This window comes from Kogia breviceps, chromosome 4 (genome assembly GCF_026419965.1).
Source record: "Kogia breviceps isolate mKogBre1 chromosome 4, mKogBre1 haplotype 1, whole genome shotgun sequence".
Taxonomy (NCBI): domain Eukaryota; kingdom Metazoa; phylum Chordata; class Mammalia; order Artiodactyla; family Physeteridae; genus Kogia; species Kogia breviceps.
In genome coordinates this window covers 19,731,451-20,308,166 of record NC_081313.1, presented here as the reverse complement: position 1 = coordinate 20,308,166, position 576,716 = coordinate 19,731,451, and the positions used below count along the sequence as shown (strand labels likewise).

Below are 576,716 nucleotides of genomic sequence, written 5' to 3'. Positions count from 1 at the left end.
TGAAGATTTTGGCTATTATACAAAAATTATTCCAGAAAAACCTTATTTCTTTATCTACTTTATGTTGTCTCTTCTACCAAGCTTTGTCTAATAATACATCTTAAAGTCTTTATAATGGGGCTTTTATGCATGTTATTATGTGTATAAGCATGTTTCCTTCATCCTACAGCATCTTCTCATTACTAGATTTATCAGTCCTATTTCCCTCAGACATAAGTTCTTCATTGAAATATTTAGACATATTGTTTATTTTTTAAATTATTGTTCAAAATACTTTATTCCTCAAATCCTACCTCCATAGGTAGAGTACATTTATCACCCTGTCAACTTAAGCTTGGCTATGTGACTTGCCAGATGGGATTAAGGTAAGGAAGGTGAAGCAAGGCCATGCACATTCAAGGCCAGATTAAAATAATAATAATTATGATAAATACATAAAATATAGTGAGAGGAAACTTTTGGAGGTGTTGGATATGTTTATGGCATAGATTATGGTTATAGTTTACAGATATATATTTATCTCTGAATTCATTATGTTGTATACATAAGTTTGTATAACTTTTTGTATGTTAATCATACCTCTATAAAATTGTTTGTTTGATATTTTGTTCTTTGAGGAAATTTTTGCATTTTTAAAATATTGCATTAAAATATTTTTCATCTTGCCCATTAAGGTTATTGGCAGCCCCTCAACTTTTGTGCCCCAAGTGAGAGTCTCAGTTACCTCCCCTTAGTGGTAGTCAAGTTTTGGTCTTCTGAATATATTACCAAGTCGAAGCTCGTACTGCTCACTGCCGACAAGCCAATAAATTGAGAGACGCGGTGTTGGGGCAAGGAATAGCAATTTTATTGGGAAAGCCAGCAGACCAAGAAGATGGTGGACTGGTGTCTCAAAGAACAATCTTACCAGAGTTAGAATTAAGGCTTCTTTTATGCTAAAAGGAGAGGGTGTGTGGCTGGTTGTTGCACATTTCTTGGTTCTGGAATCCTTTGTTCTTGCAGTTGTCCATGTAGGTCTAGTCACAGTGTTCTAAGAATTATTCTCTGTTCTGCAACTTTTTATCTCTATATGAATGAAAAATTGTTATACTTTTAAAGGTCAGGGTCTTGAGAATGGGTTATCATATATATTTCAGGCTATAAGCAACATCCTTTTACAAAGGTGCAGAGCCAGCCTGACTAAGCACAAGCAACAGAGCACAAGGGTTAGAGCTAAAGGAATAGATCCAACATGGAGTCAGGTTTATTCTCTCTTACAAATGTTGATTAATATGGCAGTGGGCCTAGACATTCAGAGACCTCTTGTGGTGCTGCTTGCCCTCTTGTACCTATGCTGTTACCATGAGAAGAGCATATCCTAGACAGTCTATTGCTCCCAGGAGAGTGACAGACATGTGAGGCAAGGCTAGCCCTGAAGGCCTATAACATGAAGCAGAGCTTCCCAGAAGTCCCAGCCTGAAAAATATACTCTGACCCTCTGACAACCTCAAACTTCATGAGAATGCATAATTTGTTTTCCAAGATACTGACTTTGGGATAGATTTATGCAGTATTATTTAGAGTTAGCTAACTTATTCAGGCTCTATTTCTAAAACTTAAACACATTCTTTAAAGCAATGTAATCTGTCCTTACACAAATTACACTATTGGACCTGTCTTCCATAATGTTACAGATGAATTCAACAATGTAAAATAAATATATTTCAATCTGTATTTATATTTCTACTATGTTGGCTTGGTATAAGCCAATGTTGCCTCTGTTGGATAAACAGCCCAAAGCCTCCACCTGCCTAGAAAGCCATCTTCACACAGTTTCCTTACATGGGAGTGGCTTTCTCTATTGCTCGGCTGCAGGGTATCTCTATTTATAAGGGTATCATCAGCCCATACAAAAGGTAGGTGAGAAGTATTAATGTATCAACCAATGAGGGATGCACGCCTGTGGACACAACGTTTGTCACTTTACAGAACAATTCTAAGTTGAGATTTTATACAGTCTCTCAGAGATTTTTAAAGTGAAGTTGAGTCCTACTTGCCCATAGCATTAACCTCTTTTTCATAATTTTCTTAACTTTCTCACTTCTTGCCTCACCCATTATTCTTCCTGGGATTACCTCCTAAATAAACTATGTGTACAGTTATTTCAGGATCTTCATTGAAAGGATCCCAAACTAAAAGAGTTGATGCTGATAAGTGAGGTTATATTTTAAGGACGACAGATAAAAGGGTAAAATCCAAGGTTTGAGAGAATAGACTCATTTTAAAAGTTGACTAAATTCACACTTTGGTAGAGTTAAAGTTCTGACATGGAAGGTACGGGACCCTGAGAACTGAGATAGGAACATCTGAACCTCCAGTTTCCCCTAGGTTAGAGCCTAGACTTGGCTTGTAAAAGGGGTCCTTTTCACCTTGCTATAACAAAGCAGTCTCCCACTGCCTATAAACCATGAAAAGGTCTTAAAAGATTACTTTATCCTCCTCAAAACATAGATTTACCTCCATATTGCTTCCAGACCAAAAATTAAGTGGGTGTAAGCATAGCCTGAGCAATGAAGAAATATTCTCTGCAATACTGGGAAATGGATTTTTACCTAAATAAATAAATAAATACATAAGAAAGGGTGGGTGGGGGAGCAAGAAAGTGAAAAGAAAGAAAGAAAGAAAGAGAGAAAGAAAGAAAAGAAAAAGAAAAAAAAGAAAGAAAGAAGGGAGGGAGGGAGGAAGGAAGGAAAGAAGGAAGGAAGGGAGAAAATATAAATGAAAGGTAAGGAAAAGCAGTAGAATCAGGCTACCAGTTACCAATAGGAACCAGAAGAATATATGTTGGTGTGGATCTTAAGAGTGAACTAGGTGACATGGGAGGCTGGATAACGGATATTTACTGATATGAGATCATTGTCCTATAACTCAGGAACCTGACCTATTATGCTGCTACAATGACGCCCAAGCCAGAAGAGATAAAGATGTGGAACTACCAGTAGAGTTTTGAGGCAGAATTGAAAAGACTCATAAAGGCATGCATTGAAGGATATATTTATTACATAAAAAACAGAGAAGCATCAGATGAATATATTCCCCAGAAGGGGCCAGAGGATACTACCTCCATTAAGGTGATTAAAAGAATACAAAGGAAGCATTAACATTACTCAACATCTCACTGGTGGTAACCAAAATCTATGTGGGAAAAGTGCCACCAGCTTGAATTAAAGGAGACTGGTGGCTGTTTGAAAGTAAAAGTACTTTTAGGCCCTGACTTTCTATCTACAGAAAGCATGTTAACAGAATTGTTCAGTTACCAAGGAGGGTGTATTCTCTAGTGTCCACTATGTTATGGACTCAGTTCATCTCACAATAGGTCCAATGATTCCATGGACCCTTCCTGTTGTCTTTTCCCTGGTCTTTCACTACATAATGTAGAAATATACTGAGCAGAATAATCACATACTCACAGTAGTTCTAGGACTTAGTAAGTAGGATTATGGTAATAGAAGCCAAGTTGAAGACCTAGAAACTTCTTCCCCTTTAGTCAAGATAGTCAGTTAGAGAAATTTAAAAACACATCAGATTATATAGCAAATATTAATGTTACCCTTAAAGTCAAAACTGGAAAGTATTCTGCAAGCCCTGGAAAATGGTGAGAAATAAACCCTACACAATTTCAGGGACTTGCACTATAGGGACATTTTTAATATCTAATGGTTTGGAGACATCACCTCTGAGATATAGGATGAGTTATTGAATGTTGCAATTATTACCATGAAGAGAGAGGTACAGTACATGATGACAATCACTTTGTATTTTGCAGACAACATATAGTACAATTGAAAATATTGCTGCAACTGAGTGACTCAGAGGCTGCCACATTTGAGTGGGGTCCAGAGAAAGGGAGAACTCTTCAGCAGGTTCAGGCTTTGGTACAAGCTGCACTGCATTCAGCAATCTGACCCCACAGACTCTATAGTGCTTGTGTTATCTGTGGTAGATAGAAATGGCATATGGTGTCTCTGGCAAGCTCCAATATGAGAGACATTATACAGATTCCTAGGGTTCTGGAACAAGATCATCTGCAGCATATAGCATTTGCCCATTCAAAAAGGAATGTCTGAGGGAATTCCCTGGAGGCCCAGTGGTTAGGACTTGGTGCTTTCTCTGCCAAGGGCCTGGCTTCAATCCCTGGTCAGGGAACTAAGATCCCACAAGCCGCGCATGCGGAGTGGCCAAACAAACAGAAAGAAACAGAAAGGAATGTCTGATAGGCTACTGATCTTAATCTTGTTTATATCAAGAAATTATGTGACCAGCAGTCATCTACCATAAGCTGGATAGACCAACAGGGCATCGATTTGGGTGAACACAACTACAATCGTGTGTACACTTAGGAACAGCCTCAGTCAAGTGTGGAAAGCACACACACGTACACACACACACACACACACACACACAATCTACAATTTACAATGAGAGAGGATGAACTCCAAGTAACTATGGATGGTGTTATGGGTTGAATTGTGTCCAGTAAATATTCATATGTTGAAGTCTTAACTCCTAGTACTTCAGAATGTGACCTTTTTGGAAATCGATTTGTTGTATATGTTATTAGTCAGGATGAAATCATACTGGAGTGGGATGGGCCCCTAATCCAATATGACTGCTGTCCTTATAAAAAGAGGGAAATTTGTACATAGGTATGCACATAGAGAAAATGTCATGAGAACTAGAGGTTGAAAAATACCTCAGATTCCTTTGCTGTGAGAGGACATTTTAAGGGGTGTTCTCTATAGTCTCTGAAATGAACCACTGTGGGATTTAGTGCCAGGTTCTTATATCTTACAGCTATAGCCAATTTATTAACACATGCTTTATTGACTTTCTTCCCTTACTTTTCACACTTTGTCACACCATCACCATGTTACAGTTGGCCAAGGAAGCATCATGAAACACTCTAGCAAATCTCCTAAGTTTAACACATATTCCTTTCTATCCTTTTGATATTTCTTGTGTTCCTTCACTAAATAAAATACTTGTAATCAAATTCTTTTTTCAGGATCTGCCTTGAGGAGCTCAGAGTAAACATAAGGTGGCAGAAAGCTTAGCTGGAAAATGGAATTATGGCCATGACCACAATACCATTCTTTTTGTTTTGTGAGATCAGCAGAGATATGAGGTCATGGCTTTTCTAGAAGTATCTTTCTGGACAGCTACAGCATGTAGCTGAATTATCACTAAAATGCGCTCAGCTCTTTTTGGAGAAACAACCAGAACCAGTGGACAGTCCTCCAAACTATTGGAATGCAAATAGAAAGCAGTGCTTCGATGTCTATTTTCATCAACAAATTTACAAAAATAAAAAATTTGATAGTATCTAGTACTGGAAAATGGGTAAAAACACCCTCATAAACTTCTAGAAAGAGAATAAGTTGCTGCATCATTTTAGCAAAGCATTTTGGTGGGTGGTTGGGAACCCAACCAGAATCCCTCAGTCCATAGCTCTTATATTGGCCACCCATCCTTCTGGAAATTTTGTATACCCATCATTTTGTTGTTGTTGTTGTTGCAACCCCACTTCCATGCTTCTCTGCTCTTTTGGAAGCCTGAAAATGAATTTTCCAATAGTTTTTCCCAATGGAAGGCACTGGCTTTGGGAAATGGGAGGAAAAAAAGAACTCATGTGCCCCTGACCTTTGGCTTCTGGATGTGCCTGCAACAATATTAGGGCCAAGTGCAATTCCTGCTCAGCCTGTGTGTTTCCAGCACTGACAAGCAGAGGGTGGCTGCCACCCTTGAAGCACAGAGCTCTTGGGTCCTGCAGCAGTCTTGGTAGCAAAACTTTATCAAGGGCTCTGGTTTTGGTGGAAGCAACATCAGTGAGTGCCTTTACGTTTCCCTACCACGATAGCATAATACGTAATGTGGGCCCCTGGATTTTTGGAAGGCTATGAGAGTGTAGTAGGGATATTCTAAGGCAGCCAAGACAGCTGCAGGATCTCTTGCAATTTCAGAGGCAGAGGAATTATGTGATAAGGGTAACATAATTTAGCTCTTTCAGCTGAGAGGTAGTAGGTGTTAACTGAAATTATTAATCTCAGAATTATCTCAGATTTTGAATTTTGCTCTCTCAGTTCTTGTGATACACTTGTAATCGATTCTCTGTTTCAAATACTCCCGTTTGAAATACATAGAGTGATTCTGTTTTCTAGAACCAACTTTAACTGCTAGACTTCTCATCCCTGTTTCTACTTCATCCTTCTTCCATGAGTTGGCCCACTTTCTATTCTGCTTTCTCTTCTATTTCTTACCTTCTAGATGTTCGCTTTCCTCAGGGATCAACTACTGGCTTACTTTTCTGTGCTATATATGTGCACCCTGGGTGTGCTAAATACTGACTACTCCCTTGTACCTTTATCTCATGTGAAATCTCACTATGAATTCAAGACTATCAGTTGAAAGTCTCCTCTTGGCATTGCAAATATAAATATTCAAATTGATCTTATCTTCACAGTGTGCTATCGGTATGTTTATTCTGTCACTTCAGTCCATTCCACAACTATCCAGTTTTTTAAGTTATATACTGGATTTCTTTCTTTGTAATTCCCTCTTCCTTAGTCTTTCAAACCAATCTTTCACCTAGTTCCATTGTTTCTGGTTTCTGAGTATCTTTTGAAATCCTTCCCTGATACTCTGTTATTTCATTCTTGATTTGTAACAACATATCTCAGAATTCACTGTTTAACACCTCTAATCACCTTCAGCTTTTCTACCACCATGATTTTATAAATCAGAAATTTAAGTGCATACCTCTCTTTGTTAAAAGTTCTATTGGGTTGCCAAAGTCCTCAGGAAAAACTCAAAGCTTTTTAGTGAGACAGGAAAGACAATCAGGGACACAGTGTGTGTTTACCTTGTTTGGCTTCATTACTAGCCACAGCCTCCTTTGCACTTTGGAGTACAGTTTCATTGAATCATTTGGATTTCTGTTAATGTGCTATGAACTCTCTCTTCCTCTGTACCCATTTATTTCTTTTTATCTTCTGTCTAGAATGTCTTTCTCCACTTCATTTCCCTGGCTAACTCAGTCATCCCAGATCAGCTCAGGCATCCAAGTGTGTAAGATGACATTCCTATGAGAACTATGCATTGCTTCTATGTGTATAATAACTCTTGATGCATATTTCTCACAGTCCTTGTTTTTCTACATTTTACTCACTGGCTTGTAAGTTCATGGGGAATTGCACGGTTCCCACCTCAACAAGGAATCTCAGAGACATGCAATAAAACTCTCTTTCCTGGTGCTATTTTCTCTACTTCTATCAAATAGCTACAACTTACCTTTTAAATTATTGTTATTTTTATGTTGATTATTAGTTTTCCCTTTTAATAAATATGTTGTTTCCGAGTGATATATGTCCTTTCAAATCAGGGTTGATAAGATTTTTGTGTGTTTACTTATCACTGTGTACTGAGTAATAAGTTTCTTAGTAAACATTTTAACACTTATTCTGGGAATATTTTCTGGGAAAATATTCATAACATTTTATTTTAGGAGATCAGAAAGAAAAAACTTATGTTTTTTTTTTTTTAATCTTATAGTCTAGACTTAGGTACATAATTAACTCATGTGAAAATAATAAGATAATTGATAGCAAATTTCTGAGTTAATGATAATAAGTTCATGAGGAACACAGAAAGAAATCCTTGTAGAGTCGGTCCATCAGAGCCAAGTTCAAATCCTGTTATTTGCTAGACATCAGACCTAGGCGACATTACATAACCTCTTTCAATCTTAGTTTCCTCATCTGTAAATTAGGTATAATTATTATGACCTCCTCAAGGATTTGATGAAGATAAGATACTGCACATAAATAAGATACTGCACATAAACCATTCAACCCATTTTGACACATAATAAGCATTCAGTAAAAATTAAGTGTTATTCTTACAGAAGTTGGGACTTGTGGTGGACTTTAAAAATATGGGTATGAATTACTATAGGTTAGATGTAGGGAAGAGAGAGGGAACTTCAAGGAAGTGTTACCAAACAAAGTTGCTGTGTCCAGTGAGACCAAGTAAACTATAATGTTGAAGTTTGGAGCCGAGAAAGTTTATCAAAGGGCCAAGCAAAGAGAACGGGTGGCTCATGCTCAAAAACCCCAAACTCCCTGATGGTTTTGGGGGAAAAGTTTTTATAGGCAAAATTTAGGGAAAGGGATGCAGGGTGTGTGACCTTCTGATTGGTTGGTGGTGAGATAACAGGGCAGTGCTCCAGGAGTGCTGTGCTCAGCCTGAAGTTGCCATCTTCCACCTGGGTGGGGGCCTTGGTTCTTCAGAAGAGCTCAAAGATATTGTTACATATATTTCTTGAGGAGGAAACAGGACCCTGCCCCAAGGCTGAACTATTTTTTCTTGACTGCTCCTCCCTTGTTTCTGTGTTCCCTCCCTTCCCTGATTAACAACTGTTTGAATCTGCCCTTTGGAACTCAGGGCAGGTAAAGGAGTCTGAATGAAGCCTATTTTCTACAATCAAGAAATAGGGGACAGGGAAAGGATTTGTATCCAGGAGCCCCACAGTGTCCCGCTCAGTTTCAGAAGGAAATTGGCTTATGTAAGTAAAAGTACTCAAGGACTATTGCAAACCAAGGAGACAGTAATTCCAGTAGAATGTATAACTAGAGAGGAGAGGGAAACAAATTTGGAGAAGTGAAGTATCCCTGATTTGGATATACAAGAGAGCATTGCCAGAATACTTAAATTTCATAAAATTGGTAATTAGTAGCCAATGTAGTTTTTTGAGTAGGGAAATAAAATCATGATGTTTAAGAAGGGTTATGCTGGATGCTGGACTTATAAGGACATTTGTATATCCCTTGTGTTAAAAAAAAAAATGAAATAATGTAAGACTTGAATAATTGGTGCAGACTGTTTCTTTAAGCAAGCAGCCACACCATTCTCCCTGAATCACGGGGTCCCTTAATTCTGGGTTGTGACTTTGTGCTAAAGGGCAGACAGGTAAGTTTCCTCCTTAACTGTGAAATTCGTCACTTTTATTGTTTCTCAGTTGCACTTAAAACCCTGTAAATGTTGTATTATTACACTATTATGTAACACAACAGCTGTTATCTCTCACTTTTCTATGCTGATCTATGCAAGGCACCTTGTCAAATAAGTCAAGACCTCTTGCCAGATGAGAGTGATTCATCAAAACTGCTGAGCTTTTTCAGAATCATCGTCCTCACAATGTATTACTAAAGACCATTAGCAGCCTTTAATTTTTCAGGATTGGTGCAGCATAACAACTTTATGTTTCACTGTTCCTCTTTGTAAAGAAATCAATGGTTTTAAAACTAAACTACTCATGACAAACATGTCAGATTCATTAGCATTTGCCCTGGTTGTCTGCATGGAGGTTATATTGCAAACCTGATTTGCATTTTTATCTGCAAGGAGCAAAAGGTTTGAATTGTCTAAATGTTTACTTAATTATTGCTCCCGTTCTCTTCCACAGCCATTCACCTCAAGCCCTCCACAAGCAGAAAGCAAGACCAATTAGTAGCTAACTGATATTTTTTCAGTAGTGCAATAGAATCTCTTTCAATACAAAGAAAGTCATTTCATTATACACTGCAGAGAACACTTAGTCGTAATAGCAAATATGGGAGTATTTGTTAGGTTTTCAAAATGTTGTATTTTAAATAAGAAGCACCTGGGCTTCCCTGGTGGCTCAGGGGTTGAGAATCCGCCAGCCGATGCAGGGGACACGGGTTCGTGCCCTGGTCCGGGAAGATCCCACATGCTGCGGAGCGGCTGGGCCCATGAGCCATGGCCGCTGAGCCTGTGCGTCCAGAGCCTGTGCTCCGCAACGGGAGAGGCCACAGCGGTGAGAGGCCTGCGTACGACAAAAAAATAAATAAATAAATAAAATAAATAAGAAGCACCTGGTTGTCTTTGCTAGGTTTTACTTCTTAAATAAGAAGAGCTTATAACTACTCATTTATTTTTCACAAAAGGCTGACTAATTCAGCCTAAACAGGTTAAGGAAAGTTTCCTTTCATTGTGAGAAACAATAAAAGTGAAGAATTTCACAGTTAAGGAGAAAACTTACCAGTCTGCCCTTTAGCACAAAGTCACAACCCAGAATTAAGGGACCTGTGATTCAGGGAGAATGGTGTGGCTGCTTGCTTAAAGAACGTCTGCACCAATTATTCAAGTCTTATATTATTTCATGGTTTTTTTTTTTTTTTTTTTTTTGCACCAAGGAGGAGACGACACGTGAGCCAAAGAGAGTGCAGCAAATTAGCCATCAGCTTGAAGGGAGGATGGAGCACAAGGCATTCCACACAGAGAAGTAATCACTAGCAAAAATGACACTGTGGGAAACATATTCCAAAGTTTTATTGCTGAATATAATTTATATTCATGAAATGTCTTCAAATCTCAGTAATTTTTCAATATACCTTTAGTAAAAGGTATATGGAGGGACTTCCCTGGTGGTCCAGTGATTAAGACTCCATGCTTGTACTGCTGCAGGGGGCACGGGTTCAGGTTTGATCTCTCATGCCACGTGGTGTGGCCAAATATATATATATACACACACACATATATATAATATGCATACATATTTACCATGTATATATATGGTATATTGAACTTCGTGTAAAAGACGCACGTGTTGAGTAAAATTTAAAAGAACATATTTTTCCTTTTAACAGACATAGCATATGAACTTTATTCTGTTGTGAATAATTTTCTGTGCTCCTTGAAGGTCAAATGACATCTAACTCACTCACGTGTCCTGCCTGTCCATGAACTCAGGGGACTTTGACAAAACTGAGTAAACAGTGAAGAACTGCACTGATTCTTCAGATGGTGATATTGGAGAGTAGAGGCAAACAAACGTGGAGATTTACTGACATTACAGATCTTGACAGAGAGGAAAAATGATCAGAAATTATTATATTTGAGATATTTGAGAATTGACAGCTGAAGTAGTTTGTTGAGGTGCATATTTATCCCAATGAAACTTAATGGTTTTTTTCTCTTCAGTGATATACCACTTGTTTTCTAATTTTTGAATAGTTAAATAAAAGCATAACTAAAACTTAAAAATTCCTTGAAAAGCCCTAAGAAATATTGGAACTTACTAGTCAAAGATCATCAAGAACACTTCCAGGGCTTCCCTGGTGGCGCAGTGGTTGAGAATCCGCCTGCCGATGCAGGGGACACGGGTTCGTGCCCCGGTCCGGGAAGATCCCACATGCCGCGGAGCGGCTGGGCCCTTGAGCCAGGGCCGCTGAGCCTGCGCGTCCGGAGCCTGTGCTCCTCAAAGGGAGAGGCCACAACGGTGAGAGGCCCGCGTACCGCAAAAAAAAAAAAAAAAAAAAAAAAAAAAAAAAGAATACTTCCAAATTCACATCTAGGCCTATATGGATTTTGGTAGCAAAAGAATATGAGAACCTGGGCTGTCTTGGTAAGGGGAAGTTACTAGGGGCTTTTTATAGGAATTGGGATTAAGCTGGATGATTCTGAGGGTTAAGGAAACCAAAGATACTCCTGGCAGGAAGCAGGGATAATTAGGTTATTGGGTAGCTTATTAGATTTTATCTAGAGTACAAGAGGAAGCTTGGCTAGTGCTGTCAGTTAAAAAAAAAAAAAAAAAAAAAAAAAAAACAGAAAATGAAGACTGCATGGTCTTTTTTTGAACTTTTAGTGTCTAAATATCAGTCTTATTTCAGAAATTGTCACAAATTGTCACAAACCACAAAGTGGTTACAGAAAGACCTTGTTTGATCTTTTAGTATATTCTATGAGTGTTGTTTGTAATGGCCTAGCTGCCTGCTGCTGGTGGCCAAGGCTGGGTGGCTCATATTTTATTCCATACATAATAAGATGCCTAATTCTATACATTTTCAGAATTGTGCTGATGAGAAGTTGGACTAGAATAAGTACCTCATGTGTTTGTGACTGCAGGATGTATTGTTTAATCATGTTCTGTGACAATGCCTACACAGTAGCATTTAAGTCTCTGGACAGAATGTATTGGCCAATTGCAATACAAGTAATTTCCAACTGCAAAGTAATTATGAGTCCTAATAATAAACCCTGAAAGCAGAGACATAGATTAACAAACACGTACCAGGAAAGCATATCTCAAAGAACAGCCAGGCCTGTTCTAGGGAGTAAAGTGGTCATTTTCATTAGACTATTCATTTATTGTTCTATCTGATCATAGTGTTTTGTTTATAGGTACAACAGGAAGTGTTTGCTATAGTACAAGTTCCTCTTGACTAGCCAAGGGGAAATCAAGGCCCAAGTGATTGTCTAAGGCAACATGGGCTCTTGGATATAAACTACTTGCTTGAGACTCCAGAGCAGACTTGTGGTCATTTATGATTAAAACAGGTCAGAAACAGAATTCAGAACTCTTTTTTTAGTTGCATTATTCCACAACTGGATTCAGCTCATACAGCATACATGAGGAGGGAGTAGGTTATGATTCCTCCAGAGAGCTCACTTAAATAGCACACTTGCCTTATTTTGGAGTTCTCTGGGTATCCTTACTCCTACAGATTATGACATGAACAATGGATATTTCGAGTAAAAGCAAAGCTATGCAAAGTTCTTTAATGATAGTCCCAGTGAAATTTGTATCCTTGACACTGGAAAGGAAAGTTGGAATTCCCTAGGTGAGAAACAAAATTAACCTTTTTTTTTTTTTTTTTTCTGCAGTACGCGGGCCTCTCACTGTGGTGGCCTCTCCCGTTGCGGAGCACAGGCTCCGGGCGCGCAGGCGCAGCGGCCATGGCTCACGGGCCCAGCCGCTCCGCGGCACGTGGGATCCTTCCGGACCGGGGCACGAACCCGTGTCCCCTGCATCGGCACGTGGACTCTCAACCGCTGCGCCACCAGGGAAGCCCTTTTTTTTTTTAAACTATTGTGAAACAGTAGCTCTCTGGTTGAGGAAAAACCTCAGTCCACCCTGAAAATAAGCTAACAAAGACCAGATCATATTTACAGTCCATTCCTAAGGGCAAATGGTTTGGTTAACAGTGTTTTTTGGAATGGTCATCGGCTAGGACATTCTGGAATTTTAAACTGGTGTTTTGATTGACAATCAACTTTAATTACGGCTACCTATGTAGCAACAAGTCATCTAAAACATATTTTAATTGGTTTGTCACATTTTCATGGGAGATCGTATAGAGGTTAGGAAGCCTCTTTCGTCAAAGCATTTAAAATGATCCAAAAAAAAAAAAAAATAAATAAAATAAAAAATAAAAAATAAAAATAAAAATCAGGGCTTCCCTGGTGGCGCAGTGGTTGAGAATCCGCCTGCCGATGCAGGAGACACGGGTTCGTGCCCTGGTCCGGGAAGATCCCACATGCCGCGGAGCACCTAAGCCCGTGAGCCATGGCCGCTAGGCCTGCGCGTCCGGAGCCTGTGCTCCGCAACGGGAGAGGCCACAACAGTGAGAGGCCCGCATACTGCAAAAAAATAAAAAAATAAAAAAAAATAAAATGATCTAAAATGATGGAAGCCTACCCCAAAAGCATACCTACCATCTATATCAATATTTGTGTTTTTATCTTTTGTTAGCTGGAAAGCTTGCATAAGGATGAGCAATTCAGTCATTTGAGTTGATTTAACTTCTGAGAGATGTTTGTACTTTAATGATGAATTTATGTCTATGATACTGTAGTGAGCTTTATACCTGTTTGGTATGAATCATTGACACACAACATTAAATCAGGGTTATTCAAAGGAGTTTTTATAAGGTATACACTAGGCATGAATATTTCCCTAATAGTGTCAGTGGGTTCAGGGTGTTACAGTGATGGATAGTGATATGAGAGGAAAGTGACAATGAAGGCATTAGCAAATCTCCAGAGACTTTAATTTATCCTGTGAAGTGTATTGTAGATGTCAGTGATTGACAAGGGTATTACTCAATTATTTTGTTCATTTAAAAATGGATTTGCTGACAGTTATTATATCAGTCCATGCATAAAACTTGAGTATGCTTCTTTTAACCTGAAAAGTATGCAGTCATTAAAACATACTCATATTAGTATGTTTTAATTATACATAATTAACCTAGAATGACTTCACTTCTCTTTTAGCATATTCATTTTTATATCCTAGATTTTGTAAACAAAGATCTCACAGTAAATGAGAAGTAACATCTAAAGGATGTCAAACAAACCAAACTATCCCCATTATACTTTTAAGGTGAAGAAGAAAATCTTTGCTTTACCTGTGGCCATAAAATCTTAACAGTTTTATTTATCCTAACATCTAAACAGTTTTATTAATCTGAATTTCAAGGCTGAATCCGGAAAATGCAAAATAAAAGAGAATTTTCAGAAAGGATAAGATATGAACAGAAATAATAAATATTTATATGTAAGAAATAGTTACAGGCGATATTTTAACCTTAGAAATAAACATCAATGATTACTAGAAAGCTTTAATATTTCTTTTCCAATAATTAGAGACTTAGAAAAAAAGACATAATTAAATTATGACCAAAAGTCACAAAGAAAGCAAAATTATGATTCCATCATTTTATGAAATATTGCCTTTTATTATATTTGGTTTTTTAATGCAGTTTAAGGTATCTTCACATATATCTTATACATATGAACATAAACAATATGTTGTATTTGGTGTATAAATTATTGTCATGTAGATAATGCAATATAAAATACTGTAATGTAAACTATTATAAGTATGAAAATAGATAACTTTACAGATCATAGCTTAGCTTTAAAGTAAAGCTACTGTTATCAGCATATTAAATAAAACAATATAAATATATAATATTAAATGACATCTTAATGAATACAAAATTCTCTTGAAAACTGTATAAACTATACTTGTTATTATGAACATATTTTTATAGTTTTTTAGTGATTGTACCCCATACTGCCTCAATCATCTACGTTAGCACCTTTAAAGAAAGTATGCAAAATTGATTTCCTCCAGATAGAGAGAAAACAAGAAGACAGAAAACTAAGAACTCTCTAGTTGTGTTTCCCTAAGAATACTTGTCATATAACTTCTACAAACTCCAAGATGGCAAAGCAAATACATATAAAACACCATTCAAAGGACTTAGCACATTCTCTTAATTTTTAGCTATTGTATAATTCTATAAATATGAGACTGAGTAATGAAAACTACACCAAGTGACCAATGTCACTAGAAATTGTCCAGGTAGATTAAAGATTGAAGAAAACTGAGTGATTCTAAGGGATTTGAAAGAAGAATAAAAGGAAAAAAGTGTGGAAGAGCAAACAATGAAAAGAAAGCCTTGCAGCTCTTGTCGCAGCAATGATGAGTCCAAGGAAGGAGATGTGCTAGATATTTAGGTGAGAAGTCGCCATATAATTAATGTAAAACACACACCTTTAAATTTGGTCTTTGCTATATTTTTTAAGTCTAGAAATTGCATTTTTAAAAGTTTTTTTTTTATTTATTTATTTTGGCTGCATTGGGTTTTTGTTGCTGCACGCAGGCTCTCTCTATTTGCGGTGAGAGGGGGCTATTCTTCATTGTCATGCGTGGGCTTCTCTTGCGGAGCACGGGCTCTAGGCACGTGGACTTCAGTAGTTGTAGCACGCGAGCTCAGTAGTTGTGGCACGTGGGCTTAGTAGTTGTGGTTCGCAGGCTCTAGAGTGCAGGCTCAGTAGTTGTGGCACAGGGGCTCTGTGTCATGTGGGATCTTCCCAGACCAAGGATTGAACCCGTGGCCCTGCATTGGCAGGCAGATTCTTAACCACTGCACCACCAGGGAAGTTCCTAGAAATTGCATTTTATACCTTTGTTGAAAGAAAAAAAAATTACTTAATATCTGGGGGGAAAAAAGCTGAATTTATTGCTTGCTGATTAAGAAGGATCTCTATTTTTGTTTTTTTGCGGCACGCGGGCCTCTCCCGTTGCGGAGCACAGGCTCTGCACGCACATGCTCAGCGGCCATGACTCACGAGTCCAACCGCTCGGGGGAACGTGGGATCCTCCCTGACCGGGGGCACGAACCCTCGTCCGCTGTATCGGCAGGCGGACGCTCAACCACTGCGCCACCAGGGAAGCCCAAAAAGTAGCTCTATTATATGGTGCTACATTGCTAACAAAGCAACCTACTGGTAAGGTTTGGAATGGCATGGAATCACGGATTGGTGCTCTGTCAGAAGTAGATGCGTTTAGAGATGTTGAGCTTTAGCTAAAGAAGAATGTTTACTGGAGTTTGGATATTGCTGATTGGCTTTCAGATGCATCATTACTAGAGTGAGGCTATGGCTTACTGGATCCAGTCCTGAAGGACAAGGATATCGCTATTTCACTGGCTTTCAGAATCTGGTTACTAATGAGGGTTGATTTGATTGATAGATGATATCAACTGAACTGTGTCTGACACCTCCTCCAGCAAATTCATATGTTGAAGCCCTAATTCTCAAAGTGATTGTATTTGGAGATAGGGCCTTTAAGGAGGTAATTAAGGTTAAATGATGTCATGAAGACTGGGACCTAATCCAATGAGAGCGTTGTCCTTATAAGAAGAGAAGGAGACACCAGGAGTGTGCATGTACAAAGGCAATGTGAGGATGCACTGGGAAGGTGGTCATCTGCAAGTCAATGAGAGAGGTCTCACCATAAACTAACCCTGCTGGTGTCTTGATCTTGGATTTTCAGCCCGCAGAGCAGTGAGAAAATTTATTTCTATTATTTAAGCCACCCAGTCTGTAGTATTATTCTGTTATAGCAGCTGTAGCTGACTAACATAACCAGGTAGGGCTTTAAACTTGTTTTTATGGTTATTAATTACTATGTGCAAATAATACTCAGCATTTTCTAAAAGAATAGGATTGAAACTGAGCAGGTCACTGTGGGGCCTTCCCAGGGACAGATCCCCTTTTTCCCTACCTTTTCTTTGTATAAAACCTTCAGCCTCCTAGGCCTTCCCTGAGTTCCAAAGAGCAGATTTAATCAGAGAAGTGAGAAAATACAGAAACAAAGGAATACAGTCAAGCAAGACAAAATAATCATTGTTTAGCCATAAAACAAAGTCAAGGACCTTTAGTTCCTCCTTAAGGTCTATAGATAATTGCCTAAGCCACATCCTTGAGTGGTTTTGCAGATATAAAACCCTCATCAGGTGGAAGAAGTTAACCACATGCTGACTGCCATAGAGCCTGGACTAGTTGGACCCAGAAGGTTGATGACTGAGATTCTGGGAACATCACCCTGTTACCTCACCATCAACCAACCAGAGAACTGTGCATGAGCTGATCATACACCCTGTGATGCTCTCCCTTACACAGTCTTTAAAAACCCTTCGCTAGGGCTTCCCTGGTGGCGCAGTGGTTGAGAGTCCGCCTGCCGATGCAGGCCACACGGGTTCGTGCCCCGGTCCGCGAAGATCCCACGTGCCGCAGAGCGGCTGGGCCCGTGAGCCATGGCCGCTGAGCCTGCGCGTCCGGAGCCTGTGCTCCGCAACGGGAGAGACCACAACAGTGAGAGGCCTGTGTACCGCAAAAAAAAAAAAAAAAAAAAAAAACCCTTCCCTGGAAGACATGAGAGAGTTCAGGTCTTTTGAGCAAGAGCTGCTCATTCTCCTTGCTTGGCCCCATGTTGGGTGTCTTGCAGTAAATGCTGTACTTTCCTTCACCATAACTCAGTGTCAGTAGATTGGCTTTACTCTGAAGGTGAGCAGAGCCAAGTTTGGTTTAGCAACAGGATTTTTTTTTTTTTTTCCTTCTCAGTCATTCCTGTAGGAAAGGTCATCATCAGTTGTCCAGATTTTCAGCTGTGTGTTGATTCTTCATGAAGACTAGATTGTGGAGGTCCTATATGTATTTTGAAGGTTGATCGATATTATTTCATCTTGTTTTAATTTTTGAATCATTTGTTGAATTCTCTGCTGCCTAGAGACATTTAAAATTCTGGACTACAGATATGGGAGACAAATAAAAATAAGGGAAAGCATTCTAGGAAGGGACAGAATAAGCTCTGCAGCCATGACCTACTATTGTCCAGACCTGACCAAGAAAACAACTTTTAATGATTCTAAATCTACCTTAGATAGGCAAGCTACCTTTCTTTTCGATTGTAATGTCATTGTGAAACATGTTGTTAGCAGCAATGTATCCTCCCTCTTGGTAAGCCAAACACAAAACAAAACAAAACCCCCAAGCTTTTTTAATATTCTGCAGCTAATTGCCTAAAATTTAAATCAGTTTGTGGCACACTAAATGCATTTGATATAAGAATTCAAATGTAAACTAATATTGAGAAAAGTCATAATCAAAAGGATAAAGAAAACAAAACATGCAAAGGAGAGTGAGAAAATCAGTGGTCCCAGGTTTCTAGAATTTCCTTATAATGTCCTTGGGCAGATGCAGTTTACTTTATGCAATGGGCTACTTGTTTTGAAGAACTTATGTCTGCCTTCAGCTTCTCACATTAAACAAGAAGTGACAAGACTATATCATTTAAAAATCACACAAAGCAAACTTTGAAAAGATTAGTATAAAACTAATATAAAACAAAAATGTCAGTTTAGTGATTTGAAATGACTTATGCATCTCAAATGCTGAATTTTACCAGTCATTGTTTCAAAGCACTGTGTATGTCAGGAGATTAAACTATAAATTAGGTTATTAGCCAGTAGGCCTAGAATGAGATCTTTCAAGGGATTTTTTTGCCATGAAAATATCGAAGGGGAATAAATAATACTATTCTACATTAATCATATTTTCTCTAGACAGACAAATTTTTTTTTTCTCAAAAACAGAACACTGTGTAGTGCTAAAACCATACTCGTAAATTCTAAAATATTGACCCTATTTTTTTTTTAGGCTCAATGAACTCTACATGTCTTCTGTCAGGAAATAAAGTGATGTTTATATTTATATTATGATAAATTACAAATTAATTTAAAAATTAAATAATAAATTATCAAGCACCCATCATGTAATAAAAGCTGAAGTTGAAGGACATAATTTCTGCTTCAATTAGTTTGTAGGCAAGTGGGAAATATGATAATTCATCTGCCATATAGAAATAGGAAAGAAGCAAAATGAGGAACATTTCATTAAGCTGGAGGTAGTCTTTAGTCCCCAATTTTAGGGCCTGTCAAGTTACTAAAAACATCGACTCATTTATTTATTTTGAATTCATTTGGTTGCCTATGATACCCCACAGATTCCTAGTATAATTTCTGAAATCTAAGCTAAAGCATATTGATTTACAAGATAGAAATGTCTCACCAAAACACCAGAAACACTGTGTTAAGCAGCAAGGTATAAGTATGAAAAATAAGATTTGCTTCTGATTTCATGATATATCTGACAGCATGGATCAGTCAACTAAAGATGAATCAAAATTTAAAATTCCTTAGCATGATTTTTCTGCAAATAAAAAAATGGAGAAATATTAAATAATAATTTTGAAAGATATAAAGACAATGATGAATACAAATGATGAAAAAATGCATGAAAAAATTTGGGTGACTTGAAAATTTAAGAAATGCATGTTGAATTATGAACACCATTTAAAATTAGATAATAAGAATAATTTTGCCAGTTCTGTCTATCATTATTTCTTCCTTCTGATCTGTGCTGCACCTTCCTTATTGTTCTTTGGGTCCACTAATGCTAACCTGTATGCTCTATATTAAAGTGTACCTTTGCCCTTTGCCTTCTAGGTATTTGGCCAGCTCATGGCATTGCTAGAGTTTTCAAGAAAGAGAAGATAGTGATGTTTAGGTTATTTATTTCCTCCAGCTCTCTTCACGTAGACATAGATTTTCATTGGTCATTTTAGATTCAGAGTTTAACCAGCAGTCAGATAGGTGGGCCCTCTATTGGCTAGGGTAACTTACCAGGCACACTGGGGTGCTGCCATACAAGCAGAACAATGATGAATATGTTCAGAACCCATGGAACTGGCTGGAATGTCTTTTATGACTCATCAAATTTGGGTCAATGGTATATATACTGCAATAATCCAATAAGTACTAGAGACATGATTACCAAGAACTCAGTTTCCACCAAAGTGAAGTTTCACCTAGGTAAGCAGAATCCCATCACTCAAGCTGCCAGCCCAATTTATAGGAAGCGTTACTTAGGCTTTAGGAACAGCTACAGAAGCAGGGAGTGAAGCAGCAATGTTGTATTTGCTTATTTTTCCTTTGTTATACACTATCTTGTATGAAGAACATTAGCAACTCACCTCTTAGGTTGCATATATAACTATGATCGAATTGTCACCAACTCTTGACAATAGAGAGGCTGAAGAGATTTGTGTGCCTTTTAGAAAGGCACAGGGCTTCCCTGGTGGCGCAGTGGTAGAGAATCCACCTGCCGATGCAGGAGACACGGGTTCGTGCCCTGGTCCAGGAAGATCCCACATGCCGCGGAGCAACTAAGCCCGTGAGCCATGGCCGCTGGGCCTGCGCGTCCGGAGCCTGTGCTCCGCAACGGGAGAGGCCACAACAGTGAGAGGCCCGCATACAGCAAAAAAAAAAAAAAAAAAAAAGGCACAGAAAGAACAAAAATATACACCGAGGGGCAAACTGGGTGCATTGTGCCCACGCTGTCTGTTTTCTCTTCAAAGCCATGCTCTGACCTTGTTTTCTGTGCCCTAGGGGACTGGGCTATGTGGACAAAATCAAAATTCGCTATTTCTGCTTTCTGGCTTCCTGTCAAGCAGTGGGCTCAGCACAGTCTAATCTGTCTCAGATTGAGGTGATTTCTCCCTCACTTTACCTTTCAGGCCTAAGGTGGTAGTGGAGCCCATATATTACCTCTCCCAGTATTCGACCCCTTGTAGTTTCCTTACACTTGATCCACACCTTTACAAATAGTCTTTTCAATTCACTCTCAGCAAATTATGAGAATATAAACTTTCCATTTCTTTCCTACTCTGTTTGATAGCTACCCAATATTTTCAAGAGTGCGGAGTTGGTAATATTAGAAGTATTGTTTTAGCTATAAATTACCACAAAGTTTTCAGAAGGCAGTTTGATCATATGTATTAAAACTCTTGAAAAGGTTATTAGTTAAGGTAGGCTAAACTGTGGTATAAATTATACTTCCAATTTAGCAGCTTAAAGAATAAGAAGTTTGCTTATCAAGTAACAGTCCTGAGCAGGTGTGCAGGCCAGCCGGACACTTTTCTGCCACATAGACATTAAGAAGCTAAGGCCATAGTAGATGTTATGTTCAACAAATGTTTCCAAGGTCACCTTTGTTGTCACCATGCGAGTCAATACTGAGTCACCACACCTGAAATTAATACAATAGTTTAAACCACCTATACTTCAATTTTAAACAAATGCAAAAACTCATGGAAGATCATTCCAGGAGATTTTATTAGGAAGATCTGGAAGTGATGTCCATTGATTCAGCTAACTTTTGACTGGAGAAAAACTAACCATCAGCTAGCCATCCCTAGCTGTAAAGGACAATGGGAAAAATAATTTAGTTTTGTCCTCAATAAATGGGAGAGCATATATCAGTTGATGGGAAGCAGTGTTCTCCAATTCAAGAAAGTTTCTGAAAAAAAAATTTTGTCACATAAAGACACATGTATAGGTTATATATCATATTGTAATTTTTATTATAGGAAATTGGAGGCAAAATAGTGGCTCTAATATCAATGATTAGTTAATTGATTATAGCTCTTGCATTAATGAATTATAAAGTCATTTGGAATTACAATTTAGAATATTTAAAAATATGGCTTGCTGCTATATATTTATATATTATTCTAATTTTTAAATATTCAGTATGTATATTTTTTAAAGGTAGCAAAGAAATAGGAAATATATGACCTGTGGTGATCTCTATGTGTGGGTTTTTGTATTTCTTTAAATGCTTCTGTATTTCTAAATGGTTCTATAATGATTATGTATAATGTTTATAATCAAAATTAAAAGTACAAAATTATTTATAATAGTTATATAAGCATGTCATTTGAACTACTTTAAATACAAATAGGTAACAAATTATTTTTACAATGAAAAAAATATTTTCTACATTCTATTTGTGGAAAAAGGAAACAGATTTTTCTCCCACATGTGAGAAAAAAATCACCTTGGGAAAGAGGCAAAACATGCAACACTTTAGTGCAAATGGAGACTTTTTCAGAATCATGTGAGGTTCTGAAAACAGAAGTTTATAATAGAAACTGTTTAGTAACATTAATCACAGCATTTGGTACACTCTTGCCCATAATGTCTAAACATTTATTTAAAGCTCTTGTTAGGGGTACAAAAGTACCTACATACAGAGTGTTTATTGAATTTGTATTAAAATATGAAAATATTTTGGGTTTTTTAATGTCCAATTATTAAGGAATTTTAATGGTATTGATATGTCAATAGTTACATTAAAACTAGATCTCAAATAAAACATATTCAACTTGATAAAAATATGAAGGAATCTTAAAAGTTGTGAAAATTCAATTTCCACCTTTTCTTTATTTTTCTTTAATGTAGCCTACATCCCTCTCAAACTCTATGGAATTAAAATTTTCTAAGCAGGGACAAAACTCCAAAGTTCAGTTTTCTCCCTTTAGACTCATGCTAGAACTTCTTAAATAGCCAATGTAAGTGATTTTGGTTTCTCTTCAATTTTGAGAAATATTCAAGTTCAAAATAAGAACTAATTAAATGTGTATGTCTATGTATATGTTTGTATATGGATATAATTATATATATATATATGCATATGTTAACATATATTACACATGGGTATGAAAAGTAGTGTGGTCTGTTGCTAGTAACTGAACTTGTCAAACCCCTCTGATTGCCAGAGTGGTGATATTGCCTGATATATTAAGCATAACCTTATTTCTTTCTCAGTTAGCTACTGCCATATGGCTCTATCACTCTAGAATACCTCATCATAAATGATATTAGAAAACTCATTTAAATAACATTATCTCCCAAATTCATCTTCAGCATTAAGACGAGAGACTCTACAACACTTTTTCCCCATAAGTACATTACTATGTATCACAAGTATATAAGGATTTTGCTATAATACTTTTTTCATATCTAACAGTTTAAAAATAACCCATTCATTGGATTATTATTGAGAGATTGGGTTTGACATATATACTCTACCACGTGTAAAACAGATAGCTAGTGGAAGCCTGCTGTAGAGCGCAGGGAGCTCAGCTCGGTGCTCTGTGATGACCTAGAGGGTGGGATGTGCGGAAGCATAGGAGGGGGGTCCAAGAGGGAGGGGATATGGGGATATATGTATACATATAGCTGATTCACTTTGTTGTACAGCAAAAACTAACATGGCATTGTAAAGCAACTATACCTCAATAAAATATAAAATAAAATAAAATAAAACAAAACAAAATAAAATAAAATAAAAATAATCCATTCATACTATGTAGTAACAGTCCATATTCATTTTCCCCAGAGTATCAAAAATGTATGTGTGCAGTTTTTTTGTTGCTGTTTGAATCAAGATCTAAGTATGGTCCATTTTATAATTTATTACAGCACCTTCCTCAGTTTATCTTTTCATGCCAATTATTTATTTACTCATTATTTAACTATGGTCACTTGTACTTAGAATTTCCCACTTTCTAGACTTAGATTATTTTATCCTCATTGTGTCATTTAACATATTCTTCTATTTCCTAGATTTTCTGTTAATGGGAAGTTAGATTTTGAGACGATAAATTCTGGTGAGGTCATTTTGTGTTATTCAGACAAGGCAAGAATGGGGTATTGCATTTATTACCTACAGAAGTTGGAAACTTGTTGAATATTCTTTGAAAATTTTCAAGTGCAATGTGGATTGGTGGGAAGAGACACTAAACATATTTTTTTTTTAATTTTTTTAACCAAGGATGCAGTACTTGACTGCACAGAGCACAAGTAAATGAATATAAATGAGTGTGGCTTTCCTTGTCCTCCTTTTTCTCTCTGGGGACACTCTACATGCAGATTATGTCTTGTTAGAATTGAAAACACAGCCACATTATTGTCTTTTAATAATCTTTTTGTATTCCAAGTTGTAGCATCTTCCTAAAAGATTTACATTACTAAGCGCCGAACTTCTCTTAAAATAAGTACTTATAAATATTGTTGTTCTCTGGTAACTAAAGCAACACAGCCTCAGCTAGGCTATGTCCTCACAGCAGGGGCAGGCAGCAGGATCTCTTCCGAGGTGGCCCTAAATAATGTCTCCCTTTCCAGGTTCCCAGATAGCCCATTTCTACACAAAATTTTTTCAGAGGCATGGAGAAAGTGATAATATTTGGCACGTCCAGACTGAATGTAGCTACACGTTTTTAATTTAAGCCTGTTGTATAGTACTTTAAAGAACTAAATGAGACTACGATAGATTAGCAATTCATTTATATAATACATTAAGATGATTTTTTTTTCTGATTGATAGAGACAGCAGATCAATTCAACCTGGTACCTGAAGAATAAAATGCCAAGATAATAGGCCTGACAGAAATGAACCAGTGATTTTAGCTTTGCATACAATACTGTTCAGAACCTCTGTTTCCTGTCTATACAAACACATTCATTAGGTGACCATTGAACATTCTATTAATCTCACTAAAACTTTTGATTGAAACTTGATTTTCATTAAACTCTGATAATAGTTTCATGAATAAAATGTGGTGGCTATTAATATTTTAGTATATGGCTTAAATCCAAATATACAAAGGACTAGTCACCAAATATTCAATACATGTTGCATGGAGTCATAGAGATGCCAACTGCACATAAGATTCTTGTTGAATTAGATGACTTTTATGCATTTTTCTGGTTTCACATATTCCCCCTTCACAAAAATCATATGTATACTGACCTCCCCTCAGAACTATCTGAGATGCTGTCTCCTGGGCTATAGTTCTCATTTGGCCCCAAATAAGCTTAACTCACAGCTCTCACATAGTGCAATTCTTTTCAGTTGACAATCACATATTTATTGATGATTTAGCCTATCAATTTAATTATATATATTTGGTTGGGGAAGATAAGGATGATTTTTTTTAAAAAGTAACTTGGATGTGAATGACTGTATTTGGTAAAATTGAAAGGGGATATATTCCTCTATTTTCACCTTGTAAAGAATAACTGTTTATATACATCTGGTCAGTTTGTTTCTTGAGCCTATTTAGCATCTTTGTCTCCATTTCCTCATTTGGCTATAAAAGCAATTCTGTATTTTTTGAGAAAATATCCCAGCCCCATTCTCACTGTAATTGGATGGTGTTGACCTCCCTAGTTTCCCCCAAATTTAGGAGTGAATATGTTACCCCAGCCTGGTCCATTAGCGTGTCAAAACTCTGAAAAATGATTGGAAAAAGAAAGACATGGCAAAAACAGGTCCTGTTTTGTTTCCTTCTTTCCTGGCATACAGGAAAATATGTTTTCTAGCCTCCTCTCCGTTCAGGTGGGTCCATGTGATTGAATTCTCGGCAAGCCAGTTCAGAGTGCTTTCCCTATTCTTCCTCTCTCTTCCCCCGCTGTGGAAACAGTTAAGGCATGATTTAAAAATGTCAAGACTACAAGATGAAAGAGAACCCCTTGACCTACTACATCAGTCATGGCTTGAGCAACAAATAGCTCTTTCCTGTGTTAAACTACCATAAATAGCTGTGTATTTATGACTACAGCAAACTTTACGTAGTCTGACCAGCAGAGATGGGTATGCAACCCTAGGTCAATAAGACAGTCTAGAATTGTTGTTAAAGCCATTGTAAATATAACCATCTGTTTCTACTGATATTGCCAAAATAGTAGAATGTAAGCTTAATCATGCTTGAGGTCAACTTGTATGGTGGGAAGAGCCAGCTGATTTTATTTGACCTTCTGAATATTCATCTGTAGCCATATTGGAACATTTCAGTTACTTAAGCAAATAAATTACTTTTTTTTTTTTCTTAAGCCAATATGTTTTCTGTCATTTGCATTTTGAAGAGCTAAGATTGATAATAGCCACAGAATTTTCAATGTTTTCTACAAACTTGCTATACCCATATTTTGACCTTTGAACACAGACCCCCATTTGATTGATTTACTCTGTGAATACAGAAATGATAATAAATAGTAGGGCTTCTCTTTTAAATCTCACCAGAGAGTATGATTCTGAGCCTGAAATAATTTTGTGTTTTGCTTCTTGGTGCAGCTTAATTGAAATTAACCTCTGGATAGCTTCTGTTCATCATCATATTTTGTGTTAAAATGTACAAACACACACATTTGCACTTATATTATCACTTTTAAAAGTATTTAAAAGATTTAGAAATAGTAGTTAAATCCTGATGCCCTAGACAATCATAATACCCATGGCTTATGTTGAGCACATCTTTGTGTTTTTTTGTTGTTTTGTTGTGTTTTTGTTTTTTTTTTTAATTAATTTATTTTTGGCTGCGTTGGGTCTTCATTGCTGCACTCTGGCTTTCTCTAGTTGCGGCAAGTGGGAGCTACTCTTAGTTGTGGTGTGCAGACTGTCATTGCAGTGGCTTCTCTTGTTGTGGAGCACAGGCTCTACACGCTTGGGCTTCAGCTGTTGCAGCACGCAGGCTCAGTAGTTGTGGTGCATGGGCTTAGTTGCTCTGCGGCATGTGGGATCTTCCCAGACCAGGGCTTGAACCTGTGTCACTTGCATTGGCAGGCGGATTCTTAACCACTGCGCCACCAGGGAAGCCCACATCTTTGTTTTTTAAAACATATTTTTAACTATGAAAATATTGTAATCCCATCACATACCCGCTGAGCTCTAGAAAATCTCTGCTGTTTAAAAATCAATTTTATAAACTTAACTTTTCTTGTTTTCCCAATTTTATTAGGCTAAATCTTATAAGCTCCAGGTTAAAATTCAACTATAAAACTTCCTGAATCTTATTCTTATTGATTTTTGCAGACACAGCTTTAAAAATGGCTGTTATAAAAACACTATAGGAGAATTTTATCCTTTATGTGGAAACTCTAAGAGATGATTTATATTTAGGATTATCTATGTGAATGTGAATCATAGATGTCTCATTTTAATTTAGTGGGCTGTATTTAAGACTTAATTTTTTGTGTGTTAAATCACAAATCAGTTGGTCCCAATATCATGTCATATTTCCTCTATTATTATTATGGGTCCCCAACACTGGTTTACATACTGAGATGTATAATACTATTCTACAGAATATTAAAATATGAAATAAAAATAATATTCTCTAGAGAAGCACATAATTTATTTTAAGAACATTAAAAAATATAGGCTGATTTTCTGCAACTATAATCTTATTTTCGACTAAGAGTTTTAGCTTTGTTTTTTCCTTTTTTTTTTTTTTTTTTTTTTGCGGTACGCGGGCCTCTCACTGTTGTGGCCTCTCCCATTGCGGAGCATGGGCTCCGGACGCGCAGGCTCAGCAGCCATGGCTCACGGGCCCAGCCGCTCCGTGGCAAGTGGGATCTTCCCGGACCGGGGCACGAACCCGTGTCCCCTGCATCGGCAGGCGGATTCTCAACCACTGCGCCACCAGGGAAGCCCTAGCTTTGTTTTTTGAATCATGAGTTTTCCAGACCTCTCATAACAATGTTTCTGTATTCATTCATTTATTGATTTAATAATTATATACAGCTACTGGATTTACTGTAAACTATTGATCTCACTCATAAAAGGTTGATTGCAGACTGAACTCAACAGTTCTGGAATATTTCACTAATGTATGTTAAGAGGAGGATTGTTACATTTCATCCTCATGTCTGAATACTATCAGTTAAATAAGTGTAATTAGCTATTTCAGGAAGCAGAGTCACAAAACAAATGAACTAAAATTTCAAGACCTTTTGTTTACATGGACTGCTTACTTTCCAAAAATTGTGTTGCAAATATTTGTGTTAAATTTGGTCCTGGAGATGCTGGCAATGAGGTCTAATACAATACAACCATATAAATGAAGCAAATTAGTATCTCAAACAACTTAGAGACATCTGCCCTTACTGTAAAATCAAACTCTCCATATCTTCACGTAAGTAGTTGAATAACATGGCATAGAGAGAGAAGAAAGTGGGGATCTCTTATTTATAATGATGACATATGAAAGTGGTCCATTATTCAACAGTTTTTCAACTAAGAAAATCTTTCAAATAAGAGCATGATCTGGTGTACATCACCACTTCTTATATACAGGGTTCTTAAAATACATTCTGAAACCTGGTTACCTATAGTAAATACACTATGCCTTGATTATACCTAAGTCTACTTGAGCAAGATGAATTCACTGTGGCTCATGCAAGAACGAGGTTTCATCCTAGAGTTCTTCATGGGTAGATCACACTGTTTGGAGCTTAGAGAAAGCTAAAGAACACTTAAGGACAGCTAATGAATATCCAACAGCTCCACCACATTGTAAAGTGGATCAGTGACAGAAATGACAGCAATGGACTATTAGATACCAGGGCTTCCCAGGACTTGTTTATGGGCTTTCCTTTAGATTATATAAAGCAGAGGTTACAAATACCAATGTTCAATAAAGTTAGATTTTCCAATTTGTCAAGGGCAGCAAAAAATCTACATATTAAAATATATGGGCTAACCTAAACTAAAAATGTTGTCTATATTAATTTTATTTATTTCTTTTGTTTGTTTGCTTGTTTGTTTTCTGTACGTGGACCTCTCACCGCTGTGGCCTCTCCCGTTGCGGAGCACAGGCTCCGGACGCACAGGCTCAGCGGCCATGGCTCACGGGCTTAGCTGCTCCGCGGCACGTGGGATCTTCCCGGACCGGGGCACGAACCCGTGTCCCCTGCATCGGCAGGCGGACTCTCAACCACTGCGCCACCAGGGAGGCGCTATATTAATTTTAGAAACAATTTGCAGTCTAAATAAAATACAAGACTTTTCTACCACATGCGTAGCCAGTGCATGATTTAAAGTACCCAAGGGTCTTGAATAATACAGGGGAGATGTTTTGTGGTCAAGGAGACCTTATGTTTCCCTCAGTTTGACTAAATTTTAGACTGGCTTCTTCCTGACTTCAGATCCAGACCTCTGTTTTCTTAGAGATTTACTCTAAAAAACTTTTAAACTCTTTCTCTGCCCCTTTGAGATGTAAATCTGCTAAAAAGTCTTTTACAACCCAAGAATGTCTTTCTAAAGAACCTGGGAGCCATCCTTTTGAAATACAAACATCAAGGGAAATAACACCTTTATCTGTCTGTCTTTGTAAGAAAGTAGAAGACTGGGCTTCCTTGGTGGCGCAGTGGTTGAGAGTCCGCCTGCCGATGCAGGGGACGCGGGTTCAAGCCCCGGTCCGGGAGGATCCCACGTGCCGTGGAGCGGCTTGGCCCGTGAGCCATGGCCGCTGCGCCTGCGCGTCCGGAGCCCGTGCTCCGCAACGGGAGAGGCCACAACAGTGAGAGGCCCGCGTACCACAAAAATAACAAACAAACAAACAAAAAAAGAAAGTAGAAGACTAACTGTGATGGGCACCAATTAGCAAACACAAATGGCCTTAATCAAAGAGAAGAACTTGGCAAACTCAAGAATAACTGAATGGACCTGAGATATCCCATAGATCAATCTTGCCCCTAAAGGCCTTTGGTCTTTTCTACTAGCTTACCCCAGTGCTGAAAAACCCTCCACTCTTCAGAGTTAAGTTCAGAGTGAATTCTATCCCCTCTCCCCTATTGCGATAGCCTTGATTAAAGTCTTCATTGACGATTTAACTTTGTTCAAGGCACTTTTTGCTTTGACAGTGGGTTTCAACATTTTAAACTTAATTTAGAGAAATAGGAAGAATGTGACTAATTATGTTCCAGGCATGGTAGACTTGTTTGTTCAGCTTACACATGACAATTACCTGTGTACTAATGGATCTTAACCATTGAGCAAGTGTTTTGCCGAAAGCCTGCTTTCGGTTTCAAGTTTCGTTGGATTCGCTGGCAAAATAACCACTCGTCTCACACAACTGAACAGATTTAATTCATTTCTAAATATAAGATTATTTAACTTAATTTCAATATACAGCCATTTGAAGGGGATGAATAAAAGTATTAGAGAGACATAACAGAGTACACATCACCAGATTGAGCCAACACCTTCATCCAGATTCAAACAGCAGCTGGGAAGTCCTGAGTAACAGCAATCTGGAGTCCCAGTTGGGAAGGGTCCTAGGTGGTGCGTCCATCCCACGGGTGAGACTTCCAATTGTAGTTCTGGGGGCTCCCGTTTATAATCCCAGGCCCCAAACTGGTATCATCAGTTTGCCCGCAAAAATGCGGCTCTGGTTCAATTGTAAAAATGCTGTTGATTTCACCATGTGAGTCACAAGATTTTCCAGACCCTGGGGAGGGCCAGGTCCCCAGAGCTCAAGAAATTCCAAGACCCGCTCCCTTTCTTATCCTAAACACCGCTTGACTTGTTAATAACAATTGTTAGTAGGTGTGCAAGTAGGCACACGGTCAAGGAGGGTCACAAGTCGGTCAGAGGCCTACTTCTGCCTCTGAAGCCTGAACAAGACTACTTTACTAGTTTTCCCAACAACAGGTTTTTAGGCAGGAGTGATCTAGTTTTCTGCTATTTCTTTCATGACTAAGAGAGTATTAAGCAAATAACAGGCAGTCACTGCCTGTGTTTTGAGTGAGGTGAATATGATCATGGATATAGAGCCCTCTCCAAGCCACCAAACTAGTTATCCTATGAAAATAAAATTGGATAAAATAAAAGTATTTTAAGATGAGAAGAGTCAGAAGTAATACATTCTAGAGGAAAATGCACAAGTTTTAGTAAGCTGGGTGTTAGTTTATACACAACTGCGTCCATTTATCAGTTACATGACCGCAGGCAAAATTTTTATCCTCTTCTACTACAATATGTTTATGTGTAAATTAGGGAAACAATAGCAACGTTATCAAATTCTAAAAGAGGGCTCTCAATATTTAGTAGTTTTTGATAACATTGTAAAATAATAGTTATTGTATATAGTTTATTATTCTCAATTTATTACTCTAATCATTCTAAACAACATTATACTGATTTATATTGGAGTAATATATAATTATTTTGGAAAAATACTGAATATAGATATTAAGAGTTATAATTATTTGAGCATTATCCTGTTTCTAATCCTGCCAGGTCTTTGTTTTTATTGTTATTGTAAAAATGACATATTTTCCCCTTACCAATGTAAATTTCTATTCATACTTCAGAATTATCTCAAGGATTATATTGACTATTATATTTTTACTAAGCCTGTAATTAGGCTCAATCACTCTCTGTTCTTTTGGTATCTTTTCTATACTTGTTATATGAAACACATTTCATTGCAACTGTACTTGTCTATCTTTGATTAAACTGAAACCTTCTTGATATAGGAAATGTTCAAAAGACTCTTTGACTGTTGTTTCTTGAAGGCCTATCATCTGTGTCTGGCACATAATACATACTCAATATCCAGTTGTTGATTGGCTGGCTAGCTAGCTGGCTGAGGCCATTTTTCTCAAGGTGAATAAAACATGAGGAATTAAGAGAAAATCTTAAAAAGGAAAGCAAAATTATTTTTACCTTCCTCCAAAAATAACAGTATTGGTAAAGGTTAATGAGTTCAAATAATGGGTTTTGTTTGACTTGAGGCCACAAGAATACACCATAAACATTTTATTGTTGTCACTGAAACTTTATGTATTGCCAATTAAGTTGAGAGATGCAAAGGAGAGAATACACACACAGACACACAACACACTCTCACTTGTGCCGTTGTTTGACAAAATAAATTCTTCAAATATTGTAAAATTGTAAATGTGTCAGGGATATTGTAAAGACTTCTATTTGTTTGGTTCCACAAATTATAGTTTACAAAGACCGAATGCTTCACGGTTTTGAACAGACACCAAAATGAATAGCTTTTTAAAATGCTAGTATTTATTGTGTTATTTCTGTGAGCCAGTCACTGACTACATATTTTCCATTCCATTTAATCTACACATTAATCCAGTATAATAATTACTACTGGGTTTCTGTATGTCTTGAAAAGAAACTTACGATTAGAAAATAACTCTGCCTAAAGTCCCTCAACTTATACGAGGTGAAATCCAAACTTGGATATAGGGATCTATGAACCCAAAGCTTATGTATTTATATTAGTAGTTGCATACAACTGTCCTAATGGTACAGAAAAACCTGCATAGACTCTTTAAACCTTTGCAATTTATAATAGAGGACCTCAATAAAAGGCTGAATACATTTGCATTGTGTAATAACCTTGGCTTTAGCAGAGTATAGGAAGGGAATGGATGTACCTGAAATATAAGTATTATGCTAAAAGATTATTCTGATGTAAGAATATGTTTTAATTATTCTTTGTCCCAGAGGAGGCTAAACCTAGGAATAATTCAGATTGGAGGAGAGTAGTAATTATTCTAAAAGAATAAAAAGCAATCATCATCTTGTACCCAAGGCCTTTGGAGGTATCATGTTTACACAGATAACAAATCTTTTGAGCAAACCTTTTCATTTTACAGCTAATAGAGAATTTCATGTGAATTCATTACTTTATAAAGAAAAAGTGAATGAGAGAAAAAGAAGAGAGACTAAGGATACAAATAATAGGCAACCAAGTTAACGATGAAACTTCATTTTCTTTAAGACTCTAAAGAATCAGAAGCATAGAAATACTAATCACACCTTCTTAGTTAGAACAAATTAATTGCTAAAAATGATGAAAACAGTTTGCAATAGCTTCATTTTCCCTAAAATTACATATTAGTTTCTATATGCATTTCTAGCTGGAATACAATTTCTGTTTATTAACATTTGTTGCCAGGTGCTATATATATCATCCATAATTCTGGGTTATTAAATTCCTGAAGCATGCAATACAGCAAACTTAATAGATTTTTACACAAATTGTTATATAACAAAATAAGAGCAGATTGTACTCATCACATCAGAATCTTTCCATAACAGTTTCATATTTTTGTTAAAATTAAACAAAACACAAAGGTACTTCTGTGGCTTTTAACTTATTATTCATTACCTCTAACCATTTTTTAGCCATTGCCCTATCCCTTTGTACCACATTATGATAGAATTTCTGTCTTAACATTCTCCTGATACTAAGTAGGTTACTATCTTTGACTTGTTACTAGGACCTTTGGGACAATTTGTGCATACCAACATTTTTATTGTAAAATAATCTACAGATATAGAAAGAGCAAAATTTAGCTTAGGATATAGTTCAACAATTAAAGTACAAAAAATATCAAAGTGTTAATTTGCTAGTGTTATATTTAGGTTTATTAATACATAAAATAGGCATATAAACACATGTACACAAATGTATATATTTATAACCCATGTCTTTTCAGTTATGTTTCCTTTATATATTCAAGAAATACAATATAAAGACAATTGTCGGGCTTCCCTGGTGGCGCAGTGGTTGAGAGTCCGCCTGCCGATGCGGGGGACTGGGTTCGTGCCCCGGTCCGGGAGGATCCCACGTGCCGCAGAGCAGCTGGGCCCGTGAGTCACGGCTCCTGAGCCTGCGCATCTGGAGCCTGTGCTCCGCAACGGGAGAGGCCACAGCAGTGAGAGGCCCGCGTACCGAGAAAAAAAAAAAAAAAAAGACAATTGTTTTAAGAACAATTATGTATAGACAATACATTTGAATACAGTACACATTTTCTTTCATTCTATGATTTTATAAATTTATATATACTATCAGAACATTTGATCTCATAATTACCCTGAACTTTTTATAAAATGGCTTTTAGATGGGTAATAGTGCAAATAAAATAATGATTTGTTAGGAAACTCACTTGTATGTTCATTTAAATTTAGAATATTATGTAAGGCAAATTTTTATTTGGGGCATGGGGAAAGAAATCAGACATAAGTTGTGACAGTTTAAGTCTGAGGAAGGTCACTTTGACAGTTCACTGGCTTCCTAAAATGAAACCTATAAAAAGGCATGGAAAAATGCATATGTCAAGCATAACATACACAGTAATTCTGCTATTTGTATAATGAAGAGCTTAATTTCAAATGTAACGAGCAAAACAAAGACAGAAGCACATGTTATCTTTATGGAACACAAAAGAACCCAAAGAGTTCTATTCCTGTTTTATTTCTCAGTGGAAAGATATAAAACTTCTTCCATTGTGCCTGTATTATAAGATATATTTCAGCTCAAAATTTTGAAAACCTAACATGAGTATGGGAACTGAAAAATGGACAAGCAAACAAAAAGGTGTCATGAGTTAATGGGTGAAATAAACAGGTCACAGTGTTTTATAAACCATGTTGAAAAAATGATTTCTCTTGGATTGTTAATAAAATTGGCATTTTCACAATACAATAAAACAATAAAGTATACACAAAATATTTAAAATTACCTTACCACTTGAAAATTAAGTCAACTTCCAAATACCTATTTGCTCAAATTGAAAAGTATTTAGTTTCTAGAGAGTATTTGGAAAAATAGTATAAAAATCTGTAGGTTATGGTTAAACTCTTCTCACAGAAATATATCATAATTTTACATTATTTTTGTTAATTAAGAATAATTAAAAATAAATGGACAGAGTATGGTCATTTGGCCATTTATGAGTTTACTATTCAGAATTAAAAGATTTTGTCAATACTAATAATGATTTCTCAGGAGAAAATTAAAGATACTTTTAAAAATAGTGCTCAAAATTATAAATTAACAACAAATAAACAAGGGTTATAGAGTTTAAAAGAATCTAGAGTATACACCAATATTCTATTTCAATAAATGGAGATTAATGAATAATTCATACATTGTAAAATAAGTGGAAGAAAAATCAGATTTCCTTGATTTATGTAGTCATATAGCATTATTTTATTTGAAATGTTAGATTTTCCTATAAACTTAAAAATTTTGCTTTAAAGTTTACATGGAAAATGAAATGCATAAAATAGAGCTGTCATAAAATATATAAAAGTATTGTAAAACTTCATTGATTAAATAATTGTGATGCTGACCTAGCAACAGATATGCATATCAATGAAAAGAAGACAAGTTATTATTTAAAAAAGAACTTTATTAGGTAAAACTGGCATTTCAAATAAGAGGGACAAAATGTGGATTATTCAGTGAATGGCATGTTTTACAATTGCTAATAAGACAATTGCTCTTTCCAATGTCAACTTTTCTTTGAAATTGTGATATGCCCCAATTCTGAATACCTGGAATCTTTTTTATTTTGGAAATTTCTTCTCTAGAAGTCTTTCTAGGCATGTAACAGTAAAAATACAGTTTTAATTACAGTGTATTTCTTTTGATTATTCTAAGCCTTTTGCCCAATTTGAATGTTGTAATATACTTTTGAATATTAACATCTATTGTCTCTTTAAATATTTCATATTAAATATTTCTTTACTTTTAGTTTTATGTTTAAGTATTAGACTATGTTAAATAGCTGTATTATGTATATACACATCTCTACTTTGTATAAAATATCTTTCATGATCTTGACTTTCCTCCCCTCAGAATTTTAAAGACACTTCTTTTTAAATTATTAGGAATATAAACAATCCCCTAAAAGAAGGAGAAAGCCATGGACTTAGAAATCTAGAATATACTAATTGTTGGAAATTTCAAATATAAAGTCTACAAAAAATAGATGCTATCTTAAGTCCCCACTGCTTTTTAAAATGTAGTACATAAGTATGGAGATGCGCACATCAAGCTTAAAAACCATGCTTAAAACTTTAGTAACATAGCAGTCAACCCTAGACCATTATGAAAATAAAACAGAAGTTCTCTGAAATGTGAGTCCTGAGCTCTTTTAAACACATTGGTCCAGCTGCATCAGGGAACAATCTGTCAGGGCTCAGCATGTAAGAAAATATAGATCAGAAGCCCTGCTATTAGAACTACTGTGCAGATACTTTGGAAAAGGTTAAGTCAAGAGCAAGTAATTGACTTTGGAGAGGTGAAATTATAAGTAATGTTATTATTTTCTATATTAAAAACTAGTATACTATATATATGATGCATTTGGGGAATTAAATAAACACAAATTTTGTTCACATCAAAATTAACCACAATCCATTCTTCATAACATACACAAACATTTACACAAAATGAAACTTAGACTTAAATATAAAACAAAATTATAAAACTTCTAGAATGAAATGCATCAGAATATAGTTGGAACCTTGACTAAGGCAAAAACTTCTTAGAAAACCAAAGAATGATATATAAAAAACAAATTGATAGATCAGTTTATGTAAAAGTTAATAGCTACTGATACTCAAAGATTAAGAAGATGAGAAGATGTTACAGACTGAGAGAAAATAGTCGATAAATGAATATCTGAAATATATGAAAAAATTTCAAATTTCAATAATAAGAAAGCAAAACAAGCCAATAAAAAAAGAGATCAAAATATTTGAACTATATAACAACAAAGTAGAATTACAGAGAGAAAACAAGGACTTTAAATATGTTCATCATTATTAGGCATAAGGGAAATACCAATTAATACAAAAATGAAATGCTACTACATACCTCAAAGAACAGATAAAATTGACACAAGCAAACAAACAAAAAACAAACAAAACTGACCATACTAATATTTGATGAAGATGGGAGAGCAACTGGAAATCCCATACATTGCTGGAAGGACTGTAAAATTATATAACCACTCAGGAAGATAGGCTAGCGGTTTCTTATAAACTTAAATATACACTAACAATATGAACTACAGATCCCTCTCAGGTATTTATTCAAGAGAAATAAAAACTTATGTTTGGGCTTCCCTGGTGGTGCAGTGGTTGAGAGTCCGCCTGCCGATGCAGGGGACATGGGTTCGTGCCCCTGTCTGGGAGGATCCCACATGCTGCAGAGCGGCTGGGCCTGTAGGCCATGGCTGCTGAGCCTGAGTGTCGGGAGCCTGTGCTCTGCAACGGGAAAGGTCACAACAGTGAGAGGACTGCATACCGCAAAAAAAAAAAACCAACTTATGTGTGCACCCAACTTTTATGCAAAATATTTATCATAGTTTTATTCATAACCACTAAAAAGTATAAATAACCCAAATGTACCTCAACCAGAAAATGGACAAACTCTATTCATCCATAAAATGAAAGTATTAAAAAGGAATGAATTACAGATACATGCAATAAGAATGACCCTCAAATGCAATATGCTAAAAGAAGGTATGCAGACTCAAATGGTTAAGGAAATGTTCTCCATAAAATATTAACAAGTCACATCCAGCAATGTTAAAAAGTAATCGTATTGTATGACTAACTTGGATTTATTCCACATATGCAAAGATGGTTCCTCATTTGAAGATCAATGTAATACACCACATCAATAGGCTAAAGAGGAAAATCATATGATCATATCATTGAATCCAGAAAAAGCATTTTAAAAATCAACACTCGCTCATGATCAATACTCTTAGCAAACTTGGAATAGACGGAATCTTTCTCAATTTGATAAAGAACACTTACAAAATATCTATAAGTAACGTCATGCTTCACATTGAATGACTGTATACTTTCCCTGTAGTTCAGGGACAATGCAGTACTGGAAATTGCACCCACTGTAATGAGTGAGAAAAAAAAGAAACAAAAGTCGTACAGAATGAAAGGAAGAAATAAAATTCTCACTGTTTGACAATAGCATGATTGTATTAAGAAAAAAGAAAAACTCTTAGAATTGATTAGTGAGTTCAACAAGGTTGCAAGTATAAGGCCAATATACAAAAAAGTCACATTTGTATGTACTAATAATAAGCATGTGGAAACCAAAATTATAAGTTAATATCTTATACCATTGCTACAAAAAATGAAATACTTAGGTATAAACGTAACAAAGAATGTACAAAATCTATATGCTGAAAATGACAAATTACTTGCCCAAATTAGTCATTGAGGCCTTAAATAAATGGAGGATTGGAAGGCTTAACATAAAAAAGGTATCAATGTTTAATGAAATCCATATCAAAATCCAAGTAAAGTTTCTTTCTTATAGATATACACAAGGTTATTCTAAACTTTATGGAAATTCATAGACCTTAGAATATCTATAACAGAACTGAAAAGTAAGAAGAAAGTGGGATAGATTACTTTACCTGATAGTAAGGCCAACTACATAGCTACAATAATTAAGAGAGTATTGTATTGGCAAAGGGATAGATACATAGATCGAACAAAATTGAGAACCCAGAAATATATCCACACAAATAAATATGCCCAAGTGTGTTTTGACAAAGGTATAAAGACAATTTGATTGAGGAAGATAACCTTTTCAACAAGTCATGCTTGAGCAATTGGACATCCGTGGAAAACAAAACAAAACAAAACAAAGCAAACAAATAAACAGAACCTAAACCTATGACTTAAATCTCACACACTTTATATAAGAACTAAAACAAAGTGCATAATGGACTCAAATGCTAAATTATAAAACTTGTAAAAAAATAATAAAGAGAAATATTTAGGATCTAGGGCTAAATAAATAGTTGTTAGATTTGATATCAAAAGTACAATTGAAAAGAGAAAAAAACTGATAAATTGGACCTCACCAAAGTTAAGAATGGTTGCTTTGCTGAAAGTTAAAAGAATGGACAGAGAAGCTACAGATCAGGGAGAAAATATGTGTAAACAGCATATCTGACAAAGGACTTGTATCTAGAATAAAGAACTCTTAAAACTCAATAGTAAAAGAATAACAAAACAGTGGAAGAAGGCCAAAATATATGCATAGATATTTCAATGAAAAGGATATACAGATGGAAAATAAACATATGAAAAGATCATATCATTAACCATAAAGGAAATGTAAATTAAAACCACAATGAGAAATTATTACACTACTACTAGGATGACTAAAATTAAAAAAAAAAAAAAAAGAAATATGAAAACACCAAAGTCTGGGAAGGATGCAGAAAGAAAAAGACTCCATGCTCCCAATGTAGAGGACATGTGTTCGATCCCTGGTGGTGGAGCTAAGATTCCACATGATGCATGGTGTGGCCTAAAAAAATTAAAAATAAATTAAAACTAAAAAAAAAAAAAAAAAAAAAAAAAAAAAAAAAAAAGGAAAGTAAGTCAAACCGAAAGCTAGAAGAAGGAAGGTTAGAGATAAACCAAGTAGACAATAGAAAAACAATAGAGAGAATCAATAAAACAAAAGTTGATTTTGTAAAAAGATTAATAAAATTGAAAAACTTTAGCCAAAATGACCATGAAAAAAAAGAGAAAGATTTAAATTACTAAAGTAAGAAATGAAAGTGGGGACAGTACTACAAACATTACAGAAATGAAAACATTTAAAAGAGAACTGTGAACAATTGCATATTAACAAATTAGACAGACTAGATGAAATGAACAAACTCCTAAAAACACATAAACCTCCCAAACTAAGTCAAAAATATAAAAAATAATAACAAACATACAATGAGTGAAGAGATTGAATCAATAATCAAACACCTCCCAGGAAAGAAATGCCCTGGAACAGATGGATTCCCTGGGGAATTCTACCCAATATTTGAAGAATTAACAACCATCTTTATCAAATTCTTCTGAAAAAATAGAAGAGGAGGAAACACTTCCCAGCTTATAACATGAGGCTAACATCACCCTAACTTGATAACAAAACCAGATAAATAATTCACAAGTAAAGAAAACAAATATTCCATGTGAAAATAGATGCAAAAATTGTCAACAAATTATTTATCCAGCAACATATTAAAAAGATTATACATCATGAATATTTAATATTAGTCCTTAAGAAATTCTTTCAAAAACTAGAAGAGTTTTCATGAGAAAAAATAATAAAGGTTAGTATCTCTTAAGAAGATAGATGTAAAATGTCATCAGTAAAATACCAGCAAAACAAATCCAGTTGTACATTAAAAGATTTATACACTATGACTGTGGAATTGATCTCAGGAATGCAAAGTTGACTCAACATAAAATTATCATTCGTAACATATCATATTAATAGAACAAAGGATATTATCATCTTAACAGACACACAAAAAAAGCATTTGACAAAATTCAATGGCTTTTCTTGATGAAACATTAAAAAAATTAGGAATAGATGAGATTTTCTTCAAACATGAAAAAAACTACAGAAATCTCACTGTTCACAAAATATTCATTCATGAAAGATTGAATGCTTTCCCACTAATGTTTGAATAAGACAAGTACGTTCACTCTCATCACTTCTATACTGCAAGTTATATAGAGGGCAATTAGGCAAGAAAATGAAATTAAATGCATCCAGATTAGAAAGAGAAGGAAACTATCTCTATTTGCACACAACATGATATCATGTGTAAAAAATCCTAAGGAATCCAAAATACCTATTAGAGCCAATAAACAACTTCTACAAGTTTGCAGGATACAATATCAATATACAAAAATCAATTGCATTTCTACCCGCTAGGAATAAATATCCAAATATGATAATAGGAGAGCAATTCTATTTATGATAGTGTAACAAAGAAAAAATACTTGGGAGTAAGTTTAACAAAAGAAATGCAAGACTTGTACACTGAAAATTACGGAACATTACTTAAAGACATTAAAGATGACCTAAATAAATGGAAAGGCATCTCAAGTTCTTGAATAAATAATCTCAAGACTTGTACACTGAAAATTACAGAACATTACTTAAAGACATTAAAGATGACCTAAATAAATGGAAAGGCATCTCAAGTTCTTGAATAAATACTCTCCACAAATGATCTACAGATTCAATGCAATCACCATCAAAATCCCAGCTGGCTTTTTTACAGAATTTATAGTCTGATCCTAAAATTAAAATACAAATTCAAGTAAACCATATTAATCACAACAGTCATGATAATTACAGAGTAAAAAAATTCACTCTTTCCGATTACAAAAGTTTCTATGAAGCTAACATAGATTTCCCACCTGAGTTTCCAGCCTTCTGTCTTACCTTATAAATTTCAGACTCATGGCTGTTACTTCAACTCTCACCTGGTTCTCCAGTTGGCTGCCCCGCCCTGTAGATTTCAGACTTGCCGGACTCTACAATTGTGTGAGCAGAAAGGAAACTGGGCAGGATTTCTATGTTACAGTCTTGAAGCAGAATTCATACTTCTCAAGAAAACCTCAGTTTCTGTTCCTAAGGCCTTCAAGTGATTGAATGAGGCCTCCCACATTATCAAGGGCAATTTCCTTTGCTTAAAATCTACTTATTGTAGATATTAATCACAAAATTCCCTCAGAGCAATATCTAAACTATCATTTGACCAAAATGACCACTGTAGCTTAGCCAACTTTATACATAAAATTAACCATCACATCATCTTAAATATGTGTTCATAAAGATCACTGTGTTTTTCCATTAATAGAAACTGAATTATTTTTTCTCTCTTCACCTTTGACTACTTTAAAATGTCCAACTGTAAGTTGCTTGTTCCAGTGTTTACAAGATGAATAGATGATGTAATTCAGGAAGAAGGAAACATTAAGAAAGGTATTAACATTTTGTCAAGTGTAATTACTTCCATTTTAAAGGAGTTGGTAAAAAACAGTGTTTTTTGTTATAAAGGAACAGAGATTAGTGGAAGATAAGACTAGAAAAGTTCATGTTGCTAAAATAAGAAAAGAAAATTGATGATAAAAATATACACTTACATTAGCCCTAAGAAATAATTAAAAGGAATATTTGGAGTCATAACAAAAATAATGTTAATTATAATAAAAACTACTTTCTACAGTTAAAATTGTTTATATATTTTTATATACTTTAAACCATGATTAACTCTTATTTTTTTCTCTAAAGTTCTATATATAAAGCTGCCCTTCATATAAATAATCTAAAACCATTATTTCTATTAAATATATTGACTTTATATTTTCTCATTTGTATGCAAATATTATATTTATTCTTACTTTCTGAGAAATAATAGTTTTAATTCGTTAATTATACCTCTAAGGAAGAAAAATCTTAGGGTTGAAATGGGGCAATAATTTAAAGCTAAAATAAAATTATAAATTCCAACAAATGGTGTTTAAACATTACATTAATATATTTGCCTGCAAGGCCTTTTATTAATACCTAAGGAGGCCAAGAAAATAATCTCATATGATTTAATTATGAGTCATTTTTCCACTGATAACATGTGGCTATTCTTACATATGAGATCAATAATGCTAGATATTCAGTCCACATTCTCTGACTTAAATTGAACAAAAACAAGAAACAAGTAATTTGATTTTTAAAAAGCAGGCTAATATGTACTCAGTGTCTAATGAATGTCAATTCATTCAACTGGAATAGTTGAGTAAGTTTGTGATTACACATCCTGAACTACTTTTGCTATTCAAATACTCAGGGCAGTCATTGTGATACTTCAAATATGGGGGAGTAGAGAGCTGACCTGGAAACAAAGGTAGCAGTGAATTTTTATGGGTAGTCCTGATGTGCCAGGTTGATAAGAGAGATCTTAAATTTTCTATTCTTAATACTTTTCCATGACTTAATGTATACAAGCTTGATTGTTTTGGAAACTCCCAGCAATATTGATCATAAAATGGAATTATTATTTCAATTACCATTTTTACAAATACTGTATAACTTGTAGAAGCAGGTTAAGATACAGGAAGAAACCTGGCAATAAGTTGGGCAAAGGTGAGCAAGTCACTTACATCCTCTAGCTTCAGTGTCCAGAGTGATTAAAGAAACTATTGTTTGATTAGCAATTCCTAAAATGTGCTTCCACGGAGGTATTCAAGATGACTAAATAGCACATGAAGCTTACAAATTGTTGCATCTGTTTTTAAAAGTGAATTAGAAAATTGAATCTATTTTCTAACACTTCAACTACAACTACTGAACATAGTCGATGAATAAAAAGTATTTTATTCCTGAAATGGAATGCTCAATACTGCTTTTCATATGTAGATGTTTCATCATAGACATAAAAAGAAAAATTAGCTTTAATTAACTCTCAGTATAAAAATCAATGACCGTAACTGAAAAAAATATTGATTCAACTTGCCAAGGAATTTTCTCAGTAGACCTTATATTTCAAATATTTCTTCAGGGATATCACTTTGTGGTATACTAAATGAATATTACTTTTCATTGTCAAGAGAAAGAGAAATTGATTTTGTTAAATAAGCATGCACATCAGTGACTAAAAAGATATATAGGTGAATCTATATAAAGGCATGCAAAGAAATAACAATACACTAGAACTTTTACAATGATTTAAATAATCATGCTCTCTATAATGCAAAAATAAGGCAAAATATATGCTTACAAAGTCAAGCCTTTAGAAGATATATAATATGCAGGGCACGTTTGACAATATTTTATAGGTTGCACTATCAAATAGGAAATTATTTAATTTAATACTCATTTCTAAATTTCACTGAATCTAAAATTCCTTTTTTTCCCTATTCAATGCAAGCGCAAGTCAAAGGACATTTATTTCAAGCATTCCCTAACCATCAATAAATACACATAACCTATTCTCAGGTATCAAACACTATTTTGCTTGGAAATTTCCTTGTACTACAGGAGTAAGCAAACTTTTCCTGTAAATAGTTTAGGTTTTGTGGGCCACTTGGTCTATGCAGCAACTCCTCAATTCTGTCTTGTAGTATGAAAGCAGTCATAAACCTTTCATAAAGAATGAGTGCAGCTCTTTTCCAATAAAGCTTTATTTACAACAACAAGTTACAGGCCAGATTTGGACTTTTGGCTGGATTTGGCCCACAGGTTGTAGCTTGCTGATCCATTTTAACTCAGTAGGGCATGCAATATTGAAAAGTATTTCTGTGGATACTGTGTTAGCTATTTCCTACATAAAATCAACTCTTAAGTCAATTAAGTATCAATATATTATTTTCCTAATTTTATGAAACCCCTCTGTAATTGTATACATACTGATCTCTATAAAATGCAACACATTGTATTCTAATTGTTTAAGTTTGATTAAAAAAATTAGAATATTTTTGAACTTTTAGAAGTTTCATTTCATTATTTAAACCTGAAATGAGAATAAGGCAACCAACAAACCATGTGAATGAAGATAATAAGGTCTAACACTAGTTATAGACCACTCAGTGGCATTTAAATTATTAGAACATAGGTTTATTATCATCAAGTGTAAAAGTGGTACTTCAGAAATTGTCTCTTTTGTATTGGGAACTTGGTTTTGAAAAAGGTGAGCTGTAACTAACGTTGAGCTTAATTATCACCTTTCCATATGGAGAATTACATGAGAATCTATATTAGCACATTTTTCTCCTAATTATGCATTTCCTTACTGAAAAATATCACAATATGAGAAATTCTAAAATCTAAATCTCTTAGACTTTTTTTAACACCTTAAGAAATATGAATCAATGTATCCCACCTGCAAACTGAAAAAAAATTGGTTAGCTACATAATTGTTCTGATCACTGGTTAAAAGAGTGAAAAATCACACAACAGTAAAAAGTGTTTCACATAAATGATTTGGGAGGATAAAGGCTAAAGAGATTTCAACCTGTTAGAGCAAGAAATGCGTCTCAGAAATAAGGGTATGTTCTAGAGACATTATGTGAAAGGTAAGGCTCACTATATTTCTAAAACAGTTTGCTTTTGAACATCACTTTAAAATATTGAGTGAAGTCAGAAAGAGAAAAACAAATATCACATACTAACGCATATATGTGGAATCTGAAAAACTGGTATAGATGATCTTATTCACCAGACAGAAATAGGGACACAGACGTAGAGAACAAGGTGGAAGGGGGAATAGGATGAATTGGGATATTGGGATTGACACATATACACTATTGATACTATGTATAAAATAAATAACTAATGAGAACCTACTGTATAGCACAGGGAACCCTACTCAGTGCTCTGTGGTGACCTAAATAGGAAGGAAATCCAAAAATGAGGAGATATATGTATACATATAGCCGATTCACCTTGCTGTACAGTAGAAACTAAACATTGTAAAGCAAGTATCTCCAATAAATAAATAAATAAGTAAAACAGTAAAACTGATTAAAAATATACATACAACACAGTATGTAAGAGTGACATGGGGTTCTTCTTTGACCTGTATTTACATACATGCCTCCATTACCTATAGAAAGACAAATACAAATACATTTACTTTAAAGAGCTGAGTTTGTAACTGCTAAAAAGAAATGGTGAGCTTTGCATGTAAATCTATTTAAGTGAAGTTGATGTAATATGGAAACATGAACTGAACTAAAGGTGTAGAGGGACTTATAGCCTGTCTTGGTGGACATAAAAAGAAAGACTCAAGATGCAACAGAGTTCAGATTATATTTACTTTCCAAGTATGTACACTGTTAGGGATACAAAGGTGAGTATGCCGTGGACCATCCCCTGAAATAATTCAGTAAGGTAAATTAATCATCACAATCATAATATTATAAAAGAGAGCAGGATGGATGGGCCAAAAAGAAAGATTTTGTTATATGGATAGAGAGAAAAGATGAATTATGTCTGTACTCTGGATACTCACACAATAATTACTTCTTGAACTGGGTTGAGATCGGAGTCCATTATGCAGTGACATCTAGAGTGCATCATTATTTTATGTGCAGCAGTCTTATATCTTATATAATGAAAAAAAAACAAAAACAAAAAAAATCAGAGAAGAACCTATAAGCTAGAATAAAGAAATATTCTACCGTGGGAGAAAGGGACAAAACAAAACACTGACTATTTTTGAAGATAGTCTCATTATTTTGTAGAATATTCCTTAGCTTGGTTTTACCTCATGTTTCTTCATCCTTCGATTCTGGTAATCCATTTTTGACTGGAATTTCACAGAACTGCTGCTGTATCCTTCTCAGTGCAATACATTAAAGGACATTTGACGTCTCATTATTGCTGATGTTAACTTTTTCTCTTGGATAAGGTAGTGTCTCTTAAGACTTTCCATTACAAATTTGCTGTTTTACTCTTTTTCGCCAATAAGTACCTGCAGTAAATAAATTGGGACTTTATAAAAATCTTATTTTTCATCATATTTTTGATGGCTAGTTTTTGCATCCATTGATGATTTTTGTCAGAAGAATCTTTTGTAACTACTGTTGTTGCCAAACTGTGATGTTTTATATCTAGCACTACTTACCAGAATACTTAGTTTGGAATTATACTATAAGAAGAAGTTTTCCTTTCTATGACTATTTATTTATCTATTTATATCAGTGTGGACTCATAGATTCTTATTTTATTTATGGGTTATAATTTGTTAGTCATTATTTGTATGATGCTCAAATAGTCCCCAGTTTGGCTAACGTGAGTACTTCAGGTTGACTCTCATTTTCATTTCACATATCTTTACCATTCTTTGACCACTTCCTTACTGGCTGGTACTCCTAGAAAATGTCAAGACTATGAAATACAAAGACAGACTGAAGGGCCATTCCAGATTAAACTAAAAATTAATGACGAATGAATGCAGCCTATGTTCATGGATTGAATCCATAGAAGGAATTTTCTTTTGCTTCCAAAGAAATTCATAAATAATTGATAAAATTTGAATGCTGGCCAAGAAATAATCATACTGTATTGATAGGAATTTCCTGGTTTTTACAATTACACTGTACTTAGTTAAGATAATGTTATTGCTTTTACAGTATACTTATTGAAACAATTAAAAATAAAGGGGAATTATACCTGCAACATACTCTCAAATATTTAAAGATCCCAGAAAGAGATACATAGAAAGAAAATGTTAAGAAGCAAATGTGGGAAATAGTTAACATTTAGTGATTCTGTGTGAAGGATACATGGAGATACTTTGTACTAATATGCAAATTTTATTTGGGTGAAATTAAGTAAAAATAAAACACTAAAAAATAAAATGTACAAATACATGTTCAGTGATACGGGCTGTAGGCCAAGCCCTATGTGCACAAGTACATATATAGCCATATGCATATATGTTCACTAAGAACAAAAACTTGGGCTTCCCTGGTGGTGCAGTGGTTGCGAGTCTGCCTGCCAATGCAGGGGACACGGGTTCGTGCCCCGGTCCGGGAAGATCCCACATGCCGTGGAATGGATAGGCCCATGTGCCATGGCCACTGCACCTGTGTGTCCAGAGCCTGTGCTCCACAATGGGAGAGGCCACAACAGTGAGAGGCCCACGTACCCCCCCCCCCAAAAAAAAAGGAAAGAAAAAAAACTTACACTACTTGAAGACTGAATGGTTTTATGGTAGATTATGATTTTGTGGACCTCAGGCACAAGAAATATGTTATTTAATGTTTGTTTGATTGATTGATTGATCTATTAGTTTTTATTTATCCCAGACTTTGGAAGGAAATAAAATAATGTCTCAACTCTTTTCCTGTTTAGAAAAAAAAAGAACTGTCTGGTTGGTGACAAAAATATAATGTTTAGCCTAGAGCTATCATAGATAAATTAACAGCTCTCAAACCCAAATTCTGTATAATACATTAAGAAGTAATAAATGAAAAGTACTTTTGTATAAAGATTAGAGGGAGTGGTACAGATCCTATTATAATAAATAATGAGACAATTATTCAATAAATTAAAGTAATATGAGCATGAATATTAAGTAAATAAAAGAGCAGTTTGAATTAAAATAGGATACATTTACTTTACTTTTAATTTTATTTATTTATTTATTTATTTATTTTTAATTTTTTTTTTTTTTTTTTTTTTTTTTTTTTGCGGTATGCGGGCCTCTCACTGTTGTGGCCTCTCCCGTTGCGGAGCACAGGCTCCGGACGCGCAGGCCTAGCGGCCATGGCTCACGGGCTCAGTTGCTCCGCGGCATGTGGGATCTTCCCGGACCAGGGCAGGAACCCGTGTCTCCCGCATCGGCAGGCGGATTCTCAACCACTGCGCCACCAGGGAAGCCCTACTTTTAATTTTAAATGCTTGAACACAATTATATTCCTAACTTTGTTTTCTGAAACTTAATTATATCTTAAAAGAGTTATTTTTCCTAGACAAAATTTTTCATCTGTGATTTTTACTAATGACTTTAACACAGATATTTTCCAAAAATATAGATTGCTTGGCAACTTATGGTAACTATCAGAAATGACATTGTCTGACATTTAAAATTATTTCACCTTATTAAAAGTAAGGCAAGGCCATTTAATTTAATTGAGAGCCACAAATGGAAACAGATATACAAGGTGGATCCAACTTAATTTCAGCCATAAGACCAGAGTTAAATTAGAGGCCAATTATTAGATTCCAAGGTCACTAAGATACTTAATTTTGAACCTGTTTATACATTTTATATTTTATTCTAAAGAGATCATAATCTTAGATATAAAAATTCCTTGCCTGTGGTCAGTATTCAGGAATTTTGCAAATCATATGAATTCAAAAGTAAAATAGTTTTGTGTATATGTGATTTACACATTTAATTTCACCCATGGGTAGAATATCTATAGCTTTTATTAGATTCTCAAATGAGACTATGGTGAAGATGTGTATTATACGGTCAATTCATATTTTTATCACAATGGATTCCTCAGAGCACTCTCTGAAGTGTATCATTTTAAAGCAGATTGCATAGTTCTGTAAGAGTAAAGTAACTGAGATCGCTTTCTTTATCAGATTTAATAATCAACAAAGCATGTATACAACCATCAGACAGCATAAAGTTTAAGATGCACCAAGTATAAAAGCCTCTAAATTTTACAATTTGAAAATGATGTTTCAAGGTCAATAAAATTAAAATAAATATAACCTTCTTTTTAACTATACCAGGGTTCCTGTAGTACATAAAAAGATAATTTGAATGCCATATATAAAATTGCCCTGAAACATATGCTATTTCTGGTAACATAGTGCTAGGAACCTCAGTGCAATGGAATAAGCCCTGCACTGTAGGTATGAGCCCTGCGATAAACAATAAAAAAGATTTTATTGGTTCTGAAGAACCTAGGGACAGGACAGGAATAAAGATGCAGAGGTAGAGAAGGGACTTGAGGACACAGGGAGAGGGAAGGGTAAGCTGGGAAAAAGTGAGAGTGGCATGGACACATATACCCTGCCAAATGTAAAATAGATAGCTAGTGGGAAGCAGCCACATAGCACAGGGAGATCAGCTCGGTGCTTTGTGACCACCTAGAGAGAGAAGTGGGATAGGGAGGATGGGAGGGAGGGAGACACAAGAGGGAGGAGATATGGGGATATATGTGTATGTATAACTGATTCACTTTGTTATAAAGCAGAAACTAACACACCACTGGAAAGCAATTATATTCCAATAAAGACGTTAAAAAAAAACCCTGAAAACATCGAATAAGAAAAAAGATTTTATGTTATAAATGGGACAAAAACCATGACTCTTTTGTATCATATAAATCAAATAAATGATGCAATGGCAACCAGAACAGGAAATGAAAACTTGAGCATCAGCATAAGCAGGAGACCCCCCCGCCATTACATATGAGAAAGGGCTACAGAATTCAGTTGATGCCCAATAAGATCTTGGAAAGATGCCTAAAGAGCATGATTTCAAGAAAAATTCTCAGACTAAGCCTGAAGAGAATAATTCTTCAAAATAAGTGGCACACACTAAGAGACAATAAACAAACAAATGACCTTCTTTAAGACAAGAACAATGACTTGTAGGGGCTGGTGGTGACAGTGTCCATGAACTCCTTTTTGATACAACACAGAAGAATTAGGGATAGTGCAGGTGAATGAGGAAATACACAAATTCTTGCAAGTCTGTTATTTAGGGAATCTCTAATTGGGAACATATTTGCAGTTGGCAAACCCTCTTAGCTTAGAGAAAGTAAAGAGCTAAAATAAATCATTTGAACACGTGAAATTTTCTCCTTGAATAACACCTCTCTGCACATCCACACAGATTTCCTGCAAACAGCTGGTTAGAAAAGAACTCATATTATTAAACAATGTTTTATAGTTAAAAAGTAACTTGCACAAGATATTAAAAAAACTATAAGAACATAAGAAGAAAGAAATAGAAACCAAAAATGGAATATAAAAATACCAAAATGTTCCCAAAAGCTTAAATGAGATATACAAAAGCTAAACATCTGAAGTTGAGGTTATAGGTTAGAAGAACTCAAGAGAAATTAAAAAAGAAAATTAAATTATCACATTCTAAACAATTAAAAAGGAAAATAGTGCCAAAAATATTAAGGACATAGACTACTGGCTTGAGAAGACTAGGACAAGAAAGTGAAAATGAACAGAGTTTAATAAATTATTATGAACAGAATTATATAGGTACATCACTGTATATAGATAGATGATAGAAAGATGGATACAACTCTAGTATATTCATAATGTGTGCACGTAAGGGGACAAAATGAACAACTTGAACAGGGGGAAGACATTTATTGATATAATTCCAGTAGAAAATCCACAACTAAAAGAAATTTGAATTGCAAAGAGAAAATACATTATCTCCCAGGATAAACTGCCAAAAAGTGAGGGTTTGGTGCACTCTGAATTATGCCATATAAATAGCAAATGGACTTTATCTCTTAATACTTTTATTTCTTCTTCTGTGAACTCCCTATGTATGTTGTTTACTACTTTTCTGTTCAGGTTTGGTAAAGTTCTGTTTATTAATTTGTAGGAGCTACTTATATGACAGGTAAATTAACTCTTAGGCATGATATATAAGGGTCTCTTGAAGTAAGGTGCTGGATCCCACAAAGGTACTTTTGTCCATGAATGGATACCAAATTGTTGTTGATGAGGAGAGATGTGATGAGGGATGCCTTATTCAGCCACGTTGTTGATGTCTTTTGAATGATGTTTCATCCATTTACATTAAAAGTAATTATTGATAGGTAAGGACTTTCTATTCCTATTTTATTCATTGTTTTCTGTCTGTTTTGTAGTTCTCTTTTTATTCTCTCTTCTTCTCTTGCTATCTTTCTTTGTGGTTTTACAATATTTTGTTGAGGTATGCTTTGATTCTTTTCTCTTTCTATATTAGTATCTATGACAGGTTTTATCTTTGTGGTTACCAAGAGGCTTGCATTGAACCTCTTAAGAGTTGTAACAGTCTATCTTAAGCTGATGACAACTCTACACTTTTATTTGTCCCCCAAACATACTTTTGTCAGAGTTTACTTTTTATATTGTTTATCCATTAACACATTTTTGTGGTTATAATTATTCTTAATGCTTTGTCATTTAACTTTTATATTAGAGTTAAAAGAAATTTATGTGCCACCTATACAGTAGGACATCATTCCATGTTTGTCTATATGTTTACCTGTACCAGTGAGATTTTGGGGGTAGACTATTAACACAGCCTGTCTAAATTTTGAATATGGAAGTAGGCACACAAGAGTAGATATGAAGACAATTCATGACATAAATATCATAGGCAACTGGTGTTTGCTACCTTAATTACGTGCATTAGATATTCTTAAAAACTCTTGAGGCTTAATAGGAAAAACAGAAAACAAAACAAACAAGCAAAAAAACAATTTCATATGTGTAGAGGATTTTCTGTGTTTCTGAATTCCATTGATTTGCTATCTTTACCAACTATCAAAATTCCTACAATTCTTTGTTATACTAAAAAATGTAGTGTAATTGACAGAAAAAAAATACATTCCCTTTTGGTTTTCTATAAAAATTTGGTTATTCTGAAGATGCTCTGCATTCAAGATCTGAATTTCTCCCCTAATACCACCAATCACACATTACCCTTGAAGCCAAGCATACCACATCAACATATGAAAGGTAAAATCCTTCAGAGCTTGTATAAAGACCTAAATCTTTTCTTGCTACATACTGTTGTTAGCTTGTTCAGACACACTAAATCACATCTCTAAGCACTACATTAATCTGTAGAAAGATAACTCTCAGATTCATGTGTTCAGCCCAAACATTTTTTTTCCACTGACAATGCTTATAGACAGTAGCCTATTTGACATCTTCAATATGCATAGATGTCATAGACTTTTGAAGACTAAAATTTCTAATATTGGCCCATTTTCCTAATCCTACTCATCTTTAGCTAACAGACTTTTTCTGATAGTGAAAGTTTATTGGTCTTTCCCCATTTTGGTAAATACTATTATACATTAATTCACTCATTCAATAAATATTTATTGGTTTATTGCTAGATTTTGAGAATAGAATGGTAAGTGAAAGTACGTTGCTCTTGACTTCATGAATATTAGTCAAGAAGGAAATACAAATAACAAATAGTAGCACTTATTAAAGTTTCAATATTCATTGAGATGAGGTTCTTAATAAAATACCTCTGTAAGAATGTACTGGAGGGAACAAAAGAAACCAAACTAGAGGCTCAGGGGAACTAATGTTTAGTATAAGAAGCATTAGGAGAAGCTCTAAAGAATGAATTGAAAATCTAGGCTAAGAAGTTTTAATTAACAAGGATGGTGAGTAGCAGCAGCAATTCAAGCAGAAGGGCAAGAATATGCAGAGAACTATTGATGGAAGACTCATTATGTATATATATAGATATAATATTTTTTAATAAACAGTTTAACAGAATAATGTGATAGTCATTGAAATGGTGATAAAACTGTAGATTGAACATAGAGGGATGGTCATATCTCTCCTAGATATATTGTATTGAATATGTCTTTGAAATGATAAAATGGAGATTCTGAATAAGTAATTACCATTATATATCTAGTGCTTGTAGATGAAAATCAGATTTGAATTAGAATTTCAGAATCCATTAATGTTTAGAAAATAACTGAAGAAATTGCTCAGCTAGTTGCATATGCTGGAATATTGAGCAATGACTTTTATTCACTCTACTCATTAATCATACCATATCCATTTCATATCTTAATATGACTTGTTTTTACCTTCTAAATATTATAGATAGATATAGATAGATAATGTGTATATATGTATGTCTATAACATATGTTTATCATCTATCTATTTATCATCTTCATTGTTTTCATACACACTGCCATCACCAAATCACAGTGGCACTCTGGTTTTTTGAAGTTTGTGTGGCAACAACAATTCTGGAGTTGAATCGTGAACAACCTGTACAACTATGTATACACACTCTGCAAAGGCTAACCACAGTCATCATTATATCAGGATTATGTTGATAATCTAACTATTGATCTCCCAGATCTCTTTCTTGCCTCCTTTAAATCTGGTAGCAGCTAGAGCTACTTCACGATACCATGTCCTAATTTTATTATCTGCTCAAAATAGTTCAATGTCTTCTCCTTTCAAAATTATTATTTTAGAAATTTTGTTTCTTACCTACATTCAAAGGCCAAATGTGAGATTCTACTTTTGCTTAACTGAGTATCAAGTAGTTTTGAAGAGAATGTAGTAGCATGCTGAGAAGTCAGACAACTTTAGAATATGGATTTACAAATATTTCTCATTTCATTGTCCTTTTGACACTTTATGATAATTTTTGTACTATACATATTTTAAACATTTTAACATAGTCAAATGTTTTATCTTTATGGCTTCTTGGTTTTCATTCTAGCATAGAATGGTTTTCTACACCTGCAATTTATACAAGCAAAGTCTTTCTATTTACTTTTAATATTGAGATAATTATCCTAATTTAAGATTTTCAATAAAACTTGAATTTATTCATGGTAAATCATGTCTGATGTCAATTTTTTCCTCCTAGAATCTTCTAATATCACCAAACCATTTATTAAATAACCCCATCCATTTACCACTGAGTTTAAATGCTACCTTTATTAAATATTGAGTTCCTGTATATTCTTGGATATACTTTTGTTCTTTCTATTATTTTCCATTAATTTACTTGTTTATTCTAAGATCAAAGCTATCTTTTCTAAATATGGTAACATTTTTGTAAGTTTTACTATCTTGTAGAGAAAATCTTCTACCACTATATTTTTCTATCAAATAGACCTTATAATTTTATCACAAATGTTCTTCAATAAATATTTTAAAAATGCTTTTCCAGGTAATATTATAAAACAAAATTAGTAACAAAACTCAATACACTGGAATTCTAAATGGAATTGCATTACAATTACATAGTAATTTAGAATTACTGTGGACACTTAGTTTCTCCATTTATTCAGTATTTTCTTTAAACAAAATGATTTGCTTTACTCATTAAAATATTGTATATTAATTTTAAATTAATTTTATTTGTTGTGGGTTATTGCCCTCATTATAAATGAAATTTCTCTCCATTTATATTAGTAATGTTTAAATTATCATACAGGATATATATGTATATATCCAGAAACTTTAATAAATTATATTATTATATAGTTATAATACATGTATAGAGACGTGCATATGCGCACACATATATTATTTTAGCCTCTTTTAAGTTTCAAGTATACAATAGCATCTTCACTTGACAATTCTGTCTCTATTTTTCCAACATTTATACTGTTTATTGACTTTTTTAAAGCATTTTATCAGCTTTCTATCACCATAACAGTTTAATTGTGATGTAGCTGGCAATAGCCAACTGACTTGGTTTATTTGTTTTTTGCAGCATTTTTCTCTTTGTTTTGGCTTTCTGAAATTAGGGGGGGGACTTTCTCTCCTATCTAATTAACCCAACTACCATTATTAGGAGTCTGGCTTGGCAGTTAACTCATGTGTCCATCTTTTCCAGCGGCATGTTGGGTTTTTGTTTTTGTTTTTACCATGTCAAATAGCTCCCACTTAGGCACTGTTAAACCCCAGTAGTCAAACTCTCCTAAAAGTGCATCATTAACCACCTTCACCTTCAATCTGTTACTCTGAAATTCAGGATGTCCTTGTTAGTTTCAAGTTCCAGTTGCCTCTGGGAAATTAGAGCAAAAGTATCTATGATGGAGAAGGGAACTGTCCCACTGAGTAGCTCTATTGAATGACAAAATGATTTTATGCTCCATGCTTTCTACTGGCTTTGCAATTTCTGCACTCTATCTAATGAACACAGGTCCCACTTTCAGGCTCTCCTATGGCAATACCATTTAACTTAGCTTCTACTCAGCTGAAGTGAAGGTTATAGGTGAGTACGAATAAGGTGCTTAGTGTATATCACTGGTGATCTTCTCAGTGTCATTCAGTTTGCCCACTCCATAAACACTTGATATATTTCTTTTAGTCTTCATGTTCTATCAGTTCCAGAGATGACAGATAGAACCTCATTTTTGTTTCCATTTTTTATGAAGAATGCTTACAAATCTAAGGAAAAGACTGACAGTGCAATATACGTTGTGTAAAAGATGTGAACAGGGACTTCATAAAAGAGAATATCCAAAAGGCCAATAATCATGTAAAATCACTCATCATGGCAATGGAAATTATGCCCACAAAAAGATATCATACACATCTATTAAATGCCTCAGAATAAAAAAGAGTGACAAGGATTTTCAAAGATGTAGAACACACTTGCTCATACACTGCAGGCAGGAGTGAAATTACTTTCAAGGACTGTTCGGCAGTATCTCCTAAAATGAAATATGTACTTGCTCTACACTTCAGCAGTCCTACTTCTTTGCATGTACATAAGAGAAATGAGTGCCTACATCTTCCAAATGACAGTTATGACTACACTCATGTCTGCCCTGAGTATGCTCATAGCTGTTTCATTCCCATAGCCACAAATTGAAAACTATCAAGTGCTCAACGACAGTAGAATGAACAAATCAAATGTGCTGTATTCATGCCCTGTTTTACTATCCTATAATTTAAAAAAATAAACTGCAACAACATGGGTACATTTCAAAGACAGTATGCTGAATGAAGGAAGTTAGTTGCAAAAGAGAACATACTTTATTATCCATTTTTATGACAATAAAACAAACAAGCAAACTACCCTGAGGTGATAGCAGTGAGAACACTGAGTATCTCCAGGGGTTTCATCCGAGAAGAATCATAGCCTGTCATGGGCATGAAAACAAACTTATGGTTACCAAAGGGGAAAGGGAGGTGGGAAGGGATAAACTGGGAGTTTGGGGTTAAGAGATACACACTACTATATATAAAATAGATAAGCAACAAGGACTTACTGTAAAACACAAGGAACAATATTCAGTATCTTGTAATGGAAAATCATCTGAAAAAATTATATATATATATATATATATATATATATATATATATATATATACATATACATAAAAAACTGAATCACTTTGTGGTACACCTACAAATTACAATTTACAATATTGTAAATCAACTATAGTTCAAATAAAAAATAGAAACTGTCATGGGTGCCATAAATGTTCTAAATCTTGATCTGGGCAGTGATTACATGATATTTATATGCAAAAAAATAATTGAACAGTGCAGTAAAATCGACACACCATTTACTCTACTGGAGGTATCTCAATTAAAGAGAATTAAATGTATGTGCTATGAACAAGTCAAATAATGGTTGAGGAGCATAGCTCCTGGTCAGAACCTATTTGTGATCTTTCAGGCATAATCATAGGCAATTACAAAGGCTTTACCTGGAGGGCCTCACAAGGGATAGCTGTCTACCACCCCCACCCCAGACTTGGTGCACGGCCAATGCACTGCAGTCTCACAGGGAGATACAGTCAAGGTGCTCCTTGGAATGGAGAGGCGCTCACATTAGAGATCCAACAAAGAAGCTTTAACAAAACCAGGGAGGCAATTTCCTGGCTACTGCTTACTGTTCTGCAGTGACAGGACCAAAATTCATCAAAGATCCCACACACAGAATTATACTCTGTGACTTTATTGGCTCTAAGCAGGTCACTGACGCCAAAGGACAGCCTGCAGTGAGCTACTGAGACATGTTTTTAATGAAAGAAATGTGAAGTCCTTCAGGACCATTTTGCCCAACAATCTACAGACCTAGAAACTTGACTAATCCATCTCCAGGATGAAGGAAATAATCTTGTTAGATTTAGTAAGAGAGAGTAGCACCCTGTGGCACGTATCACTAGAGACCTTGACAATGGCCAGGGTGCCCTGATTTTGGCTAAGGAGAAGGTAGAGGAGGTAGATGAGAGGGCACAAAGCAGAGAGGGTCTGTGGATTTACAATTTCATTTCTCATCAATTTGTTCACGTAAACCAAGTTTTCATATGCCCTTATTTTCATTTATTTGAGTGGATTCAATAGCCTGTGAAGAGAGTGATACCCCGGTTTCACTCTCATTTTATGTTATTTTGAAGAATGAACAATGGTCATCGACATTCTAACACTATGGCTGTGATGCTGCTATTCCAGCTTAAGCTTCTTCATATTGTACCCCCCTTCCAAGGGATTTACTCTGTGTAGTTTTGATAGAAGAATTACTTACAGAATAATTGTATAACTACGAAGAAAATAAAAGGATTAAAAGTACAAAATGCTTTAATTGTGCTTGTAGATGAAATCCTCCAGTGACTTTTGTTTTCACAATTCCATTGTCTTTCTGCCTCTTTTCCCTGGGCTTATTTAGTACTCCTGGGTCTTACTAGTTATCTGGTCACTATTTTAAATATCTAGGGCTAGAAAAAGTCAATTTTTAAACATTATCCTGAACAAATCAATGCAAATACCAGGAAGAACATTATCAACTTTGTTGTAATAATCTAAAATTTAAGTTTAATGTCTCAGACCCATTTAGGAGAGAATATTACATTCTTCAAGGTATGTATGTACATAGTTTCTATCCTTATGTTTTCAGAAGCATTGGCTCAGACAGGCATTAGTTCCTTACAGTATTGTTGACACATAAGTAAAATAATCCAATTTTTAACTACATGTTTCCATAGGGGAAGCAATATTCAGTTTGCCCTGTATTCATGTCTTTTATTGAATCAGAGCTGACATTGTAAACTTTATTATTCATGTATGAATCTGGGACTTATGTTCTCCAGATTTGGACATATGTTATTCACCAGGATGGATTTGAATTTTATTCACTCTTTTCAGTTACTAATTTTTAAAATCATAGCATTATTACCATATAATTAGTATAGAAATAATAATAATAAGTACACATAGTTTTTGTTTAATGTCAAAACTACTGAAAAAAACTTATAATATTAGTAAGTCCAGAAAAGGTAATGAAAATCATACAACATATCATTTTCAATTACACGCATGATGATTTTTAGATGGAAATCTTTCCACATAGTTCCCCAAACATGATAAGCAAATAAATATGTTATTTTATACAATAAAATTTTTACTTGAATCACCAGAAAAAAATGACATAGAGGTGAACATGAAAAGATACTAAATTTAAGGAATTAAATTATTTTACCCCAAATATATTATTTCCTTCAAGATTTTAAGATTAAACAAGGATATTATGAAAACCACTAACAGGTTGGACATACTGTTATTTTGTGCCTACATGTATTCTTAAACTATTTTTGAGTCTTTGCTATAAAGGAGGAAGCCATTAGCACTCTCATTTTCTCCTACATTCTAATATTTGATATATAGACTACTACTTTAATCTGCTAAAGTTTACTTTACAATTTATTCCTTAACTATTAAACATTAAATTATAAAATATTTGTTCTATGTTTGACTGTATCTGCTTTTGTGATCATGATTTTCCTATTTTGGAGAGTATTTATTATGATTAACTTTCTTAACTGGATACAGTTAATCATCAATAATATTTGTTCAAGAAATTGGAGTTTTGTAGTCCAAATTGATTTGAAAATAGCTGCATCTTTTGGCTCATATTCTTTCCTTTAAACTTTGTAATCTTGGCATTGATGATACTGTTAAAAAGTCTAATGTTAGTATGAAACCCCCACCCTTATAAGTGACTTGCCTCCTTCTGCCCTGTAGTCTGAAGTATTCTTTCCATATCCTTCAAGATCTATTTAACTAAAAGTCACTGCGATGTTATCTAGAAACCAAAGTGCTCTATATACCAAAGTAGCCTTTTTGGTCTTCTGCGGGGGAGAAATTTTGGTTTTATTATTGTGTTAAATAATCTTTTTATTTTTAGTTTTTGAGATTTATTTTTCAAGAAAGTGAATCATCCTTATTTTGAATGTCTTTCCATCTCACTGCTTTTTTTTTTTTTTTCCATTGTGATCCTCCTCAATTATCTAAAGCCTTTTCTCTGTGTCAGTAATTCTCTTTCTCCTTTATCCCTTGGTACTACCAATTTATTTATGAGTTCATTTCTGATGTTTTACTCTTCAATAATTTTTCCTTAAATTTTCTAATTCTCTTTTTTTAATTTGGGCTCTGATTTTATTGAATTAGCATGCCTAGTAAATTTCTTTATTCCTTAAAGCACTCAGACAGACTTCCTTCTTGTCTTGGGTTAAGCTTACTACTAAACCTGGGTTCTTCATCTCCTTCTTACTAAGCCTCCTTTTTGGTTGTTATTTGGTTTTCATTTTGGTTTTCCCTTCCAAAGTGTATTTCCTCAATTTCTGTACCTTTTTCATCTTTCTCATATTCTGGCCTCTTGGGGACTTTCCAATTCATTTTTAGGCTGTTAAAGTTTGCTTTACCTTGTTTCCTACAGGTAAAGCATTTTGTGTCTGAAAACCATTTTGTGTCTCCAGATAAGATACAGTCTTTTCTGCCCATTATTTGTGTGTAGTCTAAGAGAAGTTAGAGCTCACTGAGGCAGTGCTCAGTGTTTGAGAGGATTTCCTGCTTTTACTTCTCAGGTTTGCTTCATTCCCTCCGTGTATTTTGACAGTGTAACCCAATCCGAAGTGGACATGCTTAGAGGTATAAGATACATTACAAAGTCAGTGTGTATGACAGGAAAATTTACTTGTGTCAGAGTGAGTTGCCTTGCTTTCCAATTCCTGTTTTCATTCCTTTCTCCACAGCCATTATTTTCACTACCGTTTATCCTAACTTCACTTGACTCCCTCGTATAGGAGGAAAATGCAATATCTGATGACCTCTCTCCAGTTTCAGGGACATCAATAAGAATTTTATGGATATTGAGACTCAAAAGTGTGCTTTTTGAGGGGTGGGCCACTTTTAGAAGCCTCACTATACTGTGTACACAGTTCTCATTAATCCATTTATATCTATATTTCAAGGATTATGGCATGCTCTTCCCCTTTTCTTCTTTAGTTGCTACTAGTGTATGTCTATCTGGATTTTTATTATATTGTCTTTTTTTCTTACTCTTTTTTTTTTTCTTTTTGCGGTATGCGGGCCTCTCACTGTTGTGGCCTCTCCCGTTGCAGAGCACAGGCTCCGGACGCGCAGGCCTAGCGGCCATGGCTCACGGGCTTAGTTGCTCCGCGGCATGTGGGATCTTCCCGGACCAGGGCACGAACCCGTGTCTCCTGCATCGGCAGGCGGATTCTCAACCACTGCGCCACCAGGGAAGCCCTCTTCCTCTTCTTTTTAAGGTATGGGGAAGAGGAGGATGTTATGACTTCTATTACTTGATACAAGTCCAATTCTTATTTTTAAAATATATGTAATTCTTCAAAATCATAGCATATTATTCATTTTTTTATATTTAAAGGAGACAATTTTTTAGTTTAATAGAAATTTCCTTGATATTAATGTACTATTATAAGCCTTCTCTAAAATTTAAATTTTAATTTTCTTAAGAACAAATAGATTTATAGCATACCTGCAGGTTTAATGCATTTAAATTTTTTCTGGTCATGTAATGCGGTCAGGCTATTTAAAAAATTCACTTTTAATACATAGTCTAATCTATGTATAGTCTAGTCTAATCTTCATGTACCAAAAACTATAGATTAAAATTTTCATAGAGCAACACTTTAATGCCATCCAAATTCAAGAAATAAAAACAATAAAAAATGCTATAGCTTACCTGACTAATTTTTTTAAGCAAAATGCATTAAAACTTACTTGTGTTCAGTAAAATAATCCTAGACTTTAAAATGTGTAGTTTCAATAACATTCTAGTATGAGGTCAAATAATTGATTACTAACTATTTACTCTTAGAGAATCTCACAAAGCATATTATGGCTTTTAACCCAACAGGAATTTAAAATACCTTTAGCCCCATAGACTACTATAATTCATGTAATAGTCAACCAAGGATTATGTATTTTAAAACTTCACTAATATTAATTTTAAAAAGGATTCAACATATTTACTGCAGTGCCTGAAATACAAACTATAATTTAAGTAATACAACATCATTATTTTCATGTATATGTAATAATTATGGCTGGACATAAAATATATTAGTGACAGTGTATAGATTATAAAGGGATTTTTAAGCTAAAAATAAGACAATTAGTAATAATAATAATGGAAATCCTATTTAAACTGAGAGCCAGCAGGTCCATGCAGTACATAGATTTTAGCTGATATATATCTTTTGGAGTTTCCTCAGATGAGGTAATTCTATTCAGCCTCCAATATCCATTCAAGTTTTATTTTATAAGTCCTTTGTCCTAGCTTACCAATAGTAAGGCAGTCTTACTTTTCTAAATCAAGATGGCCAGGGTTTTCCTCAAATGGATTAAAGTCTCTTTTTATTAATCATAATTTATTTCTGTAACACATTCTTTTCTGTAACTGAGATATTAATATCCCAGATAATGTAGCAAAATGTATCTTTATCTGTTTATATTTTTAAATCATTAATTTTCCCAAATTAATTTACTTTAAGTACCTAAGCGGTATTTGGGGTAAAAGTTTGTGTTTTCTGAAACACAAGGATACACACACACACACACATACACACACACACACACACACACACACACATATGTATATAATATATTAGGCAAATGCAATTGAAAACTTTACTAAAATTAACATTAAGATTAAAGTATAGATGATTTTCTATTTCCAAATATGACTGTTTTTTGAATGTTTATTAAATATATACAGTATGCTATTAACAATGAAGAAAAAGAGAGGAAATGTTAAATTAAAATAGCAAAAATTGATGTTAGCAAAAAAATAGCAAAAATTGATAATATTAGGATTACAGGATTACAGGATTATATTAAAACTACTCAAAATGGATTTTGGTAAAAATGTTTACACATGAGGAAGTGGAAATCAATACTGAATTTGAATAACAGGAGATCAATGCAAATATTTAAGTATATTATGCTTTCAGTTTGTCATGCAGTTTATTTTTTCTTTATGTTTATATTTTTTATTATGAGTGTTTAACAGGCTAGTATCACAGAGTTGCAATATGGAAAATCCCCCCTGTGGAAAATATGTAGTGCCTGTTGTACAATTTAAGTCTATAATTTATTTTTACACAAATAGGATTGGGATTCTCTAATCTCCTATAATATTGATTTGGGGAACTCATAAGTTTCAACTGTCATATAACAGAACAAGTAACTAGGTTTGAGATTTTTCTTCTCCCTTATTCTGTATTCCCTACTACCCTCTGTCTCTCTTTGCCCTTTATACTCTTTATATGTAAGAAATTTGTTTAATAATTTATTTTATGATTCTAACTTTATAAGATTTCAGCTTTTACAAATTGCCTTTCAAATATGGCAAATATTTTTCTTTAATTTGAAAGCAGTCCTTAACCAAACAGGAATTAGAAATATTAACTCTTACCAAAGCAAGGATACCAAATATATTCAGTTTCAGTTTATAGACTCTAGGTGACATCAGAAGACAGAGGAAACATCTTTCTGGAGGCTTCAGAGGCAAAGCATCAAAAGTTCTAAACAACAGAATGTAAACCCCCCAACAGAACTTACTATTTCCCATCCCCCACCAAACTCCCCATATAACCCTGGGCCTTTCTCTGCATCAAAGAACTATTCCAATGTTTGAAGAAAGTGGAAAAAAGTGAAAAGTTCTGTCTGGTCCCATTAATGTCATTGTTTCCTTCATGACACTCAAAAACATAACTAACTTTATCCTTTTGCTTGTTCAGTTACTGGTTTGTCTCTAACAGATTTCTCCTTGATTTCACATATTTTGAGCGCGAGATTCTAATTGTTTCCCAAAACTTCTTTGACATCTGTTATGCTAATGTATGCATCCTTTGCAACATAATGAAGTATGAAGATTTTAGTATCTTTTCGTATAGAAGATGGAAGAGATTTCTGTTATAATTAAAATATCTAACTGCTCTAAACATTTTAAAGTAGAAAAAAGGATTTTAAGATAAATCTATTTTATCCAATTCCTTATCAGGTTCTAATTTAACATGTTTCTCTATCGACCTTTAGATAACAACGAGGATATACTCAGCAGAATTGATGGTTTCAGAGTAAACATCATTGGCTCTTACATACCCTTTGCATGTCTCAAAAGGAATGAGTGAAACACATAAAGCATGCTATGATATCAAAGAACTCAATGAAAGATCCTCTATCTTTCAAAAGCTAAGTCAAACATATATAGCTAGGGAATTTCATAGAACAAAGTGAAGGGTAGGTTGAATGCCTCATGCTCAAGTTACTGCAACTAATTTTGTTTTACATTAAGTTAACTTACTAACATTACTCTTTCTTTTTGGTTTTTAAAGCTGTTTTATACTGCCAAATATTTTATGAGTCTAAGGCAGTAGAAATATGTTATCCAGCAGAAATAAAATATATAGTCATATGAATTGGAATGTAGCACCTAGACAATCTCATATATAAAGAACCACAAAGTGCCAACTTGAATTTTGAAATAAATATAAAGTGCTTCAAATTCTGTAACTTAACCACACAGTATGCAATTGTCAGATGAACTGTATTCTTCTTTCATGAAGTGAATATTCAGTTCTTCTCAGTCTACCCCCTTTGCTCCTCCTGTGCTGGTTGTGGGGGTAACCATGACTTGCTTTTCAGTTCTAACTTAGTCTTTTGCCTGTTGAAAGCAAAGAGAGAAAGGAAAGTAGAGAGAAAAACAAAGCAAAACACAAAAGCACTCAGCTTCCCTTCCACATATAAATTGAATGCTCTGTTGAGTTACTATAAGCTCTAGAACATTTTACCCACTTCCTATTCACAGATCCTCTTGGGAGTCTCACAGACATCTCCAGTTCCTCAGGACAAAAACTCGTGATACCCACTCTTCCTCCATACCCCTTGTCTCATCTCCAATTTGCCCCCATCTTCCAATTATACTACTATCCTGATTAAAAGAAGAAACTTCACAATCAATGTGTCTACCTTTAGCTCACCCTAACATGAGATCCAAAAGTAAGCTTTGCCAATTTTGCCAATTTTGCTTTTGAAATATACTTCCAATCTCTTCCTTTACTCCACATCCACTGCTTTGGACCTCATCCAGGCCTTGCTTGTCTGCTTTCTGGACTCCTACAACAGCCTCCCCTATCAGCCTCAGGCTCTGGAGTCAAGAGGCCTTGCTGAACTTCAATTCCACATCTGTGGGATGAGGATATAAGTATTATGGGGAGAGTAGGAAAGTAACCAGCCAATTCATAAATAGTTCAGCTTTCTTGGACCAAGAGGCAAAAACAAGGATATTACAAAGTTGCTTGGACAAGGAGAGGACACTTGAGCCTACGTGCCCTGCAGGCCTAGAGTGGGTAGTCCGGGCTGGGGTACATCCTGTGCCCAGTTGCCCTCACCTGGAGACCTTCTGAGGTGTTAGAACCACAAATCCAAGGGCTGGGTGCAGGAGATCTCACAGTCCTTCTCACTCTTTCCCAGTGACACACACATCTGGCCACCTCTCAGAGACCTGGCCTTCCCCACTTGGGAACTGGCCCGAGGCAAAGTTAGTGGCTGACTCCAAGACTGAGGTTCCACTACTTCACATGCACAGCATATCCCCAAGAGGCAGGTAGTAATCAGCTCAAGAAGAAATGAGTGCAGGGTAACACCCAACTAGGTCTCCATGGCTCTCAGTGCCATCTCCAGGGAGCTGTACCTGGGGCTTTACAAACACAGATGGAGGGCAGAATTTGACCACTGGGCTATTTGCAGACTTCTGAGACAGCACATGTAACAGGTTGAGGATGGGATCTGACACACAGTAAGCTCTCAAGAAACATTAACTGTTACTGTTATTGATGGTAATAAAACCACTCACAGGTTTACCATTGTACATGGAATAATAACTAATTGCTTAACCTGACCTACAAGGATATTGGTGATTTGGTTTTCATTCAGCCCCCTCACTACACATTCTGTCACTCCTCCTTGCCCACTACATGTAATAATATAATGACATTACAACCAGACCAGTTCCCACATCTGCCTTTCCTTTCCACTGGGTAAGGGTAACCTTCAATGTCAAATCAGGGAAATTTTCTCCCTGTCCCTATCCAAAATAGGTTCTACCTGTTATTTATCCTAGCACTTTGTTTGTTTCCTTCCTGGTTTTCAAAACAACTACAATTACTTTATACAAATATTTTTCTCTTTGCTTGCTTGTCTCTTCTACTGGATTTTAAGTTCCGTGAGTACTGTATGGGAATCATGCATGTTTTATTCATTTTTATTTTTCAAAAATCAATAACAATGATCCACATTGAGTGGCGATAAGTAAATATTTCTGAATTGTAAATAAAGCAGAAAATAAATGAATCATATTTGCCTATTTGAAGTGCATTCCTTACCTTTTTATTTACACTGACAAAAGTTTTATCTTTTCCCCACAGTCAAATTGATATTCCATTATTTGCTAAATAGTGTTTAAAGACTAAATAAGGATTTTCTTTAAATTCTTATGAGTGAACTCATAACTGGGAAGTAATTATCATAAGATATTTTTCTTTCCCCATGGTTCCAAAATAATGCATCATTTGTAAAAGACATTATTACATTTTCAGTGCTTAAAATACAGTGGTAGTTCCTTTAATATCAGAAAGAACTTTGTGCACAAAGAGGGGCATACAGAACTATTTAATTTTAAAAAATTTATTGCTCTTTATAACATTATATAATTATTTTAAACATTATTCATCAGGCTTCTAATTATTAACAGATGATTTATACAATCAATAAAGCAAAACTCAACAGTATAATATGATTTTTTTGACTAAATACTTAAACATTGATTAACTATGTATTCAATTTATTTTTCTAAACATCAAAATAAAATTAAAAATCCAATAAGTCAGATTACATCGAATACTTTAGATATTATAAACTCAGATGAAAACCTTTGATTTACTACAGCAATTATAAAACAAATTAGCACACTTTTATAACAACTGAGTTTCAAAATTTTGCTACATTGAATCTAAATTAGGATTTTTAATTTCCTGTTTTACTTGCCCTGGGTTCACACCACAGAATTTTTATAATTTATTCTGATATTCTTTCAAAAGTTTCCTCTGTTTATGATAATTTATGTGGTGCAAATAGAGAAAACAAATCCATATCAGACTGGAGAAATCTGTAAGACCTGTGTGGGTAACATTATTTTTTAAAATTGAAGTATAGTTGATTTACAATATTGTGTTAGTTTCAGGTATACAGCATAATGATTCAATATTTTTGCAGATTATATTGCATTATAGGTTATAATAATGGGCATAATTCCCTGTACTATGCAGTATATCCTTGTTGCTTACCTATTTTGCATATGGTAAATGTCCCTCCCCCATTCCCTCTCTCCTTTGATAACCACAAGTTTGTTTTCTGTATCTAAGTTGGTTTCTATTTTGCATATACCTTCATTTGTATTATTTTTTAAGATTTCACATATAAGTGATATCATATAGTATTTGTCTTTGTCCAACTTATTTTATTAAGCATAATATTCTCTAGGTCCATCCACATTACTGCAAATGGAAGTATTTCATTCTTTTTTATGGCTGAGTAATATTTCATTGTGTGTGTGTGTGTGTGTGTGTGTGTGTATGTGCATGTGTGTGTGCATGTGTGTGTGTGTGTGTGTATACCACATCTTCTTAATCCAATCATCTGTTGAGCACTCGGGTTGCTTCCATGTATTGACTGTTGTAAATAGTGCTCCTATGAACATTGGGGTGCATGTATCTTTTTGAATTAGTGTTTTCATTTTTTCCTTATATATACTCAGGAATAGAATTGCTGGATCATATGGTAGTCATATTTTTAGTTTCTTAAGGAGCCTCCAAACTGTTTTTCATTGTGGCAGTACCAACTTACATTCCCACCAACAGTGTAAGAGGGTTCCCTTTTCTCCATACCCTCTCCAACATTTATCTGTAGACTTTTTGATGATAGCCATTCATTGATTATTGAACTGAACCTAACACCTAGTTGTGTAGTCCAGGGAAATCCAAATCTTAGCCAGTGATGATTTTTTTCACTAAATACTTAACCATTGATTAACAAAATCAGTGAAATACAAACCTTAGCCAGTAATCATTCATCTGTGCCATCTTTTTTATTTTAATAGTTAATTTTCCCTTACTATGATACAGAACTTTAATACCTTCTCTTTCCTAGTGTTTAATCTGGTTAAATCATACTGGTTTTCTCAGGAATGGTGTTATTTCTATTTTTATTTTTTTTACTTTGTATGGTCAGCATTATTTAAGAAAGTATCCTGGGATTATTATGTAATGACTTGGAACATTGATGTAATTAAAAACCCATAATAAATCTTATTAGCATCTCATAATTAAGTAGCATCACCTAGACTTACTTATCAACTATACCAAGAGATAAAAGATTGAGTGTGCTCATTTGGCTGTTGGGAATATATGTATAATTTATTATCTTAAAACATACCATTGGGCACTCTAGGTATAGATAAAATATGTTGAGAATTAAAATAACTTTTTTCATCTTGTCCTTCCTCCCATAAAACTTAGCCATAATGTTTATACACTAATGATGATCTAAACAAAATTTAATTTTTTTTTTACTTGGCTCTTTTAGTATTTACCTCCCCATATCTAAGTAGCATACTATATTGCTTCTTCTTGATTTTGTAAGAAAGGTACTTAACACTTTACTATGGTTAAGTATTATAAATGTCAATTACACCCCAGCCATGTAGCATACTACAAGTATTTTTAATTTCTGAAAAAAAATTTTTTTTGAGTTAATAATTGCTTTACTTATTTGCTTTCTTGGGTTCTATATGCTCATTGTTATTCCAATTCCAAACTTCAGTTGTAACTGAACTTCTCTGTATGAAGAAACATGTCAAACAATCTGTAAACTTCTTCCTAAGTAAAGTGCTTTGAGCAATGTCTGAAATACAATAAAAATAAAGCATATTTTACATAATGGCATATTTTCATCCACTAAAATGTAATAAAGTATTAATATATGTTATGGATAAACTTAGAAGACAATATTCCAGGTGAAAGAAGCCAGAAATAAAAGCCATTTGTTATATGATTTCACTTATATGAAACAGTCAGAAGAGGTAAATCCATAGAAGCTGAGTAGAGTAGTAGTTTTCATGGGTTGGGAAGGGTGGGAGGAATGGGCAGTGACTCCTGTTGGGTACAAAATTTCTTTGTGCAGTGATTAAAAAAAAATAGTTCTACAGTTAATTGTAGTGATGGTTGTGAACTTTTAAAATATACTAAGAACCTCTAAATTTTGCTCTCTAAAAAGATATATTGTGGTATATTGATTATATCCCAGTTAAAAAAGAAGAAGAAGAAAAAATCCCCATGGACTCCTGGGAAAGGCTAACGTCAGAGGGAAGCATAGCAAAGAAGGTAACTGGCATTCTTCCACTTAAAGCCAAAAAAACATTGCAGGAGATGCTTCTGGCTTTTTAACAGATAATCAATTTTTATTTTGGGAAAGGCAACATAAAGAAAGATATCTGAATTCTCAGAGCTTTTCTGCTGTTTCACTTCTACAGTCAGCACTGACTGCCTATTATGGGTCTGACATTGTTTTGTACTCTGAAAGTTCCAGTAGGGAATTCAATTTCGTCTTCAATGAGTTTAAGCTTAATTGCTTGTATTTTTTTTTTTTTTAATCTTTACAAGTAGTCAGTAAGTCTATCTATATACTTCTGGTCATAGAGAAGTCCATTTCATTGTCTTATGAGGCAGCAGGTTAACAGTTTTAGAAGCTCTACTAAGAATCGTTTTTGTATATTGCATTAACATTAGCTTTCTTCTCCTAACCGCAAGCCTCAGACCTCTCTGTGAACACATATGTTGATTCCTCTCATACAAAAAATAAAATCTGAAGACACTTTAAATTTACTTGCCATGATCATGTAAATTATATTTAAATGTTCCAAATTCTTCTCATTCATATGGATTGGTTTGCTCTGTAAGCACTTTGAAATAAATCAGACAATTAATCACACCACATTGCACTATTAAGCTGACCAGCATAGAATAAGATAAATCTCCTTGTGTACATGATCACAAAGTTAGGGGAAAAAAGCTCATTCTTATTTTAGGGAGAGAGAGAAGGAGAGAAAGAGAGAGAGAGAGGGGGAAAGAGGGAAACATCAAGCCATGAAGTAAGAAAATCAAAAACTATTTCTCAAATTTCTCATAGTAACTCCTCCATCCATTATAAGACAACGTTATCTCAGACACCACAAAGAAAATTTTATGCCAGTGAAATAATAACATATTTCCATTTTAGATATGCTAAAATGTTACAAAAATGTGCAAATAAGAGTTGATAAAATGAGGTAACTTTCATTTTTTAAATGTAATAAACATCAGCATTTTCATCTTTTTCTTTTTGAGGTACTTTCTTGACTGGTGTGCTGAATCTATTTTCTGAATAATCTTACAATGTCATTGAAATAGAAGGAGTATTCACTGAGTACACAGTAGGAAAAGGAGGAAATGATTACTTCTGACTGAGGTAGGCAAGTAGGTCAAAAAAAAGTTTTAAAAGTAGAAAATATTTAACTTGAAAGATAGTAATAGAAAGCCTTTCCAAGGCTGAGGGAACTTGAGAAAAGTCAGGGAGATATGAACAGACTGATGCACTCAGAAGAACATAGATCATTTTGTATTCCTGCAGCATAAACTCAAAGTGGAATAGTGAGAAAAAAAATAAGATTTTCTAATAATAGATTGAATAGTGAACTCTGCAAACAAATGACTGGGAAGACAAAGCTTGAGGGTTCAGTAATCTTAGAGTATTTATCTCAGAAAGGCTAAGAGTGAAAAGGAAAGCATCTGATAAATACCATTTTTATTTGTATTACTCTTCAAACATGTTTGGGGAATATTATAAAAATTTATTTTCCCAATAAATAGCCAGAATGTTTTTTTATTAACAGTTATGGCAAACACTAATGACTAATCAATTAAAAATAATCTTAGAGTCTCAATTCAAGTAGCTTTCTGCTCTTTGCTTCTGTAGGAAGTCTAATTCATTCAGATGTCCCCATTAGTGTGGAAAATTTATAATACATTAATAATTAAAGTAGGAAAGTTCCAGTATATACATAGAAGGTACAAAATTTGAAGATTACTGTCAGTACACCACTTTATTGATAGGATATTATGTTTTCTTTGTGTTGCTGGTCAAAAATGTTTTTTCTAAATATATTTAACACAATTGAGAATTTTATAATTATAGCTCAATAATAAAGTAGCTCTCTAAACACAAGAAAAATTTCATTTAGATTCAAGAATCCACACTACTGATGCTATATTCTAAAGATGTGACATAGTATAGATAAATGCTATAAGTGAAAGGGAAAAAATAAAGAAGTAAAACAGAGTCTTAGCATGAAGCAGTTAAGTAATTGTGGCATCTTGAGCAAATTGTGACACCTAGAGATAATTGAGACACAGTCTACCAGGCACCTTCCCTCCAAGACACTGGAAATTCAATGAGGTAATTAGAGGAGAAGGTTGTAAAGTTAACTTTTTACAGAAGTTTGGATAGTATTGAGGAAATACCAAAGGAATAATTCAATACTCTGGAATTAGTAACAAGAAAAAACCATTCACTTTCCTAATCCTGAAGGATCACAGAAAGGTATCAATTGTCCAAATCTGCAGAGGATGGGGACCAGCCCAATACAGCCAACAGATAGCATCGTGCCTTTAAGGAATCCAGCAAAATAAATATCCAAAGATCACACTCCTCCAGCACTGAGATCTCTGGCCAATGACTTTCTCCTGGGTGTACACAACCAAATGGTGAGGTCTAGAGAAGTCAGCGAGGTAGTTTATATATATATCAGCTTCCTAAAGCACATGGCAGCGTATGGAAGGTTATAGAATGTCTTTAGATAGGCAAACCAAAGATTTTCAAGTGAGAGAACACCTTTCTCCCATCCTCCCATGAGCATCTGCTCCTGTCTTTTACCCAGGTGAAAAACTTGCATCCTCAAAACTGGTAGCTTGTTACTTCCTTCTCACCAAGTCCAAATAGCATAATGCCTAAAGTGTAATACAAAGGACCAGAAAAATGGTTGGAAGGACATCAAAACAATTTAAGGAAATCCAAAACCAATTATGACAAGGACCAAGAGTGTTGTCTTAGCTCTAGGCAAATCAGTGAAGGCAGAGGTAAGATAAACACCACTTTATTATATTCTGTGGAGACAGATACAGGGATTTCCACTTGGTTCTGATGTAGAAGACACTGTAGAGGTTCTGCCAGTTATTAAATATGTCTATTCCCACCGTACGTTCTGGAAATGAAACAATAACAGTGGAATGAATCTGTGGCCCCATTCGACCCACTGAAAGAATCAAACCAAGACTCCTTCAGCCATCAAAACCTCCATTCTATGCAGACCTGGTAAAATGCAAAAGTCCAGATATTAGTGTCAATTCAGAAGCAGTACCATAAACTCCCAAAATGTTTAGATACTTTAAAGTTTTTTCTTTTCTTGAGTATCTGTTATCCTGTTAAATGTCTGAAATTTCTGTGAAAATTTTGGGGGATGATTCGTGTTAGATCCGTGTGTCATTTTGTTGAGACCTTCTTCAAAACAACCAGATTTCTCTCTCAATTGAGGACAAGTGAGTCTAGGGACTGCCATAGGTTTGGCGCCTGAGTTAGTTTTTTGTCCTGTAGCCATAGAATTTTTCTGTTAAATATGTCATGAAACCCCTTAGTAGGTTGTCGGTCTATATTATCCCTGGGCACCCTATGTTTTGTTTACCATCACTACAGATCTCTGCACATTAAAACAATTTTATTATTACTATTGTCTTGAGATTTATTGAGCTATTTGCATCTACCTTGTCTCTGAAGGTCAAGCACCACTACCTGCCTCTAGCGCTCTTGGATCCCAGTATTTCCATTGGGACTCAGGGAACCTAAGCCTACCTATAGCATCCTTTGTCACAGTCTTTAAGCAAACAGGTGATGGCCACACATAGGCTCTTAAAAATGATGATGCCCTTCTTACCAAGGCCTTTCTTAACACCTAATAAAGAAGTAATCTTTAGACTCTTGGAGAGCTCATGTTTAAAGGCTGTCTGATCATGTTACTTCTAATATTTCAATATTAATATTACTTCTAATAATTAATAAGTAATATTACTTCTAATATTATAATCCAGATGAAACTTCTGACTCCTTTCTATACATATACCCAAGAAAATTCTGATATTTCAAGTACATTGTTAATTGCTACAGCTCCCTGTTTTGTATAGACTTCAATGCATCAAAGTAGCTGCTAACTATTAATATGCTTCTCAGGCGCTGGGTCCAAGCATTATATCCTAAGTTTCAAGGAAGGACACCTTATAAATAGATTGGGTAGCATCTGTCTTTTTTAAAATTTCATCTTCCTTTGTCTAACATTCCCATACATGGTTGCCAGATTCATGTCAATTAAAGCTGGTAAAATTCTGTAACTTTTCTGTGTATAGCCTATCTCCTTCTGGAGTCAACTTCATTCTCATTTGGTATACTGGAACAACTCCTATGGCACTGGAAGTAATGAAGGGCATTTAGCACGACTTCTGCAGGGTAAACATTCCCAAGTCCATATAAGGAAAATCTTTCATGAAGGGTAAGTCTGGTTCTCTCAGAAAGAGTTAGAAGTTTTGCCTCTACTAGCAAGGGAAATCTAGAAGTATGTAGGGGAGAGAGAGTCTAAATTTCTCAGTTGTGTCTGTATCTTCCAAATTTCCCCTATCCCACATCTGAGAGACCTGTTCCCTTCCCATCAGTGCTCTTATTTGAGTATTTTCCTGGCACTTCAATTCTGCAATTCTTACAGTAGGTTCTTGTTGTTGGTCCTCAGCCATATTTCTTCAGCTTCATCTCTGTAGCTGAAGAAGATAAGGAACTCCTTAAATCTGTCGCTGAGAATTTCTAATCTTCCATTTGTTATCTGAGTCAGACATTCACAGCCTTTATTTTGTTCTTTTACTTGAATATGCTTTCTAGAGCTCTTAGGGGTTGCCAAGTAAAATAAAAATCTTTATTCTTATTATTGTCAGCAAAAAGATGAAATTTCAAAGACACTTTATCTCCCAAACTTAGTCTTTAATTGTGTTTCTTCCCATGCTAGTAGCTTTAACATTTTGAGAATCTCAATGCCACTACTTCCCCCAACTTACCAGTGTCCAATTTCTCCTGGAAACCATTTTCAATATGTGTGCAATTGAATCTTGAAATCCTATTTCTAAGGTTTCCTGGAGCCATTTTACGTACCAATTACTATTTCAGTTAAGGCTTACCAGGAAAAAGATAGCACATTAAAGTTGGTGTTTAGTGGAACGTTTAATAAAGCAAATCTTTTTACAAAAATCTGTGCATGGTTTAGGAAATAAAAATAAGGGGTGGAGGGGACTAACACAGAAACTTTGAGCCTGTGATAAGTTCAGACATGTTTAATAACTGGTTTTCCAGAAAAACAAAAAACCCCAAAACACCCTAATTTGTAGGTATGCTATTTCCATCATGTAAATACTCTCACCATGGCTCATTTAAGCTGTCAATATGACCTCAGTGAAGACAGAATGGAAAGTGATGCCCACAATTGGATCTCTTGAGCTGGTAAGAGGCATCTGCAGCTCTGGCACACCCACACCACTGCCTGAGGCTAGTAACAGCAGGAGAGCATTACCACCATTAGGCCAGCAAAGACAAGGGGTGTTAGAAGTTATTCCAAATCAGAGATGGAAGTTGCATGGTGAAGGATGTCTGGCATGAATGTTGCAATCTAGTCATTGAATCCTGCAGAAAGGAGTACCTGTAGGAATAAGTAACCTGATAATTCCTCCTTCAACTTGTTACTCTCTGATCAATGTCACACATTGACTGAACCTAACTGTAAACCCTAGGTCAAGGTAGCCCAAGATGCAGTGTATAGGGACCACTCTCCCAGGCACAGCATATAGAAAAAATGGAGAGTCAATATGGTGAGTCAAACAGGAGATATCCAGTACTTACGTGTTTTGGGGGGTTTTTTTGTCTTACTTACTTCAGAGTTGATTGTGGGTACCAAATATATCTTTTTTACAGCTTTAAAAAATGTATTATTCAATAGAGTTATCTAAACTACAGTTGGCTGAAATAATAACTCACTGTATTTTTTATTACCCAAAACAAGTAGAAGAGTTATACAGTTGTGACCGAAATTTCAGACACTTATCTGGTATGGGATTCCAAATGCTTGTGAACATATAAGAAAATTTTTAATTGAAAAATAATACAAAAATATGCTTGTCCATAAGAATTTCACAACATGTGTTTGGTGATATTGTTCTCCATATTGTTGGCTTTTCATTGTCACAGAAATAAAGACAAACTTACTTTATGTAAGTCTCTGAACTAGATCTGCACGTTTCTATACATGACCCATATTTTCGTCAAAAAAATATAACTAAATCTTAAATCATGTAAATATATCTATTTTTTTCTCCAGTTTTTCCCTTTGGTCTTTTGCTCATCTATCTAGACCCAGCTGAAGTCCAAACTGCTCCATGAATTTTTTTCTTTTTTTTCCTAGTTTTATTAAGGTACAATTGACAAAATTGTAAGATATTTGAAGTGTACAACATGATAATTTGATATATATGTATTGTGAAAAGATTATCCCCATTGAGTTAACTGAGTTAATTAACACATTCATCTCACATATTTAACTCTTTTCTTTTCATGGTGAGAACATTTAAGGTCTACTCTCTTAGCAAATTTCACTTATAAAATACAGTTTCGTCAACTATAATTACCATGTTATATAGCATGTTATGTATTAGACCTTATTCATTTTATAACTGGAAGTTTGTACCCTTCTACCAGCCTTTTCCTATTTCTCCCACTACTTAGTCCCTCACAACAACCACTTTTCTACTCTGTTTCTATGATAATGAAGTGATCTTTTTTTAAGATTCCCCATATAAATAATACCATGAAATATTTATCTTTTTCTATCTGGTTTATTTCACTTAGCAAATTCCCCTCCAGTTTTACCCATGTTGTTGCAAAAGACAGGATCCCCTTCTTTTATAAGGCTATATAACATTCCAATATATAACATGTATATATCATATTTTCTTTATCTGTTCATCCATCAACAGACACTTAGGTTATTTTGATATCTTGGCTGCTGTGAATAATGCTGCAATGGACATGAGAGTACAGATATTTCTTTGAGATAATGATTTTCCACTTTCGGACATATTCCCAGAAGTGGGATTTCTTGAAGAACCTCCATACTGTTTCCACAGTTTACATTTCTGCTAACAGTGTACAAGAATTCCCTTTCCTCCACATCCTAGAGAGCAATTTATTATAATCTCTTGTCTTTTTTGTAATAGAAATTCTGAAAGATATAAGGTGATATACCATTGTGGTTTTGATTTGCATTTCTCTGATGATTAGTGATATTGGGTACCTTTTCATATATCTGTTGGCCATTTGTATGTATTTGGAAAAATGTCTGTTCAGATCCATTGTACATTTTTTAATTGGGTTATTCTGGTTTTTAAGTAACAAATTAGTTGTAAAATGCCTCAAAAGTAAGTACAAAAAATTAGAATCTCAAATGACTTATTAGTTATCAAACTGTTGGGCCTCCACTTTTTGACAATAAGAAAATGCATCCCAGACCATTATAAAATATGCATTCAATCATACCTCAAGAATCTTTATCCCATAAATCCCAATTACATATTCAAATATGGTGACAATGACAGATGATGTAGTGATATTTATTAATATTCTCTTTTGCTTTACCTGATAATCTCTAGGCTTTCATATAAAAATTTCATCCTTAGGAAGTAGCAGTGGTGGCTTAGCCTCTTTTTATCTATGTAATTTCTGGTCATTCTATAATATTCAGTAATGGCGTCACATATAATTTGCAGTGTCCCATTTTTCTTTGCAAACCCCATCAACATGTATGAATTCTTTTTGGTATGGATGTTCCTTCTCTAAGGAATATGATGGCCTCTGATGACTAGGTTTATTCATCTATTATGATCCTTTCACACACTTCTGCTCTCTAGTCCCACAGCCTTGTCCTCACAAATTGCTTTGTACCCAAAACCATAAACTTAGTCTTGCTTTTCTCTCATAACAATTTCCTGCCTTTTTAGATTTCTTACTCAATTACCCTTGATACAATATTATAAGCCTCATATCATTTTGACACTTTTAACTTATCCCTTCTTCTATTTCCAATATTATTTTTATCTCTAAACAGCTTAGATTTCAGATATCTTTATCTAAAACATACTTTGTCTATATGATGAACTATCTTGACTTTTATTTTCATTGGTCTTAAAAGCAGGTGAAAAATTTGAAACCTACAGAAACATGTCTTCCTACTTGAAGTCTATAACTGAGCTACAGATCATTGAAGAAAAAAATCAAGCCACCAACAGTTCTAATTCAAAATAAACTCATGATCACCAAATCATTCTGTCAAACCACCTGACTCAACTATAAGAAGTGCATCTCATTTATACACATATATTTGAGGCAGCATTGTGTCCTCATATAATAGGGGCTCCTTAATCTCTTAGTTGAAGTCAATATTCCCTTTATCCTATTCAGCTAGGAGTTTATTTATGAAAAACTAATTTTGGCTAGAGATATCCCAAACAAAAGAATGAAAGTTTGGAGCTGAGTGAAGGAAGACAATGTTATTCTTGTGGGCAATCTTCTTAGCATACTTTGGTACTTTTTACCATCACCTGCCATGGATTGTGGACATTCTCTGTCCAGCCTCTTCTCTCAGAAAGAGTTTAGTTTTCTTATTTTGAGTTAATAATATGCATAGCATACAAAGTCACTTTTTTCCTTACGTTTTATTTATCCAGTTTATTAACTAATTCCTCAACTAACTATGCAGTCATTAATCATGTGTTAAACAAAAAAATTGGAATCAATAAATACACCTGTGAATAAGACACATTTTCCTCCTTTGAGAAACTGACGCTTTCTGTTGCATTTGCTAATTTCCACACACCTGTGACAATGAAACTTAATCTTCAACTGGGTGATTATGGAAAGAACTTGGGCCTTCATCTCAAGTGCCTTTGTTACATCCCCAGCACTTCCTCAGCTTCAGTTCTTGTCCAGCACAGCAGTTGATGCAGATGAACTGCAGGAATTTAGAGGAAGCATTTGGCTACTTTAGGGTCATGGAAGGAGGCAGGTAACACATTTTTATTCCTACATAATGTAGAGTCAGAAGGATCAGCAGTGGAAGAAACTGATACCAGAAGTGTTATAAATACCCAACATGAAAATCAGCAGTTGCTTGCTGGCACAAGTTCTTGGAAGGCATTATCTGCATTATCCTACCAATTAAAAAGTCTTTCAGGGCTGTGGTGGCGCAGTGGTTGAGAGTCCACCTGCCTATGCAGGGGACGCGGTTTCGTGCCCCAGTCCAGGAAGATCCCACATGCCGCGGAGCGGCTGGGCCCGTGAGCCATGGCCGCTGAGCCTGCGCCTCCGGAGCCTGTGCTCCGCAACGGGAGAGGCTACGGCAGTGAGAGGCCCGCGTACCGCGCAAAAAAAAAAAAAAAAAAAAAAAAAAAAAAAAAAAAAAAAAGTATTTCAGGGAGTTTCCCTAATTAAAAAATATATAGAAGCCAGACTTTACCTGACACTTCTGATTGTAACCCATCTCCACAGGCTTCATTTTAATTCCTCCACTTTCTGGATTTGTAACCCTTTTCTTCACAGTGGAAAACCTGGTTCCCATTAATCACAGTATATTTACTTATCTACTCAGTCCTAGGAGTTAGAGATGATAGATTGATAAATAAATGGATAATCTTCCTAAATCTATCTAACTAGTAATTTGGGTATTACATACTCTGACAAAATAAACCTGTAAACTGGAATATAATATTTAGTTGCGGTTATTTTAATCTTTAGTCTTAGGGTATATATTCAAAATTAATTTATGTTCAAAAATTACTTAGTTTTTTTCTTCCCCCTTCAGTGTGTTTATGTTGTTCATCTGAAATACAGTTAGGTTTATTTGTTTGTTTATTTATTTGTTTATATTCTATTTCATTAAAAAAATTTTTCTCCAATATTTATTATTTGCTTAACTTATTTTGTATATGAAACATTAACAATTTTCTAAAAATTAAAATTATGCAAAAGGTTCTAATCAGAGAAGTCTTATTTCCATATCATTTCTTTATCATTCCCATGATACATTCCCACGTAAAATTCCCATTTCCGTTCCTCATTTTTAATCCCTCCCCATGACTTCAGAGAAATTTTTCTCATTCGTTTTCCCAACTGTATAATATTCCAATGTATGTGTTGACCATAATTTTTTCAAATATTTTTCCTTATTGTTGAGGAGGAGGAAATTTTCCTCTACTCTTCTAGGTTCTTCTGGATGGACTAGGACTTAAGTTGACATGAGACAGATTAACAGGACAAAATCAAATTTTAATAAATAGGTATACATGGGAGAGACCCAGGAAAACTGAGTAACTCACCAAAATGGCTGAAGCCCTCACCTTATATACCATCTTTAGCTAAAGACAGAAAAGGATGTTGGGGGTAGTGATTTGGGACTTCAGAGGGGAAGAAGGCAATTCACATGGAGATGGAAAAGCAAATGTTGGTAAACAAAAGCTTGCCCACGCAGAGACAATGGAACACAGACAGGAATTTTAACAAATGGACTTTGCTAAGTTCCTTCTTGTCTACCCACCTAATTCATCCTATTATCTATGGTGAAAGCTCCCTTTCTGGAAAAGGCCCTCCATCTACATTATTTAGACAGTTAAGGAGGAAGTAAAAAGAAAGACTTCTTGAATCTTTTGGGCCTGGATTGTTTTCAGCTTGAAATAATACATATGCCAAAGAGACATTTTGGGGTGACAAGTTTTACTCCTCTACATTATCTGTGCACGTAGATAATTTTCAATATTTTGCAATTAGTGGTAATTTTTATGGGAAAAATGTGAATACATGTTTGCATAGTATTGGACATGAATTGTCAGGGTAAATATCTAGAAGTGGATTTGCTGGGTCAAAGGTAAATGCTCGTATAACTTTAGTATACATTGGCAGTGCATTCCCCAAAAGGGTTTTACAATCTGAGTTCCACCAGCCAGTTATTAGAGTGCCTGTTTCTCCACAGGGTTGCCAAAAATATACTGTGTGCTCTTTAAAGGTAAACATTCTTACAGATGATAGGTAAGAAATGGTATCTCTGTGTAGTTTTACTTTACATTTCTCTAATTATGTGTAAGGTTGAACACCTTGCCATCCTTTTGTATGTTTCAGTATATTTATCTGTTCTCTTTTTTTTCCATTTTTTCTAATAGGTCTTTTTTTTCCCTTTTTCTTAGCTTTGATATTTTTTTGTTTTTGAAAAGTTTTTCATTTTATATTGGAGTGTAGTTGATTTACAATGTTGCTCCTTTGCCTTCAGATTTTAACAGTTCTTTATAGACCATAGCTATTATACATTTATATGGGATATCATTTGCAAGTACCCTTTCCCATTTTGTTTTTTGTCAGTTGATTTTGTTTGTAGTGGGTTTTTGTTTGTTTGTTTGATTTTTACCAGAGCATGCTGATTTAGATGACATCAGAATACCAAAATGAAGGTTTATTGTAGTTACCTAAAATTAGAACCAATAACTTTACACTAATTTTACTAACGGTTATTTCATAAGAATATACTACCAAGAGCTTCAAGAATACATGAGATTTTATTTAAGATTTACTCTTTCACGTATTTAAAAATGTTTGTTGAGTGCCTACTATGAAGCAAGCAATATGTTAAGGGTTAACCATATAGTAATAAACTATTTGTCAAATTTAAGTTAAATGGAACAGCAGACAAAACAAATATAAAAAGTACAGAATCATTAAAATATGTACCATGAAGGAAATGAACATATTCTGAGATAATAATACAGAAATCTAAATGTGACTAATCAAAATTTATGAAGACTTAGCTGAAGAAATTAATTTAAGCTTTGGCCAGAGGGATAAGTAGTTAGCAGCCAAGTGAGTGATGAAAAAGAAATATTCTATTTTGAGCAATATATACGGATGAAAGTTTGTTATCAGGAAGGCAGGACAATTGTAAAGGTTAGAAGATGGTATGGGTTATTTCACAGTGAAAAAAAAAGGCTACAGTAATTAAATATTCTTTCAGAAGAATAGATTACCTAAGGTTTCACAGACCATGATAATTTTTTGGAATTTTTCTAAGGAAAATGGGAAACCACTGAAGGGTATAAAGCTCTGAAGTGACATAACTTATTTTTTTAATTAATTAATTAATTAATTAATTTATGGCTGCGTTGGGTCTTCGCGGCTTTCTCTAGTTGTGGCGAGTGGGGGCTACCCTACATTGCGGTGCGCCGGCTTCTCATTGCCGTGGCTTCTCTTGTTACAGAGCACGGGCTCTAGGCGTGTGGGCTTCAGTAGCGCGCAGGCTCAGTAGTTGTGGTGCACAGGCTTAGCTGCTCTGCTGCATGTAGGATCTTCCCGGACCAGGGCTCGAACTTGTGTCCCCTGCCTTGGCAGGCAGATTCTCAACCACTGAGCCACCAGGGAAGCCCATGAAGTGACATAACTTATTATTTTTATTTTGTATTTTGTAAACATGAAGATGGTAACTGTGGATATGGGAAGAGTGGAAATATTTGAAATAGGTTTTGGAGTTATAAATTCACGGGACATGATGGTAGATCGGTATTGGAAATAGCACCAATGAGTAACATGACAGATCTCTGCCATAAACAATGGGTACATGGAAGTATCCCTTGCTGATTTGGACAACACTTGAGAAGAACATCTAGATTTCAGTTAAACATTTAAAGTTTGACATGGATAATATATAATGTAGTAATACCAGCAGGCCGATGGACAGATGACTCTAAAGATGAGAAGATCTGAGCTAGAGATTTGAAAAATTAATCACTGACAAATAAATTATATGCCAGTCCATTGAAAAGGATAGAGAGCAGAATAAATTGAAGATTTAGGGTTGGCAGAGAGGAAGAACCAGAAAGACACATGGAAGAAGAAAGGATTAAAGGTGTTCTTGGTATTTGCAGAGAGTGATTAACAGGAAGACTGTATAAACTCAGGTGGAAAAGCAGGGGATTAAAGATAGGAAGTGACTAATATAGAGAAAAGAGGGAATGCTGTTGGATTTTGATGAGTTGAAGAACTGTTTCAGCAGTAATGCTTGAGTAAGTGAACTATATGTTGAGCTTTTAGGTGGAGTTTGGGATGTTTGAAGTAGTAATTTTAAAGATGGTACAATTTCTGGATTGCATCAGTAATGGTTTAAACTAAACTAAGGAAAATGTCATTGTAATGAAGAAAAATAGAATCAAAGCCTAGATGTTGGATATGTCGGATGTGGAAGCCACTTTGAAAGATAACAAGTATTGGGCCAAAAGGAGAACTGAAATCCATGTTCTGAAAATGTCAATAGGTTAGGGAGTATGACCAGGATGGGGACAGTTGATTATGACAGTGTGGAAGAAGAAGAGGATGTATAATTACCTAAAAGAGGCATTGTGGAGCACCAAAGCTATCAACAAACAGTCTCAAATATAAAGGTTTCCAGGGAATTAGAAAACCTCCAACTGAAGAAGGGTTGAGAAATCAGAAAGGGGTATTTTGAACATAAGGGAGTTTGCTGACTCTTGATTTTCTTTACTCTTATTGCTTAAAAGTCAATACCAAATTCTCTAAAGTAATGTGTAATTTGTTTCAGCAAAGTAGGGTGAGATGTCTTCTCTGGTTCCAGTGATTATTTTAGCTAACTGAATATTTTTTGAACTAGTCCTGAAACCAGTGGACCATAATAAAATTGTTCAGAGAGGAATGAGATCTAAGCAATAAAAAAGGAATGACAGTGCAATGAGAGCAGACTCAGATGAGCTACAGACAGAGAGACAGAGACAGAGAGATTTGAGAAATGAGAGAACATTCTCCAAATCAATATTTTTTGGTTTTCATTGTTCTTTATGATAAAATTCTTAATATAGCAACTTTGAATTAATCAGATTTTAAATTTTATAAATAAGCCATAAACAAATGACAATTATTTATTTTATATATAAGCCAGAAAGAGATAAGTATTGTTAAAAGATAATCAGAGGCATATTAAAATTTTCAGAGTTTATTTGAGCAAAAATTAATTGTAATGGTACAGGGCCAAACCGAAAGTTGTTAAAAGTACTCCACTAATAGAAACTCAGGGAGAGACTTTTATAGAGAAAAGCCTGGAGCAAACCAAGGAAATTTGACTGGCTATAGCTTAAAGCCTAGTTGTCTGTGATTGGTTGTTTGTTCTTTGGTTTCAATTTTGTAACCTTAAGGCATTTGCATATTTGGGTTTGCTTATGTAGGCTACCATGGAATTAGAGTCACCTCGGTCTAAAGGTCTCCTTGTTTAATGAATTTAACAGAGTGAAAATAAAAGTCATAAAGAGGGAAATAATGAAAAAAATCAGTGAATTCCATGGTATCAACTTTAAGATATTTGTATATGAAATTGGGAGAACTTCTATCAAAGTGAATAGGTAACATCAAATTTTGGTCTTCTGATATAATAAAAAATATAGTTGGTCTTTATCCCTGGTTTCTACCATGGAGCTCCTGAAAACCTTGGAGTTTCCTAACGAATAAGAGGATATTTCTTTTTTATAACAAGCCACTTTCCGTCACACCTGAGTTAATGCCACTAAGGTGACTCGGGGGCTCTAGACAGCTCCAGGATGGGACTAGTCTCCAGAAAGACCAAATGATTAGAGGGTGGGAACTTTCAGTCCCACCCATGATCTCCAGGGAAGAGAAGAGAGCTGGAGTTTGAGCTCTGTGAAAACTCTTGAACAATAAGATTGGGAGAGCTTCTGAGTTGGTAAACACAGTGATGTGCTGGCAGGAAGAGTGGGGTGGGGGGAAGCTCAGGTGCCATCCACCCCCATCCCACACCTTGCCCTACGTGTCTCTTCCATTTGGCTTATCCTGAGTTGTATCCTTTCAAGTAAAGGTAAGTAAGGTGTTTTCCTGACATCCACCCCCACCCCACACCTTGCCCTACATGTCTCTTCCATTTGGCTTATCCTGAGTTGTATCCTTTCAAGTAAAGGTAAGTAAGGTGTTTTCCTGAGTTCTGTGAGCCCTTCTAGAGAAATATCAAACCTGAGGGAAAGAGGTCATGGGAATCCCTGAATTTGTAGTCAGCTGGAGAGAAGTGTGAGCAGTCTGATCACCCATTTGCAGCTGACATGTGAAGCATGGGGCTATCTTGTAGAACTGAGCCCCTAAGCCTGTGGACTCTGATGTTCACTTTGAGTAGTTAGTGTGAGAATTGAATTGAATTGTTAGGATTTGGGAATCTGACAGGTCATATATTCACTGGGAGTACAACAAACAGACTAAATAACTCAAGGACTGTAAAAAAACAGTTGGTATTGTAACACTAATTATCACGAAAATTAGAAATGCAAAAAAGGATTTGTTTTGTCCCATGAATAGACATAAATGGAAAAAATATTTAACCTCCAGAGAGCATTGTAAAATGTCTCTAAGTTTCTAAAACTGAAACCATGATAAAAAATAAATACATGTGTCCAAAAATGAGTCCAAAAAGCTTTGAAATCCTTTTCCAACACTCCAGAAGCTATTTTGCTGTAAGGCAAATGCAGCTTGAATCACAGCCAAATCCTGTTATGCCAAAGGACCTTGTTGTAAATCTGTATAAGGCTGGATACAAGGACCCTTAGGACATAGTTATAGCAAGATGAGAGTATATCTTCTTACATGACGGTCCAGGAGGCAAATGTTAATGTTCAGAAATTGCAAAAAATTCTGCAAATTTGCAAACCTTTATTTGTAATGTGTCAACATTATCTCAATGGCTTTGGGGTGGGGTACTCTGGAAGAAATCAGTGAATAAAGAAGACTTGGTAGGAAAAACATAGTGGGAAATGAAGATAAATGGCTAGGGTAGGTATTTACTGATGTTTAACTTACCTTGAATTTAAGATGTAATGAATTACTTTGCAGGGAAACTGGCTGTTTATTTGTGGTTTATCTATAGATGTTATTTGTTTCATATTTCTTATATGTTATTACATGTAAAGATATTGAGGTTAGATAACAGATACAAAAGTGGGACTCAGCTTTCAAACTTCAGTCTGGTCCTCCTTCTATTATGCTATTTTAAATTATCTGTTGCACTTTCTAAACCAGCTTCAAATGTGATTCATAGATGTGATAACGAAACTATCCCCTCCCCGCAATCAATCAGGCCGATCCCAATGTCAGTCTTCTCATGGAAAATGTCACATAGGCATTTTAAACAGGTTTGGAAATGATAGTAATTCCAAAGAGTGTTCAGACCCATAAATTAATGTGAAGATATATTCTGCCACAGACCTTGAAATGCTAATGCAGTGATAGGTTCATAAGAGAAGACATTGGTGTCAGAATTGATATAGCGTAAGAGAAGCAAAACTTAAGGCAGAATGTAAATCTGAAAAAATTGTCAATCATTAGGTTACTTTTTATTTGGGTTTATCAATGCCCTGCTCTCTGTTAGCAGATTCCTATGAGATTTTTAAAAGAAGAAAGTGCAGCCAAATAGTCCATTTATATCTCCTGACAACGCAGTCATCCATTTCTTTGTCTATTTTCTTTTCCTGAGAAAATAGATTAGACAGTTTGGATGTAAATAAGCATGTCTCCTTTTCTTTTTTCCTTTGAGCCAAAAGTCTAGAGAAAACCAAGGTCTTACTTCCTAGCATCTATTTTTCTAGCTTTAAGTCAAAATATATAAATTATATCTCAATAAAGTTGTTTGGAAAAAAAAGTCTGGATACCAGGATGGGTCATAACCTTTAATATCCAAAAGGTTTTGGCAAAAGAAACCAAAAACACCAGGGTCTCGAGCTGTCCCATCATTGGTAGTTTATGATTCACTGACTTTTCCTACAAAACATGAATACTGTGACCCTGTAACCAGTGCTCACAAATTGGTATGGAAGTGTCAAAGGAAACAAAGAGGTGTCCCCTCTCACCTCAAGTTCCTCACCACATCTTGATCATGGGCTACTTCTGTTTCCAGCCCTTCTTTTCATTTCTGTGTGTGTGTGTGTGTGTGTGTGTGTGTGTGTGTGTGTGTGTGTGTGTGTATGTGTGTATTTACCACCTTGCAAGACTGCTCTCTAGGAGATTATGATAAGGTAATATAACAAAGGTCCTATACTTCATATGTTTACAAATCACAGTAGTGACAGCCTTTATAACTAAATTGGTTAACTTTGGAACATTTCACTTGGAGATACAGCAGACCACTTTGGTTTAGAGCTTAGGTTCCAGAGACCAACCAGTGTCATTTAAAACCTGGCTGACAATGACTAGCTTTGTGTCCTTAGACAAATTACTTAAAGTTCCTGAATCAAGTTTCCTATCTGTAAAACTGGTGCAAATACTATCTATCCATAGGTCTGTTTTGAGAATAAAATAAAACATCATGATTCCTTTATGGATATGCCCAATGTGTCTTAACTATTGTTATGAACCCAATTATCAGCTTTATGTTTGTTAATTTGTGTATAGGTTATGTAGGCAAGTGCTGCAATAATTTATATTGTAATGGGAATTTTAGTTTTTTCTCACAAATCTGTGTACCAAGTTATCCTTTAGAATGTTATTTTAACTAAAAGAGTTTGTGGAAAAATAGCATATCATTTGGTAATCAGTGTGAAAAGAAATGCTTATCTAGGGTAAAATATAGCTTAACAGACTCTTCTTAGTTTTGTAGCCTTTCTCACAAAGTTATACATATACAGAGTGACCATTTCTTGATTCCTGTCAAGAGCCATGTCTGATGTCTGGAACAGCATGCTTCATCTAGATTTATCCTAAACCTCACAACAAACTAGAAAGTCAGAAATGATTATTCCACTTTACATATAAGGACACAGAGTCTCAGAAATGTTAATGGACTTTCCAAAGGCAATATAATTAATTATTCTCCAGCTTAGAATTTGAACCAGGATTCTGATTTCAAAGCCAGTCCTTTCTTCAGCTGTTAAAATTTTCACAGAGAAATATTTTTAAGTTTCTAAATATATTTATTTGACTGAAAATGTATGGATAGAAGGAATAAAGTCTTGAACTCTTTAAAAGTTTAGATGGTATCATTTTCCAGGTGAAAGAAATGACAGCAGCCTTAGGCAGGCATGGTTCTAGCACCTGTCTCTCCTTAAAAAGCAATGTAATCCAACTTGAGAGGAGAGGGCAGGAAAGATAAGATGAAAAGTCTTAGGAACTGACAACTGAAGAGATAACTTGGTCTGAAGAGTCTCTGAAAATCTGAAGAATATACAGATATAATGAGTGGTGAAAATATGTAAACTGGGTGTGGGAAGAAGTTTGCAGTAACAAGTGATTAGAGGTAAATTAAAACACAAGACAAAGCCTGAAGCACTGGAAATGACTCAGGCTATGTGTAGATAAGAGAAGGAAGGGCTTCCCTGGTGGCGCAGTGGTTGAGAGTCCGCCTGCCGATGCAGGAGACACGGGCTCGTATCCCGGTCTGGGAAGATCCCACATGCCGCGGAGCGGCTGGGCCCGTGAGCCATGGCCGCTGAGCCTGCGCGTCCGGAGCCTGTGCTCTGCAGCGGGAGAGGCCACAACAGTGACAGGCCTGCATACTGAAAAAAGAAAAAAAAGACAAGGAACATGATCTATAGTTCAAAGAGGATTTAATAATAGTGTACATTATAAATATGGTGAACAATTTGCAGTTGGAAATTTTACATAACTTGCTAAGTGAGGTATGTACAAGAGAAAATAACTACCTATGATCTCCTAAATAGACATTTGTGTTTTGTTACATAGACATAAAGAATCAATCAATTAAGCAGTGATTTGCAATTAGGTGTGCATCAGAATCACATGGAGAATTTACTAAAACAGACCCTTGGGCCTCACCCCCAGATTTTTCCGATTTGTTACGTTTTGGGATAAGGCCTGAGAATTCGTACTTTAAACGTGTCTCCAAGTGCTGCTGATGCTGCTGGTCTCAGGAGGACGCTTCAAGAACCTCTGAAGTAAGTTTTGTTATTTTGTAAATTTACTTTTAAAAATCTATGATTTGGGGCTTCCCTGGTGGCACAGTGGTTGAGAGTCTGCCTGCCGATGCAGGGGATGCGGGTTTGTGCCCCGGTCCAGGAGGTTCCCACATGCCTCGGAGTGGCTGGGCCTGTGAGCCATGGCCGCTGAGCCTGCGCGTCCGGAGCCTGTGCTCCGTGGTGGGGGAGGCCACAGTGAGAGGCCCATATAATGCAGAAAAAAAAAAAATCTATGATTTGTCTAAGCTCTAAGCCATCACTATCACAGAATCAGTTTTAGAAGTTAGACCCACTTGCTTAGAAATACAGGAGATTCTTAGATATAAACTTAAAAGTCTTTGACCTTTGGTTATGGAATATGTAGGTTCTATGTATCCACATTGTAATCGAGAACCTCATAACTATCTTGTCAATCATTCAAGTTCGTATCATCAAGATGAACTTAATGCACACCCAATTTCTTTTATAAGTGTGTTCTAGGAAATTGGAACATATTTTTTGAGATAAGTTAAAGAAAAGAATTCTCATATACTTATGTAGTCTTTTACATGTTTTTCTTTTAGCTATACTCGTAGGGAGCACTCACAATACATAAATACTCACACACTTATGTGTGCATATGTTTAGTGTGAGTGCACACATGATTTCACATCATATAGTACCATGGAATGTTCTTGCCTCGTTGAGTTGGCCATGGAGTCCTAAGGATGAATTTATGCATTGCACAACTGAAAGTGTGAGTAGAAATAGGACTCATGCCTAAGTCTTTTCTTTTGATGCAATAAACTGTTAAGTAGAAAATGCCATTTAGATTTTGAAAAAAATTTTAAAAGCTATATATGAACCTCATCATTAATCATAATGTGGAGTTTGCAGTTTTGGGTTTAATTTCTGTAAAGAACAGAGAAGGATATTATTGCCTGACTCAAATATAAATATTTTGAATGGTGGTGTAGCTGTTTTATTTTTTCCCCCTTTTGATGGAAAAAGTATGCAGTTGTAGAGAGTATAATAAAAAATGAAGGATTTACCATTAATCTATTGCAGAAAAATGTTGTTTTAGTCACTGAATTATCCAGAATGAGAGATACTGGTGTTTGAGGAAATGAAGAATAGACTGTTCTATATACCTAGAAGAGTAACAACAACAAAAATGTCACTAGCTCCAATCATTTTTTCTCTTTAATAATTTATTGATGTGTACTTCAGAAATAATTTATGGAAGGACTCATTACTGCAAATGAGATTTTAAAATACTCAAATTCAAAATTTGTTAAATGTTTAATTTGTTTAAAAATTTATTGAAGTATTTTAAAGCTGTATTTTAAATATTTTTGAGCCAAACAACATTAAATGGTCCCTCTAAGTACAATGTGGTATGATATTGACTAGTCTAGGAGACAGAAGTCCTGTATTGTGTCCAAAGTGTGAATCACTTAGACTTTGTAAATCATATTTCTATTTATTTGCTCATTTTGTCATATTTTAATTAAAGTTCTGTAAGCATTAAACTTTTTAATAGTATTTGCAGAGCTGATGAAAAAACATACCAATTATGCAATTATCAATTTATTATTATTATTTAGGAGTACATTAATTGCATATCTGACTAAACTAGGAAGTGACCTTGCTTTGTGACTACTCATATGTTTTGTCTGGTAGGTATTTTCATAATCTTATGAGATTTCCTTGTGTGAAATGTTCTATTAGTCCAAATGATCAACTTTATGCACATTATTTATATACTCTGGGCCAATAGACCCTATAGATTAAATAAATTTCATCATATCATGCACATTAAATAAGATGAATTGTGATATAAAAATATAAATTATATCAAATAAATATAAACACTAAAATTAAATGTTTTGGAAAAAAAATAATGACCAAATCTTTGTGACTAGGTTAGAAAAGATTTCTTAGGATAGAAGTAGCAAAAACATTAAAAATATTAATAATTCAACTTAATTAAAATTTTCTGCTTTTCAAAATAAATCATTATTATAAGGTAAAGGCAACCCATAGCCTGGGAGAAAGTATTTACAGTACATGTATCTGAAAAAAAAAGAGACTAGTACCTATTTTTCTGTAATATACACAATGTACAATTACAAATGAATAGTAAATAACAAACATCCCTAATAAAAATAAAAGAGTTTTGAACACACACTTCCAAAAAGAAAACATACAAGCGTTCATTTAATAACCACAAAAAAGATATTCAACGTCCTTAGCCATAAGGAAAGTGCAAACTAAAACCACGGTTAGTGCAATTAAAGACATACTCAAAGGGCTTCAATTAAAACATGGTATTATCAAGTTTTGACATGAAGGAGGACAAATGAACTCTTATTTATGCTGCTGGTGGAACCCCAACTGCTTTTGTGGTAGGCATAAAAACTTTGGCAAACAGTTTGGCAGTTTTTGGTTAAGTTAAACATACACTTCCTCTATGACTCAGCATTTCCACTCATGGGTATTTACCCAAGAGAAATAAAAACAATGCCACGCAAAGACTTGTAAACAAATGTACATAGCAAAGTTTATTCTTAATAGACAAAAATGAAAACAAACTATATGTCCATCAAGAGGTGAATGGATAAATGAGGTGTGAAATATTCATTAAACAATACATCATTCAGTGATAGAAAGGAACACACTACAAATAAACCCAGCAACCAGAGTAAAACTCAACATTATGTTGAGGGAAAGAAGTGATATAAAATGACTAAATATAATTTAATGATATTAAGTTCTAAAAAGGTAAAAACTACATAAAAAATATGGAAAGCAGATAAGTGTAAGTGATGTCGACTGCAGTGAGGCACAGCAATTTTTATGAAGTTGTAAATGTTTTATTTCTTGATTATAGTAGTAGTTACACAGATACATCATTTTTGAAACTCACTGAAATCTGCAATAAATGCAAGTATCTTTTTTTACTTAATTTTTTTAAAAAAGCAATATAATTTATCACATGTATAGAATAACAGAAAAAACAAAAACATATGACCATCTCAGTTGATTTTAAAAATAATTAGATAAAATTCACCATCCATTCATGATAAAAATTGAAAGGAATCTAGAAATATAAGGAAATTTCCTCAGAGTGGTAATAAGCATCCACAAAAAACCAAACAAGTAAACAACAAAAGACCTACATCTAGTTTGCAGGTAGAAAAAAGACTTTTGCAGTCTTGTGTGCTATCAATTAATATGTGCACCATTTGTAAAGAAGCAACATAAGGATATGCTTTACTAAAAATAACAGAACAAACAAAACAGTAAGTATGAACATGTAATCCAGAAAACAGGTGAATATAAACATAAATAGCAAGCACCAGAATTCTGAGAATTTCTAGGACTATTATGTAGAAGTGGTAAGCAGAAATCACCAGGAGAAAAAATTCAACAAAACCTTCAACAAACTGGAATCAAAATAGTTTTCATAGTGATTATGTAGAGTGTGGGAAGCAATTAGTAATAAATGCATAGAAAAATAAGCAAACCAGAAGTAACCATTGTTAATTGGAATAAAATCAGGCTTATACTAGAAAAATTCACCAGTGGACAACATTAATAGTGACATAAATATGTAGAGTTGGAATAATGACTGTTATCAAAAATTTGTGCTGTGCCCATAATATGAGCAAGTGGGAAGTAAAATTGGGGCTAGAGATTTAAGAATGCTAAATACTCACCCTTAATAAAAAGAAAAAAATAGGATAGCTAATTGTGACTAATAATAAATTGTATGATTGTAATATTTAGAAACACACAAAGAAAAATCAGAAGAAACACAAACTTAAATCAGAATAATGCCCTTGGAAATATTACTGGCAGTTTGAAAAGACTGACACAGGGACTTCCATTTTTTGATTGAAATTCTTAGAGAATAGTCCATCTCTCAATTCACTAAAATAAAAATAAAATTGTAAAGACAGTAATTATGAAGAAAACTGACTAGAATTTTAGAAAAATGTACTTGAATTCATATCACAAAAAAATTATGATCAGAAAGATAAATAAGCTAAAAGCAAAGAAAAAAATTTGTTATGTATGATATATAGTATATATTATATACCATAACATACTACATATTAATGTAAAATATAGTTATATATTAGTTTATTAAATACATAATATACATGTATAAGGGTGAGAAAAATATGCCACTCCAAAATATGCCACTTGGGCATATTATTGGATTAAACTTACTTAAGTGCCAGTGCAAGAAGGACATTCTTACCCTACTTTGCTCGCTCTTGAAAGGAGGAAATAAATCTTCCATGTGGAGGTATTCTCGCTCAACTAGCAGGATAGGAGACATTCTTATCACCAGAGATAGAGAATTGAAGGCCAAGAAGGCTGTATAAACAAAGTTTGTTACTTCATTAATTTGGTACTCCAAACGCAAACCCCTTTATTTAGTCAAATCTTCACAAATTATTGTTTCTTTGTCTAAAAGACATAAAAATTGCCTGCTTTGGTCACTTCTGCAAGTCTCATGTCTTTGGGACTCACTTATGTATGAAATTAAATTTGTTTTCTTTCCTGTTAATCTGTCTCATGTCAATTTACTTATTAAACTAGCCAAAAAATGCTGAGAGGAAGAAGTGAAAAGTTTTTCTCTCCTATACATACATACCACAAAGTTTGGCATTGAAAAGATTTTTTGAACACGTCATGTCATGAAGTGGAGAAACCCTATAAGAGGCAAGAAACTGGACCCTAGCAGGAGATAACAAACTTACAAACAAGGAGAGAACTGACCAAGAAGTGGATTTAGTCCTTCTCATCAACAACATGAAGTTGTTCTCTCAGGTTTCCATTGCTTAGAATTTACTTCAGATGAGAGGGCCCCCAGAAAAAAATCAAGAGAAAATATCAAATATAAATGTGACTGATTGAATGATAAACTGTAATTGAGAAAGAGTCAGTATCTTGATTAAACTGTTTGATATTTGGAAGATTGGCTTGTCTTGGAAATTTTAACCAATAAAAAAATTATAATAAATATAATAAAATTTTAAATGTTTACATTTATGACTATAAAAAAAGACACAGCAGCTATGGAACCATATCAGAAAAAAAAAGAAACATTTTTTCCTCAATTTATTTAGTTATTTGGCCAACTTTTTGGTATCCCTTTTTTTCTCTCATAAATTTCTCCTAGATAGCACACTTGCACATAATAAACATTGTCATTTTCTTTTCTTTCATTTCCTTTTCATGGCTGATTGCATAGAGTACAACTTCTGTTCTATGCTTGAATAATAGCAATGTAGAGGACATGTATGTATCTATTTGTTCAACCTTAATTACATGGTCTTGATAGCTGTTAAGATAACTGTCATCTACTTATATTGGCCAATATTTGGCATTTAACCCTTCATATGAATTACATGTTTCATGAGACATCTTATTGTGATTTTTTTCACTAAATTGCATGATAAATTTCCCTTTTTGTAGGTAGTACTTAGGTTTTTGGGTTTCTTTCCCCCCAGGAACATTATAATGTATAGTACTACAATGAAAGGAATTTTTTTTTTCTACTAAACTTTCTGAGTATTACTGGTGTCTCTTTACTTTCACTCTGTTTAAAAAATTTAAAATATTTGTGTAACACATATATAGTATCATGTAATATAAGAAATTCCCCCAAGTTTTCATTTTACAGTTGATTCCTTTGTTGTTAAGCTTGAAAATGTTTCCCCAACCAGAGATTTGAAAGGAGAAAGAGAAGAAGGAGGACGATGATGAACATGACAGAGGAGGTGCAAAACGAAGAAAAGATACAAGAAAAAGAAATGATCCAAAAGAAACTTGGCCTCCTACTTGCCTACGCCTCTATTACATGCAGAGTGGTGACACCTGTGTGCTGTACTATTAGCAGCCCCTGCTATATGCCTTACATATCAGTGGTCAATTGGATCAATTTCCTTTATAGCAGTCTCCTGCACTGGGCTTACAGACACACTTTCCAATGTTCTATGCAAGGACATATGACAAAAATTTGCAATGTATAAATGGGGTAAAAATTGCTTTCTTGATATAAGCACCCTTTTTGCTCCTTATTGTTCACACTTTCTTCCTGCTGAGGATGCAACCCTGGTGGCTGGAGTTCAGGCAAGCTGAGCACTAGGAAGCTGAGAGGAAAACCAAGAAAACTGCAGAAATCTCAGCTCTGACCCTCACGAGCCATTGAAATTATTTTAGTCTCCTAATTGTTTAAAGAAAAATAAGCCCATAATTCTTTAAGCCAATGATGAACAAGTTTTTTGTTTCTCACAGCTGAATGCAATCACCAACTTCTGCAGTCCTCCATGAAGTTTCAAACTAAATGCTGGAAAAGCATTACTAGTGCAGTGATTCTCCCAGTCAGGGAGTAGACAGTCCAGGTGCCAAGAACAATTTACTTATCCTGTGATGTGCTGTCTCTCACCGATGTTTGGAAATTCAGTCATTACCACCTTCCCATGGATAACCCCTAGGGCATTATGTGAAAAATTACTCCCGTAATATATCCCTTCAGTTCCATCCACTCCAGGATGCTGCTATGCTGTTAACATGGTTAACTTCAAAATAAGGCATGTACTTTATTTATTTAAGGTATATAAAGGGAAACTTTTTTTTTTTTTTTTTTTTTTTGTGGTACGCGGGCCTCTCCCTGTTGTGGCCTCTCCCTTTGCGGAGCACAGGCTCCGGACGCAGGCTCAGCGGCCATGGCTCACGGCCCAGCCGCTCCGTGGCATGTGGGATCTTCCTGGACCGGGGCACGAACCCGTGTCCCCTGCATCGGCAGGCGGACTCTCAACCACTGCGCCACCAGGGAAGCCCAGCATGCACTTTAAACATCAAGAAATTTGAAAGGAATGCTTTGTAATATGAGGATTACATAGCATGAGGTGTCAATGTAACCTCTATTGTAGAAAATCAAATATGCAGTTGTCGTATTAGAGTCTGTGGCTCTGGAAAGAATCAATCTTTGAAGTTCCTGATTTGAAGGCTTATGGGCAAGACATTATTAAATGATCTAGGACAACGGTTAGGAAACTTCAGTCTACAGGCCAAATCTAGTCCTACAACTGTTTTTGCAAATAATGTTTTATTGAAAGACGGTCACACTAATTTGTTTACATATTGTCTGTGGCTGCATTTGGACCAAAATGACAGACTTAAGTAGTGGCAACAGAGACCATGTGGTCCATAATGCTGAAAGTATTTACGATCTCCTCTTTACAGAAAAATGCTACCAAATTTTAGCTTTTATAATGGAAATATTATAAAACAAGGAATACAAAATGAGAAAAATACAGCTGAAACTACATCAAAGATTATTTACATTGGGTGAGGTAGTAAAGTATTTGAGAAGCTTTTGGCTAGACCTAAACAATATAAAGTAAAACATAGTCTTAAATTTTAAAAACTCATCTTCAAAATAATTTAATATATTTAATAGAAGAAGGTTAAATAAACTATGTAGATACCTTTAAGATGGGTTTACTCATATATATATATTTCTTATTAGTTCTGATATACACATATATATACATATAGCTATATATGTATATACACACACACACAAATTATCATGACGATAGATAAGGCAATATTCCATTTCATATATACACCACATCTTCTTTAGCCATTTATCTGTTGATGGACATTTAGGTTGCTTCCGTGTCTTTGACTATTGTAAGTACTGCTGCTTTCAACATTGGAGTACATGTATCTTTCCAAATTAGAGTTTTCATCTTTTCTAGATATATGCCCAGGAGTGGGATTGATGGATCATATTGTAACTATTTTTAGTTTTTTAAGGAAACTCCATACCGTTTTTCATAGTGCTTCACCAATTTACCTTTACATTTTCACCAACAGTATAGGAGAGTTCTCTTTTCTCTACACCCTTCCAGCATTTACTATTGTAGACTTTTTGATGATGGCCATTCTGGCTGGTGTAAGGTGATACCTCATTATAGTTTTGATTTGCATTTCTCCAATAATTAGCGATGTTGATCATCTTTTCATGTGCCTGCTGGCCATCTGTATGTCTTCTTTGGAGAAATGTCTATTTAGGTCTTCTGCCCATTTTTTGATTGGGTTGTTTGCTTTTTTGATATTGAGCTATATTAGGTGTTTGTATATTTTGGAATTAAGCCCTTGTCAGTCACATCATTTGCAAATATTTTCTCCCAGTCCATGGATTGTCTTTTCATTTTGCTGATGGTTTCCTTTGCTGTGCAAAAATTTTTAAGTTTGATTAGGTCCCATTTGTTTATTTTTGCTTTTCTTTCTTTGCTTGGGAGACTGATCTAAGAAAAGATTATTACGATTTACATCCAAGAATGTTTTGCCTATGTTCTCTCTTAGGGGTTTTATGGTGTCATGTCTTATATTTAGGTCTTTAAACCATTTTGAGTTTATTTTTGTATATGGTGTGTGGGAGGATTCTAATTTCATTGATTTACATGCCCCTGTCCAGCTTTCCCAGTACCGCTTGCTGATGAGGCTGTCTTTTCTCTATTGTGTATTCTGTCTGCCTCCTTTGTTGAAGATTAATTGACTGTAGGTGTGTGGGTTTATTCTGGGGCTCTTTATTCTTTTCCATTGATCCATATGTCTGATTTTGTGCCAATACCATGCTATTTGGATTGCTGTAGTTTTGTAGTATTGTCTGAAGTCTGGGAGGACTATGTCTCGAACTTTGTTCTTTTCCCTCAGGATTGCTTTGGCAAGTCTGGGTCTTTTGTGGTTCCATACACATTTTAAGATGATTTTGTTCTAGTACTGTGAAAAATGTCATGGGTAATTTGATAGGGTTCACATTAAAATCTGTAGATCGCTTTGAGTAGTGTGGCCATTTTAACAATATTAATTCTTCCAATGCAAGAGCATGGGATATCTTTCCATTTCCTTGAATCATCTTTGATTTCCTTTATCAGTGTTTTATAGTTCTCAGTGTATAAGTCTTTCACCTTTTGGTCAGTTTTATTCCTAGGTTTTTTTTTTTTTTTAATGATATGTTAAATGGGATTTTTTTTTTACATTTTCTTTCTGATATTTTATTGTCAGTGTAAAGAAATGCAACAGATTTCTGTATATTAATATTGTATCCTGCTACATTGCTGAATTCATTTATCAGTGCTAATAGTTTTTGTGTGGAGTCTTCAGGGTTTTCTATATAGAGTATCATGTCATCTGCATATGATGACAATTTTACCTCTTCCCTTCCAATATGGATATTTTTATTTCTTTTTCTTGTCTGATTACTATGGCTAGGACTTCCAATACTGTGTTGAATAGAAGTGGTGAGAGTAAGCATCCTTGTCTTGTTCCAGAATTTAGCAGGAAGGCTTTCAGCTTTTCACAGTTGAGTATTACGTTGGCTGTGGTTTTGTCATAAGTGGCTTTTATTATGTTGAGCTATGTTTCCTCTATACCCACTTTGGTGAGGGTTTTTATCATGAATGGATGTTGAATTTTATCTTTTTTTTTTTTTTTTTTGCATCTATTGAGATGATCATGTGGTTTTTGCCATTTCTTCTGTTAATGTGGTATATCACATTGATTCATTTGCATATATTGAACCATCCTTGCAACCCTGGAATGAATCCGACCTGATCATGGTGTATGACCCTTTTTATATATTGTTGGATTCAGTTTGCAAAAAATTTGTTGAGGTTTTTTGCATCTATATTCATCAAAGATATTGGTCTGTAATTTTCTTTTATTTGTAGTGTCTCTGTCTGGTCGTATTATCAGGGTGATGATGGCTTCATAGAATGACTTTGGGAGTGTTTCTTCTTCAGTCTTTTGGAAGAGTTTGAGAAGGTTAGGTATAAGTTCTTCTTTATATGTTTGGTAGAATTCCCCAATAAAGCCATCTGGTCCTGGACTTTTGTTGCAGGTTATTCCCTTTCAGGAATTTGAATATATCTTGCCACTCCCTTCAGGCCTGCAAAGTTTCTGTACAGAAATCAGCTCATAACCGTTTAGGGGTTCCCTTGTAACTACTGCCTTCAGATTCTTCTTTTTAACTTTTGCCATTTTAATTATGATATGTCTTGGTGTGGGTCTGTTTGGGTTCATCTTATTTGGTAACTTCTGTGCTTCCTGTACCTGGATATGTTTCTTTCTTTAGGTTAGGGAAGTTTTCAACCATAATTTCTTAAATACATTTTTGATCCCCCTTTGTCTTTCTTCTTCTTCTGGAACCCCTAATATGTATAGCTTGACATACTTAATATTATCCCCTAGACCTCATATGTTGCTTTCCATATTTTTCATTTATCTTTCTGTCTGCTGTTTTGATTGGGCGATTTTCATGATTCTATCTTTTAGATCACTTATTCATAATGCATTATTTAGTCTGCTATTCATTACTTTTAGCTCAGATTTTATCTCAGCAATTGAGTTGTCTGATTTTGATTGGTTTTTCTTTATAGTTTCTACTTCCTTGGTACAGTGATCTACATTTCTATTGATAATCTTTAATTCCTCTAGCATTTTTATTACCTCCTTTTTGAACTGGAGGTCTAAGTGACTGGAGAGGTTTGTTCCATTGTTTGCTCTTTTAGGGGATTTCTCTCTCTCTCTCTTTTTTTTTTAAAATTTGGGAGTAGTTCCTTTGCTTTTTCATTTTACTTAAATTTCTCTGCCTCTATGAATTTAGGAGAAACAGTTATCTCCTGTGGTCTTAAAAGGGTATTTTTATGTGGGAATGTCCCTGTGTAGACTCTGTGAGTCCATATTTTTGGTGCCAGGGCCGTTTTTGGTGTGGATTCCTACCATGTCTTCCCTCAGAGTTGCTGGCCATTATCCCCTTGATATTGGGTGTGATTGGTGTTGTGGTGACCAGCACCTGCACTGGAGGTTGGGCAGGGCCTCCTCTTTGATCTATGGCTGCCATAGACCTGTTGGGGGCAGGGTCTGCTCCCCAGTTGTTGGAGTAGAACCCCTGAGGATCAGGTTCTAGGAGGTTCTGTTGCCCTTAAGTGTGTGCTCTGTCCACAAGGAAGTGAGCACTGAAGCAAATGAGGACCATGTAGTCATATTGAACCTATGCACCACTCTTGCAGGCATCCTCAGTTCTGTCCAGAAGCAGGCTAAGGTCACATCCCTTTCTCCATTGTGTTGGTCCCAGACCTAGTACTAGGCTGGTGCTGGGGGCTGAGATGTTGTGGCTGCATGACTCAAAGAGCTTGTGCTGCCAGCTAGAACTTGGGCTTCCTCTATGATGGTATTCTCCCAGGGCCTGTCCGCACCAGATCCAGCTTCAAGCTGTGGTGTGAGGTAGGCGGGATTGGAGCACTCCTGCTGGGAAAGGGACTGCTGCTTACTCCTCCTCAGGGGCTATCCACTAGGCACCATGATTCTGTGACACTGGTCACCACCCATGGTGCCCACCAACAAAGTCTCCTGCTGCTGGACCTGCTCCTGGATCTGCCCCTGCTATGGGAGCACTGATAATGTTCTCTGATATCAGCCCCACCCCTGCTGTGTGGGCTCTCACAAAGCCCACACCACCAGAGTCATGCCCCACAGTGAGCATGCACGATGACAATGGGGCTCTTATGGTGGATCTGCTCCCTGCCTTGCATGCACTGATAATGGGGCTTCTAGGGCAGACCTGTGGCCCTCCCTGTGCACACTAACAGTGGAGGCCCAGACCATGCTCCAGACCCTCTGGTCTCTCTCCATGCCACTGGACCAAGTCCTCTACCAGGATCTGTCCTCTGAAGCCTGAGTTCCAGCACCTAGCTGCTGAACATGCTAGAAGCACCACCCAGCATGTGTTTCAGTCTGGGAAGTGCAGTGGCATGGCAGCAGTCAGTGCCAGTCTCTCTCTGCCCTGATTGCTAGCAAGCCAGCATGTGCACACTCCTGGTGAGTAGAGACCAGGCCCTTCCAGCTCTCCTTCTGTCCTGATGGATCTCCCAGCCAGCAAAGGGGGTTCCCAGGGCAAGGGAACCTTTCCTCTTTCACAGCTCTGTCCCAGGGGCACCAGTCCCGTCCCAATTCCTTTTTTGTCTTTTTCATCCTACCCAGTTACATGGGGATCTTTCTTGCAACTTTGATTGTATGAGATCTTCTGCCAGTTTGCAATTAGTTTTCTGTGAGAATTGTTCCACATGTAGATGTATTTTTGATGTGTTTGTGGGGGAAGGTGAGCTTCCTGTCCTTCTATGCTGCCATCTTGATCTCCCTTGACAAGAGTCTTTGAATTGGTTTGCTCCTGGTTCAAAATAGTATGAAATAACAGAACAGAGTGGAGGGAGTATTTTTGCTTTTCAGGGCCCTGATAATGCTGCTTTTAAGCCTTTTCAATAAAGCAGAGTTATAAAAATAATTAAGGACAAATAGAAACCGTGTGGAAAGTTGTTATAAAATGAAAAGAGAAACAGCAAATAAACCATGACTGTTGAGTAAAAGAGAATAATGGAAATTTAAAGTTCCCTAGTTTGCAGTCAAACTACAAATAATCCCAGTTAGTTTTGTTCTTGCTGGTTAAACCAAGTAGGAATGTGTTCACACCAGACAAATGAATAACCTAATAATAGATTTGGGCATTTAAAGGGCAATCACATCAAGTTTGTGGAGTACACAAATTTGGACAATCAAATTTCCTCTGGAGTCCAGAGTCCTTGGCTAGCTCAACAACAGGGGAACTGAAGCGTGGCTAACCTGTACAATGAATAATCTGCCTCTAAGTGTTTACGTTTTTTCTATCCTCAGACATAGAGAACATCTTGGACAATTCAATTTTTATATCTTATCACCAGAGTAAGTTTTTTTTTTTCTTTCTGAAATATAGAAAGTTGTAGCAGATAAATCTTTCTCATAGGGATTGACAACTGAAAATGTATTGAGCTCTTCTTCAGGAATCATTGCCAAACCAAAAAGCAATAACTATAGTGTTTCTCTGGATTTATCATTTGAATTTTGTAATTAACTATATCCAGTTGGCATATAAATCAAAGAAAACAACTCTACTCAGGGACTCTCCTTTGAGAGGAAAACTACTTCCTCCATGGGTGAGGGTCATTAAGAATGTAATGGCCTCTTAAGCTGGAAATCTAGAGAGGTGAATCAAAATGTCCTAATGTACTGGTTAATGAGGCCTTTGTATTACCAATTACAAGCAAAGCCCATCACATTAAAATGAATAGTCTTGGCTTCAATGCTAGTATGGATATAACCGTCCCTTCATAGCTGCATATATAGCACCATATTCTTTATAAAAACCAGTACTTTGTAAACTAAATAAATGAATGAGTGATAAGTCAATGGCTTCAATATAACATATAACTATCATTGGATATGATAAATCTTATATTCTGTAATTTGTATTATACATCATTTTCACATATGGTATAGTTAGAAAATTTTATTTAAAATTTAATATTACCTCCCAGAAATGCATAACTCTGGTCTAATCACCAGAAAAACAGACAAATACCAATTGAGGGGCATTCTACAAAATGTCTGACCAAGCCTCCTCAAAACTGTGTCAAAAGTCATCAAAAGGGAAGTAGGAGAAAATGTCACCATCCAGAGGAGCTTAAAAAAACATGACAACTAAATGTAACGTAGTGTCCTCCATGATATCCTGCCACAGGAAAAACAAAGCATAACAAATCATCATTGGGGAAAACAAGAAAGCCAAATAAACTCTGATGTTAAGGGTAATGTACCAATGTTGATTCTTTCATCGTGACAAATATACCAATCTAACATAAGATGTTAATAATAGGAGAATATGAGCAAGGGGTGTATGGAAACTCTTGTCTTGAAACATTTCTGTAAATCTAAAACTATTCTAAAATAAAGGTGCCATTAAAAATGAATTTTAATCTTGAAGCTCATGGCTGAAATACAAATTTTTCCCAAACCACTAAAAAGTATAAAATGTATAATAAAATGAATGACTTTTAATGAAATAATTTAGAATTAATTCCTTCTTGATCTTAAGCTATACTATAATAAGCACAGCACAAATTCACTAAATCAGCCAGCACTAACTTGGGATTTATATTTATTAAGCAGTAAAATTTTATATATATATATATATATATATATATATGGATTTTTACTGACAAAACAAAACATCAATTTAGAAAGCTCTAAATCTTAAGCAAAATAAAATGTAAAAGTGAATTTAAAAAAATTAATGACAATAATCACTTTTGTGCATGAACATTCAACCTGTCTTGTAGTAAAATAACGGTTATTTAGACTAACAGAAAGTCAGATTAAATAAATAATTGACTTATTTCTTCAAGAAAAATAGTTATATTATTTTAAGTATGTACAGTAACTTAAACTAATCTAACAAGTTGGTTCATAAATTGATTCCTCAAAGAGGCTCTTAAGATTGACACTTTAATGAAAAGAGAACAACAAATTTGTAATCCCCAAATCAATTACTCATATGTTACCAGTTTCTCTGCGATATTTAAGGTACTTCATTTGTAAAGAATACCTTTCTCTATATAATCTATCATTTTATGGCAAGATGAACTAGTTAACAAATTTTAAGTCAAGATAATAAAATAATCTAATTCTCTTAGATTTTAAACAATAGATTTTAAACAATGATCATTTTTAATATTGCCTTAGAACAAAAATGTCTTGATATTTTCTACAGAAATAATAGCACTTAGTGTATCTTAATATTTTCTACATTAATTATAGCACTTGATGGGATGACCAGAAATAAGATTATGTTAAAAGCATGAAACTAGTGTTAATAAGTCAGAAGCAAAAATACTTAAAGAATATTAATTTATTTTTCTCATATAAATATGTCCCCCCATCATATGCACAGTCAGCACTTGTTAAGTCAAGTAGATTTGCTTTGCTTCCACATACTTTGAAAGCATGTTAGATGAGTGTGTGAGTGAATAATTTAAACTTGATATGACACTAAAAACTCCCAAAATATATTACTAATGGCTGAACAGAATTAATCTAATGCTCTTATAATGCTTTACACTTAAAAACTTAATAACCTCATAAGTAGTCATAATAAAAATGACAAGAGAGAGACCAAATATTTTAGCAATGGCAGATGTTTTATCTTCAGAGGATGTGGTATCTATGAGCAGTTTGGGTTATTAGACAGAATATAAGAACATTTTAAAATAAAATATTGCTTGTGTGTTAGTCATGTCATTTATATTAATGTTTTTACATTATTATCAAATAGTCCCTAAAAATACAATATGCCAGGAAGACCCTCAAGTGCAAAATCCCATGGAGTCAAGCACTACATTATAATTACAACAGTGCCTGACTTTCCTGACACAGAGCATGAGGGGAAAGCAATAAAAGTTTATTTAATTCATAAACATTAAAATTGTTTGTAATGAATTATTTGAACTTTGTTGGTTTTTCCCCCACTATATTGGTTATATATTGCTGTGTAACAAATTAACAAATTACCTCACAGTTTAGTAGCTTAAAATAACAAACATTTCTTATCTCACATTTTCTGAGAGTTGGACTAAAGCAGCTTAGCTGCGTGATCTGGCTCAGGATCTCTCCCAAGGCTGAAGTTAAGCTGCTGATGGAGCTATGCTCATCTCAAGGTTCAACAATAGCTGGAGAATTCACTTCTAAGCTCACTCACTTGACTGTTGACAGGAGGCTTTCATTCCTTGCCATGCTGGTCTCTCCATCAGGCTGTTCCCAAATAGGTTTCCCCAGAATGAGTAATCCAAGTGAAAGAGGGAGCAGGTGAGCAAGAAAGAGCCCAAGATGGAATCCAGTCTTTTATAACCTAATCTCAAAAGTGGCAGATCATCATTTTTTCCCATATTCTATTAGTCACACAGACCAACCTTGGTACAAATTGGGAGAAAACTACTAGGTTATAAATATCAGGAGGTGAAATCAGTAGAGGTCATCTTGAAGCATGGATACTACAGCAACTCATTCTCCTTAAAGTATGAACAGTCCTTTTGGAATGTTTACAGTTACCACCCATATATTGCTGAGAGCTCTTCTAACCTCAGGATATGAAAAGATAGGCAACACCCACTAAAACCACTACATTATTTCAGAACTTGATAGTAAGACAACACCAAGACACTAACAATTATTTCTCCTATCCACATTCTAAAGTCATTGATAGTCCATTTTATCTATTCAATGAAATTTTACGTAAAATATCCTCCATTTGAAGGTAGCCTAGTAGTACATTTGAAGTAAACAGAGAAATATGGTAAACATTTTTAGATTAACTGTTTGGTTTTGTTGTTATTGTTGTTCCATTACACTAGACAAGCCAAAGGTTTTTGAATTACATGTGTAATTGAATGGGTCTTGTTTCTTGATATTGTCAGTTATAGAATTATTTTACTATTGAAATACGTACCATTTAATTATTTTTTTTACAACATAATAGTAATTCAGAAGAAGAATCACACTGCTTTAGGCAGAAAAAGATATGCTTGTTTTAAATATAATTTTTTACAAACACTGTTCTAAACAGTGATTGAAAGCAGTAAATTCTGAACTTAAATTTCCTGTAACCAATGTAATCCTGATCTACTCTTCAAAGCATTATTCTAAAGTATCCTACATAGTGTAATCTTTATGAGTTGATAAGGTCAATTCTGAAGCAAACTAAAATAAATAAATCTCAAAGATTTGTGTCATTACAACAGCAATTTTTGAATGAAAGAAAGACAATAACCTTTTCCATTCTAATGTTTCTAAAATCTGTGCTTTCCTATATTGCTGTGTTGCACTGGTGCACTGACTGTCACTATGGGGAATTTAAAAAAATAGTTATGAGCTGTTTCAAGAATTCAGTAACTTGGCAACTTACAGTTCATGACTGTTAGAGCCAGATTAATTATTTTGGAAATCATACGGATATCATTTTATAATACCAGTGAGAGTGAAAGTGGCAAATTATTTAGCTTTATATTGTGTTAATTCCATAATTAAGTAATTGGACTTGGAACAGTTTACTACTTCCTCTTTAACATTTCACTATATAACTATAGTACTCACTAAAAACACTGTCTTCTACAATACAGAGCCAATTATGATATGCATTTTTGTAAGTAATAAAATGTTTTACTAATGGAACATTTATGTGGATCAGACATTTTTATGCAGTGGCAATTATAAGAAAAGGAATCAGGTTACTGGTGACAAATGTTCTTAATTAGAGTTGAATATGTCCAGATTAGTCATATTTTGTGTTCTTTCCTTAGAGAAACTTAGGTTACTTTTAAAAGTCATTTAAATATTTTAAGATTCTAGCTAAGAAATGTTATTAATATGTGGTACTATATTATGATGATATGGTTTTATTACTAACACAGCAGATTAAAGTACTGAACTTATTCATTTGGTGGGCAGATTTACCTATTTATCAACAAAGTTTTTAGCAGCATAAAGAATTATAAAACAATATGAATTCTCATTTGCATTTTTAATTTAGAACATCCCTTGGCTTAGATTACTTACACAACAAACATAACACTAAAGGTTTCAAAAATAATATAGAACAGAGTAATCTTTTTCTCATTGAATTAATATTTGGCTTAATCCACACAAGTCAAAATCCTATGTTAATAGAAGAATATTTCAGGTTTACAGATATGTATATTGTAGCTAAATTTTTGATTACCAAAATATTTCATAATTGAATTTTCAGTAGGATTTTTTGGCACTTGAGAAATAATTTATTATAGCTATTAAAGTAGTTTAAGAAAGAAAGAGAAATAAAGAAAGGGAGAGCAAATATAGACAGAGAGAAAGAAAGAGAGGGAGATCTATTTATGTATCTATCTATCTATCTATCATCTATCTATGTATCTATCTATTGAGAGAGAAACATTTTATACCTATAGCCATGACCAAGTTATTCTTATTAGACTTTTCTTTTCTCTAAAATCTCTTAAAACAGTGGACAAATTAGAAGGAATTGAAAAAGAAAGTTTAAAGATTAGAGACTTAAATCTTCATCTTTAGAGGATAAGACAAAACATGGAAATTAAACCCAAGAGAAGTAGAAGTAAATATAAATAGCTAGCTATAAAGTTAAAATAAATAAAATGAACAAAGAAAAGTTTTATTATTTAAAAAGTTGAATAAAACTGATAATCCACTGGCAAATCTGGCCCCTATAAAAGGGATGAGAATATAAATTTCCAATATTTAGAATGAAAGAGAAGATATCCTAGGTGCTAGAGTCATTACATAGATAAAAAGGGAATGTTATAATAAAATTTATGGAACCAATTTGACATCTTATCAAGGGACATTTTTTAAAGACATAACCTAGTAATATTGAAGTAAGGGAAATGGAAAACTGAAGACCCCTATGTCTATTAATTATTAATTATTAAATTTGTGATCACAATACTTCTCAGAACTTCAGCCTCAGCTGGCTTCACTGGTGAATTTTATCATATGTTTAAGGAATAATTAATACCAATCTCATATAAACTTTTCCAGAAAATACAAGAGAATAGAATATCCTCAATGTTTTTTTTTTTTTTTTTTTTTTTTTTTTTCTCAATGTTTTTTATGAGGTCATCATAGCTCTAGTACCTAAACCTCAGAGTGATATTTAGAGGCAAAGTCTGGGGCAGGGGCAGTGATAAGAGGTAAATAAACCTTATAAAAATAGACAGAAAAACCCTTAACCAAATATTAGCCAGTCAAACACAGCAATATATCATGACCAACTGCATTGTAGCCAACAAATGCAAAGCCAGTTAACTTTGAAAATAATCGTGTAATGAATACCCACATTAACAAAATTTCACATTACAACAGAACAAGCATTTGGCAAAAATTGATAACATTCTTGATAAAAATGCTGAACAAACTAGGAAGAATACCTTAATTTTGAAAAGGTTGTCTACATCAGGGGTCCCCAACCCCGGGTCCACGAACCAGTACTGGTCTATGGCCTGTTAGAAACTGGGCCGCACAGCAGGAGGTGAGCAGCAGGGGGTGAGTGAGCGAAGCTTCATCCGTCTCTCCCCAGTGCTCGCATTGTCACCTGAACCGTCCTCCCCCGCACAATCCTGTCCATGGAAAAATTGTCTTCCATGAAATAGCTCCCTAGTGCCAAAAAGTTTAGGGACCACTGACTACGTGAAACTTACTAACATTATACATATGGGTCAAATATTGAATTTTTAGTCCTAAGGTAAGAAACAAGGCAAGGAATAGCCACTATAATTGGTTCTATACAGTATAATACTAAAGGTCCTAGACATTTCCATAAGGCAAAAAGAAGAAATCAGCCAGAACAGTTAGAAAGATGTATAACTGCCTTTTTGACACATGACATGATAATTTACAAAGACATTTCTATGGAATCTGCAAACACCACTAGAATCAATAGTGAGTTTAGCAAGGTTGCAGGATATGAGGTCAATATACAAAAAAACAATTACATTTTAGATACTAGAAGCAAAACTTAGAAATTATTTCCAGAATAGAAAGTACTTTAAAAATAAATTAAAAATAGCATCCAAAAATATAAAATGTTTAATAATATTTTAAGCAAAGGACATGCAAAAACTTTCCCAGGACACTTTATTAAGAGGAAGTATTTAGGAAGACCTAAATAAATGGAGAGATGGAAAAAGCAAATGAAATGGAAAATTCAATATTGTTTAGATGTCAGTTCTCAACAAATTGCTCTGTAGGTTTAATGCAGTCACAATAGAAACCCCAAATTATTTTTTTATATAAGTGGACAAGTTGATTATAATATATATGAAAAATTATATATTTTTATATAATAATTTTTTGAATAGCTAATCAATCTTGAAATGATGAATAAACTTGATTCTAAGAATTACTATGAAGTTACAATAACCACTAGAGTATGGTATCTGTGTTAGGAAAATCACATAGATCAATGAAATAAAAAACAAAACCCAGAGATAATCCTACTTTTATTTTCAACAAAGATGTCAAGGCAGTTCAGTTGGTGTTTGGATGCTAAAGAAAATAAATAAATCTCAAATCCTACTATATGTCAGACTCTAAAATTAAAGATGGATCATATGCTAAAACCCAAACACTGGAACTATGAAAGTTCTAGAAGAATATATCAAAGACTATCTTCATGGTAAGGATTTTTAAGGAGAATACCTAAATCATTAAATATAAAGAAAATTTGCTAAAATGACTTCATTAATATTAAAACATCTTATTATCAAAGGACACTATTAATAAAATGAAGTACCAGCCATGAAGTCAAGGAAATACTCATAGCATATATATCTAACCAGGAACTATTACATAAGATTTATAATGAATGCTCAGAAATCAATAATTAAAAGTATTGATCCCAAATAGGCCAAAAAAATGGACACTTCATAAAAGAAAATGAAAGGATGGTCAATAAGAAAATTATAAGATATGCAACATCATTAATCATGAAGAAGGTGCAAACACAGTGAGATATCACCACACACTAAGATGCTAAATAAAGTAAAAGATACTGGCAAGATAAGTTGGAAATGCTGGAAAACGACTGAAACTTCCCATTTTTCTCATAAGAGTATAATATGGTTGGAACACTGTGGATTAATCTGGCAGTTTTTTTTAAAAAATAAAGTTAAGATAAACCTATTCTATGATCTAGTATTCCCATCCTTAAGTATATAGCCCAAAATAAAAAACAAATCCAGAACTACTACTACAGAATGTTGCAGATGTTCCTATAGCCAAAAATGGGAAACAAACCAAATACCCAGCAAAAGGAAAATGGAAAAAGAAATTATACTGGGTGGAAACACCAGAAACATAATCTAGGATTGCAGTTTTATTCAAAATAGACAAAACTGTGAAATAAGCCAAATGTCTACTAATAATTTATTACCTAAATAAATTATGATTTGAATATGCAATGGAATACTATCTAGCAATAAAATAGAATGCATTTTGGTGCATACAATTTCATTAAGTGAGAACAAACACAAAAGAGCATATACTATATGATTGCATTCCTTTGAGATGAAGAAGAGATAAAATTATACCATGGTGTTAAATAAACGAAAACAAAACTCAGGCCCCAGATTGCTTGCGATGATGGGAACTGACTGGAAATGCATGTAAGGGAAATATCTGGGTCGATGGAAATCTAAATCTTAATTGGGTTTTGATTACATTTATCTGAACTCATTGAATTATACACTTAACATATGTGCACTTTAATGTATGCAAATTTTTAACTAAAATAGAAGATTCATGAAGTTATTTGTTTCCATTTAAAAAATACTAGAAAAGGAAATTAGTAACTACATTTTTGTCAGGATTATATTACTTTACTATTAAATAAAAGTCAAATTAATTTGAATATTATGTATTGCATATATTTCCATGTTCAAAATTTTATAACTCAAAGACATCTGTTAAAATTCATAAAAATTTAAACGAAGACATTTTTTCAAAACTAGTCTTTTAAAATTTAATACTTTTAGTGTAAAGGATACATCCACAGATAATCTCAGTGTATTTTACATTGTAAATATATAGAATTCAATTTATGTTTTGACTACCAAAAATTTCAAGAAGTTGAACATCTTTTGATTCTATTTTGCTTTTCAAAAATAACCAGTTTCAACTATTTCTTTTAATAACCTGCTTGACAACACTTTTTAACAAAGGAAGATTGACAGATGAAGCACTTAAAAAAGACAAAAATGTAAAGATGATTTTAGGACTTCATTTATGCTGTAAATCTAATTTCCTTGGATCTTTTAAATTGACCACTTTGTATTAGAAACCAGAGTTTGGAAGTGGCCTCTGCAAACTTGAATAACTTGACAAATTAAATATAATACTGTAAAATACATATCTATTTTGTTTTTAAATACTGCTATTGCTGTGTCTCAGAAATTTTGAAATGTTGTGTTTCAATGCCATTTGCCTTTAGTGTTTATTAATTTTCCTCATGAATGTTTTTTTTTTTTTTTGGCTGTGATGGGTATTCGTTGCTGCACTCCAGGTTTCTCTAGTTGCAATGAGCTGAGGCTACTCTTCGTTGTGGTGTGTGGGCTTCTCACTGTGTTGGCTTCTCTTGTTGCAGACCCCGGGCAGCACGTGGGCTCACTAGTTGTGTCGTGCAGGCCCTAGAGTGTGCGGGCTCAGTAGTTGTGGCACAAGGGCTTAGCTGCTCCATGGCATGTGGGATCTTCCTGGACCAGGGATTGAACCCATGTCCCCTGCATTGGCAGGTGGATTCTTAACCACTGTGCCACCAGAGAAGTCCTCCTAATGAATTTTTTTTTTTTTTTTTTTTTTTTTTTTTTTTTTTTTTGCGGTATGCGGGCCTCTCACTGCCGTGGCTTCTCCCATTGTGGAGCACAGGCTCCAGACGCGCAGGCTCAGCAGCCATGGCTCATGGGCCCAGCCACTCCGCGGCATGTGGGATCTTCCCGGGCCGGGGCACAAACCCGCGTGCCCTGCATCGGCAGGCGGACTCTCAACCACTGCGACACCAGGGAAGACCCTCCTAATGAATTTTTAACTAAATTCTTATTTTAAATATGCGGGCTTTTTACAGTCATATTCATTTTTATATCTTCTTTTGATTTTTAATGATTTATTATGTTACCAGAATATAATCAGAATGGTACTACTTTGTTAGTACTTATTGAATCCTGATTTATGATCTTTTTAACATACAATTTTTCAAAACATCATATGAGTTCTCAAAAATTATTTTCTTCTCTGTAAAATTCTTCCTTGTAAAACTCAAGCTCAATCACTCATTCATTAAAAACCATAAGTTTTATTGGAATTTTCGAGAGAGATGTAGTAAAATTCCATTTATCTTTTTACCTATTTTTCCTTTTTCTGTGGGTTACTTGATTCTATCAGTTGTTTCTTTATAAATTTTTGAATTTTTATTGTTCTTTTGGTAAATATTTTATTATCTGTGCATTTTAATTTCTTTTAAGCATTTGTATTAAAACTCCGTGGCTTATATAGTTTTTTACCTTAAATTTTGTTTAACAGAAAATATACTACCACTGGGCTTCTTTTGTTACACAGTTGTCTTTTGTAATTATTCTTCCTTCTAATTTCAACATTTCTATGTCATAGTTTTCAGTTATGTTTCTTGTATACAACATATTACTTAATATTAAAATCCAATCTGAGAATCTGTCCTTATTAGTGAATTTAACTCATTTACGTTTACTCTAGTTACTGTTATATTGGGACTTATTCCTCCCAAATAAATTATTCAATCCTTTATACTCTTTTTTCTTTCTTCTCTCTTTGCCTTCAATGGAAAAGATCAAAGATTTTTTCTGCTTGTTTCAAATAATATATGTGTGTATTAATATAAAATCCACTGAGATTATCTGATTTTCCATTGAGATAAATAAATTTTCTCCAGGTTAATTCTCCACAGTACTTGTTTATGTTTTAATATTCTATGAACCATCTTGCAATACAATTAGATGTTATCAGTGGTTTTAATATTTTTATTGTAAACGTAAGTCACTGAGTATTTACATATTAATCTTCATATTATTCCATAATTTGCCTAATATTCTGGCATAGATTTCATACAAAATTGATTTTAAATAAAGTTTTCTTACATGTAAATGCATTTAGATTTACTCCTTAGATATGTAAGCAATTTTAAAATATAACTTTTTAGAATCAAATGTTAATAGGAAGAAATCACATTATATATTACCAGAGAGTGTTATCCTATATTGATGAAATAAATGGCTAATTCTGCAGTAGCTAAGGATTTAAAACTTTTTTTCATCTGTAAATAGTTGCCCAAACTGTTGTGATACGGTAGGTGGGTACTGAATTCTTGGATGTAAAATTACAAACAGCAACATTTTCTTTACTTTCCTTTTGAAAATGTGCAAATAGAACTCTTTACTTTTAGTTAAGTTTGAGAACTAAGGCAACTACCACAACTTTCATGTGTTATTTTCTCAGAAACCGCATACCATGCATCCACATACTCACTATTCTGATACAAAAAATGTCCTGTCGGGGCTTCCCTGGTGGCGCAGTGGTTGAGAGTCCGCCTGCCGATTCGGGGGACATGGGTTCGTGCCCTGGTCCGGGAAGATCCCACATGCCACGGAGCAGCTAGGCCTGTGAGCCATGGCCGCTGAGCCTGCGCGTCCGGAGCCTGTGCTCAGCGACGAGAGAGGCCACAACTGTGAGAGGCCTGCGTACCGCAAAAAAAAAAAAAAAAAGTCCTGTCTTGTTTTCTTTTTACATTTGCTTTGTAGAGATGAGCAAAATGTTAACCGTATCTGCTACTCTGCTTATTCACAGCTGAATTTTAAAATTTATAAAATTATTTTTCTCAATTGTTGATTCATGTTAATTTATTGTTTTTCTTTTGTTTTTGTTTTTCAGCAGTGTAGTGAAAATGTTGCTTATACATTTTTGTTACATTCAAATTATATCTTTATCATTATGAATAGATAAGGACAAAAGCATACAAATTTAGAGTTAAGTTTGTCATTAATAGTGCTTTTAAATGAAGAAAAATTAAGTGATACAATTATTATGTGTTTTAATTCCTACTCACAAGTCCTAGAAGTGAATTAATTTTGGCATCAGAAATAATGTCAACCTCCTTATAAATCTGAGAACTGTTCTAAAGTGGTTGGTCACTACTTAAATTCAAATGTACACTTCTTATATTCTTGCTCCTTATTTCTTTTTTTTTCATTGAAGGGATGCAAAGCACAAAATTATTTTCAGATTGAATTTACTTATATTTTTCTAATCTTAATCCTATCGAATCAGTATTTTCTTTGCAGCCTTGAGTGCTCTGGCAATTTTTTGCTTATGTACATTTTTTTCATGCTTTGGATCAGGATAATGTAGACTGACCCATATAATTTTTTAAAGCATCTATATATGTGTGTGTATATACACGCACAAATATATATTGTTTATTTTTACAGAGAATTGGTGGTGGTTAATTTTTTTCTGTGATGTACAATATTATATAAGTTACAGGTGTACAACATAGTGATTCACAATTTTTAAAGGTTATACTCTACTTATAGTTATTATAAAATATTGGCTATATTCCCTGTGTTGTACAATATATCCTTGTAGCTTATTTTTATACATAATAGTTTGTATCTCTTAACCCCATACCTCTCTAGTGCCCCTCCCCTCTTCCCTATATTCTGCCTAAAGAGTTCATTAACATTGACTAGTTTACATTTATTCAATAGTTTTCATTTGTTTATTCATTTGACCCTAAAGCAGTTTGTTTTCTTACTCATTTGTTTAATTATCTATGCATTTATTTCTTCATTGTGCCTCTTCATTCATTCCTCACTGGCCTTTTCTTGATTTAGCAACTCACAACATTCATAAAAAAAGCATAGTTGTCCACAGAACATCTAATGTTGGAGAGATTCGCTGACATTTTATAGTCTTTCCAATTATACTTTCTTCACTGGTTGTCCTCAAGTATCCTATTTATCTTTGTAACTACTTTTCTTAACTTTACAGAGCTTTTCTTCAGGAACCCATTTTTAGGCTTTATTAAAATCGGGCATGTACAATATTTCCCATTTTCAGATTGTGTAGTAACAATTCTTTTCTCTTTTATTGCTTATATCATTTAACAGAACTGAGAGGGAAATAGCTTTGTTTAATATCTCATTGCAAATAAGCTTTAGTACTTTAGTTTAAAAATATATATCTTAGGCTAAGTATTTCTTTAATGAGTTAAAATTTTAAAATATCACGTGTATATTCTCTACCTTTGTTGCTTTCTTCCTCCCTCCTGTGATTATTTCTATAAGGATGGAAGTAACATTTATGTCACATGTTAGAGCAGGCCGATGCTTGTTAGAATTACCAGAGGGGGGTTGATAAAGAATACTTTCTTCCCTTTTGAGTAAAGAGAACAAAGGAGTCGCAAATTAAGTGCACAATTTCATGTTACTAACTAGTAATTGCTGAGTTGGTTTTCAAGAATTATATAATAGGGCAAGTTCACTTTGTAACGCACCCCTTCAAAATTGAGCACCATTATGCACCCGGTGAAAACTTTGGGTGAAAGAGCAATCGGAAAATGCTTTCACCGAAATCAAAATCATCCTGAATGCTTTCTCCCCATAACAAAAGGAATGGGGAAGTGACATGTATATATGCTTGGATGTACTCGGATATGTCAATTATAAGTCACTCCACTTCCCTCTGTTAGGGGTGAATAAATTGTCTGCGAGAGGACAGGCATGTGTTTAGAAAATAACATTCCTCCTTATGGAAACCAGTGGTGGAGAAAAGGTGTTCCTCAATTACTGGTCCCCAACTTTCCGTTCTTTTAAACCACTGAGCTTCAGCAGTAAGCCTACAACCGGTTGAATAGACCACGTGGTTACCCTGCTTAGGGGTAGAGATGGCTAGTAGGAGGGCCGACCTGGATCAACATTGACGAGAACATTTCTGCTACAGTTCTGTGCACCTTCCTGGGACAATGTGAGACAGCCTGGATGTTTGCCCCTAAAAGTTTCTGAAAGAGAAGAATAGTATAGTGACCATATACTCCAAAGCCATTGTCTAAAAGGTTGAAAATTTACTTGCTGTTCCACTTCTCTTCCCAAGTTATGTCCAGCTACATTTTCCGTGAAAGCTCAACAAAGATTCTGCAATAATGGAAATATCATGGTGGTCTAAAAACCAGATGGATAACATTAATCAAGTGATTAAAAAAAAAAAAAACTCCAGTAAATAGATATACTTCATTTGAATGTATAAGCTCTAATATCACATGCTGTGGTGAAATTAAATTTTCAGTGTTAAATCCTTTTTCAAGTTAAATCACAAAACAAAGAAAGAGGGTACAAAATCAGTTTCTCTTGCATCTATGGGTTACCATTCCAAAGAAATGGAAATCCACACTATCTTCCCCATCTTTGCTCCATCTCAGGTCTTGGAGTCCTCAGTGTACAGGTAGAATTTGGCCTTTTCAGTATCCTTACATCGGGCTAACTCTCACAGAAATATGAGCATTTCCTTAAGGGCCTCAGAAAGTGTTTAATTTCCATGTCAGTCTCTGGTGTACTTCACTTTCAAAGTATCCAAGGAATTAGTAGGTCACACAAAAGCATTACTACCCTGGCCTTATATTTTGCCCATCTAGCAAGCCACAGAGTACACAGTACCTAATCCAATTATCACAGATACAATTATGTTGCCAGGAGCTAGCATTTAATATTGCCTAAGGCTTTAGAATAAAATCACCTGAACAGAAGGGGATAAGAAAAGAATAAGAAAATCATGAGAAAAGTATAAGAAAATTTGGTTTCCGGTTCGCCAAATCAGAGAGTGGATACACACTGTCCTGAATCCACCTTCTGTGGCTTTTTAATTCAGTTGGGAGAAATTCCTAGCACACATGCAATATTCATACCTACCTCTGGGGATATTTCCACCTATGCTTGATCCTATAATTCTCATTTCCCTTTGAGCCCTATTTCTAACATGACAGTACTAGATTAACAGTACTAAATTCTATGAAGTGACATAGCATCGCTCCTATTTTTTGACCAGTCTATTTAGTCCTGTGTGGCAGTGGATTTCCTTAGGACTAAGAAAGCTGCCTTAAGGAAAGGTTTCTCTGTCATTTGTACTCAAGCATTCAAGATCAACTTCAGACCATGCACTGAGAGACGGCACTTCAGGGTAGGCAGAAGCAAAAGCATAAAACTCAAGTTAGTGCCCTCATCTTCCTGCATGGAGGCTCCTTGAATAAAGGACACAACCCATGGCTGGTCATCTCAAACTTTTTAGCTAGCCTAGCACTAATAGTTTACATCTGAAACCTCAGCAGGACACATGATCCCATCAGAACTTAGCTGTCTTGCAATTGGAAAGCAGTTAACATTGTTCAGCCTCCAGACCCACTCCTGATGCACAAAAGGCCCTCTGCCCTTTGGAATCCAGTGTCGGCCTCCCACATACTTGCTTGAAAGAAGTCCTTTCTTGCCCAGCTCCAGGAATCCATATTCTGAGGCTGACCACACCTACTAAAAAACTCTCCAGACTCATGACTTTGCTTGCCCATGTCTGCTATGTACCAGACATGGGTAAAGCCAGCAATATGGACCCTGGCATCAAATGTCTGCCTTAAATTAGGCTGGCAACTACAGTCTCAGTGGCCTACTATCCTCTGTTGAGGTCACATATTTCTTGTGACTCTACTCATGGGCTCCATTGTAGTTCTTGCTGAAGTGCAGGCTGCAGATGGTTCAGCTTAGGTGTCTAAGCTACAGAAAGAACCCTTTGTCTGTAGACTGAGTCTCCATCTGCCATAGTTTTTCTTTAAAGTCAGAATTGCTTGTGGCTGGCTTAAAGTTTCATGCACAGTCCACAGACTCTGAAAGCTAAACCAGAATTCATCAAATTGTACACTTAAATAGGTAAATTTTGTATGTAAATAAAACCTTAATTTTAAAAATTGATGTAGCAAAATAGACAAGAAATAATCCATAGGGACAGAAAAGATCAGTAGTTTCCAGGGACTGGAGGCAGAGGAAGGATTGACTAAAAAGGGATATGAAGGAACTACTTAGGGTGATGGATACATCTTGATTATAGTGGCATCTACAAGACTGTATTTGCATTTTAAAGAATTCATAGAACTCTAAATGTAAAAAAAATGACATTTACTGCACTTAAGTTATACATCAATAAACCCAATTTTTTTAAAACCTTGGAGTTGGTAGATCTTCGTAATAATTCAGGTCTTTTTAAAACTATATTAGGCTCAGTAGGTGTTTTTATTCCTATTCACTTTGAGACTTCCTGTCCACTTGCTGTGCCTTTCAGCATCCCAGTGCTCTACCCTGTAAACTGCTCTCACTGTACATGTCTGGACGTTGTACCCTGCTTGTAAGAATGTGATGAATCACCCCTAAATCAGCTGTCTCAAACACAAAATCAAGCATTCAGTATCTACCTCTCCCCACACAGTGTTTCTGGTCTAGAGAAGCATAGCTGGTAGGAATCTCAACTCAAGTGCTTCTTAAAAATTCATACAGCTTTTTAAAAAATTAATTAATTTATTTTATTTTTGGCTGTGTTGGGTCTTCATTGCTGTGCACGGGCTTTCTCTAGTTGTGTCGAGCAGGGGCTACTCTTCATTGTGGTGCGTGGACTTATTGCAGTGGCTTCTTTTGTTGCGGAGCAGGGGCTCAAGGTGCGCGGGCTTTAGTAGTTGTGGCACGTGGGCTTTGGTAGTTGTGGTGCAGGCTCAGTAGTTGTGGCTCACGGGCTCTAGAGTGCAGGCTCAGTAGTTGTGGTGCATGGGCTTAATTGCTCCGTGGCATGTGGATCTTCCTCGACCAGGGCTCGAACCCGTGTCCCTTCATTGGCAGGTGCATTCTTAACCACTGCACCACCAGGGAAGTCCCATTCATACAGCTTTTCCTTTGCTTATCTACCTATGTCACTTCACACAATTTATACTTCTGTACATTTTATTCATGCAATTTTTTCCTTGTACCTGAATACTCTATCAGTTACAGTTCAATCACTGAAGTACAACTACTAGGAGATAGACACACATATATTTGGATTGGTTACTGAACTTGACCTTCAAAAACACAGGAGTTATTTAAGCAGGGTAAGCAGTCTCTTTCAGGCTGTTTGTTGTCTTTGCCTGTGAGGCTATACCATGAAATTACCTAGATGGTCTTAAAGTTCCCCGTAGATTGACTCACCATTAGCTAATTTCTTCCAGACTCTAGGCCCCTGACCTCTCTTTACTTTCTTTCCTTTTTTCTTCCTTTTTTTCTTTCTGTCTCTTTCTTTCTTTTTTTTTCTCTTTCCTTCCTTCCTTTTTCCTTCCTTCTTCTTTTCCTTATTTTAATAACATTTACTTTAGAAAATTTGTAATCCTGAATTCTTTATCTGTCCTTTGACATATAAATCTTCATAAAACCTTTTAAAACATGTAAAAGTTTTAAAAACCTTGACAGATTTATAACCCAGTAATCTCTTTCTCAAGCGTCTGGGGACCATGCCTTTGAAGTGTAATAGTCAGGGAAAATAGGGCCTTATTTCCTAGTTTCTGAGGAATGATAGGCCCTCTCTTCAGCCAGCCACCTTGTTCCAAGTTGTAAAACTCACTCCTGTCATGAAGATAGGAGAAAGTTTACTTTTCCATTGGGTAAAGCCAATTAGCAAACACAGATGGCCTACCATCGTCTCCTCTCCCCAGCTATTGCCTTGAATAAAGTTTTACTTGCCTGTTAATTTTGTTCATTATAATTCTTGCCTTGACAAAGTCCACAGCACAGGCTGTAGGGAGAGGAAGATGGGTGTAAAATGGGGGACAGCAAGATGAAGCTGGACCCCTCAAGTTTGAGCTTGAACCTCACAAAGATAGACTCTTGCCTCTACCTTGGTGATGTGGGTGTCCCCTGGAAACAGGATCCTTTATCTTGAAGAGAAAAATTCACTCCTGGCTGAGAGGTGGAGAAACTGAAGGGAGATTTAAGGGAAGTTGGAGAAGTTGCAGGACAGCTGGTACATCACATCAATCACATGAGTGAGCACATCAGCAACAACTCATGTTAGCTACAAAAAGGCTGCTGCTTCACTTCCACCCTCCAAATCTCACTTAAGAAGCTCTATCGTGGTCTTGGCTAACCTGAAACATGCAAGGGAAGGAATTCTGGGAAATACAGATTCCCAGTTGACACATTGCAAAACTACCACATTCTCTCTTTTGCTCTCTATCAGGAATAAAAATAGTCACCATGCAAGACTCTTTCTTAATGTAACACCCTCTAAGATACCTGTCCTTCTCTGGTCCTTCTTTTTCATTATTTTACAAGATCACTTACTAGAATAGAATTGATTATTCTCTTCTTGTCCTCCTTTAATTCTTTTGTCATATATTTAACTGATTGTTTATCAAAATACATTAAAGGTAATTTTATATGCAAATCTCTCTATATAGGAAATCTGCCTACTGAAGGCATAAAATTGTGCTTAGAAGTGTGGAGAAACTTAGCCAAACTTTCTGAATAATGTTAATGGGAAAATATAAATATATAAATTAATTAACAGCAAGATTATTACTAATCATTCCTTTACTTTCTTTCTACTTTGACCATTCTTTAATAATTGTCTCATATTTTCTTTTTAGAGCAGGAATTCTTCAAACCCCAAACTGACATGCTCCCTGTATTCTCTGTCAGTATACCTCCTGCCTCCTACAAGTCTGCATAATATCAATTATAACTTTTTAACCTGTATTTCTTTTTTCTACATCAACTCCCCACTCTGAACTTTTTTAAAAGTTCCTTTCATCTTAAAGGAAAATGAAATCTTCAGCATCACCCTCTGGCCAGTAATTATTTTGTCTCTCTCCTTAATTTTACCACAACATTTGTTGCAAATGTGAATAATAAAGTTTTTCACACCTTTCCCTGTGATTTTTCACTTCAGGTACAATTCGGCTTTCCTCAACCATTTGATTGTAGTGACTCTAATTAATTTTTCTCACTTTTAGAAATATTTTGCATATAAGCAAAAGAAAACCTAGTTAAGGGTAACAAAAACAAACATAGGTTATTTTTCCCATGAAATGTGTAGTCCATAGGTAGTCAGGGCAGCCCCCCAAAGACATCAAGGAGAGCCAGGGTCCTTCTACACTGGTGCATCTCCATCTTTAAGGTGTTTTGTCCTCAAATTTGAAGTATGCTGGTGCACCATCAAAATGCTCTTTACATTTAGGAAATGTGAGACACACCAAGAGTCAAAAGAAACTACAGCCCAGTCTATCTAAATAACTTTCCTGAAAGTTTAATCCTGTCACTTCTTTTCTTCTTATATATGCTTTCACAGTGTAATGTTAGGTGACTGCCCTCTTGTTGGATTGTTTCTTTTATAATCTTCCTATTCAGAAGCCATCTTTAAAACAACAAATTTTATTTTCACTGTTTCTTTTATAATCTTCCTATTCAGAAGCCATCTTTAAAACAACAAATTTTATTTTCACTGAACTTCTATTTTCTTTTATATGAATAACAATACATAATTTTCTTAGACCTAACATTTCACTAAGATATTTTTCATCCCTTTACTCTCAACTATTACTTTATTTGAGCTTTTTTTTTTTTTTTTTTGTGGTACACGGGCCTCTCACTGTTGTGGCCTCTCCCGTTGCGGAGCACAGGCTCCGGACGCGCAGGCTCAGCGGCCATGGCTCACGGGCCCAGCCGCTCCGCCGCACGTGGGATCCTCCTGGACCGGGGCACGAACCCGTGTCTCCTGCATCAGCAGGCAGACTCTCAACCACTGCGCCACCAGGGAAGCTCCCCCATCTCTGCTTTTATGTATGGGTTTAATGCTATGGGCCACACAGGGCAAGGGTCAAGAAAATGTTCTGGACCTCAATTGTGAAAGAGAGAGGAAAAAAATATAAACTATAACCTGTGAGGTTAAACTGGACTCTATATCTGACTTATACCACCTCCAACCATAATTATTTGGGTGACATGCAGGACAACCTAGCATCCTTTTCCATGGAACTGTGCATTCATATGCATTTGACCCAAGCCAACAGAGAGACCCTATAGAAGGCAGAGCCCTGAGGGCCTGGGTACTGCCCAAGCCGGTAAGGTGAACTGGCAGATCCACAACTGCACAGGGCTTGGCCTCCTACGCTGACTTTCATACAACAAAAATGGCTGTCTCTTTACTGCCTTTCAAATTGCATTGAAATTTTTCTTGTAACTAATCCCAACCTAGCACAAAACAGGGAACTGTGCTCTGGCAAGTGTAGTTTCAGCTTGGCTAGGTTGACAGTGCCACCTCACCACATTGCACCCTTAAAAAATTTTAAGTCAAACTACAGGATATCAGAGACATAAGAAATCTTAAGATCTGCCAGTTACACATGATAGACAATTTTAAAATGTATGAATAGTATAATGACAGCAGAGATATCATCATAGACATATAATGTCAATAGGTTATGGAATAATATCTTCATGGAGGTGAAAAATTATTTGCCTGAAATCTCAGAAGTCAACCAAGCTATCAAGAGAAAATCATGAAATAAACATGTTTCAGGATACTCAAATGATAAGAGAATTTATGACCCATACACCCTCTGAAATAATGAGTCAAACATGTATTTCAGCTAAGAGAGAAGTGAATACAGAAGAAAAGTATATGCAGAAAAAATAATGGCGAGCCTAAAATGTAGGAAAGAATGTCTTCCTTTTAATGAACTATTGTGTATAAATACAAGAAGCACCGTCAGAATTATACCAAATAATAATGAAATAATGAGTTTTCCAGTTAACCATTCTTAACTGGTTCAGGAGAAAAATAGATATACAGATTAACCTTAGATTTTTAAATGTAATTTAATTAATTTACAATTAAAAATAGTTACTACAACTTATACCTTTCAATTTCAAAGTAGCAAAGCAAATATATCAATCCAATAGAAAGCAGGCATAGAAAATAAGAAGTAAAGCAAAATTAAATACAAGACTTTCATTTGCAGTACAATTACATAGGAAATCAAAATAGATTAAATGGATAAAATGAATCCATTAAAGACACTGAAATATCAATGTTAATTTTACAAATCCAACTATATATTGCTTATTAAAAAAAGCCCACGGGCTTCCCTGGTTGCGCAGTGGTTGAGAGTCCGCCTGCCGATGCCGGGAACACGGGTTCGTGCCCCAGTACAGGAAGATCCCACATGCCGCGGAGCGGCTGGGTCCGTGAGCCATGGCCGCTGAGCCTGCACGTCCACAGCCTGTGCTCCACAGCAGGAGAGGCCACAACAGTGAGAGGCCCGCGTACCGCAAAAAAAAAAAAAAAAAAAAGCAGAGATGGCACAGATTTCTTAACCAGCTCCCACAAGATGTACATTCTAGCACCTATAATAAATCTCTTAATCTATATCACTAACCATGGTTCTCCTTGTTTGAATGAACCATGATAGGATTCTTATTTCTAATTTATTCATTCATTCATCTATTCATGCTACTTGGCACTTGATGTCCTTTTCAGTTGTGATGTGTTGAGTGTTCAGTTTTTGAATATTTTTCAGTCATTATTTTATAAAATATCGTTTCTCAAATATTCATCTATTTATAGATTCTTCTCAAAGTTCTGTGGTGTAAACTTGCCATTTTTTCCTCCATGCCTATTAATAGTTTTTCATATTTTTTTCTATTGCTTTGGACAGCATTATGATATAATTTCTTTAAAAAATCTTCTTTCAATAAGTTAATTTATCTCTCTACTATTCTCAAGTTAGATTTTATCCCATATATTGATTTTATTTTTCTCTATCCTTATTTATTATTTCAGATTACTTAATTGGGTTCCTCTTTTCTTTCTATTTAAAATAAATCTGTTCTCATATCATTTCTTCTTTTTGGTTTATAATCCTTAATTTTTTCAGTATTTACAGTTTATCTTTTATGAGTTTGAAGATCTCCAACAGACTTATTTGAAAATCATTTAAATTGCTATATATTTTTTTCATTTCATTAAGAATTAATCTTTTAGGGGCTTCCCTGGTGGCGCAGTGGTTGAGAGTCCGCAAGCCAATGCAGGGGACATGGGTTCGTTCCCCAGTCTGGGAGGATCCCACATGCCGCGGAGTGGCTGGGCCCGTGAGCCATGGCCGCTGAGCCTGCGCATCCGGAGCCTGTGCTCCGCAACGGGAGAGGCCACAGCAGTGAGAGGCCCGAGTACCACACACACACAAAAAAAATCTTTTATTTTTTCAGTGCTCCCTTTTAGCATGCATTGTTTTGAATTGTCTTGAAAAGTTTTTCATTCTCTTTCGTCTTTACTGGAAGTTTAATTTCTTTATATTTTTTTCTCTGTCTTTATATTCAGTCTGACTGTCCAGTGGTTTCTTCTATCCAGAATTACCAAGTCAGAAGATAGTCTTATACTGGTGGGGCTGTCTTCTTATCCCCCAAAATCATCAAGATATTTCATAGTTAATCCTTAGACACTGAATAAGATGGCAGCTTGGCCCAGTTCTTTGCAATGAATTGCTATTTCCTCTCCTCTACCTGGTTACGAAACTTTATCAACTCCATAGTGTAGGCAATAGTCAGAGGATATTTCTTGATCTGCATTCTATGATCTGGGCTGCATTATGCTATTCCTTGATTTCAAACCATGAGCTTGGTTGCAGTCTATTGACTCACATACAGTAGTCTATTAGCCAGCAGCAGCTAAATATTTGACTGCCTTTGTGTAGACAGCCTTTCTTAACCTTATATTTTGTTATCATTCCATAGATATATTGGACTGTAGAGAATTCTATTTAAATCCTCTGTTAATATTTCATTTATTATATGTACATTTTTGGTACAGAGTTGAAGGAAATTAAATCATGAAGGTACAATGCCATCATGACTTGGTTAAAAGCCCCACATATACTATCTACCAGAGTTGGAAAACTTTTCCTGTAAAAGGCCAGATATTAATTAGTTTAGGCTTTTCAGGTCACATAGAGCCTCTGTCATATATTCTTTTTCCATAAAAAAGTTTTAAAATGTAAAAAACATCCTTACCTTACAGATATATTATAGAATATATACAAGGTAAGAAGATAATTTTATGCTATCACATGCATAAATTTAGGCTGTTAGAACGGACATGGTGTGCTGACACAATAAACAAGTATATATAGTATAAATTTTAACTAGAAAGACCAGAGTTACATTATGCTTAATCCTAGTTTTCCTCACTGATATACCTTCATTTATTTTTTTGCATAATAATAATTTTTACATAAGTCAATAATTTTACTTTTTTTCAGGAAATATTAGAGAAAATTAGGAATCAGCCAAAATAATGGGCAACCCTTAGTGTATATGGAGATATGAGAGTTGAGTAAGGCAACTATTATAAATCAATTAAATGACCAAGGACTGAGCAAATTCATGCTGAAAAGAAGTGAGTTTGAAGGGAATCTTCTAAAAATGGTAAGTATTCATCAGTTATGTCAAAGTATTTCTGAAAGAAAAGGAGCCTTGGTTAGGGTCTCTGCAAGAATAAGAAAACTTAGTATAAGTATTTAAGATTAAGAATTCTTTTCTGTTTCTCTCAAGAAGTAGCAGCAAAATCAACATCATCAGCAACTCTCTGAGTAGAAAAGTATTGCTGGAAAAAGACATTGAGCTATATGATATGTAATTTGCAAAATACAAAGACAGATAAAAGCCTGCTTTTGCTGACTTATTATGTTATCTCTCAGAGCATGCAATTTTCAAGAGACTGCAATGGGGAGGTGACAGGAATTTATTTTAGTCAAAATATTGAACTTCCATTAAAGCAAAAAAAAAAATTTAATTTTTGCAATGAACATATGTTCTGTACCTCCTGGAGAATTACTAAATAAGAAAATTAAGAAACTCTATTAGAAAAGTTGGAAAATATTATAAACTCTTAATTTATAAAAGACACATGTTCTATAAACATTAAAAATATTTAACTATATCATTTGTAATTTTTAAATTTCCAAATATGTCATATAAATTTTAATTAAATTTACAATAATTATCAGTAAACACTAATTATTAAAATTGACTATAGCCACTGAACTGAACACTTTGAAAGCTTTTGTCAGAAGTTTAAATCAATGCATCTTTTCCAGAGAGAAATTTTGGAAAATACATCAAGAATCTTTAAAAAATATAATTCTATGTCTAGGAATCTGTTATTCGGATGTAATCAGAAAATACATTTTGTATTTGCCTAATACGAAATGTAGGCAATAATTTGAATAAAAAATAGCTATTAAAAAGTTACATATAATAGCCAACAGTAAATAAAAGCAAATACAATCTCACTAATCTAAATCTCACTAATCAAACCTTACCTTGCAGAAATAAAATGTTTAGTTATCTTTTGAAGCTATAAGAGTAGTTATCTCCACTACATGCATATTTCACATGTGGTCTGGCATCTGAAGAAATATCTTTGGGTAGAGAAAGTTATGGGTTGTGTCAGTGTTTGTCTATAAAATATTGTGTTTTTAGATGTGTGTCACAAAACTTTATAGAATTGGTTTTTCGAAAGAACAGTTGTATTTAACTCCTTTCTTTTATATTAGTTAATTCATGCTACTGAAATTTAGCTATATAGAGAGATATGTTTATTTAAAAATGAAAAAAATAGAAGTATCGTGCAAATTATAACCCCAAAATACAGTTTAGAAAACACAGATAATTTATTTTAATAATACTTTACTTCCAAATCTGCCCTTATGATGTGTCTATTTAGCATTTTTATTAATAGTGATTTTTAAAAATTATGTAAAGAAGTTATATTTTACTGGCCAGGATTATTTCCTTTACAATAATTTGTGGTTCCCATTTTTTATTTCACAAATACATTTTCAGCATGTGTAGGTACTCATGCTACTGCATGCATTAAAAAATAAGTTCTAGATAATAGTCTTAATGCTTCACACAACTTTGGATAGATGACTATAATGAATATCCTTAAATATAGATTTCTTTTTAACTTATGACATTATAAATGCTACTTTGACCTCTTGCTATTTATAGAACATTTATTGTAGTCTACTTTGTGAACACATACAAATGAAATAAAGCATTATTCATTCTTGATGAGGATATAATAAAATGTGGACAGAAAACAACTATAAATAGATATATACTTATGTAGCAAACAAACATTAAATAAGTGACAGATGGTGGACAGTTCATAAAAGATTAGTAAGGAGATAAATTATTGGTTTATTCTTTCTCTCATGTGTGCACTCAGTAATATTGTTTTACTCATTATATTCAAGGAACATTTGAAGATAGAAAAGTAGAGGTGGCAGATTTTTCTCCTAAAAATGTAAGGTCTAATAAGGAAAATAAAGCTGGTAAACATAAAAGTGTAATGATTTTTGAAAGGCCAATTATATATGTATTAGATCTGGAAAAATAATTTAATAAAAATTGAGATGCAGGATAATTTGTTGTTTGTGTGTATGTGATCGAGGTAGGCTGGTTGGAGAAGTTGCCATTTGAATTGGTTCTTGAACGACATACAGAATTTAAGCTTGTAAGATTAAGATAAAGAACATTTCAGATAATGGTGTAAATGTTTTTGTAGGACAGAAAAAAATGCAATATGAATAGAAAATGCTTGAAGAATAGTATGTAAGAGAACTGGTGTGTGACCATAAAGGGCAAAGAATGCAAGGCTGAATTGAATGAATTTATTCACCAGGCAGTAGAAAACCAAGAAGTTTACAGTGCAAACAAATGCCAGTGTCAATGCTGAGCACCAGGGCTATGAATCTGCCAAACGAACTTGAGTTTGGCAACCAGTTACAAATCCATTTATAGTTAAGAAAAACAAAAACATAATGAGAACTTCCTTTTCTACCTATGCAGGCTATAGAAGATATAAGAGGTTGTTGCTCTAATTCTAATCACTAATACAAATCCAATGATGTGGAAAATAATATGTTGTTTTTCACATGCCAAAGAACTGAAGATGCAAAGAAACATAAATAAATTAAATTCTAGCAAGTGACATACTCTTCATAAGAGAGAGGAGACCACAGAGAGAGTAAGAAGATTCTTTCTTGGTAGAGCTACAGGAGGAGGAGGACTCTACCATATTTGGTAGTACAGAGAAACTAGTCATGCCTGTCATAAAATGTAATGGTGACATATGATGTGACTGTATAAAGACTGATGGGGTAGATTAAATTTCTGAGAGGCCCCAGCAACAGAGTGAATGTCCCCTTATCCACCTACTCTTTCCTATAGTCCTTCATTGGGAACATGGATAGTAGGCCAAAGACTAGGGGTACATTAGGAGACTTGAGAAACCTCTATCTGAGGCAGTTTGGGTTTTCAGCTACAAAAGTCCCTGAGAAAAATGGAGACCTGAACATTCCAGACATTTAATTTGCTAAGGCTGGAAGGAGATAGGGCAAGGAAGCATAAGAAATTCCTCTGAGGCATTCTGGGTACTCACAGAGTGATGAAACACCCTGCAAAATAAACTAGGGTCAAGTTTATAGGGTGTAGAGACATTTCTTGAGGCTCAGAAAGCTGGTGACTGGACTATAAAAGAAAGTGAACTGCCCATGTCCCTAAGATTTATCAGCGGCTGGGAACGGGAAGGTCACAGTACCACACAGTATTCCACATTCTTAGTATAAATGAATGACTTGGATCTTCCATCTCCTCTTCTTTAGTCACTTTCTTCTTTTTACTTCCCTTTCCTTCTGAAAAATTCAGTTCTTAAACCTCTACATAGGATTAAGTCAGGTGTAGAGAAAGGCCACAGCAGCCTGCAGCTAGGTGTTTGAGGCCCAAGGTTGATTAGAAGAATGCCCACAGGTAAGCAAGCACCTGGAATAGGATCTAGAAGTTCAAGCAGAATTGGGGAGGCAGCTCAGTGAGGTGAATCAGAAACCGATTTAAGAGAGGGAGACACCAGTGTAGGAATCTGTAAGATAGTTTGGAAAGAGGAGCCCGGTTGCCCAATCAAGGCCAAGACTATATGTTACAATAGGCCCTGAGTATAAATCTTAAGAAGGTCAAATAGCTTTTTCCTTAAGGCAATGTATACCCTTTTCTAACATGCTTGTTTCACTGATGTACGAATTAGCAGCAATTGCATGGATATCATCATGCCTAGCTAACAAATATCTAGAGGAATGCATTGTCTGTCACTACTTGCGCCCATGATACTGATTTGTATTCCATCCAAGAAAGAGGTGGTGTCAGTAATAACTTCTGCCGGAGTTAGTGACAAATGTCTTATAATCTATCCTTGGAAACACTTCTCTTATTATTTGTATAAATAATGAGTCAATAATTCCTCCAAGTGTTGTACCTGAATAATCAAGAATGGACTCATTTTGGATCTATCTTGTGAGTCAGAATTTCCAGTATAGGTGATTTATAAAATTTGTGTCTCTATACACAGAAGGGTCTCAAAATACTATTCCTAAAGCGTATTAGGTGTTATGCTGAGGCAAACAAGACTATGCAGCCTAACTGCAAAGGAAGTCGTATCTGGCAGGGGCACATGGGAATCCAGGAAAAAAGAGTTAATACACAAGGTTTGATCCAGGACTTTAGATTAGCAGGGCTACATATTTGGATCTCGAATAGTTTCTTCCAGATAGAAGGTAAATTTATCCATCATCCTATGAAAGTTGTTGAATTAAAATTTAGAATTACTTGGATTCTGATCAATAGATTGTAATGATTTGTTCTTTTTTCTGGAAGAGGGAGATACTAGAGATGTCAAGGGATAATTTGTTTGAGATCATTTGTCCATGGAGGTGTAAGTGGGACCACTGTTGGCTGTAGTTTCCTATAGTCTTGTTTGATAGGACTGGAAGTGCAGAGGTTTTTATCATGGAGATATAACTATGGATAGCATATAAAGCAGTGAGTAAGATGAGGACAGTGACTACTCTTCGAGAAGTCTAACGATGCTACTAGAAGGGGTATTTTCTGACCTAATTATTAAAGAGGAAAGAAAGGAGGAAAAGGGTGTTAGGAGTGGACAAATATCAAGGGCTATAGAAAATATAGAGAAGAGTGATCATAAGAAAGCAGATGAAAACCAAAAACAGGAATTAGATAGAATTTTTGGTCTTCTGTCTTTGATAGTCTGTTTACTATCCAACGTCAACAGCTTGTTCCACGTCTTGGGTCAGTTATCTACTTCTAAAGATTGGCTGCTTTTAGAGGATCCCTGAGAATCTTCAGTTTGAGGTCACCTATTAGATTGGCCTTTCTATTGCATGGAATTCTGAATTGCTTCATTAATTGTGAAATATGAACCCAGGGATTGGCTCCTTGGAAATTCATTGCTCTATCTATTAACGGTACCTGATAAAGTACCTTCTAATGAGGTTCCATCAGATTTTCTTGGATGTTTCTTCAAATAGACAAAATCTCCTCTTTGAAGATCATGATGAAGTACTTAAGAGTATGTGGGAAGGCAACATGTTGGTGATATAACTGGGAATAGTATATAAGTCACTTGCAATTTTTTGCCATGTCTGCATTCAGCAGGGTAGAGTCTAGTATTGGAAGTTAAATCCCTAAACACATGGGTCTTCCAGTTATTAATTCATAGGAGGGTATATGATGTGTCCCTGAGAGAGTGAACTGGGCCATATTTGGACTCCCATATGAGAGCAAGCCATGTTTGGGCTCCCAGGAAATTCTTACTAAGGACTTAGTCATTTCATAAAGAAGTGCCCCAATCTCAGAAAAATTTGATACCCATTGTCTGAAATACTCAGTTAAACTTAGAAACCCTGTCAACTGTCATTTTGTGAGGGGTCTCTGATAAGTTTGGATAGTATTTAAATTAACAGGAGAGATTGGTCTTCTTTCTTTCCATAGATAATTTCCTAAATAATAAACTGTTTCAGCAAAATTGTGATTTATGTAACTTTCTTCCAAGGCTCAGGGCAAGTAAATTAATTTTCATTTCTCTGGTCACTTTGTTTCTAAATAAAGTAGGAGATTTTATGTGTGTGTGTATATATATATATATATATATATATATATATATATATGTATGTATATATGTATGTGTATATATGTAAAATCAGAACTCAATCAAAAAGATGATTTAAATCTTGATTGAGGATCTTGGAAAATAAAAGAGGGCTTCAATAAACCCCTGGAAGCATGACTGTTCAGGTATATTTCTATCCTCCCCAGGTGAAGGCAAAACATGTTGACTGTCCTAATTTGAGTCACATTGAAGAAAGGTCAAAGATCCAGTATAGTGAATCCCCAGGAAGAGTTGATGACAGGATGGATTTGGGTTAGGTTCTACTGGGACAAGAGGGATAACAATTTTGTTGATGACTCAGAGGTCTTGAGCAAAATTATCTATATCTTTGTCCATTTGATTTCTTTACTGGTAGGATGGGACAGGTTATATAGGTCTGTGCAGAGTGTTAGAAAGTCTTTAGATATAAACCCTCTAACTATAGGTTTGAGTTCTTCTTTTGCTTCTGGCTTTAAGGGATATTGGGAAATTTTGTGTAATGGTTTGGTACAATAAGTCTGAACATTGAAATGTTCTGCTCCAATTATTTTTCCTAAGTCAACGGGATTTTTAGCCTATAGAGTGTTGGGTATGGTATTAAATCTTTATCTGGAGTTTGCATCAAATACAATGGAGAAGGCTAAGGTATACATCAGAGCATACACAACTTAATCATGTATAGAGGTGTCCTTTGGAATTTTGAAAAAAATTTCCCCCTAATATGCATTTAACACCACAACTCCATTTACAAAGTCTTTCCTCATTAAGTTTGCAGGGATGGAATAACAGAACAGGGGAACTTTTTTTTTTTTTTTTCAGTTAATGGCCAAGATTTACAGTTAAGGTCTTGGAGATAGATAAAAAGCTGTAGGTTATTTGAAATACCTACCGCCTGTATGGTATGTGTACTCTTAGGAAGAAGTTGATTAAAGTTGACTAATGTAGAAAGTAGTGCTCATATCCTCTAGGAATTAATGGGATTGACTTTCTATATTTAGTTAATTCACCTTGAATGTTCAAGGATAAAGGTTGATATTGGATGCTTTTTCCTTCCTTGGAGAACTTTCATTGATCTGAATTAACGGCTTTTCCTGTGTCTTGATTTTCCTTTTGTAAAATGGGACTAAGTTTTTTTTTACACTGTCCCTTATAGTTTCTACAAGTACCATTGCCAACAGGTGAATAGAAGTGGGCCACCCCTGAATGTTTGATCTTCAGAGTCATAGTTTACTTTGGGTTTGGGTTGTGCCATTTTTGTTTTTCTAAAGGCCTTTCAAAATGTTCTGCCAGGTGTTGTATTTCAGGATTTCAGGTAATGAGGCTATTTCCTTTTCTAACTTGTGTTTTCAGTTTTTGCTCTGAAGGCCTTCCAGGATTAGATGAGAATGACAGGAGCAAATCAAAAAGGGAAAGAAACTAACGTAAAGGTATTCCCATTGTCAGCCAAATCTGAGAGAAAATGGACAGCAAAATAACTAATAATAGTTACCAATTATAATCTGTTGATAAATGGGAATCCATGAGCCCACACTAATATAAATACATTAATGAATAAAGTGATATTTGATGTTTACATAGTATAGAAACCTAACACTTCCCTAATCACGTAGTCAAAGTGCCCATCACCAAATATGGGTCATATTTGATGTGCCACCTGATAGAACACAAAGAAAACACACCATCACCACTTCTGCTGTATTTAATCATAAGAACATCAGAAAAATCCAAATTGAAGGACATTCTATGAAATATTTGGCCATTAACCCTTGAAAATGTCAAGGTCCTGAAAGTCAAAGAAAGATTGAGGAACTATTTCAGATAGAAAATAAAACAAACAATAAAATGCAACACAATATTCTGAACTGGATCTGTTTCTGTTATCACAATTAGCAAAAAATGAATATATTCTGAAGATTAGATGGTAGAGATGTATTAATATTAATTTACTGATTTTGATGTCTGTATTGTGGTTCTATAGGAGAATATCTTTGTTATGAAAACTCCACACTCAAGTATTGGGTGGTAATAGGGCATCATGTGGATAATTTATCCTCTAATAGTTCAGGAAAGAAGTTCTTTATACTATCATTAAATATTCCTGTATGTTTGAGCATGCTGCAAAATTAAAATAAAATGAAATTATAATCATGAGAAATGAGATAAAGAGAAATTGAGGGGTATATTACAAAGCAATGGCCTCTCCACTTCACAAACATTGTTGTCTTGAAGGACATTCCAACCAAATAAAATTCATGTTTCTGAATGGAAAAAAATGGGGTGCTATAAAAGACAGAATTTTGAAATGAGCATGATTTTAATCTGGATAGTTTTAAACAATGTTAAATTTCCTGAATTTGATCATTGTTCTGCAGCTATGTATCAGACTGTCCTTATTATTAAGAAAAGCATGCATAAGAATTCAAGAAAACAGTGCCTGATCTCTGCAAATTACTTGCTAATTTTTTCAGAAAAAAATAATAAAGTAAATGTGCAAAGTATAGGTGAAATATTGGAAAATTATGTGAACTTAGGTAAAGGAATTATAAAAGCTATTTGAAATATTTTTGCAAATTTTATGGAGGTCTGATGTTCTTCAAATAAAAATATAATTAAAAATAATAAGTCTCAGAAGATAGAAATGAAATGCAATTTCCTACTCATAACAGCAATCTAAGAACAAATTTAACAATAATTTTCAGGGCCCATATGAAGATAGCTAGAAAGACTTTACTAGGAGAGATTATAGTCTAAAAAATTTAGAGAAAGTATTAAACCACAATAGTAATCACGAACAAATATGAAAATAAAAATGAGATTGGCTTTTTGTCCACCAATTTGGAAATTAAATCACAAAATAATATTTACAATTAATGTAAGTGTATGGAGCAATGGACTCTCTTACACTACCTAAGGGATTTTATGAATTGGTTTAACCATTCATTTGAGAAATTCTGTAATCAGATTAAATGCATAATATAAAAATCCTTCAGGTTTTTCAAAACTTTTGAAGTGGTGTGAAGTCACTCACCTGTTTTCTGGTCAATCTAGTCTCTCATTCTTCCCTGACTTCACTCAGGGAGGTTGAACCAAAGAGAAACATTGATGGGAGATTGCAGGCAGACAAAGAGAGTAGCAAGTGTATCTGGCTGAAAATATCTGTGGCTTCAGATCACCATTGTGCTGGTCAGGTGGTGATTCTAGCTGGTACCCAGCAGCCAGCCTCAGTTTTTGGGTGGCAGCCACACTATCTCTTCTTTTATCCTTTAAACTCAGGTGGGTAGCAGCTTCAAGATGTTGCTAATTTCTGAGTTGCTTCACTGTTCCATTTGTCTTTTTAAAATACATCTTTATTAGAGTATAATTGCTTCACAATGCTGTGTTAGTTTCTGTTGTACAACAAAGTGAATCAGCCATATGCATACATATATCCCCATTTCCTCTGCCTCTTGAGCCTCCCTCCCTCCCACCCTCCCTATCCCACCCATCTAGGTCATAGCAAAGCACTGAGTTAATCTCCCTCCATTTGTCTTTCAAATAGGTTATTGAAAGTAGGTTTGTAATAGAAACACTTGGCATGAATTTTGTTTTACTGATGGGACCTTGATTGATATAGCATGAATTCTACCTGTAGGACTGCATCCTACAGACAAAATACACTAAACATCTGGGTTCAAGATTGCTCATCACAGCCCTTTGAAACAGCAAAACATAGGAATCATTTAAATATCCACAAATACTTGACTGGTTAAATATAATGTTTATTCATAATAGGCAATACAGTGTAGCTACCAAAAATTCTGTTTTAAAGTTCTTATGTTTTGGAAAGGGTTTCAGTTCATGAAGTTTGGTGAAAAAAAAAAATTATCCAAATTTTATAATCGCCTTAAATTAGCAAGTAGAATAAAGTTTCTATCATTGATTTTTCTAATTGCAGGATTATCATGGATTGCAGGTTATCATGAATTAATTTTTTATATTTCTCATTTTTTTCAAAAACATTTAATTCTATGTTATTAAACAATATGAGTTAAAGGAAAAACTTGAAGGTGATGCTAGTGAGAGCATGCAAGAAATATTTTTCTACTTCCTCTGCAAATGGCTATCTTTGCATCCTCTTAAGGAGCTGTATAATATTCATTAAAGTGGAGTCACATTGAAGATATGTCAGCATCGAATATGTTGTCTTTCATTCCTGTTACAAGAAATTGACTACAGTCTATCTTTATTATTCATGAATTTGTATTTACAAATTTGCCTACTCACCAAAATATATTTGGAACCCCCAAATCAGTAATCATGGTTCTTTCTCCATCATTTGAGAACATGCACAATATCAGTGAAAAATTTGAGTCCCTGTTGAAGTTGAACAAAATGAGCCTCTGCCTTCTTTTGTTAGCTCTCACAGTAAATAAGGGTCCTTTTCATGGTCTATTTTGAGCGACATTTACATTTTTTTCATCTTTGTACTTTTTTTAGGTGATTTCTTTGTATAAAATGTCCCCCCAAGCATAGAGCTGGTGTGCTAACTAGTGTTCTAAAGCTCGAAAATGCTGTGATGTTCCTTACAAAGAAAATGCATGTGTTAAATAAGATTTGTTCAGCCCTGAGTTAAAGTGCTGTTGGCTGTGAGTTCAGTGTTAATGAGTAAACAATATATGCCTGACCCTTGACCAAAGCAGAGGCTAGAAACACCCACCCTCTGTGCAGTAAAAAATCCACATATAACTTTTAGTTGACCCTCCAAATCCATGGTTCTGTATCTAAGGACTCAACCAACCATAGATCTATAGAATTTACAACAGTAAATAGTAGTATTTACTATTTCAAAAGCCAATTACTGTAGTGTTTACTATTGAAAAATAAAAAAAACTGTGCATATAAATGGACCCACAGAGTTCAAATCCATGTTGTTCAAGTGTCAACTGTGTATTTAAAAAGTTGTCTTTGAACAGAAGCACACATGAAATAAGGTCATGTTTGACTGGTTGATGAAAATATTGTGACCAGATGCTCACAGGAACCAAGCTTGTACTTCCTCTACGAGCAATGGTTCGGTATTTGCCAATTCAGTGTTTGCTGGTAATTTATAGAACTTAACTGCTACAAATAACAATTGACTGTTTTAGCTAGTTTTCTTAATAGTTTCTATGTAACCTCTAAATAGTTTTATAGCTTACCCAAAACTTTTTTAGTGAAATGTCAGTTTTTTACAACAGTTTCTGAAACATATTCCTCAGAGCCCTTATGTTTTATGGCGCTCCGTCAGTAGGCACCTTCCTGTAGAACAAGGGAGGGAGATCATAGCAGTGCAGTCTCTGTATCTTCTAGCCCATTTTTCAGGGCTTCATCTCTTATACATGTTGAGGTTCATTCAGGATCTTATTTGTACGATTTCTGCTGATAAAACAGAAAAGGAAAAACAAATGGGTCTAAAGGCATTTTACAGTCAATCATGATGGCATTAATAATGTTGATACTCAAGTTATTAATATTGTTATTTTTAAAACATATAGGACCCAAAAATGGAGGAGTGTTTAAGTATAATAATAAAATTCTAGATGTTAATTATAACGATATATTAGAAAAGTCAAGCCTTTCATTGCATTGAATTTTTTAAGTAAAATGACTAATTTCTTCAGAATTAACATATATTAATTCAATATTTTAAGAATATAATTAGATCTTGTGCAAGAACACTGGCAGAGGTAATGAAGAGAGAAGGAATTATAATGATTTTTATCCAGAAAAGAGATACCTGGCAACTGTTGGCCTGGAGAGGGGTGATCAAGACAAAGAGAAGTAAAGGTCACTCAGAGATGGCCTTAAGCCAGAACAATTGACGTGGGGCTTGGGAGGAGAACATGTGTAGTGAAGAGGACAGGGTTGGCATTAAGAGGCATGGATAACAGAGAAGAAACATAGCTGATCTGAGAGGGAAGGTTTTTTTCTTTTAAAAATATGTACAATTAGTTGTTCAAATGTAAAAATTCACAGGGATGTTCAGAAGGCAACTGGAAACAGAATAACTGGAGGTAGAGAGGGAAGGCAAAGCGGAACCTATTTTTGGAGATTTCCACAGTCAGAGATACTCATAATTTATGTTGAGCAGGGTCAGTTGAGTTTTATAACTGGGATAAAAATTATTTAACAGAATTGGTTTTATTCTGAAAATGTAAAGGAAGTGTGACTGGTGATTAAATGTCCACTAAGGTAGCCTGTCTTATTTGAACTCCCCTTTGAGTGAGAAAAAAGAAATGATAAAATCTCAGTGTGAGGTCTCACATGCCTGATTCCTGCTGACCCTACTAAATGTTGTGCAGGGTAAACACACATCACAGATTCTCTACTTTCAGTAAAAAAAAATTCTGATGATACCCTAAATAAAAGACAAATAACAGGAAAACCTTAATAATAAGTCAAAATTTTATTTCAAAATAAATCTCTATAGGGATTTCTTTGTTCTCTCTCTTTGTCTCTCTTTCTCTCATTGATATAATTAGCAAACTAATACCTAAGCAAAATGTATAGCAAAATCATTACTTTTATTAAACTTTGGCATCTGTATATATATCAGGTTAAATTCTAGTTGCAAGGCAATAGAAATAAATGATGTAGACTCTGACCTCAAAACTATATCTAGTGGGAAGGCAGACAATGAACCAAGTATTACAGTGTAGTGTCAAGCACTATGAGAATTTTTCTTAGGGTATGTATCAGAAGAACTGTCAAACATGAGAGATTTGGGGGTAGTGAACAATTAATACCACAAATATGAAAACCATTTTTAATTATTTGGAAATTAATTAAACTTTACACGCATGGTTATTGTGTGCCCTAGAACCCATAAAATTAAAATTTTATGTATACATACATAAAATTATGTGTACATTATGGAATTTTTACACGCACATTTTTACAGTTATATTATATATGTATACACAGAAACACACACACACACACATGCACCACACTCTCATGATTTAGTCAAAGCTTTGATCTGCAGATCACGTCGGCATGAAGAATTCGAGTTACTTGACCAATGTGTCATAGCTGTTGCAAATTACCACTGACATATCTTTCTCCAATGGCAGTAATCTTTCTCCAGGGGAAACCTGCCTGATCAGGGACATAATTCCCTGACTCCTAAAGAAAAAGACTAGAAAGCACTGAGATGGAGGCTACAATAGATGGATTAGACTAAATAGTTAAGTTGAAGAAGATCCACAGGTACAGCTATTGAGTTAAATGTAATATCAAGAATGAGAATGTGTTGGAAAGGATTAAATTCTAGTTACTGGTCACATTCTTTATCTCAGATTAAATTCTGTAAAGAGCTGCCCGGCATTCTGCTAATTCTTCCTGACAAAGCGAGGCCTGGACTCCAAACCATTATTCTAGTTATTCAGGGCTCTATAAAGCAGCCATGTGAGAATTGCCACAAATAAATGCTCCTGGAATTCCTGTGATAAAGAGGGAGTTATTCTGCTGAGCTGATGACGACTTTATAAAGGAACAGGTTTGAATTAGAATGCATAAACTGATAGATGCCTAAAAGCAGGTTTAGGGAGAAAAACACAAGGTGACTTGGGTCTGATATTTCAAATTAAAATACCCTATTTTCTTATGTTTGAATCCAATTTCCAAATTATTATTTTCAGCTTTAGCAGTCACATAAATAAGATAAACACTAGGAAGTGAAGGTTTGCCAATCTTTCGCCCTAAAATATCATCTTTGAGAATCTGCTTTCGAGAGACTTTGGCATTTCAAGTTTAGGTCTTATTTGGCAGTACTGCTCTCTTCTGTACATTGTTCCAGGAAAGTGTAGAGTTTAAGGAAATGGAATTTTTATACCCTTTTTATCCCCTTGCCTACTGATGCACTGATATTTTGGCACTCCCAGTAAGATCACAGAGCTTTTCTGCAGTGCATTTTATTTTTAGAAAACTCCAGTAGCTTTATCTGCTTCTGTCATCGTTCACACAGGTGACAGACACACACACACACACACACACACACACACACACACACACACACACACAGGAAGAAAGTAGAGAAAATCCCTCTTTTGGGGATGTACTTTTAAGGAGTCACAGAGTTTTCCTTCTTATGCTAGGTAAAATGAGGTTCAAAATCCTGTCCAGAGTTCCAGTAAGGCTCATACTCTGACAAATAAGCTTCATCACTGGTGGATTTAGAATGTATCATTGCAACTTTGCTATTTTATTTAAATAACAATCCCTCAAAGAAATTTACTAGTAATAAAAATAATTAATACTTATATAACTTCAGCTCTCAAGACCTTATTCAATTATTTTTTAAATTTCATACTGCCTCTTATTGATACAATTTTTTTTCTTTTTTTTTTGCGATACGCGGGCCTCTCACTGTTGTGGCCTCTGCCGTTGCGGAGCACAGGCTCCGGACGCGCAGGCTCAGCGGCCATGGCTCACGCACCCAGCTGCTCCGCGGCAGGTGGGATCCTCCCGGACCGGGGCACGAACCCGTGTCCCCTGCATCGGCAGGCAGACTCTCAACCACTGCACCACCAGGGAAGCCCTATTGATACAATTTTATGAATGTAGTGAAGGACTATCTATGAACTGTGTGTGAGATTTAAGCCCACTCACTTTAATTCCAAACTATTTTATTACCCCTCCCCCCCAAAAAAAAACATGTGACTAGAACAAAGACGCTCTTAACAAAACTTGACACTGGTTCAAAATTATACTTCAAAGTATCCTCCGATTTCCCCAAAGACAGGAAATTGGAAAGGAATGAGACGGAAGATTTAGCAATTCAGTAAGTGGGAGTGGGAACCTCTTTCCCACAGTTTCCAAAATAACAAGGACTCTGATTTCAGACACATAGAAAGTGCTCTAATGCAATTTGTTAGATCAATAAAAAATGAATTAATAAATGTTATGCACAAAGAGAATTTAAAAAGAACAAGGCTCAACCTGATCAAAACTGCGGGCTCATATCTTTGAACAATAATCTCTGAGTACTGAGGCGACTCTTTCTTTAATGAAGTGTTTGTCAGTCTCTGTCCAATAAATACCTTCTAAGTACAGCAAGCCAATGCCTGGCACAAACTGTACTACTATTTATCAATTATTTATATATTTTCATTTTTTTCAAAACTCCTAAATCAGCAAACAAATAAACCACAGGAGTTCCTATAGCTTTAATGGAGTTCCCGTCAGCCTTTAAATCTTAGGCAGAATTCCTCCTATGAGACCAGCCAAACCTCAACTATGAAATGCATTTTATCCAATGTACATTTAAATATTTCATTGAGGCTTAGGAGAGTCTCTTGACAGACGAGATCAAAGTATCAAATGAAGCAAGTGTGCTGTATTTAACACTACTTAAAAAATAATACACCTTGAAAGCAATTTTATGTTTCATGACTTGGGCCCATGAAACTTGGCCACAGAAAGTAGTAAGATATGGGCATTTCTTTGTGTTGATTTTAAGGTTTTATTATCACTAAAGAGACATTTTGTGTGAAATGTTTCTCAGAGTACAGCTAATACAAGAATGACCCAACACAAAGCATTATGTTTCAGACAGGATACTTTGTTGAAAGAGGAATTTGATTTTAGATAATTAAGTATAAAATAATTTAAAAGAGTATTGGGGAGTTCAAAATATCTTTGGAATGACTGCCAGAAAATGTTTAAGTGTAAACGTTCAGATACAATGTCGAGAACCACAGGAAGATCTGCTTGGAGAAATCACCACCGTAGCCAGGACCACCACAGGTCTGCGGGGTGTACTGCTACCAGGATTTTAACTTGATTTGCAATCTGTGATGCTGTCAGCATTCACACCACTGCTGCTTCTTGAGGAACCTCATGATGCAACCAATGAGCTCTTCATGATCCACAAGCTTCTACAGTTACCTTTGTTGATGAAGTTGATTAACCTGGAGGTGCCTTCCCCAAGAAGCTCATGTTTGAACTAAATCTTTACCTGAGTAAATCTGATTGGTTAAACCTAGATCATGTGCCTGTCACCAGAATGCAAAGGAAGCAGTAGAATAACATTTTGGGGGTCTCCTTTGAGGAGAAAGTGGTCATATGCTTGCCTAATTCCCAAACATGATAAGGTGTTCCAAATTTATTGAAAAAATAGAAACTGTAATGTAAATCTGGCACATTTGCCAAAACCAATTAGTTTTAAGATTTTATTACAGTCATAATACAGAGAACTTTCATGTGTTGAGTCAATACAGTCATCCATAATAACTAATCAGTATTATTACTACCACCACTACTAACTTGCGTTTATATAATCATTTGCAATTAATATAACATTAATTAACTTCACATTTTATTTTCCCAATAACCTTGGGAAATAGAAAATGGAACCAAGGCTAGAGCTCAGATCTCCTTTCCTGTAGCACAACAGTTCTCAAGAGTTGGACCAAGTACACTTGGTGTGCCCGAGATGCTTGCAGGAGATCTTTGAGGTAAAACTATTTCCACAATGATACTACACTGGTATTTGCTTTATTTACTGTTCTGATATTTTGTTTCATATAGTACAGAAGCAATAGTGGGTAAAACTGCTAGTGCCTTCATACAAACCAAGTAGTGAAGACCAAATTGTACTACCAGTCTTATTCACCTCCACAAAATCAGAGGGAGAAAAGAATTGTTATTGTTGAAGCAGCAAAAAATGATTAATTTTATTAAACAGTGGCCTTTGAAAGTTATGTTATTTAGGTTAGTATATATTGTGTTAATGTTGCTTTTTAAAAATGAATCAATCAATATGTTTAAATCTCTGTGTTAATTTCTTATGCACTAAATATTACGCTACAAGCCATAATACAAAATTCTTTGTGGTCCTCAACAAATTTTAAGAGTACAGAAGTGTCCTGAAACAAAAAAAATTCGAGAACGTCTCTCCTAGCCTTTCATTAAGGGTTCTACTTCCTGTAATTTATGCACTTTTTTCTAAAAAGTAATCATAACAAAAATCTTCAGCATGTTTTTAAAATACTTGAAGTCAGATTCTTGTCTCTGTCATCGTCATCAAATGCAATGCCTAATAATTACAGTGTCGTCAAATAGGCACAACACAGGATAGCTGTTCAATACGTGTCAAAAAGTAAAATTGGTGACATTTAAAATGGGGAGGAGGGTAAGTTTAATAAAATAGTGCATTATTTTATTAATATTTTATATGTATTTAAATTATGGTGGTAGTGATTATAATTTGAAAAAAAATCCAAAGAGGAAAATAACAAAAGCAAAAAGCAGTTATTTAAATAAAACAGTGCAGTGCCATGCCTTTTCCCTCACATGTCAGCCATTACTGAAGCTTTTATTCTCCAGTTGTGTCTTTAGCTGTATGCCATGGAAATGTATTTCTTATTTACTTCACTAGAGTACTTTTATAATGAAACAATTAACAACCCACAAATTGTTAATTCCTTGTTAGTATGAAACCATCTGGTGTCAAATTCTCTACACCAGGGTGGGATTTGAAACAGACATGCTCCCCACAACTTGTTCAGCATTAATCACCAGTGAAACCTGATGACAATAATCTTCTGTTTTTAGAAATGCAGCTATTGTTTTAGACAGTTCTTTTTTTTTTTTTTTTTGGTACAATGTTTATTTCACTTGAACCTATATTGGAATTTTATTAAGTTGCTTGTGTCAGGGGCAGTGATAACATCCATTTCAGAAGCTTTGCAAGGTATAGTACAGGAGATGCTTCATATTTATCTATAGGCACATGCAGCATAATCTTATTCCCAGCATAATGTTTTTTTTTTTTTTTTTTTTTTTCGGTATGCGGGCCTCTCACCGTTGTGGCCTCTCCCGTTGCGGAGCACAGGCTCCGGACGCGCAGGCCTAGCGGCCATGGCTCACGGGCTTAGTTGCTCCGCGGCATGTGGGATCTTCCCGGACCGGGGCACGAACCCGTGTCTCCTGCATCGGCAGGCGGATTCTCAACCACTGCGCCACCAGGGAAGCCCCCAGCATAATGTTTTAGAGTACTTTTTACATTTACAAAATATCTAAAATGTATTAACTTACATGCTTTTAGAGTGACTAAAAGTAAAATGTTAGGAAGCATGAAAATAACAAAAATTTAATTTTGATTATGTAATTATGCATGTAAGAGGTCATCTGAATCTTGGTCAACCTTTTAGATACATCATAAAAAAGACGTGACATTTGCGTCATTTCATTGTTCTTCATATTTTATTTTCCCACCTAAATTTTTGTTCACCATGGTTATCATGTTGACCCAGTTACGTATTCCTTAATGATTTCTGAATATCCATTGGTCCAGATATTTTCACCTTTCCCTATGGAACTGGTGAGAGGTTCGGATAATTTGGGAAGTCACGACTGTCAGTACAGAAGGAATTGCTTTTTCTATTATAGGCACAATTTGACATGCTTGCTTGAATTTCTGGAAAAGATGGTGGTTTTAAAAATCATTCTTAAAAATCCCCTTACCTGCAACTCACTTCAAAAGAAGAAGCAAAAAGAAGGAAATATTATTTACAAGGAAACTCAGAAATTTATTATATTATAAACATTAAACAGCCTCGGCTATTTGCAATATAATATAAGAAAAGTGAAATAAAAAGGATTTCAGATCAACCCATAATTTTTCTATAGCAAATGAAAGTGCAAAGTCTTAGGAGTTGGCCCAGAATTCAAAGCACACTACATCTGTCTATCTTGTAGCTTGGTGGAGTATGGGTTAGAAGCAGGCCAAGCTGCAGAGAGTGAAGGCAGGATACTCTACTGTTATCAGCAGTAGTGAACAAGCCATAATAAACACCATCCTGCCAAACTGGACATGAAAACCATGGCTCATATCTTGCTTCCTACCTTGGAGGAAGGAGGCCTGGAGATGAGCTGTCTTTGCAGCTGTGTAACAAATCTTATGGAAGAGAAGAGCAGGTGATGGAACACAGCGCCTGATGTTTATAACAATTTCACTGCATGGATGTGTCTCTTCTTCCAAGATAAGCCACCTATTACCTATATGTGACAGTCCCAAGAAGAGCCCTATGAAATATATGTCCTCTGATCCCATCCAGCTAGATGTCCCCTCTCCCCTGAAATCATCTGCATGGCGTTTAGCCTTGCCATTTTCTTCTTTTCCCAACAAGTGTGAATATCAAATTTCTTACCCCCAAACCTCCTGGAGAATGTAGTGGAGGACAGAGCAGGAGATGGAAGTGGCATATGTCTGGAATGCCTACACGATAATGCTTTCTTTTTTTAGTTCTCTTTGTGTTTGAGCAGAAGTACTGCATGGGCTCTTCATTTGGAAGTTTTACCAGGTGCATTAGCTTTCTGTAGCTGCTGTAAAAAATTGCCACACAGTTACTTATTGGCTTCTATTGGAACAAATTTATTATCTTACACTTCTCAAAGGCACAAGTCAGTCGCAGGTTTTAGCGGGGTCAAAAAAAGGTGTCGGCATGATTGCATTCCTTTCTGAGGGCTCTAGGGGAGAATCAGTTTTCTTGTCTTTTCTAGCTTCTGTAAGTCACTTGGATTCCTTGACTCATAGCCCTTTTCCTCCATCTTCACAGCCAGCAGTGTTGCATCTCTGACTACTTTTCCATAGTCAGATCTCCTTCGGTCTATTGCTAGGAAAGTCCCAGGTGATTAGACTAGGCCCACCCAGCTAATCCAGGATGATATCAAAGACCTTAACAATCAAATCTACAAAGTCCTTTAGCCATGAAATATAGTATTCACAGGTTCTGGGGATCAGAACTTGGGCATCTTGGGGGGCTATTATTCTACTCACCATACCAGAGGAATATTCTCTCGTTTTTGCCTCTGAAAACAAACTTCATTTTACTTTATTTCCACAAAATATCTCTGTATTTTCAGATTTACTTATAAATCTTTTTGCTTAGCCTGCCTTGGCAAATGCTTGTTCTTCCTAGTCACACAATGGCTGATCCATCTTTAACTTCAGGTAGGAAGAAGGGAGGGGTAAAGGGGTTAGGAGATAAAGGTACATACCAATACCCGAAGGTATCTCCCTCCCTTTTAAGACTATCATGGGAACTACCCTTAGCAAAATTAGCAAAATTAAACAGTAAAATTGTGATTGATTTACTTTAAATAACTCCTTTTATAGTTCAGTCGAGCTCTCAAGTTTATTTTCCTTCATAAGTGGTAACGCAAATGGCTATGAAACTTAAGAAAATTAAGTTTGATATGTACATTTTTAATTTGCTCGACTGTGATGATTCAATGATTTACAAAGTCTTTATATTAAAGACTACATTTCACAGACACTCCTGTACCAAAGACATGAATCTACTAAATATCTACTGACAAACTCAGATAAAATGTGACCTCCTCAGAGGTTTCCTTTCTGAAACTCCACTAGCTTCTCAATCTCTATTTTATTACTCTTCAGAGGATGCTTCTCTATCAAAAATTATGCTTTGCTTATTTAATCATTGCCTTTCCCATCCATGGTCCAAAATTGATTTATTCCAGTTACATATAAAAACAGCAACCCCTTTATACTCCATATTTGTGAATGATTGTTCATTTCCTTTCTTTGGAAATAAAAATAAACAAATTAACTGATAAAAGATCTTAAATTTTTAAATAGGAAAATTTCATTTTATTGTAAAAATTTGCTAGGATAACATGATTTCCAATTTCTTAAAATAACTTTCTTTTAAAAAATATTTGTTTGCTCTTTACATTAATACCATATAATGAAGAGATGTCTGACTACTAAAACTACTTCAAATAAAAAAGTGATTGATGTATGATTGGATCTCCATGTTTAATCATTTCTAAAGCAGATACTGTCATGTCATAAAAGGGCAAGTCATAATGTTATAAAAGTAATTCCCCTACTTTGAAGCATACGTCTAGTTAGGGAAAATACAGAAATCTTCTCTTCTATTTAACATTGTGGGTTCACATTATATTTTACCTATGATAGGGAGAAAGAAATCTTATCACTAAAACAAAAGGATAACGTTTTCATAATGCCTATAAGTTGTGTGATATTTTATTGAAAATGTAATAATGAGTAATTAACTGTAAATGACTGGTATTTAATTTCCTCATTGTCTTGAAATTGATTCCACATTGTTTTTTGCTGGTTTCTAAGGAACAAAAATAGGGCTTAGAACTCTGTTGATGCAGAGTAAACTACAGTCTATAGGAGAGCATAAAGGTAAGAACTTCTGACCAAGGACACAGGCCTTGTGAGAAAATAAATTCCATTAAAAAAGTGCTAATGAAGGTTAGGTCATATTCAGAGTGCTGTCACAATTGGACAGAGTGTCCCTTGGGCTTAAGGGAACTACAGTATGCAAATTTCATAAAATTTATGAATTGCATAAAATTTATATATTCTAGAATACAGTGTTCCAGGGTGTTCATTTTCTTTTCACCCTAATTTCCTCTCTTCCCCCAAATCTAAAATATTCTAAGTACTGAATACAGTATATAAAATATCAGCCCTGAGACCACACACAATATGTATGAGACTTATCAAAAATCACCCATATAAATACAGAGAAAAAGAAATGCAATTCCACTCAGAATAGTTTTGATAAAAGATCAGGCCCAGAAAGAACTGCGTCTCTTCGAAGATAAGTAAACTGAAGAGAACACACAGCCAAAAAAATGAATCTTACATAATTCTTTTTCAAGTGCAGAAAAAAATGGGAAAAGGAAAATGTCAGACACTATAGAGATGAATAACATGTGTTGGATATATTGCAACAGAAATGAAATTGCAGGCTAAAACGACTCATCCTGTCAGGAATTCTCAAAAAAAAAAAAAAAAATACCACTCTTTCAAACAAGGAGTGATAAAGTAATATAATGCAATGAAAAGAGAATTTATGAAAGGAATTAAGATGGGAATGTTATTTCACAATCTGTGAACGTGATCAGGAACAGCAAAGACCAGAATTGAACCACCAAAACAGGTCACATTGAGAACATGTCTGAGAAATATCTTTCAAAGGGTTGAGAAAAAAATACAAATTAATTAAAGTCATAAAAACAAAATTATAATTAAGGAGCATAACCAGTGGAAAACATAGAGATTGTTGGTGTTCCTGACCAAGAAAAATAACAACAAAAACAGCAAATCAAAATTTTAAAGAACCTTTTCTAATTTGAATGAAACCATGAGTATTAAACTTCTTCTGAGAAAAGCAAAAAGCAAAGAGAAAAAAGGGTAGATAGATGATAGAGAGAGAAATAAATAGGTAGATAGATATAGTTAGATAAATAGTAGATAGATGATAGATAGATAGATAGACAGAAAAATGAACTTGGTAAAGTTACCAAACTTAAACTTTAGAAAGAATCTTTAAAAATTCAGAGATTGTTTCAGAAGAACCTGGTCACCTGCAAAGCAAAACATAAAATCATGCCTTTCTTCAACCTTCTAATGGAGGTATTAAATGCAGAACTCAAAGGAGCAGAGCCTGCAGATTTCTGAGGAAGGAAAGATTGAGATTAATTAATTATATATTAAGGCAAGTCATGTTCATGACTGAAGAAAACAGACATAAAAGTTTAGGAATACCTTTGATTCCTAACAAGTCAATTGGGAAAGTTAAACTAGTCAATAAGTAGGTATATATCTCAAAAATGAAAACATAAGATGGTGAGGCAATTTAGAGAAGTCAATGAATTTAGAAATAAAATCAATTTTAAATAATCTACAATTTTATGGTTTCACAACACAATCATTTTTAATAAAAAATTAATTAACATTTTTGGACTGAAAATAAAGCCCAAGACTATTGACCCCCCCCAAAAAAAAAGAATGATTTTGGATGAGTTGGAAGATTATGAAATATGTGTTCCTATTTCACTTAAGAATGCCAATTATTAAAGTTTATTTCGGGACATGGAAAGTTAAAAAACAATTATAACTTATTTATATATGTCAGTTCTCTTAATAGAAAACTGACTTTATAACTCTTAAGTTATAAAAGGTGAAAGTAAGATTTAGTAACATAAGAAATACATAGAAAATATTCAGAGACATGAAACATAAAAAAAAGTCAAATGAAGACATTTTACATTGTATAGGATAAACTTATCTCTTAAGAGGAAAAAGACTCACTTTAGGAGACCAAAAATAAGTTTGACTTCATATCCCACATCAAAAACTAAAGGACTCTATAAAGTTAAAATTAAGAAAAACAACAGATTTTGGCAAATAAAAACCTTAAAAATCTGTCATTATAATACTTATTTCAGATAAATTTCAATTAAAATTAAAAGTACATGTGAGATTTCTTTAAAAGGATTTCAGGAGCAAACTACAGTGAAGTTGTGAGTATTGGTGGAACAATACATAGATATATAGATGTATATAAAAATGTTTGAAACTCACAGAATTACTGATAGGAATATAATATGATGTTAAACATGCATAAACCAACTCTGTCCTTTAAATATCAAAGTGATTCATAATAACAAGTATACAGAAATCTGTAAAAATGTAATCATTGTAATTTTTGTGAGTGTATTAACTTTATTTACCCTACAAATATAAAATGCATCTTCTTTTTGCCTGCTATGGGATATTTTCATAACTCTCCCCCATTAATTTCTGCTCACAATTCTATAAATGTAATTATTAAGATCTTTGTCTTCTTATCTTTAGAATTTTAAAGTTTTATTATTTAAATTTTACTATATTTTTTTCCTTGAATTCCATTTTCTCTCCCTTCATAATTTGTATAGTTACACTCAGGAAATGTAGGCTCCAGAGCTGACAGCCTTGGAGAAGACTGAGTCCACAATTATAAGAAATGCCTAAAGATTTTCTTCCTCATCTGTTCCAATAGTACCTCTCCAATTATAATAGTACCCAACTGATGTGCCTTCACTTCTAAATTATTATGTTACCTTGTACATAGTGGTATTAAAAAAACTTTTGTTGAATGAATTAACAAACCAATATGTGCGTGGGTGTGCATATGTGTTTGTCTTCCTGTCAAACACCATGTATTTTCCTTATGAAGATTTGTTTTCTAAGTGGCATAGTCTCCAGATTTATAACTACAGAATGAGGTGGTGGAGAGAAAGGCCTGGGATTCGTGTGCTCAATTGCTGGAGGCCATGCTAGCTGTGTAGTTATTTCATTTGAGTCATCCTCTTCTAGGCACGACCTGGGGTTTATTGAGGAACAACTTAGTTTTGAAACATCTAGCAGACATTCATGGGAGGAGGCAGATTACAGACTGTTTACTCAGGCTTCCAGCAACAATTGTCAAGCAGCCATCCTCTAATATGCTCATTTCTGTTTCGGTGTACATCCTTTGTCTGCAGGACTGCAAAGATTTCCTGGTGGGTTCTCCTCAGTTTCTTTGCATGTCTATGAAGAAAAGGGAGGCATTGGCTAGAGTTATGAATAAGTCTAATATTTTGAAAAAATGTGATATGACTGCTGAAAGTTTGGGCTGATCTGAAAGGATTCTTATCAAGACCCACTCAAAATTATTGAACATAAAAAAGAAACTTGTATAGTCATTTTAAACTTCAACCATGAGCCTGGCTCCTCTCCAAGAGGACTTTGTCACAATGTTGCTTCAGTTTAGCTTATCTGACTCCCTGGTTTTCAAATGACTTTTAAATGACCCCCACATGACAGGGGAAAAGTAACGGAGAAGTTCAGAGTATCTATGGCTCACATCATCTTTTTGCTATTTCCTGGGGTTCTTCCCCAATTAAATTACTGTTTATTTATTTGGAGTCATCAATTGAATAAGTCACTTTCTCCACTTGGAAGACACTAATACAAACTAGTTAATTGTACAATGACCAATTGCATAGGACATCCGCACTGACAAAGTGGTAGTTTTTATAGCCTTGGTTCTCAAATTTCTCCTCTTCATGTACCAAAGATCCTTACCACGGTCCACGAGAACACTCTAAATCTGCTAGTTCACACAAATTTGCAGTTCCTAGGTAACTAACTTGGTCTAGAAAGAGTGAAGCTTGAACTATCTCCAAAATGTAACTATGATACTTGGTTCTGGGTGAGATCTAACTGCCCATTATTGATTAGACTTATAAAATGACAATGAGAGCTTAAACTAAGAAGCCTTGTTGCAACTAATTTTCATAACTTATTCAGCAACTTCACTGTTCATCAGACTTGCTCAGCTTTCTCTCATGGAATATGTATGGGAAAGATCAAAAAGTTAAACATCTTAATGAGATATATGTTCTTTTAGTACAGGGGTCGGCAAACTTTTTTTGTAAAGAGTCAGATAGTCAATATTTTAGACTTTGTGGGCCTTACAGTCTCTTGGGCGAGGGCTCAAAGTGTGCTGGAGTTCAAAAACAACTAGAAACAATATGTGAATGGTTGGAAATGGCTGTGTTTCAATACAGTTTTAACTGTGGACATTAAACTTTGAATTTCAAATAGTTTTCATGTATTACAAAATATTCTTTTTCTGAATTTTTTTTTCAACCATTTGACAGTATAAATTGCCATACACAAATGGGCAGAGGGTGAAATTTGGCTAACAGGGTATAGTTTTCTCTACCTTTGCTATAGTATATAAACTTCAAGATATGTTTTAGAAAATACTCAGTCAAAAGTTCAATCCTTTTTTCTCCTCTGCCCATAAGCAAAAAGCACTGATGGAATAAGTGGGAACTGGCCACTCTGCTCTGTCAACCCCAGGCTAAAAATCCACCAAGCTCCTTGGCTCACACTTTAAAAATCTGTTCCAGTTCTAATTCAGGTCCCTGACAACTTGGATGTGATTTGCCTTCGTTCTTTATCCCTCCTGTCAAGGCAATGGCTCTCTGCATGCTTTCTTAGCCACAGTTGGAGAATCTGCTAGTGTTCACTTATTCCATATTCCATACAGGAGATAATTAACTAAGACTCAGAATAGCAAGCAAGTTTGACAGTGCCCTTCTTGGAACCAATGAGGAATGGGAGGTCTGCTTTTATTTAAGTCAGATATAAAGGAGAAATGTACATGATCTTAAATATATACATATTTTTAAACTAATACATGCACCAAGTTTAAAAAGTAAAAAGATCCTAATAAGATGTAAGTGAACTATCCACCTACACTGAAGTCCTGATTATTATATTATTTTTGTATTATATTATTATTGTATTTTTTTATCTGGTATTTACTTCCACTTTTTTAATGGTAACGCTTGCCTTGCTATTTTATTTAGCATTGCTGAGCATAATCTCTTGACTTGCTATTATGGTTTAATCAGCTCAAATACAACACTGTCCCCTGCTTCTGCCTAATACATTGCAGTTTTTGGCTAAATTGATATTTAGCATTTATAATATTATGACCAAATAAATATCATTTACTTGGAGTCAAGTGATTCACTATATTTACATTTACATTTGCTCAGTTCTATAATGTTTTCATTTTTCCTAGAATCAATTACCTCTCATTTACATATTCATTTCTCTATGTACCTATTGATAATTCTTCACACTGTCCAAGAGTTTCAAATAGCCTCTCAATACAGTACTCTAAACTAAAAACCCTCCGCATACCCTGTTCACTACATGCACGTATTTCCCCCTCCTTGTGAGCCTTTTGTTTTCTTGCTCAAATCTGGGCCAACTATGCATGCAAGCATGCTCCATGTCCCCTGAATCTCATTCTGATGAATCTCCTTACCATTTTCCTTTGTCAAATGCTCTGTTTTCAGAATCTGAAATTTTCCTTTTCCGAGGTTTAAGTACTGGTTTTTGTAGGTTTCACCATCCTAAAAAAGAAGTCAGAGGAGTGAGATTTTTGGTGACTTGCTCATCTAAAAATTTCTTTATTCCACTCTCAAAGTTGATGAACTATTTAAGTACATAATGCATGATTAAAATTAATTGTCCCTCAAAATTTTGAGACATTTTTCCATTTTCTTTTAGCTTTCAATGTTGCTGTTAGGATTCTTATGTTCAAAAATTTTTGTGATCACCCCTCCTGCGTTGTTTTCTCACTATTAAAGCTTTCTCTCTCTCTCTCTCTCTTTCTCTCTCCCTCCCTCCCACTTTTAATTTAACAGTTATATGCCATACTGAGGATTTTTTGCATCCATTATGCTGAGCACTTATGCATATAGAAATTTATGCAAATTTATGCTGGGGATTATTGTTACATTATTTCTGTGATATCTTTTTTTTAGTTTTTCTTTTCTTTATGGAATTTCAATAAGGTGCATGTTTGAATTCCTATATTGATTCTGAATTTTCTTATATTTTCTCTCCTGCTATTCTCTTTTTTGCTTGTCTTTTACTTGCAAGGGAACTTCATTATCTTTATCCTTCTACTTTCCTACCTTATACTGAAGTTTTGATTTTTTAAATTTATCTTACTTTTAATTCCTAAGAGCTCCTTTAATTTTCTGACTTTTCCTTTCTGTAGCATCTTAGATTTGATTCTCTTTTCAGACTATTACTTTTAAAATAAATTCCCATCTCTTTTTTGCACTTTGCCTATTTCATCTGAGTTCCTTTGTTTCTGTTCATTTTATTTGTGGTCTCATGGTGGCTTCTGTTCTCAGAAGTCTAGTAATCCTGGGAATCTCAAACACATTCAGCCACAAAACAAGACAAAGCTGATATAAATGTCTACTTAATTAGAGAAAAATCATCTTTAAATGGAAGTTTCTTTCTTAAAAAGTTCTTATAACTGAAAGCTGGTAGTGCTGAATGTTAGAATATGGAAGAAATGAGAAAATTTTAGTTAAATGTGAAATTTTAGAGCCTGGGTAACAGACTGTATTATTACTATAATTATACTTACTTGCTTGTTACTATGTATAAAATGGGTATTTTAGATTTTATTTACAGAGACCATTTTTTCTTCACCTCATCCTTGGTTTAATTGCCTCAGATCCCACATATACCTATAATTGTACTATTTTTTGAACATTGTAAAGATGAAAAGTGGTGGATTTTTATATCTGCATTAGTAATGTTTTACTTTCAAAAGCTACCTTGAAGTTGAGTTGATCTCCAATAATTTGAAAGAACATTTTATTACTATGTATTGGTAATGTCTGTTTTTATAAATATACACCAGTTTTATATTCTTGCTTTTTAAGCAAATGTGACAATTCCTTATGTACTTTTGACTTTAATACAACTGTTAGGCAAGTAAACAAAGAATAATAATATATAAAGTTTACTATGTTTATGGCAAACTTTTGGCTTACTTGTAGGAATACATTTAATTTCACTTGATCCAAGGGTCATGTGCTATTTTTATTGTTACCAGCACTTTACAGATAGGGAATCTGAAAAAAAAAGAGAAAAGTAATGTGCCCCAACTCTATAGAAAGTAAGTAGCAGAACTTGGGTTTGAACTTGAGCTATTGGGATGACCACATTCTTCACCACTTAGGTTTACTGAACCTTGAAGAAAAAATAACAGCCACAGACTATTTTGGTTTATATGGAAGGGTAAAATATCATAAATAAACTTTTGAATTTATATGTAAATTGATGTTCCATATATTGCCATTTAAATGACAATTAATACACATAGAGTACTCTATGATTTAAACATTTCCCATTATTCCTAAAAACAACACTTATCCTTCAATTTGCCTGGAAGATGCTTACAGACCATGATATCCTGAAATCAATTTTTATAGGAAAATACAAATGTCTTCGTGAACTTTTAGGTTTACTCTACATAAGTGCAAGTTATAGACATATGACAGTAAAAACAGCTTTCATTATTAATCAAATTTCTCTTTTCATCCAGAACTGAAGAATGGATGTGTCCTAGGTACCACAAGAGGGAGGCAAGAGAAAGCTCCACCACCAGAAACTGAGGTATGTGCTGAGATGCCTTCCAGAAAATATGTTGGGTCTTTTCTGCACAAACACAGTCCATGGCAGGGATATATTAAAGTACTGTGGTCCTGGAGTGAGTATCTTGGGCTTCCAAAGGCAGTACAAAATTAGAACCATGGGTATAATCGACAAGGTATTTAATAAAGATCTGCATCATGGTAATCAATAGCACATTGTACCTGTAGACGTCAGAATCCCTCTTACCATTGGCTTCACTCCTTCAGAAAGGGACCAAGATGACCTTTGAGGAAGATAAGATTTTAAAATTTTATTTAAAGTGAAATAAAATCCAGAATAAAAAATAGAATGAAAAGAAAATAATAACCAAGATCATCGATTTTCTGAAGGATGAAGATCAGCAGGAAAAGTTTTTGGTATTGAGGCCTAGCCAGTGTGACTGAGCATATGGCTTTGTACACGTTGCTGGAGTCCCATCTGAGGAAAATCTGGTCCAGAGACGCAAATAAATCCTCCTTCATCTCAGCTGATGAAATAAAAGTGTTTATTGTTCAAAAATAATCTACTATGAATGTAATGAGTATTTCTGCTGACAGAAAAAAAGATTAGAAGAGTATGGCAGTTGGACGTTAACATTTCTAATTTAAAAATCATCTTAGTTAGTCATACTTTATCGTAACCATGTTAACCCAAATTTTGCATTTACTTTCTGAAGATAATTCATTCCATGCATGATTTCTTGGGGCATATCCCTTTTCATGGAATTTCTCAGAATATCCACAATATAAAACAATATTCCTAGTACACAGTAATATAATGGGCTTTTATAAATGTACAGTAAAATAATAAAAAATATTTTATTATATCATGACTGGGAATGCCACCTTAATCTCAAACTCTAAGGCACATTCACCTTACTCACAGAAATTCACGCTGTATTTTTTTTCTAGGTTGATATGGAATATTGAGTTACAATTCCTTCCTCTGTTTATCTGAGCTCTGTGCTGACTTTTGTTTCTTGTAGATTTATTCCTAGCTATAGTTGCTAGTATAAGTTACTTAGCCTGTGTGAACTTCATATATACCTAGGTGGCCAGAAAAATGAACAAGCGGGCTTCCCTGGTGGCGCAGTGGTTGAGAATCCGCCTGCCGATGCAGGGGACACGGGTTCGTGCCCCGGTCCGGGAAGATCCCACATGCCGCTGAGCGGCTGGGCCCGTGAGCCATGGCAGCTGAGCCTGGGCGTCCGGAGCCTGTGCTCCGCAATGGGAGAGGCCACAACAGTGAGAGGCCCGCAAAAAAAAAAAAAAAAAAAAAAAAAAAAAAAAAAAAGCAATAAAATAAAACAAACAAGCAAAATAACCATTTATGTCCAGACAATTGAAGAGAAACACTTCTGTGGAAGAGAAAAGAAGCTACCTACCAAAATCTTTTCTCCTATCCATAATATAGAGTTGTAGATTAAAATTGAATACTTTGGCAAGAACTGTATTTTCCAGCTCCCTTGCAGTCATGGGTGATTATATTATTAGTCCCTCCCAGTAGAAGGTGAATGGAACTGACATATGTTACTTCTAAACCAAGGCTTTTAAAAAACCAATATGTCTCTTCCATGCTGTCTTTTTCTCAATCCAATGACTGAATGTATTGCAAATGATATCCTATGGGTTAGTTGAGCTGTGAGACAGAAGGAACTAGGATTCTCGCAAAACCACATAGAAGAGAATGGTCCCATCAGCCTAACCAATCACCAATAATTGTTTTATGAGAAAGAAATATTTTTATTTTATTCTTTTTAGTCCTTGCATTTGGATTTACCACTGCATTCTTGCCTATCTTCACTAATAAATCCTCTCTCTGTAACTAATTACAAAGCCTCATTAAGTTTTCCAAAGACCTTAAAGTCTACACAACTATCCAGGGGCTTTTGTAACTTGGCCTACTTTCCAGGTGATCAGACACACTTTGCACGTATTTGAATGTGGCTCTTGGGTTGGGAGATGGAAGGGCAGGGGTTCTTATAACTATTGGCACACAATGGAAATCTTTTATTGGAATGATAAATGTGATATTAATAATGCACATAGATGTACAGTGATTTTACCACTTCTTCAGGTAGCAATATATTCCCTTGAATTTAACGGATATTATTTGCTGTGCCCATGAACATTCATTGACAGGTTTGATGAGGCCGCATATCCTGTTTCCCTGTTTCAGACAGCAAAAGCTGTTTCATGGAACAAGTGTTTTAGATGAAAATGAATAGGTAGGAAATAAAACTATAATGTAAATCTAGGCCCATAGTTGGATAGTTGACAGCTGCATGTCTGAGGGAGAAAATAGTCAATATTTTCTGTGATGATAGATTGAAATGAGATTAAAATACAGCTGGATTTCATCTGATACTTCTCAATAGGACACATTTCTCTCAGACTTAAAAGAAGTATCTGGATGAGTTTGAAGCATTAGACTATGCATTAATCATAAATTTTATTGCTTTTCTTTGAATACAAATATTGATAATTTTTATGTATCTAATCTGGTATTTCAGAAATAAGAAATACATTGCTAAATACTGTTTGTAACAGGTTCAAACTTGTTTGTGTGTGACTATGTGATTACTCCTCTGAGGTCCAACCAAAACAGTGTGCTTAATTCATATTTCTTACATGATTAAAAAAGATATGACCATACTCCAGTGAGTTCATAAACTGTGATTTTTGAAAAACATTGCGGCCACTTAGAGTTTCTTTTAGATATGTCATAATTTTGTTCAGATATGTGCTTAATCAGTATGCTTCAAATATTATCCAAAAGAAATAAGACTTCATATATGTAACATGAACCATCCTTTCATTAACATTAAATACATTTAGTTTATTAAATAAAAGACATACCCAAATATTTTCCTTTGTTTTATGTTTTTCATGCAGAATTCTATGCTTATTTTGTTCTATTTTATTGTGCATAATATTAAAGTTCCTGTTAGTTAGAATACAGACATGAGTTACATGAGGGAAAGACATTCTTAATTACCTGAAAACACAAGAAATTCATGCTGTCAGCCTGCAAATGTTGTGAAAGCTAACAACAAAGATTATGATATTCATTGCTCTAAGGACAAAGACTGAAATTTAGCCTGGCCCACAAACCCTAGATCATTTGTTCTTCATCTGCCTCACAAGTCTCATTTAGCATTATGCTTTCATCTCATGCTCTATGCTCCAGCTATTCTGACCTCTTTTCAGTTCCATCTTGAGCATTCCAGGCTTTTTAGCTTGCCTGAAATTTTCTTCCCCTGCTCATCCACTGCATTCAATCCTTATCTAGTTGAATCTTACTTTCTGTCAGATCTTAGTTCAATAGTCACTTCCTCAGGAAAGCCTCCATACTTAGGTGATTTTCACCTAATATATACTTTATCAGCATGCCCCTCTCCTTCATATTTTTGCCCTATTCAAATTTTCTTTGTTTGTGTGACACTATGTTGCATATTATTCTTTCTTGCTAAGTGGCAAGGCTATGCCATTTTTGGTCACCTTTATATTTTCATCACTTAAAAGACCTGTTGCTCATAGCAAGAGCTGAATAAATATCAGTTAAGTGGATGAATGAATAAACGAGTAAAGTAGGTTTTATTTGTACCAGGATCAGTGTCTAACAAAGAGATTATTGGACATGAGTTAAGCTATTACAATTTCTGTTTGATGATGTCTTTAAAAATGTTTTAAGGTATTATAAAGTAAAAATCTATTTTCAATTAGGCTTTGAGAAAAAAAGGAAAAAGATGCTTCCTTTCCAAAGTCTGATAAATTTCAAAGAGAAACTTGGTAGTAAGAAAAATGCAAACTGTGAGCCTAATATTTAGAAAGATAGAGTTTCAGCATTCCTTACACATTCTTAGTTTAAAAGTAGGCTCCCATAGTACCAACCCTCTTGCAGACAAACAAAAAAGAAAATACACAAAAAAGAAAGAGAAGGAGAAGCAGGAGGAGGAGGAAGAAGTTGTTTTTGATGGGGAGTCAACATCTGGATGAAGGAATGACATATTGAAGAAAGGAATGAACCTGGATGAGCTATTTATATATTTGGTCTTTTTTTTTTTTTTTTTTTTGGTGGTACGCGGGCCTCTCACTGCTGCGGCCTCTCCCACTGTGGAGCGCAGGCTCCGGACGCGCAGGCTCAGCGGCCACGGCTCACGGGCCCAGCCGCTCCACGGCACGTGGGATCCTCCCGGACCGAGGCACGAACCCGCATCCCCTGCATTGGCAGGCGGACTCCCAACCACTGCGCCACCAGGGAAGCCCAATATATATTTGGTCTTTAAGACTAAGAAGCAAATCAAACTCTTATAGAAAAACTGCAGTATTTCTTCCTTATAAAAAACAGAGAATAGAATTTGGGGCACCCAAATAATAAAACCATGCTTTAAAGTGATGAAGGATCCTAAGAAAGGAGAGAACAAGAGGGAGAAGTGATAAATTATGGGTATAATGTATACTCTAATTGCTACCTGACCCATTAACCACATGTACAGACCATACTCTAAGGGACACAACAAAGGCTAAAATCACTGTACTGAGTTCTGAGCCTATGTCCAAGAGATAAAGACTTCAGTTTAAGTAAATCAAGTTAATTGTGGTCTAAAACAAACCAACACACACAAATAAGCATACTGTTTGGAGGAATGTAACAGAATCCAGAGTCTCCAAACATAACCTTCAAAATGTGCAAGATACAGCTGAAAATTATTAAACACATGGAGAAGAAAGAAATTTTGACTGGATTTCAAGAGGAAAGGCAATATACAGAGACTAACCACAGTCACTAGAATTAGCAGATAAGAATTTTAAAGCAGTTGTCATAACTATGATTATTGATGAAAAGGAAAATATGTTCATAATGAGTGAAAATGTAAGAAATTCCAGCAGAAGAAAAATGAACCATGATAAAAATACAAATGGAAATTTCAGAGCCAGAAGATTAAATATCTGAAGTAAAACTTTCACTGATGGGATGTGGTAGACACCCTCTAAAGATCTTCGTATCCCAATCTCCAGGACCTATGAATATGGTATTTTACATGGCTAAAGAATGCTTGCAAATGTGATTATGAGAACAGACCTTGAAATAGAGAGGTTCTCGTGGATTATTTGGTTGTTTCATTGTAATCACAAGGATATTTAAGTGGAAAAGGAAAGGAGAAGAGAAAATCAGAGAGCGGGACATTACTACAGGATGTCAGGGAGATACAGTGACTCCACTCACTTTTGCCGGCTTTGAAGATTGAGGAAGGTGATCATAAGCCAAAAAATGGAAGCAGCCTCTAGAAAATAGAAGAGGAAAGAAAACAGATTATCCCTTAGAGGATCCAGAAACGAATTCAACCCCGAAGACACCCTGAATTTAGTTCATTGGCTTTAGCCCAATGAGACCTCTGTTAGACTTTTAAAACTACATATAGTAAGATAACTTTTGTGCCTCTTTAACCAATACTTGTGTGTTAATCTGCTGCAGAAGCATGTACGGAGAAAAGGGAACTCTTGTGCACTGTTGGTAGAAATGTAAATTAGTTTAGCAACTGTGGAAAGCACTATGGAGGTTCCTCAAAATTAAAAAGAGAACTGCCTTATGATCCAGCAATCCCACTTCTGAGTGTATATCTACAGGAAATGAAAACACGATATCGAAAAGATTATCTGCACTCCAAGTTTAATGCAGCATTATTCATTCACAATAGCCAAAATGTGGAAACAGCCTCAGTGTGCATCAGCAGATGAATGGGTAAAGAAGATGCGGTATACATAAAATGTGATATTATTGGGCCATGAGAAAGAAGGAAATCTTGCTATTTACAACAACATTGATAGACCTTGAGGGCATTATGCTAAGTAAGGTAAATTAGACAGAGAAAGACAAATAAGTGTGACATAATTTAAATGTGGAATCTAAAAGGGCTAAACTTGTTAGAACAGAGAGTAGAATGGTGGTTATCACGGGCTAGAGGGTGGGGAAATAGAAGAGATGTGGTTTAAGAATACAAACTTGCAACTAGTAGGTAAATAAGTCCTGGAGATCTAATGCACAGCATAGTGATTACAGTGAACACTACTGTATTATAAACTTCAAATTTGCTAAGAGACTAGGTCTTAATTGTTTTCACCACAAAGAAGATAATTATGTGACATGATAGAGGTGCTAACTACGGCAATGGTGGTAATCATATTGCAATATACAAATGTATCAAATCAACAAGTTGTATGTCTTAAACTTACACAATGTTATAGGCCAATTAAAGCTTAATGTAAAGAATAATAATAAATAAATAAAGACTGAAGACACCAAAATTGGTGAGGATGTGCAGCAACCAGAATTCTCAAACATTGCGGATGAGAGTGTAAACGGATATAAACAAAAGTTCTGAGTTACTGATAAAAATAAGCATATTCCTCTCATTTGACCCACCAATTATAATTCTAGCTATTTACAGAAGAGAAATGCATATATATATCCACAAAGTGACATTTTAAGAAAAAGATACCAACTTTATTTATAATATCCCTAAACTCCAATCATCGCAGATGATCATACATTTATTTTTTATTCCTTAGGCTTTGCAGATTCCTTAGTAAACTTGATATTGATCAGAATTCACTATATTTGTTTAATGTTTCATCCAAAATAATTCTGATTAAAAAGTATACGTTCAGGGCTTTCCTGCTGCTCAGTAGTTGAGAGTCTGCCTGCCGATACAGGGGACACGGGTTCGTGCCCCGGTCCGGGAAGATCCCACATGCTGCGGAGCGGCTGGGCCCGTGAGCCATGGCCGCTGGGCCTGCGCATCCGGAGCCTGTGCTCCGCAGCGGGAGAGGCCACAACAGTGAGAGGCCCGCGTACCGCAAAAAAAAAAAAAAAAAAAAAAGTATAAGTTCAGTAATTCTCAAAAAATATTTTTCTCCTTAAAATTATGATTTAAGGAATCTTGCTTAATGGCAGTTTATATGTAATGATACAGAGAGATGAGAGATGATAGAAAAGAAGGAAAAAGGAAGGAAGGAAGAGAGGGAGGAAGGAATGAAAAGTGGAAGGATGGATGGAAGGGAAAGTGAGGAAGATTGATCTTGATTTGGCAGACTGAAATGCAATGTGATACAGGAACATTGGAAAGGTTGGAAATCTTTTCACAATTGTGTCTGAAGTTTCTGAACCCTTAAATATACATATTGAGTTTCTTATGATAATTGGATTAATTTTAGGGCACAAAGGTACCAGATTAATAGTGAATAACTTTATGATCATCAGAGTAAGAGGATATTTTACTTATTTCTAACACACACACACACACACGCACACTCACACAGACACACAGACATTTAAAAAGTGTTTCCGGATTACCAGTAGTAAAGATAAAAGTCATTATCAAATATGAGAACTCTACATAGACAACAACAATAACCAAAAAAAATGCTTCTATAGGTTGATGATTATTTGTACCATGAACCAAATGTGATTAGTCTAATTCCACACGTGTGATACAAAAGAAAAGAGAAGCCAAAAAACAAAAGAATGTAATTAAATAGGTTTGATAAAGATAAACTTTTAAGTATAATCACATAAATAAAAAAAATAAATATGTATATTAAATTTAATTACTCACTATAGGATGTTATGTTCCATGAACATAATTACTGAGTTCAGCAATTTGGACCATGGTATAAGAGGCATATGGTCAATCTTTGAATAGCAGATCTATTTAATTCTTGATCCTAGATAAAATACATTAAGAAATGGTCAGAGTCTTCCAAATGGAGAAATTCCAAAATTATAACTTACCTAAGCTCTTTAGACTATTGCTATCTTTAATCCTTGTTGATTTTAATAGGAAAATCTCTTCATAATTCTCATCTTTGTGCTTTTCTCATAAACCTACAAAGATTCAAATGAATTATAAATCCATCTCGAATACTAAGGAACAGATTTCTGTTATTTATGCTAGGTTACTTAATCCCTCTTCCACTAAATATCAGTGAAAAATCCAACTTGTTTTTTCATTTTCTTTTAAAGAAACATGATAAAAATGGTTATCTTATGCTAGATTTACACAATCATCTGAAACTTTGAATGTTTCAAGCATTCTCCCTATGTAAAAATAAAGCATATATTCATAAATATTTACTAAATGCTACCTTGTCCCAGACACAGTTCTAGATATTGTGAATACAATGTTAAAAATAAAGATAATATCCTGATTTTATGGGGCTTTTATTGTGGTTGGGACGCTAAATATAGTCTAATAGCCACACACACACACACGCACGCACACACACACACATACACACACACACACATACACACACACACAATTTTTGTGATTGTAGCGAGTGTGAGGAAGAAAGTAAAACGGCCTGGTGTGATACATAGTGACTTGGAAGTACTACTCTAGATTTAGTGTTCAGAATATAACTATCTGAAATATTGACATTCTTACTGAGACCAACCATGTAAATATCCAGGAGAGTACATTTTAGGCAGATTGAAGTGTGAAGGCTCTAAAGTATGCATGAACTTGGCATACTTTTAGAACTGCCTGAAAGCCAGCATGGTGGAAAGTAATGGAGTGAAGGAAAGAGTGGGGTATGATAACATTGGAGGGATAGACAAGTTCATGGAGAGACTAAGAAGCCATGGCAAAGAATTTGTATTTTTCCATAAGTAGAAACCACTGACAAATGCTATGTATTTTCTAAATATTATTGTTTTATACTATACATATTAACGTGTAGACAAACATGGAATTGGGAGTATAAATAGCAGTTAGTGATATTCATTGTAATATAGGCAGGAAACAATAATATCATGGAAAAAGATTTTAACAAAGAAGAAAGAGAGAAGTAAGTGGGTTTTGGTTTCATTTTTTAAAATAAAATAGAAATTTAAGTTTGGGCCCTGCTAATATACTTTATCAACATCCAAGTTGAGCTATCAAAAAGGCAGTCATATATGTATATGAACCTGAAACTCTAAGGAGATACAAAATTAACTCTAGGAGAGCTAGACAAAAACAATGGAAATGTGGGCTAGAATTGTATTATGGCACCCAAAAACAAAACAAAAACAAAAAGTACCCCAAATTAATTCATATATGAGCTTTATAAGTAGGAATATTTACACTCAGAAAAAGCTATGACAATCCTATTCTAGTCTTCGTTTATCAGACAGGGCAAAGTATTGTATTTATTTTTGATCACTACCTTTTAAAAATGATCAATGCAGTGAAGAGTTAAAAATTATTTAAATGAAAACCCTGGAAGAAACTGTGCATACTTAACTTAAATAAATAGTATCACAGTGGTCACAATATTTGCTTTTTAATATTGTGCTTTGCCTTGAGTAAAATTGGAGGGTATATTTATGAGGAGTACATATTAAATACAATACTGTACTACTAGGAATATTGATCTAAATAATTACATTAATCTAAAGTATGTGAATCTCTATCTCTTACACTATTGATTTATCAACCTAGTCCTCCTGGCCATGATTTCTTGAGTCACTGATATTATTTTAAAGACTGTTAAAGAATTTGCCATCCACCTCAAAAATTGGTACATCCTATATATAGGTTCATCAAACTATTTATCATTCAAACTGGAACTGACTTGAGTATACAGGAGGCTTTACTAACATTGAAGATGGAAAGACAGTCATAGTACAGAACTGTCCTGGGCAGATCAGGATGCATTGTTAACTGGCTTGTAAATGATACACCAACACCATCCTCACATCACTTTCTTAATCCCCTTCATTATTTAATCCTCTTCACCTCCAACTCTCTTTGCCACCCATAGGTATGGCCATCACTTTGATAATATTATGCCTCTTATCTAATCCACCCTAGCTGTTTTAAACTGTAACAACCCAGATCTAAATGCAATCCCTTAGTCTTTCCATTTTTGATTTCACTACCGGAGATAGTTGTAAGCTTTACCTTGACCTTAGCAGCTCCCCACTTAGTATAGACCTAGTATTTGTTCTCCTGAACCATTTATATTCTTCTGCTGCATTTGCTCAGTCAAGCCCCAACTCAGCATCATTCCAGGGATGTAGATGTCCACACTTTGCTGAATGATCATCGTGTAACTGTACAGGACTGATACCTTTAACAGTCGTAATGTTTTAGTCTTTCTCTCCATGCTAAGCAGCGATTCTTTGACATGCTCAGTTACCCTTCCCTTTCATTTCTCTTCTCACAACCCCTGTAAAACCATTAATTAATAACTTTGAGTTAAGCTGGAGTGGATTTTTTCCAAGTACTGACTTTGAATCTATGAAAATATCTTTATTTCATTTTACTCCTGAAAGAAAACAATTTTTCTTCCTGTTTGAGGGTAACTTCTTTACTTGAGCTCTTGTTTTTTGTTTTTTGGGTTTTTTTCAAATAGTATTCTGAAGCATGGCTTCATCAGTTATCATCTTTATATCTGAAGCTTGTTTCCCTCACTCTGTAATTATGATCACGTCTCACTTTTTAAAGTAAAAGGAAAATAAATATCTTACTCAGATTGCCACATATTGCTTCTTGTCCAGGCATGCTCTTTCTAATCATAATGTATTTTGATTTCTTCACCTCCCATTTCTTTCACAATCTACTACTATCTAACATCTGTCTCAGCGAAGTCAAGGAAAGTCCTGGCTAGGTTCCCAAATTGTATATTGCTTACTTCATTCAACATATACTTGCTGAACAACCAACAACAGCCAGGCACTGTTGAATTGCTCAGATTAAATCAGTGGTGAGAAGAATAAAGGAAACATGGCAGTTTGTATTCAACTGGGTTAAATAGAGTAAAAAAAACAAAAACCAATGAACATACTCAATAGACACATTATGTTGTGTGTGAGTGATTGTGTGTGTGTGTGTGTGTGTGTTTAAAACATGAAATGTGACAAAAGAGGAAGTCTATGGTAAGGGGGATCAGGACTGGCCTGGAAGGTTAATTGTATTTTTTAATTGAGTGGTCATAATTGACTTTATTGAGAAAGTGATACTGAAAAAAAGCAAAGAAAATAGCTATATGAATAGCAAAGGGATTGTGTACAATAAGTTCAAGGAACATCAAAGAGGTCAGTATGGCTAGAGCAAGGTCGGGCATAGCAGAAGATATGTTCACAGAAGTAATGGAAAACAGGATTATGTATGACCTTGTAGGGCATTGTAAGGTAAATGACCTTCATTCATTCTAAGTGACATGGGTGCAGTAGTACTTTTGAGCAAAAGAATAGCGTGATCTGAATTGGGTCTTAGAAATATCATCCAGGATTCTATATTGAGAATAGAATTTGGAGGGCAAGGATATGTGCATGGAAGCAGATAGGAAACTATTATAATAATCCAGGGAGAAGTTGCAAGGGCTTTGACCAACATGGTAGCATACGGTGTGGTTAGAAGTACTGCTAGATGGTAGAAGTGGTCATATTCTGAATGTATCAAGGTAGTTCCAACGAGTGGACATTGGATCTAAAACAAGGGATAATCCTGGCTTTGTGGCCCAAACAACTGAATCAGATGAGTCTCATTCCGGGTTTTCAAAGGACATGAATAGCAACAGACACTTAAGAGGGCAACAAAGCCAGCAGGAAAAAAGCATTCAAAGAGGGAATCTTGAGAAGCCTTTTAGCGCCTTACTGTGTGGAATGCGGTCCTCAGACAACAGCATAGGAATCACCTAAAAGCTTGTTAGAAATGCAAAATCTCAGTCCTATGTCCAACCTACTAAATCAGAATCCCCATTTTCACAAGAGCCCCAGACGATTTATATGTATGTTAATATTGGGGGAGCTTAAGTAACATGTTATATCAGAGTATAAGAGGGAAGCATAAAATTGGCAAAAGTGGAAAATTATTTTTTTTTAATTTCCTAGAAAATAGTGGAAACATTTATGGGTCATAGATTATTTTTAATCTGGAGGAAAGTTATTGAAAATTTGCTGTTACTTTTTTTTACAGGAAAATTGATGCTATAGCCCTTCCATAAAGTTAAAATATCTGTTTTAATCAAAATGTCTAAGAAATTAATTTTATACCCCTGTTTTGTCCCTCCTTCCATTTCTCTGATTTGTGTAATCTAATTTCTGATTCTCTTATTCCTGACAGAAGTGTATTCAATGTAACTGCAGTCATATAATGATTTGGCCACAAATGACCAGGCATGTCAGTTAGTCCAGAATTTGTCTAGAGATATTGAAACAAAGGCCTTTGGAGTCTGCAAAACAGATGCAGGGTCATGTAGCTAGTTAAAGGGAGACTTGGGCTAGAATAAAGGAGCACTGAACTCTTGAAGATAATTAAGTTGTGATTTTTAAAAGTGTTCCACAATTCAGGTTTTTCTCAGCCGCATAGTTTTACCACCGATGTGAATAAATTGGCAAAAATTGCCTTGTACAAATTGCTTATCAAAAGCAGCCGTAAGCTCATAAAGAAAATGATTTGTGTAATATACCCATAATAAGTGGCATATGTCTAGGACACTATTGTTAAATGAAGGGGTGCTATTTTAGTGTGTTAATATTAGTTACTGTCATATAGTTGTCAACAAAGAAACATTTTTTAAAACATAAAATATAAATCTCAAAGCAATCAACCCTGAAGTAATTCTTAATGCCAAACCGCACTTCATCTAGCACATGACACTGATGATGATACTGCGAGCCTGCCACAGCCCAGACTGGCAGAGGCTTCTCTTGTACTGTCCCAATTAATATTTCCAAACTCGTTTTTCACTAATCACTTAACAAATACCAGTGGAATTGTATGCATTGTGCTCGACACACATTTCCCCAATAATTTTGAAAAAGCTGTTTCTATACTATGGATCTCTCCTACCTAGAGTTTTCCTTCATCACCCCTTCATCATTACCCACTGAACTTTTCTTTTTCCATCTTGGAATGATCATCTCAAGGCTATTTCTTTCTTAAATAGCTTCCTGACCTATTATCAGGCTAGAACTTTTTCTTAGTCTCTGTAGAATACTTTCTTTTCCTATCTCTGTTAATCATCTTTGTCTTATCATTGCATAAGTAAGATGCCACCTTGTGTTGTGGTTATTAGATCAGTTGTTCGAATCCTAAATTGTAAAATCCTTAAGGACAGGAATGGGTCTTCTTTGAAAGTACATTAACTGTATGAATAAGAATGTCATAATAATAATAAAAACAACAAAATATTATTGAATATTTATACTCCAAGATATCTTATTATTTCTTCTATATGCCACCTCAAAAGCACATGAAGCAGCTTCTATCAGCCCAAAGTAGCTAAGTATCTTGCCCAAGCTCAATCAGCTTGTGAGTTATATTAATAGGATTCTATCCCCTGAAGCTAGAGACTGTGATTGTATTATTTTATAAAACTGTTTTGACAAAGGGTCCAGAATTCTACAGATCCTTCTTTTAGACTGTAACTGTTCTTTTACTCCATGTAGCATCTTTTGGAAGCAGATGCAAATTCTCTGGGATTTCCTTTTCATACTTAAAACATGAGATTGTAATTTTTTTTTGAGATTGTAATTTATATCAAACTTATAACATATCACAGTGAGGTTAATTATTAAAATAAAATAACACATCTAAAATTCATGGGCTAATGAATCCATCTACTAAATCATAGCCTTATTCTTATTTCAAATTTCTATGTTTTCCATAGAGCATATCACATTATTTTCACAGAGTGAAAAAATTTCAGTAAATTTTAAAAGTAATTTCCATATAATAAAATCCAAACTACCTTTATTTCACTTCCTTTTAGGAAAGATTTGTTTTAGATCTATAGATTTTGTCACAGTGTCTCCTCGACTCACAATTAACCTTCCTTGACATTACCAAACTTTATCACGTTTTATGGGTCCTAGCAGGGAGACTCCAAAGAAGCCAGGCAGCAAATTGTGCATGCTATAGGTTTTACACTTGCCACTGAGAATTGACATTTTTCATTTCCATTAATAGAAAAAATAAAAGTCCTGCATTGCTTTAAAAAAAAGAAACAAAGAATTCTTAAGACAGGTTTCCAACACTTGTAGTCTATGAAAACAGTAAAAACAGAGAAGAGTGACTTTCCTCTGAGAAGTCACAAGCAATTGTGTTGTCAGTATAGAACTAAAAGCATTTGGTTTATACATGTGGTATGACAGTCTTAATCTTTTACTTCATCAAATTCCAAGGACTGAGCAAAAGACAAAGATTGTATTTAGCTGCCAAAGAGAGTGTGAATCATTTCTCTCAAGATTTTAAACATCCTTTTTTTAGCTTGGAGGCATAAAGCAACCAACCTGAATGAAAACAGATTTAGGCTGTAACAAGAAGACAAAATTTAACCAGCATATGCTAAAGTGCCTTACTGAAACAGTTACAAAAGTTTTATGCATAAATGCTACTTCAAAAAAAAAGCATGCAGCAAATTATTCAGACTGTGTTTGCTGGACCTTATTATACCTGGAAAGGTTATAAGAACTCTACTAGGATAGAGAAAATACAAAAATAATAATCTGTCATGAGGAAGGATTTTTGATACTTATTGATCAATACAACTTTTTAATAAAATTATCTTCCTGGCTCTAATCTAAGGTTTGTATAGCCAAGTTAATTATATATTATATTACTTTATATTTTCACTGGATTGACAAACTTTTACTGAAGTAATATATTGTATTTAAATATTATTTAACTTAACATTTAGTAACAATAATCCTACAGTTCAATGGATCAAACTAGGAAGCCCAAAATGGACTCAAATATATAGAGAAATTTAGTTTAAAATTAAGATGACATCTCAAGTCAGTATGGAAAGAATTGATTATGCAAAGAATGCTGTAGAAATAGTTGGAGAGCTCTCTGTGTATCCATCTATCTATCTATCCATCTATCTTATCAGCCATTTTGTATATATGGATCAGTATTTTACACCTCATAAAAAAGTAAATTCCAAGTGGATCCAAGTTCTAAGTATAAAAACAAATAAATAGAAAAAGTACAATGTAAATACTAAATAAAATATTAATCTTTTTCATTATTGATTAGAAACTATTTTTAGCCTTCATATAAAGTTCAAAAGTCCTAAAATTTGATAATTAAGCTATATAGTTGGACAACTAATTTATATCCAACATACCATAAGCCAAGTTAAAAGGCAAATATGTATCATACATAAGAAATAGATGTAAGTTTAAATGTATTTAAAGCTCATACAAACCAAAATAAAAGACCAGCTGCAGAAAGACAGAGGGCTTTCCTTCAGGTATCTGGGTAAATATTTTCTTATCAAACAGGTCTGGCCTGACACCCCCACAAAAAAGAACATCCTGAAAATCTCTCTAACCAGCTTAGTCTGATTTTCACTGTATATTCTCTGCAAGTTCTAGGAGGGCCAGTACTGGGGACTCTATATTTAGCTCACTCTTATATTCTAGCCCATGAATCATTGCCTGGCTTATGGTCTTTAAATAAAAATTTTTTATGAAGAAAATGAATCCAGGATAAAATGTAAAGAGGCATGATAAATAACAGAAGGATTAGCTTGTAAAGAATGACCACATTATTTTCAGAGGTAAAGGCAAAATAATAAAGGTCTCTGTGTGTGCATGCATGTGTGTGTAAACAGGAAATAACCCAGGTTATAATCTTAGCACAAGGATTATCAAGCACTGCTGAGGGAACATTTTATATTATATAACATGAATTTGTAGAGAAGTAGATGAGTTTAATTTTGTAAATTTCTACATAATTGCTCAGCTGCCTAAAATCAAGAATAGAGAAATATAATATCTGAAAATGCCTTAGCTTAGAGTTTGACAAGAAATGATTATGAGCACTGAATAAAAGAATAATTTTATGATCATAGATTACACATATTTGAACTCATTTACCATTAACCCCACCATAGGCAAATGAAGCTAAAAATAGGGTGACAACATTAAGAGATAATGAGGATTTGGAAAACACATAGGGACAATGAAGAGGAAATTTAGTCAAGTAGTGGAAAGGGAAATGTTAACACAGATTTGAAATCTCCTTTAAGAACTTATATACTTTCTCTTTCTCTTCCAACTTCTCTGACTGGCCTCTCTTCCGACGTCTTCTTATGGCATTGATATTCCCCGATGTTTCTAGGCATGTAACAGTTCCCAGATGACTGAAATTTCATGTCTATCATATATGTCCATCAAGACCTAAACTCTAATGATTTCCAAATGTGTACCTCAATTCTATCCTTTGCTTTAAAATCAAGATTTTTAGACTAACTTCCATCCAAATGTAATCGGTTATGGACCAGTTACAGGAACAGAATCCATTCTAGCTATTTCAGACATAAAGGGATTGAATGCAATGATCAGATGCTTAAAAAATTTTTGGAACAACTGGAAGTGCAAGCTCAAGGCGAGGACCCTAGAATCAACAGCAGGAATTGTTAAGTTAATGAATACACACTGTAGCTATGATCCACATACCATAATATCACCCAGACCTGCACCCCAACCTGTTGACCCAGGGAAGCTAGGGACTAGATTGCTGTAGAAAAACCCAATGCCCTCACAACTGCATCTGATAGAAGGAAGAGCCAATCAAATAAACTCTTTTCTGCATTCCAAGTGTTGTATAACTACATGTAATTGGAGGAAACTAATTTGTATCAAAATGGAGGTAACAAAGGATTTTAGAAAAGCTGTTCAGCTCATGCGCCTTCTGAATAGAGGTAGATGAGTACAAGGAGGTAAGCTGTAATGCTGAGTGGGAATCATTCGGGATCACCCCTTGAACATATCAGCCTCATACTCCATGGTAATTCAACATCAAAATAGAAAACAGACATTTTTGCCTGTCCAACTGCTTTCTATCTTAAACCCTTCATCCTGGTTAAAAGCACTATCTAGAAATATTTATTTATTCTTCTTTCCCCATACTTCTTATGTTTTCTTTTTTTAAAAAATATCTTTATTGGAGTATAATTGCTTTACAACTGTGTGTAAGTTTCTGCTTTATAACAAAGTGAATCATTTATACATATACATATGTTCCCATATCTCCTCCCTCTTGCCTCTCCCTCCCACCCTCCCTATCCCACCCCTCTAGGTGGTCACAAAGCACCGAGCTGATCTCCCTGTGCTATGCAGCTGCTTCCCACTAGCTACCTATTTTACATTTGGTAGTGTATATATGTCCATGCCACTCTCTCACTTCGTCCCAGCTTACCCTTCCCCCTCCCTGTGTCCTCAAGTCCATTCTCTACATCTGCGTCTTTATTCCTGTCCTGCTCCTAGGTTCTTCAGAACCATTTATTTATTTATTTATTTTTAAGATTCCATATATATGTGTTAGCATGTGGTATTTATTTTACTCTTTCTGACTTACTTCACTCTGTATGACAGACTCTAGGTCCATCCACCTCACTACAAATAACTCCATTTCGTTTCTTTTTATGGCTGAGTAATATTCCATTGTATATATGTGCCACATCTTTATCCATTCATCTGTCAGTGGACACTTAGGTTGCTTCAATGTCCTGGCTGTTGTAAATAGAGCTTCAGTGAACATTGTGGTACATGACTCCTTTTGAATTATGGTTTTCTCAGGGTATATGCCCAGTAGTGGTTCCCCCTACTTCTAATTCCTATAGTAAATATGTTTTATTGATTCTAATATTTAAATATCATTTGAGTCTCTTTTTATGTCTATACATGACATTCCATTGACATATTTTTTACATGATTTGGGGCAGAGTTTCAGCTTTTTGTATGTCTCATTTTGTTTATAATTGAAAGATGATATAGTATTTCTGTTAAATTGAAATGAAACAAATTGTTTTCAATTTTTTTGCATTTAGTGAACAATTTTAATGTAGATACATTTATTACATATTATTATTTTTCAGAGATTTATTTTCTCCACAGGATTATTTTTTCTCAGGAAAACGTGCAGTTTAATAACTTTGTAATATAGATTATGTCAATGTTTGTGATTAGTGCTGTAAATATTTTTAACCAGTGTTAAAGGCAAAAAGTAATCTAAAATTGTAAAGACTTTTAAGTAATTTTAGGTGTGGGTTGTGGATTTTTCAGTTCCAATCTTATTCCACTTTACACATTTAATTTGTGTTTTAAAAATATTTGGTGATAGGGAATTCCCTGTTGGTCAAGTAGTTATGTGCGGCCAAAAAAAAAAAAAAAAAATCTGGTGATAAAATCTGCATATTCCACATTGTGGTAAAATGAATAAAGTCCTCCAAAGATGCCTCATCCTAATCAGTGGAACTTGTGAATATGTGATTTTACATGGCAAAAGATCTTTCTAGATATAATTAAGTTAAGGACCTTGAAGTGGGGGAGTTATTCTGTATTATCTGAATGAGTTTAATATAACCAGAGGGTTCTTATAAAATGAAGGCAGTCAAGTTCAGAGATGAAAAAGAGTTGTGATGGTAGAAGCATAGGTTGCAGTGATGCACTTTGAAGATGGAAAAAGATGCCACAAGTCAAGAAATGCAGGTGGCCTCTGGTAGCTGGAAGATGTAAGGAAAGTGATCTCCCTTGAATTTTCCAGAAGAAACAAAGCCTTGCTAGCAGAGCTTTTTCTGACTCCCACAACTATAAGAGAAGAAATTTGTGTTGTATTAAGCCACTAAATTTGTGGTGATTTATTAGAACAACAATAGCAAACTAATACACATGATTACAAATTACAGAGATTAACTTCAGTCTGGCATGCTGTATTATGATAGATGTCTATGAGGGTAAACTTTGACTTGGATTGGAATGTAATCTTAGATGCACCAGCAAGCTTGAGAATTCAAGGAAGCAAAGACGTTGTTACCTCTGCTGAGAAATTAGTAGATATGAACCAACTTCAGTTTTTTCTTGAGCACAAGATTTCATTTCCATAATGACAATATTTTACTTTTCACTTTTTAACAATGTCAGAATAGTTACTATTTTACTCTTCACATATTTAATGATGTCGGAGTATTATCCAAAACCATCAAGTCATCAGATAAATACAAACAATCATATCTGTTAATAACTCATTTCTTCTGATAACAATCAAAATAGTTTGTAGCATGAAAAAGGTGCTCAATGAAAAACATGTTTAATACATTGACATTTCAAAATATTTTCCTAGTACTTCAATAGCCTCTAAAGTAGGTTATCTCAAGAAAGAAAGCCCAGTTGAGAAAAGATAGGAGTGTTCTCCCAGACACATGCTTAGTTGAATAGATGTCAAACCAGATAAATAGAAAGATATAAAAATATAAATAAAAATACAAAAATATAAATATCTTTAGGGATAGAGTGGTAATGCCCTGTTGGTAAGGCATTTGCAGAGAACAAAAAAAAAAGGGTATAGGGCTTCCCTGGTGGTGCAGTGGTTGAGAGTCCGCCTGCAGATGCAGGGGACACGGGTTCGAGCCCTGCTCTGGGAAGATCCCACATACCGCGGAGTGGCTGGGCCCGTGAGCCATGGCTGCTGAGCCTGCGCGTCCGGAGCCTGTGCTCTGCAAAGGGAGAGGCCACAACAGTGAGAGGCCCGCATACTGCAAAAAAAAAAAAAAAAGTATAAATAAAATTATCTTTAAAGAGAGGTGTTTTTTCCTCTGATTTTTTTTTTTCTGGAATAGTCCTTGCTTGAAAATAATGAAGCTCATTTAAACTTCTCTGAATTAAGTGTCCTAAATTGAGTAGATACTACTTTTGTGATTAAAAAATAAAATCACAAAAATCAGGGGCCGTCAAACATTTGTGACAGGCTAAGTAGGAAACAAGAAAAATCACCCTAAGAGACCTGGCATGCACCTAGTAATCAATCATTACAGGTGGAATGACTTACAATCATGACATTCTTATCTCTTGCTCTGTTCTCCAAGTGGCAAATAGAACGCTATAAATTTTCCTTTCCACTCCTCCTCGCAATCTTGGTGCTTTTGTTCTGAAAACACAGGCTCCTGAGCTGTATTCCACCTGCCCCTCACCTGTGACCTTCCCACACCTACTGTGTATGTCTTCCCGTGCACTTGAGAGGCTATATGCCTGTATATATCCTAGGAGCTAGCCTCGGCCTCTTGCTGTCAAGTTCTGCTCATTTCTGAGATGTGCTATTTATTCTCAGAGCTGTTGGTGTTAATGACAATGTTGATGGACATGTGTGGAGATCGCTTACCTGGGCACCTGTGTTCTTGACTTTGCTGACTAAACATCTCCTGTCAGTATGAATTCCATCTTAAGAAATGGATCTAGTGTGAACTCCCATCCCTCCCTTTACTTTTTGGTTTTGTTTTGTTTGAAAATTAATTTTTAAGAGCACCTTTAGGGTTCCAACAAAATTGAGAAGGAAGTACAGAGATTTCCCATATACCCCCTACCTTTATACATCTCCAAACTTCCCCATTATCAACATAACTCATCAGAGTGGTACATTTGTGAAAACTGATGCACCTGCTTGAGACATATCATGATCACCAGAGTCAGAGTTGACATGATGGTGGTTCACTCATGGTGTTGTACATTCTACAAGTTTGAACAAATGTACGATGACTTATATCCATTATTAGTATATAGAGCATTCACTATCCTAAAAATCCTCTGTGCTCTATTTATCTCTTCCTTCTCCGTAGCCCCAGCCCCTGGCAACCACTGATCTGTTTTACTGCATCCATAGTTTTGCCTTTTCCAGAATGTCATATAGGTGGAATCATGTAGCATTTCAGATTGGCTTCTTTCACTTAGTAGTATAAACTGAAGCTTCCTGCATGTCTTTTTATAGCTTGATAGCTCATTTCTTTTTATTGCTGAACAAAATTCCATTGTCTAGCTGTCCCACAGTTTATTTATCTATTCACCTACTGAAGGACATCTTGCGTGCTTCCAAGTTTCAGCAATTATGAAGAAACTTGGTATAAATTCCCCTTTTTCCATAAGCGACAATTCTTTCCCCTTTTAGGACATGACCATTTCAATATAGATTATATATGTTTCATTGTTGTCCTCATGCCATTTAGAATTTTCTTTTAAATTCCCCAAATATTTAACAAATATTTATTAAGAATTAGTAAGAATAGTGTAGATATATTTCTTCAAAAATAAATAATTGTAAACGCATTATTGAAAGGTCATTAAAAATAGTGGGAATTCCTACTAAACTGCTAATAATCCCTTTGTATACTCGATGCTTTATTTATATTTTCACAGAATTATGTGTTTTATATTTTATTTGAGTCATCAATTTTCCCCATTCTAGTATGACTGGTTATTATTGTTTCGTTCTAGAGTATTTTTCATTTCAGTTACTGTGTTGTTCATCTCTTTGTTTGTTCTTTAGTTCTTCTAGGTCTTGGTTAAACATTTCTTGTATCTTCTCGATCTGTGCCTCCATTCTTTTCCCAAGATCTTGGATTGCCTTTATTTTGATTACTCTGAATTCTTTTTCATGTAGATTGCCTATCTCCACTTCACTTAGTTGTTCTTCTGGGGTTTTATCCTGTTCCTTCATCTGGGACATAGTCCTCTTCCATCTCACTTTTGCCTGAATTTCGGTGATTGTGGTTTCCCTTCCGCAGGCTGCATGGCTGCAGTTCTTCTTGCTTCTGCTGTCTGCCCCCTGGTGGATGAGGCTAAGAGGCTTGTACAGGCTTCCTGGTGGGAGGTGCCGGTACCTGCCCACTGGTGGGTGGAGCTGGGTCTTGTCCCTCTAGTGAGCAGGGCCATGTCAGGGAATGTGTTTATCAGGCAGCTGTGTGCTCAGGAAGACTTTAAGTAGCCTGTCTGCTGATGGTGGGGCTGTGTTTCCACCGTCTTGGTTGTTTGGCCTGAGGTATTACAGCACTGGAGCCTACAGGCTGTTTGGTGGGGCCAGGTCTTGGTGAGAAACGGCGTCTCCAAAATGGCTTACGCCGATGAGTACTCAACAGAACTACCGCCACCATTGAACCACAGCCAGCCCCCGCCTCTGCAAGAGACCCTCCAATACTAGCAGGTAAGTGTGGCCCAGTCTCTTATGAGGTCACCGCTTTTTTCTCCGGGTCCTGGTGCACAAGAGACCCTACCTACACCCTCTAAGAGTGGAGTTTTTCTTTCCCCCAGTCCTGTGGAGTTCCCGCAATCAAACCGTGCCGGCCTTCAAAGCCAGATTCTCTGGGGGTTCCTCCTCCCATTGCCAGACACCCCCCAGGCTGGGGAGCCCGATGTGGGACCCAGAACTTTCATTTCTGTGGGAGAACTTTTGTGGTATAATTATTTTCCAGTTTATGGGCCACCTGCCCAGTGGGTATGGGATTTGATTTGATCGCGATAGTGCCCCTCCCACTGTCTCATTGTGGCTTCTTCTTTGTCTTTGGATGTAGGGTATCTTTTTTTTTGGTAGGTTCTAGTGGTTTTTGTTGATGGTTGTTCAGCAGTTAGTTGTGATTTTGGTGAATCTGTAAGAAGAGGTGGGCTCATGTCCTTCTACTCTGCCGTCTTGTCAGGAGCCTCATGATTGGTAATTAAAACTCAGTTCTAAGTGATCAGATGCAGCTGAAAAAATAATTTAATTCATTCACAAATGTTAGATGTTTTGTTACAATCTGTTATATTTTGGGGGTAGCTTTCCCTAAGATAACTTTATGAAAAAAATTAGAAACCATTTGCAAACTTAAATTGTTTTAAATGTAATGCTTTATACCTAGACAGTAAACTAATTCTAACCTAAAAAGAATGTGTTGGGCTTTCACTGAATGTGGCTTGATGGAAGTTGAGTCCATAGTTACCAGAAAAGCAGGAATTAGGGTTTGTAATGTCACCAGTATAGCAAGTATTAAATAAGACCATAAAATTGAACAAGTTGGTCTCATAAAATATTGAAAAGAGAAGTAACATGGTGAAGCACAAATATAATATAGTGATTATAATTATTTTGAATTAAAAATAAAAGTGTTATTTTCTGGTAAAAGAAACCCCAGTATTTTTTAATGAACCAGTTGGTGACAATGGAACTAACTGATGCCAGTCAATACAAAGCTAACTTGCCATTTTCATGAGGAACAGATGGTATGGATGGACATGAAAACTGGTTTCACTGAGGGGAAGATGGCTTAGTTTGGCAAGTTCATTTCAGAAAATATACTTCAGGAGCTACATTTGTGTAGCCATTTTGAGAATGTTCTCCCACTGATATGGTTGATTAAAGGGTAATCATGATTACGCGTGCAATCTGTAGAAGAAAGTCTAGATGCCTCCCTTTGGTAAGATCTTCTCTCTGGCCATCTGGGTTTATGAAACAAGCTTCTGAGAATTTTCATTTTATTTATTTAATGAAAGCTTAATAAACAAGGAAAAAAATCACACAATAAATTAAATTAAAGATACTTTGTATTGCTTGATGCCTTTACCATACTTCTCTGAGGAATAATTACAGAAAATTAAAAGAAGAGGCCATAGTCAATGTTCTCTTGAACAAAGATTTTTTTGAGAAAAAACTTAAGTATTTTTTAAAGAGTAACCAAATGAAATTTTATCTAAAAGGTTGTATTTTTGCCTTGGAGAGAAAATTATTTTATTTAATGTAGAAATGAGACTGAAGGACCAGAAGGCTTGAGTTTTTTTCTTTCCTTCCAGTTAAAGGTCTGATTTGAAAAAAATTAAAGGAAGTAAGGAAAATGAACAGCTTGCTATATTTAATATGCCAAATAACAGTTTTTATGAAATTGTGCCTACAACCAGAAGTTCCATGGCATAAAGTTAGCTCACTCTTTTGGCATGGCAACCTTCATTCTAATCAAGAGAACTTTAACATGAACATGATGAGGAAAAATAACATACCACAGAAGAATTCTAAAAAGGTATAAATGAAGACAACAAATGTGGAACCAAAAGATGATTGATAAAATTAAAGTAAAACATTCTTTAATAATTCACAAGGAAAATATTATAGGTTTTGCAACAAAATGTGTTTTTGGATGTAAATAGTGACAGATTATGAGTAATAAACAAAATTAACATGAAATTTTAGCACAGGATGTAAATATCACATGGGTAATACCAAAATTGTATAGTGTGGAAATAATAACTTCACAGAGTATTAAAATAAATTTTATTCAAAGAACAATATCTAATAGTAAGAAGGAGACCATATATTTGCATATATCAAAAAAGTATCCACCTATTTGGAAAAATAAATCATAAACGTAAGAATAGATATATGGATGATGGAAAAATGAAACAAGCATGGAGCATTAATACTCTACTGACTAGACAGTAAGTGTGGAGAGAGGTATGGCTTAGTACTTTCTTGGTTTAAATTCGTATGTAAGGGAAGTACTGAGAGAAACTGCTGTTCTGAACTAAAATCTAATGAAAAAGTAAGAAATAGTTATTGATTTAGACATACAGAAAGCCTGGGAAGAATGGGAAAATGTACTCCTGGAATTGAATTTAATAAAAGAAAGAAACATTTTGCATAGTCAATATAATTATCACATTAGTAGATAGCATTTAAAAATGCAGAAATTAAATTATACCACCTTTTAATTAGAAACTAATATATTTATTTAATAAAAAAGTTTGACAGTGATTATTAGGTTAAACTTTGTGAATTTTTACTTTTGTATGTTAAAAATAGTCAAATATCAACAATTTTAAATGGTTCAACAAAATACTCATGGTATGCAAATCAATGAGACAAATAGATCCAAATTTGAAATGTTTCAAATATAAATAATTACTCATAAGAGGTTTTCAAAAAAAGTCCAACTTGGCTGTCCCTCGTCTCTTGTGCTTTGTGTGATGCTTCAAGAACCAGGAACATAGCTGCTTCTATTCTGTAGATTTCTCTTGTACTGCTTCATTGTGGGATGCATCCTGTGCTCTGAAGGGGAAAGAAAGCATGAAGGAGCGTACATGCTTGTTGTAAGCTTTAGCCCAGAAGCAGCACATACCACATACCACCTCTCACATTTCATTGGAAAGAACTGGACCCTCAGTGTACGCTCAAGAAGAGTAAATATATTATTGGCAATAACTACAGCATGCTCTGTCTCCCTCTCTCTCTTTCTTTTTTTCTCTCTCTCTTGCACACACACACACACACACACACACACACACACACACTATACATGATAAAATTATTTTTGGAATGAGTATGAGAGGTCAGCTAATGGGACTCAAGAACCAGAGAGCTGGGCTCAATTTCTGACTCTTCCTACTTGTGGCAGAGACACTAGTACTCACTTAAGCAAGTTTTCTCCATTTCACAGACTTCCGGAAGTTCCAAATGATCATGTCCTGCCTTATGGTAAAACCTAGCCTACATAAACATGGCATATAGTCTTTTCCTGGTTTCCTCATCTGTAAACTGTGGTAGTTTATTATTATCATTATCATTATCATCATCATCGTCATCATCAAATTACAGCGTTGTTGTGAGGATAGAATTATTTCATGCATGTAAAGCACAAGGGGCGCTGCCCGCTTTGAGCTTAGTAGGCACTTAATAAATGATTAGTTGTGTTAACAGGTTTTAGAAGTTAAAAAATGTTAACAGGGTATCCTTAAATCATATTTTTTATTATCATATATATGGTCATATGGTTATTATATGTGATGTATATATAAAACCATGGTTACAACCAATGGTTATCACAATTTTTAAACCACTTTATTGAGGTACGATTGACAAATAAAAAGCTGCACATATGTAATGCATGCAACTTGATAAATTCAGAGATAAGTATACACCCCATATATTAGATTGATTCAAACCACTTGAAATGAATTATTAAGTATTACAGGTTATATGTCATTTTATAGCTGAGAGTCTTTCATTCAACTTTCCTCACAAAAGAATTTTAATGGCTCTAAAATGCTTTAGAAAAGGTCATAGGAAGGAAAACTTGTATAAGTTGTTATCACCCAAATAAGTATCAAATATACATTTGATATTATATTTGATATAATAATAAATAAAAGATAAAAAAGTTTTGTGTCCCATTTTAGAAAAATTATTTTCAACTTTTAAATGCAATATTGATAGTTGCTACATGTCAAGACAGTTACAGATTATGTTAGTTTGCTTATTCACACATATTTCCAAGTTTTAGCCAAATGCACTTAGCTTGGTTTTGTATATTCAATCATTCTATGCATACTTATTGAGCATCTCATGCTTATGAGGGGCTCATAGGAGCTGTGAACACAATTAAGCAAAAAATACAGTTGGCCCTATTTTATTAAAGATTATGTTCTAGTGGCTGGATATATATTAATTGAAGACCCACCAAATAAATATAAAAATACAACTCAGGAAATTTCCAAAGGAAGAGGCATTTATTGAGGTAACAGTGTTTATTAGAGAAAGCTGTTTTAGTAAGGGAGGTCATGAAAACTCTCTCTAAGTAAATGGTGATTGACCTGAGACTTCTAGGCATTAATTAGATAAAAAAGATAGGATAAAATGGAACAGAGCTCTGGAAACTATTTCTGGAAGAGGAAACATCTTGGGCAAATTACCTGAAGGAGTTTTCTGAGCTATAGAAAGTGAATGAAGGTCCTGTAGTTGTATTACAGAAAACCAGCAATGCTATGACACGGGATGAGATTTGGCACAATTATATCAACATTTTTCCTAATTAAGGAACAATTTCTGTACATTCTGGGTTTGAAGCCCAGAAGTGAAAAGCCCAGTAGATGAAATTGTGGGGGTAATTTATGCAGACTAACTCTTCTAGAAACATTTATATATTTATTTTATTTCAACTGTAGCACCTTCATTTTAAATGCAGGTAACTGATAACTGATTACTTTTGAAAAATTCAGGGTACAGTCAAAATCAGCATTTCCTTTCTTAAAAGTTGCATCTCTTTTAACTGTCCCCTTTGCCCCATGGCTCTTTCAAACTGAAATGTGCTGTCTCATCTTTATATCACTGCTAAAGTCCATGAACACCTTTCTCTCGATTTCTATTTTTTTTTAATCAAATCCCATTTACAGCTCAACATAACTCCAATCTGGATTTTGGCTCCATCACTCCACTAAGACTCTTCTTGATAAGGTCTCCAATGAGCCTCTTGCAGTTAAACCAGAGGAATATATTTCAGTCCTTTTTTTGCCTAACCCAAACAAACATTTGACACCATTAATCATTTTATCCTTTAAAGATTCCGTCTTGAGTAGCTTCTACAATTGATGCTTTCCTTGTTTTCCTTTTATCTATTTGTCTTTCTCCAGGTCAGTCAGTCTTCCCTGTGGCCTCTCCTCCTCTTTCTTACACTTTAATATTGAAAGTCCTTAGGTTTCTATCAAGGGCTCACTTTTCCCTCACTCTGTAGTCTCTGTAAGTGTTGCCATCCACTTGCATGACTTCAGTGTCATTTGCACACTTTCACCAATTACAGTGCAATGACAAGAACCGAGTTCAAACCACCCTTATTATTTTCCTGGTGTAATGCTTAATTTTATGTGTCAACTTGACTATACCACAGGGTGCCCATTCATTTGGTCAAACATTATTCTGGGCGTTTCTGTGAGGGTGTTAGTGGATGAAATTAACATTTGAATCAGTAGATTCAGTAAAGCAAATTGCTCTCCCTAATATATGTAGGTCTCATGCAATTAGTTGAAGACCTGAATAGAGCAAATGGCTAAGAGGGAACTCCTGCTTTATTGCTTGAGCTGGGATGATGGTCTTTTCTGGCCTTTGGATTCAGTATGAAACATCTGTTGTTAGATATCCAGACCGAAGGCTTTTGGACTAGAATTTACACCATTGGCTCTCCTGGTTCTCAGGCCTTCAGACTTGGATAAGAACTACACACTGACCATCCTAGGCTTCCAGCTTGCCAACTGCAGGTCTTGGGTCATCTCATCCCCCATGACTGTGTGAGCCATTTCCTATTAAAATAAACCTCTCTCCCTCTCTGTCTCTGTCTCTGTCTCTCTCTCTCAAACACACACACACACACACACACACACACACACACACACACACCCCTAAGGAACTTTTAAAATGAGAATTCCATTTTCATGTATAACATTTTAATGTTTTTATCTTTACTTATACATAGAGCTCAAAAATATAATGCATGCATTGGTATGTACTATATTTCAAGTATTCTATAGTTGTATTGGTTGCTTTGTTGTTCTACTCAGTTAAAATTTCTTAGAATTATTCTTGTTTATCAAAATGAGTTAAATGAGATTTTAAAGATGGTTTATTATTCCTACACTGCAAAATTACTTGCTTGATATTATCAATAAATATATCCTACCTACCACAGTAGAATAGAAGATGTACTTTTTCATATCTGCTCATCAAACAACAACATAATGAAAATAAAAGAGCTGTGTTTTTGTTAAGAAAGCAGAACACCTGAGTTCTAGTCTAACTACTTAAATAATTTTAGAAAAATTTCCTCTTTTTCTACTTGTGTTTTTTTTGTCCCACTCACCTATGAAATGTTATTATTTGGACTAAATGATCCAAAAGATTCCTGCCAACTCACGTTTTCTGATTGCAGATTAAAAAAATATGTAACATGCTTCACTTGTAACAAACAAAATGAAGACCTTGGGGGAAAAGGAAAGTTCAGGAAAACAATGCAACCTGAGGGTCTATGTACAATGCAATTATGATTAGAATTTATTTGATTATTGAAATGGAGATACAAACAATAACTGTATTTGTAGAAATACTAGTCCATTTTTAGAACCAGTTTTCTCTACAATTATCTAACACATAATTTTCCAAGTAGTAAGTCTCCAAAAGGTTAGAATTAGGGTTATTTGTACCAGATTAGAATTATCTGTACTAGTAGCTTTATACAAGACAGGCACAGTCAAAAGTTTGCCTTGCTAATATATATTTCATCAAAGCAAATGCGAAGAGAATTAATGTTGCAAATAATCAATTTCAATTTACTGAAGCACATTATTTTATCACAAATGTAATATGAAGCTAGAGAGATCACAGATAAATAAATAGTAGCTGTGAACATTTTAAAATATTATTAAGTTCATGGAACTTTATTAATAATCTACTCTGGCTGCATGTGGGACCTCTAAGATAAAAACACGGCTCTCTACTTGCCTCCATTTTCTCTTTTAATAAAAAACAAAAAGTTTGGAAAAGAAAATTCCATTTCTAATTTTAAACCATATTTTAGTTAGACTATCCAGTGACTTTCTTTTATATATAATTGCAGAGTTTGAAGTCTGTACTGGCAAGCCTAAGAACTGTCTGCTTCATTTACACATTACTGAGAATTTGTTGATCTTCAATTGAAAAGGAAATATTGAGCACAGTGTGTTAGAAACTTGATGACTTCTCTTTTAGAAATGATTATGCACTAGAAGGAAGTATCTCATATGTCATCAGTCATAGCACATATCTACATTTTAAAATTATACTAGAACAGAAGCACAAGAGTAGAAAGGAATTTCTATGTGAAATTCAAACATATTTATGCATATCAAGAGAGTTATATTGAGTCTAAGAGTTTAGATCTATAGCCAGAAGATGTTTTGAGAATCTTAGAGATCATACAATTATTTGTTTTCTTTTCCTCTTTCAGTAATTTTGTTTTATTTTTAAGAAAAATAAAGGTCAAATCAGAGTTACTATAAATGGAAAGCATGTTTAAGTAGTATTTCATGCTCATCCATTCATTCAGTGAACACATATTTATTGAGTACATACTCCAGTCATGTATTTCACATTGGACTGAAAGGAGGAATGCTAATTTAAATATTTCTGTGGAATAAAAATACAATTATATGGCTGCCAGATTTTTAAAATTAAATTTATCAGTATGGACACACTGACTAAACACATGGATCAATTTCATCTGTAAGAAATTCAGAAACCAGTTGAGAGACTCCTGCATGCTGAGTAGTTGAGAAATTACCCACAACAAAATGGGTAGGAAAAGTTGGCACATAATCTTGCCATAAACTCCTCTCCAGGCACAATGCCATGCAATCAGGAGGGAACACCAAACTCTCTGCTTTTGCCCAAGGAAAAAAGGTTTTGGACCACACATATAGGGCCCTAACTTTTTTGGGGGGTATGAAGATAATTTATTTTTCCAGTATAGGAAGGAGTGATGATCTTACACTTTTATTTTTGTTTTTAAGAAGGGCAGCATAGAGATATGGTGTAAGTTTTTTAAAATGTACCATATGCACTAAGCTACACCAGACGAATAACTTCAATTTTCTAGAATTAGTCTATCTTTGAATAATAGTGAATATGGATTGCTTATTCCCCTTACTAAGAATAATGCTAAATATATTCTTAAATCTGTTTTCAAAATTCAAGAAGAAATTTAGAATATGGAACCATTAGCTAGAATAAGCCTGAAGAAGATTCTAGCTTTCCTGCTGCTAAAATTCAGTTTCTGTCCTTTTAAGAATCTTACATGAATTCAAGTAAAAAATGAGCTGAGGGGCTAGAATATGACTCCAGAAGAAGACTGGGTCAGGAATATTCATACACAAACAATCAGACTTTACTCCACTTTCCTTGATCTATGCCCTCTTGTTCATGCTGATAAACATAGCTCATGCCAAAAACTAGAATGGAAAGAACACTGGCCTAGGAGTCACACTCTGGATTTAAGTCTGGACACAGTCACAGCTTCTGTATGATCTTGGGCAAGTCATTTCTACTCTGAGCTTCAGATTTGGAATCTTCAAAATGAGGAACCAGGTCTAAAGTCTCTTTCAGCTTTAACTACCATCGTATTTAAGTTTGGTGGCTAAAGCATCTAGAATTCCAGGTGACAGAAGATTTAGTAGATTGGACTATTGGCCACAACCCTTCTTCCCTTCTGGCATCCTCACTCTTGCCATGGCTTCATTGTGAGCAGAGTATATTTCCCTGCCTCTTGATTTTGGGATTGGCCATGTGACTTCCTTTGACCAAAGGGATATAGTAGACATGACACAAGCAGGGGTTCAAAATGTGCATTCTTTCTTATTCCCCTTGAATGGCTTAGAACGTTTTAGAAAATAAGTGTTTACAACAGAGCTCTCTAATAGCTAGGTCATAACAGGGGTGACATTACATCCCAATTTTTCCAGGTCAGTCCTGGTTTACATCTGTTGCTCTGGTGTGAAGATTCAGCTCTCTTTGCTCTCAAACGTGGGATAATTTAGATTATAAATTATATAGTCACCATAGAAAAACCTGTCAGTTATCTTGAAAACTTACCTGGTTAGTCCACAAGTTTGCTGCAATAACAGGTCCACCCCCTTGCCCCAGCGCCATCCCCCTCAATGCCTTCTTTGGATCATGGGGTTTCCCAGGGTGAGGAAAGGGTAGCCAGTATCCCTTCTTCTAACTCTTCAAGTGGCCTACATTCCCAGTAGCCTCCTTTTCCCTCAAACGTTGAGAAACTTTTTTGCCCTAACTTTTTTGCCTGGTACCCAAGGGACTGACTCCTATCTCTCCTGACTCGGGAGGCTAGCGGCCCAGTATTCACGAGTCCCTTGGGACTGCAGAGAGAAAAGGGTGGTTTTTATTGGGTGCATCAGCAGTTCCTGTGGCTCCTCCCTCTGGTCAGTGCAGAGCAAGGAGGCAATAAACCCAGTTCCCAAGTGCTTCCTGAAAGGAATTAGACTGCACATCAAAAATCCCAGCTCTCCAGTGTCTGTCCAAGAGTCCAGCATCTAACTCACCTATCTTCTGGAGCTGATGAGGCAGTTGATCACTAGTTCCCTGGAACTAGTTCCCTAGTTTGAAGGAACTTGTGGGTACTCTCTGTGGCTTCTCCCCCCAGCTCACTCCAGCAATAAAACTAAGACTCCAGTTTCTCCTTGGAAGGAGTTAGACTACCCATCCAGCCCTCTGACTTCTCCAGCTTTTGCCTGAGGTTTCTGGCTTCTAACTCTAGTGTCTCTGGGAGCTGATGAGGCCTGGCATTCACTAGTCTCCTGGGGTCTAAAGAGAGCAAAGCAGTGGTTTTGAACAGCCATGTGGGCTTTTCCTGTGACCCCTCTCCCCACTCACTGTCACAGTAAAGCCCAGCTCCCGGCTTCTTCCTGGAAGGAGTCAGACTGTACATCTAGTGCTCCGGTTTCTCTGGCTGCTGCCCAAGGGACTGGCTTCTAACTTATCCATCACTGGGAGATGATGGACAGACAATCACAAGTCCTTTGGTAGTTTAAACAGGTATGTGGGTACATCCCAGGGCTCCTCTCCCTGGTTTACTCCAGCAATAAAACCAGGGCTCTAGCTTCTCCCTACAGGGATTTGGACTATACGTAGAGACCCTCAACTTTTCTGGCTGCTACCCAAAGACTGGCTTCTACGACACCTGTCCCTGAGAGCTGATGGGGCTCAGCATTCAGTAGGCCCCTAAGTGTGGCGGAGAGTACGGCAACAGTTTGGAAGATCATGTAGTCTGAATGGGCGTGCAGGCATATGCCACGGCTCTTCTTCCCGGTTCAGTGAAGAGTGAGCAGGTGATAAACCCCACTTCCCTGCTTCTCCCTTAGGAGAGAAGGAATTGGACCATATATCTAGCACCCCAAGTTTTCTGGCTTCTGTTGAGGAATGGACTGCTATCTCACACGTCTCAGGGACTGAAAAAACTTGGCATACTCTAGTCTCCTGGGAACCGGTAAGAACAAAGACAATGGTTTGGATGAGCACAAATGTTTCAGATGCACCCAGAATCTCTGGCCAATCTGATTGGTGGGGGTCATTTCTTCTCCAGTGGCAGGCTGCGGAGACTGAGAGAAGTGGCTGTTTTCTCTAACGTGCAGAAACCAACACAGAGAGAGAGAGTCAAGGAAAATAATGAAACAAGTAAATATGCTCCAAATAAAAGAATAAGATAAATCTGCAGAAACTGACCCTGATGATATGCAAGTATGTGATTTACTAGCTGGGGAATTAATGTTAACTGTCCTAAAGATGCTCACTGAGGTCAGGAGAGCAATACATGAACAAAGTTGTGCACCTTGAATATGTACAATTCCTATGTATCAATTTTACCTCAGTAAAGCTGAAAAAATTATCAATACAAACATTTTTAGTGATATTCCACTCTAATGTTCTCCAGTATATTGCTAGTTATTAAAGAGTCAAGTCACAAATGAAGTCGATTATTATTTCCATTGTTCATTAACTACTTACTGCTCAAGGTATAATTTCCTTTTTCTAATGGACATGTCTTAACATTTGTGCTTGGTTATTACCTTTGGGTTTGCAGATGGCTAAAAAGAAAGTGAAATAACCATCATTGCCATGGAATCACAGCAGTAATATTTTCCTTCTTTTATAAATTTATATTTCTGCTATAATCCTTACCAAATAATATTCTAAAGTAGATTATGATGATATATTTCTCACAGAAACTGGCTTAGCTAAAAATACCTGTGATAGACTAAGCCTTGCAGAGAAATCAGGTCAATTTACTCGCAGTGAACTGAAGACCACCATTGCTTTCTGCAAAAGCTGAAAGCTCAAAAAGCATTTAGTTAACCGTTATACCGTTGTTTTTCTATTGAATCTATTAAGGTTATGGTGACGAGACTTACTTTAAATACCATCTATTACTATGCCCAATATTTATTTTCTATACAAATTATTTCGCTTTGACTATAAAAACATGTTGCTTCCCATGTGGGCCCAATATAATAACATAATTCCATATTTTAAAAAGCACACATGGCCAGTGTATTTAACTACACTGATTGCTGTTTTGAGCAATTCTTATTCACTGTGATGTCAAAGTGCTTTAAAATTCAGCAAATTTTTTGTACAAAACATATTTAAAATTACTTCACACTTCAGTGAAATTCACTCAGCTGTAGGCTAAATATAGAAACTTAACAGTCTACCACACTCATGTCAAAGCTGGTTAAGGGGAGGAGTAGAAAAGGTAATCCATTCAGTCAAAATCTCCAGGGAAATATAACATGCATGGAACACTATATCCCTTCTGGCACATTGCTACTATTATTTTATTTACATTTTACTGAAACTTTTTTCTTATCTATCCTGGAAAAGAATAACACACTTTTAAATGACTTGAGCCTTATGTGTACATTTCTGACTAACCTTGTAGCATAAGACCTTTATGTCTTTTCTATTTACAATTCTTAAATTTTTAAATATAAATAATAGTTCAAGATATATCTATATAATCTAATGGATGTAAAATGGATACTAGAGCCATTTGATGGTCATTTCAACTAAAATAGTCTTTGGTTTAAAAAGAAAAAACACCCAAGGCTAGGCAGGGAAGATTTCACTCTCTTCTAAGTAGCTTGAAAATACTCCCTTTGGAGTATGTTACTTCATATATCTTGAACACTATGATTCTGGCCCTCCTGACTCTCTCAGTTTCCATGAATCTCATCTAATTATCTAATTTAGCTATCATTTTTTAAATGAGGATGACTCCAAAGTCCAAAGAATGATAACCTGATTTCCAGTCTTGGCTCTTCACTTACTAGTAGTGCAGCACTGGTAAATTATTTTTACATTCCTCTGCCTCATTTTTCCTTATCTGTTAAGTGTGTGTAATATTGGTTGCAGTTCACAAAAGTACTGGCCCGGACTACACAGTCAGCCAAATGATGGTAGCTGCTATTATTTCTGTTTCTCTTCTGCATTAGGTTATGCATTTCAAGCTACCTTTAAGATATTATAATTTAAGTTGTATCACCAGTAATGCAAACATTAAAAGATCAACATTAAGTACAGAATAAAACAAAATATATCTCTGCCACAGACTGTCTTTGTAATACCACAGCTAGAGTCTCACTCACCCAGGATGGAAACATGAAATTATCTTTGTCTTCCCTGTTTCTACATATGCAATGATTATATCCTCTGTGTTCTCCTTCCCCAGAACCCATTGCAAAGGTTATTCTCAAATACTAGTTGTCTTCACATGTCTTACCTACACTACTACCTCCTGGACTTGCAGTCTCCGAACTATTCATGCTGCCTCCAGTTGTTCCTACTCCATAAGATCTAATTTTTACTGTTATGTTGATCTTCCTAAAGCACACTTCTTGTCGCATTATGCCTCAGGCCAGACACTTACAATGACACTGTGAAGCAAAACAAAGTCCAAATTTCCTATTCTATCACTCAATAACAGCCTACTTCAGAAACCAGTACATGTGTGTCTTCTTTACTTACATCCTTATTAGCTATTACTATTTCCAATAAATATTCTATCTTTTCCAACCTTATTCCATTTCTCACAATTTTCCAATAGTTTTTCTTGCATATAGTAGACAGTTAGCTATTTATATTGAATGAAAGCAAGGGTTACAATAAAATGCAAAATAAGGACTGAATGTCAAAATAAAATTCTGAGAAAGAGAATGTAAAGTGTTTTATGTTTTTTTTAGGGCTGATGTAACAAGTACAAGTTACAAGATTGACTTAACAACAAGTTAACTCAATCTGGTTGACTTAAAAGAACAGAAATGTGTTCTCTCACAGTTATAGAGGCTAGAAGTCAAAAATCAAGATGCTAACAAGGTTGGTTGCTCCTGAAGGACTTTGTGACAGAGGCTCTTCCATGATTCTGTCCTAGCTTCTGGTGGTTTTCCTTGGCTTATAGATACATCACTCCAATTTCTTCATCCATTGTTGTCAAATGGATGTCTTCTCGCTGTGTGTCTTGTGTCTTCACATGGCATTCTCCCTTGTCTCTCTTTCCTCTTCTTAAAAGAACACCAGTCATATTGGATTAAGGGCCCACTGTACTGAGTATGACCCCATCTTAACTTTACTAATTATATCTGCAATGGCCCTTTTTCCAAAAAAAAAAATTACATTCTGAGGTATAGAGAGTTAAGATATCAACATATCTTTTTAGGGGTCATGATTCAACCCATAGCAAAAAGAGAATTAAAAAATCCTGCATGCTGATGCTGGAGCTAGACTATCTGAGTTGCTTCTACCCTTCCTGAGTTGGTCTCTCACTACCTGCGTTGACTCCTGACTCCCACTACTTACAGGGCTCTGTGGTGTTTAGCAACTACTCAACCTCCCTGCATTGCAATTTCCTCATCTATAATGTAAAAATAATAGTAGTTCCCACCTCAAGGCATTTTTGTGATGATTAAAGGATATGAACATGAATAAACTGTTCAAAGCAGTGTCTGGAACATAGTAATCAATGCATGTATTATTCTGTTTATTATTGCAGGTACCTAGGAGGTAGTAGCCTCATGTGCCTAGAGCTGGCATGGAGGGTTGGACTTCTCTTTTTAATTCTTTTAATCACATCCTCAACTTGATATTTTCCTATTTCTCTGACTTCTTTTCTTTCTTTTTTTGCCTTTCTTCATTAAGTAAGATAGCTTTAAGGACATCCATAAAATGTTTTCATTAAAAATATGATTAAGGTACCAAGTCTTATCTCCTGAGGCAAATAAAGTCATGGAGGAGGAAATGATTGACCGCTTTACCCCTAAAGGTTGGAGTGCCCCAAGAATGAACAAGGTGCCTCACCTCTTCTCTATTGTCCTCACCTTCAGAATAACTTCCAGTCCCATGTCTTTATTCACTATCTATATGACAATGAACTCTATTAAAAAACAGCTGACACATACTATTAATTACCTACATGACATCTACACAAAATTTTCTAATAGCTTATTAAAACTGTTAAAACCTAAGAGTCAAAGTAACATTAAATGAAAAAAAAAATTTTAAACCAATTTCATAAAACAAAATAATTACAGAGGAAAAGCTATTTTAATATTTTTCACATTCCCTTTCCACCCACCCACCCCCCATCCAAATTTTAACTAATTATGTTCTCTACCACCTGATGTGGGGGATATTTGGTTAGAAATTTGCAATTATAAACTTTCTTTCCTTTAATTTTTTTTTTTTTTTGCCAATTCTGTGTATGCATCAAAAGTATGAATGAAAGTGTTCTAGTATAAATACAGGACTAATTCACACTGATGATCCTCCATAGATAAAGAAAGCCTAGTTTTAGTTCAAAATGAGAATCTACTTGCAAATTAAATTCCATAGATGTTCAAGAAATTATAATCATTATAATCATTCCCATCACCTAGTTATTTTTACACTTAGGGGACTTTCTAAAGGAAAAGCCATATTAGATGATAATTTTAAATCAATTAGCAGTACATAGACTATTATATAATTCTTCATGACCAGGTATAGAAAGCTAATGTATCTGCATAAAGAGCTCATGGAAACCTCAAGAGTTCATAACCTGAAAATATCTCTTTAAATTACCTATATTATACCTATTTTCATTGTAAAGTAAATGTTAGTTTTAAATTGATTAAAATTAAAATTAGTTGAAATTTAGATTGATTTAAATTCCCATGCTTTATTTTATAGTTGATATGATGGAAGAATATTTCTAATTTACATAAAGCTCAATTTTCTATATTGTACTGATATATTCAATATTGTTTTGAATAAAATATATTGTGATTTACATAGTCACCTTATGTATAAAATAACATTAAGAATTTCCCATAGAATATACGCAATATCTTTAATAATTCAAAGAATGTCAGTCAGAAGTAAGTTCTATGCAAGTGTTTATTAAACATTAAATGCAATGACTGCATTTCTATACATTCTATTGATGTGAAATAATATGTATTAGCTTGTGGGCACTGGTTCAAAAGAAGTAAAAGCTGAAATAGGGAACCCAGAAAAATTTTTAGAAAATTTTAGTGGCTATTCTGTAGAGAGCTTTAAATAGGTTCTGAGGGTGTATGAAGTTGAAATAGATGCCACACTCTTAGAAAAATGCTCTTAAAAAGAAAATTAGACTTATATGTAAGTCATTATTTAACACAATATTAAATATAAGATTAATGGGAAAAGAACAAAAGTTATTATGTGGTTTTAGAAGACCTGCTTTCAGGTGGGTAAATCAGGAAGTGTTCTGACCTTGGGGCTTTCATAAACATAAAATGGGAAAGTAGAGTAGCTCAAGTAGTGTATAGTGAACAGTTCAATTGGTTTCTAGTTTGAAGCAAAATAAAACAGATCATGTAAAAAGAAATATGAATAGATAAAACTGAAAAGTCAGCTTGGGGACAGATAATTCTAGATTTCACATAAAAAATTAAGGTATATTTCATTTGGTATATAATGAAGACTCTTTAAAAGATTTTATTCAAAATGTATCATGATTGGGGTGGCTTAAGGAAAATTAGTCTGACACCATTTTGCTATGTGGATTAGAACAGGGGGTTGAGAAGTCACTGGAAATTTACACCAGTAGTCCAGGGAAATGGAATGAGTTTCAGGAGAGTTGAAACGGGGCATTGTCTGTAAGGCTGGAGAAAAAGAAAGAGTACAGGGAGTATAAATGTGTTACGAATGACATAAGAAATAGGGACAAATAGAATGCTTGGGAGATAGATGACTCCATTTTGGACATGTTGTATTTATATGCTATGAAAACACACGGATCAAAGATGCTTAGCAGTTATTGGAAATGCTAAATGATATTCGGGCAAATTGTCTAAAGTCTACACCTTTTGTTATAATTTTATTTCCATGAGTTGCTAGGTCAGAATTTTGAAAAGTGAGGATTTTGACCACCCACATCAGAATTCCCTAAGATGCTTACTAGAATGCATTTTCCAAAGCCATTCCCTAAACTACTAAATCAAAATATGTATTTAAATTCACTAACCTTATAACCTTACTGTATGTCTTCATACCATGACCTATCATTGAATTATAGATATTAATTTGGGCCTAAATACAATTCAGATAAATCTTAAATTATAATGAACAGTAAATTACGAAAATAGAGGCATATTTTTGGATACTTTCGTTTAACCTTGATGCTTCAAGAGGATACTTCACTTTAAGTTAATGAATTACAGTAATCTATAGAGACTGCAATAATACTTAAATTAATTTTAATTCATAATGCAATATTGTTGATTAATGGATACAGGAATAGCATTTTTATCGGAAATTGTTTAACTATAGTCAGTGCTATAAATGGCCATGTTTTATTTCAAAGCAAAAGTAATGCAGATAATTAGCTTTTATTATTGCCTGTTTCACTACTCATCTTTTGGCATATATTTTACTCATATTTTTATGAACTTATGTTCTGCTTTCACAAAATTAGAAGCCCACTGAAGTCATAGTACATAAATTTTCTATTCCTGTCACCTAATACATGACATTAAATTGTGTAGAACCATCAAAATTGTTGTGAAACTTTTTAGCATATTAAACAAAATATTTGTGAAGAAATTTTCTTTTATTGAGTTTAGAAGCATTTCTTCATAAAGAATACAGGCAAAAATTATAATAAAAAGTTATATTTCTTCCTTGGTTAGTTCCTTAACTATTAATATGTGTTTTTAGGTGAAGAATATAAAGGAATTGAGAAAATTTGGAGAAATATAATTGCTTTTATTTGGGATCTAACCTTTCTGTCTTTACATAGCTTAAAGATCAGACAATTTTTATAAAAGACAATCTGAAATTCTTTTTCAAAATCAATACTAATGTTATTACATAGCATTAGAATAAAAAGACCGGATTCCATGTATGTAGCCATAGAAGACAACACTAAACCTATTGCGATGATAAATTCTTTCTGGGTTGGTCAGGGTCGTGATAGCACAGAGGAAGAAGTGGACTATGCACAAGGTCATTAGAAATTCAATCATGTTACAGGGGAAAATCATATAAGTGTAGTTCAACAAGTAGTTGAACAAGCCCCAAGGCCTAGAGACTCATTTTCGTAAGAAGAGTAGAGCATCATGATGAACTTGTTTTAGGAATGATTAGATAAGAGGAATGTGAAGGGATTGAAGAGCAACTTGTAGAAAAAAATTTTAAAGAGAAAATGAGTTATACCTGAGTGATTGTAGGCAGGATCAGAAAGATGATGAAGCTGGAAAGATGTTTGCCATATGGAGATACAAACCATGACATTTTCCTAAAAATGGGATGTGTATTCCAATCTAGATCTAGATCTGGACTGGGCTGAGTCATACAAATTTTAATCTTCTTAGGAATATAACTGAATAGGGCCTAATGTTTATAGTTAGCTAGGAAAAAGCTTAAGACATCTTTAAAAGAAATATAAGATTGGTTTCCTGATAATGAGTTGTTGATTCATTGTACATCAGATTATAAAATAATCTATAAAGGAACCATGTATTAGTCATTTTAAAGTATTCTAACTGAAGATGTTTTAAACAATCACTGCTTTAACTGGAAATTTTTAAGTGTCCGCTGATTAAGTTCCACATTTTCTTTGTTAAAATGCCTATAGGACTACAATACTTGGTTACAACTCACATAAATATGTATGCAAAATTAATATGCCAGGCAGTTAGACGAATATGTACACTTTAAATGATCACTTTATTTAAAGTATCACTTTATAATGATAAGGCTGATGAAAAAGAATTAAGAAAAAATATGCTCTGGCTGTGACTTGAAGATTGCCAAGGATTGGACCAAAGCACAGACCTTGTGTGTGATAGATGAGAAACTCCCTGCCGATGCAGGTCATCTCTACCAGGTACAGAGTATTTTTGCTGCTTCCACAACACAGTCTTCTCTCTCAGATGTCCAACTCAATCATAAATTAACCCTGTGAATTAAAGGGTATAGGTAGCAGTAAATGTAATAGAGACCTCAGAAATAAATATTTGCATACATGGTCAAACTATTTTCAAGAGGGGTACCAAAACCACTCAATGCGGAAGGGTCAGTCTCTTTCAACGAATGGTGTTAGGAAAACTGGATATCCGTATGCAAAAGAATAACCCCGAGTACACCATATACAAAAATTAACTCAATATGATTAAAGACCTAAACATAAGACCTGAAAGTATAAAACTCTTAGAAATAAACACAGGGAAAAATCTTCATGACATTGGACTTGGCAATGATCTCTTGGATATGATTCCAAAAGCATAGGTGACAAAAGCAAAATGGGTAAATAAGATTACATTAAAATTAAAATCTTTTGTGCATCAAAGAACAAAATCAATAAAGTGAAAAGACAACCTATGGAATGGGAGAAAATATTTACAAATCATGTATGTAACGAAGAGTAAATACCCAGGATACATAAAGAACTACTAAAAGTTAAGAACAAAAAAATCAAATAACCCAATTAAGAAAATGGGCTAAGGACTTGAGTAGTCACTTCTCCAAAAATGATATACAGATGGCCAATAAGCATATGTAAAGATGCACAACATCACTAATCATCAGGGAAACACAAATCAAAACTACAATGAGATATCACCTCACACCCATTAGGATGGCGTCTACCAAAACAACAACAACAACAAAAAACAAGTGTTGGTAAGGACGTGGAAACAAGGGAATCCCTGTGCACCGTTGGCAGAATTGTAGAATGGTGCAACTGTAATAGAAAACATCATGGAGGTTCCTCAAAACATTAAAAATAGAACTACGGTATGATCCAGCAATCCCACTTCTGGGTATATCCAAAATAATTGAAATCAGAAACTCTAAGACATATCTGCACTCCCATGTGTATAGTAGCACTATTCACTATAGCCATTTTACTCAGCCTTAAAAAAAAAAAAAAAAAAAATCCTGTCGTTTGCAACAATATGGATGACCCTGGAGGGCATTATACTAAGTGAAAAAAAGCCAGGGAGAGATTGATAAAAGGATACAAACTTCCAGTTATAAGATGGATAAGGTATGAGGATCGAATGCATAACATGGTGACTATAGTTGATGACAGCGTATCGTATAATTGAAATTTGCTGAGTAAAACCGTAATGTTCTTACCAAAAAAAAAAAAAAAAAGGTAAATGAAAGGTGACAGGATGTCTTTAGTTATTCAACGCAAAGAATTATTTCACAATGTTTATATATATCAAATTATCACACTGCACACTTTAAATATCTTACAGTTTTGTCAGTTATACCTCAATAAAGTTGAGGGGGGAAAGAAAGGAGGAAGTCCTGTTACATCCTACACCATGGGGAACCTGGAGGACATTAGGCTAAGTGAAATAAGCCAGTTACAAAAAGACAAATATTGTCTGATTCCACTTATATGAGGTAAATAAAGGAGTCAAAGTCATAGAAATAAAAGGCAGAATGGTAGTTACCAGGGCCTGGGGGGAGGGGGAAAGCAGTAGTTGTTTAATGGGTTTAGGGTTTTAGATTTGCAAGATGAAAAATTTCTGGAGATCTGTTTCATAACAGTGTGAATATATTTAACATTACTGAATTGTACATTTTAAATGGTAAAGATGGTGAATTATTTTTCTTTTTTGACTGCGTGGAGTCTTCGTTGCTGTGCAGGCTTTCTCTAGTTGCGGTGAGTGGGGGCTACTCTTCGTTGCGGTGCGCAGGCTTTTCATTTCAGTGGCTTCTCTTGTTGCAGAGCAACAAGATATACAGCCTCTAGGCTCACAGGCTTCAGTAGTTGCAGCACACGGGCTTCAGTAGTTGTGGCACGCAGGCCCAGTAGTTCTGGTGCACAGGCTTAGTTGCTCCGTGGCATGTGGGATCTTCCTGGACCAGGGATCAAACCCGTATCCCCTGCATTGACAGGCAGATTCTTCTTAACCACTGCACCAGCAGGGAAGTCCCAAGGTGGTGAATATTATATGTTTTTTTTAATACAGTAAAAAAAAAGCATGGTCGCCTTGAAGAGTCAGAAGATCATGAGGCACCAACAGATTAATATATTTGTATATTTACAATAGCATGAGATTAAAGAAAATTACTGAAATATTTACCACAAAACTAAAAATAAACCTGCATTGGAGGAAGTAAATGCAGGATTTATTTTGTAGAAAATGGAAACAGATGTGGGAAAAAAGGGAGAAACCTTCTCAGATTACAGACAAGAAGGCCAAAGGGATGTACAAGATTAAATAAAAGGGTAACATGATGGAGGACAGAGAATAGAGAGCTAGCATTCAGATAATTGATACTAATTTTAAAAAAAATAAAATGAAAGAGAAAAACAGAGCATAAAATTGAAGTTTTCATGAAGAAATATTTTCCTGTGACAAACCCAGTATATGAAAATTTCTAGAAAATAAGTAAAAGAGGGTCATAGCTTAGAAATAACTACAAATGATTGCGACAATAATAGAATTTTTAAAATCTCTTAGGAAACCTGAAAAGAAATAAAAATTTGGGGTTTCAAACTTGTGCTTTCTCACATGTACTGGGCATATAGAATAAAAAACTATATTTGAAGAATTTTATGCCTGTTCAGGTTGCTTTCCTATATGAAGGTTAAATGAAAGCCTTTTTTTCTTTTCATTTTATTTTCTTTCTAATTTTTAAAACATCTTTATTAGAGTATAATTGCTTTACAATGGTGTGTTAGTTTCTGCTTTATAACAAAGAGAATCAGCTATACATATACATATAACCCCATATCTCTTCCGCCTTGCATCTCCTTCCCACCCTCCCTATCCCACCCCTCTAGGTGGTCACAAAGCCCAGAGCTGATCTCCCTGTGCTATGCATCTGCTTCCCACTAGTTATTTTACATTTGGTAGTATATGTAAGTCCATGCCACTCTCTCACTTCGTCCCAGCTTACCCTTCCCCCTCCTTGTGTCCTCAAGTCCATTCTCTACATCTGCGTCTTTATTCCTGTCCTGGCCCTAGGTTCTTCAGAAACAGTTTTTTTTTTTTGTTTTTTTGTTTTCTTTAGATTCCATATATATGTGTTAGCATACGGTATTTGTTTTTCTCTTTCTCACTTACTTCACTCCGTATGACAGACTCTAGGTCCATCCACCTCACTGCAAATAACTCCATTTTGTTTCTTTTTATGGCTGAGTAATATTCCATTGTATATATGTGCCACATCTTCTTTATCCATTCATCTGTTGATGGACACTTAGGTTGCTTCTATGTCCTGGTTATCGTAAATGGAGCTGCAATGAACATTGTGGTACATGACTCTTTTTTGAATTATGGTTTTCTCAGGTTATATGCCCAGTAGTGGGATTGCTGGGTCACATGGTAGTTCTATTTTTAGTTTTTTAAGGAACCTCCATACTGTTCTCCATAGTGGCTGTATCAATTTACATTCTCACAAACAGTGCAAGATGGCTCCTTCTCCACATCCTCTCCAGCATTTATTGTTTGTAGAATTTTTGATGATGGCCATTCTGACTGGTATGAGGTGATACCACACTGTAGTTTTGATTTGCATTTCTCTAATGATTAGTAGTGTTGAGCATCCTTTCAGGTGTTTGTTGGCAATCTATATCTTCTTTGGAGAGCTGTCTATTTAGCTCTTTCGCCCATTTTTGGATTGGATTATTTGTTATTCAGATATGGAGCTGCATGTGCTGCTTGTAAATTTAGAGATTAATCCTTTGTCAGTTGCTTCATTTGCAAATAAATTCTCCCATCCTGAGGGCTGTCTTTTCATCTTGTTTATGGTTTCCTTTGCTGTGCAAAAGCATTTAAGTTTAATTAGGTCCCATTTGTTTATTTTTGTTTTTATTTCCATTAAGCTAGGAGGTGTGTCAAAAGGGATCTTGCTGTGATTTATGTCATAGAGAGTTCTCCCTATGTTTTCCTCTAAGAGTTTTATAGTGTCTGGCCTTACATTTAGGTCTTTAATCCATTTTGAGTTTTTGGGGGGTATGGTGTTAGGAAGTGTTCTAATTTCATTCTTTTACATATGGCTGTCCAGTTTTCACAGCAGCACTTAATGAAGAGGCTGTCTTTTCTCCATTATATATTCTTGCCTCCTTTATCAAGAATAAGGTGACCATATGTGCATGGGTTTATCTCTTGGCTTTCTATTCTGTTCCATTGATCTATATTTCTGTTTTTGTGCCAGTACCATTCTGTCTTGAATACTGTAGCTTTGTAGTATAGTCTGAAAACCAGGAGCCCGATTCCTCCAGCTCCGTATTTCTTTCTCAAGATTGCTTTGGCTATTTGGGGTCTTTTGTGTTTCCATACAACTGTGAAATTTTTTGTTCCAGTTCTGTGAAAAATGCTCTTGGTAGTTTGCTAGGGATTACATTGAATCTTTAGATTGCTTTGGGTAGTAGAGTCATTTTCACAATGTTGATTCTTCCAATCTAATAACATGGTTTATATCTCCAACTGTTTGTATCATCTTTAATTTCTTTCATCAGTGTCTATAGTTTTCTGCATACAGGTCTTTTGTCTCCTTAGGTAGGTTTATTCCTAGGCATTTTATTCTTTTTGTTGCAATGGTAAATGAGAGTGTTTCCTTAACTTCTCTTTCAGATTTTTCATCATTCGTGTATAGGAATGCAAGATATTTCTCTTCATTAATTTTGTATCCTGCCACTTTATCAAATTCATTGTTTAGCTCTAGTAGTTTTCTGGTAGCATCTTTAGGATTCTCTATGTATAGTATCATGTCATCTGCAAACAGTGACAGCTTTACTTCTTTCCAATTTGGAATCCTTTTATTTCTTTTTCTTCTCTGATTGCTGTGGCTAAAACTTCCAAAACTATGTTGAATAATAATGGTGAGAGTGGATAACCTTGTCTTGTTCCTGATCTTAGAGGAAATGGTTTCAGTTTTTCACCATTGAGGACAGTGTTGGCTGTGGGTTTGTCATATATGGCCTTTATTATATTGAGGTTAGTGCCCTCTATGTCTGCTTTCTGCAGGGTTTTTATCATAAATGGGTGTTGAATTTTTTTGAAAGCTTTTTCTACATCTATTGAGATGATCATATGGTTTTTCTCCTTCAATTTGTTAATATGGTTTATCACATTGATTGATTCCTGTATATTGAAGAATTCTTGCATTCCTGGGATAAACCCCACTTGATCATAGTGTATGATCCATTTAATGTGCTGTTGGATTGTGTTTGCTAGTATTCTGTTGATGATTTTTGCATATATATTCATCAGTGATACTGGCCTGTAGTTTTCTTTCTTTGTGAAATCTTTGTCTCGTTTGGGTAGCAGGGTGATGGTGGCCTTGTAGAATGAATTTGGGAGTGTTCCTCCCTCTGCTATATTTTGGAAGAGTTTGAGAAGGATAGGTGTTAGTTCTTCTCTAAATGTTTGATAGAATTCGCCTGTGAAGCCCTCTGGTCCTGGGCTTTTGTTTGTTGGAAGATTTTTAATCACAGTTTCAATTTCAGTGCTTGTGATTAGTCTGTTTATATTTTCTGTTTCTTCCTGGTTCAGTCTCGGAAGGTTGTGCATTTCTAAGAATTTGTTCATTTCTTCCAGGTTGTCCATTTTATTGGCATATAGTTGCTTGTAGTAACCTCTCATGATCCTTTGTATTTCTGCAGTGTCACTTGTTACTTCTCCTCTTTCATTTCTGATTCTATTGATTTGAGTCTTCTCCTTTTTCTTTTGTTGAGTTTGGCTAATTATTTATCAATTTTGTTTACCTTCTCAAGAAACCAGCTTTTAGTTTTTTTGATCTTTGCTATTGTTTCCTTCATTACTTTTTCATTTGTCTTTGATCTGATCTTTATGATTTCTTTCCTTCTGCCTACTTTGGGGGGGTTTTGTTCTTCACTGTCTAATTGCTTTAGGTGGAAGGTTAGGTTGGTTGTTTGAGATTTTTCTTGTTTCTTGAGGTAGGATTGTATTGCTGTAAACTTCCCTCTTAGAAGTGCTTTTGCTGATCCCATAGGTATTGGGTTGTTGTGTTTTCATTGTCATTTGTTTCTAGGTATTTTTTGATTTACTCTTTGATTTCTTCAGTGATCTCTTGGTTATTTAGTACTCTATTGTTTAGCCTCCATATGTTTGTATTTTTTACAGATTGTTTCCTGTAATTAATATCAACTCTCATAGCATTGTGGTCGGAAAACATACTTGTTACGATTTCAATTTTATTAAATTTACCAAGACTTGATTTGTGACCCAAGATATGATCTATCCTGGAGAATGTTCCATGAGCCCTTGAGAAGAAAGTGTATTCTGTTGTTTTTGGATGGAATGTCCTATAAATATCAATTAAATCCATCTTGTTTAATGTGTCATTTAAAGCTTCTGTTTCCTTACTTATTTTCATTTTGGTGATCTCTCCATTGGTGAAAGTGGGGGGTTATAGTCTCCTACTATGATTGTGTTACTGTCAATTTCCCCTTTTTATGGCTGTTAGCATTTGCCTTATGTACTGAGGTGCTCCAATGTTGGGTGCATAAATATTTACAATTGTTACAGCTTCTTCTTGGATTGATCCCTTGATCATTATGTAGTGTCCTTCTTTGTCTACTGTAATAGTCTTTATTTTAAAGTCTGTTTTGTCTGATACGAGAATTGCTACTCCAGCTTTCTTTTAATTTCCATTTGCCTGGAATATCTTTTTCCATCCCCTCACTTTCAGTCCATATGTGTCTCTAGGTCTGAACTGGGTCTCTTGTAGACAGCATAAATATGGGTCTTGTTGTATCCATTCAGCCAGTCTATGTCTTTTGGTTGGAGTATGTAATCCATTTACATTTAAGGTAATTATCGATATGTATGCTCCTATTGCCATTTTCTTAATTGTTTTTGGTTTGTTTTTATAGATCTTTTCTTTCTCTTGTATTTCCTGCCTAGAGAAGTTCCTTTAGCATTTGTTGTAAAGCTGGTTTAGTGGTGCTGAATTCTCTTAACTCTTGCTTGTCTGTAATGGTTTTAATTTCTCCATCGAGTCTGAATGAGATCCTTGCTGGGTAGAGTAATCTTGGTTCTAGGTTTTTCCCCTTCATCACTTTAAATATGTCCTGCCACTCCCTTCAGGCTTGCAGAGCTTCTGCTGAACGATCAGCTCTTAACCTTATGGGGATTCCCTTGTATATTATTTGTCATTTTTCCCTTGCTGCTTTTAATATTTTTTCTTTGCATTTAATTTTTGTTAGTTTTGGCTTCCCTGGTGGTGCAGTGGTTGAGAGTCCACCTGCCAATGCAGGGGACACGGGTTTGTGCCACAGTCCAGCAAGATCCCACATGCCACGGAGCATCTGGGCCCATGAGCTATGGCCGCTTAGCCTGTGCATCCGGAGCCTGTGCTCTGCAATGGGAGAGGCCACAACAGTGAGAGGCCCACGTACCACACACAAAAAAATAATGATAATAATTAATAAATAAAATTTTTGTTAGTTTGATTAATATGTGTCTTGGCATGTTTCTCCTTGGGTTTATCCTGTATGGGACTGTCTGCATTTCCTGGACTTGATTAACTATTAACTTGATTAACTATTTCCTTTCCCATATTAGGGAAGTTTTCAACTATAATCTCTTCCAATATTTTCTCTTCTTCTTCTGGGACCCCTATAATTTGAATGTTGGTGCATTTAATATTGCCCCGGATGTCTCTAAGACTGTCCTCAATTCTTTTCATCCTTTTTTCTTTACTCTGCCCTGCAGTAGCAATTTCCACTATTTTATCTTCCAGGTCACTTATCCGTTCTTCTGCCTCAGTTATTCTGCTATTGATCCCATCTAGAGAATATTTAATTTCATGTATTGTGTTGTTCATCATTGTTTGTTTGCTCTTTAGTTCTTCTAGGTCCTTGTTAAATGTTTCTTGCATTTTCTCTATTCTATTTCCAAGATTTTGGATCATCTTTACTATCATTATTCTGAATTCTTTTTCAGGTAGACTGCCTATTTCCTCTTCATTTGTTAGGTCTGGTGGGTTTTTACCTTGCTCCTTCATCTAATGTGTATTTCTCTGTCTTCTCATTTTGCTTAACTTACTGTGTTTAGGGTCTCCTTTTAGCCAGCCACAGGTTTGTAGTTCCTGTTGTTTTTGGTGTCTGTCCCCAGTGGCTAAGGTTGGTTCAGTGGGTTGTGTAGGCTTCCAGGTGGAGGGGACTAGTGCCTGTGTTCTGGTGTATGAAGCTGGATCTTGTCTTTCTGGTTGGCAAGACAACATCTGGTGGTGTTTTTGGGGTGTCTGTGACCTTATTATGATTTTAGGTAGCCTCTCTGCTAATGGGTTGGGTTTTATTCCTGCCTTGCTAGTTTTTTGGCGTAAGGTGTCCAGCACTGTAGCTTGCTCATTGTTGAGCAGATCTGGATGTTAGCATTGAGATGGAGATCTCTGGGAGAGCTTTCACCATTTGATATTACATGGAGCCGAGAGGTCTCTGGTGGACCAATGTCCTGAACTCAGCTTTCCTACCTCAGAGGCCCAGGTCTGACATCCGGCCAGAGCCCCAAGAGTCTGTCAGCCACACAGCTCAGAAGAAAAAGTAGAAAAAAATGAAAGAAGGAAAGAAAAAAAGAAAAGTTATTAAAATAAAAAGTTAAAAATTATTAAAAATAAAAGTTAAAAAGTAATAAAAAAGAAAGAAAGAAGAGAGCAACCAAACCATAAAACAAATCCACCAATGATAACAAGAGCTAAAATCTATAATTTATTTTTAAAAAATGGACAGACAGAACCCTAGGACAAGTGGTTAAAGCAAAGCTATACAGACAAAAGCACAGAAAGAAGCGTATACATACACACTCATAAAAACATAAAAAGAAAAAAATGTATATATCTATATAAAAAGAAAAAGGAGGAAGAGAGCAATGAAATCAATAAATGTACCAATGATAATTAACTCTAAATACTAAACTAAGATAAACATAAAACCAGAAGCAAATTAGAGGCAGAAAGCAAACCCCAAGTCTATAGTTGCTCCCAAAGTCCACTGTGTCAATTTTTGGACGCTTTGTTGTCTATTCAGGTATTCCACAGATACAGGGTACATGAAGTTGATTGTAGAGATATAATCCACTGCTCCTGAGGCTGCTGGGAGAGATTTCCCTTTCTCTTCTTTGTTTGCACATCTCCTGGGGTTCAGCCTTGGATTTGGCCCCACTTTTGCTTATAGGTCACCTGAGGGTGTCTGTTCTTTGCCCATACAGGATGGGGTTAAAGGAGCAGCTGATTAGGGGGCTCTGGCTCACTCAGGCTGGGTGGCGGGAGGGGTATTGAATGTGGAGTAAGCCTGCGGTGGCAGAGGCCAGCATGACGTTGCAGCAGCCTGAGGTGTGCCATGTGTTCTCCTGGGGAAGTTGTCCCTGGATCACGGGACCCTGGCAGTGGTGGGCTGCACAGGCTCCTGGGAAGGGAGATGTAGATAGTGACCTGTGCTTGCACACAGGCTTCTTGGTGGCTGCAACAGCCTTAGCATTTCATGCCTGTCTCTGGGGTCCTTGCTGATAGCTGCAGCTCACACGCATCTCTGAAGCTCATTTAGGTGGTGCTCTGAATCCCCTCTCCTTGCACACCCTGAAACAATGGTCTCTTGCCTCTTAGGCAATTCCAGACTTTTTCCTGGACTCCCTCCCGGCTAGCTGTGGCACACTAGCCCCCTTCAGGCTGTGTTCAAGCCACCAACCCGAGTCCTCTCCCTGGAATCTGACCTCCGAAGCCCAAGCCTCAGGTCTCAGCCCCCACCCGCCCCAGCGGATGAGCAGAAAAGCCTTTCAGGCTGGTGAGTGCTGGTCGGCACTGGTCCTCTGTTCAGGAATATCTCTGCTTTGCCCTATGCACCCCTGTTGCTGCGCTCTCCTCCTACTCCGTGGCTCAGAAGCTTCCCCCAGTCCACCCTGCGTTTCTGCCAATGAAGGGGCTTCCTAGTGTGTTGAAACTTTTCCTCCTTCTCAGCTCCCTCCCACAGGTACAGGTCCCATGCCTATTCTTTTGTCTCTGTTTTTTCTTTTTTCTTTTGCTCTACCCAGGTACGTGAGGAGTTTCTTGCCTTTTGGGAAGTCTGAGGTCTTCTGCCAGCATTCAGTAGGTGTTCTGTAGGAGTTGTTCCACATGTAGATGTATTTCTGATGTGTTTGTGGGGAGGAAGGTGATCTCCATGTCTTACTCCTCCACCATCTTGAAAGTGTCTCCAAAAGCTTTTGCAATTATGCAATTGTTCTGTCAAAGTTTCACTCATGTAGCTCTTCTTGAAAAATGTTTCTTGAATATTTCAAGTTGCCCTTGAATTTTTCCAAATTTAGAGCTTCATCCCACACAAAATCCAGGCCATAATTTAAATTCTATTGCTCTTGGTTACAAGAAAAAGCAGAAATCTTAGAGATAAAGATGTGTCATCTGTTTTACCATAGGCTTTTCCTATATTATCAAGTTCAGGGGCATGGTATATGCAAATGTCATCGTCTCTGCTTTAAGCCCTCTGCCTGAAAGTGGGATTGTCCAATCATCAAATAGTCTTGACCCAAAGAATTGGTCTTGCTTACTTGAAAAAGTAGAGCAGAAGTGAAAGTTACGTCTGTGGGCTACAGTGGATTTTGGGAAAGCATATTGTAAAACTTATTTCCAAGGAAAGCTTTCAAGTGAGAGTGAGTGTTGTTCTGACACTTTTTCTATTTCCCTTCAAGGTTAGTCATTCCATATCAATTCTCTTATACACAAAAGGCAAAAAAGGGTGGCTTTTTTCCTATTCTTTTATGGAGCTGTGAAAAAACAGGCTAGTATGATTTTAACATAAAAAAGGATTATAAAAGGATATTGGCAGGCACTGCATAGTCTCACTTCATTATAGAATACAGGCTTATATTATGGTAAAAGCCCAGAGAGACCTTTTGTGTCTTGCTTAAGACAAACAGACACTGATTTAATCTGTCTTTGTATTCTGCTTTCGGTGAAAAGAGGGAAAAAATGATAATTTTAGTGATGTCAAGGAATCTTAAGTCTAGTTTAGGATTTTTTTTTTTTTTCTGGAGGGTCTTTATTAAGTGTAAAGGATCACACAAAATGAAAAAGTAAAGAAAATGGTGTATTATAAAGAAAAGACAGTGAGGAGTGAAGTTTGTTAACCAAAGAAGTCTAAATTAAAAGATTGTTTTAAACCGGTTTATTGAGGTACCATCTACATACCATTAAAGTCCATTTAATTGTACCATTTAATAAATTAAGTGAATTTATAGAATTGTGCAACCATCATCACAGACCAGGTTTAGAAAATTCCCTTACTCCAAAAGCTGCCTTGTGTTCATTTTCAATCATTCCCTATTTCCACACTCAACTCCAGGCAACCATTAATTTATTCTCTTATTCTATAGGCTTGACTTTTCTGGGGAAAAAAATCTATTCCAAAAATGAATACAATTATGTTTTAAAAAATATTTTAGGAAAGTGTCGACTGAACTTCATATTCCTGATTCTGTTGCCCAGAATTCCAAATATCTGAACTTTCATGAGAAGCAGCCCTGCCTATATTCCCAGAAAAGAAAAAGTTTACAAGCATGCTAAGTGTTGTAAGAGCCTGGCCTCATTTGTTGTTGCTTAGAATAGTCTTATTATCAGCACTAGGCTACAAGGAGTTGAAATTTTATTTCTACAGTGTTCCATTTCTGCTTATCAGACATGGTTCCAGTGTCACAAAAACCTCTTCTAGGCATCTATTTTCCCTGCAGTTGTTAATTTTTCACTCAACCCTGGTTGGACTTTATTCTTATTCATTAATTCTGTCTTATCCACAATCCCAAGGCTTCACTATATGACAAATTCTAGGTGGAATCAATGTGAGGAACTAGGTTTCTCTTTTTGTCATGGATACATGTCCTAAATGTCAAATACTCACCTTCGTCAGTGGACAACCATTTATGGCCCAGGCTAGTGCATGTACACAGTGGTATAATCCTGACACCCCACCATCACTACCCTGCTTTCCCTGGTAGGCATTGCAATGAATGATGTGTGAGAAATCTTCATCCCCGCAAAACTATTTTAATTGGTCAGTGTCTACATCTGTATTAATCCTTTCAGAACCTTCTGGGAACTAGTGGGCAGCTCTTGAACTAGGTTCCATATTTGTCTCCTGACCTGTCTTCCCTCATCGCTATGCAGTTAAATTTGTATGTTTTAACTTACATCCAAGATATGCCAAGGAAGTTTATTTACACTTTCTTAAAATGACAGGCAGATACTCTGTATTCTAGCTTCAATGAACCTCACTTATGTTGAATTTCAACAAATCAGTTGGTAGAGGAGAAATTGGAGTCATTCAAAAGCCACCTGCAAGAGACCTGGTGAGTCAAACAACAATTCATGACATTTTGCACAGATGAGAAAGTGTACCCTAAAATAATTGTCAGTATCTTTCTGTTTTGTCAGAAGACAGAGAAATATACAAGCTGCTATGCTAGAGAACTCAACGTTACCTGGGAATGCAGTGACAGAATGACAATATTATAAAGGGATCTATTTAGACCGTTTTCAATTTTTCTCTCTTTAATTGTTTTTCTTTTTTTTAGTTAAGTTGGAAGTCATCAGATCCTGAACTCTCATGAAAGAAAATTCTAACTAGTAAATCAAAATCACTGTTGAGAATGTCTGGTACTGGCATGACTAGTTATTTTGAGGCCACTGAGAGTTCAAACAAATTAAATTTGAAATATGTTTCTCTTTCTACCTAGACTTGAAAAAAAAAAAGTTTAGGCTGAAAGTGATTGATAATAGTTGAATTTTTTTTTTCTATTCATGCTTTTAAAAATACCAGACTGTAATGATTTTCCTTAATTTCTGTAACATGTAATTCTTCCTTAAGAGAAAAGTCATAGTAGGAGAGATAACATGACCTAAGGAAAAACTGTGGGCTTTAGAATCAGATGTAAATATGATTTCCAGCTCTGTGCTCACTATGCATTTGAACTTTTACATAAAAACAAATACCTAATAGTTATTACCTAAATATTTATTTTATGCCATGAGTAGTATAATCATTGGTCTTAATCTTTAAAGCAATTTTATAATGTAGGTGGTCTACCCTCATTTCCCCACTTGAAATCGGAAAGCAACTTAAAGTAGAACTAGAGATATATTTGGACCTAAATCTACATGACCCCAGAATATATTTCACTTTCATTTTAGAATTTTTTTGGTTAACTGAAATTTTAGTGTAGAGTTTTATAAGAAAATTCACAAATCATAAATGTACAGTTCAATGAATTTTCCAAACTGATCACATTGTATAACCAAAAGTCAGAACAAGAAACAAAATTACCAGTCAAAATTACCTTGGAAAGTTCCCCTTCCAGTCACTGCCTAACTTCAAAATCACAAACTCGTTTTGTTTCTGAAATTTATATAAATGGAATCATATAGCAAAAAATTATATCTGTGTTCTTCACTGCATAATAATGTTTCTGAGATCTCTCTTATTACATGTAAGTGTAGTTTGTTCATTAGCATTACTGTATAATAATTCCATGTATGAACCAACCCAGTTTATATATATATATATATATATATATATATATATATATATACACACACACACATATATGTATATATATGCAGATTTTACAGTTTCATTTTGGATATCATGAGTAAGGCTATGGACATTTTTGCACATCAATTTTGTGGAATATTAGTACACATTTCTGTTGAATGTACACTTAGGAATAAAACTGTCGGTCAAGGAATATACAGATGTTCAACTTTGATAATGCCAAAAACTGTAATTTTTTTTTGCTGTGCATTTTAGTTTTTATGTTACCATGTCCTGGATTCCCCACTTTATCCTTTGCCAAGATATTTAACCTATAAACATATTGTTTCATATCTGAAAAAACAAAGAATAACCTTGTGAACATGAGAATTAAATACTGTGGCACATTAAGAGTCATGTATGTTTGGCCCATTGGAAGTATGTAGCCCTTTGAAAATAGCTTACCTATTTAGATATTCTCCATATTTTTCATACAACATTAACTATTTTGATGATTCTGTCTGTTGCTATTAATTCTAATGCATCAAAGACTCATATACTTTATATGTCGAGTATTTGCATTCTAAGAAAAAATTATAAGTTAAATATATATAGGAAATACCTTAGATTTGTCCTATGTAGTAAACACACCATTTTGAGATCTAGGGAGCCAATTTCAAATAGCGTTACAGTTTAGCTACTGGCTCAGAGTGGTAAACAAAACACAGTCCTTGCTTTCACGAAGCTTAGAGTTTGTCTTCATGTAATAAGTTTGTAGATAATTACCAAGTTACATCTTTCTTCCCTTTTAATTTGCTGCAGAATAATGCCCAGTACTAGAACTATCATTGAGCTAACTGGAATTGGTGTGTACCACCTCTGACTTAAAATAAAGAGGCATATTTTTGGATAAGGAATAGAGATAAACATAATAAGTTTAGGAACTAGAGAACTATAGTTCAATAAATATTTATTGAGCTACCAACTCAGAACTCTGATTGATTATACAGAACTATACTAAAACATGATCGCTCCTATAAGAAATTCACAGAGTATCTCAGAATTAAAGAGCTGCACTGTGAGTATAAGTGTAATTCATATTCATGTTCAATTGAAGTTTTTGTTATTTGTTGTTTTTTTGGACAGTCTGATGGTTTTAAATTTGAATGACAAAGATACTGGTCTAATGATTTAATGGTATTTTAAACCTACTAAAGCAATAAAATAAATCATACATTTTTCAAAGTTTTCAGAAGGCACATTTTAATTTTAAATATACAAAACCATATTGCTCGGTCTTTTTCTATAAAATAAAAAAATAGTTATTGATAGAACAGCTTTTAAATTGTCTTAGTCAAGCTCAACTTAAAGGATTTAAAAAATAAAACATGAACTAAAAAGAGTTTTACCAGAATATTGAACTCACCTTGATATTCACAGAAATCAACACAATGTCCATTAGAGCAGAATAAAAGACATAGAACAACTCAGTGTAAGGGAAAAAGCACATTGCATTAATGGAACATTAAAATTATGATTTAAACCCACAAAATTCAGGAAATTCAGAATTAGAACTCCCAAGGTAACCTTAACTGTGACCTCTTGTGCTTGTACGCTGTTTAGAAAATTGAGATTTTTTGCCTTCCTTATCACATATCACTATGAAGAACAGTTTTGAAGGGGAAAACAAAAGGTACTTTTCCTTAGAACCACTGTATATGTTTAAAATTTTATACCCACTTCGAAAATCAAACGATCAATCTTATACTACCATATGAGCTAATTATGGAATAAGAAGGAATTTTTAAAATATACTATAGAAAGCTGTATAAGCTACAACATAATGCACATCCACTTGAAACATGATTTGAACTTTCTTTTTGATATAGCCATAAGTGCCTACCGTATAAAAACATATTCACATTGCAGAAAGACAGAGGGGAACACTATTAAAATTGAATAGCATGTAAAGAAGAAGGGTCAGGGAAATAATTGAGCAGAGAGTCAAAAGTAACACCCTTCGTATTTTTAAATCTACACTTTCCTGGGAAGATATTTTATCTCTTCAGCTATGGCTTCTTCAGTTTTAAAATGAGAGGACTGAGTTAAGTAACATCATAGTTTCTTCTAACTTCAAAATTATATGATTCAGTGACTTCATATAAATTAATATTCTAGAGAAGAATCATAAATTTGATATTGTATTAAACCTTAAGTAATTTGTATCAGAGCTTAGTGAGATTTGCCAAGAAAGAAAATGATGTTGATAGACCACTGGGCCTCTCTTAGATATGATCAGCCTATCTCATTGATCCTGCCCTTTCTTTTGGATCTTTTAGTCAAAAAAAAGTTAACTCATCCATCCATCCAGATGTTAGTTTAGTATTTGTGCCTGGGGTTATCGGAAGATCTCTTCTAGTAAATCAAAAAACATCACCAGGCCTCCTGAGATATGTTTCTCAATATTATGAATGTGAGATCAAGAAGGACTACAGAGAAAGGTAGTAGCGTAAGAAGGCCATATTAATGTCACCATGGTATATAGCTCTTTAAGCAAAGTCACCATGGCCCATTTTTTAAAATAAGGGAATATATTTATTGAAAAGACAACTGAAAAAACAGCGTATATACTTACAGTTACATAAACTGTGGCATAACAGATATTATGACAGCCCCTTTGCTCTCCCAGCAGCCAGCACTTGCATCTCTGTCAGACAGCTGCCCCCAGTCTGCCAAAACCTGGTTTATCTACATGCACAGAGAATATGCATATCGCGGAAGTATCTTGGAATTTACAGACCTCATGATGGCTTTTAACCAGCATCTGTAAATACCACTGCTCCTTTGTTTCCTATGCTGCAACCTCCACTGTCTTCACAGCTTCCCTGCAAGGCTGAGGCAATGTTATCTACCCTTCAAAGGATTTACTTGAAATCACATCTAGTCCTAATATGCTGCTGGGTTGACTTTGGGAATCCTGGAATTAAAAAAAAAGGCCTAGTTTTTCATAATGTGTTTATTCCAAAATTCCTTTGGAAGAATATTGGGGACGGCAATCAAAAGGCTAAAAGAAGTGAACATGTGAGAAAAGTCCCATTATACACAAGTGGTGAAACTCTTACTGGGCAACCAGCTGAAGTGTGAGTGACATCCTGCTGACCCTATTCTACCGTGAGCCTTGTCGTCCCGCACCTGCTGGCCACCAGCCTGGACCAGTCTGAAGGCACTCTGGACCTGATGTCGATGCATGCCCGCCTCCATGAGTTCATCCAGGACATGGGCTGCATGTTTCTCTCTCAATTCACTTTCATATATGTTAGCTTGATGCCCAGTTATAGGCCTATTAATTAAATAATAAATTTTTAAAAGCTGGCAACTACAAAAAAATTCATGACTTTTAGTTCTATTTACATCAAAGGAAGAATAGCACTTTGTTTTTAATTGCATGTGTTGGAACGCTTTGTTGAGCGAAAATACAATTAGTTCCAAATATAGAATAACACAGAACAACATAAGGATTCTGTCTCAGGGCAACTCAAGTCTAATAACCATCTGTGAAGCTGAAACTTTGTGCCCAGCAATTCTTTAACCCAAGAGCAGAATGCAATCTTCAAGAAAACCAAAATGTCTTTGGATTTTCTGTCATAGATAAAGAATCATTGAGATCACTTGTGGAATCCTAGGGAAAAAGAGATTTGTATGGCCCATTTACATGTAGAGAAATGTGACTCTTTGATGAATATACTGTGGAGAAAATAATATTAAGGTGTTCCTTAATATCATTTAGAAAAAAACTAAGAAACCTCTTGATTACTGGTGTTGTAGATTAATCGCTGACAATTTTTGCCTAGCTTTCTTACATGCAGTTGGATAAATTGGGAGAATAGCAGCAACAGAGCTTAAGACAAAGTCTTTTATTGAAAAGCAAAGTGAATTCTGAAGAAAATAAAATATCCTGTAAATCAAAAATGTCTCAACTATTTTTATATTTGCATATTATCTTTCAAATATTGTCAATAGGGATATGCATATTTTATGGCTGAAATAGTAATGATCAAATCATTGTATAGTCTTCTTTTTAATGGAATTTTATATCATGTTTATATGTCACAAAATTTTTCATGATAATCTTAAAGACAATAATAAGTTACCAAGTTAGTGTACTATAAGTTACTTAATTTCTTTATTGTAAGAGACTTTAGGTATTAGAGAATAGACCTTAGGGAATAACCATGTGCATATTGCTCTTTTTTCTCTTCCTGACGAATTTCCAACATGAAATATTTATGACAGTACACAAAGTGACATTGTAACTAGTTGAAGGTGAGGAAAGGAGTGTTTAAAAATTAGACTGCTGTCTTGATGGAAGTGACTGTCAATGATAAATTGTCTGCTGAGGAACCAAGACAGAAATCCTGTTTCCTAATTGTATGTAGACATTTAAAAGTAAACTCCCATAGACACGCATTATCTATTCAGCACCCCAAACTAGTTGCTGATGAAAGAGTATCAGAAATGTTTTAGATTTCAACATCCACTCAATGTCACAAAATACTTTTTAGTACCCATCAAACTGATTTTATCACCTTAAAGTTCAGATTAAAATATTAGATAACAAATACTGGTAGATTCATACTGAAACAAAAATATGGATGCTATATACATTTTAGCAGGGCAAGCATTAATATTTTTAGAATGAGCACTTAGCTTTGTGTAGGTAATAGAATTTGGTGGATATTGTTCCATTACGCAAAACAATTGTTTTTGCTCTGGAATATCACTGCAATTGAGGCTAATATCGTTTTAACAAACACCCTTTCACCAGCTTGAATGCCTTTTGTTTTTCCTTCTCTTTCCTAGCACAGGTACATTTCTTTATGGAGGAACCAATCCTCTTATTAACTTTTTTCCTCACAATCACTCCTCAGCCTTTGTGGTCTGGTTGCTGGCCCTACCATTTGACTGAAACCTCTGACAATAGGCAGAAATAACCTGTGTGTGATGAAACCTAACGGGCACTTTTCAGTCTCTATTTTATTTGACTTCCCTGCCACATCTGATATTTTTGATCAGTTGCTCCAGGAGATTTTATTTTCTCCTTGTTGTCCTATAAATTTGTTATCTCAGCTTTTTTTTTTTTTTTCAATCCTTTTAGGTTGAGGCTCCCCAAAATAATGTCCTACCCAATTCGCTTCTTATTTTATACTTCTACCTGAAAAAACCTTATTTATTTTATTACTTAAAAATTATCTCTTATATACTGATTCTATCATTTAGATTTCTTGTCCAAACTTATGTCAAGAGATCTATTGTAAAGTCAATTTTCTGTCTACATGAATAGCTTAAGCCTATTGAAAACTGGACCTGTTGCCTTGAACCACTGTTCTTATTTCAATACTTGTTCCGATGAAATACACCATCATCTGCTTAGTTAATCAGCCAGGATTGTGTCATCCTCATCATCACCACCACCATCACTCTTCTCTCATTCTGTACATCCAATTAGTTATTGTACACCACCAAATATCTCTGTAATCTATTTCTTTCACTTCATGCTCGCTGCTATTTCTTGACAATCTCCTTTCCTAAACTATTAAAATATCTTCTTAACTCATACACTGATAGTTGCCCTCTAATCCTGTCTCTGTCACAATTTCCTCCCCAGGCTCACTAAAGACAATTTTCTAAAACACGCATTGGATAGAGTCACTTTCCTGTTTGATCCACTGCTCTTGAATCACCTGCAGAAAAGAATCCATACTCTCATAGCATTGATTTGTATTTCCATTCAGCCACCCACCCATTCATACATCCATTCATTAGGCTGAGTTCCAACAGGAAAGAGAATACAGAGCTCCTAGTCAAAGATGGAAGACTGAAATTTAGCTCACAATGACATGTGGAATGAATGTGTACCATAAAAATGGAAGCAAAGTTCCTATATAGGTCCATAAATTGAGGACCCAGCAATGCTTCAGTCAGGCAAAGGCTTTGTAATCAACCATAATTTGAAACTTGCATATGAATTTTCCAATTGAGGGTGACAAGAAAAAAGGCAGTAGATCATGGAGAATGTTGAGTGAAATGATCGTCCCAAATAGAGGGAACAGCATTAACCAGACTCTGAGGCAAAACAGAACGTAGAGCTTTAGAAGAACCTGATGGGGGGGTTGGAGCACAAGGATTTTACCTTCATTAAAAAGGATAAGAAGGAGTCGGTACAGATGGAATTTAGGAGGATTACTGGGACAAGAGCTTGGTGGACCCCACTGTCCCACTAAAGACATTTGCATTTTTAAGAAAAATAAGCAAGCAGTCAACCAACCAACAAAGCATAAACTTTCTGGTTACAGAATATAACTGTAAGGATCTTCATGGATCAAGCTCCTGCCTAAGTCCCTACCTCATCTCCTTCCACTCATCCTCAGGACTGTCCTCCTCCACCCCAAATATCCCCGATCAAAGTTAACGCGGCCTTTTCCTAGTATCTAGTCTTTCGTGCCTCTACATCTATGCAAATCCTTTCTCTGGTTCCTATAATTTGCTTTTCCTTTTCTCAGACCATCAAAATCTTCCTCATTCTATAGAGCCAGCTCTAGAATTTTCTCTTCTGTAAAGTCATCCTTGGCTGTACTTTCATGTACCATATACAGAACTCTATTTGAAGATATGCATACCCATTTTTTGATTTCCCGGTCCTACACTCAAATTATAGTACCTAGAATGACAATGTATTTTAAACTCTTTATCCACTGCAGCTAGAACACTACCGGGAACTTGATGAAAATAAAGAAAGAAGGGAGGGTAAGAGATGGGGAGGGAGAGAGAGAGTGTGAGTGTTATTTGATTAATGTGTGGTATTTTCCTACTATTTCTATTACAAGGGTAAAGTACTGAAGTGGTAAAAAAGACTTCCCATGAAAATAAGTAATCTCTACAGAATCCTTGAGAGATGGTCATACAGACTTTGTTTGAACATTCGGTGACTTGTGGCTCATTCTTTTTAAACTAAACCATTGTTTAAAATGTTGAATTTTTACAGCTGACATTTACCTTATAACTTATATCCATTATAACTAGTTCTTCTCCCTGAGGATATATGAAATAAAGTGAAAGAATGTGTCTCTAGGTACTTTATGTTATTCAGTACATTTCTCTGGACACTTGCTGTTTGATAATGCCCAACATAAAATATAGCACTGATTAAGCATAATATGAAAGCCATATTCAAAGCTAATGCTATCAGATTATTCCATTTACTACCTGGTCATTTTGGAATCATCTACATTTGCCCTTGTTTCTTGAAGATTTTGACCCTTAGTTTGCTGACACTCTTTCCAATATTTCTGTCCTGAACCATGATGATTTTAATATTCCCATGGATGATCTTTCTAATATCCTGGAGTTGATATTCTCTGCTCCAATGAATTATCACATACATTTATCTGCCATCTACATTATGCATGGTCACAGCTGGACCTTTGTTACCAATCATTGATAATCCTCCACAACCTCAAAATTAAGAATTCCATTCCACAACTACATGCTCCTTTTATTTCTCTAAGAACACTGACCTCAGTAATTTTTGGACTCCAGAGGGATAAACAGTTCATTGCGTTTTAGAGCCTTTATAACAAGAGATACCAGAGAGCTTGCTTCCTATCTTTCTTCTGCCATGGGAGCACTCAACAAAAAATCTACCATCTGCAAGCCAAGAAGAGAGATCTCACCAGAACCTGATCATCCCGACACCTTGATCTTGGAATTCCAGCCTTCAGAACGATGAGGAAATATATTTCTGTTGTTTAAGCCACACAGTGTATGGCATTTTGTTATGGCATCCAGAGCTGGCTAAGACAGTACTGTTCTGCACAGAGTATGAGATGATAAAAAATTTTCATTATGTTGTATAATAATGCATAATTTTTCTTTTTTCATTATGCCACTATTTTAATCAAACTTCTTAAAAACTTGCTTTCATAATTCCATACCTCTTTCTTTATTTATCTCTTTCTGTCCTGGCCTACTTCCCTAAAGATTTTCTCCATTTTTGTCTGGAAACTCTACTTCCTTTCTCAAAAACTGGAGCATATGGTTGTTTATTTTAAGAACTTACTATTTCTTATCTGTTCGTGTGATCATTCTGCCCTTATTGCTCACAACATTTTTGACAATATCAGACAGGAAAACAAAGATAGTGTTGATTGAAGGTCACTTTATTGCTTTCATCAGAATCTATACTGCCTGGATCTCAAATTGAACAATATTTTTCTGGGTCCCTTCTGAAAACAGCACTCCAAAATAACTGTACTTCAAATACATTTGTCAGGATTCATGTTGGAGAAGAAATCTTATAAATACTTTAATGCACTGGTTTATTATCTGACTCATCCAACAAAAATACTTTAGTACTTATAGGCATATCTAACTAGCTGAATTTTTATTGTTCTCATTTTCTCTTATTAAAATGCAGTGTTTATCCACAAGTAAGGAGCAGTAATTCACCAATATTTCTTTTAGTTCTGTGTAATTAACCATCAGTATTCATGCTTTCTATAACTAAAAATTAAGATTCAGTAAAAAAATATAGAAGATATTACACTATGAAAGCAGGACATTTACTTCTTGCAATGCAGTTCACCAAGATGTTAACGTTAATTTTATTTTTAATTATTGTACTAAACAATTTCATTCAGTGCTTAAATGTTAATGACTTCCCATTCTATCATTTATATTTTTTAAATGTGCTTGGGTGCTATTTATTAATAATTTGAAAATTATAAATATCTTAAAATATGCACCTTTTAATTCATCCCATTTACCTTCTGAATGAATTCAACAAGCTTTAAATAACATTATTTGATGATGCAATAGATTTTATTCACTTATAAAATTTTATTGACTAATAATCATACTAAGTATTGTTCTTCCCTTGTCCTCAAATGGGTTAGAATACAATGAGTAAAGAAATGTGAGTAAACAGGCATTTAAAACAGTGAAATAATATTATGTTAAAGTAATACAGGATAAATAAGTTTAATAAGAAAAAACAGAGCTTGAAGGATCACTGCCAATATTCAAGTATGCCTAGTCCATAGAATGTGAATTGGATAGGAAATAGCGAAATGATAAGAGAGGAAATTGGATATGTTTAAAAAAAAAGAGATTTTAAAGAGGTATTATTTCATAATCATTTATAATGTTATGCTAGGTCATAGAATGTTATATCAGAAACAGTAGATAATTACTGAGTGTTTTCTAATGGGGACATGACATAATTATATACACATTTTGAAGAATCACTATGACTATAATGTGAAGAATACATTATTGATGAACTAGCATGGTTAAAAAGTCAACTGTAGTGAAAATAAAATTGCAATCAAGAAAAAGTCATACCTAAATGTGGTGTGAAGTATGATGGTGTTAGTACAGATGGAGAGAAGTAGATAGATATAAGGAATATTAAAATGCAATAAGTAATTTAACAATGTGTTTAATTAATTTCTACTCTATATAAAATATGACACATCTATTATAGTTATAGTTTAAATTAGAGAAATCTAGCAGTTAAAAAAGACCCAGGAAATGTCTTTGGATAGCTTATAGCATTGTCAGATTTGAAGAGTGAAAATTTAAAAACAGAAAACAAAGATTTAATCTGAAGGATCAGTTGCATTTATGATTGTAGCTTCCATTATTAGAACAACATCAAATGCTAAAACTTTGGTATTAACCAAATTATCTAATGAGAGCTCAAATTCAGCTTCCAATGGTGATGGAATAACTGGTACCAGCCTTGCTAAAAATGAAAGGACACTATTTTTAGATATTGGACAAAAGGAGTGCTATCCTTGAGAGAAGAGAAACATTCAAGTTGAAGTCCATCTGTCCTCCATTTTTCTACTTGGGAGTGCTTCCTAGAATAGGGCACAGGGTAGAAGAGGTAAAGCAGAGCACAGTGCTCTTGCTGACATGAAGAGGCAGAGATTGAAATGGTAGAAACTTTCAGGGCAGAACGCTGAAAAGGAAAGAGAGGAGAAAGATACACAGAGGTGAGCACCAGCTGTCTACATGAAGATTTCTATGAATCTTTGCCTAAGGCTGATTTGTGGTTTTATGTGCCAAACCCTTATGAGGCTAACAGAGAGGGACTGCTACTGAAGCTGCAAGCTGAATAAAGATACCAAAGGTCATACAGTGCTAGGAGAAGTTGGAATCCTGGCTGAGGATAAATTAATTTGCACCACCGTAATCCATGCCTTAGAAATAAAGTCCATGTGCTAGATAAAGGTCAGATCCTAACAATAAGGTCAAAACAGAAATAGGATTTTCAAACAAATAATAAAATCAAGTGTGGAAGAATAAAATAATTCGCCAGTTATTTAACTCTTTGCCAGAGCAAAACTTAACACCTTTTATAGAGATACCACATTATTCAGATAACTTCCAACATGTCATAATAAATGTCCAGCATAAAGTTGAAAAAATAATTTTTCATGTGAAGAAGTAAGAAAAATTATAATCAATTCAAGAAACAAACTGTGTGATACTGGAATTAGCAGGCAAGGACTTTAAAAAACTGTTGTGAACATGTTCAATTATATGAAGAAAATGACTGACATAATGATTGAAGAGAAAGGCAATCTTAGCAGAGCAACTGAATCAATATAAGTGAACCAACTGAAAATTTCAAAATTGAAGATGACAATGTAGAATATGAAACATTTACTCAGTGAGCATAATAGCAAATTGGAGACTACAGAAGAAAAAGTAAATTTAGATTGATAGAAGTTATCAAACCTGAAGTATAATCAAGAAATAAAAATTTTGAAAGCAATGAACAATGTTTCATTTTGGGCAATATTAAGCTTTATAACAGAAGTGGAATCCCAGAAATAAAATTGTGCAGAAATTTTTTTTTAACTATTAGCTGAAAAATTCACACTTTTTTTGAAAAAACATAAACCTACATATCCAAAAGCTTGACTGATTGCTAAGGATATTTTTTTTTAATGATACTTAGGTATATAATAATTAACATGTTGGAAGTCAACTTTAAAAAAAAGAAAAAACGAACAATGAATAAGGCTTACTAAATATAGGGGAACAGCAATTTTAATGATAGCTTCATTTTAATCAGAAACAGGTTAGAAGACAATGGGATAACATCTTTAAAGTGGAAAAAGTGTCAATCTAGAATTCTATATCACAAAAACTTTGTTTAAATTAATTATATTTCAGATGAGTGAAAGCTTGGAGAATTTTTTTCCCTACTGACATACAGAAGAAGAAATACAAAATAAAAAATCAAATTAAATTCAAATAAGTAGGAGAAAGGAAATAATAAAGATAAGACAAAAAGGAAGCAAGAGAAAATCAATGAAACAATAAGTTTATTTTTTGTATTAATAAAATTTATAAATCTGTAGATACATGCATCATGGGAAAAAAGAGAAAAACATAAATCTTTACAAATCCTGGAGATACAAAATAATAACATGGGAATATTATGAAAATGTTAATGCCAATAAATTAGAAATAGAATAAATGGTTGCATTCCTTGACCACACAAATTATCAAAATTGACTCCAGATGAAACAGTAAATCTGAATAGTACTGTATTTATTAAAAAATTAAACATAATAAAACACTTTCTTCCTACAGGAAGAAATGTGTAGTTTTCTACAGGTGGCTTTGCTTATGAATTTGATCAAACAGTTAAAGAAGAAATACTACAAGTCCTATGCAAATATTTTGAGAAAATGGAGGAGGAAGAAGTACTTCCAAATTGATTTTAGGAGGACATTACTCTGATATAAAAACCAAACGAAGAACATTAAAGGGGAAAAATTCAGATAAGTTTTGGAAAAACATGCATTATATATAAAAGTATGGGTGGCTGTGACAGAAAAAGAATTGAATTGGGGAGATGGAATAATGTAGATGAAAACAATTTAATACAGTTAAGAGTGACTCCCCACAGATTTTGAGGATAGTGTTCTCTGGGAGGGAGAATGCATAACTCTGATTAGAAGTGCAAACAGGTTTAAATAAACAACAAAACTGAAGATGTTGCTGATGCAGGTTTGGAGGTTTAAGGGGAAAAGGAGAGGTGAATTGTCTGAGCAACAAATGTCCTCATCTTACATAGTTTCAAGTCAAAAGAAATTATCTTGATAAGGACAAAATTTAAAAAAAATAGAATCTTATACTTTGAGGAGAAAAGAACTAGAAATAATATTCTATTTAATCACATATTGGATGAAAGAGTCAAATAGCAAGTAATGCCTAAAATTAGTAATTCAAGAGTAATCGAAATAACATCTATAAGAATTAATAACAAACCATTGAATGTTTTTGCCTCTGGGGAGTGTTGTGTATTTGAAGAGAAAGAACTTTGACATTACTTTTAAGCCATTCTAGGATAGTTGCCTTTTTCTCTGGAAAGAAAAAGTGCCTATATTATTTTAAAATTAAAGAAAACAGTGAAACAGGATTCCAGTAAAACTGAAAAAAAAAAAAGCTAGATGATACTAGAACTAGGAGATATGCCAGTCAGCTAATCAATCATTAAAATAGCAGCTGTTCTTTATTTTCAAGGGTCCATGATAAAAGAAAAAGAGCATACCAAAATTATGTGTTGTAGAATTTTTTATTGAAGAAGCTTTCAACCTAACCCAATAGGACATATGCCTGCACACATACAAACACATACACACATATCCTCACAAACCACATACAAGTTGAATATACTTTCTGGCCTTTACGAGTATATTGCTTGAAGAGAATCAGATATGTTTCACTAGCTTTTGACTGTGATCTTCTCAATGAAGAAAAGAACCCCAATGGCTTTCTGTGGAACAGCTGTATATTTTTAAATTACACATCTTAATATTAATTGACATTTAAAAGATTTGAATACAAACATTTAAATTACTACTCTAAGTGATAATTTCTAAATAACCTGAAAATATTAGCTTTTCAAGTTTCACAAATACTCAAATAAGGTGTATTTTGATTATACTCCTCTTCCTAGCCAACTGTGCTAAAGTGTATCAATAAAAAAGAGCTGCTTTTCTATTTTGTTAGGAACATTTGTCCATTTTGGTCAGGCCAATGTTCTCATGGTTTATTTTTTAAGGAAATATCAGTTAGAACGTCAGCAGATACCCTGCAAGTCTCAGGAAACCTCCCACACCCAACTGTTTTCCAAAGAGATTCTTGCAAAAGTGAAAAAGCAGCTAAACCTTAAACAAAGGCTAATATGTTTTATGACAGCCAAGATATGAATCAAGTACAAAAATATATGAGAACATTTCCTTTCATTCCAAAAAGTGAGTGGCTCCATTATAACTATTAGACTATTTTTTAGACAGTTGCCTTATTGCTATTTTTTGGGATTAAGTGGAAAGCATTTCATAAAAATGCTCTTTGGGGGTTTGGGGTTTTCCATGTGTATTTATCAGGTAACAGCAGATCAGTCCAGCATCGCTTTTGTCCATAGAACCTCCCAGAGTGATTTTTCAGGTCAGTTCACATCATGACTCCATTTTAGCCCCTCCTCCTTGCATTCAGGTTCATAGTTTTAATATGACTGTATGTACTTCCTGATATCTTACCTGCTTTTCATTCTCTTTTTTGTTTCTAGTCTTACATATATGTTCTTTCTTCTGTCTATAGGTATCTCTGACTCCTCCCCACCCCTAAATCTAATAACTCTCTAGCTCCTCACATAAGCTGGATGAACCCTAAAATCTTTCCTAGGTTGGAGATCGACACGAATGCTGGCTTAGGTTCAGCAAAATCACTTTCTGTGTGTATTAGCAATAACTAACCAACTAGATGCCCAAATGATGAAGGAAACAGGGATGCAAACTAGAATAGCACCCTCTTTCTTATTTGGTGGTTATGATGACTTAAGTAAACAGAGAAAAGAATACTGTAGGTTTTTTGGAAAAGCCCAGATGACTTTATGCATTCCATTAAAACAATCATTTATTTACTTCTACAGAGAAAACTTAACTGAATCCCTAAACAGCTCCAACTAGGTATTTCTTACCATAATTAAATGACTAACTTCACTTTTCCTTATCAGAGTCCAAACTCAATGAGCCGGGGGTGAGGTTAGCATCACTCAGCAATTATTTGTTTATGTTCTCTGAATGTTTCTCATGTACCTACTATGTATCAAGCTGTTACTGGAGAATGAACAGAGAAAAGAGAGGCAATAGCTTGGTAAAAATCCTATCTTTTACAAACTAAAAAAAGAAAAAAAAAGAAAAAAGAAATGTCTTCCAAGCAATAACAACTGCTTACACATGAGCAAAAATTAAAGAAATAAATGGAATTCTCATGTGCAACAGAAGGTGGAAGACAAAGGAAAAACATCTACAGCCTATGGAGCAGTTCAGACTGTGATCCAACTATCGTGTCCCCAACCAAAATACCAAACGTGTCAGGCAAAAGAAAGGCCTCTAGAACAATAACGAACATTAAAAGAATGTACCTTTCTGGTATCTATCTGAAGAAAATCCTCAAAGAAATATATTCAAAATATATCTGAATTAAGAACATGGATTTCAACAGGGAAAATAAAAGGAGAGGGGAAGCAGTGGTGGAGATCAATGAGTCTTGAAATGCATTTAGTTAACTGTAAACGGATAAATGTGCAATATAAGTGCAAGGCGGCGTTCTTGAGGGAAAAAAAAAAAAAACATACAGAAGAGAAAAACTAGTAATACCCTGGAGCTAAAATAAAATAAAATACTATCCTAGCACAAAATAAGAAATTAGAAAAAGGGCTCTAGGAGGTGGATGAGATTAGTAAAGTTAAATTGCACTAAAGGTTTTATCTTATTTCACAGCATTTCCCCCAATAATGTTTGCTCCTCATTAGTCATGTATCTTCTTCATTGCTTAGTATGTGACCAGAGTATTCTTGCCAGAGACAGTAAAACTAAATAGTAGGCACTGTTATTCAGCACTAACTTCTGCTGCCGAAAGGTTGTCAGATAATGGTGGGAAAAACACAGTTTTAAATAGAGAACAGAAAAATATTCAGGAAGCTGTGAACTTCAGAAGTGACTTTATGCATCCAAAAGGGAGATCAAGAAGACAGATGTTTTCTGCAAAGGGATCAGTATAAAAGGGGGAGGAGTAGTAATTTGTTAATAGGATTGAGTTTATTGTTTTAGGTTAAGTCTTAGCTCTCTGCTGTTTCCTGGAAGCACGGCCATCAGAGAAGCACTACCAGCTGCCACCAGACTCCTGAAGCAACTGTGGAATAGCAAATAGCTAGCCTGTCCCTGAAAAAGTGTCAGTTTGCTTCTCTCTCCCCAACATCCCCTACGCAAACATACATACACACACACAGCAGATTTACTGCATGTTTTTTAATTGGAAGAATGTAAATATGCTTTTTTTTTTACTATATCAAAATCTAATGTGTATCTGAATAAGAAAAAAAGAAATAATCTTCTCTTTAGCCAGATAAACTGAACCCTTCCTTGCATCAGAGAAAGGATTTAGATCTCGAGGCCCTGCTTCAAACACAGTCATTAGAATACAAGGATAATTAGGCAGTTTTCAGATCCAGTGGGAAAGAGTGGGATCAAATGTACCCCCAGCTGGCATAGGGAACTGGGAACCGGCATCTGTGGGTTATAATTCCAACCCTTATGTTGTAAGGAAAAATGCTCATACTCTATTAGGGTCTATTTTCAATTGATCATTGTCTCTCTTCAGTTGTTTCATTTAGAAGCCTTGTAATTAACCTTCACCTAGAGGTTTCATTTGCTAAAATGGATGGCACATTTTTGGCTGTGTTGTTTGAGGATTAGAACAGATCAATATAATCAATACGATTAAAATAGAATGTATTCAAATTGTTCATTGTAATTAGACATATCTGACATGTTTTAGCATATTAACGATGAGATGGAGGAAATAAGTTAATCTCAATTCATAATAATAATGAAAGAGCAAACTAAGTGAAAAACAAGATACCCAAGGGAAAAAAAATCCTGCAGAGCTTTCTTTTGCTTTACTAAATTGAGGTGACAACTGCTCTGGGATCTCCAGTCCGCTTGTTATCACTACCATCACTATCACTGGGTCACCTTGTCATACATCACATTAGTTACACACAGTTCTGTAGAAACTGCAATAATCAGTGTATATCCAGACAGGTTTCACTGTCATCTCTCCAAAATGTTTACTGACAAAATGGAAGCAAATCAATGTATTGGCCAAGATTAGAACCTTCAGAGTTCAATCAGTAGAGAGAAAAAGAGATATACTCGATGCTTCTAAGCAAATTTCAACTTAAGAAATAGCAATAAAAGTGACTAACTAATATAATACAGATAAAAAACATTAAGTGTATTTTCTGTGCAATTTGTCCCCATAGGTAATGGAGGTAAGGTTGGAAGAGGCAGGTCAATTATTTCACCTGTGAACCAAAAAGAAACCTACTGAATGTAGATGTATCTACTTACATCTGTAGATATTGCCTCCTTTGGACACATATTGGTAAGGTCAGATTCACCCACCTATTGCTCTTGTTTCCTCCTTTTTCTATTACTTGGGAAAAGGTAGAGTCAGAAATAGTGAATCCATCAACAAATAAATTTCATGAACCAATATTAGGCCAGTTCATGAATTTTGCAAAATATTCTTCTCTCATGTATTGTTTGAATGGTAGTGTTAGAGATGATGCAATAGAGAGAGAAAATGAGGTAATATAAATGGAAAAAAAAAACAATGTATAGATAAAATAATCCTGGCTATAATTTGGAAATAACCCCCTTCAAATGAGGGAGAAATTTCCATAAAAATCATAGGTGCCTTAAAAAATATATACCATTCCTTCTAATTTATAAAATAATGCTACAGATGCAAATAAGCACCAAAAAAATGAGAAAAAGAAAGACTAAAACCTGGAATGTACTCATATTTTTCCTGCTATTGGAATGAACTGGTTTTCTGTTATTAATAGACCCAAACAGCATTTACTAGTATTATTCCCATATCACAATGTGTTGACACATTATGTATTTTCTAACACATTTGGAATGCTAGGTTTCCCTAGTGAATCTCAGTATCTCACAGGATGAAAACAAAGTCTGAACACTGTCAGAATCATCCAAATCTGCTCTAATTTAAAGACTCAATGGATTGCCCAAGTGTCTTGAGATGTTCATTATATGAGAAGAAATACACCTTTTCTCTTTAGTTTTAACTTCTTTAATTATTTTCCTTTTATTTTTGGCATACTGCTATTATGTTTGCCATTCCTCTTGTTTCCTAGGTCACATAACCAAAATAAATAACAGGAAGCAGGAAAGTTTAAAAAAAAAGAGAAATTATAAAGAAAAAATTAAATTACATGATAGAATATTTTGTAAATCACTGCTAATAGTTTTTATGAACTTCCATCCATTACTGTTTCTTGGTGCATACATGTAGAGAGAAAATACATGTACATGTCATTAAATATTCTTTGAACACCTGATTTTCAATAGCTACATATTAGCTAGTGTTTTGACTTAGTAATTCTCTATAGTTAGATATTTGAATTGCTTCTATCTTTTTGCAATCATGGTTGCCATACATTTATGAATATAAAATGCTATTTCCATTTCTTATTATTTCCCTAGTAGAGTTTCCTACAAATGAAGTAACATGGTCTAAATTACTGATTTTAAAAAATTATTTATAATCTACTTCTACTTTAGAGAAAAATTGAAAGACCATATACCAAAATGGAAAGGGCATGAAGCTGCAAGAGTTTGGGATTTCACACCCAGTTGCATTGTTTATCACCCCTGTCAACTTTGGAAATTTATGTCAACCATTTGAGCTTCAGTTCCCTTGTCTAGTCCAAGAAGAACATAAACTCTAGAGATTTCTTGACATGCTGTGTATAAGTGATTACCATAATGTCTTGCAAATGTAGTGCTCATAACTGGTAAATATTGTTGAAACTTACAAGCACTACTTTGTGGTTGAGAACTTGTCCGCTGGAGCCAGACAGCTTAAAATTGAATATTGGTTCTTCCACTCCACAGATTATGAAAATTAAACAAGTTTTGAACCTCTCTGTGCCTTTATTTAATGTTAATGATGATGCCTATTTCTAAGATGTTGGGAGGATTAATTGGTAATACATTATAACTAAAGTCCTAGAAAAATGTCCTGCACATAATGCATGCTCAATTAATATGGGCTACTACATTATTTTTAATACTGCCATGTTCACCTTTCACCAACTTAAAACTATATCTTCTTTTTAAAATATAAAATAAATTCTTTCCAAAGGCCATAATTATAAAAAGGGTAGTTTTTTAATGTCTTACTTTAAAGTTTTGTTGAATATCTTTGATCCTTATTCTTGGAATTGACTAACTGTACATTTTCCCTAGGTGATGGTAATTTAAAATGTTCATATACTGTGAAGTTTAACACTTTGCCTTTCATATTTTCTTGCAAATTTTTTCCTAGTTTTATATGTAACACTGTTGTTGTATTTCCTTTGTCGATTGTCAGATTCAACAATTATCCCTTGGTCTTGCTTCTCTTTTTTGCAGGCAAGTGGGAGTTTATCAAAGTTCTGTTTAGAAGAGTTTACTTATGTTTAATGGAGGTCAGAACATTATATTTTATCATTTCATTGACTATATTTAACTCTTTAGTGTTCATTTATAAAATTAACTTATTTATTAACTTGATGTTGGGTGCTTTGGACTATTTGTGACCTCCTAAAATTCATATGTTGAATCCTAAATCCCCATTTAGAGGTGGGGCTTTTGGGAAGTAATTCATTCATGAGGTTGGAGCCTTCATGATGGGATTAGTGTTCTTATAAGAAAACAGCAGAAAAATGATCTCTCTCCAGCATGTGAGAATACAGCAAGAAGGTGTCTGCCTGCAAACTGGGAAGAGGTTTCTTACTAGAAACCAAATTGACCGGCACCTTGATCTTGGGACTCCAGCCTCTAGAATTGTGAGAAATAAATGTTTGCTGGTCAAGCCATCCAGTCCACGGTATTTGTTATAGCAGCCTGAGCTAAGACACTGGGGGAAGGCTTAATATAGAAATTCTACTACCGTCGACTAAAAAACTATTCACAACTTAAAAGTTGAGAGTTATGTTTTATTCAGCAGGAATTTTTAGTACTTCAAGCCTGAGAGGCAGCATCTCAAGTAACCCTGAGAAAATTGCTCCGAGGAGGTGACGGCGGGGGGGCGGGGAGCCAGAATATATAGAAGTTTTGCAACAAAGGGCAGGTAGTCTGAACGTCAAGAGATTATTGTTAACTAAAGAAAACCAGATATCTCAAGTTAAGGAATTTAGCTCTTCTCTATGTGTGGGAAGATGCAAAGTCTGGGCTCACTGAAATCATTCCTTTGATATGCCCCTCAGCTATCTGGGGCCAGTATCCTGTGTTTTCTCATCCTGAGTTTCCTCAGTGGCTGTAGTCTGATGGCTGCTAGATGGCAAGAACCCTTTTCCTTCCCGAGTCCCCTCAGTGCTCACCAGCTCACCCTCAGCTGTAGCTGCAGTCACTGATGACTGTGACATCCTTTGTTTACTGACATGGCAGGCAGTATTCCATTACTCCTTACAAAAAGAGTCAATTTAACAAGAGCCACTTTTAAACAGTTGTCCCTCTCTCATGTATGTATGGTGATTCTTAAATTATATCACTGTTTTATTCCACAGATTTCTCATAACTATTTTCAACAGTGCTACACTATTATGATTCTGTGTCTTCTATGGTTTTACACTAGAGAAGACAAGTCTCACAATTTATTCTCCTGAAACATTTTAGCTGTTACACTCATTGTTTTATAAGAGTTTAGGAATATATTTGTAACATAGTAACAATTAAAACATAGTAACACTTAATTGCAATGTCGAAATCTTTTTTTGTCTTTTGATATAATGATATTTGTATTAATTCTAGTGATTTTGGAAAAAGGACATTTAAATTTTTTATTGATAAAATTGAAATATTTGTTAAATTTCCACAAATCTTTGAAAAAATATAAAGGATGGCTAAAATATTGGATTACTTGTGATCTGATTAGTACATGACTCTGAACTTGAAGAGCATATTTATAGAAACCGGATACTCAGAGAACAAAGCAGAGTAATTTGTGCCTGTCCAGTATTGTGAAAAACCCTATTGGATTATATTTGTAGTACAAAAGGGTTAAAGCTCTACATACCTGCTATTCAACTAGGAAGATTAGTAACTCATTCAATTAGCCTAAGCTTAAATGATAAAAGTTGAGGAAAAATTCAAATTTAGTTAATCCTGGATAAAGAGGAGTGCACAAGTTTTGGCAAAAATATATTTTATTTGAGTTCTCCTGATATCACTGGGGGCAAGTATTTCAGTGGGCTCAAAATCTCTAAATAATTATCACTAATCCACTTTACGAAGAAATATATATGAAAGCACTACATCAAATATAAATGACTTTAAGTTTATTCTTGGATCTTCTCATCTACAGTGTTTTAAAAAACATAATCAATGGATAAGATTTGTGCTTCAATTAGTGCTAATTTCTTGCTGAGAAAATATATAAAACAACTATCTGCATAATGTCACTAGTTTACTATATGATAATGTTTAATGAGACGAGTATAATTCACTCAACACTCATGAAAACACCTATATTCCTTTAATATTAATGAATACACCTTTAAATACACTATATAGCAGTGGAAATATTCAATATCCTTATTTATATTATTTCAAAAATACATATTATATACATATAAAATAAAGATATGTGTTTATATATATCCAGTACTAACATAATTAAAAACAGTGATTATACCATTGTCTATAGATGAAATAGGTTAAACTAGAGATGAGGTAATTTTCCTTCCAGAAATAAAATTTGCAATTTGTTCTATTTAAAAAGTAATTTTTAAAAATTATAATTTCATCTTTTCATGGTTTAAAAAAACTTAACCCTGTTTACCCCTGTACGTAAAAATTTATTTCAGGAAATCAATGATAGCTCAGCTGGAAAATTTAAATATGTGAGATGAACACACTTGAACATACTCCAAGGATTTCTTTTCATTGTCTTTTTCTTATCTGGATTATAAATCTGATTTTTAGAGACAAGATTTAATTCCCTTTGGAATTAAATGGTTATTTGCCAAACAAAATGATCATTCTCTATGGGTCTTAATATCAGGGAACTTTACAACAATAGCCCAAATCATAGCTTACTGAATTTCTAGGATTATTGTTTTCAAAGTCAGTCTATGGGTAATGTTAATATGCTGCCCAAAATAAACAGAGAAAAACATAGTTTTCTATAAAAATACCTCAGTATACAATGTTCTTAGATATGATTTCATCTTCCCGTATTCTGAACAAAGAAGTTCTGGATACATTCAACATCAGAATACAATTTGTCAAAGACCATTGCATCTGAATACAGTTATCATTAGATAGTGAGGGTGACAGTATTAGTGGCTCTGCCAGTTGAAATTTATCCTGTTCAAGGAATAAAAAAGTTAAACATGAAAGAAGAGAAATGCTTATTGTAATTTTTTCCAGGCCACATACTTCACGTAGCTAAATTACTCTTTTTTATACTTTAACAACTTAGGCAAATTTCAAGGCTTCAATCACTATTTAGGACCACTGGAGGGATATATAAAAAGAGCAGTAACAAACTCAAGAGTAAATAATACTCATGTGGCCAGAAGGAGTTAAAATAACTTCCAAAGGAAATTAGTTTTACAGGAGACATACTTAAGGCTTTAAGAACTTCTGACTTTCCTTTCCATCCTTATGAGGGCCCCCAAATCCCATTAATGTCACCATTTACCTCATTTTACAGCTAGTTCAGATTATTTTATTTTGGGCAAAGTGAGAAATAAGCAGAAAACACAACAAGGAAATGACCAGGCAGCTATCTTAAAGCAATTTGTCGCAAATATTTAATGTGCATCTTATCTCTCCCTTTTCTTTGCAAGGATCTATCCCCTTTGAAGATACATGGTTTGGATACTGAAATTAAATTGAAGAAAAAATTTAAAGTATAAACAGTTGTAAGAGCATACATTAGACTTGTAATCAATTATATTCAAGCGTCAGCAGGTTAACTCAAAGGGAAAACGAGGAGAATTTTTTGAGAAATCCACAGCTATGTTCTTTCTGATACTTAACCTGCTGACAGGACCAAAAATATACCTGGGAACATCACTTCGTATAGCTGGCAAAAGTCAAGGGAACAGATATTTAAGTGGTAAATAGTAAAAGGTCACATACACACACGTATGCTGCAAACCAACGGTGTGTCAGGGGGAAGCATAAAGTTCAGTTGACCTAATACAACAAAGAATCTATACACAAGCATAGCATTTAGCCTAGATTTTCAACACGAAATTTTTACTGGTCCCTGTCTTTAACTGATCTGTGCTGACAAGCAGTGAAATAGAATGTAAAAAAGTGGCATTTCCCTTGATATATTATTTGCAGTATACGAGGGTCACCTTACACGTAGGCTGTACGCTTTTAACTTATTCCCTCTCATAGAGGCATATTTTTCATATATGTAAGTATTTACCTAATAGCTCTGCTGTTTTAAATCCATAAGCTTTTAGTCTTGTTAGTTAACCTGTGGAGAACACTGATTCTATGTTTGTCCCTGTAAACTGATCAAATCCACAAATGAAAAGAGAGAGAATCAGGAGCAGAAGGAGGCAGAGTGAGAGCTGAGAATAGGTTACAGGGATGATTCCTGGTTGGGGACAGAGCATCAATTCTAAAGAAAAGACATTTGACAATCAGTGTTGTGCCAGTGAAGTGGTCTTCTGATAGACACACCGAGAGCATGAGTTACTTGTTCTTTACAAAGAGTTACTTGTTCTTATACAGAGTCTCATATACCCAAATCTCCTTTTAAATTTTGTATATAATATTCGACATCTGCTGAGTGTATTATTGATAATGCTTTGCAAAGCCATGAAACAAAATAGAATTCTTTTAAACTAGTGGGCATGCATGCCTCAGCTTACCCTGAAGCAGGACCATTATCATCTCCTGGGACCTACACTCTCCATTTATACTCCATCACTGAGCAAAACCCCACTCCAGCTCATGTGAAATAAATGAAAAGATCATTAAACCAGTGGCAGTAGCTCTTGATCGATGCCCGGCCCCCTCTGAGCGTGACACGCAGGCCTCCATGACAGAGCTGACTCTCCTTGTCAATCCATTCCTTCAGTGCATGTACTCTTCATTGCTGCTTTGGATCATTTACTGGCTCAGCAGAGGAAGATCCGGGACAAGTCTCTACTGAGACTGTTGCTATTGTTAGTGCTCTACATGGAAACATACAAGCTCCATTGGCTATCTAGGAATAATATCCCAGCAGATATACTCAAAGTATACATAATTGGGGGGTTAAATACATTATTAACTTTAGCACTTTTGAGTATCAGTTGAGTGACAAATGCTTAGTGAACACTTTTGTGGTACTTAGGTCCCATACTAGGCTTTTTGCTGAACTTTTTGTATTTTCTCACAGTTCTTGAACTTGGATTATGTTTACTCATTTTGTTGTTGTTGTTCTATCTCCTTCCATATTTTCCCACCCAAACTCCACTCATTTTAAGCTGGTGATGAGCTTTCATAATAGATGAATTTGTGATAGTACGTCAGGGACCATTGATATGTTAGTAGAAAACACTGGTCTTTGTTACTCTCCTTTCTTACAGATAATAGATGTGCATTTTAAGGGGGACCTCATCAGGCCTCTGCCTTTGCTGTGTTAACACACTGTGATTATTTTAATGGCAGAGATATTGATTCAAGTATCTGTAGTGGGAGGTGTTTCTGGATATAAGGCCTTGTACTACTCCTAGCTCCTCCTCCCATCCCAGGCCAGATCATACTGTATTCATGGATTCATATTCTACTCCCACAAAAGATTACTGGTTTCAATTATTTGCCAACTAAAATGGTGCAATTATACACACACTATCTCTAGAACAAAGTATTCATATATATATATTTGAATGTTTATTAGACATTATAATGTTATTAAACATTCAACTATATATCTGGGTATATCCTTCAAATCTTACTCATTTGGTGGTCTCATTCATTCATTCATTCATTCATTTAATTTAAAAATGCACCTGTTACCTACAAGGTGTTAAGTTTGTTTCCAAACACTAGGCATCATCTAGTGGACAAATTTCAGTCTCTTTCTTCTAGGGGCTTATAACCTATTGAGATTGGTTTGGGGGGTAGAGAATAAAGGGGCAGGGTCAAACAAATTCAAAGGAAATTGTACTAGTGTGGCCATTTCAGTGTTCCTAACTCAATTCATATCTCATATTCACCTAGTTCAAAATCACCTTCTTAAAAAATTGAAGTATAGTTGACATACAATATTATATTAGTTTTAGGTGTACAATATAGTGATTCAACATTTATATACATTATGAATTGATCACAATAAGTCTGGTAACCTCTTTCACCATACTAAGTTATTGAAATATTCTTGATTATATTTCCTATCTGTATATTGCATCCCCATGAGTTTTAAAATTTTATGTCTGGAAGTTTGTACCTATTAATCCATTTTAACTATTCTGCACAACTTCCCACCCCCAATCCCTCAGGCCAGCACTGGTTGTTCTTTGTATCTATGAATCTGTTTCTCTTCTGTTTTGTTTACTTGTTCGTTTAGTTTCCACATATAAGGAAATTATATGGTATTTGTCTTTCTCTGTCTAGCTTATTTCACTCAACATAATGTCCTCTAGATCCAACCATGCTGTTGCAACCATGTGGTATCTATCTATATCTATCTATCTATCTATCTCACATCTTCTTTATCCAATTTATCTATCAATGGATACTTAGGTTACTTCCATATTTTAGCTATTATAAATAATGCTATAATGAACATGGGGCACATGTATCTTCTTAAATTAGTATTTTCATTTTCTTTGGATAAATACCCAGAATTGAAATTGCTGGATTGTGCGGTAGTTCTATTTTTTAATTTTTTGAAGAAACTCCATGCTGTTTTCCATCATGGCTCCACCAATTTACATTTCCATCAACAACAGTGCATAACAGTTCCCTTTTCTCCATATTCTGGCCAACACTTGTTTTTGTTGTCTTTTTGATAATAGCCATTCTGATAGGTGTGAGGTTATATCTCATTATGGTTTTGATTTAAATCTTCCTGATGATTAATGATATTGAGAATCTTTTCATGTGCTATCTGTATATTTTCTTTTGGAAAATGTCTGTTCAGGTCTTCTGCCATTTTTCAATTGGATTTTTTTATATTGAATTATGTGAGTTCTTTATATATTCTGGATATTAACACCTTATCAGATACATTATATGCAAATATCTTCTCCCTTTCAGTAGGTTGCCTTTTCGTTTTGTTGATTTTGTTTTTCACTATGCAAAAGTGTTTAGTTTGATGTAGTCCCATTTGTTTATTTTTGCTTTTGTTGCCCTTGCCTGAGGAGATAGATACAAAAAAATATTTCCAAGATTTATGTCAAAGCACATACTACCTATGTTTTATTCTAGGAGTTTTATGGTTTCAGATCTTACATTTAAGTTTTTAATCTCTTTTGAGTTTATTTTTGTATATAGTGTAAGAAAGTGGTTCAGTTTCATTCTTTTGCATGCAGCTGTCAAGTTTTTCCAACACTGTTCATTAAAGAGGCTGTCTTTTCCCCACTGTTTATTGATGACTCCTTTGTCATAAATTAAATGACCATATAAGTATAGGTTTATTTCTGGAATTTCTATTCTGTTCTATTGATCTATGTGTCTGTTTTTGAGTCAGTACAGTTTTGATTACTCTAGCTTTGTAGTATAGTTTGAAATCAAGGAACATGATGCCTCCAACTTTGTTCTTTCTTAAAACTGCTTTGGCTGTTTGTGATCTTTGTGATTCCGTATAAATTTTAGGATTATTTGTTCCAGTTCTGTCAAAACTGTCCATGGTATTTTGATGGAGATTGCAATGAAAATCTGTAGATTGCTTTTGCTAGTAGGACATTTTAACAATATTAACTCTTCCATTCCATGAGCATGGACTATCTCATTTATTGGTATCATCTTCAATTACTTTCATCAATGTCAAAATATCTTTCATCTCCAGAACGTTTGCAGGGGTTCGAGTGCCCTGAATCTGAGCACTAGTGCACTAGCAGAGACCCACTATGAACAATTCTATGAATGAGGAAAGAAGTGACACCAACTACCCATATCTCCATTATTCAGCTGGGGGAGGAATTGTTCCTGAGGGAGGAGGTAACTAATGATACATTGGCACTGGCTCCTCTGCAACTACTGATTCAGCTATGTAAGTCCCCATTTAGTTTTTGTCCAAAGAGAATTAGAGCAATTCATTCAGGTCTTGCAATATTATATAAATTGTAGGAGCTCAAGTTTGGGAAAATCAGAGCAGAATAATCACCTCAGTGTTTGTATCTTGGTTGTTATATCAGAAGCCAGAGCCCACATGAATTGGCTCATTTCCTTCTAAATCCCAATCATAGAAATTGGAATTGAATTATAGTGGCAAAGTTAGTAAATTATAGTGTTTTAATATTCAATATATACAGAACTATACTGTGTTATTCCTGATTTATTTTGTATTTTAAATTAACCTCTTATCAATAACTAAACTTAAGTTCTCTAAAACAAGGAGTCTGAGGGCAGGGGATTTTTTTTTTTTTTTTAAATTTACTTGCTTTTATGTCCTTAGCACTTAGAAAAATGTCAGGTACATAATGGTTGTTTAATAAATGTATGTTGAGTGAACGAGTACACCTAAGTACTTTTCGGAAGAGGGAGAAATTGTTGTTTGAACAGCATTCTGAAGAAAATTCTTTTGCACAGATTTCCACTTTGTTTCATTTCTTCCCAATTGCCTCAAAATGAGAAAATTAAAAAGAACACTTTAGGAAACATGGAGTAAAATTACCACAACTATGGGTTTATAAAATCTAGAATGTTTAAGGATTCTTCCAGCTGTCAGTAACAAAAATCCAACTCAAAAGATTTAATAAGCAACTAAATTATTGTTTCACATAGCTGACAAAAACCCAATGATATATTTCTCAGACATGGTTGAATAGATGCTCCTATTATGTCCTCAGGGATCTGAGTCAATTTTTTCCCCCTCTCAGTGATATTTTTCTTTTCACTGACTTTATTCTCAGGCAGACCTCTGCATATGGATTCAAGATGCCAGTGACATCTCCAAACTTTCATGACATTATAGCTTGAGTTTTCAGAGAAAGAGAAATTATATTCCCAATACATCATGCTGTTAAATGTCCAAAGAGAAATAAGATGATCTCAATATAGTTTATGTGCATATCCCTGAACCAACCCTTGGACTGCTAAGCCTGGGTCTCCTGCTGATCTCTGGGCTGGAGACAGAAAGTCAGGGTAAGATGAACCCCACCCACAAGATGGGTAGACAAAAAAATAAAAAAACAAACAAGCACTGTCAACCACTCATAGTCACAAGACACTGCAAAATCTCATTCCTACTTTCTTCTCTGGTCACATCCCACCTCAACTCTTTCTATTTCTTCATGATCTGTGTTCCAAATAGATTGACCTTATTTTTTTCCTAAATGCATCAAAGCTCATTCACTCCAAAACACTTTTACACATACTGCTCTATCTGGAATGTTCTTCCATCTTCTATCCTCTTCATCCTTACTAGGATGAAGTATATTTATCCATCAGCCAGCAATTTAGTGATTACTTTCTCATGGAAGCCATGGATGGTTTTCTAGCTTAGGCAAAATCCTGTGACACATGCTCCCTGCTAAAAAATTTAAATGCATTTATCCAGAATTTGTCATTACTGTAATAACTTATATTCTAAGTATTGGTTAACTTTTGGACCTTTTAGAGGCAGGAGGACAGCATTCTAGACTATCACCTTCCTCATGGTTCCCCCAGCATGTGACAGACTGTCTGGCACATGGTAGGCACTAAAAATATTTATTAATGAGTCCAAGAAAATGAGTCAAAGCAATGATTGGATTAATTAAATATTGAATAATTGACTAGTCCATAGGGAGAACAATTTTTTCAGTAAAGGGCTAGGAAATAAATATTTTAGGTTTTGCAGACACATTTTCGGCTGTATATTCTTCCTTGGATTTTGCTTGTCTCTCTGTTTGCTTTTTTACAGTCATTTAAAAATGTAACAAACATTCCTATTTCCTAAGCCATACTAAATAGGTCACTAGCCAGATTTGGCCTGTGGGACATAGTTGGCCCACCTCTGCATTAGTATACCAGTAGTTACAATTATTTCTGTAATTGCATAATTATAATGAGATTCTATCTCCAACTCTTTCATCTTTTGCTTTGCTTTTGTTTCTGAGATGTACACTTGATTTTCTACACTACATAAATACATAAATATTACTTCTATTCTCAGACCCCAATCCAAGATCATATTGATGTGTTCTCTTTTCCAACCTATTTGTTACCAACTTTTTCTCCCTATAAAATGCCTGTGTATTTCTTCTAATATCCTGCTGTCTGTCCTGCACTGTGTCTTTCGCATTCTTCAGCCAAACACACCTGCTGCCCTGGCTTCTTATTGCTGTTTCAAATTTTTATGCTGCATCATCATCCCTTCTGCTTTCTCTTAGTATTATATAGTATAATATTTCAGTAGAAGGAGAAATGTTTATTTAAAATAAACTGATTAAAACAGACATTCCTAGATTCTGATACCAGGGAAATAGCATGGCATCTGCCCTCCATAGGAGCTTTTTGCCTGAGGGACATAACCATATCACCCAGGTAAGCTCTTACTAATGTGTAGATTGTACTGCAACCTACAAATTGTGGTTGTCATTCTAGACCTTCTGTCCTTTTGCTGCCCTTATTTCTATAGTACATTTTTAATCCTTTTTTTCCTATTGTATATACTTTGACATTCCTTTCCCCAGAATGCAACAAGCACTATTCTTGTGAATAGGGAACTTAGAACATCTCACCCATTATTTTCTTGTGCCTTCAGTTTCTCAGTGTGAATTGCAAGATTTTTTTTAGGAAAAACATGGCACATTTCAGGTACTGCTATTGCATAAATAGAGGGTAATGATTCAAAACTGAAATGTATACATATATAGGTATTTTAAACGCCATCCCTTGTGAATTTGTGATTTATAAAAGTAAGTGAGCATGCCATGTTTTACAAACTTCAAACAAAAAAGGAATCTGTCATCAACTTACTTATAAAATAATCAAATAAAGTGTGGCAAAAATAAATTGTTTCTCAATATTCACCATAGTTATCTATAAACAACACATAGTCTAATAGCTCTTCATCCAATATGATGAATGGTATATTAAGATAAATTTTACATACAAGAAACTGCTTGTTCCTGAACTTCATATAAGTTGAATTTTAGAGTATGTATTATTTTGTTTCTAAGTTTTTGTTCACCATGATGTTTTGAGATTCAGCCATGCTTTACATGTTCCAAAGGTCCATTCCTTTCATTGCAGAGGATTATTCCATTGTATCATGAATATACCCCAATTATTCATTCATTACCATGTTGAAGGAATTTTGAGCTGTCAGCTTTTGTCCATTATTAATAAATCTGCCATAAATACACATGAATAAGTTGTTTTGGTGGACCTAGGTGTTTATTTCACTTGGTTAAATACCTTGAAGGGTTTTTGCTGCATTATGGGGTAGGTGTACTTTTAACTTTATAAGATATTGCTGAACATTTCCAAAGTTGTTGCAACATTTTACATTCTCATCAGCAATGTTTGTGAGATTTAGTTGCTCCAAGCCTCATAAAAATTTGGCGCATACAGTATTTTAAATTTTACCCTTTTATTGGGTGTGAGATAGTTTAATATGCATTTCTCTGATGACTAATGATGTTGAGTACTTTTTCAGTTGCTTATTGGTCTTTTATATAATCTTCTGGCCTTTCATATAATTTCCTTTATGTTTTTTGGGCAACTTTATTGTTTTCTATTATTATTGTTAGTTTATAGGAAGTCTTTATGTATCCTGACTATAAATATCTGGCATATATATTCTTGGTGTGCTTATTCATTTACTTAAGGGAGTTTTGAAAAGCAGTGAATATTTTTTAAAATAAGCTTTCGATTTTAGAACAAATTTAGATATACAGAAAAACTGCAAAGATAGTACAAGAATTCCTGTACATTCCACATCCAGTTTCCCATTAATAACATCTTATATTTGTACGGTCCATTTGTTAAAATTAATGAAACAATATCGATACACTATTATTTCCTTAGTTTTTTTTTTCCTAATATCTTTTTTTCTGTTCCAAAATACCATGCAGTACTTGTAGCAGCTATGTCTCCTTAAGCTCCTCTTGGTTGTAAGAGTTTCTCAAGTGTTTTTGATGTCCATGACTATTTTGAGACGCAGTGATCAAGGATTTTGTAGAATGTTCCTCAAGTGGGATTTGTCTAGTATTTTTCTCATAAATAGACTGAAGTTATGAATATGTGAGAGAAAGACCATGAAGATAAAGTGCCATTTTTATCACATCATAAGATACATAGTATCAACCTGACTTGTTATTATTGATGGGGACCTTGATGACCTTGCTGAGGTAATATTCATGAGGTTTCCCCCCTGCCAGGTTACACCACTTCCCCCTGTTCAGTCCTTACTGTATTTTTTTGGAAGACTCTCACTACACACGGCCCAAACTTAAGGGGTGAAAAGTTATGCAACACCCTGAGGGTAGACTATCTACATCAATTATTTGGCATTCTTTGGCACTGGAGATTTGTGTCTTCTCCCTTATTATTTATTGATTCAATAATTTGTTTTTATTAGTATGGACTCATGGCATATATTTAATACTTTTGATTATAATACAACAATATGTATTTAGTTGCTCAAAATGTTGACATTGGCTATCGGAAACTCTTTCAGTTGACTTTTGTCTCCCTTTGACATGCTCTGTTATTTGTGTGTGTGTGCGTGTGTGTTTATGGTCTATTATTTATTTATTGAAAATTAATAGAGTTTATTTTTAGAGAAGTTTTAGAGTTACAGAAAAATTGTGCAGAAAGCATAAAGAGTTCTTGTATTTCTCTTTTCCTCCCTTACCTAGTCTCCTCTATTATTAATATTTTGCATTATTGAGGTATATTGTTATAACTGTTGAGAGTATCTTGATACATTATTAACTAAATTTAATCTAGTTTACAATAGAGTTCATTTATTGTGTTGTATATTCCATGTGTTTTAACAAATGCATAATGTCATGTATTCATCATTACAGTTTCATAGTTTTACTACCCTAAATATCCACTGTGCTCCAACTATTTATTTGTCGCCTTCTCTGACCTGAACCCCTGGCAGATCGTTCCCCTGTCTCTACAGTTTTTCCCTTTCTAGAGTATCATATAGTTGGACTCATACAGTATGTAGCCTTTCTAGATGCTCTTCTCTCACTTACCAATATGCATTTAAGATTCCTTCGTGTCTTTTTTTACTTGATAGCTCTTTTCTTTTTATCACTGAATAGCATTCCATTGTATGGGTGTACAACTGTTTATTCATTCACTTATTGAAGAACATCTTGGTTGCTTCTAACTTTTGGCAGTTATGAAGAAACCTGTTGTAGGTTTTTTTATGCAGGTTTTTGTGTGGACATACATTTTCAATTCATTTAGGTAAATACCTGAAAGAATGATGCCCGTATCATCTGTTAAGCCTATATATTTATCTTTGTGAGTAACGGCAAACTGCTTCTAAAGTGGCTGTAACATTTTTCATTCTGACCAGCAATGAATGAGTTCCTGTTGCTCTATATCCTTTCCAGCATTTGGTTTTATAAGTGTTTTGGATTTTAGTTATTCTAATAAGTATGTAGTAGTATTTCACTGTTGCTTTAATTTGTAATACCCAAATGACATATGATGCTGAACATCTTTTTGTATGTTTATGTATGCATTTTTTGAGCACTGCCTTACTTTCTGGCACTACAGAATGTCTCAGGGTTATCTTATATATTTTCTGTCTATGTCCTAGAATCAGCCATTTCTCCAAGGAACCCTGGTTCTTTTTAATGGAGAATGGTATTAGAAACCAAACTCTGGGTGTATGACATGTTCGTTACTACTGGTGTCACTGTTTCTAAGCCATCACAGCTGACAGAACAAGGACATTTATATGTCTGTACTAACCTGTATAGAGTCACGTCCATATTTATTGCTGTATGTAATCTTCTGTATCTATATTAAGCTAAACATGAGTTCATAGATTATTGTATCCTCCTACCCTTGTTTAACTCTGACTTCCCACTTCATCAGTAGGAAACCTAGCTCCCACAATCTGCAATAGTATACTTATTTGTTCAATTACAGTATACTGTATAGGGGGTATCAGAATTATTAACCATTACTCCCATGTGAAACAACTTTATCAACTAGAGGGAAATGCTTATGCACAGTTGGTTTTGCCTTTAGTCTTAACAGAATTCACTCATTTCCAGAATTACTTCATAGTAGTTTTTTTCCCTGACTCCCTTCAGTGAGGTTGTTTCATATATTTGTAATACAAGTAGATTGTTTGGTCACATCCTGGTTTCCATTCTCATATACTCAGACCTTCTAAAAAATATTGTAAAATTTGCATATATAAACGTTCTACTCTTTGTGCTGTAAAGGTCTGTGATTTTGAAAAATGTACCCTGTCATGTACCCACCATTACAGTATCACACAGAATAGTTTCATTTCTCTAAAAAGTCCCCTGTGCTTCAGTAATTCAACCTCACTTCCACTCCAAACTCCTAGAAACTTTTTACTATCTCGATATTATTGCCTTTTCCAGAATGTCATAGAATTGGAATAATACAGCCTCCAATGCAGCCTTTTCAGACTGACTTCTTTTACTTACCAATAGGCAAGCTTTTTGTGGTTTGATAGCTTATACTTATTGCTAATAACAGTCCATTGTATGGATGTACTACAGTTTGTTAGAAGAGTGTGTATTCTAATGTTGTTGGATGAAATATTATATAAGTGTCAATTACATCTAGTTGATTGATGGTGCTGTTAAATCAACAATATCTTTATTGATGTTCTGCCTACTTTATATATCAATTACTGGCAGAAGACTGTTGAAGTCTCTGATTATAATAGTAGATTTCTTTATGCCTCCCTCAGTTCTGTCAGTTTTTGCCTCATGCTATTGGTGTCCTGTTTTAGTTGCATAGATGTTTAAGACTGTTATGCCATCTTGGAGAATGATCTCTTTATCATAATATAATGTCTTGTGTTTTTTTATTTTTTTTTTATAATTTTCTTCTGAAGTCTGCTTTGTCTGAAATTAATATAGCTATTCTTCTACTCCAGCTTTCTTATTAGAGTTAACGTGGTATATCTTTGTCCCATTACTTTAACTTATTTATGAGTTACAGACAAGCAACAAATCATTGGGTCTTATTATTTTTATGCATTTTGATAATTTGTCTTTTATTTGGTGTATTCAGAAAATTCACATTTAAAATAATCATTGACATAGTCGGACTAATATCTACCATGTTGTAACTGCTTTCTATTCATTAATCTTGTTCATTTTTCCCTTTATTTTCTGCCTTATCTGGATTTAATTGAGCTTTTTATATTGTTCCATTTAATTTTAGTAGTTGCACTAAAGTTTCCAATATACATTTTTAACTAATATAAGTATACCTTCAACTGGCACTATTCCACTTCATATAAAGTACAAGTACCTTATAACAGAGTAAAACAGGAATTCTTAATTCCTTCCTCCAATCCCTTATGACATTACTACCATTCATTTCACTTATATATGCTGTAATCACCCAATACATTGTTACTATATATTATTCTCTTAAACAAATATCTTTTAGATTAAGAATAAAATAATAAAATATTTTATCTTCATTTATCCCTTCCCTGACATTCTACCTTTCTTTATGAAAATTTGAGTTTCTGACTTACTTTGTTTTCTTTTCCCCTTAAAGAAATTTTTAAAACACTTCTTGCATGACAAGTCTGCTGTCCATGAAATCTCTGAGTTTTTGTTTATCTGAGAAAGTCTATTTCTCCTTCACTTTTGAACAGAAAAAAATTTTGGCAGAATTCTTGGTTGGCAGTTTTTTGTTTTTGTTTTGTCATCCAACAGTTTAAATATATTAATTCATTCTATTCTTGCTTGCATAGTTGCTTAGTATGCATATTTCCAAACTTATCAAATTGTATCATTAAATATATGCATTTTAAAATATTATGCAATAAACCTGTAATTTTTTAAAAATTGAAATTAAAAAAATTAAAATTGAAAAACTAAACTATCCTTTTTTTTTTTTTCTTTTTCTTTTTTTTTTTTTTTTTTCAGTATGCGGGCCTCTCACTGTTGTGGCCTCTCACTGTTGTGGACTCTCCCTGTTGTGGAGCACAGGGTCCGGACGTTCAGGCTCAGTAGCCATGGCTCATAGGCCCAGCCGCTCTGCGGTATGTGGGATCTTCCCTGACCGGGGCACAAACCCGTGTCCCCTGCATTGGCAGGCGGACTCTCAACCACTGCGCCACCAGGGAAGTCCATGCTTAGTTTTTCATAAGAGGTCATTGTAATGTTCCTTTTCAGGTAAGGTTTTTTTTTTCCCCTGGCATTTAAGGTTTTCTCTATGTCATTAGTTTTCTGCAGTTTGAATATACTTACCTAGGTTCATTATTTGGTTTTGAATTTATTTTGCTTGATGTTTCCTGAGCTTCCTAAAACTGTAATTTGGTGTCTGCTTTAATTTTAGAAAGTTCTTGGCCATCATTAACTGAAATATTTTTTCTGCTCCAATCTCTTCTTTCTCTTTCTAGTATTTCAATTACATGTTCCACCATTTTAAATTAGACCACATATCTTAGATGTTCTCTTCTGTTCTTTTTCTTCTTTTTTGTCATTTTTTGTCTTTCATTTCAGTTTAGAAAGTTTCTATTGAACTGTCTTCAAACTCACTGATTCTTTCGTTAGCTAAGTCAGTTCACTAATGAGAACCTCCAAAGCATTCTTCAACCTGTTACAGTGCTTGTAGTTTCTAGAATGTCCTTCTGATTCTCTCTCAGTTTCCATCTCTCTGCTTATATTACCCATCTATTACATGATTTTATATTTTTTCCATTAGAGACTTTAACATATTATTCATAGTTCCTTAAATTTCCTGTCTGATAATTTCAACATTTGTGTCATATCCAAGTCTGGTTCTGATACTTGTTCTGTGTCTTCAGATTTTATGTTTTCTTGCCTTTTGGCAGGTTTTCTAATATTCATTGAAAGCCATACATGTTTAATGGGTTCTAGGAACTGAGGTAATAGGCCTTGAATATGAGGATTTGTGTATGCTGGCTAGGAGTTACTGTGTTTAATGTTTGCTAGAGTTGTAAGTGCCAGAAGATTCCAAGGTCTGTAGTGTTTTTGTTGTTTTTGTTGCTATCTTAACATTAGGCTTCCCTCAATATTCCTCCTCATTGGCAGTCTGCTTTTTGCCCCTCTTTCAGCAGCAATACACTATTATTATTCTGGAGCCCTGTTGGTATGGTGGTTAAGTGTGGGGGAAGGGAAGCATTCTGAAATCTTATGATTAAATCTTAGCATTTTAGTGGGCTTCTGTGTCTGGGTAGTGACTTTAACAAGTGGTTTTTTAGATGGTATAGCATTTTTCTTCCCTTATCTGAGACAGGAAGTCTATGGGAGATGGACTTGGAGGAAAGAAAAGCTGTTCTCTCACTGGAATAAGGCTCAGATAAAACACTTTTACCGTGGAAAAATTTTTTGTAATGGAGAATGCTCTAGGCATATTTTACAATGACTAAGCTTTCCCCACTGTCAGAGTTAAGAGGAAATCTTTGAGAACCTAGTGAATTTTCTGAAGATAAAGTCCACAAGCTTGTGGAAACCCCCCCAAGACCATAGCCCCAGGTGTTTCTCACTCGCAAGGTAGTCCACAGTTAAACTCCAAAAATTCATCAAATTTAACTTTACGTGGTGTTCAAGATTATGGCTACAGTGACTGTTCTCCAAGTAAGCAGATTTCAGCTGTGAATCTCTGGATATGCCTCTTTTTCCAGATTTCAGAGTGGATGGTTTGTGCTGCAACCTCAGTTCTCTGATGGGTCCAAGAAAAGTTATTTATTTTCAGTTTGTTAATTTAATTCTTGATATAAACACAGGTATGATGACTTCCAATCTCTTTACATATTGGGACTGAAATCCAAAATCTGAATACTTTAATTTTTATAAAACCAAATTTATACACTTTTTCTTTCTTTCTTTTTTTTTTTTTTTTTTTTTTTTTTTTTTTTTTTTTTGCGGTTCGCGAGCCTCTCACTGTTGTGGCCTCTCCCGTTGCGGAGCGCAGGCTCAGCAGCTATAGCTCACAGGCCTAGCCGCTCCGCGGCATGTGGGATCTTCCCGGACCGCGGCACGAACCCGTGTCCCCTGCATCGGCAGGCAGACTCTCAACCACTGCGCCACCAGGGAAGCCCCACTTTTTCTTTTTAGTCTAAGAAATCTTCGTCTATCCCAAGGTCATGTAAATTCTTTCCTACATTTTCTTTCAGAAGTTTTATAGTTTTAACATTTACATTGCAGTTTGCCACCTATGTCAAATTAATTGCATTGTGTGGAATTAGGCAAGGATTTAGGATCATCATTTTTTCAACAGTTGATGAAGCATCATTTCTTGAAAAGACATTCTTTTATCCTGAACTTCTTGCACTTTTGTAGAAAATCAATTGTCTATATAAATGTGGGCTATTCTAGACTGTTTTATGCTTCATTGATGAAGTTTACAAATCTTAGGTCAATACTGCAGTGTCACTATAGAATCTTTAAAATGTTTTAATGTTTTCATTAACAGTCATTTATTTTTTAAAGTAATTTAAAAGAAACAAAAGTAGTGTCTTTTTTACATATGGTAGTGTATATATATCCATGCCACTCTCTCACTTCTTCCCAGCTTCCCCTTCCCCTTCCCGTGTCCTCAAGTCCTGATTCACTTTGTTATAAAGCAGAAACTAACACACCATTGTAAAGCAATTATACTCCAATAAAGATGCTAAAAAAAAAAAGTCGTGTCTTTTATATTTACCCGTATATTTACTTTTCTGGGTGTTCTTCATTTTAATTCTATAAATCCAAGTTTCTATCTGTGCAATTTCCCTTTTATTCTGAATTTTTTTCTTTAGCGTTTTTTTTGTAGTGCAGGCATTTCCTAAACCTTTGTTTTTCCTAAATTGTCTTTATATTGTGTTCATTTTTGAAGAATGTCTTTATTGGATCTTGAGTTCTGGGATGGCAGTTACTTTTTTGTTTTGTTCTATTATGTACTGGTTTATTCCTGATTTTAGAAGTCTACTGTCTTTCCTATCATTGCTTCTCATATATTATGTGCTTTTTCTAAAAAAATCAATTTCAAATTTTTTTCTAGTTTTGGTTTTCAGTAGCTTGTTTATATGGTCTTTTCTTCATCCCATATTAGTTTAACTGAGCTTCTTAGATTTCTAATATAATGTTTTCATAAAATTTGCAGGACTTTCAGGAATTATTTTTTCAAATAATTTTTTTCTTTCCCATTCTTTTACTCTACTTATGCTGTTACTCCGATTAGATTTATGTTAGTCCAGTTGATAGTTCTCACAACTCATTGAGGTTCTGTTCCTTTCTATTTTTTACTTTTTGTTTTGAGTTTCTCTTTTTATTTCATAGTGGATCTTCATTCAAGTTCATATTCCATACTCTTGCCATCTATAATCTACTGTTGAGTCCATGCATTTTTTAAAAAATATAGTTATAGTTTTCATTTCTATAATTTTCATTTGATTCTTTGGTATAATTTCTATTTCTTTTATGAAATGGTCTGTTTGTTTATTATTACTATATTTTCATTTAAGTCCATGACTTAAGAATTTATAATACCTGCTTTGTATTATTTTTCTACTGCTCCATAACAAATCACTACAAATTTAGCTGCTTTAACTAGCACCTATTCATTATCTCACAGTTTTGTAGGTCATCAACCTGGGTGTACTCTATTAGTTTCTACTAAATGCATAGGGTCTGAACAAGGTTGAAATCAAGTTGTCTGCTGAGCTGGGCTCTTATCCAAGGACTTTAGGAAAGAATTCACTTCCAAGTTCATTCCTGTTTTTGGCAGAATAAATTTATTTATGGTTGTAGGACTGAAGTACCCATTTTTTTCTAGCTCCTGGCCTAGGGCTACTTTCAGCTTTTAGAGACCCTTCTCACATTCTGGAAGCTGGTCCAGTCCTTAAATATGGCCCCTCCATCTTAAAAGCCAGAAATGATGTGTCAGATCCTTCTTGTGCTCCAAATCAAGGAAGGAGACAACTGCTTGCTTTTAAAGGGTGAATTTGCTTAGAATAGGTCCAAGAAATAGGATATATAGATGTAAACACACAAACATGAAGATATTTATTATAAGAAACTGTCTCACACGATTATGGAGGTTAGAAAATCCAATTCTGCAGTGTGGGCCTGCAGAAGAGTTGATGATGCTATATCAGTATGAATGCCTGAAGCCTAGGAACCAAGAAGAGTCAGTGGTATGGATAAAGTCCAAAGGCAGTCTGCTGGATAATTTTCCTTTTTCCTGGAGGCCTGTCTTTTCATTCTAGTTAGGCTTTCAACTGATTGGACAAGGCCCACCCATATTATGGAGGATAATTTGCTTTACTCAAAATTCACTGATTGAAATGTTAATCTCATCCAAACATTGCCTCTAAGTTGACACATAATATTAATTACCACAAGTAGTAACCTTAATTTTATCTGTTTAATCTCTTTTGCCATGTTACATGATATAATTATTGCTGTGATATCTTATCATATTATCATGACATACCATATATACACTCTCAGGAATTAGGACAAAAAATGTTGGTGGGCCATTTTAGGATTCTACCTACTATATGATTTAAAGTTCTTGTCTGTTCATTATAACTAACCCACGTTATCTCAATTCTATTTATATTGACTGCTTTTTCTATTGATCTTTGATCATATTTCCTGTTATTTCATGTATAGTTACTTTTCACTATAACCTGGATAGTATGTATTATAAGGTGTAGAGACTGACTTATATTATCTTCTCTGAAAATATGTTTTGTTTTGTTTTTTTCTAGTATGAAATTAAATTACTGACTGTCACCTTGAACTTATGGAAGTTTAGTATTAAGCTTTTTTTTTTAGGACCACTCCTTTAGTCCTGCAATAATAGCCTTACTTTTAGGTGTGGGAACTCTGAGTCTTAAATAATAAATCTGAAATGCTAACCATGTCCCTTCTAATGTTTTGGGGCTCACACTCCATATTTTGTCTCTCCTACAGCTTAGAGTTTTAGCCTTCCAGTGATTACCTTCTTTTATTTGCTTAATATTTATTTATTTAATTGGCTGTGCTGGGTCTTAGTTGAGGCATGCAGGATCTTCGTTGCGGCATGCAGGATCTTTCATTGCCGAACACGGGCTTCTCTCTAGTTATGGCATGCAGGCTCAGTAGTTGTGGCACATGGGCTCTCTAGTTGTGGCTCCAGCACACACAGGCTCAGTAGTTGCAGCATGTGGGCTTTCCAGTTGTGGAGCACAGGCTCTGGAGTGTGCGGGCTCAGTAGCTGTGGTGCATGGGCTTCTAGTTGTGGTGCACAGGCTCCAGAGCATGCATGCTCAGTAGTTGCAGCACACTGGCTCTCTAGTTGTGGCTTGCAGGCTCTAGAGCACACGGGCTTAGTTGCCCTGTGGTATGTAGGATCTTAGTTCCCTGACCAGGGATCGAACCCACGTCCCCTGCATTGGAAAGCGGATTCTTAACCACTGGACCACCAGGAAAGTCCCCCAGTGGTTACCTTCTGATGGGCTTCTTGAAGTCTGTTTTTTACATGTGTAAGTCAGGATTCATTTAAGGATTGAAAGAGACTCGTATGGAAATTGTGGAATTGCTCCTTTCGGGTGGCTTCTTTCTTTACAGGATTTCCTTTCTCAATTTCCAGTCAATCTGGCAGCTGAGAACTCTATCTTCTAACATCTTAAATTACTAAGACTGCAACTTTCTGCTTGAGTTCTAGTCAATTTGTGTCCCATGGACTGAGAATTTCACTTAAATTTAAAGCATTTTAAGAATTTCACTTTGTACATTTCCCTTTTTTTTCAAAGGGTTGCTTACTCAAATATCTATCTAATTTTCTTCCTTTTCCAGCGCTTTCCTTTTAGTGATTTTCTATTTCCTTCCTTCAGATATTTAAATTTTATCTGTTTACTCATTTAATATATTTTGTCCAGAGGTTATAATTTCTCTCTGTGAGAAGATTTGTCTGATAGCAGGTGATACTGAGCTATGTTGTTATTACTGATAGCAACCTCCTATTGACATTTTATTTAAAATGCTAACAAATATTTAGATGATTATGATAAAAATAGAAATAATCATAACTCTTTAATTGTGGTTTGTCCCTAAATTTGGAAATTCATTTAATTTTGTTGAATTTTGTACACAAACTATACACACACATAAACTTGCATATGTATTCATATATACATATGCATACATATACACACACCTCTTTAGTAGAAATGGAATGTCATACAACTCTACTTGGAGGAAGTACTGAAATTATTATATGCCATTCAAATTGCTCTATTCAAAACAAGTACAGCTGGTCCTTGCCTAAACATGCGTTTTAAACTATTCAAATTGTTTGTTCCTTTAAGATCTAATTCACTATCTATCTGCTAAATAAAGAATAATTCAACAACTGTTAACACTCCTGATATTTAAAACACGATTTAGCACTACTTTTCATACTGGCTTAGCTTTCTCACTCTTTGAGTCATATATTACTCATGCTACCTCAACTTGAGACCATACCTCTTCATGATAAGTACAAAGTTAAAGGCTATTTTTTAAACGGTTCATAAAGGAATTAAAAGAGGTTAACATTTATTCTCAAACAGATATAAGTTGCAGTTCTCTGGCTTAACGCTTGGCTTTGTAACTTTGACACATTTTCTAACTTTTCTGGTCTCAGTTTCCCCTTCTGAAAAATATACTTGAGAGTGTTCTGAAGATTGTAAGTTGGTCTATCTATGTTATTATTTTTCTAGTATCATGTATTAATGTTGCAAACATACTTTTCTTTCAATAATCTTTGCTGATTGAGTGATAATTCTATTATCAGTGTGTTTTGAGTGCCAAAAGCTAAAAAGATTTGTGTGCTTCTATTTATTGCAACACTTTCAAACAACAAAGATTCACACTTTTTGAATAATATTCCTAAATGATATACCCCTGATATCAACAATAAAGATTGCATAGCTATTTTAAGACCTGCACAGGAAACCAAATTGGATATATCTCCGTGGCTGAAAAATTTCAATGTGAAATGAGTAGGATGGTGAGAAACAGAATTTCTAAAACTTTAAATTTGATTTGAAATTATACCAGCCTTTATCAGTTTTTTACTTTACCTCAAATATATGGAAATGTTTGCCTTTTAGTAAACAGTTTGAACACTAGAAAATTTAGAAATTTTGCCTTAGGAAAATTTTGCTTGGAAGTGGGGGAGAGAAAAGCAGTCTTCTTTTTTTTTTCCAAAACAACAATTATTATGCAAATCATTTAAATTGTAAAAATCTCTAACTATAATAATTAGATTAAAGTCAGAGAAAATGGAATGGTGCTTTATTTATATTGCCATGATAAATAAGCTTATATGTGATATGCTTTATCCCTAGACTCTGGCTTACCCAGCATCTGAAAAGTGTGAAATAATTTGCACAAATGCCATATTACATTTAGCTTATGATTTAGATGAGAAGTTTAAAACATTCAGTTGATTTAGTTATGTTGTCATAATATCCTCCTATATTTCACCATAGCTCTCTGTTAATTGCAGCCTTCTTATTGATCTTTTTTAGGTGAAAACAAATCTGGAAAAATGTGTAGGCCATATCTTGACAATTATGGAAAGATAAAACAGATTTTTCATAATCATGTTCGTGCTTACTGAAATGGTGTAATGAAATTATATTTTTTGGATTCGTGCATCTGTAATTCTGTGAAATTCTAATCAAACACAGAGATTTGCAAGCATTCAGAATATAACTAAATGAAAACTAGGTTTCGATCAATACATTTGTAACTATTAAAAAACATGTACGGGAAAATTGATAACGTTAGAACACATTTTAATTTGAAATCATTAAATATAGAAACTTTCCCTCTATTTTCCTTTTAAAGAAAAGAGGTATATTTTGTTACTGAACATAAAAAATTGACTGAATGTTTTTTCTTGTCTTCTTTTTTGTTTGTTCGCATTTTTTCTTTTCTCTAAGCTCAGAAGGAGGGTAGTGGATTTTTCTAAGGAGGATAATGATGACGATGATGATGGTGTAAATACGATTTTTATCAGTTAGTTTATTTGAAGAGTGCTACATTATACTATGGTATAACTGGGAAACAATGTAAAGGACTGTTTTCTTTTGTCGTTCTTCTTTGGACAATAGATTACTAACGTTGCATTTGAAAACACATAAACTGGGTTTTAATCTTTGGTTCTATATACAGGCAATTTTCTTTCACATTTTGTGTGTGGTGAAAATGGATTTACACACTTCCTTTTTATTTCCACTATTTACCTAATTCTGAGTATAATTTAACTCTTAAATTTTAAAACAAGGCTATGAAGTAGGGACTATTATGTTCTCCCATTTTATGGATAAGAAAAATGAGTTGCCGAAAAGATAAATAACTTTCTTAGCATCTTATAGCTGGTTGATACAAAGCAAGTATTTGGACTGTGAAATTGTGGCTGCTGGGTCCATGTTTTTAACCATTTAATTATGCTTCCTAAGAGTAAGAGGTCCTTTCATGGACAGGAGCTCCAAAAGTGCAGGTTGCTTGCTAAGCATGAACAGACAGGAAGCTGAATGTTGAAATGGCTATGATGTGTGGGATTGAAGAATCTCTTGCTTTCCTTTTTCATTAGGCTCTGGGAGACTTTAGGCTGCTAAAGTGATTGAAAGAAAATAATGTTATTTGATCCTTTCTATGTGTTTATGTGTGCCTAAAACTCCTAACCACCAGGATAGACAGATATGTGGCTAATTTCTTTTAACCTGGTATGTCCCTAGTTAAAGTGAAAATATATATACAGTTTACATAATGAAGAAGGAAAAAGAAAGGGAAAATGCATTAGCAATACATTCAACTGAAGAATAAGAAAGACATTTTTGGATAGGGTGGATTAAGAGGATAATTGAGGTCATATAGGAATAGCTACAGAGTATGAGGGCAGTTCACGGAAGAGAGAGAAAAAAATAGTTTAAGAAACATTTCTGTGAACTATAGGTTTATTTTAGTTTTAATACATATATTTAAAAGCATAGAATTGTTGACCAATATTTTGTATCTTAGAAATACACTCTGATTTTGAACTGCATGAGGAAAGCACACATACACACACATGCGCACACACACATTGAGAGCCAGGTATGGCCAACCTCTCTCAAAAAACCCCTATTTCTGCTTAAAGCCAACACCGGAGTGTACATCTTTAGCATTTCCCTAAATGAAACCCATTGTACATGTCATTATTGAAAAATATTGATTTCAGTGAATGTGTTGTTGGGTATCTGGGAATGGAGTTTTACTACACAAGAGAGCATTTCCTATCTAAAATCTCATTAGACATCCACTTCAGACCAGCTCTGCCTAGGGAGTCTTCCTCCACAGAGATTTAAATGGGAGTTCTTGCCGATTTTTTTTCTATACAATTTAGCTCATGCTCAGCTTCTTCAGACCTAGTTCCCAGTTGAACCACCTCATTAGAAGCCTCTCTGAACTAGTTTACAATGATAATCATCCAACAAAATTCACTCCCTCCCTGGAAGGAAGTGCATTACTAACCATTAAAAATATTATATTTGGCAATATTGATACGTAAACATAAATTGAATATATAGTAAATATATAAAAATGATTTTTCAAGGAAATATATATGAATTCAGTATTCTTAAATCTAAATCATTTAATCATGGATATTTAAGGGTTTTTCCTCCAAGAATTCTAAGAAACAAACTGTTATGGTTATATTCTTTTAATTAAATCTGTAATTTTATTTAAATGAAATAATGATTTCAGATAGGTCTACCTATCCTTCATAAAATGAAGCAAATCTAAAATCCTTTTAACATACTAATGGTAACTCATTTTCACTGATTAAAGTTACATTTGATTTACTGATAGCTAATATTCATGTCATCATTTTTGAATTCAGAAAGAAAATTATGTGTGTACGTGTTTTCAAATAATAATATACTAGGTTTTATTTTCAAAGATTTTTGAAATGAACTTGAAGATATTTTAAAGTAAGCCAAAATATTAGAAAGGTTTTGCTATATTGCATTGAAGCAGTTGATTTTCAGGAAGACTGAGATTAGCAAGCATATTCTGAAAGCAACACTGTTTTGCACTGATGAGGAAGATTACCGGGCTCATTCCCATAAAACTTTTAATGATTCAAATATGTTGTCAGGCTGTTGTAATTTTTTAAGTTGTATTTTACTGTGATAAGAACACTTAACATAAGATCTACACACAACAAATTTTTAAGTGTGTAATACACTATTGTTGACTATAGGTACCATGTAGTACGGCAGACCTCTAACGCTTATTCATTTTGCAAAACTGGAACTTTATTCCTGCTGAACAGAAACTCCCCATTTCTCCCTCCTCTAGCGTCTGGCAACCACCATTCTACATGTACTTCTATGTATTTGGCTATTCTAGATACCTCAGATAAGTACTTATCTTTCTGTGACAGGCTTATTTCACTTAGCATAGCGTCCGCCAGGTTCATCTATGGTGGCACATTTTGCAGAATTTTCTTCTTTTTAAAGTCAGAATAATATTCCATTGTACCTTTATACCACTTTTATTGGTATCCATTCATCTGCTGATGGACATTTAGGTTGTTTCTACTTCTTAGCTATGGTGCATAATGATGGAATGTGGGCATGCTGATATCTTTTTGATATCCTGATTTCAATTCTTTTGAATATATACCCTGAAGTGGGATTGTTGGCTCATATGGTACTCCTACTTTTAATTTTATGAGGAACCTCCATACTATTTTCCATAGCAGCTGTTGTAGTTTTAAAGTATTAACATTGCAGACATAATACAGATTGAGATAGGGACATTTTTTCCCCTCCATCTTATAGATGAGGAAACAGAGGTAGAGGAAGTTTAAGTCACTTGCACAACGTCAAACAGCCACTGAGTGACAGAGCCCTAAAGCTAAGAACTACTGCACACATCCTCTAATGTAAAGTAGTATGGTGAAACATTTCACCTGTTTTCCCATCGATAAGATAAACTCTAATCACCACCATTGTATTACTATCATTGACCCCAAGATGAGAGAAAAAAGAGACATGGAAAAATAACATACAGGGCTCTGCATAACGTAGTTAGGTTTCCAGATGTACTGAGATTGATGTCTTATCTCCCAAACATATCTCAGTTCAGATATTATCAATTAAGCACCAAAGGCACATATAAATGCTTCAATCAAAATAGGCCTTTCTTATTGAAACCATGCTTAGTCCACCAGACAGACCTAGTCAGTGTCTACATTAAATCAAAATTTGTGTAACTCAGGACGAAAATCCTGTGGAGTTTTTTCAAAAGCTGTTAAAAATGTTATTTAACATTTTGAAAAAAAAAAGTTGACTGCTTTTTAAAAAATTTCAAGTAGTTGTTGTGTTCTTTGGTTGATACAGCCCCAAATATAAAAGCTGGTGTATTTTAAAGCAGCAAAACATAGCTTTATATAGCATTACATTTTCTACATATTGTGTTATTTTATATAATCTCTTCAGTCCCTTAAAAGTGTTATTGAGTGAGTAAGTGGTTGTGTGGCAGTTTTACATTTATAATTGACCAGTAATGAAAATTTAAATAAGAGAAAAAATATAAAATGTTGTCAGATGGTGATCAATTTATAGTGGAATTTTTCCATGTAAAGTTCTATAAATGAAACAATATTTGGAAGAGTTATCTTAGAAGAAATTTTTCCTGAGTGCATGCATATGGAGTGTTTTCCAAAGTGCCTTTGTTAAAACTTTATTCAGAACAAATATTTAAAAATCTTATTGGTATTAACCCTTCGGAAAATGAGTAGGACTTTTATTATGACAATAATATTGAGTACACAAACACCTAGAAATAACTCTATGCTTGAATATGGGTCTGCTATAAGAATATGGTACTGAATAATAATTTCATGTAAGTCTCTTTAATTCCTAACTCTGTGTGGGTTTTAAAAACTGAAACATAGGGAAAACAAACAAACAAACAAAAACAAACATCCCCAAGCTTGAACTAATAATCTCCCACAGGTCTTAATTATAGTTCCTACCTTCATTCACTCCAACACATTAGAAACTTTCAGAACCTAGATTTGGATGAGGTTTCTTAGGGAAGCAGTGCAAGTAAAGAAACTAGAATCAAACACCCTCGGCCACTTTCCAGTTTATACATGAAAAATAGAGGCCACTGGCCTCTTAAACACTTTGTTTTTGTTGTTTGTGAGTTTGTTTTTTTGGAAAAAAAAAAGATATATTACCTTAAGATAAAACTCGATATTATTTTTGTTTCTTTATGGACTTATTATTCTGTGCCATACTGTACTTTTTGTAGATAAAAATATAAAAACTTCTTTAGGGAATTGAAACATACCCTGCACCAAAAATAATATTTCAAAACTCTATTTCAGGGAAAAATTATCATGATGAAAGCTTCTTTCTAGTCTACATTGACCCATGTGCCTTAACCTTTGTCAAATAAGTTACAGCCTACAGAGCCACAATAATTCTAGAGAGTACATAAAAACTGGTGTTTCAATTGGCGAGGTCACATTAAATCAAAACACAACTGCCAAGGTCATTGGTTTGATTTCTACTGTCCTATTAATTCCATCCATCAGCCATAGTTTGGTACCTTAACCTTGGACAGTGAGCTTGAAAACGTGAATATTTATTTTCTTAGATTTTGGGAATGAGGTAAATGTTAAGTGTGCAAATAGATCACCAGTATTTCATGTTAAAAAAAGATAGAGATAAAACTTCAAAGTCTACAAAGGGGGTTGGATGTAGAGTATCCCTCAAAGGACTCTACTTAAGAGTGCGTTATTTGCACACACACACGTGTTCTTGAAGATTTAATCCTACTTCAAACATGCAACTCCAAGCTGGCAAGTGCCTTAGACCCAAAGGACATGTGATCTAGTGTGCTTCTAATTCTGTGGTAGCGTGCACAAGAATAAATAAGTGCTTAAGTATCCAGTTGTTTGACAGGTCTTGATTTTGCTAAAAATCAGCATTTTAGTCTCATGCAAGAATTAATATTTTTCGGGCTTCACTGGTGGCGCAGTGGTTGAGAGTCCGCCTGCCGATGCAGGGGACACGGGTTCGTGCCCCGGTCTGGGAAGAGCCCACATGCCGCGGAGCGGCTGGGCCCGTGAGCTACGGCCGCTGAACCTGCGTGTCCGGAGCCTGTGCTCCGCAACGGGAGAGGCCACAACAGTGAGAGGCCTATGTACCGCCCCCAAAAAATAAAAAATAAAAATAAATAAAATGGGTCCTTTTGATCACCCCATGGAGAACAGACTGAAGGAAGGGGAAGAGTAGGACTGGTCAAGCTGAGAGACCAAAAAAGAGACTTCGATGATGTTCAGGTAGAAGATGATGATATCATGGAGGCACAGTTATATTTTGTATATACTATAAAGATAAACATGATAGGACTTGATGAATTACATATTAGTGTTAGGAAAAATGAAAGAGGGATGTCTCTGGCTGCCAAACAGAATCGCCATCTGGAGATGAGAACTGAGGGAAAAGTAGATTTGGAACCAACCAAAATATTGGTTGTCTGTTTTGTGATTTTTAAACATTTCTTCTCCACAGCTCACATATGTTGTGTTTACCTGTCTTTTTCTCTGCCTTCAATATCACACATGACTGTTATTGTTTTCATTAATTTAAAATTTTCAGAATAAATAATACTTTAGAAGAGACCATTGGTATTTTCATGCTGGACACACCACTTCTGTGTTGCTCACCTGGAAATTCATAGCTTCAGCGTTTTTTGCTTACCTATCTTCCTAACCATCCTGCAAATTATACATTTTTCATTTGAGTATTTTCTAGATAAAACCTAATTTGAAAATCTAAATAAAAATAATATTTTGAAGGTGTATGCAAATTCACTGAGACGAAATTTCAGAATTACAAAGTTCTGCTCTTTGATTTTCTTAGCCATTGCAATTGGTTCCCAGGTGCTAGGATGTGGGAATGAGCACTTTTGTTCTATTAGGTGATAGGTTTCAAACATTAAAAGTAACTACTATCATTTTCATGAATTCAAAAATGTCAGGGCTTCCCTGGTGGTGCAGTGGTTGAGAGTCCGCCTGCCGATGCAGGGGGCGCGGGTTCGTGCCCCGGTCCGGGAAGATCCCACATGCCGCGGAGCGGCTAGGCCGTGAGCCATGGCCGCTGAGCCTGCATGTCCGGAGCCTGTGCTCCGCAATAGGAGAGGCCACAACAGTGAGAGGCCCGGGTACCACCAAAAAAACCAAAAAACAAAACCAAAAAAATGTCAGCATCATATATTACAAAAACATTGTACTAGGAATGGTAGGCGTAGATTTGTATACTTAATATTAAACAGTGAAATAAGAATAAAATTGAAAGTAATTTGTATTTAATTAAAACATCTACAAGAATTGCCAATTGTTGAAAAGTAGATCTCAACAATAAACTCTCTCCAGACCCATATGAAGTACCTAAACATGTAGATATGAAATTAAAAATTGTATACAAAATAAGATTTACTTTTATGTAACTGAAATGTGCATATGTCTCACTATATTTTAGCAAAGTAGTATTTTTAAACATTTACTGATTAACATAAACACCCATTAAATCATCAGTTGAGAACATAATTTTAATGAGAGGTAATGAAATTATTTTGATTATATATTTTGTAGATTATCATCAAGTATCTGAAGTATTACCAAGAGTTTAGATATTCTTAAAGAAAAAATACATATATATTCTTCCCTACCTGGGCATGTGAGCCTTCTTCAGGCTTATATGTGTTCCTACATTCACTGAACTTTGATGATGTCATGTAGGCATACATGTCTGGGTGAATTCTTGTAAGTATATAGTATGAAGAGCAACACATAGATGGAAAATAAGAATATTCTATTAAATAAAAAATAGTTTATAATAAATATTAGTACCAGCTGAGTCATGACCTACAATTGAATTAATAACATAATAATAAAATATGTTCACTAATTTGTCTAAATATAAAAGTATAATTTATACCAAAAATAATACCTCATTCTGTTTCATGATAAAACATACTCTACAAAATTCAGAATTTTAAAAATAGTAGAATTAAGTTACTATTCTGCTAATTTATTGAAATAATCTAAAAATATACCAACCCAGAATAGTTTTCATTAATCTGATTGTTTTTTAAAAATTAATGGGAGATGTGATCAACAGTCATGCAAGGGAGACCACAATGCCATCCACCTTAAGATCATTGTTACTCAGCAGAATTTTTTTTCCTTTTCCTGCAAATAAAATTTAGTGATGTCAAAATTAAAATGTCCAGGGCTTCCCTGGTGGCGCAGTGGTTGAGAGTCCACCTGCCGATGAAGGGGACGCGGGTTCGTGTCCCGGTCTGGGAAGATCCCACATGCCGCGGAGCGGCTGGGCCCGTGAGCCGTGGCCGCTGAGCCTGCGCATCCGGAGCCTGTGCTCCGCAACGGGAGAGGCCACAGCAGTGAGAGGCCCGCGTACCAGAAAAAAAAAAAAAAAAAAAAAAAAAAAATTAAAATGTCCAGGTTTGCTTTCCAAATGTTTAATTAATGATTATTATGTATAGGCCTTTCTTTCCCACCAAATTAAATCACAAAGTTACTAATTTTAATTTATTCCATACATTTGTTATAAGGTCTTTTAATTATGTCACATCACCAGTTTTTATCTTAGTATTTGTCTATCACTTTAACTCAACAAATTTTTTCTGATGTCTTTTGAAAATGGAATAATTGTGCTATTTAACTATTCTCTGATTTCCTGCATGATTACTTTTTCTTTTAACTTTTATTCTTTGACTATATATGACCTCTTTTGTAACATATTAATTGTTAACTAACTCACTAATTCATAAAACCTTAGGTCAAGTGGCAAACTTGGGAGCGAGCCTCTCCAAAATCATTGTGCGAGAGTTGAGTAAGAGGAGTCAGAAAAATATCAATTCTTTTTTTTTTTTTTTTTTGCAGTACACGGGCCTCTCCCGTTGCGGAGCACAGGCTCCGGACGCGCAGGCTCAGCGGCCACGGCTCACGGGCCCAGCTGCTCTGCGACACGTGGGATCTTCCCGGACCGGGGCACGAACCCGTGTCTCCTGCAGGCATCGGCAGGCGGACTCTCAACCACTGCGCCACCAGGGAAGCCCAAAATGACCCATTTTAAAATCTAAATCAGATGATGTTTTTCCTCTGCCCCAAACCTGCAAAAGCTCGCTATCTCAGTTAGAATAAAATGCCTGGATGTAACCAGCCCCACAAGGCTGACTCCTTGACGCCAGCGCTCATCTCATTACAGAATTATTTACTTTCAATTTACTGCTTTTCAGTCCTGATGGTCTCTATGCTATTCTTCAAATAACTGAGCAAGTTTCTGCCTCTGGGCATTTGCATTTGATGTTCCCTCTGCCTGGTGAGTTCTTCCCACATGTAGGCAGATGGCTGGTTTTGCTTCATTCAGTTCTGCTCAAGCATCACATCATCAAAGACTCCTTTTCTAACAGTGTTGTGCAAAAAGGCACATACTTACCAGTCTCTCGATCTCCTGTATTAGGTTTCTATCGCTCCTAGAACTAAGTACCTCAAATTTGGTGACTTAAATGACACAAATTTATTATCTTGCGGTTCTGTAGGTCAGCATTCCCACACGAGTCTCACTAGACTAAAATCAGGGTGTCCACAAGCTTTGTGTTCCTTTCTCTCTAGGACAGAATCTGGTCTCCTGTGTTTTTCTAGCTTCCAGAGACTGACCACATTCCTTGGCTCCTCCATCCTCTCATGCCACCGTCTCACTGGTTCTCTTCTATTTTCACATCGCTTTTTGAGATGAGAAATGTTCTCTGCTTTTAAAGGTTCGTGTGATTATATTGAGTCTGCCAGAATCATGCAGGATAAACATTTCATTTCAAGATCTTTAACTTAAACACACCTGCAAAGTCCCTTTTACTATGTAAGGTAATATATTCACAAATTTCAAATATTGGATTGTGGACGTCTTTGGGCGCCATTCTTTTGTCTACCATCTCTCTTTACCCGCTTTATTTTTACCTATAGCACTTATCACCATCTTTGGCATTAGTACATGCTTGTTTATTTGCTTACTTTCTTTCTCCCCTTACTTGAATGCAAGTTTCTTGAGACAAACCTTCCTATATTTTCTTTACTGCTCTATCCCTAAGTCCTAGAATAGTCCCTGGGATATTAGAGGCATTAGAGAAATATTTGTTTAATGAATAAATAAGTCAGGTGCATTTAATAACTACAATAGATACTTATGAGCAGGAATAGTAGATTTGCTTTTGAAATTAAGAAATATTACTAAATAAATCTGTGGTTTCATTTGAATATAAGAACAGAATTTGCAGGTATAGTGAAATAATATGTCTTACGTTGTCAACATAGCCGTCTGTCAGCAAAGGACCACTTCTTCCATGACCATCCAAGGAATGGTAGGTTAAGTATAGGAAAATGAACAAATCTCGTATTGAAAGTTTGTTACCAGATGACACTTTAATTCTGTAAACAAAACACAACACAATAGCATATTAACTGCTAAGCTAGATGGTACCCCGAAGATTCCAAAGTGGGTAAGTGGTAGGATCACTGGAGAAAACAATGAAGTCTAAACATTTCATACGAAGAATACTGCACATCAATGTCTTTTCATTGAAAAGTGTTAACACTTATTAAAATAATTATCATCTGAAGTTATTCCCTTGGCTACGGTCATAAATCTATCTCAAATTTTATCATTTAATTTTTGATTACATTTTATTTTTGAGGAATTGCATATAAACAATGTTATATTTTTGAGGGATTGCATGTAAACTGAAACTACATATTTATTTCTATGGGCTTCAAAAGTGGGGACTCGTAATCTTATTTGCACTGTACATGGTAAGCTTATAAGAAGAACACAGAGGATAAAAAGTAATAATATCAAGAGAAAGATTTTCAATAATATTTAATATCTGGAATGTATTTCTCTTTATGATATCAAATAGCCATTTATATGTGACTGTATAGTGTGCTAAATTTGGATACAACCACATATTATGTATGGTTCACCTAGCCACTGTGTCAATACTGCTAATATAATAAAGATTTAAATTTTTTACCTGTATGTGGTTATCAATTTCATAAATTTTTTTAGTGGCTTCTATTTATGTATATTTTCCCCCTTAACAGCGAAAGAAAAGGAGAATTAATTAAATGACAGAATATATTGATCAGAGAGACAAAGACAGAGATACTTAGGAATGTATGTAGAATTTTAAGATTAAATGCTAGGATTGAACCATTATTTTAGCTTAGTCCACTTTATCCTACATCCTGGTTTAATGAGGGGGAACAGCCCACAGTTGTGGTGACAACCTCCCGTTCCAAGCTAGGACCAGAAGCCTCCAGTGATGAAGCCAAGCTTGGAGGCCTCCCTATCCTAGGGGTTTGATTCAAACTCAGTTCTTTCCCACTTCTGGGTCCCTGCATATGCTCCTCAGTTCAGGTCTTCTCTCCTTGCTGCTGTCCTCTCCCAACCCCAGTGCAAGATATAGGAGCTGAAAACATCTAGATTGATTAATATTGGACAGATCAGGAATTTATTCAAAAAAATGTCAACTTCGTAGGTTTGGACGACTTACGAAGGCGGGTGTTTGCGAGAGAGAGGGAAGGGCAACTCAGGATTAAGATACAGGAAGGAATTCTTTTTGATAAATAAAAAAAAAGTAACAATGTTTAACATACTTTGATGATTATGATACTATAAGTCTCATGTCTGTACAAACACTTTAAAACTTTTCGGGTTATTATGATGTTATGAGATATGAGTTAATGTTGAAAGTCACGGAGAGTTCTGCATCATAAATCTTTCCCCCCATTTTGGAACTCTATGTTTAGCACTACTTATTTTGTTAAATGATGTTGTTCTCTTGTTTTTCATAAATACTGATTATTTTACTTGTACTTTTCAGAAAAGCCCTTTTACTATACTAGAATGATGACAAATAACAAAAATAAAGTTGATATAGAACACACTTAAAAAATTTCCACTCCTAGAGCAGTATTTACAGAAACCAACTCAGGAATTTTACAAGTGATCATTCTCTTGCTTTGATTTATTTTGTTTCTTAAATTTATTTATTGTTGTCTGCATTGGGTCTTCACTGATGCGTGCAGGCTTTCTCTATTTGCAGTGAGTGGGGGCTACTCATCTCTGTGGTACTTGGGCTTCTCCTTACGGTGGCTTCTCTTGTTGTGGAGCACGGGCTCTAGGTGCGCAGGCTTCAGCAGCTGTGGCACACGGGCTCAGTAGCTGTGATGCACGGGCTTAGGTGCTCCATGGCATGTGGGATCTTCCTGGACCAGGGCTTGAACCCATGTTCCCTGCATTGGCAGGTGGATTCTTAACCACTGCACCACCAGGGAAATACCTCTTTCTTAATTTAATATTTAAACTAGGCAGTAATTGAATTGCTAATAATTTTAACAAATCACCTAGAAATTGCTTTTGATTTTGTATTTTTTGCAAAGAATTTGAATCATTTGCATTAATTAACTTAGGATAAAAAATGCAAAATGTTAAGCAACTGTACTTAGCTTGAGATCTTGTATCTAGCTGAATAGCTGCAGTATCAGTTAAATGAAGAAATTTATGAAATATAAACCTTTATCTAAAAATAAAACTCTTCTCATGAGGGTGCATTTATTTTGGCCCTTGGTCTAACTGTCGGCTGTATCAGATTGTGTTTAAAGAAATCTAAATACTTGATAAATCTTGGTGACTTTTCAGCCAAAGGATATCTTGATGCAGGGACCATGATATCAAAAATAAATAAGTCTTTACATAAAATTAAACAATGGTGTAGTCACTATATAAATGACTTGCACCAACACAGATATTTTTTTTCTCCATGATTTTCCTAAAATACATGTGGTTCAGTAGGTGTTGTTGTTTTGCTTTTGTTTTTGTGTTGTTTTGCTTTTGTTTATGATTTGTTTTGCTTGTGGTGAAAAGTGGTTGAAAAGCTGGCAAAGAATAAAGTACTTTCCCAGGGGCTACCATTGTAGGAGTTGAAGTGTGTTTTGCTCTATTTCAATGACCTATATAGCATGAGCAAGATATTCTTAGGGCAACAAAAAGGATACATATATGCATAATATGTCTGGTAAATTAGGAATCCATTGTTGTAGTGGTTACATATATCTGCAGTAAGGGAACCACGTTGGCCAATTAGGTGCTAGGAGGGCATGATTTTAAGTGTTACCAGGCAACACACACAATGATTTCTTCTATCAGTCTCTGGAGTAAAGGGCACTCCATCATGTTTCTAATTTCACCTCAAGCCTCAACCTCATCTAGGAAACTTCTTTGACCCTCTTCCTAGTCCCTCCCCAGTTAGGTCAAGACCCTTATAAGATGCAATAGAATGGTATCTTCTTTCATAGTACTTATCACGGTGAATAGTAATGTAATCAATTATGAAATTAAATAATTATTCTTTTCTCCCACTAGAGAGTGAGCTCTGTGCGGTTGAGAGCTAAGTGAGCTATTGATTACATCACATCCCCAGTGATAAGCAAAATATATTATGCATTGTAGCAGCTCAATAAGTAGCTGGAAAATGAATAACTGAATACATCGATGCATGAAACTTTACCTACTGATATCATTGAGGCCTGATGCCAGTGACTTGACACTAGAGATCAGATGTTATAGAGTCAAGCCCAGCTTAACAGGAGTCAAATACACTTTATTGTCCTTGTTTACTATTGACAAACAGATTTATCGATGTGTTTGTCTGCTAAATGTCAACACTGGTTACTGTTCAAAGACTCATCTATCATGGGAACGTTTCATTCTATGAATGACATCATAATGCATTAGTATTATAAGTAGTTCAGCTACAAAATCATGGGCTCCAGAGCAAAATGAAAATGTGGAACCCCTTGTTCAAAAATTATTAAGAAACTCAAGACTGCCCCAGCAGTACATTAAACCAAGAGTGGGCTTCTTCTGAGCATGGGGCCCTGTGTGACTGCACAGGATGCAGACCCACAAAGCCAGCCCTTTCTATAAGGAAGAAGATATTTTCAGTTTCCTTTAGTTTTGGAATCTGACTATAAAACTCCTCCTCCTTCCCCTGTTTCCTCTCCCTGTTTCATTACCTCTAGCTCTTCCATATTATCACATGAAGGATTACACAGGACTGAGTGTAATCCCAAGAGGGTTAGGGTAGGAACAGACGTTTGCCTGCCAAGCAAGCTGCCATCATCACCACTGGAGATTGTAAGAAAGGAGTTCAGACCCCCTCCTTCTGTTTGTTCGGGTAATTCTGGTGGGGCTCTGTTTAATCAACATGCTGCCAGGATGGAGCCTCATCACCAGGCATTTTCACTGCCATCCTCCCTCTAGCATGTTGACTGCTGAAATTAAAACCCAAACTGACACTTATAGGAGTTGTAATACTATCTTTTGGAACCTCGAGAGTAACTACTTCTACATTCATCACGCATTTGGCAAATTCCCCCTTCTTCCCCTTCGTTTACTTTCGTGTATCCCTTGTCTTCGTGTGTGTCGCTCTCATTAGACGGTTAAATCCTTATTTAGCCGGGATCATGATTATAGCTCTCCCCTACAATCTCATAAATAGCACAATGTTTTGCAGTGCTCCTGAATATAATATATGTGTGTTAAAAATAATAAGTGACTGCATAAACAGTTCTCTCAATTGTAAATTGTGAGTTTCAAGTTGGGGTTTCTTCCTTTCCTAGATTGCTTTACAGCAACTGTAGGCCAGTGATTCTCAAATTTCAGCTCTCAGAATCACTTTGAGACATTTGAAAATACAGAGTGCTGACCACCCCCTTAGTTTCTGAGTCAGTAGGTCTGAGAAGATGAGAATCCGCATTTATAACAAGGTTTCAGATGATGCTAATGTTGTTGGTCCATAGACTGCATTTGTGAACCATTGTTCCACGCATTTAAAGAAAACATTACTACTTTTCCTCCAGTTCTGTTGAGATATAATTGACATACAGCACTGTCTAAGTTTAAGGTGTAGGGCATAATGATGTGATTTGCATACATCATGAAATGATTACCATATTAAGTCTGATGAATCTCCATCATCTCATGTAGATGCAAAATTAAAGAAAGAGAGAAGTATTATTTTTCTTGTGATGAGAACACAGAATTTACTCTCTTAACTTTCATATATAACATAGAGCAGTGTTAATTATATTTATCATGTTATACATTACATCCCTAGTACTTATTTATCTTATAAATGAAAGTTTTTACAGAAAAAAAAAATATTCAGTGATACTTGCTAAAGCATGGTAAGGAAGTCTTTATTCAAAGGGGTCATCGAGATGGGTATACGGACCACTGCAGTGGGGTCTGCTGTGGAGTAGAAAGGTTGGGCTTAACTCTGAATACAGCATGAGTTAAGTGGGAATTATAGGCAAGGAGCAGGATGGGGCCAGTGGATGGAAGATTACTAAGAGGAAAATCAGGGGTAAGAGGGAATTCTGTTTAAATTGACCTAATCAGATTCTTGCTAAAGGCAGAACAGAGTAATCAGGCATCACCGGGGAGCTGATGGGGCATGAGGAACTTGATCAAAAATGGAAGGTGATCAGATATTGAGGGTGGGGATTTTAATTAAATTGACTCAGCAGGATTCTTGCTAAAATTGAACAATGCAGAGTTGAACGTGGAAGTCCAAATGCCAGGCCTAGTTGTAAAAGAGTTCAGGGGAGGCTGAGCAAAGTTTGATCAATGAGGGAGTCTGTCACAGGCCACATACTTGGTTCTATAGGTTGAATGCCCAGTTAGGTGCAGAATTTTCCTAAAGACTAGGGTGACCACATGCTGCAAATAGGTGAGTTTCCAGCTGACATTTCTCATTGGAACAACAAATAATAATATGGGGAGACAATTTTCCATGTGTCTCTCTCAGATTTTTGTACTAAACTCCCTTTTCTTTAAAGACACTTGTATAGAAACACCCTTGAATGATGAGTTATTGTTTCCACCAGTGTAGAGGGATTTGCATGTTTTACGATAACGTAAACGTGGTATCTCCCTTTGGAGTTCAGGCAGTTTTGTTCACAATCCATTATATAAAAAGCAGTGCTCCCTAACCTTGGTGTCCCTCAGTTACAATGCAAACCCACTGCCTGGGCAACATCTACCTGCCCATGTCAGGCATTGCCCAAATGAGATGTGGAGATCAAGAACATAAGGACACAGATATGATGGCCCTGCTGCTTCCGTTGCCTTTAGTCTCTGACTTAGGATCTCATGTCTTCTGCCAACATCCATCAAGCTCACAGCTAATGTGATAGCTTACATGTAGGGTAAAATGTCACAAAATTAACATTTATTGACAAATAATAAGTGAAGGAAAGGAAGAGGAGGAATGAAATGTTTTAAGAGAGAGGAAATAAAAGAATAGCTGTGACTTTTCTAGTCTTAGATATTAAATTTATTTTAAAATATTGTCTTTTCTTAAAAAGATTCTAAGAATTCTTAGAATCCTCTTCAGATTGATAATATTAATTAAAATGTTTTTTACCACCCAGACCTAGTCTCTGTGTTAACTGTACAACTTAAAATCTAACATAAGAGATTATATTTTTGTCCATTAAATGCAATTGCAAACACATTAGAATTAGGATTTATTGTTTTTCACTTTTTTTATTTGAAAGATTTTCCTTTTTATTCACTTTCTCAGGCATAAATTTAAGTCATAACCAAACAGTGGAAAGTTCAGTCCTGATTACTTTCACTTCACCAGTGTTTCAAAATTTAAAATAAGCCACTATCCTTATTGAGGTAGAGATAGAAGCAGTCAGATTGAGTAAGAAGTTACTTTTCAATCAACATGAGAATTATTCAATCTATTTTTTCCTGTCTCGCTAAGATAATAAGATTCAAGTTACTTGTAAATCTTTTTATGTGTCACCAAAATTTTTTACATTAAAAATAGTAGGGAAAAAGTCAAACAATGTGATTCAGGTTTGATCTTAAGGAAGAAAATGAGCCCTGACCTTTATACCTAAAGTACACAGAACATGGTGGCTTATAAAGAGAAGGGGGCAGGAGGGTCAAAATAAATTTAAGATCACATGTTCTTTCATTAACTCTTGATTGTTTTTCATAATAATTATATTTTTGGAAACATAACTGGCTGTTTCATACTTTAATTTTTCCTGGCTCAAGCCTCCCTTGTCCCACTTCCAAACTGCATGATCAAAGAAATGTTGACATATGGTTAAATAGTATTAGTAACAGAGGTTATCATTACAAACAGGTTTTAATAAGAGTTCAGTTGCAGATAACAGAAACTACTCCAGCTACTTCAGGCAAAATAAATAAATAATAATTATTATTATTTCATTTTGAGTGATAGATGGTCATTTACAACATGAATAGAAAGAGAGGATTAGGTGACTATCAAGAGCACTTCTAGCCCCCAAAATCACACATCCATTGCTGTGATCCAAACAGCTGCCTCAGGTAAGGGTGACTGCAAAACCATGCTTCTTCAGCTATTATCCATGGTGGTCAAAATAATGCCTCTCACCTTGCTTTTCTCTTTACTTAATTCAATTTCTAATTCTAATATAATGAGGACACCTAAAAAATGGAATATGAATCACCCTACCCCCTCCCAGACCACTCACTGCCAGGAGAATGTACTTTAAAATTTTCCAGCCTCTAGAGTCTAGTAAGGCAGGGTGGTAGGAGATTAGAAAAACATGTGTCAAACAAACTATGCCAAATTATTTCTCTGCCAATGTATTTGTGGAGAGTGAAGCAGTATAGACATTCTCTATTCTCATTTCATAGCCATAGAGAGAGAACTAGGTTTGATTAACTTCCTGTTATAGTGGAAATTGATATAATCTCTAATGCCATTAAAAGAAACCCTGGATTTTTATTTTTCCTTTAAAAACTAAAAATAGAATTACCATATGACCCAGCAATCCCACTACTGGGCATATACCCAGAGAAAACCATAATTCAAAAAGACACATGCACCCATGTTCATTGCGGCACTATTTACAATAGCCAGGTCATGGAAGATACATAAATGCCCATTGACAGGTGAATGGATAAAGAAGATGTGGTACATATATACAGTGGAATATTACTCAGCCAAGAACAAGGAGTGAAACTGGGTCATTTGTAGAGACATGGCTGGACATAGAGACTGTCATAGAGTGAAGTAAGTCCGAAAGAGAAAAACAAATAGTGTATAAAACAAAAACAAATGTATGGACACCAAGGTAGGAAAGTGGTAGGGGGGTGGTGGTGGTGGGATGAATTGGGAGATTGGAATTGACATATATACGCTAATATGTATAAAATAGATAACTAATGAGAACCTGCTGTCTAAAAAAATAAAATAAAATTCAAAACAAAAAAAAAAAAGAAAAAGGAACCCTGGAAAGATAGCTGAGAAGCCGTTTTAAAACAAGTATGTAGCTGTTTAGCAGGTGACACCTTAAGGATTGATGCTTATTGTTTAGCAACAGTGAGACAACTTTTAGGCATATAATTCCACATGGAATGGAAGGTTGTTTTACTTAACTGATTTTAACCAAATTGGGTCTTTTACATTTGCAATGAAGAAGGTCAGCCTTCAGAGGGTCCCTTATTATAATGACAGCATGCTCTTCAATTTCTTGAGTGTTTTATTACTATAGTAAGGCATTGTCTGTGCAATTTCACATTTAGTTTTTAAATTATGGAAATATACTTTTTAAAGTTTTCATCAGCTTTTATTTGCTTATAATGGTCATGTGGCCTTTCCTTATACCGAGGGACACTTTTGTGAGGCACTGACCCATTTGTCCCATTTATACAGAGTTTACTGTTCCTTTTTCTGACTTTCCATGGGGTAACATTTCCTAACATTCGTGACCATAGGGAAGCTTTACTTAATGCGCAGGACTAGATTACATAAGATTTCCAGAGAAAACAAAAGAAATAGAGAAATTTGGAGAATCCCAAGTTAAACCATGTATAGAGTGAAACAGACAAGGAACTGAAAAATGATATTGCTTAATAAAACAAAAGTTATCAGAGGTTTTAATTTTTAGCCAACGTTTCCTTTATACTTTATTTTAATTTTTATTACTAAAGCTTTTATTCAGTAGGATACCATACGAGTCTCTCTTGCACAAGGAGGGCATTAAGAAAAATGGGATACATTTTAATGCACTCATTCAAATTCTCTCTCTCTCTCTCTCTCATATCTGTATCTATACATTCTGAAGTTTAGGATACATGGATGTTTTGTTTATTATTTACTTAATACATATCAGATCATAAAACAGAAAATGCAATAACTGGCGATACCATTCTTTCATACTTCAAAGTTTTTAAATGCTAGTAAAATTTATATTGCGTGGATACCATTCTGTAACATTATGACAAAATTTTAATTTTAAACAGAACAAAATTTTGTTTTTTCTCTTAGAACTAATAAAATACGCTGCTATATGATACATAGATATGGTGGCACTACTGCTATTTTTATCCGATTCTGTCATCTTCTCTAATAATATGAGTGGTTTTAGCTGGGCAAATAGCTTTCCAGAGTAAATACTACATTTCCAAGCCTCCCTTGAAACAATTTGTGGCCAAGTGTCTCATTTCCAGCTAAGGAATCCATAGAAGATTCCAATGAAAGAGGGCATCCTTTCCTTCTTTATTTTATTCCTCTTTCTAGAAAGTGGATGTGGGGGTGATTGCTATTATATCATATATGTGAGTTCAACTCCTCAGGACTAGTTGAGCATCAAGAGAAAAGGAACCCAAGTTTCTGATGACTACACAGAGCACAGAAATCATATCAACTCAGAAATTTATGCAAGAGAAGAATAAACTTCTATCTTGTTAAAAAAAACTATTATCAGTATTTGGGGAATACATCATTGCAACATGTATTTTCATTAATAAAACAGCATTTTACATATGAGATCAGCCTTTGGTTATTTTCTCAACTGGACCAATGAAAATGTAATATAAGCAACTCCTCATTACTATGCAGCCACTTATTCTGAAACTAACAACAAACAAACATACAAAAATAGTTAATCTAGTAAAATGCCATCATACATGCATGCACCTGACCTTTTGCATTTAACTAAACACTATACAATTTATATAGAGACTATGACATTCTGTAATTTCTCTTGACAACCAACTTTAATATGTCAATGGCAGTATTATATTGAACACACACATACATCATATTAACACAAATACATTACAGAAAAAAATGGAATATTTATTTTTATCCGATTCTAAAGTTAAGGTCCTCTGTTCAAAAGCGAAAACAAAAACAAAGAAACTATGGGTAAGTGATTTAGAGACAAGTGTAAGAATTCTTGCTGTATTATCACACAACTTAGTAGGGTCATCACAATTTTCCAGATGCCCTCATCTGTAAAATTGTTTCAAAAGTCCCTTTTGGCTCTAAATATCATTTTGTTGAACCGAAATATTTGATATTTTAAAATATTAAACTAGCTGGTAACATTGGTCATATAATAACCTTGCATATACTAAAACTTTTTTGAAATCTAATTTAGGATCCCCACACCCTTTTTCTCTCCCAGATTGAGTTGCCTTCCTGTCCCATTATGCTGATTATATAAGGGGTCTGCTGAGGTTAGAATAATAAAATAGTCCACCAGGAGGTAGTATGACATCTCAGAAACAGTACTAAACTGGAATTATGAATATACATAAGTATATATGTTATATATTTAATAAACATGTTTATATAAATATAAAATATAAATGTCATTCTAGTTTTAACTGTCACTCTAGTTTTAACTCTAGTTAGCTCTGTGACCTTAATTAAATCATTTAATATTTCTGAGCAGAATCATGTATTCTAAAAAAATTACTATCTTCATAATTCCTCCTCCAGCTTTACGATTATATTTATAGTATATTATTATTTTATGTCATGTGTATGTAATTTATTTATTTAAAAAGGAATCTACATGTAGCCAGAAAAATATAAGGACGCTCATTATTTTGTGGAACTATACTGACATCCTTTGGTAAGGTTTTGGTTCATTCCAACGTAATGTAGAGATAAATAGGAAGATGAACAAATAGATGGTTAAGTAAACAGAACCACCCAAATGTATTTATTATCTCCCCCCTCCCCCCGCCCCCCACACGTTTGGGCATGACATTTAAGTTTCCGAGAAAAAAAGTTAAAAAACAAAAACAAAGAAAGATGCTGTTACGCCCCAAATCTAAATATTTTAATAGTGTTAATTGCATATTTACATTATGAATAAAATATTTTATCTATAAAATATAAAAAGGCAAAGCTGGTAAGATTAAGCAGACAAGACTGGCTCACGGACATCCCCAAACGATGAGCAAGGTATGTTGTCGTATGAAAATAAGCAACAAAAATAAGGTGTTTGGAGAATCAAGGAAAGAAAGTTCTCTGACAGCAAAAGTAAATCATTTAAAACGCACCAAAAATCACTCTGGTAACGTGTCATATCTGGTTGCAATGTGACTTGGCACTCGGTTCATGTATTTCGGTAGTCTGGCGTAAGGATGGTGCAGGAATAGACATATCAGATGAAGAAGTATCTATTAAAAGGAATTGCAAGAAGCAGTCCTGTTCTGAGATTGTATTACGGACACAGCCGGATTAGATTGGGTTGATTACCTTAGCCTTGAAACAGAGAGTCTTTCTGCCCTGCGGGGGAGGGGACGCCTTTCATCCAAAGCTCTCCTCTGCGCTGCGCCCTCCCCTCGCATTCACTTGCAAATCGCTGTGTGCTTGCAAAAGCCAGCACTTCTAACCTTCCCATGGCGAGTGCTGCAGCTCTATCAGCAGAACCTTTCTCTCCGAGTGAGGAAGGGTTTTTCCCCCCCTCCTTCCTTTTCTTTTCTTTTCTTTTCTTTCTTTTTTCCCCCTTAATCAGAAGCACTGAATGAAAGCCAATCAGAGAGAGCTCGCCCCCGTTTTTTTCGGTTCCCTGCCGTCCAGAGTTAAAAGTGATGCTGAGAGAAAGCTCGAGTTAGATTGAAGTAGAATCAGTGATAGAAAATAACAGCCGAAAACAAACAAAAAGGGGACAGTGACAATTTCTCCAGGGTTATTTTGGCTGGAACCAACTTCCATTATCCAGAAGCTGATAAAAAAAGGTAGGAAAGACTTCATCTCGCTCTCTCTCCCTGTCTCTCTGTCAATCTCTCTCTCTCTTCTTTCCCCCTAACTCCCTTATTTTCTTTCCCTGGGGGAAAATGTTTGTTTTTAAGTTGTATTCAGCAGTTATTTTCAAATAATTATCTTTAGTGCATAGAAAATTACTAAGCATAAAACTGTATATTGGATTCTAGAAACAACTGCTTTGAACATCTGAAGAGGTAATCTAAAACTGGATAAATTACATATTATGCTCAACAGTGGGTCATTATCTTAGAGTTTGTGAATTCATTCACTGTGAACAAATGCTAAAAATATATTGAGTGTAATTTGTCACGCTCATACTTGTTGATCTTAATTTTAAAAATCCGTTGAAAAGAACATTGTTGCTATGAACTCTGTCATCGAACATTACTTTGCATTCCATATGAATGGGTCCACTCTGCACTTACTTATAGTTCATTGTAGGTTCAATATAAGGAGAAATGACAGGCAGGAGACAGCAGCCTTGAACCTGTCAATGGTCACTAAGCATCTACATAAATAAGATAGATTGGCATTTATCAGAAATAGAATAGGCATAATTCCTAGATTCGCATTTTGTATCTGAGTCAGAAGTATGAGAGGGGAAAGATGAAGAGGGGAGATTAAATGCATGTAGTCAGCAGTTGCAGCAGTTATTGTCTCTGCTGCAATAAAATCCATATTTTATGTGGTGTTAAATTAATGCAGCACATTGCAAGACTAAATGCATGTCCCCAACAAGTAACTATTGATAGCCCTGTAAGTATGGGAAAAAGCAGTAGTCTGAAAGTGTTTTTATGCCACTGCAATAAAAACCTACCATCTTCTTATCATTAAAAAGGGGGGGGGTCTACAGGTGCAGTCACAGGCAAACGTCATTTTAGAATTGACCTCTTGTCTTTTGCTTCCAAAAAGCAGATCTATTTCCTGTAATTGTTGTTCTTCGTCCCAGTAAGAGCTTCTGTTATCCAAAACGGCACATGCATTACTCTCAGCTGTTTGGAGCTGCATGCTTTTTTCTTGTTGTGTTTTTCTTGAAGGATCTATATTAAAAAGAATCTGTCACTCTGATGCTGACAACTGGTATACTTCAATGTATATGTTAGTAGAGTTTCTCTCTCCACAGCGTCCCTCTCTCTATCCTGCTTTAAAATGTGGCTACAAGGGCTTCTCTGTGGTGAATAACACTTGGCAAGAGTGTGCTCATTTTTTAGGTCTGGTATGGTGAGGATTTTTAATTAGTAGAACTTTCAGGAAAACATTATGTCATGGACAAGAGCTCTAGGTTCATTTTTAGTTAAAGTATGAAGAAAATAGGAAGAGGTCAGTGTCATAGGGAAATAGGTAAATGGTAAATTGCATAGATAATCTGCTTGCCTCCCTTCCCTGTAGCATAGTAAAGGTGGCACATACGTATTCAATGTGTAATGCATAAGGAAATAGTGGTTTATTGGTGGGTGGGTGTGGAGCAAAGGTGTTAGAAAGTGCACAAATCTAAGCAGAGTGTTTGTGGCTTAGGGACACATCAAATACAAATCCATTCTGATGATGAAAACAAAGAAATGCTTCTTTCATTTGCTTTCACTTTTTTTTTTTTTTTTTGGATGTGTTTTTAAAGTGTGAGTCAACGTCTGCTTTCATTAAATCAGATACTTCTTTGGTTTCAAATACTTGCTGCTAACATACTGACTTCCCTTGTGAATGTGTATGCCTTCCCTGACTCCAATCAAAGAATAGAATTCCATACACTTAGACGCCTGAAAAAGGAAAAAAAAAAAGAGAGAGAGAGAAAAAACCCCAGGGACATAGGAAAGGAGCACATAACCTGTATGACATCCATATGCACATGTATATGTGTGGTTAGATTGCTTGGTACCTGATTAATGCTTCAGGTGATATTCCTAGGTGTTTATAGAACCTAGCTGTTTTGTTGATAAGAACAGTACTATACAGGTATTGAATTTAATATTGTTCTGTTAGATTTTCACCTACACTAAGATTTTGTTAAAGAAAAAAGAGAAAAAGGATAGAAAATTGTTCTTCTATTTAGCGAGATATGCATTTCTGGCACAATATTAAGAAAGTTAGTGTATCTGAAAGAGGTATGCTCCCCCCCCACCATTGAAAAAGAGAATATTTGAAACTGAAAGGTTAATTCCAACATACGTGAACCCTGTTCAGAGTCTTGGATGCGTTTTTTTGGCCTTCATTTAATTTCACATATAAACAAATGACTGAGACAGAGTATATTTATGATCTGGGAGTTTCTGGGCATATGACTTATTTCATATGTTTCTTAACCTACCTTGCAGCAAGTGATAGAACCAGTGCTCCTGGAATATGTTATTTTTATACCAAATCATTCCGCTAGGCTGCAGCACGGGAACAGCATTCGCTCTGACGATGCTGATTCAGCAGCAAAGTGAACCATATTTCTGTTAAATGTTATTATCAGTAATAGCATTGCAGAGTAAACAATTAGTACAAAGCAGGGCTGTAAAACCAACTACCTCTAGTCTAGCCCTTGGGTTTCAAAAACATTGACCATAATATATTCTTATTTCTACCATGCAAATTACAGTCTAATACTGTTGCCACATAGAAGTTCTTGTAAAATACTGAACCAACAAAGTATTAAGTAGAGAAATATAAAACTTATTTATGCCAGTCATAAGTAATTTTATACAGCTATTTGGTCTCCAGATTCCAGGTCTATTTTTGAAAATTCTACTTTTGATTAACAAAATATTAACTGGAATAGGGTTTCAGAAAAGTCACTTCACTAACCATATTATATTTAACAGTCATGTCTGAAATAGGCTGAAGTTAAAACCCAAGTAGCAAGAAAGATGCCCTTATTCTTGTTAGGCTTATACTGAGCAATGGTGGCATAGATTAAGCCTTGTACTAAGTGTGTATGGTCCCTCTTATGAATATTTTGAAAAAAAATCAGAGTCCAAAGAATAGCATTATGAATTCATAGTTGAGAAATGAAAGTTAACATAAAAAAAAAATCATTTTCCTTTTCTTCACACTTAATTCGGACCAGTGAGTTCATGGAGAAAACTTTATTTTTTCATAATTAAAATAACCTAAAATATGCAGATAGAAAAAATGTTCTGAATTTAAGCATTTTTAAATCTGCCTTTTTTTTCTAATTAAAGCATTTGAATTATGTCTACAGAGCAGTGATATAACAATCCCTGCTTTTACCTCCCGTAAGTTCCACATTCAAAATTACAGATTTTTTTTAAATCACTCATCTGAATGAGAAAATTTCAAACAAGTCTACAAGGAATGCCTGTTTTCTAAGATAACAATATCAGCTCAGGGTCACCTCTCTCCTCTTCCTTTCTTGTCCTAGAGCGGCTTCAGCTCTCTTGATATTTTAGTATGAGACCACAAGCCCTTTTATAATCCAGTTGTGCTGTCTTTCATAAGGGCATCTAAAACATGTGAGGCCATTTTTGCCTTTGCCATACCTTCTTTGTCCAACTCACTCAAGTGGCAAACATTGTAAGAAAATCATATCTATGACATTAAAAGTTGTAGATTTCTGGGAATGCATTATTTTAATGTAATATTGGCATTGATCGGTTAAAATAATCTGAGTTTAAAAAAATGTTTCAGTATAACTTTTGATTAACTCTTTATTCTCAATGCAACTTCTCATGAAAAAGTAACTTGATTTTTTTTAAAGAATAAAGGTACTTTGTTTTCACCAGTCTTTTTACTTTTATCCTTTTTCTCTCTTGCAATGTATGTGAATTTCTTTATATCACTAAGAGACATTTGTTAAATATTACCTATTGGTGGTGGATTTAAAGAAAGGGAAAACTGAACATTGAATAAGAACGAATAAAATAGAATTCCATTGTACTTCATTTTACAAAATAAAGTGTAGCGTTCCTTGAAAATAATGACTGTCTGTGGGAGGCTGAAGTGCCTTCATATAGCAATCCCTTATAGCAGAGGACATTATGTCCTTAGAGAGTTTGTCAGTAACATTATAAAGCACTTAACCAAACCATGTGATCTCAATTTTAATTCCCCCCCACTTTGTTCTTTTTAGAAAGAAGCCTTGATACTACATACTCTATATGATGCAGAAATATAAAGTTAAGTAACATTTCCACTTTCAGGGCAGGATTAAGCAATAGGCTATAAGGTGTCATACAACAACATTGCTTCATAACAGGAAATTCAGTGTTAATGACACGTCTAAACATTTCAGAGGCCTGCTGACCTTCTTCCCTGCCTCCACAGCCCCCCACCTCCTTCTCCCTCTCTCATTCCTTCTCCCTTCCTTCCTTCTCCTCTTCTTCATTTATGACAATTATAGACGTCTTTGAATGAGTTTTCTCTTGTGCTTTTTTATATTATCCTATATGAAATAATATTTCTGTAAATCTTGTGATGTTTATGGCCAGTATTCTATCATCTGCCACATTGTATATTGGATTGATTACATTATCCTTTGCATTAAACCATAAAGTATATGAGAGTTCAGTTGACTCTAGAGCGTGTCCTTTCAAATGAAAGCAATTTTTATAAACATTATAACACCTAGGCTTTTAAGGAATTGAAATTGGCACCAAAGTAGTTTACTGCACTAGCAAGCAAAGTATGGGAATTCAGTATTTATTAATGAAATGACTTCTCCTAAGTATCAGAATGTGGATGCATAGGCATAAGTTATTATACTCAGTACATCAGTTATTGATTGGGAATCTTTGTTGATTTACCGGAACGGAGAATATTGAAATAGTTTGACAGAGCCCTGATTTTAAACATACATTAAACATAAATTGCGTGTTTTCAGAAAGCAGTCTTTCATTAAACTTGTTGACTCTTCTTTGTTGCAAAATACAGATATTACCAGTGTGTAATCTAAAAATGTAAACTAATTTAAAATGAGCAAATGTCTATTCTAGATATTGTAGAGTAAAGAATTACATTGCTCCTACCTTACTTCCAGGTGAAAATTTGGGAAACAAAAACCGTAACAATAGTCAAGTCAAGCAGAACATGTGGGGAATTTAAATAACCAATAAACTGAATAAAGTCAATGTTTTAACTTGGGTTATTCTGGTAATTCTCTGCAATGTTCACATGGTAGTTATAAATACAAGAATTGAAGTTGAAATTTGGAAGAGTTAGATGAATAGATCAAAGGCAATCAACATACTTGCCTAGGTTATTGAGTGCATTTTTTGCATAATGCTAGTATCATAAGTTTCCAAAATGTGACTGATTCTCCTTTTTTATGTAACTCTACTCCTAATAAAATCAAGTTCAATCAATCCCATGTGAAAACCATGGTAACTTCTGGGATTTTTAAAAGTAAAGAATGTTTCCATAGTTCTTGGATCAGACTTCAAATTTAGATGAAGTACCATAATGTTTCTGGATAATTTGACTTCTAAGTACCAGCTTTAAACTAATAGCCTCATATATAGGTTAACTTGAAAGCATTTGAACTATCTGAGGGACTTGAATGGTTTTGTGTTTACCATGTAAATCTAAGTGTATAGAATATTAATTATTTTATTTAAAATATTTGCTTTAAATAGACCAAAAAATTAAAAATTTATTCCTTCAAACTCATTGGTCTCAATCTATTGCTAATAAAATAAAGACTGAATTACTACTCTTTTCATACCAACAGTGTGTGATATTTATTTGCTTTTGCAATGACATAAAAAGAAAAGGAACCATTAGAATAAAATGAAGTGTATATCAACTTATTTAATCAAATAAGCAGAAATTGAGTACACAATGACTAACCATAGCCTAGTAAAATGTAATCTTTTGTTTTACTTCTTTCTGAAGCCTTCTAAGTTGGGGGTTGTTCCTGCTCTGTAGTCTTGAACTGTATTTTGTCACCAGAGTGACTTTTTAATGTGTAGTGCACATTTATTCTGTCTGCATCTAGCTTCCTAAATTTGAATAAAATCCTTTCCCAGTGAATAAGTACCTATGGAAAGTCTTTATTTCTTTAACCACTCCCTTCAACAAGGCTTCAGTTAGTCTTTTGGAGATTTGTTCAAAATTAAATGCCAACCACAGGCAAATACTTAGAAACCCCTTCCCTTTCTCCTCCTCTTCTTTTTTTTTTTTCCCCTGATTGAGTGAAGAACGGAGATTTTCTATAGAATTTCTACATTTTAACCTACTGACCTAAAATTTCAACGTTTTAACATACTGACCAAGGTTTTGAATGGATGCATCTAAAAGAGAACTACATTTTTCTAAGATTCTCTTCTGGCTACTGTGCCCTTTAAAATATGCCCTGATTTTTCAATATTTAACTATATACTTCTACATAATCTTTTTTTATTATTAATTATTATCAATTTTTAAAATGTCACTATCTTGGGAAGAGACACTAGTAAGTATTTTCAATACTAAAAAAAAAAAAAAAAAATACTGGGGAAATGAAATATCCCTAAAATCTAAGTTAAGAAAAATGGTTTCTTAGCTAGACTTTTTTTTCTTGGAGTTGGATTATCCTCCATAATTGAGTATGAAATCTGAACAAAGTAGATGAAAAACATGTTTTCTACTTTAGGGCAAAGATATGTCAGTGTTAGGCAAACAACCTCTGCTGGGCATCTAGACCCATGGAGATGTGAAGTTAGAGAAATGGCGACCACAGACTTGTCTTTGACTTCAGAGCAAAGATATTAATTCACCACTTTATAGGTAGGGGTTGGATCAAACCAGTTTCTAGGTACGTCCAAGATGAACAAAGTATGAATGAGAAGAGCCTCATCTTTTCTAGAAGCAAACTGAAACATTGAATATAAACCACTACCCCCAAAAAATTCTTATGGAAATGTTCGGCTTTTAATGGTACTAATAAATTAAGATATGATAAAGCAAAATTCATAATCATTAACTGTGTTTTGATTTTAAGCTATCATGTATAGCTACATATTTATTATTTTGCATGTGTTATATTTTTATTTTGCCTTTTACTCAATAAATTTAAATGATCTCCTGGTATCTAAACAATCACTTGCTCAATTTTTTCTTAGCTTCTAATTAATTTTATTCATTTAGGGGGAGGTTCCTATGAGCCATTCCCTTAGTGCTACACCCAGAGATATAAGGATGTATCTAATATAAATTTTGTGCTTGAGAAATGGTTTTAATGGTGAGATATTCACAATTAAATATCATATGATTTATAATAGAAATATTAGTTATGTTCTAAATATTTCAGTTATCATGGAAAAGTATTAAATTAGCAGAATGTCATTGGACAGTTACCTATTCCTCTGCCTAACACAGATTTTTCGGTTTTAATTTTCTATTTTGTAAAATCTTCTCACTATCTTGTTTAATTAATTCTTTCATTTTTCTATTCACTGTTCTTTAAATGCCTACCATGAGCCAGACACTGTGCAAACAGCCAGGTACATGAATGAAGGTAGAGAAAGACAAAACAAAACAAAAACCTTTTCTGCAGTGAGGCATTAAATAATTAATCACATTACTTTTCATTATATTCTCGTTTTGATTAATACAGGACCGATGAGTATCAGGTACTTTTAAAATGAGTAACATGAGGTTCTAATTTCACCTATTTTCATAAGCTGTATTATTGTATTCAAGGCCATACGACATCTTTCAAGAACCTATCCAAATGAGTTAGCAGATTAGTTTAAGTTTCATATTAGTGTAGCCTCAGGTTCAGTCAGTGGGGGCCCGAGGGTGGATTCTGAATTGGTGCTGCAGTTAGGAGCAGCCATGGTGGTTGGTGATCCATGTTTGCACTTCACACGTGCAGTAACCGATTGTCATCCTGCAGCAAGGACTCAGATTTGAGACTAATGTTCCAATCCCAAACGAGGAGCCTAAATGAAAAGCCTACATATCTGAAGACCAGGCAGATTCTATTGCTAAACATTCTTATGAACAGAAGCTTCCACACCCCAACAAGCAATCGAAATATTCACTGCATAGAAGCCACTGAGTTTCAAACTTGGTCACTCTATCAAAAAAGTTTCTTCTATATAATATTATTTTCATGAGAACACCTGATAAAGGTCATGTTTAATAGGGAGATGACCCAGTGATAAGGCTACATGCCAGAAGCACTGAGATTGCCTTTCTTAATAAATGTAGTGACTCTTACTTAAGTGTACTCACAAGGATAAAAGCATGGAAGGTGGCACCAAACTGGTTTCAAATCCTGTGTCACTTACCAAATATTTAATTTTTAATATTCCTGGTAGTTTTTTCATCTGTAAAATAGGGTTAATAATTGTATTTATATGATAGTGCAGTTGTCATGACTGAAAGAAACCATAACTGTAAAGTACTAACAATTCTTGACACACAATAGGTGTTCTAGTGCTACGTATTATTGTTATTGTCACCTTGGTATTATTATTTGTAAATTAATGTGACCTATGCTTTTTCATTAATGTTGAGTGTGTTTTATTTTAACCATAGCATATGATGCAACTTGGGCTACCAAATTCAAATTTAATTTGTGTCATGGAATAATAATTTTGTGTTGAAATGAAAACTACATGGTGTTTTAAGTCTGATTTTGTCACTGATTCTACTGCCAACATCATAAATTTCTCATTCCAAATTTTTTGTTTGTTTGTGAAAATGGGAATTTGAACCAAAATTTCCAAGGACACAGTTTATCTATTGTTCCAGTTGGAAAGGGCTAATACAACCTATTATTGTAACTGGAAAGGACTCAATATATTACTGTTAAAATATAATCATTCCCTAACCATTGTGAAAATGTCAGTTACGTAAAGCGAGAACGTAACCTCAAAACTTAAACTACATTCTCAGAATCACATATAGTTAATCACATGAACTAGGGAATTAATGGATTCAAATTTTGAAAATGGTGTGAAAGACCTAAAAAGGGGACAGAGGAGGGAGAAAGCATTAGAAAGATGGATACTAAGTGTTGTGAGTTCTGTAAGCCACATAAACTCACTCAGGTGAAACATGAACCATTTCTGAATATACTGCAGTAATGGTTCCTTTCACAGATTCTCCTTCTTGAGGTCAGAGTAATGAAAATTAGAACAAGAATGATGAACAGAGTCAGTGCATTAACAGAAATAATGCCATTAAAGTTTTGATACCTATAAATCTCAAGAATAGTTCTGCCATCTATATTACAAGCTAAAAGGTCAGTGGGTCAGAAAGTCACTATTACAAGCTGAAAGACTAGGTCCAAGAAACCATCTGATGGAGACAGAATCTGCTGCAAAATGTGAAAATTTTAACAGGTTTTACTTAGATAATTCATTTTTTCATTCTTCACATTTAAGGCAATATGAAAATAGTGAAAAATCACTGTTTCTGTTTTTTTTCCTGCCTTTTTGTGGCTCTATTTATATGGTATATTAAAAAGCATCTGGAATGAATTCTGTGGAATTACGTAAAGTCTATAAATTCCTTTCTTTTTAAAACTTCATTTTAAAAATCCAGAATTATATCACATTTTTTATTTTCTAGTTTTATTTATAATTCTGGACTCATTAATATATTTGTTTTAGAAATTCACATATTTAAAGAATAAACTTAGACGTTTATCTTACCTACCCACATGTAGAGGTGAGGTGAGTCATAATAGAGACTACGAATCCTAGCCAACAAATATAATTTTGTGAACATAAAATTATAAAGATAATTCTCATTTTTGGTCATAACTGTATATTACATTTATCTATTTAATTATCTACTATTTAATCAAAGTCACAGTCTTCTTCATAACACGTTTATTAATGCTGTGATCATTTGATAATACTTTTTTTGTCATGGCTTCACTATAATTTTGGCTAAGTGATTTAACTTTATGGCTGATTGATTAGAATGGCTCATTTAAAATATTCTAATAATAATATATACTTCATTTTATTTGACTTTCTAAAGGCATGTACTTTTAGAATTAGACCTCCCAAGGGCTAAAAATTCATCATGCTTTCTCTTTAGTTTTAAAATTCTTTAATTATGCTAGAGAAACAGTTCATTCACTCGCATATATATTTACTTTCATTTAACTGGGAATCAAGTGAGAATAAAATTATGCGAATCTACAGGAGAAATTAATTTTAAAACCTAAGTAAATGAAACGTTGAGTAAGTATGCAGACTAAATCACTTCCTTTCAAAATCCATCAAATTCTTCAAGGTTTTCAACCATTTAATGTGTTGTTTTGAAAGTCTGCATTTTAAAATAATATAAATTCGACTTCAAAACTTAATCAGAGTTTATGTTTCTGAGGTATTGACCCATTTATAGGGTAAATTGTTGCTAATATTTCTGGTAAAATTCTATTCGACAAGAGGTAAAACATACTTAGGTGTTTGGCGCCGCCTTGTGGCCATCATATAGTATATTAGGGAAAACTCCCTTCAGATTCTTTTCCGACAGAACGCTGCACTTGGGAGCATTGAAACCAATATGAACTTATATTAAGGGTTATACAATGGCATTACAGATGGTTCATGTTTAATATTTACATGTCTATATGAATTACAAAAATATTGTTTTTCAAAAATCTAAACAAAATATTTTAAACAACACTTTTCAGGCAAGATATAATTTTTAAACCAAAATATATTTTTACTGTGCAGATGCAAGTCGACACTAATGACTCCTTAAACATTTAATGTTCTCAAGGCAAAATTCCTTCCAGCATCTTCTGGTATGCAGCACAAAGAACCCAGGGGCTGCGTTACTGTGATTTTTGCATTTTGTAAAACTTAAATGTAAATATGCAGCCTGCATGAAAAGTATGAAACGGCTGCCAGTAACCCCTGGTCATTGACTGTGTTTTTCAGGGGGCTCACTGGAAATTCAGAGAGACAAATTGTTTGCTTTCATTTTTTTCGTAAATATTAGAGTAATTTATAATTTGCATAGTGAATATACATATTCACCAAATGTTGTCTCTTTTACTAAGTTTTTTGTAACCTAACAACACACTTTCATGAGAGTAGGGCTCATTGTTTGCTTCTCTTACAATTTTACAAGGAAGTACCTGCATTTAAAAATCAAACAATGGGGCTTCCCTGGTGGCGCAGTGGTTGAGAGTCCGCCTGCCGATGCAGGGGACACGCGTTCCTGCCCCGGTCTGGGAAGATCCCACGTGCCGCGAAGCGGCTGGGCCAGTGAGCCATGGCCGCTGAGCCTACGCGTCCGGAGCCTGTGTTCCGCAACGGGAGAGGCCACAACAGTGAGAGGCCCGTTTACCGCAAAAAAAAAAAAAAAAAATCAAACAATGCTATTATTTTCTTGAAACCCAAAATAAGACTTCTAGATTTTTAAATCCAGAACCCTCACTGATTTCTTATATGGTTTCCTTCCTCATTATCTACTTTATTTTCTGAGGGTAAACATAAAGAAATTTGATCAGAATGAATTTCTTTGTACATCACCCATAGCAATAGATGAGCAAAAGAAGTTCTCTTATTTATTGCTATATCTATAGCTCTCTCTCTCTCTCTCTCTCTCTGATATATCTATCTATCTCTACCTACCTACCTATTAGGAAGGCACACTTATGTTACCATCCTAAAATATTACCATTCATCATCATTATCATTAAAACCCGAGTAAGACTTCAGTTCCAAGACTGGACATGAAAACGCCTAGTCATATTTACAGGCTCCAGTGTCAACAGTTCCTGAACTGCCTCTCTTTGGGGGCACTGGAATGATTAATTTTATTTATTTATTATTTTTTTTGCTTTAGGCCACTTGACTACTAGAACTTTTTTTTTTTTTTTTTTCCCTGTGCTATGCAGCAGCTTCCCACTAGCTATCTAATTTACATTTGATAGTGTGTATATATCCCTGCCACTCTCTCACTTCATCTCAGCCCACCCTTCCCCCTCCCCATATCCTCAAGTCCATGCTCGAGTAAGTCTGTGTTTTATTCCCATCCTACCACTAATCTCTTCATGACATTTTTTTCCCTTAGAGTCCATATATATGTGTTAACATACGGTATTTGTTTTTCTCCTTCTGACTTACTTCACTCTGTATGACAGACTCCAGGTCCATCCACCTCATTATATATATATATATATATTTTTTTTTTTTTTTTTTTTTTTTTTTTTTTTTTTGTGGTATGCGGGCCTCTCACTGTTGTGGCCTCTCCCGTTGCGGAGCACAGGCTCCGGACGCACAGGCTCCGCGGCCATGGCTCACGGGCTTAGTTGCTCCGCGGCATGTGGGATCTTCCCGGACCAGGGCACGAACCCGTGTCTCCTGCATCCGCAGGCGGATTCTCAACCACTGCGCCACCAGGGAAGCCCATCCACCTCATTATAAATAACTCAGTTTCATTTCTTTTTATGGCTGAGTAATATTCCATTGTATATATGTGCCACATCTTCTTTATCCATTCATCTGTTGATGGACACTTAGGCTGCTTCCATGTCCTGGCTATTGTAAATAGAGCTGCAATGAACATTTTGGTACATGAGTCTTTCTGAATTATGGTTTTCTCAGGGTATATGCCCAGTAGTGGGATTGCTGGGTCGTATGGTAGTTCTATTTGTAGTTTTTTAAGGAACCTCCATACTGTTCTCCATAGCGGCTGTATCAATTTACATTCCCACCAGCAGTGCAAGAGTGGAATGATTAATTTTAAAAGAATGGAACTTAATGGGGACTGAAGACAAATTTATAAAATAACAAAAAGTCTTGTGAAGATTATCTGTATGTTCTGTGTTAAAGCCATGAGTTTCCCATCTTTACAAAGCAAATCATTTTCTCTCTGTTTTGAACTTGCCAGGCTGGCTCTTGATGTAAAACAGGTGGTCAGAGCACCTCATTTCTCATGCACAGCCCAACAGTCTCACTGAAAATGAAGATTACTTTGCTTCCCATTAAACCACGTTCCCTCTGTCAACAAAAGTGCTTCTATTCTAAGAGATATTACTATTGATTTGTCTTTATTCTCACAAGACTGCTAGGGTTTTCATTCTATGCAATGGTGCTCACGGAGTAATGTAAACAAATATGTAAAGTACATATTTCAACTCCAAGAGGGAGACAGAAATTGAAATGGTGTATTTAAGAGGTTAGAAATGTTTAAAATTTAGAAGAAACCTTGTAATGATGTCATATTCACATTTACTGCTATTGCTTAGGGCAAAGTCTCTTTTTTTTGCAGAATGAATAGTAAACGGATAATCATAGATATTGAAAGAAACATACAGAAATCTCTCCTCTGGTGAGTAAAAGCCAAGAAATAACTCAAGACACTTTTACCTAGAAATTTCTAGTTCCTTCTCAATTTTAGTCTAAAACGTAGCATACCTATTTGCCCAAGATAATTTAGCTTCAAGTGATAAGGGAGATTTCCATAATTAACCATCATACTAAGACCATTTTTAAACTTCTTAAAAATTTCTTCACTGTCCTAGAGCTAAAAATGCATTCTCTCTAATCTTAACTCTCCCCCCCAAATATGCTTATTTGATAAATCCTTTTAATTCTAACTGTATAACAAATATAAAATTGGTCTTTTTAATCTTTCAACTCAATACTACAGAAGAGATTAAAATTACATCTTTCCTTCACAGTTCAATCATGTTTTAGAGTTCTTAATATATATTATAGAATTTGCTAGGAACTTGAGATACAGTTGTACATAATATGGTCCCTTCCTCAGTGAAATGAAAATATAGTAGGAAAGAGCAACATTTAAAGGTAAATACATTGTAAATTAGCGTTTTGCTTGTAGGATGAATGAAATTTTAGGGGAATGTAGGCAGGGGAACATGGCAATTTAATCCTGGGGGTGCTGAATGGGGGCTTGAAAGGTGAGTGTTATTTCATTGGTTATGAAGAGATGAAATTAATGAAATAAGAAACAGCTTTCTGCACATCCAAAATCCTCCTAACTGATCTTCTCTCTTTCCCCTCTAACCCTTCCTAAAATATATTTTTCTTAATTTATTTTTTCATATAATTATTCATTCAATAATACTTATCGATTTTCCATTGTGGAGAAGGCAGTATGTTAGGGACCAAGATGTGATGGAAAATAAGTCGTATTCAAACTTTTAAACCTCGAATGCCTTCTGGTGTTTTACAGGAGACAATCAAAACAGAAGTTAAAATATAGTCTGATAATTGCGAGGAACAGTGTCAGCACAGGGTACTATGACATTAACGATGTGGGTATATGCCAGTGTTTGAGTCCAAGAACGGACTCCTTCAGGGATGAGGTTAAAGCTAAGCCCTTAAAGCTGTGACACTTGTGTCACTCATACACTCAAAGATTTTTCTGCACAAGTCCATTTTGAGAGATGTTGCTACATAGTGGTAAATTGTTCTCCAGAGTTGGGCAGATCTACGTAGAGTATTATTTCTGTCACCAAGGAGTTTGGGAATCTTGGCCAAGATATTTCATCTCGCTAAGCCTCAGTTTCTTGTCTGGAAGATGAGATAATATGGTTACTTCTTAAACCTGCTGAAAGGATTAAATGAAACTATACTTATAAAGCACTTAGTAGAATTGTTTTTGGTTTTGTTTTGTAATTAATAAATTCCTAATAAATATTCCCAGCATTATTACTCCTTGTGGGTAAAATCCAAATTCTTTAACCTAATATGATCTAATTCTTCCTTCTTCTTTTAAATCATTGTAAGTGTAAGTTTACATTGTAAACCCCTGTAAATTGCTTCTTAGTAAAGACAAGTTCACCAGCTCTCAGTTTCAGGTGAATTGTCCTTACTTTATGTATTATTTTGTTATTATTAATTTTTATCTCTCTAGCTTTGTTTATATTGGTCACTCTGCTCCTAAACTCTGCCTGGTAAAACTCATACTAGTCAGGTAGGCTTCGAAAGTTATTTTTTCCTTAAGTTGTTCCTTGCATTCTCCTGCTAGAAGGGTTCTTTAGCTTTGGAAAACTCACAACTTTTTATTCATACCTGTCTTTACCATGGGTAATCATCTGCCTTGAATTGTTTTTGTGTGTTTGTCTTATTTCTTTTTTTAATATATAATTACTTTCTTAAAACCAGGATCATGTTGATTTTTGTCTACAACTCCAGCACTTAGCTCAGTAACTCCCACATAGTAGCAGATATGTGATAAGGAAATTCATGCATCAGATAAGTACAACATATATTATGGTTTACATTTTATAGACATATTACCATAGAGTAATTGAAAGATTAAACAACCATTAAAAACACAAAACGCATCTTCCTTTTCACTGGATAATATTCTGGTTCTCTCCTTTACCCTAAAGCAATTTTCTTTTTTACAAATACAAGCTCTAAAGCAGCTTTTTTCTCATCCTGATTGATTGATTGACTGATTATCATCTTATTCATTTAGCATTCACAATTGGCCTACCCCAGACCTACTTTATCAGAATTTTTGGAGTTATGGTATGGCCATACATAGTTTATTTTTTTTGTTTTTTTTAATTTATTTTTTATGGAAGTATAGTTAATTTACAATGTGTTAGTTTCAGGTGTACAGCAAAGTGATTCAGTTCTATGGCATATATATACACACATATTGATATATATGTGTGTGTGTATATATATATATTCTTTTTCAGATTCTTTTCCCTTGTAAGTTATTACAAAATATTAAGTATAGTTCTCTGTGCTATACAGTAGCTCCTTGTTGGTTATCTATTTTATATATAGTAGGGTGTATATGTTAATCCCAAACTCCTAATTTATCCTCCCTTTTTTCCCCTTTGGTAACCATAAGTTTGTTTTCTATGTATATGGGTCTATTATTGTTTTGCATGTAAGTTCATTTGTTTCTTTTTTTAAAATATTCTACATATAAGCAATATCATATGATATTTGCCTTTGTCTGGCTTACTTGACTTAGTATGATAATCTCTAGGTCCATCCATGTTGCTGCAAATGGCATTATTTCATTCTTTTTTATGGCTAATATTCCATTATACATATATATCACATCTTCCTTACCCATTCACCTGTTGATGGACATTTAGGTTGCTTCCATGTCTTGGCTATTGTAAATGGTGCTGCAGTGAACATTTGAGTTCATATATCTTTTTGAATTATGGTTTTCTCTTTATACATGCCCAGGAGTGGGATTGCAGGATCTTATGGTAGCTCTATTTTTAGTTTTGTAAGGAAACTCCATACTGTTCTCCATAGTGGCTGTACCAATTTACATTCCTACCAATAGTGTAAGAAGGTTCCTTTTTCTCCACACCCTCTCCAGCATTATTTGTAGTCTTTTTGATGAAGGCCATTCTGACCAGTGTGAGGTGACACCTCATTGTAGTTTTGATTTGCATTTCTTTAATAATTAGCAATGTTGAGCTATACCACAAAGCTATAGTAATCAAAATAGTATGGTACTGGCACAAAAACAGAAATATGGATCAATGGAACAGGATAGAAAGCCCAGAAATAAACACACACACCTAGGTCAATTAATTTACAACAAAGGAGGCAAGAATATACTATGGTGAGAAGACAGTCTCTTCGATAAGTGGTGCTAGGAAAACTGAACAGCTACATGTAAAAGAATGAAATTAGAACATTCTCTAATACCATACACAAAAATAAACTCAAAATTGATTAAAGACCTAAATGTAAGACCAGATAGTATAAAACCCCTAGACGAAAACATAGGCAGAACGCTCTTTGAAATAAATCACAGTGATATCTTTTTAGATCTTTGTCCTAGAGTAATGGAAATAAAAATAAACAAATGGGACCTAATTAGACTTAAAAGCTTTTCATGGCAAAGGAAACCATAAACAAAAAGAAATGACAACCTATAGAATGAGAGAAAATATTTGCAAATGATGCGACCAACAAGGGATTAATCCCTAAAATATACCAAGAGTTCATACAGCTCAATATGAAGAAAACAAACAACCCAATCAAAAAATGGGCAGAAGATCTAAATAGACATTTCTCCAAAGAAGACACACAGAAGGCCGAGAAGTACATGAAAATATGTTCAACATCACTAATTATTAAAGGAATGGCTGTATATATTTAAAAATTTTTCCTGGGTTATTTGAATGTGCACATCAGATAAATCACTGTAACTAGAAATTACTATGCTGTTTTTAATGTCTGAACCCACAAACAGATTCTAAAATCAATTTTAAAAGGAAAGTTTCATAAATACATTTAAAATTTATTTTTTTTGAAGGCAGGTGCATTAAAGGGGACGTTACTCATTTTGAAATATGCATATCCTTACGTTATTCTTTTTTTGACTCTTGCTTTATAGCCATTTATTTGTTTAAGCACATATGTACAGAGCTTCATGTTGTACACTAAGATGAGTATAATAGAATGAGTAAGAAACATTATGTTATTGAGAAGCAAAATAGCACAGGCTATGGTATGTAGTTAAGCATTAAAATGACTCTAAACCAGTAAGTATTAGGATTCATTAGTATAAGTCAGAAAGCTGAAGTAATGAGGGAGATGAAATTGTTACTTGACCTTGGCTTGGAGGATACAGAGTGTATGCAAGGGGCAGGTATTCCAGAGCTTATATCACTGTGAGCAGAGACAAGAATGAACAAGGGGATTTGGTTTGTCACTAGGGAACCAAGCTGGGTTTATGCTGAGAAAACTATATTTATGAAGAGACTTTAATACTAAGGGTTTCAGACATGATTAAAAAGTTCATTCAAAGTACCATTTTAAAGGTCCATTTAAAAAGTCTTATTTTACCCCAAACTCATAGGAATGAATAAGGTTAAAAAAAGAGAATCAATCATTATTCTTAGCATTTTATATGCCTCAGATAGTGGGGTTAATGTAAATCCAGATGCTTCAAAGTCAACCCAAAACTCTTGTCTCCCCGAGGTACCAACCTGAGAGTGCCAATGGAATTATCCTAATAAATACCATGTCTGATTCTGCCCATTCTCCATCCCTAGCAATTTTCTTATATGTGCTTTCAAATACATATATGCTGTGAGTTACCATTTGATAGCTGCTATTTTCCTCCACTTCATATATAGCTCCTTAAGGTTGATTTCTGTCTAGCATTTTCTCCCATCGATGAAAGTGTAATTTTCTCTGGTCTGTGCATGGTCATAGTGTTCTGATGTCCAAAAATATTAAAACTACTGATGGTTACACTAATGAATTAGCATCTTTGATGTATCAGATAGTTTTGTTTAAATTCTCCTTTAGTATAAGCCCATTTGTGTGACTGGGGGTAATTTTTTAACTTTTAATTTAATTTTATTTTTTTTTCGGTACGCGGGCCTCTCACTGTTGTGGCCCCTCCCATTGCAGAGCACAGGCTCCGGACGTGCAGGCTCAGAGGCCATGGCTCACGGGCCCAGCCGCTCCGCGGCATGTGGGATCTTCCCGGACCGGGGCATGAACCTGTGTCCCCTTCATCGACAGGCAGACTCTCAACCACTGCGCCACCAGGGAAGCCCTACTGGGGGTTATTTATTTCAAATCCTGTTTTGTTTTTTTCCTGAGAAAACAACTTGCTCTTAATCTCATAGCTAGTTATTGGCAAAATACGAAGTAGAACTTACGTCCTAAAACTCCCATTCCTGTGTTATTATTACAACGTTATAGGACTAATCAAAGCTTTCCTTACTGTAAAATGAAAACTCAGTCAATATTAACTTCATGACTTTTCTTTTTATAATTAACTGAGATAATACATGAAATATGCTAGTGCTGTGTGGTGTACAGTACATACTCTTAATATGATAATTAAAGCTATCATTTTGCTTTCACTAATAGTGATTATTTGTAAGAGACGTTAGTTATGTTATTACAGAGTTTTAAGCAAATGATTAAATATTGATAATACAAATAATAAAGTTAGCTATCATTTATTGAGAGCTTGTTAAGTGCTAGACACTATACAGAATGATTTGTCCAGTATTTCTTTTAATCATCATGTTAAAGGAAATGGGTAATATTATTGTCTCCATTTTATAAATGAGAGAACTGAGGCACAGAGAGGTTAGATAACTTTCACAAATGACAAAGCTAGTGAGAGACCCAGAATGCATGCTTTGATAATATTGTCCCTGCCCTTCTGTCCTTAACCTCTACCCCATATTTATGTAAGTCATATGTGCATTCCTGAGAGGAGAAGATGTAGCATCTATTTACTTCTACTCCTGTTTTCCTTTTTATAAAATGTCTACTTATTAATGACTTATTTTTATTATTTCTTTTTCAATGAGATAACATTGGCCTAAAAATAAGTAGGATTTTAGGATGTAAAAGTACAACAAATGTGCCATATTTTAAGCACTGTTCTCGTAACATGTACAATTGAGTTGTCAAAATGTGTGAATGATGAAGCCTTGCCTTGTAGGTAGGAAAAGGTTCACTAAAACAACTTAAAAACTTAAAGTAACCATAACTTACAAAGTAGCCATAAATTCCTCAGTGGACTTCGTATCATTCTCTTAGCATTATGTAGTAGTTTTTTTTTTTTTTTTTTTTCTTAATGCTCCCTGTTGGAGAAATAAACATATAATGTTATTTTTGAAGTACATAAGATATTTTTGAAGTATACATAGGAAAATAGTCACAATGATTGCTTCTGGGAACAGAAGTAAGGGGTTCATGTGTCGACAGAGAACCATTTTCATTGTATACACATAATTTCATTAGAAAGTATTATCATAAATATGGATTAACTTTTGAAAAAAAATTAATTTAAAAAAACTTGTCACTCATCATGAATCCTCTTGAGCATATGAAAAATGAAAGATTCCAAACTCTTAAACTTGCCTTCATAGCATAAGATGACCCACTCATTGTCCCTTCATATAAAGGAAAAACAACAACTAACAAGCCCTTGTATATGCAGACACACTACTCACTGGGTTTTAGTAAACTGAGTAATTATTATGAGAAAAACACTCAATAACATTTCTTCCCCACGTGGCTCTAATCATAAGAAGGATTTTATATTTTTTAAAAAGTTCATGTTGAGGTTGTGACAATGCCCAGTTTTTCTCAGACCTGATTCAGGTTATATGAATTTGAAAGCTGTGCACTTTCATATGATAATGTGAATATACTTCACATAATCATATATTTAAGGTGAATAGCTATCTTGTAGCAAGTAACTCGCATGTTATTTCAGGATCCACTTTTCAATTGTGATCACTGTTGCTTTCATACCACCTTTAGGTTTCTGCAAAAAGAACAGAGGTGGCAATATTTTATATCTTATATGTTTTTGCCAAATGAGCTTCAAATGATGTTGCAATGAACTATGTGAACTGTTTGAACATTTTGCCACCTAGAGAAAAGTGAACCAAGAGTTTACTTTGCTCTATGTGTATTAATCTCTAAAGAATTTTCATTTTAATTCTTGGTGCCATAGTCACACTTATCAAGCACTTAGTTTTGATGAACCAAAAGAATCTGTTACATAAAATTAATATTAATTTGAATGCTATTAGTTTTGAGATTTTTGCTTGCAGATATTACTTTTTATGTTGTATTATAGACACAAATATTTATCATTTTACAAAAAAATATATAAGCTCTTATGCTTAGTTTATACATGTTCCAATAACATTATTCTGCAAGTCATTCACATCAGTAAAGCAGCAACTATCATAAGAGAACACGATTCAACATAAACACCCATGATAAATTTGAGATGATCTTTCAATACTTAGTAAAAATGTTGCAATTTTTAAAATTACTGAGGGAGAGTAATACATAATGATGGTATTTTATTCTAAAGCTAAGATTAATGTTTTAAAATGAAATGGACATCATGATGTGAGAGAAGATAGATCCCTAAAACCCAAAGACTAAGATGCTTCAAAACAAACCTCTCTGTGTACCAAAATCTAGAATGCCTCTCTGGTTGAGATAGCCTTTGGTACGTTTTCATGTTTGTGAATTTGTGAATATATATAATCCCATTTTCATAATGCTCATTTGGAAGTTTTACCCTGACTGCAGGAAATTAATTTATTCAACAGCCATTGGGTCCTTGTTATGTGTAGAGCATGGCACCTCATCAACTCTTGCTATTTAGCCCATGCTACCAAGACACCTGGTTCTTTAATTTCAGTCTGAAAATATTCAAACTCAATCACTTCAGATATAACTACAGAACAAGGAGAGCCCTGTACTTTGGCAGAGATAAAAGCAGTATTAATGGTATATTGGGCCACTTCCCTTGAATAGTCTAGAATTGATTTATTGTATGTTTTTTATCTAAAGGTTTTATGAACCTATTATATTCTCAGCCTGTGTTACTTCCATGAGCACTCCACCTAACAAATAAAGTACTATGGCACTTTGCATTATTTGTCCTAAATTTATCTCTTTTAAACTTCAAAGAGTGCCCTCAGATCTGTTATAATTGAAGTGTGTGGAGAACTTGGCTTTCACACTATCCACCTTCTTCATGATTTAATAGATGTCAGAGTTTCCAGACTGAAAATTCTAATCTTTAAGGTCTTTCTATACCAAGTGGCTCCATTTCTTTAATGATAGTTTAGTTGTCTTTCTGTGAGCATTTTCTAGCTTTACTGTATTTCTTTGAGGTAATGCAGTCAACATTGTGTGAGAACATTCAAACAAGTGGTTCATAGAAGTTCATAATAGAAGTAAGCCTTCAGAATATGGGTCCCAGTCCTGCACTTTTCATCAATCAAGGACCTTTTTAACACATATCTTAATGCCTCTTGAGTTTATTTTGCTTTGATCAAAAATTGGGCATTTAGAAGAGATAACTTCTAAGTTCCTTTCCAAATATGGAATCTCAGAAATGAAATTACAAAATTATTATTTTTAAGAAGAAAAAAAATAACTTTTGGATGTAGTTAATGAGACAAGGAATACAATGAACTGATTTAGACTTTGCCTTTCTGTGGTGATTAATATGGAAATACCAATGCAATTTCGTGTACTGACATAGGAACCTCATACCTCTGTGACCACCTCATCATAGCTGACATTAAATGTCTCAGATAATTTGTTTTCCTCCCCCTTTGTTTATGTTATTTACTCACAATTTGATTAAACAATTTTCAGCAATATTTGATATTTTTTATTGATCCATTTAAATATTATTGAAGCAGCGGGAAAAAATCCATATGTAAAACAGACTAAAATCTATGATCTTACGGATGGGCTTCCCTGGTGGCGCAGTGGTTAAAAATCCACCTGCCGATGCAGGGGACACGGGTTCGAGCCCTGGTCCGGGAAGATCCCACATGCCACGGAGCAACTAAGCCCGTGGGCTACAACTGCTGAGCCTGCGCTCTAGAGCCCGCGAGCCATAAGTACTGAAGACCGCACGCCTAGAGACTGTGCTCTGCAGCAAGAGAAGCCACTGCAATGGGAAGCCCACGCAGTGCAATGAAGACCCAACGCAGTCAAAAATAAATAAATTTATAAAAATCTATGACCTTATGGAGTTTACATTCTAGAGAGGGCATCAGACAATAAACATCTAAATAACAGAAATATTTAATATGGCTGGTTGTAATAAGTGCTATGGAGGAAACAATGCAGAGAAGGTGGTGTTATTGGTCCAAAAGTGATTTATTTCTCAAAACAGAATGCTGCTTCTTTATGTTGGATTTTGTCCCTTACTATACTTTGGAGCACCTAGTGAGCTCCCCAAAAAATGGTTGCTGTGTGGTTATTTGTCTATGTCCCGTTTTTTTCCCTTCAACTTGTCGCTGTACTTTGATAGTGAAGAAATGTTACAGAAATGCATTTCTTAGGAAAAAAAGGGAGAGAGAGCTTTCATTCTCACTAGATAAGGTACAGTTCAGAAAATGCAAAAAAAAAAAAGTTTTGAGTGATACATTTTTCATTTTCATCATTGATATAGTTGACAGTTGTGTGAAGGAAAAAAAAAGACATGAGCCATGAGACAAATCTCTAAAAACACATATGCGGTTATTTAAAAGTACAGCTCACCCTGCGATAGCGTTTGGAATTCAGCGTTGCCTTCTGCTTGCTTTGTTGCTGATAGCTTTCCTTTTCTGCAAGGTAAGAGGTACTCTGACCAGAGGGTTGTTTCTTCTCATAAATATTTTTGTTCACATGATGCTTAAACGCTGTTGAAAAACTCCTGCCAGACCTACAAATCTCCCTGTTTGGGGTTTTCTGATTCTCTATTGCTAACTTTGCATTATTTTCCATTCACGTAGCTCTGAGGTGATTGAAAAGAGAGATTTCCTCTAATTGTTTAAATTATTTCTGATTTGAAAGAAATATCCTACTATAAGAATGCACATCACAACGAGGGTTCTCTTTTAAAATTTGTTATGCAATTTACACGTTTTGGACTGTCACCAAACATTTGTTCTGTTGTATATTGTTATTACCTTTTCTCCTCATTGCATGCCATATTTTATATGCAATCATCAGACACTTTCATGCTCAAGTGGTCGTTAGCTGTGCGCTCTCCAGCTGTTCAAAACTGTTAGATAAAACTAGTCCACCCATCGGGAGTGTGCCTGACTGGCTTCCCTGAATCTTTAGCAACCTCTGGCTTGGAGCTGGCTGTGAGTGAACACTGACGCTGCCCTGAGCCCGTTGCTCTATTTCCCAGGCCTATACCTGCTTTCCTGTGTGACACAAAGGAAAGGTGAAATAATACTCATTTCTGGCAGAGGCATAACCGTTTTCTTTTCTTCTTCTTTTCCATACACTTGACTATAAGCAAAGCACTCTTTGAAGCTATCTCACATTTTTTATGGCCTAGAAAGTGCCAGAACTAAGGTCAAATATGCAAGTCACTTAACTTTATTTGTCTCAGAATCCTCTTTTAGAAATTTAAGACTTAAACTGGATGATGTGATTTTTTTTTTCTGAGTTCTACAAAATGAAATGATTCCAAGCAAATGTTTTATTTAAAAAAATATATGGGTAAAATATAAACATGGCTTTAGAAGGTGTTTTCCCTAACTACCTGTATTTTTATTTCTTTGTCATTAAAATACATGAAGCAGTGTTTGATGTCTCATAAATATTGAGAGATACCATACTACCATCTCCAGAAATGCCTCTTCTGTCTTAGAATTTTTAAGTCCTGGGGACCTGGAGAGGAGTAAGACAGAGTCTGTATCCAAAAGTTGATATTATTAGATTTAAAGTACATCATGATTATTACTGTCCAGACTGGCAAAGGTTTGAAATGGTGATTAATTGTCTAATCAGAAGCTGGAGTGATTTGGCTAAAGCACATATCTGATTCTGCACATTCTCATCCATTCCAATGTATGCCAAATTTTGCACCTGACTGGAACAGATCCTTTAGTATCAACAGAGCTAGTAAGTCTGATGTAGCTTAGCTAGGAGAATGTCCCTTCTGCCCTCATACTCCTATCTGCTCCCTCCTGGTAAATTCTCACAGCCCCTTTATGATGAATATCTTCTCGACCCACTATGTGTACTCTTGCCCACAACATCCAGAAACAGAAGAAATTTGGTCACCGATCGATCATTTACCAAATCAAGTGAATATGTTTTGTCAAAGGTCAGCTGTGACGCCTGAGTTTGAGTTTGTGCCGACTTTTTCTGGAATCTTCGTCCTGACCGAATAACCTTCAAATAGGTCTAAATACCATTCAAATAGGTCTCCTTGTTTCTGTGCTTGCCCTACCTCAACCTATTCTCAGCCCAAGGAAGTGAGATTATTCTGTGCGAATATCTCAGTTGGTGTAAAAGCCAAAGACTTTGCAAGAGCTGGTGAGACTTCTCTATCTTCTGGTCCCCGTTCCCTCTTCAACCTCATCTCTTTCTGCTTTCCCAAGGCTCTCACCACTTCTGCCAGCCTGGTTTCTAGCTAATCATCTATCATTCTGTCATGTTCCTGCTTTAGGTGAAGCCTTTGCATTGTGATGTTTCTCCTGCAGGAAAATATTTTCGTATACACCTATACATATACATTTACATGTATGCCTCCTTTCCTTTGGGTCTTTACTCAAACATGACCCTTCAGGAAGGCCTTCTCTGACTTCCCTAATTAAAGTAGAAATCCTTTAACACGTCCTGTGCCATTTTCCAGTTTTGGTGTTTCTTAAGCACTTCTCACACTCAACATACTAATATTTTACTTATTCCATATGTTTATTGTTGATATCCTCCCAATGAAATCAAACTTCTTGCTGACAGTGAATCTGCTTGTTTTGTTTCTGTTGTGTTATTTACTTATTGTGTTTATTGTTTAAATCCTTCCAATAAATTGTAAACTCAGTGCTGGCCCAGAATACTCTTTGATTTATTTAGCTCTGAGTCTTCTTAATCCATATGCATTGGTTGAATGCTTAAATAAACAGACAGATACGGGGGTTCTGTTTTGTTTCTAGCTGGCAGTCAATACTGGAGATTTCAAGGAGACTAGATCACTTGTTTGGTTTTCTTTCTCCCCACCGCTGCTCTGACACATGTCAGTATTCTGGGTGAATGGTGAGCAGCAAGGGCGCTTCTGGACCCTCTAACGAGCGACTCCCCTGGAAGTTCTGACTGTCGTTGAGTGGACAGCTGCTGAAGGAAGCTCATTCCTGAATTGAATTCATCAGAGCTACCAGTATTTGCTGCATACTGGCAGATATATCCCAGTTTCAACCTCAAAATATTAAGTCAAATGCTGATAGGTCCAAATGTCTTGTATATTATGCTGGCAGCTAGCCCTTGACGATAGGATGAAACTAAAACAGAGTTTTCCAGAAACCTTAAAAAGTTGAAATAAACTGTCCAGAGCTAGTCAGTCAGTTGAATTAATTGCTGCTTTATGGGATTTGTATATTTTGTCTGTGCCTCTTCTGTCAACATTCTTTTTTTTTTTTTTTTTTTTTTTTTTTTTTGCGGTTCGCGGGCCTCTCACTGTTGCGGCCTCTCCCGTTGCGGAGCACAGGCTCCGGACGCGCAGGCTCAGCGGCCATGGCTCATGGGCCAAGTCACTCCGGGGCATGTGGGATCCTCCCGGGGGGCACGAACCCGTGTCCGCCGCATCGGCAGGCAGACTTCCAACTACTGCGCCACCAGGGAAGCCCTGTCAACATTCTTTATGTCTAATATGAATACTGACTGGTACAGGGACCATTTACAAAACTGTGGCGATGAGAGGAGAAAAACACCTACTTTGTCCCTTAACTCTGGTAATATATAAGTGGCACATTCAGAGTTGATTACCTGTAGTCACTCTAAACAATATATAAAGGTTAGACAAGTATATGTCTGACAACTTCGACAAGTATATGTCTTGTCCTTACTACTCGCCTTAAAAAATAGTTGGATTTATATGATTTTAAATCAAATACAGTGTTAATGTGCTTCTTCATTTTTAGAGACCTTCCTTTATTCAAAGGCCGGATTTTGAGATGATCATGTTCTGTGTCTTATGCAAGGTGTTTTCTTAACTGGTTCATAAATAAGCCTTCTTCATTTTAAACAAAATGAAGAAGTTTGCTTTTTAATACTATTCTTTCTCAGTAGATTTGGAGGCTTGATTATTTAAAAGGATTATTTGTATCTTGTAGAAATGTGGAAACTTCTTATAATGTACATAATTTTGTTAAAATGTAATAGGCATAAATAATCAAATACTGCATTTTGAGCTGTCTGACAAAAAGACAACAGGAAAGAAATCTAAATTCAGGAATATTAGAAAAGCTATTGCTATGTATACTGTGATAAAAATTAATATGTTAACATCTGTGAGAAATAAAAGGTATATGTCTGACGTAGTAAGATAAGATTGAAAAAGAAGGAACTTACAGTATACTTGTGGAGAAGCATCTATTTTGATACATGTAAGTATACTTTATTCATTTTATTGCTAAAAGTGTTCTTTTCAATGAACAAACCTCAATGGTAACAATGATAAAAAAAAGAACACAAAAAAATAAGCCCAGTGGCTTATTTAGTAGAAAGAATACAAAATAAAATTATATGTTGTTTTTGGATACACACATTTTGGTGCAAACAAAAAAATGCATACAGACACACACATACCAACTTAATGACTTTATTTTTAGAAGGAGATGAAAAAGGAGTTAGAATGAGGCTTATTTTGCTTTATTAGAAAGAAACTTCTGAAGCAAATATGCTGCTTTCCTTGCATGTCTAAACTCTGATTTTTGGTTATTTGAATTTTTTTTGCAGTATTTACTGTATTTAAAATACGGGCATTAATATAACAATACTTGAATTCATAGACAATATCATATTGGCATTTGTAGAAGCTGTTCTGAAATTTTAAACCATTTTTAAGCATTCCAGATGTGTATAACTTTCTCTGTGCATATTATTAGGAAGAAATTAAATGCCAGATTCTCTTTTTTTCCAAAGTACATATGATTACATATACAAGTATATTATAAAATTTTATTTCTACTAGAAATATAATAGTTTACTTTCTATATACCAATGCACATCCCATATTTAACATACATTACCAATATTATAACCTCTTATATTCTGATATACATTCTAATATTAACACGTTTCTTTCTTTTTAAAGACATAAAAGGAGAAATATTTATAATTTTTAAAGTTATGGACAATTTTCATCTGGGAAGAATTCCAGATGCTTAAAAATATTAATCCTTTTTGAATTATTATTATTTTTTGCAGGGGTAGGGGTTAAAGTCATTGACAATGGAAGATTATACCCTTTGTATTTCGTGAAATTTATTTGAATTTAACATAATCAGTCTTATTCTCTTTAGATGTAGAAGTCAAAACATCAAAAATTCTGTCAGGATATGTGAAAACTGTCCCAAGTTGCTATGTGCTACACTTCGTTTGTTTGTTTGATTTTAAGTAGGTAAGGGTCAGTCAATCCCAAGTCATTTATTGAGCTAATATTCTGTCTTAGCTGTGGAGATGAGGGGAGGTGGAGATAGATAAAAAGATAAATGAGAAATTATAATGAATTCATTTACAATGAATTTATGATTATAATAAATTTTTAAAAGCATATGCATATATATATAATTATCTATAAGTATTTTTAATAATTGAGTATGATTCAGATTATAGGAGAATTTAAATTTTTTTGAGAAGATTCATTAGGGCATTACATTATTTCATCATCATCAATGCACCTATAAACCCAGTTGGCCACCTTGTAAAGGGGTTTTTAATCACAGAGCCATGCAGTTTTAGAATTATAAGGGAGCTGCTAGAGAATGAATGTTTGTATCTCCCCCAAATTTATGTTGAAACCTAATCCCTAATGTGAAGGGATTTGCAAGTGTGGCCTTTGGGAAGTGACTATGTCATAAGAGTAGAGCCCTCATGAATGGGATGTGAGAGACACCAGAGAATTCCCTTGCCCCTTCCCCGTGTGGGGACACAGTGAGAAAATGGCCATCTAGAAGAGAGTTCTCACCAGACACCAGATCTGCTGGTGCCTTGATCTTGGACGTCCCAGCATCCAGAACTGTAATAGATAAATGTTTGTTGTTTAAGCCACCCATATGGCATTTTTGTTACAGTAGCCCAGAAGGACTAAGGCAGGATCTTAGCAATTAGGCTGTCTCCAGCCCCACCTCCATTTTGTATACCATTGTCAAAAATGTTCTGTGATTTTACCTATATCTCCTTCAATTGCTGTAAGCGTAGATTACACCCTGCAATTCACCAGTGTTCTATCTCAGTGTTTTCCCCCCATCATGTGTGGATAATGAGGTGATGCATCATGTGTTCATTTAAGAGCACATCTCAGAAAAATAAACTATTACTAGAAGCATAATTTCGGATAGTATTGCGTTAAAGTAATTTAACACGGACATGATGGCAATAATTTCTAGATCTCTGGAAACTGCACTGAGGAGTGTTTACTGATGGCTGATTAGTTATGAAGCAAAAAAGTTCAAAACATTTTGAAGTTCAAACTGTAAAGCTGACTCTTTTGTTTCCTGGTGTGTGAGGAGAGGGGATTAAGCGAGCTGCTTAAAAGAGCTCCAGAGACGGGCGTGGAGCTGCTGAAAAGACAAGACACTTTTTCTTGCCTCTTTGTTTCCTGGTGCGAGAGTTAAGCGCGCCACTTAAAAGAGCTCCGGAAACAGGCGCGAGCCGCGGCTATTAGTGCGGACCCCAGAGACGGGCATGAGACGCTAAGGCTGCTGCTGCCGCCACCAAGAAGCCTGTGTGCGAGCACAGGTCACTATCCACACAGCCCTCCCGGGAGCCTGTGCAGCCCGCCACCGCCAGGGTCCCGGGATCCAGGGTCAACTTCCCCAGAAGAACACACGGCATGCCTCAGGCTGGTGCAATGTCAACGCTGGCCTCTGCCGCCGCAGGCTCGCCCCACATCCGTACCCCTCCCTCCCCCTGGCCTGAGTGAGCCACAGCCCCTGAATCAGCTGCTCCTTTAATCCCGTCCTGTCTGAGCGAAGACCAGACACCCTCCAGTGACCTACATGCAGAGGCGGGGCCATATCCAAAGCTGAACCCCTGGAGCTGTTCCAACAAAGAAGAGAAAGGGAAATCTCTCCCAGCAGCCTCGGAAGCAGCAGATTAAAGCTCCACAGTCAACTTGTTGTTCCCTGCATCTGTGGAATGCCTGGATAGACAACGAATCATCCCAGGTTGAGGAGGTGGACTTTGGGAGAAAGATATATTATTTTTTTCCCCTTTTTCTCTTTTTGTGAGTGTGTATGTGTGTGCTTCTGTGTGAGATTTTGTCTGTATAGCTTTTCTTTCACCATTTGTCCTAGGGTTATGACTGTCTTGCTTTTTTTTTTTTTTTACTTTTTACTTTTTAAAATTTTTCTTCTTAATAATTATTTTTTATTTTAATAACTTTATTTTATTTTATCCTCTTCCTTCCTTCCTTCCTTCCTTCCTTCCTTCCTTCCTTCCTTCCTTCCTTCCTTCCTTTCTTTCTTTCTTTCTTTCTTTCTTTTCTTTCTTTCTTTCATTATTTCTTTCTTATTTTTCCCTTTTATTCTGAGCCATGTGGATTAAAGGCTCTTGGTGCTCCAGCCAGGTGTCAGGACTGTGTCTCTGAGGTGGGAGAACCAACTTAGGACACTGGTCCACAAGAGACCTCCCAGCTCCACGTAATATCAAATGGCAAAAATCTCCCAGAGATATCCATCTCAACACCAAGACAGAGCTCCACTCAACGACCAGCAAGCTACAGTGCTGGACACCCACCCTATGCCAAACAACTAGCAAGACAGGAACACAACCCCACCCATTAGCAGAGAGGCTGCCTAAAATCATAATAAGGTCACAGACACGCCAAAACAAACCACCAGATGTGGACCTGCCCACCAGAAAGACAAGATCCAGCCTCATCCACCAGAACACAGGCACTAGTCCCCTCCACCTGGAAGCCTACACAACCCACTGAACCAACCTTAGCCACTGGGGACAGACACCAAAAACAACAGGAACTATGAACCTGCAGCCTGTGAAAAGGAGACCCCAAACACAGTAAGATAAGCAAAATGAAAAGATAGAAAAACACACAGCAGATGAAGGTGCAAGGTAAAAACCCACCAGACCTAACAAATGAAGAGGAAATAGGCAGTCTACCTGAAAAAGAATTCAGAGACATGATAGTAAAGATGATCCAAAATCTTGGAAATAGAATAGAGAAAATGCAAGAAACATTTAACAAGGACCTAGAAGAACTAAAGAGGAAACAAGCAACGATGAACAACACAATAAATGAAATGAAAAATACTCTAGATGGGATCAATAGCAGAATAACTTAGGCAGAAGAACGGATAAGTGACCTGGAAGATAAAATAGTGGAAATAACTACTGCAGAGCAGAAGAAAGAAAAAAGAATGAAAAGAACTGAGGACAGTCTCAGAGACCTCTGGGACAATATTAAAGGCACCAACATTCGAATTATAGGGTTCCCAGTAGAAGAAGAGAAAAAGAAAGGGACTGAGAAAATGGTTGAAGAGATTATAGTTGAAACTTCCCTAATATGGGAAAGGAAATAGTTAATCAAGTCCAGGAAGCACAGAGATTCCCATACAGGATAAATCCAAGGAGAAACATGCCAAGACACATATTAATCAAACTGTCAAAAATTAAATACAAAGAAAACATATTAAAAGCAGCAAGGGAAAAATAACACACAAGGGCATCCCCATAGGGTTAACAGCTGATCTTTCAGCAGAATCTTTGCAAGCCAAAAGGGAGTGGCAGGACATATTTGAAGTGTTGAAGGAGAAAAACCTACAACCAAGATTACTCTACCCAGCAAGGATCTCATTCAGATTTGATGGAGAAATTAAAACCTTTACAGACAAGCAAAAGCTGAGAGAGTTCAGCACCACCAAACCAGCTTTACAACAAATGCTAAAGGAACTTCTCTAGGCAAGAAACACAAGAGAAGGGAAAGACCTACAAGAACAAACTCGAAACAATTAAGTAAATGGTAATAGGGGCATACATATCGATAATTACCTTAAATGGAAATGGATTAAATGCTCCCACCAAAAGACACAGACTGGCTGAATGGATACAAAAACAAGACCCATATATATGCTGTCTACAAGAGACCCACTTCAGACCTAGGGACACATACAGACTGAAAGTGAGGGGATGGAAAACGATATTCCATGCAAATGGAAATTAGAAGAAAGCTGGAGTAGCAATTCTCATATCAAACAAAATAGACTTTAAAATAAAGACTATTACAAGAGACAAAGAAGGACACTACATAATGATCAAGGGATCAATCCATGAAGAAGATATAACAATTGTAAATGTCCATGCACCCAACATAGGAGCACCTCAATACATAAGGCAAATACTAACAGCCATAAAAGGGGAAATCGACAGTAACACAATCATAGTAGTGGACTTTAACACCCCAATTTCGCCAATGGACAGATCATCCAAAATGAAAATAAATACGGAAACACAAGCTTTAAATGATACATTACACAAGATGGATTTACTTGATATTTATAGGACATTCCATCCAAAAACAACAGAATACACATTTTTCTCAAGTGCTCATGGAACTTTCTCCAGGATAGATCATATCTTGGGTCACAAATCTAGCCTTGGCAAATTTAAGAAAATTGAAATCGTATCAAGTATCTTTTCCGACCACAACACTGTGAGACTAGATATCAATTACAGGAAAAGATCTGTAAAAAATACAAACACATGGAGGCTAAACAGTACACTATTTAATAACGAAGTGATCACTGAAGAAATCAAAGAGGAATTCAAAAAATACCTAGAAACAAATGACAATGGAGACACGATGACCCAAAACCTATGGGATGCAGCAAAAGCAGTTTTAAGAGGGAAGTATATAGCAATACAATCCTACCTTGACAAACAGGAAACATCTCAAATAAACAATCTAACCTTGCACCTAAAGCAATTAGAGAAAGAGGAACAAAAAACCCCCAAATTTAGCAGAAGGAAAGAAATCATAAGGATCGGATCAGAAATAAATGAAAAAGAAATGAAGGAAACAATAGCAAAGATCAATAAAACTAAAAGGTGGTTCTTTGAGAAGATAAACAAAATTGCCAAACCATTAGCCAGACTCATCAAGCAAAAAAAGGAGAAGACTCAAATCAACAGAATTAGGAATGAAAAAGAAGTAACAACTGACACTGCAGAAATACAAAAGATTATGAGAGATTACTACAAGCAACACTATGCCAATAAAATGGACAACCTGGAAGAAATGGACAAGTTCTTAGAAATGCACAACCTGCTGAGACTGAACCAGGAAGAAATAGAAAATATGAACCGACCAATCACAAGCACTGATATTGAAACTGTGATTAAAAATCTTCCAACAAACAAAAGCCCAGGACCAGATGGCTTCACAGGCGAATTCTATCAAACATTTAGAGAAGAGCTAACACCTATCCTTCTCAAACTCTTCCAAAAGATAGCAGAGGGAAGAACACTCCGAAACTCATTCCGTGAGGCCACCATCACCCTGATACCAAAACCAGACAAAGACGTCACAAAGAAAGAAAACTACAGGCCAATATCACTGATGAACAAAGATGCAAAAATCCTCAACAAAATACTAGCAAACAGAATCCAACAGCACATTAAAAGGATCATACACCATGATCAACTAGGGTTTATTCCAGGAATTCAAGGATCCTTCAATGTATGCAAATCAACCAACATGATACACCATATCAACAAACTGAAGGAGAAAACCATAAGATCATCTCAATAGATGTAGAGAAAGCTTTTGACAAAATTCAACACCCATTTATGATAAAAACCCTGCAGCAAGTAGGCATAGAAGGAACTTTCCTCAACATAATAAAGGCCATACATGACAAACCCACAGCCAACATCATCCTCAAGGGTGAAAAACTGAAACCATTTCCACTAAGATCAGGAACAAGACAAGGTTGCCCACTCTCACCACTCTTATTCAACATAGTTTTGGAGGTTCTAGCCACAGCAATCAGAGAAGAAAAAGATATAAAAGCAACACAAATTGGAAAAGAAGAAGTAAAGCTGTCACTGTTTGCAGATGACAGGATACTATACATAGAGAATCCTAAAAATGCTACCAGAAAACTACTAGGACTAATCAATGAATTTGGTAAAGTAGCAGAATACAAAATTAATGCACAGAAATCTCTGGCATTCTTATACAATAATGATGACAAATCGGAGAGTGAATTTAAGAAAACACTCCCATTTACCATTGCAACAAAAAGAATACAATATCTAGGAATAAACCTACCTAAGGAGACAAGACCTGTATGCAGAAATTATAAGACACTGATGAAAGAAATTAAAGATGATACAAATAGATGGAGAGCTATACCCTGTTCTTGGATTGGAAGAATCAACATTGTCAAAATGGCTCTACTACCCAAAGCAATCTACAGGTTCAATGCAATCCCTATCGAACTACCACTGGCATTTTTTACAGAACTAGAACAAAAAATTTCACAATTTGTGTGGAAACACAGAAGACCCCATATAGCCAAAGCAATCTTGAGAACGAAAAATGGAGCCGTAGGAATCAGGCTCTCTAACTTCAGACTATTCTACAAAGCTACAGTAATCAAGACAGTATGGTACTGGCACAAAAACAGAAATATAGATCAATGGAACAAGATAGAAAGCCCAGAGAGAAACCCACACACATATGGTTACCTTATGTTTGATAAAGGAGGCAAGAATATACAATGGAGAAAAGACAGCCTTTTCAATAAGTCGTGCTGGGAAAACTGGACAAGTACATGTAAAAGTATGAAATTAGAACACTCCCTAATACCATACACAAAAATAAACTCAAAATGGGTTAAAGACCTAAATGTAAAGCCAGACACTATCAAACTCTTAGAGGAAAACATAGGCAGAACACTCTATGACATAAATCACAGCAAGATCCTTTTGACCCACATCCTAGAGAAATGGAAATAAAAACAAAAGTAAACAAATAGGACCTAATGAAACTTAAAAGCTTTTGCACAGCAAAGGAGACCATAAACAAGACCAAAAGATAACCCTCAGAATGGGAGAAAATAGTTGCAAATGAAGCAAATGAAAAAGGATTAATCTCCAAAATTTATAAGCAACTCATGCAGCTCAATAACAAAAAAGCAAATAACTGAATCCAAAAATGGGCAGAAGACCTAAATAGACATTTATCCAAAGAAGATATACAGATTGCCGACAAACACATGAAAGGATGTTCAACATCACTAATCATTAGAGAAATGCAAATCAAAACTACAATGAGGTATCATCTCACACCAGTCAGAATGGCCATCATCAATAAACCTACAAACAATAAATGCTGGAGAGGGTGTGGGGAAAAGGGAAACCTCTTGCACTGCTGGTGGGAATGTAAATTGATACAACCACTATGGAGAACAGTATGGAGGTTCCTTAAAAAACTACAAATAGAACTACCATACGACCCAGCAATTCCACTACTGGGCATATACCCTGAGAAAACCATAATTCAAAAAGAGTCATGTACCAAAATATTCATTGCAGCTTTATTTACAATAGCCAGGACATGGAAACAACCTAAGTGTCCATCAACAAATGAATGGATAAAGAAGATGTGGCACATATGTACAATGGAATATTACTCAGCCATAAAAGAAACAAAACTGAGTTATTTGTAGTGAGGTGGATGAACCTGGAGTCTGTCATACAGAGTGAAGTAAGTCAGGAGGAGAAAAACAAATACCGCATGCTAACACATATATATGGAATCTAAGGGAAAAAAAATGTCATGAAGAGCCTAGGGGTAGGACGGGAATAAAACACAGACCTACTAGATCATGGACTTGAGGATATGGGGAGGGGGAAGGGTAAGCTGTGACGAAGTGAGAGAGTGGCATGGACATATATACACTACCAAACGTAGGGTGGATAGCTAGTGGGAAGCAGCCGCATGGCACAGGGAGATCAGCTAGGTGCTTTGTGACCACCTAGAGGGGTGGGATAGGGAGGGAGGGAGGGAGGGAGACGCAAGAGGGAAGACATATGGGAACATATGTATATGTATAACTGATTCATTTCGTTGTAAAGCAGAAAGTAGCACACCATTGTAAAGCAATTACACTCCAATAAAGATGTTAAAAAAAAAATTTTAAGCTGGTTGCTGAGTGCTTCATCACCACTCATTTTAAAATCCTTTCAATTAACATGATATTTAATTAATAATTTAAATATCACTGTTAAAACTCATATGACTATAAAGTTTTTATGCACAAATATTAAGTGGATTAGTAAGAAACTTAGTTTTTTGAACTTCATATTTTCATTAAAGTTCTAAAATTGTATTAACTATATCTTTTAAACTCTGGCCTAATTTTATTCTGACATAATGATTTTGAGGGGGTACTCATTCCATCTAACTTATAACCGTCTAACTTATTAAACAAGTGGTTGATTAACTAGTGCTGGCCACTTCATAGAATCATAGAGGAGAAAAATTATACTGTGTATTTATGTAAGTAATGCTTGAGTATTACGGCAGTTTAATCAAATGTTTATTCATGATCATGGAACTCAGTATCTACAAGAACATATCCTTTTCTTTAATTAGTTTTCTTGTTGCTCTGTTATTTTATACTGAAATTAAATGAAATAATTGGTAGTATTTAGAGGCGTTTTGTGGTTGGTATTAAATTTCCTGTCGTCTTAATCACCCTCAATATGTATTTGATAAAATAATTACTTGATTATTCAATTTTGAATTATTTGCAAATTTCAAAGGCCTCTGTAAATTTTAATTCTTATAATTGTTATTCTTTATTGTTTTAGTGTATTCTATAGGATTGTTCAGTAATATACTAAAATAGTCAAACTTAAAAATAACTCAAAACATGAGTTTATTTTTAATTGGTGAGATGAGTTATATAAAATAGTGATGGGAATTCCCTAATTCTTAAATATTTGTAAGTGTTATCTTGCATCTTTAGATCAAAAGCACAAGAACACAGACACAGCAAAGGTAACTAAGCACCCATTTACACATTTTAGCAAGATGTGAATTAAACCCTTTTCTATGAAATTGAATATAAATTATGTGTGAGCATGTTAATGTTAGGAAGCAAATGTAGGCATAAATTATTTAACTTAAAATAGTTATCAGTGTTTATTAGAAATTTGAATTATATTAATGAAGTTGTAGGATTTCAACTGTTGGCTGGATAAAATTTGTGATTTAGACTTAATATTCAAAGTTTCAAATCCTTATTCATGCCTTTTTAAAAATTATTTTTAAAATCTTCAAATAACAAGTTTAAACTTTGACAAAATATTAATAAATAAGTGTACTGATAAATTTAAAAACCTTCACAAAATGTCCTGTGAATAAATCTTAATACTACTGGTTCTAATGAGGTAGATATTACCTGTATCAAAACACATCCTAAGGGATTCAAATGGAAAATTCTTAGAAAGTATTAATCCCACTGAAGTGAACATTAAATGTCATCATAGCTGGAAATTTATTTAGAAAAATCTCACACTTGCCAAGTTATTAATGGTATTAAGATTTTTTTAAAACTCAAAGTATTATGTTAAGATGGTCAGCATTCTTTTTGCTTAATGAAAACATTGCTTTCTTATCAACAAAAATTTTGAATTTTTTGAAAACAAAGGAAAAAATTCATACATTAAAAAATATATTTTATATGGAGCTAAACCAGAAAAGTCTATTTTATTTCCAGTTATACATCCACAGCTTGTCACAGGAAGTTAAAATGATTTTGTTTGCAAATTTTAGTAAACGTCCAGTTAGTGAATCTTGTTAGATCTTTAAGAAAAATCTATCGGTTCAGTAAAGTAGAAGGCCAGAGATAGGTCAACTGTACAGTTGCCTAGTATAGGGATTCTGTGCTAGTCAAGGACCCAGGTTCCTTCTCTCTCTCTTTTCTTCCATTCACAGTTTTGAATTTCTCCAGTGATAAGACCTCTAGGATCTACCAACCAGTGATATCACTGAGAAGAACTGATGAGATCCTTTTAGAATCCTATGCTTGAATCAGTCAGAAGCAAGGGGCATGGGATTACTGGAATTTATAAATTTGGATGTGGTGAGGTTTATGCTTGAGGCACATGAGCTGAGAAAGTAGGAATGGAATATAAAAATCTAAATCTGAGATTAAGAAAGTGGTAAAGGAATGAATGCTAGCTAGTTGTTGCGGATTTTCTTCCAGTCTCTGAGCATGTTTATTCCAATTAACATGCCTAGAAACTGTGCCCTAGGTACTTTCATGAGCTTGAAGCTTTTATCAATATTCTCAAAATGTCCAGCTATTTCTCTCCCTACAGTTCATAGTTAGCCCAGAAAATGTCCACAGTCTCATTTGGAAAAGCTGGGAAAAGATATTTGTGTTGTTTTCATGTTTATCACTCAGGTGTACTTAAATACTTAATCATTCACTGGGCCCCGAATCTTTTCAATGACTCAGGTCCGAAATTTGGCTGAAGAGCTGTACATCCCTTTTGTAGCTGGGGGCATCATTTTTCTACCAGACCGACCACAAGGTTTTCCTGTTACATAAATTGTGTTGACCTTAGAGTTCTGTACATATATTTCAGTTCTAGAGATTCTGTGGTCAACTAGCCATTGAAAAATGCTCTCTTGTGGTACCACTATTAGTTACAGAAATTACATTTTGCATCTGATGGTTCATTGATATTATTTGGTCTCAACACTCAAGGATCTCATTCTGCTCATGGAATAAGAGAGCCTATTTGCAGCAAAATCTCTTAGCAGCAGTTCTAGCTAACAGAGAACAACCTCAACAATAGTTTTTAAAGATGCTGGTGTGCTGTCATCCATGTATTTCTCAATACACAGGGTAGAAAGCATTCGCCATCCTCTCTTAAAAGATGTAAAGAATAGGTTGAATGAATTACACATGATAAAACCACTTTACCATTCTCATTTCCTTAATTAGATGAGTCTTTTTATACACAAAATACCAAAGAGTTTGGGGTATCTCAGAGTCATCATTAAGTCCATGTTTTAATTAGCAAACCAAGCAACAAAGCAAACCCCATTATCATGTGCTGAGGTTAGCACAACAATTCTAAATTGACGGGAAGGGCAACCATATTAATAAATGTTGCATTCTAAAATTATGTTCTGCAATCCTTGCTTTAGTACTTTCAAAATTTATTCCTATACATATTTCCTAGATTTTTGCTGATACAAATCCAAAATTATTACAATGATTTCATGCTTAATCATCTCTTCTAGAATTTGAGTTTGTAATTGTCTCTCTGGGGCATGTTGAACTCTGATTCTAATTTAGATCAGCAGATAATTAGAAGTGGTGGAGGATGGGAATAATAAGAATAGTTTTCCCTGGGAAGGTAACTCTCTCAGATGAGGTTGTTATTGGATTTTAAGCAAAAGCAAAACAGGCCTTCTTGGACTTGGAAGAATGGGCTGTTTCTTCTCAAAGGGAAGATTCGGATGTTTGGGAGTTTTGGGGACACTGAACCATCTGGATCCTACCACATTTTTCTGCTCCAATATTCAGAAACTTTTTTTTTTTAGTTTCTAAAGCTTGATGTTTATTATGCTCTAGTGTTTTCTAACTCTAATTATATTTTATGAGTATAATTTTATCCCTATGCTCAGCTGTTGTAGTTGTGTTTTTGTTTGTTTGTTTGTTTGTTTTCCTTTGGCCATTTCCTTAATATATATTTTTTAACATCTTTATTGGAGTATAATTGCTTTACAATGGTGTGTTACTTTCTGCTTTACAACAAAGTGAATCAGTTATACATATACATATGTTCCCATATCTTTTCCCTCTTGCGTCTCCCTCCTTCCCACCCTCCCTATCCCACCCCTCTAGGTGGTCACAAAGCACCTAACTGATCTCCCTGTGCCATGCGGCTGCTTCCCACTAGCTATCCACCCTATGTTTGGTAGTGTATATATGTCCATGCCACTCTCTCACTTCGTCACAGCTTACCCTTCCCCCTCCCCATATCCTCAAGTCCATGATCTAGTAGGTCTGTGTTTTATTCCTGTCCTACCCCTAGGCTCTTCATGACATTTTTTTTCCCTTAGATTCCATATATATGTGTTAGCATGCGGTATTTGTTTTTCTCCTCCTGACTTACTTCACTCTGTATGACAGACTCCAGGTTCATCCACCTCACTACAAATAACTCAGTTTTGTTTCTTTTATGGCTGAGTAATATTCCATTGTATATATGTGCCACATCTTCTTTATCCATTCATCTGTTGATGGACACTTAGGTTGTTTCCATGTCCTGGCTATTGTAAATAAAGCTGCAATGAACATTTTGGTACATGACTCTTTTTGAATTATGGTTTTCTCAGGGTATATGCCTAATAGTGGGATTGTTGAGTCGTATGGTACTTCTATTTGTAGTTTTTTAAGGAACCTCCATGCTGTTCTCCATAGTGGCTGTGTCAATTTACATTCCCACTAGCAGTGCAAGAGGGTTCCCTTTTCTCCACACCCCCTTCAGCATTTATTGTTTGTAGATTTTTTGATGATGGCCATTCTAACCGGTGTGAGATTATATCTCATTGTAGTTTTGATATGCATTTCTCTAATGATTAATGATATTGAGCCCAGAATCTTTCTTGTTATCAATTGATTTACTAGCTTTCCTATACTGTGGTAGTAATGAGACTGTGTATGTAACAAACTTTTAAATTTTATAATTGGCATGATCAAACTTTTGAGTTTGGAGCTCTGAGTTAAGTCTACAGTTGTTGATGATACAAGATTATTGCATCATTCATAAAATTCCCCTGGTTTCTCTCTGTGCCTTGAGCCAAGACTTAGGGCTTCACGCTTGCTGTTTCCTTCAAGCTGTCAGTACAGTTTGAAACAATCAACTCACCTTCACAGTTTACAGATTCCTCATGCCCTTTAATATTGTTCTCTCAAAACAGCCACCAATCTCTCAAAGTTTCGTGGCTCAGTGGCCATTTTACTCTAGGTCCTAATTTAATTAGCTATTTTGCTACTGCAAACCATGGGATGATAAAATTTCATTTTTCAGCTAGATTCTTTTTTGAGCCATCAGCTGTATCTTGCCTTATAATACAGTGAACATTTCTTCTATTGCCCTGAAGTTCTGTTGCCTGCAGCCACTCCTCCTACCAATTTATATATCATTTAGGATATTGATGCGTCAAGTTTGTGGAGCCAAATTCACATGTGGGTTTCCTAACTGCAAAGGAAGCTAAGAAATCTATTCTTTGGAATTCTTCCTTGGGAGTCAGGAATAATAAAGCAGGACATTCAGTCAACACTGGAAGGCTATTTGAAATAGACTTGTCAGCAAAAATAATGACAAATATATAATACCCTGATTCTTATCTTTCCTTTGGGCATTGCCTATTCATTTTTTTACTTAATTTTTTCATTGTGGTCCTCGTGGTTTTTTTCTTATTAATTTGTCAAAGTACATTGTACAAAATACAAAGTCCCTTAGAGGTAGTTAATCCTTTATCATATATTTTGCATGTATTTTTTTCCACATATGCACATTGTCTTTAAAATTGTGTAAGCTTGTTATTATTATAGCTTTTACATTTATTATCTCCCTAGTTAATGTATTAAATTTTTCTTTAAAGAACTTTTTTAAATGCCTTAGATATATTTGTGGTATGATATTTTTATAATCACCTTTTGATTCATTTTGATTTTGATTCCATTAGGATCCTAAGTTGTCTCATGTTTTTTCTCCAAATGTCTCCCTAAGATCAGCTCGGTGCTTTGTAACCACATAGAGGGTTGGGATAAGGAGGGTGGGAGGGAGATGCAAGAAGGAGGGGATGTGGGGATATATGTATACATATAGCTGACTCACTTTGTTATACAGCAGAAAGTAACACAACAATGTAAAGCAATTATACTCCAATAAAGATGTTAAAAAAAAAAAGTGTCCCTAAAAGTACCAAAGTCATCTTTTTTCTACTGATAATGAAAGTAATGTCTGTATGGAAATATAGCCAAAGCTTACATTTGTCAGTTATTTCTTTGAAGTTTTGGTGTAAACAAAACAAAACAAAATCCTAGTAGTTTTCTTGCTCCTGGGTCTGCCAGTCAGCTGCCCTGAACAAGTTAGATGGCCAGAATGAAAGTGAGTGGGGTGAGGATGTGAGTGTTATTAGCCCAACAACTTCTCTTCGGAGGTACATGGCAAAGGGTATAGATAGATAATCTTAATAGAAAGAGCAAATGAAGACTTAGAAATGGTTGTTTAATTATTCCTTTGTAACATCTTCCATCAGTTTATAGTTAGATATTTCTCTGTTCTTTTGTTCTGTTTTCATTAGGCAATCTGAAAAAATATTGAACGCTATTTTCACTTTTACTTTTTTTTCCTTCCAGTTTTATTGAAATATAAGTGACATACAGCACTGTGTAAGTTTTAGGTGTACAGCATAATGATTTGACTTACAAACGTCATGAAATGATTAGCACAATAAGTTTGGTGAGCATCCATCATCTCATATAGATACACAATAGAAGAAAGAGAAACAAATCTTTGTCCTTGTGATGAGAACTATTAGGATTTACTCTTAGTAACTTTCATGTATGTTTCCTCTTTAATCATTTGGGATTTATGTTGACATCCCTAGGCTATGAGGATCCCATTTTATTTCAAACAATCAACTAATTTCATTAGCCAACTTACATGAACGTATGTATTTTTGTGTGTTTTAAATTAGTATCAACTTTCTTTTTTAATTTGGGGGAGTATTGTCAATGTTGAAAAACATCAAATAAGCTAAGATCACTAAGTCATCAAAAGACCACAAATTATATTTTAATGTCATTATTGCCCCAAACCAAAAGTCAAGACATTTTTTCTTCAGAAAAGGTATGTTGAGTTAATGCATTTCAATGAAAACCAAGGTGAAAATAAAGATAGATGGTTAGACAGAGTCAGGATAAAACCTCTAATATATATTGTATGCTGTTGCTTACTGAAAGTGACTTTTTGAGCTCCTACTAACCTAAGCATTCTTGCCTCTGCCTTCTCCCACATAAAACCTCAAGTGTCAATTTCTCCAGCTTGTCTCTATACCAATCAAAACAGAATGGAACTTACTTACTAAGCCATAGCAACCACACAGTTTGGTGTAGAGGAGCTTTTCAAAGTTTTCTTGAGTTTCGGTTCAGTGTACTGCTGGAGAGAGCCTAAGTGTATGCTTGAGGGTATACAGAATGTTTTGCAGAATTTAGTGTGAGACTGGAATCTAGAGTTTCGGGGTATTGGATCAGCTATGCTAGTATGAACCCTTGGGGAATAGTGACTCATTTTTTGCATTTATACAACTACTGATTTGGATTAGATTAACTCTGAGGTCATTTTGAACTTCAAGCTTTTATGAAAATAGCTTAGAAATGGAAAAACAGAAAAATATCCTATAATAATATTGGCTTCCATTGTAAGCCTTCATACAAATTAATTAGCAAACATATGCTTAAGGCCTACTTCTTTTCAGGACTTTAGCCATGTGCTGATTTCAGCCTTCTTTTTTTCTTTAAACGCGCACATTTTGCTTAGGGTTTGCTTTCAGTGCTTAATTAAATTATTCACCTAAATATAAATATTCTAGGCAATGTTGCAATCTTGTGGTTCTTAACTGGTGGCAATTTTCCTCCTCCTCTCCCAGAGAACATTTGGCACTGTCTGGAGACATCTTTTTCTGTCACAGCTAAGCAGGGGCATTGCTACTGGCACTGGGGGATGGAGGCCAGGGATGTTGGCTGCTAAACATCCTACATTTCACAGGATGGCCTCCCACAACCAAGAATTATTCAGTTCAACATATCAACAATACTACTGTTAAAAAACTCTGTCATAAATGCACTAGGAATACACAACTTGGTGCATTTGCAAAGGGTTGGATTTGCCATTCTTTTTCAGGAATGACTGATGCAAAGATTGACTAAATGGATATGTGTTTTAAAAGGATGATATGTTAAAATTAAATGGAATCACAATATGAGATTTGTGTTTTTCTAAAATCACATGTCTTGCTTAGATATTCTTGAAAAAAAGGAAGTTATATGCATAAGACAGCTGATAGAGGAAAAAATAGTGCATACAGTCTGAGCACCAGTGTAATCTATGGTCATACCACAGAGTGAATTTAGCTGACATACAAATTGGTAAACACAAGACTTTGGCCTCTCCAGTGGTCTACTGGATATATGAATTTGATACTCCTATTTATCTGGAATCAATGAAAACATATGAATGCCTACCAAAATATTCTGGAGAATAAATTTCATTTTGTTCCACATTTAAATTCTCACAGAATAGGAACAATTGATTGTACAATATTTATTAATATGGAAAGCATTAGTTTTGTTCAGATTTTCCAAAGTAATTCCAATCTAGTAATAGCTTTTACTTTGTACTGACTTCATTGATATTTATCAATGCTAGATTTCTTTTTATACTGATTAATTTTGTACTTTCTTCTCCTTTGTTTTGTCATTCAGCTTTAAGAAATCCCCAAGTGTAGAACCCATATTCAGTGTTCTTCTCTTAAAATGCAAACAATCTTGAAAACCATAATATAAATTTATTGCTGAAAAAACAAATTTCTGATTCTCATTACCCTCAGGAAATACAAAGTCATTCTTCTTTTAATGACTTAAATAGTGAACATTTAAATATTATTTGGTCTTGAGATAACTAAATTCTACCCTTTTACTAAACCTGGATACCTATTAAAAATTACTACAAATAGACTCCCCCTTCTTTTTTTTAAACTTGTCAAAAAAACCAAAAAACTAAGTCCATGCATTGTAATGGAACATATAATTTTGTTTGAAAAAGCATAACAGATAAAATAATTATAAGTAACACTGTATTAAAAAGTATAGTTCTCATGGATATGATTTGGAGTAATTAAAAGAGAAAGCATGTTAGTAGCTTGGCAATGTGAAAAGATAAATGAAAAATTCTGTAGTCAAATCATAATCTCTAATAGACATTTCTCCAAAGATATACAGATTGCCAGCAAACACATGAAAGGATGCTCAACATCACTAATCATTAGAGAAATGCAAATCAAAACTACAATGAGGTATCACCTCACACCAGTCAGAATAGCCATCATCAAAAAATCTACAAACAATAAATGCTGGAGAGGCTGTGGAGAAAAGGGAACACTCTTGCACTCTTGGTGGGAATGTAAATTGATATAGCCACTATGGAGAAGAGTATGGAGGTTCCTTAAAACTAAAAATAGAACTACCATACGACCCAGCAATCCCACTACTGGACATATACCTTGAGAAAACCATAATTCAAAAAGAGTCATGTACCACAATGTTCATTGCAGCTCTATTTACAATAACCAGGACATGGAAGCAACCTAAGTGTCCATCGACAGTTGAATGGATAAACAAGATGTGGCACATATATACAATGGAATATTACTCAGCCATAAAAAACTAAATTGAGTTATTTGTAGTGAGGTGGATGGACCTAGAGTCTGTATAGAGAGTGAAGTAAGTCAGAAAGAGAAAAACAAATACCATATGCTAACACATATATATGGAATCTAAAAAAAAAAAAAAAAATGGTTCTGAAGAACATAAGGGCAGGACAGGAATAAAGATGCAGATGTAGAGAATGGACTTGAGGACACGGGAAGGGGGAAGGGTAAGCTGGGACAAAGTGAGAGAGTGGCATGGACTTATATATACTACCAAATGTAAAATAGGTAGTTAGTGGGATGCAGCCTCATAGCACAGGGAGATCAGCTCGGTGCTTTGTGACCACCTAGAGGGGTGGGATAGGGAGGGTGGGAGGGAGATGCAAGAGGGAGGAGATATGGGGATATATGTATATGTATAGCTGATTCACTTTGTTATAAAGCAGAAACAAATGCACCGTTGTAAAGCAATTATACTCCAATGAAGATGTTAAAAAAAATCATAATGTCTAATTGCCAAGAGATTTGGGTAGTGAATATCTGCTATGGCTGATCACAGTAAGGACCACTTCATGCTTCAAGGCATAATTTCCAAAAGATAAGGCATGCTCAACCTTGATCACTTTGTTGAATTACATAATGAATTAATTTATGACATCATCAGTATAAAAAGAGTCAGTCTAATGGGTAGACTTGAAAATGAATTCAAACTTTACCTGGAAATCAAGTGAAGGTTAGAGAGGTCTGCTTATATTATTTGGGGCATTATATTGACCAGAGGAAGCACCATCCATGATAAATATAGAAGGTTTCAGGGAAGCTCCTTGGTCTTAGAAAAGACCTGTTATTCTTCGTTTCTTTGTTTCATTTGATATGTTTGCTAACAGGACATCATTCTACAAATGTGTCCAAACTGCTCTGTGCATTGTGACTGCAAAAAGAAAATAAAACAATAAATATTAGTTTCCTGTATTCTTGTAGAATATATTTTAGGGGAACAGATGATAAATAGTTAAACAATAGACAAAAATAACAAAAATATTACCCTGTGATGAGATCTTTGAAAGTAATGAATGACATGAAGTGAAAGAAAATGTCTTTGAGGGCTAGTTTGAAGTAGAATCATCAGAAATTTTTAAGGTTAGATTTGAGTTGAAATTTGAGAAGTGTGAAATATGTGAACTATGAAATATGTGACATGTGAGCATAAGTGCTCTCCATGCAGGTGGAACAGCAAGTGTAAAGATCCTGATACAAAAATGGGCTTGAGGTATTGGGCGAAATGCATGGGGGCCAGTGTACCAAAAGAAAATCAATCAATACAAACAGAGGAGAGATGAATGCAGAGAAATAGGCAGGAACTGTATTATAATGCATTGTGAGTACTTGTGCAACTTGAGAAGATGTAGGGAGGAGGAACTGAGTTGTTTAATGGGTCTAAAGTTACATTTATACAAGAAGAATAAGTTCTAAAGATGTGCTGTACAACATAGGGCCTACAGTTAACAGTACTCTGCTGTGCATTTAAAAACTTGCTAGGGAGGCAGATCTCACGTTCTTACTACATAAACAAAAATGCAAGGAGACAAAAAAATCTTTGGAGGTGATGGATAGGTTTATTACCTTGTATGTGGTGAGGATATCACAGGTGTATGCATATGTCCAAACTCATCAAAATGTATACATTAGATATGTGCAATTTTCTGTATACTAAGTATACTTCAATAAAGTTAATTAAAAAGAAAGAAAGCCTAGTTAAGAATGTATGTTAATGAATTGGGGAGGTGGTCACACTCACCAGTGATATCAGAAGATGCAAATACCTCCAAGTACTTGACTCCTGCTGTTGAAGATGGCTTGATGGTTGAAGTCAAAGTCTGCACATCTTCTTCAGCTACTGTTCTAGGCAGTAGGAAAGCAGGGGGGCGCTACATAAGAAAATGCATCCTATTCTCTTCGATTTTCACAGAACAAGCAGGTGCAAAATGAAAAATGAAAATTAAGATAAACACAGGTTTCGTGCTACACCCCAGTTTAAACAGGTCCCCAGGATTCAGCCCCAAATACCACATTTTTTTTTTTTTTTTTTTTTTTTTTTTTTTGCGGTATGCGGGCCTCTCACTGTTGTGGCCTCTCCCGTTGCGGAGCACAGGCTCCGGACACGCAAGCCTAGCGGCCACGGCTCACTTGCTCCGCGGCATGTGGGATCTTCCCGGACCGGGGCACGAACCCGTGTCTCCTGCATCGGCAGGCGGATTCTCAACCACTGCGCCACCAGGCAAGCCCCCCAAATACCACATTTTAATCTGGTAGGCAGAGAGAATTATTGTAGACACCATTAGCCTCCTGGTTCTGGCTGTGCCTGGTTCTCTGTTTACCTTGTCTGGAAAACACAACTAAATTCTAGCTTCATCAGGTTGTGGCAAGGCAACAGCAGAGAAAATATGGTGAGATTGATCCTGGACCCATTTTGTTGGCTTCTGCAAATGTCAAAAAATGGTGAAAAAACTTCATCTGTGCCATGTATTGTATAGTCATAAGAGACTGGTTCTTTAATGACCAATAAATTATGTGCCCCCAAATTAATTTATTTAAAGCTTGAGATATTCACTGGGATGTCCTATGTTGCAACACCGTCCAATTCCTAATTACCGAGAATGTCTTCACCAGCTGCCCCAAATATTTCCAGGGATAGTCTTTCACTTTTATGGTAAATGAAAGCTGTCATTTCCTTTTTTTCAGTGAAGAGGAGGCTTGCAAGCCAAACCATAGAGCAAAGAATACAATGAAAACAATAAACAAAATTTTGGAAACTAAAGAAAGAGAACATATAGAAAATAAAGATGATTTAGTCTCTCTTTTTACTAGAAAGGCTATAAAAGTGAATCATGCTGCTGTGAAAGTGAGTCTTACACTTGCTCATATATGTATTAACAGCAGAAAGTACAAATACATTGTTTCTCCTGAGTTTTATAAAGGTACTTTCACTAACTACACCTATAGTTGTAGTTATATAGTCAAACAAAACATGAAGTAGTAAAGGTTCAATGTTGATACCTAAGCCACTCTCCATGCATTTTCTACTGCTGATTTGCACTTCAGTTAACGACTTTCAGTTTTGAGAAACAGATACCTCCAGTAAAGGTAGAATGAAAATCATTACTTTGCACTCTTGAACATTTTTTCTATATGGAAGTACTCTAGGATTATCCTAGATGATGACAATGTTTCTGACAATCGGTTATTTGCAGTTTGTCTAGAAACAGTAGATGTGAGTTACATCTCTCAGAGGGATGTGTCTTCATGCTCTCCAAACAGGTACTGCAAAATGATAAAGGAATCCAATCATCCTTTAAGAAAGACTCAAAAATGTAATAGTAATATTCCATTAGAGGCTGTCATTACCACTTACATTTTTTGATGGACTAAAAACCTACCTTACTTTTCCCAAAGTTCAATTTGTGTCATATCAATTTCACTATATTGATTAAATGGGACAACACCAATAAATTTGAACAAATGAAAAAAAATATTTAAACTGCTGTAAGAAATATGTGTATAAAGTTGAGGACTGTATAGTTTCAGGAGTTGACTTTTGAATTTCTAAGGGCTACTGTTTTCATGAACCTTGTTTTTTATACCAATATTATAGAACAAAAAAAAATATTGACAATGTATATCATTAACACATTTGTAAGTTATGGTTTATCAATTGTATGAGCACTGATACATTGTGTCAGTAAGAGAATGGGGGGAGGGATAAATTGAGAGACTGGGATTGACATATACACACTACTATGTATAAAATAGATATCTAATAAGGACCTACTGTATAGCACAGCGAACTCTACTTAATACTGTGTAATGACCTATATGGGAAAAAAATATAAAAAAGAGTGGATATATTTATATGGAAAACAGAATCACTTTGCTGTACAGTAGAAACTAACACAACGTTTTAAATCAACTATACTCCAATAATTTTTTTTTAAAAATGAGAATAATCTTCTTTCAATTCAATTATCATCAATCAAAAGACATTTTCTATATTCAGAGATGGTAAAATGTGAAAAAAAATGTATCTTTGAATTGACCAGATAAGGTCGTAAGAAATGGGGTTTACACCAAAAAAATTTTTAAAGCTTTTTTAAAATTTCCTTTTTACAATACCTTATTGCAGTTGGAGCCACAATAATTATAGCATTTATTGTGGTTTAAGAAAGTATTTTTACTTCCAGTGGGCCACTAGGACCCTTTGTCTCTTTCCTATACATGTTTGTATGATCGTAAGCAACTGAATAGATGGTTGTTCTCAGGACTCAGTGCCTTACCGGTTATTTGTTTTGTGTTTTTTTTTGTTTTTTTGTGGTACGCGGGCTTCTCACTGTCGTGGCCTCTCCGGTTGCGGAGCACAGGCTCCGGACGCGCAGGCCCAGCGGCCATGGCTCACGGGCACAGCCGCTCCGCGGCATGTGGGATCTTCCCGGACCGGGGCACGAACCCGTGTCCCCTGCATCGGCAGGTGGACCCTCAACCGCTGCGCCACCCGGGAAGCCCAACCTTACCGGTTATTGAACTGAGGATCCCAGTTTTTTGATAGCTGTGGGCCATGGGTCAGGGTCAGTTCCTTGCCACATGACCCTCTCCCCCAAGGCAGCTTATTGATGCAAACATGCAAGCAGAGAAGGCAGTAGAGTCTCCTAGTAAGTCGCAAGTTTTGAAAATAATATCCCTTCACCTTTCCTGCATTAGCAAATCACTAGGCCAGCTCACATTCAAGAGGAAGGGACTACATATGAGTGTGAATACCAAGAGGAAGGGATCATTGGAAACGACTTAGATGTATACCTACTGCAACCGTGAACAAAAAGTCTCCTCTGAAAAAAAGACAGGAATTTAACAACTTTTCTAATGATCCTGTTTAATCTCACTTATATAACTGTGTTCACGCTGTTTTATAAGCTATGAACAGTCTATCATTAGAAGATAGTATAATAAACAGAAAAGAAAGTCTGTTTCAAAATCTGAGTTTAGCCACTTACTAGTTGTATTGCGTTAGATGTTACTTAATTCCTCAGCCTCTTTGAATTATCAAGTTAATCAGATTAATATTTAATATAACCTAATTGTAAGTATCCTGTTAGGGAAAAATGAAAAAATATTTTCCAAGAATTTATTAAGTGACTGTATACCCAAGGATCCATGCTAGATCCTAGGGATGAAAATCGGAACAGTAAATAATCTAAGATGAAACAATATTTAAACTATATAGAAACATGTCTGGTAAGTAATAGTCACTCAGCCAATGTTGGCTCTGAAGATTTATTGTACTTTTTCTATTTTCTTTCACTAAACACTCATTGTTGATCCTTCAGTGACAGTAGAGGAACAATTATACTCTTAAGAGGGAGATCAATTAAAGGTGCAGCAACCCTACTTCCTCAGCAATCTCACCGCTTAATTTGCATTTCTTTACCTCTTTATCATTTCCCATCTTTCTTCCCCAAACAGTAAATGAAAGTAAGTGCAAGGCACTTAAAATCTTGGGGTTTTGGACTGAGGAGAATAAAACATTGGGGATAAGAATATTGCCAGGAAATATTTATTGATTTTAGTATGACGATTTCACCAGAAATAAATTAAATCAATATAACATCTCTATATTCAGGGATCATAATTCTACTTGGTAGATCTATTTCACTTTTCCATTCAGAGGAAAAGTAATGTTTTATTCATAAGTGTTTTTGAAATAGATGCCAAACATTCATATTCATAATATGAAAAAACGCATTAATATTTAAATATCTATCTCTAAATTTAATCAAATACAATTAGCATAATTGAAGCAAAAATACAGATGACCATAGTCTATAGTTTTTAAATGGACCATAAAATGACTGTTTATTGAAATTAAGGTTACATAATTCAATTTATGTTTAAGAAGCTATTTAATATGATGCTATTTTCTATAGCCCAGCTCATGCTTCTTGAGGATTCCTTGCCTTATTCGTCTGATTTATATAATTAGAAATCTAATTTACAGAATTTTAAGAATGAACTTAGCATTTGTGAAAGTACCTTGCTCAATGGTTGGCACATGATAACTGGTCATATAAAAGTTGATTTTTCAGAGCTGTCTCAAGATAAAATTAGGTCCTGCAAACAAGGATCAACTAGCTAAAAATGTCCACTGCATTATATTAATATGGAATATTTCTCTGTCCATGGGCCCCTTAAAATATGGTGGGTAACTTTTACTGGGTTTCTCTCCCTGTTCCTCTGTTCTGCACCCTCATCTTGCATTATAATGGTAACCAGACATTATTGCCTGAATTCTAGGACTGGTAGGGAAGAGATGACCAGATATCTGGCAGACAGTGAGCAAGGTGGTCAGTAATTCTGGTGGGTGCCTGACCATAGAGGTGAAGTCAGCTGATTGGTGGACTTAGGGGACTGCTGGTAGTGGTATAGATGACTCAAGCCAGGCTGGGAAATGTGTATGCAGGGAGAGATCTAGCAGGGAAGAGCAGAAATAAGATCATTGCAAGGAAGCTCAGATAGCCTCCTGGTGGTGGCACATGGTCTTTTGGATTCCTATTTCTTTCTGTTGCAAATTAGCTAGTCCCTAAAAACCTACACTGTAATCATTTGAGGGGTAATCATTTTGGTAGATGCCCCCAGAGTTGTGCTGGCCTCTAGTAGTGCCCTGTTGTAATCTACTGCTGAAATCTGTGGTCCTGCTTTCTCATCTTTTCATCTCTGCCATCCGGTTTTTGTTCTGGTTCTGTTGGTTCGCAACCTTGAGAGTTTACCAGGTGAAATTTCAAACTGGCCCCTGTACACAGAGGGCAAGCAGAGATGGAAGAAAGAGGCAGATAACTCCAGATTGGTAGGTAATCGTTTTAATAAAGAAGGGAACTTATATACGGGGCTTGTTTTGGTCAGCCACAAGATGAGTGGATCTCCACTCCTGCCCTCCAGAATCTTGCCTTTATATAGAGTTAAAGAGTTTTCTATGCCTTAACCGGGTTCAGTGATGTATATAATCTGAATGCTCTCAAAAAACACATTGTTCTCTCAAGGATGTGTCCTTGAAGTAGTTCCTAGTGTGGGAGCAGTGGACAGAATGTACATTCTAAGGACAGAGGAGGAGGTAAGGAGACTTTGATTGTCTAGGCCCAGCTCCTGGGCCAACCTGTGGTCACATCCTCTCGATGACTTCCTCCAACAGGGTCCAGAGTTGCCTTCTCAAAACATGCTCGACTACATGAAGCTCTGTGAGGCTAGATGCATTCACCAGTTATCCTTTATCTACTACCCGGTCTGTGCTTCTAACTTTTCCTCCCCACCCCTCAGCCAAGCCTTAAGGATGTTGACTAAAGGCATAGAAGAGGAAGAAAGTGCCAGGAGCCGGGAGACTGACTCTGACCACTGGCCGTTCTACTATTTTTCTGAGAGCCCTTCTTCAGAATACATGGTGATTTCTCCCTTTCCAATGGTATGGAAATTCTCCTACTTTAGATCCTTAGTTCTCTCCAGACTGAGGTTCTTAGTATAGTTTTACAAATTCACCAATTACTGACTTTCAAGGCACTTATTCTTCAAATACAGATACTTTTGCTGAAGAAAATACAATTTAAAATTTCATGCTAAGTAATCACAATCTTATTCTTTCCACACCCTTGGCACCTAACATCTGAAACCTCTAACCCAAAGAATAATGTTAAATCCGTTGTGGTTTAGCAATGAGAAACATGTAATAGGAATTTTTTTATATGCAAAATTTTAATAACTTTAAAAATGCTGCTTATTCAGTTTGTAATGTTAATATGTCTTTTTTCCCTGATGAGTTTTAAGCTTATTTAAAAGAGTATTGTTGTACCTTTAAATCCTGATTATTTATCACAGTATGTGTTTTACTGATACTGTGATAAATTGTTCATTAAATGCATTAATTAAGTGATGGGATGATAAAAATTTTAATGGTTTATTTTCACAAAAAGATCGGAACAATACAATATGCACTATTATGTTATATTTTAAAATCTTTGGCTAAAATATTCGAAACATAAGTAAATCAAGCCATTAAAGAGCAACACATATTGTATTGACAAGTAAGAAAAGTCAAGAGAGATGCCTCAGTTTGCTAACAAATCCATTACCGTTCCATACCTTTTCTCATTACCACCAGTTTAAAATTGGATAATTCTGTTTGCAATCTATTTTATTTTGTAAGAATGTGTCTAAGTTAGTATTATGAAAATACAAAATATTGCCTCACACACAATGTTTAGTAGTGTCCTTTCTTCTAATAGTAACATTTCTTGTCAAGGTATTTCAACAGCAAACTGAGGATTCAAAACATTGTCAGACAGCTAAAATGTCCTTTTGAGGTTATCAAATAAAAAGCGAACAAAAATAGAGGTCTTGCTCAAAAAATATAAAATTATCTTTACAACAATACTAAATAAATTTTTATCACCAGATAATCTTTTAATATTTAGGTAAGGCTATGAGATAAAATATTTAAAGTATTATAACCCTTTTAGGAAAATCATCATAGAATATTTGCTTTTGTTTCAATACGAGCAAAACTTTCATTTGTATGATCCTAAATGCAAAGTCCTTCCTAGCTCTGTGACTGCTACATAATTCAACTTTTTTGGAAAAATCATTCATTTGACTTTTTTGAATGTAATTATAACATCCCTAGACAATAAAGCATAAAATCCAACATGTGGAAGTTCAACTCATAACTCTTGAATTTCTCTGGGATTTATAAGGGATTGTTCAAAAGCTTAGCATGTAAGTCATAAAAATATTATTCCTTATTTATAATTTATGTTAGAAATTTGTGTCTGAATAAAGTAGGAACTATAGAAGCCTGGTGGTGTCTTTTATAACTTTCTCTCTTGTAAATAATGCAACTCTGTTGAGTTCATTTCCCTTGTTGGCTGTTCCTAAAGTGTACCCTACCTTATTTTTGTTCTGTTCCATCAGATACTTGTAAATCAAAAATCCCTTTGAGAATAACTCTCCCACCTTTGTGTCTGTCTATCTCCGAGGGAAATGTAACCTGACTTCAGTCATCTAATTAGCAGTAGGAGTCCCTGTGCTGCAGGCTGCGACATCAACACAAGTGTGATGAGTCAGTGTGCTGACATCAATGAACACTTTATTAAATTACACACTTCCCTAGGCAGGCACGGGCTTTCAGAGCCCTCATCTTCTATGCTCTATTGCACGGACTCCCGGTTTTCAGAAACTGTGAGTATCCAGGCCAAGCTGAGGATATAAAGTCCTGATGAGACTATGGAGGTTTTTTTCAAAAGATATTCGGCACACTGTTAGGTGTTAGGTTTGGCCTGTTGTTTTGACAACTGATAACTAGCTAGAGTAAAAGAATAACAGGAAACAAGACAGGGCATATCATTTAGGGCATCTTTTTCTTTGGGACACCAGTGTCTCAGAGTAAAATAAAGGATCCATTATCTGAATAAAATTTCAAAGTGATAAAACTTTTCTCGATACTCCATATTTAGATATATAAATAGTATGCAGTAATCTTTATTTCCTGTATAATTTATAAAAGTACACATTCTTAAATTCTTTTAATTATTAAATGATTTAATACTTAATAAAGGAAAGTGCAATGAAGGTAAATATCCTTTTAAAATGGCATTTATCCTTTTACATAATAGCCATTTTGACAGGTGCAAGGTGAGATTTCAGTTGTGGTTTTTGTGGGGTTTTTTTTTTTTTTTTTTTTTTGTGGTACGCAGGCCTCTCTCTGTTGTGACCTCTCCCGTTGTGGAGCACAGGCTCCAGACGCACAGGCTCAGCGGCCATGGCTCACGGGCCCAGCCGCTCCGCGGCATGTGGGATCTTCCCAGACTGGGGCAGGAACATTTGTCCCCTGCATCGGCAGGCGGATTCTCAACCACTGTGCCACCAGGAAAGCCCTCAGTTGTGGTTTTGATGTCCATTTCCCTGATGTTTAGTAATGTTGCGCATCTTTTCATGTACCTGTTGGCCATTTGTACAAAGGTGTAATTTACATACAGTAAAATTCATCCTTTTTTAATGTAAAATTCTATGAATTTTGACGAATATATACAGACTTATAACAAGTAGCACAGATAAGATAGAGAACATGCCATCTCCCCCGAAAGTTTCCGTATGTTACTTTGGGGTGACTAGGCCCTAGCAACCACTCATCTGCTGTGTTTTGTATCCCTATACTGTTTCTTTTTCAAGAATGTGATATAAATGGAATCATATACTATATATGATTTTTGAGCCTGGTTTCTTCCACTTAACATAATGCATTTGAGATACATCCATGTTGCTGTATGTATAAATAGTTCAGACATTTTGATTGATGGGGAACAAGACATTGTATGGATACACCAAAGTTTTGTTTGTCCACTAACCCGTTTGAGGCCATTTGGGTATTTCCAGTTTGTTATGATAATGAATAATGAATGCAGTGGGTATAACCATTTACATATAGTCTTATGTGAACAAATGTTTTTGTTTCTCCTGGAGAGGTATCTAGGATAGGAATATTATATCAAATGCTAAGCGCATGTGTAATATTTTAAGGAACTGCAGTTTGTTTTCTAAATGGCTATAATATTTTGCCTTCCCACCAGCAGGGAATAGCAGTGTCATTTGCTCTGCATCCTTGTCAACACTTGGTAATGTCTTTTTAAAATTTTATTTTAGCGATTTTAATGTAGTATAGTGGTACCCATTATGGTTTCAATTTTCAAATTTTCATTTCTAATGAAAAACGATGTTAAACATCATTTTATGTGCTTATTTGCCATCTGTATATTTTTTGTTGAAATGTCTGTTCAAGTCTTTTGCCCATTTTTAATTGGATTGTTTGTTTCTAATTATTGACTTCTGATATTAATTAATGTAGCATGGATAAATGCTTTATCAGATATGTGTTTTGCAGTTATTTTCTCCAAGTTTATTACTTGTCTTTTCATTTTATTAATAATGTCTTCTGAAGAGATAGTGCTTTTAATTTTGATAAAAACAAATCTGTCAACTAATTTTCTTTTATAAATCAATATTTAGGTATCATCTCTAAGAAATCTTTATGAATTAAAAAATGCAAGTTTTTCTACTATGATTTCTTCTATAAGTTTTATAGTTTAGATTTTTACATTAGATTGATAGTCCACTTCAATTTATTTGTTATAAATGGAATAAAATATGGCTTGCATTTAAATTGATTCAGCTCTATTCATTGAAATGATTATTTTTTAATCCATTGAATGATATTTGTAGCTTTCTAGGAAATCATATATGTGAGTCTATTTCTGGACTCTCTGATCTCTTCCATTGGTCTATGTGCATAATGTTTCACCAGTATCTTACTCTGTTGATTAGAATAGCTTTATGATAAGTCTTAAAACCATATAGTATGAGTTCTGCAACTCTGTTTCTCTTTCTCAAATTGCTTTGGCTATTTTATTTCCTTTGATTTTACATATAAATTTTAGAAGCAGTTTATCAACATCGACAGGAATATCCTTCTGGAATGTTTTTTTGACTCTACAGGTCAATTTAGAGAGAATTAACATTTGAACAATATTTCTATCCAGATCATAAATAAAATTTATTTATTTATTTATTTATTTACAGTTTCTCCCATGAGACTTTGTAATTTTCAGCATACAGATCTTTCTTTTAACAATTTATTCTGTAAGTATTTACTGAAAACATAGTGTATTAATTATCTATTGATGCATAACAAATTACCCCAGAACTTAGAGGCTTAAAACAACAATAATCACAGAGAGCAACTAGGCTCAGTGGTTCTGGCCTTCTCATGAGTTTGCAGTCAGATGTCAGCCCAGGCTGTAGTTATGTGAAGGTCTGATTAGGGCTGGAGGACCCACTTTCAAGGTACCTTCCTCCAGGGGCTGGCAAGTTGATGCTGTCTGTTTGGGGAAGGTCTCAGTTTCTTACCACAAGGGTTCTTGAGTGACCTCACAGTGTGGCATGGCTTCCCGTGTGGGAGTGACATAAAAATAAGAAAGTACCAGGAGGAAGCTGTATTCTTTCTATAACCTCAGAAGTCATATGCCATCACTTCCACCATATTCTATTTGCTACAAGCAAGTCACTAAGGCTGGCCCACATTCAAGAGGAGGAGAATTAGACTTCTAGCTTTGAAAGGGGGAGCATCAAAACATTTGTGGACATACTTTATTCAGCTTTATTGAGAAATGATTGATATGCATCACTGTATAAGTTTAAGGTGTACAGCATGATGGTTTGACTTATGTATATTGTGAAATAATTACCATAGGAGGTTTAGTTAATATCCGTCACCTCATATAGATACAAAAAAAAGAAAAAAGAAAAAAGTATTCTCCTTGTGAAAAGAACTCTTAGGATCTACTCTCTTAACAACTTTCCTATATATCATACAGCAGTGTTAACCATAGTCATCATGTTGTATATTACAATCCTAGTACTCATTTGTCTTATACCTATAAGTTTGTACCTTTTGACCACCTTCCTCTAATTCCCTCTTCTCCAACTACTGCCTCTGGTAAACACAAATCTGATCTCTTTTTCTATGAGTTTTGTGTTTGTTTTGTTTTTAAGATTCCACATATAGATGAGATCATACAGTATTTTTCTTTCTCTCTCTGACTTATTTCACCTACCATAATGCCTTCAAGGTCCATCCATGTTGTTGCAAATTGTAGGACTTCCTCACTTTTATGGCTTAATATTACATTTTATGTATATGTATCACAACTTCTTCATCCATTAATCCATCCATGGACACTTAGGTTGTTTTCATGTCTTGGCTGTTGTAAATAACAGTAGATTGATCTTACATAGATTTTTGTTTGGTTTCTACCTAATATTTTATTTTTTTTGTACTTTTGTAAATGGTATGATTTTAAATTTTATTTCAACTTATAATTGCTAATTGTTAACATGTAAATATGCCATTGATTTTTGTTTGTTTGACCTTGTATTCCTGTGAACTTGCTAAATTCATTGACTAGTTTTAGTAGCTTTTTAAATAAATTGCCTGTGATTTCACATGTTCAGAATCATACCATTTGCAAATGAAGACAGTTTTATTTCTTACTTTTCTCTATGTATGCTTTTTATTTCTTTTTCTTGCTTTGCTTCTTTGGCTAGGATCACCAGTTTAAAGTTGAATGTAAGTGGTAAGAGCACATCTCCACAGCTTGCTCCTAAACATATGAGGAAAAACATGTAGTCTCTCATCACTAAGTATGATAATATGTTAGGATTCTGTAAGTGCTTTATATGAGTTGAAGAAATTATCTTTTATTCCTAGTTTACTGAGAATTTTTATCATGCGGGAGGTTGGATTTTGTCAAATATTCTTCATCAACTGAAATGATCATAGATTTTAAAAAATCATTTAATATGATTACAGTGATTGGTTTTCAAATGTTGAACTTACTTTACTAGGGTAAAGTCAAGATATATTATAATTTTACATATCATTGAGTTTCATGTGCTAATATCTTGGTAAGAATTTGTATTCTATCTTCATGAAGGTTATTGCTCTTCTTCTTTGTTTTTGTTTTGTTTTGTTTTCCCTCTTGTAATGGCTTTTATCATTTTGGAGTCAGAGTAATGATGCCTTAGTAAAATGTATTGGAAAGTGTTCTTCCAGTCTAGTACTTTCTGAAATACTTTGTGTAGAACTGGTAAATGTCTTAAATGTTTGCTTGAATTTACCAGTGAAACTTTCTGGGTCTGGAGCATATAGATTCAATCTTTAAATATTTATGGACCTATTGATGTTATCTTTTCCTTTTTGACTGAGATTGGTTGTCTGAGTCTTCTTGGAATTTGCATATTCCATCCACTTTTTAAAATTTATGAGTGTGGAACTTTTAGAAATGGTTCTTAAATAATCTTTTAATATCTGTAGGATCTGTAGTGATAACCCATTTTACTCTTCTACTGTTGGTTTCATTAATTTTCTCTATTGTTTCTGTTTCTAGTCTCATCATGGGTACATATATATGCATATATGTGTGTATGTATATATATGCATGTGTGTGTACATACACACACATATTATTGCCTTTGTCTTTTGGGGTATTAATTTCTTCTTTTAGCAGTCTATTAAAAGAGAAGCTTAGATAATTGATTTGACATGTTTCTCTTTACTGAAGTTGATATTTAATACTATAAATTTCCCTCTAAGCAATTTTTAGCTACATCACACAAATTGTGAAATATATAGGATTTTTTCCATTTTTATTCAATTCACAATATACTCTAATTTCTTTTGAGACTTCCTTCTTAACCCATGGGATTTTAAAAAGTTGTCATTTAAAGTAAAGGAGCTGTTACAGTGGAGGATTACTGGACTGAATGTCAATATTATGACATAGTATGAGTGTGTTTCGTGTTTGGTAATTGCAGTCATTGTTGCTTTTGTTGTGGTCATCTAGTTACAATGCTTGGTGTCAGTTTATTTATCTCTTGTAAAAATAAAATACAGTGTGTGTGTGTGAAAAAAAAAAAGATCAAAGAGAAATGGCAACCAAATGCAATGTGTGATCCTTGATTGGATCCTGGATTAAAAATACTAAAGAACACAGTGGTCACTTACTAGGGAAATGTGATTTTGAGATTAGTGCTACTCAAAAGTATAGTCCATGGGCCCATAAAAAAAAATTTTTTTTGTTTTATTTTCAAATATTATGGATTTTCAGATCTCTCTTCCTCTTATTAGTTACTAATTTAAATCTGTTGTACTCAGAGATGTGTTATATAATTTCAGTCTTCTTAAATATACTATGACTTGTGTTATACCCAGAGTATGGTCTTCTTACTGTACTTCATATGTGTACTTGAACAAATGTTTATTCTGATACTGTTGGGAGGAATGTTGATGGTTTCTACTATAATTGTGTATTTTTTTAATTTCCTTTCAGTTCTATCAGTTTTTGCTTAATGTATTTTGAAGCTCTGCATACATGTTTATGTTGTCTTTTCTATGTGATTTGGCTGTTTTTCATAATGTAAAGCCTGTATCTCTAGCAATATTCCTTGTTCTGAAGTCTACTTTATCTGATATTAATTTAGCCAATCCAGACTTTTATAATCAGTATTTGCACGATAAATATTTTTCATTCTTTTACTTTCTTTCAACCTATCTCTTTCTATTCCAAATGAATTTCTTTTACATAGTATATTTTCAGGTTTTACATTATTACCCATTGTGATAACTTACAAACTAGGATACTAAGCTTCCTAGTATTTGGAAACAATTTACTTTTCCTAGTAACTAACTCTAAATATGCAATGCAGTTTATTGTAAGCTTACTATAGTTTATCATATTTTTATTATACATTTTTTCCCTGGGGTAATTCGACCTAATCAAATGAAAAATCAAACTGTTGCTTGCAGTTTGTAAAATGTTGCTTTTTACACTCATAGACCTTATTTGCACTGACTCTGGGAAGAGATAATCCCATGAATAATGTAGTAAAAGTATTTTTGATTAGTCCCCAAAGTTAATTTTTTTCAATTGCTCAAATGCGTTTTGTAATCACACTTTACAATGAAAACTTAGAATGCATGTTTGTGCTACAATCCAGATATAGCCAATATTTGGGGGATGGGGGATGGGGGATGGGGAAACTGGAAAGGACCACTACAAGCTTTATGATCTTAAATTATATTTTGGTTTTTGTGTCTTCCCATATATAGTCTTATCATCCTTTTCTCACTGCCATGTATTTTTATTCTTCAGGGCCTTATTATAAGTTCAGTATTAGAGGTATGAGCCTACAGGTCACTGTATATATATCTTGCCTGCTTGGTTTGCATTAGAATCCAAAGATAAAAATTCCAAGTTTAATTGAATGGGCTTTAAAACTGATGCTAAGGAGGACAGAAACTGATACCTCTAGTTATACAAGTCCTGAACTTCCTTATCACACAATGTTTTCTGTTCCTCTGCATATACCACATATATTTTTTCTCTGTGGTTGTCTTACTCTTTCTTTTTTTAAAATGAAATTGGCTAGGTTTTAGGGTTTTATTATCAAATGAAACTGCTATAATTAAAGATAAATTATGGGAATGATCAAAGGGTTATGCTTAAAAGGATGAATACACATATTTACAAAAGAAATCAGGAGAAATCTTGAATGAATGCATGAGGCTCCCATTCTAGGAAATTAGGACTTGAGACATATCGTGCCTTTATGAGACTTTATTCTTATTCCACAGCTTATTGGTGGGAGAAAGAAAGTGAGAAAATGCAATCTAAATAAACTCTTAGCTTCTTTTCTATATCCCACTCCTATGTCCCCATCTCCAGGTGTCTAGAATTCCATCTCCCTAGGTGGTGGTAGAAGTCAAGAAAATAACTTAAAATGCCTTCAAATGGAAATGGAAATGCATGGTATATAATACTTCCTTTGATTAACTCAGTCCATCAAAGGCCATTTACCACACACACACACAGAGACACACACGCACACACACACAGAGCAATAGAAAGATGTGTTTCCCCAAGATGCAGAATACCTATTTAGAGGAATGTTTAAAAAATCAGGATGTAATACCATGTAATAAGGATCCCCATGCAAAAATTCAGAAGGTATCAGATACATGTGGTTGGAGGTATACATAGAGGGTATACCAGTTATCCAAGGGAGCTAGGAAATGTTGAACAGCACTCTGCCTTGAAATAATATTTTGCAATTAACTGAGTAGATGGAATTTTATAAATTAAGTCTTAATGGTCCAGTTCTGATGTACTACTTTTTTTCTGACAGCAATCTTACCCTGCTAAATTCTCACTGAAATGATGAATCCTTCTGGTTCCCACAGTGATTGTGACTGAATATATGTCAAGCATATGATTATTTCAGGGGTTAATGCAGAACCTCTTTTAATGTCCAAAAGCTTACAAATTTTACTACCTTCAATAGGTATAGGTTTTTGTTGTAGTGATTTTTTTACACTGGATTTGGGTACCAACTGATTCAGTGAAGCAGACTTATAAACTTTAATATTCTCTAAAGATTAAAAATAATTACAGGTAGTAATTTCCCCATTGATGTTTACACTATAAAAAACGTCATATACACGTGTACAAACATCGAAATTTTCTAAACTAGGTGGTCATAAATCTTATCATGTGAAAGACTGCAAGCTGTATTTCATTTGGAATTCCAAGAGGCCTAGCAGGGGATTGGTAGTGATAAGACCAGGATCCTGGATATGAGTTAGTGAGGATAGGGGGCAGAAACCACTAAATGTAATCATGCTTTTAAAGGAAGTTTTAAAAATCCCCTTTTTATTAGCTAATTTACAATCTTAACCAATCCCAATGTTCCTTCCAGAGACATAATTCTTGAAAAAATATTTGCTACTGAATCTTTGTTCTCAAGGGGACTTGAATAGCACATTTATATATAAAATTCAACATGTCAATGATGTCTTTCAAGTTGAAAGCAGTCTCTGGAATTTACATGTCCAAATACATTATTATTAACATTTTAAATAATATTCTTTACCCAGAATCTTACTGTATGTGTCCCAGTACTTCTGTGGTCTGTAGTTCACCCACTTCCTGCGGTATCAGAAATCTCCCATTCCCAGTGGGTCTGTCTTATTTGTGCTCAGCACACTGGAAGCTAGCCAGGATGTCTTCTAGCTAAGAGGATTAAAGTGTAAGTTTTAATCATAATAACATCTATTCATTATTAAATTATGGAGGACCTTTCAGAACAGTGCAAGGGGAATCTGGTGACCTGAGTTATAGTTCTGGTTATGACACTAACTGTTTGAGACCGAGCACATCACATAACATTACTCTTGAAACTGTTCCCATATCTGTCAGCTTGAGTTATAGGAGAAAAAATTTATCTCTGAAGCTCAGTTTAAAAGTACTTGATCGTATGTTTTGCTGCTAAGGTTGGTGTTGATTTCTCCATGAAGCAGAGTAGGCACAGAGAGCTTAGGACCCTCATGATTTTTAAGGGAGGGGCCCATGAAAATGTTTGTTTTTTTTAATAAGAGAAAACATTGAATTTTTAGGTCAAAGACAAGGCTTTAATATATAATATTAATATATGTGTCTTTATATGAATGCAGTTGTAAAACATATTTTCTAATATTGTTTTATCAACAAAAAAGCCCACGAAGGCAAACTGTCTAGAGCCCATAAAAGTCATAATATAGCCCTGGCTATGGTTGAGAAAATTGTAGCTGAAGGGTTAGAAGATTTGGACTTCACATTGTAACACGCCTAGAGCTAAATTTAGATTTGAACTTAGTCGTCTTAGAATTGTATCATACAATCAAAGTGATATCATTTCATTCCATCAGTGCATATGCTTCTTTTTCCTCTGAGCTTTGCACATTTTTTTCCCCTGTTCATGACCCGTAATGTACTCATGACTCATTTTTCCAATTCATGGAACACAATTCCATCCCATTGCATTGCCACAACTCAGTTTAATACCTGCACTTATGTGCAAACTTGTGCATATGTATGCACATACAACATGCACACACGTACACACACAATGACACCCTGTTTCCTCTTCCCTGTGTCAGCTAGGACATGATTTCCTCCAAAAAGATGTCTCAGCCCACCCATGTTTGGATTAGGTGCTCTTTTCACCCATCCACACTGTTCATTCTTGGATGGTGAGAACCATCTTGCTTTTCACCAAAATTTAACAACTTTCATATTGCCAAATGTAAGGCACAGAGACAATACTCCAGGAGAATAATTCTAAACCTTAGTAGTCCCATTTATAGAATGAAAATTCTAAACACACTCTACTGAGATTAATAAAAACACATGCATACCAATTTGTATGACTAGTCCATTGGGATGCTTATTATAATATACCTTACTACTCCAAATATTTACAAAGCCAATAGTATGTTTTAGTCTAGAGTCTATACTTAGACACTGATCCTTTTTAAAAAGTTTAATAAGTAAATATTAGAAAATAAAGAAACCTTGTATTCTCTTTTTAGTTCTATTGAAAACTATGATGAAAGTACCACTTAGTATTGAGCCAAGCATTATGAAAAATGGAAATAAATGACAATCTAGACTCTTTCTGCCCTCGAAGTGGAAATATAACTAATGCAATGCTATGCCAGCTGTATATTTCAGCTCCAGATACATAATTTTGGAGCTAATTCTTTTTTTATGTAATGGGCTTCCACGTAGAGGTAACGTAGGTTATCTATAAGTGGACTTTCTAGTATTGTGCAAATATTGAAGCATAGAGTTAAAAAGTAGTGCTGAGGGCTTCCCTGATGGCGCAGTGGTTAAGAATTTGCCTGCCAATGCAGGGGACATGGGTTCGAGCCCTGGTCTGGGAAGATCCCACATGCCGCAGAGCAACTAAGCCTCTGCACCACAACTACTGAGCCCACGTGTCACAACTACTGAAGCCCGCACGCCTAGAACCCGTGCTCCGCAACAAGAGAAGCCACCGCGGTGAGAAGCCTGTGCACCACAACGAAGAGTAGCCCCCGCTCACCGCAACTAGAGAAAGCCACGCACTGCAAGGAAGAACCAAAGCATCCAAAAATATATGATCACTGTGCTAATTCTCATGTAATAACTATCCTTTTGAGTATATTTTTAATGGCCAATAATATAGCTCCATGTTGGCACCTTTGACTAATTTTCACAAATGAGTATCAGGTATAGTTTTTGCATTTTCAGGTATAACAGCTAGAACTCATTTTGCAATACCCAATTTAGTGCATATTTCACACATTCACATAGTAGAACAAGCTAAAGCGTGCAGTGATTGTTTACACACTATTAGTGCATGCACAGAAGGTCTTCACAGAAAAAACTTTGGATGGGAATGATGTTTAACGGCTTCTTTTTTCCAGCTATGGATATTTTTTCTTGATGTTCTGCTAATAATGTGTAAGTGAGGAATGACCCCATCTTGAGTAGGAATTCCTAATCAAACTCCCAAACTCTCTCTCCCTAGCTCTTCACTCATTGCTTTTTAGAAACAGTTCAAGTCTTGGATCAAAGAAAATTGGGTACCAGATAGCTTTTATCCTAACATCTGTAAATTACCCTGAGAACATTCTTGCTACCAGTTTCCACGTAATGAAATAAATCCTACTACAGCAGGATGAGACTTACAGGAAGCAGCAGGTGTAATGTCACAGCTGTATTAACGTGGTTCAAGATACATCTGGGACTGTCACACTGGCTGCTAAAGTTAAAAAGGCTGCTGAGAGAGTAGCAAGAACTCTGGAGGCTGTTCTTTAGCTTATTAGCAAGAATCGTAGAGAAAAGTGGCCACACCTATAGTTATGTGTCTCACTCAGCAATGCTTCTCTTTACTCCTGCCATATGCTTTATCCACCCACTGCCCAGAATTTATATGGGTCATATCTGCTTTTGCAAATTATCTTGTTAAGACGTTAGCATGTAGTATAGCTAGAGAAGTGTTTTTCCGTTTTATGTGCAGGTCACATTCCTGGAGAATAAAATTAATTTCAAAAGGTCTCTCTTGAAGGGGGATTTGAATCTGAGAATAGCAAGGATCAAAGCTTCTTGGAATTCTGTCTGTATTGGCAACAATCCTAACAATGTTTGATAACTTATCTGAGACTAGCAAACCTTTATTTTTCATATTTCATTCAACAATGATATATTGATTGCCTATTTGACTAATGTCTTGTGTGAGTGTTGTGATGTTATATATAAATAGGATATAAGCACTAAATGGTCCTCGACATGTTGTTGTGCTTTTCTAGTGGAAGGGACCAAGTTTCCTTCTCACTGAAGTAGTTTAGAAAAAATAATAATATTCAATCCAGTTCAAAAATATTTACTGAACACTTTGTGCGATCCCTATATTAGCAACTTTGGATGCAAGACATAGGCCTTGCTTTAAGCTTACAGTCTAAACAGAGATACATGTGCAAATGCATACTTAAAATAGAGTGAGAAATATTCAATGTAGAATTATATATTTTCTATGACATTAGAGCACAGTAGATAATGTGTAATGAACTCTTGGAAAAATATGATCAAGCATATGGACTCATATTATTTGAGTCCTTAGTGTAATGCTTTGATTCAATTATCTCACAAAGTGATTTATAGTAGATCCATAAAATGGTATCAGATGCATAAAAAGGAAGTATTTAGTATGCCCTGGCTCATTTTAATTGTATAAACACACCTGAAAAATGTTCCTTTCTTCTCAATGTTGAAACTTCATTAGATTGTATTGGTGCTATGAAACTCTAAAAGGATTAAAATTGTTCATCCATAGAGGCTTGGGTATGGTCTCAGTAATCTTTAGCACTTTCTATTATGATTATAAATGGTAAAATTAAAGGGAATAAAATCTGGAACATTAAGATTCTAATCAGCATAATCAACCAACTTGAAGAATGACTAATTCCTTTTATTGAGAATGGATTACAGATTAATTGATCACCTGTTATGTGTGGAGACCTAATTAATAATTGATGTGTGTCAAAATGACTATTATATTGTATTTTGTGATCTGCTCTTCTTGGCTTCTTATATAATAAAACTAACATGCTATAGAGAAAATAATGGTAGTGATAAACATTTTAGAAGAATAATGAAGACTGTGATTACAGACATGGAATAAGGTTCAGTGGGACAGATGCTTTAAAATGTAATATAAAGGAAAACATAGTTTGTAATATGATCATGAGAATAATTGCTGTAGTGTGTGCTGACTTGAATCAGATTCTTCTAGTTAAAAAAAAATCCAGAAAATGACTGATTATTTAGAAAAAAATGTTCTGATCTTCCTCCAGTAGTCACCTTATATATTATTTTCCCATCAGTGTAATAAGCAACATAGTAGGGCTGTGAGGCACTAAATAGGAAAAAGTCATAAACATGTTCTGAAGATGAACTTCCATGTGGTTCAGCTGTGTTGACATTACAGGCGAGTTTGTTAGAAATGCAGAATCTGCGCCTCACCCAAGACTTGCTGAATGAGAACAGACATTTAACAAAAGCCCCAGGAGATGTGAATATACATTAAAGTTTGGGAAACACTGGAATTATGGGAATGCAGAGTGCTAAGGGATGATTTAATTAATTAACTTCATGTGGTATTCGTATTAAATTATTTTTAAGAGAAAATAAAGAAATGTGGTTTTGTAAGAAGTTCTTGAAAATGAAATGTATTAACTGAACATGACATTATAGAATTTCATTAATTTGTGGCATTTTCATTCCAGGAGATAGTTTAACTGTGGTCTCAACCCACTTGATTCCTTCTAATTATAACTGTTTACAATTTCAAACAAGTACAGTTTTTTACATACTCTTTTTATACTCTAAACTTTAGCTTCTGTTTTTCACTGTAAATAGTCCAACGTATTCAGAAAGCCTCCTTTATAAACATATTAATTACTTAATTCAAGAAAGGTTTACTGATACACACACACGCATATATATATATATATATATATATATATATATATATATATATAGCAACATGCTATTCGCTAGTGAGGGAAAGTCAATAAAATGTAATTACTTAGACATGACTGAGAATTATATATTAGTGGAGGAGTAGTTTATACACATAAGAAGTTACATGTCAGACTTGAAATTAAACAGCTGGAAATAACGTGAAATAAATTTTAAAAATCATCTGGTTCGAGATATTGCAATGAGTTATCAAGTACAGATGTTATCTTCCCAGTAATAGGTTTAACATCTTTAATTGATTTGGGTCTTGATGAAGTGCGTTTTTGAAAATTAATTTATATATTAATAATGCCCTCTATGATATATTTTAAATAAGAAAGATTAAGGATAAGAAGCCTGTTAGTAGATATTGTTCACTCAGTTGCGTGAAATGATGATTTAAAACAGTGTGGTGGCACATTAAACGTTGAGGGTGTTGTTGGGGGAAGAGAGCTGAGAGCCATGGAGAAAGAAAACAAAAGCAAGGGAATATATTGACTGACCATGTAAGAGGTGTACTTGGTTAAATGGAAGTGTCAAAGATGTTCTATATTTTGAGTCAGGTTACTGGAAGTATGATTATTTGTGGTTTTTATACTGAAGGAGCAATGTCTTGAAAAGATTAATAAGTAGGCTTCTAGCAACATAGAACATACCTAGGAAGAATTATCATTGAGCAAATTAACTATTGGTTTGTTTTGCATAATTTCCTAGTTTTATTTCTTTTTGTGAGTGTTTATCAGTTGTTCATTTGTTTTGGGAACTGTTTTATATTTCCAAGAAAATTGAGATGAGACAAAGACTTCCCAGATACCCACTGCACCTACACATGTGTATCCCCACTCATTATCAACATCCATAACCAGAATGGTACATTTTTTACTAAGGATGAACCTACTCTAAACTATCACTCAAAGTCCTTAGAGTTCACACTTGGTGTTGTACATCTTATGGATCTGAACAAATGTTTAGGGACAAATGTCTAAGTTTTTTGAGGATCCTACTGATACATCCTCTTGCTTAGAGATTATTTCCTCAGCCATACCCAGTCTACCAGTAAGCCCATCAAAGGTATTCTTCATTTACAGTGTTTTTCATCTCTCACATTTCATTTTAGTTCTTTCTGAGGATTTCCATCTCTCTGCTTACATAGCCCATCTCTTCTTACATGCTGTCTACTTTCTTCTTTAGAGACCTTAACATATTAATCAAAGTTGCTTTAAATTCCTGGTTTGATCATCTCAACACTCCTGCTGTGTCTCATTCTGATGCTTGCTCTGTCTCTTCAGTTTATGCTTTTTGCCTTTTGGCGTGCCTTGTAACTTTTCTCTTGATAGCAGGATGTGATGTACTGGGAAATGGAGCTGTTGTAAATAACCCTTAATAATGTGATAGTAGGGATGGGGGAGGGGAAGCATTCTATAGCCTATGAGGAGTTCTCAGTCTTTCAGTGAGCCTGTTCCTCTGGACTGAACGTCACAAATGTTTCTCAAGATTTTCTCACTCCTTAGGAGGGACTGGATGGTTACTGTGGGCTGGATTGGATTTTCTCTTCCCCCAGGTAAATGAGGCTCTGATAATACTCCAGCAGGTTAGGCCCTGGTTAAGTAGTTTCCCCTGAGGGCAGGCCTTGTTAAGAACAGAGTGATCTGAGGTATTTCCAGATATTTCCTTTTCCCCTGTCCCTGTGGAAAGCACAAGGGGATTTTTCTCAGATATTTACTGTGGGAACTTGGTCGAGTTCCTGGAGGTAAATCTCACAATGTCAAGGACCTTCCCCCTGGAGTTTTTAATTCTCAGAGCTATGCACACTGAACGTCCAGAAATTTATCAATTACAGTTCAGTTTTATTACTCCATTACTGGTTCTGGATGGTTCCTGCTCATGAGTCTCTGGTCTGGTAAGCTCTGCTTCCTTCTATTCACCTGTCTCTCCAATCTTGGGAGCAGTAGTTTGCCTTGAGTCCTCTCCTCTGTTACGAATCCAAGAAGAGTTGTTCATTTTTTTTAGTCCGTTCAGCTTTTTGTTGTTGTCAGGATGGAGTGTTAGCTTCCAAGCTCCTTACATGTGGACTGAACATGTCATTCTTTTTTAACTGCTCAGTAGCATTCCATTGTATGGATAGAGCATGATTTGTTTATCCATTCACCTGTGACATTGGCTTGTCTCCAGGCTTTCCCTATATCCATGCATCGCTATAAACATTCATATTTTAGATGAGTATACTTTCATCTCTCTTGCATAAATGTCTAGGAGTAGAAGCCTAAGTTACATTATAGATCTATTTTTAACACTGAAAAAAGTCTGCCTATCCTATTGCTGCTGTAACAACTTATCACAAACTGAGGGGCTTAAAACAATACAAATGTATCTATTACATTTCTAGAGGTCAAAAGTCTAAAATCAAATTTTCCACTGAGCTGTGTTCCCTCTGGCGGCTCCAGGGGAATATCCATTGCTTTGTTTTTTCAGCTTCCAGGCTGCCTGCATTCCTTGGCTACTGCCCTCTTCCTCGGGAAACTCTAACCACTTGTTTCTGTGAGCATCTCTTTTACTGACTCTGATTCTCCCGCCTCCCTCTTATGAGGCCCCTTGTGATTACATTGGTTTTACTTAAATGATCCAGGATAATCTCCTAAATCCCCAAGTTAGTCATATCTGCAAAGTCCCTTTTACCATGTAAGGTAGCATAGTCACAAGTGTCAGGATTCAGGATATAAGCATCTTTGAGGAGCCATTATTCAACTTACTACACTGTCTTCAAAGAGTTTATATCATTTGACAATCCCATCAACAGTGGCAAAGATTTCTCATTCCTCCACATCCTCACCAACACTTGCTAATCATCAGTCATTTTAGTGTGCATTTCTCACATGATGAATGATGTTGAATATCTGTTCATGTACTTTTTTGCCTTCTATCTTCTTAGGTGACTTGTCAGTTCAAATCTTTTTCCAATTTTTATTGGGTTTTGTATTTTTTGATGGTTGGATTTTGAGAATTCTTTATATATATGAATGTAAATCTATAATCAGATATGATTTGCCATCTGTTCTCATATATTTCTGCCAGGAGCTGGTGTGTCTGTGTTTTCTCTTAACAATGTCCAAGCTCATCAAGTTGTATACATTAAATATGTACAGCTCTGTGTATTTCAATCATACCTCAATAAAGTGGCTGAAAACAAAAATAAAATAAAGTGATAGCATGAAAAAATGAAAATACTCAGGATATATTTGACAAAAGGTGAACAAGGCTTATATACTGAAATCTACAAAACATGACTGAGAAGAACTCAATAATGGAGAGACATACAGTGTTCATAGGTCAGGAGAGTCAATGTTGCTATGATGTCCATTTTCCCCAAATTTATCTAAAGATTCAATGCAATCCCCATCAAAATCCCCACAGACTTGTATATATAAGTTGCAAGGTAACTATAAAATTTAAATGGAAAATGCAGAAAGTTCTGAAATAACCAAAAAATAATTTTTAAAAGAAGACCAAAGTTGGGTGACTAACATTATCTGATTTCCAGACTTATAAATTATAGGAATCAAGACAATGTGCTATTGGTGTAAAGATGAACAAATAGACGAATGTAATAGACTAGCGAGTCCAAAAATATATAGGCACACATATATAGACAACTGATTTTTTACAAAGGTACAAAGGCAATTCAGTGGAGAAAGGATGAGTTTTCAACAAATGGTGCTAGAGCAATTGAATATTCATAAGTAAAACATAGAACTTCAATTCATATCTTGCACCATATACAAATCTTGATTCAAATTGGACCATAGACCTACATTGTAAGAACTAAAACTATAAAACTTCTAAAAGAAAACATAGAGGAAATGTTTTTGCCCTTGAGTTAGGTGGAGATTTTTAGACACGAGACAAAAAACCCAAGCTATTAAAGAAATAAATTCAAAAATCTAATTAATCAAGATTAAATTTCTTATTTTAATTTAATCTTGTCATTGTTTGAAATGGTTTTATCAAATAATATTTATGTAAAATATATTTTAAACATTTTAATTATCTTAACAGTATTAAAATGCATTTAATGATAGACTCTTCAGAAAATTTATTATGAAATAATAGAAACTAGAACAATAATGAAGAAAAATGATTCTATATTTTTGTGATGCTCCAATTATTTACTAACAACTTTTACAGATTCAATCTCGACCTACTCCTTCCTAAAAATATTGGTACTTAAGCTTCTAAAGTTATAGGTAAGGCTGTAATTGTATTGAAAATGACCACCAATATAGCAAATAATTGCTTGCAAATATTTCTAAATTGAAAAAAGAGAATTGAAATGAGAATGTTGCTTTAATAAGTTTTAAAGCTTTTAGTAGAAACCCTCAATTATGCAAACTCTCCTTTAACTTTTAGGAACAGTATTTTCTGGAGAATACTGTCTAGCATGTCCTGATACATTTTAAAAGTCAAATATCATTTTAGTAAATGTTCCTATTACTTAGAATCTAATCAATTTGAGTTTCTGTAAAGTCAGTGCCTTGTGATGTAAAACCATTTTATGTATCAGATAATTTCTATACTCCAAGTACAGCATTTTACATGACAGATTTTAATACAGGTTACATTCGTCATGTTGAATGCTTCATATGCTGTGGAGAGCTCCACTGTCATTTAGTACACTCTGGGGAAATACTGCTTTGCCATTAATCTTATTTCTAAAGCATGTTTGCATTAACCTTTAAATCGTCCTAATAATAAAACAAGCACACAAAAAAGTAAACAGATTGCTTAGAAATCTTTGTAAATGAAAGCATACATATAAATGCTGGAGTACTTAGAATACATTGTCACATTTGAGAAATGAAACTCAATCCTTTTGGTCCTCCAACCACTTTTTTATAGTATTTTATCATATCCTGAAATAAAATTCATAGCTAACAGAAAACAAAACAAAAAAAGTACAGAGAAATTTTTAAAATAAAAATATTCTAACAGTAATATAAAGAAATAAAAGAAATTATGGTTTAAAAATACTATTTTCATGCATAAATGTTTGAGTTTCACTACATAGAGGAGGTAATGATACTCAGATGTTTGAATCAATTTACAATTCATTCATTCAATCAAACTGTTTAATGAGCATCTACTATGTGCAAGGTTCTGTTATAGACATGTGAAAACAGTAGCAAAGAAAAGAGCAAACTTCCCTTCTTTCATGGGATGATGGTAGGGAGATAGAATGTGTGCAAAATAAATAAATAAAACACATGTAGTGTATTGGGATATGCAAATTAGGGGAGGTTTCAAGAAATAACGGAAGGAAGCAGGGGATCTACCTATGTGGATAACTACACGGAAAAGCCTTCCAGGTGGAAGGAAGAAGAAGTAAAGCGGTCCTGGCTGAAGAGAGGAGCATATGAAGTGTGTTGCAGGCTGAAGCAAGAAGGACACTGGCTGGAAAGGAGTCAGTTTTGAGGAGTGGCCTGGGGGATTGAAGTATAACATGAAGTCAGAGAAGTGACCAGCTGTCATGAAATGGAATACAGAATTGTAGGTATTTGTGAGATGCTAGGTTTAATCAAAGTGAGTAAGAAGCCATCAGAGTGTTTTGTGCCAAGAAGTGACATGATCTGATTTACATTTTAGTGGGATTACCTCGGATACATTGTTGGGAAGAATAATTGCAGGTGGAGACCAGTGAGGAGCCTGGGGCATCATGGAGTTCTAGGTCAGCACAGGGGCAGGGAGGAGGTCAGAAGTGAACACATTGTGCAAATGTATCAAAGGTATAGCTGACAACATGATGAAATCCTTCTACACAATAGTGTAAATTATGTCATATGTTTATTTACAGTAGTAGTGATTTTTTTTTCTACTCTATGAAGCGCTAGGTGTTCCACAGAACAACCTAAGAGGGGAGAGAGGAGAGGCCTTCAGCTGAAGACATTAAGTTTTTTTGGTTTTGTTTTTGGCTTTACTTTTACCTTTTTTGTTGTTGTTGTTTTGTGGTACGCGGGCCTCTCACCGTTGTGGCCTCTCCCGTTGCGGAGCACAGGCTCCGGACGCGCAGGCTCAGCGGCCATGGCTCACGGGCCCAGCCGCTCCGCGGCACGTGGGATCTTCCCGGACCGGGGCACGAACCCGCGTCCCCTGCATCGGCAGGCGGACTCTCAACCACTGCGCCACCAGAGAAGCCCTACTTTTACCTTTGCGCTGGATTAAATTTGAAGAAACTGTGCTGCTGTTTAAAAAGCATTTAAATATCATTACACTGCATGACAGATGCATAATTCCTGTAGTTTATTAAAATCACTTTTATTTTCAAATTTTTAATTATGTTAAGTTACTCTGGAAATGTTGACGTGCAAAATTAACTACTCCACTTAGGGGTTATAATTCCTGAAAACTGGTAAAGTGCCAAAAGAAAAAAAGAAATAAAAGCTAAATATGTCCTTTCTTTAGAATTTGTTTGAAAGAAATTATTTACAATTATCTTTTCTTAAATTGTAGACATGTTACTAGGTAAGTAATGCTTCCAAACTAATAATTATTTTATGTAAAAGAGGGGAAGCAAATATTTTGGTTACTATTATTAATTAATATTTGTCATGTTAAATTTAAAGTGACAGGTAACATTCATAATGTTGTCAACTGACTTTTGTTTGTTTGTTTGTTTATTTGTTTGAAGCTTTTGGAAACATGTCCAAAACATTGATGAAATGCTGGAAACCAGTTGAAACACAGTAAAATTCAACCCAATAATATAGGACTGCTTTTTCGTCATCCACGTTGGGAATTGTCAAGAAGTGAACTATGACAATATATCAATTTTTGCTACTGTTTCTACTCTGGGTATGCCTGCCACATTTCTGTTCTCCAGAGATAATGTTCAGAAGGACTTCTGTGCTCCAGAAAAGAATTTTAGGTGCACGCGTACCTAGAAGCGATGGCAAAATTCTGCACCGTCAAAAGCGTGGTTGGATGTGGAATCAATTTTTCTTACTGGAGGAATATACAGGATCTGATTATCAATACGTAGGCAAGGTAAGTCTGTGTTGAAATGGTAAATATTTACATTTTAGTTTTTCATATGTCTCATAAAGAAAATTGGAAGGTTATCAAGGTTATCAATCTTGAAGGTTATCAAGATTGCCATTCTTACAAATTTGATTCTCTAAATATCCCTAAAGCAGTTTTTGTTTATGGAATACAAATTATAATTTGAAAAACTATGTAATGAATATCGCATTATAAATGTATGAATTCATTTACTAGAATTAATTCTTCCTACTACCTCATGTATTAAAGAGGTACTAAAAATTGCAATTTCAGAATTTGTAGTTAGAAATCAGTGATCATGAGAAAACTATCTGGCAATCTAGTATTTAAAATAGCAATGCATGTATATAATACCTATATATATATACCTATATATATTTCACATTGCCGTTGACTTCAGTGAGGAGGAAAAGATATATTTTAAAGTTGTTTAATATTCTACAGAATGAGAAAACAAATGTCATTAAAAAGATGACCTAAGGTCCAAAAAATGCTTACTTATAAGAAAACTTATTCCAGATATGAGCGTTACTTATTTTTCTAAAGTCCTACCATGGGTACATTTAAATAAGGGAAGAATAAATGGGAAGACAAGCAGGAAAAAGTAGTTTACTACTTTTTAGTAAACTACTTTTTTAGTCGGGATATGATGACATAAGGAGATTTCATGCTATTCAATTATAAAATATAATGAGGAAAATGAGCTTTGGTTAGGACTGGAAGGACAAGTACGACATAAAAGTTACAATGTATGCTTTTATACACTAGATTGTATTAATTTCCAGATTTCTTTCTTGGCACTATCTGAATCTAATCGAAAATTAGGTAGTATCTTAAAGAAAAAAATCATTTTAATAGTGTTATTTTTATGGACAGTTTATGAAACTATATCAAAGAAAACAGTTAAACACACAAAAGGAAAACAGATATAATCACATGTTCATATATCACATGTCAACAGTACAAAATTATGATAGATCCATGATTGTCTTGGCGACTTTTGCATCAACTTCAACTTTAATAGCTTCTTTCACATAATTAAAACTGGGCTTTTAAAGTTTTTGTCTTCTAAGGACTATTTTTGAGAAAATACATGTTCATTGATTTTTAAAACACTTTGGTATGTTTTTTTCATGTTGCAGTTATTTCAGTTTTTTCTAAAAATGTCTGGCAGTATGAGAAAGATGGCATTAAAGGTTAAATGTCATATTGACTGTAAGGAGAATAAAAAAGCCAGCAACCTAAGCAATTTTACCAGAAAGCATGCAGTAGTGGACTTACCACAGGGTCATCTGATAGAATTCCTGAGCTCAGAGGGTTGAGGTAAATTTTATGGTTGCTGCAATAGGCAACTTTCAGTTTATGAAACCAACCACATAACTATAATAAAATATAATATAAAATATAATAACTGAAATCTGAGCCATAGAAACTATAGATAGTTTCATTTGGCTCTTCCTGGACATAGCGGTTATTTGTTTATTTGCATAGATTTTCCTTCACTTAGTCCTTAATGAGGATTTAATAAATGTTGGTAAATTGAATTATCATTGCATTATGTACTCTGTTGTGATACTCAAGGTACTCCTATGTACTTTCATTTGTTCTTTCCCCAAAGAATATCAGTAACTTGAAATCAAGAACTTTACTTCATAACTTGAAATCAAGAACTTTACTTCGTATCTCTCTTTGTTTCTAGCTCTTAGACTAGATTTTAATATTTAGTTGGTTGAATTAACCTGAGTTGTATTGAACTGAATTCCCAGAGTCATCTGGTACCACTTAGCTCTTTGGTAGGGAAAACTAATGTAGAGTTTAAATTACTGTGGGCTATTAAAGCTGGTAAATACTTAAGACACATGCATCTTGATATGCAACTCAAATTTTATTCTTCCTTACTCTGCTCTATAAAAGCAAGCCAGAAAACTCTTTAATGAGGAGAGGCATAAGGAATTTATGGAATGTGTTCACCAGTTTCTTCTATAAGTATGTCCTGAACTACCAGATCAACAGACATATATTAGATGCTCTAGCTCTGAGTTTACTTCTAATACACAAAGCATCTGTTTTTTCTCTTGTATTTCAAGTCAATTTTGTATTTCTATCATTTATTCATGTCATGACCTGTGAAACAGTTATTTTTAAATTTCCCTTGTCTGTAGTACATATGTGTGTTACTTTTTATTAAGTATTTATATTGCATTAATTACTTATACAATTAAATATCTTATTTTAGAAGTAAACATACAGGTTTTTTAAACATAGATTTGTATATGCAAAAAGACAATTATGAGATATAGAATATTTTTATAAACATGCATTTTAATGAATATAATTGGGGGCTAAGATATATTTTCTTCCTGAAGTATAAAAAATTTTAAATTCCCTGGATATTCTTTCCAACATTACTTATAATAAATTTATTACATATTCATCCTTTCAGAAATTCTACTTTCAGTTTTTACTTCATTTAAATTAGGCATGTGATATTGATGCTAAGAGATTCAATGTCTCTAGGTTAGTTCACAGGTAGGAGTAATACATGTCCCAATTACTAGACTTATGGGAAGACAGTGATAAACTCTCCATTGCTGTGGAAAACATGGTGGGAGCTCAGAGTAGGAACAATGGAGAGAATTACACTGGTTGAGTGAGGACAAGACTGAAAAGCATGTGCATGAAGAGGGGGAAAATTTTTTAAATACCAAACGGTTAGCCAATAAATCCTACAAAGAATGGATGGCATATAATTTCTTAGATAAAAGCCCATTACTGCTTAAGGGGTTGAAGCAAAGAGAAAATCCCCTTACTTCTCATAGGATTACAGCGGAGGAAAGCTTAGGAAAAGCATATAACTGCCAATCAGAATACCTATATGTAAACTTGCTTCTGCCACTGTTTTTGCTTTCAGTGGTTAAATCAATTAACTTCTCTTGGCCTTCCTTTTCTCATCTATAGTATGATCATGTCAGTTGTTTTATATATACATATATTTAATGTACTTACATATATAATTTTTATATGATTACATTATAAATGTGAAGTGTTTTGAGCATTTTAAAACCCATTTATATATAAAAAAAAGAATAAGAAATAAAGATCACAGGGATATCACCTTTGTGCTTTGTGACCACCTAGAGGGCTGGGATAGAGAGGGTAGGAGGGAGGGTGATGCAAGAGGGAAGAGATATGGGAACATATGTATACGTATAACTGATTCACTTTGTTGTAAAGCAGAAACTAACACACCATTGTAAAACAGTTATACTCCAATAAAGATGTTAAAAAATTTTTTTAAATTTAAAAATTAAAAAGAAAAAGAAGAAATAAAGAGAGACAGAAAGAGAAAAAGAGAAAGAAAGCTTGCGGCTGACTGACTAGAAAGCTAGTCACTGCCATGGCTATTATGAAGAAACTACCTAACCAGCAGTGAACTCAAAGCATTTCTTTGTTCATCTCTCAATGAGCAAAAAAATATTTTCCTCTAAATCATTCAATCAAATGTATTCTAAACCAAAATATATTTGGTGTAAGTTCTTTTTTTTCTTTTCAGTGAGATAATCAGAATATTGACCTTTAAGAAATTTCCTATATAAGACAATGCCTGCTAACCTTTCTTTACCTTCCAAAGCAAGAGGTTTAAAACGTGAACTTCAAGTATCTACTTTTGCTCTATGTTGCTTTCATATCTCAACCTTCTATAAACATCTTTAAATTTACCAATTTAAGTTTTGAGAAACATTGCGATTATAAGCTATTTTTATTAATGTCCTTTTACATGTAGCTTCTTATCACAGGTTCCCATTGCCTGATTCAGTTGCCTAGATAATTTCAAAATTTTAGGCTTCCAAATATTCAAATAAATAATGACAATAAACTAGATATTCTTGAATTTACTTTTAGCTGTAACAAACATACAGTTCTAAGTGAATTACTAATTTTATTTACTGTACAAACTTTGCACTTTATATAATAATTATTCTCAAGTGGAGAAAAACATGTTACAAATAGATTTTTCATCAAAACCAGAGATTAAGAAAAAACACCAAAAAATTAATAACGTAATTGAACAATGATAAACCTGATTCTGAGTCAGCATAGTAAAATAATTTACTCCAGGAAGTAAAAACATAATAATAATTTTAATAAATAATCAGGGCAACTGTCTATATCTTCTTGGTATAATGAAAACATGTACCATCTGCAGACATGAAAGAGATTCTTGGGGCCTCCAGGCCATTCAGACCTTATAGTACCTCACTGATATCCTTCTCTAAATGCAGAATACATTTGACACATAGATTCTTTTTTTTTTCCCAATGATAGGTTCTTTTTTAAAAAATTGAATTATAGTTGATGTATAATGTGTTAGTTTCAGGTGTACAGCAAAGTGATTCAGTTATACATATATATAATACATATATAGATATTCTTTTTCAGATTCTTTTCCTTTATAGGTTATTACAAAATATTGAGTATAATTCCCTGTGCTATACAGTAGGTCCTTGTTGGTTATCTATTTTATATATAGTATTGTGTATATGTTAATCCCTAACTCCTAATTTATCCCTCCCCTCCTCTTTTCCCCTTTGGTAACCATAAGATTTTTTTTTTTCAATGTCTGTGAGTCTATTTCTGTTTCATATATAAGTTAATTTGTATCATGTTTTAGATTCCAGGTATAATCGATATCATATGATATTGTTGTCTGTAAGTCTTGTTGGCTTCTCAGTTGTTTAGCATTCTTGAAAAACAGAAACCACGTTTAATTATTTCTTAATTTCATATCCCTTTTCCTGAAGAATTGATGGCTTCAAAGAGCTAGAGCAATAATGGTGCTCTCTATTTTAGCAGATTAAGAATACTATAGGTATTTATAGTTCTTCTGTCCTTAGATGATTACTTAAGCTCACCTCTACCAAGGGATACATGGTTCCCCATAGTCTACCATGGCTTTGTCCTCCCATAGTTTATAACCCAATATGAACCTTCATCCCCCTTCCTGAGTAGCCAATAGAAACTTTCTCCCTGTCCCTAACAGGATTTTCTCTTTGGAAACAACTGCTTTTATTTGCACAATTATCTTGCTAGTCACTTGACTTTTCAATATTTCAATTCACTATTAAATACTTCATTTTCTGACTCTAACCTGTTCCATGACTGAAAATGATAGAATGAGCCATATGGTTTTCTGGTCTATCTCAACTCTATACCTTTAATACTGTCTTATTTGTCCTCATGGCCCCTTAATGAGCATGATGAGTTCAAAATACCCTAAATTAATGATTCTAACTAGGGGTTATTTTGCCATCCAGGGGCAATTCATCTATATATGGAGACATTCTTTGTTTTCACAACTAGGTAGAGGGGGTTGCTACTGGCTTCAAGTTGGCAGGGACCAGGGATGCTGCTAAAAATCCTACAATGTATAGGGCAGACCTCCCGTCCTACATGTCAATAGTGCTGAGACTGAGAAGCCCTGTCCTCAACTTCCTTAGTTTGCCAGAGCCTTTTATATTTCCTAAACAGCTCAGTCTTTATTTTACTTCTTTCTGGGTTCTTGTTTCTGAATATGCTCTCAATTATCATCATGTTTCTTCCCTTCAGAGTTGCTGTAAGAATTTGCTTTCCCTAACTTGGATTTCTCTCAAGACCTGCTTTCCTATTCATATTCTGTCTAATCCTTAAAGCATATATATTGGCTCCAGTCTCTAGGTCATTCTTCTCTGTAGACTTGTGAGCTGCACACACCCACTATGAATGAATTATTTATTCATTCTGTCAACAAATATCTAGAAGACCTGTTACTACTCAGGTACTACTCTGATATTAAGTACTGTGGTGAAAATATAATTTCTCTACTCACAAAATGTCTGCCTTTAAGAGGAGACAATAATAAGTAAGGATAACAGGAAGTTATGGGACTCTTTTTGTCTCAGACACAGCATAGACCCCGAAAGCCTCAAACAAAACAGTAAGTGCCAAATATTGCCATGTTTCATTTCTGCAGTACTTGTAAATAGGTAGAAATAAAATAGTTTGGGGATTCGTATTACACGAATCTGAGTGTCATTAAATGTTGAAACTGGAGAGACAAGTTCTTATTTATTTATTTATTTATTTCTTCAGAAGAGTTTTTTAATGCACAATGCTTTATAATGAAGTGATTCTTGGAAATTTCTAGAAGAGATATCTTCCAGAAACTGAAAAAACATTATTCATGAGAGAATAACTTGACTTTAAACATTCACAAAGTCTGGCAATACCCACTGTGCCCACCATATTAGACTGTATGAGTTTTGCCCTTAATAATATGGATACAATCAAGTCAAACCTGGTTGCAACAGGGGAAGGAGTAGTTGGAACTAAGATAGAAGAAGCTGTCCTGACTTCCCCACTGCAGTTTTCCTACAGGGGAAGGAAGTCTCAAGTGAACTCTTGGAAGAACTTTATGTTTTATTAAAGTTTAGAGAGCTGGGAACAGTCTCTGGGACCTTTTAAAAACTGTAATGTTGTTGAGACTAAAAGTTTCCAGGTGACTTTTTTTGCATACAAGCATGATGAAGAGAATCTACATAAAACACACACACACACACACACACACACACACACACACACACACAGGCCTGCTTTAGTGGTGAGATGGGAGTAGGAGAGGGCTTGGTATATAGTTATTTTCTATTTGAACCCTATTGATGACAACCATAAAAGGACTGAGCACAAAACAAATTAATACAGTGAGTGATTTTAGTTAGAGAATGTCCTAAAAGAAAATAAATCAGGATGATTTGATAGACATCAACAGAAAGTCCTTTAGATTAAATGATTAATAAAGACCTTCCTGATGAGGAGACATTTGGACTTTTGGGGTGAATATAGACATTATTTCCCTGATAGGTAAAGACCATAACAAAAAAAATGATGATCCTGAATTAGAATTTATAAAGACTTTTTATACTAATCCTCAAACAAGAGATAATTAAAGCATTTTTAAATATAGGCATGTCCTGCAGAGCCCTGATAATGTTTTCCAGGGACACCACCTCTTGGTTTTTAACTTTCAGAATGCATACAATGTCTGTATCTCTCAACGTTTCAGCCAGAGGTTATATTGGAAAAATATGCTCACCTCCTCAAAGCTCACTATAACATTTTAACAAAACAGTATTCAGGAAGATCTTAAGCTGCATTCAAGATACACTTGTTAGAACATCAGAACCACCCATAGATGTTTTGAAACTAACAGAGGCTGTTAAAAATAATGTGCATCTAGGATTTTGTAAGCCCTTCGGGAAGCCTTGCTAATTCATGTTAACCTGTAAGTGATCAAGTAACACTGGTTTAAGAGTTTTCTATACTAACATTATAGCGTGTTATTCATATAGAGAGATTTTACTACGTTTTAGTTACTTTTTTAGGAAATTAGTTTTGAATTTGGGTTTAATGTGTAAGCATTCTATTTTTTCCAGTTTAAACTAATGGGAAATAGACTTCTTGTTAGCATTTTCAAGCAAAGTGTCAAATCTTGAACTCTTTTTAAAAAGATAAATGGAATTAAGTATGGGATACTCATATATAAATAACTACAATCATTCTTTTACTTAAAAGTTCTTACTGGTAGTAGTGATAACGTATGTTTACTAAACTCTTTCATGAAGTTATTTACATAATGCGTTATCACTGCATAACCTTCATGAAACAACAGTACACCCACACCACCTAAACACATTTACCACACTCACTGCCCTTACTGTACTCTAGTGATTTATGGGAAGTCCACCTTTCCACTCTTTGTTCACTCTTGAATTAGTGACCCAACGATGCTGTTTCCATCTTTTCTTTCCCATCATAGTCTTATTTTTTTATATTCCTCTCTTGTACTCACCATTTTATAATCCCCTCCACACAGAAGGCTTCTTCATCTCTTTTTCCTGCTTCTTCAGTTTGTCACACAGCATCTTTTAAAATCTACCTCTCTATGTTATGTCCCTTGAATTTATTTTTATTGGATTATGTTTTAGATAAGAGATAATGATGAATTTTTTTTCTAAAAAGTATTATTTCTGTGGTTTTAGGCCAATTAATTCACATAGAGTAGTAATAGTTGGAAGTAGATGAAAGGATTTGATGATAATAATAATAAAACAACTCAAAGAATTTTTCTGTGACAAATAAGCTCTTAAAAACGTTACCTATTATTTAAAAATATTAAAGTTCAAAAATACTAAATCTACAATTTAACCCATCAGTTTTCAAATATAGAACTTTTAAGAAATACAATCATCTCTGAATGAAGATTATGTGAAAATTGATCCAGACTTTTAGGTAAAGCTCGAGAGAAATCTCTGTAGATGAAAAATGTATTGAAATGTCATAAAAATTTGTTCTGCAAAAAATATCTTAATATAATTTATCAGTAACAGGTGAGTGTGTAATGGCCATAAAGCATGGGAAATTATTATTATGGTATTATGAATTTCTTCCAAAGCCCTCTTATTTTCTTTCTTGGAGACAATGTACAATTATATATTCAATTAAATTTTGTACTAAAGAATAATGTTCTTTTCAGTAAAGAAAATGAAAGTGGATGTATGTTATTATGTTTGCTCATCAATGTCTCATACTTAGAATATTTTCAAATATTCAAATTCTCAGTTGCTTCTTATGAAAGCATGAATAGAAAAGGAGGGAGCACTTCAGTAAATTTTCTGAAGTGAATGCTTAAATATTCACATAATGTAGTTAAATTTCTACTTTTGTTTTATCAAAGAATATTATTTAATCTTAATTTTTTATTATCATTATTAATATTGTTATTGTTGGTATTATTATAGTGTTGCTAATTGGGTAACTGCATTCCATGGCTCCTGGTAATTGTAAATAAAAGTTAAAATAAAGAAAACATAGAAGTTGCCAGGAAGATGGACTAAGTTTAGAGAAGGGAACAGTGATTTTGTTGGGATATAATATACAAACCTTTGGTTGTCTCCTTAGAACTCTAATCAACAAGACAAAAAGCACTCTATGCAAATTTCAGACTCTCTCTTTAGTAAAATTCTTTCACTAACCTCACTTTTAAAGCTATATTTTAAGCATTTATAGATTACATAAAACTATTAAATTTAGAATTTTAAATGAAGGTCTTAAATCTCAGCCCAGGATTAAAATTGTTTTACCAAGTAGGAAATTGAGTTGTGAGAATGTGTACTATTATAGCCTTTTATCTAAAGGAACATTTCCTATTTTGGCTGATGTTTAGCTTAAATTCCATTAGTGAACTCCTCAGTTCAGTGTTGTGTCTTCCAAATACCCCCCAAAACTCCAAGACCACTGAATTTTTCAATTTTCCTTAATACCAATTCTGTCAGTATATACAAACCAGCATCAAAAGCTTAGCACCAAATCTAGTTTGCATGTGTTGGGTTATCCTGAGTCCAGCAGAGCAGAGGGATAGAGTTGTGAATCATGAACTAACTGAATACATGCATTCCTAAGAGCTGAGCTTCCAAAAGGAGACAACAAAGAGATAAAGCAAAGGTCAAGGACATGACCTATGATTGTAAGTCAAATACATAAAGGCAGAGATAGAGAACATCCAAGTAGAAGTAGAAGGGAGGGGGGCAGAGAGGCAAGACTAGGACTATTATAGAGGCCAAAAGAGAACAAAATTCCAAAGAATTGATGACTAATCCTGTTGAGTGATGCAGTCATCAAGAAGAAAGTTGTAGCAATTCAGAGATCAGTGTGGGCCAAGGAGAGAGAGCTGTTGTAATAATCTGACGTAAATGGGAGTCAGATGGCTTTGGTTTAGCCCAGAAGGAAGTAACACATCAGTTTCTCATAGGTATGTTATCAATAAGATAAAATAAGTAGGAGTGAGAGAGAGTTTGAAATGATGAAGAGCTGGAGATGGGACGTTATTATATGGACAGAAAGAGGATGTGAATGTCTGCAACAGGTGAGCTCACTCTTGGTAAAAATTAAAATTAAAAATTTGTCTATTAAGCTGACAGCCAGCATCATACATAATCACTAAGCAAAGAGAGTATTCCCACTTAAATCACCAACAGGAAGGAAATAAGTTTAAAAAAGACCACTTTGCTCACTACTAATATTTAACTTACTTCTGGAAGCAAAATAACAGTGTAAAAACTATCACATATAGTTTTTTTTTTGATGTGAGAATTAAAGGAAAAATAATATAAAATATTCTGAAACATCCTGACATATCCTTATAATGATACCTCTAAAATGTATTTTATTTATTATTACTTAATAGTCCAACAACCTTTTTTATTGTTTCTTATTTACAAGTAAGGAAAATATGTCCTTCTTGTCTAAATTAGGTGTCTAAGGGCACCAATCAAGTAACTTATAGAGATGGGATTCTAGCCCAGAAATTATGACTCCAGAGTATATACTAACCATCACTACCCCTCATTGCACCATTATTAATAGTAATATTCTTATTTTATCAATATTATGTGTTGCTTCACCAGAAGCAATTATATTCTTATTTAAGCAGTACAATGATGGCTAGTTAGCTGACTTTCTTTTCTGAATGGTATCAGTACAAAACTAAAATTGTGGAGGTAACAGGAATGTTTCTGCTACTTCATAGAGAAGTCAAATTTATTTTTGTAGTTGTTATGTGTTTATTATTTAATTTATATGTGGAATTGATAATGCATGCACTTTGAATAAAATTTAAAAGGCAAAATAAGGTGTATAGTTAAAACTAAGACTCCCACCAGGATCCTCAGGCATCCAGAGTTCTTCTCCTAAGAAACAGCTGCAAAACAGTTCTGTTTTGTTTTTGTTTTGTTTTGTATTTTTGTACGTATTCCAAGAGACATTATAGAACTATTTAATAAGTATTTATGATTTTGTTTTTAAATAAATGGTGGTGTAGCTTATGCCATGTTATAAAACATGGTTGGTTTGTTTTTAGTTAAAAATGTAACTTGAGGACATATTCCATTTCAGGACATAAAGATATCCTTCATTAAAAAAAATAGTAGTGGGCTTCCCTGATGGCACAGTGGTTGAGAGTCCGCCTGCTGATGCAGGGAACACGGGTTCGTGCCCCGATCCGGGAAGATCCCACATGCCGCTGAGCGGCTGGGCCCGTGAGCCATGGCCGCTGGGCCTGCGCATCCGGGGCCTGTGCTCCGCGATGGGAGAGGCCACAACAGTGAGAGGCCCGCATATGGCAAAAAAAAAGTAGCTGTATAGTATTCTTTCCAGTGGATGTATCATAATTTGTTTCACCATTTTTCTTTTGAAGAAGCTTTAGTCATTAAAAAAAAATTTAGTAATATAATACTATGACATGTTATTTCACAGAGTGCTGGTATACCTTTAGGAATATGGCTAGAAGTGAAATGCTGAAGCAAAGTTTGGAAATTTTAAACTTTCATAGGTATTTGCTAAATTGCTCTCCACTGATGCAATTTGAATTTATCATGCCAACAGCAAGGTATGAAAGTTATGTATTTCTCCACCATTGTATCCAATCTCTGTATTATCATCATTTTTAATAGCTTTTCAATCTTGTAAGCGAAAACATATCTCTCTTATTTTAAGTGAGAATGAACATTTCTTCATGTGTATAAAGCATTTCACATTTCTTTAAATGAGTGTTTATATCTTTCACCAATTTTTCTGTTAATAATCTAGTTTTTTTCTTTTGATCCATAAGTTTGCCTTATTAATTGACCTTTAATTATTTTTTTTCATTTTCAAATGTAATACATGCTGAAAGTTGAATAAAACACACATATAAACGTTAATGATAAATATAAATCAAATCGGGTGACCTCAACCCAGGTGAAGAAATGGAAAACTCATGGCCCCTAAGCAACTCTCTGTGTGGGTCTGTTAGTAACAACATCATTTCTCCTTTCTAAAGGTGGCAATAAGATTCATTTGGGGTTAATAATGCCTTTCTTTATAGTTTGAGCATCTATGTAGCCACTCATAAACAACATGCTGGAGTTTTAAATGTTTCTGAAATTGAGTGTAATCACAGTTCATATATTCTTTTGTGTCTTTCTTCCTTTGCTCAAATAGTTTTATGAAATTAAACCATATTTTTGTGCAGAGGATCTCTTTATGTGAATGTGTTTGGATTTAGTTATACATTCTATCAATAATGGAGATACCGATGTTGCCCCTTCCCCTTACTTTGGCTTTACTAACAATGCTTCTGTGAACATTTCTGTACGTGCACCCTGATACTTATGTACATTGAATAGCTTCAGAGTATACAATTAGGAATAAAATTGCTGATCTCTAGTGTGTACCTAGCTTCAATTTTTCCAAATACTGACATTTTAGTTTCCTAAGTCTTAACCAATACCTACCCCCACTGGCAGTATACAAGAATTTCTTCTATTCTACAAAGAGACCCAAGCTTGATATTTTTAGAATTTGCTTTTCAAAACTGGTGATTTAATTTGCATTTTCCTAAATAACAATGAACTTCATTTCTGTGAACAAGTTTTTCAAGTGTTTTGTCAACTGTTTCTTCAGGTCATCTATTTTTTGCTTATTGATTGCTTCATTCCCAAATCCATAATAGGTGTGGAGCACCGATTATTTTTCAGGCACTCTCTAGGTTACCAGGTCACACCCCTGAGTAAAAGACAACACACTCTGTGTCACGAAGCTCACATTTTTAGTGGGAAATGCACAAAATTAAAGATAAACATAATAAATATATTACTCTTATGGTATGTTAGATGATTAAGGTTACTATCAGAAAAGAAGAGAGAAAGCAAGGTGAGTAATATTGAGGAATGGAGCAGAGCAGGTGGTGATAGTCAGTACTTTCTTACTGAGTAGGTGATATTTAAGCCAAAGATTTGGAGGAAGTGAAAGGGGTAACTAAGCAGCAGTTAGAGGAATATTTTTTGCATCAAGAAGAAATAGTTACTGCAAATGCTCTAAATCAGGAAATTCCTCATGAATATTCAAGAAAGGGCAGAGAGGTACATGTGCCTAGAGCAAAGGGGGCACGGGACAGGTGGTAGAAGGGAAAGGGCAGAAAGATAACAGAATGCCCAGGTCCTACAAAGTGTGGTAGACAAAATAATTGCCCCAAAGATATCCACATCGTAATTCTCAGAATTCATTATATGTTATTTTAAATAGCAAAAAGAGACTATTGCAGCTGTAATTAAATTGAGGATCTTGAGATGGGGGAGATTATACCCTGGATTTCCTATGAAATCCCCATTTGATCACATGGGTCTCTATAGGAGTGAGACAAGAGGGTTAAAGTCAGAAAAAAAGAGATGTCACAATGCAACCAGAGGTTAGATGAAGGATGAAGATGAAGATGAAGGAAAGAAACAGGAGCCAAGGAATGCAGACATTCTCTGGAAGCTGGAAACAGCAAAGAAACAGTCTCATCTGAAGCCTTCAATAGGAGCAGAGCCCTGCCAACACCTTGCATTTAGACTTCTGACCTCCAGAACTACAAGAGAATAAATTTGTGGTGTTTTAAGTCACTTAGTTGGTCATAATTTTTGCAGTAGCAATAGGAAACTAATACACAAGACATTGGATTTTGACTTTTACTCTAAGATGGAAGATATTGTAGAATTTTTAGCAGAAGACTGACGTTATATGAAATAAGTTTTAAAAATATCAGTCTAACTTCTGGCTTTAAAGTTGGCACAATAGAAATCTATGTAGTATTTCTGCATGGATGTTAGGAAGCATTGTTACAGATGACTCAAAACATTTTGGCCTGAGCAACTGAAAAATTGATTGTTTTTATTTAGAGAGCATTAGGAGTAAGAGCTCGAGTTCATCTTCAGATGTATTAATATAAATGGAGTTTTGAGATTGTATTGGGTTGGCCAAAAAGTTCGTTCAGGTTTTTCCATTAAGATGTTACAGACACCCTAAGGAACTTTTTGGCTAGCCCAAATACAAGTTCAGGAAAACTAAAATGGGACCTCTTAGAAGCCATCAGCATATAGCTGGTATTTAAAGTCATGGGACAGTTAGATATTAAGAACGTGAATGTAGTGAGAAGTGGAAATAGGGCTGTATTGAGAAGTAAACTCACATTCAGACATGTGTGAGGTGGAGGATGATGTGGGAGGAAAGAAGAAAAACCAACATATACAACTGAGAATGAATATTCCTTGAACTGCAAGGGAATCTAAGAGCTGGGGGTGTCTTAGAAGACAGGTGAAGAAAATGTTTAGAGAGTAGAGTGTGTTAACTGAGTCAAAAGCTGCTAAGTCAAGGAGGTAGAGAGTTCTGATTTGACTACTGACTTTAGTTTCATGGAGATTCGAGGTGAATTTGGTGTTTATGGTTTCAGTGCTGTGGTGGGCCCAGAATTCTTATTGCAGTGGATTTCAGAGGGAATGGAGAGAGAGAAATTGGAGCAAGTACACACAGGCAGCGTTAGAGTCTTGCTGCAAAAGGGAGCAGATGTTTGTAGGACTATCTGATGGTGGGAGTGTGAATGGGAGTTTTTAATGGGAGTTTTTAATCAATGCAGAAAGACAAGTAAGAAAAAATAATTTTTTTTTACTTGTCTTTCTGCATTGATTAAAAATTCCAATAGAATATTTAATAGATGATATGAGAGGGACCTCTTTATTTTGTTCTTAGCTTTTTAAAATGTTCAACATTTTATCATTAATTGTGAAGTTTCTTAAGTTTGTTTTTAAAGGTATTTTTATCAGACTAAGGGATTTCCTTTTAATCTTAGTGTTTTATGTTTTTTAATCATAAGTGAATATGAAATATTGTCAAATATATGTATGCATATAATGAACTATTGATTTTCCCTTCAATATGTTAATCCAAGCAATTACCTTAAATGATTTTTCTTATTTGAACTCAACTTGCAGATTTGGAAAGAGTTCACCTTGATAATGATATAAAACTTTACATTATCGTATTCTACTTGCTCTTTCTTTGCTTAAAATTTCTACTTTTATAAAATCATTCATTTTCATACAAGATCTCACTCAGTAAAATTACTTTTGTTAACTCTTTTAACTGTTTTATTGTATTTAGACATCAAAGTTATGATAGTCACATACAATGAGATAGGAAATATTACCACTTTTTCTATTACTTTATATAATTTGTATATGTAATGAATGCTTTCATGAATGTTGTCTAGAATTCATTAAAAATACCTTCTGATACAATAGTTTTATTATAGGGAAACATGGGCTATTGACTTATTTTCTTTAATGGTTATAGGGCTACTCAGGTTCTCTTTCCTTCTTGACTTAGTTTTTGTAAATTGTATTTTTGGCGTCTGTTAAATATTTTTTGAAATAAGCTGAGGGGCTAAATTCAGAAGGCTTCTTAGCTCATGGTCTAAAGATAATTTGTATATGTTTTTAAGCCTGGCTTTTTTTTAAAAAAAAAAAAAGGAAAAAGAGGAAGAATATGGTGCAGAGGCTGTTTGTGGCCCTCAGTGTTAAAATATTTACTTTCTGCTGTTCACACGCACAAGAAAAGTATGGTGAGCCTGTGTTAGTGGCTTCTTTAGGAGTAACAGTACAGAAAGTCCTCTTTTCGTGGGTTCATATGGGACCATAAAAATGTCTTTGCATGCTGAAACCATGCAATACCATCTTAATAATCATTGGGGAAAATTAAAACTGTTCTGTTACCTTAGAATTTTTTTTCGTCAAAGCTCCAAAACCCTTCTAATTCTTGCTATTAGTTTACAGGAAATAAAAAATGTAAAACTAATATTATTGAGTGTGCTGTAACTTAAAAGATTAGAAATATTGATAATTAAATCATTTATTTCATAAAAAAAGATTACAGTAGTTTGAATCGCACTTACATTCTTTTCATCATATACATGATCTTTTTAATGCCTTCGTCAAATTCTCATATTCCTTTATAAATTTGTTGCTGTGAAATATCTTTTTAAGAGTTCCCTTAATCTATAACGTTACCTGGATGCTGGTTTGTAAAAGTATCACAGAATATTTTAACGCTATTCCCCTCCCACATGACTTATCCTGTCATTGCCTTCTATGTTCCTTGTTTGTTCAGATTTATTCACACATTTTACATTTTCTTCACTATTCCTTCTTACATTTCAACTTTCAATTAGAGATCATTTGCCTTTGTTATGAAATAAGTATATTCATTAGTATATATGCTGGTGATGATATCTTCAGCTTTGTTTATCTGAGGATATTTTTGGCTTTGTGTTAAAAGGTTAATTTTTGTGGGTATAGAATGTGAGAGTGACAGCCGCGTCAAGGAACATTTCTCTGTCCCCTGGATTATGAATGGATTGTTGTTACTGAGAAATCAGCTGGCAATCTGCTTCTCCTTTGAAGATATTTAGCTCCTTTTTGTCTGACTGCTTTCAAGTTTTATCTTGAATCTTAGGGTTCTCTGGGTTACTTGTAGATTTTTTTTTTTTTTTTTTTTTTTTTTTTTTGTGGTATGCGGGCCTCTCACTGTTGTGGCCTCTCCCGTTGCGGGGCACAGGCTCCGGATGTGCAGGCCCAGCGGCCATGGCTCACGGGCCCAGCTGCTCCGCGGCATGTGGGATCTTCCCGGACCGGGGCACGAACCCGTATCCCCTGCATTGGCAGGCGGATTCTCAACCACTGCGCCACCAGGGAAGCCCACTTGTAGATTTTTAATCTGGCTCAAAATATTGGCGAGGGCCAGCTTCTTTCTGGCGAGGGCCAGTTATTTTTTTCTTTACCTTTAATTACTTATGTATTTTCTTTCCTTATTCCTCTAGTTTTGCTTACAGTAAGGTAATTTTCTCTCCAGTTCCATAGCATGAGCAACTTGTTTTAACTGTTTAATGTTTGAATGTGGAGTCTACATCTTTGGCCTTGAATTGTATACCTCTTACCCCAGAAGTGCAACAAAGCTGAAAAGCAAGTTCTCTCCTATAAACATATTCTCATAGAAAGCGCAGCTTTACGATCTGCTGTTCTACTTACTGACCTAGGTGTTTACTTCCTGTCACATTTCGTTCTGACATCTTGTCCTTATTACTTTAAAGGAACTGTTGCTTATATTTTCTCCAGCATTTTAAATTGTTTTAACATAAGTTTTTCCAAATAACTTCTCTACCATGTCTGAAAATGGAGTCTCTTCCTATGGGTTTTATTATGAGTTGCAAATATATTTTCCCTAGTATATGTTGTATTTTACCATTTGAGTATGTATCTGTAAACAGATTATTTGCTTATTTGTATGAAGTTAAATTACTTATTTCTTTTTGTCTTCTAAGTTGTTTCCCTCATTGTTCTGATCTCTTCTTGGAAACAACTCCTTTCATTCTTTTATTTTCTCTCTAAGTCATTTTATTCCACAACCAAATAATTTAGTGTTTATTTCCTTCAAACAAAGATATTCTCCTATATAACCACAACACACCATCAAAATCAGGAAATTAACATTGATGGATTATAAACATCTACCTCAGACCCCATTCAAATTTTGCCACTTATCCCAATATCATCCTTTATAGAAAAACAAGGCAGTTCATATCATACATGGCATTTAGTTGTCATGCCTCTTTGGTTTCTTTCTGTCTTCTGATAAAGTTCTCAATATTTCTTTGATTTCATGATCCTGACACTTTTGAAGATTACAGGCCACTTATCTTCTGAAATGTTCCTCAATTTGTGTGTGTCTGATGATTTCTCATGATTAGATTTGGGTTATGAATATTCAGCAAGAAATCACACAAGTGATGCTGTTCTTCTCATTACATCCTGTTGGGGGTGGAAGACTTCAATTTGTGCTATTACTGGTAATCACTATGATTATTGGATTAAAACGGCATCTTCACTGTAAAATTATTCTCATAACTTGTTCTCTTTTTATTTAAAATTGCTTTTTAAGACTTTGTTCAGAGCAGTTTTAAGTTAACAGAAAGATGGAGAGGAAGGTACAGATATTTTTCATATATCCCTTGCCTTTACACATGCATACCCTCCCCGTTATCAAGATCCCCCACCAGAGTGGTGCATTTGTTATAAGTGATCAACCTACAATGATACATCATAATCACTCAAAGTCCATAGTTTACTTTACAGTTCACTGTACATGTTGTACATGCTATGTGTTTGGGCAAAGTATAATGACATGTATCATTATGATGGAAATCATAGGGACTATTTCACTGACATAAGCTTCCTCTGTACTCTACCTATTCATCCCTCCCCATCCCCTAACCTTGACAACCAATAATCTTTTACTGTCTCCATAGTTTTGTCTTTTCCAGAATGTCATATAGTTGGAATCACACAGTATGTAGCTTTTCAAGTTGGTTTACTTCATCTAGTAATACGCATTTAAGGTTCTTCTGTGTGTTTTCATGGCTTTGTAGCTCTTTTTTTTTTTTTTAGTGCTGAATGATATTTCATTGTCTGGATGTACCACAGTTTTATCCATTCACCTACTGAAGGATATCTTGTTTGCTTCTGAGTTTTGACAATTATAGAGAAAGCTTTTGTAAACATCCATGTCCAGGTATTTTGTAAACATGTTTTCAACTCATTTCATTAAATACCCAGGAGCACTATTGCTGGATCATAATAGTGAGAGTCTTTAGTTTTGTAAGAAACCAACAAATTCTCTTCCAGCCTGGCTATACTATTTTGCATTCCCATTAGCAATATATGAGAGTTCCTGTTGTTCCACATCCTCACCAAAAATTGGGAATGGTCAGTGCCCTAGATTTGGCTATTCTAATAGGTGTGTAATGATATCTCATTGTCATTTAAATTTGCATTTTCCCGATGACATATGATGTGGGACTCTTTTCATATGTTTATTTGCCATCTGTATATCTTCTTTGATGAGGTATCTCTTAAAGTTTCTGACCTATTTTATAATTAAGTTTTTTGCTTTTTCATTGTTGATTTTTAAGTTGATTGTTGATTTTTGTGTATTTTGGATAATAGTCCTTTATTATAAAAGTATCATTTTTCCAAATATTTTCTTCTGGTCTGTGGCCTGGCTTTTCATTCAATTGCCATTGTCTTTCACAGAGCAGAAGTTTTTAATTTTGATGGAGTCCACCATGTCAATTATTTATTTCATACATGTGCCTTTGGTATTGTATCTAAAATGGTATCACCGTATCCAAGGTCATCTAGGTTTTCTCCTATGCTAATTTCTAGGAGATTTATGGTTTTGCATTTTGCAATGAAGTCTGTGATCCATTTTGAGTTTGTTTTTGTGAAGGATGTCAGTTTGTGTCTGGATTAATTTTTGCATGTGGATGTCCAGTTACTCCAGCACCACTTACTGTAATGGCTGTCTCGGCTCCACTGTATTGTCTTTGCTCCTTTTCAATGACCAGTTAAATATATAAACATAAGTCTATTTGTGGGCTCTTTATTCTGCTCCATTGATCTGTCTAATCTTTCTCCAATGCCACCCTGTCCTGATTACTGTAACTTTATAATGTTGTGAAGTCCGGTAGTATCAGTCCTCCAATCTCATTCTTCTCCTTCAATTTTGTTTTGGCTATTCTAGGTCTTTTGCCCCTCTATATAACTATTAGAATCAATTTGTCACTATCCACAAAATAACTTGCTGAGATTTTAATTGGGATTGCATTGAATCTATAGATCAAGTTGGGGAGAACTGACATCTTGACAATATTGACTGTTTCTACTCATGAGCATAGAATTTCTCTTCATTTATTTAGTTCTTATTTGATTTCATTCTTCAGAATTTTGTAGTTTTCCTTATATAGATCTTGTACATCCTTTCTAGATTTATACATAGGTATTTCATTTTGGGGGGTCCTATATAATGGTATTGTGATCTTACTTTCAGATTTTACTTGTTCATTGCTTGTATATAGGAAAATGCTTGACTTCTGTATATTAACCATGTATCCTGCAACCTTGCTATAATCACTTATAAGTTCCAAGAGGTGTTTTGTTGATTCTTTCAGATTTTCTACATAGATGGTCATGTCATCTGTGAACAAGGTTGTTTTCTTTTTTCTTTCTCAATATGCATACCTTTTATTTCCTTCTCTTGTCTTATTGCACTAGCTAAAACTTCCAGTATCATGTTGAAAAGCAGTGGTGAGAGGGTTATCCTCTCATTGTACCTGATCCTAGTAGGAAGGCTTCAAGTTTCTCACCTTTAAGTATGATGTAAGCTGTAGTTTTTTTGTAGATATTCTTTATCAAGTTGAAGTTCCACTCTATTCTTTGTGTACTTAAAATTTTTAACATGAATGGGTGCTGGATTTTGTCAAAAGTGTTTGTGCATCTATTGATATGATCGTGTGATTTTTCTTTTTCAGCCTATTCTCTCTAAATTTTTTTGGCTCTATCTTTCTAACTCATTTTGCTTGCTCTTCTGGGTCTAGTCTTCTCTTTTATCTACTATGTTTATAGCAAGTTCTACTTTCTCTTTTGTTGTTTCCAATTTTGCCTTTCTGTTCGTTTCATTTTACTCTCCTCACTTTTTCCCCCCATTAATCCTGTCCATTTATATTTTAACCCCTTCCTCTGTTATTAGATTGTCTTATATCAACCCTTACGTCAATATTTGGACTCATTGTATGAAACCCATTTTCTTGTTATTTTTTTTAAACAGTTCATGCTGTTATCCTGCATGTTGTACTCATCATTCTTATGTGGTTTAAAACAATTTACTACATAAATCATTATCTGTATGGTATATTGGAATTCCATAAAAATTGTTTTACACTGTAAAAGAAAACAGTTCCTGTCTGTTTCATCATAATTTCCTAATAACCACATTTTGTATTGATCTATTGATCCTATTCTTTTGCTCTTTTTTTCTTATTCTAGTACAATTATACAAATTCCAATCTGGTCCCTTTTTAGTAATTATTGAATACAATGTTTGTCCTGGTCCAATTATTTACAGGTAATATGTGAAGCAGAGGCAAGAGTGCAAGACAGGAATTCTCTGTATATGTGAATATGATGTGAGCTAAATGTGAGTGTGGTGTGAATAAGAGGCAAGGCTTTCATTTGTTTGGTTTTATACTTCTTTGCAGCCAGCTCAAATTAGTGGCTCTTGGACTTTTCAAAATATAATTTTTTTTCTCTCTCAGTCTCATGCTAACATAGTTTCCTGCAAATATGACTTTCCTGTTTGATTCATTTCACCTGCCATTTCTGTGCCAAAACCAATCCCCTTTACTCCTGTCATCAGCCCACATATCCATTACTTTTTTCTAAATAAAATGGTCTTGATTTTTTTCTTGCCATGTAATTTTAAATATTTTGTCAAATTCAACTCTGCTAAAGTTTTCTTAGATATTCAGCTCCATGTATTCTTTCTTAGTGTCTTTTCTTTCTGCCTTTAAAAATTCACTGCATATAGGTAACTTTAGGGAGTTCCTTAGTTTCTTCAAGGATAAGGCAAGCATTTTTTCTTATTGATCTCCTAAATTATTTTATGTGTTTTAAAGAAGAGGAAGAGGGAAATCTTCTCTACATACATATTGTTATTTTTAAACTAGAAGTTGTAACGCAAGTTTCAAAAGCTCCATTCTGGATGCCCAGAGGATAGATAATTTTATTCTTCTAACTCCATCTCTTGGGTTTCTCAGGTCCTTTTAAGCTCTTAATTAATTTTAATTTCTAGCCCAGGCACAGCACTAGGACAATATTGACTTCCCCAAAGCCATCCAGACGACAAGTTTTTTGTTTGCTTTGTTTTGTTTTTCCTGACGACTGGTTTAGTAAAAATATCATGGAGCTTTGAATCAGAAAAGCTTTACATAAATTTAAGTCCACCCTTGCCTGTATTTATGATTTGTGTTAGTGTTTTCATTTTTAAACCAGACATAGCAGTAGTAGTGTGCTGGAGCTAGTTCATGCCTGCTTGCAAGAGCCCATTTAAAAATTTTCAGGGTGTTTCCATGTCAGTTAATGCCATGGTGGTAGTTTTAAATTGAGCATGGTGTGGTATTTACACCACAGAAATTGTCAGACAGTACAAATCAGGCCTCCTTCCCCTGGAGAGTTAGTTGTTAAAGTTTTGCCAGTTTACCACTGTACAGTAGCATTCTTTTCATGAAGGTATTGCTAGAATTGAATATAATAATTTATGGACTACTTTAAGTATGTTTTCTGGCATATTGTAAACACTCAATAAACATTATTAATTTCTTTCTTGCTTGCTAACGAGTGTCTTAACTTAGTTCTCATGGATCTCATGGAATTTCTTCTTAATTTACTCATCTTATACTGACCTTGACTCAAAACTGAATAATAATGCTTTCCTGGCCTCTGACTTAAATTAATTTATTTTCCTGTCACATCATTCTTCACTCATTCTGTTCTCTGAGGCATTTTCTTACTGCTGACCCCTGTGGCCTTTAGCATTAATTAATCTCTTCTTAGTTTAATTGAAGCTGTTCCTCTTATTACTTACAGCTTTTTAAATGTTTGGTCCAACTTCCTAAATCTTTCCCTGTGTCTCTATGACTTCAAGGTTCATCATGAATCTCACTATTAAAATGCACTGAAGCATATAAATTATTAACATATTTACCCTTCATATACAACCCACAACTGACCACTGAAATGCTGATTATGATGAGCTCCACAATAAAGTGAGAAAAGATTGGTTCTCCTCCAAAACTCTTACATTGGATCTTTACTGATGCAGAATTCCATTTTGGGTAATTTGCAACTTCTAAGAGAAGGAAGGAGCTAATGGACACTGTTTCTCTTCTTTCTTTTAGAACAAACTTTGAAAAAAGGCTGTGTCAGGAACAAATCTTTATTAAAATAGATAATAAGCCAATAGGACTTCAAAATCAACAGCTGCTAATAAATTCTTAATCTCACACTACAGTGAGTCTGATCAGATCATAACTTCCTTTGGAAAAAACAACACTATTTGAAAAAATTCACAAAAGTAGCTTTTTTCCTTATTGGTAACTTTTAAATGGTTCCAAAGCAAATTTGATTAAAAATATGGAGCACAAAAGTACCACAAGCATATATGTTCTAGATATTCTGTAGCAGTAGTTTTTAAATTTTGGATCTGATTAGATAAAAATGCAGACAGCATTTTACTAGTATAAATTTCAGCAGTGTATTTTTTGGGTGTTGCACGATGTAGCCTTTCACAACACATATAAGGAGTTTTTTGGCATAAACACCTGCGGAAGGGAGATGTGAGAATTCGGATTGAATGAAGAGAGAGTTAGTGAAGCAGGCCCTATGGCCTCAGCCCACCTCATGGGGTCTCTGGAGTGTAAATATCCCATCAGAATCTTCTTTCATTACATTGAAATGGCTAACCCCTTACATCTCTACCTCCATCAGATTCTGGATGTGAGCTTCCCTCAGAAATGGTGACTTTGGGTGAGACAGCTCTCTGGAGTTGAGACAATCCTTGAAGGGGTTTCACACAGCTGGAGCAACAGTCTGTTCTTCAAGGCAGAACTGGGGCTGACAACTCTACACAAACCACAAATAAATATTTGTAGCCTTGTTGTTTTCAATGAAAACAAAATTTATACAAAGATTTTTATCACTGTTAAAAACATAGCAAAAGTTTCTATAAATTAATATCTCTAAGAAAATAATGGATTCACTGTGCAACAGAAAATTGGATCATTTTCAGACAAAAATATATTTCAAAGAAAATACACACCTGCCCACACACAGATGACAACATCTCCCCAATAAAGAATAACAGTTTGAAAACTTTATATATTTGAAGTACATTTACTAAGTCTACTAAAACTTTGTAAAAAAAATAAATAATTTGAATTAAGAAACAGTATGGAGTCATTTTAAATAATATAAATGTCCACAAATTATTTTCAAAATTACCTTAATGATTATGAGGCAAAGCTATGTTTTTGGCAATAAAAATTATTTTCAAAATAATAAATCTTTAGAGGCACGCATTTATTGCATTTCTTTTCACATAAGTATAAAAGGTTTTACACATCAACTATATTAAAATAATAAAGTTTGTAAAATTATTTTATTATTGTGGTAAAATATACATAACATAAAATTTACCATTTTAATCATTTTAAGTGAGATTTTTAAGTTTCTAATGCAGTGACATTAGAAACATTCATACTTTTGAGCAACCATCACCAGTATCCATTCAGAGAATTCCCATCAGCCCAAACTGAAACTCTGTATCTATTAAACAATAATTTGCCTTTACCCCCTCACCTGAGCCCCTAGTAAACACTATTCTATTTTCTGCCTCTGAATTTGCCTATCTAGGTACCTCATATGAGTCACACAATATTTGTCTTTTATTGTCTGGCTTATTTCACTTAACATAATGTTTTCAAGTTTCAGTCGTATTGTATTGATAGTACGTATCAGGTATCAATTCTTTTTAAAAGCTGAATAATATTCTGTTGTATGTACATACCATATTTTGTTTATCCATTCATCTGTCGATGGACATTGGTTTGTTACCACTTTTGGCTATTGGGAATAATTCTGTTGTACAAATATATGTTTGAGTCCCATCTGTCAATACTCCTGTGTATATACCCAGATGTGGAATTTCTTGATCATATGATAATTCTATATTTAAGTTTTTGAGGAACCAACATAGTATTTCCACAGGGGCTGCATCATTTTACATTCCCACCAACAATGCGAAATGGTTCTAATTTCTCCACATCTTTGCCAACAGTTTTGTTTTTTTTTTTTTCCTGTTTTGTTGCTAATAGGCATCCTAATGGGATCTCACATGGTTTTGATTTGAATTCCCCTAAGGACTAGTGATGTTAAACATTCTCTCATAGGCTTATTGGCTATTTGTATATCTTCTTTGGAAAAATGTCTATTCAAGTTCTTTGCCCATTTTTAATTGGAATGATTAAAGTTATTGTATTTTGAATGATTTTTCATGTGAATTAAGAATATGTTCTCTATGCCCAGTATTTCTTTATAGAAGTACACTCAATATATTAATATTTTCCCTTTGATTTGTATTCTATAGTCTTTATTTTTGTAACAAGCCTACTTTTTAAAAGTTTTTTGAAATTGCTCATGCTAAATACAAAATTAAAAATATACAGTTAAGTAAACAGTCTTGTAGATATTTTTAGAGAGAGTAGATCATAAGACTTGGGAAAATCATTTAATTCCCTGGGTTTCTGGTTTTATTATCACTAAAAATGGAGTACTTGGGTGAGATCAAATTTGAGATACCATTACACTCTATAATTCTATATTAACATAGCTGATCAATTAAAAGCAAAGAAAGAAAGAAACGTACACATAGTTACATGGTTATAGGAATGGGGAAATAATATTTGTTGGCATATTTAAACTTTCTCAATAAATCTCTTCAAGAAAAGCATTTTTAAATTTTGAAGTATAATTTACTTACCTATAGCAAAACACACTGATTTTAAGTATGATCTGATGAGTTTGACAAATGCATCTACCTCTGCAATCACATGAAGATATAAAGTATCCATCACCCTGGAAAGTTCCCCGTGTTCGTTCTTAGTCAACCTTCTACCCACAGCAGGCAACCATTGTTGTGACTTCTTTCAACAGAGATTGGTATTTCTTCATTTAGAATTTCATGAAAATGAATTTACAGAGCATGTATTCTTTTGCATGTAACTTCTTTTGTCAGCATAATATTTTTTTGAGGTTTTTGCATGCTATTGTATTTATCAGTGGTTTATTCTTTGTTATTGCTGAGTGGTGTTCATTGTATTAGTATGCCACAACTTGTTAATCCAATCTCCTGTTGATAGGTATTTGGGTCCTTTTGTGTACGTGTGTGTGTGTGTGTGTGTGTGTGTGTGTGTGTGTGTGTGTGTGTGTGTGTGTGTGTTTGGCAAATGCATAGAGTGAAGTCATGGATTAGGTATACGGTTAACTTAGTGAGAAAATTCTGATTTTCTGATGTGGTACCATTTTAAACTTTTACCACTAATGTATGAGAGCTCCTATTATTCAATGTTCTGGATAACATTGGTGTTGGTAATGTCTTTATATTGAGCCATTCTATAGAGTGCATAGTAAAATTGCAATATATTCTTTATTTCCATTTCCCTCGTGACTAAGGATGTTGAGCATCTTTACTGTAGCTTGGTAAAATGGTTAATGATATATAACATATACATAATCCCTTTATGCAGTGTCTTTTTGACTTTTGCCCAATATTTTATTAAGTTGTTGAGATTTTATAATTGAGTCATAGGAGTTGTTTATATTTGGATATAAGTTTTTCATCAGATATATATTTATTGAAAATAATTTTCTCCCAGTTTCTGACTGGCTCATTCATTTTCTTTACATTGAGGAGAAGTTTTTAATTTTAATGAAGTCCAATTTTTCATTTTGTTTTTCTCTTTTTATGGTTAGTGCTTTCTGGGTCTTGTCTAACAAAATGCTGATTACCTTAAGACCATATAAGGTTATTCTTTCCCCATATTTTCTTCTGGAAAATTTATAGTTTTATATTTTTCCATCTAGATCTTTCATACATTTTTGTGTATAGTGTAACATGTGAAGAGTGGTTTTTTTTTACTATTGTTCTTTTTTCCTTATGGAGATCCATATAGTGAACCAGTTGTGCTAGCATAGTTTGTGAAAACACTTTCCTGTTTGAAATGTCATATGCCTTAGTCAAAAATCAATTGAACATTTATATTGTATTCTAATTATGAATGATTGATTCTGTTTCATTGATCTATTTGTATATTGTGTGTGTTATCTTGCTTATTGTAGCTTCAGAGTAAGTTTTGAAATCAAGTAAGTGCACCAACTTTGATTTTTTCAAGTATTTTTGATAATTCTATGTCATTTGCATTTTTATATAAATATTAGCTTCATCAAAATATATTTAAATATACTGGGTTATGGTTTGGATTTTACTAAATATATAAATCAAATTGGAGAGAATAGACATATTAATCTGATTGGGCTGCCATAACAAAATAACATAGACTAATGGCTTAGACAACAGAAATTTATTTTCTTATGGTTCTTGAGGCTAAAGTTTCCAAATCAAGGTCCAGCAGGTTTGGTTTATTTTGAGAGCTCTACTTCTGGCTTGCAGGTGGTCAATTTTTCACTATGTCCTCATGTGGTGTTTCCTTGGTGTCTGTTGAGGTAGGAGAGAGAAAGAGAGAGAGAGAGAGCACACGTGCACTCTCTCTAGTATCTCTTCTTATAAAAGCACTAATCCTGTAGGGTCAAGGCCCCACCCTTATCATCTCATTTAACTTTACTTTCTTAGAGGCCCCATTTCCAAATACAGCCAAAATGAAGATTAGGGTTTCAATATAGGTATTTGAGGGGGACACAAATATTCAGTCCATAATACATCTTCCAATCTATGAACATATTATATCTTCCTATCTGTTTAGGACTTCTTTAAATCTCTCAATGATTTTTTTGCAAATTTAAGTGTAGAGATCTTACATGTATTCTGTTATGATTTTTACCTCAGTGTTTTAAGTTCTTTAATTTTGTTGTAAAAGGCATGAATTTTAGAGTTCATTTCCCAAGTGTATTTTGCTAGTATGTAGAAATACAAACTATATTTTGACATTGCATTGATTAATTTATTTCTCAGACCTAACATTAAAAAAAAAGATTGATTAGGATTTCCTACACAATCAAGTTGTGTGAATAAAGATAATTTCACACACCTTCCATTCCTCTTCTCCTTTCCTTCCCTTTCATTCCCTTGCTGGACTGTTCAGTGAAATCTTTTGGGGACAGGGTAAAGTAACATCAACTTCGGGACTGAAAAAGTCTCAGTTGCACACATTGAGGTTTCAGAACAAAATGAAAGTAAGTAGGTATTCTAAGAGATGGCAGCCAGAGGTGGAGTGTCAGAGATTGAGCATAGTAAAGAAAGTTATATAGGCATTTGGACTGGTGTGGGCAGACAGAGTCAGAAAAGGATGAGGTGAGCGTATTCACTGGGGAGTAACCCAGTGTGAGAGTCAGAGTGTGGGCTGAGGAGGGCATCTCTTCACGGGAAAGACCAGTATGATGTATCCGAGCCTGGTTACATAGCTGAACTCCCCTGAGAGAGAAGTGATGGTGGCAGATATGAGAGATTTGTTATAGGAGGATTGACCAAATATGTAAATATATTAAGGTTCATCATAGCAAATATTCTTTCTCTAATAGAAAGGAGTTACAAATAAGGAAAGGAATAAAACTAGAATCACTTCTAATTTAATGAAGTCCAGCTTATTTATTTTTTTCTTTCATGGATCATGCCTTTGATATTGTACCTTAATATTAACATACTCAAGTTTCTTTACATTTTCTCCTGTGCTGTCTTCTATAAATGTTTTGTGTTTTACACTTAGGTCAGTGATCCATCTTAGTCAAATACAAATTTATATCAAACACATATTTCTGAAGTGCCTAATATATGGTATGAAATTTATCTTAATCCCCCTGAGATTTCTACTTTAAAATAACATAAATATTCTGTTCTATTCATATTTTTACTATATGTATATAAACATAATATTAGCACTATATTTACAAACAATGAAATATATGTAATGCTTTTAAGCATTAAATAATAAAAGTAGTACAAATTACCATTTATTGAAGGCATAATGTATGCCAGTTATTGCTAAGCAATTTAGATGGTGTAATATTGCAATACAGGGATTGCTATTCCTACTTTACCAAGAGGAAGCTGAGGCTTAGAGAGGCTAGTTATTATATCTAGTTTTACTTAGCTAATAAATTTCACAGCTAAGATTCAGAACTATTTTATCAGGAAACTTGGATTAATTCACTATAATATACTAGCATATCAGTAAATAGATGTAAAACATCAGAGAGAAAACACAACATCATTTTATTTTGTTTTTGTGGGTAGAGTTCTTATTCAATGCACAAATCTATCAGCAATAAATTTCAACCTGAAATTGCTTTACTCTTAAAATAGTGACAACCGTTTATAGAGGAAAGAACCCTGGAGATTCAACTTCAGGGCACATTAGCAGCCAAGATTCCTTGAAAATATAACCTAATCTCCAAGAGTCTCAGTTTCCATATTTTTAAAGGAAATAATAACATCTATTTATGCAAGTTGTAATTTTGGAAATCAAAATTAAGAGATGAATATGCAAACTCTTTAAAATCCATCAAGCCCCTTCCAATTGCATAGCATTATTGCAGTTTAGGGCACACGTCAATGAAAAAGCACAACAGATTCTAACAAAAAGAATATTTAATTCAGTGCAGTTTGAATTACATAAATGAAAAGAGGAATCGAAAGGAAATAGAAATGGAAGTGGCAGCATAAGTAGTAATTACATGTTGGCCATGTGCTATGTTGGTGGATGGGCTTTCTTCCCAACATAATTTTTTACTGGTCTGTTTAACATGCCGGAAACATGGGAACCAAAAGAAATATGAAGAATATTCACACACATACACACACACAGAATTGGAAATATTTCCGAATGAAACATCATTTTTAAAAATTTAATCAACAGAAAGCAAAGAACATCTTGCTTTTAGTTGAGCAGCTGGGATCATGGATTGCTAAAGTAAAATCATCCAAAAGAGTTAAGTTAAAGGCAAGACAGAAATAGTCACTTGGTCACAAATTTGGAGATAAAGTGATGAAAACTGGTAAGTCCTTTAACATCAATGTAAAGAAAGTAACAAAGTATTAAAAAGTCATACTTTAAAACGTGACTTTAAACATATGTTAAAACACACTTTAAAAGCATGAAATAAATGTATGACTGTACATTTAATTTGTTCTCTGGCCAAAAGCAATATAGCAACTGTAATCTGGCCTATAAGATAAACGATATTTTTTTCATTTTTATTCAGTTAAAGCAGTTCCAAATGGAAATTTTCATTCTCCATTTTTTGAATAATTTAAAACTAGATTGTAATAGTTGTTTCCTATGAAATATGGACCTTGTTCTCAAAGCCTCACTTTGCAACCAGTTTATTTTTCTTCAAAACCTTTCAATTTACTGTTTTATAATCTGTTTCATTTTCAGATGCATCCATTTTTTGTAATATCTTAACCCAAGTTTTAAGAACACACTTTCTCTATCCTGTCCCTGATGTTTTCAGTCAATCAGAAACCTTCTTAGTTTTCTCTTCCAATAAACACATTTCTATGATAAAAAAAAAAAGTACTCCAGTGTGATCAGACCAATAGTTAAATGTCTGAAGGAAGGGTTTTGTTTGGCTATTGATCTAGGGTCAATTTATGCATGTTGTATAGCTCTACATTCAGTGGATTTTTTTTTTAAAGTTAGATAGTTTCTTTTATGTGCTCAGATATACCTTTGTGTACACGAATTAATAACTAAGAAATGTCATGACTAAATAATAAATTTCAAAAGATGTCTATTTATTACTAAAATTGGCTGTGATATATACCTTGGTTAAAGTAGGTTTGTAGGATGATTTGCCTGAAGAGTAAAATGACCACAGCTTTTTTCTTTACCTGTTTATTTCTACTAAACAAGAGAAAAATAATTCCATTAATACCTAACAGCATGTTTATTTGTGTGCACTAATAAAACAAAATAAGGAATCACATGTATGTTTTTGTGAGAATTGTCCTTCTAAAAAGACCAGTTAAAACAAATAATTCATACTAGGCAAACCCTCCCAACCACACACCCTAAGCAAAATATTGGCTTTTAAAGGATAAGATTAAAATATTGCTTAAAAAAGTTAAATAAAATAAGGGTGCTGAATGAGGTAGAACTAGGCTCATGAGAAAATACACTGGATCTTAAAACACATAAATGTAAAATATTTTGATAACTAATATATGTTAAATCTCATATTGACAGGTCACTGCAAGGTAAAAATAAAGCCTTCTCTGTCATTGAACACCTGGATTCTAACATTGCACACATGTTTTTTGAACCAAACTGATATATATTGTAATACTCGGGATATCCCTTCTTACAGTATTTCTTTGATTTTTTTCTTCTCTGCTCCTTTTTTCTCTTCCAATTTTTATGTTGACACATTTATTTCTTGACACTGATTTGTTGTTGTTGTTCAATCTTAGAAGCATACCCTGGGAAGGGTCATGAATTATCATATCTCTTAAAATATATACTTACTCCATTTGAAGATTGAATAGAGTTGTTCATATAAAGTGTGGTCATCTAAAATAAAAATATATTTCTCTGAATTAGTCCTCCAGACTAATTATAATTTTTAAGATAATTATCCCAATAGATAATTGTTTGCTAAACATAAATAATAATTTGGAAGAAAATTTGAAATTTTGAATGTTCTGGGAAATTCAGAATCCCAACCATAGCTTATAACAGTGAAGTTTCAAACAAAATTAGTGAGGTAAATTGTATGTTATTGCTGTATAAACAAATATCCTGAAATGATAAAATATACTAACATTGTATTAAACAGCTTCAGTTACAGAAAGTTTGCCCAAGAACATAAGTAATTCTCAACATTACTTAATGAAAGTCTTACAGATTTTTAACACTTATATAATCTTTGGTTACACTCAGTATTTTTTACTCTCAGTTTAAAACTATAATTTGTATTTTTTTCTTTTTCCTATGCTTATTTTGCTTAATATCACATAAAATTTTAATAAGCACAAAAGTATTTTATTTTTATACTTTCCCTCTTGTTTCAAAAAACGTGAATTCTAGGGTTGGTTAAGCTTTAAGCAAAATATAAAATTTATGTAATGATTTCTCACAGGAGTTAAAAACAAATTAAATTATGCTTGAGAATTGCTAAGCATCATTAGTTGCATCTTCAATCCATTCCATTCACCTTATTTTGTTTAGTGACTATAACAATTTTTAAGTAATTGTTCAATTCATCAGGGAGGGTATAGTTGGAACATCATCCAGTTGCTGCAGAAGCTGAAGTTGTTATTTGTTTTTATAGACAGAGATATTTATTGGCATCCTCGGGCTTTTTTAACTGACTGGAAATAAGCTCTGTGAATTTACCTCATTTTCTTTTCCCTTGACTAATGACTAAAGGATGCAAGCAAACAATTTAGCTGAAGAATGAAATTAAGCTATGGAATTTTAATGATGTGTTGTCTTTATTTTTATGTGAAGAGGATCACAAATGAAATTAAACACAAAATTACCTGGAAATATATTGAACCTTTTTTTTTTTTTTTTTTTTCAACCAGCAATCAGTTCTATTTTACTAAAAACAGAATGGCTCTGAATTGAAAATGACACTATGGGAAATAAGAATGATTATTTTAAGGTATTAAAATAGGAGGAATATATTAAGCCTTTCACAGTTGGCAATAAAATAAAATGACAAGTAATGGAAAAAGAGCAGAAAATTTCAACTTAAACAATTTTCAGGATATTAGTGGTAAATAGAAGGCATCTAAATTGAACTATAGAAAATAAAATAGTAAATACAAAATAAAAAAGGAATCGATTTTAATAACTGCATTTTTGTCTGTGTTCAGAGCTGTAGTATATAGTACTAACAACAGAAAGCTATCCATTCTGTCACCAAATCACCACCACACATACACATTAATATTTTTCATAGAATTTAGGCAAAGGAAATGAGGTGATTTAGGCAAACTTGAAAAGAAGAATACCTTCAAATATAGTTTATATTAATGCTTTTAAAGACATGAAAAAATCTTGAGATTAAAAACTTATCAACTTGAGACAGCAAAAGCAAGAAGAACTACAGTCTTGCAGCCTGTGGAACAAAAACCAATTCACAGAAAGATACACAAGATGAAAAGGCAGAGGGCTATGTACCAGATGAAGGAACAAGATAAACCCCAGAAAAACAACTAAATGAAGTGGAAATAGGCAACCTTTGAGAAAAAGAATTCAGAATAATGATAGTGAAGATGATCCAGGACCTCGGAAAAAGAATGGAGGCAAAGGTCGAGAAGACGCAAGAAATGTTTAACAAAGACCTAGAAGAATTAAAGAACAAACAAACAGAGATGAACAATACAATAACTGAAATGAAAAAAGCACTAGAAGGAATCAATAGCAGGATAACTGAGGCAGAAGAATGGATAAATGACCTGGAAGACAGAATGGTGGAATTCACAGCTGCAGAACAGAATAAAGAAAAAAGAAATGAAGACAGCCTAAGAGACGTCTGGGACAACATTAAATGCAACAATATTTGCACTATAGGGCTCCCAGGAGGAGAAGAGAGAGAGAAAGGGCCTAAGAAAATATTTGAAGAGATTATATTTGAAAACTTCCCTAACATGGGAAAGGAAATAGCCACCGAAATCCAGGAAGTTCAGAGAGTCCCAGGCAGGATAAACCCAAGGAGAAACACGCTGAGACACATAGTAATCAAATTGACAAAAATCAAAGACAAAGAAAAATTCTTGAAAGCAACAAGGGAAAAATGGCAAATAACATACAAGGGAATTCCCATAAGGTTAACAGCTGATTTATCAGCAGAAACTCTACAAGCCAGAAGGGAATGTCATGATATTTAAAGTGATGAAAAGGAAGAACCTACAACCAAGATTACTCTACCTGACAAGTATCTCATTCAGATTTGAAGGAGAAATCAAAAGCTTTACAGACAAGCAAAAGGTAAGAGAATTCAGCACCATCAAACCAGCTCTGCAACAAATGCTAAAGGAACTTCTCTAAGTGGGAAACACAAGAGAAGAAAAGGACCTACAAAAACAAACCCATACCAATTAAGAAAATGGTCATAGGGACATGCATATTGATAATTACCTTAAATGTGAATGGATTAAATGCTCCAACCAAAAGACTCAGGCTAGCTGAATGGATACAAAAACAAAACCCATATATATGCTGTCTCTAAGAGACCCTCTTCAGACCTAGGGTCACATACAGACTGAAAGTGAGGGGATGGAAAATGATATTCTATGCAAATGGAAATCGAAAGAAAGTTGGAGTAGCAGTACTCATATCAGATAAAATAGACTTTAAAATAAAGAATGTTACAAGAGACAAGGAAGGACTCTACATAATGATCAAGGGATCAATCCAAGAAGAAGATATAACAATTATAAATATATATGCACCCATCATAGGAGCACCTCAATACATAAGACAACTGCTAATAGCTATAAAAGAGGAAATCGACGGTAACACAATAGTAGTGGGGGACTTTAACACCTCACTCACACCAATGGATAGATTATCCAAACAGAAAATTAATAAGGAAACACAAGCTTTAAATGACACAATAGACCAGATAGATTTAATTGATAGTTATAGGACTTTCCATCCAGAAACAGCAGATTATAATACTTTCTTCTCAAGTGCACACAGAACATTCTGCAGTATAGATCACATCTTGGGTCACAAATCAAGCCTTAGTAAATTTAAGAAAATTGAAATCATATCAAGCATCTTTTCTGACCAAAACACTATGAGATTAGAAATCAATTACAGGGGAAAAAACGTAAAAAACACAAACACATGGAGGGTAAACAATACGTTACTAAATACCAAGAGATCACTGAAGAAAGCAAAGAGGAAATCAAAAAATACCTAGAGACAAATTACAATGAAAACACGACTATCCAAAACCTATGGGTTGCAGCAAAAGCAGTTCTAAGAGGGAAGTTTATAGCTATACAAGCCTACCTCAAGAAACAAGAAAAATATCAAATAAACAATCTAACCTTACACCTAAAGGAACTAGAGAAAGAAGAACAAACAAAACCCAAAGTTAGTAGAAGGAAAGAAATCATAACGATCAGAGCAGAAATAAATGAAATAGAAACAAAGAAAACAATAGCAAAGATCAATAAAACTCAAAGCTGGTTCTTTGAGAAGGTAAACGAAATTGATAAACCATTAGCCAGACTTATCAAGAAAAAGAGGGAGAGGACTCAAATCAATAAAATTAGAAATGGAAAAGGAGAAGTTACAACAGATACTGCAGAAATACAAAGCTTCCTAAGAGACTACTACAAGCAACTCTATGCCAATAAAAGGGACAACCTGGAAGAAATGGACAAATTCTTAGAAAGGTATAACCTTCCAAGACTGAACCAGGAAGAAATAGAAAATATGAACAGACCAATCACAAGTAATGAAATTAAAACTGTGATTAAAGATCTTCCAACAAACAAAAGTCCAAGACCAAATGGCTTCACAGGTGAATTCTATCAAACATTTAGAGAAGAGCTAACACCCATCCTTCTCAAACTTCCAAAACATTGCGGAGGAAGGAACACTGCCAAACTCATTCTATGAGGCCACCATCACCCTGATAACAAAACCAGACAAAGATACTACAAAAAAAGAAAATTACAGACCAATATCACTGATGAATATAGATGCAAAAATCCTCAACAAAATACTAGCAAACAGAATCCAACAACACATTAAAAGGATCATACACCATGATCAAGTGGGATTTATCCCACAGATGCAAGGATTCTTCATATATGCAAATCAATCAATGTGATACACCATATTAACAAATTGAAGTATAAAAACCATATGATCATCTCAATAGATGCAGAAAAAGCTTTGACAAAATTCAACATCCATTTATGTTAAAAACTCTCCAGAAAGTGGGCATAGAGGGAACCTACCTCAACATAATAAAGGCCATATATGACAAACCCACCAAAAAAAACCCCAAAAAACTTATCAACTTGGTTTTAAATCATTTCAAATATGAAAGCATATATAAAAATATTTTTGCAAACAACTCTAGAAAACAAGTGAATGTGTAAGAATTATCAATGTGTAATAATAAGAAGAAATTATGTTCAATTATTAATAGATTGTCATACATACTGTCATTCATTGATCTCTATTATAGGCCAGTGGGCTGCTTTATAATAAAGATATATTAAATATTCTATTAAATTGTATTAATATTTTAAATCTATTCCTGATAATTTTCTATTCATTAAATTTAAAAAAATCATCCAAGTAATTACTATTTAATGGGTAGTTCAATCGAAATTTTTTTTAACTATTAGTGGTTAAGAGACCTTTGAGAGATTTTTCAGTAAGGATGGAGCATAGTGATTTTAATTAAACCTTATGAAAAAGACCTCGATCTAATCATACAAAACAACTACTACATTTTGTAGATTTTAAATATCCTTGAAATTTGGAGATTCTACAGCAAAAAAATAAAAAATTAACACAACTTCACAGTTATATTTTATTTAATGCAGTAAGTCTCCTACATTCAAGGGAGCTCTGTTCCAAGAGTAAGTTCATAAGTCCAATTAGTTCATAAGTCCAACAAAATTAACCTAGGTACCCAGCTAACACAGTTGTCTATGTAGTACTGTATTGTATTGTATAATACTTTTCACACAAATAATACATAGAAAACAAACACAAAAAGTAAAGTACTACAGTAAAGTACACAAAAGCACAACCACTTGTAGAGGATGCACACACATGACAATGTATGCCAGACACATGAACTAACATATGTGATTGGACATGTGAATAACACAATCACATCTGTGAAAGTTTGTAACTTGAAGATTCATATATAAGGGACTTACTGTAATGTAAGTTAAACCACAATTATTTGTGTAGCAATTAGAGCCTGCAGTTTTAATTTGGCTCAGTACAATTGGACCATTTTTTTTAAAGGATGGTTTCCTTTAACATGGTAGCGTCATCACTCTTGATTATTTCCTTTCCCACATAAGGAAGAAAAATTATATGTATAGATAAGAAGCACAGGGAACAATCTGATGAGGTTTCAGATGAACAAAAATTATGAAGATTTTACGAGCAACTAAAAGTGCAGTGGGTCATGGTGATAGGTCCACCCATCAACAGAATAGATGTGGACATTAATGAGAGTAGTATGGGAGAAAGCTGAGATCAAAGTGAGTATTATTTGGAAGTGAGTATTATTTTCAACTTTAATTCGTACTCATTGGTTGTTTAGTTTACCTCCTCCTCAACAATCCACCACCTTGATAGCTTCTCCTTCCTACCCCTCTACCTCCCACCTTGACTAAGTATAAGCAAAACATCCAATCAGATATCTTCCTAGAAGTGATTATGGCTCTCATATTGGGTGTTACTAATACCCAGTATTTGGGTACAGTAGTGGAGATGGGAGCTTCTCACCATCATGCATCTCACTTGCACAGTTTATTTTGAATTTCTCAATCCCCATAGACAGATCCTATCCTTGTTGGAAGACAGTTTTTCATAAATCTCTCACATTTCTTCACTTTCAGGTATTAACAGCCAATTTGCTTAGATTAATTTACATTCCAGAATAGTACAAATAGAAAATAGCTCACTCACCAACAATGTTCCATGACAGTAGATTAAAAACCTCTCCCTTTCATTCCTGATGAGGGTTAGCTTGCATCCCAAGGAAATTAAGGTTGTGCTAGAAATTCCCTTGGGGATTTCCTGTGACACAGATCCACAAAACACACAGTGGGTCTCTGATGATGTTGCATCAGCCCTTGGGATCTGGGAAGCAAGGGAAACCATACAAACATGAAGCTTAAGGTACCTGCTCTGCTTACAGTAATAAACTCTAAATCAATTTTGGCTCGTGTCTTTAGTGGACAAATCTTTGGAAGTGGGGCAAGTCAACCTAGCAGCTGCCACCATGCACTGCTTACCAACTGCTTGGCTGCTTGACAATCCCATTTGGACAATGTGTAGTCCTTGGGGTCATTTAATAGTTAGGCTTGTAAGGAAGAAGAAAAATCATTTAAGCTTCTCATGAACGTTTTACACAAATTTAAAAGAATAACAAATGTCACTAACACTTTAGAAAATCCCACAGCACACGGAAAAAGAAGAACTTCATTTAATAAATAGAACATCACTGTCTGGGAAACAAGAAATAAGTCAGAGAAAATAAAGAACTTTAGAATATGAAATTATATCTTCTGAGAAAGTGAAAAACAGTAGGGCATTTTTATAAAAAGACTTACTTGAAACAAAAATTTTATTTCAAATATAAATAATCAAAGCAGATTTAAAATTTGTATCTGAATCAAACACTCAAAGATTAATCCAGAATGTCTAATAAGCTTCTCATAGAAAATGTAGAAAAAGAGGAAGAAAAGGAAGGAGACAGAAAGAGAGAGAGAGAAAGAAATCAGAAAATGTAGAGATAATCAAATATTAAACAATATAATATATTTTTCCCAAAGTTGAGGAAAAACATCAATGATCAGACTGAAAGGACTCCATAACACATTAAAGTGAAGGAGCTTAATTTCTAGAATTATTATCACAAGACTTTAAAACTACAAGGACAAAATCTTCAGTGTAAATACTATATAACCAGATTTTTTTTTTTTTTACTATAGCCAAATGAAAATCAGTTTCCGAGTAGACTTTTCAATTACAATACTGGGTGTTAAAAGAATGGCACAATTTCTAAATTTTCTGAGAGAAAAATTATTTGTAAGATAACATTATATATCTAGTTAAAGTATCAGTCAAGACATTTGAAGAAAGCTGTTACTATAAATCACAGAAAAATAGGGAGAAAAAGCAGTTTGAAGGAATTAGAGAATATGTAGTGAAAAAAACTCATAAACAAGCACCAGTTTCCAGGTATGTAGGATTAATATATATTAATATATAATTCAATATTAATTAACATATGTTTCACTGATAAAATAAAATAGATTACCTTTCTGGCTAGCCATTGCTGTCTAACATCATAAAATTTAATGACTTACCACAACAATGGTGATTTTATTTGGTATAGTTCCTGTGGTTCAGGATGTTGGGAAGGACTTGGGTGGGCTGGACCTTTCTCTCTCTCTCTCTCTGTTAGTCTCTGTGTTTCTCCATGTGGTCTCTTCTCTACTCTGAGGGGTTCCTCGGAGTCTAGTAGCTTCAGAACAGCTGGACTGCTTACTCAGTGGCTCAGGGGTATAGTCCAAGTGTTACAGCTCACAAAGCAGATGTCTCTTCACATTTTCTGACTCAGTATCGAAAATCATGTATCATCACCTTGGCCACATTCTGTCTATTACAAGATACAAGAGGCAAGGAACTAGATTCTACCTATTGTTGGGGCTTCAAGAAGAGGGCTATTGGGCACTTCCTCTTGATTAGGGAGTAGCAAGTTCTTGGAATAGGATATAGAATGGAAATATTGTTGCAATCACCTGTGGAAAATACTATCTGCTACATACAAATAATTTTTTTAATGAATTTACATAGAAGAAAAAAATTGTATTTGGAATTTAAAGGTATGATAAATATAAAAATCTCAATATATGATGTGGAGAATAACATTCAGAACGTAAGCTAGAAAGTAAAGCAAGAAGGCAAAGAGATGGAAAATCAGAGCTAAAGGATAATGAAATTAAAGGGAAAAGCAATGAGGATCAATATCTGAATAATATGAGTTCCAGAACAAGAAAAATGGAAGAGAGGGCATATCAATGAAAAATTCATTAGAATATTCTAGAATAGAATGGTATGGGATTGAAGAATGAAAAGGCCTAGTGTGTAACTTGCAATTTTGATTTTGATAGAAATATACAAACACCAAAGAACGATGCCATGCATTTTCAGAAGTCTGTACAAAAGATTCTACAAGCTCCCAGAGAAAAATAGATCCATGGGTCATATAAAAAGATCAGGCATCAGAAAGACTACAGATTTCTTAACAGCAATACTAATATGAAGAAGATGATGGAGTATTGTATTCCATATCCTGAAGAAAAATAATATCCAACCTTGACTTCTTTGTCCAACAAGAGAATACATGTACAATTCAGTATTTGGATTTCACATCAAAAATCAGAGTGGGAGGGTTGGAGGGAGGGTGACAAAAGAGGGAAGAGTTATGGGAACATATGTATATGTATAACTGATTCACTTTGTTGTAAAGGAGAAACTAACACACTATTGTAAAACAGTTATACTCAAATAAAGATGTTAAAAAAAAAAAAAAAAATCAGAGTGAAAGGGGCTTCCCCAGTGGCGCAGTGGTTGAGAATCTGCCTGCCGATGCGGGGGACACGGGTTCGTGCCCCTCTCCAAGAAGCTTCCACATGCCGCGGAGCGGCTGGGCCCGTGAGCCATGGCCGCTGAGCCTGCGTGTCCGGAGCCTGTGCTCCGCAACGAGAGAGTCCACAACAGTGAGAGGCCCGCGTACAGGGAAAAAAAAAAAAAAAAAAAAAAAATCAGAGTGAAAAACAACCTAAAAAAGAAAACATACTAAAGACTGGAGAGGCAAAGGATTCTGATGAAGAAAAGTCAGAAGCTAACAGCTGTAAGCAAAGTTTGAATCTCAAACAGTTCCTTTTGGAACATGTCAGAAGGTTCTGGGAGATTGTCTTCAGAAAGATGAAAGCTGTTTAACGTTAGCAGCTTGAGAGGAAATTAAGGCAGTTGTGGAAGAGTTTGTGGTTTAATTAAAGAAAAAAAAAACACAGAAAATGAAGAATTTAGACAATTTGTGTTTGTGAAGAAAGGAGAAAGTAAGTGGGGTCAAAGATATTGTGTTGGAAAGGAAAATTAATCATTGTGGGGCTGGAGGAATAGAACCCAAATCAACTCTGTGTTTTTAAAAGTCTACCTTAATTACATTTACAAAGAAAGTTTGAAACTAATATTTAGGGTAAGAAAACATTTCCCTTCTTCCCTCCTAGGATCATTGGCCTAATTACTAAATTGACATATAACAGATTAACAAGTTTAATTTTGGACGTACCAGAGTCCTAAAGATAAGAGGCTCACAGATGGGACCGAAGCAAACAGCTTTTATACTTTTTAGACAAAGAAACAATAATTTGTGAAGAATTGGCAAAAACAACGGGGGCTTGGGCTCTGGGTAGTAAATTAATGAAGAAGTAACAAGGTTTGTTTACATAGCCTTCTTGGTCCTGAATTCCTTGTCTCTGGCAGTAAGGATGCCTTCTACCCTCCAGGTTCAGGGAGGGCAGCCTTCACATGAGGGATTTATTTCCAGCTTTCAGGGGGACAAAGGAGGGCTCGAGTGTCCTTCTTGCAACAACTGTTTCTTGAGTAACTTTAATTCAGAATAATCAATATACCAAAGTGACATATTTGGGAGCAGCCTGCCCTGAACCCCATCAGGCCCCTCCTCTGAAACTCCCCTGGAAGTTTCACATATTTAAAGCTTAGCTGATGACTGTGGAGAAGAGAATTGTTTTAGTAGCTGAATAGTAAGAGATCTGCAAAGGGAGAAGAGAACGTAGATTAAAATGAGAATGAAAAAACAAAAAGGATCAAATGGAAGCACCTTTCCTCACACCCCATTAAACCAGCCCAATCCTAGGAACAGATCAGTCCAATAAAATGGCTCTGCTTCATTTATCTGATGGAAAGTGTTAATCTTATCTTTCAACAGATGTAAGTTAGATATTATTTGTCCTGTTTGAATTAGCAGAAGCAGCATTTTCCCCCATAATTCCCTCCTTGCTGGGCAGTCAGTGTATCTATTATGGGCATGTTGATTTGGAGTTCAGCGGAGGCTAAGCTGTTCACTGCTGACTGGAGCAGTGCTGAAGTTCACGCAGTGGTATTGAACTCTGGTTCTGTTACTGTAAAATGTTTTAAGATCGTCTTTTCCAATGCATGAGTTCCAAAGCTTGGGAATAAGGTCCTCAACACTACAAAGAACTTGGATTGTTGATACACAAGCAGATTTTCTATGATTTCTCATCCAATCCATTTATGTGGCATGCCTTTATGGACAAAGGAGCTCGAGTTTGTAATTTGGCTGGTATTTAAGCTAGAGTTTTCTGGTGGCAGAAAAGGCTAAGGATCTGAGTCCATAACATCCTGACCATTTAGGTGGGAACCTTTTACATATCTTATTGCCACATAAGATAAAAAGACCAGTGTGCTTCAAAAGTAAGGTCAGAGTGGAATCTATAATTTCCTAGATCAGGGGATTCCATGCTACTAGTAAAATTAGCATCCGCATATCTCTTCTTTCCATGTACTCCTGTCAGTTTATAAGAGCAGAACAAGTTGTGGGATATTTGATAGAGGAGGCCTGCAGTTTGGCTTTGGCAACTATAAAGCTTAGTTTTGTCATCTGGCCAAGTTCATCCAGATTTCTGGTCTATCCATGTATAGTTAGGGGTATTGGACAGTCTAATCATAGGAGCAGCTGAGACACCCCAAGTTGTGCAAGGGTGATTTGGCATTTGGTGATTTGGCAAACATCTGTGCCATAAAAGGTAGTGCTGGAGTCACTTTTCATCTCCTTCATAGGTTTGGATATGCCGTCCATGGAATCAAGCCACAGAGTTTGACTGCAATATTGCCCTGATATGTCACCAGGAAAGGTCCAGTGGCACATCTGTTTTCAATCAAGCGAAAAGATTTCACCTATTGTCTTTATCAGGGCAAGGAAGAGTCCTTGAGTTTCTAGAGAGGTTTTCCTGGGCCCAAATAACTCACTAGAAGAAGAGGCAGACTGATGGGATACCATACCCTGTTCCTCCACCTTCCATACTGGAAGGAATGAAAACTAGTTCATATTCTTTTGCACTATAGATGCTGACATAACCAACAGTCAGCTTGATTAGTTGACATGACCAGGATTTGGTAAACTGGCATAAGGGAGTGTTTGGTTTGCCCCTGACCTGTTGAAAAAGTAAGTGTTAATAAGAGCAAGACATAGGTTGAAAGAGAGCCATAGTGGAATTGTAGAGGGACAGTAGATAGAAACAAGCAACCTCTAGTCAGCATTCTAATAAATGATTAATTAATGTAGAAGAAAAAAAACTGTTCATTAATAAGAAAAAGTGCTTTTTCTTTGTTTTATTTATTTTTTTGGTTTGTGTATGGGGAGTCTTTAAAGGTGGGGAATAGGTAAAAGTGAAGTTTCTTGATCTAGGGGAAAGTTGTCTACTTCATAATGCCATCTGCTTCTGGAGACTGGGAATTGGCTCTGGAAAAGCTTTACTTTAAGGTCGATCACCTGTAGGGATTGTCTCCCAATTGTCAGGTGATATGGGTTTTTTTGGTGTGGCTTGTATGAATCCAGGAGGATTTTTCTTTTATTTTGTTGGCAGACTAGGTGGTTAGCAATACCTTGTAAGGTCCTTCCCAGCTGGTCGACAGTGAGTGTTTTCCTCTAAAGACCTTGATGTACACCTGGTCTCCTGGTTGAGAGGGATGGAAGGCTTGTCAATCGGTGGAGATCGTGCCCCTTTCACCTGTTGGCATTATGCTCCAAGATACTAGTTAGTTCTTCTATTAACTGGTCACAGCGTCAGATCATTCATGTAAATTCCCACAATATTCACTTAACCCACGAATAGAAGGTTTAGTGATGCCAGTAAGCATAAAAATTTAGACATATAAAGGACTTTAGGAAAGATCTGTCATGAAACTGGACTTAAATAGCCAGAAGCATTACTCCTGGCCCTTATAAAATTCCCAAATACTCCAAATAGGTGACATGGATTAACCCCTTTTGAAATACTGTTTGGCCACCTGGTGCCACAGGATCTAACTGACATGAGAAATATAGGATGTATCTGAGAGGCAAAAGATTGTCTTAAAATCCCATTAGTTTCACGGCAGTAAAGATGAAAAGGTTTGTCAAAATTAGGTAAGCTGAGAGCTAGGGGTGGGGATAATGTTAATTTTAAGGCTTCAAATGGGGTTAATGCCTCTGAAACTCAGGAAATTGGCTCTGGGTGGTGTCTGGAAGGAGAGCATCAGAGGTTTGGCAAGGGCAGCAAAATCAAGAATCCATTGGCTGTAGTAACCAGTTGCTCCTAGAAATTTATGTAACTTTTTTCATTTGGGGGAGAGGGATGGACGAAATTGACTCAAGGAGCTTTGGGGTGAGCATTTGAATGTCCCATATCTCAATCTCACGTCCTTAGTGGATAACACTTGTTTGTACCCATCAAGCTCTAGTTCCAGAGCCTTTATAGACTTGTCCAACTAGTGCCCTTAGGTCTCTAGAGACCAAACAGAGTCCCACAAATTCAGATGGAAAAAGTGAGCTAGATATCAAAACAAACATAAAATTATACTGAAGGGCAGCTATATATCCTTAATAAATGGAGATATATAATTTTTTTTTCTTTAAGGGAGTAACATAAATGTGCTTTAATTTTTGTTTTATTTTAATGGAACAGAAGGGAAACAAGAATTCTGTTTTGGATCTGTTAAATGTGAAATATCAATAAGCCATCCCATTGAAGATGTCAACTAGACAGCTGCATATTTAGAGCTGAAGTCGAGGGGAGAGGATTGGGTTACATATATACATTTGGAGGTCATTGTCACCTACATTTCATTTAAAGGAAATGAAAGTTGAGTTTAGAAGGGACCTCAATAAGAACAAAATGTACAGCCCCAAAATATACCTCATTGGCTTATTGATTATTTTAAGCTGGTTGTTTTTAAGAAACAGCAGAAACAAGTGAAGCTTTGAAAACCGAATACAAGTCACCCCCACTCAGCATATTTCTGAAGCCGGGAAAATTCTGAGAGGCTGAGGTGGGCCCATTTTTCCTGGTTTGTCATAGTGGTGGTGAGGAGTTCCCTTACATACCAGGTGAGGAATTCTTTATTCAGCTGTTTGGCAGATTTATGCTTCAAAGTTTCCACATGGCATGTTTCTTTATAAAATACCTTAAGCTTTCAGAAATATACAGTCTGTCAACATGAAACCACTGTGGATATGAGCTTGTAGTTTCAGTGAGGTATTAAAGCACCTAAGAGATCAGCAATCAGAGGTTAGTATGGTAATTATTTTAGCCCCCCAGCTCAGGTATATGAAGAAGCTGAAGCTTGCCACGTTAACTTCAGGACCCATGGAAAGGTCCCAGAAATTTTTATTTAATTGAGTTAAGGTGTGGTACAGGCATCAGGGTTTTTAAAAACTCCATCAGGTATTTCTGCTGTGCAACTAAGGCTCTGGAGATATACACAGTTTTTGAGAATAGGAGGTGTTCATGTTTAAGATGATACTCTCTCCAATTTAATCTGTAAATTCATTGCAATTCCAATCAGATTTTTAGCAAGACTTTAGTTCTTCATTTTTTAGTAGAAAGTAACATGCTGATGTAAAACTACATGTGGTAAGGACCAAGAACCCTCAAGACAATTTTTTAAAGGACAGATAAGGAAGGGTACTTATTTGAATGGGTATTAACAATCATTGCAGAGCTTCAGAAATTGAATGTGTTATTAGTAATAATGCTATACTTGTGACAATAGACAGATGGAACAAAATAGAAGACTCTAAAATGTACCCATGGTTATATAGAAATTTTTGTTTGTCTCTCATCCCTCTGGAAATGTCTTGAGACCCAGGCCAGCCGTCGATCCCTGGTGGCCATCTTGGAACCTGCAGCATGTCAGTGAGTGGCCAAACCCTTTCTCAGGGGCTCTCCAGTCCTGCCTCTGGACCTCACCTCACCATGATCCAGGAGGAGCAACCAAGACCTGGATCAGGCCTGTGCTGCCTGGGGTGGCCGGCAACAAGTGGCTCATCCTGGGGTGCAGTCCAGTGGGAGCCTGCCTGGCTCTGGGGGTTTGGAGACTGTCGGGCAGAGAGGTGGGCCCCAAGGACGAGGCAGTTTCTGGGGACTGGATGTCTATGACCCAGCATGATCCAGGGGTACCTCATCCATCATGGGCTTCTAGACGCCAATGGCCATGAGGGAGAGTTGACCAGGACAATGCTGAAGACCAGGCCAGTGGCCAGGTTGCTGAGGTTGTACTTGATGAGGAAGATGAGTACTGTGCCCACGTAGGTCTGCAGCACTAGGGAGTTGGAGAAGGTGACAAATAAATAAATAATAAAACACACCTGTGCTTATATAGAAAAATTTTAGATGAGTTGGAATTAAGATCAATGGTTTAATAAATATCTGTTGTAAATCCTTACTAGAAAAAGTTGATCTGTTCCTAACACCACACACACACACACACACACACACACACTCTCTCTCTCTCTCTCACACACACACACACACACACACACACATACACACACACACACATATACACACAACAATGTGTGTATATGGTAAAAGTGAGCTACATGTCAAAGAAAAACTTTAAAAATATTAAAAGTGAACAGATTATATGAAAACATAAGTATGACTTTGGGTTAGGTAATAATTCTTGAATAAGGTACAAAAAGGAATAAGCATAAAATAAATTATTGATAAATTTAACTACATTGAAATTAAACATTCTCTAGGACAAAAGAAACTATTACCTATGTTAAAAGAAACATCCCAGACTAAAAGAAGAAACATGCAATGATATAACAACAGATTATTAATATTCAGATATATAAAGAATTTCTTACAAATTGAGAAGAAAATGACAGAGCGAGAGAAACAAAGGGAAAAAAGATATGAAAGCACAAAAACGATACATGAAATCACCTATAAATATTAAGTGAGGAAGTGTGTATCATTCAAAGAAACAGCAAGTGATAAAGCTAGAGGTAGAAATAAACTTAGCATGTTCAAGAAATAGGAAGGTCAGTGTGAGTTCAAGTGGTTAAAGGGAGAATAGAGAGTTGAGGCCAGAATGACAGGGCAGGACTACATCACAATGAATGTTGTAAATAAGGGTAAGGCGTTGTTTAGACTGTGTTCTAAACGTAATGGGAAGCCACAGGTGGATTTTGAGCAGAGTAGTGGCTGTACCGATCTGCATTTTTAAATGATCACTCTGGCTAGTGGGTGGAGAGTAACCATAGAAGGATGGAAATAGAGGTGGGGAGACTAGGTGGAAACTTAAGTGACAGATTACAGTGACTTGTATTGGAATGACAGTAGTGGAGGCTGTGAGAAGCAGTTGGAAATACATTTGAAGTCCAAAAGATTTGCTTATGGAATAAATAGAGTTGTCGTCAGGGGGGAAATCAATGGCCCCTAGGATTTTAGTTTGAAAAACTGGCTTGATAATCATGCAGTTTACTAAAATCAGAGTTGATTTGTGGGAAAGGTGAAGATGAAGCATTCTGTTTAGGATAAGTGCTATTACTCGCATTGCAAAAATATAAAATATGGAAGGAAAAGAGGCACACAGACTTCAAGATGATGATATGTATAAAGTGTAAGGAAAGGAATGAAAGCGCAGAGAAGGCTTCAACTAATGAATTACAGTTTATTTTAACTTTATTTTCTTTCTTAAAGCAAAAAGATCCAACATAAATTTGCAAAATATTGACATTTATGGAACTCTGGCACTCACTTGTTTGTTTCATTATTCTCTGTTTTTCTTTATATTCCATTATATTGGCATCCATTTTCTTTGGGAATTATAACCAGATTTACAAGCCTAGCGTTGTAGTGGGTGAAGGTGGTGGGGTCCGATGGAAGGTGGGAAGACATCAAGATAAATTATGCTAACTTTGTATTGAGGAATAATAATCATACAGAAAAGTGTGCATATCAAAACTGCACATTTCAATGTATTTTCACAAACCAGTTTAAATTTAGAATCCTTTAAAATTTTATTCCCTCTTCTTTATTTATTTTATGTTATTGTCATGTACTTTATTCCAGCATCCAAAGATATTACTATTATTGTTTTGTGTATTCAGTAATTATTTATATTTACCACATAATTATAGTTCTGAAGTTTTCATTCCCAAATTTTATTTGGGATCATTTTCTTCTGTGAAAACTCCAATTTAATATTCATTTTACTGAATACCTATTGGGGTAAATATCCTTAGTTTTTGTACAAAAACATACTTATTTCAACTTCCTTTGAGAAGACTATTTTTGCACAATGTAGAATTTCAGGTAGCTCATTATTTTCCATCACTGCTTTAAGATGTCTTTCCATCATGTTTTGGCTTCCATCCTATCTTTTCAGAAACAGGCAATCAGACTAATACTTGCTGTTTTGAAGTTAATATATCTTTTTTGTTCCCAAATACTTTTACAGTTTTCTCTATGTTTTCAAATTTCAAAAAATATGACTATAATGGGATTATTTGTTGTTTTACTTTTATTTATCCTTTTGGAGTTTCTCAGATCTTACTGAATCTGTTTCTTGGTATCTTTCATCAGTTTTTAAAAATTCTTACCTATTTTTTCCTTCAAATATAATTTGCATTCCTTTCTCCTTTCTGAGAATCCAATTTCATGTGTGTTGCAACTTTTGATTCTGTTTCGCAGGCATCCAGTGATCTTATTTATTTTTTCTCATAATTTTTTCTCTCTGCGTTTCAGGTTTGTACTTTCTATATACCTAACTCCTTGATGGCAATCTCTGCTTACCTTTCAACAGACTAACCTTGTGTTTTACTACGTATCCAATCTGCTGTAAAAACTGTCTATAGATTTATGAACGTCAGGAATTGCATTTTTGGTTTAGAATGTTCTTTTGATTCTTTTCTCAATCTCCATTTTTCATCTGCTCTTTCCACTTATTCCTTACATTTTCAAATATATTATGCATGGTTATCTTTCAGTTTTGTCTGATAAATATAATATGTTAATGAGATACAGTCTTTATTCTCTCTTTACTCTCATATTGGTTATATGATCTTGCCTTTTTGCATGAATAGTAACTTTTCCTACCATACATTATGTATAATGGGTTATTTTTCACTGGAAAGAATTTTTTTATTGTTTTTTGGATTATTTGCTTATCATCTGTGATCATTAATTTTATGTGTCAACTTAACTAGGACTTGGTGACAAGTTGTTTGGTCAAACACTAATCTAGATGTTGCTATGGAGGCTTTTTTTTTTTTTTTTTTTTAGATGTGATTAACCTTTATAATCAGTAAACTTTAATTAAAGCAGATTGCTCTCCATAATGTGGGTGGGCCTCATCCAATCAACTGAAGACCTTAAGAGCAAAACATGAAGTTTCCCAAAGAAAAATGACTTCTGCCTCAAAACTGTAACAAAGAAACCCAGCCTGAGTTTCTAGCTTACTGGCCTCCCCTGTGGATTTATGACTCAAAATTGCAACATCTACTCTTACAAATTTTGAGATTGCTGTCCTTCCCAATGGATTTCAGACTTTGTATCTTCCACAATCCCATGAGCCAATTCCTTAAAATTCTCCAGACAATACATAGATATATAGAAAAATAGATGGATATATATATATATATATAATATATATTAAAATATAGATTTCCTATTGGTTCTGTTTATTTGGTTAGAAGGCAAATGATATATCACTACAGTTCAATCAAGGATTGGGGAAGATCAGATTGAATTGCCACTTGGTAAGCCTACATCTACCACTGTTTATACCTTTACCAAAAAGGTGAACCCTCCAAGTGAGAGTGGGTCCTGTCTCTTTTGTCCCCCAGTTCCTCAGGATATTTAGTTTTGCCCTTCAGAAATTCTCAGTTTAGATCTTTAATTGTTTGCTTGATGCTCCTTCAACAAGTGACAGAATTCTCCAGGAGGCAATAATCTGTATGTTTTGCCACATTGCATGAAGAACACCACATTTCTTGCTTTCTTTTCTGTCTGGAAGTGTCCATTCTTCAAGGGACCAAGTCTGTGAGTCTGTATTTTTAGCCTATAGAGGCACTGAGAATTGTTGAACACGCCTAGGTGCAAAGTGCCTGTAGACCCTCAGGTTCAGTCTGACATTCCCTGGAGGGATTTCAAATTTCACCTCCTCATGAGTCTTTTTGTTTTTGAACCTAAGAACCACCAGTCTCTGGGAATGTGACAATTACATTCTAGCTTTCAGAAGCTTTCAGCCTGGCCCTTAGCCATCTACAGACTCATAATTCAACAAATGTTTTATGGAAAGACTGGCAATGCATTTGAGGACCTTCACTTCCCCAGTATTTTCACTCCGCTACCATGTGAACTCTAAACTCTTTTCTGACTTCTTTTATTCCAGAAGTACTTTCCTCTTGAGACAATCACAGATTCTTACCTCCAAACCCAGGCTTGGAACTGGCAAATTCCCCTGGGGAAAAAGTAGCTGCAAGTCCTCTGTTCACCTCTGAACAATCCTCTCCTCCCAGGTTTTAATCCATTCAGTTCCTATTGTTTACACAGCGATTTGGCCTTAGCAATGTGATTTTTTTTCTTTTTTTGTAGTCCAGCTGGACGTTCTATATGTTGTCAGTGTGAATGTCATCCTGCTATTATTACCTAACTACCTAATCCTACTCTTAATTAAATTACAGACATCAACAATGACTTACCATATGGTTTTAGAGATGTTTGGATTTGCATTTCTATCCCTGGCTCTTCACTGAAAAATGTAAATATGCCTCCTGGGAATCCATGTATATATCATATCCCACTGATACCATCTCATAGTTAACTGGAATTTCTAGCTAATTTATAGCCCCAATCTTTTTCAGTATGAAGAATAAGATTTTATTTATGTACATTTATACTTTCAATGTAGAGTAATCGCTGATCCCCACCTTTCATTATGGACTTCTAATTCCATTTCACTCCATTCAGAAGAAGTTCACTTCTTTCCAAAGAAGTAGCACAAAATGAACTCTTTATTCCTCATGTCTGTGGTATTTGACTCTGATGTCCATTTCCTTTTACAAGTAAATAATTCCTTATTATGTACTGTGAAATGTTAGGAGTCCATAAGAATAGAAAACTTGGTTCTCATCCTCAAAATATATTTGTAATTCCATAAAGACTTATGAAAATAATAATTCAAAATTTGAAGTGGTTATAAAATTTTATATGTATATACATATATATAATACCTTTATACACATTCATACAAACAGACGCACATGATAATTGGGGCACTAAGGAAAGAGAGGTCAATTCAGCCTTACAAAGGAGTTTGATAAAAATGCCTCATATAGGAGATAAGATATAAATAGGATCTTTATCGATGAGTAGGAATTTTCAGGGTGGATAAATCAAGGTAGTGGGGAAGGACACAAGTTGTAGGGGCATGATATTGTCAGATAAGCTTGGGGGCTAGGTTTCCTCATTTGATGAAGATATGAACGTTTCTCCACCAAATGAGCAATTCCCTTTCATAAGGAGAACATCTACCTTGATTTCTCAATTCCTTTTGTTTGTGTGTGTGTAAGTATGTGGAAAAACATATATAATCTACCTAGAATAGAAGATTTTACTTTAGTGGTCTACAGCTATATTTGTACTCCCTGATACCGCATATTAACATTCTTTTTGTATTTTACACACACGCACAATTTGGGGGGGGGTGGCATTCATAGCCCTTTTTCAGATTCCCATTTCAGTCAGTGTCTTAAAAAAATCCAACATATATAAAGATCCAAACCTCTTTTCATTTTCCCTGTCTTGACCATAACCTCTAGAGACAGCAGGAAGCTGCTTAGTACTTCTCCTTTGGGCATCCAATTATGTACTTGTCAGTCTACAGTTTTCAAGATAGAAGCATCTTTATGAATAAGACTTAGAAACCCAACAGCTTCAAATGCTTCCTCTGTAGCAAAATCTCCGAAACTTCTAAGTCCTAAAATGGCACACAGAATTCTCATTACCTTCCTCAATTTAGTTTAGTTCAATCTGATTCAAAAAATGCTTATTTAAATAAACTCCTTCAGTGAATACATATCCCTAGCCCTCTCCTTCCTTTCATACCTCCTATCATTATACCTTTCTTGATTAAAAGAAGGAAGGAAAGATTCTCAGCTGCCTGTGAAGCCCATAAAAAAGAGATGATCACCCTTTATTTTTTCTTCCGTGATTTCTGTAGACCTTATTAATCAAAAATGAATCTCTTGATTTTAAATATTTTGCATTTACTTAACAATTTTTAGACATGTATTTACACATATTCCCATATTATAAATATAAGATGCTTAAGAAGACTTCAAGTTGTGGGGAAAATAAGGTGTGAAATGTTCAATGTCATTTTCACACTGCAAGGGAATACTCTTCATAGTTTAGTGATCTTCAAAACTATAGAAGGAAGATGTCAGGCTTCTAAAAGAATATGAACCTTCTCTAAAATATTTCCCCAATAACTCTCTTTGGAAAGGAAAACTAATACAATAACTAGAAAGAATGTGTCTACTGTGTATTACGCATACCATTTATGTTCATGAAGCAGATAATGCCCTACAAAACTGTGTTTATGGAAAACTTAAATAAATGCCTTCAATGTAGTCTTGGTATCTTTACAGTACCAGAAAAGAAATGTATGAGTTGAGACACTGTAAGATGTGAATTAGCAGCAGTCCTAGCAGGAGATGTCTTTAGAATTTTATAGCACACTCTGCTAAGAAGTCTGACCTGCTGCAGGGTCTTGAGTAATTCCTAACGGAGTCTAAGAAAACCCCCCAAACTGCAGGATGATCCAAGATTGGACTTATCAATCAGGGTGGCCCAGAAGCACAAGGCCAATTTTCAGTAAGCTGCACTCTCAGAAGAACAAACAGGAAGAGGAATCTCTAGCTGTTGAATCTAGACGCCCCCTGGAATTTGTACTCCTGGGGGAGAACTCCAGAGAACTCTGTCAAATGTGGAAAACAAACCACTTGATTTTTTTGCCAGACACTAAATTAAACAGACAACATTGCCCATCAATCATTTAATCCTCTATACTTGCTTCTGGTCCCAGAAAGAAATTGTTCGGAAAATTGTTTATTAATCTAAGTCATATATATGGGGTATTTTAAAATTACTGTTGTTGGTTTTACAATCCATTCGATTGATAGATAAGCTTTATTTCTCCTCTCCGTTTCTTTTTTTTTTTTTTTGCGGTATGCGGGCCTCTCACTGTTGTGGCCCCTCCCGTTGCGGAGCACAGGCTCCGGACACACAGGCTCAGCGGCCATGGCTCACGGGCCCAGCCGCTCCGCGGCATGTGGGATCTTCCCGTACCAGGGCACGAACCCGTGTCTCCTGCATCGGCAGGCGGATTCTCAACCACTGCGCCACCAGGGAAGCCCTCCGTTTCTATTTTTGAAGAGAAAATTGTTTCACTGGGATTCATAAAAATTGATGTATATTTTTCTATATCATTAATATTAAAATAATGCTCTGTCTTACTCTGTAAATGTCACACTCTCCAATTCAAAACTTGCCCCCTCCCCATTTTTCCCCTAGTCTCAACAAAATGAGTAACTAAGTAACTACTTATTTATTTCTGACCAGATTGTGTTTATTTGCTTTAACATGCTTTCAGCTGTTTTCTGGTGCTAGACCATCTTCACTGGTATTTTTTTATTGGATGCAAACTTAAAGTTACTTGATTCAATGCCTTACTTTCCATTTGATATTATGTTACTCACTAGAGCAATTAGAGCAAAATACTAATGATGATGGTACCAGAATAGCATAGCATATTAGCCACATTCTGGATTAAAAAAAAAAAAAAAATATATATATATATATATATATATATATATATATATATATATATATATATATATAGACCATATTGGCTGTTTGAAAGAACAGCAGGCATAAAATTATGACTGTACATTAGAAAATCTATTCAACAATTTCTGATATTCTGAAGTTAATGAACACACACAAACAAGAAATTGTTAAACTCAAATAGTGTATCTTATAGTCCTTTGGATTCATTTATCAAAATGTATCCTTCAAAGAACTAGTCTAACCATTATAAATACAAACCTAATATAATTCTACAAATATAATTCTAATTTTCTCTACTGTCTTTTCCCAGTGTTGGGGATCAAACCAAATACCAATGATGACCAATATCTAAAAGTGTATCAGTATTCTGAATGAGAAAGAAACTCACACAGCAACATAAATTCCTCTGAAGTAGTAATCACACTTTTACTGGCAGTATTGATAGATACTTTTTTTTACGTTTTAAAACTTGTTCATTTTTCTTCCAGCCAAGGGGGAAAGTATAAGATAAAATCTTTTATCAGTTATCCTTTTGGTAACAAATTACTTAAATTCCCTGTACTTCATAGATCAATACTTTGATTGCTTTTATAGTATTTCCAAACTTAATGTGAGAAACTGAAAAATAAAAATGAACTTATATTGGGCTTCCCTGGTGGCGCAGTGGTTGAGAATCCGCCTGCCGATGCAGGAGACACGGGTTCGGGCCCTGGTCCGGGAAGATCCCACATGCCGCGGAGCAACTAAGCCCATGAGCCATGGCCGCTAGGCCTGCGCGTCCGGAGCCTGTGCTCCGCAATGGGAGAGGCCACAACAGTGAGAGGCCCGCATACCGCAAAAAAAAAAAAAAAAAAAAAAAAAAAAATGAACTTATATTAAGAAGTAAAAGTTCCACCAACAAAGCACTGATCCTCAAGTGTAATCTTAATTTAACTCCTGTGTGATAAAAAATTGATTGGATCTCAGTTTCTTCCTCTTAAAAGTAAAGATGGCGTTAGACTTTATAAGCCAAAAGACCCCTTTTAGCTTACAAACTTCATTATAGACAAATATATTAAAATGAATGCTTTACATGAAATGTTATAAAAACCTGCCACATTTAAAATTACTAGGCTTTCATTAAATAACTCATTGTTAAAATATTTATTTAAATTCAGTGGATTGTTTAGTTTTAATTATTAAGCTAATCAATATAAGCAAATGAGTTATGACTAACCACATCCACATTTAAAAAGTTAAATAATAGGAAAATGACTTTTAAATGTGCAGCATAGTACCAGTTGTTCTGTTTTCATTAATTGTCATGTACCTTGCCATGTCCTTTATCTGCTTGTGAATTTACAAGGAACACAGCAGGTTGTGAATTTTTAATAGGCTTTCCTCAAGGAAAGAAAAGGTCAGTATTAACATAAAATTCTTCTCAAGGATTTGTGGCCCAAATGTTTCACACAGGAAAACAGGGGTTACTGAGGAACTAAAGCCACAATAATCTGATATTTTTTTTCTATGTTTAAAGAAACCTTAATATCTCACATAATAAAATAGCGCAAGGTCAAATCAATATAAAATTTATTTCAGAGTAGATGCTTTAAATTATTTAGCACTTGATCCATAATCCCACTTCTTAGTAACACAAACAACTGATCTCATTTAATTAAATATTTAATAAATCCAAGTATTGATAACTAATATCCAAATGAAAAAAGGAAGAGTAGTGAGAAAACTACAGTTATAAGGACTAACCCCTGTCTAATCATTGCTTAGTAAATGAGTTGGAATGTAAAATAAAATTTTATCACACACACAAGGAATGAAGGCAAGAGACAATACCAGGGTAAGGAGGGAAGAGTATGCAAAAGAAGAAATAATTACACTAATAAAGAGAAACTTGAAAAAGAGAGAGGGAGCTTAAGCAGAAGACTATAATTAAAGAACTTTGTCCATTGGTCTCTTTCTGTAACTTTTGGAAAATCAACATCATCATCATACCCCTTAGTAGTTAACTCTGTCTCCCATCAGGTTTATCTAGGGCAGAAAGCAACTTCCCAAGTCTTAGGACATCTAGAAATGCATGTCTCTGCCTCATAGTACTGTTAGACCTGAACGGTCTCCGAGGGATCCCAGCTCGCCCAAGAACCGCCAAGAGTCGAGAGTCGCTGCAACACGCAAGAGGTTTATTAGGAGCCGGTGCACCGGGGTTCCTTGGTCCTCACGCAGGAGGCCGAAGAGGAACCCCTCCCCCAAGCGGAATCACATACATTTTATAGCTTTCATTTTTCATTATGCAAAGTGTGGATATATCAAGGGTTTTTTTTCTCATTGGTTTGTTTGTTCCTGACCGGAGTGGGGACTTGGCTCTAGTTCCTTGATTGGTTGGCTCTCGGATGCCTACTTTACATTTACCGGAGTGGGGTCTTGGCTCTAGTTCCTTGATTGGTTGGCTGTCGGATGCCTACTTTACATTTTCGTGTTTTTGTGGTGGGGGGTTGAGTCACATGAGTTATGGTTGGCTAGGGCGACCTTTAAACTCTGGCTTAATCATTCTTATCACCCGCCATACTTGTTTGCTCGGAAAGGTTTCTGCCCAGGGGGGACATTCCAGTATCTTATTGCCAGCCGAAAAAAAGCTCAAAGCTCAAAAGTATCGATAGGGAAGTAGGGGTGTAAGTATAGTTAAGGCCCTACAGTACATATCTATTGCAGTCTCTTTACTTGTCCAATTCTCAAATATGTTTATTTAAATAATATTTCAATAAACATAGACTAATGTCAAGGCCCCAAATATGGCCATTTTTGTCCTTTTATTCTAGTGTTAGTGTTCCATTGTCTCCCTCTGTAAGAAAAGAAAATGCTTTTTCTTTTCTTTTATGCAGGCTCTCACAATTCAAGAAAAAATTATTATGTCTGGTTTCTTAAAAGCAACACATAAATTCATAGATCAAATCTGTTTCTCTTAATTATGAGAAGGTAGAAATCCTTTCATTTCCAACTCAAGAAACCAACAGTTCAGTTTCCAGCCCTCATCTCTTTGATTCCCAACTATCATGTTCAATTTTCTAATACAATGGAAACTGCCACCCTATGTGGTCCAATTACAAGATTTAATTTTCACTCTCTGTAGTATAAGTGAAGGTAAAAATCCTGCTGTGATTCATATTCCAAAACTGAGCTTTATAAAAATTAAAATCTCACTATACTAGCAACTTTTTTTTTTGCATGTCTAACCGATTAGAAGAGCAGAACTGGTCTTAATGATTCCCATCTTGTCTTGTTTCCTTCTCCACTCTGAATCTACCATCTATATTCATCCAGTGTCCTTTATAAGGTGTAAAATTTGTAAAATGCAAAAAGAATTCCCAGGTTTTAACCTCTACTCATTCTTTATCACGTAACTTAGGTGATATATGCTTAAGGAAATCCTCACTCATTCCTGTAGGCTAGTTTAGGGACTATCCTGAGAATTTCCATTACACACTGTGTTTGAATCTTCCATAGCACTAGGATGGAATTGTTCATTTACTTTTAGAACTACCTGATTCTTATGAGAGTAAATAAATATTTCTCAATTAAAATTGTTGAATGAATAGACAATAAGCATCATAACTGTCTAGTACAAATCACAAAGTTATATGATCAGATTATTGATAATATCAATAATCTTTTCTTGAACTATTTTGATTCCCAGACAGAATAAGAAATATGCAATGCTTATATCTGTCATTTGGAAAATTGCCACGTTATTGTACATTTATATAATTGGAAAGTTTCCCAGCAACTATGTCCATTTTCAGTTACTAAAAAGCTTCAGCCTTGTGACTTTTTGAGAGTAGTTCCCTGGACAACACAGTCATATGTTACTTCTGAGAGCTGTTTAGTTAAAAGCAGATATTTCTTGTTTCTCAACCTTACTTTGTTGTTTATGAATAGCTAAAAATGCAGTAAAAAGTTATTTTTTACCTGACTTCTATATCTTTTTCTCCAAAGTACGTATCCATTTGGCGTTTTTGTCCTATTATATCTGTAATACTGAGTTATTTATCCAAAAATCAGAAAAATGGAGTTTGATCCAAATTTAATGGCTAAATGATGATTATTACAAACCATTAACAAAAATATAGACTGCTTTTGTAAACCCAGCAGTTGTATATAATATATTTTATTACCTATATATTGTATTACCTAACCAGTAATAAAATATATTGGGGAGGGGGTTAAATATTTATTTAATTTAAACATTTTTGATATCCACATAAAAATGTTTTCACAACCAAGTTCATTGATATAAGCTCCTATAAAGAAAAAGAAACTTTCAAATAAAGAAACAAAATTCTACTTTAAAGAGAATGTAATCAGTGTAATACTTCTACAGGTAAATAAATAAAACTTTTTGTTGATTTAAATAATCTGAAGAGCAAAAGTCAAGCCTACTTAGATAAATATCTAACTCTATAATATTTTGCATAATGGAAGGATATTGTCTCCAATTTTTATTTTTCTAGGCTACAAGTCAGAATGCCTATTCCAATTTATGACTATATTCTATATGAATATTAAAAAAGACAACATGCTACAAATGAACTTATTTACAAAACAGAAACAGACTTACAGACATAGAAAACAAACTTATTACCAAAGGGGAAGGAGGGAGAGGGATAAATTAGGAGTATGGGGTTAACAGATACACATTACTATATATAAAATACATAAACAGTGAGGGTTTACTGTGTAGCACAGGAAACTATATTCAGTATCTTGTAATAGCATATAATGGAAAATAATTTTAAAAAAGAATATATAACAAAATCATTTTGCTGTACACCTGAAACTAACACAATATTGTAAAACTATACCTCAAATTTAAAAAAGACAACATGTGCATGATGATATCTAAGTTATAATATATGCTTTATCAAAACTTGGAAAATCTACACATCCTTTTTCTATTTCTTATCAGATGAAAAGCAAAATAAAAATTTTAAAGCATAATCTCTTACTGCAAATAAGGAAACATGATCTTAGCATTAAAAAAAATATTATTAGTGTGGTGGTACAATTAGAGAAAAACTGACAATCCTTGTGTTTTACAAAGCCATGCTCTGTTCCTCCTATGGCTAAGTCTCTACCTCAAGGTATGAATTCCATGACAGGCAAGGGGATATTCACATCTGGAACCCACACATCCATTTCCAGATGATCCTTGAAGTACTTGAGACCCATTATTCCCTGCCCAAATATCCTTGAACTTGCTTCCAGATCCTGGAGAGTCTCTTCTCCAAGTCAGTCTACCAACGGCCAGATTTACCCATTATTATATGTACCCTTAATCCTGAGGGCTGGCCTAGTGTGCATCTGTTAAAAAACGATATACAATCACCCCTCCACATCTGTGGGCTCAGTGTCTGTAGATTCAACCAACGCAGCTGGTAAACTTAGTGCACAATCCATGGGTGGTTGAATCCATGGATGCTGAACCCATGGATACTGAGGGCTGACTGCACTATGCCATTTTATGTAAGGGATTCAAGCATCCTCGGATTTTGGCATCCACAGGGGTCCTGGAACCAATCCCCTGCAGATACCACAGGGCAATTGTAGATGGAATTTGCCTATGACACATGGGCTCCTGGACAAGCATTAGCACTGGGATGGGATGTGGACTAGGCTGATATTTCCACATGAATGCATGCCAAGCTCTTTGACATGATGGCTAGATTGTGGAAGATTAGTGTTGTGGGCATAAGCAAGGAGGCAAGAAAAAGGCTTGCCCTACATTGCATTTTTTCTACACAGAACTTGTTGTTTGCAGTTGTTAAGAAGATAGATTTGACAAGGTAGGAGACTAGATAGAGCATATTTTATTTTATAGTTTATTAATTTGATTTATAACTTTAAAATATATAGGCAGGTGTTATATAGACATCTATTCGTACTCTGGCTTGAACCCCACAGATATTTCTGGGACAGTTGTCATTCATGTGAATCAGAGAATGATGGGTAGGGTTTCTAACATAGAAACCATGTTTCATGCAACTTTTCCTGTCTTACAGTTCTTAAAATATTGCCAATTCCCCAACAGAAATACAATAATTAATAATAACTTTACAGGAAATAAATTTCTTGCATAATATGAGAGTAAAAGAATTATCCACTCACAGAAAGAGATGAGAGAAGCAATGTTTACACCAGCATATCAAGACTAATGACTTATGTCTTTGTCAGGAGTTATTTGCTTACGGAAATGGTTATTCACCAAGCAAAGCAAAGAAAGGAGCTGTGTTTGGTTTATTTTTATTACTTTTTTCCATTTAGAATAAAAATCACACTGATATGTAAAAGGCTAGCCCTATTGTTTAAAGTATATAGGTGAGTGTGATCATACTTATTGAACTCTCATTTCAAGAACTAAGATAACTGACCCCATTTTTCAAAGATGTGACTTGGGAGACCTTCTTTGAATTCTTTCTGCATTATGTATCTTTAGACATTATCATGGATATGCTCATTTTTATTCCCCCTAGCTTCATTCAGACCAAGATAAAGGAGATGGATCCCTCAAATATATTTTATCTGGAGATGGAGCTGGTACTCTTTTCATTATTGATGAAAAAACAGGTGACATTCATGCCACAAGAAGAATTGATAGGGAAGAAAAGGCCTTTTATACTCTACGCGCACAAGCTATTAACAGAAGAACTTTGAGGCCAGTAGAACCGGAGTCTGAGTTTGTGATCAAAATCCATGATATCAATGACAATGAGCCAACGTTCCCAGAGGAAATTTATACTGCGAGTGTTCCCGAAATGTCTGTTGTAGGTAAGTTCATTTACAGTGTTTATGATGGTATTCAAAAAGTATAAAAAATAATTATCAAGAAATTCTTAAAATATTATGATCAATTACTTGAAATCATATTTGATTCCCTGCTAAGAGTACATGTTTAATTTTCTGAATTATGAAACAAGTCAGGAAAATAAAAGGATTAATGCATTTCTCACTTCCTATGAGTTTGTAAGTTTCTACAATACAATAAATAGACACTTCCTTCAAAAATCCAAGAAAATACCATTGACCTTCAGTAGAAAACTATGAAAATGCAAAATTTTGTCACATGGATTTGGAGAACAGCTGTGTAAAGTCCTGACTCCAAATATATTATAAGTACAGTTAGAACACCATAAATGTAATCTAGAGTCTACACGTATTCTCTAGTCATAATTTGCCAAAAGAGTTTGTCTGGATTATCTAGATGTTATGAACATTGGAATTAATTAGATTTTCTATTACTTCATATTAAATATTTTAAAACATCCTTTCAATTTAACCATTATATATAAAACTCTGCTGATATAAATCTCTTATTCAAATAAACCAGTTGAAAATCAACAGCTAATCACAAACCGATACAGAATTTAAAGTTAGGTTGCAGAAGCAGTAAGACAGAAGGTGTGAAAAAACTGGAAGTATAACATTCAAGAAAATAGAATTCCTTTTTCAGTGTAAATAAATGGAAGGTGTATTTGTAGGCAAAGAAAGTTAGAATTGATTTCATGTTTTTGCTAAATAAAGAACCACAGAAAATTAAACATCAAAAAACAATAACATTTTTAGAGATAACATATTTGGATTTAGTAGAATAGATCATTTCTCAAATGTGGGAGAAGTATAAACTGATGAAACAATTCTGAAACATTTTTTCCTTGTAACAATTTTAATAGAAAATTTCCAACTGCAGTTCTCAAAAGCATTGTTCAGAGATTATTATTTAATATTTACTTCACTAAATCCCAAGGACTTCTGGCAATCACCTTAATATAAAGCCCTTTTATATATTTTGAACTTTATTAAATAGCTTCTAATAGTTCTTGGGACTTGGGATCATCTTGGATTGTTTCTAAATTTAGAATTTAATCTATTCATAAAATCGTATTCTAGAACAGATGTTAATTATTTTTATAGTTAATTAGTGGAGAGAGAGAAAAAAGAGCATACTTACTCCTTTGTGGTTAGATATGCCCTTTACACAAAACAAATCTATAATGTGAAAATGAATTTAAGTATCAAACCCGAGCATTTGTAAAGTGTCTGCATTTATTATAATCTGATACACTGTAGCATTATCTATTGCATGCATGAAAATACACCTGTTGGCTAAATAAAATACGTTGTTGAATTCAGAGTTTACCTATAATATGCTATATATATATATATATTCATCTATATATGAATGTTTCTTTAAGAGGTCATTATTAAAGCCAAAAATAATTGAAGTCTTCCATGAAAACCAGTGCTTTTGCTCCTCCTTCTGGTACTGTGCAGAACTAAGCTGAATTTGGATACTTCAGGTACTTCTGTGGTGCAAGTCACAGCTACAGATGCCGATGACCCTTCCTATGGGAACAGCGCCAGAGTCATTTACAGCATACTTCAAGGGCAGCCATATTTCTCTGTGGAACCTGAAACAGGTCAGGAATCATGAATCAGTGTTTGTTCAGTTAGCAGTCTTTATGATCTTTATAAGTAAAAAAAAAAAAAAAAAAAAATGGTGGGAAAATAAGAACAAAATCCTAACATTAATACTCACAGAAGAGTGATGATGCCACAGTCAAAGAACTCAGAGTTGAATGATCGAGCGAGCTAATGGGAATATACCTGCTTTTATATTTTTGCATCTGGGTTTAGGGCACTAGACAGCACCTACGATATTCTTTAAGAAATAGAAAAACAACACAAATCGGCAAATATTTACATAGAATCACTTTTACAATTTCTAGACAATAAAAATTAATAGCAAAAGCATTTTCATCTTTCAAAAATCCATACTATTTTGGATTTACAATTTGTGAGCTTAATCAACTCATAATTGAGATTTTAATGAGCATAATAAAAGTTTTTTCCATTTTCTTCAAGGTATCATCAGGACTGCTTTACCAAACATGAACAGAGAAAACAGGGAGCAATATCAAGTGGTAATCCAGGCCAAAGACATGGGTGGCCAGATGGGAGGCTTATCGGGGACCACCACGGTCAACATCACGCTGACAGACGTCAATGACAATCCACCGCGCTTCCCCCAGAGTAAGCTGTCTTTAATGGTGTTTCTGCAGGACAAAAGCTTTAGAGTAAAAAAAAGAAAAGAGGAGAAAAAGCCATTGTCAATCATTTTATTTAAAACAGACCAAAAATGTGCTAGAAAAATGAAGAAAAAAAAAGATGTATATGCTGATGAATTCATTGTTATCAAAAGATAAAAGTTAAATATTTCAAACATAGTTCATTCAGAGACAGAGGGATCTATGATCACAAAAACCTCTCCAAATATATATATATATATATATATATACACACACGCAAGCTTACATATATACTGTCTCTCTTTCTCTCTCTCTCTATATATATATACATATATATACTCTATCATCTAAGAACTATTTCTGTCAGCAAAGGAAATGTTTTATTCAAAAAAAATACTAAATTATACTTCTACAATGAATGTGTTTATTTCTACTTAGAATTTAATAAGGAAGATTCTAACCGAGGGTAAAATTTTTCAATAAAATAACTAATTTGCCATATTGTAAGAACTTAGCCAGAAAGAACCACATAGGGGGAAACTTACAAACTAATCAGACTTCCATTTAATATCACTGTGTCAGACTTGCATGTAATATCTGTGTTTGGAATAGCAATCATACGAAAAAATTTTGTATTTCTGATTTATTTGTAGATTTACTTTGTGGTTTAGAATGAAACCTTCAAATTCTCAAAGTAGGTCAAGAAGAGGTTAAGAACCATTAGCTTCTGACCATATAATTACATTTATTTATTCTCCTTTCTTATACAAATTTGGTAGACATGCAGCTAGAGAGGATGATGTTGCGTCTCAGTGGACACCGCCAAGACTCAGCCAATTTCCTGCTAATCCAAAAGACCCTTTACTTCAAGATGAAATCTCATGTTGTTAGGAAATGTGGCATAAAACACAAGCTTTAGTATGATCTGTGTTTTTAACTTTTAACATTTGCTGTGCATTAACTTCTAAATTGATCTCCCAGTTTTAGTTTGTTTGTTATTTGCCTTAACTAACTTCGTGAGAAAGTATTAAAGTGTAAAAAGCAATAGCTTTTGGTGATATTTATATCTTTATACTAAAGACCATTACGCAGAAAGAATTATAGTCTAAGAATTCACTGTATCACTTTGATTCTTTAAAAGCATTTCACCTCTTTTCTTGTACTATTTTTATCTAACTTTGATTATTAATAGTGCATGACTTTAGTTGAATTGTTTAAAATCACATGTGTGGAAAGATTATAAAATTCAGAGAGAATATTCTTGAGTGGACTAATCATATGCTTATGTATTTTTATGATATTTTGTTAGATATTTAAGGTACATGCTCCTCAGGAGTGCTACTGTGGTGTTTGGCCCAAAACACAGAGAAGGGTGTTTGCTTATGCTGTTTTCAAATTATCAGGCTTCAACTTCAGGTTACCTTTAGCATCGGCAGGGTAAAGCGAACCAATAATAAATCTTTATAGTTCTTTTAGAACAGGTCTAAAGACATGCCTCGTTGCACTACAATTTTTTTTTTTTTTTTTTTTTTTTGCGTTACACGGGCCTCTCCCTGTTGTGGCCTCTCCCATTGCGGAGCACAGGCTCCGGACGCGCAGGCTCAGCGGCCATGGCTCACGGGCCCAGCCGCTCCGCGGCATGTGGGATCTTCCCGGACTGGGGCACGAACCTGTGTCCCCTGCATCTGCAGGCTGACTCTCAACCACTGTGCCACCGGGGAAGCCCTGCACTACAATTTAAATTTCACATTTTATATGTATTTCTAACCACCTCTTAGCATGGGCCTGTTACCAGGAGAATGGACATGCAAATATAGGAGAACAAACCGTTAAGTGGTTGCATAATCCACAATGAGCAAAAATATTTGTGAAAAAAGTACTTTATGAGGAATAAATGACCATTAAGAGGATTATTATAGTTTAAATTCTCAGGAACATATATACACATGTCCAAAATACACTCCATTTAAAAATTATGCATTTGATAAGCAAATTAATAGATTCTAATTAAATGGGAAAACTAGACATTTGAAAGATGAAAATATCTGATAAAAATTCATTTTATCATTCTTCTACTGTAACACCTTTATTAATTCATTCACTAATTACTTTCTTTTGTTAAGTCAGAATTTGTGGTTGGTAGCTGGTAGGCACATTACACAAGCCTTACATAATAATAATACTAATAATAATTTTAAAAAAGAAACAGTAATAGCATAACATGTTTTCTGAATGGTGTTTTTATTTCACCCTGTATCAGGTTATTTACCGACCTACTTTATTTTATCAAAACAACTCATTGAGGTCAGTATTCTGATCTCCATTCTACAAATAAGAAAATGAACATGATAGACATTAAGGCCGACTGCAAGTGATGGCAGAGGTGGTTTGAAGTCCATGACCAACTTCAGGTGTACAACACAATATATTACGAGAAGTTTTAGAGCATCCTGTATCCTGTCTCATTATTGTTTAATTACAGATGGAAACATAATTTATGGATCTTTATTTTCTCAATTATCTTTTCTCCTGTGAACACTTGCAACCATATCTTACTGTTGGGAACACTCAGTCATGGCAATTAAAATGTTACTTGATGGGCTTCCCTGGTGGCGCAGTGGTTGGGAGTCCGCCTGCCGGTGCAGGAGACGCGGGTTCGTGCCCCGGTCCGGGAAGATCCCACGTGCCGCGGAGCGGCTGAGCCCGTGAGCCATGGCCGCCGGGCCTGCGCGTCCGGAGCCTGTGCTCCGCAACGGGAGATGCCGCAGCAGTGAGAGGCCCGCATACCGCAAAAAAATAAAAAAATAAAAAATAAAATAAAATGTTACTTGATAGTCTAAGTCACCTAACATGCGGAAAACTAGTTTTTCATTTCTCATATCGTTTCATTAAATAGCCAAGGTTTGGAGGGAGTTCCACAGTTTATGAAGACCTTCATATGTACATATCACTGAAACTCACAACTAACTGTGTAGACTCATTGTTATTATCATTATACCCAGTATACGGAAGAAGCAAAGGAGGTTCAGAGTGGAAATAATAAAGAGGGCAAACTAGTACTGCCTAATAGAAATATGCAAAACAAAAATGTGTGCCACAATATTAATTGTAAATTTTCTATCAGCCCTATTAAAAAAATAAAATAAGCAGGAGAGACATTTATTTTAATCATATATTCTAACCCAATATTATCCTTTAAACATATCATCAATATAAAACTTATTCAGATGTTTTACATTCTCTTGTTCCATAATTCTTTGAAATATCCTCTTTCATTAAGTATTTTCCAGTTACATCAAGGCTCAAGGCAGACTAATGACGCTTCTAGTCAATAGCTGTATAAGGGTTAGTGGCTCGGCTTGTGGCTGCCGTATGGGACAGTTCAGGACAGACTGTGGAGTCGTCCTCTTGAATCCCAATGCTGTCTTCTTCACTTAGTAGCTTTTTCACCTTGCTCCATTGAACGGACCTTTTAGTAGAAAGGTGCCATTTCAGTGCCTTTCAGTAAAACTGGATAGCAGTGCCTACCCCATGGAGTGGTAAGACTGAATAATTTAAAGCAGGGGTCCCCGACCCCCTACCAGTCCACGGCCTGTCAGGAACCAGGCAGCACAGCAAGAGGTGAGCATCGGGTGAGCGAGCAAAGCTTCATCTGCTGCTCCCGTGGTTCCCCATCGCTCGCCTGACTGCCTCAATCATCCCCCTGACCCCATCCGTGGAAAAATTGTCTTCCATGAAACCGGTCCCTGGTGCCAAAAAGGTTGGGGACCTCTGATTTAAGGTATATGAAATGCTTGACTCAGTGGCTGGCACTAGTGTATTTATGTGCTCAGTAATATTGATTTGTGCAAGTACTGCTGTATTGTTATTATTTTTCAATACTATAAAAGTAGAGTCAAAACTTAAACTTTCATACCGATTGATCCAAATTCCACATTTCCCAATACGGTACATCTGCGGAAGATAAAAATCTCCATCGTTTGGAGAGGACAAGGATAAATGAAAGCCCACATGTCCTCCTTCATTGTTTAGCTTATTTATTGTGTGGGTCTATAACAATCCTTCTCAATCAGGGAAAGTTTTGTCCCCCAAAGGACATTTAGCATGGTCTTAAGACAGTTTTCTCAACTGGTGGGTACTACTGGCATCTATTGGGTGTAAGCTAGGATGCTGCTAAACGTCCCTACAATTCACATGACCAAGAATTACCTGGCCCCAAATGTCATCGGAGGTGAGGATGAGAAATTTTGATATTATCTGAGGAACTGTTCAAGTGAAATCAGAAATTTTTTTATCTAAAAATATTTATTGAGAACACTCTTGCACCAAACATTATTTTAGAAAAAAGACATATGAATATTGTTTTAAAAAAACCTGTTATTTCGTTCCTATGACCTTTCATTAAAGCAGGGGAGGCAGATGATACATAAGAAAACAATTTTATTCATACAAGGTATTGGCTCAGTTCTGGTTAAAAAGAGGAACACAAGTGTTCCAAGGGAGAGGATAAAGGAAGGTCTTTCTCGAGAGGTGATACTTCATCCAAACACTGCAAGATGGAATAGACTCACCATACAAAGAGATGAGAAAGTCCTTCAAGCAGAGGGAACAGAATATGGGAAACCCTGAGTTGGAAGTTGAATGATGTTGAATGGAAGTTGAATATCAAGAAATGAAGACCAGTGTGGTTGTATCTTACCAAACAATGAGGAGGTTAGTGGGAGATTAGATCAGGGAATCCTACACTCACAAGAACATTGGCAATAGTCAATTATTGTTGGAATTAACAAACGCATAACTGTGTGCCTGATCTAAGTTACCATCATACTCTTGTGATTTTAGAGGCATATAGATATGTGAACATTAATAGGACATGTACACCTTAGTATGATTCTAAAAGAGAGGCAACGGATTAGAAGGCTGGGGTGCACCTGAAAACTGAATTCCAAACGTCTTTTAGGTTCTTTTGCTCCAGATATTAAATTGTATTTTCACTACCAAAACAATATCTCTGTTGAAATTATTTCAGAATCCTGGATTATTTCAAGTGACTTTAATTTTTTAAAACAATTAGTGAAGAAAAAAGTCTATTGCTTACCTTCCACTGATAAGCACTGTGCTTGCAATTAAGCCCATGAAGATTAATAAGTTCTGTTACCAGAAGGGGACCCTTTTCAGGGCCCGAGAATGGGCTCCTGTCTAACACTCTGAAATGAATTGTCCGAGGAGACACACATACCGACAAAGCAAAAGACTTTATTGGGAAGGGGCATCCGGGTGGAGAGCAGCAGGGTGAGGGAACCCAGGAGAACTGCTCTGCCATGTGGCTCGCTGTCTCAGGTTTTATGGTAATGGGGTTAGCTTTCCCGGCTGCCTCTGGTCAATCATCTTGCCTGTGCCCATATTTGCTCTGACTCAGGGTACTTCCTGGTGGTGCATGCATCTCAGCAAAGATGGGTTTTAGCAAGAGGGTTTCTGGTAGGTTGGTGGGACATATTATGGGCTGGCATCTCCTCCCTCCTTTTGGCCCCTCTTGAATTCTCCCATTTAGTTTTCAGTGGCAGCACCTTGTTCCTTACTGAGATCTCCTGTTGTGAAACAACTAATGCAAGCCGTTATTATTGTGCCTGGCCAGGGCGGGCAGTTTCTGTCAACAGTTCCCTAACATCTTGATTCCTGATTACAAGTGGCTTACTGTCCAGGAGGGGAGAGAATATTTCAATATGAAATGATATGTCTGACAGAATTTAATGGGCATACAGAAGAGCAGCACTTTTCCAAATATGGGGAAGGAGGATTGAGTGCGTCCTTTACAGTGAAAGATTTTCTGGAGAATTTCTCTTTTGATGTAAATCCTTTCTTCAAACTACTAAATGCAATAAGGGCAGGAAAGGAAGGAGAGTTCATGAAGTTGGAAATTAGCAAAATTACCCATGTAGGATATGCAAAGGGCAGATTCTGTGCAGGGAAAAATAAAAATGGTAAAGGACGGCTTCAAAGCGGTGGTGAGGTTTATCTTTGGTGATGCCTCTAATGTTTGCTTTTCTATTTTGTATCTATTTTTGTAACTTGATACAAGAAAACCAGAATAACAAAGGATAGAAAAGGACAAAAGGGGCAAACGTGACAATTGCTTCGAAGTCAGATAAAATGAGTGCTGAATAGCGTAATGGGGGTAATTGTGGATGATCTTTCCCAATTGGTTTGAGTAGAAATCATTTCAAAGAAGCTGGAGGGTAGTAAATTGAGGAATAAAAGAAAGTCAGGAAGACGATCGAAGAAATAATGCCTGCACTTTAAGAAGCTGAGGTGAACAAGAAAATTAAATAGAAAAGGAATATATTGTAATAGTTAAAAATAAATCCTGGGGCTTCCCTGGTGGCGCAGTGGTTGAGAATCCGCCTGCCGATGCAGGAGACACGGGTTCGTGCCCTGGTCCGGGAAGATCCCACGTGCCGCGGAGCGACTAGGCCCGTGAGCCATGGCCGCTGGGCATGCGCGTCCGGAGCCTGTGCTCCACAACGGGAGAGGCCACAGCAGTGAGAGGCCCGCGTACCGCAAAAAAATAAATAAATAAAAATAAATAAATCCTGGATTAAGGGTGGTTCAGTAGATAATTTTGAGAGCCTCCTTTGTCCAGGCTCAAAACAGGAATTAGGGCTTCAGTGGCCAACCAAGGACATGGACTACTGGAGGAAGGTGTAGAAGATAAAGTGATAATCACATGAATACATAATATGATGTCTGGCCATGGGGTAAGTGCATGCAGAAGAGAAAGCAGAATAAAGGACTAGAGAATGACAGGGGTCCTATTTTAGGAAGCATGACTAGGGGAGACTTCTCTAAGGAGGCCTGAATAATTTTAAAAGCAGAAAATGCATAAAATTAGACAATTCAGCTCCTCTAGGCATCAGATTCTACATATACAATACTTAGAGTGCTACAATTAAGAAATAAGGTCATATATAAAATGTTTTCAGTAGTAACTGTAACATATAAAGGTTCTCCATACATAAGGATTTTCTCCCCTTCCTTCCTCCTTCTCAAGGAGTATGACCAATGTTTCAAATCTTGTTTTTCTTGCTCTGATCCTGTGCTGCTATTCATTAATGGCCCACAAAAGATGAAATAAAAGTGCCTTAAGCCAGGAGGTACCTATAATCTCAGCGATGTACCTCATATGAACAAATGAACATCCATGGATGAGGACTCCAGAGCAAATGTTCCTGCTCTCCAAGCAGTCAAATGTTCAATGGTCCTTGAATTTCACTATGTTTCATTGTGCTAACAGAGACAAAGGTTATACTCCATCACCTGTATTCTAGCCACCTGGTATTTTCACTTGAATATTTTAGTCTCTTTTACCTCACATCCTTCCTTCTTTCCCTAACATCAGAAAAACAAAATAGGCTCCATAGAAAAGGTCTATGAAGAGATTAAATTACTGGAACCTGATCATTGTAGGGCTTGGCAAAAACACCCGGGACAATGGGATTTGTGCCCAAATGGCCTTTTAAAAAAGCGGCTCTGGAAAAATGCTATGATACTAATTTTCATCTAGACCAGAATCAGTGATTAAGGAATAGCTGATCTCCAGAGATGAGCACTGAATAGCAGCTCCCAACATCTTTGCCTTAAGACAGAAGAGAATGTTGTATGGTAAGACTCTCTCAAATCCATCCCCAAAAAGGAAGAAAAGAAAAAGAAAGACAAAATGAAAAATAGACCTCAGAAAGAAAGGTCCAGGCCTAGAAGAAAAGAGTTTACGAAAGCAGTTATGTGGATGGACAGGGTTTCAGTCAACCGGCTGGTGCCTAGGACTTGGCTCTAGTACTTGGATGGAACAGTTACTGGGACTCAAGAAGAAAGAAAGACTAAACATCTGAGATCAGGCAAAAAATTCCAACCCACAAAAAGAGCCAACTCTAGAACATAGTTTGAGAAGACCACAGCTTGTTATTCAAATGTAGCTGCTTTCCCACACATTGTATCACAGAGAAGAGAGAGGAGATTATTTTTCTCATCCTACTTAACAGTGAGTATGGCCTCCAGAGAAATCCAGCTCTCATAGAACCATGCCCCCGATCTACTTAGCACTGAGTCACGAACATGTTTGCAGACAGTTAGGTGGACAAGTGAAAGTCAGGAAGCAGTAACAAACACATTTACATAATAGCTGAGCTGGGATTTCATGAGGAGAGAAAATTTATAAACTGCATACAAAATATAATATGATTGAGTGATGGTCTTATTTGTATTTATTTATCTTTGACCTCTTCGGATGTTTTAGAATATTATGTATATAGGTAATCAATATCAAATTTCTGAGAATTTGATATGATATTTATTATGCAAGATTACAGATCTATCCCAAGTGCACTCAAAAGAGTGAAGTTATTGCTGCTTACTATACCTTTTAGCCATGACTTATTGAGAATGGTAACAAAAATCCATTTTTCATGATTTGGTTGTCAGTTCTGAAAATTAACACAGAATTTCTCACTTATAGGAAAGTTTTTTTTTTAAGATAAATTATAGATGATGGGCATTTGGGTGTACAAATAAATTTAATGAGACTCTAATTTCCTGAGTATTTTGATGCCAATGCTTTATATTTCCATCAAATTATATTTAAAGATTATACACAAATATAGCTAATTCAGATGCCGTACTATGCAATTGTAGAATCACTCAGCGCCTAGAAGGGATTTCATACCTAGGTTTATCTGTTTGTTTTAACTGCATGACCTTTATTGGCTACTGACTTTATTTAGCTCATTAAATTACATAAATATGGATTGTCTGATTTGCCTACATTTAAATAAAATAAAGCAACAGTATAAAAATAATAGTAACAGGCACAGTGTTACAGCATGCACTAAACATGGTAAAATATAAAATTAACTCAATCTTCATATCTGTATAATTATAATAGAATATATTTATTTACCCCTTTTTATTAGTTCAAGAAAAACTGAAACATGAAACTTAAATCACTTGTTTATGATTCTACAGCTGGAAAAGAAATAAGGGCCAGGTTGAGGATCCAGGTTCAATGATTCAAAAATCTGTGCTTCTAACCACTACACCAAGAAAGAAGTTGGTACATCAAAGACCCTCTTTATCTTCCCTGGTACATTTTGCCTTTAGTTAATTCAGTGATTCACTACTTGTATATAGATTACAGGAACAACTTCAGGTAGGACATACTGAATTCTTACAATGTCCATGCATTTTCATACAAACCCAGGAAAATCAAACCTTTATTTGTTAGTGCTTTTGCATTACCCAAGGACCAAACATGAGTGACTGCTTTGTTGGGATCCTTATGCTGCTTGGCAGAAAGATAAACAAGTTTACATGAAACAAGGTCGTTCAAGGAAATGTCTATATGATGTACGCAGGGATTTAAGACACGTACTTTCAGTGAGCTGTGAGACTACCATTATCCCTGCCTGGTACAAGGGAGGTTTGATTTAATAAGTGCTGATTTTCGCTTTGTAAATAGAGTCAACCTTGCCTCTACTGGGGATTCCAAGGTAATGTAGGCCCCAGGCTGATCTGCATATTTTAAAATTATCAAGCACATTTCAAGTAGAGCAACAGTCAGATATGTCCCAAGGAGGATGCTTTAGCCTGAGAAAGAAGGGAATGAAATTAAAAATGGCTCTTTTCTCCCTTTTTTAAACTAAAGAAAATGAACATTCTTATATTCAAAAGCACTGTTCTACAATTGACATAGGTTAGATATAGCTCTGATTTTTACCGTGATCACAAAAATAGCCTCAAATATTTGTAGGATTTTTCCCCATGGTCCTAGTACCTAGAATTTGTAAGAATTACAAAGAAAGAATGTTACCGAAGCATTCTTTGATTTATTAAATGCTGATTGAAGCCATACTATATGGAAGGATATATGATAGGAAATAATAATAAAGTATTAATTTTATATAGAGAAATAAGAAACAGAATACATACATAAATGGTTTGCCGTTTGAAAGATTATAAAACACAACACCTCTCTCTCTCTGTCTCTCTCACACACACATACACACACACAAATAAACATATATACACTTTTATTTTATTATATTGTAGTTTCCCTCACACATAGTCTCCTTCACTCTTTTGCTTGCTTTTGTATATAGGTGGAGTTTGTATATAGATTGCATAAATGTAAGTATATATGCACATATATGTACACATACACATATATATGCACATATGCATGTAAACTTATATACACACATATAACTGGAGAATGATATAATAACATTCACACTATAATTGTCAATTAAAGCCTAAATCATAAAATGATCAATCCTTCAGATGTAAGGGGACCAGGAAAGAGAAAAATATTTAAGTGTTTTCCAGGCAGGAAAACAGGCATTGAGGGGGAGAGCATTTTTGTTAGGGAGGAAAGAATGAATACAGGTGACATTCAGAGAAATGTGTGTGATTTGGTGTGGCTGGATCCCAGGGCTTGAAGCAAGTGTTGTGAGAGATGAGAATGGAAATATAGCAGAGTCAGCATCATGAAAAGGGTTGGATACAAAAATAAAATGCTACATATATTATGTAAGGGAGTATTTTTTAGGAGAGCACCAGGCACAGTTCCTCATTTTGTCTAATTACTCTGGCAGCAACGAAGTACATTGCTTGCATCGGAAGAGCAAAGGTTGATGAGAGTCTGAACTGAAGCTGAGGTGAGGAGAGATTTGAGATATAGTTAAGTAGTTGAGCCGTAGGATGTAGTAATTAGGTCGACAAAAGGTTCGAGGGAGAAAGAGAGCAAAAGATACTTTCTAGTTTTCTACCAGAAGAGCTTGTTTGAAGAGAGACAGGGATTTCAGTTTGATTCGAACGTTTTAAATTAAGAGTCCTTCAGAAAGATAGGGGTTTTAAATACCTAGGAGACAGTGAACTATGTTGATCTGATGTGCACACACGATATATAAGTGAGAACAGACGTGATGATCTCAGCTAAGCTAAACGTTTAGAGTGACATAACTGACGAAATGTACGATTTCCAAATATGATGAAATATATACTTCTCTAAGAAAAATAGAAATTATACAAAAATCCACTTGGAGCTCTCCAGTTATTCCCATGGAAAGTTGCCTTAGATTAAACGATTTAGCATTTTTGAATCATGGGATTCGAAGTCCCTCTGTGTTACGGTATCCTCTAGAACACTCTTGCAAAATACCCCTGGGTAGGTATATAGAGAGATATATAGAAACAGAACTAGCTGTGCAAATATATTTAGACTCAGTTAAGCCACTGTTACAGAGTTTTTAGTAAGCCTACAATTTCAAGGAAGACACATTGCAAAGAGACTGAGTACTTAGTACAATGTAATATGTTTATGAATGACTCTAAGGTTATCTTAACCTCCCCTGATTCTATATGCTTTTTATGTTCCTACACGTTGCAATTGTGTGTGTTTATTGATGCCAGTTAACTTGGAGACAATTTCAAAGAAATGAATCAAGATGGACTCCCTAGTCTCTGGGGATTAATGGCAGCTTCTCTAAAACCTTTGTCCTGTTGCTTTCTTCAGTGGCATGAACAGGAAACCAAGACATCTTGCAGCATCTCATTTTGCTCTAATTTAACTTAAATGCCCAAAGCTAAGTTGGTGATCATGTCTCCAGTGCTCACAGAATAGGTTTCTGCCTTTCCTCTGGTGGGAGTCTTCAATTCCAAACCTTCGATCCTCTGTCAGTCTCTGGTGTGACTTTCAGCTCTCCGCTCTTTTTCCTAAATGCCCATTTAGCATTGCATAATTTCCTTAACTGCTCTGCAGTTTCCTCTCAGGAGCTTTATCTTGTTTTTAATTTCTTCCTGTTAAGCTCATTAAAAAACATCTTTTAAACATTATACAATGGAATGGTTTATAAACGTGCATAATTGTGTCATTTTTCTTAGAGCAAGTGTCGTTTGAGATTATTATGCAGCGTAGAGATGTGACAATAAGATTACACACAAAGCAAATAAAAAAATTAAACTAATGTTAAATTATTTTGTTGATTCATATATGTGATGCTTTTTTCTCACAACTCTGGAAAAGTAGAGAGTTAATGTAAATGTGAAATGAAGCAAGGGCAGGGAACAAAGGAGTCAAATTATATTTCCTGGAACCTTACTGTTTTTTATCAACAAAACAAAACCGCAGCTATCTGTTGCCAAGCTTCCAAAGCTATGTTTGCCCTCTTAGCTCTCGCATTTGTTTTCTGGCATCTATTTTGTTGTTCCTGAGGAAGTCATGCTGTCACATCTCTTACTGTGCCCATCTTTGCCTTTCCTCCAAAGTCTCTTACATTGAACTGTCTGTTACTTCTGTTTCCAGTACACAAATCTGCAGTGTTTTTAATTCTCAAGTGCAAAGGTCCTATTGATCAAATTTTTGGTGGAAAAAGTGACCTGGAATACTTAGTCTTGAATCAAAAAAAAACCAACAAAAACCAACAAAACAGAAATGCATTAAAATTGTTTTAAGCCTTTAATAATGAAAATTTAGATGTTATGTGAGGTTGCCGTTAATAGTCTCAGAATACACTTATTTAAGTAGTCTTATCTGTTTGGCCAGTCCTTAGGAAGTATTCTTTGCAATATTATCATTTAGATTTTTATTTCTAAATACAATTTTTCATAGGTGATATGGAAATGGAAATTACCTTTCTCCTCCTTGCATTTGTGCCTTGCACTTAAGTCGATAACCAAACCAAGAACATACCCACCGGGAAGAAATATTTTTCTGCCCTAAACATTAAAAGAGAAGCAAATGATTCAATCAGACACCTGGGAATGAATTTAAAACGACTATAAATTGGAATTGATAGGAAAGCGTACCACATAATTAAAGCTTCATCAGCTGTAAGATAAAAAATAAGGAGCATACAAATAGATGTCTTTAAGGAAACATGAAACGTAAGATGGGAGACAGGTGCTACTTTGCCTTTGTCAGTGTGTGCAGTACAATCTGTCTCCTTTCTGGATCCCCTCCTACTGCCCCCCCCCCCATGGTAAACACCCTTGCATGCTCTTAATTAAAGCAATTTCAGTTTGCTTGACAAACTAAGATACTTGTGTTCAACAGACGAGTCTTAGAAAAAATGTTAAAGCATGAATAAATAGCTCTTTCATACCTTTAAAATATAGAAATGCACTTTCTAAACTTTGAAGTAAACCCAGTAAATCTTGTCCCTGAATAGCTTTCTGAGCATAAATGCAATTCCAGAGAGCATTATCCAATTATATATCTTGGGCACTGAATAAACATTTATTGGATGACTTAATTACTAAAGTTACCATATAATCAAAATGATCATGAATGTGTGTGTTCTATATGTGTATACAACATATATACCTTTAATATAGCTATCCGAATTATTTAACAGAAGAACTAAATCTATGCTATTTTGATGAATGACCTCAATCTTAATCATCGCTTTTCTGCAAAGCATGGAACTCCTTGAAAGCACTTTTATTAGTATTTCAAGGAAAAATAAATATACTTTTGTGCATGTATGTGTGTGGGTGTGTGTATCCCTTATATGTAAAATGATTTAGGCTGATTATAATATGAATCAATGGAGCATGATCACTTCCCTGGTAAACCTCAGAAAGTACTGAAAATTAACATGGATAAAGCTTACTGTCATCAAAATGAAATAAACTTTGTGATGGAGATCGTCTCTGCACCAACCTAGAAACGAAATGAAGTAATAAGTGATTTTGGATCCTTGACCAGAACTATTATGACAAGTTCAAAGCAGACAGATTTTCAGAATCTAAGCCTGTGCCTAGAAATCCAAGCAATCTCAAAAAGGTCCAAGCTAAAAATAAAAAGTGGGAGAACAAATTCCCAGAGAATACTCCCAGTGAAATCTATGTGACAGTAAAATTAATGAAACCAAAAAACTGTTTTTTTTTTCTTTTGTTCTCTCTCTCTCCATGTTAAAAAGATCCATGATACAGAAACTTTTTACCATAACCTGATAATCTCCAATAATATCAGGTCAATTTTCTATTTAATTTTTTAAAAATTAATTTGCTTCAGGGAACTCTCTGGTGGTCCAGTGGTTAGGACTCGGTGCTTTCACTGCCGAGGGCATGGGTTCAGTCCCTGGTCGGCAAACTAAGATCCCGTGGGCTGTGTACCCTGGCAAAAAATAAAAATAAAAAAATAATAATAATAATTTGCTTCAAAGTATTACATTCATAGATAAAATTTTTAAATGAAAAATAAGCCACCCATTCCATTCTTCCTCACCCATAGCTCTAATCATCACAGAAAACAACTTTAAACTGTTACTCTTTTTAGTTCATCTAGGTTAAGCTGTAATTCTTTAAGTAATATTTTCTTGTTATTTTTAAAATATTTTTTACATTACCTTTTGACTTCTTTTCATTATTCATGAAAATGGAGTTCAGTAGCATCTCAGTCTATGCTCCCCTTAATATAATTATGATAACACTTTTTTAAATTTCTCTATTGTTTTCTTAGCAAATTTAATTGTTATGAAATTTCTTTTGTATCCACCATTCTCAGCCTTCCTCTCTGTCATTCTGTCCCAATGGCATTGCCACTGAAGCACTAAATATATTTAAGAACCTTTTAACTGTCTTAAAAAAAAAGCTCTATAATTTTTAAAATACACTTTTCAAAGTACTATACTATTACCTGTAAAAGTTTGATCTTTAGTCCAAAAATGTATACAAAAGCATACACTGGCTCTCAAAAGTCTTAGAGGAAAAAACCCAGACATTTTATTTCCCATGTAATGATTTCAGCTACTGACTGTTAGAGATCGTCTTTAGCAAAGTTGTATTTTCCGAGATGTTACAGGTTTGTGCTTTAGATGTGCAGTGGGTACAGCTGTTCAGAATTTGTTAGTGAAAAACTCTATAGCACTTAGCTTCATTTTGGCAACATTCAGAGTTGCGAACCTAGATTCCTCAGTATTCCCCTTCCAGTATGGGCTGGCTAATCTCTATAGCTCAAGAAAATCTGCCATCCCAGACATTTCTTCTTCACTTTTGTAACTTGGATACGTAGCTCTGTAGATGTCCTGTATTCCTGTATCTTGATTTAGTCCCTTATTTTCCTGGAATACATTCATTAGTTTCTTTTAAAAAGCTCAAAGGCAGAGAAATTTGCTGACTCTAAAATTATCTTTATTGGGCTATCATACTTGATTAATATGGTGCCTATAGTGAATATTCAAGGTTCAAAATAACTTTATCATCAAATTTTGATGACATTGCTCAATATCTTTCTAGGATCAGAGGTTACCTTGAAAGGTCCATTGACATTTTGATCCGTGCCTTTTATTTTTTCCAACCACACAATTATATATTAATTTTTAATTGTGTGTACTTCCTTCCATTGTCCTCTAGTTCATCAGTTCTGTCCTTTGGTGATTTTAATTTTCTGTTTAACCCATCCATTATTTTTTAACTGTTTTGACTTCAACTATTATATTGTTAATATCTATGTTTTGCATTTGGCTTCATATCAATATAGCCAGCCACTTTTCATTGTCTAGTAAAAATATTATAACTTTTACTCCTTAAAACATAATGAATATATTTTAAAAATATTCTTCATGTGATGACTCCACATTAGTTGTTTTGTTGATGATTCAGCTAAAGTGTTTAATTTGTTTTGTGCTTTTGAATTTTATTTTATTGTTGCTTTTCAGTGTTTTGTTTTTGTTTTCCTGCTGACACTCACTTATGTTTCCTTATGTTGTTATTATGTATATATATTTTTTTAAATTAATAATCATTGAAATTTGTGAGACCTGAAGTTGAATTTTACTTTATATTTTTAAATAAATCTTTATTGGAATATAATTGCTTCACAATACTGCATTAGTTTCTATTGCACAAAAAAGCGTATCAGCCATATGCATACACATATCACCATCTTTCCTCCCTCTTGATCTTCCCTCCCACCCTCCCTATCCCACCCCTGTAGGTCATTGCAAAGCACCAAGCTGATCTCCCTGTGCTCTGCTGCTACTTCCCACTAGCTAACTATTTTCCATTCAATAGTGTATATATGTCGATGCTACTCTCACCATGCCCCAGGTTCCCCCTCCCACACCATCTCCTCAAGTCCATTCTCTACATCTACATTTTTATTCCTGCCCTGCAACTAGGTTCATCAGTACTTTTGTTGTTGTTGTTGTTAGATTCCATATATATGCGTTAGTATACGGTATTTGTTTTTCTCTTTCTGACTTACTTCACTCTGTATGATAGGCTCTAGGTCCATCCACCTCACTACAAATAACTCCATTTTGTATCTTTTTATGGCTGAGTAATATTCTATTATATATATGCCACATCTTCTTTATCCATTCAACTGTTGATGGACATTTAGGTTGGTTCCATGTCCTGGCTATTGTAAAAAGAGCTGCAGTGAACACTGTGGTACATGTCTCTTTTTGAATTATGGTTTTCTCGGGGGTATATGCCCAGTAATGGGATTGCTTTGTTATATGGTAGTTCTATTTTTAGTTTTTTAAGGAACATCCATACTATTTTCCATAGTGGTTGTATCAATTTACATTCCCACCAACAGTGCAGGAGGGTTCCCTTTTCACCACACACTTTCCAGCATTTATTCTTTCTAGATATTTCAATAATGGCCATTCAGACTGGCATGAGGTGATACCTCATTGTAGATTTGATTTGCATTTCTCTAAAAATTAGTGACGTTGAGCATCTTTTCATGTGCCTCTTGGCCATCTGTATGTCTTCTTTGGTGAAATGTCTGTTTAGGTCTTCTGCCCAGTTTTTAATTAGGTTGTTTGTTCTTTTGATATTGAGCTCCATGAGCTGTTTTGTATATTTTAGAGATTAATCCTTTGTCCGTTATTTCATTTGCAAATATTTTCTCCCATTCTGAGGGTTGTCTTTGTGTCTTGTTTATGGTTTCCTTTGCTGTGCAAAAGCTTTTAAGTTTAATTACGTCCCACTTGTTTATTTTTGTTTTTATTTTCCTTACTCTAGGAGGTGGGTCAAAAAAATCTTGCTGTGGTTTATGTTAAAGAGTGTTTTTGCTATGTTTTCCTCTAAGAGTTCTATAGTGTCTGGTCTTACATTTAGGTCTTTAATCCATTTGGAGTTTATTTTTGTGTATGGTGTTAGGGAGTGTTCTAATTTAATTCATTCACATGTAGCTGTCCAGTGTTCCCAGCACCACTTATTGAAAAGGCTGTCTTTTCTCCGTTGTATGTTCTTGCCTCCTTTGTCATAAATTAGATGACCATATGTGTGTGAGTTTATCTCTGGGCTGTACCATTGATCTATATTTCTGTTTTTGTGCCAGTACCATACTGTCTTGAATACTGTAGCTTTGTGGTATAGTTTGAAGTCAGGGAGCCTGATTCCTCCAACTCTGTTTTTCTTTCTCAATATTGCTTTGGCTATTCGGGGTCTTCTGTGTTTCCATACGAATTGTAAATTTTTTTTTTCTAATTCTGTGAAGAATGCCATTGGTACTTTGATGGGGATTGCACTGAATCTGTAGATTGCTTTGGGTAGCATAGTCATTTTTGCAATATTGATTCTTCCAATCCAAGAACATGGTATATTTCTCCATCTGCTATGTCATCTTTGATTTCTTTCATCAGTGTTTTATAATTTTCTGAGTACAAGTCTTTCACCTCCTTAGGCAGGTTTATTCCTAGGTATTTTATTCTTTTTGTTGCAATAGTAAATAAGAGTATTTCCTTAATTTCTCTTTCTGATTTTTCATTGTTGGTATATAGGAATGCCAGAGATTTCTGTGCATTAATTTTGTATCCTGCAACCTTACCAAATTCATTGATTAGTTCTAGTAGTTTTCTGGTGGCACCTTTAGGATTTTCTATGTATAGTATCATGTCATCTGCAAAAAGTGACAGTTTTACTTCTTCTCTTCCAATTTGTAAGCCTTTTATTTCCTTTTCTTCTCTGATTGCTGTGGCTAGGACTTCTAAAACTATGTTGAATAATAGTGGCAAGAGTGGGCATCCTTGTCTTCTTCCTGATCTTAGTAGAAATGCTTTCAGTTTTTCACCATTGAATATGATGCTTGTTGTGGGTTTGAAATATATGGCCTTTATTCTGTTGAGGCAGGTTACCTCTAGGCCCATTTTCTGGAGAGTTTTTATCATAAATTGGTGTTCAATTTTGTCAAAAGCTTTTTCTGCATCTATTGAGATGATCATATGATTTTTATTCCTTAATTTGTTAACGTGGTGTATCACATTGATTGATTTGCATATATTGAAGAATCCTTGCATCCCTGGGATAAATCCCACTTGATCATGGTGTATGATCCTTTTAATGTGTTATTGGATTCTGTTTGCTAGTATTTTGTTGAGGATTTTTGCATCTATGTTCATCAGTGATATTGGTCTAAATTTTCTTTTTTGTGATTCTTTTTCTGGTTTTGGGATCAGGGTGATGGTGGCTTTGTAGAATGAGTTTGGGAGTGCTTCTCCCTCTGTAATTTTTTGGAAGAGTTTGAGAAGGATTGGTGTTACATCTTTTCTAAATATTTGATAGAATTCGCCTGTGAAACCATCTGGTCCTGGACTTTTGTTTGTTGGAAGATTTAAATCACAGTTTCAATTTCATTACTTGTGATAGGTCTGTTTATATTTTCTAATTCTTCCTGATTCAGTCTTGGAAAATGGTACCTTTCCAAGAATTTGTCCATTTCTTCATGATTGTCCACTTTATTGGCATATAGTTGTTTGTAGTAGTCTCATAATCCTTTGCATTTCTGCTGTGTCAGTTGTGATTTCTCCTTTTTCACTTCTAATTTTATTGATTTGCATTCTCTCCCTTTTTTTCTTGATGAGTCTGGGTTAGGGTTTATTGATTTTGTTTATCTTCTCAATGAACCAGCTTTTAATTTTACTGATCTTTACTATTGTTTTTTCTTCATTTCTATTTCATTTATTTCTGCTCTGACCTTTATGATTTCTTTCCTTCTACTGACTTTGGGTTTTCTTTGTTCTTCTTTCTCTAGTTGTTTTAAGTTAGGGTTACATTGTTTATTTGAGATTTTTCTTGTTTCTTGATGTGAGATTGAATCGCTACAAACTACCCTCTTAGAATGGCTTTTCCTGAGTCCCATAAGTTTTGGGTTGTTGTGTTTTCATTGTCAATTGTTTCTATGTATTTTTTTTTTATTTCTTCTTTGATTTCTTCAGTGATCTCTTGGTTATTTAGTAGCGTACTGTTTAGCTTCCATGTATTTGTGGGTTTTTCTTCAGTTTTTTTCCTGTAATTGATTTCCAATCTCATAGCACTGGGGTCAGAAATGATGCTTGATATGATTTCAATTTTCTTAAATTTTCCAAGGCTTGATTGTGACCCAAGATGTGATCTAACCTGGAGAATGTTCCATGTGCACCTGAGAAGAAAGTATATGCTGCCACTTTTGGGGAGAATGTTCTATAAATATCAATTAAATATATCTGGTCTATTGTATCATTTAAAGCTTGTGTTTCCTTATTTATTTTCTGTTTGGATGATCTGTCCATTGGTGTAAGTGGGGTGTTAAAGTCCTCTACTATTATTGTGTTACTGTCGATTTCTCCTTTCATGGAGAAATCGACAGTAACTTGCTTTATGTATTGAGGTGCTTGCTTTATGTATTGAGGTCCTCCTATGTTGGATGCATAAACATTTATAATTGTTATATCTTCTTCTTGGATTGATCCTTTGATCATTATGTAGTATCCCTCCTTATCTCTTGTAACAGTCTTTATTTTAAAGTCTATTTTATCTGACATGAGTATTGCTACTCCAGCTTTCTTTCGATTTCCATTTGCCTGGAATATCTTTTTCCATCCACTCACTTTCAGTCTGTATGTGTCCCTAGGTCTGAAGTGGGTCTCTTGTAGACAGCATATATATGGGTCTTGTTTTTGTATCCATTCAGCCAGTCTGTGTCTTTTGGTTGGGGCATTTAATCCATTTACATTCATGGTTATTATTGATAGGTATGTTCCTATTACCATTTTCTTAATTGCCTTGGGTTTGTTTGGTGGGTCTTTTTCTTCTCTTGTGTTTCCCTCCTAGAGAAGTTTCTTTAGCATTTGTTGTAAAGCCGTTTGGTGGTGCTGAAATCTCTTAGCTTTTGCTTGTCTGAAAAGCTTTTGATTTCTCTGTCGAATCTGAATGATATCCTTGCTGGATAGAGTAATCTTAGTTGTAGGTTTTTCTCTTTCATCACTTTATCCTACCACTTCCTTCTGGCCTGCAGAGTTTCTGCTGAAAAAATCAGCTGATAACCTTATGGTGATTACTTTGTATGTTATTTTTGTTTTTCCGCTTTTTGTAATTAATTTTTGTTAGTTTGATTAATAAGTGTCTTGGTGTGCTTTTCCTAGGGTTTATCCTGTTTGGGACTCCCTGTGCTAACTGGACTTGGGTGACTATTTCCTTTCCCCTATTAAGGAAGTTTTCAACTATAATCTCTTCATATATTTTCTCAGACGCTTTCTTTTTCTCTTCTTCTTCTGGGACCCCTATAATTCAAATGTTGGTGTGTTTAATGTTGTCCCAGAGGTCTCTGAGATTATCTTCAATTCTTTTCATTCTTTTTTCTTTATTCTGTTCCTTGGCAGTTATTTCCATCATTTTGTCTTCCAGCTCACTTATTCGTTCTTCTGCCTCAGTTATTCTGTTATTGATTCCTTCTAGTGTATTTTCCATTTCAGTTATTGTGTTGTTCATCTCTGTTTGTTGTTTATTTCTTCTTGATCTTTGTTTGACATTTGTTGTATTTTCTCAATCCATGCCTCAATTCTATTTCCGAGATTCTGGATCATCATTATTTTGAATTCTTTTTCATGTAGATTGCCTATTTCCTCTTCATTTATTTAGTTTTGTAGGTTTTACTTGCTACTTCATCTGTGACATACTTTTTTGCCATGTGATTTTTTTTTTTTTTTTCTTTTTTTTTTACGAGTGGGATGTGTTTCTATCTTACTGGTTGTTTGGTTTGAGGCTTCCAACACTGGAGTTTGTTGGCTGTTGGGTAGAGCTGGGTCGTGGTGCTGAGATGAGGACCACCATGAGACCTCACTCCGATGAATATTCCCTGTGGTCTGAGGTTCTCTGTTAGTCCAGTGGTTCCGACTCAGAGCTCCCACTGCAGGAGCTTTGGCCCAACCCCTGGCTCATGAACCAAGATCCCGCAAGCGATGTGGGGTGGCAAAAAAAAAAAAAAGAGAGAGAACAATAACAAAGTAAAAAATAAAATTAGACTAGGAAACTAACACATATGTTAGAAAGAATATGAAAATAAAAATATAGATGAAACAACACTGGAAACTACAACAGTACTACAATAGTAAAAAAAAGAGGAGGTGGGAGAATGAAAAAAAAAAGTGGGGTGGGGGCCTTGGCTGTGGAGGGGGGGCTAAGCATGGGTGAGGTTTGGGCAGTTGGCAAGGCCTATGCTTAAGACCCACAAGCTGGAAAAGGCCGTGGGAGCTGTGGGAGATGGAGCTTAGGCTCAAGGAACAGAAGGGGTCCAGGCGTGCCTCCCACCCCTGGTCTCAGAGGGCAGGGGACCTCACCTGCGAGCCCAGCAGGTTTCCTGGGCTCGAGTGGGCAAGGCAAATGCCCTCTGCTCCTCTCCCACTCCTCCCAGAGGGCCCCTCCCACGTGACTCTCCTGATGTCCCTGGTCTCAGGGGTGTAGATCCTGTCTGACCTCCACTTCTCCTCCCCCCTCAGTCCCCCAAATCTTACCAGTTCACTTGGTGGTTCCTCCTGTCTCCTTGGGCTTCAGGGTCCCCCACTAGCAGCTGGCAGGTGCCCTAGTTGGGGGGAGTTGCTAACTCGGCATCTTCCCACACTGCCATCTTAGAGGGTTCCTCCTGAAGTTGAATTTTAAATAAAAGATGTTTACTTCCATCAAGTACCAGGAACACTAACAACACTTTTAAGCAATGCTTAATTTGACAATTACTTATGATGTATATGGGCTTGCTTGTTTGTTTTACGTTTTCATGCAGTATGTAATAACTACAAGAGAGTATAAGTAGTAGCACTTTAACGCATTACAAGGACTTTACAAATAGTTTGCATTCACATGCATGATCCTTGAATTTTGTGCTCATATATGTACATGTTCAAGAGAGATTATTCACATATATAAATATATATACATAGTATTTATGTTTTTCTAAACAAAATATTGTTGAGTTCTAGTTTATGGTTTATAAAAATAGTATCACACCATATATAATTTTCTGAAATTTGCCTTTTTCCACTTAATATGATGCAACTAAGATTCATCCACATTTTTTTCTGATGTAACTATAACTCATGGTTTTCAATTTTGTATTATGTTGGGATGTCTGATAATGTAACAATTTATTTACGTATTGTCATGCTGTTTGACATTTGGTTCCCTTCCTTTTTTTTTTAACTTAACAATAATTCCATGTTAACTTTACATAACTTTACAAACAATGGCATTTCTGCAGCTATTTTCCTCATGCACATTGCTGGATTTTATTTATGCTAATATTTAACATCACAACATATAATCCTGTTATGGGTTGAATTGAGTCCCCTAAAAATATACTTTTAAGTCCTAATCCACAGTATTTCAGAATGTGACCTTATGTGGAAATAGGGTCTTTAGAAGTGATCAAGTTAAAAGGAGATCATTAGGGTTGGAACCCTTTTCCAATATGACTGATATCCTTAAAAAAGGGGGGCAATTTGGATACACAGAGAGACACACACTAAGGGAATACAATGTGAACATACAGGGAAAAGATGGCCATATAACTGGAATGATGCATCTACAAGTCAAGGAATGCCAAGGATTGCTGGCAAACACTAGAACCTAGAAAAGGGAAAGAAGGATCTTCTCTAGAGCTGTCAAGGAGGGAATGGCCCTGCCAGATACCTAGATTTCAGACTTCTAACCTTCAAAACTGTAAGACAATAAATTTCTACTGTTTAAAGCCACCTAGATTTTGGTACTTTGTTATAGTAACCAAGGAAACAAAAATTTCCCAAAATCATTGTGACAAATTTAACACCAATCAGCTCTGCATAATAGTTCCTCTTAGACCACATACTTTTTACATTTGGTTTTATCAGACTTTATTTTTGTTAGTTTAGTAGGTGTAAACTGATATCACATCATGTCCTTAATTTAATTTGCATTGCTTAAGATCCAGTATATTTCTCTATGTTTATTTGTCTTTCTTGTTTATTCTACTGTAAACTCTTTTCCATTTACATCCTTGAACAAATTTTCTACTAGCTTATATGCATACATCTGTATGTATGTATATGTGTGTGTGTGTGCACACACACACATGTGTGTGTACTCCAACAGGCATTTGGCATGTTGTTCTATATCTTATGGCACCTGACTCCATCATTTTTCTTCCTTTGTGGTTTTATGAGCCAAGTATTTACAACTGTATTTTCATTGAGCTATGTAGTACATCTTTCCAGGGCTATTAATGTCTCTCACTTTTGGAAAAGGCACTTGAGGGAGAAAGGTATGAGAGGAGGTAGCGAGGAAGGGTCCTCCCAGTAGCATGTGGTTTTCTTGTCCACATAGATTCTCAATGAAGTATTGGTTTGGCCAAAAATTTCTTTCGGGTTTTTCTGTAAGATCTTAGGGAAAAACCTGAATGAACTTTTTGGCCAAATAATTGTAGCCTGCCTTGTGAGTCTTCACCCCTTGTGTTGTGGAGGCCACAGTGTCATCTTTCTCCCCTAGTGGCTAAAGTTGCTTGAGAGCTCTTCAGGATCATCCAAACCCACACAATGAATGCAAAATGTCATAAAGGGTGGCTTGTGTCTAGATCACCCTTCCACTGAATGCAAAACACTTATTGTGGAGACTATTTGCTGTTGTGTAACTACCCTGCAGATAGCTTGGAGTTTTATATTTATTCTTCTTGTTTCAAGAGGCCATAAAAATAAGGATCAACTTTTGAAAATGGCAAATATCTTCAGACCAAAAGTGGGCTTTATTTTTCTACTTACTTCTCTAGGTTCTCATTTTCCATTCAATTTGGAGCTTATACATTTTTAACACCTTCAAATGTGTATGTCTATCTCTGTTATCCACAGAGATAGTATAGTTTTTCAGCTAAAAAGTTCAACTGAATTAACTAATTCACATTTCCAGAAACCTAATCTGATTTTATGTGTTTTAATCAACTAAATAATTATTTTCTTATTAAGGATCAAATTTTCAAAATGCTGTACAGTAGAAGCAAGTTGATTGGGTTCTTTTTACTTTTCTATGATCCCAATAATGTCTGATACCTCATTTAATTTCTATCTCAAGGAATTCTAATCTCATTTTCCTTTCTATTCCTCAGACAGTAAATCTCCAAGAAGAATTTGTTTATACTATAGAAAAACACTGTATTAATGACAAGTGTTTGGCCATTAGGGTTTTGTTTTTTTCTAGTGGAATGGAATTCTAGACCTTTTTCAGTGACTATGATTAAAACAAAAATGTGCAACTACTTTACAAGTATGAATTTATAAATAAAGATTTGTGTATTCAGTTCTAATATTACAGTGTTTCTATTTAAATATTTTTATTCTATTGTACTACATGGTTTTCCCTTATGCTGAAAAGACTTAAATACTAATATTTTAAATCATAACACTCTAAATTCCCTTTGAAGTGTACAGATACTTTATTTCTAAAACAAAGATCAATTAATCTGTTAACAGGCAATAACTTACTGTTATTTAAATTTTTGCAACAAAAACATAATTAGACTTACATTTCAAATACAAAGGGTTTCCTTTTGCCTTTATTGACATATTTGCATGTTATGAAAGAAGAGTTGCTCCATTTACTAAAATTTTGAATACTACACTATATTAAAAAAAATATGGTCCTTTCTTTACTAAAAGTCAGGGCTCACTTGGAGACATGGTTGATTTCAGGGCTTGGGCAGGGAAAATATAAGATGAACCCACAACATTCTGTGATGCTGGGAATTAAGGAAGTACTTCCCCCCCGCCAAAAAAAGTAAATAAATGATGGAGCCATGTTGAAAAGACACCAGAGCCAACCTAGAAGATTACCCAATGACCAAGCCTGTAAGAACTTGCACAAAATAATATATACCCATATTATTAGATTATAACACATAGAATAAAATAAATGTCCTTACTGATATAAATAAATAAGTAAGGGAGAAAGGGCAGCTTTTCCTTACAGAAGAATTCCAAATAATATATGTTGAAATAATGAAAAAAATAGAAGATCACCATTAGAAGCACCATTAGAAAGAAAATAGATCACCATTAATGGTGCATTAGAATAATTGCACCATTAATTATTGCAAGGAAGATCATTGATTGATTATAAAATTAATGAGCAGACTTTTGAGGAAAAACAGGATATTTGCATAATCTTGAAGTATATTTCCCAAGATATATACTAATTATAAAGAAAAAATATTTACTTAACAAATGAAAAAGACTGGCAGAAACACCTTCTTAACCAAGAGATCAAGGTTAATATCAACAGTCGTAAGACATATTTGCATCCAATGCTATACTGAAAACAGATAACTCTTAGGATATCCTTGACAAAAAAAAGAAATGCATGACCTCGATCTAATCATGAGAAAATATGAGACAGACCTAATTTTAAAGATTTTTTATAAAATAACTGAACAGTATTCTTTAAAGGTGTCAAGGTCATAGGAAGCAAGGAAATACTGAAGAACTTTCATAGATTGAAGGAAAATAAATAGGCATGACAACTAAATACAAAATAGGGTCTCTGAAAAGACTAATGGAATAGCTGGTGAAATTAAAACAAAGTCTGGATTTTGTTAATAGTAAAGTGATTAGAATAGTGTTTCTCACATATTAAACTTTATACTATATAGGAGATTATGTATTAAAAATTAAAAATGAACTTGCTAAATATTATACAGTCAGGTATGGTGCAGCTTGAGTTTTAACCCACAATATATAACCACTGGACTTTTCTTGTCTGGTTTTGGTATCAGGGGCATACAGTACTGATCTCACATAATGAGTTGGAAAACAGTCCTCATTTTTCTTTTCTCCAGAAGACTTTGCACATAAAGCTGTAAGTTACCTTCTTTAAGTAGAATCATTTTCTCTTCACCACATATTTGAGTTTCGTTTAATTTCTTTTTCAATTTTTTTGTCTCCCAATTAGTATTTTATTTGAACCATCAGTTGCATAGAAGTTTTTCTTAATTCTTCTAAGTTTTCAAGAATATGAGTATTTGGGAGATTATCTTTTTTGTTTTAACCTGTATCTCAATTGTATCCTAGTCAGAGAATTTAGTAGATACTGATTTATTAAAATGTATTCAAACTTTTCTAATAACTTAATACTTGAGCAAATTGGGTTCAGTGTTTCATGCTTGAAAAGAATCTATATTCTCTAGATGGTACATGCAGGTTTTATATATATATAAATGTCAGTCAAAACATCCATATTATTTGCATTTATTTTGTTAAGTATTCCATGTATTTATAATGTTTCTAGTCTGGTTGACTGATCATTTATTTTAAAAATTATTTTGGGCTGTATTCCACATATACTCTAGGTTTGAGAATAGATAAGCATGGTACTGAAGATTTTTTTTTTAAACCCAGATTTTATAAGACATTATAAACCAAATGAAGAAATTAAGAATTTATCCTAACATCAATAAAAAGTGCTTTCAGTAGAGAAGTTAAATCATTTCTGTCTTTTAGAAAGGCTACTTCAGCTCCAGTGTAATAAATCAATTCATTGAGATGCTACTTCTCTAACATTTAATATTTAAAAGAAAGTTGTTGAAGTAAATAGGCTAGAGTTGATGGCGTTCTATGGTAGAAGCATAGTGAAAATAAATGTATATCAAAAGAAAGAGCTAGAGGTTGCCAGGCAACGCATTGTGTAGAAAATCTTTCATGAGGGAGAAAAGTGTATTAAATTGAAGAAGAAAAGCATATTTTAAAAACATAAAGGAGACCTAAACCTAAAGAGTGTTATGGAGACTATTAATTAAGGGAGGGAATGACAAGAAAAAGGAGCCAATCTGTGGAGGGCCAGCCTATGTATGTTTTATTTTAAGTACAAAGAGAACTATCAAATTGTTTTGAAGTTCTGAATAATTATTGATTAAATTATTGTTTTCAAAGGGATAATATAGATGAAATGTGTACTGAGAGTAGCTGAGATTTGAGTGGATTTGGCCAAGAATAGCACCTGGTAGACGAGTTAGGAAGCTTCTCAGTTATCCAACCTAAGAATCAAGTATGTAGAGGCTGCTACATTCAAAGAAATACAATGGGAATATAAAGGTGAAAAAATACAAAGTCGTCCCTGTCTTGTATCAATACAACATCCTCATGGTACATACAAATAAACAAGTAAATAATATAATGCCTAACAGTGGCAAGGGATATGAAGAGTGATTGGGAGTGGTCTTCTCAATAAAGTTGTTTTCAGTAAGGCTATTGGTGAAAGCTTCTGAGGGGTCAGAGTTGAGCAGTCACCTGAAGGAAGAAAGTGAATGAGCCCTCTGAATATCTAGGAACAGCTGTTTCTAGCAGAAGAAATGGCAAAGGCAAAGAGAGCCAACCAGACAGTAGCTAAGGAATGAATTGAGAGTTGCATTCAACAATGTGTTACCAGAGATTAAGCGAGAGAAAAAAATGTACAAAAAGAATTTAAAAGTACGCATTAAGTGACTAACCAGGGTGTGGTAGAAACTGAGTCTTAATGATGTCTCCTAGAAAAGGACTTTTCAAACTGAGCAGATATAGACGCCTGTATTAGTTTCTTAGGGCTGCCATAACAAAGTACCGCATACTGTATGGTTTAAACAATAGACATCTCTTTTCTCACAGTTCTGGAAGTCGGAAGCCCAAGATCAAGGTGGTTTCTTCTGAGGCCTCTCACTGGCTTGTAGATGGCCATCTTCTCCCTGTCTTCACATCGGCTTTCCTCTGTGCCTGTCTGTGTCCAAATTAGGACACTAGTCATATTAGATTAGATTAGACTCACCCTAATGTTCTCATTTAACACCTTAATTACCTCTCTAAAGACGTTATCTTCTAGTACAGTCATATTTTGAGATAGTGAATGGGGGTTAGGGGTTCAACATAGGAATTTTGAGGGTCGTAGCCCCCTAAACACTCAGCACATAATAGACCCATTTTCTCAGATTTGATAAATTATGTTATGATTATTTGAGGTTCGTGGGCGGGGGGAAGAATTTTATGTGAGGGAAATAGTATGTGAACTATAAAGATATAGGAAATTAAGTTTTGACAAGAAGGCTTTAAAAAGTCCAGTTTGGTGCAGATCTTTCCTGGAAGTGACTAACAGAAAGACACATTAGGAAAGCTATAGTCAGGCAAGAGCATGACTAGCTAAGAGGTCTGGACTTTATTATGTATATTAAGGAGAATTACTTAAGGTTTATGAGCAAGAAGGTGCTCTAACCGGAAGTGTCCCTCAGGTCGATTAATCTGTCAGTAGCATGTAGTTTATGATCAGGTACTAAAATATAAATCTCATTAGCAGGAGAGGTTGTTCATGCTGAAGCACGAGTAGGGCTTAGATAAATTCTTATTTTGCTCTGAAATGTAAGGGAATTGGTCAGAATTTACTGTTTTTACACTGACACTGTGAAGGGCATGTTTGTATTTCTCCCACAGAGTATCCTTTGTGTCTCCTGTCACAAATAGAAGTGAGATTCTTCCCCACTATGGCTGATTTCATGGAATTTTGTAATGTTCTTCCCTGCAGCTGAAATAAACTGAGTAGTAAATAACTAAAATCAGCAAAAGAAAAACAATTTAAAAATATGTTCACTGCAATATATAAATATTCACATTATATTCTGTGATTTGTTGTGATTGTATAAACACACACACAGATACATATGTGCACTCAAAGCTGATATCTAGTTACTTGTGCAAATGCAAAAAAAAGACAACATGCTCAATTTTAAAAACAGAACTCCTGATACAATTAGAGATTGGGTCCTACTATATTTATAATAAGCACAGACCAAATCCCCCAGATTTCCACTTTTTCTGTTCCTAGACTTTATATTATCCATATTGTGTGTATTCAACTTATTAGTCAACATCTAAAGTACAGTTTAAGATTTATAATATTCTCTCATACACATTTTACCTTAGAATACTCTATTGAGAAATCTCTTTTTCTCTCTCTTCTTTTCTGTAATCTTTACAGACACCATCCATCTTCGAGTTCTTGAATCCTCCCCAGTTGGCACATCCATTGGAAGTGTAAAAGCAACTGATCCTGATACTGGGAAAAATGCTGAAGTAGAATACCGAATTATTGATGGTGATGGGACTGATATGTTTGACATCAGAACTGAGAAGGACACACAGGAAGGCATCATCACTGTGAAAAAGGTGCAGAACATCAATAGAAATAATCATCTGACTGTTTAGGAAGTAGGGATTTCGATATGTATTATCCACTCATGCCCTGTCCATTAAGAAATATCCCTACCATGTTCCAATGTAAATGCATAAGTATGAGAGACATAAAGCCAAAGATCTCCTTGAATGTTTTGACCAAATGTTTTTGTTAATTAAAACATGAAACCTGAGATTTTACAAAATTTTAAAGACAAGTTAATATACATGTGATTGTATTTCTGAGCCACGTTAATAAAAGCCCCTTATTAACATCGTTTCCTTAAAAAAAATAGTTAATAACTAATACTAGTAATATATCATCACAGTTGGAGGCATAAAAAGTAGCATGCCATCTATCCAGATGTATGAAGCAATAATTAGAGCTGCTACTAAAAAGAGACAGCATGGATTGGAAAATAATTTCATTGTTCACATTTTCCCTTCTGCTACATAAATTAAACTTTTCTGCTAGCATATGCTCAGTAATATGATTTAAAGGTAACTAGTTTTTTATTGTACATTCAGTACCATCCTTATAAGAAAAAATAAGGCCCAGTAAAATGTATGTCCTAATGAAATGTCCTGAACACTCTATTTGCCTAAAGTAACCATCAGTTAATCACAGAACTCTCCTCAAACTCTATTGCGAAGTTCAAGGTACACAACCACTTTTAAACAGACAATGACCAGCCAAGGAGTGACCTAATGAATATTTAAATTCCTTTTTGTTTCATAATGTAACCTAATTACCAATTAGCTATCAAAATTTTTCTCTTTACCCAAGGTGTTTCTTATTTTCAATGTTTCATATAACTGCTGAAAAGTTTTGTATTAGTCTTCAAAATTTCATCAGATTTATGTAGTGCCATGAGCCTGTCGAATGGAATGGAAGTATCACAACATATATTTTAAAAGATTACTGAATTTTTTACTTAGAAAAACTTAGCAGTAGCCAACACCTCAGCACACATACGTTTGTGTTTGTGTGTCAAACACACACACAAAATCCACCAGCCCATGTTTTGTAATGAGTTACCACTATATGAGACAGGTCTTAATATCCTTTGCAATTTTTCTAAGATTTAAATCACATTTTCCTATGTTCTGAAGTACTACATTTTAAGTACATAAGAAGTAAAAATCGAATTCTACCTGATGGGTAAAGATTATATATATTTTTAAATTTTAATTATTTACAGTTTATAAACAACTTGACAACTCAACTAGGCTTTAAAAATCATACTGTAACTTGGAAGGAACATATAATTCAAGTTCCCTCAATCTAATTTGATGATTTATTTACTTAATTATTTTTAATACAGCCACTTGACTATGAGAGCCGAAGGCTTTACACTCTGAAGGTTGAAGCAGAAAATACCCATGTGGATCCACGTTTTTATTACCTAGGACCATTTAAAGATACGGCAATTGTGAAAATCTCTATTGAAGATGTGGACGAACCACCTGTGTTCAGCAGATCCTCCTACCTGTTTGAGGTTCATGAAGATATTGAAGTGGGTACAATCATTGGTACTGTGATGGCAAGGGACCCAGATTCTACTTCTAGCCCCATTAGGTAATTATGCTTATGCTTAGGATGAAAAGAAAGGGAATTGAAGTAAATGTAGAAAGCATGAAATTCTATTTAAAGTGTTTAATGCATTAAAAGATAGAGCTGTGCATATGTTGTGTGAGCACAAGTATTTAAAATAAATTGTCTGTGTTCTGGGGCAGGTATGCACAAATTTCATAGTTTGATTCAGTTTTAATCATGCCAGTTACTGAAACTTGGCTTGTATCATCTGGCTGTCTCTTTAAGATATTTGTTGTTCTGATGCCTGATACAGATAAAGGGGACTATTTCAGCTGTGCATTTGCAATGTAACAAAATCAATTTATCTGTGCTTTTGGGTTCTTAAATAATATGAGGTTGAGAGGAGTTTTAATAATTAAAAATTATATAATCATAACAATGTTACAATGTAGTTATGATTTTAGAAACTTCTATACTCCTATCAGCAAAGCGGGAAGATTTTTTGGTGTTCTTTTGGCTATATCAAAAAGTTTAGAACATTCCAGAAAGATCAGAGTCATTTCAAATTTTTTGTTTAGCTTTGTTTTCTTATGGCGCCTAAAAACATATAAGATGTGATAAAAACATACAAATGAGAAAGACAAAGTTTTCACTGACATTTGTTCTCTCATTTTAAAAAAGTACAGATATCTATATACAATATTCAGGATCAAAATTACTGCTCACTTTAAACTGTTAGTCCATCAATTGTTTTGGATTTCATTTGTTTCCTTATCCTCAGCAGACTGATTTTGCTTATACTTTTTACAATGTGGGCCAGTCTAGTAGGAGTTCAAGTGGTTGTACAATTTCCAAGTACACACTTCTCTGACTCCTAACTATGAAGCAGTGGAATGTCAGAAACTCTACTTTTATGCACCATGTGACTCTAGCTCAAAGTTTAAAATTCTATAGGTTCTGCCATATCATCAAGTGACTTCATATTATATATATATTTATATGCATATATATTAAAATTATTATAATATAATTAATATAATTTTATAATTTAACCTAAATATTTTCTTATAGTCACCTACAGCATGACAGGTTACATATTGGCAGCCCGAACCTGCATATGGTAGTCAAGTACAGCTCCCATCTGTCAGCATGAGTTTCCCATAAATGCCTCTCCCATCCATTTAACTTCATTGAAATTGCCGCATTCCTTGGATTTTTTCCTTTAAACCTTTTTTTTTTTTTCTTGTCATTCATTTGGTAGACATTTATTGAACATACACTCTTATTCTTCCCCATTGAATACTACCAAGCATTCCCTTGGCAGAGCTCCTAACTGACTTTAATAGCCTGTGTTCTGTGTTCCTGGTTTTAAAATGGCCTTCTTAAAATAAAATATAATATTTTTTTAAAGTTCAGTTTAGATCGTGGCATTATTAAGAGGCAATATATTTTTCCACACAGTGAAATAGATTCTAAATATTCTCATAGACTAATGGTTATTATGTTAAAATATGTCTGTGGATTCTTTCTTAAGTTAAATTTTTCATCAGGATGCAAATTTCAAGACCAGGAGAAAAGAATCCATTTATGTGTACTAAGCAACAGAATTAATGACTTCATTGCTTATTAATGACAGAGTCTAGCTAAGATCGTTGTTGTATATTTGACTTTATACTAACTTGATGTAGAAAAAGCAAATGAATATTTTTGGAAGTTAATCTTGATAGACCATGCAGCTTAAAAAGATGTATATATATAATTAAAGAGATAAAATAGTTTTACTAAAGCAATGTATTTAAGGATGGATAATCGGATAATACTGGTCATGTTATAAACTGTCCATGTCATGTATTGTGGATGTTAATGCAATAATCAAAGGTATTTACCTAAAATATGTCTTCTGGAACTGATTTTTAAAATAAAAATGTTAGGTAATAAACATAATTTACCGATAGAGAATTGAAAAATAAACGGTTGCCCCTTGAACAACTCAGGGATTAGGGGTGCAAATCTCCCCTCGCCCCCTCCCCACAGTCAAAAATCTGAGTGTAACTTTATAGTTGGCCCTCTGCATCCGCGGTTCCACATCCAAGGATTCAACCTCATTCAATAAATACAGACTCTAGTTTATATTTTCTGAAAATATCTGCATATAAGTAGACCCAGGAAATTCAAAACCATGTTGTTCAAGCGTCAACTATAATTATATCAGGTTTGAAAAAGAACCAGGATCTCTCTGTATCTTGAAGATAATTTCACATAATCCTTTAAATTTCCTCACTAGCTTTTAAACTGAACTACAAGAAAAAAGACAAAACAGACATAAAATTGATTTGGAAAAGACAATGATGCTCTATATTGATTTACATAATGCAACTTCCTGTCATATTTCTATAGAAATAAGGATACTTATCATTTGCCAAAATGCCAAAGAAGTCATTCAACAAATATTTGTGGGTCACCATGTCAGTTACTAATTTGTTTCTCAGGGAATTCTCAGTCTGTTAGGAAAGAAGATTCAGTATGAGAAATAAGATTCATTGAGTATCTACTAGATTCCAAGTATGACGCTTGCTGTTTTCATGTTTGATTTCCTGTTTGAGATGTGAGATGAAATGAATTCCTAATACAATGTGGTAAATGGCAGAGATGATGGTACAAGGTTCTTTAGGATGGAAGGGGACGAATAGCTTCTACTTCAGGTAATCATGGAACAGTCCAAGGAGGAGGTAAAATTTACATTGAATCTTTCAGTACTAAAATAATTTTGTCAACCTGGGATATAATTTGTGAATTATTCCAGATATAGAGGTACAGTGTTTTGCTTTATTTGTGAATGGCTAAAGCATGTAGTTTGAATACAAAACTAAATCCATATTGTGTTAATAGAGAGGGCTGGGGTTTATTAAGGAAATGTGTAAATTACTGGTCTATTCTAGTTAGAATTGATTTAAAATAAAAATCTAAAATAAGCAATCCTCAAAAATAAAATCATATTAACTGTATCAAAATGTTAAGTTATTCTTCTAATGCAATGTATTAAAAACCCCACAAAAAGATCATAAATTTCAATTGATCTTTGGAAATATCATACAAGTTTGGAACACTAAAAGAAAAAAGTTTTACGGCACTTTCAAAATTATTTTGTGTCATTACTTACAAAATACTATTTAAAAATAATATTTCATATTTTGTTCCTTCAAATAAATGACAGTTGTGGCTTAGGAAAATATATGCCATAACTAGATATTACTCCTAGTTTTGTCATGTTTATTTTGCTTTGTTTTTTTAAATTTTTAAATAGGGAACATTACAGATAACTTGGGGGATTATGCTTGCTAACTCAAGAATTATGAAACATTTGTAAACAACTACGATTGTGAAGTGGCAGGAACCACCAGTGAGGGGTACAGCTCTTCTAAACCTTGGCTGACAACCCCCCAAATAATGGAACTTATCCCAACTACACCGTCCTGATTGATAAACCTGTAGTTGGGCTTTGGAATGACACCTGACACAACGCCTTTAATCAATTTGCAAAATAGTTGGTTTTGTAATATATATACTAAGATTTAGTTTGATACAAACTCTTATCCCCAACTTTTCTACTTCTAAAGCATTTCTAGTTAAAATGTATACATTTTATAATGATACATGTGGGTAAGAAACCAAAGCTACCTGGGTATCATACTTTGAAGCTGCTGAACACCATCATAAATTGATGATCTACTACTCTGAGGGAACTAATGTTGTCTCCAATATTCTTACTAAAAGACTTTACTAGTGGGACTGATATTTTGCATTTGATCCTTGTAATAATTCTTCAACAGAATTCTCAGTCACTAGGTAATGTCCGTTGGTAATGTAAATTTGTAATTCCAAGTTCTGGGGAAAAACACATCCAGGTCAGTTGAATATGCAATAGACAATGATTTAATTAAACAAACATTCAGAAGGCCAGCATTTGAATGCAGAACAAAGGTCAATTCATGTCTTGGGAAGAGGTTTTGGGAAGATGGGAGAGGGTCAGTTTGTGTGTGTGTGTGTGTGTGTGTGTGTGTGTGTGTGTGTGATAAATCCATGACACAGTCTGCATCCTGGTTCAGTACTATGTACTTTCCTGAAATTATTATATATCACTATATATGTGTCTCTGCATTTCACCATTTTCTCCTGCAAACCATCAGTAATGCTGTCATGTATTTTTCTCTGCCCTCTATGTTCAGATTTTCCTTGGATCGCCATACTGACCTTGACAGGATCTTTAACATACATTCTGGAAATGGATCCCTTTATACATCAAAGCCACTTGACCGTGAACTATCTCAGTGGCACAATCTTACTGTTATCGCTGCTGAAATCAGTAAGATGAATTTTATGTATATCATATATAGCATAATTTTAGATTTTATTTTGTATTAAGAATAATTTCTTCTCATTACACACATGAGTTGTAATTTCAATCTAAGGTTTTAAAAGGCTTCTCAACACCTATAATTTTTTTCAATAGTTTCTATATATACTGAGAAATAGCGGTAGGCATCCACAAGTCTACATTTAATATTAACTAATAAAAATGATCTAGAATTGGAATCTAAAGATATTCTCTTTAGGAGAAAGGGAAATGTATTAAAATTGTTGCTTGGATGCCATGAATTAAAATCTATGCTAAAATGCTGGGAGTCCATTATTTAACAGTAAACACAGAGATAGATATTATTACTTCCTTTTTACAGGTGAAGAAACAAAGGTATTAGTAATAAGAGCTAACATTAAACGTTCGGTGAAGGTATTATTCTAAGAATTTTAAATTAATGCTTTCCTCCTAATATTTTTCTTGACCTTATTTAACAGAGAAGGAAATAAGACTCCAGGGATTTTAGTAACTTGTCCAAAGTCACAATGCCAGAAGTAGTAAAACTGGGATTTGAAACTAGTCATTCTGTTTCTAGAATGACTTAATTCTATACCAAATTTACAAAATTGCATCCAACTAGTAACAGACAGAGCCAGCATTCAAAATCATATCTGTCTCTAATTGCAAAAGTTCTTGTCCATACACAGGACTGGCTACGTAATTTTTAGAGCCTATTATAAAATGAAAGTATCAGGTCTCATGTTAAAACATGATTAAGAAATTTAAGATGGCAACACTATCATACTCTTAGAGGAAAACATAGGCAGAACACTCGATGACATAAATCACAGCAAGATCCTTTTTGACCCACCTCCCAGAGAAATGGAAATAAAAACAAAAATAAACAAATGGGACCTAATGAAACCAAAATCTTTTGCACAGAAAAGGAGAACATAAACAAGATGAAAAGACAACCCTCAGAATGGGGGAAAATTATTTGCAAATGAAGCAACTGACAAAGGGTTAACCTCTAAAATTTATAAGCAGCTCATGCAGCTCAATATCAAAAAAACAACCAACCCAATCCAAAAATGGGCAGAAGACCTAAATAGACATTTCTGCAAAGAAGATATACCGATTGCCAACAAACCCATGAAAGGATGCTCAATATCACTAATCATTAGAGAAATGCAAATCAAAACTACAATGATGTATCACCTCACACCAGTCAGAATGGCCATCATCAAAAAACCTACAAACAATAAATGCTGGAGAAAAGGGAAGCCTCTTGCACTCTTGGTGGGAATGTAAATTGATGCAACCACTATGGAGAACAGTATGGAGGTTCCTTAAAAAACTAAAAATAGAACTACCATACGACTCAGCAATCCCACTACTGGGCATATACCCTGAGAAAACCATAATTCAAAGAGTCATGTACCACAATGTTCACTGCAGATCTATTTACAATAGCCAAGACATGGAAGCCACCTAAGTGTCCATCGACAGATGAATGGATAAAGAAGATGTGGCACATATATACAATGGAATATTACTCGGTCATAAAAAGAAACAAAATTGCACTATTTGTAGTGAGGTGATGGACCTACAGTCTGTCATACAGAGAGAAGTAAGTCAGAAAGAGAAAAACAAATACCGTATGCTAACACATAGAGATGGAATCTAAAAAAAAAAGGTTCTGAAGAACCTAGGGGCAGGACAGGAATAAAGACGCAGATGTAGAGAATGGACTTGAGGACATGGGGATGGAGAAGGGTAAGCTGGGACAACCTGAGAGAGTGGCATGGACATATATACACTACCAAATGTAAAATAGACAGCTAGTGGGAAGCAGCCTCATAGCACAGGGAGATCAGCTTGGTGCTTTGTGACCACCTAGCGGGGTGGGATAGGGAGGGTGGGAGGGAGACACAAGAGGGAGGAGATATGGGGATATATGTATATGTATAGCTGATTCACTTTGTTATAAAGCAGAAACTAACACACCATTGTAAAGCAATTATACTCCAATAAAGATGTTTTTTTTAAAAAAAGAAAAAGATGGCAACAGCAGAGCATTAAATAAGGGTGGGTGGGGCCCTTCTGAGTGTGAGGCCCTGCTCAGTTACACATGCCCATGAACCAGCCCTGCCCCCCCACACAAACCTGTTCATAGTTTCTGATTCCTGTACTATGATATGTGTATGGAATAGAGCAACTTTTTGTTCTAAAAAGAAGCATAAATTAGGGACTGAATCGTGGTAAAAAACCAAAAAACAAAAAAAAAAACTAAGCCTGTACATTTCAGATCTGAAAAACTAAGCTGAATCCACAAACATATATCAAAGTCAAGTTATTGGAAGTAATCATTCCAAGATTTGGAAAGCAGGGCATTGGGGCTGAATTACGAAGAGTCTCAGGAGGATGGAACCGGGCTAGACTGATCATCAGCAATGAACTTAATGCCTCAAGAGAAAGTACTAGGGCTTCTCTGGTGGCGCAGTGGTTGCGAGTCCGCCTGCCGATGCAGGGGACGCGGGTTCGTGCCCCGGTCCGGGAAGATCCCACGTGCCGCGGAGCTGCTGGGCCCGTGAGCCGTGGCCGCTGCGCCTGCGCGTCCGGAGCCTGTGCTCCGCAGCAGGAGAGGCCACAACAGTGAAAGGCCCGCGTACCGCAAAAAAAAAAAAAAAAGAGAAAGTACTAGATTTAACTTTTTCTTAAATCTGCCTCTGAAATAGAGATTAACCCCACCATCCAAACAATCCACTTTTTCCATAATGAGATATAAATAGCTGTGTCTCTCAGGGTGAACTGAAGAATGTTTTAGTTTTTCTTATGGAAAGTTTTATTTCTCTATGTGTATCCGTATCACAATGTTTAGATGTGCCCGACGGGATCCAGTCTGATTACTCCAGAACCATGATTGTTCGTGCTCTCTGCTCGATTCAAGCTCCTTATTCAAGCCTAATGAGCAAGGAGTTGCATTTTCCATTTCAGATACTTTGAGAAATTTAACTTCTAAACCTAGTTGAAGTAATGACAATTCTGTAAAAAGCTAAGTCAATTATGTTCTTCTTTTTAAGAACTAAACCTACTTTCTGCCCTTAACTAAAATCAGTCTATGGAGTAACTGCTGGAAATGCATACCTGCCAAGCCACCAACAGTCAGGGGCTCACCATGCTGTTCCGATTATCAAATGGAATGAGGGTGAGAGGGAAACAGCATGTAAGGAATTGTTTTCACTAGATTTTAAACACTGGCTTTGTGGTAAGCATGCCATACACCAAGCCCAGAGTAGTGCAGAAAGGCCTAGAAATGTACTTCTTACCAGTGTTTCCAGGCTCTGCCTCTAACAGTTGAATTCTACATTCATATCAGTGTATCCCATCGTATGGCAAGTATTACTACAGGTAATCATTTAATGCACTCTACCATGGAATAACCTCTCTTTTTCTTCTTTAAAAAGTATTTTTAAATCCCAGGTGGAGAATAGAAAATCTAAAATGAAGGTCACAGTCAGGGATTGTAAAACACTTCATTGTAGAAACCAATGAGTTCCTAGAACCACACATGAAAATTAAATTATAAGCATTGCAATATATTCTGACAACAGTCGAGCAAAGTTTATGACTGAAAGACTCCATTTTCTATACCTGCTACCTCATTAGTAGAAATCCTTGCCCTAAGTAGGTAGAAAAGATACCTCTGAAGCCTGGGATTTCTAGATAACGATTTACACTTTCTTCTTCCTGGAGGTATGGAAAAGCCTGTGAACACGTGGCATGGTTTTACCTTAGGACATACATTTTAAGATCCTTTGTTGCTCACACATTCTCACTACAGTAGAGTTTGCTGGATGACCAAGAGTCTTAGGTGGTAAATATATGCCAGGTCCTATTCAGTATGTTGCTTCCTTGGAAGGCTTTATATTTTTATTTATACGTAAGCAGCCGCATCTGCCAGGAAAAAGATTAGTGTAAGCACTGGGTTTTGAATAGGTGACTCCAGGCCTGATGCTTTACAATGCGTGTTTATCCCCGTGGATTTAGCTTTTTATTTGAAGAGCCTTGAGTTATGTGTAAAGAGGCTGGAGAATCTCCATATTGTGTTAGGGATTGGACTGACAATGCAGTTTTTTAGATGTGAAACTTTTCTGTCTTTCTTGGCTTCTGTGGCACAGTTAGAAACTGAATTGCTACCAACAAAAGAGTTATTTTTATGTCAAGACTTTGTATTGAAGGAAAACATTTAGCTTATGTCCACTAACTATAAAAGTAGGTTAAAGAGCACATTCTAGAAAATACAGAAGAATCATACCTTCCCACTCTTCCCCAGAGCATCAAGTAACTTGGGGTAGTTGAGGATTCATTTCGAGGTGAACACTATGTCTCTGGGTTTTAGCAAGTTGTTTACGAGTGAGGGAGGTAGGAAAATAGCAGAATAACATTTTCCGCATTTTTTTCTCCTCACTTTTTCCCAAATGTACTCCTCTTGAGACCCACATGAATTGCAGGAAAGCTAGTTAACACATTTTTATTGTGTAGATGCTTTGCATGCAGAAAGATAGCTTAAGCTTGTAAGTAATTTAAGGAAATAAGATATGACAGTGGTACTTCCCTGTTGGCGCAGTGGTTAAGAATCTCCCTGCCAATGCAGGGGACGCAGGTTTGAGCCCTGGTCCAGGAAGATCCCACATGCCGCGGAGCAACTAAGCCCATGTGCCACAACTACTGAGTCTGCGCTCTAGAGCCTGTGAACCACAACTACTGAGCCCACGTGCCACAACTACTGAAGCCCGCACACCTAGAACCCGTGCTACACAACAAAGACAAACCACCGCAATGAGAAGCCCACACACCACAACGAAGAGTAGCCTCTGCTCACTGCAACTAGAGAAAACCTGCACGCAGCAATGAAGACCCAACACAGACAAAAATAAATAATAGATAAATAAATTTCAAAAAAGGATATGACAATGATAATAAAGATGATCTTAATAACAATAGTCAACATGTGTTGGTTTTGTGTGTTTACCAACAAACTGATACTTTAATAAGAAGTTTTCGTGCATTAGCTCACCTAATTATTCAAATAACTGTATAAAATCAGAAGTTCTATTTTGATTCATTTTGAGTAAACTGAGGCATTAGAGACAGAGTGTAAACTGGCCAAAGTCACACAATGAATAAGTGGTAGACCTGGGAATCAGGTCAACTCTGTTTGACTCCAGGATCTAAACTCTAACCACCTGACATACTAAGAAGTGAATAATATGCAGCAAGAGATTAGCAAATATGAAATCAGAGCCTGAGAACTGAACACAGGATCTAAATACATTCTCCACACCCTCTCCAGCATTTATTGTTTGTACATTTTTTGATGATGGCCATTCTGACCAGGGTGAGGTGATACTGCATTGTAGTTTTGATTTGCATTTCTCTAATGATTAGTGATGTTGAGCATCCTTTCATGGGTTTGTTGGCAATCGGTATATCTTCTTTGCAGAAATGTCTATTTAGGTCTTCTGCCCATTTTTGGATTGGGTTGGTTGTTTTTTTGATATTGAGCTGCATGAGCTGCTTGTATACTTTGGAGATTAATCCTTTGTCAATTGCTTCATTTGCAAATATTTTCTCCCATTCTGAGGGTTGTCTTTTCATCTTGTTTATGTTCTCCTTTTCTGTGCAAAAGCTTTTAGTTTCATTAGGTCCCATTTGTTTATTTTTGTTTTTATTTCCATTTCTCTGGGAGGTGGGTCAAAAAGGATCTTGCTGTGATTTATGTCATCGAGTGTTCTGCCTATGTTTTCCTCTAAGAGTTTGATAGTGTTGCCATCTTAAATTTCTTAATCATGTTTTAACATGAGACCTGATACTTTCATTTTATAATAGGCTCTAAAAATTACGTAGCCAGTTCTGTGTATGGACAAGAACTTTTGCAATTAGAGACAGATATGATTTTGAATGCTGGCTCTGTCTGTTACTAGTTGGATGCAATTTTGTAAATTTGGTATAGAATTAAGTCATTCTAGAAACAGAATGACTAGTTTCAAATCCCAGTTTTACTACTTCTGGCATTGTGACTTTGGATCTAAACTCTAACCACCTGACATAGTGAATAATATGCAGCAAGAGATTAGCAAATATGAAATCAGAACCTGAGAACTGAACACATATGGGTTAAGAAGACTGAAGGAAGACTAAACAAGAGTGTTAAAGAGGAGATGCACTTTAAAGTTTCCCTTGAAAAGAGTAAAGTAAGGTAAATACACTTCAGATGGAAGTGTCTGCCTTGCTTCATACTACTCAGCCTTGTAAACGCCCCTGCCAAGTAATCAGTTCTTACATGTTATTTTTTTAAAATGCTGATTTAGTTATTTTAGTAACATTACAATTACATGGAGAGAAGGGAGGAGAAATAAATTCTTTTGAGTAGTGATATACTCCCTGTTTGTACCTGACAATATTTTTTAAGCCTTGTATCTGAAAATTATTTAGACAAAATTAGAAAATCAGATAAATTTCACAAGGGTAAATCATATTATTCATAACCCATATTGATAGAGGCCATTTAGTAAGATGGCTACTGTCCCTCAGCTTATCTGCTATTTTTTTTGCGTTATTTTTAGCAAATTATCTCCTTTCTCCTTTTATATTGATCTTGAGCTTGACTTTACCAAATTTCACAAAGAAGTTGAACTATATCCAGAGACTGAGATTTTGACATCACAAAGGCTGATGAATATAAACCTGAATTTAAGATCCCCAAACACCTCAGATATCAGTGCAAGTGCCTAGAAAAATTCTTGGTGGAGATAATGCAATTATGACTAATATACGGTTGTTACCCAAGGCTAACATATATTTTTAAATTCCATTTACAAATCAAAACATATTTTTAAATGCATATTTTTATGTGAAAACTTTGATGCCCTTGATTTTAGCCAAAAAAAAATCATGATTATTACACTACATGTTACTATTGAACTAATTTTGTGATACAAAATTGAGCCTGGGTTGTTGAAATGGTACCAGTAACAATTGTACTAATGAAACATTTAAAATCTTGTATTTCATTGTAAATTTCCATCCAATTTGTAAAATTAGTAGCTATATATTAAAATTTCCAAAAGGAGGGTTGGGAGTAGCTGTTGGAATACATTTTAATGATAAAAGTAGTCAGAAGGGTAGGTTGTAATATAACAACTACCACGTAGATGACCTCAGGAAAGTTACTAATTTATTTCAAACCACTCTTCATCCCCAAAAATGGTATAAATTAAGAAATATAATGACATATAATAAAGATTTAATAAATATTTGTTCTTATTTTGTGTATTTGGAGAATAAGGACACAAATATAATATGAACTCAATTATACTGGATTGGGCTTTTAAAAAGATTTTTCAAAATATTAATAGTACTCTTGAGCCCATTAATAGCTGAATTTATGACTACTTAATTAGGCTCTGCAGTAATTTTCTTTATCACATTTGCTCATTACATTAGTAGAATGAAGGTGATGCTTATTTGTATGTGAGCACTTAATATCCACAAGAGGCTTATATAAATTAAATCTGGTGTACAAATGTGTCTTCCTAAACAGATTTTTTCCTTTCCTTTTTCTAGACAATCCCAAAGAGATGACTCGGGTGGCTGTTTTTGTGAGAATTTTGGATGTTAATGACAATGCCCCACAATTTGCTGTGTTCTATGACACTTTTGTATGTGAAAATGCCAGACCAGGACAGGTAAGCACCCATAGGATTTTAAAGTGTAGGCAGATTTTAACAGGGATGTTAAGTATTTTCTTTTCCCAATCTTCAGAGGAATGAGTAAACAGATAAAATCACTCATATAAAGTCCCAGTAGTATGATTAAAAGCAAGCAAAAAACGAAACTAAAGGCTGATGTTTGTAGGGTTAAAAATGTTTTAAATAATAGTGTAACACATTTCATATGTCCTTCGTAAAGTTCTAATGTAAATATGAGATTTTACTGTAGCCACAAAAGTTAAAGTGTAAGAAGAAACAACTTCTTAAACTTTCAAAAACAAAAATAAACGAACAAAAGGAAGAATAGGGCTTCCCTGGTGGCGCAGTGGTTGAGAGTCCGCCTGCCGATGCAGGGGACACGGGTTCGTGCCCCGGTCCGGGAGGATCCCACATGCCGCGGAGCGGCTGGGGCCCCATGAGCCATGGCCGCTGAGCCTGTGCGTCTGGAGCCTGTGCTCTGCGACAGGAGAGGCCACAGCAGTGAGAGGCCCGAGTATCGAAAAAAAAAAAAAGGAAAAATAAATCCTGCTGTGCCATTAGATAAATATTGGTAACAGCTCACAAAATGGGAAATGAAAATTGGGGAAAACAGACAAATACTTGGTATCATCAAAACATTCCATCAATATTCCAATGTATGCAAATACGATTTTGAAGCAGGGTCGCAGAGTTCACTCTTAAGACTTATATTTGCATTTCATCATCGTAGCAACACATAAAGTGCTTGATGACTTCGTTTTAGTCCTTTAAAACATTCTTCCTATACCAGATTTGTTTATAACTCTTTAAGTCTTTTCCTCAGTGGACTCATTTTGTTGTTTGAAGAACCCCAGCCTGTATGGCTGAAAGAGATGCTCTTAATTGCTTTGAATGCCATCTTCACAGAAGGAAGCTGCATGTTATAAATAATAACTGGGAATCAAATGTGTTTTATTAAAGAAAGAGAAGCCGTCGCGGAACTGTATTGCGTTTTGACATCATTTGATGCTCTTTATAAACATCAATGTCATTGGTACATTTTTATGCAAATTACATTGTGAAATAACTCAAATTCTTCCTTCAGAAGATTCTAACAGGAATTCAATAGCCTGTCTATTGTTCGAAATGGTAAAATTGCTGTAATTGGATTCATTTTTTTATTTGAAAGTGTTATGGAAATGTTTAATTTGGAATATTTAAAGGACTAAGCTGCTTCCAACCTACATCTTAATGAAACAGTGTGCCCTAAAAATACAATTCCAAATAGTCCTCTGCTTGGCAGGCTCAGCATGATATGAGTTGAAGCCTTTTCTCTAGGAGATGAATTACCCACTTTGCAACTGCTGCATACATTGCTTGCTCTATGGTTATTCTATTTGATTTTCAAGAGATATCTTTTCAGAGCATTTGAGTCATTATAAATACTCATTCCCAAATGTATTCAAAATACACAAAATAAGGGATTGTGTTTGTTTATTTTTCTTATGCCTTTTTTTCTTTTAACCTATATCTGGCTCAGTAATTTCATATTTTTTGAACTTTTAAAAACAAGTTGGTATATTGAGGGAAAATAATCAAATCAAAGCTGATTTTAATTTTAAAAAGTAGTCTATTTTGACAAATTTGACAAGAACATGATTAATAATTTTTGTCTAATTGGCTGCATGTGCAAGAGCCTCCCATAGTAGTTATTTTTAATGACTTGTTTGATAGATGTCATTTTAGTCTCATAGGCTGAAAAATTGTTGCTTGAACTGAACTGTAATATACTCACTGATGGAATTCTAGGTTATGACATCCTAGCAGGCAAAATCAAAATAGGTATTTGATAAAGTCTTTCTTCACTGAGGCTTTCTTGAAATTAATTTGTTAGGTCTGTCTTCCCTCCTTCCGGGGAAGTAGGAGCTTTTTGGAACTTCTGAGTGTGCTTTAGTTATTTATAGAGTAGTTTAGTCCACCCAATACTCCTCTGAATTAAGTGCTCTTTAAGAGCAGCACTTAGAACAACACAGAACTTAATTCTGATTCATTTGGTGTGTGGACTCAATGAGACAGAAATAAAGCTAATTGTCACCCTCTCCTCCTTTCTGGCCTACTCCCTAGCCTAAGGCTAGAAGATTTTCCCCAGGGGAAAGGGATGCAATTTACAAGTGATGTAGTATGAATAGTCCTGTCTTATGCTTGAACTAGGCAACTAGACAGAGTCAGGGGACCTTGGGAAAGGGCAGAAGAGAGGACTGGCTATTTCTCTTTTCTTCCATTTTCTCTCACACAGGCTTTACTCCTTTAGTCAATAAAATATATTTTAATAATTTTTAATTTCTATGAGAGGGCAATAGCATTTCAGTCTCACAAGAGATTTCCCAGGGAGTCTCTCCAGGGAGACAGGCTGCTTATATTTACCCATTGATTGTACCTAAGCTCCAGGCCCTTATCAACCCCCAAAATCCTATTACATATTTTCCATAGAACAGTGTTTAGTCACTTCCCTAACAACGAAAAAGGGTGCTTTTTTACCAGAGCAAAGGGAGTTTTCGCATCAATGGAAACTACTAGTCTTTTCACGGAAAAAACTAAAATGTTAAAACTCAGTGACCAGTTTTCTAACTAAACATCTTAAAATCCATTTATCATCCCACACTCCATTATCTTATGATCCCTGAAACACCCTTCAAGTTCATTTAAGATTATTTTAGAATAGCTCAGTGAACATGCAAACCAATTATATAACTACTAAGGAGATAAAATGTAAGTGACTTGTCTGTGTCTAGTTTTCATGTGCTCAAAATGGATACTGGACATCACTTTTTTTTTTTTTTTTTTTCCCTAACTGCGGCAACTTCTTTTATTGGCAGTGGGTCAAAATGAATTTGTCTCTAGTCGAAATAAAATAGTGAGGTCTTATAGGGAGAGACAGGAGAAACAGTTTTACCTCCTTGTTGCCATCTTCTGATTTCTATTGCAACTCTTTATGGTACAAATACCGAAATAAAATGTGACTCTTTAATATATGACTGGAAATGCAAAGGAAGACTATATGAAAAGGTAAATGCTGAATATGGGTAAGTTGGATGCTAGAAGCCAAGTTATATCTCAAAGAAAAAAAAATCTATCTTGTAGAGGAAGTAAGTGTCTCCATATGCATAGAGAAGTCTCTGGTCATAAAAGTATGTTGTGATATGATATTGATTTGCAGCATGTCATTCTATTTGGTCTGCATTGTTAAATGAGTTTTACTTATTCCCTTTATAACATTTAATGAAGATACATTAGCAAATTGCTGAAGTGTTGCTACCATATACAGTGCTACTGTCTTTTATTAAAATAATACATCTTAATTGAGAATTTTTATGTAAACCTTTATAATTTCTTATAGTCATATGTAAAGATGTGGCCATTTCATTCTCTGAACTGTGTTATTTTGTCCATAAAAATGAACTGGAATTGTAATTTGTAATCACAGTTGCAAATGTAAATTTATTATGAGACATTGTAGTTTTTATTTTAAAAGACTATTAGCTCTACTTTTACATTTCTATAATTTTTATGCATCTGTATGTGAGAGTTAATATATTAATATTGATATATATAAACATAAGGATTTCTATTAGTCTACTATCTTTCTTGATATGTTATTTCATTTATGCCATTTTTTTTCTCTTCAACTTATTTCTATAAATCACTATTTGAAAATAAAATCTTTTAGACTGCTCCACAAACAAGAGTCAGTCAAGAAATATATTTGTAACTGAATAGATACATCTTAAAGGGTATTAGTTAAAATTATTTTAACATTTTTCTCTTGAATTCCTTTATACATGTACCACCTTTTGGTTTTTGATTGAAAGGATAAGCCACTAGCCATAAATTCTTGCTTATATTTAATCTTAAATAACCACTAAAATTTCATAATGTTAGATTTTTAAATATATATTTTAAATTATTTAAAGTTTTAAATGATTGTTTTGCTACTTATTTCTATACGATAAACATTTATCTTTGTTTGGTCCAATTATATTTCTTGTATCATTTTGAAATAAATGATTAGGGAGTACCTCAACTTTACCACATTTTAATTTTTATAGAACACTTTAAAAGAAAAATAAATTAATATGGAATACTTAAAATATTTCCTTAATTTTTTCTAATTATTTTACATAGTGTTTTAAATTTAAAAATCCTTTTTAAATTAATAAAACATCAGTAACAAATATTTACATCAAATATCCAGACAATATTAAATTGAGCTAATGCACTAAAAAGTATATTCCTTTCAGTTAAGCATAAGTTTGACCATTTATCTAGGCATTGAAACACATATTTAACAACTTCTGAAACCTTCTTGCAAAATTAAAATATGCAAAAAAATACATAAAATGCTATTGTATAAATAAGTTAAGGACAAAATGGATATATATGCAAAAAATACATCGCTATCTGTTACATATATATTTGTATAATATTAATTAATTGTATAATATGTTCAAAGCAGTCATCTGTTTATAGTATAAGGTGTTAAATTTTCTACTTTGTTATTAGATAGCTTCTTATATTCTATTACCCTAAAATAAATCAGAGTTGACTCTTTTAAAATAACCAATCCCTATAGTATTATATATATATGTTGAATTTAAAAATACATAATTCTATTGACAGTGCAAATGAAGTGAACAGTTACTGTTAAAGTAGATAATACTGTAATGTTTGTCTTTCCTTTATAACGTTATATGTAATTGTCTATAAAATCTCTACATTCTTTGAATAGTTTTCACTTTACTTTTAATGAAGAGGAAAGCCCTAATCACAATAATTTTCTAAATTTTCCTACATTAGATACATTTATCTTCTAGATAAATGTTTAAATATACATGAAATACCTTATTTCAAATGCTATATTTAATAAAACTGTAAAGAATACAATGTTACTATTTATTATTTTAATTATAATTAAATTTAATTAATTTAGTATTAAATTAATTACTATTTATTATTTTAATTAAAATAATAAGTAGTATTTAGGGGAAATTAGAGAGAGAGACAGAAACAGAGTGGGAGGGAGATAGAGAGATTTTGTTTGAATCTAAGTAATAATAAAAAGATGGAATAACTCAAATAAAGGTACATGCACAAGGAAGAAAATCAATTGTCCTTAAAAAAGTTAGACAAAATTGGATATTAAAAAATTACATATTATAAAGCATATTCTACCCATGGAAGTTTGATAAATATACATTTTTCTCTCTTCTGCAGCTAATACAGACTATAAGTGCAGTAGACAAAGATGATCCTTTAGGTGGACAAAAATTTTTCTTCAGTTTAGCAGCTGTCAATCCAAACTTCACAGTACAAGACAATGAAGGTAAATTTTAGAACGTGTTCATTATGATTTAAGGTGACATTAACAAGAAATTTTCCCCGAAGTAACAATTACCATATACATGATATATTCATTTATAGATCTGTGTTACAAAATTTTGGTTTCATTATATTTTTAATGAGCTATTATGTTAATTTCTTACTTAACAGTGGTTACTTGCTTGAATTTTAAGATTATAAAATATGTGAAAGAAGACTCTATATGGGTTCTAATGCAAAGACTGAATCTTGCAAACATTAGAAAGGCCGGAATAATCAGTTCCTATAACAAAATGGTAGGACACACAGAGAAATGAATGGCTCAGTGAGACTCTTGTGTAAACTTCAGTGAGATTTAGCAGCAGCAGATTCACCAAAGCCAAAAAGGCATAGAAGAGACAAAGAAAAAAAAAAAAAAGTAGCCACATTAGCTTATGAGGGGATTGGGTGCAAAAACATAGTTTCAATGGCAAGATGCACTATTCTTCTGTGTAACATATGAATCTTATAATGTCTCTGTGATCAAAAATACTAAACATATTTCTTACATTCTCAAAAAAAAGCAGAAGCATATTTTTGAGGAAAAAAAGGGTTACTATTTTCAAAAAGTCAAACAGCTTTATTCTTTGGAAAATATGTATGGTAATTATTCTAGGCTAAACAAAAGTATGTAATCAGAGTTTTCTCTCTTCAACAAATTTATGTTAAAACTAATTATATAAGGTAGTTTTTGGTTAAAAGGCATACTTGTTTTAGAGCTACTATAGATATAATTATTCTTAAAATAAATCTAATAACTACATTGGCATATTTACAACACCTTCCTAACTGTGTATGTACGCTGGCAGAGCCAGCTTGCTATAGCATATCTAGGTGGTTTTCAGAATGTCAGAAAGCAGTTTAAGATAATGGATAGTTTTACATTGAGCAACTACCACTTGAGATATTTGATGTAGTAGGATCTTTGCACAAATCAGCTGAAGGGAGGCATCGGTTGGTAACATCTGTTTACTAAATCTGAGCTTCCGAAATGTCTATCTTTTCTGTCCCTCTGGACACCTAAAATAATTGTGGTTGGAAATATTAACGTAGAATTGGCAAATAAAATACAAAAAGCCCAATATCAGATGTAATATCTGAATATCAGAAAAGGACCCATCATTTTAATTCGCTGAATCTGGTAACCTAAACGTAGAATTTAGACGGGACGTTCTTAGTACTGAGCTGACAATATTGTATTGTATTATACCACTTTCTAATTGTATTTTAATTTGTTTTATGTTCTTGTTAAACTGAGCCCCGGATCTCAACAAGCCACCTCTCAATTTTGAAAAGTAATAGAGACTTGAAATAGTACTATCTTATCACAGCACTTCACAGTTACTGGGGAAACAACTCAAGGCTAATCTTAATTAATTTTTGATAAATAGTAGCAATTTCCTATACTGGATAGAGTTCCTGATCCTACATAAGTTACTCAAAGCAAGGGCTGGAACCATATGAATACAAACCTGAACATACACTAAATAGAATACCAGTAAAGTCTGATGGAATATTTGATCTAATCTTGCATAAATTCACTATTTTCTGTTATTGGGTGAATTTTGAAAGAAATTCCAATTACATAGACATCACCTTAAAGTTGACCTTCTTGAGAAAATACCCTTTCATTTGTCTATATGTTCATCTTAAAAATCTTTAATTCTACATCTTTCTTAAAATACTTTTCCTGCTTCTGTTATACCACAGTTGGTATCACATTATTAAAAATGCCTCACATTTCACTAACTTACAGGTCAAAAGCATTATTACATGATGACTTTCTGAATATTTAATAAAATGATTCAAACAGAATTGTTAGTTTAGGGTAAAACTTCTTTTGGCTCTTCAATGTATCAAAGCCATTGCAGGCAAAATTAAGATTTAGAAATTTTTGAAAAGTTAAAAAGGTGTAAGGAAAGAAGATTCTGAAAATACCCATATGTGTGTAAATGTTTGTTTCAGTGTAGGTTTGAGAAAGGAAGAATTGTATCCTAATACTTATTGGAAGAAAAGTCAGAATTGCAAAATTATCAGGATTACATTTTATTTTTTAAATGTGCTTATGCACATCTTCTATTTTGCTAATTTACTTTCCTAGATTATGCAGTAGTTAACTGATATACTAAGATTTAACTTCTTGCTAAAATTTAGGAAATGATTACTTTATGTTCAACCACTATACCTGCAAAAAGATTGTCACTGTTTTTTCTTCTTTTTAAATTTTGCTACCTTGTTGGTTTGATTTAGCAATTGCCTAACTCACTGCCTTCCCTACACTGGCATTTTAAGCAGCCTTATGGGATTGGCTACACAAGACCCAGCACATTGGACAAACAGAACAGGAAATTATCATCCAAGCATATATTGATTTTATTTTTCAATATTACTATATAGATGCACAGCCCGCATTTAAGGATACTGGGTGAGTTATTGGATAAAGGAAATATCAGTAGCAATATACTAGGTAGTAGGACGCTAGCCTTGATTAAGTCCCTACTTCTTTCTGTGTGTCTGTGAGGCACTCCACATTAGTGTCTTCCACCAATACTTTGAGTTACACACTGTATTCATTTTAATGGGTGGAAATCAAAGTTCAAAAATATTAGGTAACTTGCTGACTGTTCTTCATACATCGGGACTCTTGAAGGTTTTTGAATGCTTAATTGATTTTAAAAGTACAACTATAGTTCAAATTTACCCAATCATATTTTCTTCATGAATATTGGATTAATGTGTGTTTTGTGTATGGGCACACACATACATTTGTAAATAAAAAACATTTACTATAATTTTTTCTTTGGTATGCAGAATATTTATGTTTTTTGGAAAACTCTGGTAAACAATATGCTACCATCTCTACAGTCTTGATAAATGATTCACTTATAAAAATTCACCATCTTGCAAACATCTGAAAATTAGTTAAAAATCTAATAAATAATAATGGTATTAGATTCTTCAAACTGTCTTATGTATCTTATCTATATTTGAATTGCCTTATATATATTTGATAGGGAAATTGATATCAATTTTGTATTTTACACAAACAACTTTTTATTTTTGTGTCAAACCACGGTGATCAGGATGAGACAAAATGTATTGTCCCGCGCCATTTGTAATATGTTAAAATGTATTTTAGATAATACTGCCAGAATTTTAACCAGAAAAAATGGATTCAATAGACATGAAATAAGCACCTATCTCTTGCCGGTGGTGATATCAGACAACGATTACCCGATTCAGAGCAGCACTGGCACACTCACCATCAGAGTGTGTGCATGCGACAGCCAAGGCAACATGCAGTCCTGCAGCGCTGAGGCCCTGCTCCTTCCCGCCGGCCTCAGCACAGGGGCCTTGATCGCCATTCTCCTCTGCATCATTATTCTGCTGGGTAAGAAAACGTGATTATTTCCTAGGTGGTTTACTTCGCTGTGTATTGTAAGTAGAAATGTTGCTATTAAAATACTTCCCCTAAAACTAACCCCCAAATTTAAGACAGACATAAATTAACAGTGGAATGTTGTTTATATTAAAATATTTTATCTGATCAGCTAGAGTCATTAACTTCCCTTTTAAAATAATGAAACTGAAAGTTAGAGATGTTCTAAACGTTTTCCAAGGTTACATAATTTCTGAGTGGCTGCGCTAAGGCAAGGCACCTTGCCAGTCAGTCTTTATACATAGTTTTTCAGTAAATCTAAAGTTTATTTCCACTGTTTTTGGTTCTTATTACAGCTGCACAATGGCCTCACTATCTTCCCTCTTCACTTATATAACGTTAACATAGCCCTTTACCTCGTTCACTTGTCCCTAAAAGCATACTTGATTTAAAACCCAGAACAGATGGCTTTTTAACTGCTTCTGAGTTAAAAATCAGATTGTTTACTCTCTAGTTGCATTATCTTAAAACAATTGTGAGTATTCTTGTGACTCTAATCAAAAAACACTGTACCTGACATTTCAAGCAGCAGTGAAGTGAACTGGGATTTTGAAGCCAATCTTAATTTCATTATCCTCATTGTTAGAACATTTTTTACTGGCTGAGATCCTTTAGCCGATCATAAGCAATTTGAGGTTTAAAAATCTTTACATCACAAGTTTATGTATGTGCACAAATCATGAATTTAGCCAAAATAAAAGGTCACATTTTCTCAAAAACTTGAAAAATAAACATTTTCTTTCTCTTGGTGGTGGCCTATTTATTTTTTAATCACTTTGAAGGTCAAGAACAGTGGCAATGGATTAAAACTTTCTTTTTTGTTGCATTAAAAAAAGTCCCTTGTCTGCCCTCTCACACAAGCTTGAGGGCAAGAAGTCTTACTGTTCTAAGTTAATAAAACAGAAAACATAACTTACTACCACTTTACATAATAACATAATTGCCTTCATTCAGGCTGCTATAACAAAATATCATAGACTGGTAGCTTAAATGACAGAAATTTATTTCTCACAGTCTGGAGACAGGAAAGTCCAAGATCAAGGCACTGGTGAATTTCATGTTTGGTGAGGGCATACTTCCTATTGCACAGACGGCTGTCTTCTCTTGTATCCTCAAGGGGCAGAAAGCAATCACCTCTCCTGTGTCATGTCAAGAGAGTACTAATCCCATTCATGAGGGTTCCACCTCCATGACCTAATTACTTCCCCCAAGACTCCATTTCCACACACCATCACATTGGGAATTTATTTAGGCTTTAGCATATGAATTTTTAGGGGACACGTTCAGTCAAGACCAGTAATAAATCCCATATCTTTTAAATGTTTGTTCTAATGAGGCTAAATAAATATAGATATTTCTTCATTCATATACCTGGTTAGATATTTTCCCTTCCTTTCCTCATCTAACTGAATTCACATCTGTTTCTCTAAATCATCATTTTTAAAGGATTATGACCAAAATGTTTGGGGATAAAGAATGAGGGTGGGAAACTAATACAACCAGAGGGAAAATGATTTTAGCCTTTTCCTATGTTTTATGCTGTTACCATTATTATGATTACTAAAATAATAAGTATATTATTATTATTACTGATACCTTCCCATGGAAGTAGGAAAATGTCCTGTCTGAAGGATACACATTTCTACTTGTGGATCTATACTCATTAAGATACATATAGCTGAAATTCATACATAATTTTTTTAGTTAATTCAGTGTAGTAATTTGAATTTACTCTTTGCCATCATGTGATCCAGCAATGTTTCTTTTGATCTCATGAGTGATATATATTTCCATGGAAAACCTCATAAATTTCTAAACTAATAATGTCTAAATAATGTGGTCTTTTTATCCCCAGTAATTAAGGCCTTCTAGTAACAATGTAAGGAAAAAAAAAATGTAAGTCCATCAGCAAAGCTATTTAACAGATACGGATACTCCATATCTTGTGAAGAAAGCTGCCTTTTTAATATTGCATAGGATGTAAAAATATGGGCATATTTTTGCCCTCCATTGTTTTATTTGAAACTGAATTTGATTTGTGTCTATTTTTTAAACAACATCTTATGTCATTAATGCAAAGTATAAATAATGTCTGTACAATCAGGAACTATCTTTAAACAGTTCTTAGAAAAATAGATAAAATAAGTCACTGTATTTGAAAAAACCTTTCACATTGCTTTAAAAGTAAATTAGAATTACTATTCTTAAACTCTAACCATCCTGGCTAAACCCTTCAACACTCCCCTCTCCTCTCACACCTCCCCCTCCCCACAAACGCCACAAAAAAAAAAAAAAAAAAAAATTATGGAAATACAAAATTAACCCTAAATTCTAACCAGTTCCAGAAAACCTAAGTAACAAACTCGTTTATAGTACTTCCACTCGTTATTTATTAATATGTGTTTCAGATGGACCTCTAATGCATCTTTTTTTCTTTCTTCAAGTTATAGTAGTACTGTTTGCAGCTCTGAAAAGACAGCGGAAAAAAGAGCCTCTGATCTTGTCTAAAGAAGATATCAGAGACAACATTGTGAGCTATAACGATGAAGGTGGCGGAGAGGAGGACACCCAGGCCTTTGATATCGGCACCCTGAGGAATCCTGCAGCTATTGAGGAAAAAAAGCTGCGGCGAGATATTATTCCGGAAACTTTATTTATCCCACGGAGGACTCCGACAGCTCCGGATAACACGGATGTCCGGGATTTCATTAATGAAAGGCTAAAAGAGCACGATCTCGATCCCACCGCACCGCCCTACGACTCACTTGCAACGTATGCCTACGAAGGAAACGATTCCATCGCGGAATCTCTGAGTTCTTTAGAATCAGGTACCACTGACGGGGACCAAAACTACGATTACCTCCGAGAATGGGGGCCTCGGTTTAATAAGCTGGCGGAAATGTACGGTGGCGGGGAAAGTGACAAAGACTCTTAACCTAGGATATATGTTCTGCTCAAGCAAGAGGAAGTAACTTTACCGACACCGTCTCCACTTCACAATATTTGATATTCAGGAAAATTTTCCTGCCACTCAGCACAATTTTTTTTTCCCATTTCCTTTTTAATTTGTTCATTAATTACATTAATTCTTCCCTGTAGGATGTCTCATGGAATATATACGACATTTTATTTAATCACTTCCAAGAGCCAAAGCTATGGAAATTCAGTGTTGTCCTTCTTAGGAAATAAAGATAATTTCAGAAACATGAACAGGATAGTTCTCCCTGAAGCAGCCTCACAAACAAGCCGCTTCCGTTTCTTAAAGGTGAAGAAAAATTTTAAGGTATATCCTGTTCTGTATGTTAAATTAAAAAAAAAAAAGTACATGTGGTGTTAGTAGGTGTGATATGCAACCTGGTATACAAACGTTTGTGCAATTTCATTTCATCAAATTCTATCTGCTAATGTTTTATATTTATATTTTTGTATTTATTTTTAAAAAAAATAAACCAGTTTTTACAACTACCTTGTCTCTAGCTTCTTTTTTCCCTAGGGAGAAAAAGTTTCTCCACAGACTAAATATCTTGGTACAAAATTACACTGAATACAGGTAAGAACACAAAATCATTATCATTACTATTGAGAGCTCTAGCCAAATTAATATGATTTAGGGAAGAATTATTTTTCCAATGAGTCTTGCTATGCTGTGATATGTGAAAAACTCTTCACATTAAGAGTGATATTCATTTACAGATCACCTAAAAATTTACCATATAAGCAAATGTAAAACATGACCAGCCTTATGCTAAATATCCCCAAACACCAGCAATGCAGTAATTTCATTTTGTCTTTCTTCACTAAAATAATATCTGAAAGAATAAAATGTTTTCTTTTTTTGTATGACATTTGTGCTATTCAGGCTTATGGGCAATACTAGTTCAGACAGATTTCATACTGAAATAATCTTTTAATGGAAAATATGCTTACCTCCCACGGTGACTTTGAAATGCCTAGTAATGACAGTTATAATGCTGAATATTCCATTAAGATACAGCAATGTAATTATGTAAAGTTTCCCAAAATGCATTACATATTACATATTGGTAACAAAGTCTGTGTTCCTGTCAATGAATGATTCAATAGAAAGGAATAAAAAAGTCCTGGCAGTTAATTATCCAGGGTTCCTGAGATTCAGGGAAGCCAACTGCCACTAACTGATGCCTCTTTGCTCAAGATCCAAACATGATTTATTCATAAATGGAGCACTTTGTTGGGTCTCCACTAGGAAGTCACATTCCCTGCCGAGTTTATCGTAAACAATACCAAAGCTTTGTGTGCTTTCCAATGAGTGAAAATGGTATGCTTTTGGAGTGAGTCAGAGGGCAATATTGACATATCCTTAATGCAGAATTAATTATTTCAATCTTCTTCAATGCTTTTTTCCCCCCCAGCTTCCAGGCTGCAAGACACATATCCCTCTGACCACAGACATTTGTTTGCGTAGTAATCTAGTCATGAAAGAAAAATAACCCATGTGGTCTAATTAAAATTACAGTCACATTACAAGGCTGACACATCAGACCACAGTAAAACCTAACTTGGTCAACTTCCTACATTCCAAGAACCCATGCACCCACCCAAAAGGTTGAGAAAACCCTCAGTATGCTAGAAGGTTTATTTATTCAAAAAAAATCAGCCACAAATGGAAAAGATAAAAGAAGGTATATCTCACGAGCATTTCACATTAGTTATGACTCAAACTATAATATTCATTTGAATAAAAATTAGTTTAAAATTTTCCAGCATTAGTTATTTTTATTAGCATTAGATGTCAGTAATTGGAATTCTTATTTGAATATTTTTAATTATCCTCATTCAGATAATTTTAGACTGACCTTAACTTGCTCTATCATTTATTTTGTCATCCAATTTTTATATATTTAAAGAATCAGTGAGCTTTTGCATTATTCAAACCAGGTTTCCCAAAATTCTCTTTAAGGAGATTGATTAGCAGGCTTCTTTGGCAATATAAAATCTATATTGTACAGAAATCATTTTTCAGAGTACTGAAACAGTCCTTGGTATCAGATATCCTAATATTTTTTGATAATGAGGGTGATATATAATTAATTTCTTGGAGATCCTGAAATTAAAAATGCACCTATAAGGACCTGCTCAGACTATAAGTTTCCCTTACATTATGCTCTCACAAAAGCAGGCCCAATATATAGATTATTCTATGTCCACAATTTCTTTTATATGGGGAGTGGGGAAAAATGTCGCTCAGTATCATGTTGATTTTATCGGACAACTATGGACTTTTCATTTATGCATCCATGTATTCGTTCATTCATCAATTATTTTGAGCAGTTATTATAAAAAATCAGAGTATTCTAGATCCTAGAGATGTAATAATGAATCATATATAATTTATATATATGTATGTAATTAGTCTATTAGTGACAATGGGGGAAAAAAGGCAAAATAATTACCAAAACTCTCAGAATTTGTAACAAAATACCTAACTTGTACTAACTTTTTAAAGTACAGTGAAAAGAAATTATTCTGTCATCCTTTTTTATGTTTTAAATATTCAGATAAGGGAAATAAAATGATTTATAAACCTTCGGTCATTAGAAATGGTGATTAAGTTAATCAATTCTCATTGGTTCTATTTTCAATGAAATATCAAAGAACTTTCTCACTGTTGTGACCTCTCCCGTTGCGGAGCACAGGCTCCGGACACGCAGGCCTAGTGGCCATGGCTCACGGGCTTAGTTGCTCCGCGGCATGTGGGATCTTCCCGGACCAGGGCACGAACCCGTGTCTCTTGCATCGGCAGGCGGATTCTCAACCACTGTGCCACCAGGGAAGCCCAAAGAACTTTTATATAATGATAAAATAATGCTCTTAGACTGAGGTTTCTTTGTATATGTTAAGTAGGTACTGTCACACAACTGCAAGAGTTCCAGATATAAACTATGAGTAATTAGATGTTTAGGATACTCTAAAATAAGTAAACTTAAGGTGTAGAATTGAGACTTAGGGATATCTACATATTTGGGTTCATTTATCAACACATCTACCTAAGTATCTATGTATAATGGCTTCACCATGCCTTCACCAGCTGCACCCCCCCTCCCTGTTGGCACTGCTGACCCTGTGCTGCAGCTCCCTGTCCAGTGGCCTTGCACATGGGTGGGCACCCCTGGGCACCACTGCAGGACTAGGTAAGCTGCAGCTGCTGGTGGCGGCAAAGGGAACCTCCCTGACTCGCATGCTGCCCCTCCAGATCTACTACAAATCTACTACGGATCTATTAGAAATGCCCTCTGTTCCCAAGCTTGAAATAAACTAGACTGTTGGTGTCCTTTTGCACCTGGGTGCTGGACCTTCCCATTGCTCTGAAAGAGTGCAGGGTTCGCCCACAGAGAGGGGTACAGGGCTCCCGCTTGGACACCCTATAAGTTGAAACTAGTGTAAGATAGAAGCATCTAGTTCCTGTTGCTGAGAGTGCAGGAGAGAGCCCAGTCTTTCCTTTTTCACTCCAATGTTTTGCTCAACACCAAGACTTTTTCACTGTTGTGACCATACTATTTCTAGCAAATCCCCCACGCAAGCAATTGGATTCATTTCATCTTTAAAACATATACAGAATCCCACCACTTCTCACCGTTTCCATTACCCAACTCAAACCATCAACACCTGTTTTCTCCATTGTTAGGAGCAATTAACTTCCTAACTGGCCTTTCTCTTGAACCTTGCCCCACTTATACTCTACCATCAGCACTGAGGTCAAAGAAATATTTTCAAAACCAATTTCCCATTTGATTGCTCCCTGGTTCTAAACTCTACTCCTTCCTCATTTTACTCAAGGGTAGAAGGCGAACTCCTTATAATGTCCTGAAGGCCTCTCCAGAGCCCTTTGACCTCTTCTCCCATTTACTCTGCTCCAGCTCCTCACCCTTTGCTGTTCCCCTCAGACTTCATGTGTTTACACTGACCATTCCTTCTATCTCCAGCCATGTCTTTATTTCTTTATAAAATGCTATTTTATAAGTTCTTTATAAAATGCTATTTTAATTGAGGTCCACACTGTCCATCTTACTTATAGAATTTCCCTAGACTGACCCATTGCTCTTACACTGCATTTTTCTCCCTAACGCTACCATAGTTTTAACATGTTATATGACTTACTTGTTTACTATGATTATTTTCTCTCTCTCTCAAATAGAATGGAAAATTCATGAGAGCATGGATTTTGTGTTTTTTCGTCGTGATGTCCAATACAAAGAATCATGTCTATCTGTTTAGGTATTCGACAAACACATATTGGGAGAATTCATAAATATTGTACTTTTGGCTTTATCACATATTATACTTAATTTTAAATATGTATGTATACATAGTATGCATATGATATTTCTGCTTCTTCCTTTATTTAGAGAGTGAACTACTCAAAGTTACAGGAGGTATCTTAGTGATTATTTCGCTCATTTACCAAGAACCATTTTACTTCCAGACTGATATAGTACTTGGGTATTGTTTTAAGGATAAATGTTAATTAGCCAAAAATTATTTTGACTAATTGCTTTAGGAAATTAGAGATATATTCTGAAGGGCACACAAATCTGAGAAAGTCAAAACGATGATTTAAGTGAAGTTATATAGTACATATGATTGGAATATTTACAAAGTGCTGAAAATTATAATAGTGGGAATTGACATAAAATAAATACTACATCAGAGAATGACTAACTTTTCAAGTTCTGTTCTGGTGTGGTTGGGGTCTGGGTCATGACGGGAATTTAATATTGCAAAAAGGTCAGATAAAGGAGCAGTTGATCAGGGAAAGTTTTGAGAAAGATTATGATGAAAGGGAACAGAAGACCAGAGCCCCAAGGAAGACTCTCCAACTTCTTTACCAAAAGGCACTGGGGTTCAATTTTTTCTTTTTTTTGAGGGTTTATTTATTTATTGCTTTTAATATTTATTTCTTTTTTCTTTTCTTTCTTTTTTTAAAAAACATCTTTATTAGAGTATAATTGCTTTACAATGGTGTGTTAGTTTCTGCTTTATAACAAAGTGAATCAGCTATACATACACATATATCCTCATATCTCTTCCCTCTTGCATCTCCCTCTCACCCTCCTTATCCCACCCCTCTAGGTGGTCACAAAGCACCAAGCTGATCTCCCTGTGCTATGCAGCTGCTTCCCACTAGCTATCTATTTTACATTTGGTAGTATATATTAGTCCATGCCACTCTCTCACTTTGGCCCCCTCTGCATGTCCTCAAGTCTATTCTCTACATCTGTGTCTTTATTCCTGTCCTGCCCCTGGGGTCTTCAAAACCATTTTTTTTTTTTTTTTTTTTTTTTTTTTTAGATTCCATATATGTGTGTTAGCATACAGTATTTGTTTTTCTCTTTCTGACTTATTTCACTCTGTATGACAGACTCTAGGTCCATCCACCTCACTACAAATAACTCAATTTTGTTTCTTTTTATGGCTGAGCAATATTCCATTGTATATATGTACCACATCTTCTTTATCCATTCATCTGTCGATGGACACTTAGGTTGCTTCCATGTCCTGGCTATTGTAAATAGAGCTATACCACAATTGTAAATTGTGGTACATGACTCTTTTTGAATTATGGTTTTCTCAGGGTATATGCCCAGTAGTGGAATTGCTGGGTCATATGGTAGTTCTATTTTTGGTTTTTTAAGGAACCTCCATACAGTTCTCTGCTACATCAATTTATATTCCCACCAACAGTGCAGGAGGGTTCCCTTTTCTCCACACCCTCTCCAGAATTTATTATTTCTAGATTTTTCAATGATGGCCATTCTGACCACTGTGAGGTGATACCTCATTGTCATTTTGAGTTTCATTTCTCTAATGATTAGTGAAGTTGAGCATTCTTTCATGTATTTGTTGGTAATCTGTATTTCTTCTTTGGAGAAATGTCTATTCAGGTCTTTTGCCCATTTTTGGATTGGGTTGTTTGTTTTCTTGATATTGAACTGCATGAGCTGCTTGTAAATTTTAGAGAATAATCGTTCATCGGTTGCTTCATTTGCAACTATTTTCTCCCATTCTGAGGGTTGTCTTTCCGTCTTGTTAATGCTTTCCTTTGCTGTTCAAAAACTTTTAAGTTTCATTAGGTCCCATTTGTTTATTTTTGTTTTTATTTACATTTCTCTAGGAGGTGGGTCAAAAAGGATCTTGCTGTGATTTATGTCATCGAGTGTTCTGCCTATGTTTTCCTCTAAGAGTTTTATAGTGTCTGGCCTTACACTTAGGTCTTTAATCCATTTTGAGTTTATTTTGGGGTATGGTGTTAGGGACTGTTCTAATTTCATTCTTTTACATATAGCTGTCCAGTTTTCCCAGCACCACTTACTGAAGAGGCTGTCTTTTCTCCATTGTATACTCTTGCCTCCTTTATCAAAGATAAGGTAACCATATGTGCATGGGTTTATCTCTGGGCTTTCCATCTTGTTCCATTGATTTATATTTCTGTTTTTGTGCCAGTACCATACTGTCTTGATTACTGTAGCTCTGTAATATAGTCTGAAGTCAGGGAGCCTGATTCCTCCAGCTCCATTTTTCTTTCTCAAGATAGCTTTGTCTATTTGGGGTCTTTTGTGTTTCCATACAAATTGTGAAATTTTTTGTTCTAGTTCTGTGAAAAATGCCATTGGTAGTTTGATAGGGATGCATTGAATCTGTAGATTGCTTTGGGTAGTATAGTCATTTTCACAATGTTGATTCTTCCATTTCAAGAACATTGGGGTTCAATGTTTGAATTGATGTCCTTCTTGTATTCTTTTCTTGTTTTTTTCCCTACAGGCTGTGATTACTGTGTATAAAGAGTTTTATGTGTATTTTCTTGATTACTTTTTAAAAGCCTCCCTTGTTGAGATTGCCAAATATATGAAGATATTGATATGCAAAGAGAACATCCTGCATATTTACCTATGCATGGACTCTAGAGACAACCTTGAATCAAGAACCCACACACACAAAAAAAATGGTAACGAGCTGAGAGAATTGATGTGAATGAGCAAAGATTCTTGGAACCAAAAGGTACACTGATGGTTAAAAACAAAAACAAGGGACTGCCCTCGTGGCTCAGTGGTTAAGAATCCGTCTGCCAATGCAGGAGACAGGGGTTTGATCCCCGGTCCAGGAAGATCCCACATGCTGTGGAGCAACCAAGCCCGTGCGCCACAACTACTAGTCTGTTCTCTAGAGCCCGTGAGCTAAAACTACTGAAGTCCTCGCACCTAGAGCCTGTGCTCTACAACAAGAGAAGCCACTGCAATGAGAAGCCCGTGCACCGTGACAAAGAGTAGCTCCCGCTCGCTGCAACTAGAGAAAGCCCACGTGCACCAATGAAGACCCAACGTAGACAAAATTAGAAAATAATAAAAATAAATAGAAATTTAAACAATAAAAACAGAAGCACATATGGGCTCCAAAAAAAAGAAAGTCAGCAAAACTATATCTATCTATCTATCTATAATTTATTTTCATCCACTCTAACATTTTTTTATATGTATTACGCTTTGCATCCAATTTCCCTGAAAATCTCTTTATTTCTTTAATGCTACAAATATAATACTTACTCCCGTGCTGAACTAGCTAAGTCATTTTAAGATCTGGAAACCAGCTAAGCGAAAGAAGAGGAGAAAAGGCATGTTTCACAACTCTAATTAGTAAGAGCAAAAACAAAAAAAAGGCAAATAAAGTTACTTTGTTTAACCTTATTTTCTACTATTATTATAAATGGATTATTTTAAGTTATGAATAAATTAGCACAATGAATATTCTTTATTAAATTAAATGATTTATATAGGAAATAATTAATGATTAATAAGAGCATAACAGAAAACTGGTAGACTCTATGTGAAAGCTCTTTTCCAGCTGTGGAATTATCCTGAATTTGGAACATGACATTTACAACTCCACAGGAAGGATAGCACAGCAACTTCACTCCCAAATTTATCTGAAACCACCTGCACAATGTGAAATATTTAGAAGCATTCTTAAGACTCTTTCCATGATCTTTGCCTCTCTCCTTTCACTGTCAAGAGGATTTTAAATGTCTTTTTAATCAATATGTAAAATCTATGCCACTGTGTTACAGTTTACATTTATTTCCATTATCCCCACTATTAATATAGCTTAAAATAAATCTTTCCTAAATGATGTTGTTAATGTCAATGAACCTTTGTAAAAAGCAGCCAAACAGTGATTGACTCTGCTTCTGGCATATTCTACTTTTCTTTTAGAAGAGCATGACTTTAGCACTACAAAGTTATTTGTTTGAAATCATTATTTATCATTTCCCATCTTTATTGAGATATAATTGATATATAACACTGTATAAGTTTAAGGTGTACAACATGATGATATATGTATACATCTTAACTACATAACTTTCATATTTGTTTCTTCAAAGAGTTAAATTTTATTACAGGTAGAATTTGTCTCTGCCTTTGTAATAACTCTGAGCATAGAAAATATTCATTCAAAAGGGTGTAGGTACTTTAGTAGCACCAACATATGGAATATTCTATTGGCAGACCTATATAACTTAGATTAAGGCAGCTCCTTAATTTTTAGGTTGCATTTGGTTAAACACTTAAACCTGATAAAATGCTAGTTCCAAGCAATGCATTGGACACCCAAGTAGGTATTACATAAATACTTGTTGAGTGATTGATTAATCTTGGCATTCTAATACTTTGTTTTCTAATTTTGGCACTGTGGAAAATTTCAGGTTCCATGCCTTCCTTATCCTCAACCACAAAGGCAACATGTTTCATTCATATTTGAAAAAGCATATTCTAGAAATGTCACAGTAACCTTTTAAGATGACAGTCTCTACCTAGGAATTCTTGACAGCAGCTATGCACAATTATGCCAGCTATATTTTGAAACTTTCTTGCATCATCTTCCCAAAAGTGATAGCCTGGTAGACAGAGTTTAGTTGATTGTATGGAAGGATGTGCAAACTCTATGCACACTTTTATAAACTTATTTTTGAGATAAGAATAGAAGAAGTAAAATTCAATTACTGGTTTATTCATTGTCAAAATGAGTAATTTATTTAAAAGTAATCATATTATGTCTCAATTTCCCTATCTGTGAAGCTAATATCTCAATGCTTTATTAACACAAAACATTGAACAGAATTAATTTTCTGCCTTGATACTTTCATTAGTATAAACTTTTCAATTTTATTGAAAAGTAAAAAAAAAATGAAGACAAACACCAAAGTTATTATCCAAATCATTTAAAATATAATGACATATCTTTTAAGTAGTAAACATAAGTACCTAAAATATCACTGGTTAACAACATCTTTAATGTGTGTTCTTATACACAGAATGGTAAGGCTATATCTAATTTATGATAATAGTGTTGATTAAGATGATAGAGATGATGATGATTATAAGAAACATTTATGTGCCTAATATTCCAAGGTTTGTTCAAAGTCTTACATATACTAATACATTTAATAGTCACAATGACTCTGTAAGGTAAATACTATTGTTATCTCCATTTTACATATGAGGAAATACAAGTGAGGATTAAATAAAATTGCCCAAGTTTCTACTCTTTCTTCACAAAGGAGTTCAGAAACACAATTGGCTCAGCTATAACGTTAGTGCTCTGTAACCCAACCCTACTCCTGGTAAGGAACAAACAACAAATCTTTATATCTCAGGGTTAGTAATCATAGTGAGGAGATCTCTATCAGAGTTGCTTATAGAGAATGAACTTTTAAATTAAAAAATATGTAGTTGTATTTAAAACACACGTTTGGCCTTCGCTTCACAGCTGGTACTGGTTTATCATCTAGGTCAGTAGAATTTGTGTAATCCTGGTCTCTCAGTTTGGTTGTGGTTTGTCTCCTTGGACTCTCTAACATGAGGGTCATATTGTATAATCTACCCTACACTGGGCCACGAGTGTGTGGAAGATGGGGAGACGATCAAAATACCAAAATGGTAAAGGGAGCATTTCTCTGGTGAGTGGATGTGAATGGTGTCCTCTCTAATGTTGAAGGAATGGGGGTTCCCTTTAAGTACCAACAAGGGAGTCCCTGGATAAGACTGGTCATAGATGTGAGGGGAGCTGGAGACCTGAGGGCCAGGAATTAAGCAGTATTAGAGCTTAGTGTAAAGTATCTGTCCATTTGGGGGACCACTTATGGTTTTAAAGCTTGAGGAGCATATCTTTGAGTAAACTGCTGTGCTTCTCTCTAAGTCTGGACACTTGGGACCTGTAAGCTAGGTGGAAATTCCACAAGAGTCCATGGTCTAGAGCCCATGACTAAACAGCTTGGGAGGTTAAATGAGTCCCTTGATCTGAATCTACAATATCTGGTGGACCCAAGGGGAGGAGCACGCACCTGGTTAAGAAGGAGATTGCGTGATGAGACGCAGCATTTCTGGGGGAAGCCGCCAGCTGTAGTCCACTGCAAGTGTCATACCTCCTAGCTCCAGCAGAGGGCAGCAGTGGTCAGATAAAATTAATTTGCCTTCCTGAATAGGGTCTGTCACCCAGGGGCACATGTCCCCACCTGGGAGCCTTCCAGAGTTTTATTCGGGAGCGAAGAGGGCAACTATTTACCACCACTTTGGCTAGACCTGTGGTGAGGGGGAATTCACACCGGTATGCGCCGTCTGTGAGGCTTGTCACTCCGCTGTGCTGGGGTGTAATATGGGCCCACCCTGCTAGCGTGCACGGCGCCTCTGGAGAAATAGTTGCGTCCAGTGTTGCGTGTGGTACTCTAGGAGGTAGCTCATGTGGAGCCTTGGAACAAGCATGGAATTTGGATAAGGAGTCGCAATGTTATAAGGCGCTTGTTGGCATTTGTGCACAGAGACATGAGCGACTGTAATCAGCCTATATGAGTCGGCTCTCTCTTTCCAAATGGAAACACCCCACAGAAAGCTTTTCTTGAATCATGAAATTATCCATTTGCCTTTGTCCAGACCAGACTGCGAGTCCATTGGCTACCAACCTGGAGCCAGTAACCATGTGTGCCCTTGGGAGTCCCATTTTTATGGCCTGTTGTAGAGCCAGGGGCACTGCCACCATGTCTGCCAGCTGACCCAAGCCAGGAGAGCCCTCCTGGTCTAGGGATATGCTGCCAGAAGGATGAAATGCTGCAGCCTTCCAGTGGGCTGCACCGCACACAATGGGCACTGCCATCCAGGAAGAACACCCACTCTCTTTCCATGCAGTTGGTCCCAAGGGGATCCCCAAATTGCTAGAGGGCCCATCAGTGGAGGTACCAGTAGCTGCACCTCGGTGTCAGTGGCAACAGGCTGAGCATGGGGGCTGCCTCATTTTCCTGCAAGGGAAAGGCCCTTGACGTCAGTTTAGTCCTCTCCTGAAGGTGCCGCATTTCTTTTTCACAGTGAGGCCTCAGAGGCCATGCCAAGACTCTGCTGGCGTGAATCCCTGACTCGAGGACTTTTGTGTGAAGTAGTTTGGGCTGGGAGCCCTATGATTCCCCTGTCTCTGAAAGAGTCCAGGAGGCTGCCAACATTTGACATGTGAGTGTCATGTCCCAGGCTGCTGTCCAGGGCAGGCAATTTGGTCCAGGGCCCCATGGCCAGAACCCCAGGTAGAGCCATGCTGAGTCTAGAGACCCCACGGGGTGTTGCAGTGACTCAACCAGGAAGTCTGAGCTCTAGAGGGACTGAAGGAAGGAGCTGCTGTCTGCTTTGCTGGGCCAGCTGCAAGGAAGTCTGTTGAGGCGCTCCCCAGTGGGAAGAAGCTGATTTGCCTGTAACAGCATAAATAGCCTTAAGTAGAAGGAACAAGCATGAAATGTGTTGCCTCCAAAATGTGAACAGAACTAACATGTGCTGGGCCTGTCATAATGTGACAGGAGGCTTGATTGTGAGTTGAGGTTTTACAGCGATAGGAATTTTAATTTTATTTAATTTAATTTTTTTTTTTTTTGCGATACGCGGGCCTCTCACTGTTGTGGCCTCTCCCGTTGCGAAGCACAGGCTCCGGACGCGCAGGCTCAGCGGCCATGGCTCACGGGCCCAGCCGCTCCGCGGCATGTGGGATCTTCCCGGACCGGGGCACGAACCCGTGTCCCCCGCATCGGCAGGCAGATTCTCAACCACTGCGCCACCAGGGAAGCCCAGCGATAGGAATTTTGAGGCCCTCAGCTGACTTCAGAGGCTGGTCCTTGGATCTTATGCGAGGCAATGGTCCATCCTCTCTGCTGTAGATATTGTGTTTCTAGCTGTAAATCTTCTTGGGCTGCATCCTCAGAGAGCCTCACAGTAGAGTGGCATCCATGTAATTGCAAGGGCGGCAGTGGTTAGTTTGAGTGAATCTAGATCTTGCTACTTCGTTATGTGCCATTCAGATAACCCATGGGCGGCCAGGCTTTTTGGATATCATCTATCATCTCTATAACGTTGGGAACGGAGGCCTTAATGGTGGAAACCTAATGGTGCATTGAAATTTTGATAGTCAATTGTTTGTCTCCATCCATGGGTGGCCAGTTTTAACACTGGCTAGGTGGGGCTATTAATAGGTGAGACCATGGGCCTAATGACCCCAGTGTCAAGCATATTTCTAATGATGGGCTGAAGGCCCTCTGTACCTTGTTTCAGTCAACACTGTGGTGTATTTACTGTTTTCACTGGAGAAGGCTGTTGGACAGGTTCTCATTGCACAGCTCCCACGAAAAAGGCCAGGAATTTGGGTCTATTCCACCTAGTGTATAGCTGAGTAAGGGCCTCCATGCCTATATTAGGAAAAGAGAGAGTCAGGGGACCACCAACACTGGCAACTGTTTTAGAAATATGGTGCCAGTAGGCACACCTAGCTTAATTTGTACTCCTTCTATAGTTTTACCTGCTGTGTCTTATAGGCTGTAGAAAGTTCCCTTGAAGAATTTGGAAGGGTTGCCTGGAATCATTGTGATGTGCATTCCTGTGCTAATAGAGCCAAGAATCTCTGGTTATTTTTGCTCTGGTCCCAGTGGACCACCAGAGTCATCAATGGGCAATTATCACTGGAAGGCGGGACAGGCTCCAGGGAGCTGCCTATTTGTTAGGGGAATGTTCTAGAGAGGTTGTTTAGGGCACAGGGAGTCCCAGGACCCTCTGAAGGCCTCTGGGCCATTGAGGTTGGACTCTGTAGCAGGGATCCTGAAGATGTAAGCTCACTGGGGACCCCCAACTGGTGGAGATGTAGTATAAGGTACTCAGCTCTTTGGAATTGTTCCAGGCACAAATCCCAACAAGGCTGGCATGGAGGCTCCAGGACCAGGAGGTGAGAAGGGTGCTTTTCAAGGTGGGATGTGGGGCCTGGCACCCAAGGGTTGACCTTGAGGTTGTGGGTGGGTACTATACAATCCTTGGTACTATACAATCTGAAAGTCTAGGTGAACGCCTCCTTCACGGAGGGCCACCTTGTCTATTCTCCCCATGGCCTCATTGAATACCGTAGGAAGTCCCCACAAAGTGGAGGATTACAAGCTCTGTAACTTGGAGGGAGGGCTTCCTGTAAGAAGAACTCTTTGGATTCAAAGTCAATTGGGGCCTCCTCAGCAGTGGAGGTGAAATCCAGTTCATCTGGGTTGCTATCTTAAAAGAAGTGAAAGATCCACTGGATCATACCAACCCAAGGAGAGTCAGGCTTCATCTAGTGTCTTCCTTTGGCTTTGAGCCTTGGAGGTAATAACTGCAATAGAAGGGTAAGCTTCATGAAAGCCATAAAAATCCTAGTAAGCAGGGGAAGGGATTTTCCCTCTATATGCTTAGGGCTTGTGCTTTTGGGTTTGGACTCTACCTCCTCAATAGAAGCCTTGGTTATAGCATTGGGATTATTGGTGGCAGCAGCCTTTGCTTTAATTCTGGTTGACTTGATCCTGGTGTGGGCCCTCATGGGTGGGGGGATGGGGTCACCAGTGTCTCTTAAGAATTTGGCTCTGGGAGTCTCTTAAAAGGTTATATGTTTTCAAGTTCTTGGGAAAACCAGCTAGTTGCCTCATTTCTGGGGCAGTGAGTAATAGCTCAGAGCTATTATTAAACACTATGAAGAGTCAGTCAGCACTCCCCCACACTTTTTTTCTCTCCTGCTGCATCAAGTCTTTTTAAATATCTTGAATCTGAAGACAGATAAAATTTTGAGTTTCAGTTTCTAATTCTCTGTATCTGCCACTGATTTGATCTAATGAATTGTCCCTTAAAAGATATGCAGTTGACATCCCCTGGTGGTGGGTCAAGCAGTCAGTTCCCTCTGCAGAGTGTTCTAAGAGACCTCACTGAGATGGGGTCAGCCTTTGCTAGAGTAATGGTACCAGGATCATTCAGACCTAGACCTTGAGAGTGAAGAACCGGGGCTTTGATATGTTGGTATGCCTGGGTGTTGAGCAGTGCCAAGGCTGCTTCTATGGGCATTTCCCATTTAGTAAGGAGTTTAATTTCCTTGGGCATTATAGTGGGGGCAGTAATAGGTGTTCTGGACATTTGTACTGAACCACTTGATCTTGTGCCACCTCAAGCCTAGAGTGGGGCTGATGATATTCATGGGATCAGAAGACTTGAGATGGGACAGCAGCTAGGTATGCAGCATCAGAAGGACCTGAGCCCCAGCCACATGTGCCTTTGCCTTGGGCCATAACTTTCCCAATGACTGTGTCCCAGCCACATGGTTTAGAGAGCAGTGTCCTGGTGCAGCCTGAGAACACAATGGCCAGGAAAGGAGAGCCTCCCCCTCCTCTTTCTAAGGTCACTGCCTGGCACATTTATACAGTAGACCACACCAGGGTGGGGGTTGTCACTTTCCTTTCCTGGCCATTAACTAACATGACTGGACCTTGTGAAAACTTAGCCAACTCTCCAAAGAGTCAGTAGCTGGGTTCATGTTTACAGTTGGGAAACACAACCAAAGCCTAATACCTGCTGGGGGAATTTGCTCCCCTTCCTGTGGGGTATTTCTAGGCAGAAAACACATCTGTAGCACCTCAAGTCAGCTCCAATTATCAGTGCTCTGAGGTTCAGGAGTATTCTGGTGATTTTTTCAGAGCTTGCACTTTGGAATGGGAAGCCAAGGTAAAACTCAGTAGAATCAATACAATGCAGTGAAAAATAGCACAACAGTAGGTTAGTATGTGGTAGACTTTTCCCAGATAGAATTACCCACCTGGGAGAGCCAGTCAGTAAGCCATTTGCAGCTAAATGGCATTTCTAATGGTTATAGCAAGACTGTTACAATCCATCCCATTCATAAAGCCAGTTGTGACTTTGCTAAAAGCCCTAGGGTATTGGGTGGTGAGCCAGCTCCAACAAGGGAAGTGAAATAGAGAAATTCATCACACATAGGTCATGAAAAAAATAAATGTAATGCCCTGAGGGGCCACACGGGCTCATGGCAGGTTACAAGTAGAGAGAGTAGGGCAGGACCTGGGTCCATGCACTTATTAAGGTAATAGGTGGAGTGCTTTGGGTTCCTAGGCTAAGGAAGTATTGGTCAATTCAAACTAAAAGGAACAGGGTTTTGATATGCTTCCGGGAGGGTCTTACCTAAGGATGCACAAGAGGAAGGCCCTGGGAACAGGGGGAATGCTTATCCCAAGGGAAGTAGTGGGTAGTTAGAAACATACATTTACTTGTGACTCTGGGAGCTGTTATATAAGACATGTACTCATAGGAGGGGTTAATTTTTTAAAAAAACATATTTATTGCAGTATAATTGCTTTACAATGTTGTGTTAGTTTCTGCTGTGTAGCAGAGTGAATCAGCTATATGCATACGTATATCCACATATCCTCTCCCTCTTGCGTCTCCCTCCCACCCTCCTTATCCCACCCCTCTAGGTGGTCACAAAGCATGAAGCTGATCTCCCTTTGCTATGCAGCTGCTTCCCACTAGCTTTCTATTTTACATTTGGTACTGTATATATGTCAATGTCACTCTCTGACTTCGTCTCAGCTTACCCTTCCCCCTCCCCGTGTCCTCAAGTCCATTCTCTACATCTGTGTGGTTATTCCTATCCTGCCCTTAGATTTATCAGAACCATTTTTCTTTTTAGATTCAATATATATGTGTTAGCATATGGTATCTGTTTTTCTTTTTCTGACTTACTTCACTCTGCATGACAGACTCTAGATCCAACCACCTCACTACAAATAACCTAATACGTTTCTTTTTATGACCGAGTAATATTCCATTGTATATATGTGCCATATCTTCTTTATCCATTCGTCTGTCAATGGACACTTAGGTTTCTTCCATGTCCTGGCTATTGTAAATTGTGCTGCAATGAACATTCTGATACATGACTCTTTTTGAATTCTGGTCTCAGGGTATATGTTCAGTAGTGGGATTGCTGTGTCATACAGTAGTTCTTTTTTTTTTTTTTTTAACATCTTTATTGGAGTATAACTGTTTTGCAATGGTGTGTTAGTTTCTGCTTTACAACAAAGTGAATCAGTTATACATACACATATGTTCCCATACATATTGTAGTTCTATTTGTAGTTTTTTAAAGAAACTCCATACTGTTCTCCATAGTGATTGTATCAATTTCCATTGCCACCAAGAGTGCAAGGGGGTTCCATTTTCTCCACACCCTCTCCAGCATTTATTGTTTGTACATTTTTTGATGATGGCCATTCTGACCAGGGCGAGGTGATACTGCATTGTAGTTTTGATTTGCATTTCTCTAATGATTAGGGATGTTGAGCATCCTTTCATGGGTTTGTTGGCAATCTGTATATCTTCTTTGGAGAAATGTCTATTTAGGTCTTCTGCCCATTTTTGAATTGGGTTTTTGTTCCTTTGTTATTGAGCTCAATGTGCTGCTTGTATATTTTGGAGATTAATCCTTTGTCAGTTGCTTCATTTGCAAATATTTTCTCCCATTCTGAGGGTTGTCTTTTCATCTTATTTATGGTTTCCTTGGCTGTGCAAAAGCTTTTAAGTTTCATTAGGTACCATTTATTTATTTTTGTTTTTATTTCCATTTCTCTAGGAGGTGGGTCAAAAAGGATCTTGCTGTGTTTTATGTTGGAGTGTTCTGCCTATGCTTTCTTCTAAGAGTTTTATAGTGTCTGGACTTACATTTAGGTCTTTAATCCCTTTTGACTTTATTTTTGTGTATCGTGTTAAGACATGTTCTAATTTCATTCTTTTATATGTAGCTGTCCAGTTTTCCCAACACCACTTACTGAAGAGTCTGTCTTTTCTCCATTGTATACTCCTGTCTCCTTTATTAAAGATAAGGTGACCATATATGCATGGGTTTATCTCTTGGCTTTCTATCCTCTTCCATTGATCTATATTTCTGTTTTTGTGCCAGTACCGTACTGTCTTGATTACTGTAGCTTTGTAATATAGTCTGAAGTCAGGGAGCCTGATTCTTCCAGCTCTGTTTCTCTTTCTCAAGATTGCTTTGGCTCTTTGGGGTCTTTTGTGTTTCCACACAAATTGTGAAAATTTTTGTTCCAGTTCTGTGAAAAATGCCACTGGTAGTTTGATAGGGATTGCATTGAATCTAAAGATTGCTTTGGGTAGTATACTCATGTTCACAATGTTGATTCTTCCAATACAAGAACATGGTATATCTCTACAACTGTTTGTATCATCTCTAATTTCTTTCATGAGTGTCTTATGGTTTTCTGCATACAGGTCTTTTGTCTCATTTCTAGGTATTTTATTCTTTTTGTTACAATGGTAAATGGGAGTGTTTTCTTAATTTCTCTTTCAGATTTTTCATCATTAGTGTATAGGAATGCAAGAGATTTCTGTGCATTAATTTTGTATCCTGCTACTCTAGCAAACTCATTAATTAGCTCTAGCAGTTTTCTGCTGGCATCTTTAGGATTCTCTGTGTATAGTATCATATCATGTGCAAACAGTGACAACTTTACTTCTTCTCTTCCAGTTTGGTTCCCTCTTATTTCTTTTTCTTCTATGATTTCTGTGGCTAAAACTTCCAAAACTATGTTGAATAATAGTGGTGAGAGTGAACAACCTTGTCTTCTTCCTGAGAGGAAATGGTTTCAGTTTTTCACCATTGAGAATGATGTTGGCTGTGGGTTTGTCATATATGGCCTTTATTATGTTGAGGTAGGTTCCCTCTATGCCTATTTTCTGGAGAGTTTTTATCATAAATTGGTGCTGAATTTTGTCTAAAGCTTTTTCTGCATCTATTGAGATTATCATATGGTTTTTACCCTTCAATTTGTTAATATGGTGTATCACATTTATTGATTTGCATATATTGAAGAATTCTTGCAGTCCTGGGATAAACCCCATTTGACGATGATGGTGTATTATCCTTTTAATCTGCTGTTGGATTCTGTTTGCTAGTATTTTGTTGAGGATTCTTCCATCTAAGTTCATCAGAGATACAGGCCTGCAGTTTTCTTTTTTTGTGTCATCTTTGTCTGGTTTTGTTATCAGGGTGATGATGGTCTTGTAGAATGAGTTTGGGAGTCTGCTATATTTTGGAAGAGTTTGAGAAAGATAAGTGTTATCTCTTCTCTAAATATTTGATAGAATTTGCCTGTGAGGCCATCTGGTCCTGGGCTTTTGTTTGTTGGAAGATTTTTAACCACAGTTTCAATTTCAGTGCTTGTGATTGGTCTGTTTATATTTTCTATTTCTTCTTGGTTCAGTCTCTGTACATTGTGGTTTTCTAAGAATTTGTCCATTTCTTCCAGGTTGTCCATTTTATTGGCATATAAATGCTTGTAGTAATCTCTCATGATCCTTTGTATTTCTGCAGTGTTAGTTGTTACTACTTTTTCATTTCTAATTCTGTTGATTTGAGTCTTCTCCCTTTTTTTCTTGATGAGTCTGGCTAATGGTTTATCAATTTTGTGTATTTTCTCAAAGAAACAGCTTTTACATTTATTGATCTTTGCTATTGTTTCCTTCATTTCCTTTTCATTTATTTCTGATCTGATCTTCATGATTTCTTTCCTTCTGCTAAATTTAGGTATTTTTTGTTCTTCTTTCTCTAATTGCTTTAGGTATAAGTTTAGGTTGTTTATTTGAGATGTTTCTTGTTTCTTGAGGTAGGATTGTATTGCTCTAAACTTCCCTCTTAGAACAGCTTTGCTGCATCCCACAGGTTTTTGGTCATTTTGTTTCACTATCATTTGTTTCTAGGTATTTTTTGATTTCCCTTTTGATTTCTTCAGTGATCTCTTGGTTATTTAGTAGCATATTATTTAACCTCCACATGTTTGTATTTTTTTTACAGTTTTTTTCCTGTAATTGATATCTAGTCTCATAGTGTGGTGGTTGGAAGAGATACTTGTTGTGGTTGGAAAAGATACTTGATATGATTTCAATTTTCTTAAATTTACTAAGGCTTGATTTGTGACACAAGATATGGTCTATCCTGGAGAATGTTGCATGAGCCCTTGAAAAAAAAGTGAATTCTGTTGTTTTTGGATGGAATGTCCTATATATTTTACTTAAGTCCATCTTTTTTGTGTGTGTGCTCCCATTGCGGAGCACAGGCTCCAGACGTGCAGGCTCAGCGGCCGTGGCTCACGAGCCCAGCCACTCCGCGGCATGTGGGATCCTCCCGGACCGGGCACGAACCCGTGTCCCCTGCATCGGCAGGCAGATTCTCAACCACTGCACCACCAGGGAAGCCCCAATTCCATCTTTTTTAATGTGTCATTTAAAACTTGTGTTTCCTTATTTATTTTCATTTTGGATGATCTGTCCATTGGTGAAAGTGGGGTGTTAAAATCCCCTACTATTATCGTGTTACTGTCAATTCCCCTTTTATGGCTGTTAGCATTTGCCTTATGTATTTAGGTGTTCCTATGTTGGGTGCATAAATATTCACAATTGTTGTATCTTCTAGCATTGATCCCTTGGTCATTATGTAGTGTCCTTCTTTGTCTCTTGGAATAGTCTTTATTTTAAAGTCTATTTTGTCTGATATGAGAATTGCTACTCCATCTTTCTTTTGATTTCCTTTTACATGGAATATCTTTTTCCATCCCCTCACATTCAGTCTGTATGTGTCCCAGGGTCTGAAGTGGGTCTCTTGTAGACAGCATATATACAGGTCTTATTTTTGTATACATTCAGCCACTCTGTGTCTTTTAGTTGGAGCATTTAATACATTTATACTTAAGATAATTATTGATATGTATGTTCCTATTACCATTTTCTTAATTGTTTTCAGTTGTTTTTGTAGGTCTTTTCCTTCTCTTGTGTTTCCTGTGTAGAGCAGTTCCTTTAGCATTTGTTGTAAAGCTGGTTTGGTGGTGCTGAATTCTTAGCTTTTGTTTGTCTGTAAAGTTTTAAATTTCCCCATCAAATCTGAATGAGATCCTTGATAGGTAGTGTAATCTTGGTTATAGCTTTTTCCCTTTCATCCCTTTAAATATGTCCTGCCACTCCCTTCTGGCTTGCAGAGTTTTTGCTGAAAAATCAGCTGTTAACCTTATGGGGATTCCCTTGTATGTTATTTGTTTTTTGTCCCTTGCTGCTTTTAATAATTTTTCTTTGTATTTAATTTTTGATAGTTTGATTAATATGTGTCTCAGTGTGTTTCTCTTTGGGTTTATCTGTATGTTACTCTCCCTGCTTCCTGGACTTGATTGACTATTTCCTTTCCCATGTTAAGGAAGTTTTTGCCTATAACCTCTTCTAAGAGGTTAAATTTTCTAAGACCATTTCTTTTTCTCTTCTTCTGGGACCCCTAGAATTCGATCCCTATAATTTTAATTGTCCCAGAGTTCTCTGAAACTGTCCTTAATTATTTTCATTGTTTTTTCTTTATTCTTCTCCCTGGCAGTTATTTCCACTATTTTTTCTTCCAGGTCACTTATCCGGTCTTCTGTCTCAGTTATTCTGCTATTGATTCCTTCTAGAGTATTTTTAATTTCTTTTATTGTGTTGATCATCATTGTTTGTTTGTTCTTTAGTTCTTTTAGATCCTTGTTAAATGTTTCTTGCATTTTCTCCATTCTGTTTCTGAGATTTTGGATCCTATTTACTATCAATACTCTGAATTCTTTTCCAGGTAGGTTGCCTATTTTGTCTTTATTTATTTGGTCTTATAGGTTTTTACCTTGCTCCTTCATCTGTGACAGACTTTTTTGTCATTTATTTATGTATTGCTTGGCCTGAGACTTCCAGCACTGGAGTTTGCAGGCAGTTGGATAGAGTTGGGTCTTTGTGCTGAGATGAGGCCCTCCAGGAGGCCTCATTCCAATTAATATTCCCTGGGGTCTGAGGTTCTCTGTTAGTTCAGCAGTTTGGACTCGGAGCTCCCACCACAGGAGCTCAGGCCCAACCTCTGACCTGGTAACCAAGATCCCACAAGCTTCATGGTGTGGTAAAAAAAAAAAAAAAAGTGAGAGAAAAAGGAGCAGTATAATATCAAAGAATAAAAAAAATAAAATAAAATTAGAAAGTTAAAAAATATATTAGGAAAAATAAAAGTATAATTGAAACAACTGCAACAAGGTAAAATAAAACCACAACAGAATAAAGAAAAAGAAAAAATAATGGTAGGGGAACAAGCCAAAAGGAGAGAAAAATAATAAAGTATAAAGAATAAAATAAAATTAGAAAAATAAAAGATTTATTAGGAAAAATAAAAATATAAAAGAATCAACAAGGTAAAACAGAACCCCAATCTAAAAGAAGAAAAAAGAAAAAAAGTTTGGCTATGGGGTGGAGTTTAGGTGGGGGTGAAATAGGCAGGGGCAGGATTTAGCATGGGGCAGGACCTAGGCAGGTGAGGGGTTGACATTTGAGCATGGGACTGGGCCTAGGCTCAGGACCCACGTAGCTGGAGAAGACCCTGAGGGCAGGGCCTAGGCAGGGCTACGTTCAAATGTGCGGCTGGGCATCTGCTTAGGACCTGTGTGGAAGGCTAGAGGCAGCATGTCCGAAGGGGGGCCTCCGAGTGTGGTGTTTGGAATTTCGAGGTAAGGCCCTGGGTGAGGGTGTGTGGGTCGGGTTTAGGCCCAGCATGGTCTGAGGGGGTCTCAGAGTGGGTCTCCGCTTGTAGAGGTAGGGGCCTGGGTGGGAGTGTGGGGGCAGAGCTTGGGCTCTGTGTGGCACGAGGGAGGCTCTGAGGACAGAGGATTAGGCCTGGGAGCTCAACAGGCTCCCTGGTGCCTAAGTGGACAGCGAAAGCACTGGCCTTGTTCCCTTCCGTTCCTCCATGCCCCCACCACCATCTTTCCCAGGGTCTCCCCCATCCCTGCTGGACCCCTAACCATGGGTGGGTCCCACTGGGTGTAGGAACTACTCCCCTACCCCAGCCACCCCTCAGGGGTGCCAGTCCTGGAGGTCCAGCCTTTACTTTTATTCCCCCTTCCCTCTCTCCCACTCCCTCAGAACCCGTGTGGCTGGAGGGGGCCTTGGTGGGCAAGAGATCAGGCCCAGGATCTCAGCAGGCTCCCGGGGACCCAAGTGGGCAGGGGAAACTTGGCCATGCTCCCTTTTGAACCTCTGCTCTCCCAATGGTTTCCCAATTTTCCCCTTCGGGCATGGGATCCCTTCCCCTCCCTCAGCTGTCCCTCAGGCAGCAAGAAGTCCTGTCCTGCCTCCACTTCTCCTTCCCTTTCACTTCGGCTATGCCCCACATCCCACCTAGTCACTGAGGATTCCTCCCATCCCCTTAGGTGTCCGTGGTCCCCCCTGGTGCCTGGTAGGTGCCTTAGTTGTGAGGAGATTCAAATTCCATGTCCTCCTAGCACACCATCTTGACTCCGCCCCCTCAGGGGTTAATTTCAATTCAAGGCACCAGAAAGACATTTGGCCACACAAAATAGACTTTGAGACAGCAATATTATGGAGTAGTTTAGCTTAACTCTTAAAAATGGGCAATCCCTGAGTTTTTGTCCTTTCATCATGTTTCTTTTGAATTTTTATATTTGAAGGACATTATGGCTGAATATAAAATCCTTGGCATGCACTTTGTTTCCTGAGTTTCAAGGTCTACTACCCCATTGCTAGTTTTGTACACAGCATCTGAGAAATCTAATGAATGACTGCATAGTTTTCATTCACTTCTAAGTAGTTTGATAATTTTTCTTAACATCTCCAAGAATTTTTTTCTTTGTCTTAAAGTCTAAAATTTTTACTGAAATATAGCTCAGTATTGATTTTTCATAGCCCAGTTTTTCATTTCTCTTTGTCATTTTATTTTCTTTCATAAATTTGCTTTATTAGGTTTTATTCTTATCTATTTTCACTTGACGACTTTGTAATTTGTTTTTTATTTCTGATATTTTCCTTTCATTTAACTTCCTGACTCCAGTCAAATTACTTTGCATTTATTGCTACCCCTTTTTATATCTATTATTATTAATTTTTGGATATCTAGCTTTAGGGGATTTAGTGTTACTTTTTAACATCTCAGAATGCTTATTTTGGATATTTACTTAATTAGCAGTAATAAAATTTACTTCTGCTCTGTGTGTGTGTGTTGTCTTAGGTGTAAAATAATCATTGGATGAAATATATTTTGATTTGTATTTTCTCTATTTACCATAGCTCTATATAGAGTTTGTATGACATATTTTCTAACCTTAAGCATTACATGGGAAAAGTTTGTGTTAGTTTTCTATCGTTACTGTTTACAAATTACCACAAATTTAGTGGCTTAAAAACAGCAAGTGTTTATTACCTTGCGATTCAGTAGTTCAGTAGTCTGACACTGGTCTTACAAGGCTAAAATCAATGTGTCTACCAGATTCAGTTCCTTTATGGCATCTGGCATCCAGTTCCTTGCCTTTTTCAACTTCTAGAGGTCACTTGCAGTCCTTCGTCAGAATCCCCTTTCTGTATTTTAAAATCCCTCAGTGGTAGGTTAAGTCCTTACATCACATGACTCTGACTTTCTGTTCTTCTATCACCAGTTGCTAAGGACCCTAATGATTGCTCTGAGCCCAACTAGAAAATCTAGGATAAAGTCAATTGATTTGCAACCTCATTTCCATCTGCCTCCTTAACTCCCTCTTGTTATGTAAAGAAACATAACGCACAGTTTTCAGGATTAGGATGTTTTTATTTTAAGGGTGCCATCATTCTGCCTACACAGGTTTCAAGTTCAAAAGCATCCACTTCTGTCAGTTTAGTGAAGTATATATTATTCAAGTGATGACGTTGTCAATGTTGGAGGTAGCAGGTGAAGGTTAGCAGTTAGTGAGTCTTGTTTCTATTTATTTCTGTAGGATTCTTAATATTCCACCCCTCCATTTCTTTTTCCTCTTCTTGATTTATTATTTTCCTCCAGGGAAATGTTTCTGCATGTCTCTCACTTCTGGTCCTGTTCTGTTTCAAGCTACCTTGCTGTAGCTGGTATGAGCTGCCAAACCCCAGATATGTGTTCAGTCTTTTGGCTTTTAGTACTGGAATTTCTCTAACTGAAGGTAATTTCGTTTATGATTTGTGGTTCTCCTCTTTCCCTTCTGATTTTTCAAGAAGTCTCTTAAATTTCCTCTCCCCACATAGCTACCTTCTCTCTCTTTACCAGCAGGCTTGCAGCAGAGTGGAAGCACTATGAAAACTTAGTGTTTATATCTTTACTCACAGGTAATACAGTTTTTTATGGTATGCTCTGTTTCTTATTAATGCTTAAGGTATGGCGGGTGTGTGTATGGGGAAGAATGCATAGAGAAAATCAGATCCAAGCAAACACTATTGTCTTTCAGAGTCAAAGTTCTCTTGTGTATTATTCTTTACAGCTAAAAAGCTAGCATTCTTTCTGATAAAGTATATATGCCATGAATCTCTTTGCTTAAAATGACAGTATACTAGTAAAGATGAATTTTAACAGGGTTCTTAATGTTTTCTAAGGGACAAATCCTTCTATGTTGTTACCTTTTATTTTTGTAACTTTTAAGTAATTGTTGAGACATAAGTCTGGCTAAAATAAAACTAAAATGAAATCATTTAGGAAAGCAAAAATATGTTTTTTTAGAACTAAATAAAATTGCTATTACTAGAATATCTCAAAGACAGCAGAAAAGCAAAACAAAATATGTCATATGCAAATTCATATTTTTATATATTAAAATGTCATGCAGAGACATGAAATAATTATTTTCTATCTTACTTTCTAGTCCCAATTTATCTCTGAATAAAGGCTTTGAACTAGATGATCTTTATTCAATAATTGTAGTTTTATACCCAATATCTTTGATTGCTTTCTATTACTAGAATTGCTTTTTATTCCTGCTTCGTGTTTTCAATATGTTCTTTTTCCTTTTTCTTTTCAATATTACACACACACATTAGTTTTGATTCTCTTTTATTGGTGATTTACATTATTCATGGTGTTTCACTGTGGCTGTCTTTCTCATATGTCATGTGCTCATTTTAATGCTCATGTTTTACTCTGGCTAATAATATCTAACTGGGGCTGGAGGAAGGGTCAAAGTCTAAGTCCTATCTTGTTCTCTTTTAGTTAAAATTATAGCATATTGTTTCAAATTTTTGTCTTATTGCAAACTACCATGGAAATATATTTTTCATAGTTTATTTTAATAAAGTGGCACATACTTGTATTTATTTTTTTTAAGTTTATTGAATGCCTATTAAAGATCAGGTATTGGAGCAATCTGACTCAAGGTGTCAGGATTGAATAAAACAGACCAATAGCTGTGTCCTCAGGGAGGTAACATTTTACACAAGAAAACAAAAATAAATATATGGTGGTCTATCCATACACACACACATACACACAGATATATCAATAGAAATAGATATAGAGATATTGTAGATATACACACATTTGAAAGGTTTAACTTACAAATATTTTAAGAAAACATACTTAGCGTCGCTCATGTGATACGTCTTGATGTTTCAATCCACTTTCATTTCATTTAAACGCATTCATTGTGGCCCACTAAGATGATTTTGTGACCTGCAAACAAGTATTTCTCCAACCTGTTTTAACATTAATGTGTGGCCTCTTGTTCTGTCCCACTTCAAGGCAGTGATTTCTCCAGTGCTGGGTTCCATTCCTCCTGTTCTTCCCACATAGGCTCCCTATATAGTCCCAGAGAGTTTTCAGAATTCATGTACTTGTGAACTCCAGTTCCTTCAATCCCCCTCTTTCTCATGGGTTCAGGGTGGAGTCCAGGAGCCGATGCTTGTTTTTCATTTGGTCAGAATCTTCAGTGCTGGCTCAAGTATTTCTTAATTTTCACATTTTATCATCTTTTATCTTGGCTCATATCTTCTCAATTATTTGAGAAAAATGGATTTTAAATTATAAGAAAATAAGATTAAAGGAAATATTAATCAATCCTCGCTTTTTTTTTTTTTGCAAAAGAAGAGAATCAAGAAGCAAAGACTTACATTTACCCACTAAGTTTTTTTAAAATGTTTATTTATTTATTTTTGGTTGTGTTGGGCCTTCCTTGCTGTGCACAGGCTTTCTCTAGTTGCAGAGAGCAAGGGCTACTCTATGTTGTGCTGCACGGGCTTCTCATTGCAGTGGCTTCTCTTGTTGTGGAGCACGGGCTCTAGGCGCATGGGCTTCAGTAGTTGTGGCATGCAGGCTCAGTAGTTATGGCTTTCAGGCTCTAGAGCACAGGCTCCGTAGGCACCTGGGCTTAGTTGCTCCGCGGCATGAAGGATCTTCCTGGACCAGGGATCAAACCTGTGTTCCCTGCATTGGCAGGCAGATTCTTAACCAGTGCACCACCAGGGAAGTGCACCTACCAAGTTTTTAAGTATGTTTATGATTAAGACTATAATTATTAAGAATATTTTAGAATTGTTTCACAAGGGAGGAAAAAACTATTATTCTGTTATTATAACAAAGAGAAAAAAAAGAGAAATTGCTTCTTGAAAAATATTAAATTAAGAGTAAAAACCAAGTCTGTCTCTTAAAATTATCTGCATAAACAAAATCACCAAGTATTAATAATAAGCTTTAACTTATATAATTAGAAAGGGCTGACCTAGCTGTGGAGGAATAATGACTATAATATTTAAACATGTAAACATGTTTTTTAAGATGTAGTTGAATATATTGATATTCAAATGAACTTTTCAACATGTGGTCAAATAACTAGAGAATATCCAGGCTTTAAAATATATTTAAATATATACTGAATTGTTTATTCTTAAAAATCTTTTTACATTTATTGATATATCCTGAGAAATACATACATATGTTACACACACACTTTTATATACGTATATGTGTATACATACAATTACATATATGCATATAACAGATTTAAACACGTGTTTTTTTTTTTTTTTTTTTTTTTTTTTTTTTTTTTTTTTTTTTTTTTTTTTTTTTGCTGTATGCGGGCCTCTCACTGTTGTGGCCTCTCCCGTTGCGGAGCACAGGCTCCAGACACGCAGGCCCAGCGGCCATGGCTCACGGGCTCAGCCGCTCCACGGCACGTGGGATCTTCCCGGACCGGGGCACGAACCCATGTCCCCTGCATCGGCAGGCGGACTCGCAACCACTGCGCCACCAGGGAAGCCCTTAAACACGTTTAATGCTGTTATATGTATACATATAAAATTGCTATATGCACATATGTAATTGTATATATCTATATAATTGCACAGATATTATGTATGTGATTTTACACATAATACTTCTTTGTAGCAGTTTTTTTTTGCTGTTATAGATCAGTATTCATAGGTTAAATCCATTATTTTACTTTGAGGTAGGCAATTTTTTTTAATAAGGTATAATTTAACTATCAAAATTTTTACCAAATATGTACAAAGTATAATCCCCACCTCAATTAACCTATAGAACAGTTCATCATTGTTGTAGATTTCTCATGTCCTCTTTTAGTAAAGCTATACTCCCAAGTCCCCCAAGGCAAAACAGATTCCTGACTTTTATCACCATCAATTTGCCCTGTTGGTCTAATACTTAATATGGATGGAATTACACAATGTGTATTATCTTGTAACTGGCTTCTTTCACTTATCATGAAATTGTGAAATTCAGCCATGTCATTGCATGCAACAATTGTTTGTCCCTTCTATTGCTGGATATGAATTGTGTGAATGCCATAATTTCTTTATCTATTAATGGATTAAAAAATTATTATATTAGTGTCATTTTCCCCTTTTGATTACTATGAAAGACGTTTTTGTGAATATTTTCTTGAGAGTAATTGCTGAGACACATATTTAGAGGATTGGAATTGATGGTTCATAGCTTAGGTCTTGTTTAATAAAACAAACAAAAAAACCCTGCAAAACTGTGTTCTGAAGTAATTGTAGCATCATATACTCCTAGAAGGAATGTGTGTAAGAGCCAATTGCTCCACATACTAGCTAACATTTGATACTATCAGACTTTAATTTTAGTCAATAAAATTGAGTATGAAGTAATTTTTCTTGGTGACTTTAATAATTTATATTTCCCTGAAGGATAATATGTTGAGAATCATTTCATGTGATTCTGAAGTTTTACACATTTTGTAAACTGTTATTATTATTATTGAATTATTAGATATGCATACAAACAGACACACATACATAAATATTCTGGATACAAGTCTTTAGACAGCTTTTACATTTATTAAGTGTTTTATCCTAAATTTTAACTTGCCCTCTTATTTTCTCAATATTTATTTTGAGGAGTTGAAATGTATAATTTCAATAAAGTCCAATTTATCCATTTTTTCTATATTTAATGATTTTAATGCATTTTCTAAGGAATCTTTACTTAGAGGTCACAAAGATATAATCCTAAATTTTCAACTAAGATATCGTAGTTTGAATATTTATGCTCAATTCAATTATCCATTTCAATTTAATGGCTGTAAATCATTTGGGGTAGGGATATTGATTCTCATTTTCCCTTAAGCAGATACCAAGTTGTTTTAGAACATTTCTTGACGAGAAAAGCCTTTCCCCAGTTAATTATCTTAGTACTTGAATCAAAATCTAAGTGTTCATATATGGTTATGTCTACTCCAGGGCTTCATATTCTGTCCCATTTATCTTTTGTTTACCCTTACATTCTCCTAATTATAATAGATTAATAGTAACTGTGGTATTAAAATCAAGTTGTATAAGTCTTCTGTCTGGGTCCTCTGCATTTTTATGTCCATTTTAGAATCAACTTATCAATTTCTACCAAGAAAACCTGTTGGACTATTTATGGGGATGACCTTGAACTGTATATTATTTTTGGAAGGATTTACATAATATATTGTTTAAATTCTTTAAATTTATGACATGAGCTATCTCTCCATTTATTCAAATCTTTAATTTCTGTCTGCTCTATTTTATAATTTTCATTGTATTAAGCTTGCCATATTTACTCCAATTATTTTTTTATTTGAAGTGGCTGTGAATGGCATTGTTTTTAAATGGCTTTAATTTTCAACAGTTTGTTACTAGTGTACTAAAATACAATTAATTCTTTTATGTTAACTTGAGTCTTATAATGTTGTTAAATTTATTTATTAGTAATCTTAGGTTTTTTTCCTGCTTAATATTTTATATAAAGGCAACTGTATTTTCTGAAAAAAAATAATTTATTCTTCCATTCTTTACTAAACAAATTTTTTTCTTTCCCTTTTGCATTGGCTAGAAACTCCAACATAATGTTGAATACTACTGAGAGCAGACATCCTTGCCTTTTTCCCATCTTAAGAAATGTGTGGTCCATACACTAAGTATTAAGTTAGTTATGGGTTTTCATGGAGATTTTTCATTATATTAAAGATGTTCCCTTCTATACCTAAGTCACTGAAGATGTTTCTCAGGACTGGATATTGAATTTTGTCAAATAATTTTTGTACACATATTAAGAAGATTATATCGATTTTATTTTTTATTCTTTTAATGCTGTAAATTACTCTGATTAATTTTGAATGTCAAATACATCTTTCTAAGTCATTTACATATGTCAACTTGTTCAATCCCTATAACATCTCAGTGAGAGAGCTCTTATTAATTTACCCAAGGTCGCTCAGATAATAATTTGCCATAATAAGGTTTGACACTGTAAGTTTAACACCTGAATCTATGCTCTTATCCACTACTATATTTAACAATAATCTTTTCTAATCAGCCACATGAATACATTCACTTAATACTCTCATAGGAAATATATATGATACCAATCTATATTACAAATAAAAATATATAAGCATTTTGAAAACTCAAATAATACAACAATACACTAAAGGCCAAGATCTTTATAAAATCTCCTCTAAATATGAGTATTTAGGGAATTAAGATGGTCAATCACTATTAACCTTCTTAAGCAAGAAAAACCAAATGTATCTTCTTGGCAGAGATCCTCATTCCTGTCAACTTCACTTGGTTTAATGATGAGAAAAACAATAATATTTAAAGACTCACTGTCAGTTTGGCAAGAATTTAAACATGTGAATACATTTTTAAAACCTAATGTTAATCATTTTTTCAACATGGAAATTTAAAAATTGTAACAGATCAGCCCTCTTGAGGACTTTCATTGAATTCTTTAGTTTGTGAATACATTTTTTCCTTTAAAAAACATCAGAATATTACAGAAAATACAAAATTGAAATAAACACATTTGTATTATCATACTAAATGAAATCAATCTCACCCAATAAAGAATAGTAACAGAATTAAAATGCAGTTATTTGAATTATTATTTTCACAAGAGAGTTAAAAGATACTTATTTCTATGATAAATAAAACTTTACCTTGTATAGCATGTTATCCCAAAGTACAATAATATGCATTATTTTATTTGATCTCTATTCCTATAACTGGTAGATCCTATATCATACTTATTTTATTAGTCATATTTCAATGGCATCTGCCTTATTCTGAGTTTGAGGTGTTTATTCCTGTACTGATTCCCTTTCCTAAGTAATTTTTGTCAATCCTTAATCCTTAAGGATTATTTATAAATCACCTGATTTCTAGACATCACTAAGGTCTTTTCAATTCCCTTAAGGTCATAGTTTCAAAGACAGGAGAAAATTGAGATGAGGGAGTCCCTTCCTCCAGTCAGAATCCCGACACCCTACAGATTTCTGTCATCTATGCGGTCCTGTCCCCAACAGGAAGCACCATGTGTTAGGACACTGCTGTTCTAATCTGCCAAATCCTACTTCAGTGTTGAAAGGAGTAAGTGTCTCTTCCCAGTGTGGTGCTCAGACAGGAGCTTCATGCTAAAGGAGATCAGGGTTCCCACGGTCGAAGCTCTAAGCAACCTGTTATTAAATTCATTTTATGAAGCTGTATGGCAGAGTCTAGAAAGACACCAGCCATACTCACATTTTTTTCTGCTCTAAAACATGTCTTCTCCAATTACTCAGCTCCAGTGTTTGACTTGAGTCACCATCACATACCATAACCTTTTGCAAGGTGAGTTGACCCTTGGAAGGACACATGTCCTTCTTTCCTAGATTTGGCCACATTTGGAGTCTACTCCAAAAGCATATGTTAATATGCTTTAAAATATTGAGACGTATGGTAAAGTGGAGAGCAAAACTTCTAGTTGTAAAGGAGATGAGGAGGGTTTCATAAAGAAAATGAGAATTGCCCTCCATCTGAATCGTGGATAAGATCCTCTCAGCGGTCAGAAGTGGTAAAGCCTGCTGGGAATGCAAAATGGCACCACAACTTTGGAAGACAGTTTGGCATTTTTTTATAAAACTAAATATATTCTTACCATACAGTACTACAATCATGCCCTTGATATTTATCCAAGTGAGTTGAAAACTTATGTCCATACAAAAACCTGCACACGGAAATTAACGGAGACTTTATTTATAATTGCCAAAACTTGAAAGCAACCAAGATGTTCTTCGGTAGATAAATGAATAAACTGTGGTACATTTGGACAATGGAATATTATTAAGCACTAAAAAGAAATGGGTTATCAAGTCATGAAAAGACATAGAAAAGCTTTAAATGCATATTACTAAGTGAAAGAAGCCACTCCGAAGAGGCTACGTACTGTGTGACTCTATATAACAAAAGGCAAAACCATTGATACAGTAAAAAGATAAGCAGTTGCCAGGGGTTGGGATGAGGGAGGGATTGATGGATAGGTGGAGCTCCGAAGACCTTTAGGACAGTGAAATATTTCCGTATGTTACTATAATGGTAGACACACGTCACTATACACTTGTCAAAAACCTGTAGAACTTAAAACATCAAGGGTGAAACACAATGTAAACTGTGGACTTTGTGCAATTTTGATGTGTCAATGTAGTGTTATTGATTGTAACAAATGTCCCACTCTGGTCAAAAGATGTTGACAATGGGGGAAGCTGTGCTGTGTGGAATAAAGGGTATATGGGAACTGTACTGTCCACTCAATTTTGCTGTGAATTTGAAACTACTCTAAAAAATTAAGTCTATTTTTCTTTAAAAAATGGTAAAGCCATTTCAGCCAGAGAAAATATCACATGTAGGGGTGGAATCAGCATATTAGTTGTCTGATATACCAAGTCCTGAGCAGTACCACATCATCGCTGGAAATGTAACAAGGTAGAGAAAATTATATTTGCTAGTATTTTCTAGAATGTAATACTGTACATATTAGGTTAAATCACAAAAAGTTGCTCAAATCTGACCTTTTGTTGTTGTTGTTGTTTGTTTGGGTTTTTTTTTTGTTTTTTTTTTTTTTTTTGCGGTACGCGGGCCTCTCACTGTTGTGGCCTCTCCCGTTGCGGAGCACAGGCTCCGGACGCGCAGGCGCAGCGGCCATGGCTCACGGGCCCAGCCGCTCCGCGGCATGTGGGATCCTCCCGGACCGGGACACGAACCCGCGTCCCCTGCATCGGCAGGTGGCTTCTCAACCACTGCGACATCAGGGAAGCCCCAAATCTGACTTTTCTGACCAAGAAAAAAATTTAATTTCATGTGGCTCCATCCAATATTGGCAAGTTAATGTTGATTTGTGTTTTTATAGGAGGTTGAAGCACCAATGCGATTTCTCTAGGTTGGTGGTCAATAAAATGGTTCAAAGAAGGATGAGTCCCGTGGACTATTTGTCCTTTGATGAGAGAGGTTTTTTTTTGCTTTTGTTTGGTTTTGGTTTGGATTACTGAGAAGTATATGGAAGACTGAGGCCAGAGGTGAAATTCTTGAAAAATAAAAATAGAGGAAGAGTTTAGATAATGGCACCAAGAATCCATTGGTTCAGCATTTGATTTCTGTAATCAATATTTAGAGAATATCTTTCTGAAGAGGCATCCTTTTACACACTAGGGTTATGAGATGTCTCGATTGAGACTTATGCACAAAGATACTAGAAAGAGCATAGGGAGGCAGAGGAAAAAAAGGACTCCAAATTTAATGTATCTCAAGAATCAGAGAGAGATGAGCAGAAAATCATGAAGACGCTTATGCTCCATCTAGGATGAAAGGTCATTCTTCAGAAGCATTGGGGATTCGTGGGAAAATAGATCTGATTTATGCTTTAGAAGTAATTTTATCTGCTGTGAAATAAGTTGATTAGTTAGGCATGGGAAAGAAAGGCAATGGCCACTGAGGTGAATGTAATTGGCCAATCAAGAAATGATGGGGGGCTTCCCTGGTGGCGCAGTGGTTGAGAATCCGCCTGCCGATGCAGGGGACGCGGGTTCGTGCCCCGGTCTGGGAAGATCCCACATGCCGCGGAGTGGCTGGGCCCGTGAGCCATGGCCGCTGAGCCTGCGCGTCCGGAGCCTGTGCTCCGCAACGGGAGAGGCCACAACAGTGAGGCCCGCATACCACAAAAAAAAAAAAAAAAAAAAAAAAAAAAAGAAATGATGGATGTGGAACCCAAAATGGTAGTGGAAATAAAGAGTGAGGGAAATTTTGAAAATATTTAGTATAAAGTATCAGGAAAAATAAACAGTTAAAACAAATAGATTAAGAAAACCTCAGTGGATAGTTTACATGGAGAGAATAGGTTTAAAAGAGAAAGCAAAGAAGACTGCAGTTTTGTGTAAGAAATGAGGGTATGTTGTTGTCATTCCTTGGGGAAAAGAAACAAAAGTCAAGGAAAGAAGCACATTTTCAAATAAAAATCTGTTTTAAAGTAACAAATTGTGTAAAAAAGAGTACAATATTTAAGGTATTGAAAGATAAATATGAGCTTACAGCACGGACAATAGAAAAGTGGAGATTGTTAAAATATGGGGACAACATAATGAAGTGAGAAAAACATACACTCTGTCTTTCACTTAATATCCCGTGAATGGACCAAAAGGATTATTTCACAAATAAGAAGAAATATATAGATGTTCAACAAAACAAGAAAAAGTGATGTCCCTTGACAGAAATATGGAGGGGAAGCCTAAGACTTAGAAAGTAGAGAGGCTCGGATCTCAAACCTGAAGAAACCACTTCCCAGAACTTGTACAGCAGATAACTGCTTCAAAAGTAGGAGCAGCATCAGAGTGCCAAGCTGAGGCAATGCACGCAAGATGCAGCAATGAACTTGGAAACATTTGTTGTCAAGGCGACTAATGGGAAAAATAGATTTGGAAGAGCTAGACTGTTCAAGTGGCTCCCATTTCTGCTCAGAACTAGCTGTAGTGCTACTCGATTTGGAGCTCGAGAAGTGAGTGTCAGCCTTGAGAATAAAGAGACAGAGAAATGTTCTTGGGTGCTCCTTATACCCAGGAGAGAATGAACAGCTCATATCGAAATGAAATGACTCTGGCATATACCTCTCAGTAGTAGCAGTACATAACGTCCATTTTATATGACACCTGGGCACGACCACAGCAAATTACGACTGGAATAGGATTTTCAAATAGTAATAAATAACAATAACAATAATAATAATAATAAATTAAATGAGTCAGCAAACATTGAAAAAACTTACAATAAGACTAAATCAACAAATTAAACAAAGCGAATTAAACAGAAAGAAGATAGAAAATAGGAAATTATAAGATGGATATAATGAAAACAATCCTCGAGGAGATGTCTGGATATTGCATATATAAAAAGAAAACAATGAACTCGGAGGCTACATTTTTATTTTCAAAATAATGCAGATTCCCATTATATATAGCATTTTGTTCAGTTTAAAATCATCGTCTTCTTTTAATGGACAACATTTATAAATTATAAAGTGGTTGCTTTTCCCTTATATTTTCTTGAAGCTAATTTTCAGTTAGGAGCATGCCTAAGTATTTTCAAAACAGTGTTGCATAAAGGAAAGAAATGGACCTTCTTTATAATACAGTGTCAAGACACCCAACACAGTTTTTTTAATTTGAATTTTTATTTTGTTTTAAGATACATATGCTTAGTTAAAATGAACAAAATCTTGTAGTTCATGCTGTTGATCTTTTTGATGTGAAAATGTGCAAAAGTGTAAGAACGGAATATTAAGCTTTATATTGGCACCTAATTTCTGTCTTTGCTGATTGAGTATGGAGAGTTCACTTTCCAACTTGCACTTCTGAATGTGATTATGGTGTTAATTTCTCTTTCGCTAAGTAAATTCCTTAAGGATAGGAATCATTTTTCACTTGCGTTTTTTTCACAGAAATTGTGCACAGAATCTACATTTTTGTGTATATTCCAACAATGTTTTATGAATGAATGAAAACAATGATTATTTACAAACTTCTTCAAAATATTTTCTCCTGTGTGAACAATACAACACCATCTACAAATGAGACTTTGAGGGAATAATGATCTTATTGTGCTAATTTGTTACTCAAAACCATTTTTTAAAGAAACAGTGTTATAATCAAATCAATTGTGAAGTCGGCTCCAATTGGAAAGTATTTATGAAGTAGGCTACTTCAACATTTTCAAAGAGAAAGTAGCAGAAAATCACCTTTCTCACACTGTCTTCTTCCTATGTCATTCTTTCCACAAGTGTAAAGATAATTTCTATTGCAAATATTAGGGGATTGTCTGACACCTAGTGGACACTCACTAAATGCTTGTTAAATTATGTTATGAAAATACAGGAGAGAAAGAAATGAGGGCAGCATCAGCAGAGTATGTAAAGCACCTTAAAAATGCTTAAAGCTATAGCTGAGAATGAGAGAAGGGGCTGGCACCTTAGAAGCTTCCTGAAGGCACTTTTAAGAACATTCTCCTAGACGTTAGTACAAATTTCTTGACTCTTTAAAACTGAAAGGAGAAAGAATTAAGACCTGCTAATCCAAATGTCATATTCATTTTAAGAAGTAGGTAAAATAACCTAATTAATTTGTAATTTATCCACATAATTTAATGATTTAGCATAATAGAGCAAATGTGAGGTTTTGATCTGAATAGAAAATATCTTGTATTTCACAGCTTGGTATTAAGTTAGCAATGCATTTTATTTAGAGACTTAAAGTCAAGTACACTCCTGCTACACAAGGGATCAGTGAAAGAATAGAAGAATACAGACACAAATATTTCACCTATATCAGATTAGGTCAAGTGTGACTAGGTCAATATAGATCTTAACACTAGAATATGCTGCATACTATTTTAAATTAAAAACATCCTATCTGAAAAAAGCATTTTTTTATGCCTCTTTTTGTCATAAATTAACATATCTGTGCATTTTTTTTTATTTTAAATGAATTGATTTTTTAGTGAAAGTTAGGATTTTATTGTATTTCTTTTTCTTGGATTTTATATGCCAACATTATTCAAATTTAAGATAATACAAAAGATAATCCTATACCTACACCTAATGTGTCTTCATTAGTCAAAGTCACTGCTCACCTATTCATTTTTGGCCTGAAACTATATACAGATGCAAACACAAATAAGAAGGTGGCTCTAACTGAGGGAAGAGACCTGTGTTCAGTCATTGATGTGTGTACCGGGTGTGCAGCCTACCAGGCACAATTTAACTAAACACATATGTGCCCCTGAAAGAGTCTGACCTACTTATGATGTGGCCCAATGTCACACAGGCAGGTGGAATTTCAGGGTCTCAAAGTGAATATAAATCAGCTTTCATATGCACTTGTTCTTCCTTCAAAATAAATTCATGTAGTTTCATCATAGTTTGAGCAAGGTACATATTTCTAAATTTGCCATCATTACTAAACTTCAATTATAAGAATTGGCATCAATTATATGATTATAAAATTTTAAGTTGTAGCACAGTGTTATATAACTATATCACGGTATTAGAGAGTCACTTTATTTTCCTGAATTAAAGAAATACTATGAAGGGCTTTCAGGAACTGTGAGACCGGGGAGATCCCAGCCAGAAGATCTCATTGTCCTCCCAACCCTTCGACCCTCCCCCGAAGCCCCTCAATAAAATGGCTTGATTGCCCCCACCCCCCAAAAAAGAACAGAAATACAGTGAATGAACACCTGGGTTAGAAGCCAGTAAAAGGAAAATACATAAGGCTAATTTGATTGCCTGTTTCAATATGAGAGAAATAATAGCCTACTGTCTGTCTGAGACTCATCAGCAACCAAAGGCGTCTTTATTCAGAAGTCAAGCCATTCCTGGGCCCGATGTGTCATGTCTTGGAATATCAAGTTTAGCCTGTCATGAGCATTTAATTTACTGAGAATGTGATGAGAAACAGTGCATATCAAAATGCATTTGAAATGTATTTTATTTATCATTAATGACAGAAGAAAGGAAGAGTAGGTAGAGATGAAAGAGGAAGAAACAGAGCAAGGGGCTAACAAGCAAGACGTATTTTCCCAGCCCACCAGGACCTTATCGTGAGGAAGAACCAAAGCTATTGGTATATATTACTTCCTGAAACACCTGGGAAGCATCGGGAGGGGGCGCCAGGTGCCTTGAGAGACAAGTTCCAGGGTGGTCCTGTGAACTGACTGCAGAATGAGATACTACTGACTTCTTTTCCTACTGAAAATTCCAATGAAACTCAGAAAAAGGGGCTAATCTAGAAATCCATACCGTAATTTTTTTTAATGTAGAATCTGATCTGTTTGAGATTCCTTAAATATATATATTAAACAATCACTTGTTCAATCATATTTTCCACAGTCTCAAGATCAGTTATTTAATATGATATTCAAAGACTGAAGCAAATATTTGTAATGCATTTCTAAAAGTCATCCATGTTTTATGTTGTACTGATATTGGATTCCTCGTAGTTTTAAAATACTGAAACATACTGGTTTCTTGTTCTTTGCCAAAAAACCCTTAAACTTGTATTCTTCATTGGAAAAAGTTTTGTTTATTTTGTCTGACTTTTTGATGTACATGAATCAGTCATTAATAATAATTAGTAAATTAATAAAATTGATGAATCCAAAAAATAAAAAAAATAAAGTTGATATAGTAATGTGGTATATACTGATTCTTTTACCCCCTTAATTGTTTCTTTTAGGCTTAGTTCAAGTTATACCATAATCAGCACTGACATATATCAATGGTAGTTTTTCTGACACATCTAATCAGATGAATACATAGGCATAAGAATGATATATAATTTGGAGTCAACATCGAGACAAACCAAACAGAGAAAGATATGGATGAGCCCAGGAACAACATTTCACAAAGTCAATTGTATTTTACAAGACAGTTCACCTGTTTGTTCATCCTTAAGCTGGATATTTAAAAGGGTCCATAAAGCTGTCACAGTATCTTATACTCCAGAAGAACCATAGGCATATTGATACTAATAAAATGAAGAGATTAATCTATATTCATTCAGCAGTAACTTATTGCCCAGCGATCGAGTCCAAGTACTTTGTTAGTTTCTGAGTATTTGGAGAGGGGTCAGACCAGGGTCCTCACGTCAGGTTCACTGTAGAGTGTGCTGGCATTAACAGAGCTGTGTCCTGTAAAGCACAGGGACTGATGACTACAGGTGCATGTAAACTCACAGAAGGCTTCACAAGGAAGACTCTAGTCCATCTAAAACTTGGAGGAGTTGCGTGTTGTGAGTGAATAAATGTTGAAAGACATTTCATGCAGCATGGTGACATTGGAAAAGGAAGGAGGCAAGGAACAATGACGATTTTCTTTTTTATGGAAAATTTTTACTCAGGGAAGTAACATGTTGATCTTTGCTTAATGTCCTGAAAACTAAAACTTACCTGATTCAAAATAAACCATTTCGTCATCCTACACAATCACTTCTTAACAGAATCTCTCTACCAGCTGCTTAATGATTTAAAATAAACTGAAGGAAACACTTTTATCATCCCTCTTCTTTCTCATTTACCACATATAGACATGACTCTCACCTGTTTCCTCTCCTTCACATCTTTTTCTATTAGGAGATGGTACCACGTATGGGTGACACACTCGAGTATGGAATCAGATATCCTGGTGCTTGAATGCTAACTTCACCTTCCGCAACCTCTTGGACATTCATATATTATCAATTAAGCGTAATAATCTTGGTTTCATCAGCCCTATTGTGATGGTTAATTTTATGTGCCAACTTGGCTAGACTGTGCTGCCCAGTTGTTTGGTCAAGTACCAGTCTAGGTGCTGCTGTGAAGTCATTTTTTTAGATGTGATTAACATTTATAATCAGTAGATATTTTTTATAAATTTATTTATTAATTTTTGGCTGCGTGGCGTTTTTGCTGTGCGCAGGCTTTCTTTAGTTGAGGCGAGCGGGGATTGATCTTCGTTGTGGTGCGTGGGCTTCTCGTTGCCGTGGCTTCTCTTATTGCAGAGCACCAGCTCTAGGCGCGTGGGCTTCAGTAGTAGTGGCTTGTGGGCTCAGTAGCTGTGGCTCGTGGGCTCTAGAGCGCAGGCTCAGTAGTTGTGGCACACCGGCTTAGTTGCTCCGCTGCATGTGGATCTTCCCGGACCAGGGCTCGAACCCGTGTCCCCTGCCTTAGCAGGTGGATTCTTAACCACTGCACCACCAGGGAAGCCCTATAATCAGTAGATTTTGAATGGAGCAGAATATCCTGCATAACGTGAAGGCCAATCAGTTAAAGGCCTTGGGAGCCAAAGCAGGTTTTCTGAAAGAGAAGGAATTCTGCCAGAAACTGTAACAGAAATTCTTCCTGCGTTTCTAGCTTGCTTGCTACCCTACAGATGCAGACTTTCTAGCCCCTACAATCAGGAGAGCCAATTCCTTAAATTAAATCTCTCTCTCCCTTCCTCTCTGTCTCTGTGTCTCTGTCCTCTATTTGTCCCTTTCTATCTGTCTGTTTCTGTGTCTTTCTCTGCCTTTGTCTTTCTCTGTTTTTCTGTATCTCTGCCTCTGTCTCTCTAAATTTATACATAAAATACATTATCTATATATATTATACTGTGTATATATATATATATATATATATTCTATTGGTCCTATTTTTCTGGTATGAGGCACTCAATAAATTCAAATAAAGTTTTTCTTTTTGTTATCAATATTATTATTCTGCCAACTTTGTTCTGTACACTGGATGGTTGTACTCTATGAAAAGATTCTATGAAGAGGTTCCTAAGCCTGCAGTGTCTTCCTCTCCCAGTGAGTCCTCTACACAGCTGCAAGAATGGTCTCCCTTTGGAAAAAAGCCTTAATCATATTAATAGCAAAACAAGTAACAACAGCATTGATAACTGAGTAAAATTGGGCAGTATATTCATCACATGAATTTTATTATTTTATTTAAACCTGACAAACCCATAAAAAGTATATGTATATATTTATTTATCCCCATATTCAAATACAGAAACCAAGTCTTAGAGCTGTCAAGTAATTTGTCCAAGATGACACAGTTATTATGGAGTAGAAGCAGGGTTCAAGCCAAATTCTGCCTACTCCATTGCCCACAATTCATTCATACTTCAATGTCCCTTTCAAATTTAAGTTTTAAAAGTCTTTCTCCCTTGGTCCATACCCTTCACTTTCCTTTTCTTCAAATAACATTTTACTCACTCTGCTTGAAAAATCCATGCACTTTAAGATATCTGTTTTTTTTTGTGTGTGTGTGCCTTTTCCCTATTTCCTATCTGGCAAACTAGTTCAAACACTGTAGAATTCTGATTAAAAGCAACCTTCTCTGGAAAAGCTCCCCTGACAACCAATCTACCTGAGGATGGAGTGCGTCCTCTGCTTTCTCTGTGTTATGGAAGTAACACATATACACCTCTATTATGGCATTTACTATATTCTACTGAGGCTATTTTTTCCTGCTCCTTTAGAATCTGTAATATATAAAGTCAAAACAAGGACATGCCCTATTTATATTTCTATTCAATTACACAGTGGAATATCTGACACATAGAATGAACATTTGATAAATGAAATCAGGAATGAAGTGAGTTTGGGAACAAAACGTGTAAAGTTAAAAAAAAAGAGTCTTGGTTTTTTAAATGCCAGCAATGTAATAATTAAAATAAAATTTTGATTACTTTTAATAATGAATAAGCTAAGAACATTGATAATGAGAACTAGGTAGGTAAAGTGAAATAAAATATGATTTCCTGATTGAATTACATCTGAAGGGTTTTATATTTTCTGGAATTTACAGATTTTGAAGAAAGAAAAAAAACTATTTCATGACTTAAATTGATTAGACATTCTAGAACTTTTGAAATACACAGGATAATTACACAAATTTCTACTTAGCTTTGTATCTCTGATCCAAGAGTCAAAAGGAAGAAAAATGAAAATGTCTAACTTCAGGCAAAGATAAGCATCCCACTAATTACAGTGAGTCAATTATATTATATAAGCATAAAATTCAGATACTAATGAGCTACTTTATGTAAGCCTAGTTATTCCAAAAAGTGGAAATGGATTTGTGCAAATATAAGGACTCCATAGCAGTATAAAAGAAAGTATGAGGGCTTCCCTGGTGGCGCAGTGGTTGAGAGTCCGCCCGCCGATGCAGGGGACGCGGGTTCGTGCCCCGGTCCGGGAGGATCCCACGTGCCGCGGAGCGGCTGGGCCCGTGAGCCATGGCCGCTGAGCCTGCGCGTCCGGAGCCTGTGCTTCGCAACGGGAGAGGCCACAACGGTGAGAGGCCCGCGTACCACAAAAAAAAAAAAAAAAAAAAAAAAAAAAAGAAAGTATGAAATACAGGTTGTTATCAAACAGAACATCAGCATGTAAAGCCTGACCACCTTGGTTATTTCTTCATATGACACAAATTAAAACCCTCTTATGAAGAGATGGGAACATATGTATATGTATAACTGATTCACTTTGTTGTAAAGGAAAAACTAACACACTATTGTAAAACAGTTATACTCCAATAAAGATGTTAAAAAAAAAAAAAAAGAATGGGATGTGAGGAGGAAGTTGGTAGCTAAAGCTACCTCATGGCCTTACCATTATGAGGAAAAAAAATAAACAAAACAAAACAAAACAAAAACCCAACCAAATAAACAAACAAAAAAACACCTCTTACATGTGGAAAAATGCAGACATTTTGGGGGGTATGAATGTGCAAAGTGATTTGAGATTGTGCAGGCAAACTGCTAATTTTCTTTTAATTTCAATTGACTAGTGAAAATATAAATGCATGGAACCTCTAATAATAAAGGAAAGCCCTATGGAGTATTGTCAAGAGTATGATTTTTTTTAAGTTTTACTTTAAATATCCCAAATTCAGTTTCTGACCCTTTCCTTTGGTATTTCTGGGCTTAAGAACACACTATGTCCTTAATATGCCTCTACTTTATAATCTGTAATACAAGGACGAGAATACTTATTTTCAAATCTCACAGAGCTGATATGAATGTCAAAATAATCCCTATGAAAGTGCTTTGAAAATAATAAAACACTACATTTGTATTGCTAATGTTATTAATAATGTAATTTCTATGATTTTTGTTAAAAAATAGGATATTATCCCAAAGTACTTATCCCCAAAAAAGTGAAGTATAAGGGATGAAAAAATCATGAAAAAAAGAACATTTATTGAATTTCCCTGAAAAATGTGTTTTTTTTTTTTTAAACTTGGGTTTAGAAGTATATACTATGCTAATTTTTGAGAATGGTATTGTGAAAAGTATGCTTGGAGGAAAGACTTTTTTGAGGAGGATAACGAGTCATAAATTCCTCAGATGAGCTGATTTAATCCAAAGATCACCAAACAACTCTGCAGAAGGCTGAGGCTGAAGCAGTATATTTTTAAAGAAATTTTTATTGGAATATAGTCGATTTACAATGTTTTGTTAGTTTCAGGTATACAGTAAAGTGATTCAGTATATATAACTGAATTCCTTTTTTATCTTCTCTTCCATTACAGGTTATTATAAGATATTGATTATCGTTCCCTGTGCTCTACAGTAGGTTCTCGTTGGTTATCTATTTATATCTAGTAGTGTGTATATTTTAATCCCAAATTCCTAATTTATCCTTCCCCTCCCCTTTGGTAGCCATAAATTTGTTTTCTACATCTGTGAGTCTATTTCTACTTTGTAAATAAGTTCATTTGTAACATATTTTTAAGATTCATTTTAAAGGAATCCTGATAAGGTAATAGGACTCAGAGAGAGAGAGAGTGCAAGTCATTTGTGCTAGAGAGGGGTGACGTCTCAATTCAAGCCTTCTTGACAAATTCAGAGACAAGATATGGGATTGAGTTTATGTTGCAGATGATTCTTGAATAAAGCTGAAGAATAAAGGCAAACAAACAGCTTTTCTTGATATTTTCATTCAGATTCTTAAAACAGAAGGTGAGGAAATGAAGAAAGAGGCAGTGCCTTCAAGTGATCTTCTGCCCATTTCTCCACACCTTTTTTTTGGGCAACTGATTCTTAAGAACAGTCCAACCTTCCTTCTTGGGATACATGTGGCTCATAATGCAAGTTGGCAGTGGCTCTTCCTGTCACAGGCATCTGGGGGTATGAAAACTCAATTTTCAGCTGGATGATTTGAGGAAGCAGGAGGCTATGGACTGAATTGTGTCCTCCCTTCCCCCAGTTCCTATGTTGAAGTCCTAATTCCCAATGTGACAGCATTTGGAGATGGGGCTTTGGGGATGTAATTAGGTTCAGAGGTGGTCATGAGGGTGGTGTCCTCATGATGGGGTATGTGTCCTTATAAGAGTAGACCAGAAATAATGTTTTCAATCTCTTGTTCTGCCATGTGAGAACACAGTGAGAAGGTGGGCATCTCCACACCAGGAAGAAAGCCCTCACCAGAACCCAATCATATTGGCACCCTCATCTTGGACTTCGAGCCTCTAGAACTGAGAGAAATAAATATCAGTTGTTCAAGCCACCCGATCTCTGGTACTTTGTAATGGCAGCCCAAACTAAGATAAAGGACATCCAGTGAAGTAGTCCTAGACTGGATCTAGGTTTCAGGATATTTAGACTAGTGTTTCTTACCAGAGATCTCAGAACCAGATATCATCTCTTCACTGGTCTCTTTTCCTTCAGGTTATTGTATAAGAAGTGGTGGTGTCACTCGTAACTGATTAATTCAACTACAATGTTAACTCATCAGAAGCAAGATTCTTTGTATTAGTACAAATATTTGGGTAAGTAAAGTGAAACTTAGCAAAATTGGATCAAAAGTAGAATGTTTAATATTGGGACCTTTGGCTACATCATATCGTTTAAGTTTATTTATTTCATTCACCAATTTGAAGAATGTATCATAACAAAATTAAAGAGATGTAAAAACATTTACTGTGGCGACATTGTTAAAGAGAATTGTGAGAAGTAATAATGTTTGGCGTGTGCAAAATTATTTACTAATTTTATAGAAAAATTCCTTGAGTAAAATACTATACAACTAGGGCTTCCCTGGTGGCGCAGTGGTTGAGAATCCGCCTGCCGATGCAGGAGACGCGGGTTCGTGCCCTGGTCCGGGAAGATCCCACATGCCGCGGAGCAACTAAGCCCGTGAGCCATGGCCGCTAGGCCTGCGCGTCCGGAGCCTGTGCTCCGCAACGGGAGAGGCCACAACAGTGAGAGGCCCGCATACCGCAAAAAAAAAAAAAAAAAAAAAAAAAAAAAAAAAATACTATACAACTATTAAGTTGTATTATGGGAAAATTGCATGAAAAATGTCACATGTAAATTATATGTATTTATATACTTATACTCACATATATATACAAATTTACATATATAAACACACATATATTCATTATAAACTAAGTGCAACTCTAAAATATAAGACTGTTGTCTATATTTCTGGGAAGCATAATTTTGTGTAATTTTTTTCAAACTCTCTCTAGTTTCAAAATCTTTACAATAAGCATCCAGTACTTGCATAATAGAAAAGTTACTCTTAAAAATAAAGTTATGTGGAGAGAGGTACTACATGAGTATGAAGTATGTCATCAAATGGAAAGCCAATTTCCCTTGATGTTTGCAGTAAAGAATTCCTGTATTACATAAATGTTGAAGCACTATAGATTGCTTGCATGTAGTTATATCCAATTAGGATACATGAAATTAAATGTTTGCAGTATCTACCATGACAAATGCTCTAATAGAAAAATCTGAGTTTTTCTATTATTATTTTAAATCTAATCACAATTTGATAATTGTATAATTTTTCTTTTGCTGAAAGTATCAGGAGTTGAGTATGAAATGAGACATGAATAAATATACTTAAATAAAATTAAAAATAATTATAAGCTCATAACTGCATTGTAGAGACCAACATATAAACACTATGTCAATGGAGATAAATATTAAGAGGATTATTTGATGATAAAGGAGAAAGAGTGGATGAGGGAGAGACTGAATTTTTCAGTCTTCAGGTCTCAGCCTAGACCTCTCTTTCCTGATCTTTTAAAAACTGGTACATGCTACTATATAACCACTAGCATATGCTTCACTGCATTGAATTTGTTTATTTTATTATTGTCTTTTTTCCCCACTGTAGTATAAGCTGGAAGAAGGAAAGGATCATGTCTCTGTTGCCCAGATTGTATGCTCGCTATGTAGCACATTGTCTGACATATTGGAAGTAATTAATCAATATTTTAAAATATTTTAAAATCAATAATTGAGGAAGAATATGCAAATCAAGCAAAAATGGAGTAGGTGGAAAATGGGAAATAAGAGAAAAAGAAAAAAATCTAGATTGTTGACATTACTTTCAAATAGAATTACTGGTTAATAAATTGGGCTGCTCAGTTTTTCTATTTTGTCTTTAATCTAAAGCAGTGTAGATGTAGACATTTGAGATATCTGTAAAAGATTTTCAGGGATTATTAATAAAGTCCCTCAAAATCAGATTGAGACAACAAAAAGTAAAAGTAGATCTAATATCTTGTAAATTCATACCATGTAGATAATATAGTTATTTTAGCAATATAGAAATCAATCCACCAAAAATTATATCGATATTTGTTTTCAGAAATTGAAACACAAAATACTTTTGTATTCTATACTCTGGATGAGAGTCAAGAGAGCAAAGAGCAAGACAACATAAAGATTAATTAACTACTAAGGGAAAAAAAACAAACAAGCACAGAGTGTAACAAGAGTAGTAAGTGGAATTTATTGAATGTGATAGTTTGCTATTTAAGGACAAAAAATATTTGTGCCAAATGTTAAAATAAATGAAGTACTATAAATTCTCCAGCAGAAGCTCTTAAGATGTAAAAAGCAAATATTTTTCTTTTGCTGATTGTACAGTCAGTTTTAAAAAAAGGGAGTAGAATATTGTTACAAATGTTGGCCATGGTGGGGAGAAACATGAAGCCATAGGAACTGTCAATTAGTCATGAGTTGCCTGAGAGGTCTTGCTCAGTTGGGACAATGGATTTGTTTTACTTTAGGTCTGTACTGTTAGGTAAAGGGAATTACAGTTTGAGATATTGTACACTGTGCCAATTTCAATACACCAAGAGCACAGTGGCTGTAAATTTTAGAAAATCTATTCTGGGGCACCATGGGGACAAGTTGCAATAAGGCTGATGAAAGTTAAATAGACCATATATTTTAGTCAGGGCTACAAATCTATAGCAAACTCAAGCCAAGAAAAACAGGTAACGTCTCCCATTGAAAAGAAAAAAAAAAAAGAGCTTGTTTTGTATTATTGTAAAAGATAAAATCTTTTAAAAAAGTGAGGAAATCTGTGACTTAATGAGAACTTATTTTCTGTTGCTTCTGTTGTATCTGAATCTTGTATTCTGTGTATATTCTATAATGTTTATGTCTTTATACCTGTAACTGTGTGTTATTTTTTTAAGGAAAATAAAGGTCCTTTGAAAAATGCTTGAGATTAGTATTTTTTTGGTTTACAGCATCTACACCATTACCTTGCATGTATTAGTCACAAAATATTTCAATGGTGATAAATGGTGTCTGTTGAAAAATATGATTAATGAATTAAATAAAAGGTCAACAGTGCAGAATAAACACATAGGAAGGCATAAAAAGGCATAGGAAAAAACCTGCTACTGAGAAGATAATGATTACCATCCAGTGTTAACTGGCACATGCAATGCTAAAGAGGGTTTAGCTTTCTTATTCTATTTGATTTCACTTTTTCTTTTTTTCTGGGCTGTTACCTCTACTGCTTCATCTCTTAGCTAATTCTCAAATATCTTGATTTTTGTTTATTTTGAAGGCAATTCTCAATGGTGTTTTTACGTGTCTGTGATAGCTATTGTTGCCTATTCTATTTTCAAGGATGTTTGTACAGCAAAGAGACTTAGAAGATAGAAATAGATAGAAATACCCTTTGCGGGTAGCACATAGATATGTTTCCTGATGAGTCTGATAAAGATAATGACTCCATCTGGGGCTAAGTTTGGGAACGTTTGCTAGTAACCTCCTCATAATATTGGTATTATTTTAAGCTTGGGCTTCCTCAGCTACCGCACAAATCCACTGTGTGCAGCATACAACTGGGCTTACTTGCCAGTTGCCGTAATGGGACTTGGGAGGCAAATAGAAGCCAATGTAAATATCAAATCATTCTGCCTGTTGCTCAGTGAATGATAAACTCCCTTTTTTGTGGCCCAGGAGTCACATGTCCTCTGCCGGAATCTGTGAAACTGTGGCAGATTCACTTCACAGTTCTTTACATTTGTAATGGCAAATTCTTTTTGTGATTATTCATTTTGAGGAATCACAGAAGTAGAACACATACAGGGTCCATCTATAACCTGCAAACCCAATGACATAAAGCAGAAGTAATAGCCTTTTGAATGTAACTAGAAGAATGTTATATTAAATATTTCAAAAATATCCTCTTTGAGTAAGAAAGCCCTTGTTTTTAAATGAGAGGTATTTTGGGTAAACAAGATAACAAAAAGTATCTACTTTTGATGGGACAATGTTTGTCAATGGCCAAAAATGAATAGACCTCTGTTTTTCTAATAAGGTGAGGGGTGTTCTTTACTGTAGGGAAACCTAAGCTAAAATTAAACGGATGATTTTCAGGGATTGCTGCAGAGTCTGCTGTTTCAAATAACATCTTAAATAAAAATGTCTCCCTTATTTCCCATTTCGAACAAGCAGCTGAGTGGTGACATTTTATAAGAAAGAGGAACATTTATAATTTAAAAAATACAAATTCTTTTGCAAAGTCTATACCTTTGCAAAAGAATTTGTATTTTTTATTTTATTTATTTATTTATTTTTTTGCGGTACGCGGGTCTCTCACTGTTGTGGCCTCTCCCGTTGCGGAGCACAGGCTCTGGACGCGCAGGCTCAGCGGCCGTGGCTCACGGGCCCAGGCGCTCCTCGGCATGTGGGATCCTCCCGGACCGGGGCACGAGCCCGTGTCCCCTGCATTGGCAGGCGGGCTCTCAACCACTGCGCCACCAGGGAAGCCCAAGAATTTGTATTTTTTATTTTATTTATTTATTTATTTTTTGCGGTACGCGGGCCTCTCCCGTCGCGGAGCTCAGCCTCTGGATGCACAGGCTCAGCGCCCATGGCTCACGGGCCCAGCCGCTCCGCGGCATGTGGGATCTTCCCAGACCGGGGCACGAACAGTGTCCCCTGCATTGGCAGGCGGGCTCTCAACCACTGCACCACCAGGGAAGCCCAAGAATTTGTATTTTTTAAATTGTAAATGTGACCCTTTCATGTAAAATGTCACCAGTATCCTTTAATTGGTTTATGATGAGCAGAAGCTTATGTGTTGTTATATATTATGTTCAGTAGGATTCAGTATTTTTTTTTTTTTTTTTTATGATCACAGTGTTCCCTCTACTCTGTGTGTTTTGTGATTTATATTGAATGGACCTAGAACACTATGCTTATTTCTTTATGAACATGGACCCCCTTCTTGATTATCTTTCCTAATTAAACAATCAAATGACTGCCCTTTATCTTCACACATTAATCTTACATCCGTCCATAATCAAAGAAGTCTTTTATTTAGCTAACTACAAATATATAAGGCAGTCATCAACTATTTTTCTACAGTGAATCTAAGTGAAGATTCTGTGGCAGAATTTCTAACTCTGTTCAACTCATCTTGAGTATTTAAATTTGTTTCTCAGCCCTAAATATATGCTTTTCCTCTCCAACCAAAATGAGGTAAATGTCAGACTTTGGATTTGATTTAAATTTACACCAAGCTCTTTCATCTCAAATGCACACATCTCATCTGTGACTGCTTATCACTGAGATGACTGAAAGCAGTTGCTTTAAGTGCCTAACTCTATATATCTGCATCCATCTGTAGAACTTTGGTGCCACACTCATATATATCACCATGCTCCATGTTTCTGTGATTCTCTCTATGGAGAATATGTCTCATAAGACATACACTTGGCATTTGTCTTGAATCACTGCATTAACCTAACTCCATTGCCTTTCTCTCACAATTCTGGATGAAGAAATTATAGTCGAGTGTCAAAAATTGAAGACTTCGGAAAAGAATAATAAAATATTGAGTATTTGTTATACATTTGAATGAACGTTAACACGCACTGCTGAAGAAAAGATGATGTTTGAGCAGAGTTTATTCCTTTAAGTATTAAAATGTTTTCCCTTGTCCACTTATCACCTTTCCTGTCAACCAGATCTGACCCAATATAATTTTTACATTTAATATTTATCTATTTTTTAAAAATATAAGACAGGGAGATTGAACAAAACAAAACAAACAGAAAACCAAATTTTCTTAGACTAATAAATCAATTTCAATGTGTGAAACCTAAATATGAATGTCAAAGATCATTTTCACCTTAACAATATTGTGGATTAATATTGTCACGGCAATCTGGAAGCATTTTGGGTATGGTAACCATATCAAATTTAAACTTGTCAAATCCCTTCCTATGCACAGAAATTTCCACCATATAACACTTTCAGTGGTCTGTGAAGTAATCATAGATTCTGATTCAAACTAGAAATAAGCAAAATGGGTTATTTTTAAAAATTGCTTGTCTGTTTTTCTCAATAAATTCCAGTACTCTGCTATCAAAAAAAAAAGAAAAGTTGCTCAGTACTCTAAACAGACTACATAAAATATTATTGTGCTTACAGAATATAATTATCATCAGTTATTTTAATAAGAATTGGATTAGATTAATATCCATTACAGTATACCAAATACTAATTGATTCCAAATTTGGAGAGTTCTCTCATAAGTTTCAACCTTTAAAAAAAACTATTTTATATGATTGAATTGTGAACATATGTCACTAAATCTTCCTGTAAATCCATTCCAAATAAGATGGCATTTACTGTTTATGTTACATGTGGATCTATTTCCAAACATGATCTAATACCAAGTAATCTTTAAAGCATCTCCTGGGCCTGATGTTTTAGTTAAATATAACAATATTTCTTGCCTTCAAGGTAAGGGGATCAGGACACACTGACGATGGGAGGAGGGGAGGCACGGAATCCAGGGACTCTGCGCCTGTGCAAGTTTAGGAGCGGTTCTGCCTTGTGTTCCCGGGAAGGGTCGAGAAACCTTCCTCTCTGAGGGAACCCCTCTGGTCTCCAGTCCTGAGCCTGACTCCTTGATCTCTGGAGAGGCCAACTTAAAAGTCTTTCTTCCCAATTTGGGTGTTAGGGTGGAGCCATAAGTGCCTGCCAGGGTTGGGTGGGTGAGCTTCAGTTCAGCTGCAGAGAACTTGCTTCACTGCTCCTTTTATTCCAGCCGGACAGTGTTTTCATCAGTAAAATGCAGAGAAGTTATTCTCAGGTCACCTGTCCTGTTAATACTGCTTTTTAACCTTCAGTGTACGTGCAACAGCCCTAAAGTAAATGGAGATTCATTTTCTTTGTTACTTTGTAAAGATTAAGTCATTAACGAAGTATTTGATTTTTGAGTTCCTTTATGAATGGCATATTCCTGGATGTGGTGTCATTTATATATATATACATATACACACACACACACTCACACATACACACCCTTAAGGAAGAAAATACTATGGCATGAGTGAAAATGGACCAAGTAACCATAATACAAGGCAGTGTGTGATCAAAATCACCAGTTACAGAAGGGAATGAAGATAAAAGTTGTTGTTCTTCAGGCCTTTGATAGAGACTGGATTTTGAGCAGGGATGGGATTCAGCTAGCATTCTAGGGAAAGGAAACAGTAAAAGCAAATACTTGGGCAGGAACATGCATGACACTTTGTAGGGTGAAAGGACATTCTGGTTTTAATGGAGCACCTACTTTATCATAGTTCCCCAAAGTGGAAGCTCTTGAATGTCCCACATAGGGCTCAAGATGCTATCCCATGGGAAGGAGGGGAACCACTGAGGGAGCTTTGAGCAGAATCACAATTTAAGTAGAGATAAACCTTAGGAAATAATGTTTGGGATGAACTGAAGGGAATAAGGAAGACTAGAGAAGTTAAAGAAACCATTGCAGGAGTTGAGGTAAGAAAGAAAGGGCCATAGAAACACAAAGGTTGATAGAAAATGCAGAGAAAGGGACGTTTTGAGAAGGAACTAACTTCTTTAGGGTGTGTTATACAGTGAAAGAATCTACCAGAAGGATGTATTGATTTTAAATCTATATGCACTACTTCAAAATTTATAAAGCATTAATTGGTATAACTAAAAGAAAAATAACCTAATCTATTATAAATGTAGGAAACATTAATTCTCATTAATTTACAGATCCAGTAGACAAAAACTATCAGTAATGATACAGAAGATTGGCACAACACAATTAACTTGATCTACATTTCAGATATAAAACATTGTGCCCAATAGTGACAGAATGCACATTATTTTCATGTGAAAATATTTACCAAAATTGATCATATGATAGATTATCATAAATTATTATTTTTTTATGAATAATTGAAATAAATGTAGAAGATATAGCTCTTTTTTATATACATTTACTTATTTATTTTCTTCTTTGACTGCACTGGGTCTTCATAGCTGCATGCATGCTCTAGAGTGCAGGCTCAGTAGTTGTGGCACACAGGCTTAGTTGTTCCGTGGCATGTGGGATCTTCCGGGACCAGGGTTCAAACCCTTGTCCCCTGCATTGGCAGGTGGATTCTTAACGACTGAGCCACCAGGGAAGCCCCATAAATTATTTTTTTAAGATTCAATATCTATTAGAGGTGGTTCTCTAATATTGGTGGATTTAGTAATTACTAGATATTTTCTGTCTGAAAATAAAGTGACAAGAGTTCTTAAATAAGTGTTGGATAAAAAAATGTATCACAAAAGAGGTTGAAAATAATTTGAAATGCATGACCATAAAGATATGACATAAAAAAATTTGGAGGGCTTCCCTGGTGGCGCAGTGGTTGAGAGTCTGCCTGCCGATGCAGGGGACACAGGTACATGCCCTTGTCTGGGAAGATCCCACATGCCACGGAGCAGCTGGGCCCATGAGCCATGACCTCTGAGCCTGCGCTCCGCAACAGGTGAGGCCACAACAGTGAGAGGCCAGCATACCTCAAAAAAAAAAAAAAAAAAAAAATTTGGAGATGCAAGTAAAGTAGTGCTTAACAGGAAGGTTACTGTTATAAATGAATATATTAAAAAAGGAGGAAAAATAAAAATCAGTGATCTAACATTCTATCTAACACAAGGAGAGTAGAAAGTAATAAAGATAAAGAACCTATCAAATAAATAAAAACATATGGCAGAGAAAAATCACTTCTTTTGGAAAGATTAAAAAATTTGATAAATCTTCATAGTTATAATTTTTGTAAATCTCCATAGGTAGTATCTAATAAAGCTGAATATCAATTCAGTAATTCTAATTCTAGCCTTATACTCCCCAAATGTAAATATGTGTTCACTAAAACACTTGAACCTAAATGTTCACAGGAACTTATTCGTAATGGTTCCCAGCTGGAAATTAATAAATGTCCATCAACTATTGAATGGATAAATTGTAGTATATTTAAATGATTAAATACTTACCAGAGATGCAAATAAATAACATATAACTATACAGAACAACTTGGATAAACCTCACAGACAATGTTGAGTAAACAATCCAGCACAAAGGAATACATCATGCACTATTTAATTTATCTGAAGTTGAAAAGCCATGCAAAATTAAACAATATTGTTTAAGACAGAATAGTGGTAAAACTTGTTGAGCTAGGGAGTGACCATGATGAGGAAGCAAGAGCAGAGTCCCTGGGAGACTGGTAATATTTTTATGTCTGAGTGCTGGTTACAGTAATAAGTTCACTTTGCAAAGCCTGGAAAAAGATGGCATGTGCATTTTTTTCTGTAGACACTGTATAATTTAATAAATTTACTGAAAAAAGTCAATCACAAAATTATTTTTAAAACACCTATTTATGTACCCTACTGTAGATCATATGATAGCGTTCATATTCAACTGAAACCCACAATATTAAACTTTCTAAATATGCTTATTTTATCTTTTTGAAGTTGGAGATATTGCCTTTAAAATAAATGAAAACAATATTTAAGAGTGGTTTAATATGAAGATCCCAGCCTGATTACATATTGTAGATCACAGTTCTTTACTAGATAAGCACAAACAAAGAGTATTCTGTGCAAAAAAAACAAAAAAAGGTGTGATAGATAATTTGGTTTAGATAAAATATTGAGCAACAAAAAAGAGAAAAGACTAACACTTTAAAAGTGGTTTATTTCAAAGTGACTGCACTTTTTTTGAAGTATGTTTATCTTGAAGTGCTGATATGGACACATACCTCAAATAATGTTGTATTAAATTATTTTTTAGCAATGCTGAATTTAACAGGCTAAAATTAATTGAGAAAAATGTTTATTTGAGGGTATATGTTCATACCATCACTGCGAGATGAATAAAAACTCCAAAAATGAAAGCAGTACCTCTTTAAAACAGGAGAGACCAACCAGCCACATGCTGCAAGTTGACTACTTTGGGCTCTGTCTGACCTGGACAAAACAAACGTTTGTCTTTACATAGGTTTTGTGTATCCTGCCTACAGATCCTGCACTAGTTGACTACTTAGGGGCTTAGAAATTGCCTGATCCATACTCATATAATCCCACACAGTGTAGCATCTGACCTAGGGGACTACTTGACAGCAAAGGAGTGATGGAAATTGCCTCCACTGGTCAATGCATATGTGGAACTGTCCAGAAGAAGCCTGCCTCATAGAGCCCTAGAGCAAACTTCTAAAGCTAAAACTCTGTACTATGAAAAGATGTGTTACCATCCTTTAGGATGTAGTGAATGCATTAAATCAGAGACCTTAATGTGCTACCAGTAGGAAGAATGCACAGGTCCTAGAACGAAAGGGGAGAAACAGCAGTGGTTCCATTTACCATAACTCTGGGGTGTTCTGTGCTCTGTGTAACTGGAATTGTCTTCGCCGCAAGGTTGGAGACTCTGGTCCCCAAGAAGGACATAATATTAGCAAAGGACAAAGCAAGGGTCTCATTAGACTATAAACAATGGCTGCTGCCAGAACATTTTGGACTTCTTCTGTCCAGGAACCAGCAGGTGAAAATAGGAATCACTGTCAAGGAGTGGTGACTACTCCTGACCAGCAGGAAGGTGAGGCTACATAGAACGGGGGCATAAAGCAGTATGCAGGAATGAGCTTGGTGAACACAGGATTTCACTGGTCCCCTTGCCCTGCAAGCCTTGCTTAGAACAAAAGTCAGTAGTTTTACTTGTTATTTTTATCTCCATTGCCACTATTCCACACTACCATCTTATTTGTTAACTGCAATGGTCTTCTTTTCTTCCAACTCCATTCTTATCTTCTGAATGGAAACACACATGGACACACACGGGCTCAAGCATCCTCTTTTTAAAAAGTCACATTGGGGGGACCTTCAAGATGGCAGAGGAGTAAGACATGGAGATCACCTTCCTCCCCACAAATACATCAAAAATACATCTATATGTGGAACAACTCCTACAGAACACATATTGAACACCAGCAGAAAACCTCAGATTTCTGAAAAGGGAATAGACACCCTCAAGCGACTTACATGCAGAGGCAGGGCCAAATCCAAAGCCGAAACTGAGGAGCTGTGAAAACAAAGAAGATAAATGGAAATTTCTCTGTGGAGCCTCAGGAGCAGTGGATTAAATCTCCACAATCAACTTGATGTACCCTGCATCTGTGGAATACCTGAATAGACAATGAATCACCCCAAAATTGAGGCAGTGGACTTTGGGAGCAGCTGTAGATTTGGGTTTTGCTTTCTACATCTAATTTGTTTCTGGTTTTATGTTTATCTTAGTTTAGTATTTAGAGCTTATTATCATTAGGTAGATTTGATTATTGATTTGGTTTCTCGTTTCCTTTTTTTATATATACATACATTTTTTTTTTTTCCTTTTTCTCCCTTGTGAGTGTGTATGTGTATGCTTCTTTGTGTGAATTTGTCTGTGTAGCTTTGCTTTTACCATTTGTCCTAGGATTCTGTCAGTCTGTTTTTTAATTCTTTTTTAAGGATAGTTTTTAGTTCTTCTTATCATTGGTGGATTTGTTTATTGGTTTGGTTGCTCTCTTCTTTCTTTTTTTAAATTACTTTTTAAATTTTTTTATTTTTAATAATTTTTAAAATTTTTATATTTTAATAATTTTATTTTACTTTTCTTTCTTTCTTTCTTTCTTTTCCTCACTTTTCTTCTGAGCCATGTGGCTGACAGGGTACTGGTGCTCCAGCTGGTGGTCAGGCCTAAACCTCTTAGGTGGGGGAGCCGAGTTCAGGACATTGGTCCACCAGAGACCTCCCAGCCCCATGTAATATCAAATGGAATAAGCTCTTCCAGAGATCTCCATCTCAATGCTAAGACCCAGCTCCATTCAACGACCAACAAGCTTTAGTGCTGACACCCCATGCAAAACAACTAGCAAGACAGGAACACAACCCCACACATTAGCAAAGAGGCTGCCTAAAATCATAATAAGCTCACAGACACCCCAAAACACACAACTGGACTCGGTTCTGACACCAGAAAGACAAGATCCAGCCTAATCCACCAGAATACAAGCACCAGTCCCCTCCATCAGGAAGCCCAAACAACCCACTGAGCGAAACTTAGCCACTGGTGGCAGACACCCAAAACAATGGGAACTATGAACCTGCAGCCTGTGAAAAGGAAACCCGAAATGCAGTAAGTTAAGGAAAATGAGAAGACAGAGAAATACACAGCAGATGAAGGAGCAAGGTAAAAACACACCAGATGAAACAAATGAAGAGGAAATAGGCAGTCTACGTGAAAAACAATTCAGAGTAATGATAGTAAAGATGATCCAAAATCTTGGAAATAGAATGGAGAAAATATAAGAAACACTTAACAAGGACCTAGAAGAACTAAAGAGCAAACAAACAATGATGAACAACACAACAAAATGAAATTAAAAATTCTCTAGAAGGAATCAATAGCAGAATAATTGAGGCAGAAGAATGTATAAGTGACCTGGAAGATAAAATAGTGGAAATAACTACTGCAGAGAAGAATAAAGAAAAAGGACTGAAAAGAATTGAGGACAAACTCATAGACCTGGTACAACATTAAACACACCAACATTCAAATTATAAGGGTCCCAGGAGAAGAAGAGAATAAGAAAAGGTCTGAGAAAATATTTAAGAAGACTATAGCTGAAAACTTCCCTAATATGGGAAAGGAAATAATCAAGTCCAGGAAGTGCAAAGAGTCCCATACAGGATAATTCCAAGGAGAAATACACCAAGACACACATTAATCAAATTATCAAAAATTACATACAAAGAAAAAATATTAAAAGCAGCAAGGGAAAAAAAAAAAAAAACAAATAACATACAAGGGAATCCCCATAAGGTTAACAGCTGATCTTTCAGCAGAAACTCTGCAAGCGAGAAGGGAGTGGCAAGGCATATTTAAAGTGATGAAAGGGAAAAACCTACAACCAAGATTACTCTACCTAGCAAGGATTTCATTCAGATTTGATGGAGAAATTAAAACCTTTACAGACAAGCAAAAGCTAACAGAATTCAGCACCACCAAAGCAGCTTTACAACAAATGCTAAAGGAACTTCTCTGGGCAAGAAACACAAGAGAAGGAAAACCTACAATAACAAACAAAAAACAATTAAGAAAATGGTAATAGGAACATACATATCAATAATTACCTTAAATGTAAATGGATTAAATGCTCCAACCAAAAGACATAGAGTGGCTGAATGGATACAAAAACAAGACCCATCTTATGCTATCTACAAGAGACCCACTTCAGACATACAGACACCTAGAGATTGAAAGTGAGGGGATGGAAAAAGATATTCCATGCAAATGGAAATCAAAAGAAAGATAGAGTAGCAAATCTCATATCAGACAAAATAGACTTTAAAATAAAGACTATTAAAAGAGACAAAGAAGGACACTACATAATGATCAAGGGATCAATCCAAGAGAAGATATAACAATTGTAAATATTTATGCACCCAACATAGGAGCACCTCAATACATATGGCAAATACTAACAGCCATAAAAAGGGAAATCGACAGCAACAAAGTAATAGTAGGGGACGTTGAAACCTCACTTTCACAAATGGACAGATCAACCAAAATGAAAATAAATGAGGAAACACAAGCTTTAAATGATACATTAAACAACATGGACTTAATAATTATTTATAGGACATTCCATCCAAAAAACAACAGAATACATTTTCTTCTCTAGTGATTATGGAACCTTCTCCAGGATAGACCATATCTTGGGTCACAAATCAAGATTTGGTAAATTTAAGAAAATTGAAATTGTATCAAGTGTCTTTTGCAACCACAATGCTATGAGACTAGTTATCAATTACAGGAAAAAATCTGTAAAAAGTCAAACACATGGAGGCCAAACAATATGTTACTAAATAACTAAGAGAAAACTGAAGAAATCAAAGAAGAAATAAAAAAAATACCTAAAAACAAATGACAATGAAAACACAATGACCCAAAACCTATAGGATGAAGCAGAAGCAGTTCTAAGATGGAAGTATATAGCAATACAATCTTACCTCAGGAAACAAGAAAATTCTCAAATAAACAACCTAACCTTACACCTAAAGCAATTAAAGAAAGAAGAACAAAAATAACCCCAAAGTTAGCAGAAGGAAAGAAATCATAAAGATCAGATCAGAAATTAATGAAAAAGAAATGCAGGAAATGATAACAAAGATCAATAAAGCTAAAAGCTGGTTCTTTGAGAAGATAAACAAAAATGATAAACCATTAGCCAGACTCATCAAGAAAAAATTGGAAAAGACACAAAACAACAATAGAATTAGAAATGAAAAAGGAGAAGTAACAACTGAAAATGCAGACACACTAAGGATCATGAGAGATTACTGTAAGCAACTATATGCCAATACAATGGACAACCTGAAAGAATGGAAAAATTCTTAGAAAAGCACAACCTTCAAGACAGAACCAGGAAGAAAGAGAAAATATAAACAGACCAATCACAAGCACTGAAATTGAAACTGTGATTAAAAATCTTCCAATGAACAAAGGTCAGGACCAGATGGCTTCACAGGTGATTCCTATCAAACATTTAGAGAAGAGCTAACACCTATCCTTCTCAAACTCTTCCAAAACATAGCAGAGGGAGGAACACTCCCAAACTCATTCTATGAGGCCACCATCACCCTGATACCAAAACCAGACAAAGATGACACAAAAATAGAAAACTACAGGCCAACATCACTGATGAACACAGATGTAAAACTCCTCAACAAAATACTAGCAAACAGAATCCAAAAGCACATTAAAAGCATCATACCCCATGATCAAGTGGTGTTTATCCCAGGAATGCAAGGATTCTTCAATATATGCAAATTAATCAATGTGATACACCATATTAACAAATTGAAGGATAAAAACCATATTATAATCTCAATAGATGTAGAAAATCTTTCAACAAAATTCAACACCCATTTATGAAAAAAACTCTTTAGAAAGTAGGAATAGAGGGATTCTACCTCAAAATAATAAAGGCCATATATGACAAACCCACAGCCAACATCATTTTCACTGGTAAGAAACTGAAACCATTTCCTCTAAGATCAGGAATAAGACAAGGTTACCCACTCTGACCAATACTATTCAACATAGTTTTGGAAGTTTTAGCCATGGCAATCAGAGAAGAAACACAAATAGAAGGAATCCAAATCAGCAAAGAAGAAGTAAAACTGTCACTGTTTACAGATGACATATACTATATAGAGAGAATCCTAAAGATGCTACCAGAATACTACTAGAGCTAATCAATGAATTTGGTAAAGTAGCAGGATACAAAATTAATGCACAGAAATCTCTTGCATTCCTATACCCTAACAATGAAAAATCTGAGGGAGAAATTAAGGAAACACTCCCACTTACCATTGCAACAAAAAGAATAAAATACCTAGGAATAAACCTACCTAAGGAGAAAAAAGACCTGTATGCAGAAAACTATAAGACATTGCTGAAAGAAATTCAAGACGATACAAAGAGATGGAGAGATATATCATGTTCTTGGATTGGAAGAATCAACATTTTGAAAATGACTATACTACCCAAAGCAATCTACAGTTTCAGTGCAACCCCTATCAAACTACCAATGGCATTTTTCACAGAACTAGAACAAAAACTTGCACAATATGTATGGAAACACAAAAGGCTCTGAATACCCAAAGCAATCTTGTTAAATAAAAACAGAGCTGGATGTATCTGGATCCCTGACTTCAGAATATGCTACAAAGCTACAGTAATCAAGACAGTATGGTACTGGCACAAAAACAGAAATATAAATCAATGGAACAGGAGGATAGAAAGCCAAGAGATAAACCCATGCATATATGGTCACCTTATCTTTGATAAAGGAGGCAAGTATATACAATGGAGAAAAGACAGCCTAATCAATAAGTGGTGCTGGGAAAACTGGACAGCTACATGTAAAAGGATGAAATTACAACACTCCTTAACACTATACACAAAAATAAACTCCAAATGGATTAAAGACCTAAGTGTAAGGCCAGACACTATAAAAATCTTAGAGGACAACATAGGCAGAACATTCTTTGACATAAATCTCAGCAAGATCCTTTTTGACCCATCTCCTAGAGAAATGGAAATAAAAACAAAAATAAACAAATGGGATCTAATGAAACGTAAAAGTTTGCATAGCAAAGGAAACCATAAACAAGACTAAAAGACAACCCTCAGAATGGGAGAAAATACTTGTAAACTAAGCAACTGACAAAGGATTAATTTCCAAAATTTACAAGCAGCTCATGCAGCTCAATATCAAAAAGTCAAACAACCCAATCCAAAAATGGGCAGAAGGCCTAAACAGACATTTCTTCAAAGAAGATATACAGGTTGCCAAAAAACACATGAAAGGATGCTCAACATCACTAATCATTAGAGGAATGCAAATCAAAACTACAATGAGGTATCACCTCACACTGGTAAGAATGGCCATCATCAAAATATCTAGAAACAATAAATGCTGGAGAGGGTGTGGAGAAAAGGGAACCCTCTTGCACTGTTGGTGGGAATGTAAATTGATACAGCCACTATGGAGAACAATATAGAGTTTCCTTAAAAAACTACAAATAGAACTACCATATGACCCAGCAATCCCACTACTGGGCATATACCCTGAGAAAACCATAATTCAGAAAGACTCATGTACCAAAATGTTCATTGCAGTTCTATTTACAATAACCAGGACATGGAAGCAACCTAAGTGTCCATAGACAGATGAATGGATAGAGAAGATGTGGTACATATATACAATGGAATATTACTCAGCCATCAAAGAAACAAAATTGAGTTATTTGTAGTGACATGGTTGGACCTAGAGACTGTCATACAGTGTGAAGTATGTCAGGAAGAGGAAAACAAATACCGTATGCTAACTCATATATATATGGAATCTAAAAGGAAAAAATGGTTTTGAAGAATCTAGGGGCAGGACAGGATTAAAGACACAGACATAGATAATGGGCTTGAGGATATGGGGAGGGGGAAGGGTAAGCTGGCATGAAGTGAGAGAGTGGCATGGACATATATACACTACCAAATGTAAAATAGATAGCTAGTGGGAAGCAGCCACATAGCACAGGGGGATCAGCTCGGTGCTTTGTGTCCAGCTAGAGGGGTGGGATAAGAAGAGTTGGAGGGAGACGCAAGAGGGAGGAGATATGGGAATATATGTATACATATAGCTGATTCACTTTGTTATAAAGCAGAAAATAACACACCATTGTAAAACAAGTATACTCCAATAAACATGTTAAAAAAAAGTTACAGCATGTATTCTCTTAAAGTTTCTGTGGAATTTAAACAAAGGTATGTCTAAAGATAAATACTGTATTTACCATAAAAAGCAGGTGCTACACAAAAGTGGATATATACTTTATTGATGGTATATTACCATGTGAGTAATATAGGCATGAAAGATTACACCTTCTTTCAGTATTTGTATCCTTTTGCAGATTTTATTTTTAGGAACTTCATTTAACCCACAATGATATTAATGATGACTTATAAAACTGCTAAAACCTTTAGTCAATCATTGGTATGCTTTCAATTATTTGAATATATTGGGCATGAATAATTAATTATTTCATTCTCATTTTAATATTTTTCATTATCCAGCCTGCAGAAGTTTCCTACTCCCACTGTGAGACACACACACACACACACACGCACATGCACACACACATGCAGAAGCAGTGTCTTTGTTATGATACTTTCTGTTCCCTCTCGCTGTATTATGTAAGGTTAAGGGAAATTTGAAAGGAACTCATTTTATTTGGGGCCTATAATATGTTGTAACTGGGCTAGGAATCTCACATGTGTCATCACATCTAGTCCTCCCAACACACTGTGGTTAGCATTACCATCCTTGTTTGTAAAGAGATTAAAAGCTAAATCTGAGGAGAAAAAAACTCACTCAGTTTCTCAATTAGAAAACTGTAGAGTCAGGAATTAAGTTCAGGCCTGACTCCAAAGGCCACGCCTTTCCCTCTAGGACTTACCTCCTATTCCATTATACTATTAAAGTCATCAACCAATGAATGTGTATGAACTTAGCAGTATATATTACAGTGACATGTTTATATGTTTTATTAGCATTAAAATAAGCTAATGGTTATTCCTATATTACTGAAATATATGTTACATAGTCTTATGGTTATTGCAATATTAATAGGGTATGAAAGAATTTTCATAGTGGTGATTGCCATTTTAAGAAGATATATGAAGAAGTTTATAGGCTATGAAAGAAATAAATATGTTGAAGGAAAACACTGTCATAATGCATATTCCAAGAGTGGCACTGCTTGAATGGTTATGGATTACAAAAGTAATTTCACTGGAAAATTTTAATGTCTAATAAATTTAAAGTTAAAATGATACAGAGAAGATATACTTAAATGGTCTCCCTGTCATCAGGCTCTCTCTGCTTCAGTCTGTCTACTAGAATCCTCTTCTTCCTAAGATATTGCTTTGAATGTATTAAATCAGTCTTCTGAGTTGCTGAAGTTCCATTTCCTTCAGTACTGACAGGAAAATAAAGTCCATTTCTGTAACTTGATATAACAGGCCATTCATGACCTTACTCTCATCTGAATTTCTAATTTCTAACCCTACATTGTTTACTTTTTTTGAATAAATTTGATTTACTCACTGTTCATGTAAATTCTAGTTACATATTATCTCTTCCCTTAAATTGCCAGTGTCTGCCTGTACATAAAAATGTCCTTCTATCTGTAAAGATTTTTAACACCCTGTTTCTATCTTATTTTGTCAACTAGCTTTTGTTTGAAATATTTCTAAATATTATTTGAATTGGTATTTTTTTCAGCTTACATTTTAGTTGTATATTACTGATATATAGGAATAAAATTGGTTTTCCTATAATAAAGATATATGGGACTCTGGTTATATTTAATGGTTTGCTGATTGTATCCAATGTATTGATACAGTCTATCAAAAAGACAGCTTGGGTTATTTGTTTCTAATTCTTAGGTGTCATTGGGGTATATGTGTGAATGTGTGGGATGCATGTAAGGAGGTGCTGACACAGGGGGTATCTAACAGCACTGCCAAGATGTCCACTACCATTGTGAACAGAAATGATGAGAGAGGGCACCTAAATAGTGTCACCGATTATTCTAAACAGGGGAAAACTTACAAATGTTCACCATTAACTGTCTGCTGTAAGGTTTGGTAGATTCTCCTTATCAAGGTAATGAATTTCCCTTCTATTCCTAGCTAATAAGATATTTCAATATAAATCATCACTTGGATATTTTTAATGCCTTCTCTACATATTTTGAGATGATCATGTTATTTTTTCCTAGAGATCAGTTAATGTGGTAATTTGCATTACAAGTTTGTTTAGTGTTAAATTGTTCTTGCAATAAGATGTGTTTGTTTTTTAACTATTGTTGACTTTTGTATCAGAATTCATAAGTGAGATTAAATCATTATTTTTCTTTCCTATTCATATTCCAGTCTCATTTATTAATAGAATACAATACTCTTTTGCCTAATAATGCTTGTTAAGGTAATTAAACAAGGAGGCCATTAGGCTGAAGTGGTTCTTATCCCTTGGTAGTTTATGTAAACAAAACCTAAGCCAGAGTCAACACACTTGAATGTCTACACACAAAACTTAAGAACAACTAATACAAACAGCTAACTAGACTTTCCTAAATAAGGCAACTGCTTAAGCAATAGCCAATCAAATAATTTATTTGCTTTGCCTTCTCATCTTCTCCATAAAAGCCTTTTCTATAACCTCTGTCTGTGGAGTGCTCCTAACCAATTTTGGCTTGGCTCTGCCTGATTGGAATTATGTTTTCTCAAATAAAATCTTATAAATTCTAATATTGCTCAGTTTAACTTTTAACAGATTTTTCTTCAAAGTTGCTTTTTCTAATGATATTATAACAATGACAAATGTCCTTAGAATTTTCCTGGTATCATATTTTAAAAATAACTCTATCTTCTATGGGGCAATTTAGACCATTTTATTGATTATACTTTTCAGTACATATATTAGGACTAATTTCTACCATCATAATTTGCACGTTCCTTTACTCGGTCATTTAAGCTTTTTTATCTGATACCTTTGGATTTGGATGTTTATTTTCCCACCCATTCACATACTGGTTTAAAATTTATATACTCTTATTCTTTTCTCTCATTCTTTATCTAATTTTGAAATTTTATTCTGTGTCCTATAGTTAACAAATTTCAAAAATAATATGTACAATCCAAAATAATCTACTCCAGGGCAGCACACGTTTGGATATAATACAGTTGATTTTAGGGATCCTCAGCTATCCCTAATCTACTTTATTAATGTTTCAATAACTACTCTACATATTGATATACCAGGATCTAACAGCTTTTAAAAACTTCTCCTATTTCATTACCTGCAGTTTCACTAAGATGTGCCCACATGCAGATTTATCCTATTGAATTCTTATGCCTTTTGAATCTGAGAAGTCATTTCTTTCAACAAATTATTCCTTTGCCTTCTTTCCATTCTTTCTATTTCCTTCCACTTCCAATTCCAATAACACTTGCTAGATTATTCCCTGGTTCATCATAGTCTCTTTTATATTTTTCCTTCTATGGATCTGTATGTTAATATACATCACAATCTCAGGTCTTTCTACTTTTTCAGCTAAGTTGAATCTGCTGATTAAAATTTTAAGTTTTAAACTCAGTAACATGCTTAGAGAGCTCATAAATAATTTTAAAATGATCTTTTCTCTTTTGGATTTTTATATGTTTGATTTTCTTGTATGTTTAATTAATTTTTTTTAAATCAACTAAACATTCTTGCTTAAAAGGCTATCAAATACATCTATAATCTGTAGCTATTGGGAGTTTAATTCTGTTACTTAATAGATATGACTCATGATATATTTTCCTTTTTTTACCTTTGGTCTAGATAGTAATCCTTTGTCAATACTATATATGTTGCAAATTATTTCTTCCAATATAGATTTTTAAATCTTTGAATATGTAAGTCCCTTGTTTTATACTGTTATTTTAATATTGATATAGTTAATTTTGGGATGTGTTTATCAGCACATTTTTTCCAGTACTTTTTGAGTTTTGCTGTTTATGATTATTAGCTCTTTAATTCTGATTAACTTTTGTGTATGCAAAATCTAAATCTAAATGTAATTTCCTATGTGCAGAAGCTACTACACAGCATCAATTTTTGAATAGCTAATATGTACCCTACAGATTTGAAATGTCAGATTTATGATAATAATAAATTTCCATGTGGGGAAAAATAGAATAACTATATGAGTTGTTGGCTCCTTCCCAAAACTGGGGATACTTCAGACGTGAGAAGAGAGAGGAGTTTGTAGATCTGGAAAGCTGACATAAAAATCTATGTGAAAACTCTTTAGAAATAGAAGACATTTTAGAAAAAAATATCCCAGGATATAGTATATGTGTTTGATGAACTATCAAAGGAAGGTAATAGATACTGGAAAATCTTTTATACACTGTTTAAATCTTGGACTCTTCTATTGCCACTTGTAATCTTTTATTTATTTTGTTATATTAATTGAATATTGGAGTGATAATAAACTCAATACATTCAGAAAATATTTTGATAAATTTCATCTCATATATGTGACTTTTAAAAATATACTCTATAGTAAGGAATGGAAAAGAATATTCTACCTTATGATGCCTATATTACACACACTTAAAACAATCACCAAAATTCACGGAGTAACTAAAATTCATTTCTTTTAAACTTGAAAAAATAATTTATAAAATGCTTCTGCCACTACTGCTGTTGTTTAAGTTAAAATCTGTGAATGCTTTAAAACAAACAAACGAGAATGCTGTAAGAGAATGCTGTGATTTCTGTTAGAAAGAGAAGAGAGTTAACTTTTTTATTATTTGCAAATTTTTTCTGCTACGTTAAAAATCCATCAGTCCCAGCAATTTATTTATGGATATTGACAAACTGATTCTAAAGTTTACATGGAGAAGCAAAAGACCCAGAATGGCCAATACAATATTGAAGGAGAAGAACAAAGCTGGAGGACATGTGCCAGCCTACTTCCAGATGTACTTTAAAGCTATAGTAATTAAGATGGTGTAGTACTGATGAAAGAACAGGCAAATTAGTCAATGTCACAAAATAAAGACCCCAGAATTAGACCCACATAAATATAGTCAGCTGATTTTTGACAAAGTAGCAAAGGTAATGCAATGGAACAAAGACAGTCTCTTCAACAAATAGTTCTGGAATAACTGGGCAACCACATGAAAAAAAAAATGTAGACACAGACCTTACATCCTTCACAAATTAACTTGAAATGAAGCACAGACCTAAATGTAAAACACAAAACTCTAAAATTCCTACAAAGTAATAACACAGAGGAAACCTAGATGACTTGGGGTATGAGGATGCTTTTTAGATACAATACCAAAGACATCATCCATGAAAGAAATAATAAGATGGGCATCACTGAAATTAAAAACTTCTACTCTGTGAAAGACAATATCAAGAGAATAAGAAGACAAGCCAAGACTGGTAGAAAATATTTACAGAAGACACATCTGGTAAGGACTGTTATCCAAAATAAACAAGAACTCAAAATCAACTAAGAAAACAAATAATTAAACATAGGTTAAAAATCTCAACATATATCTCACCAAAGAATACATACAGGTGGCAAATAAGGACAAAAAAAGATGTTCCACATTGTGCCATCAAGGAAATGCAAATTAAAACAACAATGAGATATCACTCTCAGAATAGTTCAGATCCAGAACACTGGCAACACCAAATGCTGGTGAGGATGTAGAACAACAGGAACTCTCTTTGCTGGGAGGAATGAAAAATGGCACAGTTACTCTGGAAAACAGTTTGGTGTTTATTTCTTTGTTTACAAACTAAACATACTTGCCATACAATTGAGCAATCAGCTCTTTTATATGTACCCAAAGGAGTTAAAAATTATGTCCATACAAAAACCTGCATGTGGATGTTTATAGCAGCTTTATTTATAACTGCCAGAACTTGGAAACAACTAAGATGTCCTTCAGTAGGTGGTAGATAAACTGTGGTACATCCAGACAATGGAATATTATTCAGCACTAAAAAGAAATGAGCTATGAAGTTATGGAAAGACATGGAGGAAGCTTAAATGTACATTACCAAGTGAAAGAAGCCAATCTGAAAAGGCTACATATGGTATGATACCAATTATATGACATTCTGGAAAAGGCAAAGCTATGGAGATAATAAAAAGATCAATGGTTGTCATGGGTAGAGGAGTGGGGAAATGAATGGGTAGAAGACAGAGGAAAATTAAGGCAGTGAAAATACTCTGTTTCCTATTATAATGATGGATATATGTCCTTACACATTCATCCAGGCTGACAGAATGTACAATACCAAGAGTGAACCCTAATGTTTTTGTGGTGATAATTATATGTCAATGTAGGTTAATCTTTGGTAAAATAGTAAGACTGTGGTGAGTGATGTTGATAATGGAGGAGGCTATGCATGTGTGTGGGTGCAGGGGTTATATGGGAAATTTCTGCATCTTCCAATTTTGCTGTAAAACTAAACTTATATTTTTATTTAAAAGTCTTAAAAATACATCAGAATCTGAAACTAAAAACTGATGAGACTTCATCATAATTGCTAAATATAATATCAATTTACAAAATTTAAGAATTTTTATTTAGAACAGTACTTAGTTTAAAAACCAAAAACATTATTAATTAGAAACCAAGAAAGTAAATTTTCTAAGCATTAATACATAAACAAGTCACAAGACAATACAAAAAATTATGTCAATAAACAACATGAAGATCTGAATAAAAATAAAGAGCTAAATCAGCTCATGAGTTACAAATTTTCGTATTGTAAAGTTTTTAATCACTCTTTCTTCCAGTAATAGATAAATATGTTTACATTCAAGGGAAAAAACTTATCTATGTATTTTTAGCAACTCTACATATTTGTAATTTTAAAAGAGTAAAAATACATTACTAATTAATTTCTTAAGAGCATAAAAGTAGAAATCAACTTAGCAGGTATACAAATATACTACAAAGCCATATATTTTAAAACCTTTTTGCTTGCCAAAAAATCAGGAAAATAAAAGACTAATGGAACACACTAGAAAGCTCATAAATAGATATACATAGGGAGATATGACAATGATGGTACCTGAAGTAAATGAGAAAGGGTGGAATATTTAGGAGTTGGTTTAGAAAAATTTTGCACACCACATGCAAGAAAAAAAATGGCCCATATTTTGTTATAAAAATACATAAAATGAATTAAGAATGTGAAGCTAATTATAGAAAATGCCAGCTGATAAATTGATAAATAACTGTGTAATCCTGAGTCAGATAAATAGATCTTTAGAAAGATAAAAGGGATAATTCATAAAGGGAAAACATAATGATGTGAGTGTATATAAACCAGTGATTGTATTCAATGTATAATTCTATAGGATGTTCATTAGAGCCAGATATTCACACAATTTATATGGTATAGAAAGCATCTGTATGATGCTTATGAATAATTGGAAGGAAGGGCATAGGGGCACAGACTATAGAGTCAAGATTTCCTATTTTCAAATACTGGCACATATCTGGTTTTTGTTGCGTTGTTTTTGTTTTTGTCATTGGCATATTTCTTAATGTCTTTGTGTATCAGGTTGTTTTGGTTTTTTGTTCCAGTGTTATTTTGATCATTGTATTTTTATGAAGATTAATCAAGTTCATACACAGAATAAGATGAGAACAATGCATGGAATATAATAACATTTAAATAAATATAGATATTAATATGCATTAAAATGTGATCTATTAGTTTAAGTTTTATTATTTGTATTATCATCTTTTACCAACAAAGGCATACAATTTAGATAATCAAAGGCAAACTTAAAATTCAGTAAGATAAATACAGGACAACAAATAGAAATATGGTCACAGATATAATTAAGCAATTCATTGATGGGGAAACAGATAATTAATAAGTAAAACATATCAGACTTAAAGAATATGAAATTATTATTTTTACTTTTTATCATCTCTGGAATTTGCATGTAGCTTACAGTTATTGTTTCATGTGATTTAATTGACAGACTGTTTAAGCTGTACATAATTAATGGAGAAGTGGATCTTAAATTGTTTGGTATCTCATCATTTATGAATAGATGAAGAGTATAAAAACTCCTTAAACTCACAAGTAATCAGAGAAATGCAACTTTAAGAAAAGAGAAAACTACACTCATGACATTGACCAAACACTAAAATATTAAGTAACACAAAAGTTTGATGTGGATTTGGAAAGCAGAAAGTATTATGCATCTCTGATGGGAGTGTAAATTTGTCAACAAACCTGGAAAGCCATCTGGCAGTACATGATGAAAGTAATTATTTGTATACCACAAGACTCACCTAGATTATCTATCTATCATCTCCATTGTATACATCCAAGAGAAGTTATTGCAAAGGTACATAAAATCACTTCACATTGGTAACTGTAGTGTATTTGAGGGTATCAAGAGCGTTTAGAAATAACCTAAGTTTTCATTATATGGAACTGTCAGACATACACTATGGAATATAGTCAACATCAAACTAGATGTATACACAGCAGCATAGGTTGAACTCACACACATAATGATGAGTGAGGAAAAATCAAGAAGTGAAAAATGAAAATGGTACCTGGCAAAATATTCATGTAAATTAAATGTTACATACACAGGCTAAAAATCACAACTAAAGGTATGTGCTCAATGCCTATACTCAAGGACATGTAACATTATTTTAGTAGAACATCTACTGGAGTTAGGGAAATAGCAGTGGGGATTCAGCATAAAGGGGAAAAAAAATGAAAGAAAGGAATTGTCCATTTTTGGCCCACTGATGATAACATGCTATGAACAAGGACATAGTTTTGACATTTTAAGTTAAAATATTAATTAATGAATAAACTAATGAACATTATACTGGTTTGGGGCTCTATATTCTGTTTCATGTATGTTTAATTTATTTCTGCACCAATTGCACATTTTTGAACTACTTGTATTCATTTTAAATGTTATCTTCTGAAGTCCTTACTCCCTCGGTTTCTTCATCATTTTCAAAACTTCCTGTTGGAGGAGGTCATCAAGAGGACTTGACCTCTGGCTGACCTGCAGGCTGGACCCAGGTGATCAGAGATTTCTCATACCATCCCTTGTCTTCGAAATGTATGTTCTCCCCATCATTCCAATGCTAGGAGCTATTTAAAGGACACAGCTTTGAGAGAGTAAAGTGCTGTTGAGACCATCAGGACTGAACATGTGACCAAACCCAGATAAGGCCTCTGAATAAACTTTTAAGATTCTGATGGGTGGGTTCAGAGATCCACTTGTCTTGTGGCTACCAAGACAAGTCTCATATGTAAGTTCCCTTGCTTATTAAACCTGCCATTTACTAATCTGGAATGGTCTGCCTCTTTTGTTGGTCTCTCTTGCTCTCCTTGTACAGGGGCCAGTTTCAGATTTCACCCAACAGTTGCCAAGATAGCCAGGAGACCAAAGAAATGGGTCTTAGGAAAGAGGCATCCACAGGGGAAATCCCAAAGAGGCCATCAGCCTCTTCATGGGGAAGTGTGGCCCATAAGAGATGCTTGTAGACTATGGGGATGCCCTGAAAATGCAGGTTGGTTTGATGGTCTTGTGTGAGGAACTGTGCATAGTGTACTGCAACAAAACAAGGAAACGAAGTGCTGCACAGTGGGCTGGCCTCTGCCGTGGGCAGTCAGCTGGCCACCGATCCCCAACTGGAGGTTGAAGCTTGAGTTAGAAAGTTGGAAGAAGAGCTGAGATTAGAGAAGAAAGTGCAGAGGTCCACTACTCTGCTAGCTTCAGGGTTGGCAAACAAGATGGGAGAGCAGGATAAGTGGGAGACCTGAGCTTGCCGTTTTGCAAAGCTAGGGGAGTACAAGCTGCCTCGAATTCAGGTCTGAGTGCTGTTGCAAAGCCTGTGGGGCCCTAAGAGGTGGGATCCTTGGGAAAGTGAGGAAAGCAAAGAGGAAGATGTTGTGGTGATTGACAATGAAATGGACAAAATACCCCTAATACAAAGGAAAACTAAAACACAGCAACAACAACCCCAGCAAGTGGGGCAGTCCCCAGTTCAGGAAACGTTCATGATGAGAGAATATACTCACACTGAGCTTGTTGATATACCTGCCAGCTTTCAGCAAAAGGCCGGGGAAAGAACCCAGGCATCGTTGGTGAGGCTACAGGATACTGGGCGCGGGTGGGGTGGGGTGGTGATGGCAGTTCTCTGATTTGGGCAGGAGGCACAGAAAATAAGCAACATCACCACACACCCTGCCCTCCAGCAGTGCCTACATGGTGCTTGGGGCCTCAAGGTTCTCACTGCTGCATTGACTGGATTATTCCAGACTCTGGGAGTTTTGGCCCAATGAGGGGGATCTCCCTGGGCACAAGGGGCCCTATAAACCTATAAAGGAGGTACAAAAACTCTTCGGGAGTTGGGAATGAGAATGGCTGTCTATGTCCCTGTCTTTGAAGGCCAAGATGAGACCACATTCACTGCAGGAGTAAAAGCCAAGATACGCCAGTTCACCCCCAACACCTGTTATGGATGCGAATATCCACAATGAGCTCAGTCGTGGGACAAAACATTTATGATGTTGGGCAATCCATTGCCCATCTGAGTGGAAAATGACAAATCCTGGGAGAGGGTATAGGCTGTGGGAAAGCCATGGGACAGAGAGGAAGCTAAAAGCTAAAAGACCACCTTGGCTATACTCCTTACTATGGGGTAATCTTTGACTATTTTTATGATTATTTTATAGGTTTTTGTAATTCTGCAAGAAAATTGTCGACACATTTTGGGAGGGATTTTTACATCTTGTCATTTTAATATTTACTGAGATAAGAAATTATAATTGGGCTTCCCTGGTGGCTCAGTGGTTGAGAGTCCGCCAGGCGATGCAGGGGACACAGGTTCGTGCCCCTGTCCGGGAAGATCCCACATGCCGCGGAGTGGCTGGGCCCGTGAGCCATGGCCACTGAGCCTGCGTGTCCGAAGCCTGCGCTCCGCAACGGAAGAGGCCACAACAGTGAGAGGCCCGTGTACCGCAAAAAAAAAAAAAAAAAAAAAAAGAAAAGAAATTATAATTTATCTAGTTATATTCTTTTATGTATGTTTTTAAAATGTTTGCCTACACATTTTTTCTTGATTTTGATTGCCTAAGTTTTATACATGTTATTCAAAAATTTTACCACTTTTTTCAACTTTATAATTCATATTTAATGCTTAGTAATTTACTTCTTCCATTTTTTAAATAAGTTCCTGAGGAGAAAACATAAATGATACATTTTCAGTTTTGTACATTTTCTGGCAAAACAGCTTTTCTGCTTTTTGGATATACTCTCTTTAAAAGAATGGATCTTTCATTTCATTATTACAAGAAGATATATTTATAATTTAACATTCATTTTTTTGTAGATGTCTGATTTTATTGCATTGTCTTTAGGGAGCATGATCTGTAAGAAGGTGGATTTTTAAAGTTTTGGCCTTTATTTTGCGACCTCATACACCATCAAATTTTCTTTATGGTTTACATGTCTTTGGAAAGAAAATCAGTTATAGTTTTGTTGAGTACAAATTTACTTATTATATTAAGTTACTCAAATCCTCTGTATTTTGCTTATATTTTGACTTGGTTTCTTCGTGTCAAAAAATCTGTCTTTAAGAACGTTCTATATTAAAGTTTCTCAGATGCAATTTGGCTGCATAATTTTTTCATTTCTTTTAAAAATAAATAGCACATAAATGTATTTTGATATTTTAAAATTTCATGTTTAATATTTTACTTGAAAGGTGATTTAATTAATTCACAATAATGATAGGCAAATTTGATGTTTGAATTTGTCCTGTAATCTTATTTTTGGTCTTATTCTTGCTTTCCTTTTCACATACTCCTCTGGTTTCACTTTTTAAAATTTAAATCTCTGATATCTTGAGAATTTATTTTGATGAATGCTTATGTTAGTATTTAGATTATTTTTTTAAAATAGTTGGCTTTATATATCAACACTATTAATTAGTAGTTTATTTTTCTGTATTGCTTTTCAATGGGTCCTTTTTATATACTAAATATCCTTTATATTTGTGTCTATTACTATTCACTAAATTCCATTAATCTGCATAATTGTAAATTAAAGTCAAACGTGTAATTATTACAACATTAATCATTTTGCTATTCATTTTAAAGTAATTTTCTCAGATATCCAATTATAATTTATTATTTGTGTAATATTTAGAATTTTTCCTAATTTAATGATCATCCTATAGATGCTTTGAGCTTAAATTAATAGCTAAAAGAAATTTTTCTATTTATAATACTTACAACATTGAGTATATATATTCAAGAAAAAAATTATGTGTTTCCATTCTTTGAAGTTTTTTTTCATCTCTAGTTCAACTTTATAATTATCTAATAAATCTTGCATACCCTAGTTGTTTGTCATTTCCTTAACTATTGTTATTATAACTGTTTCTTTTCTATACTACATTCTTTTAAAAGGTAATTGTTGGTATTGAGTGCTAGTTAGAGTGTTTATTTTTATTTTAAAATTACTGTGTTCATTCAATTTGGTTGTGTAATTTATTCCAGAAATTTCTCAAAGTTTGCATGTAGGCCTGGATTACAAGGTAGATCCAAGATTGGTAATTTGCCAAGTGAGTATGTTAGAAAAAGGGAAGGTAAAAGCAGTAGAAAATATTAATGTGACAAGTTCTAATTATGAAAAATAGAATTAAGTTTACAGGGAGATGCAGGAAGCTAGAACATGAAAGTGGATTTGAGTCTCAAAGAGATAAAAAGAATATCTGTGAATGTAATTGACCTAGAAGAAAAGGAAGGAGTGGCCTGAGATTTCTGGGGACAGTTCAGTGTCACATTAGGAGATGCTAAGGAGTTGGGAGAAGGTAAATAAGCAGATGAGGGAACTGATTGTCTAGGAGTTTGGTTGATTTGTCTCTGTGGATGATGAAGTTACCAAGCATGATAGAAGGGTTTGGAGGATAGAGGAAAGCTGTCTCATTAAGTTTCTAATTGTTAATCTTCTTGAATTATTCTCATGGGTTTTACAGACATCAAATTAAATCTTGTGAAAAAAACCATATTCTGCATATTTTTTTCCAATTGTCTTACATCTATATTTCTCTGGACTAACTGTACTGAAAAATCATCATCATCATCATCATCATTATATACCTGGTGTTCTTAATAGAAATGCATCTACTCTAATGTTTCATGTGTATTCCAATCACATTTCATTATGTTTTTTATTATTTTTAATAAAGAGAAAAATTTATTCATACTTATTTATACATTTATTTCATAATGTGTTATCATGTCTGGGAAATGAATAGTCAGAAAAGACTTATGATGGGATAGATTGAGGACTAATTTAAAGAATGAGAATAGTTTTTACATTTTCTAACCACATAAATTATAAATGTATAATTTTATATATGAATACATATGTAAATATGTATGAATACATATATGTGTATGAACTATGCAGTATGTCCTCCTTCTCTATTATTGTCAACTCTTTTTATAGGTGGCACAAGTACATAGACATATGTTTACATGTACATATGTAGAGACACTTAAGTGGACATAAATATGTGTGTGCATGTATTTATAATATATATGTAATTAATACAAAACCTGTATTTCTTAATTAGTTTTGGCAAGTGATGTAAATCCTCAAGAGAAGTAAAACAACAGCTCAACTGCAAAACAGTCTAACATAATGACATAATTCATCAAATTGATTGCTGTTCAACTAAAGAAGCCATCACTTTGAGCAGTTTATTTTACTACATTGTCACTAAATTGTCCAATTTGTTTATTTCAGTTTGTTCATTTGAACACTATTAGATGGATGTTTTCTAAAATTCAGAAGAATTGGAAACGAAGGTCAAATCATCATTTTAACAAAATAAAAGACATCAGTTTTGTAACTGGCAAAGTATCACTTGCACTGTCCTAAAATGAAGCTCCCTGTTACAGTTTGTGAATTATGCCATTTGGAAATTATTGAAAAATAACACAAATATCAATAGGCAAAATGCTAGAATGCCAAATTACACCAGCAAGCAAATATTATATACATATAATTGAAATGTTTTAGAGTGGTGTAAGTATATTTAATTTCAAATATTTCTAGTTCAGGTATAAAATAATAAAGTAAGAATGTATACAGTATTTAAATATAGAGAATATCTTTGGTTTTGGTTTTGTTTTTTGCAGTACGCGGGCCTCTCACTGTTGTGGCCTCTCCCATTGCGGAGCACAGGCTCCGGACGCGCAGGCTCAACGGCCATGGCTCACGGGCCCAGCCGCTTCGCGGCATGTGGGATCTTCCAGACCGGGGCACGAACCCGTGTCCCCTGCATTGGCAGGCGGATTCTCAACCACTGCGCCACCAGGGAAGCCCTAGAGAATATCTTTGATAATTTATAGGTAACATTTTCCAATAATTTTCTTTTAAAATAATAGCATGAACTAAAGATGAAGCATCATTCATATCTGAATGAGGACAAAAACATGTTCCTTCTCCCCTACACTGCATCTGTTTATCCTGCAATGCTCTCAAATAAGAGATTCAGGAATCCAAGAACTGTCCCCTGATTTTGACTCAGAAACATAGGCTATCAGAATGAAAGAGGATTCAGGTTTTAGCAAAATCGGCACTGTACTTGAAGATGAGCCATTAGCTTCAAATACATGTAACGGTAGCAGCTGGCCTTTAAAAGTCTCACATGTTCATTTCATTTCTGCTCATTGACTTATCTAAAATGAGTGAGGAAGAATAAACAATAAGAAAAGGAGGACACAAGTATCTTTATGGTGTTTTCACTCCATTGGGGTTAAATTTAATTATTTTTGTCATTCAAAGATCAGTAAATTTGAATATAATAGTGAATATTTTGGACCATATCTCAGAAACTTCCTCAGACAACAGTCTTCATATAACATGTACTATATGAATGTATGTATGTGTGTGTAGGTGTGTGTGTTTGTACATGCATATAAGTGCACATATGTACATACACATATATTTTGTTATAATTATTTTGTATATGTATACATGTATATATTTTGTATATGTATATGTGTATACATACATACACATATGTTTTGTTACAAGTATTTTGAAAAGTAGAGACAATCTATTAAATGCATAATTTACTGTCTGTCCCTCTTGACTATATAGCAAGATTACATAGCATAACTATATGCACAGATGCCGATGAATAACTATGATAGCTGTCTGTCAACATGATTTTAATACCATATATAAAAACATATATACATATTTAAGGCACTGAGGAATTAGATGCATCCACTAAGTTATCTCTCCACTCATATGCCTTATTCACCATAAGATTCTTCATTATTCACTCAGATGATCAGCAGTAATGGCTTAAAGTGGGTAAAGATCCATTTATTTCATACAATATGACAATTCGTCAGCATATTAACATAAAAATTGTATGTCTTAGAGTACCACTATGATGTTAAAAGTATTACAAAATTCTTGTTATTTCAGGAGCTATAAAAAAGAGTTAGAAATATTTAGTTTGGAAAGCAGAACTTATGTTCTTATGTTCACATTGTTGATGGACTGTGAGGTGAAGGAGAGTTTGGTTCGAGATGTATTTCCCAAAGGTCTAAAACTTCAACATAAGAAATAGGAGTTTGGAAAGAGTTTTTGATTCACTGTTAGCTAAGATCACTCTAGCAGTGATAGTTATACAACAGTGGATGAAGGGCTTGGGATGTAAGCCTAGAGGTGTTGAAGGACATGCCTGGAGACTGTGCTGAGGCTTCAAGCAGCACCTACGTAGTTGAGCATGTTTAGAGGAGATCTGTTAAAAATATCTGCCATGCTATTTCTAGGTGAGAAGGGTTTATAAGAGTGAGAGTTCACTCAATTGTTTTTAATAATCTAAACACTTTTTAAAATCTCCCTTTAACTTAGTGATGTTTGACATTATACTTCCAAATGATATAGTTTAATTTGCCATAAAAGTTACTCCAAATGGCAATGTGTTGTCTTAAGAAGCAGAAAATATGGAAATTCAAGAAGATATCTGCAGTGTGTTTTGCAAATCTGTGAGTTGAATAAATTTTGAAATCATTAAAAATAAAGTGAGAAAAATTCCTCTTCTCACAGGATTTATCATTATGGGAACATCTGGCATTTGGAATGCAGATATTAAAATAAAATTCATGAAATTTTACAATATTATGCACATTACATAATTTATCTCTTAAAGCAGGTTTTCCAGATTAGCTGTTCTTGTTTTCCTTTCAAAACACATATTTTACATGGCCAAAACATTCTATATTATATGTAAAATATACTAATAAGAAAATTATAGTACAGCTTTTAAAGAAAATTAAAAGTATCTTCATGGTACAGAAATTATTTAAGTAAAACCAAATATACATATCATATTCCCAGGAGGGAAATATAATAAAATATCTCCACAAGATAAAATCTTTCATCTTCTTTCTTGGAGAAGCAGCTGTGTGTTTTCATATATCTGTGTTGTTTGAAAAACAAAATTCATAATTAGTGGCCATTAAGACAGTAAGGTTATTCCATACACATGCCAGTCTTCTCGATGCCCCCATGCAACGGAATTCTTGACTAATAGCAAAACCAGAAACAATGTTATATTTTAAGGGCCATGAAAGACTGTGTCCAATCATAATTTAGAGTGGATTTTCTTCAAAGTTCTTAATTATAGGTCACTTCAGTGGTGCAGCAGATGGTAGAATGGTAAAGTGGATAACAAGACACAAAGACAGGTGGCGGAGAGGCTGAGGGAATTTTTTTCTAAGATAATGTCAGTCTTAGCATTTGGTGACATTGGGACTCCCAGGGCAAGATCACGGGTGGAGTCAGTGCTAATCTTAAATCATTTAAGAATTGATAATTGCCTTAAGTGAAATAATCAACATTGTTAGTTATCACCTTGAAAGAATGTACTAAAAGTACATTGAGTTGTTATTTAGGAATCAACAACTTAAATTATATGTCTAGTGAATCAAAAATAAATAAATTAAGCAAAATATTTGGAGAAATTAATTTGTATTAGCCAGGATATTTTTAAACACATCAATATAAACAAACATATTTTTAAAATTCATACAGGAAAATATCTCATGATCTCTTTTCGTTTTTTTATTTTTTATTTTTTTTAACATCTTTATTGGAGTATAATTGCTTCACAATGGTGTGTTAGTTTCTGCTTTATAACAAAGTGAATCAGCTATACATATACATATACATATATCCCCATATCTCCTCCCCCTTGCATCTCCCTCCCATCCTTCCTATCCCACCTCTCTAGGTGGTCACAAAGCCCTGAGCTGATCCCCCTGTGCTATGTGGCTGCTTCCCACTAGCTATCTATTTTACATTTGGTAGTGTATATATGTCCATGCCACTCTCTCACTTCGTCCCAGCTTACCCTTCCCACTCCCCGTGTCCTCAAGTCCATTCTCTACCTCTATGTCTTTATTCCTGTCTTGTCCCTAGATTCTGCAGAACCATTTTTAAAAAATTCTATATATATGTGTTAGCATACGGTATTTGTTTTTCTATTTTTGACTTACTTAACTCTGTATGACAGACTCTAGGTCCATCCACCTCACTACAAATAACTCAATTTTGTTTCTTTTTATGGCTGAGTAATATTCCATTGTATATATGTGTCACATCTTCTTCATCCATTCATCTTTTGATGGATACTTAGGTTGCCTCCATGTCCCAGCTATTGTAAATAGAGCTGCAATGAACATTGTGGTATATGCCTCTTTTTTTTTTTTTTTTTTGCAATAGCTCTACAATCTGACACCAAGAACCCACCTCCTCCCAGGAGCTTGTTAAAGGGCACACAAACCCTAGGCAGCTTGGTCATGTACAAGGAGACCAACAGACATGTATTTATAGGGTTTAAAAACCTTTGTGGCTCATAGTGACAAGTCTAAGTGATCAATATTTTTTTTTCAAATTTTATTTAATTTAGGTTTTTTTTTTTTTTTTTTTTTTTTTTGCGGTATGCGGGCCTCTCACTGTTGTGGCCTCTCCCGTCACGGAGCACAGGCTCCAGACGCGCAGGCTCAGCGGCCATGGCTCACGGGCTCAGTCGCTCCGTGGCACGTGGGATCCTCCCGGACCGGGACACGAAACCTGCGTCTCCTGCATCGGCAGGCGGACTCTCAACCACTGCACCACCAGGGAAGCCCTTAATTTAGTTTTTTAACAACAGGTTCTTATTAGTTCTTATTGGATTCTTTTTGAATTATGGTTTTCTCAGGGTGTACACCCAGTAGTGGGATTGCTGGGTCATATGGTAGTTCTATTTGTAGTTTTCTAAGGAACCTCCATCCTGTTCTCCATAGTGGCTGTATCAATTTACATTCCCACCAACAGTGTAAGAGGGTTCCATTTTCTGCACACCCTCTCCAGCATTTATTGTTTCTAGACTTTTTGATGATGGTCATTCTGACCAGTGTGAGGTGATACCTCACTGTAGATTTGATTTGCATTTCTCTAATGATCAGTGATGTTGAGCCTTCTTTCATATGTTTGTTGGCAATCTGTATATCTTCTTTAGAGAAATGACTATTTAGGTCATCTGCCCATTTTTGGATTGGGTTGTTTGTTTTTTTGATGTTGAGCTGCATGAGCTTGTAAAGTTTGGAGATTAATCCTTTGTCAGTCGCTTCATTTGCAAATATTTTCTCCCATTCTGAGGGTTGTCTTTACATCTTGTTTACGGTTTCCTTTGCTGTGCAAAAGCTTTTAAGTTTCATTAGGTCTCATTTGTTTATTTTTGTTTTTATTTCCATTTCTCTACGAAGTGGGTCAGAAAGGATCTTGCTGTGATTTATGTCATAGATTGTTCAGCCTATGTTTTCCTCTAAGGGTTTTATAGTATCTGGCCTTACATTTAGGTCTTTAATCCATTTTGAGGTTATTTTTGTGTATGGTGTTAGGGACTGTTCTAATTTCATTCTCTTGCATGTAGCTGTCCAGGTTTCCCAGCACCATTTATTGAATAGGCTCCTTTTCTCCATTGTATATTCTTGCCTCCTTTATCAAAAATAAGGTGACCATATGTGCATGGGTTTATCTCTGGGCTTTCTACTCTGTTCCTTTCATCTATATTTCTGTTTTTGTGCCAGTACCATGTTGTCTTGATTACTGTAGCTTTGTAGTATAGTCTGAAGTCAGGGAGCCTGATTCCTCCAGCTCCATTTTTCTTTCTCAAGATTGCTTTGGCTATTCGGGATCTTTTGTGTTTCCATACAAATTGTGAATTTTTTTGTTCTAGTTCTGTGCAAAACGCCAGTGATTGTTTGATAGGGATTGCATTGAATCTGTAGATTGCTTTTGGTAGTGTAGACATTTTCATAATGTTGATTCTTCCAATCCAAGAACATGGTATATCTCTCCATCTGTTTGTATCATCTTTAATTTCTTTCATCAATGTCTACAGTTTTCTGCATACTGGTCTTTTGTCTCCTTAGGTAGGTTTATTCCTAGGTATTTTATTCTTTTTGTTGCAATGGTAAATGGTAGTGTTTTCTTAATTTCTCTTTCATATTTTTAATCATTAGTGTATAGGAATGCAAGAGATTTCTGTGCATGAATTTTGTATCCTGCTACTTTATCAAATACATTGATTAGCTCTATTAATTTTCTGGTAGCATCATGATCTCTTTTAAATCTACCTCTGTTAGTTTGAATATCCTGAGAGATGAAAGAAGGAGGATAGAGGCTAGGTTGTCCTGCTAACCTTGAATGGAAAGACACAAGTGCCCCTATGATCTAGTAACTACTCATTTTAAAATACTAGAACTGGTCTATACCAGGTCATCAAAGTGAATACAATAAAAAAGGGTCCACAAGTCAAAAAAATAAAATAAAATACTAAAACTCGGTGAAAAGCTTCCTGGAGCAAAAGCAATGCCAGTTATAACCAGAGCAGAAGCACACAAAACACTCACACATTTTTCTCACTCAGTGCAGTGGATTAAATAGGGTTTTGTTTACTAACCATGTCTGAAACTTTGAGAACAAACCATTGTCTGGCATGATTTAGGATTTTTGTAATGCTCCAAATTCTACTAGAGTAGCCCTCAATGTTTTAGCACAACAATAATGTATAAATACAAACTTAGAAAATAGGTAGTTCTTCTGTGTTTTAGAAATAAAATCTAGATTCTGTTATATGTTCATTTTATTTAAAACTGACCCTTTTTCCCCCAAAGCAATGAGTAATATTACTTTCAAACAATAATGACAACAATAACAATAAAATGTTTTTATAAGCTCATGATAAAGGCACCCAATAAATATTTAAATATTTTATCACTAAAGGTGGCATAATTGGGCTTAGAGAGGTAAGCAGATTAGATGGACCAAATAAGTACCTTTAGGAAAAATACCTTATACAAAAAAAAAAAAAACCTCCATTTTCGTACCTTAGTCATACATTAAACTGATTTTAAAACAAACAATGACATTATTGTATCTCTCTTATTGAGCAATACTCCTTTAAGAAAAATGCAGGAAAAAGGACAAGGAAGACTTTCTTTCCTTGAATTAGGAAGATAGTATTGCCTATATCTCACAGTTTATTTCTAATCAAAGGAAGAAAAACTACCTTGGCAAACTACAGTGCAATTGATATAATATATATAATATATTATATAAACATATATAAAATATTTTTAATATTCAAATTACAAATAATGTAAATTTCATTGAATGTATTAGAATATGACTAACTTGAAACAGTGTCCTGGCATTATCTCGGAAAAACTCAAGAATGTAATAGAGATTGTAAGGAATGAAAACTTTTTCTTTCTTCTCTTCTAGGTTCTTTGGCTGCTCTAATAATTAAGTGATAAAAGACACATTAACAAAACAAAAATGAATTTAATTTAATTTTGTATATACAGAAACCCTGAAGATAAGAGGCTCAAAGACAGACAATTGAGGTTTATATGCTATCCTGAGCTAAGGAGAAGGGGGCGGGGCTTGGGTCTTCAAAGGGAAGGAAGATAACTGGCAGGAAGATGGGAAGAGCAAATGTTTGGTAAAGAAATGCTTTCCTCCCATGAAGAGATAATGGCACACAGAAAAGGCTTTGAACAAAGAATCCTTGCTAAATTCTACCGAGGCTACCAAAACCAGCTCATAATCTTTGTAGTTATCTTTGGTGATAACTCTCTTCTTGGAATAGACCCTCTATCTAAATTCTTGTAGGCAGTTAAGGGGGAAGGTAAAAAGAAAAACTTCCAGAGTCTTCAGTTTCTGAAAAATAATCAGCCTAGGGGTTTCCCTGGTGGTGCAGTGGTTAAGAATCTGCCTGCCAATGCAAGGGACACGGGTTCGATCTCTCGTCTGGGAAGATTCCACATGCAGCGGAGCAACTAAGCCCGTGCACTACAACTACTGAGATTGTGCTCTAGAGCTCGCGAGCCACAACTACTGAGCCTGCGTGCCACAATACTAAAGCCCACATGCCTAGAGCCCGTGCTTTGCAACAAGACAAGCCACCACAATGAGAAGCCTGCGCACTGTAATGAAGAGTAGCCCCCACTCACCACAACTAGAGAAAGCCCACGTGCAGCAACGAAGACCCAATGCAGCCAAAAATAAATAAATAAAATAAAATAATTTTTTTAAAAATCAGCCTAAAATAATGCTTGTGACGAAGAGACACATTTTGGCGTGGCAGATTTTGCTCCCCTACAAGATTCATATGATACTAATTTTGCAAGTGTCTTACAGTCCCTATTTTAAGATATTCTAAAATTTCTAATAAATTAAAAGCATCCAATAATACAAACATTTTCAAAAAGAATCACTAATCATGTCTCAAAATTAAAATTAAAATTTTAATAGATTTTCTTATTAATCTACTAATCTATTCAAGAAATGCCTATTGCAGAAGAATGTTATATAAAGCCACAGAAATAACAAATACAATTGCTATTGTTGCCTAGGAGAGACATTCAGCTGGTCTGCATTGATAAAGACATACTGTTTATTTAAGGGCACTATTTATTCTGATTGGCCTGTGCTTCTTCTTGAATGGTTGTTAAATATTTTGAATATCTTTGCTGAATTTGGCTATTACCATGAAATGTTAGAGATGTTTTCATCTGTATTTCATGTTGAATTCCATCATGTAGGCTCCCGTCTCCTGCTAGTTCAAGAAGATAATCACTGAGTCTGTCAGTGGCTTTGTACTGTGATCAACTCGTGGCACAGTTCTCTTTATCACATAAGGAGAATTTACACTTAAGTCAAGACAACTATGTTCATGACAGCATTCCGTGTTTTACGGTAGACGCCATTGAGTTATCTCAGATCCAAAAGAAGGCATGAGTTAAGTCATTGTGTTTTGAAGGTTAGAAAGGGAAAGCTGTATTTTCTTTCAGCTGCAGAATTTTCTCTTCTCTACTTAGAGAAAAGTTCCAGCATCAGTAGAGCTCACCAGGGTTTTCCTCAAGGAGTTATGCATACCCCTCAACTTGGGCAAATGTTTGATTGAAATACCATAATTATAAATCATTGCCTATGGCAATACAATATATTTGCAAAATTTTCAGAGCATTCATCCTCTTTACCCTTATAACAATTCAATAATATCCCTGGATGTCAGAGATGCTTGGTTGATTCTCCAGCAAAAATGTTTGCAGGCAAATGTATACAAAATATTCTAGATAAATTGAGTTAGTTTATGTTGTTGTTGTTGTTAATAATAAAGAATATCAAGTGTTATGGGTTGGATTGCATTCCACCAAAAAGAGGTATTGAAGTCCTAACCCCAAGTACCTCTCATCTTATTTTGAAATAGGGTCATTGAACGTATAGCTGGTTAAGGGATAAGGTGGGCTCTTAATCCAATATGACAAGTGTTTTATAAGACCGCTATGTGAAGACAGAGAAACCCTTGGAGAATGCCACATGATGATAAACACAAAGATTGGAGTTATGCAGCTGCAACAAGGAACACCGATGACTGCTGGCAAACCAACAGAAGCCAAAAGAGTCCCTGCAGATTTTAGAGGGAGCATGGCCCTGCTGACACCAGAGTTTCAGGCTTTCAGGCTCCAAAACTGTAAGACAACACTTTTACATTGTTTAAGCCACTTAGTTTGTGGAATTTTACTATGGCAGCCCTAAGAAACTAATATTTCTGGCTAAGGAAATGTTCACTTAATTAAAACTAATGTTAAACTATTATTCTTTTATGCTAGTTACATTCCTAGGAAGATTGCTTTTTGTGTTGGTTCTTGTTCCATAATAATAAAAGCACATGAGTAGAATAGAGAATCCATGTCTTCCTTTTTCGCTGATGTTTGTATTTAATTCCGTCTTTAAAACGCCTGAATTCATGTTCTTACATGAAAAGATATCACACAAAATCCCCACAATCCTCTTTAAAATGTTTCAGATCGTGACATGCTTTGTCAAGAAGCCATTTCTCTTACCCTAATTCTTAGACTGACAAAGATTAGTAAATAGTCATATCTGATATGGTCTACTTATAAATTATTTCTTTTAAAACAAAGACAAATGTAGTTTATTTTTTGATTTTTCTATAAAATTACCTATTAGTCCCTTATTAAATATCTGTTGAATATATGATTATATTAGCATAAGAATGGAGGTAAAACAAAAAATAACAGTGGTAAGTAGTAATGAAATTGTACTTAATATCTGTTTGTTTTTGTAACTTACAGAAGGAAAAATTCAGATACAGGCATTATCTGTTTTTTAGGTAACAGAATATTGCTTGGGATATAGAGAGGAGTTATTAATTTTTTCTTCCTCTTATTTAACACTGTAGTTACATAAACAAATATGCTTGGAGAGGGAAACAGTGATCATCTTCAAATGTTCTAGTACTTTTCTGTCAAGAATGCTTACAGGTTAGGAAATACCAAACATTAAGTCACCAATAGCATCATCCTTAGTTAGGAAATATAAGGAAATTTCCCTCTAGATTTGACTCACGAATCTGATCATAAAATAATTTGACCAGGAAGTACTTAAGCAGTGCCACACAGTGGAAGGATCCTGTTAATTTGGATTATATATGGATGAAACCCTGAAAAGCTATGTACATCTAGGGTTCTGCTGCTGAAGTATCAGTTGTTGGGCGCATAGGCTCTACAGACATTGAAAGATTTCCAGTTTAAAGTCAGGCAACTAAAATGATTTCATGCAAGTTCTGAGGACACCATGAATGTTACAGCATATTGTTCTCCATTGTATTAGAACACGTATCCAAAATTTTGAGAAATCAGATTCTATTTTATGAACAGTCTCAGAGATCATCTCCCTGGCATTCAAAGAAATTGATGTGATTTACCCTTTTTTACTTTGGTCAAAAAATATATTTAGACCTGGTAGAAGGGGAAAGAATATAAAGAGTTATAAAAGATATAGAAATATCCTTGCAGGCCTCCCAAACTATAATTCTGATCTTTATTCTGTTCCTCTTTATATTTAAACTTTGAGGCGTTTCTCACAGTTTCTGAGCAAACAAATTTCTTCCTTCTTGCTTTTGAATATAGATATATATTTTATATTTTTATTAATTTTTAATATCTTTTCAGAAATGTATTGGATTTGATACACAAAGGAGAGATAATGTATACTCAGCTCACCTTTCTGAAAATAATAATTCCTAGAAAGATTCCAGAACTTGATGAATGTCATAAACTACGACTGCTTGGATTGGGATAGGTATGTGTTAAAATCAGTTTTAATCTGGTTTTATCCTGAGCCTATCATTTCAGAGGCATCTTGTCACCAGCTCCATCTCTTGGTATTTTAACACACTCTCAAGTTGACTCAGCAGAGGTGTGTTTTGAAGTACAAAGTGATGTTGCCGAATTTCATATAGCACTAATGTCCATGGATGTAATCTTGGTTGGAAAGAGAGAAATGACCAATTAAAAAGAGTTTATTCTTTTCATAGCTAGTTGACTTAATTATTGACATCTATGCTTTTCAGGGGATCTTGACTTTTTAATGTTCGATTTAAAGCAAATATATTTTGTACTTTTGAGCCAGCAAGACAAAGGAAATTCTGTATCTAATGAAATAAGATCTATTGCTCTAATAGATACGTAAGACAGAGTATGTGCAACTGACCACATTTTAAGAAGGTGATTTGCTCTTCATATCAGAATACATTTGGGGACCAACTATGAACAATACCTTGTCCCCTGAGGTTCCTGGAATCTTGCATTTTTAATAGTGAAAGGTCCTGACAAATTGGGATGCAGAGAAGCATCTCCCACTTAAACACTTTTCACATTTGTTATTTTCCCTCTGTGTCTGAGACTAGTCAAGTTGTCAGCCACAGATGAAAACAGACTTTCCTTTATGTAATGCTTTCTAGGGTCCTAAAAACAGTAAGTATCCCTGCTTGCCAGTATATGAGGAGCCAACTATAGTTTCTTTTAGAATCACAGTGTGAAAGTTAATATTAACTGGACTATGCTACAGTTCCTTTTAAAGACACCTAACAAGGAACCACTTAAATCTGTTGTGGGGAAATTGACCCAAACACTCAGGATGCATAATTCATAAATCAGAAACAAAGCTGCTTCAAAAGATTCCCAGATATGAACCGATAGAGATTTGTTCCAGCACCATGATGCACTTGGACAGTTAGTAAGTGTTGTGACCACATAATTTATCACCCAAACCTGAACATTTTGGAGAGAACGGGGGCATTATTACCTGTTCAGGAAAACAACCATAATGGAAATGTCTTAGACAAACTATAATATATGTTCACTAGTTTGTGACTTCACGAAATCTGTCAATAGGATGAGGTCTCTGATGAGCTTAGTGTTTCAACGGACAGATCCATAAGGTCTTGAAGAAATATAACTCAGATCAAGAGTTTTAGGTCAGAGTTACTTTTACAACATGATCTTTTTCTACAGGTACAGTGCTGGAGCTACTCAATACAGATTAACTTGGACAAACTTGGCTACTCAGAGTATACAAGACTAAGTTTGCCCCTTAGATTCTTCTTAGATCTATTTGGTTTGATCTAGTAGTGTAAAAGTGTGTGTGTGTGCTCACACGTGTATGTTAATTAGTAGATACACATACAGTAATGAGCAGAGATTTTCTTGTTCTGAAACTACTTGATTAGTAAGAAAATAAAACCCCAGACATGGCACCTCTTAACTCTATGATCCACTTAACTAACTTAACTAATTGACCTATATGGGAACACACTTAATATTGCTTAATAAATACTTTGTTATGGTGCCATAATATTTGGGATGTTTTGTTAGAAAATTTATATTGTTCCAAATATATTATAATAATATAAAAATACTGATTTGTTAAACTTGATTTTACATACTATTTATATTTAAGCAAGTGACAAATAATGAGTACTATTTCCAGATGTTACACGTATGTACAAATTCTAGTGCATATAAACCTAAATTATAGATGAATCTTTTACTTCTACCACCCATTGCCAAAAGATTTTTTTAAAGAAATCCCCATCCGGGCTTCCATGGTGGTGCAGTGGTTAAGAATCCGCCACGGGTTCGAGCGCTGGTCCGGGAAGATCCCACATGCCGCAGAGCAACTAAGCCCGTGCATCACAACTACTGCGTCTGCGTGCCACAACTACTGAAACCCGTGCGCCTATAGCCCATGCTCCACAACAAGAGAAGCCACAGCAATAAGCCCACGCACTGCAACGAAGAGTAGCCCCCGCTTGCCGCAAATAGAGAAAAGCCCGTGTGCAGCAATGAAGACCCAATGCAGCCAAAAATAAATAAAAGTAAATAAATAAATTTATATATATATATAAAAAGAAATCCTCATCCAAGAAGTTGGTTAAAATTCTATGACATTTTACGTAGATTAGGTATCCCAAATTATGGGTCCGGGAAACTCAGTCTTAGGTGCAACTGAGATTTAACATCGCTTTTTGTCTAAAATAATTATAATTTAATAGGCTGGTTACCTGAAAGAGAATGCATGTGAAAGTATCTTTACCTCCTTTCAGAGTGCAAAAATTATTGTTCTGTTCAGAGCACATTTTAATAAGGTAGAGGGACAATCTAACAGTTACTGGTTTTACTTTGGAATTTATATATATATAATAAGTTTAAAGCTATTTATAAAACATACTTGTGATATTTTATAGCTCAATGTATTTTTCCCAGTTGTCCCAGTTAACCTATAATTGTGTAACAAAAGTGCTTGAGATGAAATCAATTACTTTTGAAGGAGATTAATCAACATCCCAAAGTGAAGTTTATTTACTTTATAAATTAAATGGCTATTTTGATGTGCAAATTTATATTAAAGTTACTTAACTCAATTTTTATTTTTTTATCTTCATTATTATAATAGGAAGTTTAAGTTATATATAATGACTTTATAGGTTTAGGTATTTTGAAATTTAATTATGCATTTTCCCTCTTTACAACCTGTATTATGACCTAGTTAAGTTTGTTTAGAAAAGCTATAATCATTTAATAAATGCCAATGGTTTTAGTTTATCCTTTACATAGGTATGTTAATTAAAGATATAATTATTTTTTCTTTTCATCAATGTGAAAAATGCACTTTGATACAAGGTACAAAATTAGAATAAGATAGATTACAGACTGAAATGGATTGTAAATCAACTTCTGTACTGTGAATATTTTATAGTAGGCATTTGCAAACTAAAAAATCTGACATTTATATAGCAATGCATGCATAATTTCCCTCTTATATGTCATTTCCCTGAGATGAAAGTAATTTTAAAATGCAAGGTCAAAGAAATGATTACCCCTAACAAATAATAATAGAAGTTAAGGACGAGTATCAGGAAGCAATATGGCATTTTCCTATTCTGTAGAGCATTTAATATCTAATGTACACCTTCAGGTAAGACTAGGAAAGTTGAGGTAGGAAATCTTTGCTGTAATATGGAGATAACTTCAAGGTAGATACATCGTTCCATTGATTTAATGGCTGTTTTATTTCCTGGCCCAAACACAGTTGGAACTGTACTTGTAGGACTGCAGTATCTCCTATATTTGATAAATGGTATGACCAGGACAACCTCAGCCTCAGCAGGAGAGACACTGTACAAATTGTCAGCATGATTTACATACAAGTTGTCAACAGCATCTGGGTCGCTCTGTGAAAGAATGATGGGTAACAGATGTTCTGGGAAATGCTACCATCTGCCCTTTCTCAAAATACATCCCCTGTGAATGCATTTGAATGGATGCCACAGCGATACCTTTCTTTTGAAGAACTTAAACAATCCTTGATATTTCACTGCTACTTGTGGCCATCACAAAAGCAAATGGGCTTAAGAGTGTAAATGCAATCAGGCTAAGTAAGCAGATAGGTCCTTGAAAGGTCTTTTCAATTTAGTCACATTGTTTGGAAAGAGAATGCTTGATGACTCTCTAGTGGGTATGCTGAAAAAATCGTATCAGGAGGCCAGGAACTCCACTTGTGCATATCTGTTGAATGATGTCACACTAGTGTATTATTTCATTAGTGATTTGTTTAAACTCTGCAGTGCTTTCACAACAATTTAAAACTTTTGCTCTACAATTATAATAATATAACAAGAAGAACATAAAATTCAATAAATTGACATCTGCATGCACCTGTTGCATAGATATAAACTCAGCAGTGTATCAATGTGTTGAAGGTTAAGTGTGCAATGGTTGATCAGTATTAGCAATAGTAACAGGTCAAGGCTCTCAACAGGGAAAATGTAGCCACCTTCTTAATCCTTTTCTCCTTAATATGAATTATTTTTTAAGCAAAGTGTTCCTTTCCTCTGTAGAAATGGTGATTAAAAAGGTGTTTGCTGGACCTGGAACCCTATGTGAAATGAAGAATTCCTCAGAATTTAACTGTATTTTAAAAATCTACTGAACAGTTTTATATACTGAATTATTAATAAGAACGTTTTCTGTAAACATACAGTTAGTGCAAGAAGGCATTCACAAAATTTTCTTCTCTGTGGATTTAAGTCATATTTCAAATCTTAATGTATAAACTCCTTATGCTGGTGATGATAATACATGTATTAAAAATAAGATAATAGAGGTTCATCCTAACAGGCATTTAACAATATATATGAAAATGACATAGACTTTGCTTAGTTTATTATACCTTACTATTATAATGATCCTGAAGAATTTTAAGAACTGAATGCCTTTCAATCATTAAATGATACCTTATTTATGTTTTACATTTTATTACATTTAAATATATCAAGATTCTCCTACAAATTTGTTAGAGATGACAATATCATGGTAACCAGAATATTAAGCTCATGAAAATAACAATCTTAATAATCATTCTGAGTAAAAAGAAATATACGTTTCTTTGGGGTTGAATATGTCATGTGAGAAGGTTAGACTAGCCTGAGAGTGGAATCGTCTACCCTCAGATTTACAGAGGACCCTCAAGGTTAGTCAAAATCTTGATATTAAAATAATTAAATTAAACACACATTCAAATAGAAAAATAATGGCCAGCTGACAAGTAGGAACATACATTTGAACCCCTGAAATGGGGTTTAGACAATTCTCTTTTACGTAGGAATTCCAGAAAGAATTTGTCTTCTTAGCTTTTATATTTTAATCTCATTTTATCTTCTTAGCTTTTCACCATTATCTTTGATAAAATCTGGGCAGGAACTACCACACTGAATCATGGATTAAAAGGAAAGGTTTAGGCACGCTCTCCTCTTCCTTCAGCTAAGGCTTTAGAAAAATATAAAGCACCAGAGAATTACTAATGAACTCACATTGTCAAAATTTCATCCCGTTCAGTTCAGCAAACACTTACTGAGGAACTAATGAAAACTGTTGGGTGTTAAGGAGGACACAATATAAAGATGCAATTCTTATTCACAAATGGTAGGGTAGTGAGACATATATCATATAGATATCCATTGTGGGTGCTGTGAAATTTAAAATTACATGAGCTAAAATGTCAATTTAACTTCATAATTTGTTTTTGTTTGTTTGCTTGTTTGTTTTTTATCATCAACAGAGCCAGGAACTTCATGATCATTCGTCTATGAAAAGTTTGACTAATTTTTCTATTTTCACCCAGCCATAAGATGCAAATATAAGTGATTCTTCAATATATACAATTATAGTCTATAGCAGAGGGCAAGGATGGATATACTTTTATTAGAGATAACATGCAAGGTATAGTAGATTGATTGCAATGATGGCCAACATTCTCCACTCTTCTTCCTCATATCCATGTGTTTTGCTATATGACTTTGCAGTTTCTCTTACTAAAAAACGTGAGTCTATTTGCCCAGTCTCGAATTCTGAGTTCAGTCATGTAACTCACTTAGGCCAACGGGATGTTAAAATATGTGATGCATAAAGAGGCTTGAAAATGTGTGTTCATTTTCTCTCTTGCTTCTTTTGGAATGACATAAGAATATGCCCACATTTACCTACTGGAGGATGACAGACCACACAGTCTTCCCAAGAGAGGTTATTTTAGGTTATCTGAAGGTCAGGTCAGTTAACCTATAGACATGTGGGTAAGCCCTACCTAGCTCAAAAGATGAAATGTACGTGACCTTGCACGATTGAAATCAGTGGAATCTCCCAGATGTGTGAGTTAAATAAATGTTTAATGATATATATCACTGAGATTCTGTGATTGTTTTCTACATAGCATAATTGTGGTAGTAGGTAACTAATGCACAAATATGTAAAGTTATTTTTGTTTGTTTTTGTTTTGTTTTTGACCAACATAAGATTAAAAAATGTGATTTGAATGGATGTACTTAGAAAGGCATGCATCTTTCATTTAACTCAAGAGCCAATCAGATCCTATTGTTGTGAACCTGTCCCATATCAGACATTTATGTTATTTGCCTGAATTTTGTAAACTTTTACTTGTATAGCTCTTGATCTTTAAGGGTATTTATAAAATATTCATTATTTGGAAATTGTAAAGCACTTGACACAGACTGTGATTTTACATATCTAGCTGTCCATGAACTAAAATGTCTCTGGCTTATCTGCCAAATAAAATATTTCAAGAATAGTCACTCGGATACAGTTCATGCTGTTAAGTTTTATTGTAGGATTTGCTAATTGTCAGGACCAATGTCATAGAGAAAATCCAGAGAATGCACATTGTAGCATTTTAAACAGTAAAAGAAGAAATTAAAGAAAAAGAAAGCAAGCAAAACCTGTCTCATTGTAATAACATAGAACAATTTTGTATAATTAACTTTTGTTTTCAGTAATCAAAATCTAGATCTGAAATTGATAAGAATATTTAATTTGTTGCATTTTTTTTCCAAATATGATTAAAAAGTTCAGGTAGTTTTATTAATTTGTATTTAGGTAGTTAAATTATTTCATGTCCATTCATTAATATTTTGAACAATTTCCTCTTCTAAAATGTTATGTTAGATGATAGTATATCAAGCTAACAGACAGTCATAAACATATTGCACAGATAAATTTCCAGTATTTTATGTGTTACAAAGCCCATCACAAATAGTTCCTTTCCAAAGCACGTTTTCCTGCACTGCTCTAAACTTCAGTGGTTCTTTTATTTTCCATTGTATTCCTCTATTCTTTATTCTTTCATTTGGAATATATATTTATATACTGAGTACATGCCATGTACTTGACCTTTATAATACCAAGCTGCAAATGCCCCCTGCCTACAAGAAGACTTTAGTCTGGTTAGGAGGTAGATTTTAAGCAAACTAAGTCCTACCAACCTTATCTAAGTCAGATATCTTGCATTGCTATTTATTTCAAGAAAATGGAGGCCTTTCACTCAATCATACACTTGATTATCAACTCATCAAGGTTAGTACCTGTACTTTACGTCACTGTACTTTTAACCACAGAATTCTGCCGTTCAATGAATTCCAAGGCCCTAGAACTGTGCATGACATGCAGTATCTCCCTTGTAGGACACATCTCTGGAGCTCAGATTTCACATCCTCTGGCCCCTTTGATTTTACCTGCTGTTGTGATACATATGCCCTAACTCTCTGCTGTCTGCCCTGGCGTCTTCTCCAAAACTACAGGAACTCACTCAGCCTGGAAAAGCATCCTCTGGATTGTGGAAGAGTTAGTGTCAGTGGGGAGAGTGCTCAAACAATTGGGGAAGGGAGCTGGTGAATAGATATTACAATTCTCTTGTGCAATGTACAATTCTAGGAGGCATTTTCATTATGCTTCTCAGAAAGTCAAAGAGGACCCAAATCTGTGCTGTCAGTAGCAACTACACAGTAAAAATACCCTCCTAAGATGCCTCTTCTTCCCTTACTTCCACTCCCTTATGTGTTGCTCTAGTTTGCTGGGTTTACCTCCACCCGCCTGCACCCAAATTTCTCTCTGTTTTCAGGGGAAACCAACTAAGTCACCTCCTTATAAATACTCATTGATAAATAAATGGGTCCCCATTGTATAGCAACATCCTTTACAGAAGGATGTTGAAGGAATCTAAACATGTTGAAGAAGCTAAAGGAATGTCTTCAGACTATAATGCCTCCATCACCTTCTAAACCCCAAATTCCATAAGTCCATGATTCATTGGTCAAGTTATTAGATTATAAATTTAATTTGGAGTATGAAAATGGGTGAACTCAGTTGTCTTTAACTATTAAGGCAACTATTATGAACTCCCTTTACTGGCTATATAAAGTTAAAAAAAAAAGATGGCTAAATAGTTAACAAAAACTGTGTACTTGAACTGAGTTGAGGATCTAAAATGGAAAAATAAATTTCACATCAAAGATTTAGCAATATGACTCCTAATCCCTGCCAAGTGAGAAAGATCTAGGGGCCTACTTGTTTTCCTTATTACGAATTTCTAGAGTAAAATATTTCAAATGATGTAAACAATGAAGAGAATAAATTATATATGGTTTGTTAAAATTCAAGTGATAAATATTGACATCATGCTGAATTATGTCATTTACAGGAAATGTGGCTCTGGGTGAAAATTATCTTCACTTATATCTTGCTGATTACTGAGAGTTATTGTTCTTATCACTTAAAAATGATGAAAATAACTTCAATATATATTTCTAATTATTGTCTTACAATGAGATATTAGAAATTCCAAGTTATATGTGATTTTTTTAAAATTTAGTTTTGGTGCATATTTTTGCACTTCTGGTTTTCTCATGTTTACTACAGATACAATCTTCTATTATGCAGAAAAGGTATTTTTATAGTCTTCATTTTTATAGAATTTGAGAGTAATTATAATCAAATGTTTAGATCATAATCAACATCTAGTTTATTGTGTATGAATTATAATTTAATGAAATAATCACAAAAACTAAACTATTACCTTTCATATAATTCAATGCATTCATATTTATTTTTATTTTAAAAAATCATTATTTTCACTTCTCAATTTTCCTTTCATTATTAGTTGTTTCTAGAACTCCAAGCATTCTTGCAAATAATTTGTCTTAGTATCCTTATTCTTTGATTTACATAAATTAAATACATGCTTATTAAAATGTTAGAATTTAATCACATATTAGATATAAATTTATCAAAGTATTGCTCTTAAGTTACAAAAGGGAATTGATACCAAAGTTTTTTGTCACATGAAGTAGCTGAATATTTTCCCATATTAAAAATAGTGTGAGACATTTCTTAAAACACACACACACATGCAATTCAAAATATTGTTTTATGGTTAAATATTATATAACAGCCATGATATTTTTATTATCAAAGGAAATGTAGTTTTATATTCTGTATTCTTACTATATCATACATGCCTCTTATGTTTCTAAATTACATTTATTATTAACATTTTACACTATAGGTAATTCCATCCAGTTGAGTTATTATAATATAACTTGCTGCATATATTCACATATATAGGCTTACTTAAAATTTTTGCTGGTATATAATATTTCATATATTTTTTCATCTGTGGAATAAATTTGCTTAGTTGCACTTACAGAAAAGGGCTTAATATGTAAAAAGTATATTTCATATCACATTGGCTACCAAAGTATTGGGAAACTAATACTTTCATCAGTCTATAATTGTGTCAGTTCTATTATAATTGTTTCTACAAATATATATATTTTCCTTCTTTTCTCTAAAAATTTTCCTCTCTATCTTTATTATCTCGTTTGTTTAATTTGAAATACACAATGTTGCCACAATGTTGAAATACTCTATTTTTAATTTAAAATGAGCATTTAATTTCTTAAATAGTCCATCTGTATCTTTGAGTATCCTAATACATATTACTTTGTATAATATTCTAAAAAGTTACCAGTTATTAGTATTTTGCAAGATGCTGCATTAAACCATTCATAGCTTGAACACTGCATTTCTTGTGTGAAATTTAGTATGTTTATGTTACGGATATAAGTCTAGTTTTGAAAAAGTAATTAAAAAGTTAAGGTGAGTATTTTATTTTGGGGAATACAGATATGAAGAGAAGGTTTCTGGAGAATTAAATAAATAATACGTAATATTCAATAGACAATAAAATTTAATATTATAACAAAGTGGAAATTTCTAACAATGTGCCCTAGTTTATAGTACTAAAGTAATATTTCTTTGAAACAAATATGGGAAGTTTTATATGACATGAAATCAATCATTAAAAATTTATGGATCAATTGTAAGATAAACCACATAGAACATAAAATTTTTAAAGGATAAAAATATGTAAAGTTTCATTTTTCTTTAAATTAATTAATTTATTTATTTTTGCCTGAGTTGGGTCTTCGTTGCTGCACGCAGGCTTTTCTCTAGTTGTGGCGAGCAGCGGTGCGTGGGCTTCTCATTGCGGTGGCGTCTCTTGTTGCAGAGCATGGGCTCTAGGCGCATGGGCTTCAGTAGTTGTAGCTCGCAGGCTCTAGAGTGCAGGCTCAGTAGCTGTGGTGCACGGGCTTAGTTGCTCCGCAGCATGTGGGATCTTCCTGGACCAGGGCTCGAACCCATGTCTCTTGCATTGGCAGGCGGATTCTCAACCATTGCGCCACCAGGGAAGCCCCGAAAGTTTCATTTTTGAGGCACAAAAGTAACACAAGTGTGGCAGACAATTTTCTTTATTCTTGACATTTATTTACTTACATAATAATATTTAATTGTCTGTTCCTATTAAAAAATGGCTTATTTGCTGCTACTTAGAGATACCAATTACATTTTAAGGTTTGAAAATATGTCTGCTTTTTCATTTTATAAATGCCAATGAAATGATTTTAGCTTTATTTTAGTAAGCTGTATTTCACCCTGTTTCCCTAATTTCATAAAATCTAGAATTTTAGAAACAGTTTAATAATACTTTTTTCTGTAGCATGTATATATATTTTTCATATTGATATGGATATACATATAACACCTTAAATTTAAGATTCTATTATAAATAGATTTTTTGTTTGATTTCATTGTTTCATTTGAAATGTGCATTTCACAGTCAGTATTTCACACCAGGTACATATGTGTAATTTTTTGCTTTTCCATCTCTGATAATTTAGTTTTTACTTTTAGTTGATAAGGAACTATTTAGTGGCATCATGTGGTTGTTTTGATATTATATACAGTATTTCTCTAATTTTTTTTCAATAAGTTATTCATCTTAAAGCTAATCTATTTCAGTACTACTATAGACTGAATGATTGTGTCACCCCAAATCTTGTATGTTGAAACTTAACCTCTAATGTGATTGTATTTGGATGAGGGGCCTTTGGGAGGTACTTAGGTCACAAGGGCAGAGCCCTCCTCAAGAAGGTTCGTGTCCTTTATGAAACCCCAGAGAACCTCTCCACCATGTGAAGACAGCAAAAATGCTGGTCTTTGAACCAGGAATTCAGATCTCACCAGACATCAAATCAGTCAATGCATTGATCTTGGGCGTCCCAGCCTCTAGAACTGTGAGAAATCAATTTCTGTTGTTTATAAGCCACCCTTACTATGATATTCTGTTAGAGAATCTTGAACAGACTAAGACAAGTACCTGTAGATTTAAATTTTCTTTTAACTTCCATATTGTATTTACAAATATAAATTGACCAAAGTTTAATTAGCCAGTTTTTACTGTGTACATATAAGATTTTTTTTCAATTTGTTATAATTATTATAAACAATTCATTGATTAGTGCATTTTTGTACATTTTTTCATTTGGTTCTTGAGGGAGTATGCTTTGCTGTTGTTCTTTTTTCCCTTTTTTTTTTTTTTTTTTTGAGATTACTACCAAATTGCCTTCCAAATTAGCCATAGCATTACACTCCTACAGCAGTAAATGACTGTGCTTGTTTTCTAATTCTTTGGACAAACGATTTGATCAAAATGTTAAAATGATTTTCATCTAATGATTGGCAAAATTGTTTATTTTTGTAACTTGTTATTCATGTATTATTATGATGGAAAACAATTTCTGATGTTCATCAGTCATTTGTGGATTTTTTTCTAATATGTATGACTTTGGCTTTTAGTCTTTGCGGGCCTCTCACTGCTGTGGCCTCTCCCGTTGCGGAGCACAGGCTCCGGACGCACAGGCTCAGCGGCCATGGCTCACGGGCTTAGTTGCTCCGCGGCATGTGGGATCTTCGCGGACCAGGGCACGAACCCGTGTCTCCTGCATCGGCAGGCGGATTCTCAACCACTGCGCCACCAGGGAAGCCCATGGCTTTTAGTCTTAATTTTGATCTAGACAAACATATCAGTATTTTTCTTTACAAATTTTGTATATTTGGAAATCTGCCTTCACCCTAGGATACAAACATAATATTCTTGTTGTTCCTTTTTAATTGTAGTATGTTTGGCTCTACTTAGCTTTATATTTACGAAGTGTTCAGCTTTAGCATTTCTTTTTTGAGGTAATATGCATTTTCACAGAAAATAATATGATTTGAAGATTATTGGAATAACAACTCCATGGGACTCATTTTAAAATTATTCTTTTATGTATAATTTTCTGGATAATCTGTGCTTCTCTAATTTTTGTTATTTTTAAAAATAATTTTTGTGCTTTAATCTGATTAATTCCTTAAGATGAATTCCTTGGAGTAGATACTACTGATTAAAATGCTATGTATATTATAAATGTTGACACATCATGGATGGTGGCAGAGTCTTCAATAAGTCTGTTCAGTTCCATAGGGAATAGGTAGGACTTATTCATAAATTCACAAAAACATTAATTAGCTATGAGGGCTAAGGCATTTAAGCCTATGTGAAAGTGATGCAATTTTATCTTATACACTCTGGGGTGGGCAAGTGGAGACAGGCAGGGAGTTGAGACAAACAAGTTTTAATCTCAGCAGAGGTTTGAGGATCTGATAAAGAATTAAATAATTCTCTGCCACATAGCAGCTGTGTGATCTTGGGAAAGCCACTGCTCCTCTTGACCTTCAACTTCCTCGTTGCTATATGGGAATGTTGAGTAGAGTTAACAAAATCCTTTCTCTTACTCTATAGACCGATATGTTCCTATCTCTATAGCACTTATCCTATAAAGGTGGGATGCCAGCTGTATTACTAGGCAGCATTGTTTATAGTAAACATGACCTCAAATAGGTAAATGACATCTGGACAAGAAAGCTATGAATGGACCATAAATAATTAGTGGGAAGCCAAAGCATTGGGACTGCCCCAAGGGCAGTGAATCTTGTAACTGGGCACTGCCCTTGTTAGGATCCTGAAAGCCTTATCCATGATACTGTCAGAGGAGCTATTGATTCTTATTTGAGACATGGGGCTGCTAAGCCAAGGAGGTCTCACCCTTTGTGGTCTACTTTTCTTGACCTAAGTTATCATATGGGCACACAAGAAAATTGCTGGAGGGTTGTGTGGTCTCCCAAGAGAATTCTCCAATGAAAAGCTCCTGCTGGCATATGTCCTTCCATCCTTCTAGGTGAAGCCAGTGCCAAGTACCGTCTCTGTGGGTCTTACAAGTCTAATTGATTGGTTGAATCTAAGAAAACTCAGACAGGGTTTTTGCAGGAGGTAATAACGATAAGCACCTCAAGGAGCTGTGAAGAATAATAAATGAAATAACACAAATAGAGCTGCTGGCACAGGGTCAGGTACCTTCTCTACATCCCAGGAAGGATACCTGTGATTAGGTTCTTCTCCTCATCTTTTCCTTGGTAAAGACCTGCCTCTGGCTTCCAGTGTGAATCGTCAAATTCTTTTTCTCTCTTTTTTGCTTTTCCTTTCCCCCCTCCTTTCTCCCTTTGGGGGAGTCCCCAAGGGTCCTGCAGCTACTTCCAGCTTTTGATGAGGACTTGGGTCAAGGATATAACTTCTTGTTGGAACAGTGTTCCTGGAGCCAATAACAGATACTCCAATCCTGCTGGTACTTATACATGGTACCTGCATTAGCAACGTAAAGACATTCCTTAAAATAAAACCCCAAATATAAATGGCAAAAATTCCCATTTAAATGGTTCTGTGCCAAAACTTTTATTTGGCTACCATATAAAGTTCTATTTCAAATGCAAGGGAGATCCAAAGAACACCTTTTGTGAATACTATGGTCATCTCTCAAGATACTCTTTCTAAAAAAATCAGATTTGTGTGTCTTGTTTGACTCAGTGGAGTTTTATCACAGCCATTAGATTGATGATCCAGAAAGTGCTTGAAGTGTTAATCACTTTGGTAATTTAACCACTGAATGGTCATTAATTCTCAGCTTTACTTGCACAGAAAATAAATGATTCCAACTTTGGGATCCAAGCTCACATTAGCCAAGTCATACATATGAACCTGGATAAATAGAAGTAAGGGCAAATGAGTGGAAAGAGAACTGTCTACCGTGATAGATAGTTTCATCCACAATGAGGATGGATAGTTTAATATTGGATACAGAGATAAGACTATAGATATAGATTCAGACAGGTAGATAATAGTAGATTCAACTGGCCTATTTAAAGCATTGCCTGTTTATTTATTAACATCAAGAATGTGACTGCCAAAGAGATCACATTCTGTCTTCAGTTGTTTAGTGTATTTTCTTTCTGAAGTTAGGCTACCTTGGAAGCCAAATTCAAATTACAAAGATTCTTTGTGAGTATGGAATCATGGGAGGAGAGACTATCTTCATCCACATCTTTACAGGGAATTGTTTGAGATAATCACAAAGATGGTTAAGCACATCCATTGGTTTGGATTTTTCTATTTTGACTTCCAGAGCTCAATCTAAATTCCATTATATCCAGGTTATTGGAGGTGAGGTTCAATGTCATCCCTTTGTAACAATAGCACTAGCTTGATGAGCATATTCTTTATCAAACATGAGGAGCCAGCTGCAAAAACTAGAGGTTATCTTGGTCTGATCAGGTTTCTGTTATAAGGGAATTATGGCAATGTTACTTTTCATCATTTTTTAAAAAGATCTGCAATAACGTCACCAAGAAGACTCTGAACCACTAAGACTCTGTTTCATTTCTAATGTGAGTTGTATGAGCTTTTGTGAATTTTTCTCTTATCTCTCCTTTTCTTTCACATCTCTTGTCTTAAATTACAAGAACATTTTTGCTAAATTGAATTTTTAAATAGATGTTCTCTGTTTAATACTCTAATGCATAAAAACTTGAAAACTCAATGTTTATTTCTCTTCAACATTAAGGTCATACTTCATCTTTCACCTTTTTATGTCTTTTAGAAATATTGTCTTCTGCATCTCTAAGTATCATTATGATATAATTTCCTTAATGGCAAAATTTCACAGACTATTTAATTTTCAGTATAAGACAAATATCAGAAAAATTGTTAATTCTTGTATCTTTCTATTTCTTGATTTCTTTATATACAATTTGCCTTTTTAATTTACATTTTACCCATTTAAAATTGTTGGGCTAGATTATACTCAACAATATTTTTCTTATTTATCCTATAAGATGTCAGTATGGCAAATTCATAATATGAAAACTAATATTAATTGCAGTGACCACATTTTTAATGTTAACTACATATTCTGGCATTGTGCTAAATACTACATATATAATATTTATAAATGTATATATTTAATATTTACAAAAAGCGGTGAGATAGATGAGGTTATAACCAATATTTAGATAAGGAAACCCAGATTAAGCATAGACTAAGTAAGTACTTATCTTGAATTACAAAATCAATAATACTGCAAAAACTGGCCTGTGTGATATTTATGGCAGGCTCTAAATCATTAGGGCATGCTAACTCCATTCACAGGTCTTAGTGACCAATAAATAGGCCCCTTTAAAATGTGCATTGATATAAGAATATATAGTATAGTAGCTTGAAATCATTTATTCAGAAACACCAAAATTCTGAGAGCTAATTTTGCCTCAGTATCATATAACCCAATATTACATTGCTATAATATGCTCCTCTATCCAAAAGAAATGCAACATTTTAAACTTTCCACTATTTTTCATCATTTGAATCTTCTTCTGTGTTAAGACAAAAAGGAAGGGCAAATTTATTTTTGGTGACATGAATAGAATCACATATCAATTCTCATATTTGCAGTGTACCGAGAGCAAAGACAATGAGTTTTATTTAGAATGTAAGCAATCAAAGAGACATCAAATTGATACTTGGCCTTCGAGTGTTCACATCACATCAACTATGCCAAATAGAACTGCTGCTTAAAACTTTTTGAGGAAACTGTAGAAAAAGGGAACTATCCTGGATATTCTTAAAGTAAATTCAAATCATAAAGAAATGAAGCTTACTTTATGGAGGCAGTAGAGTGAGTCAATATTGTGTAGCCTTTAAAAATGTGCATGGAGGATCATAACATCTTGCCTTATTCATAGAAATAATTAAACTTAGAGTGGTGCTTTAGACCCTTCTGTTGCATTCCGCTTTCTACTTTGTAAGTGGACCAATGAGAAGTCTTTGCTAGTGACGTGGAGTTAAGGCCGCTACAGGAGAAAGAAAAAACAATGGGCAAAGGAAATGGAAGAATGTACACACTACAGGGTGGGGGGTAGAAACAGAAAAGAAGTGAATAGAAAAGAAGAACCGGAGAAGAACGTAAACTGAGAAAAGAACATGTCAGCGATCATATGTATACGTGCCAACACTATCCCCCCGTGCTCTGATGATGCTTGTTTTCCTTCTGGTTGAGCCTAAATATGGCGTCAGAAACCTCAGTGCAGTACTCCAGAGAGCCCCCTTAATTACTCAAGATTAGATAAATCTTATTTATCACTCCCAGTTTAAAGGCTTTTTCCCCCTCTTTTAAAAACGTATTGTCTTGTTAAGTGCTTCTCTTTGTATGTCAAAATAACGTTTGGAACTTTTCGAGAATTGCTGATCAAATGACTTTTTTTTAACTTTCTTTCCAAAACAGATACAATGTCATGGGTACTCATTCCCAGTCTGTGGTAATCTTCCTTTTCTTCTACTATCCCTGGGAATATACAGAGTTATATTTTCCAAATCATTTCCGTCAGATGAAGAGGATTTGGCGATTATTTAAAGGAGTTTATAAGTCAGCCCAACGCATCAACAATATCACATTCTTAGGCAGGACTTCTTTCCTATTGGTGTCTCTTCGTGGAGAGTTAGCCTTAAAAATTACTTTCCTGTAGGTCTAAGGAAGTCCCCGGAAATCATTATCTTTTGTTAGTTTGTTTTTGTTTGTTTAATTCCTTTGTCCACTCACATCTCTATTACATTCTAAGAATTCCTTTATCAATTCCTTCTCCAAACTTTTGTGGTCACATATGTTTCAGAATGCAGATTGGTTTTGGACTTTAACATAAATAAGTAGCCTGTATATCACAAATGCATCAAGATCCAGGGCTAAAGTCTGTAAGCAAATTTCTCCTATTGCTGAAAACATGAATCATTATACCTTGTAGAATTACTAATAGGATACTGAGAGATGTATTATTAAATAGGAGATTTAAACTTTATTAGACTCCCTCTTTTCTTATCATTTAAAGTGATGTTTGATCATTCAAACTTAAGTAAACATTCTCTGTAATCCAAATATATAGGCAATTTAAATTCCTTTATACATTTAAAAAATATATAGAATCTAGACAAAGGTGTCAGGTTATTTTTCTCATCCACACTGAATATAATGGGTCAAAGTTTACCATGTTTACATTTTTTCCCCTTAGTATAGTATCTCTGAAATCGATTTTTTCATAAATTATATGTAAAGTAATGCAATCCAACAAGACCAACTTAGTATTTTGTGGTATGTTGAATTATATCCTGGATTTTTAAAAAAATGTATATTCAACAAATAAATGTATTGCCAAGAAGAAAGGTGATATTGAACTAAAGAACCAATATTTTGGCAAAGCATCATTACCCATAGGAGTCTCATTAATGCTTTGGCACAAAAATTGGGTAAACAACATGTGGTTTAGCAAATCTATTTAGCCCCCAGGGGAGGACTTTAGCATAGAGAGAACAGTATGAAACATCAGCTTTTACAGTGTTTCCCAAATGGTCATTGCTATTTTATGGAGATGAGGACACAGGTAGTATTACAAAGTTTCCAAAGTAATATAATTTCAAGTGTTCAGGCATTTCAATATTGGACACTTTAATATCACCACAACTAATATCCCCACCCCCCACCAAAGCAGAGAAGCCCACACATGAAACAGTGGCTTATAAAGAATTTTTTACATTTGAAAATGTATTTTGTATATTTCCTTTTAATGAATTTACTCTGAACATACCTTCTTAATTAAGATGTAATATTTTCTTTGCTGGTGGCAATGCAGTATGCTAATGTGCAGATGCACTGTTGGCATGTACTTGTTTTTGTTAGAATTGCATAAAATCGCCTCTCTGGATAGAAGGAATTAGGTGATGGCTCCACACCAGAGCACAAGCAAATTTTCAGCCATCACTTGCCCCCTTGGCTGAAAAATGCTGTGGGAGCTGTGTAAGTGATTCTTCTAAGTAAACTCTCTGTCTCTCTGTCTCTCTCTCTCTTTCTTTCTCTCTCTCTCTCTCTCATATATAAATAAATACATATATATATATATCAGTATGCATACTTGGGTGTCATGTGTACAGAATGAATGAGTCAATTGATGCATTTTTGTTCACAAATGACTTCTGCAAACCACTAACTTCAAACTCTCTTGAAATAAGATGATAATGCCATTATTTTGTTATGTTTCCTCTTAATCTACAGTTGTTGTTTTATTCCCTACCCCAAAGTACCTTAATGTTGAAATAAATGCAGACCTCCCAAACGAGATCAAACTGAGGCTATTTTTTGTTTGTTTTTGGTTTTTTTTGCGGTATGCGGGCCTCTCACTGTTGTGGCCTCTCCCGTTGCGGAGCACAGGCTCCGGGCACACAGGCCTAGCGGCCATGGCTAACGGGCTTAGTTGCTCCGCGGCATGTGGGATCTTCGCGGACCAGGGCACGAACCCGTGTCTCCTGCATCGGCAGGCGGATTCTCAACCACTGCGCCACCAGGGAAGCCCAAACTGAGGCTATTTACTGAGTCTTCTATAGCGAAAAGTCAGCTGTGATCCTTTGCGTCTGTCAGAGATTCAAAGGCAGGCAGCGGGTGGGAAAGCTTTACAGGGGAAAATAAGGACAGAGCTCTGCTTATGGTCTGAATGAAAGGTATTGTCACCGAGAAGTTGGAAAGGGGCTAACGAGAAGAGGGGGCATCTTTTGTGGTAGGTTTGGGAGGCATATTTGACTTTTTATTGTTGGTCCAAAGTTGAAAGTGGGGCAAAAACACGAAAAGGAAGGAGGGAAGCTGGCAGTCACTGACCGCGTCCTGACAACTTTGGACGGGTGGCTTCTGAGGCTGTGGTTTGGCTTCCTGGGCTGGTTGCTGCAGAGACTGTGGGTCAGAGTTCTGTCATAGATGGTCTGGCCACTGCCCACTTGTATATTCAGTCTCTCATTAAGTATTTAATACGCAACAGTGGCTGCCTATGGCAAAAATTCCCAGAGGTGCATCGGGTTTCAGGAGTACAGCCTCCATCTCCATCCCGACCAGCTTTGAGAATCACTGTTTTCAGTCTTTCGTGCTGTTTTAAACTCCAGGAAATAATAGAATAAAAATCTTTTTTTTTTTTTTTTTTTTTAATGTTTGAGTTTAGAGAGCTTGTAATACTCTAGATTTGGTTTTTGTTTTTCATCTTTTCCTCCAAGAAGCCAAGAATGCCAGAAGAAGGTCTCTTCGCCAACGATCAATGTTTTCCAAAAAAGAACGGCTTTTGTTTTTTTTTTTTTTTTACATCTTTCTATCTAGGCATAGGTACTAAGACTGCTTGAACTAAGGAACCCACTCATCTGCAAGTTTTTCACCATTGTGATGAACATTTTCTAGCCCAAGGATCTGAGGAAAGGAACCTAGACATAGTTTGCTTAAAGCCAAATAATTTGTAATTTAAAAATGTAACTACCTCAAACTCTTTAACAATGGAAACATCATTCTATCTTTTACCGTAGCCGTGGTAGACGAGCTCAACCGAAAGCCTTTAAGAGTATTCACACAAACCAATTTTAGTTAAAGCATTGCAAACTTAATGTTATGCTTGGAAAAGCAATGACATTTTATTTTTATTTATAACTTAGATGTTATTTGCTTAACCAACTATATTGAAGTAAATGGGAAATGAAGTTCTATGAAATCCTGGGCTGGGTTGTACCCTGTTATTTACTATCATTTCTATACCATATGGAATATTTTGCATCATGAATGTTCAATAAATATATGGTGAAGATATGGATATTTGAAAACTACTGTTTTACTGACATTCAAGGATTCTTAACCAACTCCCTCCTTCCACGCGTGCACACAGATACTCACAATGTCCTGCACACATTATTCAGGGCTATTGTAATCTGCTGCTAAGCTTGATTTTGATAAGCGAAAACACATAGTTTCTATGTTAAAAAGAAAACACTGATTTTGTGTGGGGAGGGGGAATTTTAACAACCTTGCCTTTCTGAATTTTATTCTTTCAGAATAAAGTTCATCCTTTCTGAATTTTATTTTTCTTGGTTATCTGTTTTCTCTATTTAATCTTCAAAGTACTAAATCCGTAATGTGTTGAGTTTATTAATTCTGTATCAGAAGTTTTTTGGGTTTTGTTTTCATTGTTTTTGCATTTTCTCTTTCATTCAACATTTTGACAACTTAGCTTGTGTCAGACCCTATGTTGGATAATATAAGTATAAAGAATGACTCCAACCTTTAACCTCATAGAGGTCTTCCATTTTCGTGTTGCAATCTCTTTCAGGACATAATTTAAAAAACAAACTTCTCATTACCCACAGAATTCCATGATTTCTTATATCTCTTGGCATCAGTTTTGTCATACTTGGAGCACTCAAACTTGTGGCTGTCTTAGTTTACTGTTGTTATTTTTGTCTATTTATCAGCATTGTAAACTTGAAGTAACAAAAATATGCTCAACAATTACAATAGTCACTTGCCTTTAGAAAATTTGGATTGCAAGTGGTTCGGTCACACAAATATATTTTGAAATGAAGAGCGTGACGTACAAATCGAGAGTCTCCTAAAATATCTCACCAAAAATATTTCTTAATTACTCTGGTGATTTTAACATATGTTCACAAATTCTTTGCTGCTCTTCCCTCAGGAGGCAGGCTTAATTGTTCCCCCTTTGAGTGTAGGTTGGACTTAGTAAATCCCTTGTAATGAACAATGGAGGCAAAATATTTTTAAATATATAATTTCACAATAGAAAAACCTGGCAGACACCACTGTAACCAAATGGTCTAGGTTAATATCACACATGATATTCAATATCATCTACCTCCTGATAGACCGTAATTAGAAGGGCACCTCACCTCTCTGGCATTGTCTCCAATATCCATAACATTATCTAACCATGAAAAAATAGCAGACAAACCCAAATTGAAAGACATTCAAGAAAATATTGGACTAGTTCCTTCAAAATTTCAAGAATATGAGAAGCAAGGAAACACTGAGAAATGTCACAGATACGAGGTTTCTAAGGACACTGTGACAACTAAATGCAACACAGTATTCTGGACTAAACTTGGAAGAGAAAAAAAGGGCATTAGTGTAAAAACTGGAGAAATATGAATAAGTCTGTAGTTTAGTTAATCCTATTGTATCTAAGTTAATTTCTTAGTTTTGACAAATGTGCCACAGTGAGGTAATATGTTAACTTTAGGGGAAGCAGGAAGAGGGATATACAGGAACTCCATAAACTCTTTATAACTCTTCCACAAACGTAAACCTATTTCAGATAAGAGTTTTAATACTATGTGAGTCAAGCAATGCATTAGAGCATCTCTTCTCCATGCAGTGACTCAGAAATCTCAGCTGTTTCCAATTTATGGATTTACCACTCAAAATGTGGTATTCATTATTGCCACAAAAAGGGCAAATGCACATAGATAGCTTACTCTCCTATGCTCTGGTCTGGGACACATGACATTCAACCATTGGTCAGAAATAGTCAGGGGTATGGGGAAATGTGGGTGAACATCTGGCTATTTGGGAAATACATGGATCTATCTCAACAGCATTTTAACAAGATCAATAGCAACAACAATAACTATCTACTGTTTAGGAATAACTAAATATGTGATATGATCATGAGAATCAAAGAGAATACAAAATAAAAATAGTGGCTACATTAAGTAAGAAACAACAACAGAACCACGGGGATCAGAGTTTTAATAATGTTTTATATTAGAATTCATGTTATTGGGTCAGAATATCATTTTGTTATAAATAATTCTAACGTAACTTACATTTAGATTTTACGCTTTCTCCTATATGGATAAAAAGTTTTATAATAAAAGTAAAGAATATCCATAATGTGGGTAATTTCAATTTCTTAAGAAATGGACTTTTCTTCATTAGAAAAAATATACACGGAAAGCACTCAGGACACAGTAAGGCATGAAATGACTCTTGAGTGGAAACCTATAAATTCCTTTTGTGTTGTAAATGTTTAATATCTTTTTCTTGACTGTGTCCCTCCCTTCTTCTCCTGAGTTATTAAACATATTAAATAGCATAAAATTAAACTTTATGTTACCCCTAAGTAATGGCAAATCAGTTCTAAGATTGATTTTGATAATCCACAAAAGTTGAGATTTGAAATATTTTATTCATGCCCTAAAGATTAGCTGGACTAAAGCCACATACATAAACGTGTCCAGAAATTCACAGCTGCACCCAAATCTGGCCTTCGGGAGAATCCAAAGAAAATTGCATTCTCATAGGTCTCCCCATCTAAACCGTTATTTCAGAGCCCCAAAGCACAAAACGTGGCCTCATGATTTATCAATAACTTGCTTTGAAGCAATCCACATCCTTTCTTCTTATCCTATAAGCTATTTACGGATAATACTTTGGTGAAAGTCAATCCGTTTTGACCTTCTGCTCCTTGGGGAAGATGAGTGTTAGTTTGCTGTGGTATACTACAGACAAATTCTACACAGCCAATATAATCTCTTAGAGTTTTCCTGAGGTTTTGGAACTCAATGGGTCCTGACTTGCACAGTAACTAGCCTGCAAAATGGAGGGAGTCACAGGAATGTACTTCATATTAGAACTCTTGTCAGAACAAAACGTTTAAGATACAAATGGAGATAAAGTTTCTGTGAGGTTTTACCTAACAGAAGAGTTTTCTCAGTTTCTGACACTCACCCAAGTGACACCACCTTTGTGCGGGGTGGAAATAACCAGTTCAGGGAAAACAAAGAGACGTGCCTCAGAGAGGGTTCTACCCTCTGTCCTCTGAAATTCAGGGATCTGTAGTTTTTTGAAGGGGTCGATGGAAATCTCTGAACTCCCGAAAGACATTGTCCTTTTTGGTACCTGAGAAACCATTGAAACACTTTGCCGCAACAAAAATGAAAGAATCGTTGTGGGGTATTCCTCCAAGAGGTAAAAGATAACACCGGACAATTCATTTTAAGAAAGGCATAATGATTAGAGAGTTGCTTCTATCATTCACCCTCCTATTAAGTAATTGACCTTGCATTACCTATTTATGTACAAATAGCCATATCTCAAGATTTTGACCCTGCCTGACATTAAAATAAGTGATTATTGCAGATATTCGTGACAAATCTAAGGCTTAAAATCATAGATTTTAAGATTAATATTATTTTTTTCTGATGATTGGGGAAGATACTTCATAGTTTCACTAAGAAATAATCGGCTCCTCACAATTAACACAAAAACTTGTGGTTTTCAGCGAGACACATTATTCTTGCAGTATTGCCTCAATTTATTTATTGATAGAGCACTTGGCATATTTTAAAACCCTGTGCCTAGTGGGCTTTTAATCAACACTTCTTTAAGAGAATATGTACTAATAAAAAAAAAGCATCAATCAATTTGTAAATGAAAAGAGAATCAATGTCAGAAGAGAACTAACTACAGATAAAACATTCAATACTCCCATTAGGTTTTGTAGTGTTTTATGTGATTGTATTTTTCTTCATTCACAGGAATGAATTAAATAGAATAAAATTTTATTTTAGTTTTAATATCAAAACATAGAAAGTGAGTAATTTAAATTCTGAGGTGACATAATTATAGTTTTTCTTTTTATATTAATAAGAATTGAATGAAATAATTTTACTTCTCTTACAAAATAATTGCTTATATTTTGACAAAACTAAGCTTATATTATTTATATTTCCAATAAACATTCAATTTTATTATCCACAGAGTACTTGTGACATTAAGAATAACTGCTGCTAAAGGTAGATATGTTTGTATGAGTTCAAGTACAAATTTAATAAGAAGCTAGAAGCAATTCCTAATTCTCTACCTATGAATACATCACTTTTTTTTTTTCTAACATCTTTATTGGAGTATAACTGTTTAAAATGGTGTTTTAGTTTCTGCTGTATAACAAAGTGAATCACCTATACATATACATACATCCCCATATCTCCTCCCTCTTACATTTCCCTCCCACCTTCCCTATCCCACCACTCTTGGTGGTCACAGAGCACCAAGCTGATCTCCCTCTGCTATGCGGCTGCTTCCCACAAGCTATCTATTTTACATTTGGTAGTGTATACATGTCCATGCCACTCTCTCACTTTATCCCAGCTTACCCTTCCCCCTCCCATGTCCTCAAGTCTATTCTCTACATCTGTGTCTTTATTCCTGTCCTGCCCTTAGGTTCTTCAGAACCTTTCTTTAATTATTATTCTATATAAATGTGTTAGGATATGGTATTTGTTTTTTTTCTTTCTGACTTACTTCACTCTGTATGACAGACTCTAGGCCCATCCATATCATTACAAATAACTCAATTTCTTTATTTTAATGGTTGAATAATAGTCCATTGTATATATGTGCCACATCTTCTTTATTCATTCATCTGTCGATCGACACTTAGGTTGCTTCCATGACCTGGCTGTTGTAAATAGAGCTTCAGTGAACATTGTGGTACATGACACTTTTTTTTTTTTTTTTTTTTTTTTTTTTTTTTTTTTTTTTGTGGTACGTGGGCCTCTCACTGTTGTGGCCTCTCCCGTCGCGGAGCGCAGCCTCTGGACGCACAGGCTCAGCAGCCATGGCTCACGGGCCTAGCCACTCCGTGGCAGGTGGGATCTCCCTGGTCTGGGGCACGAACCTGTCCCCCCCGCATCGGCAGGGAGACTCTCAACCACTGCACCACCAGGGAAGCCCCATGACTCTTTTTGAATTATGGTTTTCTCAGGTTGTATGCCCAGTAGTGGGATTGCTGGGATGTAGGTTAGTTCTATTTCTAGTTTTTTAAGGAACCTTTATACTCTTCTCCATAGTGGCTGTATCAATTTACATTCCCACCAACAGTGTAAGAGGGTTCCCTTTTCTCCACACCCTCTCCAGCATTTATTGTTTGCAGATTTTTTCATGATGGCCATTCTGACTGGTGTGAGGTGATACCTCATTGTAGTTTTGATTTGCATTTCTCTAATGATTAGTGATGTTGAGCATTCTTTCATGTGTTTGTGGGCAATCTGTATATCTTCTTTGGAGAAATGTCTATTTAGATCTTCTGCCCATTTATGGATTGGGTTGTTTGTTGTTTGATATTGAGCTGCATGAGCTGCTTGTAAATTTTGAAGATTAATCCTTTGTCATTGCTTCATTTGCAAATATTTTCTTCCATTCTGAGAGTTGTCTTCTCGTCTCGTTTATGGTTTCCTTTGCTGTGCAAAAGCTTTTAAGTTTCATTAGGTCCCATTTGTTTATTTTTGTTTTTATTTCCATTCCTCTAAGAGGTGGGTCAAAAAGGATCTTGCTGTGATTTATGTCATAGAGTGTTCTGCTTATGCTTACCCCTAAGAGATTTATAGTGTCTGGCCTTATATTTAGGTCTTTAATCCATTTTGAGTTTATTTTTGTGTATGGTTTTAGGGAGTGTTCTAACTTCATTCTTTTAAAGGTAGCTGTCCAGTTTTCCCAGCACCACTGATTGGAGAGGCTGTCTTTTTTTTTTTTTTTTTTTTTTTTTTTGCGGTATAGTGGGCTTCTCACTGTTGTGGCCTCTCCTGTTGCGGAGCACAGGCTCCAGACGCGCAGGCTCAGTGGCCATGGCTCATGGGCCTAGCCGTTCTGCGACATGTCGGTTCTTCCAGACCAGGGCATGAACCCATGTCCCCTGTATCAGCAGGTGGACGCTCAACCACTGTGCAACCAGGGAAGCCCTGAAGAGGCTATCTTTTCTCCATTGTATATTCTTGCCTCCCTTAACAAAAATAAGGTGACCATATGTTCGTGGGTTTATCTCTGGGCTTTCTATACTGTTCCATTGATCTGTATTTCTGTTTTTGTGCCAGTACCATACTGTCGTGATTACTGTAGCTTTGAAGTATACTCTGAAGTCAGGGAGTCTGATTCATCCAGCTCCGTTTTTCGTTCTCAGGATTGCTTTGACTATTCGGGGTCTCTTGTGTTTCCATACAAATTGTGAATTTTTTTGTTCTAGTTCTGAGAAAAATGCCATTGATAATTTGATAGGGATTGCATTGAATCTGTAGATTGCTTTGGGTAGTTTAATCATGTTCACAATGTTGATTCTTCCAATGCAAGAACATAGTATATCTCTCCATCTGTTTGTATGATCTTTAATTTCTTTCATCAGTGTCTTATAGTTTTCTGCATACAGGTCTTTTGTCTGCTTAGGTAGGTTTATTCCTAGGTATTTTATTCTTTTTGTTGCAGTGGTAAATGTGAGTGTTTTCTTAATTTCTCTTTCAGATTTTTCATCATTAATATATAGGAATGCAAGAGATTTCTGTGCATTAATTTTGTATCCTGCTACTTTTCCAAATTCATCTATTAGCTCTAGTAGTTTTCTGGTAGCATCTTTAGGATTCTTAATATATAGTATCATGTCATCTGCAAACAGTGACAGCTTTACTACTTCTTTTCCAATTTGGATTCCTTTTATTTCTTGTTCTCTGATTGCCATGGATAAAACTTCCAAAACTATGTTGAATAAGAGTGGTGAGAGTGGGCAACCTTGTCTTGTTCCTGATCTTAGTGGAAATGGTTTCAATTTTTCACCATTGAGAACGATGTTGCCTGTGGGTTTGTCATATATGGCCTTCATTATGTTAAGGTAAGTTCCCTCTATGACTACTTTCTGGAGTGTTTTTTATCATAAATCAGTGATGAGTTTTGTCAAAAGCTTTTTCTGCATCTATTGAGGTTATCATATGGTTTTTATCCTTCAATTAGTTAATATGGTGTATCACATTGATTCATTTGCATATATTGAAGATACCTTGCATTCCTGGGATAAACCCCACTTGATCATGTGTATGATCCTTTTACTGTGCTGTTGGATACTGTTTGTTAGTGTTTTTTTTTTTTTTGAGGATTTTTGCATCTACGTTCATCAGTGATATTGGCCTTTAGTTTTCTTTCTTTGTGACATTTGTCTGGTTTTGGTATCAGGGTGGCCTCGTAGAATGAGTTTGGTAGTGTTCCTCCCTCTGCTATACTTTGGAAGTGTTTGAAAAGGATAGGTGTTAGCTCTTCTCTAAATGTTTGATAGAATTTGCCTGTGAAGCCATCTGGTCCTGAGCTTTTGTTTGCTGGAAGAATTTAATCACTGTTTCAATATCAGTGCTTGTGATTGGTCTGTTTATATGTTCTATTTCTTTTTGATTCAGCCTTGGAAGGTTGTGCTTTTCTAAGAATTTGTCCATTCCTCCAGGTTGTCCATTTTATTGGCATATAGTTGCTTGTAGTAATCTCTCACGACCCTTTGTATTTCTGCAGTGTCAGTTGTTACTTCTCCTTTTTCATTTCTAATTCTATTGACATGAGTCTTCTCCCGTTTTTTCTTGATGAATCTGGCTAATGGTTTTTCAGTTTTGTTTATCTTCTCAAAGAAACAGCTTTTAGTTTTATTGATCTTTGTTATCGTTTCATTCATTTTTTTCAATTATTTCTTTTTTTTTTTTTTTTTTTTTTTTTTTTGTGGTACACGGGCCTCTCACTGCTGTGGCCTCTCCCACTGCGGAGCACAGGCTCCAGACGCACAGGTTCAGCAGCCATGGCTCACGGGCCCAGCCATTCCGCAGCATGTGGGATCTTCCCAGACCGGGGCACAAACCCGTGTCCGCTGCATCGGCAGGCGGACTCTCAACTACTGCGCCACCAGGGAAGCCCTCAATTACTTCTGATCTGACCTTTATGATTTCTTTCCTTCTGATAAATTTGGGGGTTTTTTTGTTCTTCTTTCTCTAATTGCTTTATGTGTAAGGTTAGGGTGTTTATTTGAGATGTTTCTTGTTTCTTAAGGTAGGATTGTATTGCTATAAACTTCCCTCTTAGAACTGACTTTCCTGCATCCCATAGGTTTTGGGTTGGCGTGATTTCATTGTCATTTGTTTCTAGGTATTTTTAAATTTCCTCTTTGATTTCTTCAGTGATCTCTTGGTTATTAAGTGAAGTGTTGTTTAGTCTCCATGTGTTTGTATTTTTTACAGATTTTTCCCTGTAATCGATATCTGGTCTCATAGCGTTGTGGTTGGAAAAGATACTTAATACGATTTCAATTTCCTTAAATTTACCAAGGCTTGATTTGTGACCCAAGTTATGATATATCCTGGAGAATGTTCCATGAGCCCTTGAGAAGAAATTGTATTGTGTTTTTTTTGGATAGAATGTCCTATAAATATCAATTAAGTCCATCTTGTTTAATGTATCATTTAAAGCTTTTGTTCCCTTATTTATTTTCATTTTGGATGATCTGTCCATTGGTGAAAGTGGGGTTTTAAAGTCCCCTATTATGATTGTGTTACTGTTGATTTCCCCTTTTATGGCTGTTAGTATTTGCCTTATGTATTGAGGTGCTCCAATGTTGGATGCATAAATATTTACAATTGTTATATTTTCTTCTTGGATTGATCCCTTGATCATTATGTAGTGTCCTTCTCTGTCTCTTGGAATAGTCGTTATTTTAAAGTCTATTTTGTCAGATTTGAAAATTGCTACTCCAGTTTTCTTTTGATTTCCATTTGCATGGAATGTCTTTTTCCATCCCTTCAGTTTCAGTCTGTATGTGTCCCTAGGCCTGAAGTGGGTCTTTTGTAGACAGCATATGTACGGCTCTTGTTTTTGTATCCTTTCAGCCAGTCTATATCTTTTGGTTGGAGCATTTAATCCATTTACATTTAAGGCGATTATCGATATGTATGTTCCTATTACCATTTTCTTAATTGTTTTGTGTTTGTTATTGCAGGTCTTTTCCTTCTTTTGTGTTTCCTTCCTAGAGAAGTTCCTTTAGCATTTGTTATAAAGCTGGTTGGGTGGTGCTGAATTCTCTTAGATTTTGCTTGTCTGTAAAGGTTTTAATTTCTCTGTCAAATACGAATGACATCCTTGCTGGGTAGAGCAATCTTGGTTGTAGGTTTTTCCCTTACATCACTTTAAATATGTCCTGCCACTCTCTTCTGGCTCACAGAGTTTCTGCTGAAAGGTCAGCTCTTAACCTTTTTGGGATTTCCTTGTATGTTATTTGTTGTTTCCTCTTGTTGCTGCTAATATTTTTTCTTTGTATTTAATTTTTTATAGTTTGATTAATATGTGTGTTGTCATGCTTCTCCTTGGATTTATCCTGTATGGGACTCTCTGTGCTTCCTGGACTTGATTAACTATTTCCTTTCCCATATTAGGTA

The 576,716-nt window shown here is 35.0% G+C and overlaps 1 protein-coding gene and 1 long non-coding RNA gene across 2 annotated transcripts; one reads left to right on the top strand and one right to left on the bottom strand.

Moving 5' to 3' along the window:
• Window positions 1-175,546: 175,546 nt before the first annotated feature.
• On the bottom strand, window positions 175,547-269,221 carry LOC136793978 (uncharacterized). Its single transcript, XR_010840091.1, has 4 exons — window positions 269,056-269,221; window positions 257,725-257,851; window positions 192,161-192,284; window positions 175,547-176,548 (listed from the first exon to the last, which is right to left on the bottom strand). It is a non-coding gene; the product is annotated as an uncharacterized lncRNA (long non-coding RNA).
• On the top strand, window positions 268,907-461,747 carry LOC131755313 (cadherin-10). Its single transcript, XM_067030827.1, has 12 exons — window positions 268,907-269,537; window positions 343,642-343,997; window positions 403,784-404,078; window positions 405,608-405,727; window positions 406,173-406,340; window positions 435,608-435,795; window positions 437,127-437,380; window positions 441,565-441,701; window positions 449,325-449,446; window positions 454,700-454,808; window positions 457,983-458,234; window positions 460,727-461,747. Exons 2-12 carry the CDS (start codon window positions 343,767-343,769, stop codon window positions 461,215-461,217), a joined length of 2,367 nt encoding a protein of 788 aa, XP_066886928.1. The 5' UTR covers window positions 268,907-269,537; window positions 343,642-343,766; the 3' UTR covers window positions 461,218-461,747.
• The last annotated feature ends 114,969 nt before the right edge of the window (window positions 461,748-576,716 follow it).

Bases quoted from the DNA above. Each gene is read 5' to 3' on its own strand.
- LOC131755313 (XM_067030827.1), top strand. From the start codon at position 343,767: ATGACAATATATCAATTTTTGCTACTGTTTCTACTCTGGGTATGCCTG. The intron at 343,998-403,783 runs GTAAGTCTGTGT...TATTCCCCCTAG, and splicing joins ATTATCAATACGTAGGCAAG to CTTCATTCAGACCAAGATAA. The intron at 449,447-454,699 runs GTAAGCACCCAT...TCTCTTCTGCAG, and splicing joins AAAATGCCAGACCAGGACAG to CTAATACAGACTATAAGTGC.